General features: G+C 34.3%; 4 protein-coding genes across 6 annotated transcripts; all 4 read right to left on the bottom strand.

Annotated features, from left to right (window-relative positions):
• Positions 1-223061: 223061 nt before the first annotated feature.
• LOC149543455 (uncharacterized) lies at positions 223062-256842 on the bottom strand. Its single transcript, XM_089795802.1, has 8 exons — positions 256478-256842; positions 255874-256015; positions 255338-255798; positions 254986-255232; positions 254850-254904; positions 229715-229830; positions 223317-223398; positions 223062-223210 (listed from the first exon to the last, which is right to left on the bottom strand). Exons 1-8 carry the CDS (start codon positions 256840-256842, stop codon positions 223062-223064), a joined length of 1617 nt encoding a protein of 538 aa, XP_089651928.1.
• A 5596-nt stretch (positions 256843-262438) lies between these two features.
• LOC149543452 (lipase class 3 family protein) lies at positions 262439-503378 on the bottom strand. Of its 3 annotated transcripts, XM_089798252.1 has the most exons (14): positions 502560-503321; positions 473927-474062; positions 445723-445942; positions 445516-445616; positions 387888-388009; positions 387717-387808; positions 387370-387475; positions 327818-327972; positions 315625-315776; positions 287497-287636; positions 265306-265403; positions 264655-264917; positions 263982-264405; positions 262439-263112 (listed from the first exon to the last, which is right to left on the bottom strand). In XM_089798252.1, exons 1-14 carry the CDS (start codon positions 503040-503042, stop codon positions 263022-263024), a joined length of 2583 nt encoding a protein of 860 aa, XP_089654378.1. In that variant the 5' UTR covers positions 503043-503321; the 3' UTR covers positions 262439-263021. The 3 variants fall into 3 exon arrangements, with proteins under 3 accessions (XP_089654378.1, XP_089654376.1, XP_089654377.1); XM_089798250.1 differs by having other exon boundaries at positions 263982-264917; positions 502560-503378; XM_089798251.1 differs by having other exon boundaries at positions 263982-264917; positions 315625-315773; positions 502560-503320.
• LOC149543454 (uncharacterized) lies at positions 306262-307762 on the bottom strand. Its single transcript, XM_089798253.1, has 4 exons — positions 307461-307762; positions 307225-307349; positions 306854-307130; positions 306262-306746 (listed from the first exon to the last, which is right to left on the bottom strand). Exons 1-4 carry the CDS (start codon positions 307680-307682, stop codon positions 306360-306362), a joined length of 1011 nt encoding a protein of 336 aa, XP_089654379.1. The 5' UTR covers positions 307683-307762; the 3' UTR covers positions 306262-306359.
• LOC149543453 (uncharacterized) lies at positions 393476-395757 on the bottom strand. The gene is made up of 3 exons (XM_089798254.1): positions 394514-395757; positions 394019-394427; positions 393476-393916 (listed from the first exon to the last, which is right to left on the bottom strand). The coding sequence occupies exons 1-2, from the start codon at positions 394739-394741 to the stop codon at positions 394143-394145; spliced, it is 513 nt and encodes a 170-aa protein (XP_089654380.1). The 5' UTR covers positions 394742-395757; the 3' UTR covers positions 393476-393916; positions 394019-394142.
• Positions 503379-576716: the final 73338 nt, after the last annotated feature.

The following is a 576716-nucleotide window of genomic DNA, read 5'->3' as shown; positions in this document are numbered from 1 at the left end:
ATATTTGTGAACTTGAAGTTGAAGAAGATGAAAGAGAGAAGGAGAAGCATGAAGATGACAAGATTTGCGAACCTAAGGTAGATCAAGATGATTTGAAGATTATAGCAATGGAGGAAGTGTATAGTGGCTTAATTGGAGATTAAGCAAGTGAAGGAGTTACATGCATTTTTAACGACATGAAAGAGGCAAGCAAAGATGAATATATCAAAGAGGTAAATTTGAAGGATAACGGTGATGGTATGGCATTGTTGAGTTTATTATAGGTGTATTTAATTCAACAAGATTGGAAGAGGATGAGATTTATACATGGACAGAGTTCATTGTAGAGGAGTATTTTCAACAGAAGACACTTGTTCCAACTAGATATTGGAATAGAAGAAAGAAGGAAATATATCGACAGTGGATACTTGTTCCAGTTAGGTGTTGGAAGAGAAGAAAATATCATGACCAAAATACAAGGCAAAAACACATGTAATTTTTTTTTTAATAAGTAATAATAATTAAATTCACTAAGTTCGATATGTTTAGTTTCACAAGTTAAAGTAAATGTATAATGTAAGACAAAACATGTTCTCCTATGGATAACTTGACATTCCATTTAAGTTTAAAGTCAATGTGTAGGAGTAGATTGATAAATTTTAAACTTTTGTTGTTAAATCGATTAATTAATTTAAACAATTCAAACTAAATTAATTAAAAGATCTAGCATATTATTACTTTTATATACCCTTAAAATATTTCACTTGCAAAACAATAGTATACTAGACCCAACACATAATACCAATTGATTATTTTAAAATTAAATAAATTATCTAATCATAACTTAAACCTACATACTAAAACAAGTCTAATTCTAGCTTAACTCAAATATTTTAAAATAAGATAACACTAACTTACAATTTAGGACAATATGATCACTAACATTCAAATAAGCTAATTCATTAATCTCTATTATTAACTTTAACTAATTCTTAAATTCAAAATAACAACACTAAAATAAATTCTAACATTACCATATACTAATTAATTAATATTTAAAACATATGAACTAAATTACTAAACATGAAGCTAACCAATTTTAAAACCCTACTTAATACTACAAACTAAAATTATTAAATACCAATAACACTTAATTTTAAAATATATAATCATCCTAAAACATATTAAATACTCAAAATTAAAATAACTAAAATTTTAAAACTTTATATAAAATAAAATATACTAAAACTAATGTTTAAAACATTTAAATTAACTACATACACAATACTATCTAAATCTTAAAACTTTAATTAAAATATAAACTAACCTAAAAATTAACTACTAACTAATACTATTTAATAACTTATACTAACTCAACTTTAAAAACTTTTTAAAAAAATCCTAACTTTAAAACAATCCTAAACTAATATACATTAATCTTACGACTACTAACTTTAATTTAATTAATCTTATAAATTAAATATGACACATAACTATACTAATATAAAAGTATTTAAAAAAAAAAACTAACTAAACAACACATATTCCAAACTATACTAACAAAATAAAATATTTAAAAAACTAACCTATCTACCTAACCCCATTAACCATCCCCACCTTACACACTAACCAACACTCTCAACCCCATCTAACTTATTAACTCCCCACTGCAAGCCCACTTGGCAAGTGGCTGCCCAAACCTGGTGCTTCCCTAGAGTCCCCTCATACTGGCCAAGGCATTAACTTATCACTATCTTTGATAAGATGGGTGGAGGTGACAAGTGTTGGATGGGAAGGTGGGTGAGTCCCCAAACCATGGGAGTGCCTCTTTCATAGACTTGGAGAATGGGATTTTTATCCCACTTAAAACATTTTCAAACACAAACTTTGCTCAATTCCTTCCTTCATGAAGCCCAAGGAGGATGTAGGAGGTATAAATGTAAAGTGAAAAGTGTAGGTTGACCAAACTACATGCTATCTCCTACAACCAATAAGATTTTAAAAGGAGTCTCCTAAATCGAATTTTCTTACAATTGAAAATGCATCCCTATACACTAGGAGTTAAGGCGCCCCTTTTTGGGAGAGAGGGGAGAGTGGATGATGTCACAACCATGTGATAGGTTTTTTTTTAAAAAGAAATTTATGCAATAAAGTTTTCTTGGTGCCAAAAAAGGATAAAGTAAGACCATGTATATTAATTGATTAATTTTCTTTCTTTCTTTTTTAAATTTCTTTATTAATTTTTAAATCACAAGGTTTTCTATTGAAGTGGTATCTAAAGATACTAAGAGGAATCAAAATAGAATATTCTCTATTCCTAATGAAATTAAGTCAACTTCCCCATACAAAGGGTAGAGCTTTTGGCTCTAAGAATGAACAAAAATTCTTAAGACCCCCCTTTTTTTTCTAAGTGTAAAATTTTAATGTAAATTATAATTTCATGGCAAGGGGACTTTTTTTCTGTTGGGTTATAACCTAGAGGTTATTGTTTATGTTGAATCAATAATGTAGGTGCCCTCTTTTTTCCTTTCTAATAATCATGAAATATCCATGAAGTACTAATCATATCTTCAAATTTTCTTAACATAATATTGTATTGAATTGCATCAATTTATGTCTATCATCATTTTGTGTAATTAATGTTATTCAAATGAATACCAATTTGACTATAAGAATGCCATAGGGGAGGTAAAACATCATTTCAACAATCTACTAAACAACATATGCATGATCTAAAATACTAGAAATATCATAAGCATGAATATTACTTGATTTTTAATAACAAATGTGGTTCAATAATTTCTCATTTATTTTATTGAACCACCTAATTCAAAGGCTCCGCTGGCAAAGAACTAGGAAGAAAACCTGACATTGTTGCCATTTCAACAATAAGTTCAAAAAAATAATATTTTTACATAGGATATCATCCTGAGGAGAAATCTCCCAACATAATTTAAATCCAACCAAAATTTGAATTTCCTTCTTGGTCCTTAACAAGGGATCCATTATGAATTTTGCAATACATCATGATGATCATGAAGATAACAAAAACTAATCGGGAGAGATCCAATCATAACATGGAGACAAAATCAAATAGTCACTCCCACCCTAGTTTACACAACAAGTTCGACATTGAACCAGACTAGGGAGAAGGTGGATATTTCTAATAGGAGATGTTAGACACAACACCATAACAGGTGCCCTTTTAGGACTAAAACTCAAGAACTTCTATTCTTCCATTCTTACATACCAAAACTCAAAACGTGGTTTGTGCTGATGGGTAGAAGCCCATAACACCTTACCCTCTCTCCCTCTTCTCATCCTGAGAAGAGACTCTACACTATCAGAGTCCAACTAAAGACCTCCTCCCATATATGGGCACTTCTACCCTATCCGAGGGTGAGTAATGCCAATACAACCCATACAATCCCTTTGAAAAAATAAAGGAAAATACAAAGGAAAACCATTTAAGAAAACCTATTTTAATCCCTCTCCAAACATATTCAACACACACACAAACATACATATGCAAAGAGAATAACTTATGCATGCAAGAAAATATGAACAACATGAGCTGAGGGATTCCTACCTTCAAATTTGGGCTATGGCAATTGAACAATTTGATATGAGCATTCCCTTCCTTCTCCTTTTCCTTCAATCCTGAACTCCACTCTAAAACTAGAGGTTGGGTGAACACTCAAACCCTCTCAAATTTGCCTCTAAATAGATCTTAAACTCAACCACCTTCAAAAATGTGATAACTCCCTCACTTGCCTAAAAGTTCTAGAGTCTTCTAACTCAACTAGACAAAAGGCTAACCTCAAGGTGGAGTTAAAGTTATCCAACACATGATGGAAAAATTCAATTTTCACAACAAATTAAAAATGGGGTTTTTGAGTGAGCATAAAAGTCAACAAAAGGGGCTAGGGGGGTGAAAAATGTCTACAAACCATACCCATACCCATACCCCTTCGGTATTTAGATTTTATGATTTTAGGCCTTTAGGATTAATTAAGGACCTATCAAAAGTTAGAAATTTTTTTTTAAGGACTTTCTAACAACCTTCAAAAAAAGCAGATTACTCATTAATTCTAATTAGGCTAACTAACTTCGATTACTAACTAATTAGCAAAAAGGTCACTAACCTAGTCTGACTTAGATCTTTAGATTACTCGATTAACCCTAACTATCATTTTGAAATGCATATACAATTCACGAGTGTCAAGCAACACTGAAAAGTCACTATTACAAAACATTAACACTCAATGATTACAAAATGATAAATTTATTCAATCCATGACACAACTAAAATACAAACAATAGGGTTTGCATCTTTCATCAGATTTAACCCTTGTTTCCACAAATAGTACATAGGGTTCAATTCCATTTCTCCATTAGATTTTTTGGCTAAAAATATTGTGCACACTCATTGCACACATTAGTAGCTGAAGAAAATCTCATGCATATATATAACTTATCAGGGAAATTACATAAATTAAACGATGATTCTTTCATATAACCAATTGTTTGATTCATTTCTACTCACATTTAATCATTAGAAATCACATAATAAATATAACATATAACTTATTCATTAATTCAGATTAAGTACTAGTATAATCATTGTTACACATGCATATACCTAAACATCATAACATCACCAATTAAGAAATATTGAACTATCTGAAGCATAACACTTAATCATCAAGGTATCAAAATCAACACCCTTATCATTAGGTGAAAATGCCTTGTATTATTGTTAATGAAATATTAATGTTTAATTAGTCAAGATAATGTAGTAGTTCTTGAATCCCTGAGTATTAAAACATGGATGTATCAACTACTCTTAATTTGATTAGGACATTCACAATATAAAAAATTACTTCATATCCATTCAAATCTCCTACAATAGATTTAATAGAGAAATTCATATTTAATAAGTACATACGAGGAGGAACCTTACATCCTCCCCCACTAGCCTTTGAGTTCCCCCTGGAAGTCACACAACTAAAATGTTCATTCTATGCTAGACCTTGTCTACACTTATTCCAAGATTTATTCTTATAAAAAGAATGATTAATAACTCATGTACTTACTCAAGGGAGATAATATATTTACTTGATTATTCTTACTAAAAGCAAAGTTCAATCCAAAACTCTAACATGGTTACATTTTCTAGGGTCAAATACTCCTTAAAACATATTGGTCACATATAAACAACATTCAAATCTATACTAAAATACTTATAGAGCCTCTAATAACAATAATATCATAAGATATTTTGAGTTTTCCATACCCACTCATAGGGGTAATAGCCATACAAACCTCCCTTAAATGATGTTTCATATTAAGTAACTTGTCCCTTTATTCAAGGTTAAATACTTTCCCTTTAGAGTTTCCATGACGCACTAATTCTTGATAGGATATTCAACAATTCCATCACTACACATGCACCTTTCCATCAAGAAGTCCTTTCGGTTAACCCGTAACCTTAACCAAATTTATGTTGGGGTGCAATTTCATTACTTATAATAGTCAACAGATAACACTAGTGCTATTCTCAAAGTCCTGGGAGAGGGTGGGGCATGAATACTCTCACTAATAAACACATACCCAAATGTTGTGCATCCACATGATTGTCAAGAATCCCTTTGATAGGCTCATCATATGTCACTTGCCAATAAAATTCACAAGAAATTTCCTCAAAATTTAAATTCAACATCAAGGATGAAACATCCATTGCAAAAGTCTAAAAATAAAAGAAATAAAGAGTGGACACAATAGTAAAATTTTAAGCAAGAAGTGAAGTCATGACCTAGAGGCAAAATAGAATCATCAATAATAAAGTTAGCTAAGCAGCCCCACATCACATTGTTTGAGAAAAAGGAAAGAACATTAAAATACCAATATATGAAATTAGAAAAATAAGGAAATAAATCCAATTACTCACAAAATTTAAATTTTTGACATAATGCGGCCATACCAAGGTCACTGAGGAAAATGAAGAATCTTAGGTTTTTCAAATACATTTTAGGGATATGGAATTGAAATTAGATGGTGGTCTCATGATCATGTCGCTCAAACTCTAATTGATCCATGTACTAACAACATAGCTCACTTTATCGACATCACCCTATGACTAGGGTTTTACTGTAGTAAGGGGTTTGGCTTGATCCAAACTCACTCAAAAGTGCAAATGCAAGGGTAATAATATAAGTCCCCTTCAATCCTCTTATTATTACATTGGTTTCCTTTGAAGAACCTAAACATGTGGGAAACCTCAATATCAGTAGAGTTGTATGTTGAGTTGTAGTTACAATATTGAATCTCTTATCCTCAATTCACTATAATTGCATATTAAGGTTCATATCCATAATCTTTCTTAGGTCAATTTCACCACAATATACCAATTGAATTTGGGTTATCAATCTCACCAAATTGTATGATCTTCTATACATATATGTATCATTATTTGTGTTATTCCATCATTTACACAAGTTCTAATTATCATCTGAGAATGCACTGAATGCTAATGTTCTTATCAATAATTCCATATTTCCTGTTTTCCTAGTCATAAGTGATTTATGAATTCATCCTTAGGTTGTAGGTTTGCAACTACTTAGGTATAAAATGATTATTAGGATGTCTTCCATGTTTACTTATCAAATGTCAATGTTTACTTGTTCACTCTTACAAATATCTCCTTATCGACGATATAAGTCATCATCATTGTTCTTATCATGCCTCGTGGCTTATAATTCTCTTATAACTTAATTTTGATACCTAAATTCTTTAGTTCATATTAGGTTGGTGACCTCATCATGACTTTACTTTCTCTATATTGTAGGGTTATGATTGGTCCAATAATTTCAATACTAGATTCTACGAGTATTCACTTGATAGTTAAAATTTAGTATTATTCATGTTTATAGAATAAGCCTGCCAACATAATAGAATCACATAACCCTAACTTAGAAGTTTTTATCTTTCCATCTTACTGATTTGATATTATATGTTACATACTTATCACCATTTAATTTCATTCTTAGCACCATATATTTTAGATAGATTCATTTCGTCATTAGGGTTCCATTCCCTATAGCAACCCAAGATATACATATTCTTTGTACATTCCTAACTAACTCTCTCTTGTTGAACCACTTCTCGCATTAGTAATCCTATCATTCGAGGTTTCCAAATGTTACTTGTAGATTCAAAATTAGCTCTTGTTTACGTTTCGAGGATTACTGGAACAATATATATTAAACTCTCCCATGAGTCATTAGGGTAGACAAAATATTACTTCTATTAAAGATGATGAGAAACATTTTCTCTTTGACTTCTAGGTTATTTGATCATTTATGCTCACATGACTTGAAGATTCCCTATGTTCTTAATTTAGTTTTCCCTCAAGGTGCTTGTATTTGATAAATTTTTAAATTCTTAAAGAGATCATAATATACTTTAATATAAATATAACATTCTTGCACCTAATCAGTTGTTTTATGTCATTAAGGCAGGGTTATCTGATATGGTTAACCATTTACATTCGTTATTACTAGTTCAAAGCTTTACCAGGTTCAATTATCATTGTCGTAGTTTAGAAGGAATATATTTATTTATCAAATTTTAACAAGGGGAAATCCCTACTTCGTATAGTAAAATTTAAATGTCCATACTTAACATGGACCCATTATTGCCCAAGTGTCACGAAACTCGACTCTGATACCAAAATATCATGCCCAAAATACAAGGCAAAAACACACGTAATTTTTTTTTTTAATAAGCAATAATAATTAAATTCACTAAGTTTGATATGTTCATTTTCACAAGTTAAAGTACATGTATAATGTAAGACAAAACAGGTTCTCTTATGGATAACTTGACATTCGATTTAAGTTTAAAGTCAATGTGTAGGAGTAGATCGATAAATATTAAACTTTCATTGGTAAATCAATTAATTAATTTAAACAATCCAAATTAAATTAATTAAAAGATCTAGCTCATTATTACTTCTATATACCATTAAAATATTTCACTCGCAAAACAATAGTATACTAGACCCAATGCATAATACCAATTGATTATTTTAAAATTAAACAAATTAACTAATCATAACTTAAACCTACATATTAAAACAAGTCATAATTCTACTTTAACTTTATAACCACTACTAAACTCAAATATTTTAAAATAAGATAACACTAACTTACAATTTAGGACAATATGATCACTAACATTCAAATAAACTAATTCATTAATCTCCACTATTAACTTTAATTAATTCTTAAATTCAAAATAACAACACTAAAATAAATTCTAACATTACCATATACTAATTAATTTATATTTAAAACGTATGGACTAAATTACTAAACATGAAACTAACTAATTTTAAAACCCTACTTAATACTACGAACTAAAATTATTAAATATTTAAAAATTAAACTAACTTAAATTTCATTAATTTATATAAAATAAAACATACTAAACTAATGTTTAAAACATTTAAATTAATTACATACACAAGACTATCTAAATCTTAAAACTTTAATTAAAATATAAACTAACCTAAAAATTAACTACTAACTAATACTATTTAATAACTTATACTAACTCAACTTTAAAAACTTTTTAAAAACCATCCTAACTGTAAAACAATCCTAAACTAACATACATTAATCTTATGACTACTAACTTTAATTTAATTAATCTTATAAATTAAATATGACACTTACCTATACTAATATAAAAGTATTTAAAAAAACAACCTAACTAAACAACCCATATTCCAAACTATACTAACAAAATAAAATAATAACAAAACTAACCTATCTACCTAACCCCATTAACCATCCTCAACCTACACACTAACCAACACTCTTAACCCCATCTAACATATTAACTCCCCACCACAAACCCGCATTAACTTATCATTGTCTTTGATAAGATGGGTGGAGGCGACAAGTGTTGGATGGGAAGGTGGGTGAGTCCCCAAACCATGGGAGCACCTCTTTCATAGACTTAGAGGATGGGATTTTTATCCCACTTAAAACATTTTCAAACACAAATTGTGCTCAATTATTTCCTTCATGTGGCTTGAGGAGGATGCAGGAGGTATAAATGTAAAGTGAAAAGTGCAGGTTGACCACTCTACATGCTATCTCCTACAACCAATAAGATTTTAAAAGGAGCCTTCTAAATTAGATTTCCTTACAACTAAAAGTGCATCCCTATGCACTAGGAGTTAAGGCACCCCTTTTTGGGAGAGAGGGGAGAGTGGATGATGTCACACCCATGCGATGGGTTTTTTGTTTAAAAGAAATTTATGCAATAAAGTTTTCTTGGTGCCAAAAAAGGATAAGGTAAGACCACTTATATAAATTGATTAATTTTCTTTCTTTCTTTTTTAAATTTCTTTATTAATTTATAAATTACAAGGTTTTCTATTGAAGTGGTATGTAAATATACTAAGACAAATAAGAATGGAATATTCTCTATTCCTAAGGAAATTAAATCAACTTCCCCATACAAAGGGCAAAGCTTTTGGCTCTAAGAATGAAAAAAAATTCTTTAGACCCCTTTTTTATCTAAGTGTAAATTTTTAATGTAAATTATAATTTCATGGCAAGGGGACTATTTTTTTTTGTTGGGTTGTGACCTAGAGGTTATTGTTTATGTTGACTCAATAATGTAGGTGCCCTTTTTTTTTCTTTCTAATAATCACGAAATATCCATGAAGTACTAATCATATCTTTATATTTTCTTAACATAATATAGTATTGAATTGCATCACTTTATGTCTATCATCATTTTGTTTAATTAATGTTATTCAAATGAATACCAATTCGACTATAAGAATGCCACAAGGGAGGTAAAACATCATTTCAACTATCTATTGAACAACATATGCATGATCTGAAATACCAAAAATATCATAAGCAGGAATATTAATCAATTTTTAACAAAAAATATGGTTTAGTCATTTCTCATTTATTTTATTGAACTACTTGATTCAAAGGCTTTGCCGGGAAAGAACCAAGAAGAAAACCCGACATCATTTCCATTTCAATAATAAGTTCAAAAAAATAACATTTTTACATAGGATATCATCCCGAGGAGAAATCTCCCAACATAATTTAAATCCAACCAAATTTTGAATTTCCTTCTTGGTCCTTAATAAAGGATCCTTTACAAATTCTGCAATACATCACGGTGATCATGGAGAGAATGAAAACTAACTGGGAGACATCCAATTATAACATGAAGACAAAATCAAACATTCACTCCCATCCCAATTTGTACAATAGGTTTGATATTGAACCAAACTAGGGAGAAGGTGGATTTTTCCAATAGGAGATGTCATACACAACACCATAATAGGTGCCCTTCTAGGACTAAAACTCAAGAACTTTTGTTCTTCCATTCTTACATACCAAAACTCAAAACGTGGTTTGTGTTGATGGGTAGGGGCCCATAACACCCTACCCTCTCTCCCACTTCTCGTCCTAAGAAGAGACTCTACACTATCAGAGTCCAACTAATGGCCTCCTCCCGTACATGGCCATTTTTTCCCTATTCGAGGGTGAGTAATGCCAATACAACCCATACAAAGCCCTTAGAAAACATAAATCAAAATACAAAGGAAAACCATTTAAGAAAACCTATTTCAATCCCTCCCCAAACATATTCAACACACACACGAAAATCCATATGCAAAAAAAATAACTTAAGCATGCAAAAAAACATGTACAACATGAGCCGAGGGATTCCTAACTTCAAAATTAGGTTCTAACAATTGAACAATTTGAGATGAACATTCCCTTCCTTCTCCTTCTCCTTCAATCCTAAATTCCACTCTAAAACTAGAGGTTGGGTGAACACACGAACCCTCTCAAATTTGCCTCTAAATAAGATCCTAAACTCAACCACCTTCAAAACTGTGATCACTCCCCCACTTGTCTAAAAGTTCTAGAGTATTTTAACTCAACTAGACATAAGGCTAACCTCAAGGTGGAGTTAAAGTTATCCAACTCATGATGGAAATATTCAATTTTTGCAATATAGAAAAAATGGAGTTTTTGAGTAACCATAAAAGTCAACAAAAGGGGCTAGGGGGGTGAAAATGTCCCCAACCCATACTGTAACCCCTTAGGTACTTAGGTTTCATGATCATAGGCCTTTAGGATTAATTAAGGACCTATAAAAAGCTAGAATTTTTTTTTAGGACTTTCTAACAACCTTAAAAAAAATTAGATTACTCACTAATTTTGATTAGGCTGATTAACCTCGATTACTAACTGATTAGCAAACAGTTCACTAACCTATTCTAACTTAGATCTTTAGATTACTCAGTTTACCCTAACTATCATGTTGAAATGCATATACAATTCATGAGTGTCAAGTGACTGAAAAGTCACTGTTACAAAAAATTAACACTTAAGGATTACAAAATGATACATTCATTCAATCCACAACACAAATAAACTACAAACAATGGGGTTTACATCTTTCATCAAATTTAACCCTACTTTCCACAAACCATACATAGGGTTTAGTTTCATTTCTCTGTTAGATTGTTTGGCTAAAAATATCTTGCACACTCATTGCACGAATCAGTAGCTCAATAAAATCTCATGCATGTGTGTGTGTGTGTGTGTGTGTGTGTGTGTGTGTGTGTGTGTGTGTGTGTGTGTGTGTGTGTGACTTATCTAGGAAATTACATAAATTAAAACATGAATCTTTCATATAACTAACTATTTAATTTATTTTTTCTTACATTTAATCATCAAAAATCATGTAATAAATATAACATATAACTTATTCATTAATTCAAATTAAGTACTAGCATAAGCATTGTAAGGAATGCATATACCTAAACATCATAACATCACCAATTGAAGAATACTAAACTATCTAAAGCATAAAACTTAATCATCAAGGTATCAAAATCAACACCCTTATCATTAGGTGAAAATGTCTTGTATCATTGTTAATGAAATTTTAGTGTTTAATTAGTCGAGATAATGTAGTAGTTCTTGAATCACTAAGTATTAAAACATGGAAATATCAACTACTCTTAATTTTATTAGAACATTCACAATAGAAACCATAACTTCATATCCGTTCAAATCTCCTACAATAGATTTAACAGAGAAATTCATATTTAATAAGTACGTGGAAGGAGGAATCTTATGGGAAAAAAAATATAGAGTGGCTACTTTATTTTGTGAATTCATATCCACAAAATTTTACCTACCATTAGTGTCTGATGCAGGAGCATCTTGCATCATGAAAAAGGGGTGTGATCAAATTTATAAGTTATATTAAAAAAAAAAGTGGAGGAACGAGAAAGTGACAAAAATTAGAGGAATAATAATAATAAAACGAAAAAAGGAAAAAGAAGGGAAAGAGGAATTTCTATTTTCAAGGTGCATAGGTGGCATAAATAGAAAAACAAGAACATAGTTGTCATTCCATTTATCAAGGTGTGTAGGTGGCATCTTAGAAGTTTGTGGAAAGTTCCTTAAACCATGCATTTAATATTTGGTGTGATCCACAAAGGAAATATAATTTTCTAATTGACTAGCATGGTAGTGCTTAGTTGTATTTGGGTGGGAATTTAATATTTGTTGTAAGGTAGTTGTATTTACCTTTTATCCCACATTGGTTGTGCTTGTAATATCTTGGATGGTAAGTGCCTATTTAAGCAAGGCATATAAGCTCTTGAAGTGAAAATTCTTCAAGCGAAAGCTCTTTTGGTGAAGCTCTCATGGTGTAATCTCTTCTTGTATAGAAGCTTTGGAGGTGAAGGATCTTAATGTGAAAGATCCTAGTTGGAAAGTTCTTCTTGTAGAAGTTCTTGGTGCTCAAGCCAGTTGGAAGCTCTCTCATATTGTAAGAATTTGGAATTCTCTCATTTGGAGAATATTTTAATGCATTTCAAGTATTAATGGATGCCTTATGAAAAAAATTATCTTCTCTTTATCTCCATATTATTGTGATTTTGGTTGTGAAATGGTAAGGGTGGTGTGGCCCTTCATCACTTATGTGAAAGAATCATTCTATATTATTATTATATGTAGTCTACGCAGTCTATTGCTGTGTCTCTTCTTTAAAAGGTTGATAATTTTTTGGAAACCTCTACGTGGTTGGAGATGTCAAACAATAAGGGTACCGGTAGGACCCTTGAATGCGGAATAATTCAAGAGATGCCAAAAAAATATAGAGCCATGTGAACATACTTTGATTGTAGAAATAGAAATAAATGTTAGGAGGGAAAACCATCACAATTTGAAGTTTATATATAAGATTCATAACCTACAATGCATGTTGAGGAAGGTGACTCATCACAAGTTGGACAATATTTTCAAGAATTCAGTGAATCTAATATCACAGATCATGTGGACAAGTTCTCGATCATTGAAGTAGTTTCCAATCCTATTGATGGTGAAGCTATTGTAGAATGAAGATGTAAGATTTGCATAGATATCAAAGAAGAAAAAGTGGTTGTAGCTTAAACTTGACACCATATAAAATTATGTCTATAAAGTTTACCCAAAAGCCATAGATGAAGTTGAAAAATATGTGATAAATTGGAAAATAGAGGACAAATGTCTACATATTAAGAATGCCAAATTATATGAGGTATAGGAGAAATTATGGGACAAGTGTATTGAAGTGAAAGGTTCTATTGAAGCTTTTATTAAAAAGTAATAGAAGTAGAATATATGGGAAAAGTTATTGAGTCACTAAGTATTAAAACATGGATATATCAACTACTCTTAATTTTATTAGAACATTCACAATAGAAACCATAACTTCATATCCGTTCAAATCTCCTACAATAGATTTAACAGAGAAATTCATATTTAATAAGTACGTGCAAGGAGGAATCTTATGGGAAAAAAAATATAGAGTGGCTACTTTATTTTGTGAATTCATATCCACAAAATTTTACCTACCATTAGTGTCTGATGCAGGAGCATCTTGCATCATGAAAAAGGGGTGTGATCAAATTTATAAGTTATATTAAAAAAAAAGTGGAGGAATGAGAAAGTGACAAAAATTAGAGGAATAATAATAATAAAACGAAAAAAGGAAAAAGAAGGGAAAGAGGAATTTCTATTTTCAAGGTGCATAGGTGGCATAAATAGAAAAACAAGAACATAGTTGTCATTCCATTTATCAAGGTGTGTAGGTGGCATCTTAGAAGTTTGTGGAAAGTTCCTTAAAACATGCATTTAATATTTGGTGTGATCCACAAAGGAAATATAATTTTCTAATTGACTAGCATGGTAGTGCTTAGTTGTATTTGGGTGGGAATTTAATATTTGTTGTAAGGTAGTTGTATTTACCTTTTATCCCACATTGGTTGTGCTTGTAATATCTTGGATGGTAAGTGCCTATTTAAGCAAGGCATATAAGCTCTTGAAGTGAAAACTCTTCAAGTGAAAGCTCTTTTAGTGAAGCTCTCATGGTGTAATCTCTTCTTGTATAGAAGCTTTGGAGGTGAAGGATCTTAATGTGAAAGATCCTAGTTGGAAAGTTCTTCTTGTAGAAGTTCTTGGTGCTCAAGCCAGTTGGAAGCTCTCTCATATTGTAAGAATTTGGAATTCTCTCATTTGGAGAATATTTTAATGCATTTCAAGTATTAATGGATGCCTTATGAAAAAAATTATCTTCTCTTTATCTCCATATTATTGTGATTTTGGTTGTGAGATGGTAAGGGTGGTGTGGCCCTTCATCACTTATGTGAAAGAATCATTCTATATTATTATTATATGTAGTCTACGCAGTCTATTGCTGTGTCTCTTCTTTAAAAGGTTGATAATTTTTTGGCAACCTCTACGTGGTTGGAGATGTCAAACAATAAGGGTACCGGTAGGACCCTTGAATGCGGAATAATTCAAGAGATTCCAAAAAAATATAGAGCCATGTGAACATACTTTGATTGTAGAAATAGAAATAAATGTTAGGAGGGAAAACCATCACAATTTGAAGTTTATATATAAGATTCATAACCTAAAATGCATGTTGAGGAAGGTGACTCATCACAAGTTGGACAATATTTTCAAGAATTCAGTGAATCTAATATCACAGATCATGTGGACAAGTTCTCGATCATTGAAGTAGTTTCCAATCCTATTGATGGTGAAGCTATTGTAGAATGAAGATGTAAGATTTGCACAGATATCAAAGAAGAAAAAGTGGTTGTAGCTTAAACTTGACACCATAGAAAAGTATGTCTATAAAGTTTACCCAAAAGCCATAGATGAAGTTGAAAAATATGTGATAAATTGGAAAATAGAGGACAAATGTCTACATATTAAGAATGCCAAATTATATGAGGTATAGGAGAAATTATGGGACAAGTGTATTGAAGTGAAAGGTTCTATTGAAGCTTTTATTAAAAAGTAATAGAAGTAGAATATATGGGAAAAGTTATTGAGTCACTAAGTATTAAAACATGGATATATCAACTACCCTTAATTTCATTAGGACATTCACAACAGAAAACATAACTTCATATCCGTTCAAATCTCCTACAATAGATTTAACAAAAAAATTCATATTTAATAAGTACGTGTAAGGAGGAACCTTACGAAAAAAAAATAGAGTGGCTACTTTATTTTGTGAATTCATATTTACAAAATTTTTCCTACCATTGGTGTCTGATGCAAGAGCATCTTGCATCATGAAAAAGGGGTGTGATCAAATTTATAAGTTATATTAAAAAAAAAGTGGAGCAGAGAGAAAGTGAGAAAAATTAAAGGAAGAATAATAATAAAACAAAAAAAGGAAAAAGAAGGGAAAGAGGAATTTCTATTTTCGAGGTGCATAGGTGGCATAAATAGAAAAACAAGAACATAGTTGTCATTCCATTTATCAAGGTGTGTAGGTGGCATCTTAGAAGTTTGTGGAAAGTTCCTTAAATCATGCATTTAATATTTGGTGTGATCCACAAAGGAAATGTAATTTTCTAATTGAGTAGCATGGTAGTGCTTAGTTGTATTTGGGTAGGAATTTAATATTTGTTGTAAGGTAGTTGTATTTACCTTTTATCCCATATTGGTTGTGTTTGTAATATCTTGGATGGTAAGTACCTATTTAAGCAAGGCATATAAGCTCTTGAAGTGCAAACTCTTCAAGCAAAAGCTCTTGTAGTGAAGCTCTCATGGTGTAATCTCTTCTTGTATAGAAGCTTTGGAGGTGAAGGATCTTAATGTGAAAGATCCTAGTTGGAAAGTTCTTCTTGTAGAAGTTCTTGGTGCTCAAGCCAGTTGGAAGCTCTCTCATATTGTAAGAATTTGGAATTCTCTCATTTGGAGAATATTTTAATGCATTTCAAGTATTAATGGATGCCTTATGAAAAAAATTATCTTCTCTTTATCTCCATATTATTGTGATTTTGGTTGTGAGATGGTAAGGGTGGTGTGGCCCTTCATCACTTATGTGAAAGAATCATTCTATATTATTATTATATGTAGTCTACGCAGTCTATTGCTGTGTCTCTTCTTTAAAAGGTTGATAATTTTTTGGCAACCTCTACGTGGTTGGAGATGTCAAACAATAAGGGTACCGGTAGGACCCTTGAATGCAGAATAATTCAAGAGATGCCAAAAAAATATAGAGCCATGTGAACATACTTTGATTGTAGAAATAGAAATAAATGTTAGGAGGGAAAACCATCACAATTTGAAGTTTATATATAAGATTCATAACCTAAAATGCATGTTGAGGAAGGTGACTCATCACAAGTTGGACAATATTTTCAAGAATTCAGTGAATCTAATATCACAGATCATGTGGACAAGTTCTCGATCATTGAAGTAGTTTCCAATCCTATTGATGGTGAAGCTATTGTAGAATGAAGATGTAAGATTTGCACAGATATCAAAGAAGAAAAAGTGGTTGTAGCTTAAACTTGACACCATAGAAAAGTATGTCTATAAAGTTTACCCAAAAGCCATAGATGAAGTTGAAAAATATGTGATAAATTGGAAAATAGAGGACAAATGTCTACATATTAAGAATGCCAAATTATATGAGGTATAGGAGAAATTATGGGACAAGTGTATTGAAGTGAAAGGTTCTATTGAAGCTTTTATTAAAAAGTAATAGAAGTAGAATATATGGGAAAAGTTATTGAGTCACTAAGTATTAAAACATGGATATATCAACTACCCTTAATTTCATTAGGACATTCACAACAGAAAACATAACTTCATATCCGTTCAAATCTCCTACAATAGATTTAACAGAAAAATTCATATTTAATAAGTACGTGTAAGGAGGAACCTTACGAAATAAAAATAGAGTGGCTACTTTATTTTGTGAATTCATATTTACAAAATTTTTCCTACCATTGGTGTCTGATGCAGGAGCATCTTGCATCATGAAAAAGGGGTGTGATCAAATTTATAAGTTATATTAAAAAAAAAGTGGAGCAGAGAGAAAGTGAGAAAAATTAAAGGAAGAATAATAATAAAACAAAAAAAGGAAAAAGAAGGGAAAGAGGAATTTCTATTTTCGAGGTGCATAGGTGGCATAAATAAAAAAACAAGAACATAGTTGTCATTCCATTTATCAAGGTGTGTAGGTGGCATCTTAGAAGTTTGTGGAAAGTTCCTTAAATCATGCATTTAATATTTGGTGTGATCCACAAAGGAAATGTAATTTTCTAATTGAGTAGCATGGTAGTGCTTAGTTGTATTTGGGTGGGAATTTAATATTTGTTGTAAGGTAGTTGTATTTACCTTTTATCCCATATTGGTTGTGTTTGTAATATCTTGGATGGTAAGTACCTATTTAAGCAAGGCATATAAGCTCTTGAAGTGCAAACTCTTCAAGCAAAAGCTCTTGTAGTGAAGCTCTCATGGTGTAATCTCTTCTTGTATAGAAGCTTTGGAGGTGAAGGATCTTAGTGTGAAAGATCCTAGTTGGAAAGTTCTTCTTGTAGAAGTTCTTGGTGCTCAAGCCAGCTGGAAGCTCTCTCATATTGTAAGAATTTGGAATTCTCTCATTTGGAGTATATTGTAATGCATTTCAAGTATTAATGGATGCCTTATGAAAAAATTTATCTTCTCTTTATCTCCATATTATTGTGATTTTGGTTGTGAGATGGTAAGGGTGGTGCGGCCCTTCATCACTTATGTGAAAGAATCATTCTATATTATTATTATATGTAGTCTATGTAGTCTATTGCTATGTCTCTTCTTTAAAAGGTTGATAATTTTTTGGCAACCTTTATGTGGTTGGAGATGTCAAACAATAAGGGTACCGGTAGGACCCTTGAATGTGGAATAATTCAAGAGATGCCAAAAAAATATAGAGCCATGTGAACATACTTTGATTGTAGAAATAGAAATAAATGTTAGGAGGGAAAACCATCACAATTTGAAGTTTATATATAAGATTCATAACCTACAATGCATGTTGAGGAAGGTGACTCATCACAAGTTGGACAATATTTTCAAGAATTCAATGAATCTAATATCATAGATCATGTGGACAAGTTCTTGATCACTGAAGTAGTTTCCAATCCTATTGATGTTGAAGCTATTGTAGAATGAAGATGTAAGATTTGCACAAAAATATCAAAGAAGAAAAAGTGGTTGTAGCTTAAGCTTGACACCATAGAAAAGTATGTCTATAAAGTTTACCCAAAAGCCATAGATGAAGTTGAAAAATATGTGATAACTTGGAAAATAGAGGATAGATGTTTACATATCAAGAATGCCAAATTATATGAGGTATAGGAGAAATTATGGGACAAGTGTATTGAAGTGAAAGGTTCTATTGAAGCTTTTATTAAAAAGTAATAGAAGTAGAATATATGGGAAAAGTTGTTCAGTTAAGTGTTGCCTTTTAAATTTTGAGAAGATGACTTCCTATGACAAACTATCATTCAATGAATAATTTATTAGATTTTTTAAAGTTCAAAACTATCCCAAAAGTCACTGATTAGTAAATAATGTGTGAGACTGAGCAAGTTGTCTTGTAGAGGATGAAATAGAAGAAATAAAGGGGAAAATAAAATAATCAAATTTTATTGCATTTTCTCTAGACAAAGTTACTGCAATTGATAATACTTCTTGAGTATGGATGCATATTTTGTTTCTAAAATAGATGGTAATTGAATAGCCAAAGAATTATATGAATCATTGAAGAGTACTCTAGTTAAGTATGGAGGTATGGATAACATGATAGTTCCATAAAGTTAGCATGTGTTGGAGTGGATGGAGCTTAATTAGTTATGCAAGGTCATAGAGGAAGTCCTTACACAAAGATCCAAAGTCATTGTGCACCCTACATTATTCACATTCACTGTATGCCCACATAATGAATCTAGCTTTTGGAGTTGTCATTAATTTTGGTTTTGTTAATAAATTTGAAACTTTAATCAAAGAGATCTACCAATACTTCTGTTAGGGAATTTAAATAATTTACTGAACCTATAATGAATAGGAAGAAGCTTCTTAAATTTAATGATACCAAAATGATTTTTTTTAATGGACAATTGAATTGAGTATTTTAAGATATTCATCATTTCTAGGACTAATGAACTCAATGTGAGATAGGGGACAACTTCTCTTATTTTCTCAACTCCTTTCAAAGTTAATAATTTTAAGACACTCTTAACTTTAACATTTCTTCTTCACATGCTAGAGAAAATGAGAAATATTATAAAAAGGGTTCAAATAAAAGCTATTTATATTGTATAGTACAATAGGCTAGGTAAAGTCACATGTGTGAACCTCAATACTTGATGCTGAATAAAACCATTACCTCATTTAAAGATTTCCTAGTAAATGAGAGAATCACAAATTTGAACAATCATGACAACTCCTTACACATTGGTGCAAATGATAGGGTATCTGACAAGGAAATGGACTTGACCCTTATTCATTAACTATTATTAAAAAATTAATTTACAAATAAAATTTATATTACAAACTATAATATTAAATGGTTCAAACCAAAAATAATAGATGATACTAATATTATATAAGTAAAGAGAATGTTGAAATATCCAAGTTAAAAAATTGTCAAAATAATCTTAACCATAATATTATTATAAAACTTCAATTATACACAATATAAAAATTTAATTTTTTTAGCTAATCAATATAATTTTTCATGAAATAAATTATTCTAATTTTTTTTAAAAATTACTATTTCTAGAATGTATCAAATTTTAATAAACAACATTTAAATAATAATAATTAAAATTTAATGCAGTAGAAAAATATTATTTAGAAAAGAAAATTCATTTACTTTCACTAATTAAATAAATTGATTTTTTTTCTAATTCTTGGTAATTGAAATAGTTGACTTTCATTCACTAATTAAATTCTACCAATTAATTTTAAAATTTACTCATTTTAATATAATAATTTTTATCATTATATTTCCATATATTTTCCAAAACATGTAAAAAAATATAATAAATTTTTAAAAATATTTTATTTTCAAAAGAAAAAAGAAATAATATATCATATTATATTAACTTTTTATAAAATAAATTTATTAAACCTATTACATAGATCAAATATTACCCAAACCTTAATTAGCCATGAATGAAAAAAAAGAAGTATAAAAAAGACCAAGTATAAGAAAAAAAATTAAAATAAAAAAATATTATAAGTATTGCTAGTCCTATTGTAGTCCCATCAAATTGGACACTTAAATTCATTTTATTCAAGCTAATTTTGTATGGTTCTTATATTCATCTTCTTCCATTAATACTTATTTGGGTAGACCATCTGCCACTGAGTTACTTCCTAATAGATGTGGTTGATAGCAATGTACTCCAAGTATTCAATGAGTCTCATAATTTAGCTTACCCATTTTTTAAGCTTCCAGTCATATGAAGTATTTGTCATTATTTAATTAACATCTATTATTGTGTCACCTTCCAAGTAATATCTTCAATTGTCAAGCTATAAATCCCCTTCTAAACCTTTGGTTGTAGCCCACATTTATTCATGACATTTGTTATCATACCCATGTCTTCCCTATATTCTACTAGTGTGTCTCCAAGCTCATTACAATAGATAATCCCAATGTCTCTAGGCCTTGGGTTTCTACGTGCAACTCTATCAAAGTTTATTTTATTTCATTTAGCCATCTAGGAGTTGTTGGCAAAAAACTATTTCTTTTTCCTCTTTGGTTGTAATTAGTGTTTTTGTATGTTATGTTTATCATCTCATTAGTACTTATAGATTTTGAGATACTCTTATGTTGGGGCTTTTGAAATTTAGGAGTAGCAATATATTTTCTATACATGTCTATTAGCTTTGGGTTAACTCCTATTTTTGGCTTCTTTTTTATTTCAAAACCAAAATGTGGTATGGTAAGCCTATAACATAGATTAAACACATTATCATCCCATTTGAGAATATATTTTTCTTGTTTGACATTTTTAACTGGTATGTTTACTAAATTAGTGATTGAAGCTTTAATGTTTTTAAGAAGTTGTTCTCTAGACATGGAATCATCCATGAATATCTGCCTATTGTGTTCCTCCCTTTGTTCCCACATGATTACGAAGGGTATTACATCCCATAAGATTTTGGAGATATTCCCTTGGAGGTTAGAGGGTGAAATAATAAACCATTCCTACAAGGGATTTTAGTTTAGGGAGAGTAAGCCACAATTTTAGAGGAAGATATTCCAATAGTATTTCACATAGAGAGACCAATAGACTACAAGCTTATTGTCCTCACTTTGTTGTTTCTATAAAGGAAAATGACCTAGGAATCCTATAAAAAAATGAGCTTTCTTCAAGTTCAATTTTCACCTCTCCAAGAGTAGTGGGTGTCCACCCAACATTTGGGTTGTTGTCCTTAAAATTTCTTCTCCTTTTGACACTAAGGGTAATTTCATAAGAAAGAATTTGTTTAGAATCTTGTGTAGTTGGAAGATGCTTCTCAGTTTAGTGTTAAGCCAAGTGCCTACTTTACCATTTTTAGTGCCCCCTCCATTCCATTTCAAAATTAAGCTTGTATCCTGATATTTTTGATCAATTTTTCAATATACTCTTGTTTAATTTTAATAGAAATACAAGTTTGAATCATGGGCTTACTCAAATTACCCTTCCCTTTTTCCTAGTTGACTTTATTCTCAAATTTAGGTTTCCCTAGATTGCTAGTTTGGTTGTCTATATTTTCTATATCTATTTCCCCCCATTATTAATTCCTACCAAAGGAAGGAAAACTAATGGAATCATTCAGTTCAATTTTCCATTAACTCAAACAAAAAAAATAAAGAACTAATTTTTTTAAACAAAGTTACTATAGTTTAATTTAATTTTGTATTTTAATGATATTAAAATTAGTATTTATTTGACTTTCTATTGGTTTATATTGAAAATAATTTGAAGGAAAATTCAATTTTCCTTCTAAGATTTCAATTTGTACAAATTATTTAATAATTTTCCATCATAATTATGAAAATGATAGTTTATTTAAATAATATATACTACAAACAAAATGCACCCATTTTTAAAAAAATATATTATTGTCGGGTGACAAATATTTAATGAGGGAGACTAATTTGTGGAGTAAAAAAATTAATAAAAACTAATCATAAGCAAACTTGTTTAAGTCATATTTTCTTGTACTAATTTTGAATTCTATTATGACATGCTTAAATGACATTAAGGCTTGATACTAAGTTGTTTATGAAAAGGAAATAGAAATGTCAAAAGATCTTTTCATTTATTATTTCTTATCTATTATGGTCATATTTAAATATTTTCTTTGAAATAAGTTTATGGTTTTTATTAGTCATACTTATTATAGTATCTATTTCTATTATTTATTTAAAGATTATATAATAATATTAAAGATCATATACATATTTTAATTATATTTTAAACTCTATTAAAAATGTTGGAAACTTACAATTGGAACAATTTATGTTTTGTCAAATCTACTGATAAGGTCCACAGGGTTTAGCTTAGTTGGTTGAAGTAATGAGTTCTCATTGTGGAGGCCCTCATTGAAATCCCAAGAGGGACATCTTTGTGGAATTCTAAGATGTGATTCTTGGTCTTCCAAATGTTGTTTCTAGTGTGGTTGCTCAAAAGGAGCTTGAATAAGTTTGTAATTCTCATGTTGTTTCTTGAATGAGCATAAGATTTGTAAATGATTTCAATATTAAATCTACTAATAAGACATATTTCTACCTAATCTAAATTTCATATCTATTTGATTGATGAAGATCATTTGAGAAATTTCTCATAACAATAGCACCTAGAGGAAAGGTTGAGTTATGAAAAGAAAGTTACAAATGAGCATTGGATTAGTTAGACTTTGATAAGACATAGTGATTGTTTAAATATCAAGAAAGTTAAGTTAAGCCAAGAAATTGAGTAAAAAGGTTAAGGAATGTTGAGTGATGCTAGTTTCAATTGGGGCACAATAAATGCCAAGAAAATTGAGTATTGACTGATCATCACTATCAACCAAACAAGACAGTTGATGTTGAGCCAAAAGTTTTATAATGGTTGAGTGCTTAAGTGATGTCTAAGTGTTAGAACTTAGTGATTGTCAAGTAATAGTATTGAGAATGAATTAAAGGGAATTGTAATTCCTAGCTGACTTAGTTGATTTTTTGGGAGTTGGATCATTAAATTGAAGCTGGGAATTAGGTAAAGACCTAATAGATGAATTCTAGAGAAGTTTCTAGAGGGTGATCAAGGAGGTGGATAGATACAATGAATCATGTTGAACCTAATTATAAACTCTAAGATCTATGGTGATCATGGAAAATGGAAAAGCTAGTTTAACCTATTTAAAGAGATGCAGAACCAAGTTGGCAAAAAGTAAGACTACGAAGAAGAGTGCGAGTGTAAGTGTGAAGCAAATAAAAAAGAAGGTTGATCATATATTTACATGTCTGAATGTGAAGGTAAGGGAGTTTTCTTATGCATATGCTACTAATATTGATAAGTGAAATTTGTGTTGGTGACTTAAGTTTTATTAGAAGGAGAAGATTGATTGCTTGAAGAGTTTCCAAGCGAATCAAAAATAGAGATGACAATGGAGAGCTTATTAGTGAATCAACACATGAACTAAGTAGTGATCTAAACTTGCAAAAATATTTGTAATCATATAGATCAAAACCCTACTATTTTATTTCTAATCATTGTAAATAGTTTGTATTGAAATCCTTTTAATAGACATTGACCTAACAGTCATTTGAAGGACTTAACAATGTATGTAAATCCTTTAATAGGTGACATTATAAATGGAACGATCAAATTTCTCTAACAAGGCCACTCCTAATAAGGTGATTAAATCCTCTAACCAAGTTACATTTAACAATGTGTGATGTAAACCTTTAACAAGGTTGGCTCTTAACATAGTTCACTTCGAAAGAGCAAAAACTTAGTGACATGTTATTGGTGGTTTTTCCCAAATTGGATTTCCATATAAAAATCCTATTGTCAAACTTGTGTCGAATGTTTTATATGCTTTATAGTTTATATTTAGAAAAGAATGTTACGTTATGAAAGTAGTTTTATTAGTACAGTAGAGATTAAGAAACAACAAGATAACAAAATAGTGAGTGTTTTATGTCTAATTATTCAAATGGTACTTATGGACCTTGAGTAATTGATTCACCCCTCATGCCTTTAGTTTAGTTATTCTAACAATATCTTTCAAATGGTATCAAAGCTCAATGCTAACAAAGAAAAGTTTGAAGGTACTTAAAGCCAAAGATCATGACTCACGAAAGAGATATACCAAAGCTGAACAAGTAGAACTTTTTTACATGGTGGACCTTGATGCAATTGCATATATCCAGTATCAATGATGTTGCTGTCAACTTTGTGGAAAATGAGTGTGTGAAAGTAACTACTCCTCTTATAGCTAATCAACTGAAGCAAAATCAAGAACATAATTAAGCAATCTTGGAGATTGTCTTAGCCCTAAGCTATACCAAGTTTGATGACTTAAAAGATTGTGATAGTGCAAAGAAAATGTGAAACAAATTGAAAACTATATATGGAGGTGATGAAAATGTCTTGAGAGCCAAATTAGAAACCCTAAGAGGTAAATTTGATGATATGAGAATGATGGAAGGTGAGAATATAGTGCTATATTGCACAAGAGTCCAAGAAGTTATCGATGTTATTAGTGTTGCAAATGCTGAAATCAAAGATGAAACTATGATAAGAAAGGTATTGAGGACTCTACTCCGTATATGCCATTATAGTCTATATAATTTAAGAACTAAGATGCACACAAATTAACAGTTTGACCTTGTAAGTTGTAATTGGTAGATTAACTTCTTTTGAGATGTCTAACTTTGATAACTACATTTGCTACTATTGAATCTACCTTTAAATCAAAATTGGTTCTTAGCAAAAGAAAAGAAAAGCATGTGAAGAGTGACAGTGAATTTTTTGATGACGAGATTGATGAAATGGAAGCCCTTATTGCAAAAAAAGTTGGAAGAGGAAAATGTGGGTAAAAGTACAAAGTTGTGTCACCTTTCAGGCCGACTTATCAAAATGACTAAATTTGAGTGTTCCTATGTAAAAATTAATTTTTTTCAAACATGTGATCTAGATAAATTCATTTTAGCTAAGTTATATACGGTCTCACACTTTTCCAATTGAAAATGTCTATTAAATGGATGTTTTATACTAATTTGTATCCAATTACTAAAGAAATAAAATTAATTTAGAAAATTGATGTTTCAATAACTATTGCTATTTTTTACCATATTTTCTTAATTACATATACATACCATTTTATAGAGCTTGAAGTCAAGAATATACTTATATAGATTTTATAGTGTTTTAATTAGATATAGTATATTGTAACTAAAAAATTTGACAAGCACATATTTTAACACTCAAAAAGATGTTGATTTTGAGAAGGAGAAAAATATTAAATGATATTAATTTTTTTTTAAAATTATATGAAATTCTAGAGGAGAGTCCTCTTCAAGAATGTATAATTTTTCTTCTGATTAGAATAGAAATGTTTTGAAAAATGTGGCAGGAGATGAAAACTATTGATTTTAGGTGAGTTAATATTTGAATCGTTATAAAAGAGAATATAGGTCTAAAGCCAATTTTTATTTGTGATTATTCTAGCTATATATGTTATCTATAACATAGTCTAAGATCAAAGGGAAATAAGTTTATTTCCATATAGTTTTGTGGTGAAAACTAGACCCCTTATTTTCATCATTTTTTAGCAACTAAATAATTTTCTATTAAAATTAGGAAAATATATTGATTCTAATTCCAAATAATTATATAAAATTCTACTCCTAAACTTCATCTATTGCTACACATTTCATTAGTTTATCTCATTTTCAAATTCTAAATAATAGTACTAGTTTAATGTCATTGAAGGTGAATAGTTATACTTTTGTTAGTCTTTCCTTTACAAAAGGGTAACAAAGGTTTGTGATTTTACCTTAGTAAATTATAAAAAGGTAAACTACATATTATCTATTTTTCATGCAAAAAGGTTGGTCATACTATTACTAGGTCTCCTGGTAGAGGGGATAAGGATGAAAGAAATGAGAGAAAGTGTAAAGGAAGAAGAGATGACTGAGACTAAAAGAAAACAAGGAAAACATAGGTAAGAAATATTTTTATATTTCTAAAGAAGAAACTAAGAATAAATCTGAAAGTAATGATGATGAAGTTGTCTATGTTACTATGAAAGAAGATTCTGATGAAGATGACAAAATTGCATTGATCTCTTAAGTAAACAAAACTGATAGATGGATAATTAATAGTGGATGTTCAAATCATATGACTTGTGATAAAGATAAATTTGAGGATATTGGTCCATACAAACATAGATGTGTCAAATTTGGTAATGATATTCCTTGTGTTGTAAAAGGTAAAGGTACTATTCAATTTATTGACAAGATAAAATGTGACAATGTATACTAGGTTGAAGAACTTAACTATAGTATGTTCAATGTTTCACAACTAAATAAATTAGGTTACACAGTTGAATTTCATAATGGAAAGGCCAAGATAAATGATCTTGATGGTAAGTTGATATAAGTGGAGATCAAACAATAGGTAACTTTTTCTATCTAGATTTATCTAATGAGACATGTTTTTTTACACAACAAGAAGATGTTTGGTAATGGCCCCAAGAAGCTATGTCATGTGAACTTTGAAAATTTGGTGAATATCAATGAGATGAAGAAAGTAAGAGGGTTTCCTAAACTAAAGAAGCCTTACAACGCTATGTGTAAATAATGTCAATTGGGAAAAATGATAAAGTCTAGTTTTAAGAGAAAAACATATACTTCTAGTGATATTTTAGAATTGGTTCATACTTACCTATGTATACCTATTAATGTTCAAATCTATTGTGAGGATAAGTTTTCCATTCTATTTGTGGATGATTAGTTTAGGATGGTGAATGTGATGTTCCTTAAAGCTAAATCTGATGTTTCTAAGTTATTCAAGTGTATTTAGCCATAGTTGAAAAAGAAATAGGGAAGAGTCTAAAGTGACAATGGTGGTTAATTGATTTCAAATGAGTTTAATACATTCTAAAAATGCAAATGAATTAAAAGACAGATTGTTACATCCCAAATTTTGACATAATTTTAATTTTTTTTTATATTTGTTAGATTGAATGGATATCCTTTCATAATCATGTGAAGAAGGTAGTTACATATATCCATTCTCTTCATTATGTTAATTGTTTAATGAAGATGGTCATTATCCATTATTTGTCATATGATGTTTAGCAATTGCTTAATTTTGGAATTGTGGTTAATAATTTAATACTTTTTAAAATGTTATTATGAAACTCGTTATTATCATGGAAATATTGCATGGGTGATTGCAAGAGAAGATGAAGGGTGAAAGCATTGCTAAACAAGATCAATGGAATAGATACTAGCTTAGTCCAATTATCAAGTTGATAGGTATGACCTTAAATTGCCTTGATAAGGACCTAGCCACTTGAACTTTAGGATACAATCGATGGACATGCATGAGCTATTAAATAAACATTTAAAAACATAAATTAATTTAATTAAAAGTGATACATACCTCAAAAAGTTTTTGATTGATCTTTCCACCACATCATTATAATGTATACCTATGTACATACACATAAATGTAGGAATAAAGTGACACCATAATATTATTTTTATAAATAATATGATGTCACCTCATAAGTATATCTATGTGCAAGTAGATAGATATAAATTATAATTATCTCAATTTAAAAACTTCAAATCATTTTCCATATTTATTCATTTCTTCTTGCTAAAATTGAAATGAACATTTGGCATATTTAATTGGTGATCAAGAGCCAAATCTCTTCTTGGTAAGTTACAGCGTCTTGGAAGCCAAAGAGACATTTGAATAATTCTTATATTATGGAGCTAAGAGATTTAGAGGGTAATATAGATATCACCCAACTTCTTTTTATTGCATCTGATTTCCTCTTTAAGCATCTATCTTCCTCTTTAAGCATTTGTCTTCTTCCATATTCGGATACCTCTACAAATATCGTATGATATCTCTACATATTTCCATTGTTAAACATTGCAATTCTCTTCCACATTTTTGCCTTTTTATTTTGCTAAAGATGTGATAATCAATCACACTAAGTTTGTGCTTGGAGATATATCCCGTGGAAGAGCTGAATCACTAGCATCTAGCAGGACTTCTGTCATGCCCAAACTACGAGGGCAAAAACACACTCAAATTTTTTTTGAATAATAATTAATAATTAAACATGCTCTAAGTTGAAATGATTGAGATAATACTTTAAGTACAGGTTCTCTACATTACGTCTTAAGATTATAAACATGAGTATGATTACATCATTAAGATTTTGAAACTTTTGTTATAAGATTGATATCGATCATAGTCAAGTTATTATATTAATTTCACAACAACATTCTAAAATTATTTAAATAACGATCTAAATGAATTCAGGTTAAAATTAATTGAAATATCTAATCAAGAACTAATTAAAAGGAATATCACGTCTACCCATACATATATGTATATACTTTAATTAACTTTACTCAAATCTCAATTTTATTTAAACCCATAATGCTATTAAGAATTAAACATTTCTAAAGATATTAACAATATAAATTACACTTAAATATGACTAGTTGATAAAGAAAAATGATTTATCATTTTCTATTTGTCTAACATATACTAACGTAATAAAGAAAGATAATAGTTCACAATGACTTTTCTAAAAATTTAAGTGCATAAAATTACTACTAAATATATATTTAAATTTAAAACAAATAACTTAAAAACAATTAACAATTAAACAAACATAATCGATAACTAACTAACACAAATTTAAAACTACTAACTAAAACTATTACCTAACAATTAAAACTAAGTTAATCAAACTAAATTACTTAACATCTAGCTTGACTCACTCCACAACTAATATAATGATAAATAATAAAACATGCTAATACTAATATAACTACATAAAAATATATAGATATATATATATATATAATAAAATTTAAACAAACCTAATTAAACACTAAATAATTAAATCTAAACCTAATACTAATTTAAACTTAAACTAATTCTAACAAACATAAAAAAATTAAACAAATTAACTCTATAAAAAAATCTTAATAAAAACTAACCTATACTACCCTAACCCTCCTCCCTACACCTACCCCCTGCGCTTCCCAAGGGACATGCGCTTCCCAAAGGACAGCGCACTGCCCCACTTTGACTAGTGCAGACCCTAGCAAAGGTGGGCGCTCAATAAGGAGGACAGGTTAAAAAATAAGGTTTGAAAACTTTTATAGCCCAAAAAGATAGGTGAGCGCTTCCATAACAAAAGGAGATGGGACATGGGGGCAGGGTGACGTCACCCCCCCATGTTGTTTTGACTTGCACAACAAACTTACTAAAAAAAAAACCTTTTTAAAATATTAATCTCAAAACTGACGTCCAAGGGTGATGGAAAAGGCATTTAAGTTATAAAGTTTAATAGATAGCAAAGATGGATATTGATAAAAGTTATTGCATAAAGTTTAGTTGATAGGAATTAGATATATATTTTTTGAATTGATTTATTCAAAATGTATTTTATTCTACTTTGTTTAATTCCAAATTTTAAATAAAAAAGGATCATTTAGGAATATTCTTTGTTGTTTAAATTCATTTAATTTCTTCTCTCATACAAAAGGCAGAGAGTTTTACTCTCTTAAAACACATTTTTTTTGAAAATTTATCTAAGTATAGAATTACAAGCAATGCATGTATAATTTTTTTTTGTCTATATTTTGAATAAAATTAAAACATGAATACAATAGCTTGAAACATATTAACACCATATTTAATATGATCTTCTATACAACTTGAATGCAGTATATCAACCATAGACATTATTTTCTTTCCTTAACATAATTATCATTTTTGAACATATAAGGAACATATTAGGAACTTGAAAATTTGCTCAATTAAACCATCATCAAATCCTCTTATTCCTAAGGTGCATCCATCTAATTTGAAATTATGATTAAATCACAAGATAACCAATTTTACTCAAAACACCAATTTTATTGGCAAACCTGATTCAAAGGCTCAATCGGGAAAGAACCAGGAAGAAAACCCGGCTTCATTGCCATTTACAAAAAAGTTTGAAAATACAATTACATAGGATTTCAATCCTGAATTACATCACTTAAATTAAATTTCCTTCATGACCCTCATCAAGGGTTCCATATCAAATTCTGCAACACATTACTACGAACCGAGGAGGGAACAAAAGCTGATCAGGTGACAACAAGCATGACCAAGAAACAAATCAAACATGTATAATCATAAAAGGTTTTCACAAAATGATTCACCATGAATCAAAACTAAGGAAAGGTGGATTCTTCCAACCAGGAGAAGTCAAGCACAACACCAAACAGATGCCCAATCAGGGCTATAAACCAAGAACTTTCGTTCTTCCATTTCAACATACCATAATCATACCAGGTTTGTGCTGACAAGTAGGGGCCCATAACACCCTACCCTTTCTCCCTCTTCTCATCTTGAGAAGAGACTCTACACTGGTTGGAGTCCAACTAAATAGACCTTTCCCAAAATTGGTTACTTTTGCCCTCTCCAAGGGTGAGTAATACCAAAACACCCATGCAAGAAAAGTCTCAAAATTGCAAACATAAACATGAAAGGAAATCATCCAAAAATAACATGGTTTTCAAATCTTCCCAACATACCCACAAACATACAAACATTCAAACAAAAACAAGGTAGCATAAGCATGAAACAAGAATGAAATTTGAACAAGGGAGATGAGAATTCCTACCTGCACAAAGAGGTAATGGCAAAAGAATAAGTTTGATTAGAGCTTCCCTTTCCTTGCTTCAATCTTCAAGAACTCCTCTCTAAATGTAGAGATTGGGTAACCACCTCTACTAGACCAAGAAGGGCCTCTAAATAAGCCTCAAACTCAACCACCAAAGGGATCAATAACTTCTCCCACCCCCTTGAAATTTTAGAAAATCCTAACTCTATCTTCACTATGGTTAAACACTAAAAGGAGGTGAGGTGAGGTAACTCAAGATAACCATGGTCAATTTTCGCACAAAGGCAAAAAGAGACTTTTTGAGTGGCCTCAAAAGTCAATAAAAGGGGCTTAGGGGTTGGAAAAGACTCCTAACCCATACCCATACCCTTTGGGTATAATTATATCATGTTTTAAAGCCTTAGGAATAGGTTTAGAGCCAAACAAAAGCTAAGAATAAAATAGGACCTTCTAACTACTCTAACATGCAGATTAAGCACTAATCCGGATTAAGGGATGACTAACCTCGATTAAGAACTCAATTAGCAAACTGACACTAACTTAAATCGACTTAGGTCCAAAGGCTACACAACAACCCTAGTTAGCACACAAAGAACATAAACAATTTACGAGTGTCAAGCGACACCAAAAGAACATAATTACGAGACATTCACATTTACTAAATACGAAAAGATACATACATACATCTCACAATACAATACAAGAATTACGAACAACAAAGTTTCCAAAATTAACACATAGAGATCAGTTATGTTCCTCTGTAGGGTTTCTTGGCTAAAGTATCTGCACACTCATTGCACACATCAGTAGTCCCCAAAATCACATGCACATATATACGTATCAAAAATTCACATAAATTGAAACATACATCAATCAGGGTTTCTTCCATCCTACTTATTTCTTAACCAATTAAAATATCCTAAACCAAATATCAATCCTACATTTACTGATTTCATCAACATACATATACATAAAACATTAAATGACAAAACATCAAATATCTGAAAGTAACATCACACATCATGAAATAATATCATATGTTCTAAGCATCAAATAGTGTCTCGACATCTCGAGTCATGAGTTTCAAAATGGTAAAAATAACAACTAAGGCTATGAAGGGTCGGGGCGAGGCCTCACAACTTCATTCTTTTTCTAGATTATACTAGATTATGTGGTTATTCATAATTCAAGCATTGCAATATGTTTCATTATCAATTATTATTGCATTCTTATTTATATAGCAATAAGCTAGAACTTTATATCATGATGCAAATCATCTTGCTTAATACCATTAGTTAGACCTTCTCTAAGTTAGAGCTATTTATGATAAATAAAAAGCCAAGTATCCATGACATGCTATCATATTTTATTTATGTCACTAAAAGTCAAAATAAAATGATATTTATTTTGTAAGTCTTAAAGATTACATCTCTTAGATCATAGATTGTGATAAGCTAGAAACATATAATATTCATATATCAGATGAGGATCAACAAACAAAGCCAATTTCTTTGAGATTCTAGCACGTAAGGTGAAGAGGTGAGATAGAATCTATAGTAACATGGAAATAAAATTTAGGCATGACATAATAGATCTAAATTAAAATAATTTAATATCTTATCTATTATGATCGTGGTGGGTGACCTTCACTAGCACCTTGGGGTTTTTGTGCAATGGTTCATACCATATGGTATCAGAGTCTCCACCCAAGTTTGAGTCTCAGAGCAGGTAGAAATGTCAGTATTATAGTGTTTGTTCAAAGCTCATAAAACTAAGGGAGGGCCCACTATATGGGCATATATCTAGCCCAGAGTTTGGACTATAGAGTGTGGTGGGATGTTATGTGTTGGAAATATAAGAGGAGTAACTAAGAGGAGAGGGGTGAATTAGTTACTACAAAAATAAATCCCAAATCCCTTAGATGTTAGTATAGAACAATTCTATGAAAACTTAACTTTGTTAAAGCTTGGCAAACAAAGACATGTTGTAATTTAGTAAACACTCTAATTTCTCAAAAAATACTTAATATGCAAATCTTAAGATGTTATCTATGATTACTTATTACTTTAACTTAGTTTCAAACATATAAAAGAAATAGCATGAACACATATGACACCAAGATTTAATGTGGAAACCTAATTTGGGAAAAACTAGCAATTGCAACTAGTTACTAATTTTCACTCTTTTGAAGTGAGCCCTGTTAGGACCCAATCTTGTTAAAGGTTACAAAACACATTGTTAGGTGTGACCCTATTAGGGGATTTGATCACCTTGTTAGGAGTGGCCTTGTTAGAAGGCTTTAGACAATTCAATAGAACTACCACCTTATTAGAGGATTTACAAATAGTTGTTAAGAAAACTCTATTAGGATATTTAGATCACTGCTAAAATGGTTAGAAAGTAATGATGACATGATTTGATTTGGATGCAACCAAATTGTTGATATAGATCTCAATCCTAGCTTGTATACTTGATCCTTCCTAATTGGATATATGTTTTCAGCTTCTCAAGGATATTCTACTTATCCTTTTGATTTGCTTCCTTTCAACGTCATTAAATCTTCAAAAATATTTCATGCATTCACATATTGTTCACACATTCTAGACCACAACTTGAACTTTTATTTATATCTTTTATTTTATCAATTTGGTTCAAATACAATTTAGAATAACTAATATTCATCTTCTCAGTCGGCTAGAACCAACAAATAACCAATTAAACTCAATGTGCCAAAATAAGAAAATCCTTCATTAGCCAACCTTGCTCGATAGACACTAACTCAAAAATGGTTTTGCAATGTTAACCAAGTGAACTTAGTTAACACTGCATACTTACATAGATCCTTTGGTAACCAAATGAGTTCAATTAGCATTGGTTCCATCCAACATTCCTTTATTACCCAAGTGAGCTAGATCAACACTCAATTTATGCAATCTTTCCTTTGATGCCAAAGTGAACTCAAGAGACACTGCCTTCTGAACTAAACAAACTCTAGAATTCTTGGTAGCTATAGAAAATTTTCTTCAATGCCCGAGTGAGCTCAACATGTACTAACTAATAATGATATGACATTTTTTGTAACATCAAAGACAATACACAATTAATGAATTGTTCCAACAATCTCCCTCTTTTGCATTGATGGCAACACAACATATCATAGCACAATGAAATTTTGGAGCAAGAATAAAGTAAGGAGAATATCCTTAGTTTCATTTTGATTCTCATCCATGAGAACTCCTTCTATTAGTGTGAACTTTGTTTGCCTTAAGCCTATGTCTATTATAACTTCTGCCAAGTTCATTCTTCCTCTTTGAAAATTTTCTCTATGACAACAAACTTCTCCCTCTTTTCAACAAAAAATTCTATGAGATATGATAGTAAACTTCTCCCTCTTTGATATCTCATGCCAAAGAAAATACACAGTGAATATTAATGTACCTCAAGTACTAATTCATTTACAATATTCCCTTGCCAATTCTGCACCAACTGATTGATCTTCAATAATGCTCAGGTTAATGCATCACTAAACTTCATTTAGTGAGCTTCAAATATGGGAATGACCCCTAGCTTACCTCTTCGATACAAAAATGCATCCTTAGGTAATGGCTTGGTGAATATGTCTGCAATTTGTTCTTTTGTATTAACATATTCCAATCTGACTTCTTTAACTTGCACCAATTCTCTTAAGAAATGATATTTTATAGAAATGTGCTTTGTTTTGGTATGCATCACTAGATCCTTTGATATATTGATTACACTAGTGTTATCACAATATATGACAACTGGATCTTTGATGTTTAGCTTAGGTCATTGAAACCTTCTCTGCAAGCACCAAAAGTTCTGATACTAATTGTTGGAAACATAAGAGGAGTAACTAAGAAGGGAGGGGTGAATTAGTTACTACAAAAATAAATTCCATATCCCTTAGATGTTAGTACAAAACAATTATGTGAAAACTTAACACTGTTGAAACTTGACAAACAAAGAATTGCTATAACTCGGTAAACACTATAATTGCTTGGCAAACACTTAATATGCAAATCTTAAGATGTTATTTGTGATTACTTATTACTTTAGCTTAGCTGCAAACACATAAAAGAAATAGCATGAACACATATGACACCAAGATTTGACATGGAAACCCAATTTGGGAAAAATCACGAACTGCAACTAGTTACTGATTTTTACTCTTCTAAAGTGAGATTTATTAGGAGCCAACCCTATTAAAGGTTACAAAACACAGTGTTAGGTGTAACCTTGTTAAAGGATTTAATCACCCTATTAGGAGTGCCCTTGTTAAAGGTCTTAGACAATTCAATAGAACTACTACCTTGTAAGAGGATATACAAATAGTTGTTAAGCCAACTCTATTAGGAGATTTAGATCTTTGCTACAATGGTTAGAGAGTAATAATGACATGACCTAATTTGGATGTCACTAAATTATTGATTTTAGATCTCAATTCTGGCTTGTATACTTGATCCTTCCTAATTGAATATATCTTTTCAACTTCTCAAGGATATTATGCTTATCCTTCTTACTCACTTCCTTTCAACATCATTAGATCTTCAAAAATCTTCCATTCATTCACATATTCTTCACACATTATAGGCCAAAACTTGACTTTTTATTTATATCTTTCATTTTGTCAAGTCAGCTCAAATACAATTTAGAACAACTAATATTCATCTTCTCAGTCTACTAGAACTAACAGATAAACCAATTAAACTCAATATGCCAAAATAAGAAAATCCTTCGTTAGTCAACCCTTCTCAGTAGACACTAACTCAAAAATGATTTTTCTATGTTAAGCAAGTGATCTCGGTTAACACTACATACTTACATAGATCCTTTGGCAATCAAGTGAGCTTAGTTGGCACTGGTTCCATCCAAAATTCCTTCATTAATTGAGTGAGCTTGGTTAACACTCAACTTCTACAATCTTTCCTTTGATGCCTAAGTGAAATTGGTAGACATTTCCTTTTGAGCTAAACAAAATCTGGAATGCTTGGTAGCCACAGAAAACTATCTTCAATGCCTAGTGAGCTCGACATGCACTGACTAATAATGATATGAAATTTTGTGTAACATCAAAGACAATACACAATTAATAGATTATTCCAATAGTTATGATCCTAGTGGGTAGCCTTCACTAGCATCTTAAGGTTTTGGTGTAATGGTTTGTACCATCATGCTTGTTCATATTGTTGTTCCCCTATTGTCAAGTCGAGTGGTGGTGATTGGGTCATTGAACCCCTTGGAAAACCTTGGCCAAGGTCATTTTAAGGCATGTTTTCCATCAATGATCACTTGATGTTGGTAGATCCAGTTATTTACACATGTCATTCCATAATTATGTAGACATTCTAAACACTAGAATGCTTAGGTAGCTGGATTGAAAGTATGCCAAGCCTGATCCCGAGGTAGGGAGGGCCTTTCTATCCAATATATTTTGTGGGGATAAATATGGTCTGAAGTTGGGAGGTTAAGCCTAAGTCAATACTTCTCCTCTTACCAAAAATAGAGGCTTGCACAACTAATTAAAGACTCACCAGATATTTCTTATATGTTCTTTATTTTTCATGTTATACATTTACTTTACTTATATGTATGTAAAGATAGTAATTCATTAAATTTCAATTATTAAAGATGATCATTTTTATAGTTATTTCAATTAAATGTTATCATGATTATTTTAGTTAATCATTATTATAATTATTACAATTGATCATTGTTATTGTTATTTTAGTTGAATGTTAGATCATGATTATTTCAGTTAATAAATATTATAGTTGATCATTGTTACCATTATTTCAGTTGAGCTTTGTTAGTTTAGTTAATCATTGGTAGTTAAAAGCAGTTAATGTCTCATGAAAAGGAATTCAATATATTTGTTCAATAATTTTTTGAGGAAAACTCTTTTTAGTTCAACTTTATTTTTTTATAAAAATCCATTTGTTACTTGGGTATCAACACCAAGGACCCCTCCTCATAATGGAATAGTTGAAAGGACCTGAATAGATCAATAATGGACTGTGCAAGAACATTGATGATGGAGAAGAGTGTGTCAAATAAATATTGGAGAGAATATTTTAGTATTGATTTCTGTACCCTAAATAGAGTACAAGTCAAGGAAAGTAAAAATGCTACACCTTTTGAACTATGGTATAGTTATGCTCCCAATGTGAAATATTTCAAAATATTTGGAAGAAGATGTTATATACTTGAAGATAATAGGAATGAAAAACTTGATGCAAAGAGTGATGGAGGTATATTCTTAGGATATTCTACCAAGAGTAAAGCTTATAAGTGTTTGAACTCTAACACTAACAAAGTTGTGAAAAGTGAAAATGTGAAAATTGATCAGTTTTCAAAAAGAAGTGATAGTGCATGTAAAGAGGAACTTGAAGACTACAATACATTCATCTATATGAATGATCGTGCTCCTAGCACTCCCAATGAACAAGCTAATAAAGTTGTGGTTTTCTAGTAGATAGGAAATGATGTAGTACAATAAATTGTTGAACAACAAAGAGTAGTTCTTGAGCAATAGACTGAAGATGTAGAGTTGCAGATAGGTAATGTTAACAATCACATAGAGAAAATTGAGCATGCAGAACATGAACTAGAACTTGAACAAGAAAGATCACATGAGCTTGAGATTATTTTCCAAGGTAAACTTGTAGAAAAAAAAAGAACGAAACCACCTCTACTAGAAAAGTCTATATGAAGACATGAAAAACCCAAACAAATCAATGGTGATGTTGAATCAAGTGTTATGACAAGAAAAATACTCAAAGATGACACATTTGTACTTTGTGAATTTGAGCCAAAATAGGGAAAGATGATTTAGACAATGAGATTGGATTTAGGAAATCAATGAAGAAATTGAACAAATTGAAAAGAATAATACTTGGACTCTAGTGCCAAGACCTAAAGACAAAAATGTCATTGGAACAAAGTGCATTTTTAGAAACAAACTCAATGAAAATGGTGAAGCAACAAGAAATAAAGAAAGACTGGTATGCAAAGGATATGCTCAAGAAGAAGAAGTTGATTATGGAGAAAAAAATTCTCCTATGGAAAGACATGAAGGAGTCAGAACTCTACTTGCGTATTTAACCTACAAGATTTCAAGGAATATCAAATGGATGTTAAATCTGTATTTTTGAAAGGTATACTTGAGGAAGAAGTATACATTGAACAACCTAAAGGATATGTAGATCCAAACAAGAATAATATGGTATGTAAACTAAACAAAATCCTTTATGGATTAAAATAAGCCCCAAGAGCATGGTATGAAAGACTATAATTATTTGGTGAAGATTGGTTTTTAAAGAACAAATGATAATAGTAATCTATATTTGAAGAAGGGTAAGAAAAATAAAGTACTTCTATTTGAAATATTTGTTAATGATCTTATATTTGGAGGAAGAGAAGCATTGTGAAAATTATTTTAGATAATGAAATGAAGAAGGAATTTGAAATGTCTATGTTTGGCGAAATCAAATTCTTTGTTGGATTAAAAGTATATCAAATGAAGTTTGGTATTTTCATTACTCAATCCAAATACATCAAGGAGATACTAAAGACTTTTGGAATGGAAGATTCAAGACCAATGGGCACATCTATGTCTATAGGATGAAAGCTATCTAACAATGATTAATATGCTAATGTGAAGCAAACATTATATAGATCTATGATTGTAAAATTACAATATGTTGTTCATAGTAAACCTAATATTGCATTAGCAGTTGGGATAGTTGCTAGATTTTTAGAAAATCCTAAAGAGATTCACATGATGGCTATGAAAAGGATAATGAGATATTTAAAAGGTATAGAAGACTATGGATTATAATACAAGATAAGTGATAGATTTGAACTAAATATATTCACTAACTTAGATTGGGAAGGAAATATTGATGACAAAAAAAGCACTAGTGGAGGTGCATTATTTATAGAAAAGAGATTGGTGTCATGGACAAGCGAGAAAAACAATTATATTTCCCAATCAGTAGTGGAAGTCAAGTATGTGGCAGCTACAATGAACTATTCAAACATTATGTGGATAAAGCAATTATTGAAATGTATGAAAGAAGAACTATAGATCTAGGAGTTATCTATTGTGATAACACGTCCTATTAACATTTAAAAGAATCCAATGATACACACTAAGACAAAACACATTGCTATCAAGTATCACTTCTTAAGGGAACTAGTTCAAGAAAAATAAGTGAAGTTAGAATATGTGCACACAAAAGAAAAAATTGCTAACATATTCACTAAAGCCTTACCTAATGATACTTTTGTAAAAGAATAAACCTATGTCACCATTTTTGTAAAGGAAAAAGCTAACAAAAGTATAAATGGTCACCTTTAATGACATAAAATTGGTATTATTATTCTGAATTTGAAAATTAAGTAAACTAATAAAATGTATAGAAATGGACAAAGTTTAGGATTATAATTATTAATAATTATTCCAAATAAGAATTGATATATTTTCTTAATCTTTATACATAATTGTTTAACTATTGAAAAATGTTGAAAATTAAGGGTCTAGTTCGCACCACAATGCTATATGGAAATAAGCTTATTTCCCTTTGATCTCAAACTATGTTATAGATAACATTTATAACTAGAACAATTTTTTTTAAAAATTCTTTTAGACCTATATTTCCTCTTTTATAATGATTCAAATTCTATTTCACTTGAAATCGATGGTTTGAATCATCTCCCACCATATTTTTCAAAACAAATCTATTCTAACTGGAAGAAAAATTATACATTCTAGAAGAGGACTCTCTACTCTAGAATGTCATATAATTTTTAATTTTTTTATATGATTTTCTATTTTTTATTAATCAAAAAAACTAACATATTTTCAAGTGTTAAAATATGTGCTTGTAGAATTTTTTTAATTACAATGTACTATATCTAATCAAAACACTATAAACTCTATATGAGTATATTCTTGACACTAAGCTCTATAAAATGGTTCTTATTTGTTATTAAAAAATATCATAAAATATAGTAAGATTTATTGAAATGCAACTTTTCTAAAATAATTTTATTTCTTTAGTAATTGGATACAAACTAGTATAAAACATGCATTTAATAGACATTTCCAATTGGAAAAGTATGAGACCATATTTAACTTAGAATGAATTTATCTAGATCATATGTTTGAACAAAATTTATTTTAAAATAGAAATTTTCAAACTTATTTTAAAATAGAAATTTTCAAACTTAGTCATTCTGATAAGTCAACCTGAAAGGTGACACAACTTTGTACTTTTACCCACTCATGAATATCTTAGAGGTAAACTAGGGGTGATTCCCCTAAACAAAGCTACTTAAGAAGACAGGGTGCATTGCATCAAATGTGTTAATAATAATATCTTACATATTGATGCAACACATCTCTACTTTGTGAAATGCCTAAGGTAGATAGTCAAGTACATCATAACAAGATCAGTCATGGACATATGACATTAATCAGCCAGACATGCAAAATCTACACAATTCAAATATATTTGAAGCTTAGACAGCTAAGTGTCTTTGGAATTTTTGTCAAAGAGGGAGAGATATACTAAAGAGGGAGAATATATAGAGAAATAGATAGAGAGGGAGAGATAAACCAAATAGGGAGAATATACAAATAATGAGAGATGTAACCAAGGGGGAGATCTATTATTTCAAATAATGAGAGATGTAACCAAGAGGGAGATCTATTATTTTAGAGGAAGAAATCATTAAAGAGAATCAAAGTCAAACCTTTTGGATACATATGGTAACCAAGTTATATATATTAAAATATTGAGCTATTGATACTATTGAGATGTCAACATCAATGCCAAAGAGGGAGATTGTTGGAAACTTACAATTGGAACAATTATTGTTTTGTCATTGATGTCAAATCTACTAATAAGACATATTGCTACCTAATCTTAATGTCATATCTATTTGATTGATGAAGAGGATTCAAAAATTGCTCATAAAAATAGTTCCTAGAGGAAAGATTGAGTTATGAAAAAGAAGCTACAAATGGACATTTGATTAGTTAGACTTTGATAAGAAATAGTGATTGTTTATATCAAGAAAGCTAAGCTAAGTCAAAAAATAGAGTAAAAAGGTTAAGCAATATCGAGTGATGCTAGTGTCAACTGAGCCACAATAAATGCTGAGAAAACCTAGTGTTGACAAAGCATCAGTATCGACCAAACAAGATAGTTGATGTTGAGCTAGAATTTTCATAACAACTGAGTGCTTAATTGTTGACCAAGTGTAAGCACTTAGTAATTGTTGAGTAATAGTGTTGAGAATGAGTTCAAGGTTCAATCATAATTCCTAGTTGACTAAGTTGATATCTTGGGAGATGTGAACCATGTTGAAGATAAGATTGATGAGTTGGATCATTAAATTCAAGGTGAGGATTAGGTAAAGACCTAATTGATAGATTCCAAAGAAGTTTCTAGAGGATTATCAAAAAGGTATATAGATACAATGAATAATTTTGAACCTAATTGTAAACTCTAAGATCTATGGTGATTATGGAAAATGACAAAGAAAGAATTACCTATTTAAAGAGATATAGAGCTAAGTTGAATGCGAGTAAGAGTGTGAAGAAGTGTGTGAGTGAGAGTGTGAAGTGCATACAAGAGAAGGTTGATCAGAGATGCACAAATGTGAATGCAAAGCTAAAGGAGATTGTTTATGAATATGTTGTTGATATTAAAAAATGAAATATGAGAAGATGGGTTAAGTTTTTTTGGAAGGTGAAGATTGATTGCCTAAAGGCTTTCTTGAGTGAATCAAGAATAGAGATGATAGTGGAGAGCTTATCAATTAATCAACACATGAACTGAATAGTTATCTAGACTTGCAAAGTGAGTTGTAATCGTATAGATCAAAACCCTATCATTTTATTTCAAATCATTGTAAGCCAATTTGTATTGAAATCCTTTTAGCAGAGGTTGAGATAAAAATCATTTGAAGGACTTAATAGCATATGTAAATCCTTTAACAATATGACATTCTAAATAGAATGATCAAAGTCCTCTTATAGGGCCACTCCTTACAAGGTGATTAAATCCTCTAACTAGGTCAAATTTAACAAAGTGTATTGTAAACCTTTAACAAGGTTGGCTCCTAATGGAGATGTAAGGTCCCTCCTTGTATGTAATTATCAATATGAATACTCTGTTAAAACTGCTATAGGAGATTGGAATGGATAAGATGTAATGTTTTATGTTGTGAATGCCCTAATGAAATTGTGATCATTTAATTCTTCCCTATTTAAAATGCTTAGTGACTCGAGAACTACTACATTATCTTGACTGTGTATATATTAAAATTCTACTAATGAAAATTCAAGGCATTTTTCACCCAGTGATAAGGATGTTGATTTTGGTACCTTAATGATTAAGTTTTATGCTTTCAGATAGTTTAGTATTCCTAAATTAGTGATGTCATGACGTTAGGTAGATGCATGCCTAATGATGATTATTCTAGTATGTTAATCTAAATTAATAAATAAGTTACGTTATATTGATTTTGTGTCTACTGATGATTAAATGTGAGAAGAAATAAATTAAACAGTTAACTATATGAAGGATTCATGTTTTGATTTATGTAACTATACAGATAAGTTTTGAATATATGTATGTGATTTTCTTGAACTACTGATGTGTGCAATTAGTGTGCAGGATACTTAACCAGGAAATCAAATGGAAAGACAAGACCAAACCCCTTGCTATTTGTGCTAAATTGCATTGTCATTCTTTGTAGGTTGTTATATAGTCTTAAAATTCTCCTAATTTTTGATGGGTTCCTATTAAGTCATTGAGGCCTAAAATCATTAAATTTAAGTGCCCTAGGGGTAATGGTATGGGTGGGGAGTACTTTCCACCCCCTTAGCCTCCTTGGTTGACTTTTAGGGTCACTCAAAAATCCCACTTTTGGTTGATTTCGAAAATTGATTGTCTCCTACTTGAGTTGGTGACTCAAACTTCATCTTGAGGTTACTTGAAGTCTAGTTGAGTTAAGGATCATACTTAGAGGCATTTTGGAGTAATTTTGGTTTTGTTACCCAATCTCTAGTTTTAGAGAGGTGTGGAAGGTTGAAAGAAGAAAAGGAAAAGCTCTTCTCAACTTACCATTTGCCATAATTTTTGTGAAGGTAGGAGTTCTTCACTCCTTTGATTTTTCTCCATGTTGTTCATGCTTGAATCATGCATAAGGCATTGTGTTGTTCTTTATTTTTCTTGCTTGTGTGTTGGGATTGATTTGGAGGGATTTTAACTTGTTCTTGATGTTATTCTTATGCTTGTCTTGATGTTTTGTTTTGAGGGGATTTCATGAGGATTGTTTTAGCATTACTCACCCTTGGACAAGGAAGAAGTGGTTATGTACGAGGGAAGGGCCTTAGTTGGACCTCAATGGTGTAGAGTCTCCTCTCATGGTGAGATGAGGGAAAGAGAGTAGGGTGTATGGGCCCCTACTTGTCATCACATACCTTGTTTAATATTGTGAATTCTTGACATGGAAAGGAATGAAAATCCTTATGGTAATAGCCTTGATAAGGCCTTGTAAAAGAATGAAAGTTCTTGAAGTTTTAACCTTGAAAGGGCTATGTTATGGTATGGTGATTGACGTCTCTCATTGGGAAATTCCACCTCCCCCTAGTCAAGTTTTATGCTTGGACCTATTGTGTAAAACCAGATTGGGGTGTATGCTTGAATTGCTCTTGATGTTGTGATGTTTTACCCCAGGTTAGGTCTCATCTTCTCCTTATCTTCCTTGAGGTTTTGAAGGTATTGGAAGAATTCATTTGTGAAGGACTTAGAAGAGATTTCTTTTAAATTGCAGCATTATGTAAAAATGTATGTAAACTTTGATGTATTTGGAAATGAGGTCAGGTTTTCTTACTGGTTCTTTCCCGATGGAGCCTTGAACCAAGTTGATTTATAGAAGATAAAAGATTGAGTAACACTTCTTGCATTTTAATTTTAAATATTCAGTTATGTATATGTGTATGGAAAAGTGGATAAAATGGGGATGATCAATTATGTAATTTTCAATTTCAAATATGTTGTGAGAGTAATTAATGTTATGCTTGGAACTTCAATTCATTATCATGATTATTAGGAGTTAAAACAATCTTACATTATGGTTAAAACAATATCAAAACTCGATAATTATTATCAACATTAGTGAGAAAAATATATTTCCCCCCCTTGATTAATTAGATGTGTTGCAAACTTTCAACACCTAAAGGAGAAGGATTATCATTCCCTTAAACTAGAAATATAAAATTTACTCAAAAAAATCTACACTTAGTATAAATATGGACAAAAGAAAAAAAAGAGATGTCTTAGGAGCAAATAAGCCCTCTGGGATTTGTATGGGCAAGTGAAATTTGTTCTAAATGACAATAGAGAATATTCTCTGTAAGATTCTTATTTTAAAATTTATTTTTTAAAAAAAGGGAAAGAAATTAAAAATGCACAAAATGTATCCTAAGTAAATATCCTCTTTAGCTTATCCCCTAGTTTCAACCACAAATCTTTATGGATTAACTTATACTCTTTTTCCCCCACTCAATCTTCCTTGGTGTCAGATTGGTCAAAGGGGCAGACTTGTACTTGGGAGCTTAAGTCAATGAATTTTATGTTGGACATGACCCTTGTACCCTCTAAGATTTTTGTAGGTTCACATAGACCATGCGCTAGCAAGGTAAGTGGGTTGTCAAAGGGGAAGGGGCGCATTTAAGCCAATGTTTTCATGAGTGAAAAACACTCTTACCTTCCCCTTGCTTAGTGCCTGAACTCAACTCTAACCACGTGCGTGGGAGGGGAAAATCAGACCTACGAGGACAGGCTTTGGGGCAGCACATAGGCCTTGGGATCCACCCAAGGAAGCTTAGGATAGGGGGTGGCCAAGTGGCCAAGTGAAGAGTTGGTGGGAGTAGGGTTAGGGAGTAGAGTGATTAGATTAGATTTGGGTTAAGTTAGTTCAAAAATGTAGTTTTAGTTATTGCTATTTAGAGTTAGTTTGTGTATTAGTGTTATATATATATATATATATATATATATATATATATATATTTGTAAAGCTAAAACTTTAAACTTAATTCTTAGATTGGCGTTGGTATAGGATGAAATTTAGTTGTATGATACTAATAACTTTTAGTTTATATGTTTTAAATTTAGTGAAATGAAGATTTGTTCTAATTGAATAGATTCAGTTTTAGTTATCATGTTATTAAGTTAGTATATGGTTGTTGGTATCTTTTGCTATTGACTTATAACCAAAGCAAGTTAATTTTCCATTATTAGTTTAATATATTGTCTAAGGTTAGTCAATTTATTTATTTTGTTTAAAGAGATAATTATTAGTGTCTGTTAAAATGAAATTTAGTGTAAATTAAAGTGGAATAGTAGATTTGTAAATTAGTTCCTTTTAATATTAGTAATCATATTGTCTTTAATTATAGATAGCATTAGTGTATCTTAAATTTGACTTGGATTAATGTAGGTTATAGGTAGAGTTTGACCATTAGGTTTAACTTAAAGTATTGAATTCATAACTTGATAGTTGTCTAGCATTTCCCGTTAGTTTGTTCTAAGTATGTACAATCTCAATTGGGTTAAATCTATATGAAGTTGGTGAGTGTTATGTTTTATAGGTTAGAAGGTTACTATTAAGATTGTAAATTAGTAATTGTTTTATCAGATTTTGGTAATAGTATTTTTAAATTTTAGTTAAATTATATTTTTTCTTATTGGCAATTATAGTTGGTTTTAACTAAATACAGTTGTTGTATAGTGTTAACTTCTAATTAAGTGGCCTTTAATATTTTTTAATATTAGAATTTATTTTTAACTATTAATTGGGAAAGTAGTTGACTTGAACTTGTAATGGAATGTAAAGTTATCCATAGTAGAGCATGTTCTATCTTACTTTATTCATGTATTTTAACTTGTGTGAACGAACTTATCGAACTTGGTGAACTTAATTATTAAAAAAATAAAAATAAAAATTGTGTGTGTGTTTTTGCCCTTGTATTTTGGGCATGACAGGAGATCACTTTGAAAGATTGAAAAATTGGTGACATGTTGCGAGTGGTTTTCCCAAATTGGGTTTCCATGTACAAATCCTAGTATCAAACTTGTGTTGAATGTTTTATACATGTTCTATAGTTCATATTCAGCTAAGTATGTTATGTTATGACAATAATTTTATTAGTACAATAGAGATTGAGCAATAGCAAGATAAACAGAATAGTGAGTGTTTTATGTTTAACTGTTCAAATGGTACTTATGGACATTGAGTAATTGATTCATTCCCCACCCCTCTCAATTGCTCTTAACATTTATAACAAAAAAATTCTCATATGTTAAATAACTGAATTTATATTATAATATATAATCTATATTAAACTCGTAATAATAACTATGACTTAGACATTGTTAATATTAAATAAATAAACTTTTTATTATTTCAAAATTTTCTTAAATATGTAAATATATAAGTGAATAAATTTAATAGTGTGACATTATATTTTTACTTGACGATGGGATAACTTTATAACATTATGTTGTTGAATAGTAATTTCTTTAATTGAATGAAATTAATTAATTCTTCCATTTTTAATGATTTAATAAAAAAGAATTTAGTTTTAGTTTTACTAATTATATTATAATTAATGTAAATTTCTTATATCTATTAAACTTGAACTTTTACAATATATGTTCTTCATTTATGAGTATTTATAATCTATCATGATTATCATTATTAAATGACCAAATTTATATTGAAAGATGTTTTGCATTAGATTTATAGTAAAATCAATATCATTAATATGCATTTCTTTATTTTTAAGTTTATTTTGTAGCACATTGCTAATATTGGTAAGGGGGTACACTTCATAAGCATATGACATAGACAAGAGCATCCATGCTTAAAACTAATCAATTTACCTATTCTTTTTCTTTGCCTCTTCCCCTACTACTTATTTGCTTTGCTTGCCCATCTCTCTCCCTCTCTATCTCTCCTCATATCCTCATGTTGAAACCTCCATTTCTGTCCATCTATTTCCCCATCTCTATATTTCCATTATTTATGTTCCTCATCCTCAATCACTCTATCTTCATAACTACTTTCATCTTTCAATCTCACTCTATTTTCATATATATTTTTGTCCTCCTTTCCTCCATTCCCACTCTATTGGAAAAAACTTTGAAACATTGGTCTCTTATGTGAAGAAAGCATTTTTATCATACTTCATATACTTCTTATTGGTGCATCTTTAAAAACTGTCTATATTTTGATGGAAGAAATTTTCATTATTTTTTGGTACAAGTTAGGGTTTCTCTTGAATCTATGTAACCATCTGGGACTCCTAATTAAAATTTTTTCTCCACTTTACTAATCTCCTCTTTCCTTTCATGAATCCACCTTGAAATGCATTATGCCTCTATTTTGGTGCTTGCCAAGTTATGTGCCTCTACTCTACTCTTTTGTTACAAATTCACACATACACCATCTATCATTAATAAAACTTAATAGTTATATAAATAATTTCTTTCTAAAATAAACAATATATAATTATTAATAATTTTATTTAAGATATAATATTTAATGTATATACTTTATTCTTTAAATTTAATTTTCAACATCATTTTAATATTTGTTAAGTTATGATAATAAATTTCATAGCTAGCATTATTCACTATTTAAAAACAACAAAGTATAGTCATGGAAATTTAAAATTATTTTAAGATTACGTGTAAAGTCATTAAACACAACAAAAATATGTATGCATCTACATTATAGAAAAATTATAGTAAAATTATATTTAATAAAAAATATCTAAACACTTCCACAAATAATAATTAATGTAATTGTTTTTGTATATACATGCATATGATATTTGAGATTTCTTTTTGTAATAAAAGTTATTTTTTAATGATACATTTCTATATTGAAATTTTTTTTAAAATATTATATGTATATTTGTTTGAGATAAATATTTTAGAAAAAATATGCAATGCCCCGCCAAGGGATCCAAAGAATTAACCTAAAGTTTGCCAAACTGATGTAAATAGCAGCAATGTAGTAAACCACATGTTGGGATATATGAGTATCTTTTAAAAATCCATGAAATAAATTTCATTTTTAGACATCTCATGAGGCAAAACAAAACTCTTTCCAACATTGGTTTACAATACTTTGCCATTCACATGGTCTGACTACTATACCTAAGTACATTAATCATAACTTTCAATCCTTACATTTTCTTGAAAAACCCTTTGGATTATTTGTTCTAAATTGGAAATTATAAAACATATCAAAAGAAGAGCCAAAATAACTCAATCCATTAGACGTTATAGTCTTTGCATGTAGACCCATTTTTTCTGTCATAAATTAGAAGTAAAACCAGTAACCCTTCCTTGAGAGCCTAATAAGTATCTCTAAACAACTCCAAATAAAACCAAACCAATTTTCAAGAAACCTTATATGATTTCAGCTTCTGAATATATAAGCTATTAAATTTTCCAATTCATAAATTGTTCTACAAGCACCAATCATTACTTGTAACTTCAAAGTTTTTTTTTTTAAAAACCAGTCTTCATTAAAATGACCATAAATGAGACATATCTAAATGAAAATGACTGAAACAAATTGAAAATAAAAGCTGATTCATATATCTTTTCAATGAATATAACTAGAACTTCTATTTCATCCAAATATGCCCGTACCAAATATATAAATCTGACTGTAGCTGGGCATCCTCAAATCTGCAAATGACCACTTTTACCAAAACTAGCTTAACTTCTTCAAAACTTAATAAAATTGTTCCAAACCAAAAGGAGAGAGAATATTATTCATCCTACTCTTTAAATATATAGAAAATACAAGGGTTCCAGGCTGTACATGGCTGTAGAAGACCTAGAACCAGCACTAAAACAGTTAAAACCAATCAAAATGGCAAATTCTTGAAAACCAATTGCTTCAAAATGACTTTTTTTTGTTCTCATTCACCCCTCTCTATTTGGAACGACCAATACAATGATTTTAAAGTGTCTTTTGTGGTTTACAACTTCCCAACCACCTTTTTAACCAACCCAACACAATCTTTTAACCCTTGTACATTTTTCAATGCTTTTTGAAGCACTCCCATTACAATGAAAATGTATTTTTTTTTCTACTTTTTAATACATCACAATGCAAAGTTAAGTATTTTAACCATTTCTTCAACATGGTTATATGAAATCTAAATGACTTAAATATTACAATATTATACAATTCATCATAATGTATGAAGGGTCAAGATGCTCCCGCATCATACTCCCAGGCTTAAAAGATTTCCATGTCCCATGGAAATGTGCAATGGAGAGTTCTGCAATCAAATCTTTCACTTCCTTGTCTTTATCACCAGGTCCATGCTTCTTCTGCATACTCTATCTTTCTCAAATGACTCCCATCAATGGAGTAAATACTGGCTGCTAGCCATCATGCATTATGCTACTTCTTCATACCACCTTATTGTCATCTTACACAATAGTAGACTCAGTCTGGTGATGCACTTCCCACTCTCGCTCAGTGGTTGCTCTCAACATCCTACTCTAGATGTATCTCTAATGGAGACAATACCAAGATCCCAGCTTGAGATCTTCACATGCACAATTGCAAATGCATCCTTCTTGCAGCTATGATGGATCCACATACCACCAGTTATCTCTACCCACAAAAACACCAGACCTTTCGCTGGCTCTGATACCAATCTAATGTAAATAGCAGCAATGTACTAAACCACATGTTGGGATACATGAGTATCCTTTAAAAATCCATGAAATAAATTCTATTTTTAGACATCTCATGAGGCAAAACAAAACTCTTTCCAACATTGGTTTACAATACTTTGCCATTCACATGGTCTGACTACTATACCTGAGTACATTAATCATAACTTTCAATCCTTACATTTTCTTGAAAAACCCTTTAGATGATTGGTTCTAAATTAGAAATTCTAAAACATATCAAAAGATGAGCCAAAATAAATCAATCCATTAGACGTTATAGTCTTTGCATGTAGACCCATTTTCTCTGTCATAAATCAGAAGTAAAACCTGTAACCCTTCCTTGGGAGCCTAATAAATTTCGCTAAACAACTCCAAATGAAACCAAACCAATTTTGAAGAAACCTTATATGAGTTTGGCTTCTGAATATATAAGCTATTAAATTTTCCAATTCATAAATTTTTCTACAAGCACCAATCATTACTTGTAACTTCAAAGTTTTTTTTTTAAAAACCAGTCTTCATTAAAATGACCATAACTGAGACATATCTAAATGAAAATTATTGAAACAAATTGGAAATAAAATCCAATTCATATATATTTCCAATCAATATAACTAAACCTTCTGTTTCATCCAAATATGCTTGTACCAAACATATAAATATGACTGTAGCTGGGCATCCTCAAATCTGCAAATGACCACTTTTACCAAAACTAGCTTAACTTCTTCAAAATTTAATAAAATTGCTCCAAACCAAAAGGAGAGAGAATATTATTCATCCTAATCTTCAAATATATAGAAAATACAAGGGCTCCAGGCTGTACATGGCCATACAAGACCTAGAACCAGCACTAAAACAGTTAAAACCAATCAAAATGGTAAATTTTTGAAAACCAATTGCTTCAAAATGACTTTTTTTTGTTCTCATTCACCCCTCTCTATTTGGAACGAACAATACAATGATTTTAAAGTGGCTTTGGTGGTTTACAACTTCCCAACCATCTTTTTAACCAACCCAACACAATCTTTTAACCCTTGTACATTTTTCAATGCTTTTTGAAGCACTCCCATTACAATGAAAATGTATTTTTTTTCTACTTTTTAATACATCACAATGCAAAGTTAAGCATTTTAACCATTTCTTCAACATGGTTATATGAAATATAAATGACTTAAATATTACAATATTATGCAATTCATCATAATGTATGAAGTTACAAGTAATGATTGGTGCTTGTAGAACAATTTATGAATTGGAAAATTTAATAGCTTATATATTCAGAAGCCAAACTCATGTAGGGTTTCTTGAAAATTGGTTTGGTTTTATTTGGAGTTGTTTAGAGAAATTTATTAGGCTCCCAAGGAAGGGTTACTGGTTTTACTTCTATTTCATCCAAATATGCCCGTACCAAATGTATAAATCTGACTGTAGCTGGGCATCCTCAAATCTGCAAATGACCACTTTTACCAAAACTAGCTTAACTTCTTCAAAACTTAATAAAATTGTTCCAAACCAAAAGGAGAGAGAATATTATTCATCCTACTCTTCAAATATATAGAAAATACAAGGGTTCCAGGCTGTACATAGCCATACAATACCTAGAACCAGCACTAAAACAGTTAAAACCAATCAAAATGGCAAATTCTTGAAAACCAATTGCTTCAAAATGATTTTTTTTTGTTCTCATTCACCCCTCTCTATTTGGAATGAACAATACAATGATTTTAAAGTGGTTTTGGTGGTTTACAACTTTCCAACCACCTTTTTAACCAACCCAACACAATCTTTTAACACTTGTACATTTTTCAATGCTTTTTGAAGCACTCCCATTACAATGAAAATGTATTTTTTTTCTACTTTTTAATACATCACAATGTAAAGTTAAGAATTTTAACCATTTCTTCAACATGATTATATGAAATCTAAATGACTTAAATATTACAATATTATGCAATTCATCATAATGTATGAAGTTACAAGTAATGATTGGTGCTTGTAGAACAATTTATGAATTGGAAAATTTAATAGCTCATATATTCAGAAGCCAAACTCATGTAAGGTTTCTTGAAAATTGGTTTGGTTTTATTTGGAGTTGTTTAGAGAAATTTATTAGGCTCCCAAGGAAGGGTTACTGGTTTTACTTCTGTTTCATCCAAATATGCTCGTACCAAACATATAAATCTGACTGTAGCTGGGCATCCTCAAATCTGCAAATGATCACTTTTACCAAAACTAGCTTAACTTCTTCAAAACTTAATAAAATTATTCCAAACCAAAAGGAGAGAGAATATTATTCATCCTACTCTTCAACTATATAGAAAATACAAGGGTTCCAGGCTGTACATGGCCGTACAAGACCTAGAACCAACACTAAAACAGTTAAAACCAATCAAAATGGAAAATTCTTGAAAACCAATTGCTTCAAAATGATTTTTTTTTGTTCTCATTCACCCCTCTCTATTTGGAACGACCAATACAATGATTTTAAAGTGGCTTTGGTGGTTTACAACTTCCCAACCACCTTTTTAACCAACCCAACACAATCTTTTAACCCTTGTACATTTTTCAATACTTTTTGAAGCACTCCCATTACAATGAAATTTTTTTTTTTTTCTACTTTTTAATACATCACAATGCAAAGTTAAGCATTTTAACCATTTCTTCAACATGGTTATATGAAATCTAAATGACTTAAATATTACAATATTATGCAATTCATCATAATGTATGAAGGGTCAAGATGCTCCCGCATCACAAACATTTTTTTTTTTTAAAACATGAAAGTAAAACCATTCATAACATTTGCAGAAGCAATAGTAACATCCAACTGAAAGTAAACATAACATAACAGATTACATTTTTTAAAGATCCCTTAACATTAAACTACATCTAAATTAACTATTCATCTATCATTACATCCTCATGAAATAACAATGATACATCCAACATTCTTAAACCATATACAAGTGTCCTTTTTATAACTACATTTTAGTTTAGCTCATTCATACACTATACATGATACAAAGTATGAAAATCTTAAAAAAATAAACATCTGTGTAAATAAACTACATCAACATCCAATATTAATCCATAATGCAATTAAAGTAAATGAAACTACATGTCATACATGATATATCATTACAAAAGATATAAACATCCATTATAAAAGATAACCATATATCACAAACATAAATAACTAAGTGCATGGTTCCTGTCAATCGTAAATAGCATCATTAGACCATCATAGATCCTAGTCATCCCTCTGTGTGTAACATTCCAAAGCACCGAAGAGATCATCGGTATTATCATAGTAGGAATGTCACTCCTAAAACATCCTACTAACATGTAAAGTAAAGCATAGGATACCATCATCTAATATATGAAAATCATATAAGAAACATACCAGTAAATACATCCATCATAAGGTATATCATCTATCATAATGCTCCAAGATTATAATGAAGATAAATACCAACCAGGAAAGCATCAGCCATGGTGTCTCAAATGGATCTCAAATGATAAGAGTGGAAAATACACTACCACCTGACTGCATGGTACCTAAGTGGTCCACTCCCACCATGCTGAAGAGATAATTTCAAGTCCCAAACAGGCTATCAAAATCACATATCACAAATCTCTATAAGTCCAAGAATCCTAAAAGTATACTAACTCAAAGGTTCTAATCACAAAACTGACATCTAATCTCAGAGGCACAACAATAAGTACACCACCAAAGGTACACAAAATCTATAGAGGAGACTCAGGCTGCATACTAGGGAGTGTCATCACATGGCTTCTTGAGTTATCCTGGATTGGTCTCTCATTAGACCTCGGACCCTCAAGCGTTGAGTTACCCTAGACTGGTTACTATGAACCCCGGACCCTCAACGTGGCACATGTGGAAACCAAGAAGCCCTCTTAAGAAGATGAGGCACTTCTCCCATCCTTAGTCTATACAAGCACTCAAGGCATGGGTGGTTTAAATATCTCTAACTTATCTTTTTAGTGTGTTTTCTCTCCATAAATTTTAATTACTAGATTATCACTTATTACATAACTTGCATTAGGTTACCCTGGTACTGACCACTTTGGGCCCTGGACCCCCATGCAAGCCACTCCCATAGTCATGTACCTAGACAACCTCTCCTAAGCACATAAATCCATAGTTGTGTCCCATACCACAGCACTCATAAAGATCAAACTTGGTTCCTTAACAGGAAACCTGATAATAAGATGGTTCTCCCATCCAAAAACACATGAAAGCTCCACAAAATAACTTCATAAATATAATCTCCAATATGAATCACAATATCCATTGGTTCTTAACAAGCAACCAAAGAATATCTCAAAGAAATACTGATCAAAGACTCCAAAATGGTTGAGTCAAACATGTCACAACATGATATCATCAAGAAATAAATCAACATTTTAGTCTCGTTATGGTGACTGGAAGCAATCCGAGGATAACTGATCGATGACTCAAAAATGATTAAGTCAAGTGTCTCAGATACAAATAACTTAGCTTCATTCAAGAAGACTGATAAGCAATAACAATCAGTAATACAATCATCTCATAGAGCATACGATCACATAACTATGGTTGAGTTTATAAAGATCAGAATACGACATCATCATGACATCACAATCATAACCCCTAAGCCTCTGGTAGACGTCCTATAACTAGTCAACACTAGTCAACCCAAAATCCAAAACAAGAAGCATATAAAATAAACAATGCAAACACATGTTTTGGTTTATTAAAATCACATAGCTAAATAATGTGTAGAGCTTCAGTTTTTGTTTCAAATATAAATGTGTAAGGTTCTTCATCTAACCTATACGTCAACCCGTTTATTTTTCCGATAACATTATTCTTCCATTATTTAAAATTACATTCTAAAAATAACTTAAGGATAAATATTTACTCATTAAACTAATCATCATTGACCCTTAATTAAATTGTTCTCTTTATTTAACTAAGATCCATATTCTTATTGATTAACTCTTCTTTAATGTTACTTCAACTTTTAACATAAATCAAGAATCATTAATCATCTAAATTATAAGAGAGCCAATTACTAGTCTTCGAATAAGAAGATTATAACTTTATTAACATGATCAATTTAATTAATCAATTAACATAGGTACACCATCCATGACCTATTAACATTCTAATAGTTAAAACTCAATTAAATATCTCTAACACTTAAGCCCCTTAATTATAATCATTATAATAATTAAATCGTCACTAATAACTGTTAAAGTATCTAAGTCATTAGACTAAGACTTATCAACTTTGAAATCAATATTTTTACAATCTCGTTAAAAAAATTATATTAATTAAATCTCTATTACATAACATAATTATTAATTAAATCTCTAGTTAATTGATTTAATTAATAATTACACAACCATACCATCAACCTAATGAATATTAGTTGGCTAATAACTAAAAGTCAGCCATAATCCAATACACAAGTATTCATATTCATAATTCAATAATAATAATTTGTTAATATTTGATAACAAGCTATATTGGAAATCTTATTAATAAATCTATAATGACCACATTCGTCATTCTTTCAACAATGTTTTCATTTTTATTTTAATAATAACAAGTTATAATAAATCCCCAATATCAAGTATTATTATCTCAAATAAATTTCTCCTATGTACGTTGATTAATAGTCTTCCAAATTATTAACCAATTCAATTTGATTAATATCCTTTACAGTACTTCAATCATTAACTAATCTCCTCTAGATTAACTCTGATCGTATTAATTGATAACTATTTAAACTATTTATACTATTATTTATTAATAGTTTGTTAGACTCAACAAACATTAATAAATAATAAACTCATCAAAACTATTATTAATCGATCTAGAGAACTTTACATAAGTTTCATTAGTTAACTCTTAATACCATTAAGGTATATCAATAATTTAGTTAATAATATATAACGTATTAATAATACCATAGTAATTCAAATTATAACAATGTTATAACAATGACTCCATATCGATTTTAATCCATTATCATTAAAGTCTCCTCATTTAAAAACGTAATATAAAATTACCATCTCTAAATTATTTAATATATATTAAATAGTATTTAATATACATTATAAAAATTCCACTATATAAACTATATTAAAATCTATTTTCTTTTAATTTTCTCTCATTTAAAAATTCATTACTTAGATTGACTAATAATTAATTACACTTCTTCTACTATTAACTAATCTTAATTAAATTTGATTTAATTAGATTAGATAATAAACCATATAAAACTAATGCATATTAATAAGATTCTAATAAGGAAAGATTACAATAATATCTTTAATTCATTCCATGCTTTGATATATTATTTTTATGAAGTTTAAGCATAAAGAACTCTTGGTTATGGAAAATGAAGAAATATTTGTCTTTGAATAAAACAGTCACAGTACGAGGGCCACATCTCCCTAATGAACCGTTGGATCGGACTGAAATTGAAATATGTTGGAGAGGGCCAAGTTGTGCCATGTCTGACCGGAGCGATCGAATAAATTTGATCACGATAAAAAATTATGAATGACTGAGTTCGGGTCTATCCAAGGGGCAGCAACAAGACAATTTGTGATGAATTAAGAATTTTCTCTTAAAATAATTGTTCTCTAAATTTAACCATAAAAGGGTTTGTTCATACGCATCTAAAAATATAATTGATAGAAAGATTACATCTAATCATTCGAATTTTCACCATAAATTTTTTATTTTAATTCCAAATCTTGTCTTTCTAATTTAATATAAATTCAAACCCAAACCCGATTCAAATCTAATTTCTTTCTTAAATTGAAGCTAGGGTTTTCTAATGAGTTCTCTATTGACTTCTTTTGCAACCAAATAGCATATTTAGATTTCAATTTCAAAATTGCAAATCCAATCACAGAGAATATTTAGACACATATAGCAGACACGATGAAGACAGAAAGAGAAAGAGTGCAAATAAATTATGTGATTATCACGAGTGCACTTGGACACTAATGCTAATTTTTCATGCCTCAGAAGTCCATAGAGAATCCCTTCCTTCTCCAACATTTACAATTCCTTCAAGATCCAAGCCAACCGAATCTTCCAAGTGACTAGAAGTGCTAGAAAAAGCATGGAAGCATATGAGTATGTAAAAATATATGAGCATGAAGGAGCATATGAGCATGAAGAAGAATATGAGCACGTAAGCTTGAAGCTTCCATTTTTAGCTTGAAGCTTGTAGCTTCCATTAAGCTTGTCCAAACACACTAGGAGAGCTTTTATTTAAAGGCCTCTAAGATGTATCTAGAGTGTCTCTAGAAACAATTAGAAGATAAGCATGACAACCAAGCATGGGTCTTCTCCAACCTTCTAGATAAGTCTTAAAGTTATAGAGACCATGTGCTCAAATAAAATGCTAACTGCTAAGTATAGACAACTTATGCATTCTTAGAGTGCAAACTCCTGTGTTGTCTACATGACAACTCTCGAAAATTTACCAACTCCTATGTGAGCAAATATTAAAATAATGCACAATAATTAATATAATATTTACTTTACTCTTTTCAATTTTATTTATTTATTTATTAAATCTCATGCACTAACTTTAATAACTCCACTCTTCAATCTTAATATATTTATATTTTAATCACATGAGATTTAAAATCTTTTAATAATTTTAAATATATTTTTCACTTTTAAATTTCATTTTCAAAACTTAATTGCTAAAATATTTATTAGCTTTAATAATAATATTATTTAGTCATTTATTTAAAAATGAACTCCAAATATATTATTATTAAAATAAATATTGTCACATTCCAAATTTAAACTTGTAACTTTTATTTTTAAATTTAATTATTTTATTTAATTAATTTTTCAATTAATTAAATAAAATAAATATTAAAATATCAAATCAAATTTTTTATTTAATTAAACCATTAATTAAATATTTTAATTAGGCTTAATTAATAGAAAATACATCAAAGACTCATAGAATAAGATACGAAAAACCCATCATAACCAAAATACATACAAAATCAAATCAAGGGTTAATATCACCAATTACGTCATCTGACACATTCAGAGGGTACTCAACTCGAATACTTGTCCTAATTTCCAATTAGAACAAATGGCTTAAAGGGTTGAGATTTGGACTTGAGAATTATCTCCCATCTCTTATCATTGAGATAATGTGATAGGGTATGCTCATCTTGGCAATTCAGGGAAGTCAATACTTGGTACTTGCAACCTGCATAAAAACTATGCATGTACAAGCACAATATATACTAATTAAACAAGCAATGGTAGGAAGTGGTGCATTGTGTAGATCCCGACTAGCAGCTGACTACGACTCCCTTCCTTAACCACATCAAATACGCCATACAAAAGCAAACACGCACACCATACACATGCAAGTATGGGATAAGTATCCATAAGAAAACACATATGATAATAAATCATCTAATCTAATCATGATCAATAACTGAAAGCAATGTAATAATCATCATGCAACCATGAAATGTAAAGTCTAAGTAATCTCATCACATATCAATGGAATCCATAGCACAATATCTAATAGTTTCAAAACAATGTTGCCAACCATCAACATGAAACTAGGTCCAAAAGAGTTTAGCAATGATAACAAAATGCGAACCAGAGGCAGGCACTACATTTCTATATTGAAATTTGTTTTAAAATATTATATGTATATTTTTTTGAGATAAATATTTTAGAAAAAATATATACATAATAATTAATGAATATTCAATCACAATATACAATATCTATCAACATGGAAAATCTTGTTTGTGTGCGTGTATATGTGTTTGCATGTATTTATGTATCTTAGTATTTCTTTTCAACATATAGAGATTTTATTTTCATCATATTGAGTTTTCTTCTCATGATATACTTATTTATAAAGATAGGCACCACATTATTTAAAAATTGTAAGCACATGTGTATGTATACCAAATTTTGTCCACACAAGTGTTCTATATTTTTCAAAGATCTCTAAAGGTCAAAATACTTGTGTAACAAAAAGGAAAAAGATCAAATTTAATATTTGTTTGTTGAAGAACATTTTCCAATGTGTAATAATATTTTTTTTATAAAATAGGTCGACATAAATTGACCAACACACACTATATAAAATTATATATAGAATCCATATTTAATGAATAGTTAAATAAAATTACAAAGATTTATTAACATCAAAAATCATGTATACCTAATTACATATAATATGTTTTCTTCTCATCATAGCACATTTTCTCCTTCTACACTATTTTCTTTTTTTCTAAAGATCTACAAACCCACTCAAACTATATTAGAAAAGAATAGCTAATAGATAGATACAAAAGAAAGGAAAAGAACCAAAGAAATTGAGGAAAAATATATATGAATATATATTGTCAGAAAGAGAGAATAACATATATAAAAATGATTTCATAAGTAAGGCCTTCTTTTCTACATACCTAGATTTCTTTTCAATCATAATGAATCTTTGTCTCATGATATTCCAGCATGATAGTTAAGGTTAATAGAGTAACCTAAAGATATAAGTTGGACTAAGTTAGTGACCTTTTTTCTATTTAGTTAGTAATCGAGATTAATTATGCCTAATCTAGATTATTGTTTAATTCACATTTTTGAAAGTTGTTAGGAAGTCCTAAAATTTTCTAACTTTTGATGGGTCCCTAATTAATCCTAAAGGCCTAAAATCATGAAATCTAAGTACCTAAGGGGTATGGGTATGGGTTGGAAGTATTTTCCATCCTCCTAGCCCTTTTTGTTGACATTTATGGTCACTAAAAAACCCCATTTTTGTTTTATTGCAAAAATTGAATATTTTCATCATGAGTTGGATAACTTTAACTCCACATTGAGGTTAGCCTTATGTCTAGTTGAGTTAGAAGCCTTTACAACTTTAGGCAAGTGGGGGAGTTATTACTTTTTGAAGGTGGTTGAGTTTAAGATCCTATTTAGAGGCAATTTTGAGAGGGTTTGAGTGTTCACCCAACCTCTAGTTTTAGAGGGCAATTCAAGATTGAAGGAGAAGGAGAAGGAAGGGAATTCTCATCGCAAATTTGTTCAATTTCCATAATCCAATTTTGAAGGTAGGAATCCCTTGGCTCATGTTGTTCATGTTTTGTTTCATGCTTAAGTTATTTTGTTTGCATATGTATGTTCATGTGTGTGTGTTGAGTATGTTTGGGAGGGATTGAAATAGGCTTTCTTAAATGTTTTTTCTTTTCTTTTTTGTTTTGAATTTCAAAGGGATTGTATGAGTTGTATTGGCATTACTCATTCTTGAATAGGTCAAAAGTTGCCATGTACAAAAGGACATCTTTAGTTGGACTTCGATAGTGTAGATTTGCTTCTTAGGATGAGAAGAGGGAGAGAGGGTAGGGTGCTATGGGACCCTACTCATCAACACAAACCACGTTCTAAGTTTTAGAATGTAAAAATGGAAGAACAAAAGTTCTTGAGTTTATCACTTTGAAAGGGCACCTATTATGGTGTTGTGTTTGATGTCTCCTATTGAAAATATCCACCTTATCCCTAGTCTGGTTCAATGTTAAACCTATTGTACAAATAGAGATGGGAGTGAATGTTTGATTTTTCTTCATGTTATGATTGGTTGTCTTCCACTTAGTTTTCATTCTCTCGAGGATCACCATGATGTATTGCAAAATTCATAATGGATCCCTTGTTAAGGGCCAAGAGGGAAATTCAAAATTGTTAATGGATTTCAAGTATGTTGGAAGTTTTCCCCTCCATATATTATTCCTATGTAAAAATGTTATATTTAAAACTTATTCTTGAAATGGCAATGATGTCGGGTTTTCTTCCCAGTTCTTTCCCAGTAGAACCTTTGAATTAGGTGGTTCAATAGAAAAAGAAAACTGAGTAATATTCTTGCATATGAGTCTTATACTATTTCAATTTATGCATGTGTGTATTGAAAAATAGATAAAATGGTGATATACAATTATGCAATTTTAAGTTCAAATATGTTAAGGAAAAATTTATGTGATGGTTGAAACTTCAGTTTAATTTCGTGATTATTAGGAGATAAAATAAATTTTGAATTGTTGTTAAAATGAATTATTCAACCCCTTTTTTCAAGTAAGTATTTAGTAAATTCAATTAGAAAAGAAAAATATAAACCTCCTTGTTATAAAAATAATTTTCTTAGAAAACCCACACTTAGAAAAAAATTGACTTGAGAAAAAAAATATACCCCCTAAGAGTAAAAATTCTCTAGAGTTTGTATGTAGAAAAATAATTATTCCCCTTGTGATAACAGAGAATATTCTTTGTTGATACTTTATTTTAAATTTAAATTAAAAAAAAAAAAGAAATAAATATATTTGATATCCTAAATATCCTAGGACCCTAACTACTTAACTTTATGAGTTAACTCTTTGTTCTATCCTATTCTTACCTAGAAAACTTTATGCACATAAACTCCTACCTTACTCCCTCCATCCTAGGTGAATTTCCAAAGCCTCCAAAGTCTAATCAAAAGGTACCTCACATGTTCCCATGTCTAACACAGCAATTTGTCTAGGCAAATTAAAATGAAGGAATACATGTCAAGAGGGCAGGTTTTTTTTAAGTTTAAACTTTATCTCTTTCCTAAGCACAGATAATTTGCATTGGACTATGTATTAATTTCTTGATTTAAAAAGTTGGGAGGATGTCTTAGTTTAAAAAAAACTATTTTAACTTGGGCTTTAAATCCTCATTGCCCCCTCCATGGAATATGGGCGGTCTTGGGACCACGTATCATCCCCTTGTCTCATTGACCTATGCTTGGGATTGTGTCAAGTTTGGGGATTGGGGAAGGTGGCCACGTGAGGTACGGAGGTGGGGAGTAGGTAGTTAGGGGGAGTTAAGGGTATGGTTAGAGTGTGGGTGGCTAGGGTTAGAATGTAGGGAGTTTGAAGGTAGTTAGTATAGGTTAGTTTAGTATTAGTTTTAGTATGGTTTTTTTATATAAGGTTTTTAATTATAAGTTAGTTTAAATTATTATAGGGTATTTGTTCTAGTTTAAGGATGTTTTTTTAATTAGTAATTTTAGTAATATTAATAATTGTATTCATTTTAGTATTAGTTAAGAGTTATTTAATTTAGTTTAATTTTAGTTTAAGTGTAGTTTAGTTAGCTTTATTCTTTAGGTAATTTAATAAATATATTTTAAGTATTAGAAAATTTAAAGCAATTTCTAAATTAAGTTAGTAGTAGAGATTAATTAGTTAGTTTATTTTAATGTTAGTGATTGTAATGTTTTAAAATATTTTTGCGATTAGTAGTGGTTATAGAGTTTAGTTATTTTTATGTTAGATGTTATATCAGTTAGTCAATTCTTTTTAAGTTTCAAATAATTAGAGTTAGTGCTATGATTTTAATATTTCAAAATAATTAGATTTGTAATTATTTAAATTGTTATTTGAAAGATTTAAATATTTTTAAAGTAAATAAAAGTGACAATGTGTTAAATCATTTAATAAATTGAAATTGGATTGTTTAAATTAATTATTTGATTTAATAATGAAATTTTAATTAAATGATCTATTCCTCCATGATGTTTTTAAACTAAGTTGTAGTCTTAAAGTATTGATAGGAGATCTTGTAGCCGTCACTTAGTGTACCTATACTTTAAGTGGTAAATCAAAGAAAGTAAACCTCATCAAAACCCCTTAACAAACTTATTAGTTTAATTAATCAAAAATAAATAAAAATCATGTGTGTTTTGCCCCTATATTTTGGGCATGACATTTTGGTATCAAAGCCCGTGTTCCAGCACTAGGAACCTAAAACTATTATGATTCTAAAACTTAATCTAAGATTTAAATTGTGTAGGATGCCTACTATCACACAAAGTAGCTGGAGAGGTAGAGGTTGTAGGGAAAGAGGTGGTAGAGTAGAACAGGAGGATGGACCACGACCACCTCCTCCACCACCACCACCAAATTTGAATCAAGATATTTTGGATGCCCTTCAGACATTGATTTGTGTAGTCTAGTAGAGGCTACCACCTATAGTACAGCTAGGGCGGTAGATTCCTCAAGTGAAAGCAGAGGGACCTGGAGGAGGTGGGGCTAGTGGTAGAGAGGAGTAGGAGTCCCCCACTGAGGTAGGTAGAGGGATAGGGCAAGCATGAGGGTGATTCGATACATCAGAGAGGACCACCACTCAATAGACCTCCTAGACATGTAGGAGATGATATCAAGGAGTTGATATGACTCCAACCACCATTCTATACCAATTTCACTGAGGGAATAGTAGAAGAGGCCTAGTTATAGAGTCTATAGTGGTGCTTTCGATTACATCCTTATGGGAGTAATCTGAAGGCACATCTAGCAGTCCATCAATTGAGGGGAGATGCCTCCAATTGGTGGCATTAGGAGGAGACTATAGGAGGAGTGAGGATGGATACCCTCACATGGGAGTCATTCTTGAAGAGATTTTAGGAGAAGTACCTGTTTGAGCACTTCAAATAGAAGTAGATAAAGGAATTTCACTCTCTATATTAGAGGGTTCTTGCAATAGCTCAGTATGAGAGCAAGTTTCTCAAGTTCCTTCCATATGTTGGATACATGAAAGAGGAGAAACTGCGAGTACACCGCTTCATCATGGGACTAAATTTCTCACTCCAGGGTCTAGTCTGTTTGGCCTTCCTACCACTTTCAGATAGGTAGTTGAGATAGCACTAGTTGCTAAGGATACTCAGGGTAAATAGGAGTCATAGGATCAGTCTTAGAACTGAAACTCTACCTAGCAAAAACCCCCTTGGAAGGGAAATCAGAACCATACAATAGGGTCCTCTCAGGGCCAAGAGTCTAATCAATAGTAGTAGAAGCCCTCATAGGGTTAACATGGCTCCAATCCTAACAGTGGTAGTCAAAGGGTCCCAAATAGGATCAGAAGGTATAGGCCCCACAGTCACAGTCAATGAAGACTGTTCAGTCTTTCAGGGGCAAATACAGTGGATCTAGCAGGTTAGGAGGCCCATAGCAATCTCGATCATAAGGATACGACATTATACCTGAGGACTATGCTACACTTGTGGTGGCATGGGTCATATAGCTAGAGAGTGTCCATAGAAATAGTCATCTGGTGGTTAGAGAGGGGCTTTTTCAAAGCCAATAGTTGGTGACATGGGCAAATCCCATAGAGTTTTTGTAGCAGTTGACAACTACCAAGCTAAGCATCAGACCACAATTATCAGGGCCATAGGTATAATACAAGGTCATATGCTTGATATTTTATTTGATTTTGGAGCTACTAACTCTTTTATATCTCCATATGTAGTGGAGTGTTGAAGGCTAGTGGTAGTTAGATAGGATGTTAGTTGGGAAGTAGAGTTAGCCTCAGGAGCCACAGTGTCAGTTAGTTCCATGGTGCATAATTGCTAGATGTAGATTGGAGACATGACCATGATGTTTGATCTACACATTACCCCTCTAGGTTCTAATGATGTTGTTCTTGGCATGGATTGGCTTTATGCCCACAATGCCAAGATGGATTTTTGACAGAACAGGGTGGAATGTGTGGATAAAGATTGTATCTCTAGAGTGATCTTTAGAGTAAAGAGACCAGTATCCCTTCATATGATTTCCACTATGTAGCTTAGATGGTGCATGCGAAAGGGATGTTAGTTGTTCGCTATCACCATTAGTGATAAAGAGGAAGATTCAGAGGGAGAGCTATCCCTTGATGATTTTCCAATCTTGCAAGAGTTTGCAAACATGTTTCTTTTAGAGCTCCCTGGTATGCCTCAACCTAGAGTAGTACATTTTCATATTGATCTTGTGCTAGAAGCTAAGCTAGTATCAAGAGCACCATAGAGGATGATTACTCATGAGCTTAGTGAATTAAAGACTTAGTTGAAGGAACTCTTAGAGAAAGGGCATATTCAACCTAGTGGGTCACCTTGGGGTGCACTAGTGATCTTCGTAAAAAATAAAGATGGATCACTAAGGTTGTGTATTGATTATCGATAGTTGAATAAAGTAACCATCAAGAACCAATATCCTATTCCTAGAATTGATGATCTCTTCGATCAGTTATAGGGTGCTTAAGTATTTTTAAAGATTGATCTAAAGTCGTGTTATCATCAGTTGAGGATTGTGGATAGTGATATCTCCAAGACTGCTTTTTGTACGATGTATGGTCACTTCAAGTTCACCATGTTACCATTTGGACTCACGAATGCTCTAGCTATATTCACGAGCCTCATGAATGGAGTATTCTAGACCTTTTTGGATAAGTTTGTGGTTGTTTTCCTTGATGATATTCTGATATATTCTCGTGATGAGAAGGAGCATGAAGAGCACATGAGACAAGTATTGCAGAAGTTGAGAGAGAACCATTTGTTTGGTAGCTTGTCATTATGTGCATTCTATAGACTTGAGATACATTATTTGGGTCATGTCATATTAGGGGATGGTGTCTCAGTAGACCCATCGAAGATTAGTGCCATCATGGATTAACCAACACCCACTAGTGTCACTGAAGTGAGGAGCTTTATGGGACTAGCAGGATACTACCGACACTTCATTGCAAGATTATCTACATTGGCACACCCAATCACATCTCTTCAGAAGAAAGGGAAGAAGTACAAATGGATAGAGAAGTGTGATAGAGCTTTTTAAGAGCTCAAGTGAGCCCTCATAGATTCTTGTAGTACCAGATCCTTCTACAGATTTTGTGGTGTACACCGATACATTTTTGGATGGTATAGGGTTGGTCCTTATGTAGGATGGATGACCTATCTCCTTTGAATCTAGGAAGTTGAAGACTCGTGAACTCAACTGCCCTACTCATGACCTAGAGCTTGTAGTAGTGGTTCATGCTTTAGTGAGGTGGTGACACTTCCTTCTAAGTCATAGATTCAAACTTCATTTTGACTACTAGAGCTTGCAGTACATACTTATGTAGCCAAACCTTAATGCCAAACCTTAATGCCAGGCAAAGAAGGTGGATGAAGTTCCTTTGTGAGTACAATTTGGATGTTCATTACATCAAGGGAAAGGAGAATGTGGTTGCATATGCCCTAAGTAGAAGGCATCATGAGCTTTCATCTGTGACTACTTGCACTAACTTGAGAGAGTAGGTCCTACAACACTTGCTAGTAGATGAGCTTTATGCAGAAGTTAGTTAGATAGTGCATTCATAGAGACCCTTGGAAGGGAAGTATTTAGAGTATTCCTTGGAGTCTAATGGATTCTTGCATCATAGAGGACATATGTGTGTACCTTCCATTGGGGGTTTGCATAAGCTCATTATACTGGAGGCTCACAGAGAACCTTATGTAGTGCATGCTTGTGTTAAGAAGTTACATGTAGATCTGAGGTAGTTATATCACTAGCCAGGCATGAGAGCGTAGATTGCTAGCATTGTTGCAAGATGCCTTGAGTGTCAGAGGGTGAAGGCAGAGCACCATCATCTCGGTGGGCTTCTTTAGCCTCATGAGATTGCAAAGTGGAAGTGGGATGCTATATCTGTGGATTTTATTGTTGGTCTCCCCATGTCATCTCATTGCCATGATTTCATTTTGGTGATAGTTGACCGTTGACCAAGGTTTCCCATTTCTCACCCATGCACACTACATACATAGCACAAGACATAGCTCAAGTGTTTTTGTAAGACATTTTCATACTTCATGGCATTCCCCATAAGATCATCTCTGATAGAGACTTAGTGTTCACTTCATGCTTTTGGAGAGAGTTGCAGGTAGCAAGTGAATCAAGATTTGGAGGACATGTTATGTATGTATGTTGATGGACCATTAGGTCAAATGGAAAGAATACTTACATCTTATCAATTTTACCTATAATAATGGGCAACATTCCTCCATAGGTATGTCACCTTATGAGGCCTTGTATGGAAGACCATGCAGAATTCCCTTGGGTTGGGATAGAATCGAGGATTGAATATCTATTGGCCCTCGGTTAGTCAAGGAGACCCTTATTAGATAACACCTAAGAGAGGCATAGGATAGGTAGAAGAAGCATGCTAATGCAAAGAGGATAGATCAAGAGTATCAGGTTGGAGATAGAGTTTTCTTGAGGGTGTGACCACACAAGAGTCCAATTCAATTCAGAAAGAGCTCTAAGTTGGCACCCTCATTCATTGGACCATTCGAGATCGTAGAGAGGATAGGACAAGTTGCATACCATCTAGTTTTGCCACCTAGCCTATCATGCATCCACATTTTTTTTCATATTTCAGTACTTAGAGGATACATTTATGATGAGTCTCATATTATAGAATGGGATGCTTTTTAGGTGGAGTCAGATGGACAGTTAGTGATGGAGCCTATATGTATTATTTCTTGATGAACCCTAGCTCTTCGAGGCCAGGAGATGGACTAGGTTAGGGTCTAGTGGGATTTTTATTATGAGGTCACAACTTCATGGGAGGATGTAGCACATATGTGATCACAAAACCCATATCTTTTTGATGAACTCTAGGAGGAACTTGATGTCTATGTGAGGCTTCACCTTGACCAATCACAACATAGTTGATACATTATTATTTTGATACTTATGACTCGATATGTCGAGACAATATCAGATACATTGAACATTATTATGTTATTATGTTGTGTGATGTTTTATTTTCAAATGTTTAGTTATGCTATTTGATGTTTTTATGAACATGTATACTGATGAAGTAGTGTAGAAAGTGAATGTAGAATTTCTTGAGGGTGTGACCACACAAGAGTCCAATTCAATTTAGAAAGGGCTCTAAGTTGGCACCCTCGTTCATTGGACCATTCGAGATTGTAGAGAGGATAGGACAAGTTGCATACCATCTAGTTTTGCCACCTAGCCTATCATGCATCCACATTATTTTTCATATTTCAGTACTTAGAGGATACATTTATGATGAGTCTCATATTATAGAATGGGATGCTTTTTAGGTGGAGTCAGATGGACAGTTAGCACTGGAGCCTATATGTATTATTTCTTGATGAACCCTAGCTCTTCGAGGCCAGGAGATGGACTAGGTTAGGGTCTAGTGAGATTTTTATTATGAGTTCACAACTTCATGGGAGGATGTAGCACATATGTGATCACAAAACCCATATCTTTTTGATGAACTCTAGGAGGAACTTGATGTCTATGTGAGGCTTCACCTTGACCAATCACAACATAGTTGATACATTATTATTTTGATACTTATGACTCGATATGTCGAGACACTATCAGATACATTGAACATTATTATGTTATTATGTTGTGTGATGTTTTATTTTCAAATGTTTAGTTATGCTATTTTATGTTTTTATGAACATGTATACTGATGAAGTAGTGTAGAAAGTGAATGTAGACTTTGGTTATGCATTTTTAATGATTAAGAATATGAGTAAAAATCAAATAAATTACTAGTTATTTGAAAGATGGATATTTTAATTTATGTGAGTTCCCTGATAAGTTTTATATATATATATATATATATAGCTATTGATGTGTGCAATGACTGTGCAAGATATTTTAGCTGAGAAATCTAACAGAGAAATGAAACTCTCTATGTACCATTTGTGGAAAGTAGGGTTAAATCTAATGAAAGATGCAAATCTTGTTATTTGTATTTTATTTTTATCATGGATTGAATGTATCATTTTGTAATCTTTAAATGTTAATGTTTTGTAACAGTGTTTTTATAGTGTCACTTGACAATTGGGAATTATATATACATTCCAACATGACAGGTAGGATTAACCAAGTAACCTAAAGATCTAAGTTGGACTAGGTTAGTGAACATTTTTCTAATTAGTTAGTAATCAAGATTAATTGCCCCTAATTCAAATTAGTGCTTAATCTACACTTTTGAAGGTTGTTAGGAAGTCCTAAAATTTTCTATCTTTTGATAGGTCCCTAATTAATTATAAAGGCCTAAAATCATGAAATCTAAGTACCTAAGGGGTATGGGTATGGGTTGGAGGCATTTTCCACCCCCCTAGCCCCTTTTGTTAACTTTTACGATCACTCAAAAACCCCATTTTTTCTTTATTGCGAAAATTGAATATTTTCATCATGAGTTGGATAACTTTAACTCCACCTTGAGGTTAGCCTTATGTCTAGTTGAGTTAGAAGCCTCTATAACTTTAGGCAAGTGGGGGAGTTATTGCTTTTTGAAGGTGGTTGAGTTTAGGATCTTATTTAGAGGCAATTTTGAGAGGGTTTGAGTGTTCACCCAACCTCTAGTTTTAGAGGGCAATTTAGGATTGAAGGAGAAGTAGAAGGAAGGGAATGCTCATCTCAAATTTGTTCAATTTCTATAACTCAATTTTGAAGGTAGGAATCCCTCAGCTCATGTTGTTCATGTTTTGTTTCATGTTTAAGTTATTTTGTTTGCATATGTATGTTCGTGTGTGTGTTGAGTATATTTGGGAGGGATTGAAATAGGTTTTCTTAAATATTTTTTTTTTTTTTTTTGCTTTGAATTTTGAAGGGATTGTATGGATTGTATTGGCATCACTCACCCCCAAATAGGGCAAAAGTGGCCATTTACGGGAGGAGGTCTTTAGTTGGACTCTAATAGTGCAAAGTCTCTTCTCAAGACGAGAAGAGGGAGAGAGTTAGGGTGTTATGGCCCCCTACTGATTAGCACAAACCACATTCTAAGTTTTGGAATGTAAGAATGGAAGTTCTTGAGATTATAGCCCCAAAATCACACCTGTTATGATTTTGTGTTTGACATCTCCTATTGAAAAAATCCACATTCTCCCTAGTTTGGTTCAATGTCAAACCTATTGTGCAAATTGGGATGGGAGTGAATGTTTGATTTGTCTTCATGTTATGATTGGTTATCACCTGGTTAGTTTTTGTTCTCTTCAAGATCATCGTGATGTATTGCATAATTTGTAATGGATCCCTTGTTAAGGGCCAAGAGGGAAATTCAAAATTGTTAATAGATTTCAAGTATGTTTGGAGTTTTCCCTTGGGATATTATTCCTATGTAAAAATTTTATATTTAAAACTTATTGTTGAAATGGCAATGATGTCATGTTTTTTTCCTGGTTCTTTCTCGACAGAGCCTTTGAATTAGGTGGTTTAATAGAAAAAGAAAATTGAGAAATATTCTTGCATATGAGTCATAGTATTTCAGTTTATGCATGTGTGTATTGAAAAATAGATAAAATGGTGATATACAATTATGCAATTTTAAGTTCAAAAATGTTAAGGAAAAATTTATGTGATGGTTGGAACTTTAGTTTAATTTCATGATTATTAGGAAATAAAATAAATCTTGCATTGTTGTTAAAACAAATTATTCAACCCCTTTGTTCAACTTAGTATTTAGTAAATTCAATTAGAAAATAAAAATATAAACCTCCTTGTTATAAAAATAATTTTCATAGAAAATCCACACTTAGAAAAAAATAGACTTGAGAAAAAAAAATATACCCCCTAAGAGTAAAAACTCTCTAGAGTTTATATAGGGAAAAATAATAATTCCCCTTGTGATAATAGAGAATATTCTCTATTGATACTTTATTTTAAATTTAAATTCAAAAAAAAAATAAAGAAAGAAATATATTTAATATCCTAAATATCCTAGGACCGTAACTACTTAACTTTATGACTTAATTGTTTGTTCTATCCTATTCTTACCTAGAAAACTTTATGCACATAAACTCCTATCTTACTCCCTCCATCCTAGGCCAATTTCTAAAGCTTCCAAAGTATGATCAAAAGGTAGCTCACATGTTCCCATGTCTGACATAGCAGTTTGGTTGGGAAAATGAAAATGAAGGAATAAATGTTAAGAGGGCAGGTTTGTTTTAAGTTAAAACTTTATCTCTTTCCTAGGCACAGATAATTTGGACTGGGGTATGCATTAATTTATTGATTTAAAAAGTTGGTGGGGATGTCTTAGTTTTTTAAAAAAAAATGTTTTGACTTGGGCTTTAAATCTTCATTGCCCCCTCCATGCAAATTATGTCAACATTAAATGGGCGGCCTTGGGACCACGTGTCATCCCCTTGTCTCATTGACCTGTGCTTGGGATTGCGTCAAGTTTGGGGATTGGGGAAGGTGGCCATGTGAGGAAGGGAGGTGGGGAGTAGGTAGTTAGGGGGAGTTAAGGGTATGGTTAGAGTGTGGGCAGCTAGGGTTAAAATGTAGGGAGTTAGCAGGTAGTTAGTATAGGTTAGTTTAGTATTAGTTTTAGTATTTTTTTTATATAAATTTTATAATTTTAAGTTAGTTTAAATTATTATATGGTATTAGTTTTAGTTTAAGAATGTTTTTTTTTAATTAGTAGTTTTAGTAATATTAATAATTGTATTCATTTTTGTATTAGTTAAGAGTTATTTAACTTAGTTTAATTTTAGTTTAAGTGTAGTTTAGTTAGTTTTATTCTTTAGGTAATTTAATAAATATATTTTAAGTATTAGAAAATTTAAAGTAATTACTAAATTAAGTTAGTAGTAGAGATTAATTAGTTGGTTTATTTTAATGTTAGTGATTGTAATGTTTTAAAAATTTTAATTTAGTATTATTTTGTTTTAAAATATTTTTGCGATTAGTAGTGGTTAAAGAGTTTAGTTATTTTTATGTTAGATGTTATATCAGTTAGTCAATTCTTTTTATGTTTCAAATAATTAGAGTTAGTGCTATGATTTTAATATTTTGAAATAATTAGATATGTAATTATTTAAATTGTTGTTCCAATGATTTAAATATTTTAAAAGTAAATAAAAGTGACAATGTGTTAAATCTTTTAATAAAATAAAATTGGATTGTTTAAATTAATTATTCGATTTAATAATGAAAGTTTAATTAAATGATCTATTCCTCCATGATGTTTTTAAAGTGAGTTGTAGTCTTAAAGTATTGATAGGAGATCTTGTATCTGTCACTTAGTGTACCTATACTTTAATTGGTAAATCAAACAAGGAAAACTTTATCAAAACTCCTTAACAAACTTATTAGTTTAATTTATCAAAAAAAAAAAAATTACGTGCGTTTTGCCCCTATATTTTTGGCATGACGGATTTTTTCTTCTTATCATACAACATTTTCTTTTAATTTTGAATATCAAAACCTACGTAGAATATATTATTGCGAAATAACTCATAATTCATGTGATTAGAAAATATTAAATATGGAGAAAAAATATATGAATATGTATTTTGAGGCAAGATAGAGTAGTAAATGGTTTTTTCCCTTTGAAGATTTGAAAAAAATTGAGATGTTCTATATATTATATAAATTAATTGAAAAAAAAGATAAAATTAATTACAATTTTTTTATAAAAATTTTAGGTGTAGATTATTTTTAGAATAAAGATAAAATATATCTAAATTGTAAGCATATATGTATGTATGTATATATGTATATTATTTTGATATTAGTCTTCTAATGCTTTTATAAGAATTCTAAATAATAAAAGAGTCTTATAGTAAAGATAAAGAAAGAAACAATAGTATTTAGTTCAACAAATAGGGTGGTCTATGTCTAACAATATTTATTTATAAAATTAATTTTCTTCAATCTATTTATGCTATTATTTAAATATTATATATAACCTATAATTATTGAGTCAGTAAATACAATTACTAATGTTTACTTACATAAGAAATTGTGTATAGCTATATACAAATAATATATTTCATTTCCATAGAATTTTTTTTCTTATTATAGCACATATTTCCATATTTTCTTCTTGGAACAATGTTTATAGAATGAAAGAAAAGGAAAAGGAAAAATGTATTAATATATATTGTAGACTAAGATAGAGAAATGGATGGAGAAGTGGCTCCACCCCTCTGGAAAGCTAACAAACTTGTACAATTTTTTCAGCACACTATATGAAAAGGGAAACTTTTGCATTGTTTTCCATACAAGTGATGATGGCTAGAATAATTACATATTTTGCAAAACACCCACTCATGTTGGTTGTGTTACTTCTAGATCTTCCCTTCAGAATGGACACATTGGATTTGTTGCATTTTAGATTAATGGTTCCCAAGATTACGTCTATATATACAATTTAATAAATTTATTTTCAATGAAATTTTTGGATATTTTATAAATGGGTTTATATATTTTAAGTGTATACCATAAAATGTTTTGAAATTTATTTTTTCATTAAGAGATGTAGACATTTATTTTTAATAAATTGTCTAGATTTTCAATGAATGGGTATCTAGATTGTGTGTGTGTGTGTGTGTGTGTGTGTGTGTGTGTGTGTGTGTGTGTGTGTGTGTGTGTGTGTGTGTGTGTGTGTGTGTGTGTAATTGTTTTAAATATTATATTTTCACATAGAGATCTAAGACATTTATATTCAATGAATGTAGTTGATTTTGGATGAATGAGCATCTATATTATATGTGTGTATGTAGATTATATGTGTATATGCAAATTATATGTGCATATGTAAATATTATTTATTGAGTGAAATGTAATGAGTAAGTGAATGGAATGTTTCTAATCAATGATCAATATGCCCCAACTTCTCATCTTCAAACCATCCATTACATCTTTGCATGCCTTTGAAACTACTCATCAACTATTTTCTTCCCATGTATTATGACTACCATTTTATTTTCTTGAAAGTATAGGAATTCAGGTTCTTCAAATCTGAAGATTAGGACTAGGGAAAATATTTTAGGTTCAGGGAGAAAGAATGTAGTGCCTCTCCCATTTGACTTTTGTAATTCATCCTGATGGATGCAACCTTGTTGATCTTTTGTTGTGATGGGTCATGATTGTGACCATGAGTGGTCTACACCATTGAGGTGATTGGATTTATGTTTCGGTATCAGTTGCTTTGATTATGCTTTTGACTGATCTATGAGATTATGATGTGATTTATGGTTCACTAAGGTTTTTGTCAGTGGTTATCAGGATTGAGGTGGTATCATGAGGTTATTTCGTGATTACCTTGAGATGTGTGTAGAGATTGCAAAATGTACTTTTTACCATGCTACACTGGACTAGGTTCCTATAGCAGTGATTAGTCATGTTTATGACTATGTTTTCTTATGCATTTTAATTGCCTTTTTAATGTTGTTTATCAATCATTATTTAACGCTTAATTAATTAGAAATGGATTATTCATGTTGGATTATTTGGTTATGTGCCGTGGAAAATTACCTTGTCATATTTTGATCTGAGAGATATATGTTACTTATGTGATGATTTACATTTGAGACAACCCGAGGGTCAGATGTTATACTTTGATTTCAGTATCATAGATTTTACATTGCCATGTTGTTCAGTTGATCATTTTGCATGATGATACCATTTTGAGATGACAGCGTATTTTTTTATGATACCTGGTTATCTAGTATCTGGACATACCTTTGATTATGTTAGGTGATGGATTTAATGCTATGGTTATTTACTTCATTTCTACATTGTTATGCTTCATGCAAACATGAGTGATGTAAATAGATTATTTTAATATAATTAAATAAATGGTTAAATTAGGTAATTTAATGCATTTATTGCTTCGGCTATGTTATTATATGCAATTGCACTTGATCATGTTGTTTAGTGTGCAAGATTTATATCCCTGGTAGTGGCACATGGAGTTAGTGGTTCAGCCTTTCATATTTTACCAATGTCATGCTTGTATGGTCAATGTATCCCTATTTTAAATGTTTAAATTAAACCTTTTAGTGATTATTAAACTCGAACTCATTTGCATTATGTGATTAGACCAGTAAGCGTGTCTGTGCATTTAGAGGTTCGCATTGTCACGAAAGTTATTAAGAAATTTATGTGTTTTTGAGTTTTCGGGCTTTTAAATTAATTTATTTTAATTTCTGGCAGCTTTGCCATAGATGAATTCCTATTTATAGGAATAGCCTTTTTTTTTTGGGTCGATTCAGGGTTTAACTGGGTTGGCTGGTTATTTGCCCTAATTGATTATTCACTCAAAAAGTGAATAAATATCTAAAAATGAATTTAATTCCTCACTTTTCACTTTTGAATTAGAAAGTTGGAGAGTAAAACCCAAAAATCCTCTTCATGAGGATTTATTGTTTTGTTCGTTGTGGCAGCTATGGGCATGGGATCATTGCAAGGTTGGGCTCGTTGGATCCAGCTAGGGGAAATCTTGGATTTCCACAATTTTCAGCTACTTCTGCGAGATATTTATTTTATGGTTCTAATTCTCATTTTTCCCTTTTGCTTGTGAGGTAGGGATTTCCTATTTTATTGTTTCTGCTCTGTTTCTACTTCTATTTTTGGTAGTCATTTGTTTGGAGGCTAAGAACTAGTGTTTCCCTTCGTTTCTGTGTGTTAGTTCTACAAAGTTGGGCGGGTATGAACATTTACCTATTTTTCGAGATGGGAGTTTGGAGTTTTACGCCATTATGCTAGCCATTTTTGCATATGGTGTCCAAGCTTGTTTATTTTTGGATTTTTGGGGTTTTTGTGCCCAAAGGCCAAATGGGTTTTAATTTTGAAGTTTTTTTCAAATTTGGGATTTTTGCTCTCGAGTGTTCATTCCTCGATTTACATGGATCCGGTACTCCTCGATGTGGAGGTTTCCATGTTTTTATGCTTTTTTTTTGCATTTTTTTGTCGCACTGATTTGTTTTCTCACGTAGAAATGCATGTCCTCGCACAAGAGCATGCAAATCCTCGCGCAAGAATGCAAGTCCTCGCACGGTGCGTAGGGAATCCTCACACGAGAATTAAAGCCCTCGCGTGATGCTCAAGAGTCCTCACGTGAATCTATGCACTTTCTCGCACCCATTGGTGCAAGATCTTGCACAAAACTTGAGACCAGTGTACTTTCTTAGGCGAGAAATAGGGGCTATCTAGGCTTGTCGGATGAAAGTTCGAAAGTTAGTTTTGGACACCCTTTTAGTTTTTACACCTTCCTAGTTTAAAACAAATTTCCTAAGGGGTTTAAAATATATCATTTAAGTATAAGTTTCCTTATACTTAAGATATATTTTAATATATGCAACGAATCTTTTGAGATAGGTTTCAGACCTCTCCGATATAAGATAAAGATTTTAGGAAATTTCAGGGCTTCAAAAATCTAGACTTAGCCAATTTTTAGGGCTTGAGGATTTCAGGCTTAGCCAAATTTTAGGATTTTGCATTTTACCCCAGCTTGGTGTTTTGTTGATGAGTGGTCATTTCTTGAGCCCTCATCATGTGTGTTTGTCATTGTTGACTTTTTTTGTGTGTGTCAATTTGGTAGTGGCATTTGGAGATTCATTGGTTGCAGGGATTGTGGTGACATCTTCTATTATGATTGTTGTGATCCCTATATGATGTTGCCATGTGCATTCATACTTGTAAAAAAAAAAAATCTTGGCTTTTATTTCATCCTTGTTTCCAAGGATCTCTAGGCAGGGCATTACAAAGAATGAAAAAGAGAAAACATTGACTCCAACTGTCAATCTCTAACTTTCTAATCTTAACTTTCAAAAAGCTAAGGTTAATAGAAAGAGAGTAAATTTTAGTACGTAGAGAGAGAAGAGTTGGTATGGGGAGAGAAAAAAGCTAAGCATTTCAATTTTTCTCTCACTCTTGAATTAAACTTTCCTTCAACTTCTGACATAAAAACATGAAGGTAACAACTAGCTCTATTTGGGGACAAGGACTATGTAGGAAATTGAGTGAACCCAGACTTAAGAAAGAGTTGTGCTTTATTACAAGGACTATAGAGTCACCCAAAAAGGAGATAAATACATGAAAGAAGACTAATCATTCCAAAAATGATAACATAATCCAAAGAACTAGGAGAAAAAAGGAAAAACAAAATCTCCTAATTAGCATATGTACAAGATGGTGAGTTGCATACCTTATTGATGGTAATGCTTCAATTTTTCTCATCATATGGCAAGGGAAACTGATTACCACTTAAGTATGATAAGATGAAGGAGTTATGTTTGCATGCTTCTTTAACTTGGAATGGGCCTCACCATAAGGAGTCAAACTTTCCATGTAAACCCTTTAGTTCCAAGCACTTATCCTAACGAAATACAAGATCACCTTCTTGGAACACCCTTTGCTTTGTCTTCTTATCAAATGATTTCTTCACTCAAGATTGATGTTCTCATATTCTATCAACCATCACTTCCCTTTCTTATTCAAGCTTGGTCAAATATAGTATCCTCTTTTCAAGAGCATCTTTGAATTCATGATTTTCAATTGTATTTTGCAACTTTGAAGAAAAAAAATTGAGAGGGAGAGGAAAAATTTCTTTAGTACCATATAGGATCTCAAAGGGGGATCGTCTCATTGCCCTCTTCTTAGTGGTGCAATATGCCCATAGTGCATCATACAAATGCTTGTTCCAAGACCTTTGGTTGATATAGCTATCAACTTCTACACAATAGATATAATGTTTTTATTATTTTCTTCTACTTTACCATTTCCTAGTGCATAATAATATGAGGAATGAGATAGTATAATTCCATATTGATAACAAAAAAATGGCATTTCTTGACATGAGAAGTTTGTAGCATTATCACCAAAAATCCTGTTAAGAACCCCAAATCTAGAACCAAGATATTTTTCTTGAGGAAGCTAACACCACTTCTAAATTTGTTTTCTCGACTGGAATAGCCTCGACCCACTTGATGAAATAATCAATCACCAACAAAATATGGGTGTGTTCAGCACTAGATTGAGGATAGATAGGATCGATGAAGTCCAAGCCCCATTTCTTAAAGGTTTATTCAATTACAAATGGTTTCAATGGGAGTACTACTAGTTTAATTCTTCCTTTGAATTGTTGATAGAATTCACATTTCCTAACCCATTCCTCTGCATCTTTGAACATTTGGGGCTAGTAGAAACAATTACATAGAATTTTATAGGCATTCACCAATGCTAAGGAGTTTCCTCCACATGCTTTGCTATGGAACAACTAAAGTAACTCCTTTCTTTGGTCATAATCCACACATCTCAGGAAGGTTCCATCTATTCCATTCTTGCACAACATATAACCCTAGATAATGTAGCTTGCATATTTCAATTTTAGGGTCCTTTTTTCTTTAGGTGATAGATGAGATGGACATTCTCCATATATCAAAAAATAAGAAATGTTTGAAAATAATTATCTACATTACTAATAAATAGAACAATGGCATTTCTTTCTCTCTCTCTTCTTCATGTTTGAGAGATCCTTCTGCAATAGCTTTACACAAACCTCTTCTCTAACTAGCTTTGTAGGCTTGATATCAAGATCATATTCCTATACTTTAGCTATCTAGGAAGCTCTTTTTTTTACACCAATCTCTTACAGCATTAGGATGGTTTTCACCACTGAATCAGGAACAAATACCTTGGAATGAGAGTTTAAAATATAGAACTTGAATTGCTTCACTTCTCTAACCACAACATAGCGATTCTTTTCAATCAAAGAATATTTCAATTCATGTTTTTTAAGAGGAACACTCATGAATGTTATCAGGGCTTCATGACTATTATTTTTATCAGGTTGATTTAGTATTACATATAAAGTATTTTCAAATGCATAATAATACAAATGAAAAAAATTAGAAATATCTAGATAAGATAGAGTAGGAGCATTAGTGATCTTAGATTTAATTTGTTCAAAAGTAACCTTACCTTCTTTTATCCATTTGAAACTTATATTACCTTTCATCATGTTCACAATTGACCTCATATTTTTTGATAAATTTGGCATAAATATCCTTATGAAATGTATCATCCCAGACAAAGATCTAACCCCTAGTTTTCTCATTGGAAGCAATAACTATTGGATATCTTTCACCATATCGGGGTCTATCCAAATACCTTCCTTTGAGATGATCTATCCTATCAATTTTCCTTATATCACTAAAAAAAAAAAATTTCATAAGATTCAGTGAGATGCCTTGAGTTTGACATCGATGGAAGATGGATTTCAAATTATCCACATGGTCTCTTCTCTTTTTAGAGAACATTGTATGGTCATCAAGATACATGATGATGATCTTATTCTTGAGTTCTACAAATAAATGATCCATTGCTCATTGAAATGTGGTTCTAGCTTTTATCAAATCAAAAGGCATACAATTATAGGGTAATGTACCCCATGGAGTGCTAAAGGTTGTTTTATGTTGATGCTTTGGAGAAACACTAATCCAATTATAAAAAGAGAGTCCATCAAGCATTGACATGAGCTCAGAATTAGATACCTATTACAAGATATGATCCATGTCAAGGAACCATTAGTTATCCTTAAGTGGGGCCTAATTCAAATTCTAGAAGTCAACACATAACTTTATGTCACCATTCTTCTTCCTAACTAGCACAATATGTTGGAATTCTCTAGAATAACTAAGAGTGGGGTGAATTAGTTATCCAAGGTCCAAATGTACAATTAAAACTTTTCACAATTTAGTGAACCCATATCTATAAAACATTTTCACCATGCATGCATCTATTAGATCATACAATCACTTAAACTTGTACATTACTATCAAATTGACTTTGCAAAAAATGTAAACATGAAACATAACAGATTCAATAACACATTTGACACTATGATTTTTAATGTGGAAACCCAATTTGGGAAAAACCACTAGTAACATGCTACTCATTCTCACTCTTTTGAAGTGATGCTCTATGAAAGGCCAACCTTGTTAAAAGTTACAATGCACACTATTAAATGTGACCTTAAAGGATTTCAATCACCCTATTAGGAGTGAGCCTTGTTAGAGAACTCTTCATTATTCACTTGGAATGTCACTTGATTAAAGGATTTACAAATGATTGTTAGGTTAAGCTTAATTGAAAGAATTTATGGTAGACTGGTACAATGATTAGAAAGTAAGAGTAAGGTTTGATCTTATAAAAACTTACAAAACACTTGCAAATTATAGATCTCTATTTTTAGTCCTCCATTTGACTTGGCTTTCACACTGTTCAGCTCTAACAACTTTTTCACCCTTCAAGCATCCATATCCTTAAGCCTTTGTTCTTTTCTTTCTAATGTAGCCTCTTCTCTTAGGTCACTTACTGAAGCAATACCCTAGACTCCTTGTCTTCCTTAGGTTCTCACACATAAAAACCTTCTCTTCTTACCATCTATCTCTATAAATAGATAATTAAGATCTTTTTTCGTTCATTCTCCATCATCCATTTTAGGGTAAGGTTAGATTAGGTAGGATTCAATGAATCTACCCATCATTTCATTTCATTCCCTTCTAGAAACTTCTTCTTCAATCCTCTTTGAATTTTCCTCAAAATGATTCATCTTGAATTATGTGCTACCAACTCATCAAGCTTATCTTCCACATAGTTCACACAATCCAATAAATCAAACTTGTTAGCTCAGATTCATCAAATTCTCAATCTTTCTCATTATGAAGACACTCAACATTAACTTGCTTTTGATGCTCAACACATACTACATTTTTTGACATCCACTATCAAAAACACTCAACATGAACTAAAGTTTATTAGTGCTCAACATCGACTAAACTTTACTCGGCTTACACTATATCACTCAACTACACTGAATTTGACTTTTCTTAGCTCCAACTAATTTTCTTCTTGGATTACACTAAATTTTTTTAGCTCCAACTAATTTTCTACTTAGGTTACACTAACCTTTCTCAACACCTACTACAAGGTTGTTAAGTTGGGTAGACATACTTCATTCAACTTGTTCTTCTAAACTTAATCAATGTAACCATCCTTTGCAACCTTAAGTAGATTATCAATGCACTATAATATCACTATCTTAACTAATCCTTGTACTCATTTTCCATATCATAACTCAACCTTTCCTCTAGGTGTTATTGTTACCTCATTTGATCATATTCTCTTCATCAATCAAACAAATGATAGTACTCTGATTATATAAGCAATTGTCTTACCAGCAAGTAGTAGGTTTGACATTAATGAAAAAACAATGATTGAGACAAATATTCATACTTGTATCAATTAGTTTTCAAAAATATCCCTCTTATACATTGATGGCGAACCAAACTAGCCAAACTGAACTAGTTCAACCTGCAAAATACCAAAAAAAAAATTATTCCTTGTATTAAAATATTTCTCTCTATCAGCAACATTCATCTTTTGAATAGGTTACAAAATTTTGTTCTAATCAATAGATAGTCAATCAACTCTTCCTTATGAGTCCCTCTAGATCACTTTTTATATCTCATTTGACATTAACTCCCTCTTACTAGGTTTTCATGTTTCTTCTATGTTTACATTCATCTCAACTCAATAGTCAAGATTTCTCCCTTAGCAGGATCAAGAAGATCGAGATTTCTCTCTCTTTGACAACAATGCCAAAGACTTGTCATCTTAATATGTGGATATGAACATTTTTAGTTTCTTCCTTGGTCACCTAGCTTGTGACTAATTTGTAACTCTAGCTCTTTGATTACTTTAGGCAACTCCTAAACTAAGATCCACTACATCAATGTGTAACATATGTCAATCAACTTGTTTGATGTAGGGCACTCCTCATGCTTCTTAGATAGCCTTTGATAGGGGTATCACCCCTAGTTTACCTCTTAGATACTTATGAGCTTACTTAGGTAATGCTTTTGTGAAGATATCAACTATTTTCTCTTTTGTGTTAATATTCCATCTTCACCTCTTTATCTTGAACTAATTCTCTCAAGTAATGATACTTGATTGCAATGTGCTTAGTCTTTGTATGCATCAAAGCATTCTTTGATAAATTTATAGCGTTTGTATTATCACAATAAATTATCACAACTTCAGTGATTTTCTCTTTCATACCTTTGAGTAGTTGTTTAATCCATACAATGTTTGTATAGTTTACTACAACAATAACATATTTTGCTTCAACAGTAGATTGAGAGATGAAGTTTTGTTTCTTACTAGTCCATATAACTAGCCTTTTTCCTAAGAAAAAATCTCCTCCATCAGCGCTCTATCTATCATCAATATTTCTAGCCCAATCAACATCAATGTAGGCTCTTAGTTCAAAATTTTCATTTTTCTTATAGTATAGGTGGGTATGTGCAAGATCATGGTGTACCAAACTATGGCTTTAAGTGGCAGTGAAAAATCAGCAAATCAGGTTTATGTCAACTTGACACATAATTTTGAAGTGGTTATGGACTTTATATCAAAAAGTTGTAAGAAAATAATTTGTAGAAAATTGAATTTAGTTTCTAAACTACTAGGCCTTATCAGGAGAAAAAAATAATTGATTGGTCAAAAGTTTGAATTTTAATGCAGTACTAACAAAATTTCAAGGCGAAAATAAAAAGTACGTGTATGTCTGACCACCTTAATCAAAATCAAATCATAATATTTTTTTAGTATAATTATAGATATGAAAACTAGACTCATGCCCGGATGTGACGCATATTTTTTGATATTTTTATTCCAAATAAATAATTAAATATGAATTTTCTACCAAAACTTTTTCGGATTAAAAAAAGTCTCGTTTCTGACCACCCTAACTAATAGAAAATTTGATCAAATTTTTTTTTTTTTTTTTTTTTCTTATACTAGGCGAAGTATAGAATGTGACGCAACTTTTAGATTTAAAAAATGTTATACCGTTTGAAAGTTATAGCTATTTTTCATTCAGTATGTCAATCAGCACTTTACAATAATCTTCATTGATAATTAACTAATAAATACTTATCGAACTCAGAATTTGATAAAAATTATATTGATGAAATCTAGAGAGCGATATTAAAAAACTCATTTCGTTTCATTCAATTTCAATCAAAATAACATTGTCAGACGGCTACCCGAAGTCTGAGTATCACTAAAACTCTCTATAAACACGTCTTTGGGGTTGACCGGCAGGCTTGGTAAATACCAAGCCTGATCGAATATCCGATATGGCTCGGTAGTCAAATTCCAAAAATCTTCAAATTTTGAAATTATTTTTAAATTATTTCACTTATATTAATATGTAAAGGCATATTTTAATATATTATATATATATAATAACGTAATGTAAACATACAAGATATAATCTAGTAATATATAATAATATCTTATGTTAATCTTATTACAATCTATAAATATAATATATATTATTATTATTATTACTAAATATAATAACGTAATTTATATATATATATATAAATTAGGTATTATATATTATTATATTAATATGTATAATAATATAATATTTATATAACAACGTAATATTTTTATTAAATATAATATATATTATAAATATTATTATATTAATATGTATGTTATTAATATATTTATATAATAACATAATATTTTCATTAAATATAATAATGTAATATGTATATGTATATATATATATTATTATATTGATATGTATATTATTAATATATATGTATATTATTAATATGTATATTATTAATATATAAGAGTCAAAGGGGGTCATAGGGTGACCTATAACCCTCTTTGACCCATTAAATGATGATATATGTCTCTAGGGGTCCTAGGACCCCTAGGGACATATTCAAATGGGTATTATGGGTCAAAGGGGGTCATAGGGTGACCTATGACCCTCTCTGGCCCATTAAACGATGACATATGTCCCTAGGGGTCCTAGGACCCCTAGGGACATAGTCGAATCGTTCATATGGGTCAAAGGGGGTCATAGGGTGACCTATGACCCCCTTTGACCCATTAAATGACGACATATGTCCCTAGGGGTCCTAGGATCCCTAGGGACATAGTCGAATCATTCATATGGGTCAAAGGGGGTCATAGGGTGACCTATGACCCCCTTTGACCCATTAAACGACGACATATGTCCCTAGGGGTCCTAGGACCTCTAGGGACAAATTCGAATGGGTAATATAGGTCAAAGGGGTTCATAGGGTGACCTATGACCCTCTTTGACCCATTAAATGATGACATACGTCCCTAGGGGTCCTAGGACCCCTAGGGACATATTCCAATCGTTCATATGGGTCAAAGGGGGTCATAGGGTGACCTATGACCCTCTTTGACCCATTAAACGTTGATATATGTCTCTAGGGGTCTTAGGACCCCTAGGGACATATTCGAATGGGTAATATGGGTCAAAAGGGGTCATAGGGTGACCTATGACCCTCTCTGACTCATTAACCAACGACATATTTCTCTAGGGGTCCTTGGACCCCTAAGGACATATTCGAATTGTTCATATGGGTCAAAGGGGGTCATAGGGTGACCTATGACCCCCTTTGACCCATTAAACGATGACATATGTCCCTAAGGGTCCTAGGACCCCTAGGGACATATTCGAATGGGTAATATGGGTCAAATGGGGTCATAGGGTAACCTATGACCCTCTTTGACCAGTTAAATGACGACATATGTCCCTAGGGGTCCTCAGACCCCTAGGGACATATTCAAATTGTTCATATGGGTCAAAGAGGGTCATAGGGTGACCTATGACCCTCTTTGACCCATTAAACGACAACATATGTCCCTAGGGGTCCTCGGACCCCTAGGGACATATTCGAATTGTTCATATGGGTCAAAAGGGGTCATAGGGTGACCTATGACCCTCTTTGACCCATTAAACGATGACATATGTCCCTAGGGATCCTAGGACCCCTAGGGACATATTTGAATCGTACATATGGGTCAAAGGGGGTCATAGGGTGACCTATGACCCCCTTTGACCCATTAAACGACGACATATGTCTCTAGGGGTCCTAGGACCCCTAGGGACATATTCGAATGGGTATTATGGGTCAAAGGGGGTCATAGGTCACTTTGACCCATTAAACGACGACATATGTCCCTAGGGGTCCTTGGACCCCAAAAGACATATTTGAATGGGTAATATGGGTCAAAGGGGGTCATAGGGTGACCTATGACCCTCTTTGACCCATTAAATGACGACATATGTCCCTAGGGGTCTTAGGACCCTAGGGACATATTCGAATTGTTCATATGGGTCAAAGGGGGTCATAGGGTGACCTATGACCCCCTTTGACCCATTAAATGACGACATATGTCCCTAGGGGTCCTAGGACCCCTAGGGACATATTCGAATGGGTAATATGGGTCAAATGGGGTCATAGGGTAACCTATGACCCTCTTTGACCCATTAAACGATGACATATGTCTCTAGAGGTCCTAGGACCCCTAGGGACATATTCGAATCGTTCATATGGGTCAAAGGGGGTCATAGGTCACCCTATGACCCTCTTGACCCATTAAACAACGATATATGTCTCTACGGGTCCTAGGACCCCTAGGGACATATTCGAATGGGTAATATGGGTCAAAGGGGGTCATAGGGTGACCTATGACCCTCTTTGACCCATTAAACGATGACATATGTCCCTAGGGGTCCTAGGACCCCTAGGGACATATTTGAATCGTTCATATGAGTCAAAGGGGGCCATAGGGTGACCTATGACCCCCTTTGACTTATTAAACGACATATGTCCCTAGGGATCCTAGGACCCCTAGGGACATATTCGAATGGGTAATATGGGTCAAATGGGGTCATAGGGTAACCTATGACCCTCTTTGACCCATTAAACGATGACATATGTCTCTAGGGGTCCTAAGACCTCTAGGGACATATTCGAATCATTCATATGGGTCAAAGGGGGTCATAAGTCACCCTCTTGACCCATTAAACAATGATATATGTCTCTAGGGGTCCTCGGACCCCTAGGGACATATTCGAATGGGTAATATGGGTCAAAGGGGGTCATAGGGTGACCTATGACCCTCTTTGACCCATTAAACGACGACATATGTCCCTAAGGGTCCTAGGACCCCTAGGGACATATTCGAATGGGTAATATGGGTCAAATGGGGTCATAGGGTAACCTATGACCCTCTTTGACCCATTAAACGATGACATATGTCTCTAGGGGTCCTAGGACCCCTAGGGACATATTTGAATCGTTCATATGGGTCAAAGGTGGTCATAGGTCACATTAAACGACGATATATGTCTCTACGGGTCCTAGGACCCCTAGGGACATATTCGAATGGGTAATATGGGTCAAAGGGGGTCATAAGGTGACCTATGACCCTCTTTGACCCATTAAATGATGACATATGTCCCTAGGGGTCCTCGGACCCCAAGGGACATATTCGAATGGGTAATATAGGTCAAATGGGGTCTTAGGGTGACCTATGACCCTCTTTGACCCATTAAACGACGACATATGTCCCTAGGGGTCCTAGGACCCTAGGGAAATATTCCAATCGTTCATATGGGTCAAAGGGGGTCATAGGGTGACCTATGACCCCCTTTGACCCATTAAACGACAACATATGTCCCTAGGGGTCCTAGGACCCCTAGGGACATATTTGAATCGTTCATATGAGTCAAAGGGGGTCATAGGGTGACCTATGACCCCCTTTGATGCATTAAACGATGATATATGTCCCTAGGGGTCCTAGGACCCCTAGGGACATATTCGAATGGGTAATATGGGTCAAATGGGGTCATAGGGTAACCTATGACCCTCTTTGACCCATTAAACAATGATATATGTCTCTAGGTGTCCTAGGACCCCTAGGGACATATTTGAATGGGTAATATGGGTCAAAGGGGGTCATAGGGTGACCTATGACCCTCTCTGACTCATTAAACGACGAAATATGTCGCTAGGGGTCCTAGGACCCCTAGGGACATATTCGAATGGGTAATATGGGTGAAAGGGGGTCATAGGGTGACCTATGAACCCCTTTGACCCATTAAACGACGACATATGTCTCTAGGGGTCCTAGGACCCTTAGGGACATATTCGAATGGGTATTATGGGTCAAAGGGGGGTCATAGGGTGACCTATGACCCTCTTTGACCCATTAAACGATGACATATGTCCCTAGGGGTCCTTGGACCCTAAGGGACATATTCGAATGGGTAATATGGGTCAAAGGGGGTCATAGGGTGACCTATGACCCTCTTTGACCCATTAAATGACAACATATGTCCCTAGGGGTCCTAGGACCCCTAGGGACATATTTGAATCGTTCATATGAGTCAAACGGGGTCATAGGGTGACTTATGACCCCCTTTGATCCATTAAATGACGATGTATGTCCCTAGGGGTCCTAGGACCCTTAGGGACATAGTCGAGTCATTCATATGGGTCAAAGGGGGTCATAGGGTGACTTATGACCCCCTTTGACCCATTAAATGACGACCCTCTTTGTATTATATATTATTATATTAATATGTATAATAATATAATATATATATAACAACATAATATTTTTATTAAATATAATATATATTATAAATATTATTATATTAATATATATGTTATTAATATATCTATATAATAACATAATATTTTAGTATATATAATGTAATATTTTAGGATATACTATTTATACTATTTTAGGATAATAATTATAATATAAATAAACACTAAATATTAATATTATTATATGTATAGTAATAATAATAATACTATTATAGCTATAATAATAATATATATTAATACTATATATTGTAGCTTAATATAAATAAACACTATATATTTACACTATTATATCTATATTAATAATATTAATACTATTATAGGTATAATAATAATATTGATACTATAGGTATATTAATACTATTTTATATTAATATTATTGATATTTTATACTAATACTAATATACTATTAACTTAGTTATAAATTAAAGTCGTTTGCCTCCAAATATTTTCATAATATTAATATTATTGTGGCAAAGGAGGGAAACCTTAGCAAGTTTTCCCCCCAAAAGTCCCTATATCGGATATCCGATTATACTGGCATCAATTTCAAATATTTGACTATCCCTACAGACCCGAAAACATTACTTTTTTACCTCTTTTTTCACGGGATTTGTAAAAAGTCGTGTTTTGGGGCCCAACTAATCGAAAAGAATTCGAAAATATAACCTTAGGTGTTCAAATTTTTCATCTGAATGGGGAGCAGCAGTCGTCGAAAGAATAAACGTAAAAGGAAGATATCCAATGAAGACATTACAACATATAGGGAAAAGGACAAAATGAAACACCGAAAAAAAATGACAAGGTATGCTAAATATCAATCAAGTTGACGATGAATTAATAGAAGGTGAAATCATAGAGTCAGATAATGAAAATGTACAGTTGGGGAATGAAAATGTACCTATTGAAAATGATAATGCGGAAATTGAAAATGTAGAGATTGAAAATTTTGAAGAAGAAATGCCACCAAGTCATAATCCAAATTGCATAATTGACCATGTTGAAGATGACAATGCACAAGAACTTAATGCACAAGAACCTTACATATCTCCTAATTATAATCGACATGAAGGTTCTAAAAAACCAAAATGGATAATTAAAATTGATGAAACGATTATGACTAGTTTGGAAGGAAAAAAATCAGAAAGAACCATTCGATTATGGGCTTCAAGACTATATCAGATGTTTTTCGGCAACAAGACAGTGGTAGAGCAATGTCATCTTTTCATGCACTTATTAAAGATGCAAAAGATGAGACCTATGCTTTCCAAATTGAAAATTCGTGTCAATAAAAAGTTGGAAAGAAATGTCATTATTGTGAAGAATCTTTTCAATGCTCTCAATAGCGTTGGGAAAAATAGCAGAGAGAAGGATAATAGAGCTGCTCGAAGGGTTATTACAACCTCTTTGGTAAGTCGTCATTTGAGAAAGGGTAGATATATGAGACAAACTTGTATTGATTTGAATCTAAATCGTACTACTTTGAGAAGAGCACTTAGTCGACGAGAGAAAATTGATGATCCTCTTCAAAATGAAACATGGGCATTTGGTGGGAGACTTCCATGTTTTGATAAGAAGCTATCCAACGATGTGAAGGAAGAAATTATACAATTTTGGCACTCTAACTCACGAGTATCACCCAATGCTAAAGATGTCTTAAAGTTGAGAATTGGCATCAGAGACCGCATGCCACATCCTAAACACTATTCGGAGGTAAGTCAAACTATCTTGTTCAAACAATTTAGAGAGAGTCATCCAAGTGTTCATATATCACAAAGGGCTTTTGAATCTTTGAAGCCATTTTATTGTGTGCTACTCAAAATTTGAAATACATGTTGTTGCAAATATCATGTTGAGTTTTCTATGCACCATGAACTATTATGCTCCATCCGTTCTACTTTGTATAGTAAAGAAATGTAGGAGGATTGTGGGGCTAGTGGGCTTCCAAAATCATCAAGAGACTTGTTAGATCAACTCTTATGTCGTAGAGTTGATGGTTGTTCCTTTTATAAAAATGCTTGCTTAAATGAGAAGTGTTCAGAATGTGGTGGCTTATCCAAGTTTGACACATGTTTCCATGAGGGGTGTGAACAATATCTTGGAAAGACAATAGTGAAAAAAAGGGTCTATGAGATGGTGAAATACACATTGAAGAGTGGGAGTGAGAGCTCTAGATGTGAATTGGTTGGAAAAGATATCAATGTGGCTAATTTTATTTCAGATTTCAAGGCAAATCTTTTTTACAAGTATGCAAGACATAGTCACAGGTCTTAGTGGTTGGATCAACAATTTAGAACGTGTAAGGAGACTTTTCCCATTGGCACTATTATATCAGTTGTTGATTTTGCTGAGAACTACACATTGCAACCTCAAAATGAGACACAATCTCAGTATTACAACTCTATTCAGATTGCAATTTTTGTTCACATAACATATAGACATGCCCCTGATAGTGCGGAAGATAATTGAAAGATTATTAGAGAGTATCATTTTTATATGAGTGATGATAGATCTCACTCTCACGAGTTTGTGCAACATTGTTTCGAGATTTTTTTTTATTTCTTACACGAGCATGCAATTGCTATGGATAGACATATCATTTGGTCAGATAACTGTACACGTCAATTCAAGAATGCTCGCATGTTTTATTGGTTGTGTAGGATGCACGTAGAGAGCGAGGTGCCTCATATTTGGAGTTTTTTTGAGTCCGGCCATGGAAAAGGGGAACATGATGGAGCAGGGGCATGTGTGAAGAGAGCTCTAGTTAAGGAGCAACTGAAGATTTCAACAACAGAGCTTCTTGATGCTCGTAGCATTGTTGATTGGTGTAGTTTAGCATTATCAGAGGGGGGGACTCTTAATTCAGTGGTACGCAGGTTCTTTTGGTTGGTTGAGGAAGGGTCCATAGGTGATAGATCAGATTGTGCTACAGTGACAGACTCATCAAAAATGCATTCATTTCGGAGCTCTAATTCTAGTACATGGACCATTTGGATACGACAACTAGCTTGTTTTTGTCGTACTTGTTTTCAGTGTGATTGGGATCACTATGAGTCAAGTGAGTGGGTGGACACATGGGCTCCACATTATCTTACTCCATTTTCTATCATACCCTCTATCAAAAATGATGACATGGAAAGTTCACTTGAGCATAATCATCTATCAGATCTACTTCAGCCAGGACATGTCTTTGCATTGGTTGCACCATAGGGGAATGATGAGAAATCTGATTATTGGTTAGCACGTTGTGTAAGAGGAAAACAAAAACTTGCACAACTGATCACAGATGATGATGGATTCACGTATCCTACTGGTTCAGTGGTTGTTGCTGGAACATGGCTGCGGACATACATGCTTAGAAGGAACAGAATTCCTGCATTCGAAGACTATCAGAAGCACAAAGTAATTCTCATATATTCGCATCTTATTATAGCAACAAATGTAAAGTTATTGAAGCATCAAGGAAGACCAAAAGCAAAAGAACTTTTTACTATTGCTAATGCTGATCATGAAGCCTTGTTGGAGACCCTAAAACAGAGAGAGGACCCTATTGGAATACTTGACTAGGTATATATACTTCTTATGTTATTTTCTTCATAATGATTTAATGAATTGATGATTATCTTGTTTAATACAATAAGTTACTAATTTTTGTCTGATATTGGAATGTAGGTACATCATGAAGAGTTGGAGGGGGGTGGTATTGGGGAGAATTTCTAAAATTTATGATGTAAAATGTGTAGTTTTTTGTATATGGTTTTTGTATTTTGGTAGGTTCTTTGTAAGGAATTATAAGAGGAAGATATTGAACAAGTTCTTCCAAATCATATTTGCATGTGATACAAGGCTATAACGACAATTTTAAGAGCATTTATAACTATATGAAAGATAATTGCATGCGGATATCTTATTACAAATTTGGTTTTTTCCTTATTTGACATAAAGCTGACATTATGATTATTAAAACTATTTTTATCAAACTAATCAAATAAGAAAAATCCATAAAGTACGGATGAACAATTAGAATACTTGATTTCTTCCATTTTACAACCAATCATAGCATTTGAAAGCATAAAGAGTCATAATATTGTATAATATTTTGAAAGACTTTCATATTGAAAAGTTGTATGAAGCACATTTGGGATAAGCCATAAAATCCATGAAAGAAGATAGCATGTAGGATAAGCAATTAAAGCCAATAAGCAAGATAGCACATGCATACTGACATGATATGAAGTTGGATATGAAGGCTATGAGTGGATGAGTCATTAGAGGTATCAACAATCCCATCATAAATGAGATCTTGGATTTTATGTTTCAACACTATGGAATCTTTAGTTTTATGAAATTTTCTTCCATGGAGATTAATTTAAGAATGCCCCGTGTGTATGTAAAGGTCTTAAGGGAGATTAATTTAAGAATGCAATATTCTCCTCTAACCTTTTCTCAAGTTTAGAATTGATTTCTATCATGTGCTTAGAGAGATGAAGGTAAGAAAGATTATTTGTCTCTTCTAGCTCTTTGTATTGAACATATAGAAAGAGAGATGAGAAGTGAACAAATTTAAGTGTAGTCAATAGATCAAGGAAAGCATTTAGTGAAAGAAATTCTTAGTATGCATATCATAGACCATGAAGTTAGAAAATACCAATAGCTCTAAGACCAAAGAGCCATTTTAAGTATGTTCAAGCACTAAAGACATAAAAAATCAAAGTCAATTTATGAAACTCCCCTTAGCAAAAAATGCAAACAAATATTTGCATTTGACATTTTGACTTGGTTGAAAAAGTTTGACAATAATTGATAATATTGCAAGCTTGATGTTCAAAAGCAATTTTTTTTCCAAGAAAGATAGTGACACATGGATTAGTCTTCAAACAATCATCCATCATTTGCGGCCACCCCGTACCGAGGAGTCTCCAAGGTGCTCTAAGTGCATTTGGAGGTCGATCTTTCGAGGGTCATAACTCAGAGCTCGTGAGGGCTATTGATGAACTGTCAAATGCTACAAGATGATGATCCTGAGGCCTAAAATAAACTATCTCATTTTTGAGAGATCACATTCCATTTGGATTCAACACAGCGATCTCGCTCGATGCCAAAACTCGCAGTGTGCCTCAGTTCATAGGTGCACCACAGCGTAACTTTGAAACCGCTAATCTTGGCATCGAATCGTTAGTGCCATTAGCTCCGGATGGGCGGGTGAACCCTAGTCACACCCTTGTTCTGGCCACGAAGACCATCCATCATTTGCGGCCACCCCGTACTGAGGAGTCTTCAAGGTGCTCTAAGTGCATTTTGAGGTCGATCCTTCGAGGGTCATAACTCAGAGCTCATTAGGGCTATCGACAAACTATCAAATGCTACAGGACGGTGATCTTGAGGCCTAAAATAACCTATCTCATTTTTGAGAGATCACATTCTGTTTGGATTCAGCACAATGATCTTGCTCGATGCCAAAACTTGCAGTTTGCCTTAGTTCATAGGTGCACCACAGCATAACTTTGAAATCGCTGATCTTGGCATCGAATCATCAGTCCCATTAGCTCCAGATGAGCAGGTAAACCCTAGTCACACCTTTTTTCTAGCCACGAAGACCATCCATCATTTGCGGCCACCCCGTACCGAGGAGTCTTCAAGGTGCTCTAAGTGCATTTTGAGGTCGATCCTTCGAGGGTCATAACTCAGAGCTTGTGAGGGCTATCGATGAACCGTTAGAGGAGACAAGTTCATAAGGATGGAGTGGCTTAGTGTTTTTACTAAAATAAGTTAGTGGGAAGGCTTTATTAGAGGGTCTTGGCCAAACTAGTGGGGTGTTTGCCAAAATTTCTTGTTTTATTTCTACTTGGTTTTGTTTTCTTGTTTTGTGCTTGAGTATTGTTATGGGATTGGGACTTACACTCACCCTTGTGGGAAGGGAAGAGAAGTCCAGGGTGAAGGGCTTAAGTTGGGTTCGAAAAATGTATTGAGAACCTTGGAGTATGGGTTCCATTGTATGCCATAACATTTCATATCTTTCTGGGGGTGATAAGGAAAGTATGGTGTAGAAAGGAAGTTTGAGGAGTTATAGCTGATGGTAGTGGGTTTGGAGGAGGAAATGTGGAGGCCCCGAGAGGGAATTAAATGGTTCATTTATGATAGCCCCGAGAGGGCATGAAATTTGGTTAATTATGATAGCCTCGAGAGGGCATGAAATTTGGTTAATTATGATAGCCCCGAGAGGACATGAAAATTGTTTATTGCAAATATGGTTTGGTATGGCAAGTCTCCATTTTAGAACACACCTTCACCCTATGTTTATGGTTCCATCTATGAAGCCATTGTGAAATAGTCTTGGGGGGAAATTGTTCAAGTTTGAAATGTAATGTTTATGCATTGAAATATTGTATGTGTATCCCAGTTTGAGCCTTGTTCCCTAGTGCGGGGGTGGTCTCTTTGAGGCCTATGGTTGGGTGGAAAGCACCCATGGTCCATGTTATTTTTTTGTGTTGCATATGCAGATTTGTGTCCAAGGGAGCAATGGAAATGGCTTGGAATGATCATCTTGCAGATTGATGTTGGATGAGAAAACTTGACATTGTGCCCTCATTTGTGAAGGAGGATTCACCAGCTTGTTCATGTTCTCAACGATCATGTTGGACAATGTTCATGCTACTCATTGTCCATATCTTTCAATGTCCATGTTCCTTATGATTTTGAAAAGTCCCTTATGTTGCCCCATTGTGATGGAAGGAGATTGTATCATTGTTACCTAATGTACGTGTAGAAGAAAATATTGATAAGGTTGTATATGCATGTTTCATTTGGAGTTTATATTGTTATGAAAGCATTGGTACGAGTCACAGATTTGCTTTGACATCATTGTTATCATTTGAAAATGTGAAAGAAAGTTTTCTCCTTGTGGTATTGTAAATGACTAGTTGATAATAACAATCCATAGATGTTATGTCATACCATTGATTGTATAAATTTAAAACTTAGTAGATTGCTTACAATCTTGTTGTGCACTCAATAATTTGGTGAGGAAGCAATGTTGATAGATAATGAGGATATAGTAATATACTAATTGTCACATTAATATATATTGTAATGATTAATGAATGTGTGTACATTGGTAATGAGGATAATAAGTAATTCTGATCCCCTTCCCTTACATGCTAGAATCATGACCTAGTCCATATGATACAAGTGACAGACCCTAATAGAATATTAGTATCAGAGGCTTGTTAGGATATGAATTACCTCACTAATTTATGAGTGTTGTATCTTGAACTTGCTCGTTTGACTCGTGATGCTAACTTGAACTAGACTATCATCCAATCTATTTGAAAACCACCTGTGACTAAAATGTTAACACCTTCACACTATTCACATGAGTCTTGAACTCCTATTCAATGATAACCTTGTTTTACAATATGTAATTTCTTATGCGACTTCATAAGCTAAAAAAAAAAAAAAAAAAATTTGTGTTTTTACTAGTAAAATTTAGGTCATGACACATGATCCACGATAAATTGAGCAATACTAGATACTAAATTAATATGTATATCATTGTGCACGTAAATGATAAAAATATATATCAAAATACATGTATCCATAGACAAAATTTTACACAAATATATATAAAAGATCATGTATCCATAGAGAAAGTACTCAAATATATATATATATATCAAAATACATAGATCCATATACAAAATGTGGCTGATCCTGCCATCAGAATGTGTATAATATCAATGTTTCTATATACAATGTGGCATATGCCATCTCAAAATGTCTCATGATGCATCCTACGAAAACTATACTATCCTAGGGTGCTAGTGGATAATCAAAATGCAGCCTCTTCGCTGCACTAGGTGGATCGGATGCCTCCTACATAAACAAAAAAGGAAAACCCAAAGTTAGACTACTAAATTTATATGATTCTACGTATCTAACATTGAATTACTCAAATTCATAATGATATTTTCCATATTGGAGATTAATACTATCAAAATTTCATAATAAATACCTCTCTCGTCGACCTCCTGCGTCGGTCAAGAGTCCTCTCGTATGCCCTCGGCAATGCTAGTACCTCTGTGATTGTGGGCTGTATATGTTCAAATACCTTTTTCAGATGAATCTACAATTTAAACTATAACATTATAATTCATAGCATGCTAAATTTATAACATATTTAATCATGAATTCAAACTACAACTTACTATTGTAGGCTCCTCCTCAGGAGTGAGTGGCCGCGTCATCAAATCTACATAACTGTCCCGTCGAACCTCATGTGCACTAGGAGTCTCCTATGAGATACAAAATAGTAGTTGTTAATATCATGGAAATTAGTTTTGAATTTATTTATGAAGATAAGTGATGCAAGAGAATCTCATGATCATCAAGGGAACATTGAAGATCCAAGGCATTACAGAGGTCATGGAACATCTCTTGAAGTCAATTGGGCAATCCTTGCACCAATTATGGCTCATGGAAGCATACAAAGTTATAATGTTGGACTCATATGTGGAAGAAAGTTGTAATTGGGCATGAGATAGGATTTTAGGATTTCATATGGTAGATATGTCATTTGATAGGTTCATGTAGGTTGTCATGATCATATCTTGTCATTAGACAAGTCAAAACGTTCTAGAATTGAGTTTTGGGGTTTGAACAAGCAGACCCTGGTTTTTAAGCCATTTTAAGGAGGGTTTTGAAGTTTGGGTGTTTAGGAGTGTGACCAAGACCTATAATCTTGAAAATCCTTAGTGTGTTGGTCCCTTTGTTGAAGCCTTGGTGTGTCTAATTCCTCCTTGTGTGTCCCAGAGTTGAAAGGTACATAAGTGGTGTCCAGAGATTTCTTAGTGAGGAGAGAAAGAGAATCAGTGATTTGGCCCTTGGGAAGGAAGAAAACTTGTTGTGAAAATGCCTCCTAAAAATCAAATGGCTAGAGAACTTGAAGAATTGAGAGAAGAGTTGGCAAAAGAGAAAAGAGAGAGGAGAGAACTTGAAGCATCTAGAGTGAGAGAAGAAAGACAGATGAGAAGAGAGAGGCTAAAGCTTATTGCAAGGATAGAATCCTTAGAAAAGGAAAGGCAAGAACCTAGAGGAGAAGAGGTTAGAGGAAGAAATCATGGAGAGAACCATGAAGAAGAAGAGGTTGGTAATGCAAGGCAAGAGCATGAGACAACAGATGATCCTGAAGAAAGGAGATTTATGAGAATCATTAAGGCAGTACAAGGTAATGGTGGGAAGAACCATATTGATTTTCCAATATACCAAGGTAAAATGGATAATGAAGAAGTGCTAGGGTGGATAGAGGCCCTTGAGAACTACTTTGATCTTGAAGACATAGAGGTAGATAAAAAGGTAAAAGTAGCAACAACAAGATTGAGAGGAATATCACTCACTTGGTGGACTAGTGTTCAGAATGAGAGAGAGGAAAGGTGGTGTAGGGCACCTAACCTATGTGGCAGGGGGGAACAAGTATCTCTATTGCCGGACACCTTGCCACTCCATGAAAGCGAGGATTCAAGTAGATTAGGAAGTTGGAATAAAGGTTTGGTCCATATTTTACAAGTTGGTATATTTTTTTTAATAAAGGCATATGTAAGGCCCACAAGCATTTTGGTGTGGTTATAAACCAAGTGACTCCATGGGGCCAAAAGGCCTTAGAATAGGGTATTTAGAGTCTAAATAGTATTAGCAAAAAGTGGTTGTTTGTTTGTTTTATGGTTGGGAATGCCTATATGGTTGTTCCAACGGTCATGTAGACCTTTATATATGTCATATGTGATCTCAGTTGAAAGGGGGAGATCAGAGTGTACGGTGGTTTGGAGAAAAAATAATAAAAACTTCAATTTTTTGGAAATTTACTTAGTTGCATTTAATAAATCCATATGACCAATTTTGAGTCAATGGAATAGTTTAGAAAGTTAGGGAATGCATAAAAACTATAGTTTGAAATTTGAATTTCAAATTCAAACGGTCATATTAGTTTTGGAGGGAAAGTAGTAATTTGGTATTTGTTTGATTAAATAAACCTTTGTAACCAACTTGGTCGGTTGGACAGGTGCATATAAGCCTATTTAATTTGTAATGAACATATGAAAGACATGAATCATTATTGGTACAGAAAAAATCATAGAAATTGTATAGAACAACAATCATACTTTCCTCTGCATCAATTAAAAAAATAAAAAATAAATGATACTTATACATACAATGGGGCTCTCTGTGCGAATGAAAATCCCTGATGATCTAGGACGCCGAATCTGTACAGGCTCATCGCCAGTAGCCACACCCTATATACAATAAATAATGTAATTAAATGAGATTACCACAAACATTTTACAAGAATGCATCAATATTTAATCAATTAGAAAACATCTAATTACCTTTCCTTTGTCAATGCATGCTGGCTCACCCCCCGCACTTTGTCCCCCCGGGGCAGGTGGTATCTGCAAGATAAAAGAAAGATTAGCAACCATATATGCTACAGTATCAAATAGAAAAAAGAAATGCGAACACAACATAATGTACCATAGATGTCTCAAGGCCAAATGAAATGGCCGAGAGTGTAGCATCATCTATCTGTCTGAGCTCCTCCTCGGTCATCAACTAAACATGAATGAAGATCACATACATGTAAAAGTCAGTATGGCTTAAAAATTAAAATTACTCTATTATAAAAATTAACTTTAAATCACATATGTCATAACAAAAAAATGTATACACGTACCAACACCGAAGGAGTCCATGCCTCTACATTCCCCTCCTCTCTCGCATCAAGGTCTATAGCCTCTGCACGTGCGTCTGGTGTATCCTCGTCTAATACAAAATGATACTCAAGAAGATCACCTATGGGACCCAAGCAAATATTCTTGCATGTAATGAAAGTGTGAGGCACACAAACATGTGATGAGCTAGTCAATGATGAACTGGCACCAACATCATCAACACGAGGAGGCAAGACTGACCTAGCCTGAGATATCATTAGGCTACTCAGCCTATGAATGGCTCTGATGGTCTGAGAGCTACCCTCTACCATAATATCTGGATGCTGCACTCGAGGAGGGGGGGAGATATCAGGGGGGGGGGACAAAAGTGCCAAGTTTCTTCCGCTGGGAAGAGGGTCTATCCTGAGGAGCTCCTAGTCCTAAGCCCATGTTGGGCTTCATGCTCCAATAGTTCACTTTAAGTTTCAACACAAATTCTGCATATAATTTTTTAAGGAAATAAAATGGTATGTCTAAATTTCCATGTGGAGGGATATCAAAGACCATCCACCAACGGTCCCAAAAATTTGCATGTATGGCGTCATTTGTGCACCATTTAATCGATAGTTTGGTTTTTTTTGGGTCAACTGGTATACCCATTTTTGGGTTAGTAAAAAGGCTTGCCAAATCGTCTTTGGTTATGTTGAGGGCTGTGACCTCATCATAATCCAAACCATCATCAAACATCTGGTGCATTTCATCACACCAACAAAGAGCGGCATTTTTTTGGTTTGTAAGAGTTTCAATGTTATCCACTATGGTGTTTAACGTGGATAACATAGGAGCCAGTGCAGGTACATTATTGTATGTTCTATGCAAACCTCTCAACTCAATGAGATTTTCATTTATCAAATCCTCAATTTGAGGAGGGTTTTGAGGAGGTAAAGGATCATTTGGTGGATGGTTTTGTGGGGATACTGGATCGTTTGGTGGTGGGTTGCGAGGAATATTATTCCCTGCCTCAGTGTCATCATTTTGATCAGCCATTCCTATTGAATTGCAAAACGTAATATATATTAAAAAAAAATCTAAATTTTAACCATTTTTGTCAAAAAAACCCTAGATTCAACTAAAACAAACAAAATCTAGTTAAAATCTATTAAATTTAGGTTAAAAATGAGTCAAGGGAGGTGGGGGGGAAACATACCTGATATCTGATATCCGATTTGCTATCTGATATCCGATTTATTATCTGATATCCGATCTGACTGGCCCAAATTCACATGAAAATAAGGGCCGCGGGTCTGTGATTTTGTGTTTAATCCATGCACAGGTATCAGATATCTGATATTATGATATATATAATATAACATGTATATTACATTTTATATATTTTTATATTATATTTTATATTTATTATATTAATTTACTATATATTATAATATAAAATATTATTATTATACTATATTATTATAATTTATAATATATTATACTTTTTTATTATTTATTATATTATAAGATATTACTTTTTATTATTATATTATATTATATATATTATATTACATTACTATATATTATAATATATGAAATATTATATTATATTATTATAATATAATATGTTATTATAATATTATTATTATAGTATAATATTATACGATTATAATATAATAATAATAATATTATTATATTATAGTATAATAATTATTATAATAATAATATTATTATAATATAATAGTATGATATATTATTTAATATTATTATTATTATTTTATATCAATAATAATAATACTAAATAATATATCATACTATTATATGATTTTAATTATTAGTTGGATATTGGATTTAAAATCGAATATCCGATATCAAATCGGATATCCGATATGATATCGGATATCCGATATGATATCGGATATCTAATAAGGCTCATCTTAACCTTCCAGGTTTAGTTCCTGGATAGGTAAAAAAAAGTCAGAGCGGATTTTGAAGCGCTTTTAGGCGTCTTCAAACTCTTTTTTTTTCACATCGCCACTTTTTGGCACACCATGATCCTGCACATACCCAGGTCCCATAGTCTTATGTTCATTTTAGATATCTCATTATTCTATTAACAACTATCAAATGATTCTCCTTAGGATTAGCAGAGAATCTTGTAACTATCCCAATAGATAATGTAATATCAAGTCTATTGTGTACTACATATTGCAATTTTCCAATCATAGACCTATATCATGTTTGATTCACCTTAGATGAATCATCATGCTTTGACAATTTTTGTCCCATCACCATAGGTGTGCTTGCTATCTTAGAATCTTCCAATCCAAAAGTTTTTAGTATCTTCTCTACATACTTTGATTGAGTGATGTATATACCATATTTCATCTAATGTACTTGCAAACCCACAAAGAACTTGATCTCTCCAAACATAGACATCTCAAATCCTTTCTTCATTTTATTTGGAAAAGCCTTACATAAAGTATCTTGACCTCCAAATATGATATCATCAACAAAAATTTCTGATAGTAAAATATGTTTTCCGTTCTCTATCTTCAAGTATAGATTTTTTTTTATCATTAGTCCTCTCCAATCTAGTCATCACAAGATAATTAGGAAGCCTTTCATAACATGCTATTGGTGCTTTCTTCAAACCATATAAAGCTTTTTGTAGTCTACATACTATGTTTTTGTTGTTAGAATCAAAAAATCCTTATGGTTGTTCTATATAAACCTCTTCCTCTAATATACCATTCAAAAATGTAGACTTAACATCCATTTGGTAAACTTTGAAACCTTTGTATGCAAAGTAACCAAGCAGAGTTCTTACTCATTCTAGTCTTACAACAAGAGTGAATGTTTCTCCATAGTCTATCCCTTCTTTTTTTGCATATCCTTTACAAACTAATCTTGTCTTATTCCTGTGACTTCACCATTTTCATCTAACTTTTTTCTGTATACCCACTTGGTACCAATCACACTTTTATCTTCTAGTCTAGGAACTAGAGTCCATGTCTTATTTTTCTCAATTTGTTCAATCTCTTCTTACATGGCTTTACTCTAGTCCACATCTTCTAAGGAATATTTCACTATTTTAGGTTCTTTCTTTCTTAGAAAACATGTATCATTTCTCAACTTATTCCTTATCATTGGTCTAGCATCTTTATCTCCAATGATTTGTGTAGTAGGGTGATGTTTCTTGACATACTTAGATAATCTTGGTTTTGCTCTATTTTCTTCACTAGGTCTCTCAACTTTTGAATCACTATGTACATCTTAGATAGGAAGCTCAACATCTCTTTCATGTACACTAATCTCAGAATCAAAATGTTCCTCAACCTCATTCTATAACTTTACACCTAAATGTAACTCGGTTCTTGAATGTAACTCGGTTCCTGAATGTAACTCAGCATTCAAAGTGTGTGACTCGGCAATTACCGAAACTTGTTTTTGGTTTGCAACTTGATTTAAAAAATCTTCATCAATAGGAATACCTTCATTAAAGTATATATATGATTTGTATTCTTCTATATCCTTCATAGGTTCAGCCTTGTATCCTTTTGTATATTCATTAAATTTTACATTTGCACTTTTCACAACTTTTTTAGTGTTAGTATTTAATCATTTATAAGCTTTACTTGTTGTGGAATAAATAAGGAATATACCTTCTTCACTTTTTGCATCTAATTTACTATTCCTAAAATCCTTGAGAATATAACACTTTCTTCCAAATACCTTAAAATATTTTACATTGGGTGAGTATCCATACCATAGTTCAAAAGGTGTTGAATGAGTACCTTTCTTGACTTGCACACAATTTAAGGTATAGATAGCTATACTTAAATCTTCTATCCAATATTTTAAACAAAATTTTTCTCCATCATGAGTGTCCTAGCATAGTCCATTGTATACTTGTTCCTCCTTTTAGAAATTCCATTTTGCAGAGTGGTCCTAGGAGCAGATGTATGTCTTTTGATTTCTCTATCATTACAAAACATCTCGAACTCATTTGATGTAAATTCTTCTCCTTTTTAAAATCTCAAGAATTTCAAACTTTTCCCTATTTCCTTCTCAACTCTTGCCAATTACCACTTAGAAATTTGGAAGGCATTAGATTTCTATTTCAAAAACATAACTATCATCATTCTAGAATAATCATCAACAAATAGTATAATACACTTATCTCCTATGTAGCTTTGTGCTTTGATTGGTACACACAAGTTAGTATGAACAATCTCTAGTATTCCTTTAGAGGTATGAGTCTTACTATTAAAACTTGACTTTGTCATTTTTCCTAACTGACACTATTTGCAAATTATGTTGCCAAGATTCTTCAACTTAGGAAAACTTTTGACTCTTCTCATGTTACTAATACTAACAAAGTTATCAAAATTAACATGACATAAACTCTTGTGCCATAGCCACACATCATCAAATTCTACAATTAAACAAGTAGCATCCTTTATATCAAGGTAGAATAGATTACCTCTAGTTTGATCACCTTTTCCAAATTTTTTTCCATCAGTATCATATATCTTGGCATTTTTATTTTCAAACTCAACCTTACAACCTAAATTATTTAGTTGTGACACATTCAAAAAATTATAGTTAATTCCTTCAATATAATAAGCATTTTCACATAAAATCTTTTATATGAGTTTGATAGATCCTTTTTTTTTTATCAGATAGGGTGCATCATTACCAAACCTTACACTATTTTCATCATAATAATTCAAGGTAATGAACTTACCTTTATCTCCAGTCATGTGATGTGAACACCCACTATCAATGACCCATCTATCATTCTTTTCCACACAAGACACTAGTGTAGTTGTCTCATCCTCATTAGATTCATCCTTCATTGCAACATACACGACTTCATAGTCATGATCGAAAGATCCATCTTTTGTTTCCTCTTCAGCAATGTAGCAAGACTTCTTACCTTTGTCTTTGTAATATTTTTTTTCTTCATCTCTTCTAATTTTGTACTTGTCTCTACCTCTCTAATTCTTCTTCTCTAGACATCTAGTAGCACTATGACTAGCCTCATTGCGATTAAAACATGGGATAGGTAACTTACATTTGAACTTTCCTTTACCTCTATGGAATCTCCTTGCTAGTAGTGCTTCAAGTTGATCTACATCTTGCTCATCTATATCACTATCACTAGATAGATATTTTACCTTTTTCTTCTTCTTCTTCTTCTCATTAGGTTCCTTCAATGACAACTTGGCTTTGAAAGACAATTCAACATTTTTAGGTTTTTAATTATCAATATTAGATAGCTCAAAAGAAATGAACCTACCTACTAGAACTTCAAGAGTTAGACCGGTCCTTGATATACATCAGTTCTTGTATTGCAAAAACTCTTATATCATAAATGGGCGGTAGTGTTCTCAAAACTTTTCTTAGTACAGTCTAATCATCTATCTTACTAGTAGCTCCTCTTATTGCATTAACAACATCTTTTGTCCTAGAGAAATATTGAGCAATCTTCTCACCTTCTTGCATTCTCATATCATTAAACTTACCTCTAAGACTTTCAAATTTGACTCTTAGAACATTTTTGTCACCTCCATAGATAGTGTGTAGAACATCCCACATTGGCTTTGTAGTTTCATAACCCTTGAAAACATCAAACTCGACATAATTTAGAGTAGAGGAAATCTCCAACAATACATGGTTGTTTCCTTTCTTTCTTTTCAAATCTTTGGTAGTAGTGCTCTAGCAAGATCAAAATTCTCTATGGTGATGATAGATTGTGCATGATCTCCAAGCCCTCCTAGGTGTAGCTTCATCATACTTTTCCATGAAAGAAAGTTATTTCTATCAAGCTTAAGTACCTCTCTTTCCATGAAAGAAAGTTATATCTATCAAGCTTAAGTACCTCTCTTTTTGACATCTTAATCTTTTTTCTTCTAGTACCTTCAAATTAGTCCTCTTAAGCAGATGGATTTGATACCAATTGTTGAAATTCTTTAGAATAACTAAGAGGGGGTTTGAATAAATTATCCAAGGTCCATATATACAATTAAAAATTTCAAAATTTAGTAAACCCATATCCACAAAACATTTTCATCGTGCATGCATCCATTAGATCATGCAATCACTTAAACTTGTAGGTTATTGTCAAATCAACTTTGTAGAAATGTAAACATGAAACTAATAGATTCAATAACAAATTTGAAACAATTAATTAATGTGGAAACCCAATTTTAGAAAAAACACTAGTAACATTCTACTCATTTACACTCTTCTGAAGTGATGTCCTATGAGAGGCCAACCCTACTAAAGGTTACAATGCACACTGTTAAATGTGACTTGGTTAAAGGATTTCAATCACCCTGTTAGGAGTGAGCCTTGTTATAGGACTTTAGATCATTCATTTGGAATGTCACTTGATTAAAATATTTACAAATAACTATTATGTCAACCTTAATCCAAAGGATTTACTCTAGACTAGTACAATGATCAGAAAGTAATAGTAAGGCTTGATCTGATAACAACTTACAACACACTTGTAGATTACAGATCTTTGGTTTCAATCTTCCATTTGTTTTGGCTTTCACACACTTCAGCTCTAATAGCTTGTTCACCCTTCAAGTATCCATTTCCTTAAGCCTTCCTTCATTTCTTACTAATGCAATCTCTTCTCTTAGCTCACTAAATGAAGCAATGCCCTAGAATCCTTGTCTTCCTTAGGCTCTCACACATGATGACCACTACTTCTAACCAGCCATCTCTATAAATAGAGAATTAAGATATTTTTCCATTCATCCTCCATCATCCATTTTAGGGTTAGGTTAGATTAGGTAGGATTCACTAAATCTACCCATCATTACATTTCATCCCCTTCTACAAACTTCTCCTTTAATCATCTTTAAATTTGCCTCAAAATGATTCATCTTGAATTATGTGCCACCAGCTCATCAAGTTTATCTTCCACATGGTTCACACAATCCAAAAAATCAAAATTGTCAGCTCAAATTCATAAAATTATTGATCTTTCTCATAATGGTTTCAAGACTCAACATTAACTTGCTTCTAATGCTCGACAAATAATGCATTGCTCAACATCCACTATCAAAATTGGCATAAACTAAAGTTTACCGATGCTTGTTATCAGCTAAACTTTACTCAACTTATACTGTATCACTCATCTTACACTAATATTGACTTTTCTTAGCTCCAACTGATTTTCTACTTGTCTTACACTAACTTTTCTTGGACCCAACTAATTTTTTTCTTATCTTACACTAACTTTGCTCAGCACCTACTATGAAAATTGTTAAGCTTGGTAGACATACCTCATTTAACTTGTTCTTCTGAACTTAATCAGTCTAAACATCCTTTGCAATCTTAAGTAGATTATCAATTCACTATAATATCATTGTCTTAACTGATCCTTGTGCTCCTTTTCCATAACATAACTCAACCTTTCCTCTAAGTTCTATTGTTACCTCATTTGATCAAATCCTCTTCATCAATCAAACAAATGATAATACTCAAATCATATAAGAAATTGTCTTACCAACAAGTAGTAGTTTTGACATCAATGAAAAAACAATAATTGAAAAACATATTCATACTTGTATCAATATTTTTTCAACACAATATTAGCTACCCTAAAGGAATGGTGGATAAGGTAGATAATCTTTTCTTTAAGAATTTTATCAACTTCATTGAATGTAGCATTAGCAACCTTCGGATTGAAATTCCTTTGTTTTTTTCTAAAGGGAGTTGAACCAAGTTTTAAAGGAGTGTGATGTTTTAATTTTCCATTCATGAATTCATTTAGATCTACATAACCCCAAGCAAAAACATCTTGATATTCCTTTAACAAATTCATGAATTCCCCTATTTCCTCTGATGAATTTTTTTCTCTATTAGAGTCATCTTTGGAGTTTCTTCTAAACCAATATTTACCTTCTTGAGATCCAAGGAATTGGAAGGTTTAGCATCTTAAACTTTCTAATTCATTTTATCTTTTCTATCAAAAAGAATGTCAAGAGTGGTTAATCCCCTTGGAATAACATTACCTTTCAGCTAAATAATTTTAGGATTATCTCCTCATTTTTTGTCATGGTTCATCACATGAACATTATCAAATCCTTCAAATTTCACATTATAGAATAGAGATCATCCCTCAATAAATACGAATATTTTTCCATCATCATTGAAGACTTGCCAATGTTAGTCATTATCCGGTACATTAGGCTTATGAATCATCTCCACCATGTAAATATCTCTATTGAATTTACGATGAGGAATGAGGAGAGAAATAGAGACTATAAGGAAGTCTATTTTGGAATTTTGATCACAAGGAATAGCCGATATGGGAAAAGCATCAAAATTCTCAATCTCATCCCACACCCTATTTTTGTAGGCCTTTAATCTAGTATTCTTCATTTGATATCACCATTGGACCTAATTGACAGCTAGTTTTGCATCTCCTAATACCTTAAGTTATTTGATCCCTTTTTCTCTAACATATTCAATGGAGAGGATAAGAGCTCCATACTCTATGATATTATTGGTAGTTTCAAAATCCAACTTATAAGCTTTTGGGAGCTTTTCTCCTTTAGGTGACACCAAAACTATCCTAGCACCTCAACCAAAAGAAGAGGAATTTCCATCAAATTACATTGACCATAGTTCTTTGGTTATGTCAAACATAATAGGTTCAATTACATTTTCTTCAGCAGGTGTCATCATTTATGTTCCATGTCTAGTATCAACATACAATATTTTGGCCCTAAAATCATCAAATTTCAAGATCGTGTATTTAGCTTTAGGCTCAGGATGAAGTTTAACCTTTTTATCCCCAATCAAAATCAAGGAATGAGACATGTCCATCTTGATTTCACCTTTGAGATCTCCATGAAAACTTCTACTCAATACCATCCAATAACTTGCTAGAATATCAGTATCAGTGACCAAGTTATTGAATTTTAATTTATTTTTTGGATGTATCACAAGAGCTACTTAAGTGTCTTTTAATTGACCAACCAATGAAATGTGTTTTGCATCCATAGAATGCACTCTTCTTCATGGTTTTTTTAAAGAGATACCTAGGGCATGGGCCACCTTTGAAGGAATAACATTATTGGATGCACCAAAATCAATAATACAATTTCTTAACTTGCAACCAGTTACATAGAGGGAAACATAGAATGGATCATGTTTGTATAATAAAGAGGCCGCAACAAATGATTATTCCTTGGTCATAAGACCTTCTAGATTTTCCTTTTCTAGAGTAGCCGCTAATTCATGATTGATAGTAATTTTAGGCAAGCCTTTTCCTTTCCCAACACATTGATTCATCCTATATAACTAATGTGGATTGGCTTTCAAGTACTCCAGCTAAGAAATCTACACTTAGTCTTCTTGCAATGATTAATAAAATCAAGAGAATCTTCAACAATTGGGGAAGACTTGGTTTTATCCATTTCCTTCATTTGCAAAGGATCTTCTACAGTGTGTTTAAGGGATATGATACACTTAGAAGATTCATTGATAGTTTTATCTTTGGCTTCTTTACCCACTTCTCTTCTAGTCTTTGCCTCCAATTTGGTGTAGGTGCATTGCAAGAATGGTTGTTAATATCTTCAACCTTTTCACCATCTAATTCATATTCTAGAAAGTTTATTGAAGACATTCCAAAGGTTGGCTCTTTTGTATCTTTAGGGGCCACACACTCTTAAATTTTCTCTCTAGCCAAATATGTTTGCATAAATATAGCCATCCTAAGACAACTTGTACTATCATGATCTAATGTCAAGTGGAATTCGCACATATCTTCTTGATTACTAGATGATGTGGGATGCTTAATGGCCAATATTTTTGTTTACAGGGGTAGCCATTTAGATTATTTATTTTATTCATATTGTATACAATTCCTTGATATAAAGGCAAAGGATTTTGGGGTAACTTCTTGATTTATAACACATCATTAACCAATTTTTAATATAGAGGGTTAGTGATAGTGATGAGAGCCTATTGACATTTCCCTTTTTATAGATTATGACTCCATATACCTAAGCTAAGTAAGTCATCTTCTACTTTAATAGCTAAATTTTGTGTGACTGCTAGGTTGGGAACTCTTGCTCTTCATATTTGGAAGCTTACATTGGAAGGTTTAGTGATGACTAAGAAATTCATTTGATTCTCTTCAGTGGGTCTTTTATTGATAGGAATCCAATTCACCATCTTGTTAAAGCAAGAAATGAATTCTCACACTGGCTTATGGATATCTTTCTTTATTTGATTTAACTATGAGAGAAGAAAATTTTCATCTTTTATGGTCTTCAATCTTCTCTCAATAGCTTGCATATGAATTTTCTAGGTGGTGATTGATCTAGGTGGTAGTTGACCAAACCACCTAGCTGTAGTATCAATAAATATTTCCACGAAGAGGCAAACTAAAAAATCTTCATAAGGAATCCCTAGAACCCCACTTGATGTAAAGAATGTGCTAATGCGTGGATCAGTAGTGACTTTTCCCGTTGGAAATATATGATAGGCTAAGTTACTGAGAGGGGAGGGGTGAATCAGTAACTATTAAAACTTGATCTTTGTTTACCAATTAATCCTTGATGAATATTCTAATCTAATTGCATGCATGAAAAACTAAAAGCATTAAAACATTCATGACACTTTTTCACACAATATGGTGACCCAAAAACCTTCCAAAGGGAATGTAAAACTAGGGTGGGGATGATATCCATGTGAGACCTTGCCTCAACCCATCGTAGCATAGTGATACTTTTTTTTTTAATACTCATGACTCGATATGTTGAGACACTATCAGATACACTGAACATTTTATATTATTTCATGTTGTGTGGAGTTTTACTTTCAGATATTTGGTTTCGTCATTTAACAATTTATCAACATGTGTATTGAAGTAAGTGAATGAAAAATTAACACTTTGATTATGAAATTTTAATGATTGAGAATATGAGTAGAATGAGAGAAACCTTGATTAATTGAAAGATGTATGTTTTAATTTATGTGATTTCCCTAATATGTAGTTACATATGTGCATGTGATTTTATGGGTCTACTGATGTGTGCAATGAGTGTGTAGGACATTTTAGCCGAGAAACTTGACAAAGAAATGGAATTGAACCCTATGTGCCATTTGTGGAAACCTTGTTGTTCACATCTTAATTGTATTGTGAGATGTATGAATGTATCATTCTGTAATTTAGTAAATGTTAACGTTTTGTAACAGTATTTTTATAGTGTCGCTTGACACTCCTAAATTGTTTTTGCATTCCTACATGCTAGTTAGGGTTAACTGAGTAACCGTTGGACCTAAGTCAAACTAAGTTAGTCACCTTTTTGCTAATCTATTTTTAATAAAGTTTAGTTACCCCTAATCTAGATTAGTATTTAATCTGCTTTTTGAAAGTTGTTAGATTGTCCTAAAAATTCCTAGCATTTGTTAGGCCCCAAATTAATCTCTAAGGCTTGAAAACATGAAATCTTAATACCCAAGGGGTATGGGTATGGGTTGGGGGCATTTTTCACCCCCTTAGCCCCTTTTGTTGACTTTTATGATTACTCAAAAAGTCTATTTTTGCTTTAGTGCGAAAATTGAATGTTGTTACCATGGGTTGAATAACCTTAACTCCACTTAGAGGTTAACTTTAGGTTTAGTTTAGTTACAAGCCTATAGAATGTTATGCAAGTGGGGGAATTTATTGCATTTTTAGAGGTAGTTGAGTTTTGATCTTATTTAGAGGGATTTTTGAGAGAGTTTTGGTTGTTACCCAATCTCTAGTTTTAGAGAGAAGTTTTGGAAGATTGAAGGCAAGGAAGGAAAAGCTCTTCTTAACTTGTTCATTTTACCATAACCTTATTGTGAAGGTAGGAGTTCTTCATCATCTTTGTTCATGTTGTTCATGTTGCTCATGTTGTTTCATGCTTGGTTCATGCTTATGTTATTGTGTTGTTCATTGGTATGCTTCTGTGTATGTTGGGTGTGTTTGGGAGGGATTGATAAATGTTTTCTTTAATATTTTTTCTTCTTGTTTTGCTTATTTTTCGAAGGGATTTTGTGGGTTGTTTTGGTATTACTCATCTTTGGATAGGGAAGAAGTGGTCATGTACGGGGCAAGGGCTTTAGTTGGACCCCAATAGTGTAGAGTCTCTTCTCATGATGAGAAGAGGGAAAGAGGGTAGGGTGTTATGGGCCCCTACTTGTCATCACATACCATGTTTTGGAATTTTGAAAATTGAAGAAATGGAAGAATGAAAATCTTTGTAATATTAGTGTCGAAAGGGCATTTGTGGAAGAACAGAAGTTCTTGAATTTTTTTTTTTAGCCTCTAAAGGGCTATGTTGTGGTATAGCGATCGACATCTCCTATTGGAAAAATCCACCTTCTCCCTAGTCAGGTTCAATTTTGGACCTATTGTGCAACCGGGTTGGGAATGCATGCTTGTTTTGTTTCTTCATGAGATGCTTGATTTGTCCCTAGGTCAGTTCTTGTCTTCTCCATGATCATCGTGACATATTGAAGCTATTGAAAAGGATCCCTTGTTAAGGACCTATAAGAGAATTCAAATTTTTATTGTACCATTATGTAAAAAGGTATTTAAATTTTTGTTGTAGTGGCAAGGATGTCAGGTTTTCTTACTAGTTCTTTCCCAATGGAGCCTTGAACCAAGTTGATTAATAGAAGAGAAAAGATTGAGAAACTTTCTTGCATAGTATCCTATGTTATTCAAATCTTGCATATGTATGTTGATAGATAGATTAAATGGTGATGATCAATTATGCAATTTTCAAGTTCAAATTTATGTTAAAGAGAAATTGTATTGGATGAGAACTACTTTTGCATTACTATGAATCAACATTAGGAATAAATTCATAATATTGTCTTTAGTTAATTTGATATTTTGAGTTTAAATTCTATTAGAATTTTTTTATTTTATTTAAATATATATATATATATATATATATACATATATATATATACATATATACATATATACATATATACATATGTATATATACATATATATACATATGTACATATGTATATATATGTATATATACATATATAAACATATGTATATATATATATATGTATATATATAACACTTAATTTTTTTTGTATTTCAAAGGAAATTACAACACTTAAAAAAAAAGAGTCACTAAAGAGTAAAAACTCTGTCTTTTGTATGAGAGAAAAATAAATATACAGTCCCTTTATAACAGAGAATATTCCCTATAAAATACTTTAAAAAAAAAAAAAATCATTGGTGTAAATTTATTCAAATCATAAAAATATATAAAAATGCATATCAAAAAAAAAAATCCTAATCTTCCCACCTAATAAACTTTTAAACTTATTACCCGCCCCTATCCTCTTGACCGCACCTTGCTCTTAATTTTCTTCCTAGGCGTAGTATTAAGTTTTAAGCCTTGGGCTTTGGTGGTAATGCCACCCTGCCTGGGGATATAGGATGATGGTGATTTGAGGTTCATGGTTTATTTTAAACAAAGTTCAAAAAAAAAAAAATCAAACAATTCTTAAAACAATGTTTATTAAACTTTTTGCCACCCCTTTCAATGCCTTTAAGAGGCCTATGCATGCATTGGGGAACCCGACCTGACAGTGGGTACGCTTGGTTAGCAGTCCCATTTCTTTCTAGCGTTGGGTGGGGGGGGAGGCGGGGTAAGTGTTTAGCTGATGTGGGGGTTGGTAGGCGATGTGGTAATGGGTAGTAAATAGGTTAGGATTGCTTATTTTATTTGTTAAAAGATTTAAATTAAGTTTTGTTTTAAATTTAAGTTAGGATTAAATTAAGTTTAGTTTAGTTTTAATTTAATGATTATTGATATTAGTTGTTTTATTTTAGTATTAATGATTAATTAATATTAGTTAGAGTTAGTACAAGTTATTTAGTCATTAGTTAGTTTGGAATTTTATCTTTTGTATATAATTTAATTATTATGATCTTTTTAAATATTAGTTTTGATTTTTTTTTTTAAGTTAGTTTAAATTTTAGGTTAGTCTAGTTTATTTTATAAATGGTGATCTGAATGTTTTAAATATTTTAAGACTAAATCAAAGCAACAATATGATAAATCCTTTTATAAATTGAAACTTGGATTATTTAAATTAAAATAATCAAGTAACAACGAAAGTTTTTATTTGACAATCTTTTCATAAACTTTTTTTTTTTTTTAAAGAAAAAAAAAATTAAATGAAAATGTTAGGACACTGGCAGGAGAACTTGTTCAGTCTTACTTTTGACTTGTACCTTAATTTGTGAAAATGATCATATCAAATTTTAGTGAATTTAATTTTAATTATTAATTTAAAAAAAAATTGTGTGTTTTGCCCTTGTATTTTGGGCATGACATTTTGGTATCAGAGCCCATGTTTCAACACTAGGAACCCAAAACCATTATGCATCTGAAACTTAATTTAAACTTTAAAACTATGTAGGATGCCTCCCATTACACGAAGCAACTGACGAGGTAGAGGTCATAGGGCAAGAAGTGGTAGAGGGAATAGGAGGATGGACCACCACCTCCAGCCCCAGCCCCACCACCACAACCACGTCATAACCTAAAATAGGAAATTTTGGATGCCCTTCAGACATTGATTGGTGTAGTTCAACAAAGGGTACTACCTATAGTTTAGCCAGGATAGCAAATTCCTGTAGTGGAAGCAAAGCGACCTGGAGGCAAAGAGAGGACTAGGAGTCCCCCACCGAGGTAGTTAGAGGGTCAAGGTGAGCATGAGGGTGAGTCAATACACCAAAGAGGACCCCCACTTGAAAAACCTCCTAGGCATATAGGAGATGATATCAGGGAATTGATATGACTCAGACCACCATTCTTTACCAATTTCATAGAGGGGACAGTAGTAGAGGCCTAGTTATAGAGCCTATAGTAGTGCTTTAGATTACATCCTTATGGGAGTAATCTAAAGGCATGTCTAGCAGTCCATTGACTGACAGGAGATGCCTCCAATTAGTGGCATCAGGAGGAGATTATAGGAGGAGTGAAGATGGATACCCTCACCTGGGAGTCATTCTTGGAGAGATTTTGAGAGAGGTACCTATCAGAGAACTTTAGGTAGAAGTAGATAGAGGAGTTTTATTCTCTATATCAGAGGGGTCTTAGAATACCTCAGTATGAGAGCAAGTTTCTCAAGCTCCTTCCTTATGTTGAATACATGAAGGAAAAGAAACTACGAGTGCATCACTTCATCATGGGTCTAAATTTCTCACTTTAGGGTCCATTTTGTATGGCTTTCCCTACCACCTTCAGACAGGTAGTGGAGATAGCACTAGTTGTTGAGGATACTCAAGGTAGATAGGAGTCTCAGGATCGGTCTCAAAACTAAAACTCTACCCAGTAGAAAGCCCCTTGGAAAGGGAATTAGAACTATACAACAGGGTCCTCTAAGGGCCAACAGACTCAGTGAGATGTATGTATGTATTTTTCCTATGATCAGTGAATGTTAACATTCGTAACTGTGTTCATTTAGTGTCGCTTGACACTCGTAAATTATTTATGTTCTTCAACGTGCTAGTTAGGGTTAGCTGTGTAACCTTTGGATCTAAGTTGGATTAAGTTAGTATCTTTTGCTAATTTGGTTCTTAATCAAGTTTAGTCATCCTTAATCTAGATTAGTGCTTAATCTGCATTTTAGAGTTGTTAGTTGGTCCTAATTATTTCCTAGCTTTTTTTTGGCTCTAAACCTATTCCTAAGGCTTTAAAACATGAAATATTTATACCCAATGGGTATGGGTATGGGTTGGGGGTCTTTTCCAACCCCTAATCCCCTTTTATTGACTTTTGAGGCCACTCAAAAAGTCTCTTTTTGCTTTTGTGCGAAAATTGACTATGGCTACCATGAGTTGTCTCACCCCACCTCCACTTAGTGTTTAACCATAGTGTGGGTTGAGTTAGGAGCTTCTAGATTTGTAGGTGGGTGGGAGAAGTTATGGATCCCTTTGGTGGTTGAGTTTGAGGCTTATTTAGAGGCCCTTCTTGGACTAGTGGAGGTTGTTACACAATCTCTACATTTAGAGAGGAGTCTTGGAAGATTGAAAGAAGGAAAGGAAAAGCTCTACTCAAACTTGTTCATTTTCCATTACCTCTTTTTGAAGGTAGGAATTCTCATCTCCCTTGTTCAGATTTCATGTTTGTTTCATGCTTATGCTACCTTGTTGTTGTTTGAATGTTTGTATGTTTGTGGGTATGTTGGGAAGCTTTGAAAACCATGTTATTTTGAATGATTTCCATTCATGTTTAAGTTTGAATTTTGAGATGTTCTTGCATGGGTTTTTTGGCATTACTCACCCTTGGAGAGGGCAGAAGTGGCCAATTTTGGGAAAGGGCATTTTAGTTAGACTCCAACAGTGTAGAGTCTCTTCTCAGGATGAGAAGAGGGAGAGAGGGTAGGGTGTTATGAGCCCCTACCTGTCAGCACAAACCATGTATGAGTTTTGGCATGTAAGAATGGAAGAATGGAAGTTCTTGATTTATAGCCCCGATTGGGCACCTGGTTTAGTGTTGTGTCTGACATCTTCTATTGGAAAAATCCACCTTTCCCTAGTTTTGATTCTTTGTGAATCCTATTGTGAAAACCTTGTATGAATATGCATGTTTGAATTATTTCTTGGTCATGTTGGTTGTCACCTGATCAGATTTTGTTCCCTCCACGATTCTTGGAAATGTGTTGCAGAAAAATGATGTGAAACCCTTAATGAGGGTCATGAAAGAAATTCAATTAAATTGTTTTAATTTTTGGGTTAGGAAATCCTATGTAAGTGTATTTCAAGACCTTGTTGTAATGGCAACGAAGTCGAGTTTTCTTCCTGGTTCTTTTCCGGCTGAGCCTTTGAATCAGGTTTGCCAATAAAATTGGTGTTTGAGTATAATTGTTTATCATGTGATTTAATGGTAATTTTAATTTAGATGGATGCACATCAAAAATAGGATGTAAATAATGATGATGTTCAAATTGGAAAAATTACAAGTTTTCATATATATTGAAAACAAAAATTTATGATCATGCATGTAGATTCAGTTTTTATGATTATTAGATATCATTTAATCTTGCATTATTGTGCCACAATGACTAAATCTATGTTTTAATTCTATTCAAAAATTTAGACTATATATATATATATATATATATATATATATGCATTGCCTTGTAATTCTATACTTAGAAAAATTTCAAAAAAATAAAATGTATTCCAAGAGAGTGAAAACTCTTTGGATTTTGTATGAGGCAATTTAATTCCCACCTTTGTAACAGAGAATCTTTAAAAGATTCCTTCTTATATTTTGGTTGAAAAATATTTTTAAATTAACAAATTTATAAATAATTTTATATATCAATGCAAAAATAAACTTTTAAAATATCCTAGTCTAACTACATAACTTTATGTCTTAAATGCTTGCTCATCTTTCCTTGGGCGTCAGTTGGTTGTGCAATTAAATTTTTTTTTTTGTTAATCAAAGTCAACTTTCATCATGGGGGGGTGACGTCACCCTGCACCCATGTCCCATCCCCATCTTCACTTTCAAAATGGGCGTTCATCTTGGAGGGGGAAAGCAATTAAGTTTTGTTTATAAAAAAAAGTTGGCAAGTAATTTCACTTACTTTTCCCCCAACAGCCCTCCACTTGGATCACATGTTTTGATGAGGGAGGGGGGGTCTGTCAGCGCCTCCCTTGGGCAGAGTGCTATCCCAAGGACAACGCTTGTGAAGCATTCCTTGGGAAACGCTTGCCCAGGTAAGCATGTGGGGCTTGGGGAGTAGTGTGGGCATAGGGGTAGAGTTAGAAGTTAGTGTAGGTGTTAGGAAATTGTGTTTAGTTAATTCAAATTTTAAGTTAAATTAAATTTAGTATGTCAGGTTTTAGTGTTAGTTGAATTAATTTAAATTGTAAGTTATTTTAGTTTTAGCATTTTAGTTTTAAGTTAGTATAGTTTAATATTTAAGTTTTTAAATTGTAGTTTAGTTTGTTTCATTAGTTTTAGTTGTTAGTATTAGTGTTAAGTTTAGTTATGTTATGTTTGTTAGTTTTTATTTTATGTTTTTGTTAAAAAAAACTTAGTTAGGTGTTAGTTTATTTTGTTTTATCATTTGTTAATAGTGTTAGTTTATAAGTTGTTATTGTAGGTTAGTTTAAATTGACATTGTTAATTATTGTTTTAAAAAATTGCTATGTTATTACAAAAGTTAGTTTATGGTTGTAGTTAGTTAATTTAATTAAAATTGTTTATAGTTAGTTATATATTATGATAGTAAAATTTAGTTGTTTTAATATTAATGTTAATTTAATTAGTCTTTGAATATTATTTTAGTCTTTCTTAAATAGGTTGGTAATTGATCATAACTTAATAGTTTTTATAGGGGTATGGGTAGATGTAATATTTCGTTTAATAAATTCTTGATCTAATATTTTCAAAATAATTTGGAACGAATTCATTTAAATTGTTATTTAAATAATTTTCATGTATTGTTATAGAGGAAATATAAATCTATTGTTTTAAGGTTAATATGAAACGAAATAATGTCGATATTATTTTAATAACGAGAGCATCAAATTTTAATGATGTATGCCTTTACAAGATATGTAACTTAAGATGTAATGAAGAGAATCTTTTCATGCAATGTGATCTCAACCTTATCGAACTTAGAGCATCTTAACTATAAATTTTTAAAAAAAAATTGTGTATTTTTGCCCTCGTAGTTTGGGCATGACAAATCCATCGGCACCAAGTATCATATTACCATTGGTTGCCTTCCTAAGTAGGCCCCCCATTATATTATGTACATTTGAATCTTGTAGCATCAGGAGTTCAATATTTTCAACCTTTGATCATGCAAAAATTCTATTTTTCATAATATCTTAATTGAACTTTTTAATGTCTTTGACCACATGATGGTGTAGGATCTTACCTTGAACTTTTGCATCTTACAATCATACAATTTGGTTGTAGCAGCGTTCATCTTCAAGTTGAGCGTTCCACTCTCACAGCCTTAGCATAACATCGGAGCTCCTTAAACTTTTCTTTATGATCCCATGATAAGACCATAAGATGGCACCTCCTCAAGCCCTTGCTTTTGATATCATGTTAGGCCTCTATGAAACTGCCATGTGACACTCCATTTTGGCATGTTTGAATAGTCAAAATTATACTCCATATTTGCTAGGCTGGCCATAGGTGGACCCCTTCACGTGGTCATTATGGCTAGCTCAAAAGAGCTCATGTCTTTAAGACACAAAGTTTATTGAGTGCCCACATTTTTAAACATAAAAATAGTTCATCCATAGATGCATGTGTGATAAACTTTCTTCATGCTTTCATCTACTCCTATGAGGAAAGTCCACCCTCATTCACTTATCTATGGCTTTCCCACTACCTCAAACAAACCAAACTCCTTGCCATTTATTTGTCTTCATTGGGTGTTGTTGATGCATTGGGCTCTTGCCCCTTTTGCATGGATGGCTCTACATTTCAATAATGGAGTTTCTCCAACTTCAGAAATCTCCTTCCTTAGAATAGTCCTACTCATAGGCATGGGTTCCCTACACACTTGATGGCATAGATGTCAATTGGAAACTAATAACACATCCATCCTACTTGCACTGTCTACTCCAATGTGCATTTTTTATCTACTCCAACTATGGAGTGCTAGTATATCATGCTACTATTTATGGTGAACTACAACTCTATGCCATGGATGATGCTACATTTCATTTTTTATGTGGTGATTATGGACCTCTGCCTCGGTGACATTGACCCTACTTCTATGATGGTGTTACCTTCAAATGCCATGAGATGTCTTATAGACATGGATGATCTCTACCTTTTTGTGTGGGCATCATATGGTGGTAGTAAAATCATCATAAAACTAGCAAGCTACATGAAGGGGCCACTACCTTTTCTCTTCCTCTCTTGGATTTCTTCTTCAATGTGGGAGTATTATTCACACAAAGCTTGGACATAATTGAAAATCCCCTTTGACCTTTAGTAGCCTAGAGTGGGTTTGACTAAAAAATTTTGTTTTCAAACAAATGATATTTAAATCTGATCTGATAAGCATATGGAAATGATTAAAAATGAATTTAACCACTGAAACATCATTAAAACTCTTTTTATCACTTATTTGCAAACTATGATTTGCTATCAGGAAGACCTATAGGCTAGCCTTAAAAACTAGCATAAATAGATAATAGGGCCTTGAAAGTTGACATGATGATACCTTGTTCCACAATCTTGCACCCTATTAGATCTTGTGTCATGATGACACCTGGGTCAAAAGATATTGACATTCAAAGTTACCTAGTTGAAACTACCTATGGGCCAACATGTTAGAAAACTAGAAAATGTGTTTGGTTTGAGCCTTGGGAATAGGGAAAATGTATACTTGAGGGCTTGAAAACTAGGGGAACAGTTGGTTGCCATAAAGAAAAAACAATTTTGTGATTCATGAAAATTCATGACATGCATTTGGTGAGCATGTAAAGTGGGCTACTTAGAATTGCAAGATAGGGGACAACAACAAAAAAGTATTTTTTGCAAATGGAATGACCCTGGAAAAGTGTGCAGACAGATTCGTCAAGGTTTACAAACTGGAACACTTGAAGTATTTTTAGAGTAGAACAAAGTGATACAACCATTTGAAATAAACAATCATATATTCAAAGGTATAACATACCAAATAGGGGTACCGACCAATCTACATTTCATGACACCAGTAAAATGTTATAAATTATATTTAAAATCGCATTTGAAAACTGATCAAACAAATTTGTCATAGGCTCAAATCTAAAGCATAGTAATTTTATGACCTCTAAAATATAATGAAAAATATTTTTTTTCAATATGGTCAACTGAGTCAAATTTGTAATAGGTCAAACAAGGCTCCCTAGATTTCTATGAAATATGCATCAACATGATAGAGATAAGTAACCAACTTTGAAGGACTCAAAACATAGTCAAAACATATCCAAATGACTTAAAAATTGAAACATAGGTTCACTATTACGCATACTAAATAATCTCAGTGGTGAGTCATGAAACATTATCAGATTAGAGATATTCGAATGCAAACTAGGACTCATGTTGTTGTTTGACACTTAGGTAAAAATATTGAATTGAACACTACTCAAAATAGAACTTTGCAGAATGAATTGGAATGTCAATTTATCATTATAGGACACATAAAAATGCTGAATGGAAGGTGTTAGAAATATAAAACACCTCTTAGACCTTAAAATGATAGCCAAGTATACAAGAAAGAAAAAGCATTTATAGGGCTTGAAATGATTCAAAATGGGGAATGCAAATTAGAGTCCCATCAGTGGTTCTATTTGGGGATGCATGCCCCTTATGTGTATGGAAAGGATTCAAATCTCTACAGGAATAAGACCACTCCCAAAAAACTTTCTCTAAACAACTTAACAAAAGCAAGAAAACCTATTCTAACTATACAAGCTGGTGGCCCCGGGCCACCCGAGCTTCTCAAAACATCTTACCTCTGTCAAAAACATGATTCTTATTTACATCTCTCTAAGGTAAGCTTTAGGTATTAATTTCATTGATTTCACCAGAGACATTAAGTCTTCTGATTAGCAGATTGTGTGAAACAAAACCATTCTCGTAGTGCATATAAAAACTTGAATTACTTTCTTCATCTTGCTCACTATGAAAATGTACATCTGCATGCTCTTGAATATAAAAATCAAACTAAGAACCATCATGAACATATGATGGATACATGCTATCAAGAGGAAATATAAAGTATTTGTATTCTACTATGTCCACCAAGTTGCATATATCAAGAAAATATAACTTACCTTGTGTATCCGGGTGTGAAGAGTACATAAAACATGATTCATGTGTCTTTTCAGTTATATCACTCATCAAATCAGATTTACCACTTGCTGAAAACTCTTCACACTAAAAAAACTTGTCAGTCACCAAATCTAAAAAATTGTTCTGAAAATATTGATCCAAAATATGTTGATCATAAGTAGTATCTTCATCTAACCAACTGTTAGAGGGAACCTTGAACCTTGTAAACTCACCATTAGGCTAATCATTACAAGATTTGTTAGTACAAAAAGGAAACTCAGAATCAACAATATTATTTTCACTATTTTCCTCTTCATCTCCTGAAGGATCAAAACTTATTGTAGTGCAATCACTAGCATGAGAAAAAACTGAGACAATAGAAAACATCCCTTTAAAGACATCCCCTACATCTAACAAGTCATCATGAGCATATATATTTGAGGTAATATCATATGTACCTCCAAAGTTTCATAAAGATAATTCAGGTTTTGTATCTGTGTCCACATCAAACATTGGGGAAGTGACTTTACTAAATGAAGAAACATTATGAGGGAAAATATGAACATCCTTAGAAGTACTTAAAAATTTCTCAAAATCACGAGACAAAAAATCTGAAATCTCATCAGGGATCAAAAAGACTTCCTCATAAATCTTCTCCTAGCTATGATTATTATCTAAATGACATGAAGAACTCATAACAATAGCAAAATTAATATAACAATCTGAAAAATCAATATCATCACTAAACTCATTTTCATCAGAGGAATCATTACCTCTACTATTGTGAAAAACTTCTTCAATTTCATATTCACTGTCATAAGACTCATTTTCAATTTCATATCCATCTTCTTTATGTTGGTTGCAATCATCTGATTTACTAAGAGTTGAATCCATCTCTTCACACTTGGAAGATAGATTACTATTTTTTTATGGATTCATTATTTTCATCATTACCTTGACTTTTAGCACATGTATTATCATCGTTAGGAGACATAATATAAACTCTATTGTTATCACCTTCCATTTCCTTAATGAATCTTTCAACTTGCAAAAGCTCTTGTAACCTTATAGGTGTTGGCCAATTAACTGAATCAGGTGCTATAATATCAAGGAAAAAACTAGGTAGGGAAGATTCCTCTGGTCTAGAATGAAAAGGCAACATATTGATTACTAATATAAACTTTATATAAACTTGTTCAACATTCAAACCATGAATGTTTACCATTTCCCCTTGACTATAATGACAATCATATTATGGATTTTCTTATTCAACATAACAATATTACTAGCCATAGTTTCCAAACTATCAAAAATTGGTAGACTAACCTCAGATATGATATCTGAATCCATCTTAAAATAAAAACTTCACCTCTATCTCTAGTGCTGAAAATCACTGAATAGAGGTAGTAAATTTTGACATTTAACTTTCATGAAAATGAAACTAATGAAAAGTAAAATACCTTTAGTGCTAGTGTAAAAACTTTCCTCTACTAATTCTAGCATGAGTGCAAACTGATACATTTTCACACACTGATCATCCTTGTAGAGCCACCACCTCCTTTAATAGGACCAATAAATCATAGTTGTGACTCACTTTTCAACATTCAAATTTCTTATAACAGTAGAAGCAACAATAATGAACATTAATCAAGAAACACTTCTTTTCCAAGAAACTATCAAGAGCTTTAAATCTACCCTTAAAATTGAAAGTCCTTCACCTTTTAATCATAAAATCAACTAGGATATATTGGTTAAAAAATAGAGTCACCACTGACAAATTTGATAGATAAAACAAGATTTTTCACTTGATAAATTTTGAACCAAACTTTCAATGATTGGAAAAATATAAATCATCACACCACTCTTATAGATTTGAAATCCTGAAAAACAAATAACAAACCCTATTGTTCATTCTTGACTCTAAAAACTACACTTTGAAAAAATTTCCCAGATGAACTAACTGATTATAGAATCATTAGTAATAATCCAATTTTCATTCAACCTTCAAAGGTACTCCTCTCCTGGATAAAACATCACTGGGAGGCATGAAACCTTAGCATGACCTTCCTGCTAATAACAAACTTTTCACATGCCTTTCTTGTAATTGTATTGAATCATCTTCTAGATTGCAATACTCCCTATCAAAGCCACCATTTTGTTGGCTTCTAAATTAACGGCTTTTGAATAACCTCATGGAAGAACATTTACACCTAGGGGCAACTAACTCCCATCCTTAACAAACCTATTCAAGCACCAAGGCCAACTATAAGGCTATTTAACTCTCCTTCTTCTTCTTCTTCAACCTCTGCAAGACCTAGGCAAGTGGACCTTAGGTTCTTTATATGGTACCAATGTAAAGGAATATAACTAAATCTAGATAATAGATAAAAACCCTAAATCTTCTATGTTTATGTAGGCATTCATGGTCATGAAATAGCTAATAATAGAGTACATGAACCTAATGAACCAAGTGAGGGAAACTCTTTCAATTATTTAAACATAAAGGGAAAAGATATTTGATTAATGATTAAATCATCAACATAACCCAAGTATGCAACAACAAAAACATGTAACCTTTAAGCTGGCTAGTCCTTTATCCATTAGGTATCAGCTAAATCTTGACATACATGTGGACACTTGAAGTATACTCATATATGTAGACATATGATCTATCTATTTGGCTTGCAAAAAGACATCAATCTTTATAAAATTCTCATACTTATTTTAAAATTCTCTTGGTGAAACATGAAACCTTGTCAAGGTAAATAAGCATTTACTTGGCTCTTCATTCCAATAGAAAACTTATCCAGACATACAACCTTAAAGGATTGCAAATGAGTTGAAGATCTTGGTTCTTAAACACAAAACATTGTAGGTAATAGAGGAAGGACATGAGAATTAGAATGAAACTAAAAAAAATGAAGCTCTTGTATTAATCTCATTGAAAATAATACATCATTTGTATGTCAAAACTTAGAAAATAACAAAATGAATGACTATATAAGCTAATGCTTCAAATAAAATTACACTACTATTGTTCATAACAAAGAACTACTAAGAAAATGGTGTTACAATAAAAATTGGAACCTTTCTGGTCTCAAAATAGTGAGATAATCTCAAAATTGGAACCTCTACATAGAGTAAAGAAGAAAGATATATAGAAGAGAAGATATTTTAGAATTTGGAATCTAAAATTGACATATGTCCCACTAAAATTGTCTTCATTTTGATGTTGTTGGAACTGATCTTCTCCATCTTCTAGCAATCAAATCTCATCAACTACTATAACAAAATATTTGACATATCCCTCAAAAAAATCAACAAAATATCCTCTAAAGAAAATATTAGATACACATCAAATCTATGAAGGAGCTTCAAATCTAATATTGGCATGTCACTTCTACTTTTTCCATCAAATGTAATTGTACTATTAGCAAAAACTTCATTGCTTCTAACTACCTCTAAAAAAATCAAATATGATGTAAATCTGAACATATTTGATCCCAATTCAAATTGGAAACATCAAATTAGCACTTGCACTAAGGAGCCCCCAAAATCACAAATCTACTTGTAGTTGCTTCTAGTGAACACATGTATAAGAACTGATTGCAGAAATGGATAGTTCATCTCTTCTCGGCTCCAACGATATCTTATAGTGTGCATTTTGGTTAAAAATCATGCCTTTAAGGCGCATTTGAAATTTCAGGCCCTGGGCCATGAACAAAGTATAAAAAATTAAAAAATAAAAATCTTACATAGTATAAACTATATAAAACATTCAATTTATTCAAATCTCTCAACTTTGAAATTGATGTGCATTGAATACTTCTGATATCTTAATTTTTTTCTCATTTTCCCATTCCCTTATCTCTCCAATCCACCAGTGCTAAGTGTTATATTCACATTGGTCAACTTCTTTAGTAGGCCCCACATTATTTTATGCAACATTTGAATCTTTTAGCATCAAGAGTTTAATATTTTTAACCTTCAATCATACAAAAACTCTATTTTTTGTAAGATCTTAAGTGAACTTTTGAAAGTCTTTGACCACAAGATGGTGTAGGATCTTACCTTGACCTTTTGCATCTTGCAATCATATGATTTGGTTGTAGTAGTGTTCATCTTCAAGCTAAGCCTCTCAAGCACATAGCCTTGGCATAACATCAAAGCTCCTTAAACATTTTATTGCAATCCTACAATAAGATTGTAAGATCTAACCTCCTCAAGCCCTTACTTGCAATCTCACATTGGCCTTCTACAAAAATACCACATGGCACTTCATTTTAGCATGTTTTACAGTCAAAATTATGCTTCATATTTGCCAAGCTAGCCACAAGTGGGCTCCTCCACATGGTTGTTATGGCTGGCTCAAAAGAGCTCATGTCGTTTAGACACATAGCTTATTGAGTACCCACATTTTTAAACATTAAAATTGTTCATCCATAGACACATGTGGGATAAAATTTCTTCATGCATTCTTGTACTCCTATGAGCAAATTTTAACCTCATCTACTTATCTATGGCTTCCTGACGTAGGGAGGTTGGGAGTAACTAAGGAAAATTGGCACACTCAGCTACCCAAACCACCATTCAAGACTTAACACAACAAAAACAACCAAAAAAGAGAATAGCACCATAGAGAGAGAGAGAGAGAGAGAGAGAGAGAGAGAGAGAGAGAGAGAGAGAGAGAGAGAGAAATATTATTTAATGATTCATGAAAATATTATCATACATGCCCAGCTATAAGGCCTTCTAGGTTATAGCCAAATACAAAATACATTCAAATCCAAGATCTAGCTTCAAGTTTAGATTTTCATCCTCCTTCTATCATCCTCTATCAAAACTATCTCCAAATTATGATTAAGACTCTACCCAAGACCCCTACTTATACTAATCTAAGCCACAAGTCAGCCCAAAATGCTAAAAACTAAAATTAAATACTTGAAGAGCCATGAGTTGGCTTGCAACAATAATTAAATGTCCAAAAATTGATGCTCAAGAAAAATCATGATATCTTCTTGCCCCAATTGAATTAGAACTTTCACTTCAAAATAAAGGTATTATTTTAGGTCCTCTAAAACCCCTAGAATTTACAAAGGCTTATTCATTAAGGATATCTAGGCATCCATCCCTAAAGTCACACACAAAAACCTATTGCACAAAATTGTCATAAATTGATACTCTAGGAGAATTTCCATATCTCCCAACTTATGGGAAATTAAGACTTATGCCTTTAACCATAGATATTAATCTAGGCCTTCTTCAATCTTTAAAATGTGGATCCTCTCATTCATTGTGAAAAGATAGTTACATCTCTTGCAACAGGCACCTAGAAACTAGAAAAACACAGTTCCAGCAACAAGGTAAAATTGAAAACATGCAAGATAGCAATGCAACCCAGGATGCTCCTGAATCATACAACCAGGGTTGGAATAAATGATTATCTTGAATTATTGAAATGTCACAATCTGAGTTGAATCCAACTTAAATTGAGAAATCTATGAAGCATCTTCCATAGGTATGTTCTTCCACTTCACCAGATATTCATAATAATCTTTTCCCCTTGTGCTCTTATCAAATCTCTAATCCAATATCTAATCAACTTCTTCAATCTACCTCTTAGGATAGTCCTCTAATACAATAACTTCATCACTTGACTCGCGATACTTGTATAAGTCAACAACATTGAATAGAGGAGATATATCCATGACATTTGGTAACTCAATTTCATAGGTGTTTCCACTGTCAAACTTCTTCAAGATCTTACAAGGTCCAAACTTCTTCATCTTCAACTTATTGTATGCTCCAATAGAAAATATTTCTTTCTTCAAATGAACCATTACCTCATCACCAAGTTGAAAATCATGATGTCTTTGAGATTGATCAGCATTCTCCTTATACTTGTAATTGCTTTGTTCTATCCTTAACTTCACTTACTTATGTAAAGATTTCATAAAATTTGAAAATTATTCTCTTGTGGCACTTCTCTTTTCTTTACTAGTAATGTCTCTTTAATTTGATATACCTCTAGGTTGCATTCTAATAACAATCTCAAAAGGTGTCTTCCCTGTATTTCTATTCACAAAATTATTATATGCAAATTCAGCTTGTGTCAATACCATCGCCCAATTACTTGGGTTATTCCTAACTACACATCTCAATAAATTACCCAAGCTTCTATTCACAACCTCTATTTTTCCATCTGTCTATGGATCAAATTTAGAACTAAACTTCAACTCAATACCCATCTTCTTCCATAATGTCTTCTAAAAATAACCATCAAACTTACTGTCTCTATCAGAAATAATACTTCTTGGTAATCCATGCAATCTCACAATCTCTTTAAAAAAAATTTTAGCAACATGCTCAACATCTAATGTCTTCTTAGATGTTATGAAACAAGCCATCTTATAAAATCTATCCACTACAACAAATATGGAATCATACCCCTTCACTATCTTAGGTAATCCAAGAACAAAATCCATATTGATGTCACTCCAAGGTTTCTCAAGAATAGTAATAGGTGTATACAAACAAGTATTTTGACTTACTCCTTTTGTAATTTGACAAACTCCACAACTCTTTACAAGTTTCTGAACATCCTTATACATTTGTGGCCAATAATAGTTCTCTTTCAGCAAACTCACTGTCTTATCAATTTCAAAATGTCTAGCCAATCCACCACTATGTTTTCCTTAATCAGATTCAACCTCATAGAGCTTCTAGAAATACACAATTGAATACCTTTGAACAACATACCTTCTTGAATGAAATACTCATCATACTTACTTATATGATCTATTATATTTGGTGCTCTGCACTCTCTCCATGCATTAGAAAAATCAAGATCAGTATCATACAACTCTTTCATTTCATCAAAACCAAGAACTTTAACCTTCATTTTAGTCAACAATGAATGTCTTCTACTCAATGCATCAACAACTCTATTAGTAACTCCACTCTTATGTTTAATCACAAATGTAAAACTCTACAAATACTTAACCCACTTCGTATGTCTCTAATTCAATTTATGTTGACTTCCCAAGTGCTGTAAATCTTTATGATCAGTATACAACACAAACTCATTAGGAATAAAATAATGTTTCCACATCTTCAATGCCTAGACAATAGCATAAAATTCTTGATCATACACAAAATACTTTCTTTTAGCATCATTCAACTTTTCACTAAAGAAAGCAATAGGTTTACCTTCTTGACTTAATACAACTCCTATTGCACTACCACTTGTATCACATTCAACTTGAAATACCTTATTGAAATTAGGCAAAGCCAATATAGGTAATTTAGTAACCTTTTATTTCAAAGTCTTAAAACTCTTATCAGCTCCATGTGTGCACTTGAATTCCTTTTAATCTCCTCTCATTGTCTCAGTCATAGCATTAAAAATAGCATTGAAAATCTTTATAAACTTCCTATACAAACTAGCCAAACCATGAAATGATCTTACTTCACCCACATTCTCAGGTGTAGGTCACTCTAGAATTTCTTTAACTTTCTTAGGATCCATCTTTAATCCATCATCTAAAAACACATATCCCAAATACACAATCTCCTCTTGCATAAAAGAACACGTTTTTAGATTAATCAACAATTTTTCCTTTTTTAACCTCTGCAATACTTGTTTAATATGCTCAAGATGTTCTTCCTTAGTCTTACTAAATATTAGAATGTCATCCAAATAACTAATAACAAACTTACCCAAGAATCTTTTTAAAACCTTATTCATCAACCTCATGAAATTACTAAGTGCATTAGTCTAACCAAAAGTTATAACCAACCATTCATACAAACCATCTTTTGTCTTGAAAGTAGTCTTCCATTCATCACCTTCTCTAATTTTAATATGATGATAGCCACTCTTCAAATCAATCTTGGTAAAATACTTTTCTCCACTCAAGCAATCCATTATGTCATCCATCCTTGGGATAGGAAACCTATATTTCACTTTGATTTTGTTAATAGCTCTAGAATCAGTACACATTATCTATTCTCCATTCTTTTTAGGTGCTAAAATAGTAGGTACAACACATGGACTCAAACTTTCTCTAATCAAACTTTTTCTGCAACAACTCATGCACTTATCTATTAAGTTCTTCATTCTCTATAGCTGTCAATCTATATGGTGCTTTATTTGGAAAACTAGCTCCAGGAATTAGATCCATACAATGACTTATACTTCTTATTGGTGGTAAACCATCAGGAATATCCTTAGCAACAATATCTTTATACTTATTCAACAATTTTGCAATTTCTTCTAGTACTCAGGTACCACTGTCTGTTGTCACTCTATCATTACCAACTTCTACTACTCGATCATTACTACCAACACTCGGTCCTCTAGTAACTATAGTAAAACAAACTTGATTCTTCTTTACTTCCTTTTCAAATTGCTTCCCATTAACCATGAAAATTTTTATTGTAGTACAACTAACCTCATCTAGACTTTCAATCAAAGGAAACAATATTTGTTTCTTCCCATTTACCCAAAAAGCATATTGATTCAATCTTCCATCATGCACAACGTATCTATCATATGGCCAAGGTCTACCCAACAAAATATGACAACAATCCATGGGCATAATATCACACAAAACTTCATCAAAGTAATGTCCAATTATGAACTTTACAATATATTTCTCAGTTACCAATATCATATTCTCATCTTTGATCCATGAAACATGATAAGGTTTGGGATTTTTCAGCCTCTACAACTACAACTTTGTAACTAGCTCTTTTGATGTCAAATTTGTAAAATTCTAGTATCAATGATCACCTTGTAGCATTTTATAGCCATCTTACATCTAGTCTTGAAAAGATTTCTTCTAAGGATAGGTTCCTGATTACTTCTCTTATTACATAAGGTACTTCTCACCATAAAATTTTCTCTAGCCTTAGGTCCACTTGATCAACTCTCAATGTATTCTTGAATCAAAACATTTCTATTATTATGTCCACTTTTAGAAGATCTACATTCAAAAGATCTATGCCCTTCTTTACCACACCTAAACCAATTACCATAGAAAGCACCTATAGGATAAGAATTACCTCTTCCTTGGTAAGAAATAGTACCTCCTTGCTATGAACTACCACCTTTCAAGTTAGTCTTGTCCTTTTCATCATTCTTCCATTTAGATTTTCCTTTATCATGCATAGAACTATTAGATCTGCCACCTTCTCCATAAGATCTACCTTTGCCTCTTTGGAATCTACCACCTCTACCCCTTTGTCTTTGTTCATGCTTCTTTGTCAATATCTACTCAACTTTCAAGGCATATTGATATTCTTCTTCCACACTTTTCAACTTCACAAAACTTATTTCATCTTGAATTCTAGATCTCAATCGATTTATGTACCCTACAATTTTCTCAACATCATCATCCATATGTCTAGATCTAATGTCCAATCTATAGAATTCCTTAGTATACTCTTTCACAGTCATGACCTTTTGTCTCAAATTTTGCATCTTTATCAACAAGCTAACTTGGTAATCAGTAGGAAGCAATTTGTTCTTTACCTTGTTCAACATCTTTGTCCAAGTTCTGATCTTATCTTTTCCTCTCCTTTGTCTATCAGTTTGCAAATGTTCCCACCCCAGTGAAGCATGACCTTTCAACCTAGTAACTACAATCTTCACCTTCTTATTATCAAGAGTGTTTTCATATTCAAAGAACTTCTCCATATCTAAGATCCAATCTACCATAGCATTGGTATCCAATTTTCCATCATAAGGAACAACTTCTACAGTAGGCTTTGAATGTGCCCTAGATAATACTCTCAATAATCTTTCCTCATCGTAATCTTCTTCAAGTTCTAGATTATGATTTGGTGCTACTACTTCATTATCACTCACATCATAAAGATGTGCTCCTCTCCTTTGGGCTGTCTCCACAACATCTAATTTGGCTGCAATTTGTTGCAATTGATCCAATATAGCATTATCGCTATTTCCTCTACCATGAACCATCTTTACAAATTAGGTTCCTGCAAGATCATAACCCTCTGCAAGTTATAGGTCAAATCCATAGATCTGTAACCTTACAACCAAATCCAAACTAAGGATCTACATGATCCAATCACCACAAGAATGAACCTCAAGCTCTGATACCACCTAATGCAAGGAGGTTGGGAGTAACTAAGGCCAATTTGCACACTCACCTACCCAAACCACCATGAGAGAATTAACACAATGGAAGTAAAAAAAAAAGAGAATAACACCACAGAGAGAGAGAGAGAGAGAGAGAGAGAGAGAGAGAGAGAGCAATATTCTTTATTGAGTCATGAAAATATCATTATACATGCCCAGCTATAAGGCCTTCTAGGTTACAACTAGATATAGAATACCTTTGAATGTGTGCAATGAGAAACTTCAATTAAGGGAGTAGATTTTTCATTGTGGCCTTCCAAAATACTATCATAAACCTTCCTTGTAGCCCTCCAAGCACTATTGTGCCCTCTTTCAATGACATGAACTTTTCTTTTGTTCTTTCTCATAGATATGGGTGGAACTCTACACCTTTATGGTGACTATAACTCCATCATCCTTATGTGTGGAGCTCTCTATCATACTCTATCTTCAGCTCTTTTTCTTTTCCATGTATGTGATACTCTTTCCTCTCAACTTGCCATCAAGGAACATAGATATAAGAAGAAATTCTTATAAGTAAATGTAGGAGAAGGAAAAGTGATCATGAATGGAAAGAAAGGAAAAATATTTTCAATTAATTACAAATAGTTTAGAAAAAATATATAAGTCAGCACATGCCTCACACAGATTGTGGGGTTATAGCATAAAAATATAAGCCATCAAGTCAATGTTTCACGTAATATAGAAAGAAAAAGTACACACCAAAATCCTAAATTAATCAATCATTACCATTATGCATCTTAAAAAATCCTTAATCTTCACCAGTTCTCATCAATCTCATGGAATTAGTCAAGCCCTAAAGTGGGTCTGACTAAAAAAATTTCATTTTCAAACAACTGATATTTAAATCTAATTTGATAAGCATTGAGAAATGATTAATAATGAATTCAACCATTGAAACATCATTAAAACTCATTTTATCACTTATTTGAAAACTATGATTTGCTGCCGGGAAGACCTATAGGCCAACTTTAAAAATTAGCATAAACAGATAACAGGGCCCCGAAAGCTGACATGTTGATAACTTGTTTTGAAATCTTGCACCCTATCGAATCTTGTGTCATGATGACACCTAGATCAAAAGATATTGACATTCAAAGTTTCCTAGTTGAAACTATCTAAAGACCAACATGTTAGAAAACTAGAAATTGTGTTTGGTTTGAGCCTTGAAAATAGGGTAAACAGATACTTAAGAGCTTGAAAACTAGGCAAATAGTTCATTTCCATAAGGAGAAAATATTTCTATGATTTGGGCTCATGAAAAATTATGAGACAAATTTAGTGAGCATGCAAAGTGGGCTACTTTGAATTGTAGGATAGGGGACAATAGTAGAAATGTGTTTTTTGCAAATGGAATGACCCTAGGAAAGTGTGCAAAAAAGAATTTTTTGCAAATGGAATGACCAATCTGCATTTCATGACACTAGTAAAAAGTTATAAATTGCCTTTGGAATCACGTTTCAAAACTAATCAAATTGATTCATCATAGGGTCAAATTCATAACATAGAAAGTGTATGACCTCTAGAATGTAATGCAAAATGAATTTTCTCAGTATGGTCAACTGGGTCAAAGTTATAATAAGTCAAATAGGGCTTCTTGGATTTCTACGAAATATGCATCAGCTAATAGAGATAAGAAACCAACTTTGAAGGACTCAAAACTTAGATAAAACATATCAAAGTGACCCAAAAATTGAAACATAGGTTCATTCATATGCATACTAAACAATCCCAAAGTAGTGAGTCATGAAAATTTTTTGGGTGAGATATATTTGAATACAAACTAGGCCTCCTATTACTATTTTACACGGGTAAAAATGCAGAATTGAACACTACTCAAAATAGAACTTCACAGAATGATTTGGAATGTCAATTTATCATTATAGGTAGCATAAACATGCTGAATTCAAGGTGTTAGAAACATAAAACACCTCTTAGGCCTTAAAATGATAGTCAGGTATACAAGCAAGAAAAAGCATTTATAGGGCTCAAAATGACTCTGAATTTTGAATGGTACTCAAAATGGGGAATGCAAATTTTTGTCCCATTAGTGGCTCTATCTGGAGATACATGCTCCCTGCAAGCATGGAAAGGATTCAAAGCTCTAGAGGAAGAATACCACTTCCAAAAACTTTCTCTGAACAACTTAATGAAAGCAAGAAAACCTATTCTAATTGTACAAGATGGTATCCCCAAGCCACCCAAGCTTCTCAAAACATCTTACCTCTAACAAAAACACGATTCTCATTTATATCTATCTAAGGTAAGCTGTAGATATTAATTCCATCAATTTCATGACATACATAAGATCTTCTCATTAGCGGATTAGGTGAAACAAAACCATTCTCATAGTGCATATAAAATCTTGAATCACATGCTTCATCTTGCTTACTATGATAATGTATGTCAGCATGCTCTTGAATATTAAAATAAAATTGAGAACCATCATTAATGTATGAAAGATGCATGCTATCAAGAGAAAACATAAAGCATCCATATTCTACTTTGTTCACCAAGTTGCATATATCAAGAAAATGCAACTTACCTTGTGTATCCAGGTGTGAAGAGTGCATAATACAAGATTCCTACCTCTTTGCTATTATTTCACTCGTCAGATTAGATTTACCACTTTCTAAAAACTCTTCACATTGAAACAACTTATCAGTCACCAAATCTGAAAAATTATTCTGAAAATGTTGATCATAAGTAGTATCTTCATCTAACCAACTGTTAGAGGGAACCTTGAAATTTGTAAACTTACCATCAGGCTAATCATTACAAGATTTTTTAGTACAAAAGGGAAACTCAAAATAAGCAATATTATGTTGAATATTTTCCTCTTAATCCCGTAAAGGATCAAAAATTATTACAGTGCAATCACCAACATGAGAAAAAATTGAGATAGTAGCAAACCTCTGTTCAATGATATCTCTTGCATCTAACAAGTCATCATGTGCACATATATTTTAGGTAATATCATATGCACCCCCAAAGTTTGATAAAGATAATTCAAATTTTGTATTTTTTTCCACATCAAATATTGGGGAAGCGACTTTACTAAATGAAGAAAAATTATGAGGGAAAATATGAACATCCTTACAAGTACTTGCAAATTTCTCAAAATCATGAGCCAAAAAATCTTAAAACTCATCATGGATCAAAAAGAGTTCCTCATAAATCTTCTCCTAGCTATGATTATTATCTAGATGACATGAAGAACTCATAGCAGTAGAAACATTAATACAACAATCTTAAAAATCAGCATCATCACTAAACTTGTTTTCATTAGAGGAATCATTACCTCTATTGTTGTGACAAACTTCTTCAATCTCATATTCACTATCATAAGACTCATTTTCAATTTCATATCCATATTCTTTATGTTGGTTGCAATCATCCGATTTACAAAGAGTTGAATCCATCTCTTCACACGTAGAAGACAAATTACCATTGTTTATGGATTCATTATATTCATCACTACCTTGACCTCCAGCACACGTACTATCATCATTAGGAGACATGATATGAACTCTATTGTTATCACTTTCCATCTCCTAAAATGAATCTTTCAGTTTGCAAAATCTCCTATAACCTTATGAGTGTTGGCCAACTAACTGAATTAGGTTCTATAATATCAAGGAAAATACTAGGTAGGGAAGAGTCCTCCGGTCTAGAATGCAAAGGCATCATACTCATTACTAATTTGAACTTTATATAAACTTGTTCAACATTCAAACAATGAATACTTTCCATTTCCCCTTTGACTATACTAACAATCATATTGTGGATTTTCTTATTCAACATAACAATTTTACTAGCCATAGTTTCTAAACTATTAGAAATTGGTAGACTAACCTCAGATCTTATATCTGAATCCATCTTAAAATAAAAACTTCACCTCTTTCTCCAGTGTTGAAAACCATTGAATAGAGGTACTAATTTTTAACATTCAACTTTCATCAAAATGAAACTCATGAAAAGTAAAATACCTTTAGTGTTGATGCAAAGAATTTCCTCTACTAATTTTGGCATGAGGGAAAACTGGTACTCTTTCACACACTAATCATCCTTGTAGAGCCACCACCTCCTTTAAGAGGACCAATGAATCATACGTGTGACTCACTTTTCAACATTTAGATTTCTTATAATAGTAGAAGAAACAACACTTAACTTTAATCAAGAAACACTTCTTTGTTGGGTGATGCGACGCGCTCCCCTGCCCACAGGTGGTTAATTATGTGGTGTTCCATGTTCACTAACAGTCATGGCTTTTGGTGCAACGGCAAGTGGGCCCAACAATTGGTATCAGAGCCTGGTTTTGGGTTGGTCATGGGTTCAAATCTCCCCGGTGCCTTCCCGACCCGCGTAAGCACCTGGTATGCACATCGAGGAGGAGATTGTTGGGTGATGCGATGCACTCCCCTGCCTACAGGTGGTTAATTATGTGGTGTTCCATGTTCACTAACAGTCATGGCTTTTGGTGCAACGACAAGTGGGCCCAACATTCTTTTCCAAGAAACTATCAAGAGCTTTAGATCTTCCCTTTCAATAGAAAGTCCTTCAACTTTTAATCATGAAATCAACTAGGATACACTGGTACAAAAGTAGATTTGCCACTAACAAATGTGAGAGGTAAATCAAGATTTGTCACTTGAAAAAATTTAAACTATAATTTCAATGGTAGAAAAAATAAAAATCATCACACCACTCTTATAGATTTACAATCTTGAAAAATGGAGAACAAACCATGTTGTTCATTCTTGACTCTGAACACTACAACACTTTGAAAACATTTCTCAGCTGAACTAATTGATGATAGAATCAATAGTAATAATACAATTTTCATTCAACCTTCAAAGCTACTATTGTCTTGGATAAAACATCACTGGGAGGCATGAAAGTTCAGTATGCCCTTGCTACTAATAACAAACTTTGCACATGCCTTCTTGTAATTGTATTGAATCATCTTTTAGATTGCAATACTACCTAGTAGAGTCATCATTTTTTTGGCTTCTGAAATAACATCTTTTGAATAACCTTGTGGAAGAACATTTACACCTAGCAATAGCTAACTCCCATCCCCAATGCACCTATTCAAACACTAGGGCCAACTATAAGGCTATTTAAATCTCCTTCTTCTTCTTCAGGCTCTACAAGACCTAAGCATGTGGACCTTAGATTCTTTATATGGTACTAGTGTAAAGGCATATAACTAAATTTAGATAATAGATAAAAAGTTTGAATCTTCTATGTTTATGCAAGCATTCATGGTCATGAAATAGTTAATAATAGAGCATATGAACTTGATGAACCAAGTGAGGGAAACTTTTTTTAATTCTTTAAACATAAAGGGAAAAGATATTTGATTAATTATTGAATCATCAACATATTCCAAGTATGCAATAGCAAAAACATGTAACCTTTAAGCTGACCAGCCCCTTATCCATTGGGTGTCAACTAAATCTTAAGATACACATGGACATCCAAAGTATACTCATATATCCAAACATTTGATCTATCTATTTCCCTTGCAAATAGACATCAATCTTCATAAAACTCTCATACTTATTGTAAAATCCTCCTTGTGAAACCTACAACCCTATCAAGGTAAATAAGCATTTACTTGGCTCTTCATTCCAATAGCAAACTTAACCAGACACACAACCTTAAAGGATTGCAAATGAGTTTAAGCTTTTGGTTCTTAAACACAAAACATTGCAAATAATAGAGGAATGAGACGACAATCATAATGAAACTAAGAAAAATTAAACTCTTGTATTAATCTCCTTGAAAAAAATACATCATATGTATGTCAAAACTTAGAAAATAACAAAATGAATGACTATATAAGCTAATGCTCAGAAGAAAATTACACTACTACTTTTTGTATCAAAAGAAATACTGAGAAAATGGTGTCACAATAAAAATTGGAACCTTTCTTGCCTCACAATAGTGAGATAATCTCAAAATTTGAACCTCTACAAATAGTAGAGAAGAAAGATATATAGAAGAGAAGATATTTCAGGATCTAGAATCTGAAATTGACATGTGTCTCACTAAAATTGTCTTCATTCTGATGTTGTTGAAACTGATCTTCTTCATCTGTCAACAATCAAATCTCATCAATTGTTGTAACAAAATATCTGATATATCCCTCAAAAAAATCAACAAAATATCCTCTGAACAAAATATTAGATAAACATCAAATCAATGAAGGAGCTTCAAATCTGATCTTGGCATGCCAATTCTACTTTTTCCATGAGATTCAACTATATTGTTGGTAAAAACTCCAATTGCCTCTAAAAAATCAAATTATCCCTCATAACTATCAATGAAATCAAATATGATGCAAATCTAAACATATCTGATCCCAATTCAAACTGGAAACATCAAATTGGCACTTGCACTAACAAGCCCATGGAATCACAAATCTACCTATAGCTACTTCTCGTGAATACCTGTATAGAAACTAATTGCAAAAATGGATAGTTCATCTCTTCCTAGTTCCAATGGTATATTATAGTTTGCATTTTCTTTAAAAATCAAGCCTTTGAGGTGCATTTGAAATTTTAGGCCCCATGCCATGAACAAAGTATAAAAAATGAAAAATTTAAAATATTACATAGTATAAACTATATTAAACATTAAATTCAAATATCTCAACTTTGAAATTCATGTGCTTTGAATTTTTTTGATATGTTAATTTTTTACTCATTTTCTCATTCCCGTATCTCTCCAATCCACTGGCACCAAGTGTCATATTCTCATTGGTTGACTTCTTGAGGGGGCCCCACATTATCTTATGTAATACTTAAATATCATAGCATCGGATTTCAATAATTTCAACCTTTGATCATACAAAAAATCTATTTTTGTAATATCTTAAGTGAACTTTTGAAAGTCTCCAACCACACAATGGTGTAGTTTCTTACCTTGAGCTTTTGCATCTTACAATCATACAATTTAGTCATAGTAGTATTCATCTTCAAGTTGAGCCTCCTGATCTCATGGCCTCAACATAACTTCAGAGCTCCTTAAATGTTGCTTTACAATCCTATGATAAGATTGTAAGATCACACCTCCTCAAGCCCTTTCTTGTGATCTCATGCTAGACCTCTATGAAACTCCCACATAGCACTCCATTTTGGCACATTTTAATAGTCAAAATTATGCTCCATATTTTACATCTTGGCCATAGGCATGCCCCTCCACATGGTTGTTATGTATGGCTCAAAAGAGCCCATGTCTTTCAAACCCATAGCTTATTGAGTGCCCACATTTTTAAACATAAAAAAAGTTCATCCACCGATGCATGTGTGATAAACTTTCTTCTTGCCTCCTTCTACTCCTACAAGGAAAGTCCACCCTCATCCACTTATCTATGGCTTCCACATAGCCTCAAACAAACCAGACTCCCTACCATTTATTTGTCTTCATTGGATGTTATAGATGCATTGGGCTCTTTCCCCTTTTGTGTGGATGGCTCTGCATTTCAATGCTAGAGTTTTTCCAACTTCAAAATGTTGGATACAATTGTTAATTGTCTATTGTCTTTGATGTTACACAAATGTCATATCAGTCATTAGACAGAGTCTATCAAGCTCAGATGATCAGAAAAGCAATTTACAGTGTCTACCAAACATTCTTGAACATTACATAGAAAAGTTAATGTCTACCGAGCTCACTCGGGCATCAAAGGATTTTGTAGCAAAATAGTTAGTATTAACCGAGCACCCAAGTTTAACGAAGAAAAGTTAATCTCTATCGAGCTCACTTGAGCATCAAAGGATTTTTATAGTAGAAAGTTAGTGTTAACTAAGCTCCCAAGGTTAACGAAGAAAATTTAATGTCTACCGAGCTCACTCAGTCTTCAAAGGAAATCTGATAGAAAGTTAGCTTCTACCGAGCTCACAAGTTCAGCAAAGGAAGGTCAGTGCTAACCGACTTCACTCGGTCTCCAAAGGATTTTTGTAGGGTTTGCAATGTTTACCAAGCTTCACTTGGTTAACACTAGATAACCATTCTGGAGAAGTGGTTATTGAGCTAGGTCAGCCAACGAAGGATTTTATTGTTTTGATATTAAGTTCAATTGTTTCATGCAATAAATGTAGCTGACAGATGTAATGATTTTTTCAATTGTCGTAACTTATATTTGAGCCGACTTGATAATCTAAAAGGTATATATATAGATGTTCAAGTTGTGAATTTGAGAGTGTATGTGAATATATGGATAAGGATGGAATAAGAAAATATTGAGAAAATTTTGATGAGGGATTAGATATTCTAGAGGACATGCATAGTTGTATTCGATCAGTAAGGATCCAGTAAAGCAGAACAAAGATCTGTAATCAGAAAAAGATAAGTTGCATATCATTCAGGTCACTTCATTGTTTCTTTCTAATCATTGTACCAGTGAATATAGAATCTCTTTATAGAGTTGGCTTAATAGCCATTTTGTAAATCCTCTAACAAGGTGATAGTTCAGTTGAATTGTTCTAAAGACCTCTAACCAGGCCACTCCTAACAAGGTGATTAAATCCTCTAACAAGGTCACACCTAACAGTGTGTATTGTAACTTTTAACAGGGTTGGCTCCTAACAGAGCTCACTTCAGAAGAGTGAAAATTGGTGACTAGTTACTTGGTGGTTTTTCCCATATTGGTTTTTCACATTAAATCTAGTGTCTCTTGTGTTCATTTATTTAACCTTTGCATGCATATTAATAACTATGAATGCTAGATAATCAGTAACTAGTTAACCTACTGAATTACAGTATTCTTGCACTATTTATCGAGTATCAGCAATAAGTAAGCATTATATACATTTAAGGGATTTTTGGAATTATTTTTGTCGTAATTGATTCACCCCTCCCCTCGCAATTAATTCATCTATATTTCCAACAATTGGTATCAGAGCTTTTGGTGATTACAGGATAAGATTTCAAGGATCTAAGCCAAAGATTAGGATGTCTTATAAGAGGGAAATTCCAAGACTTAACAGGGACAACTTCTCATCATGGAAAGGGTTGATGAGACTTCATCTAGCTTCTATTGGAGATACATATTTAATATACCTTGATAAAAACTATGCAGAACTAGCTGGTACACTATCTGTCAATGATATTGTTGAAAAGAAGACCCACAACATTATGATGATAGATATAGCAACTGCTATGAGTTATGAAGAATTTGATGATATAAAGGACTGCAAGTCTGCCTTTGAAATGTGGGAAAACTTGAAATAAATATATGGAGGAGATGATAATGTAAGAAGAGCCAAAGCAAAAAGTCTAAGAGGACACTTTGATTGAGAGAGGATGAAAACATTGCCAAATATGTTGAAAGAGTCAAAGCATGTGTTAGTGCAATCAAAGCATCTGGAGGAGATATCAAGGAGGAGATAGTTATAAGTAAAGTTCTCAAAACATTACTACCCATTTATGCAATTAGAGTCTCTTCAATTCAAGAAAGAAGATGTGAAGCAAATTATAAGATAAATCTAGAGAGCATAGTTGGAAGATTAACTGCATTTGAACTAGACAACTTTGACAACTATGTTTCAGCTTCCAAGAACATTGAATTGGCATTTGAAGCCAAGCTTTCACTCAAGTAGAAAAGCAAAAAGAAAAAGGAATCTCAGTTAGAAAGTGAAGATGAATCAGACCAAAGTTCAGATAGTGATCTTGAGGTAATTGAAGCTCTACTAGCAAGAAAATATTCTAGAGGCAGAGAAAAATATAAAGGTAAAGTTTCTCTAATCTATTTTTCATATGAAGAAGTTGGTCATATTGTTGCTAGCTGCCCAAACAAGCAGAACAAAGATGAGGAGAAAGGTTACAAGTACAATGACAAGAAAGACTTCAAATCATTCAAGGATAAAGGTAAGAAAACATGTTTTATGGCTAAATATTCTAATGATTGATGAAGAAGAAGATGAAATTTTCTACATTGCTGTGAAAGATGAATCTAATAATGATGAGGAAATGGCACTCATTTCTCATATGAGCAAAAATGATACATGGATCATAGATAGTGGTTGTTCTCATCACATGACTGGTGATAAAACTAAGTTTGAATACTTTGAAGACTATGATGGTGGTAGTGTAAAATTTGGTAATAATGAACCTTGTTGTATAAAAGGAAGAGGAAGAATCTCTCTAACCAAAGAACTTATATGTGATAATGCCTATTGGGTAGAAGGACTAAAGCATAATTTGTTGAGTGTGGCACAACTACTCAATAATGGATTCAAAGTAGAATTCATGCATGGAAAAGAAAGACTACCATATGGAAAAGGAAAACTGATTGGATCAGGCACTCAAACAAAAGGTAACTTATTTTATCTTGAACTTGGTGAATGTTCATATTTTATTGCTCAAGTTGAAGAAAGTTGGTTATGGCATAAAAGGTTGTGTCATGTCAATTTTGATAATTTGGTGAAGATAAGAAAATTCAAGAAAGTAAGAGGCATTCCTAACATAAAGAAACCAGAGGTCAGTCTATGCAAGAATTGTCAAATTGGTAAAATGGGAAAGACTAGTTTTAAAAGTAAAAACTATCAGTCTGAAGATATATTAGAAATTGTGCATATTGATTTATGTGGACCCATTGGAATTGAAATCTATACTGGAGAAAAGTTCTTCATTCTTTTTGTTGATGATTACTCAAGATTGATGACTATCATGTATCTAAGGAAAAAATCAAAAGCATTTGAGAAATTGAAATGGTATTTGGCCAAAGTAGAAAAGGAAATAGGGAAAAGATTGAAATGCTTGAGGTCAGATAGAGGTGGAGAATTCATTTCACATGAGTTCAATAACTTTTTCATTGAAAGAGGAATCAAAAGATAGGTATCAGCCCCTAGAACTCTTAAGAAAAATGGAATAGCTGAAAGGAGGAATAGATCTATCATGGATTGTGCAAGAACCTTAATGATTGAAAAGAGCACTGCTATCAAATACTAGAAGGAAGCTATCAGCACTGTAGTTCATACCTTAAACCGAGTACAGCTAAAAAAAACTCATTCAAAACTCCTTATGAGCTATGGTACGGCTATAAACCTAATGTAAGTTATCTAAAAGTATTTGGAAGTAAATGTTCCATTTTGAAAGAATCTAGAAAAGGAAAATTTGATGTGAAAAGTGATGAAGGAATATTTTTGGGATACTCTTGCAAAAGTAAAGCATATAGATGTTTGAACTTGTCTACTTACAAAGTCATAAAAAGTGCACATGTGAAAGTTGATGAGTTTGTAGAAAGGACTGAAGAAGAAAGCAAAAGGGAACCAGAAGATTATAGAAGGTTTGTTTTCATTGAACCTAATATAGTACCAATCAATCAAGAATCTTCTACTCCCGAGTCATTAGTAACCAAGTTATAGGAAGTTCCAATCGAGCTACAGCAACACGAGTTACATTTAGATGCTATTGAGCAAGTGTCTACCGAGTTTGAAGGACCCAAGCTAATATCTACCAAGCCAGAATAGCCAGAACCTGAAGTTGAAGTGCAAGAGGATAACAATGAAATTCATTCAAAAGACAAGGAACTTGTATTAGCAAAATATGTCAGGAGACATCATTCAGTAGATCAGATCATTGGAACAAATCTAAAGGAACCATGATAAGAAGTAAGTTGAAAGGTACTTGTTTACTTGCTGATTTTGAACCTAGAAATATCAAAGATGCATTGGGAAATGATAGTTGGATTGAGTCTATGAATGAAGAAATAGAGCAGATAAAGAAAAACAAGACATGGACTCTTGTACCCAGGCCTAAAGATAAAAATGTGATTGGAACTAAGTGGATATTTAGAAACAAGTTCACTAAAGATGGTAAGGTATCAAGAAACAAAGCTAGACTAGTATGCAAAGGATATGCTCAAGAACAAGGAATAGACTATGGAGAAACTTTTGCTTCTGTTGCAAGATTGGAAGGAGTCATAACCTTACTTGCATATGCTACTCACAAAGGATTCAAAGTTTATCAGATGGATGTCAAGTTAGCATTCCTCAATGGTATACTGGATGAAGAAGTTTACATTCAACAACCTGAAAGTTTTGTTGATCCAGATAAAAGGAACATGGTTTGCAAATTACACAAGGTATTGTATGGTCTGAAACAAGCCCCTAGAGCATGGTATGAAAGATTGCATAACTATCTTATTCAAATTAGTTTTCAAAGAACTAATGATAACAATAGCTTGTATATGAAGGAAGGACCAGATAATAAGATTTTCTTGGCAGAAATATTTGTCGATGATACTATTTTCACAGGGAATGATGATCTTTGCAAAGAATTTTTAGAGAAAATGAACAAGGAATTTGAAATGTCTATATTTGGTGAAATCAAATTCTTTTTTGGTCTTCAAATTTGACAGAATAAAAATGGTATCTACATCACTCAATCAAAATACATCAAGGAGATATTGAAAAAGTTTGGTATGGAAGAGTGTAAACCAGTTGAGACTCCTATGTGTACTAGATTAAAACTTACCAAGGAAGATGAATCAAAAGAAATAGATCAAACATTGTATAGATCTATGATTGGAAAGTTGTAGTATGTAGTTCATACTAGGCTAGATATTGCCCTTGCAGTTGGTATTGTAGCAAGATTTTCAGAAAAACCAAGAGAAAATCACATGATGGAAATCTAAAGAATAATAAAATATTTGAAAGGAACTGAAGATTATGGTTTATGGTACAAATTTGGAGGTAATCTGGATTTGAAAGTGTTTACTGATGCTAATTGGGCAAGAAACCTTGATGACAGAAAAAGTACAAGTGGAGGAGCATTCTTTCTTGGAAAGAGGTTGGTTTCTTGGATAAGAAAAAAGTAGAATTGTACATCCCAATCTACAGCAGAGGCAGAGTATGTTGTTGCAGTAGTAAACTGTTCTAGTATTGTTTGGTTTAAACAGTTGTTGGAAGGCATGAAGGTGGAAATCAAAGAACCAATTTTTATGTTCTGTGATAATACAAGTGCAATCAACATATCTAAGAATCCAGTGATGCATTCCAAAACCAAGCACATTGCAATAAAATATCATTTTGTCAAAGAATTGGTGCAAGATAAGGAGATCAGATTAGAATATGTCCATACAAAGGAACAAATTGCTGACATATTCACAAAGCTATTACCTAAGGATGCATTCTTGTATCTAAGAGGTAAGTTAGGGGTCACTCCCCTATCTGAAGTTTACTAAAATAAAGTTTTAGTGATGCATCAACGCATACCAAGTTGAAGATCTATCAATTGATGTAACATAATCAGGAAATATTGCATATGAATTAGTACTAAAGGTATATTAAAATTCATTTGAGTTTTGTTGTCTTTGGCATGTGTTGTCAAAGAGGGAGAGTTTTACTGTCATATCTTTCTAAAATTTGTTTGAGAGGAAGAGTTTGCTATGTAATTCCTTTACAGAGGGAGATTACTGAAAGAGGAGGAGTTTGCTATCTAATAGAGAAAGTTGTTCTGATAGAAAAAGACTTGTTAGACTTGTTTTCAAATTTCATTCTGCTATGACATGTTGTGTTGCCATCAATGCTAAAGAGGGAGATTGTTAGATAAAATTGTTAATTGTGTATTGTCTTTGATGTTACACAAATGTCATATCAATCATCAAATAGAGTCTACCGAGCTCAGATGATTAGCAAAGCAATTTACAATGTCTGCCGAATGTTCCTGAACATTACACAAAAAATTTAATGTCTACCGAGCTCACTCGGGCATCAAAGGATTTTGTAGCAAAAAAGTTAGTATTAACCAAGCACCCAAGGTTAACGAAGAAAAGTTAATGTTTATCGAGCTCACTCGAGCATCAAAGGATTTTGGTAGTAGAAAGTTAGTGTTAACCAAGCTCCCAAGGTTAACAAAGAAACGTTAATGTCTACCAAGCTCACTTGGTCTTCAAAGGAAATGTGGCAGAAAGTTAGCTTCTACTAAGCTGACAAGGTTAGCAAAGGAAGGTCAGTGCTAACCAAGTTCACTCGGTCTCCAAAGGATTTTTGTAGGGTCTGAAATGTTTACCAAGCTTCACTTGGTTAACACTAGATAACCATTCTGGAGCAGTGGTTACTGAGTTGGGTCGGCCAGCGAAGGATTTTATTATTTTGATATTAAGTTCAATTGTTTCATGCAATAAATGTAGCTGACTAATGTAATGATTTTTTCAGTTGTTGTAACTTATATTTGAGCCGACTTGATAATCTAAAAGGTATATATATAGATGTTCAAGTTGTGAATTTGAGAGTGTATGTGAATATATGGATGAGGATGGAATAAGCAAATATTGAGCAAATTCTGATGAAGGATTAGATATCCTAGAGGAGCTGCAAAGTTGTATTCAATCAGTAAGGATCTAGTAAAGCAAAACAAAGATCGGTAATCAGAAAAAGATCAGTTGCATATCATTCAGGTCACTTCATTATTGCTTTCTTATCAATGTAATAGTGAATCCAAAATTTCTTTACAAATTTGGTTTAACAGCCATTTTATAAATCCTCTAACAAGGTGATAGTTCAGTTGAATTGTTCTAAAGACCTCTAACCAGGCCACTCCTAACAGGGTGATTAAATCCTCTAACAAGGTCGCACCTAACAGTGTGTATTGTAACCTTTAACAAGGTTGGCTCCTAATAGGGCTCACTTCAGAAGAGTGAAAATTGGTGACTAGTTACTTGGTGGTTTTTCCCATATTGGGTTTCCATGTTAAATCTGGTGTTTCTTGTGTTCATTTATTTAACCTTTGCATGCATATTAATAACTATGAATTCTATATGATCAGTAACTAGTCAACCTACTGAATTACAGTATTCTTGCACTATTTACCGAGTATCAACAATAAGTAAGCATTATAGACATCTAAGGGATTTTTGGAATTGTTTTTGTGGTAACTAATTTACCCCTCCCCTCTCAGTTACTTCATCTATATTTCCAACACAAAAATCTCCTTCTCTACAATAGTCTTGCTCATGGGCATGGGTGCCCTACACACTTGATGACATAGACATCAATTAGAAATTGAGAATGCATTCATCCTACTTGTAGTGTATACTCCAATGTGCATCTTTTTTATCTACTCCATATGTGGGATTCTTGTATATCATTCTACTATTTATGGTTAACTACAACTCTATGCCATGGAGGATTCTTCATTTCATTTTTTATGTTGTGATTCTGAGCCTCTACCTCAATATTATAGACCCTACTTCTATGATGGTGTTACCTACAAATGTCATGAGTTGGCTTGTAGACATGGATGATCTCCACCTTTTTGCATGAGTGTCATTTGGGGGTTGTAAAATCATCATAAAACTAAGAAGTTGCATGAAGTGGCTCACTACCTTTGTACTTCCTCTCTTGGATTTCTTCTTCAACATTGGAGGATTATTCACATAAATCTTGGACATAACTAAAAATCCCCTTTGACCTTTAGTAGCTAGTTTTCTAGTAGTAAAGCAGTCTCCTGCAGATTGGGGGCAAACTCTACAAATTGAAATCTCTACCTTTGAATGCATGGGATGAGAAACTTCAAGCAAGGGAGTAGATTTACCATTGTGGCCTTCCAAAATACTATCACAAACCTTCCCTGCAGCCCTCCAAGCACTATTATGCCCTTTTTCATGAGTTGTTCTTCTATTCTTGCTCATGGATATGGGAAAAAATCTACACTTCAATGCCAACTACAACTCCATCGTCCTTATGTGTGGAGCTCTCTACCATACTTTGTCTCCAACTTTTTTTCTTTGTTCTGTATGTGATATTGTTTCCTCTCAACTTACCATCAAGGAACATAGATATAAGAAGACATTATTATAAGTAAATGTAGGTGAAGGAAAATTTATCATGAATGGAAGGAAAGAGAAAATATTTTTGAACAATTACAAATAGTTTAGAAAAAATATATAAGTCAGCACATGCCTCACACACATTGTGGGGTTATAGCATAAAAATATAAGCCATCAAGTCAATGTTTCACTTAACCTAGAAGGAAAAAGTAAACACTAGAATCTTGAAATAATTAGTCATTACCATTATTCATCTTAAACCATCCTTAATCTTCACCAATTGTCATCAATCTCATGGAATTAGTCAAGCCCCAGAGTGGGTCTCGCTTAAAAAAAATTATTTTCTCACAACTGATATTTAAATCTAATTTGATAAGCATCTAGCAATGATTAAAAATGAATCCAACCACTGAAACATCATTAAAACTCATTTTATCACTTATCTACAAACTGTGATTTGCTACCTGGAAGACCTATAGGTCAGCTTTAAAAACTAACATAAATAGATAACAGGTCCCTCAAAGCTGACATGTTGATACCTTGTTCTGCAATCTTGTACCCTGTCATATTTTGTATCATGATGAAACCTAGATTACAAGATATTAATATTCAAAGTTGCCTAGTTGAAACTACCTACAGACCAACATGTTAGAGAACTAGAAAGTGTGTTTGGTTTGAGCCTTGAAAATAGGGAAAACAGATACTTGAGGGCTTGAAAACTAAGGGAATAATTCATTTCCATAAGGAGAAAATAATTTTTTAACTTGGGTTCATGAAAAATCACAAGACACATTTGGTGAGCATGTAAAATGGGCTACTAAGAATTGCAAGATAGGGGACAGTAGCAGAAAAGTGTTTTTTGCAAATGAAATGACCTTGGGAAAGTGTGAAGATGGATTCATCAAGGTTTACAAACTTTCATACTTGAAGTAATATTAGAGTAGAACATAGTGGTAACAACCATTTGATCTAGACAATCACAGATTCAAAGATATGACATCCCAAATAGGGGTATTGACTAATTTGCATTTTATGACATGAGTAAAAATTTATAAATTGCATTTGGAATCATGAATGCAATGCAGAAGGAATTTTATTAGTATGGTCAACTAGGTCAAAGTTATATTAGGTCAAATAGGGCTTCCCAAATTTTTGTGAAATATGCATCAGTGTGACAAAGATAAGTAATCAACTTCGAAGGACTCAAAACCTAGTCAAAATGTATCAAAATGACTCAAAAAATGAAACATAGGTTCACTGATATGCATTCTAAACAATTCCAAAGTGACAAGTCATGAAACATTACTAGGTGAGAAATATTTGAATGCAAACTAGGGCTCCTATTATTGTTTGACACTTAGGTAAAAATACAAAATTGAATACTACTCAAAATAGAACTTCGCAGAATGATTCATAATGTTAATTTATTGTTATAGGATGCATAAACATTTTGAACGCAAGGTGATAGAAACATAAAACACCTCTTAGGCCTTAAAATGATAGTCAGGTATACAAGAAAGAAAAAGCATTTATAGGGCTTGAAATGACTCAAAATTTGGAATGGTACTCATAATGGGGAATGTAAATTTGAGTCCCATCACCTCCATCATAGTTTATGAATTTAAAAAAATTATTCATATCACCAGTCATGTGATGTGAACAACCACTATCTATTATCCAATCATATTTCTTTTCAACTTGGAAAACTAGAGCTTTTTCTTCTCTAATTTCTCTATCAAGATAATCTTCCATAATAGCTACAAATCCTATCTCATCATCACTTTCACTTTGAACTCTTTCATTAGATTCCTCATCTTCAGTATCATACAAACAATTTATATCTCTCCTTGTCTTAAACTTTCCCTTATTCTTTTTCTCTCTTTTAGGACATTTAGATGCATAATGACCAAACTCATTACATGTCCAACATTTAAAGATATTATTACCATATTGTTCTCTTCTCACAAGAAGTGATATACCTTCTTCAATCTTCTTGTCTTCATCAGATTTGGTTCTGCTGCACTACTAGAAAAATCTCCATGTGTGCTTGCACTTCTAGACAGACTTGGTCAAACATTCAAGGCACTGAAAGTTGTCTCTACTCTTGTTAATTTTCTAGATTGTCTCAGATCCACTTTTGCTACTTCCAAATTTCCAAGCAACATTTCCCTAGTAAACTCCTTAGTGTAGGGTATTAGTAGTTGAATCATCTAAGAAGCTTTCTAGAATGGTGGTATCAAATTTTCCAAGATGTTCCACACAACCTCATTTTATTTCTTGGTTGAACCATGTGACTTGATTTTTGCAATAATTTTTGATATCCTACTAATATAGTTTCTTAAAAATGCATCTTCAATCATTTTTGCATCTTGAAATCCTCATACTTAATTCTATAATCTTACTCTCTTTGGTTTTGTATCACCTTAAAAAATAGATTCTAATGCTTTTCAAATTTCATGAGATGTTTGAAGTTATTTTACCTAATTGTATTCATTCTCTAGAAGAGCTAATAGTAAAGATTCTTTGGCTCTCATGTTGCACATGAAAAAATCTCTCTCTGCTTCACTATATTCTTCATCTTCTCACTCTTTGTCAAGTGCCAATAACCTAGACACATGCATAAAAGATGAGTCTTCATCTTCTCCTTCCAACTATCATAGTTGGCCCCATCAAATCTAGGACTATACTTTCTGAAAATTTTCACCATCAATCTCCCAAAGTTGTTAATATTATCCTTCAAGGATTTGATGCACTAATACCAATTGTTACAATGTATAGTCTACCAATATAACTGGGGGGGGGGGGGGGAGGGGTGAATCAGTTATCCAACTGATATCACAATTATCAACCTTATTAGACTTTAACCTTAATAGCAATATAATCAGAAACCACAACAAGATACTCATGCACAATAACACCAGATATGTTAACTTGGGAAAGCCTTGATCAAAGGAAAAACCTCAGTGGGGATGGTACCCACATGATGATGTACTAATATAAATATTCCTTGATAGAGGATGGACCCTATTAGGAGTCTATAAATACATTCAATATATATCAATCCATATTAGGAGACTTTGAATACCTATTAGGAGTTACAGAAGACAACTAGACCCACTACCCAAATAGCTTCAAGGGCAAGACCAATGAACCCACTGTCCAAATGATCTATGTATTATTCCTTGTAGAATAATAGAAATGAATTATAATTCCTTCCTCTTTATTTTTCCTATCAATCAAACTTCTTTTCATTATAATCTTGTAACTAGATCACAAAAATTGCATCCAAAAATTGTAACCATATCTTCAAAATAATTTTTTGAGTCAGCCTTGAGGCTTTCCCAATTAATTATAATAAGATAATTAATTAATTACAATTACAATAGTGCCGTTGGCTCACAGTCTATACAAAACTTTACACATACAATACTAGGGCTTGTGCATCTTCTGATGTCATCATTAGACTATACTTTGCCACAAACTGACCTCACATCTTCTTATTACATCTTAGATGAAAGATATGATAAAAACATCAAAAACTTCTTTCCAAACACTCTTTCTTTGTACTGCTCTCAATAAATCAAGTACAACTTATGTACATCTTTGACTTATGTAATGTGCATTGAACCTTATCATCAATACATAGTGTTAAAGGTGTCCATGACCATGCATTACCAGACAAGAAAAACCTTTCCCATATAACTAAGATCTATTTCTGCTACCCTACCAGTCTTCACAAACTTACTACTATGTTAACATCAATGACAAAAGTAGTCACGAATGCAACATGCCAATACTCTCCAATGCTTAGGTTACTCCCTCAATGCAGTATCATCAAAATTCATGCTAACAAGGATTAGGGAAAAAATTTAATGTCTGGGGAGAGAGATCGAAAAAGAGAAAACATTAACTCCAACTCTCAAACTCTAACTTTCTAACCTTAACTTTCAAAAAGTTAAGTTTAATAGGAATAGAGTAAATTTTAGTATGTAGAGAGAGAGAGAGAGAGAGAGAGAGAGAGAGAGGATGTTAGTATGTAGAGAGAGAAGAGTTAGTACAAGGTGCAAGAAAAATTAAGTATTTCAATTTTCACTCTCATTCCCAAGATAAAATTTCCTTTAACTTCTAAGGTAAAAACATTAAGGCAACAGTTAGCTCTATCTGGGGACAAGAACTATTTAGAATTCTAAGCAAATATAGACTTAACAAAGAGAATTTATTTATTGTATGGTCTATAGAGTCACCCATAAAGGAGATAAATACATGAAGGAGGACTAAGCATGCCAAAACTAGGAACACAAATCAAACAAGGGGGAAAAAGGAACAATAAAAACTCCTAAATTTAACATATGTAGAAGATGGTGAGTCACATACCTTATTGATGGTAATGCTTTATATGTTTCTTGTTATATGGCAAGGGAAACTGAGTACCATTCAAGTATGATAAGTTGAGTTATGTCCACATACTTCTTTAACATGGAATAAGCCTCACCATATGGAGTCAAACTTTTTGTGTAAACCCTTAGGTTCCCTATGCTTGTCTTAAAGCAATACAAGATTACCTTCTTGGAACACCCTTTGTTTTGTCTTCTTATCAAATGGATTCTTCACTTAGGATTGATGTTCTTGTATCCTATCAATGACCACTTCCATTTCTTCTTCAAGCTTGGTCAAATATAGTATCCTCTTTTCAAGAACATCTTTGAATTCATGATTTTCAATAGTATTCTACAACTTTAAAGTAAAAAATTTGAGAGCAAGAGGAAAACTTGCTTTAGTACCATACAAGATCTCAAAGGGGGATATTCATGTCACCCTCTTCTTAGTGGTGCAATCTTCCCATAGTGCATCATACAAATGCTTTTTCCAAGAGCTCTAGTTGATATCTATCAACTTGTACACTTGATAGAAATCATATTTTTATTACTTTCTTATGCTTGACCATTTCCTTGTGCATAATAATCCAAGGAATAAGATAGTATGATTCCATATTGATAACAAAAATTTGAAATTTTTTGCAATGAGGAGTTTGTAGAATTGTTAGCAACAATCTTGTTAAGAACTCTAAATCTAACCAAGATATTTTGTTTGATGAAACATCACACCACTTCTGAAGTTATTTTCTTAACTAGAATGGCCTCCACCTAGTTGATGAAATAATTAGCCACTAATAGAATATGGTTCTGTCTAGTACTAGATTGAGGATGGATAGGACCAATGAACTCCAAACCCCATTTTTGAAATTGTTCTTTGATTACAACTAGTTTCAATGGGAGTGCTGCTAATTGAACTCTTCTATTGAAATGTTGATGGGATCCATAGTTCCCAACCCATTCTTTTGCATCTTTGAACATTTAGGTCAGCATATAGAAATAATTCCTTGGAATTTTACAGGTAGTTACCGATGCTGAGGAGTGCTCTCCACATTCTTTTTTATCAAGAAACTAAAGTAACTCCTTTCCTTGGTCAGAATCCAAACATCTTAAGAAGGTGTCGTCCATTCCCTTCTTGTACAAAATATCACCCTAGATAATGTACCTTGTAGATTTTAATTTTAGGGTCCTCTTTTCTTTGGGTGATAGATGAGCTGGACATTCTCCACATGTTAGAAAATAAGCAATGTTGAAAAACCAATTAGGCATCTCTCTCTCTCTCTCTCTCTCTCTCTCTCTCTCTATATATATATATATATATATATATATATATATATATATGCATATGTATATATATATATATATGTATATGTATATATATATATATGTATATATATACATATATATATATATATATATACATATATATATACATATATATATATATATATATACATATACATATATATATATACATATACATATATATATATATATATATGTATATATATATATATATATATACATATGCATATATATATATATATATGTATATGTATATACATATATATATATATATATATGTATATGTATATATATATATATATGTATATGTATATATATATATATATATATACATATATATATATATATATATATATATATAAATATATCCCCTTCATGTCTGACTAGATTCATAGGTTTGATATCAAGATCATATTTTTGTACTTTAGGTATCTAGGAATCTATTTTATTCACACCAATCTCCTGTTGTGTTAGGATAGTTTTTACTGCTAAATTGGGAACAAATACCTTGGAATGAGAGTTTAAAATATAGAACCTAAATTGCTCCACTACTCTAACCATATCATAGGCATTCTTTTTTATCAAAGAATACTTCAATTCATTTTTTAAGAGGAATACTCATGAGTTCCATAAGGCTTCACCATTACCCTTATCAGGTTGAGTTAGTATTGCAGATAAAGTATTTTGAAATGCATAACAATACAAATGAAAAAATTTAGAAAAATTTGGCTATGACAGAGCAAGAGCATTAGTGATTGTAGTTTTAATTTTTTTAAAGAAACCTTACCTTCTTTTTTCCATTTTAAAATTGTGTTCCCTTTCATCATATCCATAATTAACCTCATAATTTTTGAGAAATCTAGCATGAATATCCTTATGAAAATTATTTTCCCAAACAAAGATCTTACCCCTTGTTTTTTCATTATGAGAAATAACTATGGGATAGCTTTCAGCCTCTTGGGTTCTATCTGAATACCTTCCTTTGAGATGATGTGTCCTAGAAACTTTCCTTCTATTGCTACAAAAATAGATTTCTTAGGATTCAATGAGATACCCTGAGTTTGACATTGATGAATGACGGATTTCAAATAATGCATATTCTCTCTTATATTTTTAGATAACATTATAACATTGTCAAGATACACGATAATGATCTTATTCTTGAGGTTTGCAAATGAATGATCCATTGTTCATTAAAAGGTGGTGTTGGCATTTATCAAACTAATAGGCATACAATTGCACTCAAATGTACCCCATGGAGTGGTAAAGGTCATTTTATGTTGATCCACTAGAGAAATACTGGTCTAATTATAACTATAAAACCCATCAAGCATCGACATGAGCTCAGAACTAGATACTAATTGTAAGATATGATCCATGATAGGGATTCTGTAATTATCCTTAAGTGAAGTCTGATTTAAATTCTAGAATTCAACACATATCCTTATCTCACCATTCCTCTTATAGAGTGGAACAATAATAGCTACTCATGTGGAATGGTGGATAGGGTAGATAATCTTTTCTTTAAGCATTTTGCCAACTTCATTGAATATAGAATCAACAACCTTTCGATTGAATTGCCTCATTTTTTGTCACAAGGGAGTTAAACTAGGTTTTAAGGGAATATGATGTTTGAATTTTCAATTCATGAATTCTTTTAGATCTCCATAACTGTAAGAGAAATTCCCCTTTTTCCTTTAATGACAATTTTTTCCCGATTGGAACCATCTTTGGATTTTCTTATGAACCATTATTTACCTTCATGAGATCCAAGGAATTGTAAGATTTAGAATCTTCAACTTTCTTCTTCCCTTTATCTTCTCTATCAAAAAGACTTTCGAGAGTGGCTAATCCCCTTGGAATAACATTACCTTTGAGATGAATGATTTTAGGATTATCTCCTCATTTTTGGTCATGGTTCATCACATCAACATTGTCGAATCCTTCAAATTTTTGATCAACGAAGCTTGTCCCTCAAGAAATGCAATGATTTTTCCATCATCATCAAAGACTTTCCTATGCAGAGATTGGAAGGTAGTCTACGTTGGAAATTTGTTCATAAGGAATATTTGATAACAAAAAAGCATCTGAATGATCAATCTCATCACACACCATATTTTTTTAGGCCTTCAATCTAGTATACTTCATTTGTTATCACCTCTAAACCTAATTGACAACTAATTCTACATCTTTCAATACCTTGATTTGTTTGATTCCTTTTTCTCTAGCATATACGACATTGAGGAGAAGAGCTTCATACTTTGTGGTATTATTGGTGGTTTCAAAAGCCAACTTATAATCTTTTGGATAATTTTCTCCTTTAGGTGACACCTAAACCAAAAGAAGAATAACTTTCATCAAATTGCATTGAAAATAATTCATTGGTTATATCAAGCATAACAAGTTTAGTTACATCATCTTTAGTAGACGTCATTATATATATGTTCCATGTCCAATATATACATATAATATTTTGGCCCTTGAGTCATCAGATTTCAAGATCGTGTATTTAGCTTTAGGCTTAGGATTGAGTTTAACATTTTAATCCCCAATCAGAATCAAGGCACGAGACATCTCCACGATCTCTACAAGAACTTCTACTTAGTAGCATCCCATAACTAGCTAGAATGTCACTTTTCTAGATGTCCCATAAGAGCTGCTTGAGTGTCTTCTAATTGACCAACCAACAAAATGTATTTTGCCTCCATAGAATACACTCTTCTTGATGCTTTTTTTAAAGAGATACTTAGGGCATGGGCCATTTTTGAAGGCATAACATTATTGGATGTACTAGAATCAATAATACAATTTCTTAAATTCCAACCATCTATATAGAGGGAAACATAGAATGGATTAGGTTTATTTGATAAAGAGGCTACAAAAAATTATTCTTCCTAGGTCATAAGACCACCTAGATTTTCCTCTATTAAGTAGCCCCTAATTCATGGTTGATAGTAATTTTAGGTGATTCATTTTCTTTCCCAACTCATTAAATCATCCCATCTAACTTATGCAAATTGGCTTTCAAGTACTCTAGCTGAGAAATCTACACTTTACTCTTCTTGTAATGATCAATGAAATCAAAAAAATATTCAATAATAGGGGAACACGTGGCTTTATCCTTTTCCTTCAATTGTAAAGGATTGTCTAGAGTGTGTTTATGGGACAAGATATGCTTAGAAGTTTCATCGGTGGTTTTAGCTTTGGCTTCTTGACCCCACTTCTCTTCTAGTCTCGGCCTTCAATTTAGTGTAGATGCATTGTAAGAATTGTTGTTAATATTTTCATCCTTTTCACCATCTTATCCATATTCTAGAAATTTTATTCAAGAGGTTTGAAAGATTGACTCTATTGTATCTTTAGGGGCCACATACTCTTTATTTTTCTCTCTAGTCAAATTCATTTGCATAGATATGGTCATTTCAAGATAGCTTGTACCATCATGATTAGTTGTTAGGTGGAAGTCACACATAGCAACTGATTACTGGATGATGTAGGTTGCTCAAAGGCTAATCCTTTTGTTGGTGGGGGTAGCCATTTAGATTATTTGTAATTTTGATTTGGTATATAATTCTTCCTTGGGATATCATGATATAGAAGCACAGGATTTTAGCACACCTTCTTCTTGATTTGTAACACATCATTAGCTAATTTCTAATATAGAGGTTCAATGGTAGTGATGGGAGTCAAGTTACCATTCCCTTTTTGCAAATCACAACTCCATTTACCTAAGCTAAATAAGTAATCTTCTACTTTATTAGCTAAAGTTTGTGTGGCTAATAGGTTGGGAACTCTTGCTCTTCGTGTTTGGAAGCTTACAACAAAAGGTTGAGCACTGATGAAAAAAATCATCTAATTCTCTTCAATGGGTCTTTTGTTAGCAAGAATCTTATTCATCATCTTGTTAAAGTGAGAAATTAATTCTCAAATTGGCTCATGGATCTCTTTCTTCATTTGAGTTAACTAGGAGAGAATACAATTTTCATCTTCTACAGTCTTGAATCTTCTCTCAAAAGTTTTCATCAAAATTGCTAAGGTAGATATTGATCTGGTCACTAGTTGACCAAACCACTTAGTAGTAGCATTAATAAATGTTTCCATGAAAAGATGAACTGAAACATATTCATACTAAATCTCTAGAACCCCACTTTTTGTAAATAATCTGCTAATGTGATGATCAGTAGTGACTTTTCCATCCCTAGAAAATGTAGGAAGAATTTTCCAAGATCTATTCAACGTATCATGTAATTTATTTCCCAAAGTTTAAGGACCAATAGTGGCTCCCCATGGAATTGGTGGTTCTGATGCTTGATGTGCCATAGCTAGAAGTATGATATTCAAAGGTTGTAAATTGATGGATGTGGGAACAAAAGTCCATGGTAGGGTCAAAGCCTAGAAAGCTACAAGAAAAATAGTAGCCTTTGGTTATGAAGAAAGTCTACTAACTAACCTAGTCTTCCTCTTCCTCTTAGGAATAACCAATTTGAAATCTAACTTCCAAAGAGCTTCAAAATATTTTTCTAGAAAAACTTTATGTTAGTCCACCCAAGTGTATGATTTTTGAGCTAACTTATTGGTTATTGTTCACCTAACGTTGGGCTAGAATAGGATTTGGTTTTTTCCTTCTTCATACTTGTGTGATTCTTTCAACAACAATCACTTCTTGTTTGATGGGTATTCTTGTCAAAAAATTCCAAACTTTTCTTCTCTCTCTAAGACTTGGATCACTTGTTGATATTTGAACTCTTCTTGTACACCTATAGGAAAGCATGTTAAAATTTGAAATAATGTCTTCCAAGGTGTCTTGGAAGCCAAGATTTGGTTGGATAACTAGAAATAATTTCTCATGTGGTAGAACTATCTTGCTTTATCATAGGCGATCATTAACCTTCCTTGTTTGGATCACCAACAGAGTCCCCAAAAATATGTTAGTAAATAGATTTTTTAATATGAAAAGTATGATTTCATCCAATGGAAATGTATGCGGAAAATAAGTTCCTCCAATAGTTGGATAGGCCTTTGGTATACGACCTTTCCGATGTGTTTTTAGGGGTAGCTCCCTCATATGATGTAATTTTTATTTTAAAGCAAAGATGTATTCAAAATTTGACAGATATGAAGAAAACTATGAAAATGAATTTCAAGCCTCCTAAAATCAACTTCAATTGCTAACAAGAACAATCAAGTACTATGCTTTAAGGCTAGCATTAGCTCAGTGGTGATTCAATGATTCACCAATATTTACACAATACTATGGAAAAATTAATTACAACAAGAATAAACACCTAAACAATTTAGATTTTGTAGAAAAGAGAACACAAAATGTACTTCCTTTTGTTTCTTAGTACCAAGAACATAAGAAAAATTCTAATTACAAGAATAAGATTTGTATGTACTTTCCAAAAATAAATGCCTTGCTATCAAAACATAAGTTTCCCCTATCTCCAAATTCAGAAAGTCTCATATTACATGCACTATTCATGAATTTATAATCTATTCAAGCATAATCACCTTTTTGGGTTCATAAATACCCAAAAAGTTATAGTTTGGACTACTCAAAAGATGGTTCGTAACTAATTCTAACATTAATCCCTAACCATAAGTAGGAATAAATTAAGGCATTGACCAACCAAAATAGTTCCTAAAGTTGACTTCCTTACAAAATATACAAGAAAAACATTTGAGACAAATTTAGATGATCCTACTTTAACTTTCAATTGTGATCACTAATATCTCTTGTGCCTACCCTTTGACCAAGACGTTATGTGAGTAGCTAAGTCAAATTTTCCTTGTTGATCTAATTATTTGATTACCTGTGCCGAAGTTTTAATTTTTATGATTACCACACTCTACACTTTCAACTTTCTTAGATCATGGCTCTTCTTAATTTCATCCAACTCTAGGGTGTAACTTGGCAAGTTTTGACTACAAGAGTCCAATTCAACTGAAAGAGTACTCAATTTCATCATGAAATTGGTATCCAAACATTGCTTGCTACTAAGTTTAGCTCTAATTTTTAACTCTAATGCATTCCAAAATAGAAGGTATGTCTATATCCCAAGTATGTTCATTGACAGGAATATCTTTTGCAGTTATTGGTATATTTCCCAAGGCCTTCCTTTTCAATAGTTTTCAAAAATTTAGGAACTTATCTTCTTCATCAAGTTTTTTATCCATGCTATCATGATTCCATTTGATGTTCCCCAGTAATATTTCAATTTTCTCTTCTTCTCCACTTGTGATCAATTTCAAAGATCTGACTATATCATTGTCTATTCCTTTAATTTCTATTAAATTACCATCAATTTCTCTCTACAATGATTTTTGTTCCTTAAGAGTTTCCAACTCTTTTTTAATGCTTTGTTGTATGTGATTTTCCTTAGCATATTTGACCTTTACCTCCTCAAACAGGCTTGAGGCTTGTTCCTTCATGTATTTTATCCTTGTTTTTACCATCTTGTTGTATGCTTAGCACTCTCCTATGTTTGGAATGACATCTTCATCAAACATCTTGGCATCTTCCATTATTTCCATAGAAGTACTAGGATTTAGGAATGAATCACCTACCATTGATTATATGCATGAAGAATGGCTCAAACTTGATGTTTGAGTTGATTCATAGCTTTCTTGTCTCTCTTTGAATATTTGATTGGGACAACAAAAAACACTTGGAAATTATGTTATTTACCTTCATGAGTATTTTGACCCAAATCTACTTCAGTTATGTTAAAATCAACTTCATCTTCCTTGTCTATGTTCTTCTCTATGACCAGTTTTGCAATATCAACAAATAGGTTTCCTGAGGTAGGATTCACTACTAGTCTAGAATATAATCTAGTTTTCTTTACTTTTGTACCTTTATGCACTAGATCAACCCTACAATCTAGGTTTTTTACTCCCAATTGGATCACTCTTTTCTTCTTTCTCTCCAAACTTTTTTGTAATGAAGATGTTGAGATAGTGGTAGATGAAACAATCACTGAAGGAACCTATAGGACTATAGGTGAGAAATCCTAGTTATTTTCATTTTCTACAACTTGTACCTCTTGAGTCCTTTCCACACTTTTAGGAGACAAAGAGTGCATAGGAGATGTTATGGATTGAATTATTTCATCTACAAATGATGATGGTAATGAATTCATCTCGGGAGATTCATCTATCATTTTATGGATTGGATTTAAAGTTTTCTCTTTGCATTTTGACCTTTTCTTCCTAGTGACTTTGTTCAGCTCAAATGCTAAAACTAGATCAATTCTTCTATTTAGATCTTCACCATCATCTCCACCTTGTGAATTATGTAAATAACTAAAAGTAGTAGGTAGATAAAATAGAATGACTAAATTGGGTGTACCTTCTTGTGAGCTATTATTATTCTTCACACAATTTTTCCCTTTTGACCTAGTAGATGTGGCTTCTTTGGTTTTACTCCTTAACCAATTCTCTATTTGTTGAATCATAAATAATTTCCTCTCCTTGAGATATTTCAATTCTAGTAAAGACCAATTGATATATGGCAATCTCCCAACAGTTGTATTCATTCAAAGAAGAAAGAATCAATTAGATTTGTTCAATCTTACTTTATGTCTATCACATCCCACCCTATCTTATAAAAATTATTTGATACACTATAAATCTTATCCAATCTCTTTTTCTCACCTCAAAGTCATTTTCATAGCTTTGCCAATAATCCTCCATCGTATGAAAATGAAAATAGCCAGGTCCCAGTATCAGGTTGTTTTTAATGTACCCACCATCATCAAATGAGAAATGACTTTGAAACAAGTTCAAAGTTATCATCACCATAGATCTTTCAATATTTTGGGCATCTAAGGAAGAAAGACAACTACTAGTGCATGACACCGATTGGGAAAGGAATGGATCTTTTGTTCTAGCACTTCTTGTTTACCTGCCCAATCTACCTACAAACTTCTAAAAGTACTAACTTATCATCTACAAAATGAGGCAACATAAGAGAAAAATATTGAAAATCTCCATTGTAAATGGAGGTGAATAGGGGATATTGTATGAAGAAGCTACCATATAATTACTGATGAGACTGGTTGATTTAGGAGAAATTGGGAGTCCTATATCCCCCTGTAGCTGCATGGATGTGAGCATAGAAAATACATCATTCACCCTGTAGAAGTATACATTTCTTTATTTCAATTGCAACTAGGGATAGTAATTATAGTTCTACATAGACACATTGTATTCCCCATATGGGTTAAGACCAAGCCATGACTTAATACTAGAAAAAATTGCATACATAAGGTACAAGGACATGTAGAATCCCTTATTCATATTGAATGCAGTCAACTAAAGATGAATGGCATCACTAATCATTTCTCCCCAATCAATAAATTATTTTCAATTGGTGATGGTATTAATGTACAAGAGCATCCAATCCTGAAATTCCTAGTCTATCCCATTCCCTACTATTCTACTGAGAAGGAAGAACACATCTAAAATGTCTTCATTAAAAAGTATTCTATGCAAAGATCTTGGTAACTATGATTGCCCTCTCCTAGGTTGATCCAGCCAAGTTTTAGCAATATCATTCAAACACTTCTTTTTATTCTGATGCAAATACCCTTTAGAACCATCTTTAGATATTTCTATGAATTCTTAATTCACTAGCAATCTAAATGAAATGGAGATAGATATCAGATCTAGCCTCTCCATGGCATTACCTCCTAAGCTCTTAATGTCTCTAGAATTCTAATCATATGCCATAATACATTCCAAAAATAGCTTGGTACATTGAACTGTAAATGGATGTCCTCCTGCATGAGCTAGACCACTATCTAATGTTCATTGTGCCAAAGGCGATCTCTCATCTTTAGTCATCATTTGCCAAAAAATTGTGATATTAATATGTCCCATTGTGATATTATAAGAGGTTCTTTTCCTTGGAATTTGTACTTCATGGTATTACTTACAAAAATCTTTGTCCTGGTGATTTGGTTTTAATGCCAATTAACAAATCATCTAAACCCCGATCATTTTGCTTCAACTACTTTGATGTATATCTAGAAATGTCTTAACCCCATACTTTAATTACAACTTCTCTTCATAAGAACATTCCTGATCTAAACAACTTAAGGCTTAAAAATTCTTCTTGACACTGTCATGATATGGCAAAGGATATATCTGAATTCAAAAAATCCTATTCTATCTTAATTTATTTGCCAACATGTCACAAGGCAGCAAGTTTTATAGACTTCACAATATAATTCTTGAACTTTGGGAAGATATTGCCACCTTTTTTCCTTATGCCTCTTTTCTTTAAAAAAGAATCCATAGAAAAAATGAAAGAAAGAAAAAACAAGAAAAGACAAGGAGGACTCACATATTCACATTCCTATAACTTGAAAATTTATAAGCTAAGATTAAGTAATTATTTTACCAAATCATGCATCATAATAAGAGGATAACACATAGAATGTTCTTTCATAAACTCATAGATACATTATTGTTTACAATATTTTCTAGACAAGAATCTAAATAAACAATTTTATCTTTTATCTTTCACTAGTAGAGTTCTACTAACCTACATCAACCTAGGAATTTTTAGAAATGAAAATTTGTATGTATACCTTGTGTTAGTTCAAGATTGTAGATAAAGATATTGCACATATGTTAAAAAAATCTTATAATTTTATTCATTACTAATTAATTTATCAATTTTTCATTTCATATGACACTTCTTTAGTCTGACAAGAATCCAAAGTCCCCTTAAATCTATTCTCATTCTACACACACACACATACATATAAATACATATATATATACATATATGTGTATGTGTGTGTGTGTGTGTGTGTGTGTGTGTGTGTGTGTGTGTGTATGTATATGTATATGTATATGTATATGTATATGTATATATATATACATAAATATATATATATATATATATATATATATATATATATGTATGTATATATATATATATGTATGTATATATATATATGTATGTATATATATATATATATATATGTATGTATATATATATATATATATGTATGTATATATATATATATGTATGTATATGTATGTATATATATATATATGTATGTATATGTATGTATATATATATATATGTATGTATATGTATGTATATATATATATATATATATATATATATATATATATATATATATATATATGAATATATATATGTATGTATGTATGTATGTATGTATGTATGTATAATAAATTTATCACCTCCCATGTATGTAGATGATTCTAAAATTGAGTAAAGCCTAAATTTTACTAATATAAACATACATGTTCACAATAGCAATATACAAATATAAGATATCATAAATTTGTGACCACCAAAGTTTAATTTGTTTTCAAACTTAATAATTTACACAATAATAAAAACTCTAATATAAATAACTAATACTATTAGGTAAAGATTCTCTTTACCAATCATGAACATTATACCTTTCACATTATAATAATATAAAATATAATAATAATCTTAACATATGTTCAACTAGAATCTAAATCAATAATTTATCATTCATTGGTATTAGAGTTGTAGTGACGTACATCATTATAGGAATAATTAAAAATGAATTTTCACATGTACACCTTGTAGTAGTTCTTGGTGAGAGTGATCTTCAAAGAGGGACATTAATATGCTTGTTATAAGGATCATACATGGAGACATTGAACATTGTTAATTAATTAAGTATTGTACATGTGTCAAAAATCATTTCCTAAATTATGATATAAATCAATTAAGGACAAAAGCAGATCACTCTAAGCACTCATGGTCACATGTTGAAATGGAGAAGAATCTAAATTTCATTTGGAGAAAGCTCTCATCAATTTTTTGAACCCAATTTTGATTGAGCCAACCAAAAGTGGTCAATTCCCTTTTTTTTTTTAGTTTAAGAAAACAAGATAGTACACAATAAAATATAATCATCCATCTTATATGATTGTTACATGAAAAGAATATTATAATGTACAATAAGATTATGACTTTTATAGATGATTCTATAATTGAAAGAAACCTAAGATTTATTATTGAATAATCATATATGCTCAAAATAAAAAATACAGTTATAAGCTCACAACTACAAAAATTTAATAAACATTCTAATATAAATAAACCTACATTTTACAATAAAACATAATAATCTTTAACATATGTCCAACATATAATAGATTATTTATTTAAAGAAATTCAAGTATTCCTTAAAGAGCAAAGTGATCTAGACTCCAACTGCAATCAAGAAGATCATTTATATTTTTCACAAACTAGCGACTGTATGGACAGCAATATCCCACTCCAGTGCCACAGGCTCCATAGTCACAGCATATATAGTTATTACGGTTATCGCACCCATCATCGTTAGTTCAGGTAGTCACGCACAAGGGATTGTAATCAGCTGCTGCCCCTCCTGCCACTCCAAATAGTAAAATAATGTCAATACAAATGAAAATAATAATAATAATAATAAAGCAATTAATCTGTTAATCATCTCTTGAGCTAGTTAAGCCACACCTTCCAATACCAATGTTATTATTAGTAGCACGCCAACCATTTTCATTGCGTTCGCCATTTTCATTTACGCTCTTTCAAATCTGATGTGAAGAATTGGTAGCCCAATGCAATTTATAGAGTGGAATCTACAACTGTTTGAAATGCTAACATTATTTTTCAAAACATTTAGCAACTTAATCAAGGTATTTATTAGTTTTGTCAACCAGCCTAGAAGTCTTCAATACATAATTGCATTCATCCAAACTAGGCTAGGTAAATATAGATTAAAAACTAACAAGGAAATCTTCAATTCTATGTCTATGGCAGATACGATGACATCTACTATTTTTGGTGTTATTTTAATCAGGTTGAATTACAATTTATGGAACTCTCTATAGTTTTCATTGTCATTTGCCATATTATAGTTTAAAGAATAATAATAAAACAAGAAGCGGATCATCTACATTGTAGCTGACTTTCACAAAAGTTAAGATTTAATTAATTTAATTTAGCTCTAATGATTAGTTAACATCTATTGTCTTTGAGGAATATTCATAATAGATTTCTTTACAATCAATATGTTGACTCTTGTTTCAATTTTTTAATAAAATCTAAAATATTTTTTCTTTAAACAAATTGTAGGTACCCGATATGGAGCCACGTGTGCCTCATCCCTTATGATGTTTTCGAGCCTTGCACTCAATAAAAATTGATCCCTAGTGGGCTCTTTGTGAGCCATTCAATTTCACCAGTCAACCAAGGGCCCATTCTTTCAAGAATAGTAATTTTTTTACTATTGACAAAATGGTTATTTTGAAATTAATTTTAGAAATATTTTATTTTTAAGAAAAGCTACCCCATGCTTTCTTACACATGGAGGGATAAACTATGGTTTTTATTTCTTTTATATAACGGATAAACAAAGATTTTTACTTTGTTTTTGGAAGGAAAATATTGTTTACTTATCATCTTGGTTTGTGGTTGTCCTTAGGGAAGTTTAGTAAGTTCATGAATTGTAAGCACTTCTGAAGGAAGAAAATTTTGGGAACAAGTTCATTGAATTAGAAGGTTGTTTAGATTAGATAAAGTGGGATAGGGCTCAAACCCTTAGACAACAATAAATATCAAGTGTAGTGGATAAAGAAATAGGGGTTCACAAAAAGTGTGACTATACAAAAAACTAAACTACTAGACCCACAACCAAAAAAACCAAAATGAACTAGGTGGAACCAAAGTAGCAACTAGCATGAATATCACAACCAATAACCACACACCTACACAAATCACAAGCACAACAATCATAGCACTAAACCACTACTTGATCAACTCTTAGAGCTTGTCTAGGAAGGAGGGTTGCACATAAGGCCTAAATGAAGTCACATCCTCAAGAATAACCTACTACCTAGTAACCACTTAGAGACCCTCATCTTTTCCACATCTTTCCTCTCATAGCTTTCTTTTTTGTTTCTTTCCTCTAACCAAACTTGAATCCCTCTAATATTCTTTTCCACTCAGTCCTAGTATTTCATCTACTAAGTAGCCAAGTCTTGATTTAGTCACCCAATTGAACCTAATAATCTTTCATGGACACAAGGGGAATGAGAATTTTTTTCTTCTCTTTCTTCATAGGCACAAGGCCTCTAAGTTCTAAAATCTAATCCTCCATCATTTCCTAGTTGTGCAACTTCTCTCCAAAATCTCTTCCCACTTCCCATAGGGATTTATCTCTCTTCCCCTTGGTTCAACCCTCTGTCTTTCCCGTAGCTTCAAGGAGGGCTTCTAGTTTGTTTATCTTTAATCTCACAATTTATAGCTAGAAAAGGAGCAACTTGGTAACTATTTTAAGTATATTATGAAAGATAAACGATTCATTAGATTTAGGAGCCATGACCTCCAAATCAATACTATCATCTACATCCTTAGGAAATAGGGTAGGGGAGGTAGACTAAGGGATATGGGTGTCCTTAGAGTAACTAAGATAAGTTTTAGGAGAGGGCTAAAAAATGGTGGTAGAAGGCGTGTTGGGGACATAGTTATAGGTGGAATTATCTAGGGTCTATGTTGACTCTATGGACCAAGAAGAACAAGACGGTGACTCATTAAGAACCTCCACAATATCTTCTTGTTTCTCCTTCTCCATTTGATGCTTTTTTCTTAAATACATTTTAGGGAATTTTTATCTTTATAAACAATCAACTAGGTTCGAACTTCTATCTATTTATGAATCAATAGATCTCAAAAGAGACTAGTGAGAAGAGGGGTGAATGATCATCGTAGTTTGTTTGATATTGTTGGTCAAACAATGAAACACCATATTGGCATCTTTTCTTTTATCTTTGAATATACAATTATTGGTTGTTATTGGTAGAAATGAGAAGGTTGTTGTTGGTGATTCTTTTTCCCTTTCCTCATGCCCAAGAGAATACATTCTTATTGGGATTAGAAAAGTTCTTCTAAAGAAAACAATGTCAATGGTGGTACATATATCTCTGAGGAAAATAATGTCAATGGTGCCACATAGATAGAAATTTTCTTTTAAAACTTATAACTAGAGAATATATACCTTGTATAAAATACATCAAATACTAGTACATAGAAGGGGTTTTCAAGCAAGTGTCTTAAATTATTGTCTTTAAAAATTGTCTTCGTATGTCAATTATTATTTGAACTCTATGATAGTTAAACATGCTATGTTGCATTACAAGGTCGGATGTACCCCCCTTTGAGATTACCAAGCCCCCAACAAGTTACGACACAATGAAAGATAAACAATAAAATATAGCTTTGGATCTAGAACAACATATATTCTCGTAATATAATTAGGAGATTTATATCCAACATGTTTGGTTGTAAGGCATTCTCGATTATGGTCATTACAAAAAAAAGAATACAACTCAAACTCATATGTGAAGATCCAACTCCTAGATATCATCATGCATGATGCTCATAGCTACTCCCTACTAGCAATTGATTGATTGACTGGAGACATCTCAAGACTCTATACATATACCTAGCAAAGCACAAGTCAATCTAGTAGGTTATATTAATTAAACACTTAGGACATGCCCTAAGTTTACAATCATAACTAACTCATAAGATAAAATAACATTATGTATCCTTAGCCATAGGCCTACATGCCATCTAATGATCCATCTCTAAAATCACATAAGCTAACTCCCACAAATCAAAGCTCGTGGAAACAATCTCTAATATCTGCTCAAGAAATAAAGAACATATTACCAGCAACCACAAAAATTGCTCTAACTCAAATATGACCATTCCATTCACTATGCAAACATAATACAAGGTCCATATATGCCTCAATCATAACCCTAAGCTCATAGAACAAGGGGTCCAAAAAATCCAAACTTGATGGTCCTACATCAAACTCTTGGGGTAAATAGAAAAGTGTTTCCTACATTTTGATGATAAAATAAATATTTGTACCCAACTTCACCTTCACCAAAGGAATCCAATCTATCAAGGACAAGAGAAAAAATATTAAAATCAACCATCTCTTCATCCATTAAAACATCAAAACCTTCTGTGTTATAGCTTTTCAATCAACATGCTCACTCACAGGAACAAACTAATCAACATAATAATACACAAATAATCTATGTAACTTATCATCACCACTAGTAATAAAAATATCCTCAAACATAAAATCCATGTCAAAAACATCATGAAAATCCAAAATCGGATCAAAAATGACATGTAAACACAAAACCACAATAGCAAGAATAGGGAAATCCCCAATGATGTCACCACTAAATCCACATTAGCAATATCCAAATCCACATTAGTAGTAACATCTAGATCCGCAGCCATATTGTCAATAAGTGAATCCATATCAGCGACATGTAAATCCTCAATCATCTCAACAACAACATTTAAATTCAGATCCATATCAACAACCATATGTAAATCCTCATCCATATTTAAATCCTCATTACCATAAATGTAAATCTCATAATCAATGGTCTTATTATCCACAACAAGATGCTCTACAATTTACATGTTGGGTTCATCCATCTACTCATGGAAGCCAACACATACTGTTAGGATCACACCACAGACAGAAATAACAATTACATGCAAATATAACCAATAATAGAAAATAATAGATCACACAAAAAAGAACACAAGGCACCAAGATTTAAAGTGGTTCACCCAATCCCTAGGCTACATCCACCAAACAACAAGTTCAATATTTTATGATACAGTGATTACAACTTGATTACAATATGTAATCTCTTATAGCTCAATACCGTCGCAAGAACCAATTCCCCATTACACCTATGAAAAAATCCCTAACCCTGAGCCCTTTTATACAAGTATTTTAGCCACTTTAGGATTATAATTAATAATTACATTTCGGCCCAAAATCCTAATAAAATAGGGCCCCTAACCCCAAAGAATTTATGAAGTATGTACAGTACTTTCCTGATCAGTTACCACAATCTAATAATCTCCCACTTGGGGACTAATCAGGCTTCACACTAAATAACAATCTCCCACTTGGAGACTAATCCCATAGCAATACCACTACCACATGGGGTTCACATTGGATCAAACCACCCTAGACTCTACTATTCTTTTATTCATATTTAGTCTAGAAAACCAACTGAAGTTGAAGAGGAGTTCAACTTCTCCCTTGTTACAACCTTTGTCAACATATCTGTTGGATTGTCATTGGTATGTATCTTCTCTAGCTTTAACTATCCATCCTCCAAAACTAACCGAATGAAATGGTACCACAATTGTATGTGTTTGGTCTTTGAATGCAGAGTTGAATTCTTTGCAAGATGAATGACACTCTAACTATCTGTGAACAAATAATTATCCTTCTAAGGATGTCCCAACTCTTGCAAGAAGAATTGAAGCCATATCATTTCCTTGGCTACCTCTATAGCAACTACATACTCTACCTCTATAGTGGATAAAGCATTAACCTTTTGTAACCTAGAAACCTAGCTCACAACTACCCCACCAATAGTAAAGATGTAACCTATAGTACTCCACATGGTATCAATATCCCCTGCCAAATCTAAGTCAACATAGCCCTATAAATCAGTAGTAGAGCCCCCAAAGTGTAAACACTTATTGGATGTTCCTCTCAAATATTGGAGAATCCATTTGGCTGCATTCTAATGCTCAATTCCTAGATGACTCATATACCTACTAATGACTCCCACTACATGTGCAATATCTAACCTAGTACATACCATGGAATACATCAAGCTTCCTACAACTGAAGCATAGGGTACCTTGGACATCTTATCCTCCTCTTCTTGTGTCTTAGGACACATCTCCTTAGTCAACTTCAAATGACTAGGTAAAGGTGTGTTGACAGCTTTAGCATTCTCCATAGAGAAACATTACAACACCTTCTCAACATAATCAGCCCGAGATAGTGTCAATGTTCTATTCTTCCTATCTTTGTAAATCTTCATGCCAAAAAAAAAAATTATGCCCCCCAAATCCTTCATAGAAAATGCATGTGCTAATTAGCATTATAGTCCCTTAATGTGATCCATGTTAGACCTAGCTACAAGCATATCATCAACATATAAACGTAAAATAATGTATCTGTCATCATCCAACCTCTTAAAATAAACACAATGATCTGAATGACACCTACTATAACCATGCTCATGCATAAAACTATCAAATTTTAGATACCATTGCCAAGGTGCTTGCTTCAAGCCATATAAACTTTTCTTCAATTTGCACACTAAGTTCTCCTTACCTTTGACTGCAAATCCTTATGGTTGAGCCATATAAATCTCTTCATCCAAATTACCATGAAGGATGGCTATTTTAACATCCAACTACTCTAAATGCAAATCTTTAGTAGCCACTAGACTTAAAATAGTACGGATAGAAGTCATCAATTCCATTTTGTTGTGCAAATCCTTTTATAACTAACCTAGCTTCAAATCTTTTCTTACCTCCGCCCTCTTCTTTTAAACTATAAACCCACTTATTCTGTAAAGCTTTTTGACCTGTAGGAAACTTGCACAAATCCCATGTCTTATTCTTCACCAAAGAGTCCATTTCATCTTTCATTGTAGACTCCCACTAAATCTTAGTATCCACTTGCATAGCTTCATCATAACTTTCAAGTTCACCAACATCGGTAAGTAAAATAGAATACAAAGAGGGAGAAAATCTTTGTGGAGGTCTAATTTTCCTTGTTTACCATCTAACATTCACTAGTGTGTGTGGTATTTGTTGTTGTGGTTGTTGCATATCATGAGGAATGGCTGAAACATTAGCTTTTGGAGTATCATCCAACACTACATAATCATCTTCTTTCTTCTCATGTTGTTGCAACAGATCTTTGTACAACACTTTCTCATTGAATATGATACCCTTGCTTCTTACAATTTTTTTATTTTCAAAATCCCAAAGCCTATAACCAAAGTCATTAATGCCATATTCAACAAATACACATTTCTTTGACCTAGCTTTTAGCTTGGTTCTATTTTCAGAATCTATGTGAGAAAATGCTTCACAATCAAAGATTTTGAGAAAAGAATAACTCACCTTCTTACTAGTTTATGCCTCCTCTAGAATACCACAGCCCAAAGGAGTAGAGGGACCTCCATTAATCAAATATAAAGTAGTATTGATAGCCTCCACCCACATGTGTAAGGGCAACCCAACATGCAACCTCATGCTCCTTGCACATTCCATTATAGTCATGTTCATGCATTCAACCACTCCATTTTCCTATGGAGTCCTTGGAAAAATTTTCTATCTACAAATATCATTAGTGGAGCAATAATCTTAAAATTTATGACTACAATACTAACCACCATTATCAAATCTAAGACATTTTAATTTTTTACCAGTCTCATTTTCAACCAAGCATTTCCATTTCTTAAAAGTTTGAAATACATCAAATTTCTATCTAAGGAAATAAACCCATACTTTTCTAGTTGTGTCATCAATAAATGTAACATAGTAATGAGAGCCTCCAAGGGAAGATACCTGAGTTGGTTTCTATACATCACTATGCACAAGCTCTACTTTCTCCCTTTTATTTTCCTTCCCAGTCTTTGCAAAACTCACTCTCTTTTGTTTTCCATACACACAACTTTCATAGAAATCCATATTAACACATTTCAGACTTGGTAAAACTTTCTTTGAGTGAAGTACTTTCATAGCTTTCTCACTCATGTGCCCAAGTCTATTGTGCCACAATGTTGTATCAAAATCTATAGCAACTATTTGTTCTCCCTACTCAACTGCAGAAATTTTTCTTAAACATTCATTTTTCTCTGAAACAATTAAAGGAGAAGGAACAATATGACCTGTACAAAGATATAAGGTGCCTACTTTCACATATTTTTCTACTATAAGGGAACCTTTTGAAACCTTCCAATGTTTATCATTAAAAGTAACTACATAACCCTCATCACTGAGTTGCCCTGTAGAAATTAAATTCTTACTCAGCCTTGGAATATGTCTTACCTCAAGTAGTAGTTAATGATTCTCATTCTACAACTTAATCTTAATTTTTCCCTTTCCAACAATCTAAAAGGGTTCATTATCCCCTAAGTAAACAAGCCCAAAATCCCCTTGGACATAATCAATGAAATAACCTCTATGAGGTGTAGCATGAAATGAAGCACCAAAATCTACAACCCAGGAATCATCAACACTTTCTAAAGATAGAAGCAAAGAATCCTCTTCAGATTTGTGACTTACCACATTTTCCTCCTTGTCTCCATCTGATTTATCTCCTTTATTTTTCTTTCAATTCTAGCAATCTTTCTTTTTGTGCCCTACTTTCCCAAAGTACCAACAATCGTTTGGTCCTCTCGATTGAGACCTCCTCCCCTTTCACTTTCTTCTTGATTTTCCTTGATTTCCAGAATTACTTCCTCTCTTAGTCATTTTGCCCCTACTTTGTGCATTCAAAGCACTTCCTGATGTAGATCCACCGAAGATTTTCCTACAAGTTTCCTCACTCAAAATAACATCAATCACATCATCATATTTTAGGGTACTAGATCCAGGAATAGAATTACTCATAGCCATTACCAAGCCATTCCATCTTTCAAGAAAAGAACACAAAATCAAGAGAGCCCTAATTTCTTCTTCAAAATTGATACTCATAGAAGATAATTAACTAGTAATAGTATTAAATTCATTTAAATGATCTATAATAGGTCCACCTTCTGCCATTTTCATATTAAGTAAATGCTTCATGAGAAATACCTTGTTGGAAGTGGAGGGTTTTTCATATAGTGTCACTAGGGTTTTCATCAATTCTTCTGTCATCTTTGTTTTTGTAATATTAAATGCCACTGATGGTGCTAGGCATAATCGAATTCTTCCAAGTGTCTTTCTATCGAAAAAATCCCATTCATCATTTGACATAGATCCCTGATTCTTGGGTTTGCCTTCCAATGGCTTCCATAAATCCTTCTGATATAGATAGTCTTCCATTTGCATCTCCCATAACTAGAAGTTATGCCCATTAAACCTATCAACCCTCAACTTACCCTCATCTACCATTGCTCCCACTCAATCATGAAACTTTCCTGCAGAGGATAACTGAGAAATAACTAGGCACTAATACCACTTGTTAGGATTAAACCAAGGAAAAATAATAATAATTAAATGTAAATGTAACCAATAATAAAAAATAATAGATCACACAAAAAAAAACACAAGGCACCAAGATTTAAAGTGGTTCACCCAATCCTTGGGCTACGCCCACCAAACAGCAAGTTCTATATTTTTATGATCCAATGATTAAAACTTGATTACAATCTATAATCCCTTACAACTCAATATTGCCACAAAAACTAATTTTTCATCACACCTATGAAACAATCCCTAACTCTAAGCCCTTTTATACAAGTATTTTAACTACTTTAGGGTTATAATTAATAGTTACATGTCAGCCCAAAATCTTGATAAAATAAGGCTCGACAAAATAGGACCCCGAACCCCAAAGAATTTATGAATTATGTATAGTACTTTCCTGATCAGTCACCACAACCTAACACATACCTCATCAACTTCGGCAAAGTTAAACTTTACCTTTTCCTCACCAAAAGTGTCTTCTTTTCTAAATAATCCTTCTAATTAGCCAGACAACTCTCTTTCTGATTAGTAGAGGCCAACTCAAATAAGAATTCATCATCTCTTTAATGCTTTAATTATTTTGTAAAACTAATCAAACTTGGCCATCAGGCTTCTCTCAAAGTGCAATAGCCTCACATCGGCAATCTTCTTTCCATCTTTCCAATGTGCCATAATTTGGAAATCTATCTACCCAAGGAAAATTTTAACTCTTCACATCAAGGTTTCACAACCAAAATGACACATTTTTAATTTCTCTACAATTGTAAGCTAAAACTATGATCTTTCACCTCACAAAAATGAGATTTGGGGCTCAACAGACAATTAATCCGTTGGATAAAATAAGTACAACATTGAATTATGCTTTGATACCATCTAATGTAGTACAAGGTTAGGTGTACCCCCCTTGGAAGTGGCCAATCTCCCAAAAAGTAATTACATAACATAAGATAAACAATAACATAGAGATTAAAATCTAGAACATGTATTCTCATAATATAATCATAAGATTTGCATCCAACATGTTGGTTTATAAGGTCTTCCTAGTTATAGGCATTACAAAGAAGAATAAAACTCAATCATCATATGCAATTTAGATCCAACTCTTATCTATCATCCCCCAAGATGCTCCTAGCTATTCCCTACTAATAACTGACTCTAGACATCTCAAGGCTCTATACTTATACCTAGCAAGCTACAAGTCAGTCTACCAGGTTAAACTAAATAAATAATTATTGTACAAGTCAATCTAGAAGGTTATATTAAATAAAAACTTAGGGTACGCCCCATGTTTACAATCATAACTAGCTCATAAGAAAAAATAACATTATGCATCTTTTTCCATAGGCTAACACACCATGAAATGATCCATCTCCAAGTTTGTATAAGTTAATTCCTATAGACTAGAGCTCACAAAAACAATCTCCAATGTTTGCTCAGGAAATGAACATGTTATCAATAGCCACCAAAAGAGCTTTAACTTTGATAGGATCAATCCAATCATTACAAAACATAGGAAAAGGTCAACATATATGCCTCAAACATAACCTAAGATCACAAAATATAAGGTCCACATAATCCAAGCTAGATGCACACCCATCATACTATTCTTATAGTCTCTTTAGAGGGAAAAACTACTATAGCTATATTAAAAAATACACTATCTCTATAGAGACAAATATTTTTAACCTCACTTATTGTCATAAATCAATATTGTTAAATATATATTGTATATCATTACTTTACGTGTGTGTGTGTGTGTGTGTGCATATATATATATATATATATATATATATATATATATATATATATATATATATATATATATATATATATATATATATATATATATATATGTATGTATGTATGTATATACATATATATATGTATGTATGTATGTATATGTATATATATATGTATATGTATATGTGTATATATATATATATATATATATATATATATTTGTGTGTGTGTGTGTGTGTAAGGAAAATGAAATTGACCCACCATCTTCTTTCATGTAAATAAAGTTCTCTTCCATTAAACTAGCACATTTTTAGAGAATGATTATATATTTAGAATTTTAATTCTCATTTGAAATTTCAAAACTCGGACCATCAATTAAACTATTGTTCTCTATAAAAATATATGGTAAATACAACTTAAATTATTCACATATTGTAGATAGGTTTTGAATGTTAAGGAATTTAGTCACTCTATAAATACAAAAATTTAAACTATAATCATTGGCTGAATTTTAGTAAAAATATACCAAACTAGCATTTTCCTCAATGGTAACATAACTATTTAGAATTTTTGTGAAGGCTAGATCTACAACAATACACTCTACAACTGGTAACCTAACTCTTACCTCCAACAATGGTGGAAAATTCTCTTGAACACCTACCTCCCTTTATTTTAATATATGTTTGGATCTCTAGTTGGTCATCTCTAATGGGATCCCCTTTGCTTTTGGAGGCCCTCTTGCTACAATCGACACCTGGGTTTTGCAGTTGACTTCAAGGATTGATTTGAGGTTGCAGGACAATTTGGCATTTCTATACAATATGTCTCCCAAGGATAGCCTAGAGAAGGCTAGGGTTTCATAGATCCTGAAGAAAAAATGGAAAGGTGTGCTAGTGGGACAGTATGCTTCTAGGGCCCCTTCTAGGGATCTTCCAACTATAACTCATGGGGATGTAGGTTTGGAGATCCTTCTCCTGAATTTTGTGTTGGACAATATTTCTAAGGGATTTTCTTAAAGAGTGATAGGTAGGGTTATATCCTATATGCCTACCATTGATATGGTCAGGAGATGGGATTCCACAAAGTAGAAACTCAAGGGATTGGTGGAAGTAGCTACTATGGAAAGAACCCTATTCCTGTTCAAATTTTCTAACAAGGAGAACCTAAATCGAGTCTTGATGGGAACTTGGAGATATGATAAGCATCTCCTAAAGCTGGCCAAATTGAAACCAAGCTTTGACCCTAGTACTAATCTTCAAAGAATGGCCCTTGTTTGGGTTAGACTCCCTAGACAAACACTTGAGTTTTGAGATGAAAGGGTCTTTAAATGGATTGGAGACTCCTTTAGGATTTTTATCAAGCTTGGTGTGGTCACCCTACACAAGTCTCTCTTGGGTTGTACTAGATTTTTTGTTAATGTGGAAATTAATAAAGCCCTCCCTAGTATTATAGCCTTTAAATCAAAATTGGGAACTTGGAAGCAAGCAATTAACTATGAGAATGTTGATTTGTACTGCCAGAAGTGCATGAAGTCTATCCATGTGGTCACTAACTACAAAATGGATAAAAATGGTGGAGTAGGAGGTAGTAGTTGAAGGAAATGATCATAATAAATAACTGAGGTGCTCATCTAGAATGGACCATGACCCTATTAGATCCTCTATAGTGGAGGAGGAAAAGTAGAGAGGCTAGTTGGAGGAGAACCTTAAAAAATTATCACAATATCATAATTAATATCACAATTAACAACCCTAACCAATCTCAACCATATGATTAATATAAACTAAAACCACAACAAGATACTCATAAATAATAACACAAAATAATCTTAACTAGGGAAATCCTTAATCAAGAAAAATCATGGTGAGGATAAAACCAACAAGATGATATACTAATATAAATATTCCTAGCTAGAGGATAGACCCTGTTAGGAGTCTATTATAATATTCAATACATATGAGTCCCTGTTAGGAGACTTTGAATCCCTGTTAGGAGATTTAAAATCTATTAGGATTTGTGCCAGCCCTATTAGGAGTTGTGGAAGACAACTAGACCCACTACCCAAACAGCTCCAAGGGAAAGACCAATGAACCCATTGTCGAAATGATCTATGTATTATTACTTGTAGAATAATAGAATGGTACTATATTGTTCCTTTTTCTTTCTCTATCTTGTCAATCGGACCTCTATTCCTTCAAATCATAAATCTTGCATCCAATAATCCCTTGAATCACTTACACGCATTCAATAAGCACTTTGCTTCTTTTTGTACTTCGCACTTTGCACTTCAACAATGATCACAATACTTGAATACACACTTCACTCTTTTGAGAATCAAGGAAAACATCTTTCCTTTATACCAAATCTTCATAATAATTCCTTGAGTCAGCCTTGAGGCTTTCCCAATTAATTATAATAAAATAATTAATTAATTACAATAACAATAGCACTATCAGCTCACAATCTATACAAAACTTCACACGTATGATACTAAGGCTTGTGCACTCACTGACATCATCAGCTAACTATCCTCTACCACTACTTGACTACATACCTCTTCACTACATCTCAAATGTAAGATAGCCAACAACCATCATGAATTATTTTCCCAATACTCTATCTTTGAACTACTCTCTGTAAATTAGGTACATCATCCATATGTATTCAACTCAAACTCTATGCACTTAACCATGTCATCAGGACATTATCCCAAACATGTGCATAATTGTGAATGACCAGACAATCAAACCATTATCTATACCATCAAGATCTATGTCTTTTACTCAGCTAGTCTTTATAGAAACCATACTATGTTGACATCAATGGAAAATGTAGTCATGAAGGCAACATGTTAGTACTCTCCAATACTTTGGGTACTCCCTAAAGTAGTTTTGTCATCATTCATGCTAACAAACCCACCCACTGCAAGAAGAGAAAATGCTTCCAAGGCTTGATTAAAGGAAGTAGAGATACTTACTAAGCCTAGAAAACAAATAGATGACCCAAGGGGTTGTATGGACAAAGGAGAGACAATGGGGAATACTAAGGGTAGGGAGGTGGCCTGGATTATGGTTAAGGAAGATTGTAAAGATGTGATGGGTGAATTGGTTACCCCACCAAGACTAGGAGAATCTAAGAAAGATGGGAGGCTCATCTCAACCTAGGCTAAGGTAGAGAAAATGGAGACTAGCTCTATCAAGTGGGTGGACTACCCTTCTCTGAAGGGAAATCTTATGGTCACACTCTCATGTGTTGAAGACTCTCTCTTTCCTTCTAGTATTATGACACCATTCATGGATGAGGGGCATTAGAAATAGCCCAAGAAGAAAACTCATGGACAACCAAAGGAAAATATGGGCTCTAAGATGAGAAATTAAAGGTCTCCAACAAGGGTGGTAGGGACTAAGGAAACTTCCCAAGATATTTCCCAATGAAAGAAGGGAACCTCAGAGGATACCCAAAGAAATAGGAAATGAAGTTTATCACCTAGAATATTGGGGGCTTAAACAACCTGAGAAAATAAAATCTCTAAAGAATATGATTTATGATTATAAGGTAGATATTTTCCTTATTCAAGAGGTCAAAAATGAAAAAACAAAAATTTGAAAAAGTTGTGGGATACATATGGAAATGGGCTAAGTATTCCTATAGTAAAGCATATGGATTCTAGGAGGGATAGGGACTATGTGGAACCATGACAAGGTTAATGGAGTTGAAATACATTATCACCCTCACTACTTGGTTGTGTTATTTTCTAATGGGGATAGGGAATGAGAACTCTTGAATGTTTATGCTCCTGACACTAGGTGAGGGAGACAATAGGAATGGGAGGAGGCCTCAACTTGTATTAACAAATATAATGGTACCAAGGCCATATGTGCAGGGGACTTTAATACCCCTCTATACCCCTTAGAAACATTTTATGGGATTGAGTATGTTTTTCAAAGTATGCATGATCTAGATGGGCTTCTTAGAAGGAATGGCCTCATTGATATGGAACTCCAATGAGTGATGCTCACTTGGTTGAACAACAGACTGGGATACAATATCATAAAAGTTATACTAGATAGGCTATTCCTTTTGGCAGACTAGGATATTTTGCCTAACACATCACTTCATGAGTTCCCTACGAATATCTTAGATCGTTTAGTGCTTGTCTTTAACTAGATGAGTAAGAAGCTAAGAAAGAAGATACCTTTCATGTATGATACCATGTGGAATTCTCAACCCCAATTTAGAAAATGTATAGAAGGTGGTGGAATGTAAGGGTCTAGAGTACGACTATTTTTCCTATATCTAAGAAGCTAAAAAATATTAGGCATGAGGTCATGGCTTGGAACAAATATTCCTTTAGATAAATCTTCAAGAAAAGGAAAGAAATAGAAGGTAAACTAGAGTTTTTCCAAGAAAGAATGGCGAAGGGGGATATTTTAGAGGCTACACACGAGGAGAAGAGGTGGAGGAGGGAATGGAAACAAGTAGTTGAAAGAGAAGAACTCTTCTGGAAATAGAGATTTAGAATTTAGTGGCTCACCAAAGGAGATAGGAATACCACTTTCTTCCATAAGTCATCCTCAGAACACAAGACCAGGAACACAATTAGGAAGCTCATTGATAATAATAATTTTGAGCTCACTAATGAGGAAGAGATTATAAGATGGACCACCAAATACTTTCATAAAATATATAATGCCTCAAAGCTGTAGGTAAACTTGATGATATAAAATGACCTTCTAGAAATTATAAACTTGGCATTTAATGAGATGAAAAACCAAGACTTAATAAGGAAAGTAATTGAAGAAGATGTGAGAGATGCAGTTTTTCTATGGGAGCATTCAAGGCCCTTGGACTAGACAGATTCCCCTAGTCCTTCTTCCAGGAGTTCTAGGAGATTATTAAATATGATCTTGTTCATGTGGCAAAGGACTTCATCAGAATAGGTAGTATTCTAAAAGAGATAAATTAGACATTCATTGTTTTGGACCTTTTGGTACCTAAGGTTTATGATGTTACTCGCCTGGAAGAGTTTAGACCCATAAGTCTATGTAAAACCATATACAAGATTTTAACTAAAGTGGTGGTGAACCACATGAAGCCTATTTTGAACAAGACTATTAGCCTCACTTAGAATGGGATTTTCCCTGGATGTTAGATTCTAGATATTGTGATAACCTCCCATGAGGTTATTCGGTGTATGGAAATTGAGTGAGAACCCAAGTATGGAAATGAAACTTAATATTTCAAAGGCCTATAATAAGGTGAGGAGAGAGGATTTATTATCAAAATTCTAAGGAAGTTTGGTTTTGGAGAAAAGTTCATCTCTATAGTAAGGGAAATGAAGAATACTATTTAGTTCTCAATTTTGGCCAATGGCTCCCCAAGGGAATTCTTCCATGTTTAGAAGGGGCTCTAATAGGGAAACCCTATGTTATCTTATCTTTTCATTATGATGGCTAAAATTATAGGTAGAAATCTTTTGGTAATGGTGGATCAGAGCGAAATTGTACAGATTAAACTAGCCACAACTCTCTCATGAAAAATGTTGTAACAATTTTTCAATGACACCTTCATCTATGGATTATCATCTATCAAAGAACCTAGCATCTAGAAGAAAGTGTTGAACAGGTATTCCCAAGTCTCAAGACAACATATTAATTATAAAAAATGTAAGATTTACCTCTTCAATACTAACTTGGCTTCGCAACAAAAAATTACTAGGGAAATGAATTACCAAGTGGTCAATCTCCCAAAACTTACCTAGGTCTATCTCTTACTATCAAGGATATCAGCCCCCAATTGAGGAACATTTTGGTTGATAGAATGTATAGGAAGCTTGTTAGTTGGAAAGACAAGGTTCTGAGTAATGATAGGAAATTGCAATTGATTATTGCCTCTATCCATATAATCTATGTTTATCTTTTTTCCTCATTTAAAATAGTTAGTTTCATGAAAGATGCCCACAAAAAAATTTAGAGGAACTTTCTATGGTCGAGAACGAAGGTAAATTCAAAATTATGTCTTCTAAGCTGGGAGAAATTTTGTGAACCTAAGTCTGAAATGGGTTGAATTGATGAATAATAGGGGACCTAAATAAGGCTATCATGATGAAGATTAGTTGGAGACTCGCCCAAGACTAGACTACTTGGTGCAAATAATGAGAGCTAAATATCTTAGAGGGGGACCTTTCAATCAAGCCCTTTATATGAGGGGTCTTCCTTTTGCTTCAAAGATATGGACTAACATTGTCAAACCTTGAAAACACTTAAGAGAGGAAATCATGTGGAGAATTGGTGATGGAAATTTGGTGACATTTTGGGAAGATAGATGGATTAGTGATTCCCCTTTGAGATTCACAAAGTTGGTCTAAAGGAGCAGGGGGTGACTGCTAATGGTCTGGACATGGCCAATTATATTGAAAATAAAGAGTGAAAGGTTTTTTAACACAAGGAATCTCAATTTGACTAATAAGGTTGTGTATGAGTAATTGGCATCCCTTCTAAGGGAAACCCAAATTCCCTCCTTCCCAGATATAGAAAAACTCATATAGGATAAGAACTCAAGTAGGGAATTTAGTGTTAAGTCATCTTACAATAGTTTAGTTGGAGAGGTTAGAGCCCCAAAGTGGAGGATGGTTTGGAAATCTCACCATTATGCATGATAGTATCCTCGCAATTGACAACATCAAAAGGTCTAGCTTCCTAATAGGAAACCAATGTGTTCTATGTTGTAGGGAGGAGGAGACTATCTAGTCCTAGTTGTTGATCCATTTCTCTTATTCTACTCAAATTTAGAAGGAATTGTTTGATCAGTTGGGGGTCTCATGGGTGTTGAATAGGGATGCTCATCAATTCATCTTGGGATGGAAAAGCCCCTCCAATCACCCCCTTATTAAAAAGATCTAGAAGTCTATCCCCCCTATGTTTGTAGGAACATATGGAAGGAGAAAAATAATTGTATATTTAGAGAGCAATTCTCTCCTCCTATTGGTTTCCAAAATAATGATAGGATTAAAAAGGAGGTTATCTAGTATGGTAGTGGAAATTTCCTCCTCAAACCACCCCCCCGCCCTAGTGTTGGGCAAAAATATGGGATATTTCATAGTTAGTGGAGAATCTGGATAGCTCAAAGTCCCAAAGAAGACATGAAACCAAATGGAAGCCCCCCCCCCCACCACACACACACACCTAGATAGGTGTCGGGAAAAAATATGGGATATTTCATAGTTAGTGGAGAATGTGGACAACTCAAAGTCCAAAAGAAGACATGAAACCAAATGGAAGCCTCCTACCTGAATTGGTGGAAACTGAATTTTGATGACTCAAGAGAGAGTTAAGGGTATTTTATTAGAGGAGTAATCAGGAATGAACAAGGTGTTTGCATGAAGGGTGATTTAGGGAACTGTGAGAAAGTCTTGAGTAATAAAGCAGAAGCACTTTCTCTCCTATGGGGTTGGACATAATAGTAGAATTAAAATTTTAATAATTGAGGGAGACTCATTATTTATTAAGGCCATTAAAGGCATGAATCAAATGATTCGGCACACCATATCAATCATAAAGGATACACAAAATCTTTTGACTAGATTTAAAGAATTTAAAATTCAGCATGTGTATAGGAAAGGAAATCAGGTGGAAGATAGCCTGGTGGGGTATGGACATTGAATCATTAATCATCAAGTTTGATAATGTGAGTATGATCTACCAGAAATGACTAGATTGCATGATCAAAATGAAGCCTTTTCAAGAAATGATAAGAATATTAATTGATGGAGATAGTGTTGTGGACTTGTCATAATGATGCTCTTTTTAATGGCTAATTTGGCAATGGGAAATTTTAATTTGACTTCCTTCCTACTAAATGAATTAGAGGACCTTGTTAATACAATGTTAAATTTGATGGAGGAGCTGGTAGGGATAATTTAGTTTGGGTTTAGTGGATTTTAAAAATTAAAATTATGATACTGCATGTGAACTATAGGTCTGTAACCCAAAGAAAGAATTGGAGTGATTTTTTAAAGTACCAAAGTATGGTACTTTCCTATTATCAGTATCTAATTATAAGGGAAGGTTGTGAAGGGGTGATGATCTAGAAGCAAGAACATAAATGTGAGTTCAATGAATCAAATCAGAATAACAAATGTATTCATAATGTTATAGGCCTTCATTATTGTGATTTGAACTATTAGGTGAGGCAAAGCTTGGCTCTAGTGTCTTTCAATATAGACTCCATTCAACGTGCAGGTCTGTAACCCAAAGAAAGAATTGGGGTGACTTTTTGAAGTACCAAATTATGGTATTTTCTTATTATCGATGGCTAATTTTAAGGGAAGGCTACAAAGGGGTGATGATCTAGTAGCAAGACCATAAATGTGAGTTCAATGAATCAAATCAAAATCACAAATATATTTAGAATATTATATGCCTTAATTATTGTGATTTGAACTATTGAGTGAGGAAAAGCTTGTCTTTGGTGCCTTTCAACACATTGTTATAGTTTGTGGGTGGTATGGCATTGGATCTAAAAGAAGGAGAGGGGGATCTGGTTGTGGATATTCATGAGGAAGAGTCCATGGAGAATTTCAATGCCAAAATTGAACCACCAAGAATTGAAGAGAATATTAGAAATGACAAGGCAACATGTACATATCTAAAAGAAGGTGGGCTCATTCCTTTTATGGAGAGCATTGAAGGCCATGACGAGAATGTGACATGAAAATTTTTGCATTCTTGGAGAAATCATTGGCTTAGCATTGATGAGATCTCCTTTAAAGTTATGGAGGATTTGATTGCTAATGCCATGAGTCTAACTCTCAAAGGAAAAATGTGGAAGAAGAAACCTAGAGTTGCAGATGAGACAAGTTTACAAAAAAAAAATTGATCTAATAAATCTCTTATCTATTGTGTGTGGCATTTTCTTGTAAAAAGTTGCTTGAACCATGGAACATGGTCTACTACATTATCATGAGGTATATAACCATGGAAGAAAGAGTTAAGGTGTGTTACTATTATCACTTTCATATCCTTAATCATTTTAGGAATAGGGAATGTACTACACTCTATGGAGGATTGTGTGTGGAATATCCATAAGAAGAGAGAGGACTTACCAAAAGATATACTATTTACCACCAAGCCCTTTTTTTTTCTTGTTCAAATTCTACAAAGGCCTTCACTTGTAGACTTTGAGCTTGAGCCCTTTCCCATTAAAAATCACTAAGATTGCACAAACATCACCCCCCTCTACCAAAACCCAAATTGATAGTGAGCCTTCATCTATTACTAAAAAGATAAAAATGGAAAAAATTGAGATTGTGGATGTTGAAAGAATTGGTATAATAGATAGGAAGGGTAGTACTAGGTTGAGAAAAATACTAAGAGAAAAGAAACCTTGGCTGCCCTTGGTAAGGAAAAACCTAACAATTTTATGTCTGCTAAAAATTTAGGAAATTAAACTAGCCCTAGACCTGAAAGGAAAGCCACTAGAAGGAATTATGGGGAATAGGAGGGGGAAGAGACTAGTATCAAAGGGAAGGATGAAAAGTTTATAGGTGGGGACAACACTTTACCCTCTTAAATTTTTGATACATTTTTAAATGAGGCCAACACTCTAGAGTCTAGGAAGTAAGGGGTAATGGGAGAACGGGTTATGATCACATCTCCTGTTAGAATGGGTAATTTGAGTGGAAAGACTCAAGGGGGGGCTCCTATGGGAGGTGTTAATTAGAAGGAGGAGAATACTGAGGTGAGTGATATCTAGAAGGAGGTGGGTACCATGGGGAAAAGTAATAAATACTAGGGGAACCTAGATATAGCCAAGTTGGACAAGAGTATCACTAGTTTCATTAATAAGAATAAGCATCTAGAGGAAAATTTTGATAGGGTTGCTAAATTTTTTGTCAGTGTCATGCATTTAGTTGTGAAAACTCTTCATCTATTGTAGGTGAGCAAGGAGAACATCACCAAGGATAAGGACATGGAAATGACTCATTTTCTTTATGGATTTATGGTGGATGATTCGTTGTGCATACTATTGGATAACCTAAGAAGCCAAAGCAAGGAGAGTTAGCTCTTCCCTCTCTTATATTTTTTTGGTTTTTTTTTAATGATCGTTAGTTCCTATTTAGCCTAGGGGGCTTTCTACATTGATATTTTTTGGATTTGTTTAATTGGTGAAAGCACAAACCTGTGCCACCCTTTTGTAAAGGAAAAGGCTAACAAAAGTATAATTGTTCACCTTCAATGACATAAAATTGGTATTATTATTTTAAATTTGAAAATGAAGTAAACTAATGAAGTGTGTAGAAATGGATGAAGTTCGGGATTATAATTTTTAATAATTATTTGGAATAATAGTTGATATATTTTCCTAATTTTTAAAGACATTTTTTTAGCTGTAGAAAAATGTTGAAAATTGGAGGTCTAGTTCCCACCACAAAACTATAGGGAAATAAATTTATTTTCTTTTGATCTCAGACTATGTTATAGAACAATAAAAAATAAAAATCATCTTTAGAACTATATTTTCTCTTTTATAATGATTCAAATTTCAACTCGCCTAAAATTGATAGTTTTCATCTCCCACCACATTTTTCAAAACAAACCTATTCTAACCAAGAGAAGAATTATACATTCTAGAAAAGGACTCTCTCCTCTAGAATGTGATATAATTATTAAATATTTTTTATATGATTTAATATTTTTTTCTTTCTTAAAAGTGACATCTTTTCGAGTGTTAAAATATATGCTTGTAGAATTTTTTAATTACAATATACTATATCTAATTAAAACACTATAAACTCTATATGAGAATATTTTTGACTCTGAGTCTATAAAATGGTGTTTATATGTTATTAAAAAAATATCATAAAAAATAGTAAGAGTTACTAAAATGCCACTTTTCTGAAATAATTTTATTTCTCTAGTAATTTGATACAAACTAGTATACAACATGCTTTTAATGGCCATTTCCAATTGGAAAAATGTGAGACCATATATAACTTAGCTAGAATAAATTTATCTAGATCATAAGTTTTAACAAAATTTATTTTTAGATAGAAATACTTAAATTTAGTCATTCTAATAAGTCAGCCTAAAAGGTGACACAACTTTGTACTTTTACCCTCCAATGAGATTTTTTGGTTCAGTATTATGTATAATGATGACAATATCATAGATATTAGTAGCAAGAAATCTTGAAATATCTAGTTTAGGGGTTTTCTATATCAAGGAAGGAGGTTGGTTAATTTGCTAGTAGTGACTTTTGGCTAATTTTCAGCTTTTCTTTTTATGTTATGGATTAGCCCCCATTTTGGCTTCTTTTTAATATTGAAAACATACCTATTTGGATCTATGTAAAATAAAAATTAAAAAAATTGTAGGTGATATTTTATTTTTGAAAATGTATTCCTTAAAATCATAATCCCCCACACAAAATATTGTGGAAATAAATATTTTTCTTTTATATTATAGAATATTTACAAAAACTATATTTCATACATTAAAATATAGGACTATTTAGCAAATACTGATAAAGTTATCCCCAAACAACATAGGGTTGTCATTGAACAACAATAAAATTGTAGAGATAAATCCTTATTTTGGTTAAAGGAAGAGAAAGTAAGTGTTCAAGGAATATTTCTAGTATAGGTAAACTAATTGTGAAAATATTATAATAGTAATGCTAGACACCAAATTTAAAGGTTGAGGCCTAAATTTTATTTAATGAATCCTTGCTTCATATACAAGAAGCATTGCCAAATTCATCTACTATGACAACAACTTTAATGACTAAGTCTATTAGTATATGTGTCACTCATTCTTGAACACTTTAGGCTAACACTAAATCAACCAATATGAATCAAGAATAAAATAAGACTTTCTCTAGAGGGATAAGGAAGGTAGATGATGGAAAGAAAACTAAAACAATTGTTTAGACATTATAGTGATATATGATGAGAATCATGAAAGAATTTAAGGTCAAGAAAGGAAATAGTAGAGAAAGTAACTAACTATGTTATGTCAAGTGCAGAAGTAATGGGAACACATAAGAAAATTGTGCTAAAATGATTCTCTGTAAGATTTACCACATAGTAGGCCATTAAATAAAGAAGTGGTCATATAGCTTCAAGACTAGAATCACACAAATGTCTTCAAAAAAAGAATCTATTGCGTCAAACTAAAAAATGGTTTCTAGAAGATTATGGAATCAAATACAATATGACTCGAGAGGATGTTTAGTCATATAGTATTAACAATATGATGATTGGGTCACTTTGTGAAGTATTTTTAGAGTCAAAATAGTATTATAAATTCTAATTACAAATGGTGTGATCCTATGAACCACAAAGACACTAACCAAAGAAAAAGGGAGTAATTATAGAACATGTAGGAGACCTAGAGAATAAAGTACTAACAATCACTAGACACCAAACTACAAAGGAAAACTATCTTGGCCCTTGTATAGAAAAGGAAATATGTTAAGAAGAAAGAGATAACATAGAATAGGAGATTATGAAGAAAAGAATAGCCACAAATGATTATATTGATATCCAATATGGTTGAAGTCAAGAAATATATCATGAAATAGATGTTACAAGTCACTATACCCAAATGTGTATTCCACCTTCTGTAGACTATGCCATAATTAAAGGTTGGAAATTAAAATGTTGGCCAAGGACATGGAAAGACAACTAAGGGAGAAAAATAAACTCCAAAAACCCAATTTTTTTGATGTTAAGCATTGGGAGGGAGCCTTCTATGGTTAAGATGGAAGTAATGAGATGAACTTTGATAGAAGCTATTATTGATAGAGGCAGATACTATGAATGCACTACCATAGGAGACATCAAAGTCCCTCACTAATCCAACACTATGGCCAAAAAAAATCTATTTATTAGGAGTGAACTAGAAGGAAAAGAAAAAAACTCATTATTCTCATGAAGTAGAAGGTAATAATTAATAAGTAGGAGATATTTTTCATGAAAAGTCAAATTGTGATATTGTGATCTAGATTTAATTGTGTTTTTTTTAATTCAAACACATTAACTCATGTTTCATGAGTATTGATTCACATTAATCCATCTTTCATGAGATTAAATGTAACACTTGGTTCTCGTTGGATCGAGGTGATTCTCATAGAGGTGTAGCATTATGACTTCTAGGGAGGTCACTCATCCCAATGCTTCTCCAACTTGAGCTCACTTAACTATGGAGTCTCCTCCATGTTTAAAAAATATTTTTCTTTCAACCCCATTTTAAAAAATTTCACCAAGTATTGTTCCTAATGAACCATCCATTAGAAATTCCCTTAAGCTCATCAACTCATAAGTAGGAGATGTTTTCCACAACAAGTCAAATTGTGATATTGCTATCAAGATTTAACTATGTCTTTGTTGAGTCAAATTAATTGACCCATGTTTCATGACTAGTGCTTCATGATAATATATAGAACACTTGGAACTTATTGGATATAAGTAATGTTCAAAGAGGTGAAGCATGAGGACTTCTCAAGAGGTATCCATCTCAGTATTTCTCTAGCATGAATGCACTTAATTACAAAGTTTCCTCCATGGTTGAACCCACTCTACTTGAAACCAAATTTTAAAAACATTCACCAAAATTGTTTCATATGACCCATTCTTTAGAAATCCCCTTAAGTTCATAAATTGATAAGTAGGAAATATTTTCGACATCACATCAAGTTATGATATTGCTATCAAGATTTAATTATGTAGTTTTTGAGTCAATATCATTTACCTATGTTCCATGAGTAGTGATTCATGTGAGTCCATCTCTCATTATAATAAATGGAACACTTGTAGCTCTTTGGATCTAGGTGATTCTAAAAAAGGTGAAGCATAAGGACTTCTAGGGAGGTCACCCATCCTAGTACTACTCCAACTTGAGCACGCTTAACTACAAAGTTTCCTCCATGGTTAAACCCATAATTCTTACAGCCCCATTTGCAAAACCTTCACCAAATATTGTACCTTATGAACTATTCATTAAAAATCCCCTTAATCTTATCTATTGATAAGTAGGAAATATTTTCCATAGAAAGTCAAATTGTGATATTGCTATCAGGATTTAACTATACAATTTTTTAGTCAAAATCATTTACCCATGTTTCATGAGTAGTGATTCACGTGAATCCATCTCTCATTAGAAAAAATGAAACACTTGTCACTTATTAGATCTAGGTGATGCACAAAGAGGTAAAGCACTAGGATTTCCTAAGAGGTCACCAATCCTAGTACTACGTCATCTTGAGTATGCATAACTATGGACATTCCTCCATGCTTAAACCCGTGTTTCTTAAAACCTCATTTTCAAAACCTTGACCAAGAGTTCTTCCTTATGAAACATTCATTAGAAAGACCCTTAACCTCATCAATTGATGAGTAGAAAATATTTTCCACAAAAATTCAAATTGTGGTATTGTTATTAGGATTTAACTATGTAGTGTATGAGTCAAACTCATCAATCCATGTTTCATTAGTAGTGATTCACATGAATCAATCTATCATGAGGTTAAGTGGAACACTTAGAACTCATTGGATCTAGGTGATGTTCACAAAGGTGAAGCACTAGGACTTCTTAAGAGGTCACCCATTCCAATACTACTGTAGCTTGAGAGTGTTCAACTATGTAGTTTCCTCCATGGTTATACCAACTCTTCTTGTAACCCTATTTGAAAAACCTTCACTAATTATTCTTCCTTATGAATTACCATTCATTATAAAGCCCTTAAGATCATCAATTAATAAATAGGAGATATTTTCCATAGTAAGTCAAATTGTGGCATTTTTATAGGGATTTAACTATGTAGTTTTTTAGTCAAACTCATTTACCTATGCTTCATGAGTAGTAATTCACAATAATCCACCTCTCATGAGGATAAATGGAACACTTGAAATTTTTTGGATCTAAGCAAAGCACTAGGAATTTCAAGGATGTTAAGGTCATCAAATGATAAGTAGGAGATACTTTCCATAACAATTAAAATTTTGATATTGTTATAAGGATTTAACTGTATAGGTTTTTAGTCAAAATCACTAACCCATGTGTCATGAGAAGGATTCACATGAATCTATCTCTCATGTGGATAAATAGAACACATGTCACTCATTGTATCTAGGTGATTCTCATAGAGGCAAAGCACTGAGACTTCTTGGGAGGTCATCCTTCCCACTACTATTGTGGCTTGAGCACGCTTAACCAAAATGTTTCATCACGGCTTAAAATCTCTCATCTTTTGACCTTTTTCAAAAACCTTCACCAAGATTTTTTCCTTAAGAATAGTTAGTTTAAAATCTTCTTAATCTCATCAATTGATAGGTAGGAGGTATTGTCCATAGCAAGTGAAATTGTGACATTAATATCAAGAATTAAGTGTGTAATTTTTTAATCAAATTCATTAAACCCTATTTAATGAGAAGTAATTTGCATGATTACATATCTCATGAGAATAAATGGAACACTTGGAACTTGTTGGATCTAGGTTATTCTTACTAAAGTGAAGCACAAGAACTCCTTAAGAGGTCACCCATTCCAGTACTATTCCATCTTGAGTGTACATAACTATGGAGTTTACTCCATGGTTAAAGCCACTATACTTGCAAACTCATTTGAAAAACCTTAAAAAATTAGTTTTTCTTATGAACCATTCATTAGAAAGCCTATTAAGCTCATAAAATTGATAAGTACGAGATATTTTCTAAAGAAAGTCAAATTGTGATATTGCTATCAACATTTAACTATATAGTTTTTTTAGTCAAACTCATTAACCCTTATTTCATGAGGAGTTACCTACATGAATCCACCTATCATGAGATTATATGGAACACTTTTCACTCATTGGATCTAGTTGATTCTTACTATGATGAAATATTATGACTTTCTCTATGGTCACTCATCCCACTACTTCTTCGACTTGAGCATGCTTAGCTATAGCATTTTGTCAATGATTAAATTTGGTCATCTTGCAACCTAATTTTCAAAATATTCACCAATTTTTGTGACTTATGAACCATTCATTATAAATCACCTTTATCTCATCAATTGATAAGTAGGAGATATTTTCCAAAGTAAGTGAAATTGTGATATTGATGTCAGGATTTAACTATGTAGTTTTTCATTCAAACTCATTTACCCATGTTTCATGAGTATAAATTCACATGAATCCATCTCTCATGATAATAAATGGAACACTTGGAGCTCATTGGATCTAAGTGATTCTCATAAAGGTGAAGCACTAGGAATTTCTAGGAGCTCTCCTATCACAATACTACTCCACCTTGAGTGTGCTCAACTATGAATTTGTCTACATGGTTAAACCCAGTATGCTTGAAATCTTATTTGATATATCTTTACAAAGTATTGTACCTTATGAACCATTCATTATATAGTAGTTTAAGCTTGTCAATTGATAAGTAGGAGATATTTTCCACAAGTCAAATTTTGATATTGCTATTAGGATTTAACTGTGTGTTTCTTGAGTCAAACTCCGTCAGCCATATTTCATGAGTGGTGATTCACATTAATGAAACTCTCGTGAGAATAAGTGGAACACTTATAACTCATTAAATCTAGGTGATTCTCGTAGAGATGAAGCATCGAGACCTCCTGGGAGGTCACCCATCCCAATAGTACTCTATCTTAAGTGTGCTTAGCTATGGAGCTTCCTCCATGCTTAGATATGGAGTTCCCTCTTTCAACCCCATTTTCATAGCATTCACCAAGTTTTGTGCCTTATGAACCATTCATTATAAAGCCCCTTATTCTCATCAATTTATTAGTAGGAGATTTTTTTGATAGCGAGTCAAATTATGATATTGATATCAAGGTTTATCTATGTAGTTTTTTAGTTAAACTCATTAACCCATATTCAAGAGTAGTGATTCAAATTAATATGGATTTTTCATGAGAATAAATATAATACTTGTCATTCATTAGATCTAGGTGATTCTTATAGAGGTGAGGCACCAAGACTTCTGGGGAGGTCACCCATCCCATTACTACTTCATCTTGAGTGTGCTTAACTATAGAGTTTCCTCCATGGTTAAACCCCCTCTTCTTACAAAATAATTTTCAAAACCTTCACAAAATTTTTTTCCTTATGAAACATTCATTAGAAAACCTCTTAATCTCATTAATTGATAAGTAGGCGATATTTTCCACAACTCAAATTATGATATTGCTATCAATATTTATTTGTGTATTTTTTTACCCAATCTCATTGACCCATGTTGCATGAGTAGTGATTCACTTTAATATTGTTTCAAATATGATACAAGTTCCTTGAATAAACTATTCTACTATAAAATGGACAAATACAACTTGGCACTCATTGGATCTAGGTGATGCTCAAAGAATTGAAGCACTAGGATTTCCTAGGAGGTCACCCATCCCAATACTGCTACAGCTTGAGCGTTCTTAACTATGGACTTTCCTCCATTATTAAACCCATTATTCTTGAAACCCTAGTTTCAAAACCTTCACCAAGTGCTATTCCTTATAAACCATTCATTAGAAAGACCCTTAATCTCATTAATTGATAAGTAGAAAATATTTTCCACAATAATATAAATTGTGATATAGCTATCAAGATTTAACTGTGAAGTTTTTTAGTCAAAATAATTTAACCATGTTTCATGATTATTAATTCACTCTAATCCATATCTCATGATAATAAATCAAACACTTGGCACTCATTGGATCTAGGTGATTCTCACCAAGGTGAAGCTTTAGGAATTTCTAGGAAGTCACTTATCCTAGCACTACTCCAAATTGAGCACACTTAAATAAAGAGTTTCCTCTATGGTTAAACCCACTTTACTTGCAATATTATTTGAAAGACATTAACCAATTTTTGTGCCTTATGAACCATTCATTATAAAGTAGCTTAAGCTCATAAATTGATAAGAAGGAGATATTTTCCACAACAAGTCAAATTGTGATATTGCTATCAATATTTAACTATGTATTTCTTGATTAAAACTCAATCACCATGTTTCATGAGTAGTGACCCACATGAATCCATATCTCATTAGAATAATTGTAACACTTGGAGCTCATTACATCTATGTGATGATCACAAAGGTGAAGCACAAAGACTATATGGGAGATCACCCATCCAAATAGTACTCCATCTTGAGTGTACTTAGCTATAGAGTTTCCTCCATGCTTAACTATGGAGTTCCTCTTGCAACACCATTTTCAAAACCTTAAGAAAAAAAATTTCCTTATGAACCATTCATTACAAATCCCCATATGCTCACCAATTGATTAGCTAGATATTTTTTCCATAGAAAGTAAAATTGTGATGTTATTATTAGAATTTAACTTTTTTTTTTTACTTAAACTCATTGACCCATATTTCAAGAGTAGTGATTCACATGAATCCATATTTCATGAGAATAATTGAAACACTTTGAATTAATTACATATATGTAATTCTCATATAGGTGAAGCTCCAAAACTTTTGGGGAGGTCACCCAACCTATTACTACTCAATCTTGAGAATGCTTAACTACAAAGTTTCCTCCATGATTGAAACCACTCTTTTTACAACATTATTTGAAAAAACTTCACCAAGTTTTTCTACTTGTGAATTATTAATTAGAAAATCCCTTAATCTCATCAATTGATAAGTAGGAGATATTTTCCACAAGTCAAATTGTGGTATTTTTATCTAGATTTAATAGTGTATTTTTTGAGTCAAACTAACTGACTCATGTTGCATGAGTAGTGATTCACTTGAATATCATTTCAAAAATAAGACAAGTTCCTTGAATGGATTATTCAACTAGAAAATGGAAAAATATAACTTGGTGCTCAATGGATCTAGGTGATGCTAACAAAGGAGAAGCATCAGGACTTCTCAAGAGAGGTCACCCATCCCAATACTACTCCAACTTGACTATGCTTAACTATGGAGTTTCCTCCATAGTTAAATCAACTCCTCTTGCAACCCCATTTTCAAAACATTCATCAACTATTGTTCCTTACGAACCATTGATTATAAATCCTCTTACACTCATCAATTGATAAGTAGGACATATTTTCCATAGTAAGTCAATTTATGATATTTCTATCAAGATTTAATGGTGTAGTTTTGAATTCAAACTGATTGAACCATGTTTCATGAGTATTTGTTCATATGAATCCATATCTCATTAGAATAAATAGTAAACTTTACACTCATTGGGTCTAGGTGATTCTCATAAAGGTGAAGCATAAAGACTTCTTGGGAGGTCACCAATATCATTACCATTGTATCTTGAGTCTGCTTAACTATAAATGTGCCTCCATGGTTAAACCCACTCTTATTGTACCACAATTTGGAAAACCTTCACCGAGTTTTTTTCCTTATGAACCATTAATAATAAATCCCTTTATACTGATCAATTGATAAGTAAGGAATATTTTCTATAGGAAGTCAATTTGTGATATTGTTGTCATGATTTAAGTGTGTATTTTTTGAGTAATATCCATTGAATTATTTTTTATGAGTATTGATTCATATGAATCCATATCTCAGGATAATAAATGGAACATTTAGCACTTATTTGATCTATGTGATTCTTACATAGGTGACTTCTCGGGAGGTCACCCATCCTAGTACTACTCCAACTTGAGTGGGCTTAACTATGAAGTTTTCACCATGGTTAAAGCCACTTTTATTGAAACCCCATTTTCAAAAAATTCACCAAGTGTTGTTCCTTATGAACTAATAATTATAAATCCCCTTAATCTTATCAATTGATGAGTAGGGGATATTTTCCGCAACAAGTCAAATTGTGATATTTGTATTAGGATTTAATTGTGTATTTTTTGAGTCAAACTCATTGACCCATGTTTCATGAGAATTTATTAATATTAATACATCTCTCATTATAATAAAAGGAATACTTGGAACTCATTCTATCTAGGTGATTCTCACAAAGGTGAAGCATGAGGACTTTTGGGGAGGTCACCTATCCTACTATTACTTTGACTTGAGTGCTCTTAACTATGGAGTTTCCTCCATGGCCAAACAAAATCTAATTGAAAACTCATTTACAAAGTTTCATTCCATATGAACCATTCATTATAAATCCTCTTAAGCTCATTGATTGATAAGTACATAGGAGATTTATTACACAACAATTCAAATTGTGATATTAGTATCAAGATTTAACTATGTAGTTTTTAAGTCAAACTCATTGACCCATGTTTCATGAGTATTGATTCACATGAATACATATATCATAATAATAAATGAAACACTTGATACTCATTTGATCTAGGTCATGCTCACAAAAGTGAAGCACTGGGACTACACAGATAAATTGTGAGAGCAATATCATAAGGTAATAATTGACAGTCAATCTTTCTTTTTTTATTTTACCCATGTTTCATGAGTATTGATTCACATTAATCCACATATCATAAGAATAAATGGAAAACTTAACACTCATTTGATCTAGGTCATGGTCACAAAAGTGAAGCATGAAGACTACACAATTAAATTGTGATAGCAATATCAGAAGGTAATAATTGACAATCAATATTTATTTTTTTATTTTGTTAGAAAAGATGGTATAAGATTCCCTCCTTAGAAGGTTTTAATTGATAATATTGAAGGAAAACCATAATTATAAGAAAAAATCACTCTCCATCAAGAGTGATAAAATGAAATAAGTCATAGATCTATAAAATCAAGTGATTTTCTAGCTATGTGCATCAAACTCATTATTTATGGGTGGAGACTCCAAGATAGAGGAAGGGAAGGCAATGGAACCCAAAAATTAAGTGGATATTGAAATAGAATGGTTTTTTCATATATGAGACAAGTTCCTTGAATAAACTGTTCCACTAGAAAATGAGCAAATATTAGGTATACTCATAGATGGGTAATTTAATTAAAGCTACAACACTCAACATAGTTTAAAATATCATACTACATGTATACTAGTATGAAGATAGAAAATGGAATTAAAAATAAAAAAGAGATAAAGGTGGAAAGAGGATCTCGTGGAAGGAAAAATTGCATCAAAATAGGCTATAGTTGAAAAAAATCTATCAAGAGACATTATATGCTATGAAAGACAAGGAAACTCTACATGGGAAGAAGGCATATAATAGTTGTAAATACCATGCACAATTTCCTTGTTAGAAATATGAGGGACCGCATAATTTTTATGTGGAGGACTAATCTTAAGAGGAAGAATAGACATCAAATATATCATATATATAAGATATATTGATAAGAGTGTTTTATAGACACTCTTCTCAGACATGAGTGTCATGTGTGATTTATGTTGTACAAGAGTTGCAAGTAAAAAAATTAACTATATAGGATGGAGAGGATGAAACTATATTGAATATTTAGGTGTGATATACCATATGATAGATCCAAAGGTGAAACAAGATCAAAACTATACATAATTGCAAATGGAATACTATAAGTACATACACTACATAGAAAACATTTTGTATGACCAAGGAAAAACTATAGATTCCATATGTAAGAGCACAAACTCCTTTGTGATTTTTTTCCAAAATCAAGAGAGAACATGTATCGTACAGGTTGAGTTTTCAGACGTAACAATACAAGAAGAGTACATTTGTGTATGTAGAGGTAGGAACCAATGGATCTTACAAAAGAAGAATTATATATTACACCTACATTTATAGAAGAAAGAATGCTCACAAACAATTTGGGTTTTACAAAAAAAATTAGGCCACATGGGAAAGAGATAGATTCTTATGGTGGAGGGAGTGAGCCATGAAAAGAAAGAATGGAAGCATATGAAAGGGAAGTGTCAATATTTTATGGGGAAGAGGTGTCAAGGTTGTACAAGGTCTAGTACACTAGGTAAGAAAGTGGGAAGAAGGTGTGTCTAGAAAGATGTAACTCATATGCTCATAAATTTCAAGATGCTTATAAATCCTAAATGGAGGTGTCACTTGGACGGTATAGGGTAGACATTACCCAAAAAAATGCAATATTTTTTTGGAAAATATGTCATATTGTTATCTCATTGTCTTTCTTAAGTAGAACACAAATCCTTCTAACATTTCATTTTGCAAGTGATACTAGTAATTAGATTGAAAGTTGCATTGGTAACATGGTGGCCCCTTTGTAAAATAATTGTAACTTGTAGTTATACAGTTGGGTGTGGTAGTTATGATGCTTTACCAATTTCTACATCATAAGTTTGATATGAAATATCTATTTTTGGCTTCTCCAATATTATTTTTGGCATCTTAAAAAGTCACAAAAATTAGGTGCACTATTCAGAACTATATGTTTCTAATGGTGTTAAATTAATTTTAGAAATGACTACATACCCTCACCCTCAATTCCTAAAAGGGAACTTCCCCTTGATCCCACTAGAGGCACTACCCCAAAAGTGATAAAAGATTAGTGCTGCATTACCTCATTGTGGACATTATTGTTAAACCCCAATCGACTTTTTAAGTACACTACAATGCTTAGTTTTTACGGTAAAATTTATTGTCTAAACTCTTTCCAATATTTTTCCTACATATTACTCGATATATATTCTATATCTATAAAAAAAAAAAATTCTTTTAATGGCATAATGGAGTCGGTGTACAATGTTGATTGTTATGTTTGATAATATTGATTACTCCTCAATGTATTAATTTTCATCAATTTACCAAGTGTTTATTGGTTGTTACTCTCAAGTAGTTTTGTGTGAGTTGGTTGGTGATTATGTCTCACTCAAAAATTATTGATTTCTCAAAATGTGTTGTGTATTTCCTAGGAAGGTAGTGGTGTATAGTCAAAGGAATTTTAATCCTTGGCTAACTATCTTTGGCCTCCTCTATAATAAACTAAGGAGCTAATAAAGATATATTGTATTCTTATATCTATTTTTTGCACTAACGTTTGTATTATTTAATCGTGTATTCAATTTATGAGATACAACATGTAGTGCCTGCCCTAGTTTACATTTTTTTAGATACATTTTTGCTATCATTGCCAAATTTTGTTAGGTCAGTTTTATGTTGATGGTTAGTAGCATTATTTTGATACTATCATATATTGTGTTATAGATTCAGCTGATATATGATGTGATTACATAGATTCTACATTTCATGTATGCATGATGATTATTACATTATTCTTAATTATTGATGATGTTTAGCTAAATGGATTATTATATGTGTTGTTCTATGGATACTTACCCTATACTGCATGTGTATGGTGTGCGTGTTTTTTCTCTTTATGTATGGCATTTTTGATGTGGTTAAGGAAGGGAGTCGTAGTCACCTTCTAGTCAGGATCTACATGATGCACCACTCCCTACCATTTCCTATTATTTTATGGATACTTACCCCATACTGCATGTGTATGGTGTGCATGTTTGTTCTCTTTATGTATGGAATTTATGATGTGGTTAAAGAAGGGAGTCGTAGTCACCTGCTAGTCAAGATCTACACAATGCACCATTTCCTGCCATTTCCTATTTAACTTAGCATATATATATCTATATATGTATGTATGTATGTATGTATGTATGTATGTATGTATGTATGTATGTATGTACATATATACATATACATATATACATATATATACATATACATATATACATATATATATATGTATATATACATATATATACATATATATCTATGTATATATATACATATATATATATATTGTATGTACATGCATGGATTTTATGCAGGTTGCAGGTACCGAGTATCGACTTCCCTGAGTTGTCAGGATGAGCATACCCTATCGAACTATCTCAATGGTAAGAGAAGGGAGAAAAATTCTCAAGTCCAAATCCTAAACCCTTAAACCATTTGTCCTAGAAAGGTAGGACAAGTATCTGAGATGTTTTACCTTTCAAATGCATCGGATGACATAATTTGTGATTTTAACCAGTTAAATTGATTTTGTATGGATTGTTCTATGATGGGTTTTCATATTTTATTTTGGAGGTCTTTGGTGAATTTTCTATTGATTAAGTCTAAAATTAAATGATTTAATTAATGATTCAATTATTTTGAAAAAAAAAATATAATATCATGATATTTCGATATCTTGTTTTTAATTAATTAAATGGGAAATTAATTGAGTAAGAGAATTAAATAAAGGAAATAAAATAATAATAATAATAATAATAACAATAAAATAATAAATAAATAGTAAATAATAATAACAAAAATAACTAAAGAATTAAAATAAAAGTTATAAGTCTACCTTGAAGTAACCACACCTCTTGAATGCACGTATGTCTACAACACAAGAGTTAGTGCACAAATTAAGCACATGGTGTCTACAACCTTGTGACTCATCTAGAAGGTTGGAATAGGCTCATGCTTAGTTGTCAATGATTATCTTACCTTCTAGTTTTCTAGAGACATTCTACGTGCTTCCTGAGAGGTTCTTATATTCAAGCACACCTAGAAGCTCGGGGAGAGTGTTTGGGTGGATCCGCTAACGCTGGAGAAGGAAGGAGCCTACTCTGCAAATTTTGAGGAGAACTAAATTTGCATCAATGTCCAGGTAGACACTTGTGATTTTGCATATGTTATTTTTGCTTCTTCCACTTCTTGTCTTCTTCATGTTTTTTGAATGCTTTCTGAGGATTCTATGTGTGAATGTTTTAGCTATATTTAGTTTTGTTATGGATATTTAATTTTCTGTATGAGAAATCACCACATGTGTAGATCTAAGGAATCTACGGAACTAGGGTTTAAATGCTTTTGGACAAACCTATTTTTTTAAAAAAAATTGAATAGGTGACTCTAAAAGGGATACCTTGTATTCAAGCATTGATTTGATCTATATGTATATGTATACGTATATGTAAGCTCTTTCAAAATAAATTTGGAAACATTTTTAAATATATATGTATAAGTCTGAATCATTACTGAAAACGTTTTCTAAAAAAAATTACATATAATTCTGAATTCGTTATTCTAAAAGTTTAAAATATATATATATATATATATATATATATATTCAAAGAGAGGTGGGGAGGGACGAACCTATAACCCCCACCCCTCTCACGACACAGAAGTGTCAGCAATGCTGCTATCGTAGGCGCTGCGACAATAGTGTTGTTGCAGGCCTGCGTCAGCAAGCTGCTTCGGTACTGCCACCCATAATGAGCCTAGGGTCATGGGTAGACAAAAAGCTATGGCCATGGGGGGTATAGTCTGTGATAAATTAAATGAGCGCAGAGTAAAATTTATTATATTAATATATATATATATATATATATATATATATATATATATATATATATATATATATATATATATATATATATATATATATATATATATATATATATGTATTATTAACATTATGTTTTATTAAAAACATATATGTTATTATTATATAAGATTTTAACAATAGTCTTTAATTAATAATAATAAATATTATATTATTAACATTATGTTTTATTAAAAACGTATATGTTATTATTATATAAGATTTTAATAATAGTTTTTAACTAATAATAATTAATTATATCATAATGAATCTAATTGTTAATTTTTATCATAAACTCAATTTAATTAGATTTTAATTGTGTTAAAATTAGGGACATAAAATCATGAGGGAGAAATTACATTTGCTCACAATATATCTTCAATGTATTCTACTGAAAACATGATGGAGATTATTGACTAAATAACAAATGTATATAATTTATCCTTTGGACACCTTAGGAAAGTTGATGTAAATGAGTTATGGGGGGGGTTCATTATAAAAATAACATATATATAATAAATTCTTAGATCACCTTAGAGAGTTGTTTCAACAGAGTTATGGGGGAGAATCTTAAACTAATACATGAGTTGGTTAAAAGGAAGATAAGTAATGTTTCTTCACTTGATTTCTAAATCTCAAAAGAAAACTGAAACCCCATATTTACTTTAACTAAGTTTTTTTAACAAACCAAAACATATGCTTGCATTTTGTGTTTTCTCTATGCTATCTATTTTGTGTTTTTGGGTTGACTAGATTGTTGACCAGTTATAGGACATCTACTAGAGGCTCGAGGGATTATGATTTGTGATGTCATGATGATATCTTTTGACCTCAATCTTTTTAAACCCAACCATGGTTATGAGATGGCATGCTCTATGGTGTGTGTGGTTTACTGATTGATATTGTTTCCAGTCTTTTGTGTAAGTTGTGATTTATGTAACCATTTATGAGTTATCGATCAGTAGTATTTGGATTACTTTCTAGTCATCTTGATGGGACTAGAGTGTTTATCTAATCTTGATGATGTCATGTTGAGACATGTATGACATGACCATTTTGGAAGTCTTTGAAGAGTGTTATTTTGGGATATTTTTCAGTTTCTCAATGAGAACCGATGGACACTGTGATTTTTCATTGATACTTTTCAGTTGCTCATAGAGAACTGATATGTTATTATGATATTTATGATGCCTTCTAGTCACTTGTATAGGACTGAGGTAATTCTATGATTTTGTGATTTCATGAGCTTAGGGTAGGATATCTACATGTAGTGTCAGGAAGTGGCTTGCAATGGGGGCTGGGGCCCTAAGTGGCTTCCAAGGTAACTCATTCTAAGTTGTTTAATAAGTGAAAACATTACACTTAATACTGACTTAAATGAACCTAATAAGATATTTTTTTGTTCTCACCCATGCCTTGAGTGCTAGTATAGACTAGGATGGGAGTAGAGAGAATGCTTGGTTGTGATCTTACATTCTGTAGTATGCCTCTTCAATATGATAGGATACTAGTGGTCACATAGGGATCACTAGGGGGCTAGGGTCTATAGAGAGACTACCAGGGTAACTCTAGCATGATCCATGTGATAATACTTTCCTTCTTACATAGTAGGTTCCTACGTGTCTTATGTACCTTTGGGATTAGATGTCAATTTATGTTGGAACCTTTGAGTTAGTATACTTTTAGGATTCCTGGATTTAGAAAGTACTTGTTCTATGTGATTTGATAACCTATTTAGGACTTAAGATTATCTCCTCAGGGAAATGGGAGTGGGCCATTTAGGTTCCACGGGGTTAGGTGGTAGTGTTTTTTCACTCTTATCATTGGAGATCCATCTAAGACACTATGGTTGAAGCATTCTTTATTGGCACTTTTCTTCATTCTATTCTTGGATTATTAGGGTGGACACATATCCTTATATAGATGATTAGCATATAATATATGTTGTTATTTACTTATCTTATGCTTTATTCTTGCATGTTAGATTTCTTTATGTTTATGTTGTAGCATGTTAGATTTCCTTCTGCATATGTTGTAGTATGTTTTAGGAGTGGCATCCCTACTATGATAAAGTTGATGATCTCTTCAATGACTTGGGATGTTACACACGGAGGGATGGCTAGGGCCCACAATGGTCTAATGATGCAATTTACAGTTGGGAGCAACCATGAATTTAGATAATTATGTGTTGCAATTTTTGGTTATTTGTTACGATGTATGTTTATATCTTCTATGATGATGTATCATGTATGACATGTGGTTTCATTTACTTTATTGCACTTGCATCATGGATTTAGAATAGGACGATGTACTTTATTATCACACATGTACATTCTTTTAAGTCTTTCATACCCTTTGACATGTACAGTGGATGATTGAGCTTTTTGATCGCTAATTTCTTAAGGGATCCTTAATGAATGTAACTTGTTATGTATACTTTTAGTTGAATGTTGTTGTTGCTTCTATTACTATGGGTATGTTGTGGATTGGTTTTACTTTTATGTTTTAAAAAAAAATGCTACCAAAATTAGTGAAACTTTAGGTTAATTCTTTTGGGCCCCTTAGCGGGGCATTACATTTGGTATCAGAGCTCGAGTTTCTAAATTGGGAGCTTTGGGTATATTAGAAAAAAATAAGGACTTTGAACTATCATGTGTATCTCTTTCAAACTGAAACTTGAAACTAGGTGAACTAAGACAGAACTTAAACTTTTACTTGCATATGTTTCACACGGCAACACTTAGCTTTCAAAACTGAAAATTCTACTTAAACTTAAACATAGACAAAACTGAAATTGAACTTGGTCTATTTGTAGAACATGTGCCTTTTATGCTATATAGTAGCATGCATTGTGGTTGCAATAGTATTTTGTATCTTGTATTTTTTTTAAAGATGGTATCTAGGACAATGTCTTCTATTAGAGGCTATGGTAGAGGTCATGGAAGAGGCCATGGATGTGGAAGAGCTATCAGTGTCCATGTGTCTGTCTTTGCAGGGCCTACTCAAGAAGAGAGCAGGGGAGAGCATGATAGTGAGCAGCAAGAAGAGGGGACCAAGCTGAGTTTGAGGAGGTTAAATTGAGATAGATGATACAAACCATTCTTGATTTCCTACCTCCTGTTCATGATCAACATAGAGCACATTACTCTAAACATGGGCATAGATCTAGGTCTAGGAGCCCTCAGAGGGATCAGCATAGATCCATTGTATCTACTCAGATGAAGGACATTTTGAGATCCAAGGTCAAGCCCTTTAACAGGCAGGGTTCTAGATATGTGGTTCAACAGTGGCTTATTGCCCTTGACAAGATTTTTTCCATGCAGGAATTTGACAGTAATGTTAAGGTGAGATTCACCATTACCAACTTAGAGAATTTTGGGGCCACTTGGTGGACAATTGAGGAAAAGAAGATATGAACAGTGTCACTTGGGAGTTATTCTTAGAGAGTTTTCGTGAGCAATTCCTACTAGAGGAATGGAAGAAACAAAGAGTAGATGAGTTCCATAATCTCAAGCAGTATTCTATGACTATAACAGAGTATGAGCATAAATTCTATGAGCTCATGTCCTTTTCAGGATTTAGTGACAACTCAACTTAGTTGGCACATCACTTCATTAGAGGTTTGAACAACCATATAATTGGGGGTGTCAAGGTATTTGAGCCTAAAACCCTCAAGGATGTGGTACATCAAGCCATCCTTGTTGAACAAAGTGTCAACCTTGGACAGGGAAGTTTTATGGGAGTGCCTATAGCATCAGGATCTAAGGGCAACCATAACTCAGGTGGAAATAAGAAGCCTCCTTTTCCCAAGGGAAATAGTATCAGCAGCAGTCTCAACAAACACAGCAGCAGAAGGGATCGTACCCTCATGCTCAAGGTGGTGGTGGAGGTTCTAATTCCAAGAACAACCACAATGCTCGACATAATAAATGAAATTAGCACACTCAACCCACTCAGAGCAATCAGTCTTTTGTTAACAAGGATAGCCACTAGCAGTCAAATGCACCACCTATAGGGAGAGGATCTGGTAGAAGTACAGGATGTTTTACATGTGGCCAAGTTGGATATTTTGTAGCTCACTGTCCATAGTGAGCACCTCAGTATTTAATTTCTAGGCCAACAACATCAGAGCCTACAGTTGGAGATGCAAGTAGAGCCCATAGAGTGTTTGCAGCAGTAGATCACTGTTAGGCAGACCATCAGGGAACAATGGTTGAAACCATAGGACCTATTCGAGGTACACCTTTTTCAGTGTTGTTTGATTCAGGTGCTACATATTCTTTTATTTCTCCATCTCTAGTTGGTAAGTGTAAGTTGGATGTGGTGAAGCAAGATCATGGTTGGCAAGTGGAACTAGCCTCAAGCATTAAGGTCTCCATAGATTCTGTAGCTCATAAGTGTGGGCTTAGCATAGGAGGATTTGATATTGTAGTTGACCTTTGGGTTATAACTCTTGGTTCTTACGATGTGGTTTTAGGAATGGATTAGCTTGGCTCTCATAGAGCCAGAATAGACTACAGGAAGAAGATTATTATGTGTCAAGATGACCAAGGGAAGGATGTGAAGATTTTTGGAATACCAAGGCCTATATCTCTATGCATGATTTCTACTATGTAATTGAAGCAGATTTTCTATAAGGGATGTCAAATATTTGTGGTTATGGTAAATGAGCTTGATGAGGAAGCCCCTGTGGGAAATACTTTAGATCACCCAATTTTACAAGAGTATGTAGATGTTTTTTCGAGTGAGATTCTGGGTATGCCCTCGAAAAGGGACATCGATTTCAGCATTGACCTCATTCCAAGAGTAGAGCGTATCTCTAAAGCTCCTTATCATATGACTACATAGGAATTGGATGAGTTGAGTCTTCAGCTAGAGGAACTTTTGGCCAAATGGAGCATTCGACCTAGTGTGTCACCATGGGGAGCTCTAGTGCTCTTTGTGAAAAAGAAAGATGGTTCTTTGAACCTTTGTATTGATTATAGATAGCTGAATAAGGTGACAATTAAGAATAGGTATCCTCTACCAAAGATTGATGACTTATTTGATCAGATCAAGGGAGCTATAGTATTCTCCAAGATCAACCTTAAGTTAGGATACCATCAACTTCACATAAAGGAAGCTGAGATTCACAAGACCGCCTTCCAAAGTTGCTATGGGCACTATGAGTTCATAGTGGTACCTTTTGGGCTAACAAATGCTCCATCATTTTTCATGAGTTTGATGAATGGGGTGTTTTAATCTTATCTTGATAGGTTTTTACTTGTGTTCCTTGACAATATATTGATATATTCTAAGTCTCAGAAGGAGCATGAGGAACACCTACGACTAGTTTTACAATGTACTAATATGTTTTTGGATTCGATTGTGTTAAGATTTTTACCATCAACGTTTCGAATCACACTACGTGATCCATCATCAGGATGAAGAGCAAGAGATGCAAAAAAACAATAGCCTATTATTTTTTGCATCTCTTGCTCTTCATCCTGATGATGGATCACGTAGTGTGATTCAAAACGTTGATGGTAAAAATCTTAACACAATCAAATCCAGAAACATATCAGTATAATATAATGGATTGTGGAATTTTTTTCTCTTTAATAGTTTTACAATGCTTGAGAGACAATCAGCTTTATGCCAATGCGGCTAAGTGTGAATTCTTCAAATCAGAGATTTAGTATTTAGGGCACGTCATTTTAGGTGGTGGTATTTCTATAGACCCTACAAAGATCTAGGCAATAGTAGATTTTCCTACACCTACTAATGTGTCAAAGATTTGTAGTTTCATGGGTCTAGCTAGTTATTATCTCAAATTTGTCCAAAACTTCTCCAGAATAGCACATCCTATCACTTCCCTTCAGAGGAAAGGAAAGAAGTTTATATGGATAGAGAAATGTGAGGAAGAATTTTGAAAGCTCAAGGAGCTTTTGACTAGTGCACTGATCTTAGTAGTACCTGATTCAAAAGGTGATTTCATGGTATGTACAGATGCTTCCCTTGAAGGGATTGGAGCAGTTTTAATGTAGAATGGATGGGTAATTTCATATAAATCACGCAAGCTCAAGGATCATGAGCTAAATTATCCTACACATGATCTTGAGTTAGCAGTGGTAGTTCATGCTTTGACAAGGTGGAGACATTTCTTGTTGGGGCATAGATTTGAGCTACATAGTGATCATCGCAGTCTTCAATATATTTTCACTCAGCCTTATTTGAATGCTCACCAGAGGCAATGGATGGAATTTCTATGTGAGTATGACTTCAAGGTTAAGTACATTCAAGGAAAGGAGAATGTGGTGGCAGATGCTTTGAGTTGCAGGAGACATGTGATATCATCTGTGACTCTTAGTGTTGATTTGAGGAGTCAGATTCTTCAGGCACTTCCTACAGATTCTTGGTACCAGGAGGTGTGCAGAGAAATAGATTTAGGAAGACCTTTGGAGGGTAAGTTTTTAGGCTATTTCCTAGAGTCATATGGTCTTTTGAGACATTCAGGAAGGATTTATGTGCATCTTGATTCTAGCAGAGGCCCATTGTGCACCTTACTCGGCAAATTTAGGGTTCAAGAAGATTCATGTTGGTTTGTGACATCTATTCTTTTGGCCTGAGATGAAGCGTCACATTGCTGATTATGTGGCTAGATGTCTTAAGTGTTAGAGATTCAAGGCAAAACACCGACAGGACTCTTGCAACCAAATCACATTCCTTCATGGAAGTGGGACATCATCTCTATGGACTTCATAGTAGGATTACCTATGACTGCTCATCATCATGATGCTATCATGGTCACCATTGATCAGTTGACTAAGGTGGCACATTTTTCACCAATCAGGTCTTCCTACACGATAGCTTCTGTAGCTAATCTCTTCATGCATGATATCGTGAGACTATATGGTATTCCCCAAAAGATCATTTTAGATAGGGATCATGTATTCACATCCACATTCTAGACATCGTTGCAGCATGAGCTTGGAGCTCAATTGAATTTCAGCTCAACATATCACGTAGAGATAGATGGTCAAACAGAGAGGGTGAATCAGGTTATGGAAGATATGTTAAGGATGTATGTGATGGATAGGTAGACACATTGGGAAGACTATCTCTACCTAGTGGAGTTTGCTTACAACAATGGGTATCACAGTTCTATTGGCATGGCACCATTCTAGGCTTTATATGGACATCATTTTCGTACACCTTTGAGTTGAGACAATCTTGAGGATCACATCCTATTGGGTCCTAAGATGCTTCTTGATATGGAGCAACAGGTAGTGCATATCCGTGAGCACTTGACTACAGCACAAGATAGGCAAAAAAAGTATGTTGAAAGTAGTTTTCTATGGGAGACAAGGTTTTCTTGATAGTGCGTTCACAAAAGAGTTTGATCTGATATGGAAAGGGTTCAAAACTAGCACCTCACTTTGTGGGACCATTCAAGATTCTTGAAAGGATTGACCCAGTTGCTTATCGCCTTGCTTTACCACCCAACCTAGCTCGCATTCATGATATTTTCCATGTTTCAATACTTAGGTAGTATATCCCTAATGTAGTACATGTTCTTGATTGGAATTCATTGCACGTAAAGGATGGGCAGCTAGCTTTGGAGCTAATTCGTATTTTGGAGTAGTGAGAGTTGACCCTTAGGGGTCAAACAATAAAGCAGGTAAGGGTCCAACGGGACCCTACTGATGACTTTTCAGCTACATGGGAGGATGCAGCTAGATTATGAGATTTATATTGCTACTTGTTTGTAGGCTTCTATGAGTAAGCCTAATCCTAAGGGGGGTGGATGTAGTGTCTTCCCTAGTTTACATTTTTCTAGATACATTGTTGCTATCATTGCCAAACTATGTTAGGCCAGTTTTATGCTGATGGTTAGTAGCATTGTTTTGAGACTCAAATATTGTGTTACAGATTTAGTTGATATATGATGTGATTACTTAGACTCTACATTTCATGTATGCATGATGATTATTACATTATTCTCATTTATTGATGATGTTTAGCTAAATGGATTATTATATGTTTTGTTTTATGGATACTTACCCTATACTGCATGTGTATGGTGTGTGTGTTTGTTCTATTTATGTATGACATTTCTGATGTGGTTAAGGAAGGGAGTCGTAGTCCCCTGCTAGTCAAGATCTTCACAATGCACCACTTCCTACCATTTCCTGTTTAGCTTAGCATATATATATATATAGTATGTACATGCATGAATTTTATGTAGGTTGCAGGTACCGGGTATCGACTTCCCTGAGTTGTTAGGATGAGCGTACCCTATAGCACTATCTCAATGGTAAGAGAGGGGAGATAAATTCTCAAGTCCAAATCCTAAACCCTTAAACCATTTGTCCTAGAAAGGTAGGACAAGTATTTGAGATGTTTTACCTTCCGAATGCATCAAATGATGTAATTCATGATTTTAACCCCTTAGACTAATTTTGTATGGATTGTTCTATGATGGGTTTTCATATTTTATTTTGGAGGTCTTTGGTGAATTTTCTATTAATTAAGTTTAAAATTAAAAGATTTAATTAATGATTCAATTATTTTGGAAAAAATAATATAATATCATGATATTTCGATATCTTGTTTTTAATTAATTAAATCAGAAATTAATTGAGTAAGAGAATTAAATAAAGGAAATTAATAATTAATAATAATAAAAATAACAATAAAATAATAAATTAATAATAATAATAATAATAAAAATAATAAAAGAATTAAAATAAAAGTTAAGCGCACCTCTTGAATGCACGTATGTCTACAACATAGGAGTTAGCACACAAATTAAGCACATGGTGTCTACAACCTTGTGACTCATCTAGATGATTGGAACAGGCTTGTGCTTAGTTGTCAATGCTTATCTTACCTTCTGGTTGTTTCTAGAGACATTCTAGGTGCTTCTTGAGAGGTTCTTATATTCAGGCACTCCTAGAAGCTCGGGGAGCATGTTTGGGTGGATCCACGAACGTTGGAGAAGGAAGGAGCCTACTCTGCAAATTCTAAGGAGAAGTGAATTAGCATCAGTGTCTAGGTAGACACTTGTGATTTTGCATATGTTATTTTCACTTCTTCCACTTCTTGTCTTCTTCGTGTTTTTTGAATGCTTTCTAAAGATTCTATGCATGAATGTTTTAGCTATATTTAGTCTTGTTATGGATATTTAATTTTCTATATGAGAAACCCCCACATGCATAGATCTGAGGAATCTATGGGGCTAGGGTTTAAATGCTTATGGACAAACCTTTTTTTAAAAAAAAAATTGAATAGGTGAATCTAAAAGGGATACGTTGTATTCAAGCATTAATTTGATCTTGACACACATAGATATATATATATGTAAGCTCTTTCAAAATAAATTTCAAAACATTTTTAAAAGTATATATATAAGTCTAAATCATTATTGAAAATGTTTTCTAAAAAAAAAAATTACATATAATTCTGAATTCGTTATTGTAAACATTTGTATAAAAAAAATTAAAATATATATATATATATATATATATATATATATATATATATATATATATATATATATATATATATATATATATATATATATATATATATATATATATATTCAAAGAGAGGCGGGCATGGACGAACCCGTACCCCCATCCCTCTCATGGCACAGGAGTGCTGGCAGTGCTGCTACCATAGGCACTGCATCAGCAGGCTGCTTCGGCACTACCGCCCATAATGAGCCTAGGGTTGTGGGTAGACAAAAAGCTATGGCCACAGGGGGGTATAGTCTGCGATAAATTAAATGAGCACAGGGCACAATTTATTATATTAATGTGTGTGTGTGTGTGTGTGTGTGTGTGTGTGTGTGTGTGTGTGTGTGTGTGTGTGTGTTATTAACATTATGTTTTATTAAAAACATATATGTTATTATTATATAAGATTTTAACAATAGTTTATAATTAATAATAATTAATATTATATTATTAACATTATGTTTTATTAAAAACATAAATGTTATTATTATATAAGATTTTAACAATAGTTTTTAATTAATAATAATTAATATTATATTATTAATATTATGTTTTATTAAAAACATATATGTTATTATTATATAAGATTTTAATAATAGTTTTTAACTAATAATAATTAATTATATCATAATGAATCTAAATGTTAATTTTTATCATAAATTCAATTTAATTAGATTTTAATTATGTTAAAATTAGGGATAGAAAATCATGAGGGAGGAATTACATTTGATCATAGTATATCTTCAATGTATCCTACTGAAAATATGATGGAGATTATTGACTAAATAATGAATGTATATAATTTATCCTTTGGGCACCTTAGGAAAGTTGATTTAAATGAGTTATGGGGGGGGGGGGGGGTAGTACATTATCAAAATAACATATATATAATAAATTCTTAGATCACCTTAGAGAATTGTTACAACAGAGTTATGGGGGAGAATCTTAAACTAATACATGAGTTGGTTAAAAGGAAGACAAATGATGTTTCTTCACTTGATTTCTAAATCTAAAAAGAAAACTGAAACACCATATTTACTTTAACTAAGTTGTTTTAACAAACCAAAACATGTGCTTGCATTTTGTGTTTTCTCTATGCTATCTGTTTTGGGTTTTTGGGTTGACTAGATTGTTGACCAATTATAGGACGTCTACCAGAGGCTCGAGGGATTATGATTTGTGATGTCATGATGATATCTTTTGACCTCGATCTTTTGAAACCCAACCATGGTTATGAGATGGCATGCTCTATGGTGTGTGTGGTTTATTGATTGATATTATTTCCAGTATTTTGTGTAAGTTGTGATTTATGTAACCATTTATGAGTTATCGATCAGTAGTATTTGGATTACTTTCCAATCACCATGATGGGACTAAAGTTTTTATCTAATCTTGATGATGTTATGTTGAGACATGTATGACTTGACCATTTTGGAAGTCTTTGAATAGTGTTATTTTGGGATATTTTTCAATTGCTCAATGAGAATCAATGGAAACTGTGATTTTTCATTGATTCTTTTTAGTTGCTCGCAAAGAACTGATATGTTATTATGATCTTTATGATGCCTTCCATTTTCTTGTATAGGACTAAGGTAATTCTGTGATTTTGTGATTTTATGAGCTTAGGGTAGGATATCCACATCTAGTGTTAGGAAGTGGCTTGCAATGGGGGTCAGGGCCCTAAGTGGGTGCTAGGGTAACTCATTGTAAGTTGTTTAATAAGTGAGAACATTACACTTAATACTGACTTAAATGAACATAATAAGATAATTGTTTTTTCTCACCCATGCCTTGAGTGCTAGTAGAGACTAGGATGGGAGTAGAGAGAATGCTTGGTTGTGACCTTGCATTCCGTAGCATTCTTCGTCAGTATGAGAGGATATTAGTGGCTGCATAGGGATCACTAGGGAGTTGGGTTCTATAGAGAGACTACCAGGGTAACTCTAGCATGATTCATGTGATGACACTTTCCCGCTTACCTAGTAGGTTCCTACGTGTCTTATGTGCCTCTGGGACTAGATGTCAGTTTATGTTGGAACCTTTGAGTTAGTATACTTTTAAGATTCTTAGATTTAGAAAGTACTTGTGCTATGTGATTTGATAACCTATTTGGGACTTGAGATTATCTCTTCAGTGTGGTGGGAGTGGGCAATTTAGGTTCCATGCGGTCAGGTGGTAGTACTTTTTTACTCTTATCATTGGAGATCTGTCTAAGACACCATGGTTGAAGCATTCTTTTTTGGCACTTATCTTCATTTTGTTCTTGGATTATGAGGGTGGACACGTATCCTTATATAGATGATTAGCATATGATAGATGTTTTTATTTACTTATCTTATGCTTTATTCTTGCATGTTAGATTTCTTTATGTTTATGTTGTAGCATTTTAGATTTCCTTCTGCATATGTTGTAGTATGTTTTAGGAGTGGCGTCTATACTATGATAATATCGATGATCTCTTCCGTGACTTGGGATGTTATGCATGAAGGGATGGCTATGGCCCACGATGGTCTAATGATGCTATTTACAGCTGGGAGGAACCGTACACTTAGATAATTATGTGTTGTGATTTTTGGTTATCTGTTACAATGTATGTTTATATCTTCTATGATGATGTATCATGTATGACATGTGGTTTCATTTACTTTATTGCACTTGCATCATGGATTTAGAATAGGACGATGTACTTTATTTTCACACATGTACATTCTTTTAAGTCTCTCATACCCTATGACATGTACAATGGATGATTGAGCTTTCTGATAGCTAATGTGTTAAGGGATCCTTAAGGAATGTAACTTGTTATGTATACTTTCAGTTGAATGTTGTTGTTGCTTCTGTTACTATGGGTATGTTATGGATTGGTTTTACTTTCATGTATTTTTTTTTTAAATGCTACCAAACTTAGTGAAACTTTAGGTTAATTCTTTTGGATCCCTTGGCGGGAAGTTACACAATAGTGAATAACTTGAATTATTATACATTTATCTATTCTTGATTATTATTGTGTTCCCTATTTTTGCAATCGACATACTATCCTTTTTTAATTTGCAATATTGACCCACCAAGTAGTTGGTTTTCTTACTTTTATTTATTTATTAAGTATTAAAGACAAATTTAAATTAAAATATCCAGCAAAACTATATTATAACATCACCAGTTCAATTTGGCATCAAAACTCTTCTCCTAGGTAGTTTATCAATGTGTCATAAAGAAGATGCTTTAAGTTATAGTCAAAACTTTATATATATATATATATATATATATATATATATATATATACATACATACTTTTTTGTTGGACCTCTAGAATTATTTTAAAATAAAACCATATAAGTTCAAACCCCAACGTATATAAGTGGATGAAACAAACAAAATGAAATTCATGGTTCTATGTGCTAGGGACTAAAATCAAATACAACGACATCATTTAATATTTAATGTTTGTAATATTTTTTGCAATCTTTAATATAGCATTAAAAAGTGTATTTTTTCCATAGCTAAATGTAATGTTTAAAGAAAAATTCAAGAAATATCCACCCAAACAATATCATGATATTAACATTTTACTCTGGCACCAAAACTCTAATCCTAGGTGGTTTATCAATGTGTCATAAAGAAATCATTTTAAACTATAGTCAAAATGTTGTATGTATACACTTTTTCATTGGACCTTTATAATTATGTGTAAAATAAAATTATTTTAGTTCAAATAGGCCAATGCATAGAAGTGGATGAACAAACAAAAGAAAATTCATGGTTCTATGCAATCACCTAATACTTAATGTTTGTAATATTTTTTACAATTTCTAATATATCATCAAAAAGTATATTTTTTCCTATAACTAAATGTTGTAATGTTTAAAGACAAAATTGATTAGAAATATTCACCAAAACAATATTATAATATTACCATTTTACTTTGGTACCAAAACTCTTCTCCTAGGTGGTTTGTCAATGTGTCATAAAAAAATCATTTTAAACTATAGTAAAAACTTTTTATATATACACTTTTTTGTTGGACTTATAGAATTTTTTGTTAAATAAAATGATTCTAGTTTAAACCCCAAAGTATAGAAGTGGATGAAACAAACAAAAGGAAAGCCATGGTTCTATGTGAAAAGGCTAAGGACTAAAATTAAATATAGTCACATTATTTAATATTTAATGTTTATAATATTCGTTACGATCTCTAATATAGCATTAAAATATGTATTGTTCCCCGTAACTAATTGGTGTACCTCTTTTGTCTTGGCCTATTTTAAAAGGTGAAGCTAGTATTTTAATTTCATATTCTTCTCACATTTGGTTGGGTATGGTACATATAATATATCTTTTCATACACCAAAAAAATAAAATGGTGTTATATATCCTTTACACATTCATTCATTTTATCTTGTATACCTATGCGTTATGATCACAAAATGGCTCTAAAAACAATATTTAAAATTGTTGGTTTTTTAGGATCATTGCAAATATACTAAGCATTGCCATTTGGTATGTGTTTTCCAATTGTAGCCTCCCTTATATCTATAAGAAAGTAAGAGAATAGACATGTCCTTCATGGAACATGTTTTTTCACTGTGTGTGTGTGTGTGTGTGTGTGTGTGTGTGTGTGTGTGTGTGTGTGTGTGTGTGTGTGTGTGTGTGTGTGTGTGTGTGTGTGTGTGTGTGTGTGTGTGTAGATATTGTGTGTGTGTGTGTGTGTATCTTGATGTAATTTATTCGAGTAAAGCTCCAAAACATCAACACTTCCTCTTAGCTAGCTAGGGAAAATAAACACATGATCATATATTACATCAATGTAATATAAGAATATCTTTGATTAGAAGATAGTTAACATTTTGATATCATGAGTATTGGTCTCCCAAAATATCAACATATGATATTCACTAAGTACTCAAAAGGTTTTGATATCACATTTGATATCATGAGTATTGGTCTCCCAAAATGCATGATATTCACAAAATATTCAAAAACAATTGATATCACATATGATATCATGAGCATTAGTCTTCCAGAATGTATGGCATTCACTAGTTACTCTTGAAAAATATTTGATATCAAATTTGATGCCATGAGTATTGGTCTCCCAGAATATCCATGATAATCACCCAATACTATTTGAGTAATGGCATTCCAAAATGTTGAGATACAAGATATTCACTAAGTATTATGAGTAGTGGCCTTCCAGAACATCAAGTCACATGATTTTCACCAAATTCTTTGTGTAATGGCTCTCTAGAACATCAATTCTATAAAATTCACCATGTACTCAAAAAAAATATAAGGCAATGCACACACACATTCTCATAATGCTAACCATATAAACATACATCATGCAAAGTATAATCTATCATGATCTACATAGACATTGTAAGATATCCATCATGATAGAAAATTGATTTATTGTAAGATCGTCATCTTTCAATAACTTTTACAAATACAAGTGACATGATCTGGAAGTTGTCACTTCCTTATGATATACATAGTTGGTAGGCCCATTAAAATCACATAGCTAGAAGATATATTCATGAATCACAATCCTCTTAACTGCTACTAATCACTAGAGAATCAATCTCAACATGATTTACTCCCTCTGAATCAATATGATTGATATCACTGAAGGACAATTGAATCATATCCTCTATCTTCTCCTTTTCATGGATGCATCAGACTCCCTTTGAATCTCAATATCCCAAGCTCCTCTTCCTTGATATCAATCCTTATTTTCCTATGATAACATTCTTAGAGGAAAATGTTAAGGCTTATAGCTCTTATAGTACATAATGAAAGTATAAATAAGAGATAATACTCAAGGGTAATAAATATTTTTGCAATATAAGATCATCCCAATATAATATAGATAAATGTCTAATTTGAATATATATTCTTTGAACATATAGGAATATACTCCATCCTCCGTGTGTGTGTGTGTGTGTGTGTGTGTGTGTGTGTGTGTGTGTGTGTGTATGTATATATGTATATATGTATATATGTATATATGTATATGTATATGTATATATATATATATGTATATATATATATGTATATATATATGTATATATATATATATATGTATATGTATATATATGTATATGTATATATATGTATATGTATATATATGTATATATGTATGTATGTATATATATATATATATATATATATATATATGTATGTATATGTATATATATGTATATATGTATGTATATATATGTATATATATATATGTGTGTGTATATATATAATCTATATTTTCAAAATATTATTTCTTTATTAATACCACATATAAAATTATAAGGTAACCAAATTTAATCTCATTCATTATAAATTGTTGATGTTTTCTAGCTTTACTAGGATAAATTACATCAAGATGTGTGTGTGTGTAAGAGTTTAATTATGATAATTAACATACATGTCCCATCAAGGGACATGTCTATTGTCTTAGTTTTTTATACATATAATCCCCACACTCCATAGAATTGTATATATTTGATTCTATTAAATCTGTTCTTATCTACCCCTTTCACATTATTAGATATCTCCCCCTTTTTTCATTCATCTTTTATCATCATTCCTCATTTCTCATCATTCCCCCTTTTTTTTGTCACTGATGGAACTTGGGGCTATTAGGGTGAGCTGATATTTCTCAAAAAAATTGTTTATGACTTGCCATAATACTAGCATAGCTAGTATTTCATCTTTCTTTTACTTGATCCAAAATTTGAAATTGAATCCCTAATGCAGTAGATGGGTCAATAAATCCTGCAATGTCTAAAAAATGTGTCTCTTTCTTCAAAATATCTCTAGGTATAGAGATTACCTTCTAAATAATTATCTCTATATGGGGCAATAATTGAAGTTGAATTAATGCCAACTTATGCCTTATCGTTGCATCTTTAGTTGTGGGCTTGGCTGACCTTGTCTGATTGAATGTAAGTTCATTGTAAGAAGATGAGCTTGAATTTTTGTTCTTTCCTAATGAATGAACATTAGATTTCATGCTTGCATGTAATAGCTCTAATGAGCGTGAAGTATCCACTGTAAAGAAATCTATATCACACAATTTTATAGGTAAAGAATTAATAGTGTTCAAAATTATTTCCAACTATGTAACAGATGTAGATTCAAGCATAGATTGTCTCTATTTTAATTCATGCAATACTTTCCATAATACTTTATGCTCCAATCTCCTTTCAAACAATTGTAACAACTTCTCATTTGTCTCTATATCATTTGTCTGAATTTTGTCAACCACATATACTAGCTGGTCCAAAATTGTATGTTAATTGTTTACATCTATAATTCCAAATGCATTTGTGAAAATATCTTTGACAGTATGTAATATTGGTCTTCTCTTTTGATCTATTTTTAGTTGTTCTTGTTTTGTCTTATGACTCAAAAAGACTTGTAGCTATTGCATTTTCACTAGTGTAAGATTATTTAAAACATATTAAGGTAATCTAATTACCTCATCGAGATTTACTGACTCATTATCATCCTAATCTGCATGAGTCACATCTTGAGATCCGAAGGGTGTATCACTCGATAGTGATAGTTGTAATTGTTTCCCGTTTTCACTTGATCTCTCATTTGGCTATTGCACTGGTGTAAATATCATGTGTTGCATAGGTGTCACATGTGTAGGTTTGGAAGCCTTTGCACTTAGCAATTAATGAGAGCTTGACTGGCCTCTTGCTCTTTTAGTATGACTTCTTCCTCTATTATTTGGGTGTATGAAACTTTCTAAAAATTTATATCGTTATTCAAAATATTCATATAGATTGGTGGTGTATATAAAATTAATGCCTTACCAAGTTGCTTGACACTTACAATCTAAATAACTAGTGTGACTATAGTATCATCAGTCTTCTTGACTTCAAGCATTGGATATTCAGTTATCTATAACAAAATTGGGTTTGTACAAAGTTTTATTGAGTCTTTCATCAAACTTTGAATTTCCTCTTTAGTTAGTATATTAGGATTAGGTAGAGGTTTGTTAGTGTCATTCTCAATTGTGATAGTATTTTTTAGTTCATATCCACTGACAAGTTCTTCATTTTTTGTTGTCAACTTGGCCACTTCTTTCTTATAATCATCTTTGAATTCTATAGCATCTTGACCTTCCCTCTCTCTACTATTGGAGTAGGCACTCCAAATGCTTCTTTCCATACTCTTATACTATCTTACTCAATTTTAGGAGCTTTATTCTTCAAAATTTTATATGCCCTATCCCTCAACATAAACTTATTAACAAAATCTTTAAGGGCTATAGACGTGTGTCTTTCCCAGATCTAGCATAACTTGTGCAAATGGTGTTTCTCTTGTTTTCTTTTTAGTGGTCAATACACATTTCCACTTGGCATCCACTTTATTGTACAATCCTATTGGAACTCCAATTCCCAATTCCATGGGTATACCCTTGAACTTAATTAGCATATAGATTATTGTGCCTTCAAGTTTGACTTGATCATCGTTTCCCAAAGAATCATATTGGCAGTCTTTGACTGTCAAAATATTTGTTGATTCTTTCAATTTTTCACATACCTAGTCTACAATTATTGGAGGGAGTTTGATCGCTACTTGTAGCTTGCTAGCCTCATCAGACTTTGTCTTTTCTTCATCTTCCTCATCCTCTTGTGCAACAATTAGTTTCCTTGTTGGTTTTACTAGCACATCTGTCTACTTCCTTTTCTTTGATGGACTTCCTAGTAATAGCTCAACAGGAGGTTGTGTTGACCTTCTTTTGGTGATGATCACCTTGCCATTTGGCCTCAGTTATGTCACTGTTTCTTGCATTTCTTTCTTAAGGTCTTCCTCCACTTTAGGCTGAATTATTACAACCTTTTTCTGCCTAGTGGCCTTAGGCTTCACAACTATAATATTTTTTTCCTTTACCTTCCTCGGCCTCTAAGGGTTGTCCAGATCGTTCTCCTTATTCCATCCTACTAGTCTCGACCACTTTCCTTTTCCTTTTCTTACATGTCTTAGGTGTACCAACATCTATAGTTAGCTCAAAAACAATAGTCTCATATGTGCCAAATAGATCGGTACTAGCATCAATGTATTCTTCCAATAGTGTAGTAATTGTAATCATAACATCATCTACATTTACCTCATAGGTCATTGGCCTCAACCATGATACCCTCGGTAATACTTCCTATGCATACACAAAATCTATGTCTACCATGAAACATATTTCATCATAGTATTTGTCTACAACAGACTTTGGAATCCTCATCTTGTTCTTCATTTTAGCTTTAAAGTCTTCAAAATAGTTGTCCATTACTAACTCAAAATTTTCTCCCAACCTATCTATTAGTTCATTTGATTGTTCCACAAAATTTCTATTTCTATCCCATCCAATCCTTCCAATGGTAGGAAAATAATTCTATACATAGAAAAATATACAAACTAATAGGGAGCCAAACTTACAAGACATGAGTTTTTCACTTTTCTTATTTCTTCTAGGTTCTCTATGAGTTTATGCAACTACAACTCAACAAGGTCATATGAATGATCTTGCTTCATAATTTTGTAGCCCAAATCAACTGCTACATAAGGTACACTATTTAATTTGTTTGATTGATAGAACTTGTGTGCAATCACATGAACAGGAAATTCAATTAGTGGATCCTCAATACTATCCATTAGCATTCCATGATGATTCCACTACACCTTGATCAAGTTTTCAATCTCATTCTTGGTTCCGCTCCTTATTCTCTTTGGTTGATACAATGTAGAGTACCTAGTTACCCTTTGAATGATTTCCTTGTTTATCTTTATTAGTCCCCCTTCCAACCATATTTTCATGTCATGCACTTGGTTTGGTTTAGCCTTGATCCATTCAATCTTGAAAACTTTAGGAAAACCTACAGCATAGGTAAGCCCTTTGTCAATAATGATCTTGAATTTATCTTTAAGAAATCCATCAACGCATAGCTTGTCATATGCTACTCTTATTTCATAATCTTCAATCTCTCTAAAATCTTACATTGATATCATGATCCAGTATCTTTAATAGTCAAGACTCTAGGTGGAATTGATGACAACACTCCAATATCATCAATCGGGGTTTCAATGTTAACTAAATTTCTAAAATTTGGTGGATATTCCTTATCATTCTTAATGATTTGTGCACTAACATCCTTTACCATTTCACTACTAGATGCCATTGTGAACTAGGGCTTTCAATAAAATCTTTTGACATAATACCTTCACTAAATACCTTACTCGATAATGAGAGTAATACTTACTTTACTTCACAAATTTCCTGATAACTTGTTGAGATTCTTTTCTTTGGTGGCTGAAACTACTTATACCGCCTTTAAATCTTCTCGTGAGCTCTTTGATTGCTTGGTGAGAAAAAATGAATGTCAAAATCTTATAAATACCTTTGATTTTTCATTTTAGGTATGCAATTAATGTCTTCATACTCAAATCTAGTATATGACAACTATCTTGGTCTACACTTTTAGTTTGGCCAAGGTTATTCACTTGGTACTTACTCATTTCTTTCTCAATGCATCTTAATTTATGCAGATATGGCTTTGCATTACTTCTATGATAGGAACTAATGTAAAATATAGCTTTGAGCATACAATTCCTATATGCCTTCTTTCTTTAGTTAGATGTGGTGTGATCACCTACTCCATTAGATTAAGTGATCACGGTGTCTTCTACTATATTGCTTCCAGCTCTTACTATCTCTATCCATGTCTTCTTTCCTTCTAGTTTGTCATTTCCATTGCTTGGTGCTAGTGTTGGTGTCCTAGTTTTGTAGTTCTTACTGATCTATCCAATTTTGAGACAAATGAAGCATATTATATCTCCATTTAGCCATTTCTTTTATTTTCCTCTGAATGTGTGTCTTGATGCAATTCTGTGGAATGTGTCCATACTCTCCACAATAGTGACAATTGTACCATGTGTTCTAATCTCAATTGTAGGAGTTGCCTTTCTTTGTTGTATGAGTTTGTTTCTTAGGTGATCAGTGTGACATCTTCTCAAGTCTGTACTCATAAGATTTATGTCCATATTTTTGATAGTTCTAGCAATGTCCTTAGAATCTAGATACCTCTCTAGTTGAGTTGTTGTTCTTTGATCTGCATTCATGTGTTTGATGTCATATTTTCTTGCAATTTAGACAATTATCACTTGGCTTAGGTTTAGGGATTTTTAAAATATTTTTGCTTTTAAAAATATTGGTTATGTGCCCAATTTTCCCACAGTGAAAACATGTAGGTTTGTCTTTTTATTTTGAATTCCTTTGTTCTCCACTTTTGGGTGATTCTCCTTCTTCAGTAGTTGAACATTGCTTGAACCCAAGTCCAGGGTGTATTTTTCTCTAGGTGACTTCATCGTATCTTCAAAATGCTTGATTGCTTCATTTGGTTTTTTCATCCTCTCCATTGAGTTCCTTTTCATGTCTTAACTCATTTTTCAATTGCTCATTCTATAACTTTAGATTTGTGATATCCACATCCTTTCTATTCACTTCCTAATTTGCAATTACCTTTTGATTTATCATGTCAAGTTGATTTTTTGTAAGCTTCTGAACTTCAAATGATGTTTCTTTAAGCCTGCTAGCTATTTGTCTTTTGTCTTCTTCAACCATGAGCTTATTTTTTATTTCTTTCTTCCTTTGTTCAATATCTTCACATAGTGTAAGTGATTGAATTTATTGTTCTGTCTTAAGATCTTTTACTTCCTTCACTAGGGCACTATTTTTTTCTAGCATTTTTTTTATTGATTCATCTTCATTACCAATCTTTCTATTGTCCAACAATCCTTTTGTATCAAATTTTGTGTATTGATTGTCATTACATTGTATAGTCATCTCTCTTCTTCTCCTTAGGGATTTCCTTAACTCTTTTCTTGCTTCCAATTGTTCCAACCCGATCTGGATTTTAATCATCTAATTCTCAATGACCTTTCCCAAATTATCCGTTTCCATTTCCATGATCTTATCCTCACAAACTATTAGGCTTCCTGACAAGAGAACTAGGCTCTAATACAAATTGTTGAAATAAGTATTTGGGAAACAAGATACTAAGAGGGGGGTGAATCATGATCTTAAACATTTTTCATAAAGAAAATTCATTTAGTTCATATCCAAATCATTTCAAAGATCTATTAATAAAATTGTAATACTAAAATATAAATGCAATATATCACATCCATAACAATTCAACACATAACACAATGATTTGGTTACCCATAAACACTTCAAGATTAAGGTAAAACTGGGGGAGGCATGAAACCCACAAATCTTCACTATTGCAACAATAAAGTTAACTAATTAAGGTTAAAATGTTTTACCATAAGATATGATCTACCTTGTGGAGGTCTGCCCTATTAAAAGCTTAAGAGACCATTAGGTCTCACCTTGTCAAAGGATTTTACACTCACAATAAAGTAAGGACTATGTTAAGAGATTTGCATAGGCCTACTAGGACCGCCTTGTTAAGAGATCTACCTTGTCTCAATTACAAAATAATTAATTGAGTAGTTGAACCTTGGTTTTCTCCACAAGCTAATCTTGTGTCTCCTCTTTCCTTTATCTTTAGTCTGATTCTCTTAATCTAATAAGTGTGTTCAGTCCTTCACTACTTTGATTTCTCTCTATTGGATCTACCTTTTGAAACTTTGTTTCACTCCTTCACTTGCACATATCCCTTATGCATTATAATTTTATTGTGTTATCTAATTCTAGGGCTAGAATCCTCCTTAAATAGACTTCATGTGAAGGTTTTAGAACTTGATTGATGACTTAATATTCATCATCTTTTGTCATTTGTAACATCCTTTTTTCTGATTGATTGAATTGTACACCTAGGGATCATTACCTTCTATAATGACATGTAATCAACATTTGTTGTGGCTCTAAAAATATTAAATGTCATAGATATGTTGATCAAAATGGTTTATATATAAGTTTTTATCATTACAAACTCATATATCAAAACTAAGTTACTCGGTACTTGAATCTTCTGACACTCCATCATGCATAAACCTTCATGTTGTTACTCGTCTTCTAGATGTTTATTTTCTCATCTTTTGATAAAATTTAAATGTGCTCAGTCTTCATTATATTTCTTAGCTCACAACATTGGTGTCCACTGAATGCTCAGTAATCACTGTCTCACTCAATACAAGTGGTGTATGCTCAATCATTACTAGATAATTTGGTTGCAATGATGACCTTGTAATCTTTCCTATTAAATGACTTGCAAATGACTAAGTGTTGGGACACTAATCGGCAACATAGGCTTAGAGATCAACAATATATATATGTATATATATACATATGTGTGTGTGTGTGTATACATATATGTATGTATATATGGGTATATATATATGTGTGTGTGTGTATGTATATGTACACACACACACACACATATATATATGTAAGTATGTTTGTATGTATATATGCATATATATACATACGTATATGTTATAATATATATATAACTAACTAATTAAAATAAAAACTACCTACTCTACCATCTAATTATCAAATGACTTTAGAAAAAACATATAATCTAACCCCAACTTTAATTAACTTATTAATCTAAACATTAGATATACTATTGACTATCTAATATCCTAAAGCATTCACAATTAATAATAAAAATAAAATAAAAGAGAAATTAATGTGTGTGTGTGTGTATATATATATAGGTGTGTGTGTGTGTGTGTGTATATACTTATATGTATATATATAAACATATATGTGTGTGTGTGTACATACATGCATATGTGTGTGTATGTGTGTAAATAATGCAATCATACATAAAATAATATATATAAACAATATGATTTATTGTAACCTTCAATTCGACAGAAGCTACAAATTTAACACTCTCTTAGTAAGGGAGAATTGAATTATCAATATTCTCTAGATATGGCATTGACATAAACCTCATTGATGCCTATTAGGAGAAGGTTATCTAATTTCTAGCACTATAGGACAACAACTTAGTGTAGTCTATCAGACAACAAGAAATTGTGATTCATAATCTCTATCATAACAAGTATCATGATCTCTAACACTCTAGGACAACAACTTAATGAAGTTTGATCATGATACATGTGTTATCATGACTTCTAGAACTTTGGGACAACAATTTAATGAATTATATCATGAAAATAGATCAAGCTACTGATAAGATTGTCAACTTACAATAGCTACCTTCCAAATACATATCAATGAAAGATCATCATCATTCATGACTTAATAAAAATATATGAGATAGTTGTTAGAGTAAATAATTAATTTACTAATTATTTATTCTATTTACTTAAGCTTACTTAGGTAAATGCATTTATTTAATATTTTGTATTTAATGCATGTAGTGGCTAGTTGCTGACAACACGGGAGTTTGTTCCCTTCTAGCCTATTCCACCTTTTGTGGATGTGTGGTGAGTTGTCATCCTTATCTTCTACCACCTTCTAGCTTGTTCTACAAGCTTCCATGAGCTATTTATATTCAAGCTCCCTCATTGTATCACATTATCACTTTTTCATTGTAAATACATTTTCTCTTGTGTTTGCATGCTTGTGGTCTCTCATGTTCGTTTAGGAATTTTCCCTTGCTCCATGCTCTTCCTCACCTTGGCTTCTCTTTGACAGGTTTTCACATGCAGGTGATCTTGGGCATCTTCGGAGTTGATTTGTTTCAACTCCAACATGGTATCAGATCCTTCCTGTTGTTGCTTGGTTGAAGATTTTTGAAGCCATGATTTGAAGTCACAAACCCTAGTTTGTTTGTGCATTTTTTTTTCAAATCAGGGGATCAGCAATTTTTTGGAGCACTTTCAGCCCAAACGGACATCACCATTGGATTTGGAAGGTTGTTTGCAGTTAGGATTCATATAAAGCTTTTTGATTTTGGAGACAGAGCTCCAGGAGGCAAAAAAAAATTTGTTTGCAGGGTCTGCCGTATGACTGTACAAATGCATGGTTGGAATTTTTTTTATTAAAAAAAAAGTGCACTGCCAAGCAGCCAGCTGAGCTCTGCTCACCGGCCACAACCACTGGCTGAGCCATCACCGCCGGCTGAGCCGACACCACTCCTCTAGGCGGCGCCCCCCTCTACGCCAACAGTTGTCTCCTGTTCCGCCGCAGCTCTGCTCCTTTCCGCCACTGTCCTCCACCTCTGCCCTCTGCTCCACTCCAGGTCTGCCACGTCTACACCCTATCAATTTTTTTCTACACAGTCACAGCCACACATCATGTGACACATGGCAGGTCTGCCACGTGGCACATTTCCACGTGGACCCTACCACGTCAGCTGTACCTACCACATGGTGTCCACGTGGCACTGCCACGTGGCCTTCTTTTTTGCCATGACGGCTTTGAAACAATAAAATTTATTCCAGTGACCTGCTGACATCAGCATGACATCATCTTGCATCAGCATCCTTCTTGCACCTCTCCTTCAGGTTCTATTTTGGAGCTACCTTTGGTTTTTTGGCCATAACTTGAGCATACGAAGGTATTTTTCCGATCCAAAAGAAGTGTCAAAGAGCTGGTTTCAAGACGGAGACATTGGAGTAAGTATTTTTAGTTTTTGATGCTTTTTTATTTCTTGTTTTTCAGTTAAACTCCAAAGTTCTATTTTTGACTCCGGCAAGCATATCTTTTGCATCCCATGCCCATTTTTTGAAAACTTTATATTTTTGAAAAGCTGGTTCTGTCACCTTTTTTGAAATGTGATCATTTTTTTTTTATACTTTGGTCCATGGTCTTTCTATCATAGTTTTGGCATTTTTTCTATATGGTGGATATCTTGAGTGTTTTAGGCCCGAGGATCATTTTCCTACATGGTTTCCTTTGTTTTAGGCTATACTTTGTTTTGTTGTAGCTTGTTTTCAGTTTTGATCATTGAAGCTATCATTTTGAAGTACTTTTCTGTACCACACTAAGATAAAGTGTCACTTTTGTATTTCGGGGGTCATGAATGTTGTTTTGAGTCAGTTGTATTTGCACTATTTTTTATAAAGCACCATGGGGGGATAGTTGTTTGCTATTTTAGGCCTTCTCCCTTTGTCAAGTGAGTGTCCCTTCCATGACATTAGCCCCATGCAGAGTTACTTTGATCGTGTCTTTATAGGTGTCTCTACCTCTTTCCCTCTCTCGTCATTCTTGGTACATTTGCAGGAGACTTTGGCCCACCTTCTCAGTTGTCTGTCATCGCACCCCATCTACATTAAGGGGGGGTTATGCTATTGTTCTAATGCATCCATGGTTCGATGGTTCAATAGTGTGAACTATGTATTCAGTGGTTGATCCTATGTACAAGGTGATTACAGTGGCTAGCTACCTATGCATTTCGGTGAGATGGATCATCTACCATATAGACATGCTCGGTTCATGCTTTCTTCTTCCATGGAGGTTCTTCAGATCAGCAGTTTGGTAGATTTGCAGCTTCTTCATGCTTCGGTGATGCTCTTCATGATCACTCCTTGCTCTTGTTTTAGGGGACATTCCTCTAGTTGGAGACTTCTTCAATTCTTCACTAGGTTACCTCTTTTTGGGGGAGGGTTTTTCCCACATGGTTTTCTCTCTTTCTCTATTTTCAGAGGTTGCATTTTGTTGCATTGTACTTGGGTACCTAAAATGGGCTTGTTGTCGGGACCCATTCTGCATTTCATCTTAGTTTTGTGAGATTAAGGCATTTCCCTAAGTTGCACTTAAGGGGGGGTGTTAGAGTAAATAATTAATTTACTAATTATTTATTCTATTTCTTAAGCTTACTTAAGTAAATGCATTTATTTAATATTTTGTATTTAATGCATGCAGTGGTTAGTTGTTGACAACACGAGAGTTTGTTCCCTTCTAGCATGTTCCACCTTTTGTGGATGTGTGCTGAGTTGTCATCCTTATCTTCTACCACCTTCTAGCTTGTTCTACAAGCTTCCATGAGCTCTTTATAAGCGGGTTCCCTCTTTGTATCACTTATTGTGCATATTGTAAATACATTTTCTTCTTGTGTTTGCATATTTGTTCTCATGTCCGTTTAGGGTTTTTCCCTTGCTCCATGCTCTTCCTCTTCTTGGCTTCTCTTTGACAAGTTCTCGCATGTAGGTGATCTTGGGCGTCTTTGGAGTTGGCTTTCTTCAACTCCAACAATAGTAACTCTTTAATCATAATTTTTTTAAATGAGAGTACACATATATTACAAAAATTATAACTAAGATTCATTCTTAGGAGTTACAATCATATTTGAATCATCCCAAGTTACCGCTGAAATGCTCTAATTTAGGCTTAGAGAGAGGTTTAGTGAGTATATCAATAATTTTCTCATCAATGTTGATGTATTTTAGATTGAACACATCTCAATCCACCATATCTATGGCATAACGGTAAGGAATCTCAATATGCTTCGATGAGTTGTGGAAAAATGGATTTACTAACAACTTAATGTAGCTCTAATTTTCAAAATGCACAACTATAGGTTTTTAAGGCTTCCCAATAATCCAACTAGCAACTTTCTTAGCCATAATAATTCTTTAGCTCCCATGGAGGAAATTATATATTCTGCTTCAATGGAACTTAATGTAACTAATGACTTCTTTCTACTAAACCAAGATATCATACCTAAACCAAGATTAAAACAACATCATGTAGTGCTTTTATGATCAACGGAATAGCTGGCTCAATCAGAATCTAAGTACCCATGAAGTTGAATCTCAACTTGATCATATTTAACACCAAGTCCAATCATACCATGTAGTATTGCAAGATGTTCTTGGCTTCCATGAGGTGGATCTTCATAGTTTTGCACATGAATTGACTTAATTGTATTGGTTGCATAACAATATCAGGATGAGTATTCACCAAGTACATCAATGGTCCAATTATCTGTCTATAGTAAATAGGATCAATAGGTTTAGATTCAATTTTTTCATTTTTAAGCTTGTGAAGATTTTTTTCCATTGGTGTGGTCAAAGAATTGCAATCAATCATTCCAAATTTGGTCAAGTATCAACTATGTATTGTCTTTGATTTAAGAAAATGTAGTTCTCCTTTTGCCATACTTCAAGGCCCAAGAAGTACTGTAGAAGTCCAAGATCTTTCATGTTGAATTCAACTACCAGATCATGTTTTCATTTTAATAGAAGATGGTCTTCACCTATTATTAGTAAGTCATCAATATATAATACAAGAATAATCATATCACTGTCAGATATTTTGAAATATATATTGGGATCAAGTTCATTTTTAGAGTATCCTCATTTAGAGAGATCACACTATATCCTTTCATGCCATGCCATCGGGGCTTATTTAAGGCCATAGAGTTCCTTCTTCAGTTTTCACACATAGGAATTTTTTGTCATGAGTAAGAAATCCTTCTAGTTGTTCTATATATGCTTCTTCAATAACATCATTTAGAAATGTAGTCTTAAATATATATATATATATATATATATATATATATATATATATATATATATATATATATATATATATATATATATATATATATATATATATATATATATATATATATATATATATATATAGTACTTCTATTATTGTATGACTGTGCAAAGTGAAAGTGGACCAAAGACTGCAAATAGAGAAGATGAGATCACTATTGAAGGTATTCAAGATGCTTTGTAACTTATGTCTTTCCCAATAGCAGGGATCGAGCATATATAGAGAGTTCAAAAGTCATGTCATATAGAGACAGGACTCTACATGGCTATTGCCACATAGGATTATGTCCCTACATAACATGGCTCATATATCACATTATTAAAAGTCTCAATAACAACATAAATACAATTGATTACTAATGATTACCATAACTAACTTGTTATCAGGCATTAGTAAATATGATCAGTTTGATAGTAAATCACTTTGACCGATATGATAAAGCTTCAATTCAACAGAAGCTTCAAATTTAACAACTTGCGCCACTTTTGTTTTTCTTAACTATAAAAACATTATCAAATCAAATGACAGGTTCTTTAGAGTAGGTTGGCGTGGTTCGAAATTATTGGATCTACAAGCATTGTTACCATGGTGACTACCAAAAGAGCTTGGCACAAAAATGATTTGTTTTACAAGAAAGGTCATGTTACTATAAGTGGTGGCCCTATAAAATAAGTCACATTAGTGAAAAAAAATTAAAATGCAAAAAATTCTACAAGATCAAGGTCAATGTGTATATTGACCAGTCAACAAATATAATTTGCATCAAATTCAAAAGATAGATATATACGCATAACAAAACAACACAAATCGACAAATACTCAATTTACAAATGATAGTTTTATCAAGATTGCAACTATCTAACTTAATATAAATCCAAGAGAACATTAATCGGTTACAAGAATACCAAGATCTTGTGAACTTAACAACCTTCATGATAAGAGCACCAATCACATATTCAAACATGCACATAAGGGCAAGAATATTGTAGGAGTGTTTTTCCACCCTATGACAAAGTTGTTAAGTTTCCCTAGAATCTTTTATGACATAAAAGATACTCAACTTGACATCGAGAAAGACTAACCAAGAAAAACTAAAAGGAGCAATGGAATTGTATAAATCAGCCTACAGGCATAAATTGCTAATAGTTAACACAATAATACTCAAGCATGATTAAGTTAAATAAAATTAAACAACATCCATGCCCATCAATATTAAGATCTCAAGTTCTTAGTGCTAAATCAATCAAAACAAATGAAGAAAGTCCCAGAATTTCAACCATATATTAATCTTGAAGCAGCAATTTATCACATCTCACAATTCATCATAAATACACATTCCTCACAATACTTATGTGTGAATAGCAAGAGACCAAAAAAATTCCTACATAAATGCATTCACATTGTAAGCATGAAGAAACTTAAATAAAAGTGGTAATGCCTAGGTTTTCAAACATTGGTTTGTCATACTTTGACCAATTTAGCGCTACAAGTGTAGAAATTTTGAAAAGCATAAAAAACTTTCCCCTAAGCCCAATTTGATAAAATAATACATGATTTTCGCAAAAGAATTACTTTTAAATAAGCTTTACAACATATGAATGCATAACAAAAAGGTTACTTTTGACATTTGAACTAATAACAAATGTCCTTTGAAAAATTCCAAAGCAACCTTAAAGGCTTACTAAAACATAAGAATATTTTCTATAGACGATAGTTGAGATGCACACACATTCCCAAACGAAGACCAAGATGAAAGCCAAGCGAAAGAGAAAATGAAAACTCTATATGCAATTTAAGTCTAAAAGCCTGAATTAGATAACAATTAGATGAGCCAAAATATTATCTATAGACAATAGTCGAGACACAAGCATATTCCCAAACTAAGAGAGAGAAAATTATAACTCTATATGCAATTTAAGTCTAAAAGCCTAAATTGAATAACAATTAGATGAGTCAATTCTATATTCAACAAGATGATGCGTCTTGATAAATCATTAAGTAGCATCCCTGAGTTGATTGTAGTTATTGAGAACTCTTTTGGGCCGCTTAAAGATTACCAATGCTTTCTGAAATTTTCCTTGAAATCACGTTTTCAGTTAGTGAGAACAACCCAAGTTATTTAGCATAATCCAAACCCAAGTTGTTTTGCGTCACCCAAACTTTAGAAGATTCTTCCATATAAATTATTGATTATTCAAATCCAGTCTTTCGAGATTGAGAAGATGACTTAGTGATAAGGGAATGGAACCGTTGAAAAGATTGTTAGATTAGTCTAGCGATACAAAACTTATGAGGTTGCCAATACTACTTGGTATGTTCCCCTCAAATGTATTCTCCAACAACTAAAGGAAGTAGAGTTTGGCTTGATAGTTCGCTCATGGAAGAGGGCAAAATGCAAGTGAGAATATTTAAAGACAATTCTAGCTTTTGTAAAGAAGAGCAACTGGTCAAGGCTGTTATAACAGATAAAGTTGCTTCCACTAATGAGTCCATTATCCCATAAACTAAGTATCTGAAGTTGAACAATTGTCTAAATTCCATGGGTATCGTGCCACTAAGTTAGTTATAGTGTAATTCAATCACTTGAAGTTGAATGCAGTTGGAGAGAGGAAGGTTCGGATTGAAAAGTGTATTGTTCTCCCAAATAGAACACCTTTTTCTAGCTAAGATAACAAAACTAATGAGAAGGAGAGATGACACATAACAACAAAGAAACAGTTGCACAAAAATCTTAAAATGATAAAGCCTCGTTTCAAGCATGGATCTACGAATGAGGTAATTATCCCTCTATGAAAGGCGACATAACCAAAATTATCCCTAAGCCACATTGCCTATAGTTTTAATGGATCGTAGACATTGTAAAGACCATGATTAGAAAAATTGCACCAAACAAATATGGTACCTTGTCAAAACGATGCTTTCACAAAATATTAGGACATAAGATGAAGATAGAGCAAGAAAAAAGGTTGAATAAAATACAATTATACTTCCATTAACGGGGATGATTATTTTGTCCAAATCCAGGGAAAGCGTAAGTTATAGAATGACTACACATAAATCTTGACTCTCAGAAGAAAACAAGAACGATACATAGCTCAATATTGTATGTGGATTGAAAACAATCTACCACCCCTGTGCCAGTAGAAGATAAATATCCCTTTTTGAACAAGATGGATTTTCACATATTTTCTTGTGACGGTCTTCTCATAATACACAAGATAATTGAATTGAACATATCAAGGATGCCCAAGCTCAACCTTGAAGTGTCCATAATCTGCGAGGGAATAAGTCTTGACAGAATCGGGCAAATGGCCTATGGGCAGTCCACATTTCACTAAAATATCTGAAATAGATTGATAAGATTCATGAGAATCTGCAGCAGAAAAAGTGCAGATTATTACTATGTGGTCAAAACAGAGCACCCATCTGTTCACTCTTTTTTTTTCCTAAATCCATCCTTTTTGCTTATCTTTTTGTTAAGCAGCCTATCTCTCCCCCTTTTTGAAAGTAAAAGGAGTGGCCACTAAATTGGTCAGAATGTCTTAATTAAATGTTTTTAATAAAACTATAACCAATATTATTTAATTTCGAAGAGTAACTAACTTCATAACTTCTATTTATGATGTGGATTATATGAAATTTCAAATGGTGACGTTTGAATTAAAGAAAAATTGTTTTCGAATTAAAAGTTTGGATAAAGATAAAATAAGATAATTTTATTACTGTCCAACAAAACATCGCAACATGGGTCTATGGGACTGGAAACTTACACCAAGAAGAAAGTAGGTAAACAAAGCACCAAACAGTGTTTAGAAAAGAGAGCAAGTACAACAAAGAAGAAGAAAATGGGAGACATCACTGAAAAGATTAGGTATATGTCCTCACAACGAAAAAGTCTAACAACAACTGGTCTGTGCAGCTACCAAAGGCCCTCTGATGAAGCTGAGTGCTACGAGAGGAGTGTTGTTGGTGAAGAGATCCCCTACAGGGTCTCATAGATCTAGAATGGCCCGTGTGAGAGAAATTATATGGTCTCTTCACACCCCAAGCCAGAGCTAAGGGCAAGAAGAAGGTTGTAATAAGATGTGCCTAGGTCTGACTCCTAGGAAATGATAGTTGTAAAGTGACATGAAACTATAAGGACTCACCAAGATAGAGCGCAATGCAATGCAAAGTGTCATGAAGCTATAAGGACTCACAGAGATAGAGCGCAATGCAACACTGATCTATGTACCTAAAAAAATAAGAGGGATCTACAATCTCTAAACAGACAATAAAATCTATCTCTAATCTCATAGTATATGGGGCATTTGAAAAGGAAATGGATCTCAGATCTAGCCTCTACTAAGGATGATGGGGACACAACCCAAGAATAGAATGGAACCAACAAAAAAAGAAAAATTATATTAACTGAGAGAATAAGCTAGTACAAACAGTGCAAAGAAAATAAACTTCAAATCATGCCCTAAGGGCTTACAATACCATAAATCTGGAGATAATTTCTCCTTTTAGTACCTCCTCTCAAACTCCACTCCGAACTGTCTTTTACAATGTCAAAAATCTCCTTAAATAGACCCCAGAGGGTTAAGGACTAGGAGTACATTCTAGAAAGTGCTAGTAGGCATCCACCAAACAAATAGAAGGTTCCAGAAGCTGTGTTAGAAGTCGGTGCAATTCTAGAAGAATCCAGAAACGGTAACCGAACTTTCGGGAGGCATAACTTTTGAACCGTAGCTCCGATTGACGAACCGTTTACATTTTCGGAAAGCTCTCGAAGCGCTCTATAGCCCTATGGACAAGCTTCACTCGTCCCTCATTTTTGGCCCTTTTCGAGGTCATTTAATGCCCCTAACCTAACTTCGAAGCATTCTTAGGGGGTCTCCAAAACTCGAAAAAATGCAATAACTTTCAAATTGTGGGGCTTTTTGACCTGATTCTTTTTCTGGAATGCTCTAAATCACAATTACATTCATCTGGTCAATTCACACCTTCTAGGTCACCAAAATGATGGCCAAATTGCATGCTCCTATTTTTTCAGAATTTTCAAACGCACTGATAGTGGAACTATGAGAGTTGGAACCTTTATTTGACCCGAATGGGTATCTAAAAATGAAAAGACATGAAACAAAAACTAAGTCTAGGTACATTTTTTGGGTGACACATGATTGCACTTATACCTCTGGATGCTCCTGCATTAGACACCCAGGGTAGATTGAAAAGTGACCCTGTCACTTTATGGATGGTAGAGGAAATCCCAAATGAGAAACCTCAGCTGCTGAAATCCAAGTTGAGTCCTCGATCGATCATCCTTTCCATTTGACCAAATATTCTTCATATTGCCTGTTTCTAGTACTCCTATCCACACGATGATCTAGAATGTCTTCTATCTCCTCCTTCTTAGAAGCAGGAATTGGACATGGCTCTAACACTAGCTCATCATCTACACCATCATGATACTTTGTTAAATCTGCAATGTTGAAAATGGGAGAAATGTGAATACCATCTGGAAGCTCCACTCCATATGCATTTCCTGAGTCATGTTTCTTCAAAATTTTGCAAGGGCCAAATTTCTTCATTTTCAGCTTGTTGTAAGTACCGGCTGGAAATCTTTCTTTTCGTAAGTGCACCATGACTAGATCCCCTACTTGGAATTCCTTATGTCTTCTCCTTTGATCAGCCCTAACTTTATACTCTTGATTCATCTTGGTAATGTGTGCTTGAACCTCCTCGTGTAGGTGCTTGATATGTTCAGCAAATTCTTTCGCTTCAGCACTTGTCCTCTCCCCTTGCTCTATCTTCCTCAATTCTGGTGCAGTCCTTGGGCTATTCCCATATACAATTTGGAATGGTGATTTTCCAGTACTCCTATTTACAGAGTTATTGTAAGCAAACTCTGCTTGTGGTAGAATCAAATCCCATCCCTTGGGCTTATCCCCAACTAAACATCTCAGTAAATTGCCCAGACTTCTGTTTACCACTTCTGTTTGGCCGTCAGTTTGTGGGTGATGCCTAGAACTGAATTTCAAGTCTATTCTCAACTTCTTCCACAATGTCCTCCAAAAATACCCCACGAATTTAGTATCTCTGTCAGAAACTATACTCCTTGGAAGACCATGTAGTCTTACCACCTCTTTGAAAAACAAGTCTGCAATATGGACAGCATCATGAGTTTTGTGACATGGAATGAAATGTACCATTTTGGAGAACCTATCAACCACCACGAATACTGAGTCATTACCCCTTTGTGTCCTTGGCAATCCAAGAACAAAATCCATACTTATGTCCTCCCATGGCCTTGATGGAACAGGCAATGGCTGATATAGGCCACTATTTTGACTAAACCCCTTGGCAACTTGACAAACCTGGCAACTCTGTACAAACTTCTTCACATCCTGTGTAATTTGAGGCCAAAAATAATGTTCTCTAAGAATGGCAATGGTCTTATCCCGACCAAAATGTCCTGCCATCCCTCCACTGTGTTTCTCCTTAATCAAATTTTTCCTCATGGAACTCCTTGGAATGCACAATTGACTACCCTTGAACAACATGTCATCCTAAATCAAATAGTCTAACCACTTGGTTCTATCTACAGCAATAGGTTCTTTACAAGCTTTCCATGCTTCAGCAAAATCAGGATCCTTAGGGTACAAATTCTTGAGTTCATCAAACCCAACTACTTCAACCTGCATTACTGTAAGCAATGACTATCTCCTACTTAGTGCATCTGCAACCCTATTAGATTTTCAACTTCTATGCTTCAACACAAATGTATAACTCTGCAAGAATTCTACCCACTTCATATGCCTCTGATTCAATTTACCTTGGCTATTTAGGTACTGTAATGCCTGATGATCAGTATACAAAACAAATTCTTTTGGCAATAAATAATGCCTCCATTTCTTTAAGGCCTGAACTATTGCATAGAACTCTTGATCGTAAACAGAATACTTCTTTGCACCGTTCAATTTTTCACTAAAATATGCAATAGGCTTACCTTCTTGGCTTAATACAGCCCCAATAGCACTGGCACTGGCATCACAATCCACCTGGAACACTTTTCTAAAATCTGGAAGTGCCAACACAGGTTGTTTTGTTACCTTCTTCTTCAGTAATTCAAAACTTCTTGCAGCTGTTGCAGTTCATTTGAACTCTTTTCTATCCCCTCTTATTGTATCAGTTAGGGGTGCACATATCCCACTGAAATTCTTAATAAACTTCCTGTAAAAACTAACCAGACCATGAAATGATCTTACCTCAGTAGCAAACCTTGGAGTAGGCCATTCCAAGATGGCTTTTACCTTCTCTGGATCCATTTGGAGCCCTTCAGGTGATATAACAAACCCCAAATAGACTAACTCCCTTTTTGCAAAGACACACTTCTTTAGATTAATTAACAGTTTCTCTTCCCTTAGACTTTCAAGGACACTATGAATATGCAGTAAATGTTCTTCCAAAGTCTTGCTGAAAATTAAAATATCATCTAAATAGACAATAACAAATTTTTCCAAGAACTTCTTAAGTACCTCATTCATAAGCCGCATGAAGGTGCTTGGGGCGTTTGTCAATCCAAAGGGCATGACTAACCACTCATAAAGACCCTCCTTGGTCTTGAAGGCTATTTTCCACTCATCTCCTTCTCAAATCCGTATCTAATGATAGCCACTCTTCAGATCTATCTTTGTGAAGTACTGAGCTCCACTCAAGCAATCCATAAGATCATCCATCCTTGGTAAAGGAAACTGGTACTTGATGGTTATCCTATTTATAGCTCGAGAATCTGTACACATCCTCCACTCTCCATCCTTCTTTGGTGCAAGTACTGCAGGTACTGCACATGGACTCAGGCTCTCTCGAATCAAGCCCTTCCTCAACAGCTCCTGAACCTGTTTATTTAGCTCCTCCATTTCAGTAGGAGTCATCCTATGAGCAGCCTTGTTAAGAAAACTAGCTCCTGGAATCAGATCTATTTGATGACTGATTTGCCTTACTGCTGGCAATCCATCTGGAACATTATCAAAGATAATATCTCCGAATTCCCCTGGTAAATCTGAAACTTCAAATGGTATTTCACTACTGCCTTCTTTACCTTTCCTAGGAATCAAAGCATAGCACATATGCTGACGTTTCATGCCATCTAAAAACTTCCTTCCATCAACAAGACAAATCCTAGCACTGCTACATACCTTTTCACCTTCCTTTTTCATGGCCTTCAATTTGTGGCGAACTCCATCCTTTGTCAAAGAGTATGTGTTTGCTTGTCCATCATGTATTGCATGTCTATCAAACTGCCATGGTCTACCCAACAATAGATGGCAAACATCCATCGAAATAACATCACAAAGAACTTCATCATGGTAACTCCCAATTTTGAATTTTACTAAACATTGTTCACTTACCAGGACCTTATGATCATCTTTTACCCAAGAAATCCGATAGGGCTGGGGATGTTTCTCCCTCTTGAGCTTTAGCTTAGAGACCATCTCTTCTGATACCAGGTTGTCAGTGCTACCACCATCAATGATCACGTCACAAAATTTATCCTCACACTTGCATCTGGTACGAATAAAACTCCTTCGTTGTCCTGGTTCATTCTCACCACTTAGTAGGACTCTTTCATTTACCAAGGTCTCTCCTCTTTCTGCATCCTCTGAATGTGATGATTGTGCATCCTCATCTACATGAGCAACCCTAGCTTGGCCCTCAGCTCTCCTATCTGTCCTTCCTTGTCATTGAGGGCATTCAAAGGCACGATGACCTTCTTCATTGCAATGGAAACAGGTTCCACGGAAGCCTCCTCTTCCTTGTCCACGTCCTCTACCTCTTCCTCTTTGATTTCCAAAGTCTTGATCATGGGAGCGGTTGAAATACTCATTCCTCTGGTTTCTGCTAGTACCCACATCTTCATTTTTCTTTTGGATTTCATTGCGGCCTCCAGATGATCTACCGCTTCCCCTTCCTCCTTGATTGTGCCCTCTTTGTCTTCCTTCAAACCTTTTATTCAACTTCTCTTCAACTCGTAGGGCAAACTGGTATGCCTCTTCAATGCTGGTCATTCTTACCAGACTTAATTCCTCCTGGATGCTTGGTTGCAACCCACTGATATAACGAGCAACCTTCTCCTTATTTGCTTCTGCATGTCCCTCTCTAATCAAGAGTCGGTAAAACTCCTCTGTATATTCTTGGACTGGTCTTCCTGCTTGCTTTAACGCATGCATCTTCTTAAACAGATCTAGCTCGTAGTCTACAGGAATGAACTGCTTCTTCAATTTTTCCACCATGCGATCCCATCTTGTGATCTTCTCCTTTCCTCTTCTATTTCTTTCCAATTGAACCTCTTGCCACCAGATTTTGGCATGGCCTTTTAGTTTGGCCTTTGCAAACTTAACCCTGTCTGGGTCCTTGATATCCTCATACTCAAAGTATTCTTCCAGTTCATTGATCCAATCGATCAACTCATCTGGTTTCAGATTTCCTGAAAATACACCCACTTCAATTGTGGGTCTTTTCCCAAACTTAGTAATGGCCCTAAAAAGCCTTTCCTCTGCATGATTCAGAACTTCTCCATCAAATTCCTCTTCTAGTCCCATTACTTCTTCTTCATTTTCATCCTCACTGTTGTCACCAGCGGCAATATTTACTCCTCTACGGAGCTCCTCTTGCAATGCCTGCACCTGCCTTTGGAGGGCTCTAACCTCCTCAGGATTAATGGCTCTGGCTCTTCCACCATGCTCTCTTCATGGAGGCATCTTCTAACTCGAACCCACAACCACACAGTCCTGGTGCAAACTGCCTCACAGTCAGCGCTCTGTCTGCACACTCAGGAAAACCAACTCTGATACCACTTGATGGGGACACAACCCAAGAACAGGATGGAACCAATAGAAAAAGAAAAATTATATTCACTGAGAGAATAAGCTAGTACAAACAGTGCAGAGAAAATAAACTTCAAATCATGCCCTAAGGGCTTACAATAGCATAAATCTGGAGATAATTTCTCCTTTTAGTACCTCCTCTCAAACTCCACTCCGAACTGCCTTTTACAATGCCAGAAATCTCCTTAAATAGACCCCAGAGGGTTAAGGACTAGGAGTACATTCTAGAAAGTGCTAGTAGGCATCCACCGAACAAATAGAAGGTTCTGGAAGCTGTGTTAGAAGTCGGTGCAATTTTAGAAGAATCCAAAAACGGTAACCGAACTTCCGCGAGGCATAACTTTTGAACCGTAGCTCCAATTGACGAACCGTTTACATTTTCGAAAAGCTCTCGAAGCGCTCTATAGCCCTATGGATAGCTTCGCTCGTCTCCCATTTTTTGGCCCTTTTCGAGGTCATTTAATGCCCCTAACCTGACTTCGAAGCATTCTTAGGGGGTCTCCAAAACTCGAAAAACTGCAATAACTTTCAAACCATGGGGCCTTTTGACCTGATTCTTTTTTTGGAACGCTCTAAATCACAATTACATTCATCTGGTCAATTCACACCTTCTAGGTCACCAAAATGATGGCCAAATTGCATGCTCCTATTTTTTCGAGATTTTCAAACGCACTGATAGTGGAACTATGAGAGTTGGAACCTTTATTTGACCCAAATGGGTATCCAAAAATGAAAAGACATGAAACATAAACTAAGTCTAGGTACATTTTTTGGGTGACACAGGATTGCCCTTATACCTCTGGATGCTTCTGCATCAAAGGAACAAAGTCTACACATGCAATATGGTGATTGACCTAGATCCAGAGTCTATGTGAGCCCACCCTAAAGGAGCCAAGGCAGATACATAGGTTGTGTGTCTAGTACCTGTGTAAGTACTCAGGGCATACAATAATCTCATCTCGAATATCTAAGAAGTGTTCGATGTAGAAAGCCATCCTCAGACGTAGTCCCCCTAGCATAGATAGAATTTGAGATGGCAACAAATTTTCTCATTTATTCAACATAAGAAAAAAGGGGTTGTAACAGTTATTATTATGGTTGAATACAAAAAGTGTATACTACATGTGTTTAACTGTAATAGTTGCAAGATTACCATGTTCGAAAGATGGAAACAAAACTAAGTGAATTTTATAAACCTAGCGAAAAAGTGACTATATTTTCCATCTTGCAAGAGATGCATACATATGAGCACTATAGTCAAGACAATGCTCATTGTATTAAAGTTGCATTTCAAAATGACTTAAATAGTATGTGACTAACTTAGTTAATTTCTATGTATATAGTACACAATACTATTGTGGAGCTATTTGTTGGGATTAAGATGTCTCAATCTTAAAATACTAACATGTTGAATTATAGATTTATCTTAATTTATTAATTTTCTAAGTTTCCATTCACTTTGTTGGGCCTCTTGTTGAGGTGGTATTCTACATGGCAGGTGATCAGATGTCATATTCCTTATTTTTAGGAAGTTGGCACTCATGATGATATCGCTATCAAGATATGATTGTGTAGTTTTCGAGCCAAACTCATTGAGTTTGACTTGAAAACTACATAGTTATATCTTGATTGAGTTTGACTCAAAAACTACAAAGTTGTATCCTGATAGCAATATCACAATTTGACTTTTAAGTTGACACCCACTTAGAAGATTCTAAATTATTGGAATATATTGTCATATATTTCCATTTGGTGTGAAAATTATTTCAGCAATTTCCTATGTAAACTATAAAGAATCTAGTGATAATTTCTATTGTGTATTAGAGTTGTACTTTTGCAACATACATTTATGGTCGAATTCACTTTTGACAACTGGTGTGAGGTAAGGAAGGTGCCTAATCATGATTGTGGTAATTTCTATGTTGTACTAGCATTATATTTAGCAAGATGATTGTTATGGATGAGGTAGGTGTTGTTAGCTTGGAAGTGGCTATGAGCAATGTGTCATGGAATTAGCAAGTTTCTTGTGTTGCAACACAAATTACCTCTTATGCATTGAAGATGGTTTTGGAAATCATGGGAACCTACCTCTTGTCTTGAGCTATATATATGTTGGTGCTTTTGCTGATTTACAGATTGAGAGAGTGAATTTCACAAGGTTGGGTTGTCGGATATTCTCTAGGATGGAATAAGATGTAAATCTCCATGCAAAGGCTTATAACATTAAAAAAATGTATTGTAACTTGATGAATAATACATTGACTGGATATTTTGGAGTGTGGGGTTTTTTACATGGAATTTTTTTTTCCCATGTATATCTATGTTTTCTATTCAGTCTCATTCTTCTAGTTTTATGTTTCTAGAATATTAATTCTATTTGTCGTAATGTTGCTAAAATTTGTTAGATCTCTAAACTGCAATCACTTTCCTCTAAGGTTTTAATTGTGAGAAATCAACTATGTTAGTTTCCACTTTTATGGCATAGTAGTATATACTTGTATTTGTTTATTAGAAGCTATTGAAGAAATCATTAGGATACTAGATGTGCATACCAATCTTAGATGGCTTTCTAGGGTATTCTCATTTCCCTTCACTATTGCTTATACATCTTCTAATATCTTTCTACAATAGCTACTCACTTGTGAGAGATATGTTGAAGCAATTCTCCTTATGAAATTTTAGGACTATTTCAATAATGTGTAATAAAAATTGAATTCAAAACCTTGCATATAATTTATATTATAAGAATAATATATGGTTTGTACAATCTATTTGGATAGTTATAGTTGAAATTTCCATGTGACTTCCACTTTCGTACTTTTCAATTGATATTAATTCTCATATGATTTTCCTTATGTTATATATGTTACTCTATCTTTGACAGATGACAATGCACATGGTTACAAATGATTAGACTTGCAATTATAATCAAATCTCTTTTTTTTTTGGTAATTCATAAGTAGAATATCATTGTCTTGCATATAGCTTGTTTTTATAATCAAACACAGAATTATGAAATAATGAATTATGAATACAAAAGCTTTATTTTAATTTTTCTCTCTATCAATTATTGTATCTGCAACTATTTGTTTACATGTTACATGCAATTATTTCTTTTGTATACATCCCAAAATTCATTTGAATCTTTTATCATTTAGCAATTAGTGAATCTTTTATCATTTAGCAATTAATATAAAAGTTTACAAATACTTGAACATTCAGATTCAAGTTAATAATTTGTCTTTTACAGTACACCATCAATCGAGAACAAAAATTGACATTATGATGTATACAAGGTACAATTTTGAATTTTACCTCTTGTACAAAAAGTTCATTTTTTTTTTGTTTTTGGAACTATCTCGGAAGCAAATTCTATACCCAAAAAAATATTGTTTAGCAATTTCATGTTGCAAAAGTTACTGCTTGTCAAATGATTAATAACTCATTTGCTACACCAACTACTTAATAATTCATTTGTTATGTAAGTGCTTAATAATTAACTTTTCTTATTTCAAAAACTTCAACAACTATGCATTATGTACCTTTTACATTAAAAAAATCCATTATAAAAATCCACTAACTTCTTTTTTAAATGTGTAGGAATGAAATAAAAAGAATAAACAAAAATATTTTCTTGAGATCATTAAGCACAAGGAATCATCAACTTCCCAAATTGAACCTCTCAAAAAATGTATTTCAATTCAGTATGGCCAAATGTGCAATACAAAAGGCATTCTTGTGTTGCAAACAAGATTTATGCATTTAAAAGTTACACTAACTAAACATATCAACTAAAAATGCACTTAGTGCATTTACTTGAATATCATATTTTTTTTAAGATATAGATATTACTTGGTGCGTAAATCAATATCAATATAGTGGTCTTTTACAAATGTTGCAATTTTTTCTTCAATTAACAATAATCAAATATACAATTCAAAAATATTTATGTTATTTCACAATAATATAAAAAATCCACAATGTACTAACTTCAAATACATTGCCATCTACATTACCCTTGCACCTCCTTTTGCTACAAGTGCTAATTGGTATTAGTGATGGGTTATATCATGGTCCTGCGCATAAGTTACATTCAACACACACATACACATCTTTTGATTTCTTATTAGTGTTTCAAGTTATGTCATGGTTATGAGCATAAGTTACATTCAACTACCATTCCTACCATAACTTACACTCAACTCCACAAACAAATACACATGAATATTCTCTTTTAAAATCACACAAAGTCATCCTTTCATCTAAGTGAAGGCTTGATGATTATTTAAAATTATACAGTACATGCATTGCATGAGATTGTAAAGTAAACATTAGTACATATTAGACACATGTACCATCTCTTCTCTAAATACTTCAATTGATATAGGTATAAATGAAGAGCAGACGATTATACTAGGGGAGGAAGCAAGGAGGGCAAGCAGTGAAACAATATAATAAAAACTTTTGCACTTTAAAATATTTATCCAAACAATAACTTCAAAATATTGAAATAAACAATTATGCACATGAACAAAATGACACAATGATGCAGGAGAAAACCATGACAAATAAATATTTTCTTATATAAATTGTTCTTTTACAAATTGGTTTGTAGGCTCCAACTTACTAAAGGCTACGACCTCTATGTTTATGAGCATCGACTTACTAGAAACTCCAACTCCCACACTTTGCAGACTCCAACTCACTGAAAGCTCCTACTCCCACACTTCATAGGCTCCAACCCACTGCACACAAACTTCTCTTCCACCTTGACAATGTTACTAACTCAATTTATGATGGACAATTAATTCATCACTAATATTTATATTTCTATAACTTCTCATTTATCTTTGCACAAATTCTTCTTTTATAATTTTAATAAAACTACAACTTTCCTTCTTGATTCAAATAGTCATTTTCATATTTCATTCACACTCTCTCTTCCACACTCTTCTCTAATATGTTTGATATGCTTACTAAACATCATTGCCTTGATATTCTAAGAAATATATATTAGATTGAAAATCTGACTTTATATATATATATATATATTATAGCTTTTCGAGCACTCTTCCTTCTCTTATTTATTCAATCTGCCCACTCATTATTTCTATATGTTCTTCACATCTCACGTTTTCTTTCAAATAGTTTATTCCCTATTTGTACCTAAACATATGCTTTCTAAACATCATTGCCTTGATATTCTAAGAAATATATATCAGATTGAAAATCTGATTAGAGTGCTAGAAAAGCTATATATATATATACATATATATACATATATATACATATATATATATATATATATATCTATATATATATATATATATATATATATATATATATATATGTATATATATGTATATATATGTATATATATATGTATGTATATATATGTATATATGTATATATATATATATGTGTGTGTGTGTATATATATATATATATATATATATATATGTATATATATGTATATATATACACATATATATATATACATATATATACATATATATATATGTATATATATACATATATCTACATATATATATATATATATATATGTATATGTATATATATACATATATATACATATATATACATATATATATGTATATATATACATATATACATACATATATATATGTATATATATATATATATACATACATATATATATGTATATATATATATATATATATATATATATATATATATATATATAGCTTTTCGAGCACTCTTCCTTCTCTTTTTTATTCAATCTGCTCACTCATTATTAGTCCCTAACTTATCTATAAGGTGAGGTACTAATGTTCCCAGTGGTGGCGCATAATTAATTTTTATAACATGTCATAGCAATACTAAAGTTAAAAGGCGATTTGTTTTTTAATTAATTTTTAAGAAACAATTTCTTTTTGTTTATTGGCCAACCCCACTTTTGCCAGGGGTAGAATTGATTTTCTGAGATCAAAAATTGGAAAAACAAAACTCTAGAATGTTCTTCAATGCATGAGGGGAGATTGATCAATTAAAATTATTTTGAATACCAATGAGTCATGGCGGCTACAAACTACAAGATTGCAATAACTCCTCACGCACTGCTCCCCTTTTTTTCTTCTTCATCTTATCGTTTAAATAATATCGGAAACAGGTCACTAGTTCAAATCCCTCTAAGCTTGCTCCAATTTTTCTTGTAGAGGATAACAATTTTTCATGCTATGACAAGCGGAGCAAGATAAGTTTGTGTCCTGTTGCCTGCTAAAATATTGTTAGCAAGATTAGAAAGCGTATTTCATCCAACCGTCGTAGTGTGAGCAAACAGCAGAACAACAACAATAATGATGATATTTCTGATGCGGAGGATTTACGGTTCAGAAAGGCTCACTGCTTATCTTCTTATTATTGTGTTTTTGTTGCCCACTTAGCAACCTTTCAATTATGACAAAGATCAAATAATATAAGATTATGTAGATCAAACACATTTTAAAAATATTATTTTATATATATATTATATCTATATTTTATATTTATTTTTCAATATTGGTAGATCTATACAATTGCTATCTAATAAAATAAATACTTTTTATTGTTATTCTATAAATTCTAATCAATAGAATTTAGAGTGTAAATATAATTTATCTATACATAAATTTATTGATTAGATTACTATATGTAAAATTTAAATAAATATTTTATCCTATAAAATCTAAATTATTATTTGAAAACTAATAATTTTGTTTATCAGGCCAACAGTGGCATGTTGTGATGGTTAAATTGTTGTGTTGTTATCCTTGCCATCAAGGTTCAAATCTCATGGGGATGAGGTCCCCCCGTTTGTAGCCTCACTAGTTCATAGCTCCAAGTCAAAGTGTTAACCCCCCTTTACAAAATAATAATAATAATTTTGTTTATCATTAAAAAGTACAACTTACAAATTTCTTTAAATTATTGATATAGTTTTGTACAATTGCATGTGTCATTATCTTATTTTAACATAGAAATAAAATTATACCATTTCACTTGAAAATTCTAAATGAAAAATTAATTAATACAAATATTCTTTTATTTCTTTGTTATTAATCAAATTTTATTTAAACAAATTTAATATTTTTTAAACATAAAAATGGATGAATTTTTAGAATAGAATTAAAATGAAATACTGTATCAATGCAAGAATTAAAATTCACTCTTTAAATAATTCTGAAAAAAAAAATTAAACATTCTTTTCTTTATGATTTCCTCATTTTTAATATCTTTTAACCCACATGTCTCTACTGCTGTTCAAACCTATTTGTAAATATTCTATGTTAGGCAAATATGGCCTTTAAATCAAAATAGCAAAATACAAATTATAGAAACAAAGAAAAATGGCCCTTAAATTGAAACAACCAAATACCTATGCAATATACTAAGAAAATGGCCTCAAAATAGCCAAATACATATGCGACAAACAAACTAGAAATGGTATAGATGAAGAAAACGGTCTAAATCAAAACAATCATACACAAATGCTAGGCATAAGAAATTTTCTACATTGTACAAAATATAAATCCATATTCTATTTCCTTCAAAAGGCAGGGACTTCAGCTCCTCAGAGCTCTTGTTTTTAGCTATTCATATCTCACATTTTCTTTCAAATAGTTTATTCTCTATTTGTACCTTATAGATAGAAATGAGGTGTCTCTTCATGTGCAAACTGATGTAACTTTTGTTTTAAATAATATATTTTAAACCTTTAGTAATTGCTCCTCTACTACTATCATTTCTATAATTTATTTGATAGTATATCATTTTGATTGATTTTGAATTGTTTATTATATAGAAACAAGAGCTCTTGGAGAGCTTGAGTCCCTGCCTAATGCAAAGTTTGAAATTGATTTAATTTAATATATATTTCATTTCATTTTGGAGGAATGAAAAAAAAAACATCAATCTAAATTGATTTAATTTAATATATAAAGATTGAATCTTAGTTTGCACAAATTAAAGAATTCAAAGTTCCATGAGAGAAGTTTAGATTTGCAATCTGGTTATGTACTTAATGTAGGTACGGTTCTGATACCACTAATGTAGGTATGACTCTGATACCACTTGATGAAGGTACACTTGAAGGGCCACACCACCCTTACCAACTCACAACTAAGAATGCAACAATATGAAGACAAAGAGATAACAAAATACTTCCCAAGCAATTTTATTAAACTTGAAAATCGAATAGCAATTACAATAACATTTCTCCAAGATCTCTCAAGATCCAATCCAAGCCTAAGCTAGTCCAGATCCACACTCTGGTAGAAACCTCTGAGATCTCAACTTGTGCTCGCAAGCCACCAAGCAACCTCCTTGTTTCTAAACTGCAGTCACTAGCTCTTCTCCAACCTTATCCAAGATCCAAGTGTAAACTGCCTCACATTCGGCGCTGTCTACACACTCACAAGCTCACCATAATCCTGTTGTAAACTGCCTCACATTCGGCACTCTGTCCACAAACTCAGGAAACTCACTCTTCACTTCCTCCTTCTCTTTCACACCTTGAAGACTTCACACCTTCCAACTTTCCTTCCAATGCTTCTACTTCTCGAGCTTCTCCTTCTCGAGCTTCTCCTTGAGCTTGATTTAGAAATGCTCATATGCCTTGCTTAAATAGGCACGTACCACCCCATGCATGACTTATCCACAACCTTCTAGAATTCCTCCACAACCTTCTACATCTTCCAAAACTTTCTACAATATTCATAACTTTCTAGAATTCTTCTCACACACCTCGATAAATGGAATGACAACCATTTATTTTTTATTTTTTTCTATTATGCCACCTATGCACCTCAAAAATAGAAATTCCTTTTTTCTTTCTTTTCTCCTTTTTCCCCTTTTTTATTTTTTTATTATTTCTCCTCTAATTTTCATCACTTTCTCTCTCCTCCACAATTTTTTTTTTCCAATAATTTTTCCATGCAAGATGCTCCTGCATCAAACTCCCCTGGTAGATAGAAAAGTGTGTCCCACACTTTGACACCAAAAGAAAGATCTACCACCATCTTCATCTTCACCAAAGGTTTCCACCTCAATAGGGACAACAAAACCACCACACAAATCCTCCACACTAGCATCTCAACCATCCAATCAACATGCTCATTCCCAGGAACAAATTGAACATAATGCTTGAACAGAAAACTCTCATCCACATCAGCAACTAGTGAATTCACACCCATAGCAACAAACCCCACATCAACAACCACATGTAGATCTCCATCAACACATGCCAAACTCTCAACACCAGCAACCTCATTGCTCACAACAAGATGCTCTGCAATACATAACTCACCTCCAACAACTAGATCATCCACGACTGAATGCTTTGCAATATACAAGTCACCACCAACATCAACTAGATCATCCATGACCAAATGCTCTGCAGTCTCCATGTCAAACTCAACCAACTGATCATGAAAACCAACCTCTGTCCCAACATCAACAACATTAGGCATATCTTCAGCAACAACCTCTAGTTGCTTTGCAGGTTCTGCATCAGGCTCCACAAACTGATCAGCAAAACCAACCTCTTCCACCTTGACCTTCTTAGCTTGATTAGCCAATCTAGCATCCAACCGAGCAAACATCTTAGAAAAATTCCTCTCCACTATATCATGGATTTTCGCAATCATCTTAGGGTCCAATCCTCTTAGGGCCATCTCCCAAGATCTTCGTAAACCCTCTGCAACAAATCCTTCCCACGCTCCTTGTGACAACCAAATTATTTGCAAGTCAGATCGCAACTTGCCACCTCGCACGAACAATTAGGAACCACATCACAAGTCTAGGACAATGGATTTGCAATCCACCAACTCTGATAAACTTTGCCCAACCAAGGTCCCGGTACAAACTGCCTCACACTTCGGCGATCTACTTGTACACTCAGGAACTCCTGCTCTGATAAACTTCACCCAACCAAGGTCCTGGTACAAACTGCCTCACTCTTCGGCGATCTACTTGTACACTCAGCAACTCCTGCTCTGATACCACTAATGTAGGTACACTCTGATACTACTGATGTAGGGCCGGCTCTGATACCACTTGATGAAGGTACACTCGAAGGGCCACACCACCCTTACCAACTCACAACTAAGAATGCAACAATATGAAGACACAGAGATAACAAAATACTTCCCAAGCAATTTTATTAAACTTGAAAATCAAATAGAAATTACAATAACATTTCTCCAAGATCTCTCAAGATCCAATCCAAGCCTAAGCTAGTCCAGATCCACACTCTGGTAGAAACCTCTGAGATCTCAACTTGTGCTCGCAAGCCACCAAGCAACCTCCTTGTTTCTAAACTGCAGTCACTAGCTCTTTTCCAACCTTATCCAAGATCCAAGTGTAAACTGCCTCACATTCGGCGCTTTGTCTACACACTCACAAGTCCACCATAATCCTACTGTAAACTGCCTCACATTCGGCGCTCTGTCCACAGACTCAGAAAACTCACTCTTCACTTCCTCCTTCTCTTTCACACCTTGAAGACTTCACACCTTCCAACTTTCCTTCCAATGCTTCTACTTCTCGAGCTTCTCCTTCTCGAGCTTCTACTCCTCGAGCTTCTCCTTGAGCTTGATTTAGAAATGCTCATATGCCTTGCTTAAATAGACACTTACCACCCCATGCATGACTTATCCACAACCTTCTAGAATTCCTCCACAACCTTCTACATCTTCCAAAACTTTCTACAATATTCATAACTTTCTAGAATTCTTCTCACACACCTCGATAAATGGAATGACAACCATTTATTTATTTATTTTTTCTATTATGCCACCTATGCACCTCAAAAATAGAAATCCCTTTTTTCTTTCTTTTCTCCTTTTTCCCCTTTTTTATTTTTTTTATTATTTCTCCTCTAATTTTCGTCACTTTCTCTCTCCTCCACAATTTTTTTTTTTTTTTTCCAATAATTTTTCCATGCAAGATGCTCCTGCATCAGTACTATATATTATGACTTCTTGTATAAATGAAAATTTAAAGTCAATACAATGTAGATGCATACATTAAATTAAAAGTTTAATGTAATTTATTAAATAGTAAAAATAGAAATTAGAATAATAAAAATAAATTTTGTAAAGAGTAAAGTTTATTAAATAATAATGAAAGTAAAAAATTATATAAAAAATATATTTCTTTTAATAGAAAAACTTATACTATTCATACTATTTATTTTTAAAATAATTATGACTTTCAATTATATCTTAGATGTGTCTTAATTTTCAAATAATCCTTCGAAATTGAAAATTTAAAACATTAATTAGATGTGTTTTAATTTTCAAATAATCCTTTAAAATTTAAAACATAACAACACTAACATGCACCACGCTAAATAAAAAGACCGAAGATTTAATTGTACATCACAAAATTGCAATTTCTTTAGTACAAACAAGAGCTCTGTGCAAGCATGAGTCCCTATTGTGGAAAGCAATCTTTAAAAGGAGGAAATATGAAGAATTGTTGTAAATTTTGAATAATATATGAAAATGAGTATGCTTAATTTTAAGCTTTGGAAAATATGAAGGATTGTTGTAAATTTTGAATAATATATGAAGATGAGTATGTTTAATTTTAAGCTTTACATTTCCATCTAGCAAACTATGCATATAAAAAGTAGTCCGCACTCAATGTTTAAAAAGTTAAAGAGGACACTAAAAATACCACATATTATATTAAAAACAATTTATTATGTTGAAAAATATATAATTACAATATAGGTTTGTTAATTTTAATAATTGATTAAAACTGATTACAAAAGATTAAAATAAAATAAAAATGGTTCAATTAATTCCAAATAATTTTTAAAATATATAATTACAATATACGTTTGTTAATTTTAATAATTGATTAAACTGATTACAAAAGATTAAAATAAAATAAAAATGGTTCAAATAATTCTGAATATTTTTCTAATACAATATAAAGAATCAGGTTATAGATCTCTCGAGAATTCCAGATCCAGATCACAACAGTAATCGGGCACACGTGTATTTGTTGGCAACCACAATGAATCGAAGCATTTTTTTCAAATTAATTTATTGTCATAGTAGTTTTAAGTACTAAATTAATTTGTATTAACGTAATGAATTTAACACAACAGTACACTGAAATAGGCAAGGAGGAGGATACTATTTCCAATTATTGTATCATCAAATTTGAATACAAACAAAAATAAAATTAAAATCTCTTTCCAAGTACTGATTACAAATTACAAAGTATTAAAAAGAATAAAAACACTAGAAAAACACAACGGAACACATAATATTGTAGTTCAAACTCATATAAATTTCCTTTGATATTTTAGGTGGGCCATTAAACAAGGATGTGCTGGTGAAGAAAGAAAGGCCGCCACGCTTGCGGATGCATGAAAGTCATAACATATCGCAGCTGCAATGGACACGTTGCCCTTGTTTGGAGGACATTTATTAAAATGTTATCGCTAGCCTCTTTTTCGCTTTTTTTTTTATTCGAAAATTTCATTTTTCTCCAGGAAATTGGTTTACGACCAATCACAATTCAAAAATTAAATGTTTTAAATGAAATAAATAATATTATGCTTCAAACCTTAGTTAAAAACTATATATTATGCGATTGAAAAATTAATGCACCAGAGAGGGGGGGGTCAAGTGGGAACATTAGTTCCCTGCCTCATAAGGTAGGGACTAATAAACTTTCGATGGCATACATTACTGCATAGATATTGGGTTCCTCATTTATTGTGTTGCATCATCGTTCCTTTCTAAATGATATTGCTTAACATTTTACTTGACTTCGGGTATTTTAATGTTTTCAAAATACATTAGCTACTCCCGACTCAACATATTCATTCCTTCTGAAATCTTTATACTGTTCATCTTTAAAATGACGGTATTCCATGTTTGCTTTCGTCAACACCATACTTTATTAGTCCCTGCCTATATATAGGCAAGGTACTAATGTTTCACTAGACCTCTTATTTAATTTATGCAACTCTAAAAATACTCTTGTTCTAAAATTTGATAAGATTTCTATTGTTAAATTCATTTATGTTAGTTTATTTCTATTTTTCAATTGATCTATTGGAATTTTACTGAGATTTTATGCTATTTTCCCACTTCAAAAATTCAAAGAGACATGATATATCTTTTTGAATAGACAACATTAATTTCAATGACATCACAAACAATTCATTATGCTGAAATAGTGTACAGCCTCATTAATGCCTTTGGGTAGACCCAAATTAATTGGATTCTTTGAATGGTTCAGATGTTTTGACGAACTGATTGAAAGGCTACTGCACTATTCGTTGAGATCAGCGTATGTTTTAGGCATCATGTGTTTTACCGAGATAAAGAACCGAAACACTAAGCTAAGCTTAAATATTTAGTAGTTATGACCCTCAAGATGAGATCTAAAGTATTTCCATGTGGGAAGTGGCTCATGGCTATACAGCCACGAAAATGCACTTCCTTTACATTGTTTTTTCTAATTTTTTTAAAAATTAACCAAGTCCTCTCCTTCGTATGGAAGTGCATTTTCGTGGCTATATAGACGTTGCCTGGGAAGTGAAGCAGCTGTTTAGTGATCCGTCCCCAAGATGTTTCAATTAAAGTGATTTTATGTGTTTTTTTCTGGAATCATCTATGTAGTTAACCTCTCAAACATTTGGCTTTATTTGAAATTACGCTAAAACACTGCTAACTTTGGGGGAGAAAATTTTTTAAAGCACGCGACAGAGGGATATGCTTGTGAAATTGTGTTAGTTGTTTATTGGGCAATATATCATTAAGACCACTTAATAGTCTGACTCGAATTATACATTTCAACTATAGACCACTTTATTGTCAAATTCTAACTGGACTTTATAAAGACCACTTACTTTTCGGACACCTGTCAATACATTTTGCCTGCCGGGCCGTTTTGAGTAAACTGCTTCGACAGATTGGGAGTTACTTGCTTTGAAGGACTTAATTTTGTTCGGCTATTATAATTTCATGATGCTTAAGAATGTCCATAAATTTGGTAGTGAATACCATTATTAAAATAAAAATAGTAACAATAATAATATAATAAGAACAAGAATTCATTTACTTGACATGCTAGGAAATAATGAGAATATAATTTTTTAATTAAATTTTGTATATTATTATTCAGATCAATAAATTATTATTATGTGTATGTTGTTGAATTTAATAATATTAACAAACAGCATGTTTCTTATATGTCTTGAATAAGACTATTGAAATAAAAATTCTTTTGTACAAATCTTGATCAAATTCTTTAGTGCATGAATTTTAATTTCATAGTTTAGAAAGGGATACAATATATATTTTAAATCTTATTAATCAAATCGGTATATTATTTTGTAGTATGTTTTTTATGTAATAATATTGACAAAAGGCGTGCTCATCATATGTGTTGAATAAGATTATTATTAAAATAAGAATTTATTTGTGCAAATATTAAGTAGTAATAGTTCAACAATGATAGTAGGCTACTACACTATTATGATTTCCCTCCACTACTTATTGCACTTTTTCTTAAATCACTCCATGCTCCCTCTCGAATGTTATGCATGTCCTTTGAACCTCTTAAATTTTATATAAATTTTTCTATGGTTTCTTTGTCATTAAATTTTAATTTTGTTTGGTTTTTCTTCTCATTTAAATTTTTGAGAAGGGTATTGCAATTTCTTTCTTTAATCTAATAGGCAGGGACTCAAGCTCTCACAAGAGCTCTTGTTTATTTGGTCATTACATTTATATACGACCGCTACTATTAAAATTGGTTACTGCTTGGACCACCGTTCATTGTAATCTTGCCCTGTCAGACTTCCTTTCATGTCGTCTTAATACTTGTCTATCGTGTCTTTTATCTTGATGGTATACACTTTGCGATATTACTATCAAGGTTTACTTGTGTGATTTTCAAGTCAAACTTATTGACCCATGTTTCAGGGTGATTCAACATGAATTCATCTCTCATGAGGATAAATGGAATACTTAGCACTCATGGATCTAGGTGATGCTCACAGGGGTGAAGCACTGGAACTTCTTGGGAGGTCACCCATTCCAGTACAACTCCAGTCTGAACATGCTTAACTATGGAGTTTCCTCCATGGTTAAACACAAAGCTTGCAACCCCATTTGCAAAAACTTGGAACACACTTTCTTTAAATGATGATATTCTTCATTCATGTCCACCGCATTAATACAAACTTGTTTGAAATATTACGACTCATGTTGAATTGTCGGTGTATTGTCTTCCATGTTGAAGTATTATGACACGTCCTGATTCAGGCTCGTTATATTGTCTTTATGCTCAGAACATATTAGTTTAACTACTGTGTGATCATCGTATATCCTTATCGCTGAGCAGTAGACAATAATTCCTTCATTTAACCGCTGACTGAAAAAAACATGTACCTCATATGCTTCCGTCGCGTCACTATCTTTTGAACTTTTTACTACTGGTCGATGATGGAATACAATAGATAGAATATTGCATATTTCCTTTTATTGCTGTAGTCCATAGACTATCCGCACAATTTGTTTTGTTATCTTTTGCTATACATTTTCAAACTTTTATTGTATACTTCAGTCTTTATCGTGAATGCTTGTTTCAACAGCAATCTTCAACCCTTATCGCTGCAATAATCCTCAATGTTATTTGCGTAACTCCTGATGCAGGCGTTTCATCGATCCACAGTATTCTTATTGAATTTTCACATACTCGCATCAATTATTCATTTGCATCAGTCTTTTTATCTTGTGATCTGTATATATATGCTTGATCATTCTTCAAGATACGGCTGAGAATATCAGAGATGATATAAATATCAATGACAATGACATGGAAATTATATAGTTGTCATCTCACTTTTTATTTCTTCATGTTCACTGTTTTTGCTGCATGAAACCCAGTGTATATATTTTGGACCTTTGTGATTATTATATGTGCACTAACCGGTATCATCCTTACTACATGATGGCTTTAATTTATACTGATTAAAATGTTTATCTTAACCCCTGAGCGCTACTCCTTGATACACTCTCTAATATGTCTTATTCCATTTATTACTGTTGAATGTCTTCAAACTTAAGTATCTATTACTGCCTGTATTTGTTCATGAAGTCGTTCCTTCATTGTGACTTTAATGATTATAGTCTTAAGACTGCATACCTCAGTTCATTTGTTTCTCAAGGTCTTTGATGTATATTTAAATTCTCACTGTAACTGAGATTGCTATAACTGTGACTATTTCTATAACTCCTTCATGAACATATGCAACTGTCATGTATCTTACATAGCATTTGATCCATTTCCTTTGACATTGATGATGCTGACACTTAAATGTTCATGCTCATTAAACATTTTGACATCAATGACAATACAGATCTCCTGAATGTTTTTGACATCAATGACAATACAGATCTCCTGAATGTTTTTGACATCAATTGCAATATTCCATCAATATCCTTTTTTTATGACAAATAAATTGTCTTTTCCATGGAAGCATTAATCATTTGGAGAATAAATCGGCAAACCAAAGTGTTCAATTTTTTTCTTAAAATCAGTAAGCAAATCATTTTTACAAAAAGGTAAACATTTGAAAATAAACAATCATGAACTACTTCTTCAAAAAACAATTGAAGGACATTTCCATAGCATAGATATATTATGAAAAAAGAAAATAGAATTAACCCATTACAAAGCCATTGATTTTTCTAGTATGAGATTGACATTTCCTTGTAGCAGCAATTCTAAACCTGTACTCAATGCATTACCAAGCTTACCTTGTGGTTCTCTCTGATCATCACAATCCAATTAAAGCAACTTAAACTAATAGAATAAGGTCTGAACTCTCGTTTACTTGTTTCTCACTACATGAAGACTTCTTGAAAGATCCCTGATGGATCTCTACTGCAAATCTGCTGTAGATTTTTTTTTTTTTTGTTTTTTCCTATTTATTAATGTTTTCTTGTAGAACTAGACGGAAATGCAGAAGAGTTTGTTTGTTTTTGTGTTTTTGATGATTATTCCACGTAGAAATGAGAAGTAGCAAATGGCAAGAAAAGAGTCTGAAAATAAATAACAATATGCAGTAAAGTCAGAGTTGATACAAATTGTACCAAGCAGATCTCTGAATTATAAAATACATTTCCTCTAACAATGACGCCACAACTGGCTGACGAAAACGGGCTGATAAGATGCAAGAATCTGCTGCTGAGTAACTGATTTTTCTATGTATCCAAGTGCTGCAAATGACAGAGTACGGCTGAAAGTACGGCTGCAAGAAATGCCAGTGTACGGCTGCCAGAATTCACCTCCCATACGCCAAAGAACATGCCGAACAAAACAAATTGTAGGCCCAAGCTGAAGTGGCGTCTACCTTCCTCCTGAATACTGTTGAAACTACTGACAAACCAATACCCAATGCTGCTAAGGTTTACGTCCCAGCCAACAATTACCCTGGGGTTTGCGTCCCAAAATGCAAATCGCTCAAGCAGAGAAAATCTGAAAAGAAGTGTTTAAAAAATATGCATAATCATGAGAAATGGCGCCCATCTCCTTATAAACCCTTGCAAAGCAATTCGAACCCTAAAGTAACCCCCAATTGGCGTTGGCTATAAAAAATGAATTAAATCTTATTTTAAAGTGACCATGTCACTAGAAAATGACCTTTTCCACCATAGTAATAAATCCGTTCACCGAATTGCCCTGAGACCAAAGAGGAAGATTTAGAGAATTTCAAGACCTTTCCAACGAGCTATCATAACATGGGATACGCATCCAGATGAGGCCAAAATTCCCTTATTACTCCAAAATGGCTATTAACTTAGCCTTATTTAAATATTAAACGCTAACTTAGGAAATATTAAAAATATAACCCAAATAGCCACAAACTGCCCAACTGACATCACAAACCATAAAATCATCCTGTCACCTGTCTGTGGCTGAAGTCGGAAATCAAGGATCCACTGGCAGTCTCATCCCTAAAATCTAGGGATGCTCCTAAAATTTAGGAAACAAGCCCTATCCCTTTGAAACTGAACCCAAAGGGTCATCTCATGGAAACCCAGCCCTGGGCATGATCATACATTCTAAAAAGTAGGAATGAACCCCATAAATGTAGGAACTGCCTCCTAAAAACAAGGAACGTCACCCAACTGATCAATACCCACCAAAAAACCAAGTCTCCAACACTGAATAACCATACTGGGTCTCTATCCAACCCTGTCAGCCTACAAGACCCCATAATAAGTTGACTCACATGTCTTTGTTAGACTGAGCTAGAGTGGGGACATGACAATCCTCCCCTCTCGGAGATGCTTGCCCACAAGCAACTGTAATGCAGGATGCTGTAAAATGCTCTCACCCTCCTAGGTGGCATCCTCTATGGGAAGATCTCTCCATCGAACCAAATACTCTCGAATCACCCGGCTTCTCAGCCGCCGTTCCCTCACCTCAAGAATCTCATCAGGGACCAAAATCAATTTACCTTCCTCATCCATAGGAGGTAATTCCGGTGAAACTATAATATGTTGTCCAAGGGCCTTTTTTAGACAAGATAAATTAAATACATTATGAACTTTGCTGCCATGTGGTAACTCAACCTCATATGCAACCTCTCCCACTCGCTTGAGTTTCCTGTATGGACCATAAAAACGTGGTTTGAGCTTCTCAGCTCCCCCCCTTTTTAAAGTGCTCTGTCGATATGGTTGTAAACGCAGAAAGACCATATCATCCACCTCAAATGCCCTCTCAATCCTATGCCTGTCAGCGTACATCTTTTGCTGATTTTGGGCCTGCTGCAAATTCTCCCTAAGAGATCTCATGACATCTTGGTTCTCTTGTAACCAATCCTGAGCCAAGGGAACTCTACTGTCACCAAATGCCAAATCAGTGAAAGATAATGCCTCATATCCATAGAGAGCTTTGAAAGGCGTCATGCCAATGGACATATGATGCGTAGTATTATAACAATACTCGCCCAAATGCAGCCAACGCATCCATGCTTTTTGCTGCCCTGACACATAGTTACGCAAATATCCCTCAACCCATTTGTTAACTATTTCTATCTGCCCATCTGTTTGAGGGTGGTAACTAGTACTAGGTGTTAACAAAGTCCCAGCTAGTGTAAAAAGTTCCTGCCAGAAGGAACTCATGAATCTGTTGTCCCTATCACTCACAATGGTCTTGGGAAGACCATGAAGTCTAAACATCTCCCTGAAGAACAACTCAGCCACCTGCGATGCTGTAAAATCTAATGCAATGAGAAAGAAGTGGGCATACTTCGTTAGCCTATCGACAACAACATAGATGCAATCTTTCCCCTGAACTCGAGGAAGACTTGTAATGAAATCCATGGAGATCCCTGTCCACTTCTGTTCCGGTATAGGCAAGGGCTGCAATAATCCCACTGGGTAGGTATGCTCCGACTTGTTCTGCTGACAAGTCATACACTCACGGACATGGCGTAAAACATCATCTTTGAGACCCTTCCAAGAGAATCTCTCACGTACCGCCCTATAAGTCTTACCATATCCTGGGTGTCCGACTGTAGGAATATCATGGAGAGCATGCAAAATTTGTTCCTTCAACTGAGAACCCGGAACAAGGTAAACCCTGTGTTTATAGTAGATAATATCATCTACCACACTGTATCTGTCATCCACTATCAATCCCTCCATAATCTCACAAGCATGTTGATCTTTGGAGTATTCAACTAAAAGTTGAGCCTTCCAATCTGCTGAAATCTCGCTCAATGAACATAGGGCAGCCAATTAAGGTTTCCTAGAGAGTGCATTAGCCACAGTATTATTCTTCCCCTTTATGAATTCGATATCAAAGTCATAAGCCTAAATTTTGCTAACCCATTTTTGTTGTCGATCATTGAGCTCTGTTTGATTTAGGAAATACTTCAGACTATTATGGTCTGTTCTCACCACAAATTTACTGCCAACAAGATATTGTTTGAACTTGGCTAACGCATACATAATAGCCAACATTTCCTTATCATAGGTAGAGTACAACTTTTCATTGTTTTGCAACTTCCTGCTCTCATAGGCAATGGGGTGTCTATTCTGCATCAACACCGCTCCTATACCCAAGCCCGACACATCACACTCCAGGACAAATGGCTGCGAGAAATCAGGTAGTGCCAAAATGGGGCAAGTACTCATAACCTCCTTGAGTCTATCAAAGACCCCCTGTGCTTGTTCTGTCCATCTGAACGATCCTTTCTTTGTGAGATCTGTCAAAGGTGCTGCCAGCTGTGAGAAACCCTTCACAAATCTTCTATAACAAGCACACAATCCAAGGAACCCTCGTAACTCAATAATGTTCCGAGGAATAGGCCAATTCTGAATCGTCTGAATCTTCTCTTCATGCACCTTCACCCCCTCAGCACTGATCGCATGACCCAAATATAACACCTCGCCCAATCCAAACTCACATTTGGAAAGCTTAGCAAATAGAGACTGACTCTCCATTATGCTAAGTACCTCCACGAGATGTCTGAGATGGTCCTCCCAAGTACTGCTGTAAATCAATATGTCATCAAAAAACACTAGAACCGATTTCCTCAACTGCTTGTTGAAGATATGATTCATACAGGACTGAAAAGTAGCTGGTGCATTGGTAAGGCCAAAAGGCATTGCCAGAAACTCATAGTGCCCATAATGACAACGGAAGGCTGTCTTGTGTACATCCTCTGCTCGTACACTTATCTGATGATAACCTGAACGAAGACCAATCTTAGAGAAGTAGACAGCCCCATGTAACTCATCTAACAACTCATCAATGCACAGAATGGCATATCTGTTTTTTATTGTCTTGTTCAAAGCTCTATAGTCTACACACATCCGTAGAGTCCCATCCTTCTTCTTAACAAGCACTGTAGAAGAAGCAACGGGGCTGGAACTAGGTCGAATGAAACCCATGTCCAATAGCTCATGAATAGTCTTCTCAATTTCATCCTTATAGGCTCTAGGATGACAGTATGGGGTAGTAATCACTGGCTTCGCTCCATCCTCCAACTCTATACCATGCTCAAACCCTCTATCTGGTGGCACTCCAGGAGGTATATCACCAAACACTCTACTGTGACGATCCATCACTGACTGAATGTCCACATGAAATACACGGCCATCCTGAGATATGGGTGTTTTGGATTTAACCAAACAGTGTGTAGCCCAAAGCACATCATTATGCCTAAGGATGGTCTCCATCCTGCGAGAAGTCACCTCCTTGGGTCCACCATGTGACGCTGCCCTCAAAATCACCTTCTGCCTGCCAGAAAGAAACTCTAACTGCATACGGTGGTGATCAATAATGTAACGCCCAATACCCTGTAACCACTGCTTGCCCAAAACCACATCATAATCTTCTATGGGAAGCACATAGAAGTCATCAGTCAAAGTATAATCTCCAATCTGAATACTAAGCTGTGGAATCCGCTTGGTACAACCCAAAATGGCACCATCAGCCACCTTCACTCCAAAACTACCAAACTCCTCGTACTGTAAGCCACGCCTCTCAACTAATTTTTGATCAATAAAGTTATGCGTAGCACCTGTGTCTACCAAACTGGTGATCCGCTTACCCTTAAGTGTACCTTTCAACAGGAAGGCATGAAACTTAGGATAACTGGAGAGGGTAGCCATAGCTACTTTAGCTAATGCCATAGGCTCGGCAGTGTCTAACTCCAACTGTGTCGGAAACTGCTCAACATCCTCTGTATTATCCTCAATATCAGTATCAGGAACCTCCTCATCCCCTAACTCAAAAGTCACCTCAATCAAATGAACCTTTCCTTTACCCATGCAACGGTGTCCTGGTTCCCATGGTTCTTTGCAGGAAAAACACAACTTTTTCCTCCTCAATTCATTCATCGTCTCCTGATTCATCCAAGGAGTTTTAGATGAGGTCCCTCCTTTGTTCTGTGTCGTATTGGCCTTCTGTGCAGGCCGTGAATCTCTAAATGGTTTCTTATCTACCTGATAAGAAGTGGGAACAGTATCCAATCTCAATGTCACATCAACAGCCTCCTTAAGAGTAGCTGGTTGGAAAGCACGTACCAATCCTTTTAGTCTATCCTGCAAACCCTCAATGAACAACATCACACTACGTTTTTGGGGCATATCCGGTACCATAATTGCAATATGTTGGAACTCATTAATATAGGCTTCTGCATGACCAGTTTGTTTAAGGTGAGCCAACTCCCTGTAATAAAGTTCTATATCCTTACGGTCAAATCATGCAATGAGTCACTCGGTGAACTCATCATGGGAGTGAACTAAGGCATGATCCTGGGTGACCAATCCATGGTGCCACCAATCATAGGCAATCCCCTCTAAATGCAACACAGCAAACTGAATAGCCTCACACTCAGGCATGGGCCTCAATGAAAGGTATATGTCCAGCTTATGGACCCAAGCTCGTGCACTAGTGTCTCTTGAGCCATTATATGGGGCTAATGTAATCTTCCCAGTAGCTCTATTGAGGTCATAATTCTGCTACTGTTGTGGTAGTCTATTACCACGATCTCCCCTGAACCTGGTTGTATCTCTACGTTGTGCACAATACTGGGGAAGAGGGAAGACGTCCCTAACCTCAAGAGGTAGAGCTCTCCACTCAGCTGTGGCCGCCAAAACTGACTCCTGAAACCCCACTTCTGGTGGTTCCACCTGCGCTGGCCGTTCACCTGGTATGAATTGGGGAAGCAATGGCCTATTCGTAGTAGGTGTACAATGGCGATGCCTCCTACTGGAATGAAGGGAGCTCCAAACTGAAGAATGGGACTGATGGCTGTGCTGACTACCAGCCACTGAAACTGATCTACTTTGCCTGCCTCTGTGTCCACCCATCTCCAAACGCTCCAAGGTATCCTGTAACCTGTCTAGAGCCTGAGCGATCCTGGGCTGAGTAGTGAATAGGGTCCTCACCATCTCTCTTTCTTCTGCCTCTGTAGGCATGTCGTCGCCAGCAACACCCTGTGCCTCACCCATAGCTGGTATCTGTGCGTCTCTGGCGGCCTCTACTTGCCACTGGTTTCTCCTGCGCTCGTACAATCTGTGTATTTCTTCACCAGGATGCATAGATTTGTATTCAATCCACCAACTAGTGACTACCCAAATGCTGAAATGATTTATCAAAAACTTTTATCCAATACCCAGATGCCAAAATCTGTTGTTACAATTTCTCACAAACCCTACAGGCTGGCAGGATGTAAGCTCTGATACCACTGAAAAATCCCTAATGGATCTCTGCTGCAAATCTGCTGTAAATTTATTTATTTTTTGTTTTTTCCTGTTTATTAATGTTTTCTTGTAGAACTAGACGAAAATGCAAAAGAGTTTGTTTGTTTTTATGTTTTTGATGATTATTCCACATAGAAATGAGAAGTAGCAAATGGCAAGAAAAGAGTCTGAAAATAAATAACAATATGCAGTAAAGTCAGAGTTGATACAAATCGTACCAGGCAGATCTCTGAATTATAGAGCCAAATAAAAGATCCAGTACATTTCCTCTAACAATGACGCCACAACTGGCTGATGAAAACGGACTGATAAGATGCAAGAATCTGCTACTGAGTAACCAATTTTTCTATGTATCCAAGTGCTGCAAATGACAGAGTACGGCTGCAAGTACGGCTGCAAGAAATGGCAGTGTACGGCTGCTAGAATTCACCTCCCATACGCCAAAGAACATGCCCAACAAAACAAATTGTAGGCCCAAGCTGAAGTGGCGTCTACCTTCCTCCTGGATACTGTTGAAACTACTGACAAACCAATACCCAATGCTGCTAAGGGTTACGTCCCAGCCAGCAATTACCCTAAGGTTTGTGTCCCAGAATGCAAATCGCTCAAGCAGAGCAAATCTGAAAAGAAGTGTTTAAAAAATATGCATAATCATGAGCAATGGCGCCCATCTCCTTATAACCCCTTGCAAAGCAATTCGAACCCTAAAGTGACCCCCAATTGGCGTTAGCTATAAAAAATGAATTAAATCTTATTTTAAAGTGACCATGTCACTAGAAAATGACCTTTTCCACCATAGTAATAAATCCGTTCACCGAATTGCCCTGAGACCAAAGAGGAAGATTTAGAGAATTTCAAGACCTTTCCAACGAGCTATCATAACATGGGATACGCATCCAGATGAGGCCAAAATTCCCTTATTACTCCAAAATGGCTATTAACTTAGCCTTATTTAAATATTAAACGCTAACTTAGGAAATATTAAAAATATAACCCAAATAGCCACAAACTGCCCAACTGACATCACAAACCATAAAATCATCCTGTCACATGTCTGTGACTGAAGTCGGAAATCAAGGATCCACTGGCAGTCTCATCCCTAAAATCTAGGGATGCTCCTAAAATTTAGGAAACAAGCCCTATCCCTCTGAAACTGAACCCAAAGGGTCATCTCATGGAAACCCAGCCCTGGGCATGATCATACCTCCTAAAAAGTAGGAATGAACCCCATAAATGTAGGAACTGCCTCCTAAAAACAAGGAACGTCACCCAACTGATCAATACCCACCAGAAAACCAAGTCCCCAACACTGAATAACCATACTGGGTCTCTATCCAACCCTGTCAGCCTACAAGACCCCATAATAAGCTGACTCACATGTCTCTGTTAGACTGAGCTAGAGTGGGGACATGACACTTCTACTAGCAAATCTTGGATCTTAATGTATTACAGTTTCTTTCTTCACTGATCTTCCTACATAGGGAGTCTTTCTATGAAAGGTTGGCTGCTCTCTGTTGCTGAGATTCATCAACTATCTTTCCAAAATATTATTGTTCTCACAAGCTTGTGTCGTACTGTAGTTAATTGTGTAACATGAATGCATTCCATAGCAAATTTCTTCGGTTGATTAAAGATTTACCCACCATGTAGTTTCCCCATTGTTGTTCTTGCAAGCATCATTGACCTTGTATTATTCTACACTTTATATGGTACATTTCTCTTAGCCTTTTGACAAGAATACAGGTAGTAAGGCTTCCTTTCACTGTTCTTTGACAATCAATAGGACTGTTCTGCATATTGTTTCTCTTTGTCATGATAACATGCATCATGTGTATATTACTACAGGTACTATTATGACTGTGTCTATAAATTGCCTAACATATACTCAGACCTCTATTTTTTTTTAACTGTCAAAAATGGGTGAAACCTTTATCTAGAGCAGTGTAACAAACATTTTAGATAGTATGACCAAAACCGTGATATCACCGCCCCTCGAGAATCAATAAATAGATCTGCCCTATCAAGCTGAGAGCATTGTCTATCTTTGAAAAATATGACTAATCAAATGCAATAAACATGTGAAAGAAAACCCTTTCACTGTTCTTTGATATCACCAGTTCTCTACAGAAATCCTATAACCTTTCTAACATTGAAAGACATCTCATATTCAACATGACTTTTCTCTCACAAATCTTTAAGTTTAAATGAAGACACTAAAAAATACCAACAGAGATTAGATTTTTATGAATATGTATTGAACGCTACCTTCAATGTGATCCCTTTCTTGATCATCATGTTGAATACCCCTTGAAAACTGCATCTTCTCTGTGAGAATTATGTTAGGATTTTTTCGCTGATTAACCACAATTGTTAATTAATTAATCCAAAAGAAAACTTTCATAATTGTTGACTGACCAATTTTGAATAAATCAGCACTATTGGCAATTCCCTATTAATTGGGTATAATCATGATTTTTTGCAGATTTTTGCTTCTATGACTCCTTCCATCTAAATGAAGGCTTGATAATATATTGAATCTGTATAGTAGGTACATTGCATGAGAATAAAATTAAAAAATCAGTATGAATTAGATGCACCTACCATCTCTTCTTCTAGGTGCGACTTTAATTTTGTCAATCTTTGTTCTGCTCTTTTTCATTTTATAGTCCAAGTATATGATGAAGTAAAGACAGAATTCTAATAAAATTAGCATATCATTATCAATATACCCACAAAACTTCCAAGTGTAGAATGAAAAACAAGAACCATCATTTGAGTGGTTGGTGAAATTTGGAACTGTCAGCCGTCCCTACTTTTAGACTCAAGATTATAGAACAAGGATATAAATTTAAATAGTGCATATGTTACATTATCTTATGTTAAAGATGTAAACCTGCTAATGTTATGAAGGTTATAACATTACAAGTGTAACGATCAAGAGAAGAAATAAGAGATCTTGACCAACAATAGTGGTTAATTTCTTGATGGATACAATTGTCTTTTCAAGAAATTCTGATAAGAGAAAAATGCCCTTGCAGTGTAAATGTACAATGGGATCATAGCATCTGCTCTGTAATTAGAGCAGCTTTAGCAGATGAAGAGAGGTAAACAGATATTTGGGAATTGTGGCCACAACTCACACAACCTTTCTGAATAAAATCAGGAATATTCCTTCCTTCAGATTCTTGATCCCTTGAATTTTGTTTACATACCTATCATATAATTTAAAAATACAATTTAACTTCAGATCTTTATTAAAGATGTATTACTAAGTGATCACCATAATTTGAATTCTGCCTTGGTTCTTTGGGGTGCCAAAGTTAAGAGCTGTGTCACAGATTAAGAGATTAACAGGTCATTCAAAATCTGCAAATCTGGAACACTTGCTTCCTATATTCTGGAATGAAGACTTAAACTAACTCAGACGAGTCCAACATGTCATTGTTACAACGACCTCTCAAGTTCCACATTTCGAGAACCTTTTGCATTGCATAATGAACTCTGAAATATAGAAATTACAGCAAAATTACTATTTAGAAACAGGTAGAGTAAGAAATCAGGGCATTTTCATTAGTCATTCTGTAAAGACAACTAAGTAAACAACATATAACAATATCCAAGTCCCACCACGAAGTCTGAACAATCAATTCACTTCATTAGATTGGCACTAATGTAAGTCCAGATGTAAAAACTATTGACTTCTATGAACTGTCATCCCTCCAGCTATAAGGGGGATGTGGCGCTGAAAAGGGTACAAGTATATACCAAGAAATAGCCAGTTCCTTTCTATCATATGTGGTCAGTGGTTGAAGAACCTCAAATCTTGTCCATTTTCAGATTGGAGATCACTATCAGGAAGGCCTTCACAAAATTGAATAAGCAAAAAAAATTTCAATAAACATGAGTGTATGTAATGTGGCTATAAAGCTTCTTGGACAAGAAAAAATGCTGTGGTCTAACATCGATCCTTTTCTGGGATTACCATTAAAAGGTAAGAAGATGGCGAGTCTGAAAGAGCATATGCAGTGTGGACTTATATAAACTGTTTTTTTGGCCTAATATGACATGTTGTGCAGGTCACTTCGACTTTGAATGAATAGTTCAACACTATCAAGAAACTGCAAACTGCATAATCCTGGGAAACAGTATGTCCCAACAACTGACAAGGGAGTTTCATGCTGAGCAGAGCATGGGCTACAAAATATATTAACTAGGTAGCCAGCACAATGCAGAGATACAATATATAACAATATTAAGATACCACTGAAAAATTTTATTGCTTACATTACTCCCTAAAGTCAATCCAAGAAGATCATTTTCAATGTGAATATATGGATGAACTTGAGTATGAGTATATTTGACTTTCTTACCTCCATGGCATATGGTCAAGAAACATCGATGGTGAAACAACAATGTCCTTGAAACTCTCTCTATGTCTCAATATTGCCTTGTGAGGGTGATCCTCACCACGATGCCACTTCCAATTTCTCCAAGAAAGCCATGTATTTTCCTTGGCTTGTGGAACAATATGAACGACCAATCCTGGAACATACATTTCTACTGGATCTCTCTCTACAGCATCATGTTCTAAATTTGTATCCATAGGCTCAGATATTGTATTTCCAGACATAGCTGTATGAGTAATTGTTGACTCATAAGAGTGCACACTAAATTCATTGGTGTCCGTTTCTTTGTGTATGCCCTCATCCTCATCATTGCTAGGCTTCTCTGCATCAGAATCCTGAATTAGAACTGAACGCTCTTCAAAGGAGGCATTATCTGTTGATTCTGCACCTGCAGGCAATGCAGATGTCTGCTTATCAGAAATGTTTGTATGTTTATCCCTTCTACTCCCAAAAGATAAGGACTCTTCAATCTCTGCGGCATCAATAATTACATCCCTATGTGTCTCATCATTCAGCAAATCCCCTTTAAATGATACATGTAATTTACATTTAACAGGATTCCTCACAGGACGAGTAGAACTAAGTTTTGGCATGTTTGTAATGCATGAAGTTGCATGATTACAAAGGAATACCCCACCTTTTATAGTGTTTTTAATACGCCTCCTTTTCTGATTCTTTTTCTTTTGGATCACAGAGCTGGATTGAGATATCTGAGCTGAAAACTCTTCATTGTTCTTACCCTGAAGGTATTTATTTGCACGCAAAAGGCGCCTTGTGAGTTTGGATATCATAGCAGAATCTGTTGAAGAATCTGCTGCAAGTGCCGCAAGTGCTGCTGCTCTCAGCCGAAGGATTGAAGTAATTGAAAGCCTCGATGAAAACTCGTCATTGTAGATGATACTGCAAATTGCCAAATAATAATCAGTTAAACCGTGCAGATTTCCAATATCTAGATTAGTTACACAATCGCCATCAATTAAAATGACATGTCAGCAAATACCTTATAAAGTCAAAAGAAAGAAGAGGTTATTAAGCCTTTTTACAGTTTTGGTCAATAGTTGTGTATCATATTAATATTGGCACTGAATCTCATTCAAATCATATAAATCTCTGATCTAGTTAAGTCCTTGGATATTATGAATCCTTTCCTCACATGAAAGAAATTAATGATCAATTCTGAAAAGAAAATCACTCGGAAAATATAACAACTCTTGCCAAAATCAACTTAGAAACATGGACTTCTGCCATAAAATACACATGATTTAACCACCTCAAAAGGAGATTTTACCTTGTAACAAAACCAGAGCATGCATCAGCTATCACTGCATCAACACAAGGAAGGACCCCATATGCATATACATGCATGTTCGGGTATTGGCCATACATCTGCAGATCATGAAAGTCACAAGGCGTGATATATAGATTCTCTATAAAGCATAAATAAATTAATCTCTTGCAACTGAATTAACTATGGATTGAATGCAAAGACCCCCTCCAAATGCACCCTGAATCTTCACACACAAACTGATATCTTGCTGTTTAGGTAAATATCTTGTTTTGCTGTTTATATGTTTAGATCACATTTTGCTGTTTTTGTTGCCCTTTCCATGAGCATTTGGATATATGTGAAAGTTCTTGTGGGCGAAGTTTGCATCTATACTCAATATGAAGATGCCTCTTTGATGGGTATAATTAGCAAGGAGAATCATATCTCTAAGTTTTCCAGACAAAACAAAAGATATTCACCTTCAAATTGCGCTACATTCGATTTCTTCAATTGGGGCCTGTTTTAAAACGAAATCAAAGGAACAACAGTCCCGGCCTGATTACTCAAACCTAATTTTAATTCCTGATGAGTACAAGCATTTTGAGGCTTGTGTTTGCACAATGTTAGAAATAGACTGTACTTTGCAGATGTGAAGGCCTCTTGATCTTGAGACAAGGTTAATCAGTAAAATGGAGCTCCTTATCATGTTGTTTGTCTCAAGCCAGCTTTAAGAAATTCTTTACTAAATGTATTTCAAAGGGATTATACTATTTCAAGATTACAATGGTAATTGACGATCAATTGAAGGTCTAGGAGGATACTGTAATATCCCCAATTTAGAAGGTTTCAGGAGGCCGGGTTGGTCAGCTCATCATTGTGACCATTGTGAGTTGACAATAGGATTTGAGGGTCTCATTTGTAGACTCTCTATTTATAGTAAGTCTAATTTTGGCCAGTTGCTATTTTTGGCAGTGCTGAATCAACACTGTGGTGATTGGCCGTTATTCAGTCTTCTCCACAGGATGAGATTATTGATTGGTAAAGTCATATTTATTGCATTAGTTATGAGGCTTTATAACTATTAATGCACTTTATGTTATAAAGTGATGTGAAGTTGAAGCCTCTTTAGGGAAAGGAGTAATGCTGAAGTGAATTTGCACAAAAGAGATTATAAATATGGTTCTCATTTCGAGAAGTGGCATCCAATGAGTATTGTTCTCTTTTGATACTTGCTCAGGGTTTTGGAGTCTGAAAATTGTTCTGGAAATTGGGAATGCAAATTACTGCTGAGGTATACTACTTTGCCATTGCTTCTCTACTGTCTTATACTGTATCTGAGAAGTTGTTAATGCTGAAGGAAAACAATTGGTTTTGGAAGGAATTTGTTGCTGCTGTTGATCAATTATATGGTATATCTGTGATTTGATCTGAGGAATTATTGTGCACTTCAAGGGGCTGCGGAAATCATTGGTATTGGCGTTTGGACCTATATTCTTACTTGTGATCACCATTTTGGAGGTCTGTGTCCATTATAGATATCCTGCAACCAGGAATTGGAGGGCCTGTGATTGATTTTATCGCCTTGTATGGTGAGTTTCAGACCTGCATTTGATGTATTGGAGACCACATTGCGATATAGAGGGCAGCAATTGCAATACAAGGACCCGTGTCCAAGTTAGCCAATCACTCGGGATTCAATTTGTCCATCATGAGTGTTGAGATGAAGAATTTGGAGCGGCGAAGATTCACATGAGGCTTGGAGGTTATAACTAAGGCGATTTCATGCAATCATAAACCAACAAGGGCTGCATATTTATGAAGTTCCAATTGTAAACACATCAATTAATCTTAATTGTTTCAGTTGTGATTTGTGCAAATACTTAAGATTGCCTTTAGAAGTGAATTATTTTTTGAGCATAGCATTGCATTTATTGTGTATATATATTCTTAAGAAATAGAAAAAATACACATTCTCAAAAAAAGCACAAAAAAAAATCAGAAAAACACAGAAGTGCAAAAAAAAATTCTATCTCAACAGTATAGCAGCAGAGGACTAGATAGGGTCTTTATACTGGTATCAGAGCAGTTTCTGCCATCCTATGGAGTATGAAGAATTTATTATTTTGGGCTCAAGAGTTATTGTGACAAGTGCTTTGAGATTGACAAGCATTTAATTCACTGTTTAGTATTCAATCATTATGGATGGTGATAGGAGATTTGTGTTGGGTATGTGTTATGCCCGTACAAGTCGTATCTCTCCACCTAGGGAAGGAGGGGTTGAGATACAATTTAGTACAGTTGGTAACAGGGGTGCCAATGGTTCAGTTGGATTAGCTGGAATAGGTTACAGGGATGTTGGCATAGGTTTCGAGATTGACAGTAAGGCCAGAGAGACATTCGAGGACTTGACAGCAGGACAACCCCATGTCATAGATGTGTTGCAACATCTTTCTGACATTGCAACAAGTAGCACTCCCCCAGGGACGGAGTAGCAGAGGGCTTTAGATGATTATGTTGGTTCTCATTGATCTCGAATTGAGGATAGGTCTAGGGCAGGTGACACATACAAAGAAGAGGATCAGGTTACAATTGATGATAGGGTGGACTAGACAGGATACATTGGAGCCTATGATAGACCATAGAGACCCACATTGAGACCAGAGATGGATGCAGTCAGTAAGGAGACTGAGTTTGCACCCTTTGCAGATGATGTAGTTGCTCATCTCGCTGAGTGGGATGCTCTACCACAGGCTGTGAAGCAAAACTTGAATTTTGACAGACAATTGACTCATAAGTGCAACCATTCCAAAGGTAGGCATTCTCCAAATAGACAGAGGCCTAGGTAGTCGGATTTACGAAAGCTGCCCAGTAAGATGACACTGACACATCTTGATGGGAGTGGTAGAATGACTGCTAGAACTTGGGTTCACAAGCTCGACACCTACCTTGCTTTGCGTACTATGACATAGGAGGATGTTATTAGATTTGCACTACTGCACACTAATGGAGTTGCACATGATTGGTGGTATCAAGGATTGGTATCTCTCCATCATGACCAGATCACATCGCATAAGGAGTTTGTTGACAGATTGATAATGTGCTTCGATAGGAAGAATCCTCAGGTCTACTTTATAGAGTTGGCTCAGCTACGAGAGACAACCAGTCTGAGGCATTCATTAGTGAGTTTCAAAGACTTCTCGTGATGGTGTATGCCATATCTGAGAGGAGAGTCCTGCTATTTATAGAGGGTCTTGTTGAGCCACTTAGATGTTGGGTTAAGTCCCTAGACCCACCTTCATTACAAGAGGCTATGCAGTGTTAATTTGAACCAGAGATGAAACAATTTCAAAATGGAACTCTGAAGGTAAATATACCCTGGGAAAAACCCTCTTCATAGAGAGAAACAACCCAGCCCACACAAACTATATTTTTATTTTTGAAAAATAAAGATTACAATGCTTTAGAGTTTGATACTACGAATCACACACAATGGTGGATTGATCAAGTATATCAAATTTTGTCAATCATTCAACCATATGCTTAGAGAACAAGTAGAGGCATATATATACCTGAATAATAACCTTGATACAAACTAAAAATAAAAGATCCTCTGATAAAATCATACGAGCATATATGAAATGATTCATTTTCAGTAATGTAATTAGCTAATCCTCTGTATACAGGACAAACTTCATTCTAAGTGAAAACTAAATCAGAAGGAGGAAGTATATACTTTTGTTTAACCCTGCTAGATTATGCTTGTCTTTCGCTTGATCATGCCGCCAAGAAAACATGCACAGAGGATATCAACCACACAAATGCATTTCAAGACTTGAAGAAGAGTTACGCTTTTACAGTAGGTTTGCCTGATATTTTGGCTCCAACAATATACCGGGGTTTGAGCCCCTGTGAACTTAATATCTGTTAACCACGTTCCATTCAGCAAGGCAAGCATTTAAATAGAATGCACTTCATGCTGCCCAGAAATTCCTTAATATAGATTTCAGTATAGAAAAGAAAAGGTGGTCAGCAAAATACAAGGATCGTTGTATATTTCCAGCTTCCATCTTCAAAAGAATTCCGTTGATTAAGATCCTGGTATTATGTAACCATGCTGCAAGATGGTTATTTAACAACATTGTTTATGTCAATTAACTTTTCCATTCCACTAAGCTTGTTGCATATCCTTCATGAGCAGCACCATTGCATAAGTCACTTTAGAATCTTCCAAACAGGTCACTGGTGTATACAAGATGGCAGGAACAGAAGGAGGTCATCTTGAATGTGTAAGGAATCTCATAACCTACCTGTAACAGTAAATGAAAATGGCCAGTCTTTCTTAATGGTGGTCACATAGTCATTTAAATGGTGCCTTTGCTAAGTGGATTTGTGAAGAGGCTTCACAATACAACACAGCCTCTGCAACAGCTCTTTTACCATGCCATAAAATTGTATTGTGACTACAATATCAATGTACAATTGACCGATATCTCAAATTTAATTTTGGGTCTCTTACCAAAGCTCTGACACCATGTTAGTTTTTATTAAATTTATATCAAAGTTATGCAATTATATGTATATGCAGATTATCATGCACTAATTTCTTCTTCTTCGCTTCTAGGGTAAATTCAAAATTAGACTTTAAACATATATAAATGCCAATGATCTTATAGTATTGTTATGATGCTGGAATACTTCTTGTCTTCAAGTCAAGAAATTGCCAATTCATAGAAGGGAGAGTATTTATCAATTTCAATTTATCTTCATGAATCATTGGGGAACATGCCATGAAGGGACATGTCTCCACAACGTTGAACCATGTCCATTCATGGCATGGTCTTTCACCAAATAACACAATCATTCACTAAAGTATGCTTCCAAAAGACTTGAGAGTGTTTGCATGGACCCTGATAAAATCTGTGCTATTTTAGAGTGGCCTACACTAGAGAGCCTGACATAGTTGAGAGGGTTCATTGGACTATGTGCTTTCTACTGCATGTTTGTGGTGGGTTTCTCAAGACATGAAGCCCCCCTTATGGATTTGACTCGTAAGGGTACCTTTCGATGGACTCCTCAGGCACAAGAGTGCTTTGAGAAGTTCAAGATGATTATGACTTCAAGCCAAGTTTTAGCTTTGCCATATTTTTTGAGGCTAATTGATTTGCACTACGATGCCTCAAGGGAGGGTATTGGAGATATATTATTCCAGGATCGTCATCCCATATCTTTGGAGAGCAGGAAGCTAGGAGGCTCTGAGAGATCATTCAGTGTCTGTGATAAGGAGATTGGCCACCATGCATGCTTTGGCCAAGTTCAGGCAATATTTACCAGGCAGAAAATATTGTATTAAGATAGATCATAACATCCTGAAGTGTTTCCTAGGACAATGTGACTTCAATGAGAGATTGCAAAAGTGGGTCGATAAGCTACAGTCTGATGATTTTTATGTTTCCTATATTAAGGTTACATAGAATGTTTTCGCTGATGCCCTTTCTCGGAGACCCAACTAATGCTTGGTTATTGAGATTGAAGAGGATTAGAGGCGCTTGATTGTAGCCAAGTACATTAAAGATCAATGGGCAACTGGTATTGTTGATGGTAGTATTCAGGGCAGCAATTATACCCTTGCAAATGAGTTAATCATTTATAAGGGGAGGATTTACCTTGCCCCGGGATCAAATGTCTGTGAGATCATTCTTCAAGTTTTCATGATTCGGTAGAAGGTTCAATAGAGATTTACTTGGAAAGGCTTAAAGGCAGATGTGCAACGTTATGTTCATGAGTGTTATGTTTGTCAGTAGAAAAAACAGGAGCACACCTACCCCATAGAGTTGTTGTAGCCACTCCCAATTCCTAAGCGGAAGTGAAAGAGTATATCTATGGACTTCATTGTGGGCTTGCCTAAAGCTCAGGGCAGAGATTGCATTTATGTGGTAGTGGACCAACTCACTAAGTATTCTCACTTTTTCCCTATCACAACTACAAATTCAGCTATACAATTAACTAAGTTATTCTTCCAGGAGGTTTAAGTTGCATGATTTAACCCAGATTAGAGTGAGTGATTGTGATAGCAGAATTATGAATCACTTCAGGCAGGAGTTTTTCAAATTATGTGGGACAAAGTTGACTTTGAGCATCGATTACCACGCACAGACAGACGGCCAAACTGAGATCATGAATAAATGGGTGGAGGGCTATTTGTCAAGCTATGTTTCTTCTCAATAGAGGGCTTGGGCGAAGTGGATTCATTTGTGCAAGTATCGTTATAACTCCACTCACCATATGACTATACAAATATCACCCTTGAAAGCTTTATACAAATATGATCCTCCAAGCTTCATAGATTTGTTGTGCAGTGATAGAAAAGTGCCCTACGCATGTGATATGTTATAGGATATTTAGGACATAATGAAGATGTTGAGAGATAATATTCAGAGGGCACAGAATCAAAAAAGGCAATATGTTGATTAGAGGACAACTCGTTCCTTTCAGGTGGGTGTTATGGTTTATTGATGCTACAGTCTTTCATCACAAAGAGTGGAGTTGAGAAGCTCAAGTCTTGATATTATGGTCCCTTCTGCATAGTGAGGCATGTTGATGAGGTGGCTTATGAGCTGGATCTACCAAATGATAGCACAGTGCATAATGTGTTTCATGTTTCACGCCTTAAAAAGACGTTAGGTAGAGATGTGGTCCCATCCCCTATGTTGCCACCATTAGATGATGAGGGGGGACTTGAGTTGATCCTTCAGGCAATTCTTAATACTAGGGAGAGACAATTGCAGAGGACTATCAGAGATTTTTTGGTCAAGTTGCAAGGCCTAGTGGATGAGGATGCCACTTGGGAGCCTGTGGGTACTCTTTGACACCCTTGACTGCAATTGCTTGGGGACAAGCATTATTGGGGAGGGGGGACTCTAATGTCCCTAATTCAATAGGTTCCAAGAGGTCGAGTTGGTCAACTTATCACCACGACACTCACGAGTTAACACTAGGATTTGAGGGTCTCAGTCATAGACTTGCAATTTATAGTATGTATAATTCTGGATAGTTGCTATTTTTGGCAGCACAAAGTCAACATAGTGGTGATTGTTAGTTATTCAGACTTTTGCACAAGATGAGATTATTTTATAGAGTCATATTTATTGCATTAGTTATGGCGCTTTATAAGAATTAATGGACTTTGTGTTATAAAGTGATGTTGTGTAGTTGAAGCCTCTTTAGTGAAAGATGTAATATTGAAGCCACGTTACACAAAAGAGCTTATGAATATGGCTCTCACTTTGAGACTTTGTATCCAATGAATATTATTTAATTTTGATACTTGCTAAGGGTTTTGGAGTCTGAAAATTGTTCTGGAAATTGGGATTGCAAATTACTACTAAGGTATAATAATTTGCCAGTGCCTCTGTATTGTCATACACTGAAGTGGTTAATGTTGAAGGAAATCAATTGGTTTTGGAAGGAATTTGTTGCTACTGTCAATCAATTATATGTGTGATTTGATTTGAGGAATTATTGTGCACTTTGGAGGGACTTGAGAAACCATTGGTAGCAGTGTTTGGACATATATTCATACTCGAGAAACCATTGTAGTAGTGTTTGGACATATATTCATACCTGTGATCACCATTTTGGAGATATGCATCCCTTATAGATAGCTTGCAATCAGGAATTAGAGGCCCTGCGATTGAGTTTATTTCCCTATGAGGTGAGTTTCAGGCCTACGTTTGATGTATTAGAGGCCACGTTGCAATACAAAGAGTAACGATTGCAATAACAAGAGCTACATCCAAGTTAAAGCCGTTGGGAATTCAATTTGTCCATCATGAGTGTTCACAGGAAGAATTTGCAGCTGCCAAGATTCACGTGAGGCTTGGAGGTTATAACTAAGGCAATTTCATGCAATCATAAACCAACAAGGTCTGCATATTTATTAGGTTCCAATTGTAAACACATCAATTCATGTTAATTATTTCAATTGTGATTTTTGCAAATAACTAAGATTGCCTTTAGAAGTGAATAATTTTCTGAGCATAGCATTGCATTTATTGTGTGTCTAATATATTTGTGTAGACAGTTCAAAAATACAAAAAAAATTATTCTATCTCATCAGCATAGCAACAGACCTATGATACCGATTCGTCCACGGAAAGCCTAGAGGTAAAGGCAGAGTTGGATGGGCACGCGGAGGCGAGGTGAAACCCTATGAATGCTGCCCGGATGCCACTCATAGGCATTTGGATGTCTTTTTTAGCAGCAATACTCAAGATACAAGATATAGATGAATGCACTATAGCAAAGAGATATGCCTGCATTGGAAGTTCTAGACATCCATAGGTTAAAATTTATACATGTAGTGTCCTAAAATTACACCCTTACATTTATGGCACTTTAGCATTCAACCCTGTGTACATTAGCAACAAAGGATCATGATTAAACGATCACATATTGACATCATCGCCCTCTGGAGTGTTGTCCTACATTTTGTCACTACAAACTGTAGTTGACAGTACAAAAAAGTTTCAATATGGTTTCGTGTTTTTGCTAACACGATTCACTATTTAGTTGACTAAGATTTAATCAATTTTGGTAATAGTACAAAAAAGTTTCAATATGGTTTTGCATTTTTGCTAAGACGATTCACTATTTAGTTGGCTAAGATTTAATCAACCAAACAGTCCCAATTCATATAATGAATCCTTTTAATAAAGGTTGACGTAAAGTCTTCTTTGTTTTTTCATTTTGTTACCCTATGCTTGATTTTTGAGGCCTTCAATGTCCATTTTTGCATTTTTGACTTTTTTAAGTTGGTTTTAGACTTTTTGTTTACTTTAATCCCTTGCTTTTAATTTTCCCTTCGATTCAATATATCTTAGGGCTTAATCAGACTTGTTAGTCAAAAGATATGACCATTTAAGTGCCCAAAAAGTGGACTCTCCAAGCTCAACTGCATATTTAAAAAAATGGATGTTATATTCTAATGTTGAGTTGCACTTTTTTGAAAAGAATAACTTAAATTCACTTTATGTATGTGTTTAAGTTACGTTATCACTTAAATTCATCACATATCTCATTATAGTGCACTTTGTTTTCTAATATCTGACAAGTTACTTTATTACTTTGTTGTTACATCCCAAATTTTGCCCTTAATTTTGTATTCATCATAGCCGTTGGTTTAACGAATTATTATCATGTGAAGTGAGTTAGTGAATTATAGAAGTTGCATCAATTTATTTCTTCCTGATCATGTGAAGTGAGTTAGTTTATTATAGCCGTTGTATCAATTATTTCTTCCTAATCATGTGAAATGAGTTAGTTGAATTATATATGTTGTATATCAACCGATAATGAGATATTTTCATGATCATGTGAAATGAGTTAGTTATTTAGATGTTGATGAAATCTCTAACGGTCACTAGATGATCAACAATGGTTTTGAATTAACAATTAATAAATCTTGAATTAATGTCTTGGCAAGAATGTTGTTTGAATGATTGCAGGAAGAAGACTGAGGAGAGGGGAAGCATTGCTAAACGGGATCATCAGAAGGGGATGGTCGAATAGTCCAGTCATCAAAATCGACAGGTTTGACCTAAAACTACCCTAGCAAGGATATTAGGATTTGACAACATGTTGCATTGTGGAACTGCATGAGCTATTAGAGAAACAGTATAACAAAAATATAAAATAATATAAATTAAAACAATAATTCATACCTTTGAAGAATTATTAATGAATTTATTATTTAATCATTATTATACACACTCAAATACGAACATATGTATATAAAAATAAGGTGACACCAATAAATTATAAGTTATAATCTAATGATGCCACTTTATCAATACATACACATGAACGTATATAAGGATGAACAATAATAATAAAATAATAAAATCAAACTTTTCAACTTCTTATTCTTTCCCTCTATTTTCCTTTTAAAAAGAAAAATCGATTTGATTTGCATTCCAAAAGTCTTCTTTCTAACTGATGGTAGTCAAAGAGCCAAGCCATGTTCTTATTAGAGACTCATTGATCATATTTGGACATAGTCTTTCTCGTTTCTCCCAATCTTTTCCATCTGATTTTTGGTGGCCCTTTGTTCTCTGCTTATACGTTTTCACATAGGAAGGAGAACCTGGTTTTTAATACCAACAATGTTCATTGGGATTTTGTTTACCATTTCACTCTCATGTTATCTATCATTTGCGGACTTTGAGCACGAGAGAGCAGAGATCGTCATCCCGGCCATGAAGAACTATAAGAAATTTTGTGGCATCACGTAAGAACACTGATACACCGAGCCTAGAGTAATTGTTATTTTCTTTTTGAAGTATGCCAGTCAGAAGTCACATTTTATTTTTGTTTTCAATGAATTCAAACCAAATACTATAGACTTCATATTACAAATGGAATTGAGATAGGCATTACATAGATTTTAGATCACAGAGTCTGTTCATATCGCTGACTGTTCTTTAACCATAAGCCATATCAACCATGAATATGAAGAATAGAAATGCAATGGTAATCTTGATCAAATCAATATTGCTTAAAATCTAATTCTTCCATTCATACTCATCTAGAGATGAAAATGATATCATGAAAATCCAAACACTGAGGAATTCACCAAGCAATGATGCCATTATAGGTGAAGAGGTGTTAAACTCACGAGCACCTAGGAATCACCAACATGGTAGCCTGAAATGGTGAGGAGGTGTAGAGAGTATGCATACAATAAGAATGGAGTCAGATTAAATAAATAATATGCAAACACTATAATAGCTCATGCATGTTCTAGATATGTAATGTGTTGTCAAGTCGAGTGGTGGAGATCGGGTTTGTAGACCCAACTTGAAATCCCTGGCTAGGGTAGAAATTAGGCAGATGTGCCGAACATGTAATCTTTGTTGTTTGTCCAGACGCTTCAATTATTTTGGAGAATAACTGTTGGGACACTCAACCCACCTAATTACTTAGATGGCTGGGCTTATGAATATCCCAAGCCAGATCTTGAGGTAGGGAGGGTCATTCTATTAATTTAGGATGAGTGGGGATAAGTAATGGTCCGCGGTTGGGAAGTTAAGCCTATGTCAATGCTTCTCCTCTCACCAATGCTGAGGTTTGGGCAACGAATAAAATGATTCTATGTTAATACAGTATGTTTTTTTTTTTTTTTTTACTTTTAACCCTTAGAAGAATAGATAGATATTTTTAAAACATTTACTTATATGTTGAATAAGCATTTTAGTTGATAGAATTAGCCGTTACTTATTTTCAATTGAATATGTTAGAAGTAGTTAAATTGTTAGCAATACAGATATATATATATATATTTTTTTTTTTTTTTTTTTTTTTAATTTCCTTTTAATTCTCGTGAAATTCAGCTGAATATGAAAGACAGTTAGATTAAAAAGATTATTCTTTTAGTTATAATCAATTAATAGATATCATTGTCATGTGAAATGGAATCAGTTACTTATTAAATTAGATTAATATGAGATTAAAAATTGGCTATGAAAATTCGTATGTTACATATGGTATCAAAGCATTGGGTTCGACACTGAACCTCGGGCACCTTACCTTCTTGAAACCTAATAGAAATCTGAATTGACTACAGGACGTTAGTACGTAAAACCCCTCGCAAGAAAACTCAACACCCCATCTTTCCCTATCTCATTAGAAACCCTAAATCAGGCAATTCAACGGATGAAGAAGGAAAGAGTCAAGTGGATTCCTGCCAGAAAGGCAGCATATAGAAACAAGCTGATACAAAGTTGGAATGCTCAGCAAAGCAGCCCTCTTTTATAGTTTCACAGATCCTGGATGGTGCAAGATATGTACCAGACTGAACCAAAATGTAGTGCTACAAAGCAAGATTAAATGTTATGTTAATGTAAACCTCCTCAATAGAGGAAATTTTGTAAATAAGGTTGCTTAATGAAGCAATGGAATAAATTAAGTTATTTGAAATCATGTGATTGTAAGACTTTTTCTTTATTGTAAAAGATCTCTTATATCCACATAATTGACACAACTGCAAATTAACAGGTGGGAATCCTAAACATAAAAAAATGAATAGCAGCGAGAGCACTGAAAAACAAGATATAATACGCGAGAACCCTCAATCTTCCAATGAACTGCTAGTCCAAATCTTGCAAGAAACACAATTAAAGTTAGAAACCATGGAAAAAAGGATGACTGAAATGGCAACCCGGATAGGGCACAACCACAAGGAAGTACAAACCTCACCACCTCCTAGAGCAGAGACAAAAGTCTCTGAATGTAACAAAACCCCCTCTCCTAAGCAATCAAAGAAGCAAAAGAAGAATGAGATAGTGGTTGATTTATCAACAGACATAAAGAAAATAAAACCACCTTAGTTTTTTGGTTTTGAGTCCAAGGAGGAAGCAGAAGCATGGTTAACTGAGATGGAACAATATTTTGAGGTTAGGAATTTCTCTAAAACCTCAAAGGCAGTTTGGGGAATATATCATTTCACCAAAGAAGCTGCAACCTAGTGGGGAAATACCAAGGTCGAACAAAACATTAGGACTATTGAAATCACATGGGAGAAATTTGTGAACATATTTCGGAATCATTGGCTGCCCCAAACCTCCTATGACCAAAAGCTTCTAGACTTCCAAAACTTAAGACAAGGAGATATGTCAGTACATAAGTACTGGGAGAGGTTCACCCAATTGCACAAATACATACCACCTTATCAGCAAGACACTAACTTGAAGGTGAGAAAATTCATCATGGGATTGAACAATAGGATAGGGAGAGTTGTTGATGTTTTCGCTCCCCAAACCATGGAAGAGGCCCTAGAAAAGGCTGTTCGACAAGAACACAAGATCAAAAAGGATGACTCTATCCAAGACAACAAAAGGAAGACAAATTGGAATTCAAACGGTACTGAATTTGGGCCTCAGAAAAAGCAGTTTAAGGACTACAAAAGCAACAAACCTGAGTTAAGGAGCAATGAAGGAAGAGATGTCAAAAGCAATTATTATACGAATAAGTACAACCGGAATAATGAGAAGGGACCACCAGGAGGATGTTTTAATTGTGAAGGGGGTCATTTTATGAAATAATGCCCCATTAAATCCAACATCAACCAGCCACAGCAACCACCTTTACCGCAACAGCAACAAGCTTTTCAACAAAGGATTCATGCAACCCTGGATAATAGACAAGCAGAGCAGAAGATAGGCCCTGTTGAAACTCCGAGTAAGATTTACGGGAACCCTGTGTCCATATTAATTGATACTAGAGCATTTGAATGTTTTAAATCACCTAGGCTGTTAGGTAGATTCCCGAAAAGATCTAGTTTTATGGCAAAACCATGGACAGTTGAGTATGCAAGCTAGTCAAGGGTTAAGGTAGAGCAATGCCTATTTGAAGCTCGGGTTGACTTCCCAAATTTCTCAACGGTATTGAACTTATATGTAGCACCCCTAGGGTCATACAATAGTATCATAGGAATTAATTGGCTCAGTGAACATAAGGCTAAAATAGATTGTCTTGCCAAAACTGTAAACTGTGTGGATGATCAAGGCAAACCAACAAGCATTTCAAGGATTAAACATGAAATTAGATCAAAACAGATTTCTAGAATGCAGCTTAAGAGATAAGGGAGGAAAGGCTGTGAGATTTTTGCCATTAGGATTGAGGATACAAGGGAATCTAAAACAACCACATATGGGGATGACTACATTTATGAAGATGGAGAAATTAGACAAAAGTTAAAAGAATCCTTCGAAGAAAAATACCGCTATTTGAAGAATTATCAAGATGTGTTTCCTGAGGAACTTCCTGGACTACCCCCTTCCCGAGGATTTGATTTTACCATAGACTTGATACCAAGAGCGGAACCCATATCTCGAGCTCCATATAGAATGACAACTACAGAGTTAATGGAGTTATAGATTCAACTACAAGATATGCTAGATAAGAAGATGATCCGGCCTAGTATCTCACTATGGGGAGCCCCAATGTTGTTTGTAAGGAAGAAGGATGGAACCATGAGATTATGTATAGATTACAAGATGCTTAATAAAGTCACCATCAAAAACTGGTACCCATTGCTGATGATAGATGATCTTTTTTATCAAATGAAAGGTGGGACAGTATTTTCAATAATCGATTTAAGGTCAGGATACCATCAGCTTCGAATAAAACATGAGGATATACATAAAACCGCATTCAAAACTAGGTATGGACATTATGAGTTTACACTATTGCCTTTCGGCTTAACCAATGCCCTAGTAGCTTTCATGAATTTAATGAACAGTACATTTTAAGATTGTCTAGACAAGTTAGTATTGGTCTTTATAAATGACATTTTAATATACTCTAAGAACAAAGAAGAACATCAAAGGCACTTAGAAATAGTTCTGCAAAGACTAAGAGAACACAAGCTATATGGGAAACTCTCTAAGTGCGTTTTTTACCAAAAGGAAATTCAGTATCTGAGGCACATTATATCAGCTCAGGGTATAGCAGTAGATCCATCTAAGATAAAAGTGATTAAGGAATGGCCCATACCTAGAAATGTATCCGAAGTTGGGAGCTTTATGGGGTTAGCTGGGTTCTATAGAAAGTTTCTCAGAAGTTTTTCAAGGATAGCCTATCCGATCACTTCACTTCAAATGAAGGGAAAGAAATTTATTTGGACAGAGAAGTGTCAATCAGCTTTCGAGTTTCTAAAAGAAAAATTGACTACTACACCCATTCTGAGGGTACCTGATTCACAAAAACAATTCATAGTTATAAGAAATGCATCCGAAGAAGGATTAGGAGGTGTGTTAATGCAGCATGAACAAGTCATTGCTTATGAGTCTAGAAAACTGAAAAATTACAAACAAAATTATGCACCTCATGATCTTGAATTAGTAGCAATAGTACATGCCTTGAAAATGTGGAGATATTACTTGATCAGAAAACCTTTTGAGCTTAGATCTAATCATGTAATGCCTTGGCACTCGAAGAGCCAAGCCATCTTATTAGAGACTCGTAGATCATATTTGGACATAGTCTTTCTCTTCTTTCCCATTCTTTTCCATCTGATTTTCGGTGGCCCTCTGTTCTCTGCTTATACATTTTCACATAGGAAGGAGAACTTGGTTTTTAATACCAACAACGTTCATTGGGATTCTGTTACCATTTCACTCTCACGTTATCCATCATCCATGGACTTTGAGCACAAGAGAGTAGATATCATCATCCCGACTGCGAATAACTAGAGGAAATTTTGTGGCATCACGTAAGAACACCGATACGCCGAGCCTAGAGTAATTCTTATTTTCTTTTTGAAGTATGCCAATTAGGAGTCACATTTTATTTTTGTTTTCAATGAATTTAAACCAAATACTGTAGCCATCATATTATAGATGGAATTGAGATAGGCATTACATACATTTCGCTGACTGTTCTTTAACCATAAGCCATATCAACCATGAATATGAAGAATAGAAATGCAATGGTAATCTTGATCAAATAAATATTGCTTAAAATCTAATTCTTCCATTCATACTCATCTAGAGATGAAAATGATATCATGAAAATCCAAACACTGAGGAATTCACCAAGCAATGATGCCATTATAGGTGAAGAGGTGTTAAACTCACGAGCACCTAGGAATCACCAACAAGGTAGCCTGAAATGGTGAGGAGGTGTAGAGAGTATGCATACAATAAGAATGGAGTCAGATTAAATAAATAATATGCAAACACTATAATAGCTCATGCATGTTCCAGATATGTAATGTGTTGTCAAGTCAAGTGGTGGAGATCGGGTTTGTAGACTCAACTTGAAATCCCTGGCTAGGGTAGAAATTAGGCAGATGTGTCGAACATGTGATCTTTGTTGTTTGTCCAGACACTTCAATTATTTTGGAGAATAACTATTGGGACACTCAACCCACCTGATTACTTAGATGGCTAGGCTTATGAACATCCCAAGCCCGATCCCGAGGTAGGGAGGGTCAATCTATTAATTTAAGATGAGTGGGGATAAGTAATCGTCTGTGTTTGAGAGGTTAAGCCTATGTCAATGCTTCTCCTCTCACCAATGCCGAGGCTTGGACAACGAATAAAAAGATTCTATGTTAATACTATATGTTTTTTTTCTTTACTTTTAACCCTAGAAGAATAGATGGATATTTTTAAAACATTTACTTATATGTTGAATAAGCATTTCAGTTGATATAATTAGTTGTTACTTATTTTCAGTTGAATATGTTAGAAGTAGTTAAATTGTTAGCAATGCATATATATATATATATATATATATATATATATCCTTTTAATTCTCGTGAAATTCAGCTGAATATGAAAGACAGTTAGATTGAAAAGATTATTCTTTCAGTTATAATCAATTGATAGATATCATTGTCATGTGAAATGGAATCAGGTACTTATTAAATTAGATTAATATGAGATTAAAAATTGGCTATGAAAATTCGTATGTTACATTTGTAGTCTATTTTGATGTTGAGATTTACTTTAATGTTTTATTTTAAAACATTAAAGTGAAATGTTACTTTTTAACATGTTTACACTTTATATGTAAAATATAATGTAAATAGATATTTGACCCCTTTAAGTGATATTTGCTCAATAATCAATTTGACATGTGCTAAATAGATCACTTATGTGATGCAACCCAACATGTCTTTTTGTCTAACATGTTACATGCAAATGCATCTAGAGAGTGACATTTACCTTTTGCATGCAAATGCAATTAACATGTTACATGTAAATGCATCTAGAGAGTGAGATTCACCTTGGGCACCCAAGTGCATTTTTTTTTTTAAATATATTTTAAAACATGTTTTTTTTAATATTTCACAAGTCACTTTATTACTTTATAGTCTATTTTGATGTTAAGATTTACATTAATGTTTTATTTTAAAACATTAAAGTGAAATGTTACTTTTTGAACATGCTTGCACTTTATATGTAAAATAGTGTAAATGTAATATTTGACCCCTTTAAGTGATATTTTCTCAATAATCAATTTGAAATGTGCTAAATAGATCACTTAAGTAATGCAACTCAACATGTCTTTTCATCTAACATGTTACATGCAAATGCATCTAGAGAGTGAGATTTACCTTTTGCATGCAAATGCATTTAACATGTTACATGTAAATGCATCTAGAGAGTGAAATTTACCTAGGGCACCCAAGTGCATGTTATTTAAAAAAACATATTTTAATACATGCAATCACCTTCCAAGAGCGTGATTTGCATGTAAAGGCAAAAACAAAACATGCAATCACTCTTGGAGAGCGTGATTTACTCTTGGGGAGATATGTTTGACTTAGACAAATGAAAAAGCATAAAATAAAACATGCAATTGCATGTCGAGTCCAATTTGCATGCAAAATATATTTTCCAACTAAAATGTTACATGTTGTGAACCTTCTAGAATGTGATTTGCAGTGTACTCTTATTTGCATGTATATGCTTCATGTGTTTGGCATTCTAGACTGTGATTTGCACTAAAGGACACAAAATATGTTATTGCCAAGTCATTTTAAATATGCAAGGAGGCTCCGAGAGTGTGATTTGCCTCTTGTATGCTAATAATTGTATATTAAAACTATTTCAAAGGCATATTTCTCTAGATACATGCAAAGCATTACATGTAATAGCAACCCAAGAGTGTGATTTGCTCTAAAAGTCACAAATGCATGCACTTCCTCCTCATGTGTTTGCATTCCAAGGGTGCATTTTGGCTTTTGAATGCATGTAAATGCATGTAGAGTCCAAATTTTTCACCAATACATGCAAAAACACCTCATTCAAATGCATTTCTAGGGCAAGTTCTTCACCAGAAACACCCAAATACATACATTTTTCAAAAACTTTTTGCATGTAATTTCTTTGGAGACCACGTTTTGGCATCTACAAGAAAAAAACAGTCATGCTATTGGACCTACGTCTAATTTTCACTAGAACCATTTGAAGGAAGAAGATTGCAATAACATCTTGCAAATACATGCACATGTGTTTGCCCTTCGTGAGTCTAATTTGCATTAAAACTCTAAAGTTTTCAAAGGCTCTTGGTTGTTGCATGTGTTTATACTTGGAAAACCTGATTTTGGAGAATCCTTGTTCATCCAAACTTCTCTTTCCTTCATTTTTGGCTCATTGAGCTCCAATCTTCCAACTCCGAAAACAAAATTGCATGTAAAGAAAGGTTTTGAAATTTGTCTAGATTGAGTCAAAAGCAAGAGGTAAGTTGTCCTTTTGTTTTCAAGTTTTCTTTCTTGTTTCTTCCTTGTTTTTAACAAACTCATTCATTTTCCACTTTCCCAAACATGTAATGACACTCTCCGAACCCGACTGCATGTTTTACATCATGTAAAATGAGGAGGCTTTACCACATGCAATGGCATCTAGAGAACCTGATTTGGCTGAAAACTCACATTTTAAAGCACTCAAACTCTCATCTTGGACATACCCAAATGCTTCAAACTTGCATTCTTGACCTTTCCCAACAAAAGCCTTATTTTTGCCCACATGTATTCCATTATCATAAACCTGATTTTGGCCATTTTTTCCTGAAATACAAGCCATTCCATTCATTCCCAGCCTTCAAAAGTGTTCAATAAGTATCTAATCCATGGTTCAAACACCCATCTCTCATGCATCCTCATTGTAACTCAAATCCTAGAGTTTTCAAGGATCTGATATCATTGGAAGATGTTTTCATTTTCATGTTGTGATGGACTCCTCAAAATATGTCAGGATTTCCTTAAGGATATAGAGACATCCCATCAAGAAGACCTCCTTCGAATCCAATGAGGCAATAATTCATTTGGTCTCCACTTTCCCAATGGTTGATCTAGAACCTAAGTTCGTGTGGGAATATGCCAAAGCACTTTAATTTGTTAAAAAATAAAAAAGAGAAGAATTATTTGAAGATGTTGATACGAAAGTTGTTCCAGCTTTACATTCAAACATCATCATTGAGAAGGTTTTCCAAATATTTGAAACTCCAAATGTATGTAGCTAACAAAGAAGAATTCACAACTATGGAATAAGGAAAAGTTTGATTACATCAAGTTCTCAAATAATAAAGAGCAATTCATCAAAGAGAGTGCAGTAGCACGAAATACTAGGACTTCCAATCTGGCAATCATCCACATTTCTGTCACCAAGTACAAAGGCTTTTGCTGACAATCTACAAGATTGATTCAGCAGTTCCAACTTTTTCTTCATATTGTTATAGTTGTAGAAAATGAATTTAATGTGATACAACTGCATGTAATTCGTTCGCATGTCCTCATGACATGTAATCTAATAATTTTTCTCACCTAGTTTGATTAGTTCAAGGTAGTTAAGTCCCTCCCACCCTTTTCTTCTTCTTTCTCTCACTTCTTTTCCCTATATAAGGACTGCCCCTCTCATTGTAGAAATCATCTTTTATTGTATGCAAAAAAGCTCTAAAAATTATGCAAGCATAACTTTGATTGTGTAGTATTGTTTTGAAAAAAAGTGAATACAAAGAAACAATTGGAGCTGAAACTTTGATTGAGAGCAATTGTGATAATGCAAATTAGAAAATTTGACTGTAATTTGCATTTGTATCTTTGATTCATGTTGTTATTGTATGTTTAATAATAGAGCATGATGACTTAAGAAGCAATCAGAGCTGAAGCTTTCGCTGGCAGCGATTGTGGTGATATATAGACTAGACGCTTTGACTATAGCCTGTATTGTTGTCTCAATTGACAAAAAATAGTTAGAATTCCCTACTTTTGGAAGTCTTTGCACCCCAATGGTAGAAATTATTCTTATAGAATAGATTTAAAAAGGACTTAGAGCCGAACTGGTACACTTTCAACTACTTAGAATTCCCTACTTTTGGAAGTCTTTGCACCCCAATGGTAGAAATTATTCTTATAGAATAGATTTAAAAAGGACTTAGAGCCGAACCGGTACACTTTCAACTACTCTTTGAGTCAGTGTTTGGTATCGGTATCACCGTTTCTAGCTATTAGATAGAAGTGTTAGAGATTTCATCTTGCCCATTACTCACTTCGGGGGTAAGTGGATTCTTTCCTAAGAAATAAGAGGAAAAAATATATGTAACACCCATTACAAAATCTCTCGACTTCTTGCTTACCTTGAGTTGATCCAAGGAACGATGAGCAGGGGGAGCCTCCCCTTAAAGGTAGAAGAGACTCTCTTTCATACACTGTTGTTGGTCTACCTATTTTGCAATTCGATATTAACAAATTGTCAGTTGCAAAATATCCACCCAACATGGAGCAGAACATCCACAATTTCCCATCCAAAATTGAGCCTCATATGGTTGGACATACAAATACACATTACCGCCTTTGATGTGCCCCTTCTCTTGGATATGTACAAAATAGCTACCATCACCTATTCACAACTATGAAAGGCTGGATTTTTCTCATTCCCTCTCAAACTCTTAAATCTTGACTCACGCTTACTCACATTTGGAAGCAAAGTCTTTCGTAGTCCAACTGTTTTCTATAATTGGGGAGGAGGATCTACATTGTGCCTCACTATCTTTACCCTCTCTTTCTTATTATGTATTGCTTTATTTCACTAATCTATCTCAGTTAATCCTAAAACTATTGTATAGTAGGGGCTTTCCTCCAACAAGCAAGGTCCATTTTAATCGCTTGTTTTTGCATAATAGGGGTTCTCCTCCATTAAGTGGGAATTTCTTTCTATTGCTTGTCACCATATTGTTTTGATCAATCTAATGTATCTAGTTGTCTGTAGAGGTGGGAACACCAAAGCAAGTGTTTGACTAAGGCAAACCTTTATACAACTTTAACACTTTTCCTTGTTTTAGTGTGCAAGTGACAAACAAAAACCATGACAACAGCATTTCGAACTTTAAAGCTTGCTTGAGTATTCCCTATTTTCTAGTGAACAAGACTGCCATGTGGCACGCAGATGTCCCTAAGGTAGGATGTAGTCTGAGGCCAAGAGCTCTAAATTTGTCCAGTGAGTAGTTCAAAGTCTCTATTTTATACAGTTAGTGATCAAAATAGTCATAGCACTTAAAGTATATCAGATACCTACACTTTTATGATCTTGTTCATATTGATAGAAATATCATTGCTAAGGTTCAAAAGTTGATATATTTTTAATTTAAACTATGTCCACGTTTGTAGTTATTTCCATTGTTTTGAGTAGAAGTTTAGGTGGATCTTACCCCTAGCTCCACATGCTAGTACAGGTGAGGTAACGTAAGGAAGAGTTGTTGTTCAGAAGGTAGAAAGTCACTTGTTGCACATTATTGTGAGAGAAACAATAGAGTTCCATTAGTTTGGGAGGGCTTCTTTTCCTTTGGACCCCTCCCTGTTTTTATTTCAGTTGTTGCTTTCTTCTTAGGGCGCCATATGGTGTCTCTGTTGTGGATTAACCTGCCTTTTGTTGTACTTGGAAGTTCCTTTAAGGTCTTTTGTTGGGCTTTAATAAATTTCTCTTAGCTTATCTTATCTATCAATGACCACATCCAATCACCAAGAGAGAATCCTTTGCATCTACGAACAACATGATGAGCAGAATATAACAAATTGCCCCCTTCCAAGGGCTGTGTCTCTAATCATACTCCACATCTTGCATGACAAGACCAGGAAGGATGCATGGAAAAACCAGGAAGGATGCACAACAAGAATAGACTTTTGCATCCCAAGCTAATAGCCTCAGGACTCCCAGAAGGCTTATGTAAAGAGAAGAAGAGCCACGCCCACAAATACACATCTGCACCAAGTAATAAGAGGGAGTGGCCAATCCATTTGCAATCAATATCAACTTGTATAGAACAAGTTATACAGTTGTTATTAACAGCGAAACCAACAGTTTTATTTAACCAGCAATTGCTGATGATGTATGGCTAATAATGTTATGATGATACAGTGATATTCCTTGTACTATACAGTACTAGCTCTGAAATAAAAATCACTTTCTACATCATACTATTGTTCTTGTGATTCCAATCCTTTCCATGTGCAACTTGTGGATTTGGTAGCGTAGATTTGAGAGTTGACGTCATGTAACACTTGTTTTTTACAATTGCATGGAATAAATGATAGCAGCATATTAAACATACCTATATGACCTAAATTGCTGATTCATCTTATCAACAATCAAATCGCATCGTGCTTATAATTAGATGAGGTCTTCGAAGTAAAGAGAAAATAAATCATACCATTATCCCTGCTAAAGCACCAATTGCACCTCCCAAGGAATGCCCAACAAACCGTAATGCATACCCTTGACACTCTCCACCATCATTGAGCAATGATGACAAGAATCCTCTTTTTGGATGCTGGAGAACATCTTGTGAATCTGTTTGATTTCAAACAAATCATACAAATTAATTAAAGAGTTCAGCAAAATAAAATACAAAATGATTTTATTGTAAACTTACATATAGACTTCGAAAGCTGAGATAAAAATTAATCTATATTCAATGCTGGTTGTAAAATATTTAAAACCAAAGTTCTGTCCCACCTCACTCCACAATTATTGTTTAGAAAATCAACTGATAACATGCATTACTAGTGTTAGCCACAATTATTAACATAATTTTTTTTTGAATTTTAAATTTAACTCCTTAAACTGATAACCTCTTAGCCAATATTAGCTCCAGTCAAATTCAATAAATGTTGTGCATGTTTCAATTTTGAAGAAAAATCTCCATGGTTTCAACAAAAACCCATACAAGTAGCAATGCAATGTGTCTAGAACAGAAAATACAATATCTTGTCTAATGTGGCAGGTTTTCAGCTCAAGAGGAGTTTTGATTTTCGGGATTTTAAAATTTCAACTTTTACTAGTTCAGTTCTACAGTGAATTGAATTGAAAGCTTTATTTGGCTCTGATGACATCATCTTTACGGGTTTCACTTGCAATAAAGTTATAAACAATTTGACAAAATCTCATATTTGAAAACAAAGATGCCAGTCATGTAGTAAAACACTATTGATATCAATTTCACACAAGCCACTAAGTTTCATTCTCCAAGAAGCATTTGGGCAAAGGCAAAATAAGTCTCATCACCAATTTCATGATAGTTGAGCTGACTTTTTCAACCATTCAATGAAAGTGTTTATGTGAGTTTTGTTCCACTCCAGCATACAGAATCGAATTGTTACTATTCCAAGATGAAACACCAAATCTCCAACTTTTTGTTGAATAATTCCTTCTTATTGTTGGCTTGCACTAAGTTATAATTATGTGATAAGATAGTTATCACAAGGGGACTTACACTGTTCACTCACTGGATACCAACTGTACTTCAAATTTTTCCAACTACTTCCTATTAAACAAACTACAAAGATAAGAGTTCAGAGTGTCTAATCCAATCCTAAAATGCAAGGGACTATAGATGTCTTTGGGACTCTACAAGACTTACTTTAGCCACTGACATCAACAAAGCTAGTACAATCTCCTAAGGTAGTGTAAGGTGTTCAAACTACCTTCATTCCAATAACACCATCCATCAATGCATATCAATGTGCAGGCAATAATCAAAGTAAAGCACTTAAATATGTCATTCAACCATGCAAGGCAAACTTACAATCAGCAAGAAGCTAGTGGTTTGTATAAGCAAGTTGGGATTTTCATTAGGTGCTTAGTTGAATTTCACCATCTTTCAAGAATGAGAATCCCAAGAGGCGGTCGGAGTCCATCCCTCCCTTTGGATTGCCCTGTCATCCTCTTAAATTCATAAGTCTATTTGACTCGAATTAGATTCCCAACTCCTTAAGGCACTTCAGTTGATTTTGATCTAATTTTGCCATGGATTTGAAACCATTATTTCACCTTAAATCTACATCAACTCCACTTCAGCTACCTACCGCTTGCTTCTATAAACTAGGAGGCAAAATTTTGAGGATAGTTGGGATTTGGAATCCTCACAAGGGAGCAGATTTCGCCCCTTAGATGGGATTTTTGCTTTCACTTAGTTTCCCATTTTGTCAAATCACTTCTTTCTCCTTTCATTCCACAACACATGATTTTCAAGGGTGGTTTCATGCTTTGTCCAATCTGATTTGTACCTTGATGAATTGAAATTGATTAGAGGGTCTCAGTTGACAGAGTCAAAGCCTAATTCTCATTGAGAATGCAAGAGTGTTCAAGATTGCTACCAGTTAGCACTGTTACTATTTATAGTAAGTGTCCATTTCACAGAAGTCAGGATTCTATCTTTAGTCGAGCATCTGAATATGTTAGTGGCAGTGCTGAGATTTGGGATCATTACAGAGGCTATCATTCAGAGATTTACTATTTATAGAAAGTCAATGTTGAGTTATCGTACTTGGCAGAAGTAACGTTTTTCATTAGTGAATATAGGTGCCATGAATTCCTAGCCTACAGATTTCATCAGTGACTCAAATAGGCCCATAAATTCAGAGATGTGATAATCTCTAGGTTTTTAAAAGTTGCAAATAAGTTAAACATCAATGCGTTTGATTATCATTGTATAAATGATAGCTTCTTGAATTGCAATAAGAAGAATTCTTGAGAGTAGCTTGCAGCAGTGAATTTCTATGCAAATTGTATGACAAAATGCCTTTGAATAGCTTGGTGCATTTTCAACATGATATAATTGCATTTTCAACATGATATAATTGCCATGTATTTGACAAAATATCATGCTGAATATTACGCTATCTCGTATAATATTACATAGTTATTTGCAGGTCCATCTCGTTAAATAGATTATTGGTGAAACCAGCTTATTAGTTATTATGCATAGTGTTTGACAAAATGTCAAACATCCAAATTTGAAGCTACATCTTGTTGTGGTTATTACAAAATTTTACCTTACCCAGTCACTACATTTAGGAGGAAATCTTGGGATCCTTTGATTTTATAGGGTTCAAATTCCATGAGTCAAGATTTTAAATCTTGAGACCAGACGAGAAACTGACCTATTCTCAGAATTATTCCAAAAGGTGGGCAGCTTCAACCATACTTGCTCATAATCATCATTTTGTAGCTCTTCGCTTGTTCTTTATATCATTTCGCATTCAAAATGTGCATTGTAATCACTTGGAAACCATCTAGATTTGGGTGGAATTTTGGTGGGTGTCAAGATTGTTAATCCTGAGATATGGTCAGACCCCAGCCTAGTGTCCAGATTCTCAATTTGTAAGTTATCCCAAAATCACTTCAATTTTGTCATTGTTGACACAAAACCTTGCACCCTTGCCTAAGGGAATACTACTTAGGCAGCCTTGTGTAACATGGAAACAACCTCCAAGCTGTGGGACTTGAACTGTGAGGTTGAGTCTGCAGAGAAGGCTGGTTTCTTTTGCTATCAAGGTGCACCTAACTAATCTTGGAGAGGAAGAGGGTGAAGAAATGCATGAAAGCAAATCTACCTATTCTAACCTAAGGGGTGATGCACCAAAATAGAGTGTTCAATTTTATCTCTACCTATGCATGCGCAGTTAACTATCATGACATCAAGATTATAGATTTAAACTTGCTTAACCTATCAATCACATGCAAATCAAACAACCAAACAAATGACACAAGGAAAAAAATTCACTTTATATCAATCATAGGCTGAAAAAAAACAAAGTCATGCAAATGACAAACAGCTACAATGCATTGAAGTTGAAGAAAGGCAAATGGATCTTGTACAGTACATAAATGGCTAAAAGAGATAAGGCAGAAAGTCATGAATAGTCCAAAGGCAAAGAGAATTTACAATGTGCATGCCAAAACATGCCAAGGAAAACAAAGAAGAACCGACCCTAAAAAGAGTTAAAAAATCTGCCTTTATAGTTCACGCATAACTCAAATAGCATCTACCCCAAGGCAAAGCACAACTACTACCATTAAGATTTGCAAAGAACAATCATACAGATCAAGAAGATTTGATCTTGGTACACATCCAGAGGCGAGAAAATCATCAAAACCCTCGAGACCCAACAGCAAAGGAAACAAAGGCAAGAGAAGCGAAAGAATCAATTGATCTTTAGTACCCATTCAAAATCCTTTAGCTTCAGATCCTGACTACGGTGCCATTAATGCAAAAAACCCCTCAAACAGATAACCAAGAGGCGGGCAACGTGTCTTTCATGACTTCCTAGCACGGCCATAACTCGGGAGTGGTGGAGATCAATCATGGAGATCAAATCGCGTTGGAAAACATCTTTCTACCCATTCTTGGCTTGACAAATCAGCAAGAAACAACAATCAGACGGGTCTAACAACCAAAAAGCACCACGTGAACCAATGAGGTTATTTCCTTTCGCCAGCTCACAAAGTCTTCATGAGTTTGATTGCCTTATCACCCTAGCCATGCTACCTTTTAAACTCTAACTGCAACCGTTCCATGAAACTGCAAGCTTAACCATGACTGCTACCGCTTTCTCTCCACCCGAGCCCGCAAGTACACACATGGTTGTTTATCACTTCCCCACATTCTTTAAAGATCGTGCAGTTCCATAATGCGACAATAATCAATCTCCACAAGATCGACGATCGTTAAAAGACTTTAATTATTACTACGCTACTCTTTAGAACTTTTGGGCCCACTGAACACTCAACATCCACCTTAGCAGACACGTCATCCTTTTGGTGAATCAGCATGAAGCAACTGGCATATCTTCCACCTAAGCACTGTCTGGCACCCTTCAAAAAAGTCAACCAAACCTAGCCACATGTCAAGATGTCGCTTCCTTACTTTTCTTAAAAACCTTACAACTTCATGAAGCAGGGAAGCGTCAACCGCAAATCTTCCAAGATCTAACAGCCTAGGAAATATGTGGTCTACTTATGCCCTGTGTCAAAACCTCAACCAATTGCCAATGTGCTCTGACAACTACCCAACTGTTCTGACAGGCTTCCTTTTGTGGCTCTGAAAGGGATGACATCACAAAAAATCCACGTGGTGCAAATTCACTTGCTCGCATTCGCTAAAGATTGGACATGTTCGAAATACAGGAAAGTGACCGCTGTAGATTTGCCAAGATCTAACAGTGGATAGAAAACACACTAAGAAACCGGCCCACAAGCAAGAGTGAATCAAAAATTGCCAATTGTACCCCTATTTGACAACCCCACCAGTCGCAAAGAAGGAAGGCCCACCAAGCCACGTCTCACAAAGTCGCTTCCCCGCATTCATTAAACTCTAAGCAAGTCCATAATGCAGGAAAGCAACATCCATCGATCCTAAAAGATCTGACGAATGAGAGAAAGCTACGAACCCGTGGAAATAAACTAAGGGAAATATGAAATGCAGCAAGGTTTTATTTTGCTTATTTTGCATTTCAATTTGGTATTTAAATATTTAAATATGGAAAGTGATTGTTGGGTGGCTTATAATTTGAATTTAAATATTTGGCAGGAGGGCAAATATGGTTAAGATTTTTGGCGACTCAGAGGGGATGCTAGCCTGCTACGCATGAGACTAGTGGCCTAAAGCATCCATTGGTCTACAAAGTCATAAAAAATGTGGATCCTGTGCATTATGAAACCCTAACCCTACCTCTGCAACAGTAAAACTCTAAAATCCCTGTCTCTGCAAATTCTGCAAGACTCAAAACTTCAAAACTTTGGCTATCTCACAGAGAGACAACCTCTGCCTGACACTTCTTGAAAAATAGAAAAGAACAGAAAACAAAACTACTCTTAACTATGTACATGAACAATAGAGAAAATAAGTCAAACAAAGCCATTGACTAGCTTGTTGAAATAACTCCCTTTCTTTCTAACCTTGGAATGTTTGACATGTTCAAACATCATCCCTCCACCATTAAGTGGCTGACTATAATACCATTCCCCACCAGGATCAAATGCAAAAGGTGGCTCATCTTTATACTCATACCTATCATCCTGATAACTAGAACCTCCTTTCGTGTCCTTAAAGACAAAAATGTCTTCATCAAACCCTTGATAAAACCATGAATCATCTAGTTGTTCTGCTTGTTCCTGATGCTCAAAACACTCAGCTAGTGATGACTTGGGTGGAGCCTCCATATTTTCTACCTAAATCAAATTTGGGATGATAACATTCAGCTCATCTATAACATAGACCTCTGACTTAGTCTCCTCTTCATGCCTAAAAAGATTATAGTGACCTTCCTTCTTATCAAAGATAGTGCAATTCATATTTGAATGGTCGACCATGTAGGGCTCCACATGCTTGACATTGAATGTTTCTACCATGATGAAAGTCTTTGTGTCATTCCTATCTTTAGAAAAGATCTGGGACCAATCACTAGCAATACTTCCACCACTAATTTTGGCAATAAAATCTTTGGATAAGCAAATGGCAAAATGTGCAGGGAGATCTATAACAATTATATCCTGCAACATAGTATAGCCAGGACATGCATGTAGGGTCACCTCTAAATCTTTGAATACTACTACAGTCCTACAAGAACTGCCACCCAACTGGATAATCCCATTAGTCACAGGCTCATATCTTGTGCCTAGCTAATCAGCAATCCTCTTAGGCATGACTGAGGTGCAAGCACCAGAGTCTATCATGCAATTATGAACTACTTTATCTCCTATGACTAGAGAGATAAAAAGAAGGTGGCTTCATTTTCTTACTTTGATTTCCTTATTTGTGGGGCTTTGTATGGTAGCTGAATTTGAAGATCCACCTTGTGCTGATATAGAAATAGCCCTAGGCTCCTCCTTCTCGCAACTCTGTCCTTTACTCTGATCTTGAACTAGTGTGGTTGCCCCTCTTGCTATCCCTGGGTCCATGGTATGCATGGTTGCATTGCAATTGTTCCTCTAACCTCCATTACCAAAATCTTCCCTGTCAAAGATGGCATAAGAAGCATCCCCCTGCACTTGAGCTTGATATCCAACATTGGACTGATTTGCATGTCATTGTTGTCCAAAAAGTTGTTGCCATATCTTGTACAGTCAAGGCCTAAGGAAATGAACTTTGATCATTAGATGGACAACCATATCTGTATCCATGTTGTTCTTGAGCTAGATTGTTCCGATGAACAATTGCCCTTGACTGGTCTAGAGCTACATAAGGCATACCATTGAAAGATTTATTTTGTGCCCATGGGGCTGGTACTTAATGTGCTAGCCCATATGACTATAAGGGTTGAGGGGACCTAACAGTCTAGGATTGTTGTCCTTCGAGGGTTGTTTCTTAATTTCCAAGGTTCTGAATCAATGATTGCTGCTGACCAATAGCATGCCTAATAGATTGTGTTTCTAAGCTTTGGTCTTGGAATCTCTTACCCATGTCAGAATATGGTCTTGAAGTCTTTTATCTATACTCTGCATCAAAATCTGCAACATGACATCAATCCTATCGATCTCATTGGAGGATGTAGAGGCTTGAGGGGATAGAGCAAGGGATTGTGATGTGGAAGATGTGGGAATAGGGGCTACTGTTGGTTAGTGATTTGGCATATCAAGTAGGAAGGGCATAGGAGGCTTTGGAGCTAACTTTCCTCCTTGTATCAAGATATTCTCTGCCCTAATGGCAAATTCATAGGCAGCAGGGACAGTGTCTTCTCCCATGGTTTGCATCGTAATGGCAATGTCACTATTGAAAGCTCTAAGGTAATGCAAGAAAGCATTACCAAGGGAAGGCTTTACTGAAATAGGTATTCTATCCCATATTTTTTGGAATCTATAATTAAAATCTGTCATACATTCATGGAGGGCTCTTTTGATAGTTGTTAGCTACTCTAAAAGTGAAATATGGTCACTTTTATCCTCAAAATGTTTGCATAGCCCTGCTCCTAACCCATCCCAATTAGTAATAGAATTATGAGGCAAACCTCTATACCATTACAATGCTTTTCCTTCAAGGATGAGGCTAGAAGCCTAACTGCTACATCATCTTCGGTGATACCATGAATATTACAAACATTTGAATCTTCTTGAATGTGCTCAATAGGTGAAGTAGAAGTTTCACCAGTGAAATCAAGGATACTCTTCAGGGCTAATACTGGTATGTCATGTCTTTGGGATAACAAAAGAGGACTTCTACCATTAAAGGTGGCAAAAGCATGAGCTCTAAGTTGTGCCGTATAAACAAGTGGCCTATTGATATGAGCATATTGTATTCTAAGTTGAAATCTATCAACAGGAGTGGAAAGAGATCTTAATGGTGTATGGACTTCTTTTGTACTCCTAACTAGTGATAGAGACAATCTAGTCTTCTTTCTTCTAAGATTTGAAAATGACAGTTCAGTATATTGAAAATTACCTCTAGAAGATGCCCTTGTGTGAGGTTTGGGCATGAACCACAGCAACTTTGGTCTGGAACCAAATGTATTTGAAGCTTGGAGACGCCAAGTACTGGGAGGATGAGCCTCTTGAAGGCTTGAACACGGAAGGCAGTACTATCTTTTTTAGCATGAGCATGAAATCTTTCTTTCACACTAGCAAACTTGAGATCTTCAATACGTTTGTCCATCCGAGCGTGTCAAAAACTATTGATGCAAAAGCTTGCACCCTTGCCTGAGGGAATACTTCTTAGGCAGCCTTGTGTAACATGGAAACAACCTCCAAGCTATGGGACTTGAACTGTGAGGTTGGGTCTCCAAAGAAGGTCAGTTTCCTTTGCTATCAGGGTGCACCTAACTACTCTTGGAGAGGAAAAGGGAGAAGGAATGCATGAAAGCAAATCTACCTATTCTGACCTAAGGGGTGAAGCACCAAAGTAGAGTGTTCAATCCTATCTCCGCCCATACATGCATAGTTAACATCATGACATTAAGATTATAGATTCAAACTTCCTTAACCTATCAATCATATGTAAATTAGACAACCAAACAAATGACACAAGGAAGGAAATTCACTTTATATCATTCATAGGCCAAAAACAAATACAATCATGCAAATGACAAACAACTACAATGCATTGAAGAAAGGAAAATGGATCTTGCACAGTACATCAATGGCTGAAAGAGATAAGGCAGAAAGTCATGAATAGTTCAGAGTTAAAAGGAATTTACAATGTGCATACCAAAACCTGCCAAGGAGAACGAAGAACTGACCCTAAGAAGAGTTACAAAATCTACCTTTATAGTTCAGACATAACTCAAATAGCTTCTATCGTAAGGTAAAGCACAACTACTACCATTAAGATTTGCAGAGAACAATCATATAGATCAAGAAGATCTAATCCTGGTACATGTCCAGAGGCAAGAAAATCATCAAATCCCTAACTAGAAGAACCCTGAAGGTGATATGAAACGACACCATTAATGTAGAAAACCCCTCAAATAGATAACAAGGAGGACAGCATGTCTTTCACGACTTCCTAGCACAGCCATAACTCATGGAGATCAAATGGCGTAGGAAAACATCTTTCTTTCCATTCCTGGCTCAACACATCAGCAAGAAACAACAATTAAACAAGTCCAACAATCATAAAGCACCACATGGACCAATGAGGTTATTTCCTTTCGCTAGCTTGCAAGGTCTTCACAAGTTTGACCGACTTATCACCCTAGCATGCTACCTTTTAAACTCTAACCGCAATCGCTCCACAAAACCATAGGCTTAACCATGACTACCATCGCTTCCTCTCCACCCAGGGTCGCAAGGACACATGGTCGTTTGTCGCTTACCCATATTCTTTAAAGATCAAACACCCACCTCAGCAAACTCATCATCCTTTTGGCGAATCAGCATGAGGAAATTGGCATATCTTCCACCTGAACACTGTCTGGCACCCTTTGAAAAAGTGGTCCCCACTTGGCCACGTGTTGAGACGTCACTTCCCCGCTTTCCTTAAAAACCTTGCAAATTTATAAAGTGGAGAAGCCCCAACCTCAAATCTTGCAAGATCTGATGGCCCAGGAAATATGTGGTCCACTTATGCCCTACATCAGGACCTCAACCAATGAAAAAAACGCCAAACTGCCAACGTGTTCTGACAACTACCCGATTGTTCTGATAGGCTTCCTTTTGTGGTTCTGATAGGAATGACATCACAAAAAAACCACGTGGCACAAAGTCGCTTCCCTGCATTTGTTAAAGACCGGACATGTTCGGAATGCGGGAAAGCGACTACCATAGATCCGCCAAGATCTGATGGTGGATGGAAAACATACTAAGAAACTGGCCCACAAGCAAGATCGAATCAAAAACTGCCACATGTACCTCTGTCTGACAATCCCACCAGCCGCAAAGAAGGAAGGCCTACCGACCCACGTGTTGCAAAGTCACTTCCCCACATTCCTTCAACGCTGAGCAAGTCGATAATGTAGGAAAGCAACATCTGTCGATCCTAAAAGATCTAATGGATGAGAGAAAGTTGCGGGGCCCGTGGAAATAAACTTAGGGAAATACAAAATGCAATAAGGTTTTACTTTGTTTATTTTGTATTTCAATTTGGCATATAAATATTTAAATATGGGAAGCGACCGTTAGGTGGCTTATCATTTAAATTTAAAATATTTGGCCGGAGGGCAAATATGGCTAACAGTCATCTCAAATTGTGAAATGATTTATATAAAATATAACGTTTAAGTATAGGAATTCATTTCTTATAAATTAAGTTATATTTTATATAAATATTGTTAGGATGCTTGAGATAGGTTTCAGGCTCATAGGATTTGCAGTTAAGATTTTAGATTTTGGGAGTTTCTAAAAAAATCCAAACTTAGCCAAATTTAATGATTCAGCAAGCCCCCAACAGTATTACCTCCTGCAGCCTTTCCAAAGTTTCTAAGATGAATATTAAACTAAAACATGGAATTTCAAAATGTTCTAAATCATGTCATCACAAATCCCATGATTTCATTTCCATATCCTTGACTAACTTAGCCCATCTATTCACTCATATCCCTGACTGACTTGACTACCCAACAAGTCAAAGCTGCTCAAACTTATCTCTTCAACTTGGAAGATTGAAAATTACCACCACCTAAGAGCACTCCTACTACCAAAGCAAGAAAGAGGGAGTTTTGCATTTGCAATGTAGCAATGGTGTGAAAACATCACAATATTACATTAGCAAACAACTCCAAATCACCGAGTATTTGTGGAAAATAGTTCAGTATTGACGAGGGGAATAATATTAAAGACTCAAAGATCAAATTGGCTACTTACACACACGCACATATATGTATGCTAAAAAACTGACAAAGTTGAATATGTTCCTTTCAACACCACACATTCTTGGTCATTGAGGGAAAAAGCATGGAAGAATTTGGTGACATGAAGTTGTTAGACTATTTTGTTAAGTTTTGAAGAGGTCGAAAGAAAACGTAGAAAGTAGTTATTATAACTACGAATAAGAAAGTTGAGATATTCCAAATAGTATGTTGAAAAGATGTTAGAAAAAATCTACACCAATCTATATATATATATATATATATATATATATATATATATCTCAAACATGTTCAAAAGATGAAAATAGCCTTCATCAGGGAATTTGAGAAGTTTCGAAAGCTCAATGTAACACCAACAACAAAAAGATGAGTTAAGTATTATAACTACCTAAGTGATAATTGTTTTCATCTTTGTGAATTTTCAGTAAATTCTCTCCAACTACCCTTTTTTTTGTACACCGAAATGGGAGCTTTATATCAGCTTGTGCACATGCTTTGAAGAACATGAAATGCTTGACAAAACAAATCATATATATGTAGAATGTGGAAGCATATGCAGGTTTAAGAAGACAACTACAAATACACATTCAAATGACTTATTCACAAGTTTTCAGCTTTCCAAGTAACACAATTCATAGTCTTTGTTTGTAAGATACTCATTAAACCTATAGTAATTGTGTGGACATGTTTACTTGGTGCAACATATGAAGGCTTTAAGATATTTCCTTGTAGAATATATCGAGATAAGATAAATTTATTAATCTCCAACAAATTACCACAAAAGGTCTAAAGGACTTTAGAATACAAAATAGGTAGCCATCCAATCATGGGGAGGCTAGAAATATATCTCGAAAAAAGCACAAGAAAAAAAGAGAGAAACCGAGGCAACAACCCAAAGGGAGGAGAGGCAAACCAAATAAAGAAACCCCAAAGCCTATTAGAGAGAACCTTGAAAATCTATGTCACTCTGATCAACTCTAATTAGTGCTGACAAGCCATGGGGGTTGTTTAATGTTTTCTACAAGCCTAGGTGGAGAGATCTTGTGTTTAAGCATCCCTCAGTGGCCTCATGGATCTAGATTGAGGAGAGGAGTCCTATTAGTGCTCATTGTTGCGAGTGGGTGGAAGCACCTAGAATAAGGAAGTGACAAGCTAAGAGGAGTGAGAACTCCTATGGAGCTACAAGGAATGGTCCCTGACCCTAACAACTGCCTGCAAGTAGAGGGCAAGGCATCTCTAATCAATAAACCTAAAACACGTAGAGATACATGAGGCCTCCCTATAAAGGTAGTTCAACCTCCCTCTAAACTACTAGTATGAAGCGAAATAAAAGAAGTGTTTCTCCATCTCAACTTCCCCAACACTACATAATTAACAAATTCTATTCACCTTGTCCAACTGATGACATATCATAATGCGAACCCTATGTGATCCCACTTTGAAAGAACAAAGGAAGAATCTGAGTGAATGCAACTAGTGGCATGAAAGATAAGGAGGGCGGACAATGAGCATGTCCTCCACCTTAAGAAAATGTTTTGTGTAAAAACTCATCTTCGGGTGAAGATCCCTTGGGGGTTCACCCAAGTAGTAAGAATGAATTGTCTATAAATATCTTTTCTAATGCATCTGTTCAACTTTTGTTTTGAGGGAAGGAGGTGGTGAGTAGCACCAAGAGGGTACTAGAAGGGAAGAGACAATCAACCTCAATCCCAATAGACTTCATTGGGGTCAACACCTTTGTAAACTAACTCCAAGGACAACTTGAAGAAGTCTAAGTCACCATAATCTCAAAGGAGCAATAAGCATGGAAGAGGTATCAAAGACATCAATTGTTGGAGATCGCAAATCCCCAAATATAGTGTAAGTGCCAAATAAGATCAATGATGGCCTCAAGTCTAAAGCGTTGGGCCCCAGACTCCACAAGAATAATCTTGTGCAAGATGGAATGTTTGCACGTAATGATACATTGAAGGAGTGTCTAGATGCAATCAATAGAAGCCCAATCAGAATCCAATAAAGATACCCAAACCACAATGCCATAAGGAACCATAAATCTGATAGTAGCACCCATTAGAGCCATCTTGGACATGGTGTCCTAAAAGTGGTGCCAGAAACATTTCTCTCAAGCAGGGCCAAGGAACCATACCCCTTGATGATGTGCGGTTGAATAGTTAGTCTTATATTGAAACAAGGGCAAAAAAAATTAACACGTAAATAAGTATAAAAAGTGGTAATCTCAACCTCCTTCCCCTGGAAGAAAAAATGAAGATAAGAGGTCTTGCAACCATTAAAGGCAATCACCCTACTCTTGCTCAAATTATTTGTCAACTATCTCAAGGTCACAAAGGAAGCTAGGAAATCGAAATGCCTCTATAGTCCTTCATAGAAGAAGCCAGAACCACAACATCATCAGCAAAAAGTACAATAGAAATCGAAACCTGACAAAGAAAACACCTATCCCCATCTCGGGGGTGCTCATGAACAAAGCCTTCCAACTCATTGATGTAGATCCCAGAATAGGTAACAAGGACATACTTGCTTAACACTAATTGCGAACCCACAAGGAGTCTTGAGACGACTAAGAATTATCTCATACGCTCGCATAATAGCAACCAACAGAATCTTTGAAATACCAATATCACAATGTCTTTGAAAAAAGGCCCACATTGAAATAGAATCAAAAGCTTTGAGGAAATCCACAAAGAAGCAATAAAGCTTTAAAAAGAGGTGATGAGCCTCCTCAATAATAGTCCAAAGTTGTAAGGCCCCTCCTCGTATGTACTTATTAAATATGATTTTCTTTGTTAAATCTATTGTAGGAGATTTGAACGGATATGAAGAAATATTTTATGTTGTGAATGTCCTAATGAAATTAAGAGTAGTTGATACATCCATGTTTTAATACTCAGTGATTCGAGAACTACTACATTATCTCGACTATTAAACATTAAAATTTCACTAACAATGATACGAGGCATTTTCACTTCATGATAAGGGTGTTAGTTTTGGTACCTCGATAATTAGGTTTTATGCTTTCAGATAGTTTAGTATTCCTTAATTGGTGATGTTTATGATGTTAGGTATATGCATGCCTAACGATGATTATTCTAGTATTTTAATCTGAATTAATGAATAAGTTATGTTATATTGATTATGTATTTGCTGATGATTAAATGTGAGTAGAAATGAATTAAACAGTTAATTATATGAAAGATTCATGTTATGATTTATGTAACTATCTAGATAAGTTTTGAATATATGTATGTGATTTTCTTGAGCTACTGATGAGTGCAATGAGTGTGCAGCATATTTTAGCTAGAAGATCTAACGAAGAAATGAAACTGAACCCTATGTACCAATTGTGGAAACCAGGGTTAAGTCTACCAAAGGTGCAAACCCTGTTGTTCGTATATTATTTGTATCGTGGATTGAATGAATGTATCATGTTGTAATCTTTAAATGTTGATGTTTCATAACAGTGATTTATAGTGTCGCTTGACACTTATGAATTGTTTATGCATTCCAGCATGATAGTTAGGATTAACCGAGTAACCTAAAGATCTAAGTTGGACTAGATTAGTCACCTTTTTACTAATCAATTAGTAATCGAGGTTAGTTACCCTAATCAGGATTAGTGAGTAATATGCATTTTTGAAGATTGTTAGAATGTCCTAGAATATTCCTAGCTTTTGATAGGTCCCTAATTAATCCTAAAGGCCTAAAATCATGAAATCTAAGTACCCAAGGGGTATGGGTACGGGTTGGGGGCATTTTCCACCCCCCTAGCCCCTTTTGTTGACTTTTATGGTCACTCAAAAACCTCATTTTTGCTCTATTGCGAAAATTGATTGTTTCCATCATGAGTTGGATAACTTTAACTCCATCTTGAGGTTAGCCTTATGTCTAGTTGAGTTAGAAGCCTCTAGAACTTTAGGCAAGTGGGGGAGTTATCGCTTTTTTGAGTGGTTGAGTTTAGGATCTTATTTAGAGGCAATTTTTGAAAGGGTTTGAGTGTTCACCCAACCTCCAGTTTTAGAGTGGAATTCAAGATTGAAGGAGAAGAAGGAAGGGAATGCTCATCTCAAATTGTTCAATTGCCATAACCCGATTTTGAACGTAAAAATCCTTCACCTCATTTTGTTCATGTTGTGTTTTATATTTCAGTTTTATTGCATATGTATGTTCATGTGTGTGTTGAGTATGTTTGGGAGGGATTGAAATAGGTTTTCTTAAATGTTTTTCCTTTGTATTTTGCTTTAAATTTCAAAAGGATTGTATGGGTTCTATTGGCATTACTCACCCTCGGATAGGGCAGAAGTGGCCATGTACGAGAGGTCTTTAGTTGGACTCCAACAGTGCAGAGTCTCTTCTTAGGATGAGAAGAGGGAAAGAGAGTAAGGTGTTATGGGCCCCTACTCGTCAGCACAAACCATGTGTTTGAGTTTTGAAATTTGAGAAGTAAAAGAACGAATGTCCTTGTGATATCAGCCCCCAAAGGGCATCTATGGAAAGAACGAAAGTTCTTGAGATTTTAGCCTCGATTGGGCATATGTTATGGTGTTGTGGCTGACGTCTCCTATTGGAAAAATTCACCTTCTCCCTAGTTTGGTTCAATGACGAACCTGTTGTGCAAACCGGGATGGGAGTGAATGTTTGATTTTGTCTTCATGTTATGATTGGTTTTCTCCCGGTCAATTTTCGTTCTCTCCATGACCATCGTGATGTATTGTAGAATTCGTAATGGATCCCTTGTTAAAGGCCACGAAGGAAATTCAGAATTGTATTGGATTTCAAATATGTTGGCAATTTTTCCCTCGAGATGATATCTTGTGCAAAAATGTTACATTTAAATTTATTGTTGAAGTGGCAACGATATCAGTTTTTCTTACTGATTCTTTCCCGGCGGAGCCTTTGAATCAGGTGTTTTAATAAAAAAATGATTGAGTAATATCCTAGCTTATGATATTTCTAGTTCATTTCAGTTTTTTGCATATGTACTTATAAATCAGTTATGATGATGTTTACCTTTCTACGACATTTTTATGTTTTGTAATCATATTCATTTGATTCAGTTTAATATGATAAAACGATGAAATATAATCTTGCAATTATAAGTTCAAACTATGTTAAAGAGAACTCAATGATATGATTGGTATTTCACTTAGTAAATTTTGTGTGCATTATAAAGCATAATGCTCCTTTTTTATAATGTTCAAGCATTACATTTAACATCTACATTATAAATCAACTTAAAATATATATATATACCCCCCCTTGACTAATAAATAAATTTGAAATTTCATACTTAGTCAAAAAATGACCTTCAAAAAAAAAATGTGTTCCCTTGAGGTAAATAGTTTTGGATTTTGTATGGGAACAAAATTAATTGGTTTCTCTACAACAGAGCATCTAAAACATTCTTTTATTATTCCTTTTTGGACAAAATTGACATTATATATTTAAATAAAACAAAAAGAAGAGAAAACAAAATATATATATATATATTAAAACAAATATCTTAAAATATCCTAACACATCACCAAACTAACTTTTTTATCATAACTCCTAGCATGTTATTGGTTTACCAAATATCTTCAAATACCCACATTGCGGATGAGAGAGGGCACCCAAAAGTAATGGCACATCAATCAATGTCAAGTTGACTTAAGGGGGAGGCATGTCAGTTTTAATGCAAGACATTTTCTTTTTGCACTTCAAACCTTTAAATTTTTTTTTGAAAGATTTTCATCCTTTTTGCTTGCCCAGGACCCCTGCGTACTTTTTGAAAGGGGCTGTCATAGGCAGTGTACTTGCTGACTTGGGACAGCATTTTGTCTCCTTGGGATGCGCCTAGACCTTGGGTTGTGTGGGGGAATAGACTTGTGGCCATGTGGCCTAAGGTTTAGGGGGTGGTTAGGGAGTTAGGGGTGGGTTAGTAGGTTAGTTTAATTTAGATTTTTTTGTTAGTTTTTTTTTTGTGTTATTTTAATAATGTAGTTTAGTTATTAATTTTGTTTATTTGAGTCAGTTTTAGTATTTTTTTTTAAAAAAGGTGTTAAATAAAAAGTTATGTAATTTAGTTTAATTTTAGTTTAAGTGTAATTTAGTTAGTTTTTTTTTTTTTTGGTAATTTAATAAATATGTTTTTTTAAGTATTAGAAATCTAAAGTATTTAAAGTTAGTCGTAGAGATTAATTATTTAGTTTATTTTAATGTTAGTGATTGTATTGTTTCTAAATTGTAAGTTAGTGTTATTTTATTTTACAATATTTTAAGATTAGTAGTGGTTATAAAGTTATGTTAGATTTATGAATTCTTTTAATATGTAGGTTTAAGTTATGTTAGTTGATTCATTAGATTATTAGATTAAACTTAAAGTGTTGAATATATAACTAGATTTAATTAGTATGTTTAATGTAGACAATGTTGCGTTGAAATACGATAGATGTTAGATTTAATAAAGTTAAATTATTTTTATGTTAGATGTTATATCAGTTAGTCAGTTCTTTGATTTTAATGTTTCGAATAATTAGAGTTATAATTATTTAAATTGTTATTAGAATAATTGAATTATATTTTTATTAATATTTTGATTAAATAATGTTATATCGTTCATATTAATACTACTTTAAGGTAGTTGTAGATTGTGTTTGCTAGTGGGTCTAGTATACTATTGTTTTGTGAGTATAATATTTTAAAAGTAAATAAAAGTAAGAATGTGTTAGATCTTTTAATTAATTGAAATTGGATTGTTTAATTTAATTAATCGATTTAACAATGAAAGTTTAATTTCACGATTTACTCCTAGATGATGATGATAAACTTAATTTGAATGTCAGGTTATTGATAGAACCTATTCAGTCTTACATTATACATGTACTTTAACTTGTGAAAATGAACATATCAAATTTAGTGAATTTAATTATTGTTATTCTTTTATAATAATAATAAAATCGTGTGTTTTTGCCTCTGTATTTTGGGCATGACAAAAGTGTAGGAATATGGTCCATGGTCTAGTTGTCCTATTGGAAACCAACCTACCCCCAACAACGGATACAATGTTGATCTAACTTCCTAGAGAGGAATATGTGAAGAACAATTGTATAGAGCTTGGCGAATACATGGTCAAACATGATGGTCTTGTATTTGTTGGGATATGTAGTAGGGCCCTACTAGAGAATAAACCAAACTAATTTACTTCATTCAAACACAAGTATCACCCCAAAAAAGTCAATGACTCACTTTTCTTTTGTGTTACATATTTCAAATGATCATTTTATGAAAGTGACTTATGTCACCTATTGTAACTAAAATTTAGAATTTAGGGTTAGCTTTTGTAAAAGTTAGGTAAACCCTAACTTGTCTCAAAAGACATGGTTACTAAGTGTTAGGTAATTATCCTAAGTAATAGGAGCAGTACCCTTCATCAAGAGATGCCTAGTTATATCCTCATTTTAAGATAGAAATTTAATAATTAGACAATACAATGTTGTTAAATAAATACTAATACTAAAATATAAAAATAGGAAATAATAATTATTTAATCTATATTATCAATAAAATACTTAGTTGCCGATTCATGACACGAATCCGATTTGAGACATGAATCCGATTCGAGCACGTGAATCGGATCCGTGGATTCGGGATTTTTTTTTTTTTCCAATTATGATTCGTGGAGGATTCGTGCATATATATATATATATATATATATATATATATATATATATATATATATATATATATATATATATATACTAAAAAATAAGAGAAATATACATAATTCTAAAACTAAATCATTTCATAGTATGAATCTAGTATACTTGATCAATGACATTGATAATTAATCTATATTCACGATTATAAAGAAAATCAACACATTCACATTGAATTACTAAAAGTGAAAGCTTGTAACATTCAAAATATAGATCATTAAACTTAAAGTTTATAACATGATTTACTCATAAAAGAGTCAAGAGTCAACACTAAAGTTTTTTATTTAATCATCAAATGGATTTTCCAGAAAATCCGCATCAGAGGTGTACTGGTGAGCTGCAAGTGTTGCATCTGTATTAGTAGAGGAACCCAAACCACTAGTAGTAGAGGGGATTGTTAACTCATAATCCTCCTCCTCATCATCCACATCAATCAAAGTGGATCTAGCAAGATCTCGGATGGTCATATCTAAATCAAGAGTCTCGGGTGCTACATCCCAAAGCTTTTCGGGCCCCTTCTTGTACTTAGGATCCTTCCGTGACAACAAGCGCAAATTGTTGTGAATGAACACAAAGTCTTCTGATTTTTTTGGAGCCAACCGGTTGCGTTTGATTGAGTGGATAAAGGAGTAAGTACTCCAATTCCGCTCAGCGGCAGAAGAGCTGGCAACCTAAAGAGAAATCAAAAATTATCAATACAACAATCAAGATAAATAAATTAAATAATAAATTCAAGGAATTGAGAATGTTAACCTTAAGCTTAATTTTACAAACTTACTTGGGATAGGACCTTTATGGCAAGAGGTTTCAAGTATGTGAAGGCTTGCCAATGAAGGTACCACCATTTGATGGCACTCATCCTGCTTTGGTCTGCTATGGCAATAGGGTCGAAATCCTCACCTGAGTTGAAAGCAGCAAGTTCACTCCTCACAATTGCCCCAATCTCTAGATCTTGGAATATCTTAGCTAGTGCCCTCTTATACCCATCTGCAACCTCTGCATCTCTAAATGGTGGCACTCTACCTGGAAGGCGAAGTACATCTGCACTATAGTACCTGGGGATAACAAAAGACAATTGAACACTATCAAATATCAATAGCACAAACATTGGATAAAATAAGCACAAACATTTGATAAGAACTACAGTACCTCAAGGATAGAGCATATGCAAGGAGGTGCAAAGGTGTGGTCATCTTGTTCCATCGATGATGAACAATTTTTTCCACCTTCTTGTAAAGGGTGTCCTCAGGATCATTCTCCCTCCTCTGTATGACCTAAGATATGAAATATGAATAATAATTATAATTAGTGAATATGTCAATTTAAACTTTAGAATCTAGATATCTCTCAAATAAAAAATTGTTGTAAAAGAGCGTAAAACTTACCATTTTAATTTTTTCCAGCATACTATCCATGGAATCATAAATATCCCCAAGGCATGGCTCATCACTATCTGCGAAGCGAAGCATTGCCATTATTGGATCGGACATTTCCAACACATAACTCACAAGACCCCACCAATCCTCATCTAGTATCATTCTTCTCACATTTAAAGCCCTTGCTGTATTGGAATTCTTCCAAATGCCCCATTGGGGGCTAATGACCATATGCTTCAATGCTTCTTTTACCTTCACAAGTCATCTCAAGACGATTGTGTGAGACGCAAAGCGGGTTTCAGCAACCTAAGAACATGTTAAACTCAAGTTAGTAAAACATTTAAAAATTAAAACATGTTAATGTAAACAACAAAAATTAATAATTGTGGAATCCAATAATATTCAATTATATATTAAATATAAAAATTTACCTTCAATAACTCCAAGTCTGAGAAACTCCTAAAAATTGCTTGTGACATGTGGTGATTTGTCACAAACATTTGAATCTCTTCAGCTTCCTCATATATCCTTTTCACCCAATCTATTTCAGTGCCAATTGCTTTCATCACTAAATTGAGAGAGTGGACAGTGCATGGTGTCCAAAAGATATGATCATATCTAGACTCTACAATTATCCCTGCAGCCCTGCAAACTTTTGAATTGTCCGTGACCACTTGAACAACATTATCAGGACCCACTGACTCTATGGCATCAATGAGAATGCGTGAAATAAATTCTGCATCTTTCACTTGCCCTTCACAATCAACTGCCTTCAAGAACATTGTCCCCTTAGGGCATACAGCAATAACATTGATCAATGGACGGTTTCTACAATCTTTCCACCCATCCGAAATAATAGACACGCCCGATTGAACCCAAAAATCTCTTATTGGTTGAAGTTGAGCCTCTACATTTTTCCTCTCATCATGTAATATGGTACTGCGCAACTTCTCATAACCAGGCGGTTTGTAACCATGGGGTGCATCATTTATTGCTTCCACCATCTCCCTAAAATAAGGTGATCTAGCAAAATTAAATGAAACACCATTTGCAATTAAACAACATCCAATTTTGTGATCAGCAATGTCTCTCTTTTCAATTTGGAATGCCCTATCTAGTGGGCCTCTCTTGCGGGTGAGTGGAGATGGGTCTTCATCTTCATCATTTGTAGTTGGCATAGGCAAAAAAGGATGTGTTCTTGTGTTTGTTTGATCAAATGATGGTGTTGGTATATTTGTTTTTTGGGAAGCACCACGTTTTGCTTTTGCAATTGCTCTATCAGCATCATCTTGCTCTTTTGCTAATGCTGCTATTTGTGCAGCTGGTAATCCCTTCTTATCACTACCTTGACACATGTGAATTCCTTCACCCGCAGGGCCCAAAAAATGTAGTTTCACACGGGAATAGCAGCTTCTATGTTGTATGTTGCAAAAATTACATTTCCATATGTATGCCCCACCCCCAGGACATTGTGCAACTCTTGTTGTGTGTCTCCATAAAGGAGACCCCTTATCAATTTTGAAGCTTGGTGATGCAGCCCCACCCCCACCCACTGAGCCTTGACTACTCATTGTTCTATTCTTGCAATCTAGAAAAAGTGAAAGAAAACCATGCTTCACACTTGCACAAAAACTTGAAAATTTGGAAAACTAAAAAATAAATCAATAATCTATGAAAGAATTCAAAAATATGGTTGAAATGCATACCTTAAACACTTCTTGCAAGGTATTTGAAGCTCCACAACCGATCTCCTTCGAATCCAAGCACTTCACTTCAAACTAGCAAGTATGAGAGGGCAAAATGAGAGAGCAAAATAGAGAGCAAAATAGAGAGCAAATGAACTTGCATTGTGATTTAGAGGGTCGTTTTTAGGGTTTAGGGCCTTTAGGGCAAAAAAAAAATATTAAAAAATGATAATGGGCCCACGTTTTTGCATACTCCTCCTGTCATTGCCGCGGATTCACGCGGATCCGCACGTGGATCCTCGAGGATCCGGGCAGGATTCGTAATCCTGCCTGTGGATCCGTAAGGAACCGCGGGCCGCGGATCCTTACGGATCCACAGGCAGGATTACGAATCCTGCCTGGATCCTCACGGATCCATACGTGGATCCGGATCCGAATCGGACCCGAGCCCGAATCCGGCCTTTTCCAGGCGAATCCGGTAACTAAGATAAAATAATATTTAGTATGATATTTTATATAACTAGAGAATAGTAAAATTACAATGAATAAATAAAGAAATAAAATTAAATACAAGAGACAATTTTATAGAAGGTATGTTTACTTTCTAAATAGAATTTAATAATAACTAATAATAAACACAAATAAGTAAATAGATAATATAACATAGAATAATATAAATTAACTAAATCACATGAAAAGTCAAGAAATATTTAATAAATAGACATGACTCCTTAAGATTAAAATATAAAATGGAGGAGACTTCAATTTAGAGAGGGGGAAAGAAAAGGAAAAGATATGAGTACAAAAAGGAAAACTGAAAAAGAAAATAACATGAAGAAAATAAGGAAGTGACTTTCTGAAAAGGTATCAATGAATTCAAAGGATGTGAACCTTTGAAAGGGTCATAATTATGAATAGTTGTGACTCTTCAAAAATGTTGTAATTATAAAGTATAGGAACTTTTCCAAAGCATTTAAATTATGAAGTTTTGAAACATTTCGAAAGGATTATAACTATGAAGTGTTGTGACTTTTTAAAGGATCTCTATTTTGAAAAGTTGTGACTCTTGGAAAAGAAGTAACAAAAAAAAAATTATCTTTTCCTTATAAATGGAAAAAAAAGAATTTTAGAAAGCAAATATAGAGTTGAGATACTCTAGAAGGAATAATACATTAAAGGGCCAACTAAGGATAGAGCCACATAGACTAAGAAAAGAGGAAGGTAAGAAAGGTATCTTTATTAATTATATTTACTTGATAATATTTAATAATTTATTTATATTAATGAATCATACTTGTGGATAATTTATGCATATACATATGTATATGTAAAGATGGAATTTGAAACAGATAACACACATGACTTAATGGTTTAAGATCAAGAGAGCCCCTTTTTAGGGAAGAGAGTGATCTTAATATGATTGATAGTTTAAGATCAAAAGAGCCCCTTTGGGAACAAACTGAACTTAATATGGTTATAAGTCTAGAATATTCCGTAATTGTTAACATATGCATAGGTGCCAAGGGCCCTAGATAGAGAATGTCTCTTCTAGGAAGGACATTAAAGGAAGCACTTCATAGAGGACAGAGAAGTAACCGAGGATCTAAGGATCCTAAAGACGATTATTGATCTAGATGTGGAGATGTCCTTAAAGTTGGGTTAGGATAGAGGTAGAATAGTGAAATATAATTTATTATTGTATAAATTCTAACATTGATTTTGTAGGTATTATTGTCCTCACTAGTGGGCACATTATAGTGGCATTAGAGCATGATCTTGCCATCCTACAGGGTCAAAGAGGATCTTGAAAAATATTTATATGAAAGACTAATGTAGAAAGTTAATGACTATTAGAAAGGATTCAAACATATCCATGATAGCAACCTAAGAATTTGGACTAAAAGAAATATATTTTTCAACTTGAGATAAGAAATTATCTAATTGCTAGAGGACAAGCAATTTGAGGAAGGGTGGACTGTCATATCCTAAGTTTAATATAGAAATTTAATAATAATTAGATACTACAGTGTTGTTGAATAAATACTAATACTAAAATATAAAAATAAGAAATTATTATTATTTAATCTATATTATTAATGAAATAATATTTAGTATGATATTAAATATAATTAGAAAAATAATAAAATTACAATAAATAAATAAAGAAATAAAATTAAATACAAGAGACAATATTATAGAAAAGTTTGTTAACATTCTAAATAGAATTTAATTATAACTAGTAATAAACACAAAGAAGTAAGTAAATAGATAATATAACATAGAATAATATAAATTAACTAAATCTAATTTAAAGTCAAGAGATATTTAAAACATAGACATGACTCTTTGAAATTAAGATATAAAAGGGAAGAGAGTTTATTTTAAAGAGGGGGAAAGAAGAGAACAAGATATGAGTTCAAAAGGGAAAATAATTTGAAAAAAATAAGGAAGTGAATTTCTGAAAAGGTATCAATGATATTGAAAGGATGTGACCTTTTGAAAGGGTCATAATTATGCAAAGTTGTGACTTCAAAAATTTTGTAATTATAAGGTATTGGAACATTTCCAAAGAATTTAAATTATGAAGTGTTGTGACTTTTCGAAAGGATTATAATGATGAAGTGCTATGACTTTTCAAAGGGCCTCTATTATGAAAAGTTGTGACTCTTGGAAAAGAAGAAACAAAAAGGTATATTTTATCTTTTCCTTATAAATAGAAAAGAAAAAATTTAGAAGAAAATAGAGTTGAGATACTCTAGAAGGAATAATTCATTGAAGCGTTGACTAAGGATAGAGCCAAATGGACGAATAAAAGAGGAAGGTAAGAAAAATATGTTTATTGATTATATTTATTTAATTATATTTGTGAATTTATTTATATTAATGAATCATACTTGGAGATAATTTATGCATATACATCTGTATATGTAAAGATGAAATTTGAAATGTATAACACACATGACTTAATGGTTAATGGTTCAAGATCAAAAGTCTCATTTTAGGGAAGAGAGTGCTCTTAATATAATTGATAGTTTAAGATCAAGAGAGCCCCTTTGAGAACAAAGTGATCTTAATATGGTTATAAGCCCGAAATATTTCATAGAACTTAACATATGCATATGTGTCAAGGGCACTAGATAGAGAATGTCTATTCTAGGAAGGACTTTAAAGGGAACACTTCATAGAAGATTGTAACATACCATTTATACTATGATGAAATAAAGTACATATTCTAGGATTATAACCGAATATCATAACAGAATGACATGAAACCGTTGACAATATATACATCATAGCTATAAAACCAAAATTTAATAATCACTATACCATTTCATATGAAAGACAACTAAATTAACTTCCTTAACTGACATCTATGATTTCAGGTTAAAAGACAATTCAATTCAACCACATCTACAACTATACATTTCAAGTAATATTAAAGTTACATACAAGTAAAAGATTTAGGATACATACTGAGTTAACTGAATTAATAGACAATGTGTTGTACAAGCCTCAACATCTAGCAAAGAGGAGAAGCATTGGCATAGGCTTAACCTCCCAACCGCGGACCTTAACATATCCCCACAATCTCTTACGAGAAAGGCCCTCCCTACCCTTGGTTAGGCTAGGGACAGCATAGTCCTACCATCTTGAGCATACCGGTGTTAGAGTGTCGACTAAGCAGCAAACAATGCTGAGGAATTCCTCCATCAACCTTTCCTCTGTCACCTAGCACTCTCAACTTCTAGAGATCATTTATGGCAAGCATGCCTCTAAACTACCTTGGCCAAGGATTTAGGTGAGTATTAAACAACCCAATCACTACCGCTCGACTTGACAACTGATTACATCTCAAACAACCATGAGCTGACTTGGATTTATGCAATCTCTTTCTTTAATTGATCATATATTCAAGACATTGAATAATAGTTTTCTTTTCTTTTCTCTTGCAAGATTCCCCTCCTCTTCACCCATTTATACTTGGCCTACCGGCCTTGGGTGCATCCTAGGAGACTATTAATAATCATGAGATTCTTTTAAATCAGAATTGTTTGTAAAACCATTTTGAAATAAATCACAACTGGTATAATCACATAGCAGAGAAAAAAATAAATTATTTCAAGGCAGATTTTACACAGCATAAAAGTACTATATGATTGCACTGGCTGGGCATTCCTTTCCTCATAATTATAGTAGTTCATCCTTACGGGCATGCACCCGATGCTTATGAATAGGAACTTGCCATAATATGAAAAAAAAAAATGAGCAAAGATGACTTCTCTCATGCTAACACTGCATTTGAATGAAAGGAGCTTTCTTGAATCGTAAAACATTGCATATAATGCAAATAATTCGATAAAGATACATGACCTGGAAACAAAGAGAAACAAGGAAAGTCGTTGGTGTGGTAGCAACCACTATGTATGATATGGCTTAACTCGAGCGGCTTAATATTGCATAACTAGTACGATATTATGTTTCTAATATCACACAGGACATAAGAACTTGGTTCATAGAGAATTGTATGCAATGATGTGTGTGTGTATGTGTGAGAGAGAGAGAGAGAGAGCATGAGAGAGTGCTCTCTCGACCGCAGGGGATGGAAATATATTCTTCGCTGCGGTTACAAGGAGCTCGATTTGCAGCTACAAGAATACTTCAAGTTCAAATTTTAAAAACCAATGCCGCTAAAAGGTAGCAACGAAATAAGTGTATATTTTCTCCATAATCTTAAACAAATTTTAATTTTTTAACATACATATAAATATTATGCCATCATGCTATTGAATTCTGTCTAGGATTATACCTACAAATACATATATCTATATGCGCATGTAATTTTGAGAGTACATATTAAAAAAAAAATCATTATATTCTCTCTAGATATGCATGCATATATTATTAGAATATATATATATATATATATATATATATATATATATATATATATATATATATATATATATATATATATATATATATATATATATATATATACCAAGTAGCTCATGACTATCCAAGGTATACTCTGTTGTGTAGTCGTTAAATCCTTCATCAAGCTAGTTAGAGCCCATAGTTGATAGTCTAACGATGGACTAAATTAGTGCCCCATTCCTTGAATCCTGTTTAACAATGCTTCCCCCCTTCGTCTACTCCTACAACCAAAAATGCATTTTCCACAATAATAACGTGTTCTTCCATTTAAATTGAAATATCAATAAAACAAAATTATTGATAACTGTCACAACGGCTAACCACCACTAATCTTTATATTAAAATATAAGCATTCATTTTTGTCAAAATAACATAAATTAACTAACAAGTCATTTTCACATGAATCAATTTGGTAAATCATAACTCCCATTTCACAAGATCATGATATCCAAGAGTATCTAACTAACCATTACAACGGCCATGACATTATTTTAAAAGATGAGAAATTTGGGATGTAACAAAGACGGAGAAGTAATCATGGATCTAAGGATCCTCAAGAGGGTTATAGATTCCAATGTGGAGACGTCTTTAAGGTTGGGTTATGATAGAGGGTAGAATAGTGAAATTTAATTTATTATTGTATAAATTCTAATATTGGTTTTGTAGGTATTATTGTCTTCACTAGTGGGGATATTACATGCCTAAGCAAGGATGATAAATGAATTATGTTAAATTTAGTGACATGGCTCTATTGTTAATACTTAACATATGGTTATGTTGAAGAGTTAGGATTTTAGCTTTGCCATAAGGAGATGTACGATATGTATATAAGGATGAGCACTAATGACTACAATCAAAGAATCATCCACTGGCAATAGGAAGGTGATCCTCATGATGTGTAAAGTATTGTTTTTATTCATGTATATAGTGTTTGCTTTGTACAATAAATATATCACATGCTACATTAAATATTGAGCTCTTGGTATAGAGCATATGTAATGGGTATGTACAAAGCTTTGTATAAGCTTAATTTGTAATCAAGTGATCATGGAGTGACACCATAAAATCTCATAAAGATCCTTATCACCTATGAAGTATGTCTAAAATCCACAAGAAACGCAGAAGTTATCAAGTCAAAGGAGAGTTTATCCCATTAACATACAATGATATATTTTTATTGCTTCCAAACTCTTTTGTAATTACTGATCTCAATCTTTAAAGGATATATTCACTTCTTGGAAGAAACAAAAAAAAATATATATATATATATATATATATCCGTGACATAATTCCAAAAGTAATAGACCCAAAATTTAAGTCTTCAAAAGTCATTCATAGTTAACAGTAGTACAATATAACAATCAAAATAACTATATTGATGTCAAACTCTATAACATGCAAAAATAAATTGCTTTAATCATTTTGAAATATGCTAAATAGGAATAAAATAGCTTATAGAAAATAATTTACAAAACTATTGAAACCGTAAGCCAAAGCAAAAAAGAACACAATGAAAACTTTTAGATATAAAAGATTACAATGAAATGCCTAACCTTTATGTACTAGAGATATCTGATCATCATTCTCTATATTTCCATCTAATTGCATGCAGAGCTCTCTGGCAGCTTCTACTATGCCTGCATGCCCAAAATGAGGGAAAGATGCAGCAACGTGTTGCTTGACATTTTCCTCACAAACATTACTACTGCAAAATCATGAAATAGGAAAGATTAATTGATTGCTAATTATAAATATGAAAAAATGATATAATAGTTAAAATGGAAATGGAAATGTAAATGTAAAGGTATTTAATAGGTTGATACAAGAAATCAATCCTTTTCACCAGAACATTAAAATTTTAAACATCACAAAGCTATGAAATAATAAATCCACATTTTTAATTGTGCTAGCTAAATGGTTTCCAAAAGAGCCTAATTTTGAATGGGCCCAAAATTTGACAAAATATAAAGAAACTAGAGGTAAAGAAAAATCACAATCTTTAAGTACCTCTAATGGGAATATAATAATAAAATTGCCATAGTAATATCATCATGAAGAACGCATGGCCATTGATATCATATAAAAATAGGATCATGAAAATTTATGTGTTTGTACATATAATATATATGTACATATAATATATATATGTACATATACATGTGCGTATATACATATATATCTATATGTGTGTGTGTGTATCATAGTAAGACAGGGACACGTCTCCCGCCTTTTTGCCCCACGTCCCAGAGACGGGGACACACTGGAGATTTGGGGACTCTGTACACTCGTCCCCAGTAGCAGCACCAAATTCTGCCACCTCCACAAAGGATGGGGGGACGTACTAGTGTTCACTATTTGTTGATTTGACTAATTATGTTCAATGTTCAATGCTTCAATTTAATGCAATGTTCAAGAATTTACTCTTTTACATTTATATATATTATATTGTAATACATCTTTTCATAACTAGCATTTTCAATAACATATGTATAGTATATACAACCTTTCCCATTCCCCCGTAGTCCCACTATCGTCCCCAAAGTAAGGTCCCTCTATCCCCCCATCTTGGAAACTTGTTCCCCCTTTCTATCTTTACCCAATCGCCCAAGGTGTAACTATGATATATATATATATATATATATATATATATATATATATATATATATATATATATATATATATATATATATATAGATAGATAGATAGATAGATAGATAGATAGATAGATAGATAGATAGATCGTGTGTCTATGTAAGTTATGGAGCCATGTTGAAACTTGCAACACAAGCACCTCCAAAATGAAAGACAAAAACAAGAACACCTTTCACGAGGAGGGCAACAAAAAAATTATTCTTATATTTCTCAAGAAGAAATGATTATGCAATTGCAAGACTATGATTGCAGGATGAATTACAATGAATACAATATTATACTTTTATAGAAATACGGGTCTCTAAAAATAGGGAAAAGGCTAAATAAACTAAGTCATGAAAACTAGTGCATTATATGCAAACTATAGGTAAAAAGGAAAATAAGAGTCCATCTTGAGTAAACCAAACTAAACTTTACTCAATTAAAGGTCAACTAAGTGAGCTTAAGCAAGGCATGTGTGTGCTCAATTATGCATAATAATGTGTGAGAATAATGTTGAGCTTGTGCATAGTTAATTTATACAAATGTGCTTAATGCAGCAAATATGCATGCTCTAGCATCCCCCCTTAGGTGAAACTCAAAGACACTTAAAAGCTCTAAGCATGAAATGCATGTATGAGTCTCATCAACAAAAGGTTTGACTAGGTACCCATGTTGAGTGAATGCTTATAGCAGAGAAAAATGAGAAAATGACAAGGGAGAAAACTCTTCTCCAAAAATGAGATGCATTGCATGAAAGAAACATAAAATGCAAAGTTTAAGAACCCTCTAAGAAATGTCCCAATAGAATACGAACATGGACATCCTCAAAGCACAAAGAAGTTGTAGAGAATTGTTGAATGATAACTACTACAACAATGAATGAAGAATCTCCTCTAAAAAAAAGATAATCAAGATAACAAAGATAATAATCTGCATAAGTCCTCCCAGCAACACTACTCAAACAATGATCAGATGAAAACTGAAGGCACAACATCTAGCAGCCAAAGATATAGAGGATAAATGAATTTGTACATGTTACTATGCAAAGTACTTGGTAAAATATTTGATGTATTAACAAATGATTGAAGGGATCATTATAAAGTGTTCACAAATGTACAAAATAGATTTCTAATAAGAAGCATAGGAAGATTGTAAAGATCTTATCTACAAATAATTAATATAATATATAATTGACCATTGAAGTAATAACATAATAATATTCTAATATCCTCCCTTAATAGTCAATATGTCCACAACACCAAGTTGTCCCCTAGATTGAACAAACTTACATATACCAAGAAGCTTGGTGAGATTGTCTGTAGTTTGATTTGTTGTTGGAACATATTGCAAGTGAACAGCCCTATCTTCAACCAACTTTTAAATGTAACGATAATGAATGTCCACATGTTTGGTTCTATCATGGAAGACCAGGTTCTTGGCAAGTTTGAGTACTCACTAATTATCAAAGAGAAACAGAGTCAAGCCTACTTGATGTAAATGCATATCTACAAATATCCAATGAGGCCAAACTACCTCACAAGTTGCCTTAATAGCTCCTCGATACATTTCTTTTGTAGATGAGACTGAGACTACAAGTTGCTTCTTACGAGTCTACATAACTTCACCAAATCCCAAACTGAACACATATCCAGAAGTTGATGTATTATCATCAACTAAAGCTGCTCAATTTGAATCTGTGAATGCATTGAGTCTGGAATCATGAGTCCTAGTGTAAATAAGTCCATAATCAGAGGCATCCTTCACATAACACAACACATGCTTCACTCCTACGCAATGATCAGCCTCGGGGGCTATCATGCAGTGTGAAATGTAGCTCACTACAAAACTGAAATCGAGTCTGGTGGCAACGAGGTAGATGAGACTGCCCACTAGTTGCCTATAGATGGTTTCATCAACAAGAGGAGAATCAGACTTGAATGACAACTTCAGTCCTTTCTCCATAGATGTGGAAGTAGGTTAACAATCATGCATATGAAACATGTTAAGCAAGTTCCTGGCATATTGCGATTGAGAAATAAAGATGCTATCATCAATCTGTCCAAACTCAACACCTAAACAATAATGAAATGATCAAATCACTGATATACACAACAAGAAAGAGAATATCACCACTAGAACGTTTGATGTACAAATTACTATTAGAACGGCAGTGCTGAAAACCATGAGCACCCAAATACTGATCAATTTTAATGTACCACACTTGAGCGGCCTATTTGAGTCCATAAAGTGTTTTGTTGAGTCTACAAACTTGGTTTTCTTTGTCGGCAACCTTGAAACCTAAAGGTTGTGTTATGTAGACTTCTTGCAACTTGCCATTGAGGAAATCACCCTTAACATCCATCTAATAGACTTTTCATCCAAACTAGCCTACAAATGATGAAAAGAAGACGAATTGTACTCATCTTGGTAGTAGGAGAAAAAGCCTCCTCATAATCAATGACCTCCCCCTATGTGGACCCTCAAGAAACTAATTTGGCCTTGTATTTATCTAAGGTAGTATTATACTTGACCTTACAAACCCATTTGTAGCTATTGGGTTTCTTCCTTGCAAGAAGATAAGAGAGGACCAAGCTGTGATTGTTTAGAAGACTAGTATTTCGCATACATAGCCTATTCCAACTCTGGAATCCTTTTGGCCTCTTTAAATGTCTCAAGCTCATAAATACTACAATCCCTGCTTCCATTGTTGAGAAGCCAACCGATTACAACAATCATTGATCAAATGGCCATATTTGCGATAGTAGTTACACTACACCTTTGTCTTCTTTGAAGCATCCTAAGAGCAATTAATGCCCTTCTATAGAGATGACTGAGAGTGTTGAGATTTTCCTAATTAGGATTTAGCTAAAAAGACATGTTGTGGGGAGGCCGAGGTGGCACTGCTACCAAAATAGTTGTTTCCAATGATCCTACTAAAAAAGTTTGGTGCATAACTCTGAAAATTTCAGATCAACATTAGTAGAAGTAATGTTCAGAGTCTTTATAAAGTGCTCATATGATTTTAGTAGACTCTTCACAAAGTGATGACTACTATATTGTTTTCTTAGATTTTCTGACCAATGGCTTCGAGTTAATCCCAAATGTCCTTAATCTTTGTGAGATGCTCCTGTAAGGACATGCATTCATCCATCATATTGGAAAACTAGTTCTTCCAGAATGAATTCTTTCGTCGACTGTCTCATGCAACTCCTTCAAATGCTTCTAAATGTCGGTTGCAAATAGACCACAAGGAATCTAAGACAACTGACCATCTGCGACAAAGAGCTTGAGAAGCATGACAACTTCTCAAATCCGATCATCAACCTTGCCTATATCTGCTTGTACTATGGTAGGACGTGTCTCTATGCCAAAAAGAATCATCTCAAGACAACATTCAAAGATTGTCACCATGCACTGCTTCCAGATTTTATGATTCTTTTCGTTGAATCTCTAATTGCCCTCCAACATTAAGTTGGTCAATGATGCCATCTTGTGTGTTTCCCAATGCTATAAAAACAATAACTATATTAGAGGTAATTGTACGAATTCCAAAAAACAAATCTCAATATAGACAACAAAGGGAAATGTAGGTACAGATGTAATAAAATGATTAAGTACAAATGACATGGATTTCAAGAAATTCTTCCTGTTGAACTCGATAAATCAATTACGACTTGGCAAAGATCTAAAAAAAGCCAAAGATAAACTAAAATTAAAAAAATCTTATAGGTATGATATTTGAGGCAAACAACTTAAGGTATCCAAAAGAATCTCACAATGACTTAATTAAGATCTCAAAAAACCTGCAAGGGATGTACAATGAAAAAAATTCCAACTTGAACTGAAGGGTCAAAATCGTAGTTCAAGATGCAAAAACCCTAGGCGAGCATAGATTAACAAGAAATTTTGTGCAAAAAAATATGGGTGTCTACAATAAAATACAACTAAAATAATCAAAAGTTATGTCACGAGTAGAAGAATGAGACTACGCAAAAGAAACCAAGAACAAACACATTTCTCAAAGATTTACAAAAGAAACCAAGAAATTTTTAAGCCATAGGTTCAAGAAGAAATGGCAATTGAAGGCTACAAACAAAAGAATAAAAAACTACACCCAAAAGATGACTCAAAAAATGAGTGTATGTTTGCAAAAAAACAACACATGAATCAAGCAAAAAAGTGCTTCAAAATGAGTCATCGGGATTGGAAAAAAACTAGAAAAACACAACTGCTTGTTGGGTAATCTGAAAAAATGGCTCAAAAACCCTATTAGGTTAGTAAAAAGGAGCCACAACCCAGTAAGTGTTTTCTCAAAATATTTTTAAAAATTCAAAAAATTGCTTTTTTAGAAAAACAGAAATTTTCATGCAAGGCTTTGATACCATATTATGCGAAGTAATTAGTAAAATATTTGATGTATCAACGAATAATTCGAAGAGATCATAATAAAGAGTTTACGATTAAACAAAATAGAAGAAGATCATAAAGACAATCTTATCTGCAAAAAATAAAATATAATACATCATTGACAATTGAAGTAATAACATAATAATATTTTAATACAAGTGACCCCAACAACACTACTACACCATGCAACAATAGGCTAATAGTCAAAAAGATAAGTGCCAATAAGAATTGATAGGATAAGTTGGCTCCACAATACTAGAATGAAAAAGTCTCTATATGATAAAACCTCCAACTCACTGAAATACAACTACTACATTCGACCAGTACATAGGAACTAATACTGAATACATAGCTTAGTCTAAAGCAAAACAAAGGGAGCATTAGTACCAATTGTACAAACCCATCCCATAATGCTAATAAAGGAGAGGCATCACAAATCCATGAAAATGAGTGAATGAAGGAGAATTTGAATGTGCACAAAAAGGTACTTGGAATTGAAAAAGGGTATGCATCCAAAGGACACATGCATAGGACAAGAATCACTAGGATTTAATTGTTCTTGTGGAGAGACACTTGCTAGAAGGTATGATGACAAAAACAAAAGGCACTACACAAAACCCATGGTACTTTGTAATACGATGTACATACAAAATAAGGCACAACAGAATGTGCAAAGTCCCCAACAAAACCATAGACAAGGGTGGCAATTATCTTAAGTGCATTTGCAAATAGAGAAGGGCATGTATAAGGTACTCAAAATGCCCAAATAGGGAAAACTGTTGTAAATACATAAATAACAGTTCTAGTGAAGTCATCCAATGCAAATTAAAGGTTTAAAAAGCTAAGGGCCTGTTTGGTTGCTGGAATAGGAATAGAAAATTTGGAATACATTTCCATTTTCCATTTCGTTCGTCAATTAGAATTGGGAATAGGAATACATATTCCCATTTTGCCTCTAAAATGAGCTTATACCCATTCCAAAAAATAGTTATTGGAATAGCCATTCCTATTCCCAATATTGCATTCCTATTCTCCATTCCTATGCTTGCAACCAAACGGGCCCTAAAGGACAATAAAGTTATCATCCAAGATAAGAAAACTCACAAAATTGAAGATGTGCTTGGAAAAAAATCTAAAAAAGGTGTCCGGATTGATGTGAAGAGCTCAGAGAGACCTTTCCAATGCTAGAAGAATCCTAGAAAACAAGGGAAATGTCAAAATGATACCAAATCTAGAGCCAAAACACATTTAACTTAAACGGGCTATAAGATATACAAATACCAAAATCTAGAAAAGAGAGCAGCATCACTCAATAGATCTTTGAAATAGCTTACCAATGATATTTTAGTCCAAAGTGCCATAAATAGAGCCCTAGTGCTTGTCTCAAGATGCACACCCACAAGAAAGTCAACCAAAATCCTTAATTACTTGAAATTTAATGAAACAGCAGACGATCTTGGGGTTTTGGAATGCTAAGAATGTAATCATCAGGTCCATGAAGCTCCAAAAAAGAAAAAAAGACCCATATACAAAGTTACACAAGGCAAGTCTGGAGACCCTGCAATGCTCTTGAGAAAAGAAACTCTCAAATCATGAAAAGAGGTTTGATAAATTCACTCTCTGATACCATGTTAGAGTTATAGAGCCATGTTGAAATCTGCAACACAAGCAACTCTAGGATCAAACAGAAAAACAAGAGCACCTTCCACAAGGAAGGTAGCAAGAAAACAATTGCTACATTAGCAACAAGAAAAGATTACACAATTGCAAGATTATAATTACAGGATTGTGGGATGAGGTATGACTACAATGAATACAGTCCTATGCTTTAATATAACACCATGTCTCTAGAAATAAATATTACACAAGGAAACATCTCCCCACAAAACCCTAGTGTTCCCAAGACAAGGATGTCCTCGAAACTCGTGGATGTCGTTCCCAAGTTGCTAGTTGCACTGATAGTCAGTCACCTAAGGCCCAACCTATCAAGGGGTGATTATAAGCCTCCCTTCACTACATTTTAACATTTTGTACTTGTTTTAATATCATTCTACATGTAGTAATCATCCTTGTGATAATTTTGATATTATAGAGATCTTCCATTTGTTGATTCAACAATTTATAATTAAATACTATTGAATATTCTAATTTCTAAGTAGCAATTTGGTATTCAAAACTTCAATGTTCATTGTTCAATGTTCAAGTACTTTCTATTAGTATTTTTCATTTTCAATTTTTCTATTTACTTCTAATTAGTCTTATATATCTTCTCATAAGTAGCATTTTTAAGTACCATATACATGGTATATAGTATATATAATACCCCACCCTCCGCCATTGTCCTCCCATCATCAGTGTCCCCGAATTTGAGGTTCTTTGTCCCAACATTTAATCTTGTTTATTCATTGTAATTCAGCTCTCTATATAAAAGCTTGTTCACATCATTTTTAAGGAGAGTTATGTTGGAAAATTGTTACAAAAGTACTACCAAAATTGTTTATTTGTTGGATGTTTTATACTCATTTTGGAGTATTGCATGGTTATTTGCACCTCTCACGTAGATTAGGATTTTATTTCATGTCGAATTAATTAGTTGAATGAAAATAATTGTGGATGTTTACTTGACTGACTCAACAAATTTGGACCACTAGCCTCTTGCTGATTGTAAGTGCGCCTTGCATGGTTACCTAATGGTTCAAAGCAGTTAACTTCAATTGATATTCAACCTTTATATTGCATCCATTTGATGGGTTTGAACTAGAGATATTGATGTGAAAACCATTTGAGCATTCCTTAGAAGTTTGCATTAGGTGGGTGGACTCGTTGGTAAAACTACATCTAGTAGAGTCCAAGTTCATCCATACTTCCTTTTGTTCATAGCAAAAGTAGAAGTTAAAAGTTGGAGTTGGAGTTGAAGGGGAAAAATTAGATGCATTTTCATTGCACATTGGGAAGCAAAATCTTTAGAAGTGCAAGAGTTGATACCCATTGTATGAATAGCACAATTCCCTAAGTAATTACCAACAAATCACATTATTTCACAGAGCAAGTATCTCAGTTTATAGAATCTTGAAATTATTTCACGAACTTAGTTTGCAAGCTTAGCATGAGGGTTGACCTCATCCCTCGTAGGGTTCACAATATGGCTAAATCGCCTCTTGTGGTTTTATAAGACTATTGGTTGTATTGGGCATTGATGGGTCGATCTTTCAGTGCAACAACCCTGACCATTCTAACACTTCTATCAAAAGAGGAGCGGTTGATGTTTCATCTTGAGACATTGACTATTTGATTATGCACGTTGTAGTGGAACAAAACTCCCGTCAACAGAGCCCAACTAGACTAAACTAAATTAAATTAGGATCAACTAAAGCTCAGCTAAGTGAGCTTGAGCTAGGCATGCAAGGACAAACATGTGCTCAATACGCATAATAATATTTATGAGAATATTATTGACAATGTGCATAATTAATTTATGTAGCATATGCAATGTGCCTAATGCTACAAATATGCATGCTCTAACATTTAGGTAATGCAATACCCATATTTATACTAGGTGTGCCAATATGCAAAAAACAGGAAGGGGGTCACATATCTTGTAGTCTTGACAAAAACATGTAATTTCATAGATATCAAGCTCGAATTTGGCAAGATGATATTTGGCCTAAACTCAAGCTCAACACTTACAATTCTTATTTAATAAAATTTACTAACTGCGAAATTATTAATTTAATAATTTAATAAAATATAAATTTAATTAAAAAGAAATTAATTAATATTGTTAGTAATAATGGTATTTGTTTTTTGTATGGGTTGAAGTTGAGATTAATTATTATTATTTGTTAAGCTCAAGGCTCAAACCCAAGACCTTCCAAATAAGAGGCTCACAGCTTATCTTGTATTATAGGCTTTTACCTAGTTATAATGGTAATTAATCAAATGGATTTATTTGCTTTTTATTTAAAATACATAGATATACAGTTGATGCATTTATAAAGAAATATTTTTGTTATGCATATGCTTGAGTTTAAATATATAGTATTTGCATGAGAATCTGAGTTTAGCTAATTATATTTCTTAGCAATTGGAGTTTAACTAAAAAGATATGTTTTACTTTAGGTCATGGTTTTATGTTTCATGAAGTATAACTTAAACCTCATTGGTCAAACTTTTGCTTGGGTTTTTAGTTGATCATTAGAGATTGTGAACTAGTGACTTTGGATAGTGACTTTTCATGAGTTTATCGTTTTACTTCAAGTATGTACTACAGAAATTCATAACCATTTTTGTGTTGCAACTAGTTCATGTGTGGTTTTCTAATACATCTATGCACAATGTCACGCGTCTTAACTATTATGTTATTTAACCAAAAAGGGTGACCGCCATTATTGTGTTGAGTTCAATTACTTGGCCACCTTGTGTTCTCTATAATGATTATTCTATGTTCTAGATGTTTATAATTATAGATTATGTTACTCTATGTTTGGAGATGGATGTCATTGATGTTGACTATCATTGGTCTTGTGTTATGAGACTTTGAGGAATGTTACTAAGATTGTTATTATGAATACTCCATTATTTTACTTTGTTGATTAGCATAATTATGATTTACAAAAAGCTTTTATTGTTTTGGTTTTTGCCCTTTCATCAATTTTCTATGATTGGAGCATTGGGGTAGGTTATCTAGGTGTATAGAGGGAAGTGGTTGCTAGGGTAACTCATGTATAATAGATACTTTCTATAATTTTGTATGTTTCCTTTTTGAAACATCTCGACTGCAATCTTTGTAAAACATTTTGTTCTTTGTTAATAATCATTCAATTATTTGACTAGCTACTTCTTGCAATAGGAATCAAAGGACCAATCTTTTTTTCAAAAATTAATGATTTCTCAACAAAATTATCACTTTTTTAATTTTTCAAGAGTCTTTTCATTGGTACCTAAAGTTTTATTTTTGCAAGGGTGAAACAACATCGATTCAACCTCACAATTGCGATTTTTACCAAAAAAGTGTATTTGCATTTTAGTTTCTTGGTCAAAATCTATGACACTATTTTGTTGGATCATTTGTGCTATGTCTATGGCCTTTTCGTCATCCACGACCTATCTGTCGGTTGTTTTGTGCTTCTATAGACCTGTATTCATGTGTGGAATCATATTTTGGCAGTTTTACAAAATGCACAAAGTTTTTTGTCTTTTCATCATCCACGATGGGTCACTGACCTCGACCGCCTCCAGAGTTTCCAAAGGAGTCCTTCTAACTCAAATGTACATATCAAGACTACTGGCACTAATATCATCATTCTAGTTGTATATGTTGATGATTTGAGTATCAATGGTATTTATGAATCATTGATTGAGGGAATCAAGTAGAATCTTTGTCATTCTTTTGACATGGCTAACCTTGGTCTTCTTCATTATTTCCTAGAAGTTAAGATTAGCAGTAGTCACATGGCATCCCCATCTCTCAATCTAAATATGCACGGGCTCTGCTGGACAAATGTAGAGTGCTAGATTGCAAACCTACATCTACACCTAAGGAGTTAGGTCTCAAGTTATCAACCAAATCTGGTTCTCCGATTAAAAATGAATCCACCTTTAGACAACTATTGGGCAGTTTGATATGTCTCAATGTCCCTAGGCCTGATCTCAACTTCGTCGATGACTTATGTGTCTAACTTCACAACAACTCCCACTTCATACCATTAGGCTGCAGCAAAGCGCATCTTGCACTATGTCAAGGGCACTCCTAATTTTGGTCTTCTCCCCTAGCAAACCAAAGATAAGCTTGACTTATTCGTTACACAGACTCAGATTGGGGAGGCTTGGTTGATGACAAAAAGTCTACTTCCGAGTATGTCTTCAGTTTGGGAATAGGTGCTAGTACTTGGACATGTAAGAAGCAGCAAGTTGTATCTCTTTCCTCAACAAAAGTTGAATATAAAGGAATAGTCAAAGTAGGTTGTGAGGCAGTTTGGCTTTGTAGGATGCTTTCCAACATCCACATTCCTTGAGTAGGCCCTTCACCCCTCTTTTGCGAAAATCAAGGGGTCCTAAAACTTGCCAAAAATCCTATCTTCCATAAGTGCACTAAGCATATTGACATTCATTGTCATTCTTGTCAACTGGTTGAAGATGGATTCGTGGATTTGCAGTTCATTCCTACTATTAACCAAACTATGGGTATTCTCACCAAGTCCCTACATCTAGAGAAGTTTGTCAAATTCAATGGGCAGCTTGCTGTCATCAATAAGTTGACCATTAAGGGAGTGCATTAATATAATATCTTCTACATTATTCTATTTCTATTTTAATGGTCACTTCTAGATTTTGTAAATATCCTATATAATAGATGCTTTCTATTATTTGTAGGTTTCCTTTTAGAAACATCTCAATTTAAATCACTATGAGAACAATTCATTCTTTGGTAATAATCATTCATTTATTTGACCAACTCTTTCTTGCAATAGTGTGTGTGTAGGGGTGTTCGGAGGCGAACATAGACAAATGTCAAGAATGGGGAGGAAAATGTGATATGTCATGTCCAGAATTCCACTGACAAATTTTAGCCAGTATACCTTAGATAGACATGGTTATAGTGTATGTTGTACAGAAATAAGGACTGTGTATATTCTACATGGTTACAAACAGTATTGTTTTTGTTCAAAGAAGCATACTTATTTGAAACAAGCAGAATCCACTTACTTGAGTAATCCATATAAGTCTTTTTCTGAAAGCATGCATTCCCTACAAAGGCCATCTGTTAAAAGATCTTCAGGAGTTTCAGTTCCTCGGACAGCAATGACAACACATTGCAAGTCGTGCACAACCACAACGAAGAATGCAGCTTCCCGTCTTGCCTGAACAAAAATAAAAGATAATGATTTAATTAAGTAAAACATATTTGATATGATGTATCAAAAACCAACCATCAATGAAAAGTCAAATAGAATACCATAAGTATCTAAAATTGAAGATAAAAGGCATATATTCCAAAGAAAAAAATTTGTGTTCTAAACAATGGACTATAAGAAAAAATCAAAATGCAGAAATTCACAAATTTGAACATTTTCACCCATCAAAATGTATTACTTATATTTTTACATCCAAAAACCAGCGGGATAACATCCCATGACACCAACAAATTTATCTTATGCAGGATTTAAGTCCATGTCACAGAAGAATAACAGCAGATCACCAAGGGAGATTTCAGTATCCGTGCAACAGAAGAATAACAGCAGATCACTAAGGGAGATTTCAATAATAAATATCAGCTCGACTTTAATCCATGTCATAGAAGAACAGCAGCAGATAGCAAGGAAGATTTCAATCATAGCTACCAAACTTGCACTCAGCAAGCTGATTGAAAACCTCTTTCATGCACCTTTTAATAAATAAAGCTTAAAAACACAATTACATAATCGAACATAAGCTAATTAGATAATATACATAAGTATGCATCAATAAGTATAATTATAAACACAAATTTAAGCTGAAGAAAACAACATACTTGTATATAAATATTCTCATATGTATACAAAACGCATGGAATATGAAATCCATGGCATCAAAAAAAAATCAAAAGTACAAGTATAAGACTATGGCTCAAAGGAGGTTGCATTACTCGTCCAAACATCACAACAAATCATGTGCTAAAATCTAAGATGGGTCCTAGATGAGGATATAGCCATTGTATTTTCTTGTGCCTCAATGACAGGTGTGTGTATTTGAATGAAGCCTTTATTACTAATTGTTTTTGAATCCTTCAATAATGCATGTTTTGGTGACAGCTCATTAACATAGAGAAATGGTTAAGCGAAAAGATAAATGGTTATGTTCTATCTTTTACTTTATCTAGGATACTGACCAATGTGATTCTTCTATGAGTTGTCTATCCAAGGCACAATTGATACATTATGCACTATAAAATTTCTTTCCAACTGTAACTTAACTTGTATTCAGCAGAGATAATCCTTGATATTGGCTATGACTATAATTATGAAAAGATTGGCAACATGGGATATGCATTTAGTAGATTTTCACAATTTTGATTCATCATTAGCCTATTACTTATACACAGAGTTGAAAGGGTGTTTGGTGGTAAGACCAAAACAAGGTTGGGTGTAGCACCTTTATGCGAGTCTAGGGGCAATATCTCCATAGTGTTAAAGAGGCAGCATCTGTCGTGGGGGTCTCATTGCATTGCCCCCAACAAGGTCAAGGTGTAGCTCATATATCCAAACAGCATTGAAATTTTTCAAGTATTTCTTATTATAAATTCAACGAACCTAAGAAAAATTTGACCGAGTCCAAGTCCAAGTGTCCTAAATTCAACCAGTATGCCTCTGTAAAGGCACTTGTCTTCTAAAGTTAACTACGTATTTGCAGTGAAATTAATAGATTAATTATTAGAATTAACATTGTATTTAACATATAATGTTACCCAAAATAGGCATAAATATAAATGTATGCCATAATGTGATAATTTATAAAAACTCTAAAGAAAACATATAGCATGATAATTTGAATAACACAACCACATAAATCAATCATATCATCCTCAAGTTATATTCTCACTATCTTCAACAGCAAGGGCGATACTTGACTTAATCTTCATCATCCAGATTGTGAAAAACTCGCAGTCTCACATTCTCGTAGAAATATCAATGTGTGGAGTTCTTTAACACAAACCTAATGCAACTTGAAAGGGCTCAAAAGGAGCCTGTATGCTCAAGTTATGTGCAGTCAAAGGTTCAGTCAAAGAGGCGAATAAGAGAGCTAGAAAAAAAGGTCAGAAATCCAAGAAAAAATTACATCAAATCGTAGTGCTCATCGTGTTGATTCTCGAACTGTATCCGGTTTTGAAAATAGAGTTTTTGTGCAGAGGATATAGCCGCTCAAAGTTGCCCAGGAAAAGGGTTGACCAAATGACATCAACAGTCTGTACAGATGGCATGGCATGCTGTCTCTACAAATTTAACCAGTCAAAAATTGATATGTGGCAACCTGATATTGACTTGGCAAATGACGCAACACAAGGACATGGCAAAGCAAGGTAACATGGTATTGTATATGACTGATCAAACATGATGCTGAGAGATATCCTCTCATTCTCAAACAATTTCATGCCACATGATGCCTAGGTGGCGGTAGCAGTGGCAGTCTAATTGTTCATGTCAACAAAAATTAGTTGGCAGATTTTGTTTTGGTTAAATGCCAAAAGCAATCAAACAAATCCGGCAGGCCTTAAGAGGTTTTTAATTGTGAGCCATACAGATATTAATAAATTTGATTGTTAAAAATTTTACACAGGCTTAGTTTAGGAAATTTAAAAATATTATTGATTGAACCCCTAATTAGAATATGAATTTGTTATGTAATTTGGGGAATATAGTTATAATTTTGTTATTTGATTTTAAACCAAATAGGCAAAAAATTGTATATGAAAAGGGAGTGATTTTTGTAGGAGGGAGTCAAATTTTTGAAGGAAAATTTTATAACTAGACTTGCAAGAATTTCAAAGTGTTCTCGGAGAGAATTTTTATAACAAGGAAAAGGAAATTTTCCTTTGTGAGAGATTTTGTATGCATGAATGATTTGTGTATTGTGTTAAGAGCATAAAAGAGACTATGAAGAGGGTTAAAGCTTGGATGCTGTGATAAGGTGTCTCACTTGGCAGCTTTAATAAGGCAGTCCCCGAATTGGGAGACGTACCTGGTGATGTAATCCTAACTAGACAAACTCCATTATCGACTGCTTGCACTTTTTCTTCTCTCTCTTGTTTTCCTTTTTTTTTCAATTGTATTGTCTCTTTTATGTAATTCAACACATAGTTAAATTGTCCTTGTAAAAGCATAATTTAGTTAAATCTCAGCGGTTGAAATACATAATGATGCATGAATGCCAGGATCAAGGATTGAATTTGTAATTCAATTATGTTTTAGAAAACTTGAACGTCCTAGTTGTAATGTTGCCACAAACTAGGACAAGAATACCTACAAAACCAATGTTAGAAATTATACAATAATAAATCAACTTTCACTATTCTACCCTCTATTCTAACCCAATGATCAATAACCCTCTTGAGAATCCTTAGATCCTGAGTTACTTCTTTGTCTTCTATGAAGTGTTCCTTTTAAGGTCCTTCCTAGAAGAGACCACCTCCATCCAAGGCCCTTGTCACATATGCATATGTTAATATCTATGAAATATTCCGGCCTTATAACCATATTAAGATCACTCTCTTCTGACTCTCTTGATCTTAAATCATTAACAATTAAGTCATGCGCTTTATCTGTTTTGAACTCCACCTTTACATATACATACGGATATGCATAAATTATCCACAAGTATGATTCATTAATATAAATAAATTCATAAATATGACTAAACAAATATAATCCATAAACATACCTTTTCTTACCTTCTTCTTTGCTTGGTCCATATGGCTCTATCCTCAGTTGTCCCTTCAATGAATTATTCCTTCTAGATTACCTCAACTCGATATTTACTTTCTAAAATTCTTCATTTTCTAATTATAAGGAAATTATAAAATATACTTTTTTGTTTCTTCTTTTCCAATAGTCACAACCTTTCATAATACAAATCCTTTGAAAAGTCGGAACACTTCATAGGTATAATCCTTTTGAAAAGTCCCAACACTCCATAACTAAAATCCTTTGGAAAAGTCTCAATACTTTATAATCACAACATTTTTGAAGAGTCGCAACTATTCATAATTATGACAATTTTGAAGGCTCGCATCCTTTCAATATCATTGATACCTTTTCAAAATGTAACTTTCTTATTTTTTTCATATTATTTTCCTCTTCCAATTTTCTTTTATGAACTCCTATCTTCTCCTCTTCTTTGGCCCCCCCTGTAAAATAAACTCTCCTCCCTTTTATATCTTAATTTTAACAAGTAATATCTATTCGTTAAATATCTCTTGACTTTTCATTAGATTTAGTTAATTTATATTATTCTATGTTATATTATTTATTTACTTATTTATGTTTATTATTATTTATTATTAAATTTTATTTAGAAAGTTAACATACTTTCTACAATATTGTCACTTGTATTTAATTTAATTTCTCTATTTACTCATTTTAATATTATTATTTTTAATTATTTAGAATAGCATACTAAATATTATTTCATTGATAATATAGATTAAATAATTATTATTTCCTATTTTTATATTTTAGTATTAGTTTTAATATAACTTTATTATCATTATTTATTTAATAATATTATATAATCTAATTATTATTAAAATTCTATCTTAATATGCGGATATGACACTTGTTTATAGATCAAGTTTGGTTTCAAAGCCCATTTTGCAAGAAATTTTAGGTGGTGAATGTTAACCAGGTTGAGATTAAAACAAATAGAAGGTTCTCTTGAAGTGTTCAATCCAAAGATTGTGAAAATGACTTTTCCTTGGTTAGAGATAGCACATGACAAAAATCTTCCTGAGTTTGATGTAGAAGCCTTCAAGAGAACATTTATGGAAATGAAGGCATTGGTGGACATTCTTCTACAAGAGAGGTAAGAGTGACAAACGAGAAAGGAAGACAATGCTAATAAACAGGAGGCTAACTTATCATCAAAAGATGAAAAAGGTAAAGGAGTAGGAGGTCGTAGTGACCCTTGTGAACCTTCTTCTCTATCTTCTTTGACTACTTTAAGGAAACAACCTGTAAAGACGCCATTGTTAAAACTAGATGTTAAGTTTCAGTTGCCAATATATAATGATGACTTGGATGTCGAAAAACTAGCTAACTAGCTTAAGCAGATTGAAATGTATAGTAGGCTTTAACAAATCTTGGAAGATTCTTCAAAAATCTAGCTAGCTACACTCTAGACGGGAGGTAATGCATTAGTCTAGTAGGGAAGTAAGATCCAAAACAATTGTGCTACATATGCCAAAATTATTTCATCTTGGTATGAATTTACTTCTGCTTTGAAGAAACAATTTTATCCTTTGGGTTATATGCAACAAGTTGTAATAGACTGGCAAAATTTAAGACAAGGTAAAGCAGGTTGTACAAGAGTATACACAGGTGTTTAGGAAGAGAGCACTTACTCTTAGTATTCCTCTTTATACACAAGATACTTTATTGAAGTATATAGGTGGATTGCATTCATATCTGAAACATACAATATTGATTGATGTTTAGTCCTTCTAACTTTGATGAAGTATATGTACAAGCAACCCATATTGAAGCAGGTGAAGGAAACACAAGTTTCAGTTCAAAAAAGGAATTTGTTCCTCTTGAAGACAACAAGAAGCGTAAGAAAGCAACTACTATGAAGAAAAAGGAAGGTGAAAAGCCTAATCGTTCATATTGTCAAAAGAAAGGGCACGAAGATGTGAAGTATTGGAAACTACATCAAGAATTACAACAAAAGTGATTTAAGAAGAATCTTAGAGGAACACAAAAGACCGTGGTTGTTATTCATGATCTACGGTTAGATTCTAATGATGAAACAAAGATATCAGTTGTGAGTTTGAAAGGTAAACCTTTTGTTGATAATGCTTCTGAAACTAATGTTTTATATGCTTTTACTTTCAAAAGTCATGTTGTTCCTAAAGATAGTAAAAGATGTGAGTTGATTCATATAAGGGTGATATCAAAGAACACTAACATTATTTCCCAGATTAATCTCATTTTAGAGTAAGTTTTTAAATGGTTGAGATTAGAAACTAAACCACATAAGAAACCTTATCTATTAGGTTGGGTGTGCAATGAAAACATATTGTGAGTAGCAAGGCAATGTAAATTAAAATTTGCAATAACATCTAAGTAAATATGTGAACTTGAATTTGATCTAGTTCCACTTGACCTCTGTGGGATTGTGTTAGGAAGCCCATACTTATATGAGAGAAAAGTTATCTTCTACAAAGAGCATAATAGATATCATTTGTTTAAGGATGGTATTGAATACATTGTGAAATCTCATCGCCTAAAGAATGGTAGGTCAATTGTAAACATGGGGCATTTGAAAATCATTGTAAATGTGAGCAATAAACTGACTCTCATGTACATAGTAGTTAGTGATGATCAAACAACATCAACAACAGGTTGGGAGGATCTATTGCAAGTAGATACAATTCTTCAGCCAATAATGGTAACAAAGGATTTGAGTGATTCATTATCTGCTGGTGTTTTTTGTGTAGGAGATGCAGTGTGTTGATAACTTTTCCACTTCATCAGTTTGTTTAGTTTTGTTGCATCCTTTCCTACTAGTTGGTACTATGGGCATTATGGATGTATCATTCATTGTGTCATTACTGCTATCTCATTTTTCATTGTGTTAATGATGAGTCAAATGTTGTGAATTCTAGCAAAGAATACACATGACATTGGACAAGTGAGGTGAACATGCCATCACTTGAGTTGTCTATAAAAAAGACTTTTGAAAGTCCAAAAGCTTCTCAGAGGGGAGGAATGGTCTAGGTGCATCTAGAGAATATGAAAAATTTGCAATCTCAGATTCTCACAAAAACATCAATGTGTGGATTTCCCTAACATAAACTAGATGCAACTTCAAAGGGCCCAAAAGGAGCTTGTATGCTCAAGTTATGTGTAGTCCAAGGTTCGGTCAAAGAGGCGAATAAGGCAGCAAGGAAAAAAAGGTCTAAAATCAAGTGTCTTATATAAAGAAGAAGAAAATGACACCAAGTCGTAATGCTCATTGCATTGATTTTGGAGCTATATTCGATTTCAAAAATGGAGTCCATATGTAGAAGATATGGCCTGTCAAAGTTGCCCAGCAAAAGGGTTGACCTGATGAGATCATAAAGACATCAGTAGTATGTACATATAATGTGGCATGTTCTCTGCAAGTTTTATTAGTCAAAAATTGGCACATGGCAACTTGATAATGACTTGGCAAATGACGCGATATAGTGACATGGCAAGGCAAGCTAACATAGAACAAGATATGACACATCCAACTAGATGCTAACATGTGTCCTCTCATGCTTGAATCATTTCATGCCACATGGCGCCCAAATGGCGATGGCAATTGCAATCTAATTATTTATGTCAACAATAATTAGTTGGGGTATTTGAACCCCCAACCACTCCATTCCAACTTTCCCTCCTTACCACTATGCCATCAAAGATTGTTGGAATTTTATGCAGCGGTGTTTTGTTTTAATGCAATATAAACAACAAAATATCCTTTAAAATGGAATGGGATTGCTTGAACCCCCGACCTCCCAATTACCGCCAACATCTCTCAACCAACGCACAACATGCCTCTCTCGGAGTTATGTTTGGCAGATTTTGTTTTTGTTACATGCTAAAGGTGATCAAATAAATCCAGCAAGCATTAAGGCACTTTTATTTGTGAGCCATACATTCATTTTTTTATATTAAGGTAGTATATCAATTTTGAAAAAAGTTCAACTTGAGAAACCAAAGAAGCATATCTAATGACAATAGCATGCAATGCTAAGTGACTGCTCATCATATTTTTACATCACTTTATATCATATACATCAAAATACAACTTCATCAATGATCACAACAATGACTTTCAAAACATACAAAAATATGTAACAGCTAGGAAACAAGGATGTTAAGTATCCCAAGCACCAACAATCTTATTGTTGCAGTTATCTTTGTCATAGACAAAAACACCAAGGGGGGGATCCACACCATAAGGAGTGTATGGAGTGATCTCCCAACACAATCTAGCCTTTCTTTAACGGTCCCAATCTCCCTTATATCAATACCTTTATCCTTAGTAAATTGGTTCAACGCCTTCAGCTCCTTCTGATTAAGCATATCTTTATTGTTGGTGTAAATAAGTATTCACTATTTACATTTTACTTAAATTTATTTAGGATAATACATTTTCATATTAGTTGTCATGTAGACACATAGGAGTTTGCACTTTATTTGAGCACATGTTGTCTCACACCTCTCTTTGTGTTATATAGTTTTGTATTCTTATCCTCTCATTGGTGCACATACCGTCGTGCACAATGAAGGACAATTCACCTTTGGTGGACATGTCCTTAGTTGTGATGCTTATCACTTGCATGACTCCTAGTCATCTTGATTGCCTATATATTCAAACTTCTATTATGTATTGTATTTAAAATCCATTATCATTTGATCATTATTGAAATTCTCATTTGATCATCTCGTCTCTCTTGTGCTACCACTTGTGCTTCTAGATCTTGGTGTTGCATTCATTGCCTTTGGCAAATTCTTACATGGTATTAAAGCCATAGGAGCATTCATTGCATAGCCATTGGAGAGCATTTTGTTTCATTTTGGAGGGCAGTGCTTCAAATCTGGGATCAGCATTTTTAAGGGAGTGTCTAGACCAAAGTCGAACCTCACCATTGCATCTGGCTGGCCATACCAACGAATTTTGACTATAAGTTTGCCTATCTTGGACAAAAGTCAAATCTAAGGAAAATTTATTTTACAAATTAAAGCCCTAAGGCCTGATTTGCGAGTTGACAATATGGATCCAAAAACATTTATTCAAAAATATTATTTCAAAAAAAATTGATCAAATCTCTGTAATATTGTGTCATTATTATTTTTTGCTATGTATTTGTATTTTTGGGGCAAAATATGTTAGGCTAAATCGGCCTCTATACTTCTATTTGAAGGTACAATGCAAAGAGAATATTCCATTTATTTGCGCATCCGCAAACAATGAACACATCACCCAACCATTGCCAAGTACGAGATCTCAGATCCTCCTCCGAAACTAGTGGAACTAAGCTATTATAATCCAAGCACACACAGCAAATAATTAAGCTCCCAAGAAAAACCCGAACCTGCCTCTTCCCAACCAAATTAGGTCACAGTCATTGAATGCTCGGCAACCCTCTTAGTGACAGTCGATTCATCATCTATTTTGGAAGGATCCATCAAAATCCAAACAATCTCATTGACCAATTATTGTGCAATCCTCATACATTGCTAAGCTTGATCCAAATCGAGAGACTTGATCGATTTTGGTCCTATCAAAGGCATTGGAGTTTCAGTGATCTCCATGTGGGCCTTCATCTCTCTCACATGTGGACTTTGTAATCAAATCCCATACTATAGAAACAAAAGCAAGTTTAACCTTTGATCTCACATTAGATTTGTTGCACATTTGATCTTCCTCAATGCGGGCATCAGTAGATTGAGGTGCACAATTGGAAGCTGCCCTCATCGAACGTGGGTCATTGCTCTGCCTCCACGCCATTGTCATTAGAGCATCTGACATTTGTTGGTGATATTCATTGAGAGCATAAACCCGAGCTCATCACTGAGCACTACATGCGTGTGATGATGATCTCTAAGATCTTCACACAAATCCCAACCTGAGCTCAGGGACCCTCAAGAAAAGCTTGCCCCAAGCAACTTAATTTGTCCATATCTACATCACCCTACTTTTTCCTAGCACAAAGAGGACGTGTTTTTTTGCCACATCATTTGCTCTGTCACCCGCATTGGCAGAAGATTGACACAAGCCCTCATTTGGTTTGTTTTAAGTTTTTCTTTGACGAGCGAGAGAGTCAAATTTAAACAAATAGATTGTTGACATCATCACTAGCTTGCACAACCAAACCCTCACAGTTTGACTTTTTGATTTGGCAATCCATCTTCTAGAAGCCATAACTTGATCATATGGGCTCCAAATCAAGCACAATGTTTTTTTTTTTGGCCTAAATTTCTTGAATTTTTCAGTGGTGCATCTATTTTCAGATTTTCCAAAATTTGCAGATTTTCACAATTATACCTGTCCAATCCTTCATTTTACAAATTCTGAGGCTTCGTTCGGGCTCATCCAAACACATTTTTAGGTGTTGTTTTTTTTTTTAAAGGCATAATATTTAGAGTGCAATCCAGATTTGATATCCTAAGATAGGCTTGTTTGGAATAAAATTTCACTTTCAGCATTTGGTCTATTTTGACCTATTGGGTACTTGTACTTTGTGGATCCTTTAGAGATTTAGTGTCCTTATTGTATTGAGTCATTTATTGCTTCATATTTTTTGTTGTAATAATCATTATCAGGATTCCAATTTGGCCAAACTAAGCAAGTGGTGATTGTACTCGCACTACATATAAAGTGCCAAAATCATCTATTTAGAGGGGGTTTCATTGTTCATTGTATTCTAGGGGTACATTTAGTCATGAAACATCCTACTGTCATAAAGTTAACTAGGGATAATTATGCATCATGGGAAAAACGCATCAACACACATTCTAGATGGCTTAATATTTTGTCAAATCCTTATGGACTCATACCTCAACCAGAAATATATAGGAAGAAATATGCTTGAAAAACTAAAAATGAACATATTAGAGGTGTCATTAGGTTGAGTTTCCAATCCTTTAGATATCATAAAATCTATCATTCTGTCTTGGACGATAAGAAGTTCATGGCTTCCCCTCTCCTAGAGTGGAATCTTATTTGGAAACATTTTGGAGATCCAAACTTTCCTTCAATCCTAACTGATTCCAGTTGCATTTTGTCTCATTCCACTTGATGATGCAAATAATATTCTCTGTGGTGAAGAAATCTTCGACTTCATCATAGATCTTGCAAAAATGGAGTGTCGTGATGCTCCTAAGCCTAAAGTTGCATCTTCCACTCCTCCAATTGCAATCACATCTACTGCTATTCCTAATGATACTTGCATTCACAAAGCCATAGATTCAGGTGATTGAGTGCAGCAAGACATTCCTTGTCTTCTAGTTACAGCTCCTTGGGATGACTTCTTGACAGACATTGCATATTTGTTTATGGAGTCCTACATTAAGGATTTGGGAGAAACTATTGATGACATTCATCTTCTCTTTATTGACGATGATCCTTCCTTAGTTGTTGCAAGAGAACACTCTGATCTTCATGATTCTCCACTTGATCTTTCTTTCAAGGTTGATATGATTGTGGATCCCTTCTTACAGTCGACATAGGAGGTCTCTTTCACTTCAGAGAAGATAGATGAGTCTTTGGAGATTGATTTGCATGAGTCTCACACTCCACTTGAGATGTCATATTGCATGGTTGATCATACTCATTTGTTGGAGATTCCTTTCCAGTTTCCTAAGGCATCCTATTGTTTGGGGAGAATTCTTTGATAAACTTATCATACAATTCCTTCCTAGAGGGAAGACCGTCTTTCAATTTCCATGGTACAGCTTCGACATTGATCCAAGAGCACTATTATGGGTGTACATTATATATTAAGGGGGTGCTTCTTGGCTTGTCTTCCTACTTTTGAGGAGACATTCTTGTCTTTGGAGTTTGAACCAGATTCTTACGTGGTGCAGTTACCATTGGTTCCTTGTTTGTCACCTTTTTCTTTTGGGCTTTATCCTGATTGGTTGGTGGCATCTTCATCATTCAAGGACATGGCGACACATTGGCAAACTTTAGAGACTTCATAATTCATATGGGTTTCCCTACCTTCTTCCTATCCACAATGGGAAGCCTTCTTGCATTTGTATTTGGTATTTCTTCTTCCTAAGGGGAGAAATGTTGTATGTAGGCATTGGACCACCTTTAGTCTTCAAGCAATTGCCATACTTGCAGAAAATTATTCACTATGGGGGGGATTTCATTTCTCCTTATTTCCTTCCTATGGGAGGATTCTCTATTGTATAAGCATGATGTATGTCATAATAAGGGGGTCTTGATTACTCCATCCATGCATGCATCTTACTTTATTTTTTCATCTCTTTTTTTTGTGGGAGGGTTTTTCCCATGAGGTTTTCCCTCTTTCTCCACTTTATGAGAGATTGCATTACATATATTTAGCACTTGTAGTTTGTATATGGGTACCTGACATGGCCTAGTATCAGTTCAATATGCTTGAGAAGACTCTAGTAGACTTGAAATGATTGTTGATGTTTGGTAGCTTAAGTCAAATAAACTCATGAGACTAAATTGAAGTTATATATGTTGAGTGGATATTTTGCAACCGTTTGTGTAAAATTCAATCACAAAATAGGTAGACCATTCACAGCGTATGAGACGGAGTCTCTCCTACCTTTAAGGGTAGGCTCACCCTTCTCACTGTTCCTTGGATCAACACATGGTAAGCAAGAAGTTGAGAGATTTTGAAAGAGTGTTACTAATATTCTTTCCTCTTAACTTTCATAACAAAATCCACTTACTCGCTGAGCGAGTAATGGGCAAGATAAACTCTCTAACTACACTTCTATCTAATAGCCGGAAACGGTGATACCATTAAACCAACACCAACTCAAAGGCTGATTGAAAGCGTACCGGTTTTTCTCTAAGTCCTATTTTAATCTATTCTATAAGAATAACCTCTACCATTGGGGCACAAAGACTTCCAGAAGTAGCTAATCTAACTATTTTTTGTCAATTGAGAAGGCAATAAAAGCTACAGCCAAAGCTTTTAGTCTATGTATCACCGCAATCACTCCTAGTCAAAGCTTCAAATCTAATTGCTTCTTAACCCTTTATACTCAATTATTTAAACCATAACAATAACATAAATCGAAGATAATAGATGCAAACTACAGCCAAAGCTTCCAATTTGCACTATCACAATTGCACTCAATCAAAGTTTCAGTTCCAATTGCCTCTTTGTATTCGTTTTTAAAAAAAAAAGTACTACACAATCTGTTATTAGATAGATTTGTCCTTACACAAATGTTCAAGAAATGACTCAAAATCACCCAAATACAAGGCACAATCTGTGACTAATAGTTGAGTCACTTGCAATGGCTATGTGCAAGTGCTCTCTAAGTTTTGATACAAAGGCTCAACTCCCTTCTTAAAGATATTCAATGAATCAAATAGTGCTTATGTCTTTAACCTGAAGATACAAAGACATATTGACATTCTACTCATCAATATGAAATGAATGTGTTTACAGATGATGAACAAGAAAAAGGAACATCAATAAATAACCACAAGATTATTTACTAACCCTTCTGTATGACAGAGAAATGGAAAGAAGTTGAGTGCTTCAATCTACAGAATATGAATACATAAACTGACAGATTTATTTACCTGACATAACATAGAAAAGTGTTCCAAAATAGAAAAAGGAATAACCACAAGATCAATTACAATCCAAGAAACCTGATACTCAGACCTCAAGATCAGATTAGTATCAAGTATTCATTATTTCAAACACAAACAAAACGATCACATGATTGCTTTGTCTCTATGATGTAGGTTACTCAGAAAATGCAGTAAAATCATATTCACTCCCTCCTATCATCTCTGTCACCAACAGTACAAATGCATTCTGCCCCTTCTTGTAGACACACGACTCTCAGGAAATATAACCCCTTGAATCACTTTCTTTGGCATACTTAACCTTTCTTCTTCAATCAGTTTCTTTTTCAATTATTGAAACTAGTTCTCGTGTATCTTATACATTTCCCAAGTGTTTAGAATGCTTTCTTATGTTCGGTTATAAGAACACCATTTTAATATCTATTACAAACTTAACTTTAGGAGTTGCACACACATACTTGACATGTGGCATGTCTTCATTGTTCGGGATCTCTCTAACTTTTTAAAGCCATTAAGAATTTTGCTGATGAATCTTCATAGCTTCTTCATTACCCTTGTCGAAGCGCCAGACCCATGAGTTGTATATAATGCTATGAAATACTACCCCATAAATGCAGACTTGGATCTGATTGATATCTTTATGGATTTCTTCAACATTCCATGCAAGTTCTATTATGGGTTTTTCCATCGATATCAATGCATGGGAGGAACCTTTAGTTTTCTTATTGCTTTTTTCGGGTAACACTTCATAGCTATCAAGCCCTGAGCAAACACTTACATGTTGAAAACCATTTTATCATGATTGTGGAGTCAATTGTGATTCTGGGAGAATCTTCGCTGGCAAAGGCTACACATTGCCCATTCATGTCTTTTCACAGACCCCAGAACTTCCATGTTGCAATAATGGTTTGTGGACTTTGATTTTGAATCATTCCTTATTGATCTTCAAATGTTCCTTGGAACAATCTTTGTGGATATCTGTAAGGCCTGTTTTCAGTTTCAGTAGAGCCTGTGGGAACGAGTTTATGACTCTCCCCTTTGCTTGTTTTGACCAGGAGGGATGGCTTGCTATGCTCAACTTTGATGATGAACCACAGACCTTGGATTGCTCAGTTCATAAAAACAATGAAACGTCTCTATTTCGATATTGTGATAGGGGGCAAGTTATGACTGGCACTTGGTCAAACATATCATCTGCACTATTTTCATGCTTACACTACAAATGTCAAACCATGACCTATCTCATGTGTGTCACCCGTAGTTTACGATGCTCGACAGAAAGTATGGGATGTGGATTGGAAACGATACATGTGTATGATATGATCTTGGAGCTTGACGTATCTTGAAATCACTGCAGATATGTTCAGACATCAACTCCAGTGTGTCTTCCACGCAGACCCCTCACTGTATTCCATTAACTTGTTTATACTTGCTGCACACACAGACACCTGTCAGTAAAGGTATGTGTCTGGTATTGGCCCATTTTCAAGTAGTTTGCTGTCATGATATGAGCCTAAAGTCAGGCGTCAACAGAATGTTGCGGCATTACCTGTGCATGTATTGAAAATGCATCTGTGTTTGATGTAAAGACATTTTAGGTAGACAGAGGTGCTCTCCCTTCCAATTCATATACCATGTTTTTCTATTTGGAACTGAGATTTCACAGTGGGGGTGTCGGGTCATGATAAACTCTGCCTACTTCATGAAATTTTCCACAAAATGTGGGTATGAGCACTGTTATATAAAGATATTAGCATCTTAGGAAGGTATGGAAAGAGTTGGGATTGTCGAGAAAGATAAAATCATAGATTTGAATCAGACCCATGAAGTTCCACTGATACCCAAAACAAAAGCATATGAAAAAAATCAAGATATAGAAAATAAACCCTGATGAACTACATATAGAATCAGCTTTCCTGGCAAGACATTTATAAATTTGAGAAAGATAATTTGACCTCATTACTGATGAGAAGCAAGGCAAGGCATAAACTATATGGATGACCAAGAAAACCAAATAAAACACTGTATCAGCCAATATCACTCTGTGAGTCTATGGCAAATCCAAAAACTGTATAACATTGGATCACCTGATGTATGTCCAATTCCCTTGTGACTCAAACCTTTTCTAGTTTTATCTCTTCTGCTCTGTCAATCAGCAGAGGATGACAATAGACCCAGTAAACAATCGGAAATTAAATTATGTATTACATTATTGAATTCATCTTGACTCTATATTCTCATATCAGAAAAGTACATTATCTCCATAAACTCATGACACACAAAATGTACATTATCTATTTTCTTTGAAAATTCCAGCATAATATAAATGAGGTATTAAGACAAAAACATTATCAGCTTCCTGTTATTCCAAGATTCAAACACATTAATATTTTTCAATTCATTCTAGGCAATTAGCAGTGTGATAGATTTTGAGATTTATTTAATGAAAGCATTTTCAGTGTAACATAATAGTCTCTTATTTTTTACTCCTCTCTTGCTCTTTGTAGCCCTAACCAATACATCCAATCTGATGTCTCTCCTGCTCAAATAGATCACAAGCTCAAAGATCCATCCCTTGATGCTAAGAAAACTAACTTCCAAGAAAGATTAATCGCCTAAACCAGACCAGAATCCCAGTCAACCTATAACAATTCACAACTTCTAAGAGGCTATCTAAAGGAGAAAAAGATCTGGAAAGATGATCTCAGATCTTTCATCTCCCAGGATGCAAAATGATCCATCCCTAAACCAACTATTATGTTTGCAGCAACTGGTTGTTATCTGACAAAGGTCTTCTTCTCTATAGAGATGGAACAGAGGATCTAGCTACTCCAACCTCCTCTTCTCTTCAAAAGATACTCCACCCGCAATGTCCTTTCATTTACCCTCATTTTCAACCTTTACCATCAAGGATCTTATGTGTGATGTCTTGTGAGAAGTTGTATCTCTCTCTATTTTTTTTTACCAGGAGTTGAATTTTCTATTCATGCAACTCTCCAGGCCTTTCTTCCACCCCTGCACTATAAGCATTCCCATTACATAACCAAGATTCTGAAATATACTCATTTACAAAAGCAGCATAGCCATCAAGATCACATTTTTCCTTGTAAAGATTCTAAATAGATGCAATGAAAGAGCTATACCCAAGCAAAGGATCAAAAATTATTAGATTAATTATTAAAGTTAACATAATTTTCAAGTTTCAACATATAATGTTACCCAGAATAGGCATAAATAACAACATGCCATAATGCGATAATTTATAAGAACTCTAAAGAAAAAATCTAACATGATAAATTGAATAACACAAAAACATAAATCAATCATATTATCGTCAAATTATATTCTCGATATCATTCACTATCAAGGGTGATACTTTTGCTACTCATCAACACTCGAAAGAGTAATTCTCACTCTGCGAAGATTTTGGTGGCCTTGGCCCTCATAGCAGCAACACATCTACTAGGAACAAAGTCCATTACATTTCTCTAACCCAGTGTTGGTTCCATAAGAAAAATGCTCAACACAAGTACCACTTCCCGATCCAAGGCTAGGACGGCCGTCAATGCATAGAATACCTCTAGTTGGACACACACTTTGTCAGTGAGCATATTTCCACAATCCATGATAAATATTTGAATACTGCTTCTGTACTTGATTGTGTAATTGCTTTTTCATCATCATTTTGGATCACTCTGTGGTCCATCGTCGGAATGAAGAGAGAAAGCATAGGGAGCAAATGAAATAAGTTGCATGCTAAACTCTCTTAAAAAGGGGAGAAGGTTGAAGGGGAGGGAGGGGGTTGTGATCAAAAGGAGTCAGTGAAAAGTCAAAGGTAAGACCTCAAAAAATGGATATAAAGGAACCAAAGAAAAGAGGGAACAAGCTAATAAAAAAGGATACATAAGATTATTTAAAACTAAGCACAAGATCCATCAAAACAAAAAATAGAGCGCAAAAACAATAAGGATTGCCACAAAAATATCAAAAAAACAATAAATGTATAGCACTATTAGAGAAGTTAAAAAATCAAAACGAGAAAGAAACATAAAAAATCCCAAAAATAACACCAACTGATAGATCTAAAAGATCTATATACACACACACACACACACACACACACATATATATATATATATATATAAACAAATATACCCAAATATATAGAAAAGAGGATAAAAAATGAAGGCAACCATACAAACAAAAACTCATACCTATGTAAACAATAAAAATATGACAACAAATTAAAAAAATAGTGTGCCTCTTTCAAAAAGCCATAGGCCACTAAGCCACTTTGTTCTTCTTTGAGTGATCTTTGCGCCCTCCTTCCAAATCTCATATTACAACCCTAAATGAATCACAATATTGATTAGGGAAGAATCTTTTACCACCAAAACAAATCTTAGCGTAGGTTTTTGTTACATCCCAATTTTTGACCCAATTTAAAATGTTCATATAGATGTTGAGGTTTCACGTGAAGTTAGTTGATAGTTAAAATTTGTTATGATCATGTGAAATGGTAAGATGGTTAATCGTTATAACTTCATATGAAGATGTTATGTTAATTAATCGTTATGATGCTATTATATGATTATCTTGAAATCTTAGAAAGTTGGTTATTCATCACGGGAAGTAGAATGGTGGTTAGCCATTATGATGGTTTCTAAATAATAACTTGATATGATAAAATGTTATTATATTGAGGAATATGATATAATCGTGGAGAATTCCCTGCAAGAGCACATCGAAGGGGTGGATACATAAGATAAGATAATAATATTAATGTCCAACAAAAGGCCACAAAAGGTCTATGGGACTAAGAGCTTACAACAAGATAGCTAACAAAAGAAGGAACACCAAACGGTGTCCGAGAAAAGAAAACAAGAAAAAAGAAGCAAGAGGAAGAGAAGAGAAGTGCCAAGGCAAGGACTAGGAGTCCTTCATTGGTAAAAAGAAAGCGGTCACAGAAGGATATGACTACGGGTGAACATGAGCCCTAATCTATCTATGTGAGCCGCTGGAGGAGTATCGTTGTTGGAAGGAACTATTGCAAGGTCTAACTGACTTAGAGTAACCTTTGGTACTGGATGGCCTTTTCACACCCCAAGATAGAGATAAAGGTGAGAAGAAGGCAATGATGAGCTGAGCAAAGGTATGTCGACAAGGAAGTAGTGACTATAAAGTCTAGAGCAGGGTGGCTTCTTGAAGGTAAAGTGTGAGATACTGCTGATCAATGTAACTAAAGAAAGCTGAAAGAGAAAAATAGTCACGAAAGAGACAACGAAACCTCCCTCTGATCTCGTAAATGATACGGCAATAGAAAATAAAGTGATTCTCTATCTCAACCTCCACTAGAGTACACAGCTGACAAATCCGATCTCTGCTATCCATATGATGGTCGGTTTGGGCCCAAAGATGGTGAGAACATACTCTAAAGGAGCCCAGAGAGATGCGTAGGGCATGATACCAACGTCGAGATAAATAGCTAGGACAAACAATAATCCAATCACGGATATTTCGAAAGTGCTCAGCATAGAAGACCAACTTCAAACGTAAACCTCCAATAGGGTTACTCCAGGTAGTGACAATATATTGTCTGTGGATATCAAGTCTGACATGCTCATTCAACTCCTGACGTAAAGGTTACTCCAGGGCATTGTCAGAAAAGAATTGGGCACGAGGGCACAACCATCACTGGGCAAATAGGCACGAACCTTGAATCACCATGGCTAAGGGTAAATGACTTGGCAAGTAAGAGTGTACGTTGGACAATACCATGACATACTTTGTCAAACATATAAAACAAATAGCTATCATTATCAATATTCACGTTCAGAACCATTACACTTGTTGTTCTATGATGGCTTCTTCATTTTTCTTCATCATATATATATATATATATATATATATATATATATATATATATAGGCAAGTAAGAGTGTACGTTGGACAATACCATGACATACTTTGTCAAACATATAAAATAAATAGCTATCATTATCAATATTCACGTTCAGAACCATTACATTTGTTGTTCTATGATGGCTTCTTCATTTTTCTTCATCATATATATATAATCACACACACACACACACACACATATATATAATCACATATATGTATATAAATGTATGATGCCACCATGATATTGAATCTCTAGTTCGTCTCTAGTAACATATGTATAAATATGTACATGCATATATAATGAGAGGCTATAAGGTTAGAATAACTCATAATCCTTTGAATTATGCATGTATATAGATATGCTTATTTTAATAGGTATGACCTTGGACATAATAATAGTATGATAACATCATTTTGAAAATTATATAGTATAGATTCTTTTTCTTTTAATAACTCTTCAAAGGATCCCTTTGATATTTGTTTAAAAATTATAAATCTCTATGAGAGACATTGAGTACATTTCGCACCTCTTCCTTTTTTAGTGAATTCAAGAAAGCTGAGGATTTTGTTCTTTAAAATTGCTGCCTTGGGCCATGGCTTTATATTTAAAATACTTCTCACATTGCCGAAAATGACATTCAGCCTTTCTTCCCTCTCAACTTTCTTTATATTAAAAGGATCGAGCTTCATCTATCTCACGGTATTTTACATACCAGATTCGAGCATTTTTCTCTACAGTTCAGATGGCTTGAGCCACTTCATCAAGACTACCTAAGTCTCACTAATCAACAATCAGGTTATGTTTACTTCCATTCTTCTTATTCAAAAATCAATGCCAGTAATTATCTTGATAAATCTAAACCTTTCATTGTTCCTCAATCATTTTATGTTTCAATATTACAAGTGAAGTATAAGTACTCAGATCATGTTTGTCAACTTTTCTTCTTCTTTCTTCATGATTAAATGCCAACTGTTTAGCATCTGAAATGAGTCAAAATGCAAAAGCATGACTCTCACAAAGACCAGTTTTATGTACATCTATGAAACATTCTATTTTATGATTTCTGATTCATCAGACCGGCTTAACGCCAAAGTTGTTTTATCTCATGCTTTCAATTGAGAGTCAGCAATATACTGCTAATAGAGGAATTTCATGCTTAGCAGCATGATCGATCACCAAGGATTCACCCTGGTTGGAAGGACCAATGAAAGAGGGTGAATAGGTGGAGGAGATCCCTGCAAAAGGAAGAATAGAAATCAGAACTATCAAACATGATAAAATATATAATTTAACTCTAAGAATGTCCAAGTAAGCTCATGTTTGTCCAATTCATATACCCTGTTGTCAAGTCGAGTGGTGGAATTAAGTACGAGGATGCTCAATGGTTGGACAAGGTGTTTCATGTCTATTTCAACTAAGGAGGGCCTTTCTCGAATGAGATTATGTGGAGATATTTTAAGGGTCCATAGTTGGGAGGTTGAGCCCTTGACAATGTTTCCCCTCTCCACAAGATGTCAGGACATGCACCAAACAAAAATTAGTTATGCATTCAAACATTAGTTGGTAACAGGTATTACACTTTTATGATGTTTATATAAGTAGAAGATATGATGGATTGATTTATATCACCAATTTAGTTATTTCCTTTAACGGAAGCAACATTTCTCGACAATGTAATTGGTAACCAATATATCATTTGATCTTCCAACTGAACATGAAATATATCTATATGCAAGAAATAGGTTTATCTAATGGATTCTTATTTTTGCCTTTCATTCATCTGAATAATGAATATGAGCATACCTTCTAACTGTATGTTATTACCATAATTAGTAATAGAAAGAAAAGGAATGGTACAGTAGTATTTGATGCCCTAAATGATGTAGTAGCATTTGATACCATAAATGATACTGTGATATTTGATGCCCTAAATGATATAGTGGTATTTGATGGTATTTGTCATTCCAATAACGTGGTATAGCTATTTGTTCATAAGCGATATATATGGACTAACCTAAGTTTTACAAAAGCATCCCTAGATGAATTTCGGTTTTGAATTCTATGGTATGTAAATTTTAAATTCCTTGTTAAATTCATTGATGGTGCCTGCAATTGATAGTTATGAAATTTTCATTTAACTGATTGTAACCATCAATCTCATGCACATGAATATAATTGTATAACTATCTTCCTATGAATATTAAGTGTATTTCTTTGCTATCATAAGTTGTTACTTAAGACCCGGAAAAAGTGGTTGTTACATATGGTATCAAAGCTATGGGTTTTACACTGAACCTTGGGCCCAACACTGTTTTAGAAGAATTGATAATGCAATGTTGAATGAAATTTATATTGCATAACTGAATATTTTACAATGTAAGCTGAAAAAAAATCACACCGGGGAATCCTCTGGAATAGCTGGGAAGGGTTGTGATGTTGGCGTGGTCCATATGAAATGGACAAATGATAAATTGCAAAATCATAAAGATGAATCAGAACTAAAGGAAAATGGCATGATTGGAAAGTCGAGCGATGGTGATTGGGTTGTTCATTTGCCCATCTAAATCCTTGGCCAAGGTAGATTAAAAGTCTGTTTGCCTAAATGGATCACTAAGAAGTCGATGGTGCCAGTTGACAAAGCAGAAAGTTGGTGGAGATGTATCCTCAACCTTGTGTGTTGTTGAGTGAACACTCTAACACCACGATGCTCAGATGGCAGGACCAAAATGGTACATGTGCCTTATCCCAAGAGGAAGGGTCATTCTCAGTAGAAAATGAGAAGATTTAACTAGGTCCAAATGCCAAGGCTTGCATAATACAAACTAGCTACTATAACCTTGATGCAGTGTTATCTAAACCTTGATGGTGAATAGATATTTCTTTTTCAATTGCATGTTTACAGCATTAAATTTTATGCAATTATATTCATGTTCATATGAAATGGTAGTTAATATTTTTGTTATCCATTTTTGGACTTAAACTAAAGGTAAAATAACATTGTGAACCATGATTTTGGGAATTCTTTAACTAAAAAATGATAATCCTTTCTAATGTTGATTAAACGACAAGGCCATTTTGTGCTCTAGTATGGAGCAATGTTACATCCCAATTTTTGACCCAATTTAAAATGTTCATATAGGCATTGAGGTTCACATGAAGTCAGTTGATAGTTATATTTGTTATAATCCTGCGAACTGGTAAGATGGTTAGTCGTTATGATTTCATATGAAGATAACATGCTAGTTGATTATTTATCATGAATTCATAGAATTAAAAAGGTGGTTAGCCATTATGATTATTTATGATTAATAACTTGTTATGGTAAACTGCAGAGAATTTCCTTGTAGGGAGCACGTCAAAGGGGTGGAAGCATTATCAAAAAAAAATTGGGCATAGGAGCATCACCATTACTTGACAAATGGGTATGAATCGTGAATCACCATGGTTGAGGACCTAGCGATTGCATAACAGGATACACACATTAGACATGCATGCGCTATTAAATAAACATTTAAAATATTAATTTAATTAATGCACACCTCAAATGTTTTTTGGTTGACGTCTTCACCATATCATTATAATACATATTTATGTACATACACATAAATAAAAATTAAAGGTGACATCATAATATTATTCTTATACAAGATTTTATCTATTTAGTACGTACATATAAATGCATGTACAAGAAGATAAAAAAAACTTCCAAGATGAAAAATGTATTCAGATATACATATTTAAAAAGGTACGACTTTGGATAAACTTTTACTATGTGAAATCTTAATAAGATATATTTACATGCAAGTAAATAAATGTTTATGATATTCTTTTGACTTATAACCTTCAAATTATTTTCCTTATTTATTCAATTCTTTACTTGAAACCAAAATGTACACTTGGCATATTATATTGGCATCCAAGAAGATGAAACATTTCTTTAAGAGTTACAGCTTCTTGGAAGCCTTTGAGAAATCAAATGCCTCCTTATATATTTGGAAGCTATGAGAAACCGGGGGCGTATATTTATGAATTGTACTCTTATCCTTCATGAATTTAATTCTAAAACTCTGGCCACGTTATTTCCCTCTCTTTACCTCTGCTGAAAATCGGGATTGTTAATCACTCTGAGCTTGCGTATAGGATATTTTATGAGAAAGGACTGGTTGATAGCATCCAACAAAATCTCTTCTCTCACAAGCTAATTAGGTTGTGTGGTCGGCATACCTTTTCTGAATGAAACATAGTATTCTTTTATATATTACTATGCATGTAATTACTGCAGTAAGGATTCTTCCATAGGATGTTGTATATCATCTATGTTATATAACATTTAATAGTTCATTAGAGAGTCTGAATTTCCCGAGCCGAGAGAAGGCAAGGGATAAATATTGTCTCCACACAATTTACCTCTGCATATTTTTCCACGTTATTACTTTATGTTCTACCCCCTTGTTGAAGGTCGAAAATTAGATATATTCTAGAAATTGCATATGGATTGCTTCTGTGAGGGAACTGGCTGTTTAACATCAAGTCAAGGCTCACGTTTCCATTATATTAAACCAGGTTAAGTGGTCATTTCCTTTTTCAAGTGATACATCTTCGTTCTTTTATTCCTACATTCGAAACTATAGCAGAAGGAAGTACGTCCATGAGAAATCTGTATAGTATTATCAATGAGACTAATCTTTTTGTATTGAGTCAAGAACAATTGTTCATAATAAGTCTAAACATCTTTATTTTACTGCTGTTAGACAGAATTGAATTGTACTTTAGCAAGTCTTAACATTATTTTCTGAAGTCATTAAAATTATGATATACTGAAACATGTAATATTCATACATTAGCTGAGGATTAGCAGAATAAGTTGGTTTACTTTGAGATTTATACACCTAAGACTCACCCGACTGTATGGCCAAAGAAGAGGTGAAGAGGCGAGAGAGAGAAATCTGCAATAACATGAAATAAAATCAGATGTGACATAATAATATGTATTATTTTTAAAAGAAATCATTTAATAGCTCATGTATGTCCAATTCATTCTCTATTGTCAAGTCGAGTGGTGTGATTAAGTACCACAATGCTCAATGGCTGACAGGGTGTTCCATGTCTAGTCTAGGTATAGAGAGTCTTTCTAATTAGAGGAAGTGTGGGAATAAGTTGAATGGTTGGGTGGTTAAGCTGCTGACAATGTTTCCCCTCCCCACGAGATGTCAGGACATGCATCAAATAAAGATAAGTTGAGCATTCAAACATTTATTGGTAATAGGTATTTTTACTTTTATAATATTTATACAAGTAGAAGATAAGATGGATTAATTTATATCATTGAATTTGGCTATTTCCTTTGATGAAAGCAACCTTTCTCGTCAACGTAATTGGTAACCATTTAGATCAGTTGACCTTCCAACTGAATTATAGAATATATCTATTGGATTGTTATTTCAATCTTTCATTTATAAGAATAATGATTATGAGCATATATTCCAATCTTATGTTATTGCCACAGTTAGCAATAGGAAGAAAAGGAATGAAATAGAGATATCTGACGCCCCAAATGATACAATGGTATTTGATGTCCTAAATTGATACAATGGTATCTTATGCCCTAAATGATATAGTGGTATCTGACACCCCAAATGATACAGTGATATCTCATGCCCTAAATGATCCAATGGTAATTGATGAACTAATTCACACTGTGGTATGTGATGCCCTAAATGATCCAATGATAATAAATGCCTAGTTGCTACAGTGGTGTGTGATGCCCTAAATGATTCAATGGTAATCGATGCCCTAATTGATATAGTGGTAATTAATAGTAATCCTCATTTGATTTTGATATAAAAGTATTGGATGGTAATTGTCATTTGATCCTAAGTGGTATTTGTGCACTAATCTGGGTGTTTGCAGAAGCATCCCTAGATTGATTTCGGTTTCAAATTCCATTGTATGTAGATTTTAATTTCCATGGTAAATACATTGATGGTATTTTCAATCGTTAGTTATGAAATTTTCGTTTAATTGATTGTAATTGTTAAGCTCATTTACTTGAACGAAATTGATATAACCGTCTTCTTATGAAAATAAAGTAATAACTATATTTCTCTGATATTTTAGTTGTTAGTTAACACCAGGAAAAAGTAGATGCTACAAGTAAACACACCTGCATAACTAAAACTATCAATGCTTATTTATAGATGTAACTTTAATGTGGCTTAAGTTTCTCTTTGAAACATTACAATGACAAGATGGGCATGAAAGCCTTGGTTACATGAATGGGAAAGATAAATATCCAAATGTTTATAGGCGATTGGCGAGCACGCTCAGATGAGCTACTCGATAAGAACCCTATGTAAATTGTTTCAAATGCTTATGATCAATCCATGACCCAAGAATGGGTTGAAGTAAGAAATTTCAGCATGAAAGGTAGAGTTACATGGAAATGTAAGAGTTTTGTGGACTCAGAGTCTAAGCCACAATCGGAATATGGTGGACAAAACAAACAAGCATCAAGGCTGCACCCCGTCTCAAGAATTGTGTGTGGGCATGTAGCCCAAGTGCTAGGAGATTGGGATTTATATAGTTTGGTACCATGTTAAACATAACCTAAATGATCTTGATTGGATGTATGATGATCTTTCATAGTATATCATATTTTTACCTTTAGACACACTATTATACATGTATAATACACATGCGATATTGATTTTATATGGTAAGGAAATAACAAGGCATACTGAGCTACTTTATATTGTTTTAGAGATGAAGTATATTTCTATCATGGGATGATTATTCTAATGAAATGTTATTGTGATAAGATGGTCATAAAGATCGAGGTTACATAAATGGAAAACATGGATCTACTAAACTTTTTCAAGTGATCTATGAAGGATGATCTACTCATTAACGAGTAACATATGCCAAATTCTATGTATGGGTGATTTAAATTATGTGATCAAGTTATGATCTAGAACATTTCAGTTGATGAATTACAAATTTTGAATGCTTATCTTACTCTCAATTATTGAACATGGAAAATTTTCTTATATGAGATATCAATATGAGAATTGAATTAACGATATGTTGATTATCTACATGAGTATGACAAGAATATGAAAGAGAATATCCTAAATCATGATCAACTCAAGTGATGTTGATATGACCACAAGTACGGCAGAGTAAATTCAGGTGAGTGTGTGTTTCATTTTTTATTTTATGATATCATGCAATGCTTATCTAGAAGCATTGAGGTAAAGGAATAATAGACCTTGAATTTTGATCATGATTTAGATTTTGATTCAATTTTAAAAGGAAATGATATCATGATGCTATATATACATCTTGTATTTGAAATATTCTTATAGTGTCTAAGATTACAAAGATCAATGAAACACAAACGGGAAGGGTATGTTACATCCCAATCTTTGGCCCAATTTTAAATGCTCTTTTGTAATGTTCGTTAAAAATTTCAAGTTCATCGAGAAAGATGAAACACAAGGGGAATGGTATGTTACATCCCAGTTTTTGACCCAATTTAAAATGCTCATATAGCCATTGAGGTTTCACGTGAAGTCAGTTGATAGTTAAAATTTGTTATGATCATGTGAAATGGTAATATCATTAATCATTATAATTTCATATGAAGATGACATGTTAGTTAATCGCTATGATGCTATAATATGATTATCTCAAAATCCTAGAAAGTTGGTTATTCATCATGGGAAGTAGAATGGTGGTTAGCCGTAATGATGGTTTATGAATAATAACTTGTTAGGGTAAATTGTTATTATATTGAGAAATATGATATAATCGTGGAGAATTCCCTATAGGAGCACTTTGAAGGGGTGGAAGCATTGTCAAAAAAGAATTGGGCATGGGTGCACCACTATCACTAGGAAAATAGGCATGAGTCACGAATCACCATGGCTAAGGGTAGACAACTAGGCAAGCAAGAGTGTACATTGGACAATACCATGAGCTACTTGGTCAAACATATAAAATATATAGCTATCATTATCAAAATTCACGTTCATAACCATTACCTTTGTTATTCTATGATGGTGTCTCCATTTTACTTCATCATATATATATATAAACACATATATGTATATAAATGTATGATGTCACCATGATATTAAATCTCTAGCTCATCTCTAGTAACATAAGTATAAATATATACATGCATATATATCGAGAAGATATAAGGTTAGATAAATCATAATCCTCCAAATTATGCACGTATATAAATATGCGTATTTTAATAGGTATGACCTTGGACATAATAATAGTATGATGACATCATTTTGAAAATAATATGTATGTATGTATGTATGTATGTATGTATGTATTCTTTTTCTTTTAATAACTCTTCAAAGGAGCCCTTTGATATTTCTTTTAAAATTATAAATCTCTATGAGAGGTTGAGTACATTTGGCACCTCTTCCTTTTTTGGTGAATTCAAGAAAACCGAGGATCTTGTTCTTTAAAAATGCCGCCTTGGGCCATGGCTTTATATTTAAAATACTTCTTACATTGCTAAGAATGGCATTTCAGCCTTTCTTCCCGCTCAGCTTTCTTTATATTAAAAGGATCAAACTTCATCTATCTCATGGGATTTTTGTCATAACCCTATGTAGTGTGTGTGTATATATATATTAAAAACATATAATAATACCAAAAAGAAATATATAAAGAAAGAATATATAATAATATAATAGATACAATTGATAACTAGAAGATAATAATTAAAATACATATAAAAGTAACAAAATAAATAATAATGTGACTTTAATTATAATTAGTTTGTAGAAAGATAGTTTGCCCACTGTATATATGATTATTACACTTAATGAGATTGAGATATAACATTTGGTATTTTTCAGACCGACTAATATGTTGGTAATAACTGACACAATATGAAGGAATAATTAAGTTTAAAGTATCACTATCAATTAATACTAAAATGATGACTTAAGAGTCCAACCCTATACATTCAACAATAGTCAAGAACATACAATGTTTGATAGTTCCCAATAATGTATGAACTTCAAATCATTAAGATGACAACGATCACTATGACCAATATCTATCTATTATATTGAACCTGATTCATAGTCTCCAAGGAAGAATGAAGGCAATCATGATGTCATCATCGCAACTAGAATAAGGCATCATTTGGCCTTTTAATAAACAACCATAATTTTTAGAGGAACATAGATTTGAGTCTAACAAATCCACTAGGTAGAGAAAGAACACGACTCTTCCAAGGGGCAGCCTAAGAATATAAAATTATTTTGACACCAACCACAAACAGGGATAGGAAGCACAAATAAATAAAACATCAGACAAGGATATTAAATGATATAAGCAGAAATGATCTCATTCGAAGGTAACAATAACTATGTCACCGAAGGATAATAAGGGCAGTCAATAGAACCAAACAAAGGAATTGAAGATGTGATTCTGGCAGAGATAATTATACTTGGTGATAATAATCCTATTAACTACATCAGTCATGAACAAAAACTAAGACAAAGAAAAGACAAACCAAAATATAATAACGAAGAAATAGTAAAAAAAAAGAGGGGATCGAGTATTTATGATTGACAGTGATAAACTGAGAGTGCAATGGTATACGCAACAGATCAAAAGTAGCATAGACCTGATATAGAGGATACCAAGAAAGAAATAGAAAATACTTAGTGTTGAAGCTAGTAACAAGAAAGGAAGATAGTGATAAGGAATAGGGATTAAAGGACATCGAATCAACTACTAAAATGTAGTCATCAGTGAGAACAAGCTACATGGCAGAAGTACTATAACAAACAATAAACAACTACCAATAATTACGAGTCAGGAATAGGCCAAGAAAGTCAAAGATTTGCCACAAATAGAAAACTCAGAAAAAAAAAACAACGATAAAGAGAGAATATAGAGAGAGTAATAACAATAACAATAATATGAATAAACTATAGCAATCAGAATTAAGGAGCCGATATAAGAATTCTAAGGGAAGAATAATAATTTTTAATAGCAGAAAAGTAGAAGACAGAGCAATGACTGACAGAGATAACAATAAGGACAGAGCAATGATAGATATAGATATCAAACCTTGAAAAATACACAGTGCTAAAGAGGTCACTTTGGTAAGAATAGAAGAAAAAATTACTGAGAAGAGAATACTATTTGAGATCAAACTAGAGGTATATATCATTAATTGTTTTAGAAATAAAATTGTAGATACAGTTTAGTAATCAAAGACTGATAATCATATATATGTTGACGATACTTCAATTCTTATACAAACTCATTAAGATGGCTATAGGACATTAATGTTTGAATGTTGAGTTTCTCATAAAGAGAACTTAGAGATCAAAGGACATTCTTGGTTGAACGTTGGGATTCCAAATTGGGATCCAGAGAGAGATTTGTAGAAAATCTCTTAAAGAAGATACATATTGTAGTGGTCAACCATATGCATATGTCAGAGATAAGAGGCTTGGTTAGAGGTGGGATCTCTACCAAGTAGTGCGATCCCAAAGAGCCCTAAGGAAGACATTCTTCATTTGATGATTACCTAGTTGAGATATAGTTCTGACCAGAGGGATAGGAAGTTTGAGAAGGGTCTCTTCCAAAGGATTAGGAAGGGTAGCTTGGGTAGTTTTTAGATCAATATTTACTTAATTCAATATTTCTAATATGTTTAGTATGCGATTTTTGATATTATACTAACAAATGGTTGCAGGTTACCACATTCAAACCTAATCCGAAAGAGGGGACCTTACAATTTTATATACCAGATTCTAGCATTTTTCTCTACAGTTTAGATGGCTTGAGCTGCCTCATCAAGACTTCCTAAGTCTCACTAATCAACGATCGGATTATGTTTACTTCCATTCTCCTTATTCAGAAATTGATGCCAGCAATTATCTTGATAAATCTAAACCTGTCATTGTTCCTCAATCATTTTGTTTCAATATTACAAGTGAAGTATAAGTACTCGGCTCATGTCTGTCGGCTTTTCTTATTCTTTCTTCATGATTAAATGCCAACTATTTAGCCTCTGAAATGAGTCGGAATGCACAAGCGTGACTCTCACAAAGAACAGTTCTATGTATGTTTGTAAAACATTTTATTTTATGATTTCTGATTCATCAGAACGGCTTAATGCCGAAGTTGTTTTATCTCATGTTTTCAGCTGAGAATCAACAATATATTGCTAATGGAGGAATTCCATGCTTAGCAGCATGATCGACCACCAAGGATTCACCCTAGGCGGAAGGACCAATGGAAGAGGGTGAAGAGGTGGAAGAGATCCCTACAAAAGGAAGAATAGAAATCAGAACTATTAAACATGATAAAATATATAATTAAACTCTAAGTAGTCCAAGTAAGCTCATGTTTGTCCAATTCATATACCCTATTGTCAAGTTGAGCACTAGAATTAAGTACTAGGATAGTCAATGGCTAGGCAAGGTGTTCCATGTCTATTCTGGGAAGGGATGACCTTTCTTGAGTGAGATTATGTGGAAATATTTTAGGGTCCACAGTTAGGAGGTTAAGCCCCTAACAATGTTTCCCCTCTCCACAAGATGTCAGGACAGGGACCAGACAAAGATAAGTTATGCATTCAAACATTTGTTGGTAACATTTATTTTAGTTTTATGATGTTTATACACGTAGAAGATATGATGGATTGATTTATATCACCGATTAAATTATTTCCTTTAAGGAAAACAACATTTCTTGACAATGTAATTGGTAACCAGTTGATCAGTTAAACTTCCAAATGAACATGAAATATATCTATACGCAAGAGATAGGTCTATTCGATAGATTGTTATTTATGTCTTTCATTTATCTAAATAAAGAATACGAGTATACCTTCTAATTGTATGTTGTTTCCATAGTTAGCAATAGAAAAAAAAGGAATGCTACTTTGATGCCCTAAATGATACAATAGTATTTGGTGCCCTAAATGATAGAATTGTATTTAATGCCCTAAATGATATAGTGGCATTTGATGGCATTTATCATTTCGATAACGTGGTATCGCCATTTGTTCATAAGCGGCATATATGAACTAACCTAGGTTTTGCATAAGCATCCCTAGACGGATTTCAGTTTTGAATTCTATGGTATGTAGATTTTAAATTCCTTGTTAAATTCATTGATGGTGCCTTCAATTGATAGTTATGAAATTTCCATTTAACTGATTGTAACCATCAATCTCATGCACATGAACATAACTATATAGCTATCTTCCTATGAATATTAAGTGTATTTCTTTGATATGATAAGTTGTTAGTTAAGACCCAAAAAAAGTGGTTGTTACAATATTCGTCTAAAGTGGAAGAGATGACCAATACTAAATCTCAAAGAGGAAATAAGTAAAATGAGATATTTTAAATGTGCTCATCCTCTTCCAAGTTTCCTTTTATAAGCACATTTGCAACTTTTAAGAAAATTATAATTAATTTTTCTTTTTATGGAAATGAGACTGAATATGTATATATAGATACCAGCATATTTTTCTTTATAAAGTGAATTACAATAGTTTGAGTAAGCATATATCTAAATTACAAACCATTGGTTTGTTAATTCTGTAACACTGAAATCATACTGGTCTAATGAAACAGATTGTACAAATCTGATTATGCATAGGATGCCTTTGTAAAGAAATGTTATTGTGCAAAAGCTCAGATCTCCAGATTTGTCTTCAATGAATCAAGTGCTAATGATGTATTTGAAATCTGCAAGTGGTACGATCTTGGGGACTGCAAGTATGCTCGGTGCTTGATATTTCTTTTTCCACCAATGTGCATATTATATTTATATTCTACCAAAAGACATGGCCCTGTAGGGGCATGACTCATGACCCTACATGGTCATGACTAATCAAAATTGTCTTAAACGCCGATAGTAACTAATGTGCCTCTTCATTAACATGCCCGATACAATAAGCAAACTCGGCAACTATGCACAGCAAGTTATATGTAATATAAATATGCACAGTCCGATGATTAGTAATCATCCATATGAAAGCCCGATACTTAGAATATCAGCAGTGATACTAAACCTGATCCCTGATTGGTATGTTGAACTATAGCAAATGTCTTCAACCCAATATGAATAAGTAGATAATACAATAGAGATTTTCAAACAGACTTGTATACATATATGTGTATATGTATGTGTGCATATACTTATATGCACAAAAATATATACAGAGGTATACATGCAAGAGCTCTGATAATTACTTTGACAAATGCTAAACTTCAAGACTCAATCTTTAGCAAGGGATAAGTAGTAATCCAAATATTAGAATATCTATTCACAAAACATTATTTGACACTGCCACTCTAAGAATAGAGACTCTTCAAATAATTTAAGTTTCCATGCAACAAACACTATCAAAGCATAAGGTATGATCTCTAATTGTCTGAAACAATATTTAGACTAATCATAACTTGTTTGTTATTTATGACTTCTAACAAATTCTGTACACTGTCATCAGAACAGGCCTATCATTTGTAAGATTGTCACCTTACAAAGATTACCTTCTGAATACATATGTCCATGAAAGATTATCACCTTTAATTACATATCTGAATCAAAATTGAAAAACAAAAAAAACAAATACATGTATTGAAATTAAAACAATATTCAATATTAGAATTTAATCATACCAAGTTTTCATCTAAAGTATTCCAACTTTATCTTAAACAAAGGCTTGCTGAAAATATCAGCAAATTGCTCATTAGTATTGATGTACTCTAATTTGATGATATCTCGATCTACCATGTTTCTTGATGAAGTGGCAAGGAATTTTAATGTGCTTGGACCGGTTATGAAAAAACTGGATTAACAGATAGCTTAATACAACTCTGATTATCACAATGAATAATAAGAGGCTTCAAGGGCTTCTTGAACAAATCAAATATCAGCTTTTGTATCCACACAGCTTCTCTGGGTCCTAAAGAAGCGGCAATGTACTCTACTTCAGTAGAGCTTAGTGCAATTGAGGATTGTTTTCTGCTAAACCAAGAGATCATTCTACACCCAAGACTAAAGCAACATCCAAAAGTACTCTTACGATTTGTAGAGCTGCCTGCCCAATCAGAATCTGTAAAACCGTGAAGATTGATTTCCACTTGATCACATCTAATACCTAAACCAATAGTTCCTCTTAGATATCTTAAAATATGTTTGGCTACCATTAGATGAATCTTCTTAGGTGCACACATGAATTGACTCAAGGTGTTGGTAGCATAACATATATCAGGACGAGTGTTCACTAAATACATTAAAGAACCAATTAACTGTCTATAGTGTAGGGTGAACAGATTCAGATTTGATCATATCATCCTTCAATTTATGTAGATTGAGTTTCATAGGAGTAGAAACTGGTCTGCAATCCATCATACCAAACTTTGTTAGAAGATCAACAGCATACTTCCCTTGATTTAGAAAGATGTAGTTTTCCTTTTGCCAGACTTCCAGTCCTAGGAAATAGTGAAGAAGACCCAAGTCTTCCATTTCGAACTTAGCTATAAACTCTTGTTTGCATTTTCTTATTAAATGTTCTTCACCTGTAATTAATAAATCATCAACATACAATACTGGAATAAGCATGTCATTTTTATCTACTTTGAAGTATAGATTAGGATCAGCTTCATTTTTAGAATACCCTAGCTTTGTAAGGTAGTTGTCAATTCTTTTGTACCAAGCTCTGGGAGCTTGCTTGAGCCCATATAGTGCTCCCTCTAACTTACACATATGAGTATTCTTGTTGTGAGTAGTGAACCCATCTGGTTAGTCAATATACAATTCTTCAATTTCACCATTTAAAAATGTCATCTTAACATCCATTTGATGAACTTTCCACAATTTTGATGTAGCAATAGCTAAGATGGTTCTGACAAATGTGTATCTCACAATTGGAGCAGATGTTTCCTCATAATCTATACCTTATTTCTGAGAGAACCCGCATGCTACAAATCTTGCCTTGTATTTCTCAATACTACCATCAAGTGCATGCTTGATTTTGAAAAGTCATTTGGAAGAAACTACTAATTTGTTTTTAGGTCTACATACAACATCCTATACATCATTCTTCAATATAGAATTGTATTCTTCAATCATGGCCTCTTTCCAAGGTTGGCTTGCTAATGCATCTACAGAGTTTGAAGGTTCTGATTTGTTAAGTTCTATTACTTGGCCAACATAACAAGATCGAGTTCTTGTCTTCTTACTTTCTTTTAATACTTCATCAAGTTCAATATTATTTTCTTCTATGAATTTTTTGGCCCAAAGTGGTCTCTTCTTATTGTTGCTATTTTCAACCTCTTCAAAATTTGATGTAGGGGGTTCAAAATTATTCTCCCTCTCATTCTTTGTAGGGTGAACTTCACTTGAATCTAAGATATGTTCTGTGACCAACTCATCATCGTATTTAGAAAGATTGAAGGCAATGTCTTCTTCAAATTTAACATCTCTACTGATTTCAATTGTTTTCTATCCTAGGATATATATCTTGTAACCTTTGGAATTTTCACTGTAACCGATGAGAACTCCTTTCTTCCCAGGTTCAAGCTTTGTTCTTTTCTCTTTAGGAATGTGAGCATAGACTGGACATCCAAAAAACCCTGAGGTGACTTAGATCTGGCTTGATGCCTATAAATACTTCTTATGGAGTAGTGTTATCCAATACTAAGTGAGGAAAATGATTTTGAATGTAAACAATAGTGTTAGATGCTTCTGCCCAAAATGAAATATGAAGGTTTTGGTCATGAATCATGGCTTTGGCTGACTCTATGATTGATCTATTTTTGCATTCAGCAACTCCATCTTGTTGAGGATTATAAGGTATAGAAAACTCCCTCTTAATCTCAACAGAAATGCAATAATCTTTTAAAATAGCAGAGATGTATTCACCTCCATTGTCAGATCTTAGAATTTTAATTTTCTTTCCTGACTTATTTTCAACAAGAGCTTTGAATTCTTTGAATTTTGAAAGAACTTCACTAGATTCTTTTTGTTTTAGAAAGTAAATCGAAGTTCTCCTAGAGTAATCATCAACAACGATTATATAGTAGAGACACCCATTTATAGAAGGTGTGGACATAGGACCACATAGGTCCATGTGAAAAAGTTCGAGTATAGATTTTGATTTGTGAACACTCTTAGAGTAGGATTGTTTGGCATTTTTGCCGAGAGCACATCCTTCACAAACCCCTGCATGATCAGATTTAAGACTAGGTAGACCTTTTACAATTTTACTTATAGATGATAAAGTTCGAAACTGGAGATGGCCTAGTCTTCTATACCAAATCTCTGTTGTCTTTGAGATTTCATGACATAGGGTAAAGTTTTCTAGATTACAAGTCTATATAAACTCCCATCTCTTACTCCAATGGGGATAGCTTTCTTGATGTTAGCCTTTTCAGGCCAAGACAAAACTTTGTCTTCTTGAAAAGAAATAATGTATACTTGATCAGAGAGACCGGATAGAGAAACAAAATTCCTTGTGATTCCAAGTACATATAATACATTAACAAGCTGAAGAGTGATCCCAGAATTTGGTTGAATTGAGCAAGTTCCGATTCCTTTGATTGGATGAGTGGAGTTATTTCCAATGGTTACTTCTTCTGCAGTGCATTATGAGAAGCTTTCAAATTTGTCTTTAAAACCTGTTATATGTCGAGATGCTCCACTGTCTATGATCCATGTGTTTTTGTTTTAGATTAATTCGCTAGATAGTACTAGATAGAATCCGTGATATTCATTTGCTTCCTTCTTTTTCTTCTTTTATCTCTGCAAGTGTTGCTTGGATTCTTTCTCATTCAGGACAAACATTATGAGAGTGACCAAGTTTTCACATTTAAAACATCGTACTTTAGACCAATCTCTTTTCTTATATGGTTTATTAGATCCTCTTTTATTTTGTTTCAATGTCCTCTTATTTGAGCTTACTTGGAGGACTTGAATATCTCCCTCTTGATCTAGACCTATTCACCTTGAAACTAACCTTGACTCTTCTCGAGAACATTCATTTTTGAGAGACCCATATTTAGGAAGCTCAAGTCAAGAGCTTAATCCTCGAATAAGTTTTCCCATGATGTAGGAAGTCCCCTTAGAGCAATTGTGGTAAGTTCTTTTTCATCAACTTGATTACCAATAGTCGCAAGTTGATCTTTAAGTTCAATTATTCACAAAAAATATGACGTAATAAATTCTCAATTGTTCATTTTAATGTATGTTAGATCCTATTTTAATGTCACTAGTTTGCTAGTATTGTTAATCTCAAAGGTGTCTTTGATTTTAGAGAACATTTCAAATGTTGTAGGGAGATTCGGGATTGAAAGGAGAATATGATCTTTCACAAAGTATAATTATTCTCATTGCTTTATTGTTATGTCTTTTCCACGTAGTTTTCTCTTGATCATTGTTAGGAATGTCTTTATTTGTTTCTGCATTGTCTTCTAATTCCATTTCTCTTAAAATTATCATAACACAAGTTTTCCATGAAGAAAAATTAGATGCCCCTTCCAATCTATCTTCTAGCCTTACGTCGTTAGCCATTTTATTTTGAGAAGATAAAAGGTCTGAGTTTTGTAAATATAAATATGTGTAATTTCTGAATAGTTATTTCTAATCAGAGTGGCTCTAATACCATGTTATTGTGCAGGATCTTTGATAGAAATAATGATAGAGATATAATTCTAACTCACCTTTCTTTTACGCAAAAGTTCAGATCTCCGGATTTGTCTTCAATGAATCAAGTGTTGACAATGTATTTGAAATCTGCAAGTGGTACGATCTTGGAGACTACAAGTATGTTCAATGATTGATATTGCTTTGTCCACCGATGTGCAGAATATATTGATATTCTACCAAAGACATGGCCCTAACTAATCAAAACTGTCTTAAACAGTGACAATAACTAATGTGCCTCTTCATTAACATGCCCGATACAATAAGAAAACTCGGCAACTATGCACAACAAGTTATATGTAAGATAAATATGCACAGCCCAATGATTAGTAATCATCCATGAAAGCCCAATACTTAGAATATTGGTAGTGATACTAAACCCAATCCCTAATCGGTATGTTGAACTATAGCAAATGTCTTCAACCTGATATGAATCGGTAGATAATACAATAGAGATTCTCAAACAAACATGTATGCATATCTAGGTATATGTATGTGTGCATATACTTATATGGACACATATATATACACAGGTATACATGGAAGAGCTCTGATAATTACTTTGACAGATGCTAAACTTCAACAAGAAAGTCCTATAAATATAATTGTTTGCTGGTGTAAATAAATATTTACTATTTACACTTACTTAAGTTTACTTAGGTTAATGCATTATTTTATTATTTATTTTGTGACACTTAGGAGTTTGTGTACTTTCATGAGTTGTCATGTTGACAACACAGAAGTACGTAACTCTAATTCAACACATGGTGTCTACAACATAAATTTGCGTGCTACACCATTGTAGGCTTATCCTCTCATCATCGCACTTACTCTTGTGCTTAATGGAGGATAATCCATATTTGGTGGACATGTGCTTGGTTGTATGACTTATCATGACGTTAATTTCTAAGCATTCTAGATGCATCTCAAAGGCCTTTATATACAGGCACTCCTATTGTACTTTCAATTACATTGAATCGAATACATATCGATATTCTGATCATACTCTTTCTAGTCTACAGTTGTGCTTATGTTTGAGTTCTTTGATCTTGGGTGAATTTTGCCCTAAGGAAAATTCTTACATGGTATCAGAGCTTGGAGAATCTTCACATAACTATTCGAGACCATTGTTGCTTTAGCACCTCGACCCAAATCCTAAGTATTGCAATCATTGGGAGCATCTAGAGCCAGATCAAACCTCGCCATTGCGTCTAGAACGTCGAGTTGGTGAAAATCGACTATAAATTCAGCTACCCTAGCCCAAAGTCAATCAGGAGGTAAAACTTTTTTGCAAATCAACACCTGAAGACCTGATTTGCAACACTGGTATGGTCATTTTCAGATCTATTTGATTGTTTTTCAAATCTGTAATTTTATTCTCTGCGCTTTTTTAAATAGGCCGCAAAGAAAAAAAAAATTGGTACAGGCACCAAGCAGTCACATCCTGGCCCTACACCCTACACAAAATTTATTTCGTATTGCAGGAAGCTCAACATTTTCCATGCATACCTTTCAACCGGTGGACACATTTAACATTTTCGACAGAGCATATTGAGCAACCGGCCAAGCACGCCTAAACCACCCAATGGCTTGTTATTTTCTTATTGCAGGAATGGGCTTTTAAAACTGTTTGTAATCAACTTTCCCATGCATGTGGGACAAAAACATTCAAAGCCGACACCACTAAAAGGATTCCCAGCGGCAACAACACAATCTCCGATGAGCTTTATTTGTTCCCGACAGCTCGCAGACTGTTATGTGACACGTGTCGCCCACAAAGCTCCGGACACGTGGCTCCACTCAGTGGAAGACACGTCCAACAGACAAGTGCCAGCATTGACCACTAAATATTCTGTTTCAAAGGATATTCCGACTTGCGCAAGTTCCTGCCAAGAACCTACTCTGGGACACGCGTCGTTGTTCTATAGCCTAACACGCGGCACCCACGTCCTCTGCACCCTTCACGCAGGCCCGCATTCTGCCCGCCACATGTCTGCAGAAGAACCCATCTACACAAACCCCACCTAGTCAGCACCAGAACACATCATCTTTGCTGACTCAACCATCTGTTGTCCACATCAACGAATCCTATCATCTTACATGTTAGCACCATACAGTGCCACGTGTCACCATTCCATACACCGTACAGTCCAATTAGCCTACCACGTGGTGACTGTTTTTCATTGACGTCAACCGGACATGAGGTTAAATTTGATGGCCTTCTGACCGTCATTTCCAGGCATTTTATAACTGCTGCAACAGTCATTTGACCATCAAATTTAAGCACACAGTTTTCTACCCAAACCCCTCTTCAGATGCATTTTTGATTTGGCAGCCTAACTTTAAGAGGTCATAACTTGGGCATGCAAACTTCAAATCAAGTGCGATTTTTTTTTATTTGGGTAGAATTTCCTGAACTTTTCAGTGATGGTGTTCTTTTCTAGTTTTGGTGCAAGGTTTTTTCAGAAATTGTGTTTTTTGGTGACTGTACCTGCTCAATCCTGCATTTTGCAACTTGAAGCGCTCCGTACGTGCTCATTTGGACACATTTTAAGGTTCCATTTTTTTTTTAAATGCATTATTTTTCATCTACTTTCCAAATCTGCAATTAGATTGTAGGGTCGTGTGGACAAATATCTCACTTTTAAAACTAGGGTTTTTTTTGCATTGTATTGCTTTGATTACTTTTCTGAATAGTTCTACATTTGAGCTATAGTGTTTAGTGATAAATTTGAGCCTCAAAAGGTAGTTGTAAAAAGCAAAATCAGAAGTCCAGTTTGTGCATTTTGACAAGTGGCCTATTGTACATGCACTACATATAAAGTGTCAAAAGCATCTTGTTTTTTGGAGGGGTCTTTTGATTGAGTGAAAAGGGGGGGGGTGTATTGTGTTCTTGTGCTATCTTGTGTGCTCTTTTCATTTTCTGCATCATGGGTTCACCTAAATGTCCACTTCTAACTTCACGTAATTATTCTACATGGAAAGATATTGCATGGAGTAGATTAATGGAAAAAGGTATAAGTCTTTATGTTGATGGTTCAATTCCCAAACCCACTGATGCTACAGAACTCATTGATTGGAAAAAACAAGACCAACAGGCTTTAGGAATTATCAGGAATTGTGTACATAGAGATCTCTTCTTCCACATTTCTAGTTTCAAGGAATCCAAACCTACATGGGACAAACTTGAATCATTGTATGGTAAGGTGGATGAAGAAAAGGGATTCCAGATTGAGGACGATCTACTGCTATTGGATCCAAAGAACTTCGACACAATTCAAGATTACATCAACAAAGCTAATGAGTTTAGGGCACTACTTAAAGATTGTGGAAATCCCATGAAGGATGAAAAGTTGATTCATCACATCCTGAAGTGGCTACCTTCAGAGTATGCTTCCTTTGTTTCGAGTGATAATGCTCACAGGTTGACCATGGGAAGTGCTTTCCAAAAGCCTACATTTGATGCATTTGCAAAGATGTTGATTCTTGAACAATCTCACTTGATAGATTTGGGACTTCTCATGACATCAAAGACCAAAGCATTGGTGGCTAGTGATGAGAACCAATCGAGTCAAGGAGGAAGAAGTTCTAACAACAGCAAGAAGAAGCAGTGGAAGTAGAAATCACAATCTGAGACACAACAATCCTCCTCACAGCAAGGCAATTCTTCTTCCAACAAGAAGGGAAGTAATGAAAAGAAGGACAAACTTTTTTGTGCATATTGCAAGAAGCCGAATCATGATGAACATCATTGCAAGAACAAGCGAATTGATGAGTTGGAAAACCTACTCAGGAAGAACAAAATTCAAGTGCCACGTACTTCCAAGGATTCAACTCCACCCACTTCAAAGGGAAAAGGGCAAAGCACTTATGGCAAACACAAGTTCTTCTTCAGAATGGATACTTGACTCAAGTGCCTCCTATAACATGGGTTCTTCAAAGGAAGACTTATTGAAGCAATCATCGGTGCCGCACATCTTTGTGGGAGATGATACAAAAATGGAAGTTGAAGGGAAAGGACATCCAGAGATGGAAGATGGGGAATTCAAATACGTTCACTATGTTCCAAACCTAAGCTCTAATCTCCTCTCAATTTAACAAATCACTCACCTTGGAGATGGCAACAAAGTTGAGTTCCTTCTAGATTCAGTGATGGTGCGCAGTCTCAAAGATGATTCGTTGGTTGCAGTGGGAAAAGTCAATCATTACAAGAGGCTTTATTCCTTCTCCCACTTTGTGCCTCAGTCTCCTTCGCATGCCTTGTTAACTCAATATAATTCACAAATCAAACTATGGCATGAGCGGAATGGTCATTTTGCCTTCCGCTATCTTCAGCAACTTTGCTCCAAACACATGGTCAAAGGTCTACCTAACATCAACTTTTCTAAGGGTGAATGTTCATCATGTTCAGTGGCTATGCATCTCAAGGAGAAGTATGAAAAAGGGAAGTCTTCCAAAGCACCAGTTGCTCTTCAATTGGTTCACATGGTACTAGCAGGACCTTTTGCAGTGACATCAGTCAGCCAAGGCTGCTACATCCTTACTTTCGTTGATGACTTTTCACGCTACACATGGATCTACTTCCTTCATCACAAGAATGAAGTGGTTGATAAGCTTCGAGCCTTCAAGATTCACATTGAACAGAAATGAAAGAAAGTCATTAAGGTTCTATGGATGGACAATGAAAGCAGATATGTGGACAGAAGACTTAAAGACTTTTGCAAACTTAAGGGTATTGATCTTCAAAATCCATCAACATTTAGTCCGCACAAGACCGATGTTGCAGCACTAAGGATTAGGACTCTTATGTCCATGGAAAATTGTGTGATTCCTACCAAGTCTCTTGATCCTACACTAGAAGTCGAAGCTATCAGCAATGCCACTCACATACTTAACAGGTCTCCTCATATTGCCTTAGATGGGAAGACTCCTTTTGACACATGGTGCAGCAAAAAACCAGTTCTGAGTCATTTCAGAGTCTTCGATTGTCCCACATGAGCAAACCTATCTTCCAAGGGATGCAAGGCATCATTGCCTAGGCCTTGCACTTTCATCGGATATGAAGATGGTGTTAAGGTATATCGACTTATGGATCCTAAGACTCATGAGATCCTTGTGGAGAAAGATGTACATTTTGAGGAAAGTTCACTGAGCTTATCCTCTAATCCTCTCCGCACTTCATACATTGTGGAAACTGATAGTGACACTAGCAATAGTGCTTCAACAGATTCAGATTCAAATACGTGGGGTTCTATCGACAGTTGCAGCGAGAGGTCATGGCATCAGTATAGTCCACATGCATACATTGCCACAGTCATACATTGCCACAGTCATAGGCCTAGCACAGCAGGGTACACATTGTGTTCCAACTTCAGCAACAAAAGATGACTACATGGCAGACATTGCAGGTTTGTTCGTGGAGTCACACACCGCAGATTTGGGAGACAACCTTGATGATTTACATCTTCTCTTTAATGAAGATGATCCTTCTACAACTGTTGCAAGGGCTCACTCTAACCCTCATGTCCATTCTCTACATGATCGATCTTTACAAGTTGACATGATTGTGGATCCTTATGAACAGCAATTGTTGGAGGTCTCTTTATCAATTGAGGAGACAGATGGCTCATTGGGACAAGTTCTACAAACATCCTTGCCAGATCTGCATTTGTTCTTTTCAGCAGTGTTGGAAGGGGTGACCATCAACATCAACATAGGGACACTAGAGCATGTTTCAGTGCCACCATACATCTTAGGGATTGTAACTTTGCCATTGTTTCTTCCAAAGGGGAGGAACATCATTCAGCATTCATGGACCAGCTTCTACCTTGGAGCAACTTTCACTGACAAGCATTCTTCCTTTGAGGGGGGGGAGGGGGACTACCTTATCTCTCTTCCTCTTCTTTCTTATGGGGGGGGGGGGGGGGCAGGGACTTTTTCCTCTTAGGGGATTTTGTCCTTCTCATTCTTCACTATTGTATATACTTGATGTATGTCGTAATGGAGCGGTCTTGATTACTCCATCCATCCATGCATCTTGTCTTTTCATCACTCTTTTTGGGGGAGGGCTTTTCCCATGAGGTTTTCCCTCTTTCTCCGCTTTACGAGAGATTGCATTTTCATTATGTACACGAGTACATAAAATGGCCTAGTAGCCAGGACCCATTATGCATTTCATTCTCTTTTTCATAAGCTTAAGAATTTTCCCCTGAGTTGCACTAAAAGAGGGGTGTTGGTGTAAATATGTATTTACTATTTACACTTACTAGAGTTTACTTAGGTTAATGCATTATTTTATTATATTGCATTATTTTATTATTTATTTTGTGAGACACTTAGGAGTTTGTGTACTTTCATGAGTTGTCATGTTGACAACACAGAAGTATGCAACTCCAATTCAGCACATGGTGTCTGCAACATAAATTTGCGTGCTACACCATTGTAGGCTTATCCTCTCATCATCACACTTACTCCTATGCTTAATAGAGGATAATGCATATCTAGTGGACATGTGCCTAGTTGTATGACTTACCATGATGTTGATTTCTAGGCATTCTAAATGCATCTCAGAGGCCTTTATATACAAGCACTCCTAGTGATCTTTCAATTACATTGAATCGAATATATATCGACATTTTGATCATACTCTTTCTGGTCTATAGTTGTGCTTGTGTTCGAGTTCTTTGATCTTGGGTGAATTTTGCCCTAAGGCAAATTCTTATAGTTTAGTTCTCAAGTATGATTGACGTCTCCCTTAGGGTAATCTTGTTTTAGTTTAACTACAAACAAAATAGCTAGTTTAATTACTAATTAATGTATTTCCTTGAATATGTTGCATGTTCTGATAATGTTCAACGGTAATCTTGAATACATCTTCTTTCTAATCTCATTCTCATCTGCCACATTTGCCTAAAAGTCTTCAAGGTGAACCTTGTGTTGGTACTTTGATCCTCCTACTGATGAGATCTTGTTGTAAGGATCAAAATCATTCCTCGTTGGATAAAGCGGAAGACGGAAGAAGTGGAGCTCATCTGATGATCTCTCTGCAGCCTTTAGACATAGGCATAACTCAGTTTTCCCTTCTCCTATGAAAATTGGAAACTATAATCCCAACTTCTTCCCTTTCTGAATCTTGTCATAGGTTATAAGTTGTCGAGTAAGCTCTAACAAGACCATCTTGTCCATTGGGTACCTGGGAAGTTTGTATGGCTCCGTGGAGAATCCTTTAACTCGAACGTATGAAAAGGTGGGAAACTGAATGAACCAGGCACCATATTCTTCGACCAACTTCATCGCACCCATTGACAATCTTATATGTAGCCTCTTTTGTAGTGTTCTTACTATGCGCATGGCAAATATATCGTTAACCCTCATGTAATCATCCTTTGAATATAAATGAAACTGCAAGTAGCATTCATGGACTTTGAGGTGTTGGGTTCCGCTTCCAGTCAGTCCTTTGCATTGTAGTCCATCATAATTCATTCTTCGTGCTAGCATGTAGACGACATACGAACTCATGTAAACTTTCCTTGTGTGCTCTAGATTCATCAACTGTTCATTCAAATTATAACTTATGAGCCCAGCCCAATCTATTATGTCGCCTTCCTCAATCACCTACTCAACAAAATACCACATCCAAGATTCAAATCTATAAGAATGAGGCATGCCAAATATGCGACTCAAAATCATGATCATGTCACTATATTCCCTCTGCAAGTCAAACCATACTATTTCCTTAGGAATCTTGGAATTATGCAATCTATTCTTTTTCAACCATTTTTTGTTGATTATTTCATCACAGAAATGGACTCCAGAGGTGTAGATTCTCAACGCTTGCTCTTGTGTTTTTGTGACCATCCTTGGGTGAGAAGGAATTCCAAATGTTTCAGAAATGGACTCCGGAGAAAAATTTGCCAAAATATTTCATTCAGAATCCCTAATGGTTTTGTCCCTAGGACTATAGTGTTTGGTACATTCCATAATTAACTCTAAATGCTGAAAAGGAGGGAAACCAGCCCCAACAACAATTCCACTTCTCACAATTCTTGTGGCTAGGTGTGTTGGGTGACGTTCATTGTATCCAAGCATTCTCCGATTAAAATCTTTCAAATCGAGGCCGCCGAGGCTTGTATCTCCGATTTCTGCCCACTTTGACACAATTTTGGATTTAGGATAAAATCCTCTCCTTTCATTCTTTATCAATTGTCCACTCATTTCTCCTGTTCCCTTGGGTTCTGCCATTCTCCTTTCCTGCAAAATAGAAAATGTCTGCACATAAGACTATGCAAAGAAAGTATAAAAAATAGATACAACTTGTCCATAAGACAAAGATTTTGGATTTTTGCCAAAATTTCCAAACTCCTCTCGAGATTCACTTTTCAATATTTCCACGAGAAACATGCAATTTTCCACAACTCACTGAAAAAAAAAGATTCCTTTCTGATAAGATTCAAAATCCTCTGTTGCGAATTTCTAGAAAACTCCTCAACGATTTTAGAAATTTTCCCAAAAATCTTCTTTCCGAACTCTTTGAATTTCACTCTTATTCTCAATTTGCTCTTCAAATTCCTGTGTGAGAAGGAATGAATCAGAGGGTTTCTTATATAAATCATCCCTCAAAAAAGATGTCTTTAAAGCTGTAGGCTAAAATTAGGTAGTTGCTTTACTTAGCAATCAAGGTTTCCATCTTTTGTGCCACTTGTCGCTTTTTACTGTTTGTTTCAAAAAGTTGTCATTATTGATGCTTTTGGCTTCAAGATGAAACTACGTATTCCTTTATTTCATTTTGATTTTTTAAATTTTTTATTAATTAAATATCAATTAAAATCAATATTTAATTAATTTCCATATTTTAATGAAAAAATCAAATTTCTTTCCAACTTTTCTCCAATATTTATTTTTGGATTATTATTTAAACAACCAAATTAAATATCAATAAACTAATATTTAATTTTCTTTGTAAATCAAAAAAGTCTCCTTGAAAGAAAATCGTTTTTTTTGCTTTTTAGGAATCCAACTTTTCCATTCTTTTGCCTTTTTTTTATTTCAATAGATTTTCTTTTCAAATTTGGGATTTTTCCCAAATTTCCCAACATTCAACTTTTCATGATTTTTTAGACTTTTGGGATTTTTCACGAGATTTTAGATTTTCATCCTCAAGAATTTTGAATTTCCGTGAGATTTTGGATTCCAAACTTCTTTTTTCTTCCCTTTGGAATTTTTTGGGACGTCTTGGATTTTCACACTTCCCATGTTTTAACGATTTTTTTCACATTTTTCAATTTTTTGAATTTTTGGAAACTTGGGTGATTTTTTATTTTTTATTTTCTTGAATTTTAGAATTATTTCAAGTTTTCCAAATTTTAACGATTTCTCCAAAACTTTTTTCACCTTTTGGGATTTGAGTTCGTCAAGGATTCCACTCCAAAAAAAAAAAAAAGGAATCAATTTTTTTCTTCCAACCTTGAAAAGAGCAGGATTTTCCAAACTCATATGGGTTTTATCCATGTTTTAATAAATTTTTTAAAAAAATCCTTCATTGTGTGAAAAGTGCGCTCAATGAAAGGTGTGCATCACAATTTTAATGTGGTTAAGGATTAATTTTCCGCGGAAGACATTCCATGGCCAACCCAAATGTGCGCTCCAGAATTTGTGGGAAGCGGGGCTTTTGTTGGAAGAAGGATTTTATCCTTTACAAAATATTCCAACACACCACAAAATTTCACACCAAGGTATTCAGAAAGCGCAATTTTAAGGCAGTCAGGGATTTTGGATTTGACCATTCCCTGCGAATGGTTGACTTACGCTCCGCCAAACAAGGAAATCCATGGGGGAGGCTTAGTTTGAAAAGCGGGGGTCCCAGGCATGGGCGATGGTGACTCTTGGTCACAACAGTACCCATGCTAACGAAACATCAAACAACATTTAATATGATGAATGCATTACTAAATGAATATGAGGTAAACAATGCAACAAGAGTTCTTGCACTAAAAAGGCAAATAAATAACATACAAATAAAGAAGGGAGAATCGATGAATTCTTACTTCCTAAGGGTTGACAGCCTAAGAGATGAACTTTTAAGTATAGGAACCATCATTAATGATACAGAACTAACGCTAATGGCTATAGATGGATTACCAGATTCATAGGAAACATTCGCACAAGAAGTAAGTGTCAAGGATAATCTTCCTAACTTCAATAGACTTAAGGGAGACTATCTTCAAGAAGAATCCAAAAAACTCAAGAAAGTAGAAAAACTGAAAATGGAAGATGATAAACTTCATGTTCTTAATACAAATTTCTATAAAGGTAAAAACAAGCATTTCAAGAGGAAAAGGGGTAATCAAAAGAAAGATCTATCCAAAATAAAATATTTCAAATGTGAAAGGTTTGGACACTACAAATCAAATTGCCCTAAGGATTCTAAACAAGTGAACTGTATAAACATCACTAAGGAAGAAGATAACTATGATCCTAAGAATCGTGTATTGTATTCGGCACTATCAAATCAAGTCTCAAGTAAAGCATGGGTGATTGATAGTGGATCTTCTCGACATATTACAAGATACAAAAAAGCACTAGACTCTATGTCAGAAAAAGTTAATGGCGAAGTCACTATTTATGATAACTCAACACATTTCGTCAAAAGAATTGGAAATTGCACCTTAAAACTAAAGTCAGCTAATTCTCTACTTCTTAAAGTACTCTATGTACCAGGAATAAAAAGAATCTAATCTTGGTTACGGCACTTGAAGATGATGGACATAATGTTGCATTTATGGACTATAAAGTCATAACCTAGGCTAAAAACTCCTCAATTAAGAAAGAAACATTGATTGGTTACAAAAAGGGTACGTGTATGAATTAAATTCAGAACCTAGTCGACCTATTCAAGCCTTAATTCATAAAGTTGTGGACATAAATGAAATATAGCATAGAAGGTTAGGACATCTAAATTTCAAAACTTTATCAACTATGGAGAAGATGGTTACTAGTTTACCTAAACTAAATAAAGACCACTCAAGCATATGCAAAGGATGTCCTCTGGGTAAGAACATCAAAAGTCCATTTCATGATAGCACTAAAAAAACTAACAATGTTCTGGAATTAATCCACTCAAATATATGTGGACCTATGTATGTTCCTTCTCTTGGAGGATTCTAGTATTATATTTTGTTCATAGATGACTTCTATACAAAAACCTGGATTTACTTCTTAAAATGCAAAGGATCAGAAGAAATCCTAAAGAGATTTAAAGAATTTAAAACCTTAACTGAAAACTTATCACGACATAAAATTAAAACTGTTAGAACTGATAATGGAGAGGAATACACCTCAGATTTGTTTAAAAGGTTTTGTAAAAAAAAAGGAATTAAGAGGGAGTATATCGTTCCTTATAACCCACACCAAAACAGGGTAGCAGAAAAGAAGAATAGAACAATTATAGAAGCTGCTAGAGCTATGATATTTGATCAAAATCCAGAATATTATCTTTGGGTAAAAGCCTTTTGTACTATTGTCTATATTCAAAACAGAAGCCCTCACTCCTACCTTAGAGATAAAACTCCTAAAGAAGTCTTTACTAAAGTAAAACCCAATATAATTCATCTTAGGATTTTCTGGTGCCCTGTATATATCCATGTTCCAAAATTAAAGAGAACTAATTTAGAACCCTCTGGGAGTAAAGGTATTTTTGTAAGGTATAATGAAACATCTAAAGCATATAAGATTTTCATACCTGGACAAAAAAATACTAAACTTAGTAGGGATGTACTTTTTGAAGAAGATTTAGCATTCAAAAGGGCCCTAAGTTTTGAAGAACCCTCTCCTTTACCTGGTTCTGAAAGAAATACTAAGGTTGAGTCCCAAAGGGAGAACATGGAAGAAATTGAAGATGAAATTCAAAACCTTAATCTTGGAGACACTCAAAATTCAAAGAAAAGGCCACTTTGGGTTATTAAAACAGTAGAGGAAGCACAAGACTTTGCTGCACCATCCGGAACAATCAGAGAAAGCAAAAGACCCAAAAGATTTTCGAGTTATACAGCAAACATTAATAATTTATCTAAATCAGAACCAACCAATTTCAGATGCTATTAAACATATGTAATAACTCCAATAGGTTATAACTTCTTCAAACACCAAAAATCTTTATACTTCAGTGGTTTGACATTTTGTCAAACACTTTGCAAGCAAGCTCTGATACCACTGTAATAACCCCAATAGGTTATAACTTCTTCAAACACCAAAAATCTTTATACTTCAATTGTTTGACATTTCATCAAACACTTTGCAAGCAAGCTCTGATACCACTGTAATAACCCTCCTCAAATCTGCCCTCAAAAAAAGCTAATGAAAGCTCAAGGAATTTCATCAAACAATTCACATGCAAGGGACGTATGACTGATATAGTATTTCAGATAGCTTCAATTGACTTTTTCTTCAATTTGCATCAATGAGAATCTTGTGCTAGAAGACTACAATGGACTACGCAATGACCTAACATGAGTGTGCTACTAATTTTGACAATATTCAGTGCATATATATGATCTAAGCATGAGAAATGAACACCTACAGCCAATTGGCATTTTTACAAACAGTTGGTATGCAAACTAACTAGCTGATAAATAATGATATTAAATTGCTTAAATGACACCAACAACTATTATCTTCTTAATTGCAATGAAAAAATACAATGCTCATGAAATATGGCTAAGACTTTGGCATTTATATGGATTACAAAATGATAATGCTGGTACAATGCACACTTACAGCTGAAAGCTTATAACACCCTAAAAAGCAATACTACCAAAAGAACCTGGTTGTAAATGGCTGTAATAATTTTCTTCAATGCTGCCCCTTCTGCTTTGCTTTTTTCGAACTGCTTTTTCAGCCTGCTTTTTCGGACTGCTTTTTCGTACCCGCTTTTTCAGCCTGCGTTTTCGATTCCGCTTTTTCGGCCTGCTTTTTCGATTCTGCTTTTTCAGACTACTTTTTCATATCTGCTTTTTCGGATTGCTACAATGTTGAATCTCAAGACCATATCTTTCAATGGCGTCAAGATTTTCAGCTTGAAGGGATTTCGTCCTTCAAACTATTGAGACATAATCTCCAGAAAATTCACCAATTTTTTTTTGATATTTCCAAACATACTAAAATAGAAGCTCTTCCATTTCTTTTATAGTGTTCTCACAAGAGCTCCATCCTTCATTTTCTCAATGTGGGATAAAACATAACTCCCTTTATGTAACTTATGTCTCCAATGTGTTATAAAATAAAAGGGACTCTTTTAATTTTAATATTTTCCACAAACTATAGTCTATGCATTAATAAAGTTAAATATTTAAATTTAACTTTATAAAATAGCTTTATCAATGCAAAACAAATCTTATCAATGATAAAATAGTCTTCTTGCCGATTTTAAACAATTACCATCGACATACCGCTGCCACTAGATGTCCACCCATGCCCAAGATGACTTACTATAAATAGTAAGTATGCCCAAAGTTGCCTCAAAACCCCTCAGAAAGACCTGCAACTGAAACTATCTAGGCCAAATGGCCTCTAAGCCCCTTTAATGTCCTGGTTAGCCTACGGAACCGTGGGGAAATAGGCTAACGACAACATCATGCTATGAATGCTAAAAAGGGGACATTACAATCCGCCCTTCCCAAAATTGCTTGTCTCCAAGCAATGGCTGAACAACAACCCAATCAATCCACCTGGATCCCAAATGTAGTCATGAACTATATTGCTGTCAGTCAACATAGGCTCCTGCAACAACCTGTGAAAATTAACCAAGAGGAATCCATAAATGAATCGTGAATCACGGTGCAACTGAACTCCAAATCCACTACTGCCACAGTCAGGAACCCACGAGGCACAAACTTTCAAAATATTAGACTCCAAGTAGAGTAGATCACCCAAACTGTCAACATAATAAACACCATCCACACAACCCACCGTGTTATGTGGAATGCACACTCCCAACTCTACTGCAATAGTGACCACTCCCACATGAAACTGCACCAAATACAAAGAATCCACACACTGTACATCTGCTGCAGTTAACACAACTCTGCAAATTACCGACCACTGTCCCATAACCATAACACCCATGCACTGTTGATGGTGAATAGTCATTACACGGTAGATAGCAAAAATGAGAGCCCAGTCCAAACCTGTCTGCCATCAACTCCTCAACACATCGATCAAAAGCAAACCGATGAACATATCCTTTAATATAATGCTAGTAAAAAGAACCAATCTCAGTCAAAGACTCATCTTGCAGACGTGATATGACCAACTGTGACTGATCATCAGCTAAGTCAGAGGATGATATAGCCAAGAGTGTAGAATCAACAACATCACTAGTCTCTGTGCCTTCCAAGTCAAACATATCACAATGCTCAGCTGCAGCGCCCAACTCAGTTGAACCTGCCTCCAGTGGAAATGGACCAAATATGCCAATAGTAGTGTCATGGACATATATATCCTCATCTCCACTACCTCTATCAACCTCAACCATAGACATCCACGGATCACCAGACACCACGGTCTGTGATTGTACAGAATCTGGTAAAGACTAAAGTCGCTCTAACTCCATGGTCACCTTAGCCAAATGAAACTGTGACTCCTCAAAAGCCAACTGTGTACTCTCAAGAATCTCAGAAGTCACCTCGAGCTGCTGAGTAAGCTCACTCACCTCATCTTCCTTGGCCAATAATGCATCGTATGTTGTACTCCCCCACTCCATAAGATAATCTCTGTCAGCTACCAACTGCATATAATTTTGTCTCAGAATCCAGATAGCCTCCCATAAAGAGTGAATCTCTGTCAAGGAAAGATAATTGCCTCCCTCCTCATCACTAGTAGGAGAACCCCATCCATAAACTGCTAACAACTGACGAGCAGCATCGAAATGCTCGCAAGCGATAGAAATGTCTCGATGGCCAACTCTCAGCTGACTAGACACATGATTGTGCCGACTGGTCGAACTCCTATACTCCCCTGGTACACTGTCCAAAGGAGTAACCTCGAAATAGCTATCATCTGTAATACTCAGATCCTGGGACTCTTCTGTAAACTCTGTCATATCTGAGAGATCATCAACCCATTCCAACAAGAATGGTCGACTAGATATATGAACAATGCCCAACACAAGTGTGTAAAAACTAATTCCAACATCAAACAAGTTGCTGGCATGGATGAGAACTACACCTTGCAAACTACTAATCAAGTCCATGATGATGCAATAGATACTACTACCAAGGAATGATAGATATCTCTGGTCAAAACGATCCCAAGTACTAAGATAAGGATCCCAACATCTAATCCATGAACGGAAACCAGCTGGCAATTCAAGTAAACTTCCCACCTGAGTAATGTGAACCATACCAACTAACTTCACGCACCTGTCTACAATCTTTGAATCCGGAGTGTGAATGCTAGACATACTCATATCATCATCATGTGACCCAACTGTAAAAGAAAACTGAGTCCCTGCTATACGCGCTAACTTCCGAACTGAACTCACCTCAAGACAAAGCTTGTCCACATGTCTCTCAGAATCCTAGAGAGCCAATCGAGTACACACCAAGAAATTTCGAGTATCCTCCAACTCATGAAAAAGCCGGTCAACCTCCTCCTCCTTCTTCACTGCATCTTCCTTGATCTGCTGTAAGTCGTCACAAGAAGAACCTATTGTGACTCCTTTCTGTCTCTCCTGCAGTTGAATCATCCAAATGTGATTCTCAATCAATCCATGTATCCTGTCATGATGAAATAAAGCCGTGACAATATCCTTGTCCCTTGTCTTCAGGTGGCTTGCCAAACCAAGTGAAGAGTTACTAGCCTCCATCTCATGTGAAGAAGCATCCAACTGTGCTTGATACTCATTTTCTGCAAAGTCCTGAATGCTCACTTTCTAATCAACTGTACTATCCTCAAACATGACAGTATCCTCAACTGTTGTAACTTCATCCAGCCCAACTGTACTGGAATCACTATCTGTGTCAATCATGTAATCCGGTGTGCTTATGATATCACCTTCTGATGCAACTGGCTCAACCTGCACAACATTTGAAACCCCTTCTGCCTGTGAAGATGATGCAGATAAACCATTACCTGAAGATGTGCTGAAGTCTCCCTATGTCGAATCTGCATGTCTGTTAAATTCCTCATACAAGTTTCCGCCTGTCATAAGGAAAGTATGATCCTTAGGCCTATGAAAGCGTTCAATCAGTCTCTCCGTAAACTCCACATATGAGGTAATGTGTGCATGACCCATAGTGACCACACCATGATGCCACCACTTGTGTGCTAACCCATCCAGGTGAATTGTTGCATACTTAATAGCTTCTTCCTCAGGCATAAGGTTCAATTGTAAGTATGTGTCAAGCTTTTGAACCCAAGCTCTTGTTGTAGACTTCCCCGAGCCATCATAATATGGTAACTGAAGTTTCCCTACTTTCTTTCGTAGCTCATAGCTCTGGTTCCTGTCATGTCCACATGGCATATGCTTCATCCGCACATCTATATACTCCCTAAAGGTGATTGCAGCAATAAAATTTGGACCTCCAGCTTCCCAATCTCTCCTCAACTGGTCCTGTATATCAATGATCTGGGGCTCTGGTACGGGTTGCTCTAGAGCTCTAGGAGGAAATGTGGGAATAATAGGTCTCGAACTCACTGTCCTAGTTTGCTGGAGTGCATGACCGAAATTGTTCCCAACTTGTTCGCATCCATTATGTGTCCCATCTTCATTATTACCACTCTGGTTATTACCATTCTGATTATTTCCTCCACCCACATTACCATTCAACCCCATTTGACGAGCCATCATCTGCATCATAAGCTCCAATCTCTGACTTTGTTCCTGTGCTCTCTGCTCTGCTGATCGCTGTCCCTGTGATAAGGTGTCTAATAACTGTACGAATCTTTCCTTTCCCTGATCTGGATCGGCATTCATTTTGTCAAACATTTTTCTCTCTATCTGGCTAATCCAAATTCTCAATAAGACCTCCACAGGATGGCAGGAAACCGCTCTGATACCACTGTAATAACCCCAATAGGTTATAACTTCTTCAAACACCAAAAATCTTTATACTTCAATTGTTTGACATTTCGTCAAACACTTTGCAAGCAAGCTCTGATACCACTGTAATAACCCTCCTCAAATCTGCCCTCAAAAAAAGCTAATGAAAGCTCAAGGAATTTCATCAAACAATTCACATGCAAGGGACGTATGACTGATATAGTATTTCAGCTAGCTTCAATTGACTTTTTCTTCAATTTGCATCAATGAGAATCTTGTGCTAGAAGACTACAATGGACTACGCAATGACCTAAAATGAGTGTGCTACTAATTTTGACAATATTCAGTGCATATATATGATCTAAGCATGAGAAATGAACACCTATAGCCAATTGGCATTTTTACAAACAATTGGTATGCAAACTAACTAGCTGATAAATAATGATATTAAATTGCTTAAATGACACTAACAACTATTATCTTCTTAATTGCAATGAAAAAATACAATGCTCATGAAATATGGCCAAGACTTTGGCATTTACATGGATTACAGAATGATAATGTTAGTACAATGCACACTTACAGCTGAAAGCTTATAACACCCTAAAAAGCAATACTACCAAAAGAACCTGGTTGTAAATGGCTGTAATAATTTTCTTCAATGCTGCCCCTTCTGCTTTGCTTTTTTCGAACTACTTTTTCGGCCTGCTTTTTAGGTTCCGCTTTTTCGGACTGCTTTTTCGTACCCGCTTTTTCAGCCTGCTTTTTCGATTCCGCTTTTTCGGCCTGCTTTTTCGATTCCGCTTTTTCAGACTGCTTTTTCGTATCTGATTTTTCGGATTGCTACTATGTTGAATCTCAAGACCATATCTTTCAATGGCGTCAAGATTTTCAGCTTGAACGGATTTCGTCCTTCAAACTATTGAGACATAATCTCCAGAAAATTCCCCAATTTTTTTTTGATATTTCCAAGTATGCTAAAATAGAAGCTCTTCCATTTCTTTTATAGTGTTCTCACAAGAGCTCCATCCTTCGTTTTCTCAATGTGGGATAAAACATAACTCCCTTTATGTAACTTATGTCTCCAATGTGTTATAAAATAAAGGGGACTCTTTTAATTTTAATATTTTCCACAAACTATAGTCTATGCATTAATAAAGTTAAATATTTAAATTTAATTTTATAAAATAGCTTTATCAATGCAAAACAAATCTTATCAATGATAAACAAGTCTTCTTGCCGATTTTAAACAATTACCAATGACATAACGCTGCCACTGGATGTCCACCCATGCCCAAGATGACTTACTATAAATAGTAAGTATGCCCAAAGTTGCCTCAAAACCCCTCAGAAAGACCTGCAACTGAAACTATCTAGGCCAAATGGCCTCTAAGCCCCTTTAATGTCCTGGTTAGCCTACGGGACTGTGGGGAAATAGGCTAACGACAACATCATGCTATGAATGCTAAAAAAGGGACATTACAACATACAGCTTGGAAGGGTGCTATGACGGAAGAATACCAATCCATTATGAAGAATGATGTTTGGGAAATTGTTTCTAGACCTAAAGGAAAATCTATTGTTTCTTCCAAGTGAATATTCAAAATAAAGCATATTGTTGATGGTAGTATTGAAAAATATAAAACTAGATTTGTAGCCCAGGGATTCTATCAGAGAGAAGGGATTGATTATGAAAAAACCTTTGCTCCTATTGCTAGATACACCTCTGTAAGAGCAATCCTAGCTGTTGCAGCATCGAAGAGATAGAAAGTACATCAAATGGATGTAAAAACTACAATCCTGAATGAAAGATTACAAAAGAGGTATATATAGAGCAACCTGAAGGATTTGAAACTCATGATCCTAAACTTTTTGTTTGCAGGCTCAAGAAAGCTCTCTATGGGCTTAAACAAGCTCCAAGGGCTTGGTATGAAAGAATCGATAAGTATCTCACCAGCTTAGGATTCTCCAAGAATCAAGCTAATCCAAATCTATATTATAAAAGGGATAAAGATGATATGATAATTTTGATATTGTATGTTGATGATTTACTAATAACTAGTGATGATCATCTCATAGATCAATGCAAGAAAGATCTAACTAGAGAATTCGAGATGAAAGATTTGGGACTCCTTCATTGTTTCCTAGGACTGGAAGTAAGGCAGAATTTTGACAGGATTATGCTTAATCAAGGGAAGTATACATTAGATATCTTGAAGAGATTTGGAATGTGGAATTGCAAGTCTATGTCTTCTCCAATGGAGACTAATTTACATAAACTTAAAGAAGCTGCAACACAATCACCTTCCATAAATTCTACCCTCTACAGACAGATGATTGGGTCCCTTATGTACTTAGTAAATACAAGACCTGATATTTCGTATGTTGTTAATGCCTTCAGTCAATTTATGTGTGAGCCAAAGGAGATTCACCTAGTTGCAGTCAAATACATTATGAGATACTTACAAGGCACTCTTAATCTTGAGCTCAAATATGAGAAAGTTGACTTAGAGTTATATGGATTCATTAACTCGAATTGGGGTGAAAGTGTTAAAGACAAAAAAAAGTACTTTAGGATGTTGTTTTAGTTTAGGATCAGTAATGATTTCTTGGATATGCAAAAAACAGTCTTTAGTAGCACAAAGTTCCACAGAAGTCGAATACATTGCAGCAGCGATGGCCTCTCGGGAAGCAATTTGGCTTAGAAATTTACTTGTTGGATTATTTGGTCAAGACATGAATCCTACGATTATTCATTGTGATAATCAAAATTCCATCAAGCTTTTGGTGAATCCAATTTTTCATGACAGATCCAAGCATATCGAAATTCCTTACCATTATGTAAGAGATATGGTAGACAGGAATACTGTAAAATTAGAATACATTTGCATTGCAGATCAGACAGCAGATATTCTCACCAAACCTCTCTCTAAAGTGAAAATCATAGTTCCAAGAATCATGGCAATTCATGTGATTCATGCGATTCAACGATTCGATTCGAGTCAAACGATTTTTTATGAATCGGTCAATCAAATCAGCGATAAAGGGTTTATGAAATAAGTTGCTCACTAAATTTCAAGGGTTTTTTTAATTTGCCAATTCATGGGCGATTCATGGCCAATTCACGATTTGATTTGGCCTTGTCGATTCCAATCCGATTCCAATTCTTGTTACTTTGGTGAAGATAGATCACTTCAAGAAAAGACTTGGTATGATTGAATTATAAAATTTTGTATTCTTTAAATTATTAATAAAATAATTTTATTGTCAGGCTATTGACTATTATGGGCTCCACCATTTGTATTCATTATTTAAGAGGTGATGATGTCTGAGATAATGAACACTTGGAAGACATTATGAGAGATGACGATCTCTTAGATAATGTGCTGAACAATAGAGATCTATTGTTAGATCTAGATGAGCTCAAAATCACATTGTGATGTAGACATTTCTATGCCTATGAGTCACAACTTGGATAAAGGAAAAATTTCATTATTCTCCAGAATTTATCCTATTCTAGTAGATCTCAACTCAGGATCATGTTGTGATATCGAAAAGACAATACCAATGAATCACAACTTGGATAAATGAATAATTTAATTTTTCTCCAGATTTTATCCTGTATATTGCCTACCATGCAATATCATTATCACTGATGTAAGTGATAAGTCATATCACAGGTATAGTAATATGATATAGTATCATGTGTTCAATGATACCTCATGCTTAGAGGATTCAAATAGATATAGAGTATCAATCTATGCTTATTCATATTAATTGATGATGCTAGATAAGTTATCTCTCCGTATGATTATCAAGTTAAGAGGGAGTATTAATTCTGTAACATTGAAATCATACTGGTCTGATGAAACAGATTGTACAGATCTGATTATGCATAAGATGCCTTTGTAAAGAAAGGCCTATAAATATAATTGTTTAGTTGTCAAGTATGACTGGCGTCTCCCTCAGGGTAATCTTGTTTTAGTTTAACTATGAACAAAATAGTTAGTTTAATTACTGATTAAGGTATTTCCTAATGGGCGCCGAGTTTGAGAGAGCAATTCTGGCCAACCTGGAGAGGGCAACTCTGGCCGACCTGGAGAGAGACATGTCCCTTCTAGGGACATGCCCCTTGGGTGCCATATTTATGGAGGTTATGTTTGTGGATAAAGTACACACAAAAGAATCTAAGTCTGCTTCTTTAGCATACATTACCTCATACAAATTATAGCAGGACATACATATTATTGCAGAACTATTATCTCTGAAAGCAGAACCAATATTCAATCTGAACTTGATCAAGACAATCTCCAGCACATAGAAGGTATTACCAGTTTGAATTAGTTGCAGAATTTGCAGAATATTTACATGGTTAAGCAGCCACATGCAAGGAATTCCAACTTGTCAAACTCGCCCAAGGGTTGAAACTATCATAAGCACGCCTCCAAGGATTTGAACCTTGGTGAATGGCATTCTATATCACACACTATCATTCTAACTAATTATGCTCAACCAATTGAGCTGCACCCATTGGCCAAAACTATAATTTAGAAACACCTTTTAATAATAATCCTTCAGCTCCATAAAAGTGACTATTTTATTATTTACTTTTTGGACCACTTAAGTTGCTTAAAATTCATCTTAAAAGTAATTAATATAAGGTATCTTTAAATTCACCCTTTGACAACTGAAATATTAATTATTTCATATTTTTTTATTATTTCTGCAAATCCAACCAAAGTTGTGGAAAAATGTAAAATGAGCCCAAAAAGTGAATTTTGATTTCGCCATCACTGAAATCAAACTTAACAGAGGTTAACACTTTCCAAAAATAAAATAGTTCTCCAAAACATAGAGGAGGGTGGATTTGGTAGTAACAAAAAGGCTGACTTCTACACCCAGGCACTACCACTCACACATTACTGATTACTACATCAACTAGTATGGCCGTATCGCTACATTCAACATGATAAGAAGCACCCAGAATGACAAGGCTGCGCCTGAAAGGAACCGTTGGATTTAACTTGATCTCTTGATCATAATGCCACTATCTAAAGACTGAAATCTAATCCAAAATGGTTAATGATCTCCAAGAAAGTTGAAGCTTTCAAAGATGCTGGATAGGCTAAAGAAAGAGGACATTATAGAATAAAAAGATCTACCCTGGTATTGGGCATATCTTGGACATGGATTGCCACTCTACACCAGAAAGGGATGATTCAATATCAAGACACAAAGGTGGAACCATATGTGAGTTGTAAGCTTTATCACACACTTTATGTGATCTCAGAGTATTCATTTGGCATGATTAAGCCTCTTATGTGTGAAGGACATGCATAACTACAATAGTTTATTAACTTTGTTTAATAACAAAATAAGGTTTTTATCTTTAATAACACATTTTTAAAGTGCAGTTTTTCTTATGACAATGTGTTCATCAATTGCAGCTATTAGTCAGAGTTTAGTTTGGTATTAGATTTAAAATCTCTTACTAAAATTGTAATTTATAAAATCAAAATAAGAAAAAGAATAGAACTAGAGTTCATTTTATTTTGAAACACCTACTTGATGAACACGCCCTTTGCGCAGGGCATCCGGGGGTAGATTAACATATTTTAGAAAAGCTGCTGCATGACCCCGCCACCAATTATCACCTTGTAATATAGGCCTCCTGCAAATACAGCAAATTCCAACAGCAATTCTGTCAATGATCATGGCATAACTAATTGTTCAAAGAATCATTTGCACAACCACAGCCTTGTGACCCATATCTTCTAATGTATTTTCCACAAGTTAATAACCAGAACCATAACCAATAGCAGTTTTCCCTACAGCTTCAGATAACTAATGCCAAAAGTTATTCAAATAAGCAGCAATGCAACAACTTAAAGTTAAAGTTAAACTAAAGGAACCTGTTACGGCTCCAAGGTGTCAAAACCCCCTGCCGATATAGCCATGCACATGGAAATAAAATTGGATTCCTTCCAACATCAAGAAGTGGGCCCTGCATGAAACAAAACTATTAAGATTGAAAATTTGATTGGATCCTAATATTAGTATAACTATATACTTCTTTAACATACTGTATATGCAGCTTCAGCAAAAGGATGTAGGAGTACTGCTTCCTGAAGCTGATCTTCAGGTGCCTCAGCAAACTGATCTAATGATGGTAAAGTTGTTTGCTGTCTCTGCAACAGGGCAACGCCTGGGTAAAGAACAGTATTTATCAACATTGTAGAAAATTGGCATTATGATATACCAGGAGTTACTAACAGTACAATGTATACAAACAGACAGGAAAAAAACCAGCATATGAGATTTTTTTTTAAATAGTGATGAACCAATCAATTGATGTATTGAAAAGTTACAATTCAAAAACCCCATAAAAAGAATCATGGGACAAAAATTTCCAGGAATCTTATAATATTCCATCAGTACAAGGAGAAAAAGATTGAGAGAAAACATAAATGAAAATATTAGTGAGCTAGAGATAGCAAGAGAGAAGCAGACAAAAATAGATAACCAAGTAATATTAGTACCATAGTATTGAGACTTTGACTTGGCTTCACTTGCTAGATACATTTTAGACTCAGGCTAATACTCGGACAAAAACTCAGTGAAAGCTCAGACAGTGAATAAGCAATATATTTTACATAGATGATCAAATTAACCTGTTAGGAACTGCCTATCTACTATTTACATATCAATTTTAGAGATATCAAAATAATGATGTGCAGCTTAACAAACATCAAAACAACATATCCAGATTGTATATAGGCTATAAATATACAATATTAGTTTCAACATAAGATTATGGCAAAGGCTGAAACTGGAAGCATACCAATGCTTCCAACAGCAACAATACTGCTGCTACAACTTCCACCTAATAGAAAATAAAAAAATTCCATTGCCCGTGCCTATAATCTATCACATAACCAAAATTATGTTTCGGATACACTAAGATATTTTTATTTCTGGCTATATTACATCTAAGTTTAAACATTCAACAAACTTTCTCTTCCACTATGTTTATCCAAAGAATCCTTCAGATGTTATTGTTTTCTTCAAATGTGGAAGCAACAGCACTGCCATGGAACATATTTCTCCATAAAACTTAACAAGGATTTCCAATGACATTAATCTGCAAGTCCAAAAATTAATTTTTCAAGTGCATAGAGCACTGCAGAATTTGAAGTCAAATTTGAAGCCAAGTAACAGTAGGAAAAATTAGAAATGAATTTACAATACAAATAACTCCTGAGCCTCCTATCATGTGAATATGGAAAAAATTTCCCCTCCATGTTCAACTAAGGACCCTGCAATTCTGGCAGAGACTCAGAGACTTAAAAACACTTATTAACTGTAATCTTCAAGAGATGTGCTAAGTATATTTTATTTCTTAATCGAAGTGCCGCAAGCAAGCTATGACCCACGCAGACAGAAGCATGTGAAGTTGATCTCTAAGCTAATGGCGTATAAGATGCAGTACAGTAGCAGACATAATTCAGTTTCAGCAGGGATAATTCATACAACTTATATAATGGTTGTTGAGCATGAGCACTTTGATGTGTGTGAAATTATCAGACAGCAACTAGTAGAAAACATCAACAGAATCAAGCATAACATGTTGCAAGTGTTCAGGTTTGGGTCACTTATCTTACACATGTTTTCCATATCATTCACAAGTTTCCAACAATGCATCCTCATGCATGGAGGAGTAATGTGCCCACTGCACTCCTAATCACAAAGCAATATAGAATGCAAGATAGGAAGCAAATAGATAGTGAATTGTTTGGGTTATTCAAGGGATTTCAGAGAGAAATGAAACAGAGGGTAAGGATTCCAAAGGAAAATGTTGAAAAGTATGCACACTATGTGCTTCATTGTGGAAGCTGAAAGCACATGCATGGAAGAAGTTGAACCAAGAGTTCAATGGATCCCACCTATGGGATAGGAATTAGATCCTTTCATAGTTGCTCAACATGTAAATGCCATCCTTGCATCTGAGAAGGACCCCGATGCAAAGAGATGGGGAACATATGAAGAGATGTATAGAAAGTGAGGGAAGAGAAAAGATTGTTGATAAAATAGTAGATAAAGGAGGGTATAACAAAACGCCAGATGGCAGCTCTAAGAAAAGAGAGAAATAGCAAAACAAGCTAAGATTGAAGCCTCTACCCCTGTGAGGCCAGTAGAACAAGAGAGAGTTGATGTGCAACCACTTGAAGAGTCAGATACACCATTGGAAGTGGTCGCGAAATCTGATGTTACCCCTACACCTCAGCGAGCTACAACCAAATCAACAATGAAAACTCACCAGCTAAGGTAGAGAGAGTAAAAGTAGAACCATCAGTGGAGCCTTCTAGAACTCCTCGACCCAAGGCTAAGGGACCAAACCCTAAGACAACAAAGGTAACTGAGACGAAGAAGGAACCTGAGGTAAAATCACAAGCACAAGAGAAGCAGAATGATAAGAAAGTAAATGTAAACCAGACATGAAGAAAATCACAGAAAGGATTAGAGAAAGAAGGTCTGATTTCTCAGCGAAATAAGTATTCTACAAGTATGAACCTGAGGATCAGAAGCTATTAGAAGAATTTGTTATCTCCTACTTGTTAAACATCAAAAGAAATCTAATGGAGATTCAAGGAAGCATTCCTGATGTTCATTTCGAGAGATTAGACATTAGAAGACAAAGAACTATAGAGGGGGATCAGAGGATAAGAGAGAAAATTCTTCATGATCTTTGCACTCTGATCATATTTGATGAGATGCATAATATATTGAACAAGGCAAAAGATAAAATGAGACACAAGATGACAATCGTAAAGCTAATGGCAGGTATGTATGATGCAATTGGTGAGGAAACAGAGAAAGCAATCTCTAAAGTGTAAATGAATGTAGACTATAGAGGTGTATCAGCACATGCACCAAGACCTATAGGCGTCACAATCAAGGAACAGTCAATAGCACCTACAGAACACGGTACAGATGATAGAAGGATCTAAATCAGTTCTTTAGTGCAGTGCAACAGCCAGACTTCTTTGTCACTGGTGTACCAATTACCTTAGAACCATCTAAGGACAAGCACAAAAATGTTGCCTTCACGGGAAATCTCATTTCTAATAAAGAAGTCAAAGAAATTATGCTTGAGGCCCAAGATATTTCTGAGGATAAGGAAAAGGAAGAAAAGCAAGAGAAGGATAAGGAAAAGAATGAAAAAGAAGATTATGACAGAGTTTGAGATAAGAGAAGTGATTAATGAAGGCTTAGCCTTCAATTATCATAATTGAATTAGATAAGCATAATGTTCAGTTGGAGCCTTCATCTCCAAAATGATGAGCCTAGCATTGACCCTACTAATAAGGTGATGTACCTGAGAAGATAGAGATGGTAACTAGTAAACTGGAAAGTATCATGGATACTCCTACTATCTCTAATAGGACTTCATTGTTGGCAAGAGAACCTAGCAGGACACTATTAGAAATAGGAAATATTGAGGGGGAAGGGGAGGGGGGCGGCGGGGGGGTGAATTAGTATTCCACAAACTTTTGCCCAACTATGGATATCTTTAACAATCTCTAAGCATGCATATAAGATTAAACTCAAAAGAAAACATAAAAGTAACACAATGCAACTCATAACACCATTATTTCTTAACAAGGTAATCTTTGGCCAAGGGAAAACCTCAGTGGGGATGCTACCCACAAAATGATCCACTAATCAAAAAGTATCTTGTGAAAGATATTGACCCTATTAGGAGTCTATTACATCTGTATGGTGTATATGTCTTTGTTAGAGGACTAGGCCTTGCTAGAAGCCTCAACCCTGTTAAGAGTTGGTAATACAATTACAAAATAGCAAGCTGAGCCCATTGCTCAAATATGCGTATACAATAATATATTTTGGACACAAAGGTATAAATACAAAAACGTTTTTGATATTGCTTATATCTTCAATATTTGATTTGTCCTTTGTAGCTCTCTTCACAAAACTTCACATTTATTGTCTTTGCTCGGTTATAAGATAAAGTTTGCATCATACAATGATCATAATAACACAACTTCACAAACAAAACTCTTTCCTTTATACACAGTTGTACCGTCCAGCTGGCCTTCAACCTTCTTGCACACTTCCTGCATAAAATCACTCCATGCTGAGTTAGGGTTAAAATCTAGGATGTCATCCCATAATAATTAAGAAATTATTTTGATGAACCAAAATAATTCCTCAACATGATTAATCATTCTCTCAACTCTGTCATGTTCTGCCTGTGTAAACCTGTAATTGATAAATCGCTGATATCTCTAAGCGTACAAGTCATAATGATTTGCACTCTCAGATATAGAATCCTCATACCCTGTACTACTTTTTGTCAAGTGTGTACGTACCAAAATGTTGTCAGTGAAGTGCACTAACCAGAAAGTTGTCTCTACTAGTAGTTAATCTTCATAACACTTGGACAATTTTCTAACTCTTCATACCAAAAAAATGTCATCATATCTCGCTGACTTAAAACAGGTGATATGTTGTCATAAATGAAAACACCAAAGTATATCCATACTATCTTCTTAGCCAAATTGCCAACAGGCACTTGCAAGTGTTGAAAATGGAGGCGATTCGGAAGATATTGCCTAGCCCTTTCACTATTCACAGCAGCGAAGTTGTGGATGGCCTAGACAAGGTACTTGATGAGTTTGATGCTCACTTTCAGTTCTTGGAGCAAGAGCTAGCAAGGAATACAAGATAAAAAGATTTAACAAGGTATGTGCTTCCATCACTAGTGATATCAAGGTAGCTGATGAACACGTTAAGGATATTAAAGTTTGTATTTCTGAAGGGAAAAGGATATATATTCATTATATAAGATCAGCCAAGTATGTGGTTGATGTTGATAAGATAATCAAGGAGGAAGACGAGTGTTTGGAGAAATTAGCTACAATGTATGAGTCATCTAGCCAAGCTGTCACAGATTTTGATAAAGAAGTAAGCAAGATAATGGATAAGACAACCACACTTCAGTGTGAGAAAGATAGAATTTTGAGGAGATTTGCAAAATTGAGGAGTCTCATTACTCTAAACTTGAGATTATGCAAAACGAGTTTGAATTTCTTGAGACAACTCAAATCATAATTTAAAAATTCAGTATCGGCAATATCTCGGCTGACCCAAAAATTTTGAAAATATCAGAATTGGCAAAAGCTCGGCGAAGAATTCAGCAATAAATTGGTACTTTTATCGAACATTTGAAAATATACAATTTCTTAAAATATTCTTAAAAATGCATACATACACACTAAATTTGTAGAACATATAATGATTTGAGATATCTACCATATATGAAGCAAAGTTTTGAGTTAAACAATAATTCATAATTTCATAAAAGCTAAAACTTAGTAGATTAACATAATAATAGAATCATAAACCGAAAAACAAGTATAATTGTATAACATCAAAATATAAATAAGTTCAATACATATAGCAATCAAACTCCATGAAAATTTGAAAATACAACTTCTGAATACATATTAAGTTCAAGTTTCAGTATCAATGAAAACTAAAAGTAGCAATCATAAATTGCGTCTACGAGTAAAACTCAAAAAAGATCGTTGCTGCTAGGTGAGTGGTGTTGAAGTAGTTGCTGTAGCAACATCCTCAACAGGTGCCTCACGCTCTACAGAAGCCTCTCATGGATGACCAAGCTCAGGTTCCACCTCACGTGCTACCACATTTGCATCCCAGTCATCTGCCTCTATCTCAAACTCAGCTAGTTGCTCATCTGTCAATGAAGGTTCGCCCACATCTGCATATGCACCCTCACCATCAAGAGGAGCAATCCAATCCACTGAATATGGATCAATGTCATCCAAGTCTAGTGTTGCATATGAAGCTTGCCCTTTCACCTTCTTCTCGTGCAAGAGAAGGTTGTACTTCACATAGGCCAAGTCATTTAGGCATTTTTGAGTCAACCTATCACGTTTCTTTGTGTGTATGTTTTGAAAAGTACTCCAACTTCCCTCGCAGCCAGAAGTACTACAAGGCTGCGATAAAATTCGGATAGCAAGCTGTCGAAGATTAGGTGTTGTGGCACCATAATCTTCCCACCACAGATCTGCAAGGCTTTAAAAAATCATTTATGATGTGGTAAAACTTCCAATAAACTTCACAAGCGAAATAAATGGTATGATAAAAATAAACGTATGTTCTTTTTTACCTGGCTGCAAGGTGTATCTCCTATGCTTGCAATTAGGAGAAGAAAACAATGGCCCCTCTTCCCTTTTGTAGCTCTGCAACTCATCAAGTATGATGTCTCAGAGGTCCGTATCAACAACCAATCTTCAAATACATGTGTCCAAGCGAATTTGAACCTCTGCATCTTCTTTAAAAGTGTTGGAGAAATAGTACTTGGGATTCAAGAAGTAGGCAGCTGCATGAATGTGTTGGTAGAGTTGTTGGTTCCACCTACGATCAATGATGTTCCATATGGGTCTATATCTGGTCTCATTTGACCTATACAAGAGTTGAATGGCCTCTTTTGCGCTATCCATAGCCTCATATTGAAACCCCATGGGGTTTTTATCCCCATCCACAATTTGTAGAACCTTCACCAACGGCTCTGATACCTGGACATAATAAAACATACAAAATTAGCCAATGAAAATATTTCAAAATTAAATACTAAATCATCAATTAAGATTTGAAAACTTACTTTGAGGGTCTCCTCCATTAGCTTTTCAAAGCTACCATCAAACACAATCCTCACAATCTTCTCTACTTCAAACTTCTTGGCATAAGGACTCTCTAACCATTTCTTATCAAGAAACATGCGCCTGAGGTCTAACAATGTCTCTAATATGCTTTGCAAGTTTAGAAAATTAGTAGCAAAGCGTGTGACCCCTGCTCGTACAAGATCCTTACCACTAGTGTGCTCTCTCATAAGACTCAAGACCCATGTATGATTGTAGATGTACTTCGCAATATTCCTTCCATCTTCAACCACCTTAATGTAGGATGTCTCTCCATTAGAAGTCTACCAACTGCCACATACGCAGCTGCATTATCAGTCACAATCTGGATGACATTAGCCACTCCCACTTCTATTACCACCTCATCCAACATGTTACACAAATTTTCTGCATTTTCGCTTGATTAGAGGCATCAACTGATTTTAAAAATACCAACTGCCCCCTGAAGCAACTATAAAGTTGATGAGCGTCCTATTCCTGCCATCAGTCCACCCATCAAATAGAATAGTGCAACCTTTTTGTTCCCAAACTCTTCTTTGCTCTTCCACAAGCTGATGAATGTTTCTTACTTCATCATCTAACAACGGCCCACTCACCTCATAGGGAGTTAGGGACTTGAACCCCTTACCAGACAAAGAAATGGAAGTTACCACTTGATCCAAATATGGACTACATGAAGCATTGAAGAAAAGATCATTCCAGACTCAAAATCTCGTAATTGCCACCTTTGTCTTTTCGTGAATCTCTTTGTTCCATGCAGTACCTAGTAAGCCAGGTTGAGCACCAGGAGTGTTACATGGAACCCAAAAATCTACTAAAAACCCACTCACACTTCCCGATCCTCGTATCCGAGGCCCAATAGAAGAACTTTCTCCACCTGTTTGTAATCCTATAGAACTAAAAGTCCCCATTGGGGCTGCCATGGCCCGAATATCCTCTTTTTTGCTGCCTTACTTTGTGCATATTTTTGAAGGCTTGTCATAGCCTCTCTTGTAGCCTCTTCTAGACACTTGTCACACGGTGTAATATCATTGCATGGAATTTTTGCAAAATAATATTTCAATCAGCTTATGCCTGAAGTCATGCATTTAAAGCAATGAATACATTGGACATCTCCTTTGTTTGCTCCTGGGATACCATGTTTCCATAAAGGGTCCTTTGCTCTGCCACCATTAGTCATCCTGTTTCAGTGACACACACAAATCCACTGTACAAGAATGAAAAATCAAATATTAGATAAGTTTGAGATCAAACATGATTTGTAGCAATTTTTAAAATAGTATGAATCTAGAAAGCACAAATCACATTTAAATAAATATCCTTATTTAAATTTAGATTTTATATTTTATCTTGCATTTGCTAAATTTTTTAAAATTAAACAATTTACAATTTTACACTACAGTTATTAATATTTAATATTTAGTAAAATAGTGAAATAGTAAAATACAAAAACAGTAATATTATAAAAAATATTTTTTTTACTGACAACTAATAACTGTAATACAATTTTTTAATGTTACACAAGTTTTTAGTATTAAAATATAAAATATAAAATTATAAATTATAAATCTCTTAAATTCTTAATTAAAAAATATAGTGAAGCTGAATACCTATATATAAAACAATATTACTATAAATTTAAAATACAATTACTGTATTTTAAATTTAATACTGCCTAGTAATATTGTAACAATTTTTATTTAACTGAATATAATAAAATATATTAATATAGTATGAAAAAACAAAAAATGCAAAATATAAAATCAGGAAAAAAGAATAAAAAGGGACCCCAACTTGGAAAAAACACTTCACTCTGTAGAGAATGGAATCCTAACCTAGCAAAAAAAATTTCACTTTGGCATTAGCACCTCTTCGGCAAAAAGAAGGTCCCACTCTGGCGTCACAATTTTGAAAGTTTGGAGCAAAAACTTTGGGAAACAATGGAGTCTGTTGTCCAAGACTCAAACACCCGGCTATCATGGTGAGAAAGAATGGAGGAGATTAAAATGATGTTGTATCTGTCTTTCCTAGCTGCTCAACTATCCTCAATTCCTCAGCAACAATGAAGCCTACGTTTGTCTTTCCCGACTACAAAATTTTCTACCCTTGCTCTCTTTCGCGTATGTCTTTCCCACGTGGTGTCTTACCCGAATCTCCTCACTTGCGGTGGATATAATAAAAATTTTAAACATTCAACCTAATTTGTTTTTTCTTGTTGACCACAGTCAACCAATTAATTGGCTGGATTTTTGTTTTATGCGCGATATAAACTCATATAAACCGCATCGAATTTAATATAATATTGGGGCCAATATATTGACCGTTTATTTCGTCTGCACTTTCAACCCATGGTAATCTGCGATTTTGGCGATACACCGCCGGTTTTTTCAACCATGACTCAAATGTTTTATGTAATCTTCAAACATACTGACCTTGGGGCAGCAAAGAATCAAAGATAGCTGCATATGCTTTGTGTGGTGACATACAGGTGGCTGAGAGCTTGCAGAAGACACGGGACATTGACTTTAAAGCATTGAAAGTCAATTTTGCAGATATTTTGAGGTCTGTGCAGAAATTGATTGCCTTGATACAAAAAAAATTATTGTTGTACATAATCAGAAGGTTTTGGCATCTTTCGTTTGCCATTGATGTCAAAGGGGGAGTGATAGCGTGAAAAATGATTTATATACAGATTATATTGAAAAGGAAAGTGTATTGACAGAACAAGCTACTAAGAGAATTCTACATTTGGCATTTATCACTTAGTCATTTTTCACTAAGTATTGCCATCAACTCCAAAGGGGGAGATTATTGGCAAGTGACTGTTAAGTGAGTAGTCAAAAGTTGTCATTGATGGCAACATATCTCATTGGCATGATGGCTTGGGCTTAACAATCAATTTTGTTATGATAAGAGTGTCAAATATGTCTGTCTGGAAAGGGAATTCAGGATATAGTCAGACAGATTTGGTCAGCAACAACAGCAGAATTATCAGTTATGGAACATGGTGTACAGAGTGTATATGAGCTACTAGTATGGTTGCTAGCATTAATATGATGAATAGCATGTGTTAAATTGATCTGAAGCAAAACAATTCCAGTATGAGCGTATTGCAAGACAATTTATGAGATTGTGTAATTTGGCTTACCTAATTGAATTGTTTTGACAATTCAATTGCTTAGCAATAGTTGGACGATGTCCAAGGAATTAACTATTGGATAGCATGGTCTAATTTTGTATTTTGGTATTTGAATGGACGAGTTTTGTGAAGTGTTAAGTAAGCCAACTGAATTAATTAATCTCAAGGTTATAAAGGAAAAAACTTTGGTATGCAAGGTAAGTGTATGTGATGTATGAGCTATATGACGCTATGTGCGAGCCTCGATGCTGGATAAGAACAGATGCAAACTACAGTGGGACTAAGCAGACATTGAGATGTCATGTACAGTTCAGTTTTGATGTAATACTTTCTTTGCATTTGGACAGTGAGTTCTGAAGATGGATGTAATCTTCATTCTCGAGCAATTGCTCTTTCTTTTTGTTCTCAACTCCTAACAAGGTTGCAGACCTCTAGCAAAGTCTTCTCTCCTAACAGGGACTTGTGTACTAAATTCTATGTAAGCGACTCCTGACAGGTCCAGATCTCCTAACGGAGATAGTTTCATATTAATGCAATATCTTGTAGGTTCAATCCGCACAGGGACTTGTGTACTAAATGCTATGTAAGCGACTCCTGACAGGTTCAGATCTCCTAACGGAGATAGTTTCATATTAATGCAACATCTTGTAGGTTCAATCCGCACTGAGATTTGCCCTTGGCCAGGGTTTCCTCGAGAACAAATCATGGTGTCATGAGTACTTCTTTGATGTATGTTTTACTTTTATGCATTGTGGTTTATAGTTTTTTATTTTTTTGCATTGCGGTTTATAGTTGCATATGGTTAAGCAATAAAGTGTTGAATTGGTTTAAAAGTGTTGCAACACTAATTCACCCTACCCCCTGCCCCCTCTTCGGTGTTGCTTGATCCTAACACTAATGAACAAGAGGTTAACAGCTAAAGAAATATTTTAGTCAACAAATCCATCCTAGGAGTGGTGATTAATAATACCAAGGAAGATCGAAAAACATAAGCAGAGATCAAACATATCCGGTGAGTAATAAAAGGGAGACCTAGATTTACCAACCCAAATAGCTAATAGCATTTACAGCTGTCCTTGAGGACAAATTTTAGGGTATATCCAGAAGGGGACATTACAATGTATCATAAGATCAAACAATCAAGGACAGAAAGAGAAATCATACCAGCAACTCAAATGACAATAAAGGGGATAGTATGACCGAGAGAAAAAATGTAAGAAAGGAGCATTATAGATTGTCTTTGTGATTTGCATAAGTCTATTGTCAAATTTTCATCTATCAAAGTAGCAATATCAGTCATGAGAAAACAAGATAGAGTTTGATATTTGTTTGTACATGTTTTTGTAAAGCTTGTTTTCTAGTAGATTAGACAAACATTAGTTATATATATTGCAAATGAATATAAAACATCAAGGAACAAGAAGAAAATGATTATATAGGAAACCTAGCAATTTATTCACTAAATAAAGAGAAAACTGTTCAGAAACAGCTTACCAATCACAAATAAATATTTCTTCACTACCAATTCCCTTACAAGTAATATTGTGTGCTTATAATCTTTTAATATTTCTTCTAACAATCTCCCCTGTATTGCATAGCTTGTAAAGAGTAAAGCAAGAAGAACCCCAAAAAAGCTTCAAATTTTACAGTAGCACAAGATTCAGACAGTGCTCTTGATAGGGAAGCTGTATATACTGTTGTTGCACATGCTTGTTGATGTAGTGGCACTAAACCTCAATGTATTTAATGAGTTCAATGAATAAAACTATATTACAAAGAAGTTTTAGCATTCCCTATCTGTCCCACATCTTACATACGCCCATTTTTATTAATATGTCACAAATAATAGCACTTCACAAATAGCTCCACCTAGAACACAATGCTTTGCTTCTATCTAAGAGTGAGAGAGAATGGATTTCTATTTACTGCATTGAACCTTGATTAAGTCATGTACTAAGTTATATAATGGCACTAGACAAATATATTCTTATTTGATCATTCCTTATTTATTAGTCAAATCAATATAATTTATTCCTTTGTAAGAATTAAACTTTCATTTGCAAATAATATTCCATTCTATAAAAATGTGGACACTTTCGAGCTAATTGACATGCTATAAGAAAGAAGCTGAAAAGGAAATTTTTAACAACTCTGAATAGTAATTTAGATTTGGTGAAAGTGACAGGAAGGAAAATTAAAAAGCAGGAAGACGGAAGCTACCTTCACATTTAGGATGTCCAGACAGCAAAAGGCGCTTTATGGACCAGTCCAAAATGAGAGGCTAAGGTTGCTACTTTAGTGCCCTTCACAAGGAGCCTTGGAGGCAGTTAAGGGAACGGTGGGAGAATTGTTCCAAAATTCAACCCACCACAGGAAAATCAATGCAGATATAGCATCAATGGTGATGGCATGGGGACCGGAACTGGCGTTCCCAGAAGAAGAGGTGGAATGGGCGATGAAGACGCTATTCCCCAAGGATTTGATTGTAGGGATAGACTCTCTGTTGGAATGGGCATGGACGGGGCAAGGTTTCAATTACAGTTAGTGTTTTGAAAATGAAGAGGAAGGTAATGCATGAGGAAAATTCAGCTTCATTTGGTGGCCAACTAGGGCGGACAAGGAAGCTTACAAGGCTAAGACCAAAGTGGAATAGTTGCGACTAGTGGAGGAGTTCCACATCTTCAGGAGAGGAAGGGATAGAAGGTGGTGGGATTTTCGGTCTCCATTCAAAAAGCCAAAGGACTGTAGGAAACAAGAAGAAACGTAGGGTGGTGAGGGTTCTATTCCTGATAAAGATGGAAGATTAATTTGCAGAAGGGATTTTTTTGAAATTTTAATGTTTTTACTGATAAAACCAGAGCAAGGTTTTGAATTTTTGGATTTACAGAAAGGTTTCGAAGGATACGACTCTATAAATGAATGTCAAAGGAAGCCGATTTGGAGGGGAAGATAGGCAACCGACAAAATTAAGGTAAAAAATCGAGTCGAGGTTTGTTGGCAATTTGAAAAATGCAACACAACACAGAAAAATATTTGAAAACATGCCAATGCTAAAGTGGTTAACGAGCGGAAACGTAGTTTTTGCAGCTATTGGACAAGAGCAAAAGGACAGATGGTAGGAATAATTAAGGGTCTTATGTGTAATCCTACTTAGATTAAATGAGTAATGTGAAATATGTATAGCCCATTTAAAGGGGCAATAGATGTATAGAATAGAAGGATATCGTTGATTTTGATGATAGCATGAGTTGTAAATGGAGTGGAAAGGCTATTTAACGCAATCTATATTTGTAATTATGTAAAGTTTTTTATATGAATAAAGAAAGAATTATTACTGACCAAAAAAAAAAATGCGCACCCTTTATCATTTTAAATAAATAAATACTCACTTCATGATATTAGCATAAGGATGTCTAACTTCTATGTACCACATGAATGATTACTTACCACAAAAAAAGGCTATTAAAATAATAAATAAACAAGTCACATCGAAAGGAATGCTAAAATACATTAACAATGTGAACCGACGGGTTTCCCATGGGCCACATCACTCAGGGGGGCCCAAGACATATTTAAATGCACTTAAATGCACCTACAGAGGATCGGCAAATGGGGAGTTAAAAGGGTCCAAGCCGCATATCGTGAAAGCATCCAAGTCACAAGACATTCATTTAATTCGAGTAGGATGTGACAAGCCACCAACTTCCATAAAGGATCAAGCCCCACCGACCAAATTGATTTAAACTATTTCAGGTATAAACATATATTTGCAATTACAGAATCATGAATATTTATTTGTGAATGACTAAAGCATATTATTTTTTAAATAAGATGTTTAATAATTAAACAATGGATGCAAGGTATATATATATCAATTTCGTCGTGCGGAATCAGCTAAACAATCATTTGGTCATGCCCAGCTATATATATATATATATATATATATATATATATATATATATATATATATATATATATATATATATATATATATATATATATATATATATATATATATATATAGTATTAATGAGAATGATTATTTATTAAGATCAAGAGAGTCCTTTTGAGAAAAGAGAGATCATATTAGCTTGAGATCAAGAGAGTCCCATTAGGAAGAGAGTGATCTTAAGGCTGGAATATTCCATTGATGTTAACATATGCATATGCGATAAGGGCCCTAGATAGAGAATGACTCGTCCAGCAAGGACCTTAAAGGGAGCACTTCGTAGAAGACAAAGAAATAACCAAGGACCTAAGGATCCTCAAGAGCATTATCAATCCCAATATGGAGACATCTTTAAGGTTGGGCTAGGATAGAGGGGTAGAATAGTGAAATATGATTTATTATTTTTATAAATTCTAATATTGATTTTGCAAGTAATCTTACCCTAATTAGCAGGGACATTACAGTGGTATCAGAGCATAATTATGCCATCCTGTGGTCCTATTCCACGTAAACCCATCAATAGACCAAAAAATGGCCAAACAACTAGCACAAGAATGGAGAAGTTTTATGGAGCAAACTAACCAAAAATTCGAGTGCACAAACAAAATGACCCTTGAAGCTTTACAAAAACTAGGTAATAATAATCAAATTGAAAGATCCAATCACCATTTGGGAAAAGAGACCTATTCTATTCATTCAAAAAATGTACCTTTAGCCGAAGATTCACCTTTTCGAGACACACTTCCCTCTTTCCTTGCAAGAGAGGAACCAATTATAGAAGAGGAACCAACCTCGAATAGTGTGGAAGAATTGCACAAATATACGCAAGATTGGGCCCTCAAGTTAGAAACACTATCCCCTTTAAGGAATACTATGATAGTAAATTGTTAGAAAGTAAGAAGGGAATAATTTGTAAATAAAGATCTCAAAATAGAGATTCAAAAATTATTACTACTATTACATCCCAAATTTTTGACCTAATTTTAAACTTGTTCATAATTGTTGGATTTAACGGATTTTTCTTTCATGATCATGTGAAGTAGGTAGTTATTTATATCCGTTATATTAACTGTCAATGAAGATGGTCATTAACCATTAACTGTTATATGATGTTAGTAGTTGCTTGATTTTGGAATTATGATTAATAATTTAAAGTCTTTTAAATGTTCATATGAAAATTATTATAGAATTGTTATCATGGCAGAAGTGTTTTCATAGGTGATTGCAAGAGAAGATGAAGGGCGGGAAGCATTGCTAAACGAGATCATCGGAATGGGATGCTCGTTGTTTAGTCATCAGGATTCACAGGTATGACCTTAAGCTTCTCTGGTAAGGACCCAACGACTTGAACACAAGATACATTTGTGAGACCCGGATGAGCTATTAAATAAATAATCTAAGAAAACATAAAATAATCTAATTAAAATATAAAACATACCTCAAAGGATTTTAAATGATCTTTCATCATATTATTATAATATATATGTAAATACGTACATATAGATATAAAAATGAAATGGCACCATTAAATTATAATAACTTAATAAAATAATGTCACCCCATTGATATATTTACATGAACGTATGTAAATATAAATTATAACAATAATCAAATTATAATTTTCCAACTTTTTCTTCCATCCTTTTTGTTTTTCCTTTCTTTTTTATTGTAACCGATTTAACACTTGGCAAAATTAAATTGACAAATAATCTTTTAAGTTTGCGGAAGCCAAGAAGTCATGACCATTCTTATTTGAAGTCGTGTGTAGAAGGCAGATACTACATATTCACACCCAACTTCCTGTATGCTATGACTTGCGTTTTCCAGTATTTCCTTCTGCCCCTCATCAGACCCAATTTCATATTCTTCTTGTGACAATTCCCTGCAATATCATTTTTAAACCTTTGTTCAAGCAGCCCATTTAGTACTCCCTACCGTATAAGTATTCTTGTTGAGGATAAAAGTTCATATACATTGTGATGACATCTTCAAGCAACTGGAGTGAAACTGATTTCAAATCATTTTGCGAGTTTTTAGACAACTCCGAATTTTTATCAAGTCATGTGTTAATCATTTCATATTGAGATATTCCAATGTTTTAACTCAATTTCTATAGCAATCGGCTAGGCTCAGAAACTTCCTTCTTATCAATGATTACATTATAAGCTTTGTTGAATAATCCATGTCATTGATAATGATTTTCTTCTTAACTTTCATAGTTTCCAGAGTCATCATAGAAAGAGTCGAACAGTATCTCTTAAGAAGAGTTTTCAAAGTGTAATAAAACCTGGATGAATTATACTGGTCTCAAGAACATGTTTTTTTCTTTTTGGTCACAATTCATGATAAGATATACAAATCGATGAATCCTTTTAGAAACCATGCCAAGAGTAGATTGCTCATAATTTTCCAAACACCTGGGATTCACCGGTTGTGTAGCCATGATTGGTGAAGAGGTGGAATGAATCTACAAGAAAGCAGAAGAGAAATTAGACATGATTAAATAAATTAAGCATACTTAATAGCTCATGCTTATTCCTATAATGAAACCTATTGTCAAGTTGAGCGGTGGTGATCAGGTCAATGAACCCATCTGAAATCCTTGGCCAAAATAGTTTAAAGGCATGTTTGTCATCTAATGATCACTTGATGTCGGTGGTGTCAATTATGCAAACATGTCCATTTCATAACTGTGCGGACATTCCAAACACCAAGATGCTCAGGCGGCTGGACTGAGAACATCCCAAGCTCGATCTTGAGACAGGGAGGGTCTTTCTAATTCAATAGATTGTGTGGGGATAAGTATAGTCCGAGGTTGGGAGGTTAAGTCTATGTCAATGCTTCTCCTTTCACCAAAGTTGAGGCTTGCACAACTAGCTAAAGACCTTCTGGATGATACTTGTATGTTCTTTTCTTCTTTTCTTGTTAAGCATTTACTTATTTGTATATAGAAAGGATAGTTAATTTAATTATTTTAGTTAATCAAAGATACAATTATTTTCAGTTGATTGTTAATCTAGTTATTTTCAATTGATCATAAATACAGTTATTTTCAGTTGATCATAAATCTAGTTATTTCAGTTGATCCTAAATATGGTTATCTTCAATTATTCGTTAATAAAGTTATTTTCAGATTATCATTGATATGGTTATGGTTATTTCAATTGCTTGTTAAAACAGTTAATGTCATATGAATAGGAATTTCAGTTAACTATCAATGAATGTTGGGTAGTCTTTATTTAAACTGTCTTTCTTTTTTATATGAAAAAACGTTTGTTACAACTACCATGCTTTGACGGATCAAGTGAAGAAACTACTCAATAATGGGTTCAAAAATTGGATACATATTTATCTTATAGCCCTATGATGAAAGGTGGTCAAATTCATTATACTTCATTTAAGAGGACCAACTCATGATTGGTGGCAATATGGTCGTAAAACAATAGGCCATTAAAAAATCACTACGTATAATGAATTCACACAAAGGCTTATTAATAGATTCGATGATAAGGATTTTGAATGGTATTTCAAAGAATTAACCCACCTAAAACAAATAGGAGCTATGGGAGAATATTCATGTAAATTCCTAGAATTCTCTATCATGATTCCTGATCTTCCTCAAAAAAGACTCACTCACATGTTTATGGAAGGACTTAAGGACCCTATTAAGAACTCAATAAAATCTCTTGAACCTCAAAACTTGGAAGAAGCCATTAAAAAAGTGTTATATCCCAAATTTTGACCTAATTTAAATTTATTATAGTCATTGAACTGAATGGATTTTCTTTCATAATCAAGTGAAAAGGGTAGTTAAATATATCTGTTGTATTCATTATTTGTCTAATTGTTTAATGATGATGGTGGTTATCCATTATTTGTCATATGATGATGATAGTAGTTAGCAGTTGCTTGGTTTTAGAATTATGGTTAATAATTAAATTCCTTGCTAATATCTACATTAAATGTTATTATGGATTTATAATGGAACTTGTTATTGTGGGAAATGTTGCACGGGTGATTGTAGGAGATGACGAAGGGGAGAAGCATTGCTTAATGAGGTCAACGGAATGGGGTACTATCTTAGTCCACTTATTTGGTCGACAAGTATGACCTCTAACTATCTTGGTAAGGACCTAGCGACTTGTATCGCAGGATACAATCATTTGGACACGCATGAGCTATTAGATAAGCATTAAAAACATTAATGATTTTAACTTAATTAAAATACATACCTTTAACGGATTATGGTTGACATTTCCTATCGTGTCCCCTACTTTCTTATAGTAGAATCTAATTAATAAATTGATACAATAATATCAGTAATAAATTATATAATTAAAAATAATAAGAGAAAGATAAGATATAAAATAATAATGAACATAATAATATTATTACATGTCATTAATATATTACAATAATATGATTAGAAGTAGAACATCAAATATATTATTATTTCTGAATTATTATTATAAAAAAAATATGCACTAAATAATATTATAATATATATGAATGATATACTTGGAAAATACAAATATTAACCAATAATCAAGGCATTTACATGTTATAATATAATTATATCAATTAATAATTTAACTATATTATAAGTGACTCTAAGAATAGTCACGACTGTTCAGGAAAAGATGTATATTAAAAGGGAGGAAGAGGGAATTTTCAAAAAATAAAAAAGGTCAGACATATATTAACTACCGAGCACCCTAGTAAGAGGACAGAATATATGTATATCCTACAAGGAAGATATTACAGATATCAAAGAATGCAGAAGATGCTATTCTTATCACAACGAAGCAATCAGAAATCAGATACAGTCAACAGAAAATTCATATCAGATTTGGTAAGACTTGCACCATTTTTGGAATGAGCTAATAATTGGAGTTGCAGATCACACGACAGAGATAAGGAAGTAAGAACAAAGCAGACAATACCCAGGATTCAAAGATCTGATATGCAAAAAAAAATTATAAGACGCAGATACAGAGCATTTCAAGAATTGAACCAACAAATCCAGTAAGGAATTCAATATTGCTCCTTATGGAGTACTGTCCACCTTTTACAAATATAAATCAGCATTCCCAAGGGATAGAAAAAGAACAAAGAGATGAAAATAATATAATCGTAGTCATCATTTGAAGTGCATGTGCATATTGTATTGGTGATATATCCTTCAAACATCTTACCCAGCCAAAGAGCAACTGCACAGAACAGAGAGAACAGTGAAGAATAGAACCAAAGCCAATGTCTGACTCAGTATGAGGAGGTTATAAAGAGTAAGCAGGGAATGAGAATTAAGGGCGTGGTTCACTTTGCAGAGCAATCACTGCAATCATATCTGCACAGGAAGCTATTACACTCATTTCTGAGAAGCTACGATAATGAGGGAGAAGGATAGGTAATCACTAGTAGGAGATCAATCATGTTCGTCCAGGGAAGCTTAGAAATAAGTATCAAATATGGAGCAATGAATATTATACAAATATAAACATAAAATAAGGGACTCATAGTACATGGAGGAATCAAAATCCAAATATCAATCTTGAGTTATTGATTGAATTAATTATGTTTCTAGGAGGGACATTACAATGATATCAGAGCGTCATCCTGCCATCCTGTGGATAAAAATAAAGTAACCAAAATAAAAATAAAAACGAGCAACTTATATTAGAATGTCTGTAAAAGCCAGCTATATCAGACACTTACAGATCTGCATACTATAAAAAGGGTTAATACAGAAAGTCATGAGGAAAATGTGCAGATTGAAAGATTTGGAATTGAAAGAGAGAGAGAAGAGACAAATACATACGGGTCAGTAGTGTTGGCACAGACAAGTAGCAAGAAGGTCAGATTCATTCAAATATCAGAACACATACAACCATTATCAACTTGAATAGGTAGTGAGGATAAAGGCATAGAGATATTGCTGAAATTCAACTTGGGTAAGAAGAACAAGGCATTGATATGCAGATGATTTTGGAGAAGTATCTCTACCATACGACTTCTAATATATAAATACTAAATACCATCAACGATAGTGTTTGGATATCGAAATTGGGAACTGGCATTTGGAAATGGTTGCAGTGATAAAACGAGTTCATGGCCAGAAACCATACCACAAGATTTTAGTGTCAAATATTGTCCACTCTTATATTCTTTACAGCAAGACAGAAGAAATCAAGGAATGATAATAATGATATTTTCCGTAAACTTTATTACATCAATATCACTCCATGCTCAACATCCATTGTCTTCTTATAATGTGAGCTAAAGCATACCAAGAATACAAAATGGAGAGGCATGTGCAAAAGCCAACATCGACACTAAATATACAAAGGATACGAGAGAGGAATTTTATCACGCATCAAAGAATTATAGTTAAACTAGCTATTTCAAGCATAATCTATTATTGCAGTGTGATATCAATTAAGGACAATACTCAAGAATGAATCAAAAGGGAAATGGTGCACTAAAAATAAATGAAAATAAAAACATAATGATTATTATAGAGTAGCATCATGAATTTGAAGTCAAAGAGTTAATATACATCAATTTGAGGAAGTAATTTATTGAAGGATAAACAAACATAGAAATCAAAATTATCATTGAGGCATACTTATGAAGTGAATAAGGAAAAAATATTTGAAAAGACCAATAAAAGATTTATATGTACATTTTATGAAGAACCTATGAGTATGGAAGATTCAAGTAAACAAGAGAATTATGTGAAATTGAGGGCAAGCAAACATAAGTAAAGTCATAAAAGAATAAGAATCGTATTGACATCATTCAAAGAAGATATTTGATAAAATAAGTATAAGTTATGTACAAGATTTAACAAGAGGGCATTCATAATGGATGTCGCGATTTGTAAAGGGAATCCAGAGACCCAAGAGATTTTCTAGATAACGTTTTTGAATGTCGGTCACAGAGTTCATTCATGATGAATGTTGACCATAGAGGGCATTCTTAAATGTCGGCCATAGAGGGCATTTTTTATGAATGTTGGCCAAAGAGGGCACCCTTGAATGTCGACCACAGAGGACATCATGTAAATGTCAGCCATAGAGGGCATTCTTGAGTGTCGGCCATAGAGGGCATCCTTGAATGTCAGCCATAGAGGGCATCCTTGAATGTCGGCCATAGAGGATATTCTTGGATGTTGGCTTGAGTGTCAACCATAGAGGGCATCCTTGAATGTTGGCCACAAAGGACATCGTGTGAATGTCAGCCATAGAGGATATTCTTGGATGTTGGCCATAGAGGATGTTCTTAGTGAACACCGCCATGCCTGGTAGAGGGCATCTGTAGTGAATGTTGCCATTATTAGTAGAGTGTTCTTAGTGAGCACTACCATTATGGACAGAGGGCATTCTTAGTGAAGCAACACCAAGCTTGGCAGAAGGCATTCTCAGTAAGCGTCACCACCTTTGGCAGAGGATGTTGTCAATGAATGTCACCATTTGTGGCAGAGGGCATTCTTATAGAATACTGCCCTTATTGGCAAAGAGTATTTTTGACATTCTAAATCAGAGAGACTTATTCATGAGAGGCAAGAAGCAAGTATCAAAGGAAAAGTGTTGCATACATCCAAATAAGTTTTACCTTTGGAATTATTATTGGTATTTTCAATTGAGCGTTATCATCTTTAGATTTAATATTTATATATATGATGATTCTAATCTTATGTTAATATTTATGTTGCAAGGTCATTGGAAAGGTATCAGAATTGCTCAAGGGAAGGCAATTTGAAAAAGAGCAGACTGTAATGTCCCCTATGTAAGTTGAGATTTAATAAACTAAAATAATAGTAAATAAATATTATAAGAATATTTATCACTATTTCTATTATCATTAAATTAATGAAATACAATTAAGTAATAACATATTAAAATATAAATAGATCAATACAATTTGATTGGATTTTGACATTGGACATCAACACTCACATAGTTAAGGGTTGAATTGCTTGAGGACAAGCAAACTAAGGAAGGGTGGACTGTGATGCCCCCTACTTTCTTATAGTAGAATCTAATTAATAAATTGATACAATAATATCAGTAATAAATTATATAATAAAAATAATAAGAGAAAGATAAGATATAAAATAATAATGAACATAATAATATTATTACATGTCATTAATATATTATAATAATATGATTAGAAGTAGAACATCAAATATATGATGAATTCTGAATTATTATCATAAAAGAAAATATGCACTAAATAATATTATAATATATATGAATGATATACTTGGAAAATACAAATATTAACCAATAATCAAGGCATTTTCATGTTATAAAATAATTATATTAATTAATATTTTAACTATATTATAAGTGACTAAGAATAGTCACAACTGTTCAGGAAAAGATGTATATTAAAAGGGAGGACGAGGGAATTCTCAAAATAAAAAAAAAGGTCAGACATATATTAACTACCGAGCACCCTAGTAAGAGGACAGAATATATATATATCCTACAAGGAAGATATTACAGATATCAAAGAATGCAGAAGATGCTATTCTTATCACAACGAAGCAATCAGAAATCAGATACAGTCAACAGAATATTCATATCGGATTTGGTAAGACTTACACCATTTTTGGAATGAGCTAATAATAGGAGTTGCAGATCGCACAACAGAGATAAGGAAGTAAGAATGAAGCAGACAATATCCAGGATTCGGAGATCTGATATGCAAATAAAATTATAAGACACAGATACAGAGTATTTCAGCTATTGAACCAGCAAATCCAATAAGGGATTCAATATCACTCCTTATGGAGTACTGTCCACCTGATACAAATATAAATCAGCATTCCGAAGGGATAGAAAAAGAACAAAGAGATAAAAATAATATAATCGTAGTCATCATTTGAAGTGCATGCACATATTGTATTGGTGATATATCCTTCAAACATCTTACCCAGCCAAAGAGCAATTGCACAGAACAGAGAGGACAGTAAAGAATAGAACCAAAGCCAATGTCTGACTCAGTATGGGCAGGTTATAAAGAGTAAGCAGAGAATGACAATTAAGCACGTGGTTCACTTTGCAGAGCAATCACTACAATCATATCTGCACAGGAAGCTATTACACAAGCTTATAAGTGTTTGAATACTAATACTAAAAAAGTTGTGGAAAGTGTAAATGTGAAGTTTTTGAGAAGCTACAATAATGAGGGAGAAGGATCAGTAATCACTAGTAGGAGATCAATCATATCCATCAAGGGAAGCTTAGAAATAAGTATCAAATATGGAGCAATGAAGATTATACAAATACAAACATAAAATAAGGGACTCATAGTACATGGAGGAATCAAAATCCAAACATTAATCTTGAGTTATTGATTGAATTAATTATGTTCCTAGGAGGGACATTACATTTCCATCATTTCATTGTATCACATATTTATGTACGTGCACATAGATATAGAAATAAAGGTGACACCATAATATCATTTTTATACAAGATTCTATCTAATATGTACATTTAAATACATGTACAAGAAGATACATAATCTTTCAAATAAAGCATGTATTTAGATATACATAATAAAAGATACAACCTTGGATAAAAACATATAATATGATGCCAATCTTATAAATACATCTACGTGCAAGTAGATAAATATATTATAAATTATCCTTGAGTTATACCCTTAAAATTATTTCCATATTTATTCAATTGTTTACTTGAAACCTGTTAACCGGACATTTTAGAGGGAGGATTAATTATATTAATTCCGGAAAGAGAAAGATTAGTACTCAGCTAATCCATCTTTCTCTCTCCCCGTACTTTTCTCTCCCTTTACTCCAACTTTTAGAGAGATGTTTGGGGTTTGAGTTTGAGTTTTCCCTCTCCCATTTACAATCTTCTCCCTCTATGTACTAAAGTACTCTCTCTCCCCGTACTCCAACTTTTTAACCTAATCTTAACCCGAACCTCCCAACCCAAACGTCAACTTGAAAGCAATTGACAGCTGGAAATAAAGTTCACAAATGTTTGGAGTAATTCAAGTGTGTTGTTTCATTGGAGGCTAGTTTGAAAGAAAGCCCGAGTTAGAGCAACACGAACTATGGTTTCAAAGATGCTAAACTATTTTGATATGCTACTTCAAAAATATATGTTGATTAGCCGTCCAACTCAAGTCAAGATCTGCAGCTTTGACAAGCATGATCAGGCATGCGAGTCATTTGGAGTAATACCATAGACAATACAGCTTTGTGTATTGCAAATAGACATTAGATCAAGCACGTGATTTGTTTGAAGGAATGACAAACATGGGAGACGTCAGGAAATATAAATGATAACAGTGCATTGTTTGAAATACATATTGTTCAGCCATCCATACAAGTCAACACCTGCGGTTTGACAAGTAAGCTAGCATCATGAGTTACTTGAAGGAATAACCAACATGAGAAGCATGGGAGATTTTAAATGATAATGGGTGTATTGCCTGGAATGCACGTTACTCAGTCATCCACGCAAGATAGATTTGCAGCTTTATAGACATAAACCAAGCACATAAATCATTTGATTATTGTCCTCTTTGCACATAATGCAGCTTTGATAAGCTGGACCAGGCGCGTGAATTGTTTGAAACAATGGCGCAGATATCATAGACAATAAAGCTCTGCGGTTTTGACAAACATAGACCATGCATGTGCATTGTTTGAATTAATACCATATTCAATACAGATGCGCATGCCATTCAAGTCCAGTCTTAAGCAACTCACAGCATCTAAAACGTAGGTCAGTCATAGATAAAGCACACGACTGGGTTCGATAATCATTAGCAACACCAATGGAAAGGTGGCGACAATGAACAATATGCATATTGTGTTTTGCCAAAACAGAGGACATATATGATTTGTTTGATATAAAGGAAGCCGCCGATATGAAGATTGCGCACCAACCAAAATGCTCACTACATCAATCATTTAACGTGCAAGATATAATATGTTAGAAGTTGGATTATGTGTCTCAAATCTCCAAAATAAGGAACCGCAAGCAAAATGAAAGAACTTGTGGCATGCCCAGTGTCATGGATTAATTGTGATGACAAAGCCTGCCAACTATTTGATAGAATGCCGAATCTGAAAGTGCCCACATCCATCTGACAGAGCTGCTGACTTGTTTTATTAAATGCTTCAACAATGGGTCATTACCGGATTAGTTCTGTTATAATGTGAATGCTTAATAAGGAAACAAGAAAATCAATTGATCAAAGGCTTCCATATGCTTGGGAGCTTTGAAAAGAAGACGACATCAATTGAAAAGGCTTTTCAAATCAAGTAGTGGACTTGAGCCGGAGAGGGAAACACAAGTGAGCTGATTGGTATGACACTTTAAGTCAATTCGTGTGCCTCGAAAACTGAAATTTGACTGAAGGAGTGTTGATCAAAGTACTTGGTAAGCGATACTATGAGGTATAAATTTTAAGGTAAAGAGCCTCCTACAATATTTAAAAAGTACGCTCCCCAAGATATCAAACACAAGATGGGACATATAGAAGTTGTAGACTTCTGGAAAATGATGAGCAGAGAAGATAAATCACCCCTAGCACATCGAACATTGGAAAGTGGTCTAGCCCATGTAGGAGGACACCCACTTGCAGTTCAATGTGTGGAATTGGTTTTAGAATATATCAAGGCATATGACAGAAATTCCAAAGACATCAAGACCTCAGGAGGTAATGTTGTGGCAAGGTTAGATCCAGTATCTATCTCCATCACCTTCAGATTGCCAATAAGAGAAGAATTCATAGAAATATTCAAAGAAGGTGCCCAAGGATACTTCCATCAGAATAAGAAAACTTGTCTAAATGTCATTGCTAGGAGTTGGCTGGATCAACCTAGACTAGGACAGTCACAATTGCCAAAGGTATTATGTAGAAACATTTTCAATGAAGACATCTCTGATATGATAATTCTTCTCAATAGAGTGGTGGGAAATCAGACAGCTGAAGATTTTCAAGATTGGATGTTTTTGTATATTAATACCATCACCATTGGAAAACAATTTATAGATTGGGGAGAAATGATTAGCGATGCCCTCCATCATCAGTTGACAGGCTTCAATGCAACTCAAGGGTTTTACATGTCTTCGTACCTAATGTACGCAATTGCTAGTATGAAATCATGGCTCGGTATAAATCCTTATGGGGAGTATAGCTTAACCACGCAAATTTATAATTATTACCCCCAGTTGCAATTAAAACAGAGCAATGCACACTTCCACAAGGTGAATGATGCTTTTTCTATGCTCACTGCCAGGGAGCTACAAGGAGATATAGGACTTCAAATTTCTCCTGAAGCAGCCAGTCTCATTATTTATGGTAGCTTCTTCATTCAGCACCCCTGATTCACTTACATCCGCATTGGAGGTTTTCAAGATTGTCCTCTCATGTTGCCTCGCTTCGTAGATGACAGGTTGGTACTTTTAGAAGTTTGCAGGCAAATTGGCTAGGTAAACAAAAAGTGCAGGAACAAAAGATAAATTCCTTTCCCAATCGCCATTAGACACTATAGTTGTCTTTCCTCTTTGGATGCTCAAAATATCAAGAGATCCATGGTGAACATAACTTTACACTCTTTCCACAATCGCTTTCCATTTGATGGCAGTGGGTATGTTAAAAATAACTTGGCACTTGGACCCAACTATCTTCATTTCCCTACAATGGAAGATTGTTGGGCAAACTGTGAGAATGATTTTGAAGTAAGAAAAAGGGACTGGATGAGATTTACAAAACAACAAATTATTGATTACAAAATGGGATGGGATGTGACAGGTATAACAAAGGACGGGTCAGACTTGATTGATCCTTACTTCTTTGAGCGGATACATTAATTAGAATTGCCATATATTAATTGGTCTCTGCCAAAATTGAAAGACCTCAAGGAAAGGACTTTCTTTGTGATTCAACGAACTGAAACTTGGTTAAAGAATAAAGTTAAGGAAGTCACCGCTACTAAATCAACAAGAAGAAGCAATGCAAAGAATAATAATAATTCTCAAGAAGGAACGTCAGTTTCAGCCATTCCGTCTTCTATCCCTACGTGCTCGAGCTCTTTACATAGCACAGAAGGGGGAGATGATGGTGAAGATCCGGATAAACAAGTTGACCTAGTTTCAGCATGTGAACTCAATGCAGTCACCAAGAAGAAGAGATCAAAACCCAAGGAGAAGACTTTAAAACCAATTCAACAGATGATGGATGAAGCTCCTAAGATAAATACTTTAGCATCATTCGTAGATGAGATGATTCAATCCATAGCATCTCCTACACGCTCATTGTCTCCTAAAAGTGCAGAAGTAACTCAAGAGGTACCAACCGTAGAAAATGCACATAACTTGGATTTATTATCTACAGTTCTACAGGTTCCTTCAGTAATCAGCCCATCTACCAATATTTCAACATCCTAGTTACAACAAAGTTTGGAGAGAAAGAAGAAAAGGATGATTCAATTGGAAGCACCCAATCTGGATGTTGTAGCTGACTTAATGCATAAAGGTACAAAGATAAAGAAGACTAAAATGGATTCCGAACTGGCAGTGAACCCTACTTCAGGTAATTTATCTGTTGAAATTGCACAACCAATCACAAAGGACATAAATGAGACAAATGAGTCTGATTTTAGCATCACTAAAGTGGATCTAGGCCGGACTACCCATGAAGGGAAAGAACACAATTTTCAAGTGTCAGCTGCTGTCCTAATAGAACAATCAAGGAGAGATAAGCAAGTTAAGAATCAACTCAAGTGTCAAGTCCAAGCCCTTTCTTCATGCATTCGATTGATGCTTGGTGACTCCTTTCCAGATCCTAGTTCATCCACAGAAAGTACAGAAGCTCTGAAGAAAATGTTTGATGAAGAAACCATTCAAAACATAGGAGAATGCCAAACTTATGGTAAGATAGTGAAAGCATGGGTAAAAAGCATGAAAGAATGAGCATCAAGCTTATTTCAGGATGTTCAAGTTGCATTTGCCAAAGCGGATCATATACAACAAAGCATTCAAAAAGAGCTGACAACTCTCAAGGAACAACAAACATTCTGGAGAGAAATTGATGCCAATTTAGTAGAGATTAAAGGCATGGACAGCAATATAGTTAAATCACTAAAGTTAATCAGCACTAGAGAAGAAGAGAAAATTGATATATGGCTGGAAAACATCAGATGGAAGAATGATAGTATGAATGAACAATTGGGTGAAGGAGAACAATTCTTAAACTCATGCAAGTTACGGAAAAAGAAGGCCTTGGGAGATATACCGATGATCGTAGAAAGTATTCCTATTAGTGAACACATTCTAAATCCGGACATATCTTCCATTTTGGAATGCATAGAGACAAAAATCAGCACCGAACTTGGCAGTAAACAAAGCTCAGATGCTAGTGTTATGACGAGATTGAGCAGTCTCTCAGTGGCATTGGACTCCTATACTCAAAACTTGCCAAGTTTATGGCTGGAAAACATTAGATGGAAGAATGATAGTATGAATGAACAATTGGGTGAAGGATAACAATTCTTAAACTCATGCAAGTTACGGAAAAAGAAGGCCTTGGGGGATATACCGATGATCGTAGAAAGTATTCCTATTAGTGAACACACTCTAAATCCAGACATATCTTCCATTTTGGAATGCATAGAGACAAAAATCAGCACCAAGCTTGGCAGTAAACAAAGTTCAAATGCTAGTGTTATGACGAGATTGAGCAGTCTCTCAGTGGCATTGGACTCCTATACTCAAAACTTGCCAAGTTTATGGCTGGAAAACATCAGATGGAAGAATGATAGTATGAATGAACAATTGGGTGAAGGAGAACAATTCTTAAACTCATGCAAGTTACGGAAAAAGAAGGCCTTGGGGGATATATCGATGATCGTAGAAAGTACTCCTATTAGTGAACACACTCTAAATCCGGACATATCTTCCATTTTGGAATGCATAGAAACAAAAATCAGCACCGAACTTGGCAGTAAACAAAGTTCAGATACTAGTGTTATGACGAGATTGAGCAGTCTCTCAGTGACATTGGACTCATGTACTCAAAACTTGCCAAGTTGTGTCATAGAATTAGATGAAGTTAGAAAGAGACATGAGCTATGTAGGCTGAAGATGCAGAGTTTAATCATCATTAAAAACAAAACTTTGGCTCAGGTCATCAAATCATTCAAAGCATACAAGGAAAACTTGACTCAGCTGCTCACAGCACCTACAGATCAAAGAGCAAACTCGGGAAATATCAATGATTACAGTTAAAAGTTAGAAGTGCATATGTCTAAAATTGTCTCAGGTTTTATTCATGTATTTTGTAAAAAAGTCAACTTTAGAATTAACTTTGGTTTTGGTCAATGTCTTAACCTTTTTAACTGTAGTTGAGCATTGAAAGTTAGAGTTGGTTACAAACTCTTCAAAGTAGCCCAAACTCTAACTTTTTGAGTAGTTACGAACCCGAAAGGTTAGTTATTCTAGAATAGCTATAAATTCTTGAAAATCAATGTAATAAGGGACTTTTTGGACTTGGAGACAGGGAACACTTATGCTCTGATAACAAAGCAATTTTTGGAAAGTGTGTACAATTGTTGTTCTTGTAATTAATTATTTCTTACTTTCTTGGTGCAAAGAAATAAAGTACATTTGGCGTTCTCTTTCTAATGAATCTAAATTGTTGAAGTGTTGATTTATGATATGAGTATTCTCATGGTATGGTGTGAGTATTGGTGAAGCGTTGAATTAGCATTGTGTCAGTGATAGTTCTCAAGCGTAGTTCTTGATTGCTTTCATTAACAGTTTACATTGCTTTTATGGAAACATTGAAGTCGTGTGGTGCATGCGCTATCAGTGGTTTCCTTTTTATTTTCTAAGTTTGATCCATCTTTATTGAAAAATTAAAATTTCATCTCACGAGGGAGCTGCCCCTCTAAACGCAAAGGAAGGTCAGATATCAAAGGCCTATCCAACTACTATGAATGGTTTTCCACATACACTCTGTTGGGCAAATTTCTACAGTGACAAATCTGTTTACCAACAAAACCGAAATGCACACTTGGCATATTATATCGATATCCAAGAAGGCAAAACATTTCTTTAAGAGTTAAGGCTTCTTGGAAGCCTTTGAGAATTCGAATGCCTTTACATATATATTTGGAAGCCGAGAGAAGGCGGATATGTATTTTTGCCTCCATGCAATTTTACTTCTATATTTTCTTTCCATAGTTTTACTCCTTGTTTCTACCCCTTTGTTGAATGTCGGAAATTGGACACATCCTGGTATTGCTTACGGATTGCTTCTATGAGCGAGCCGGCTGTTAATCATCAAGCCAAGGCTCACGTTTCCATATTAAGTTAGACCAGGTTAAGTGGTCACTTCCTTTCTGAGCGATTCATCTTCATTCTTTTTATTCTTGCATTAGAGATTATAGCGGAAGGAAGTACGTCCATGAGAAGTCTGCACTATAATATCAAAGAGACTAATCTTTCCATATTGAGTAAAGACAAATTGTCATGCTGAGTCCAAACATCTTTCTTTTACTGCTGTAAGTCAAAATCGAATTGTACTTTTGCAAGTCTTAAGATTATTTCCTCAAACCATAAAAGCTGAGATATATTGAAATATGTAATTAATTATACACTAGCTGAGGATCAACAGATTGAGTTGGTTTACTCTGAGATTTAAACACCTGGGACTCACCCGGCTGAATGGCCAAGGAAGAGGTGAAGAGGTGATAAAGAAATCTGCAATAACATGGAAACAAAATCAGAAATGATATAACAATAATATATTGTTTTAAAAAGGAAATCATTTAATAGCTCACGCGTGTTCATACTTATTGTTCTCTTGTTGTCAAATCAAGCAATGGTAATCAAGTAATGGAACCCATCCAAAAACCTCGAGCAAGGTTGTTAAAGGGCATGTTTTCCTTTATAAGATCACTTGATGTCAGTAGTGCCAATTATTCGGACATGTCTACCCATAACTGTGCGGACATTCTAAACACCGAAAAATGCTCAGGTGGCTGGACTAGTAGTACCCCAAGCCCGATGTCGAGGTAGGGAGGGCCTTTCTTTTCAAAAGATTGTGTGGGGATGGATATGGTCTGAGGTTGGGAGGTTAAGCCTAAGTCAATGCTTCTCCTCTTACCAGAAGCCAAGGCTTGCACAACTAGTTAAAGACTCGCTAGTTACTTCTTGTATGTTTCTTCTTTCCATTCCTGATATGCATTTATATTCCTCTTGTATCTGATCGTGTATTTACTTAATATATGCAAGGGAAGATAGGAAATCATTATTTCAGTTACTTCAGTTAATCACTATTTCAGTTACTTCAGTTAATCATTATTTCAGTTACTTCATTTAATTGTTATTTCAGTTGAATGGTTATTTCAGTTAATCGTTAGTAGTTAAATAAATTAATGTCTCATGAAAAGGATTTAAGATGTTTTGATTCGAAAGTCAGTTGAAGTAAACTCTTTCATTTCTATGTGAAACCAGATATTAGTTCTTCTCTATTTTGTTATGTAAATCTGTTTGTTATAAAAAGCTAAGAAAATTGAGATCGATACACCTAAAGAAAAGTCCAAAAATTCCATGTATAAAATATCTCACCATAATGAGAGACCTCGAGGAGAGCAAGGAAGACCTTGTGATATATGTAAAGAACCATGGAACAAAGAACATCCCTATCCAAAAAGAGAAGAGTTATATCAAAAGAACCTATGCTTCAAATGTAAGATGCCATGGAGCCGCAACCATCAATCCAAAAGAGGGCAAATGAATAATTGAAGAAAATAGAGTTCGAAAGAAAGCAAAAATCAAGGAGCAAGAGCATGGGGTAATAATTGTTATTACATAAGAGAATGAGAATAGAACCTTTCGAATAAAGGGGACACTCAAAGGACAGGAGATAATTGCCTTAGTGGATTCAAGAGCTACACATGAGTTCATTGGAAGACATATAGTAACAAGAAGGAAGCTAAAGACTTAAGGGTTTAAGGGATTCAAAGTAGCCTTTGGGAACTTTTGTGTAGCCAATATCCAAAATGGCATTATTTGAGGAATGTCATGGATAAACTCCTTAAGGTGATTCATAATGGACAGTCCTAATTCAGCAAAATGTTTCAAGAATTACATTGAAGAGATTACCAGAGTCTTCCCCAAAGGTACTCTCTTGTAAGAAATGGTCAAAATATTCAATCATGACCAAGGAGAATGGGTTGCACAATGTATGGTATTAGTTAAGTCTGATCCTCAAGGACAAAACGTTCATGTAGATATCAAACCAATATAGAAAAGATACAAAAAGGTCTTTGAAGAAATTCCCCCAGGCCTCCCCCCAAAGAGAGGTTTTGAACATTCTATAGAATTAGGTGCAAAACCCGTGATAACTACCCCATATCGGCACCCAAGGAAATTCAAAGAGGAAATAGAAAAGACAATTCAAGAATTGTTGGTAATGGGACATATCCAACCTAGTAGCAGTCCATTTGCTTCTTCTATAATATTAATTAAAAAGAAAGATGGTACCATGAGGATGTGTATTGAATGCAAAGCCCTTAATAAGAAGACTACAAAAAATATGAATCCTATTCCAAGGATTGATGAACTAATGGACGAATTACATGGAGCATGCTATTTTTTAATAATTGATCTGCCATCTAGATATCATTAGATAAGAATGAGGAAAGAAGATATTCCAAAAACTGCCTTTAGATGCCACTATGGGCATTTTAAATTTTTAGTTCTTCCATGTGGCCTAACCAATGCACCAGCAACTTTCCAATCTTGTATGAACCACATCTTTCGACAACTAAGGAAATTTCTACTCGTATTCTTTGATGATATACTTATTTACAGTAAAATATGGGAAGAACAACTACAACACGTTGAAGAGGTACTGCGAATTTTGGAAACAAAATCATTATATGCCAAAATGTCAAAATGTGAATTTGGGTCAAAAGAGATTATATACTTAGGACGAAAAATCAATGCAAAAATGGTAAGTGTAGATGAGGAAAAAATCAGAGCTATCAAGGAATTGCCAAAACCCAAAACCCTAACCCAACTCAAGGGGTTTGTCAGGTTATGTAAATGCTATTGACATTTTGTAAAAGGATTCCCCAAGATAACATCCCCCTCATAGATTTAACAAAGAAAAGAGGCTTTTCATGGAATGATATATCCAAGAAGCTTTTGAAAACTCAAAGAAACCATGTGTTCTTGCCCCGTCCAGGGTATTCCAAATTTCACCAAACCCTTTGAACTACAATGTGATGCATCAGGAGGAATTGAAGCAACACTTATGAAAGGGAGACACCCAATAGCCTTTGAAAGTCGTAAGCTCATAGAGGCAAAAATACATTACTCAATACATGATAAGGAAATGTTGGCTATCATGCATGCTTGAGAAAACTTTTGACAGTACTTAGTTCATGGAAGATTCATTGTAAAGATGGATCATAACAGCTTAAGATTCTTCTTAAACCAAAAAGATCCCAATGATAGACAACAAAAGTGGGTTAGCCGGATCCAAGCCAATGACTTTGATATAGAATATGCTAAAAGAGTTAATAACGGGATTGTCAATGCTCCCTCAAGAAGACCCCCCATATTAATAATATTACAAGCATCTCCAAGGATTGGAAAGAAGACATCATAGCAGAATATGCTAAGGATCCCCAAGCACAAGAAATATTAGAAGGCACATTATCCAATGAAGATTTCAGAATTTGGGATGACATTATCCTCTACAAAGGGAGAGTATCCTTAACTCCACAATCAAAAACTAAAGGTAAAATATTAAAGGAATATCATGACAACCCACTAGTAGGACATCAAGGATACTATAAAACATACAAACACATTAAAGAGAAATATTCTTGGAAGGGGTTAAAGAAGGATGTACTAAGATATGTACAAGAATGTATGACTTGTCAACGAAATAAGGTAGAATTTAAACACCCTACAAGGTTACTCCAACCATTACCCATTACAAGCCAAAAATGGTTAAGCACATCAATGGATTTTATAATAAGACTTCCAAAAATCCAAGGGAAAGACAAATATTTGTGATCATAGATAGACTTACAAAGTATGCACACTTCCTTGCCATCTCTACAAAATACAAGACACACCAAGTAGCTGAACTATTCTTTAAAGAGGTTTTTCAACTCCATGGGCTCCCTCAAAATATTGTTAAGTAATAGAGATAGCAAGTTCTAGCAAGAACTCTTTCACTTAGCAGGTACAACCTTAACTCCAAACACAAGTTATCGTCCTAAAACTGACATATAAACAAAAGTAGTCAATAAGTGGTTGGAAGGATATCTAAGAAATTATGTTATTGGACACCAAATTGCCTGAATTGAGTGGTTTCCCTTAGGAGAGTATTGCTATAATACTACTAACCATATGTCAATACAAATGAGCTCATTTAAGGCACTCTATGAATATGAAGCCGCATCCTTTGGGAACCTAATTACCCAAGAGAGTTTGGTACCAAGTGCACAAGATTTTGTAAAGCAAAGTATGGACATCATCAAAACCTTATAAGAAAATTTGCATCAAGCACAAAATCAACAAAAAACATATATGCAGACAAGAAACGAACAAAGAGAGTTTTTTAGTCAGGAATTTAGTATTTTTATGATTGCAGCCCTACAAACAATCATCAATTAAAAAAAATGGTGCTGAAAAAATAAAGCCACGATTCTATGGACCATATAAAGTACTAAGAAGGGTTGGAGAAGTAGCATATGAGCTTGAACTCCCCAAGGATAGTAAAATACATAACGTATTCCATGTTTCCTATCTTAAAAAGGTTTTAGGGCAAAAGGTAACTCCATGTGAAGAATTATGCCCCTTAGATGACAAAGGTCAACATGCTCTAATACCCAAAGCTATTCTGAACACCCGAGAAAAAAGAATGAGAAATGGGACTATTACTGAATTCCTAATTAAGTGGAAGAACCTACCGAAAACAAATGTCACATGGGAAAAGGAGGAAATCCTTAAGTTGCTTGAGGACAAGTAAATTTGAGACAGAAGGACTGCAATGAACCTTGATTAAGTCATGTATTAAGTTATATAATGGACTAGACCAATATATTCTTATTTGTTCATTCCTTATTTATTAGTCAAATTAATATTATTTATTCCTTTGTAAGAATTAAGCTTTTATTTGCAAATAATATTCCATCCTATAATATTAAAATGCAAGCACGTTCTCATTTTAAATAAATAAATACTCACTTCATGATATTAGCATAAGGATGTCTAACTTATATGTACCACATGAATGATTACTTACCACAAACAAACGCTATAAAAATAATAAATAAACAAGTCACATCGAAAGGAATGCTAAAATACATCAACCATGTGAACCAATGGGTTCCCCATGGACCACGTCGCTCAATGGGACCCAAGACATTTAAACGCACTCAAATGTACTTATGGAGGATCGAAAAATGGGGAATTAAACAGGTCCAAGCCACATAGCCTGAAAGCGTCCAAGTCACAAGACATTTGCTGAATTTGGAGGACATGGATGACTACCAATAGATTAATATCTCCGTTGAATTTCAAGTAGGACGTAACAAGCCGCCAACTTCCATGAAGGAGCGGGCCCCACTAACCGAATTAATTTAAAATATTTGAGGTATAAAAATCTATTTGCAATTAAGGAATTATGAACATTTATTTGTGAATGACTAAAGGATATTATGTTTAAAATATGATGTTTTATAATTAAGCAATGCATGCAAGGTATATATGTTGTATTAATAAGAGTGATTATTTCTTAAGATCAAGAGAGTCCTTTTGGGAAGAGAGTGATCTTATTAGCTTGAGATCAAGAGAGTCCCATTAGAAAGAGAGTGATCTTAAGACCGAAATATTCCGTTGATGTTAACATATGCATATGTGATAATAGAGAATGTCTCTTTCAGGAAGGACCTTTGTTGATGATCCTAGGTTTTGGATATTATGTAACTTGTAATAGCACTTTTAGAGTTTTATGTGTTTTCCAAGTTATTATACGAATGAATATATATGAGATATAAAGAGCATGTCTCTTGAAGAGACATGTCTCTTTAATATATTAACTTACATTAGCTATAGTTAGCTATAGTTATAACACAAGTAATATACCCTCAATATATTATAATGATTACATAACAAGATATATATATATATATATATATATATACACTCTTAAAATAAGTTAATTAATTCCATATATAATATTTGTCATTATTTGTATATCTCATAAATATAATTTATCTGATAGAATTATAACATTAACACTCCCTCTTAACAAAGAAGGATAAAACACGTAGATATTACACCATAGGTAATATTTCAAGAATAATACATATAAGGAAATCTTTGATCAGAAGATTTCTAGTATATGATATCATATAAGTATTGGCCTATAAAATATCAACACATGAGATTCACCAATTACTATTTGATATCATATTAGGTAACACAAGCATTGGCCTATCAAAACATCAAACAAATGATATTCACCAAGTACTCTGAGTAATGGCCTATTAGAATATCAACTAAATGATATTCACCAAATATTCAATGCGGTAATGGCCTATCAAAATAACAAGGCAAGATATTCACCAAGCACCTAAAATATATCTATACCAACAACTTGTAGATAGTCAAATTAATGACATCTCTAACACCTAATTGTTGATTTATAAGAGAGAGTCTTTCATGATTTATTTCAACATTTACACAAAATGTATATCATGATACAAGTTATTGTAAGGTCGTCACCTTTCAATAACTTCTCCAAATACAAGTGACATCATTTGAAAGTTGTCACTTCCTCATGATGTACATAGGGGGCAGGCCTGTCCACACGGGACAAGAAAAGTTCACATGAAGTCAACGTGGATATTGTCATGTGGTGTTGTCATAACATCCACCATGAAACATACCAGAGAATAAGGTTTTTTTTGGTTTTTTTTTTTAACCTCAAACTTATCTCTCATAGATAAGAATGCATTACAAGCTATCGCACTTAGAACTTCTCCTTCAAGAAGAAATATTAACCTTATGACCTCTGATATCAACTTTTTGGACTCCCTTTGAATATGTTATCATCCTTCTAACCGCCTAGCAGCAACTCATGCCATGCTTCCCTAGATCAAGAGGTATCCTAATAGCATAAGGTCTTCTGATTGAATCATATATTCTATCTACTCCCACTCTTTGTCCATGGTTGCCTCAAATGAAATGTGAGTCTCCCTCTTGATATAGACAAATAATCATAATCTCAAACATCAAAGATATCTTGCTTCAAGAGCCTCATTTTATCTAGCATGAACATCAGGTGATGAATGATCCCTAGATCAAAACTTCTTTGGAGTTATTGTCTTAAGATTTAGTCCTGCACAATATTTGGTAGCATGTCTAATGTACCAATCTTCTTTTCTCACAAGAACATCACTGCACATCCTTGATGGTGTCTCTTCTCCGGTATCTCCCTTCTAAGGATAGTTTAAATTGGAATAGAATATTGTTTATTAATTCCCTCTCATACTATAAAATTCCCACTGTTACATCGTCAAATAATTTTACATTACATCAATTGTGGCAAAACAACTAGGTTTAAATTCTTGTAATAAAGAGCAGCCCTCCATCTATAGAAGCCCTTTCACATCATTATTGTAGATTGGATAAAAAATCTCTAATCTCTCACAACTTTTGATTTATGGGAGGAACTTTTGAACTTTGTCCTCCAACATTTAACATTTGGCGGTTCACATATAACATACTTTTATAGCTTAAGCATAGTCAATTTTGAAAGACATCTCAAACTTGGAACCTCCTACATTATCACGATATTCCACAAGGGTTGCTTCCTAAGTCCACCTTAACACTCTGGATGCCTTAGAAATGAAGCATCCTTTCGCACTTCTCTCATCACAACATTCATTGAATCATTGATCAGTATCACTCAAGGTGGGTGTACATGTATGACAGTCTCATTATTTCTTATTACATCTTCCAAGGAACAAATTGACCATTTTGATATTTGCACAAAATCCCATCACAGTCCTCTCCCTCTCATTGGAAGAGCCCTTTATAGTAAGAATTTCTTTGATCTCAATAGCAACCAAGCATTTCACTTTGAGTAATATGAAGTTATGTATTTTTCTCTATCCATTATCTTAACATCTTCTCCATATCTTAACATCTTATCATTAATTCCTGCAATCCATCATCTCAATATTGGTTTAGAGTGGCAACCTATATGGAGCAACTTCCTAGCTGATGAACTCATCAACAACGGTAATTCTAGTTTCTATTAGGTTGCCCATTTACAGAAACACACACAACTCTGACTTATGTCCTTATATATTGCTGAGGCACATGAAAAGCATGCTCGCAGATTGGAATAAATTCCAAACAAAATTTTGTTCACGCATCATAACATTCAAATACATCTACCATACTGATGTAATGACACCAAGCTTAATGATGACCAACACAACCATTTCCGATGGATACCAAACTTTATATTAAGACATGGACTGTTTTTAATCATCAGGTCTTTATTCTCATTCCAACCCCATCCAAACTCTCTTTTGCAGGATCATCTGCAATTTTTACAATACTCACGCTGGCCCACATTCTAAGGATTTGTAATTTGACAACAATAATCAGAAGCACTTCTCCATTTCATCACATTCATGGCCACCATCTGTACATTTTTATTTTATTTTTATCAAAGTGCATATGAGATTGATGATTCCAAATCAGTAGCCATTCACACAAAAAATGTTCAGAGTAGGTGTCCAGTCACCAGTTATCGTACAGTACATAGTCAATGACGCAAAACTTCAATAAAAAGAAAGCGGATATGCTCAACAAGGAGAATACTTAGAATCTCATCTAATACAATTAACACAAATTATTCTCTGGCTATACAAAATATATCCCGATCATATTTTCCGCATACCACAATCTCAACTAATCAATGGCCATCAAATATAAAGAAAATCTCCTCTGTTATTAACAGTGATCTTCAAGAATGTTTGTTTTAATGATTTTCCTTTCCCCATTTCTTACTTTGAATCATAAACATTAAGCAATCTACAGTACTCACAATATTTCTTTGCCATAGTATTTGTCACAGGTAACCATGCATTGGGAACAAGATTAGACTGTTATCAGCAAGCTTATTCTAGCGCATCAGCTTATTCGACCTTTTTAGATCATCTTGTGTGCCATGTTTATCATCCGGTAGAGCCGAGTAGAAACAACCATCCGCTAGAAGCAACAATTTGCTAGCAACAACTATCGTCGTGGTGCCCTATGCTGATCATCCACTAACAACAATGATTGTCATGGTGCCAACCTTGAGAGCTCACAAAATCCGATGGGGAACTCTTGACATATCCTTAGGCAATTTGCCTGGTGTCTCCGGTCTGCCAATTTAGAACCAGAAGGGAATGAACTACAAGTGTTCTGCAATAAATACGATAGTGAAGTGATACGTGCGTGTCCATGCTGAGTCCAATGTAGAGAGCATTCTGAATGGTACTTGATCGAGCGTTTATCTGCTCTTATTCTGAACCTTGGCCAATAATTTCATTGGAGTAAGTTAGTGGAAACACATCATTACTAACATTTAATGATAAGCTTTATTCTCATCTGCAAAACTAGTTTGACGTTGACGATTTCAAACTCGGAATAAAAAATTGTCTTTGATTATCCAAATTAGGTAAAATCTTTAGAACTGAAATTATCTTAAATTCTATACTTCACACGTCCTAGGACTGAAACTAGGCTCTAATACCATGTTGATGATCCTATGTTTTGGATATTATGTAACTTGTAATAGCACTTCTAGATTTTTATGTGTCTTCAAAGTTACTATATGAATGAATATATATGAGATATAAAGAAGCATGTCTCTTGAAGAGACATGTCTCTTTAATATATTAACTTACATTAGTTATAACACAAGTAATATACCCTCAATATATTATAATAGTCATATAACAAGATATATATATATATACTCTTTAAGTTAATTATTCCATATATAGTATTTGTCATTAATTATATATCTCATAAATATAATTTATCCGATAGAATTATAACATTAACAACCTTAAAGGAAGCACTTCATAGAAGAGGGAGAAATAACCGGGGACCTAAGGATCCTCAAGAGGGTTATCAATCGCGATATGGAGACGTCTTTAAGGTTGGGCTAGGATAGAGGGGTAGAATAGTGAAATGTGATTTATGATTTTTATAAATTCTAATATTGAGTTTGCAGGTAATCTTATTCTAATTAGCAAGGACATTACATTTACTCCCATGCTCCACAGAGTTTTGGGGGCGGGGACATTTAGGAGGATAGGAATGTTCTTGATACGAGTACAAGTTAGGGACATTTTTTAGGGAATGGCTATTAAAAAATAGGAGAATTTTTACATATTGAGACAATTCAAATATGCATATTATAAAATTGATAAACCATTCATCATAGACATTTTTAGAAGCTTAATAAATAGCAAATTAACAATGTTTAAATGCTTTCAATGTCCAAATATTGCATACATATAGGAAAAATGCACAAAGGCTCCAAGTTTCATGCATGAAACAACATTAAATATTGAAATGCAAATAGTAGACATATTATAACTCTATAGCTATACTGCTAAACAATAACATAGAAATCCATAACAATCATAATTTCAAGATATAAGAAAAATGTTTGTCCATAAACAACACATCATAGGTCTAATAATCTAAATCTAAATCAAAACTAGAATGAGTCACTAGCAAGATGAGGACCTTCCTCATCGAATGAATGCCAAGCAATCCAAGAGCTTTGTTATCCTCTGTCGATCTTGTAGACACAATGCACTATGAAAAACAACCAACTCTTCCACTCATCTAGAAGTAACGTTGTTCCTTTTGACTAATTGAATGAAGCTATATGTGGACCAATACCTCTTTGTACCAAAGGAGCTAGCAACTACTGAAAGACAACAAACAGAAAGCATTCTCAACTTTCATACATCCCTATAATGCCACGTACACCATCTGATAGGGTCATTTCGAGCTAATGTAGCTCTATTCGTCCTCACTTTTGGTCTATCAAAGGTTGGACCATGGATATTGACAAAGGCAAGCCACTAACCCCAAAGTTTAGTATCACCATCCTCACTTCACATTTTTGCGAGGGCCTCAAGCAAGCCCTCTTTCACTTGAATTGAACACAAAAAATATTCTTATTAAATAATGATGCAATGATCATAAGAGATCTACTTTGCTATTTGAAATTTAAATAGAAAACTTGAGATTTGAGAATCATCTCCTCATCACTAGACGGAACCACTACCCCAAGTTTCGTTGCATGCCATTTTGGGTTGAGAGCATAGGTTGTCATATGAAGCAATGTGTACATTTGTTCCCCCTATTGGTGTTTGAAAATGTTACCGGTTTCCAATTACCCCGATGAGAACAAAACATATCTAGGGGCAGCTAACTCCCATTTTCAACATGTCATTTCAGACACCGGGCCAACTATAAGGCTAGACCCTTCTTCTACCTCAGGCTCTGCAAGACCTAGGCAGGTGGAACTTAGATTCAATCAATACCGTACCAGTGCAAAACATATCCCTGAATCTATTTACTGCAGATGAAAACCCTTATATCTCCTAATAACTTATGCAGTAACAAAGAAGTGCAGTAGCAAATTACAACTCTATGAAATGCACAAGCTGAGTGAGGGTTAAACTGTTCTAGCTTTTCAACATAAAATGTAAAGATGATTTGAATTTGATTTGATTTTATGTGGGTGGGGAAAGTGGATGAAAACCAGATATGAACAACAAACTTATGATCCTGTAACAGATCAGTGCCTCATCCATTGGGCAATTCATGAATCTCCTTCATGCATTTTGGATATCTGATACTAATTCATATATTCAGATATATGATCTATCCATTCACCTTGTAAATAGACATCAATGTTCAACTTAAATCTCATTCTTACCTAATATCCTCCTCAATAAACTTGCAACCCTATTGAATCTTTGAAGCATTTATATAATTCCTTGAATTACAAGCAACAATGAAACAACATACAGCCTTAAGGGACTACACTTATGATCTAGGCTCTTTGTTCAAAGACCATAAAACATCACAGCTCAACTGAGAAAGGAGACAAGATTTAAACTGAAACTAAACACTTGTTGTTCCTTGTATTGATTTCCTTAAAACAATACATAAAAATGCATAAAATTAACTCACAAAGAACCTAATAAACCAGACTATACAATGAGCAAATGCTGTCATACAAGAGAGAAAATAGCAGGAATGAGAATCTGATGGGATGGTAAGGGGGCATCACAGCCAAAGCAAAAGCTTCATGGTTTGGAACCAGCACATCTCAAATATTCCACTCGTACTTCATCAATTCCAGGCCAGTTCTTCTAAATGCCTTCATTCCAGAGAAACTTTCCAAATTTTCCAACCCCTACAATGAATGAAAGAAAGAAAGATATAGCAAGAAGTGAATTCCCAGATCTATTATGCAACTGACATCTGTCCACTTGGAATTCAATCTTTTTCAGTTGCAAAACCTCCTTCCTCTTTCCACACATTGATCTAATTTGGTTTCATCATTGCTTTGTAACTGATTTGCAAAATATCTCTTTTTAAATGATGAAAACCTTTTGCAACCAAAATATTTGAAACCTTAATTCAACTGACTTGAAAGTCGTTACATTAGACCCCAAACTACATTTTCACCATCTTTTGCTCAAATTCAGGTCATTTCCATACCAGAAAATAGTTCTGAACTTCGACACCAGAATATTGTTTCAAATTAGGAATCTGAAAGAAAACCTCCTATACCTCGAACAGACTACGTCCTGTGCAGAAACTAACTTCATAATCAGAAAGTTCATCTTCTCACGATTTTGGCGATATATAACATCGCTATATTAGCCTCTCGGAGACCCCCTAAATCTAAATTCGAAAAATACCCCCTCTGCATGGATCTGTGACTGCACCTTTAAAAATTCAAAAATTTTACAAAAATTCTGAAGTATAAACTTTTGAATATATCTGTTTGCATTTAAAAGTGTTCGAACGTGCATAGATTTTTTATTTTAAAATAAGACATTTTAAAATAACAATTAAAATATTTTATTTTCATCTCCAAATGTGCCATCCCAATCAACCATGTTTTGACCCTTTTGCCACGTGGTAGAATCTTATTGGCCCGCCAACCTGCCACCAATCTGCCATATCATCCTTAGTCAGCACCACCAGCCCTGCCACGTCACCATGTGTCGGGACCTAGCATCCCGCTTACCTGCTTTCCTTAACCGGTAAGCATCTTTCTTTTGTTGGATTGCGCCATCCGTCGGATCATGACACGTGTCACGATCCTATGCTTCACATTTGAACCTGCACGTCTCACCACCTCATCGCACGAGTGGGACCCGTTGCCATGTGGCAGCTTCCCCAATTCCAGCAATATTTAAACTTCAAGCATTTTGTTTATGCAGGCGTGCGCCATCCACCCAATGTGGACACGTGGCATAATCTGGTGCCACCTCCGCCATGTCATCATTCTTGCATGTTTGTTTAAAATTTCTTTCACAATGACCTACCAGCTATCTTCCACGTTCATCATGCAAGGGACCCACGTTGCACATCCGGCTTCCAAAGGCCAAGGGTCCTTAAGACACAATGCTCAGTGTGTAAGTTTGTATTTAAACAACTAAAACTATCCTCCACGATGAATATGGGATAAAAGCCCAGCCTGTTTTCCTCTCTGTTCTCTATGATTGCTCCTCCTCTGCTGCCATGGTTTCTTTTCAAATGCAAATCTATGTGGGCACGCCAAAAAGAACACGGTGGCTCAACTGCTAAAAGCTCCCCAACGTGGGCTCTCAACTGGTGAGATCATTTTGATGGAGAAACACAAAGCATAGCACAGACCCATCTGCATTTACAAGGCACGTGGTCGGCTCAAACTGCTGGACCCCAACTTTCCGCATGGACAAATACTCTCGCCATTTTAAAATGTTTGGGTTCTACTCTATTTCGTGTTCTGCCTTCCTTCTTTGCTCATCAATATTAAAAATGGACTTAGAAAATATTAAGCCTACGCAACTTTATTTTTTCAAAATTTGGATACTATTTCATGCTCCCGAAAAAACATAACCAGACAAAGGGCAGGTCAGTCGCCAAGTATTCCTGTAAATTCAATGTTTAAGGTGTACAGTTGCTAAGATGGCCACAAAATTGGGAATCGATCATGAGAGTGATCAATTAACCTTTGCTTCAAAGGTATTTCGAAATTCAGCCCTGCCCTGCTGCATTACTTACGGCCCTCATCACTTATTTATGGCGTGATCTCCTTTAGCTACATCATCCACGAGATTCCTTGACTGCTACAGGCTAGTCTATTGCGTATGGATGCTGGGTAGTTTGCCTGCGTGGGAGCCTTCCTTAATTCGTGAGTTTTTCTTTTTAATTTGTTGTTGCGGCTTGATTTATGCATGAACCCTTGCTACTCACGTGTTCTCTCAAATGTGGGGCTCCATGTTTCTTACTGCGCATGAGCTGCTGCACCTTCCACGCGTGGATCTTCCCCTTTTGGTGCAGGTTTTTTTTTGTTGCTATGGTCGCTTCCTTGCAAGATTGCCATAAACTTCGTTGCTAGGGTTTCCTTCTTTCCAACACGGGTCTGTATCTTATGCTAGGTGACATTCATACTCCATTGGTCTTCATTATCAGCGTGGACTCCTTGTCAATGCATGGGTCATTGCTTCCACACACTACCTTCTACACATTTGACCTTTTCCTTTTGCTTAAAATGGACTTCTTTATGGCTTGCGTGAATGATCCTTTTAAATGCCGCTGGCTGCTCCTTTGTTTTTTTTTAAATGTGAGCTCTTTTTATATTTTCCTCGGTTCTGTTACAGATTTCAAATAAGCATGGGTCTTTGTATTAAACTCTACCCACAGCATTGCATATGAACGTAACACTACATATTGCAAGAATTTAGAATATGTATTGAATGGATTGAGTTCTCCATCTTCCTTTGTAGAAGTCAAAGATTCAAAACATCCCCATGAGAATATGATGTAGATTCTGAATACTAATGGTATGTCTTCCTTTGTTCTTTGACTTACCATCGTGTCGTCCCCTGCTCTTTTAAAAGCATGGATTCTTCATTGATGCTGTGGATTCTTTGAAACTACCTTGCTGCGGATTGAGAATCAAAAGGCCTTGCATAACCATGTATTACTTTTCTATTTCAGGAGGCTGTGCTAGTTGTAACTCACTTCTTGCAGATGACTTTGAAGGAAGCAAGACCTCTCTGTCCTTTTCCACATCATCAAATAGAACAATGACTTCTATTCATTCGATACACTCTTATGATCTCGAATCAACCCATCAATCTGGAACAATTAGTCGGACCACAAAGTGGGTCCGGCTAAAAAATTTTCGTTTTCGAACAACTAAAACCTCAAACTAATCCATCGATCACCTTAAACTGATTAGAATCAATTTTGATCACAAGATTGATCGTTAAAAACTCAATTTGTCACTTTCTGCCAACTGTTAAATTTGCGCTAGGAGGTTCGTTGACTGGCCTTAAAAACTGACCCAAACACTTGACTGAGCTGTGAAATCTGAGGCACTGACTCTTTGCTCCACATACTTTCACCCTGTCCAATCACGTCTCATGATGAATTCAGAGTCGAAAGATATTTGCTGTCAAAGTTGACCTCTCAAAATCACCTACAAATAAACATGTCAGAAAGCAATAAACTGGGTTCAGATTTGACTTGGAAAACTAGGCAAACTGACACTTGGGAAGACGAAAACTGGGACATTGGTTCTCTGTCATGAGGACAATATGAATCTGCGATTTGGGCTTATGACAAATAAATGGGCGAAAATGGCGAGCAGTCAAAGTGGGCTATGAAATGACCCTTAGTGTGATAATCACTAATGAAACAATACTAATTTTTCACAAATAATAAACTATTTAACAGATGAGCTAACTGTAACAGATTTAATAGATCATGATTGACACTATTAATATTCAGAACCAGTACTTCTTATTCCCAATAATAATCTTGTTTGAGAGAATAGCAATTTGGGTACAAAAATTGCAAAGGTTAAATGAATTATTTGTAACCCTTGATAACAAGAGAAATATTAACCCAAACCTTATATGAAATGCTGTTGAAGAAATTCCCCCTAAAACTGGTCCGGACTGGTCTGTTCTTATCTGTCCATGAAGTTCGCATCTCCTACCATGACCCGAAATTTGATACTCAGAATTTCGAATACTGAAGAAGCTCAGTCCCGTGAGTTGCTATTAACCCTTCACGAAATGCTGCCGGAAGTACTAAATCGGATTCAGAAGTTCGCCCTTATCCACACATCAGTACCCATTGTTTATCGCTAGAGGAAAACGGTGGTAGGACGGGCCTGGGGTCTCCTTTATCCGCCCACGGTCTGTTCCTCACTGTCTGCTCGCTCTGCGTTTTTAAATGCCAATTCGGTTATGGACCAAGCCGTCGGGGTGCAGATATAACCGAATATCACCAAGCCGTCGGGGTGCAGATCAACTCACTCGCAAATCCGACCAAGCATGGGAATTCAAACGTATTTCCAACCTCTTTCCAAATTCCTCCAAATTCGCCGTAATTAGCTGCTTCTTCTGATGTCAATGAATCACAAAATTTGGCATTAGCCACAGATCTCTAATCAAATGAGGTAACTGCACTGTCACCTCCAGCCATGCAATAATTCAGGCAATATTTCATACCCTCAAAATTGCTTATCAATGGGAGTTTTCGTTCCCAGAGATAACTTGAAGAATTTGCAGACCAATGACCACAAATTGCTCCAACTGGAATAGGAAATCAAATCCACAAAACCGCTTGTTCAAAAAGGGAGCCCTATGTCCTCTATTTATTCACTTCGCTGAGAAGTTTCTGGAAGTTTTCCGGAATCATCTTTTATGATGTAAAACTTTATAAAATTAAATAAATAACTTTATAAAGTTAGAGTACAACCTTAATTTAATATTAGAACGAGTAGGCCCCACTTACTCAATTATTATTCTTCGAGAGCAAAATTGTAATTATCGGAAGACAAAAAATGACCCTCTTCCCATAATCATTTGCCTACGAGAGTCGATGATAGGCAAATCCCCTGTTAAAGTTATGTCGCTAAAAAGGGGACATGACAGGCTACTTGGATTTGCAAGCTGGAAACAATGGCAGGAAAACGGAAACAATGGCAGGAAAACGATTTTTGCAAATGGAATTGACCTGGAAAAGTGTGCAGACAAATTCGTCATGATGTGAAAATTGGCACACTTATAGTATTTTCGGAAGACAACACAGTGGTACAATCCATTCGATCTAGGAGATCACAGATTTTAAGATATGACATCACGAACAGGGGTACTGATCAATCTGCAAATGCTGACACCGATAAAAAGATAGAAATTGCGTTTGGGATCGCGTTTGAAAACTGATCAAACGGATTCGTCATAAGTTGAAAATTGAAACATAACAAGTCTCTGACGTCTTGAATACAACGCAAAAGGAATTTCGACATTTTGGTCAACTGGGTCAAAGTTATAACTCGTCAAACAGGGCCTTCCAGAATTCTGAACAAGGTGCATAAGCATGAAAACAGTAAACTACCAACTTTGAGGGGTTCAAAACCTAGTCAAATGGACTCAAAACGACTCAAAATTTGAAACATTGGTTCTCAGGTATGGACACTAGACACTCCCAAAGTGGTGGGTCATGACACATTTCTGGGTGCGAGATATTCAATTGCAAACATGCCCTCCTGTGTTGTTTGATACTTGGGGTAAAATGCAGAATTGACATTGGCTCAAAACAGGGCTTCGCCAAATGACTCGAAATGTCAATTTAACTACATGGAACATGTGGACAAGCTAAATGGAAGGTGTTAGAAACATTAAACACCTTAGGGGCCTCAAAGGTACAGTCGGGTACACACATTTATGGGCACTCAAAGGGCTTGATTTGACTCAAAATTTCAAATAGACGCTCAAAATGAGAACGCAATTTTGAGCACCAACACCACCATCATGTCATAATGGATCGAAGATGCTCCTCATAAAATCCCAAAGATAGGGTTCCTACTATGAATAGCTTGTTTGATCAGCCCAAGCATGCTATAAAAGGTCTCATAAATCTCTCTGAGGTTAGGAAAGTCAGTATTCACATATCTAATGACCTACACAATAGGCTCAAAGGAGCAAATCTATCAGCAAGTGCCAAAAAGTTACAAGTGAGAAACATCTTAAATTTTAAAATTCATGATTCTTAAATAACAAAATCAGCAGATGCCAAAATCAAAAATAATTTTTAAAATCTACAATAACAATTTTATTACCTCATTAAGGACTACCAATTAGCATCAAAGATTATTTGCTTCACATTTCTTCCCTTCGGTGTGCTCAACTCATGCCATCTACCCAACTCTACACTAACCACCATGGATAGTAGACCCTCTTGGACCTCTAACATCCTTCTCGTCAAAATAAAGTAGCTAGCATATCTAGTCTCCACAGGTTTGACGTATTACTTCTTGGAAAATGTCCTCAAGAATGCAAGAGATGTGTGATAGCTGCGAATAAACATTTGCATGCCTCTAACCTCGAATACCATTTCCTTTATCCGATCAATTTTCCCGATGTTCTTCAAGGTATTATTCAATGCACTTATGCAACATGGGGTTCAAAAAATGTGCTTATAAGAACCCTCCAACATCAATCTAGCTAACTTACACATCTGAGTTGAATAAGTGACTACTTGCACATCATTAGCAAGTCCAACCTCTTCTACAACATCTTTACAAATCTGAAATTGGAAGGGTGTGTTTGTCTTTTCTAAAAAAATAAGAGCCTGCTATGCTAGTCACAATAATACAATGTTACACCAGTGCCGAGGTAAGTTGGGACGACGGGGCGCCGGTACAAATTTCCAAGACAGCAGTAAAATGGACCTCATTTTAGGGATGGCAAGGGGACGACCAAGGGACGACAGCAAAGGGAGGACAGGGAAGGGAGGGGTGTTCTATAGTATATATATAGAACTTGAAATGCTTGTTATGAAATGAAGTTTCAGTACAACATACCAAAATAAAATACTTAAACATAGAAAATTGCAACATGAACTAGAACTATTGAACATTAAACATAGTACCATATTACATACCCAATAATAACAATCAAAAATCATAATTCAAATAGAAATCCACGTACCCATTCCAACGACAGCATGGTTGCGGAATGGCGAAGGTGGGGATGCTCGGGTATGCAAGTACCTAGTGCGGGGACATCTTGGGAATGGGTACTCCAAGGTTTGGGAGGGGGTGCGAGTCCCCGTGTAACACTACAATAATATTGATAAGTGGTCAATGTTTCATATCAGCCCACCTATCCATGTCAATGGAGCCTCCATCCCTCAACCATGTGAGTGCTCTTTATCAAAAAGGGTGGTGCACAGTTTAGTTTCTCCAAGAGTACAGATGAGGAACAACAACATAGATATCTTTGCACATTTGTTTAAAATATGATAAACGTGACACATGGAATGGTATAGCATGAGAAGAAATAAATTTAACCATAGATGATTCAGCCACTTCTCGTGCTTGCAAATTAAACAAATCAAAAACATTTTTCTCATTTAGTTTTCTTAGCTTTTCCTTTAGTGGACATGGGTGTGAGTGAGCATGGCATTTTCTTCCTATGAGAAGGATGAATCAAAGACAAACTAGCTTGCACATTCTCTATTGAAGTCCTTGATTTTAATGTTGCCTCCCCTTCTATGTGCAATCTAGTTGCCTCGAGATTTTGTTTTGAACTTTTTGCAACCTTCCACCCCTCAACCACCTATCCACAAAATCTGGCAACAAGCTCTACTATAACCATCAAAATGATGTTTGTGGCAAAATTGGCAACTCTCATTCCCTAATACACTCAAAAAAAATTTCCTTGTCTTTATCAAGTTTTGTAGCAAATTGTAAGAGAGGTTGAATAAGATTAAATAGGCTTTTTAAAAACTTTTTGAGGGTTTTGGAATGGCACAAATACAAGTTAAAAGGTTGTTGCCTCTACTACATTCACATTAGTTGAAGACCCCCTATGGCTGCCCTCGTACTAGGTCTTTTACTTTGAGATGTTTGAGTTTCTTCCATTACAACATCGATGCCATCACTACTCCCCCCGCTCTTACTATTGATTACGATTATCAAATGTAAAATAATGTTACAAATTCAAAAAAAAAAAAATTCACTCACAATGCCCTCCCTATGTGTTGCAAAATAAATGGAAAATGAAAAAAAATAGACACAAACAAATGGAAAATGAAAAACATGCCTGAAATGAAGAAGATTTGATGGCAAAACCTCCTCTTGCAACTCCAAAAACCTCCTCACTCATTATTGCTCTTCACTTCATCTTGGCAAATGATGAAATGGATAAGTATTTGACTTTTTGGTGTTTAATCTTCTCAAATAGGGTTTTTATTATTTTATTACATTTTTCCCATGTGGGGCCCACCAAAAGGAGGAAATAATTAAACAATGTTTTTTCCCATGTTCTAATGCCACTTTAAGTGGTTGTGTTGTTGGGGGCGGGAATCTATCTCAAGGACAAATGAAGGATGTCAAGGTCATCTTGGTACAAATTTCCCTACCATCATCCCCTATTACCTTCAAAATGGTGTTTCAAGGACAATCCCCTTTTTGACCCTTTTCAAAATGCCACTAGGTACAGCAAAATGTTGCCCCATACAATCTCTAGGATAGGGGCAGGCTTAAAAGCTTAGGAGACACATCGCCATGGAGCCTAGATTTACTCCACATGAAATTAAATCAAATCCACAAAAGAAAATAAAAAATATAAAGTACACTTCCCATCATCCAAAGATCCTACATAGTCTGCATAAATGTACCATACTATACTTTACCTTAAATGTATTTGAAAACAAACTTTGCTTATTTCTAGGGTGGAACCCTCGGTGTAGTTGGCATACAATGCCTTTATTATGTGTTGTTAATTATCCAATGATGTATTAATTGTTTGTGGAAATTTGTTTAGTTATTGGAGTTTCTTAATAGATGGTTGTGTTCTCATTACAACTATCAAGTCCTTTAAATCAACTTGCCACCATCAAGCAAAGGAATCTAATCCTTGGTTGACTATCTTAGATCTATTTATGATAGTAACACAAGGACACATCCACGTTTCAGAGATGAGGACACATTGGGGACTTGGGGACTTTGTTCCCCCGTCCACAGCAACGTCACCAGATTCCACCACCTCCACTGAGGATGGGGGACTTCTCGATGTTGTCTATTTGTCAATTCTACTATTTATGTTCAATATTTGATGTTCCAATTCAATGCAATGTTCAAGTATTTACTCTTTTATTGCATTACATCTTTTCATAACTAACATTTTAACTACCATATGTACAGTATATACAACCCCTCCTATCCCATGCCATCGTCCCCCACTGTCCCCAAATTAAGGCTCCTTTGTGTAATGTCCCCTTTTTGGGACGTTAGGAAATTTAAAGATATATTCACATAATATTAAAATTGACTATGAGAGCATAAATTAAATAAATTAAATTTATAAAAGGTCAATTTAATATTATAAAGTGGGCTAAAAGTGACAAGGAAAGATAACATGAAAAGATAAGGAGTTGAAGAGTTGCAGCTTTGAGGATTAAAAGGAAAGCCTCATTCATTCAGACATATGTTGTTGGATATGGAATTGGTTTGAAATTTTCTCTTGCAGAAAATTAGGAAGCTTCAGCTTCAGCTTCAGCTGCTTGGAGGACAAAAACCCACAAGCCAGGAGATGGTGGACGAAAATCCATCGTATTGGAGACATCATTCCAAGTGTCTCACTTGTGCTTACATTGTATTCTAGTTTTAGTGTTTCCAATCTAACTGTATTTCAATTTTAGGATTGGAATTAGTCATTATCCATGTTATTGTATTGCTGATGTACAATGCAATAACAAATGCTGGTGTTTTTGGAATGAGTATTTGCTGGTTATACATTGATTTATGGTGCTGGTTATAACTGGCTATTTGCTGGAAATTATGATATAAATTTCTGTTTATGAATCTGAAATAATTTGAGGAAAAAGCTGGGTGTAATATTCATAGGGGATATTATAGTAGTGTCAGAGCTGTTTTTCCTGCCAGCCTGTGAAGTTTAATTCAAAGGCAAATTTATAATGACAAACAGCCAAAGTGCTGAAGTCATGAATGGTTGTAGCAAATTGCATATTTAACACTTCAAGAAATATTTTATGACTTAGGAAGCCGGTGGTCTAGTATTATGGTGAATTTATCAAAGTAAGCATTATTTTATGAGTTCTTCAATATTGGCAATGTATTGAAACATTATTAAGGAGCCTGTCAGGGCTTCAAAGATATGTGGGGAACCTCAATATTTTAAAGGGGTGTGCGATTTTGTGTATTAAGCCTCTGTGCAGATATTTGTTGGGTCATAGAAGCAGGCTTTTTGATAACATCTTCAGCTGGGAGTCTGAGAAAGGATACAAAAGAATTACGGGACCCAGTGTGATTGAGGACTTAGTCTTTACTATGGCCATAGACACAGACAACCTGATTAGTATTGCCAGATGTCTTTGAAGTTATTTATATTGGAGCTGCTGAGGATTTTCTGGGCCTATCTTCTTTGCCATCCAAGAGTAACAAAATTGGTCGTAGTGGCCGAATAGTGCAGCCGATGTATTAAATATGTGTGTAGAGTTTTGGCCCAAGCAGTGATTTAGTCGGGTTTCACCGTAATCCGATTGGAAATTTTCTTTTTGATTGTCGTGGGAAAGAAAGAAAAAATTATCATTTTTCAAACAAGAAAATTGTTTTTCCTTTCAGTCCGAAAGGGACTCGACGACAGTATTAAAAAATTGTGATTCTTTATTTTTGGAGAGACGTTTCATATTCTAGAGTTGTTACAAAAGATTGCTTGTTTCTGACTTCAATATCCATAGAAGTTACCATCAGAAGGAGCCTTTTTTTTCACGGGAAACAAATTGTTGTTGTCTGACAATAGCAAAGTTGGGGACTGGAACTGAGAGGTATGTGTTGAAGAATAAGAAGTTTGAAGCCTTCAAGTAAGACATAATTGGTCAGTTTCACCTATAGGGAATGACAAATATAGTAGGACTTATTAGTTGAGAAAAAACTTTCATATTATTGTTAGATAGAAGTGAATATACGAGCTATGAAGTTCCTAAACGAAGGAAGAATTGAAGGTCATTTCTTCTTGGAGTAAGTAAACAAGAAACTCTATTGTTACATATAGTGTTGGGGAGTTGTTGAAATTAGAAGTAATGTTTCTATCGTGAATAGGAATCAACATTCTGGGCATAGATGGTATTTGAAGGTGTCAAAATATTCAGGTATGGAATGCTACCTGTCACATTGGGCTTAGGAGAAGTGTAGGTGTGGAAGTAATATTTGACTGGTGATAAGAAGCTAAACGTGAAGAATTTTATGCAAGTAGAGTCTGAAACAGTAACGCTGAGTGCAAGTGGAGCCAAAAAATTTATCATTATAAGATGGTTCTTTTGTAACAGTCACTACAATTCCAACCTAGAAGTAGGAAAAATTTGACGCTGCATTGGTTGGAATTTCAAAGGTGGGTATTAGTAACATTCGATGTGACCTGTCAAAAAACCAGTGAGCCAAGAAGGTGAACCAGTGGGTTGTTTCATTGCAATGACATATGGATACAAAGCGTTTTATACAAAGAAAAAGCTTAGTGTGAATCAAAGATAGTGAACAAGGAGCTTGCAAGTCTGTGTCGTTAGTAGCCAGTTGGATTGTGGACGGGTACCATTGTTTGAGAATCTGGATGATCGTTTGTTGAATGCAATGTGAAGATTTTACCATATATTGTTGTAACTTGTCTCAAGAAATATATTCATTATGCACGGCTATTGAACCTTTCTGTCACACAAAGCTGCTGGATTGTTGAATTGATAAAAGTTTGGCAGTAAAGAATTGATAGGACTGTTGGCAGTGAATAATAATAGCAGGCCTGGTTGATTTCTTGGCATAGTATTTCGGAGTGACTTATTGTTTCATGGAAAACTCTTTTCCAAGTATTTAAAGAATCATAGCTAGCCATTGCCGTGAGTTCTAAGGGAATAAAGTAATTTTCCAATTTCTTTGAAAGGAAGCAAGCGAATAAACTAGCCAGGCTTTGTCTAGAGGCGATGCAAATTAGGAAATCTTTTTCAATTTGGTGACTACAATGACTGGTTGTGGTTGAAGTTGAACGCAGTGATTATCTTTAAGCAATCTAAGGATTACCTATTGAAGAAGACTACGTAACTAAAAGAGCTAAGCTGAAAAATGTGCACAAGAGTATTTGAACAGAATTAAGCAAAACAAGTTGAGGATTTTCACATAGCCAAGACTGCAAGAAAAGAACCAAAGCATCTTAATCAAAACTCCCTTGTAAAAAAGTTCTAGGCATTAAAATTGATTGAACGAAAAAAATATGAGAACTCAACTAAAAAGATACTTCAATTATTGCTAGGACATTGGTATGCATCGATGGATAATGTTAATAGAACGCTAATAGTTAGAACATCTGCCATCTACCTTATGAGATTGCAGTAGCTTGGTTTATGCCATCTACCTTATGAGATCACAGTAGCTTGGTTTATGCCGATCGCTAAACTAAGTGTAGTAAAGTCACGAAGACATTCATTATCTCTTGTATTTTAGAAGTATAATAGCTTACTAAATCATTTTTCTCTTTGTAGTTTGTTTGGTTGGAAGAAGTTGAAGTAGTTGTTATTCATTGATTAAATAGCATAAATCCCTTTGTGATACCTAACATGTCACATCATTGTATATAAGTGAAAGTCCACAATAAGAAGGAACCTTAAGGTTGTCTCATTTGATAACACAATACATATATATTGTTTAGCATATGACCATCCTTATTCAAGAAAGAGTTGGAGATTCGATGTATCATTTGGAATACTAAGTTTTTGATTATGTACATTGTAATCACATGAAACTCACATCAACAGGCATGATCATCTTCCAACTTTCCAAGAATTCAAGACGAAAAATATCTCCCTCTTGTGAAACTTCTTCCACTCATGCTCGTCCACCTTCAAATGCCATCTTCACAACCTCTAGATTCCTGATTGATTCTCTTTCAAGTGTGTGAGGTGGTGCAAATGTTTGATCTATATGAGAATCATCAATGCTTGATGTATTCTTTTAGCCGTCCATTTTTTTCTTTGTATTACTTTTTCTTTCCAGCTTCCTTACTCTTTGCTCCTAAACTTGAATAGCTCCATGAGCATCCTCAATCTTTTGTTTCTTTGTGGTGGTTCCCATATCATGCTTTTTATTATCATGATCTTGAGGAAGAATATCTTCCTTCGTCTTGTCACCCCTTGGAATGGCAATTTGCACCTTGTGAGCACCCAGTTCATCTCTAATAACCTTTGTTAATCTCTTTGCTGGGCTGATTTTATTTTCTTTCTCAACATTTTCTATAATACTGCCAACTACCTCTTTAATCAAGAGTTCCTTTGTAATACATCTCAACAAAGGTGTTGTACATTCTCCCAAGTCCATATTTGACTCTTCATTAACTTTGTCTTCGTTTCTTTGGCCCTCATTACTTCCTTAATTTCCAACTAGTTCTTGGCTGAATCTTCATAGGATTTTCACTTTAAGGGCCAACTTCACCCTCTTTAAGAGTCTACAGTATTTGACTCTCATCTTCCTATCATCTTTGTTGACAAGGACTCACTTCTTGCCGATTTGAATAAATGCAGAATATCCAAAACTTTTGCTAATGTTAGCCTTTGACTCAACAATAAACTAATGGTGTACCACTTTTTCCTTGGTTGGCAGTCTTTTCTTGTTTAGAAATGACACTTTCTTTTGATGGAGGGTCGGTCGCTTTTTTAATTCTTAATTGGAGGATCTTCAATCATTATTCATTTTTACATTGTAACCTTCATTTATGAAATTTTACAATTATTCTTTCTTTCTTTCTGCTTTCACCCTTTTGCCTCTCACTAGCCTTTCTTGGGTGATTCATCTTCAATTTCCTCAACCTCTTTCATCTTTTCATAGGTTAATGGGGTTCCTCTTCTAACTAAGCTTGCCATCTTTCTACCCAACCATTCTTGGGTGAAAAGAGAAACTAGTATCATCAAAGTTTCCAAATTGATCTCATTCTTATCCACCCAATCATTCTAATTAGTGGCCTTTTGTTGATTCAAAAGCCTTTCTAATGAGTCTATCATCTTCCTACAATTGGTCAGGTACCTGAGTTTTCTTCAATTTGTATTCTTTGATGATGTCCATGATCAATCTTGAAAACATCCTCCTCCTACCTCAAAATCATCAACTCCATTGCCTACTAGTCTTCTAAATGTGGGCCATGTTTGAGCCTATTTCAATAGGCCATCATGATTTCCTTGTCCAGATCACCCTATTGCTTCATAGGATCCCAAGGCATAGTATTCAAGTTCTTTTACGTTGCCTCTATGGCTGGAAGGAACTAACGATGTTCATCTCTAACTTGAAGTGAAAATGTGACCTCTTATTTGTGCTTGTTCTTCTGAATTATGTCATAGGTGATCAATTTGATTGCCACCTCCATCAATACTAGAATGTTGGTCGGATACCTTGGAAGTCTCTTTGGGCAACATGTACTTCCCACCACTCTAATATCTGTAAACTTTAGAACATGAACCATACTTCTTGATGAATTTATTCGCTTCATCAAACAACCTCTTAAGAGAAGTCTTTAGGAAAAGACTCACAATCTTTATAGCAAATGAGTCATTGAATATTTTGACATGCTTGTTGTAGAGATGCAATTATGGGTAGCACTCATGTACTAGATATTGCCATGTGTTTGTTCTAACCTGACCAAACTAACACAATCCTGAATACCTAAACATCATTGCTATAATGTAGAACAAATATGAACCCATGAATAGTGTTCTTGTTGATTCCAGCATTCTCAATTGAAGATCTAGTTTATCACTAATAATCTTGGCCTAGTCATTTCTCCACTTGAAATATTGTCTATCAAATAGAACATCTGTCATTTGAAAACCCTCCTTGATGAATCCTTGTCACGCTACTCAACATAACAGTGAGATCACTATAATACCAGTTTGCAAAGGAATATTAAAAATCAGTGCACAATGAGCAAATGATTAAGGAGCCATTGTGACATCTATGGTGGAGAAACAAAATATGTGCAGAACCAAGCAATCACAGCTGACTAACTTCTTTACAACCAACTAGCTCCCTTACAACCAATATTGCATAATTATAGTATTGTAATATAAGTGTTGTAAATAGATGCTAGTTTACATTCTACAAGACATATGAGTTGAAAACACCTTTACATCCAACCTCTAATTTCTGTTCTTAACATAATGCAGTAAAGCTTGCTCAGGATTAGAGAATCATTGCTTCAATATAGAAATGGCGTACACAAGAAAGGTTAGATACATTATATCTTTTGCATTGGAAAATTTTCATAATCAGAGTTATCTAATTGTTTCTGTTATTCTAAATTGAAAATACCTACCAACAGTATACCATGTCTCTATTTAGCATACATTTTGGTACTTCTAAAGCAGTTTTGCTAACACATTGTGTATTCACTCAAAAACAATAATATATAGATACACAGAAAAACATTATGAGTATTGCATGAATCAGATTAAAGATGTTGCCTGCAAGAAACTCTAGATGGCCAGCACCAGCTGCACGGTATGCAACAAGGTCTCCCAAAAGTCCAGCAACAGAGTCAACTTCATCAGCCTCCAAAATGCTCCTGTAAATTTTGCAAACAGACTGGGACAAGGTTAGGCAAAAGAAAGCACGTGACAAAATATAATGTAAGCCACCAAGAAACAAAGAAGGGGCATAAAATAACATACAAATATTGAGCCCTTCCAAGGCAGCACAATACTTCTCGAATCCCATGATCAAACATTTCACGGTAATGAGCTTTCCATGCTCCATCATGCCTCGCATAAAAAGATCTCCATGCTAGAACATCTGATCCAGCACAGCATTGTGCAATTACCAATATCCACGACACAATCGCAAGGCCAACAACTAGAATCTGCTTCCAAACAGCACCATGGTCACCTTGACCTGTAGTAATAATGATCTACAGGCTTCAAACTCGAGAACAATTGTTTCAAAGATACATTTCAAAAAGCATTGTTTTGCCATATCAATATATGCACTATTCCAAGATATCATAAATGATAACTATATATTATCAGATTCTAAAAGTACTCTTAAGATCACACTGTAAAAAGACTATACCCACATGTACAAGATGATTTGAAGAGGGTATTAAGCAGCTTAATTTAAGCACTTTCTAGTTGACTATTAGTACCACAATAAGGATGACTCGCAAGTTTGCTTGGTATATCAATTCCTTCAGAACAAAATCATGCCCTGAACTCATCTCACTCAATAACCCTAACAAACTTTAATGTAAGAGCATGTTGTGGAAGCCCTGCACTCAATGAGTCTTAAACCAGATGGAAACAATCAATAAGCCAAATTAGATTGGAGGAAACTGAGCATACACATTGATTTCTTGTAACTTAGTCTTTTTGTGATGTCTGACAGCATACCAAGCACAAAGTCATTAAAATGAGCACATATTCACACATCGTCCTAGAGATAGTGACCACAAAATTCACTGACATGAGTATTGCTCAATACATTTTTCTCCAAAACAAAATTCAATAAACCCTGAAACAAATTTATCCACTCTTATCACTTAGTTTAACTTGCTTCTGTATCAAAAGATGGTCTAATGAACCAAATGGGCTTTATGTTATGATTTCCCTTAATTGCAAATAAATCAATACTGAAGGATATGGTATTAAATGCCTCTACTAATTAAAAGATTGAAAAGAAGAATTCACTCAAATCTGCACTAAAAAGCAGAAGTGAATACAAAAGATAAGCAAGGGAAGATGAGAGATAAGATAAGATCAGATTTTATGTCCAACAAGAGATCACAAAGGGGGTCTAGGGGACTAAAAGCATACAAATAGGGCAACCACCAAAAATAGGAGCAGCAAATAGTTTCGGGGAGCAGAAAGCAAAAGAATCTAAGAGGGAAGGCTAGAGATACTTCCAAGGCAGGAAGAACCATCACTAAAGGATACAGTTTAGGGTGAGCAAGAGCCCCAGACTGTCTCAAGGTACCACTAGAAGTGGAGTGTGGTTGTCAAGTATACCCACTACAGGGTCTCACAAATCTGGTGTGACTTGAGGTAGGACTCTTGAGCGGCTGCTTTGTGCCCCGGGCCGATGACATGGGTGAGAAAAAGGAGGTGATAATCTGCTTTGAAGCCTAGCTTGAACGAAACAAGAGCTACAAAGTGTGGTCACGAAGTTGTGTGGTCTCCCAGAGGTAAAGTGCAAGGCACCACTGGTTGGTGTATCTAAAGAAAGTTGAAAGGGATTTGCACTCTCTAAACAAGCAATAAACCTCGTTGTGACTCGTAGTAGATGGGACAACGGAAAATGAAGTGAGTCTTTGTTTCTACCTCCGCCAAGGCACAAAGGCGGCATATCCAGTCAGCTCTATTGATATGATGGTAAGTCTGAATCTGAAGCTAGTGAGAACCAACTCTAAACAAACCCAAAGAAATACGAAAGGCATGACTCCAGCACTAAGTCAAGTAAAAGGGGCGCACAATAACCCCATCCTAAATGTCCATGCCGTGCTTAACATAGGCCATCCTTGGACGTTACTCCAAGTCGTGATAATGAACTACCTATAAATATCAAGTCTATCGTGCCTGTTCAACTCTTGCTGAGAGGGAAGGAGGTGAATGAGAGTATCTGGTGAGAAATGAAAGGGAGGGAGATGATCAATCCCAATTTTAATCAAACTCAGCAAAGCAAGGGCATGGGTGTACCAACAACAGGCTCTGGCAACTAGTTCAAGACCAGTAATAGCAACGGATGAGAAATAAACTAGGCAGGAGTATCTATGATGACCATCAATCGAATCTACAAATACTTGAAGACGCTAAAGGAACCAAACCAGATCAAAGATGGCCACCAACCTGAAAGGATAGGCTCCTTACTCACCAAGTATAATGTCATGGGGAGTAGACAAATAACATCTAATGATAAGATGAAGGAGAAGGGTCTGAACATGCTCAACTGAAGCCCAATTAGAATTCAGGAGAGAGGGGCCCCACACAACAGATTCATATAACATGATTACCCTGACTAAGGAGTCCAGGAGGGACAACTTGGACGTAGTGTCCTAAAAGAGATCACTGAAGCATTGTCTCTCCAACATGGCCAGGGATCCCAACCCCTTGTTAACCCTAGGCTACATAGAAGGTCTCAAAAATGAAACAAGGCCTGGAGAACTTAAACCCAAGGTAGGTGTAGAAAGATGTAATCTCAATCTCAAGGCCCTAAAAATAGAAGTAGAGATGAGAAGTCCTCAAGAAGTTGAAGACATAACTAGGGTCTTGCCCAAGTTCACTAACTGCCACAAGTAACAAAAGGAGGTCAACCCATCAAGAAGTCGTTGAATACCCTTTGAAAAGGAGGCCAAAAGAACCACATTGTCGGCAAAAAGGAGAATGAAAATCAAAACCTGGTGCAATAAACCATCATCGGGAAGCGAGAAATCTCTGAGGAAAGCCTCAAGCTCATCAATGTAAATGTTGAACAAGGTGGGAGAGAGGGCAACCTCGCCTCACTCCGATGGTGCTCTGATTTGGATCAGAGAATCCCTCTGGAATCCTAAACCAACCCACCACATCTCATACTCTCTCATAATAGTCGTCAATAAAGTCTCGGAGATCCCAATGTCTCTAAGCCATTGAAAAAGCACCACCTAAGGGATAGAATCAAATGCTTTCCAAAAGTCCACAAAACAACAATAGACTTTCGTCGAGTGACATCGAGCCTCATTAATGACAATTTGACAATGTCAACCTATAGTCAATGGAAATCAGCACAAAAACCAACCTGCACCCTCGCATGACAATGTCTCCTACCAAGCTCTCTGGATAAAGTGTTTAGCGCAATGGCGTAATGTTTGGCAAAAGTATGCCCAGTCATTATGGTCCTACAATTGCTAGGATTCAAAGTCGACCCGACCTTATGGATCAATTAGATAATGTGCCTCCACCAGGGATCAAGAAAACCAATGCAAACCACTCTATTAAAGAGAACAAAGAGGAAGGAACCCAAAAGTGAGATACCAAGCTTGAAGAGTTCCACCCGGAACCCTTCCTCATCCATCGTCCTACTGCAGCTCACAAATCTAATCGTCTCACAAATGTTAGAGGAAGTGAAAAGATGGCAGTGAGGCAAAGGGGTGAGGTGCAGAGAGGGTTGGTTGAAAATGTCAAAAAGAGTGGAGGTATGAGAAACAAGGGAGCCGTAGTCCAAGATGGAGGTCATAGGACGATGGCAAGGGAACAAAGTGCACCAGAAGAACTTGGGGGAATGCAAGAGCGAAGCACAAAGGGATCTGCACTACAACGCAAAGTATATTCGCTTCTTGTGGCAAAGAAAGCAGTGGTAAGAGAGTCTCAACTCGATGAAGGAGGGGGAGTGAGCGGTGAAGGCCGAACTCACAGAGTGGTGGAAAGACTTATAGCCATCGTCAAAACACTAGTTCATAGGACATGTACTCCTGCACTTGGGACTAAGAGGACCGGAAGTGGTGCGATAAGGGATAAAGAGGTGAGTAAACTCCCAAATCGCAACAGCCCAGTGAATTGAACATTAAGAAGCATTCCCATACTTGGTGAAGGAAGTCAGGGGGAAAAGCCATCTAAGATAAGAGGTCAAGAGGGCATGGTCACTCTTAGGGAAATGGAAGGAGGTATAGGCGCGAGTCACCACAAAAGAGGGATGATTTAGGAAAACTCTAATGGAAAAGTTGAGGAGGGTGTGATCAACTAAGGGGAGGCAACAGATGGTGAAGCAACTGTCGGAGGGAATGGAGGCACAAGCGAGAGCATAGTCCATGAAACTCACGCCACCGTAATGGGGCCAACAAGTGAAGAGCCCAAAATCAAGGAAACAATAGAGCCCATTCAAAATCACCAAGGCTAGAGAAGGTGGTGACCATAGCTCGAAAGAAGCCTGCGACTATCTTGGGAGAAGAAATGAAGGCCCAAGTTGGCAAGATCAGTATCAAAAGTACAAATCGAATCAAACTTGCAATCATGAAGGGGAGGCTAAAGATCTCTAGTTTGTGCATTAAAGTCCACCAAAATGATGATGTCACCCATGGTCCCCATCTTCAGTATTGTGCATATCCTAGCGAAAGGAGGCTGGTGGAAAGTAATAGACAGCGTTGAAGATGTCCCTGTGATGCTAAACAGTACAGCCACTAATCCACAGGAATATAGCTAAGTTGTTAGAGTGAAGTACAGAGGTAGCATTGAAGTGAGTCTCTAACCAAACAGGCAAAACCACCTGACCCTCTAACCTCGCCAAAGATCCTGACCTTGTCTCTAAAAATAAAAAGCCACTGGTACCTAGCAAACCCAAGAAGAGGACAAACATGACTCTCATGAGTCTCAGTAATGACTAAAATATCAACGGGGCCAACCGCATCCTAAAAAAGACCTTATAAGGACCATATCGTGTCATTGACATTCCAAATGTTGACAAGCAAAGTACTAATGATAAGCTCCCTTCTATTTGTTGGAGTTTGAGCCCAAAAATTAAGGTGAATAGAAATAAAAGGAGCCAAAATAGATGCAAAAGACCCACAGAAATATCCTAGGAAAACCTTTCTAGCATGAAAGAATAAACCCAGCCACACAACAAAAGATCACTTTATTGATAATAAAAATTCAAGTGTACATTGTCTTTCGCTTGAAGCAATATACAACATAAAGAGAGACTCTTCACATTCCAACTAAAGGTCTCTTCAATTTCTTAAACATAATTCTATTACAAATACAACTCATCGTATTTCCATGCCTTAATGCATGTTGAATGACACGTCTTTATATTTAATATTACAATTTAATTATGTTTCCTTTTCAGTTGAAGGTGATCATAATAGTATTAACGCCCAGAGATAAAGACCTCTATTGCAGCTACAAACTCCAACACTCTCTCTTAGCTAGAGAGAGATCTTTAGCTGAACAAACACACAAGGATGCAACCAAAATGTCAATAATAAAATCTAATCACATAGATCCTATAAAATTCATGGAATCACTCAACATGAAAACCCTACAAGAAACACAACCAGCTTTCATTATATTGTCTTTGAATCTCTCAACGTGACAGTAAGAGAACAATTTACTCATTGTTAAAAATCATGGAATCACTCCACATGATAGACTTGTAAGAATCACAACTAAGTCTTTAATCACGGACTCTCTCAAAGTAAACAATTGTGGAATCTCTCAACATGATATCTAACTCCGATCACAGGATCTCTCATCATGATGTCATCATGGACTCTCTCAACATGATGTTCACTTCCCACAGTGAAAGAGTTCTCAATTCCCAGAGTGAAAGAGTTATCATAGCTGATTCTTACAAACTTATTTATTCACACAAATAAGAATCCATAATTAACAAGAAGAAAAATCACAGCAAAGACTTGTTTCTATCAAGTGCCTCAATATCCTAAAATATCAATAGTTTATCACAGATAAGGTAACTTATTCACAGCAATGCATATGATGATTGAAATACCCTTTCAACAAAGACTCCCTATCAACAAGGATAGCTTGATTGACACAAAAGATAGTGATATGACCTCCCTCTATGGCTGAACATCTCCCTCTAAAGATCATTGTTGTTGCATCCTGCAACCAATAGAGATTAAATTAATATCACATTGTCATATAGATCAATCAAGGATTACTTTGATCAATGCAATGAGATCATGAAAGAATTCTCCCTCTAAAATAGAACATCTTGTTGCATCCTGATTCTGCAACCAAGAGAGATAAACCTATCATCAATATCAGGGATACATTCTCATCTCATGCATCCTCTAATCTCAACAAGTATACAAATATGAATTAATACATAAAGATATCTTATATCATAGAACTTTCTATACAAATTGTAATGATATCAATCAAATCTCCAAGCTCTATGATGCCCTCTGGGATAACCTAGTTAGCAACCACAGACTCTTGCATAAAACAAGTCAAGGCATAAATAAGAAATCTAATAAAAATCTTATGTTTGAAAGAGCCATTCTCTTAAATTATAGATACTCCTCTTTTGAAATATATGTTGAAACTCAGACCTAATGTTTGTTGCACTTAATGAAGTCTATTCCTTATCTTGCTCCAGTTCAAAAGAATGCAGAGCATCAATCTGCAATTCATTTATGTACATAGATATAGCTCCACCCCACAAAGGAGAACCTCTGTGAGCAAATTGCTCCCATACAAAAATTATATACAAAATATCCAAGTACCCTCCATCATAATTTCCAAACAAAAACCATGCAATTGATCATGACATGGAAGAAGCAGAGAATAACTCTGAAATAGTAATCTTGCACATCCTTAAAAATAGTCATGTCACAAAATGAGGACACAAAACAAAGAGTTTGATAAAGAAGGCTCTAATATGTAAATTACATAGGATCAAAAAACAGGAACTCGCAATGTACATATATGCAAACTCAATCATGGTCCAAGTACCCTCCATCATAATTTCCAAACAAAAACCATGCAATTGATCATGACATGGAAGAAGCAGAGAATAACTCTGAAATAGTAATCTTGCACATCCTTAAAAATAGTCATGTCACAAAATGAGGACACAAAACAAAGAGTTTGATAAAGAAGAAGGCTCTAATATGAAAATTACATAGGATCAAAAATCAGGAACTCGCAATGTACATATATGCAAACTCAATCATGGAGAGACAATAGAGCTCCTGGAAAATCAAGGCACAAAACTTACTGCTAAAGATGAACAATAAGAGCTCTCCAGGCATAAAATATCTTCATCTTTTCAAAATAAAACAACCTTTTAAGGCACAAAACTTATCGCTAAAGATGAACAACAAGAGCAATCCAAACATAAAATATCTTCATCTTTTCAAAAAAACAAAAAAAACAATCCGATAACCCAAGGACGTATCCATGAAGTCCACACAGATTATACACGAAGAGACTGCATAAAAACAACTCTATGTTTGAAAGCATGATTAAAACTGAAAACCTGGATGCACCTCTCGCCAAAAACAAACATGTAAGCAGCAGAAAAGAACGCAATGCTCCCAACACATTGTTATTGCAAATTTTGAGGAAAATGTGCTAAATGTCTCCAAAGTATTATCTGAAATACACAAAATAAAAACTTTTCTATGGACCAAAACACTTTTATGCAGATGACGTTTTTAGCATGCGGAGATGGCTTTTACTAGTGACTCAGTTATCATCGCATACTACATCCGATGCAACAAAATTAGAAAAACCAATACATATGATGCCAATAAGAATTTGAAACGGTAAAGTCTTAGAATGAAACAGCCAATGCCTGGAATGGACAGAAATTGACATATCACAAAATAAATAATAATGGCACGTAAAATAAATGTGCAAATGCTTAAAATATGAAATCAAAAAACATGCGAACGATAAAAAACGAATACTCAATGGTTACATACAAGAATGTTCATGGTGGAAAAAGGCAGAAGGATCCACTGCACGTCTTCAATTCATTTCAATTCATTCACCAAGTTTGATTAAAGCAATAAATGGATTAACCAACTGTGATATGAGCCAAAGAAGCCATTATAATAAAAACATCAATAGAAACTCGACACATCTTGTTGCAATACTTTGAAATACTGAAAAAAAAAATAGAGGACGACGATACCTTTAGATTACTGTGACATCAACATGACAAGGAGCACGATGATAAGAATTTAAAAATCATTAAACTGCCGAAGATTAATCATCCACACTAGAGTGAATCGACGGAAGCTATCTTACCGAAACTGACATAAGAACAAAACAAAAAATCATCACCTAGAAATGCAAACAAGGAAATGCAAGATATCAGCAGCTTATTTGGATGCTAAGAAGGACAGCACACATGAACCACACAAAAAATATGCTCGCATTCATTCACGAAGAAGAAAAAATATGGTGCCAAGACATGACATAGCCGCCTTGAAAGAGGCATCCAAAATAGAAGAAACAAAAGGTGATTGCATTACTTGAATGCAACTAGAAATAAAGAACAGATGCAAGCAATTGAATTCTGCTTGCAGCTATCTAAAATTAACTCAAAACTGAATTTCAACGAATAAATTAAAAAAACTTCCTTCATTGTTGTAATCAACCTTGCCCTGATACCATGTTCAACTTAAGCCCAAAAATTTAGGTGAATAACAATAAGGAGCCAAAATAGATACAAGAGACACAGAAATATCTTGGGAAAACCCTTCTGGAATGAAGTTAAAAACCCAACCACACAACAAAAGATCCCTTTATTGTTGATCAAAATTCAACTGTACAATGTTTTCACTTGCAGCGATATATATGACATTAAGAGAGACTCTTCACATTCCAACTGAAAGTCTCTTCAATTTCCTAAACATAACTCTATTACGAATACAACTTTTTGTATTTCCATGCCTTAATTCATGTTGAATGACACATGTCTTTGCATTTAATATTACAATTTAATCACGAGTTTCCTCTTCACTGAAAGGTGACCATAACGGTATTAAAGCCTAGAGATAAAGATCTCTATTGTAGCTACTGTTAGAAAGTAAAGTCCACCAATATATGCTCCACCACTAGTGCTCTTTCTGTCATCCATACTGCCTGTCGAGTCTGCATCGATATAAGCACATAAAGTGAAATTACTTGATCTATCATACCATAATCCATAATCAAGGGTACCCTTCAAATATTTGAATATTCTCTTTACTGTTGCATAATGAGATTCCTTAGGATCCACTTGAAATCTTGCTACTATCCCAACTGCATTTGCTATATCTGGTCTTATGTGAGTAAGATATTGATAACCTCCAATCATTGATTTGTACTTCGTATGCTCAACTGTAGGTGTCTCATCTTTGCTAGATAACTTGTGACCAGTTACCATTGTTGTACCAACAGGCTTACAACTTTCCAAACCAAATCTTTTCAACAAGTGTTTTAAATACTTAGCTTGTGAAATGAAAATACCATCATTGTTTTGCACAATCTTTAAATCTAAGAAAAATTTCATCTCACCAATTATACTCATCTCAAATTCATTCTTCATTTCTTTAGCAAACTTATCATTTGCTTCATCATTACCTCCAATGATTATATATCACAATGATTAACAAACCATTTTCAATTTCTTTCAAATACAAGTTACTATCTACCGTACCTTAAGCAAATCCAAGTTTTGCCAAATACTTATCCAATCTCACATACCAGGCTTAGGTGCTTCCTTTAGACCATACAGAGCTTTCTTCAATCTGCATACCATATCCTTTTCTTCTGTCAAAGGAAATCCTTCAGGCTGCTCAATGTAGAGTTCTTAAAGTTCTCCATTCAAAAAGACGACTTGACATTCATCTGATACACTTTAAATTTCTTATTTGCTGCATAAGGCAAAAACACTCTTACTACTTCCATTCTGGCTATAAGGGAAAAAAATTCTTCATAATATATACCTTCTTGCTGTGAGTATCCTTTGCACACCAACCTAGCTTTGTTCCTTACAACTTCACCTTGTTCATTCATCTTGTTTCTGAATACCCATTTAATTCCTATAACATTCTTCCCTTTACGTCTAGGAACCAATTCCCATGTCTCATTCTTCACAATCTAATCTACTTTTTCTTCGTTGCTTCAATCCAATAATCATCCTTGCATGCCTCATCTATGCTCTTAGGTTGAACTTAAGAAATCAGACGGAATTCCTCATGTACTCTATTTCTTGTTGATACTCATTTGTCTTTGCTTCGAATGATCTTCCCTGCGGGGTGATTCTTTGTCAAATTGCTATTAGGTGTAGGAATTGTTATCTCAACTCTTATATCTTCTCTAGGTTCAATCATTGTTAGTTTCAAAGAAAACTTCAACATTCTCTCTAACAAATCTAGAATTATCTTCTTCCTCATCGGAGTTATTGACACGGACCTTGGGAGAATGATTGTACCACACTAACTATTCTTGTGGAATTATGCAAGACAAGCTCACATAAAAGAATATCAAATTACGCCTTCCCCAACTCACGCTTATGCAAATGCTAAAATACAAATCTGGGTACTCCCAAATTAAATCATGCGGATCCAAACATAACATGTAGAATGATGTCTTACGCTATCTACACGGACCAATATATGGTGCGATCTCCCCGATATGCTTAATTTATAAGTAACCAATATACAAAGAAATCAAGCAGTTAGGATCTAGTTTCAAAAGACACAGATCGCCACCAAGTATGGAACGTGCCAAATCCTCTTGGTAGTCCTTATTACAAATAGAGCTCCTTGCTTGTGAATACAAAATGATCATCAGTTCAGCATATAACTAGGCAATCTAGTGTTCAAGACAACTCGACCAAGTCATCAACTCTTGCACTTCGCTGCTCCTTTGTTGCTCCACTGCTTTGATGCTCAAACTTCCTTGCTCAAATCTAACAACATGTCAAATGGATGCATCGTGCCTTCCTTCTATACTGGATTGCCTTGGGTGAATCAAAGCTAGCCATTATAGAAATAAGTTTGGCCCTATCTCAATGCCCAATGTAAGTCCACACGTTACATTAATGCTAGGCCCCAAATGATCTCCAAGGTCGACCTCCCAGAACTGTCTCCAAGGGATAACAAGCTCAACCTTCAACACTTAGAAAACCCCTCTTGGACCCAAGTTGTACATGTCGTATCGTTTAGCCTCGGCGGTATCACAATTAGGCACCCTGCCCAATGTGAGGACTCAAATTGCCTCGATTAGGAAATATGTTACCAAGTCCATTGGCCCAACAAGGTATGATGAGCCTCCAAGTCGGCTCATATCGTAGACCCCTTACATCCTTCCCCACTAAACTAGTGGTGACATCCCCGACACCTATACAGCCTATAATGTCCTGGGAGGTCCAAAACATGAAGGTTCAGTTCTACTCGTTGGATTCCCTTCACTGAGGGAACCCAACTTTACTATCCAATCTGAATTCGGTCTCAACTTCATCCAATCTCAATACTGAATTGTCCATCTGAATTGCTCGGTCTTGAGGTGTTTTCAATGTGGGTGGATTAAACTCCTCCTAATTTTGTACCAACTACACCAGTTCAAGATTCCCAAATCTCTTTCATACCTCTCCCAATTTGAGCTACTAGTTTCCTGTTCATCAAGTACCACATCACCTGAACTATTCAAAGTATGACTATCCCAAATAGTCACAATTTGATCCTAATGCCAATTTTCATGGAAGTCAATAAAATCAGGATAAGTTTCACCTGTGTCCATCTCAAAGTTTGTCGCATATAATCCATGTTGTGCTAGACACTCTGAAGTATGTCGATCCTTAGCGGTGCAGGATTTAGAACCATACTAGAAGACATTGCCTCTGTCCCAACCATCGCTACATCATCAACACTGTTTACCTCATCCAAAGATAGTGTTTCAATTTGCATAACCGAGTACATCACTCAACATTCCTCCAGTCACATTTTCTAACATTGCTGCCACAGAGAACCGATCTTCATATCTAACAAGCTGATAATCCACTCCATGGATTGCTCCTACCAGACGAATGAGTCTGTCCCACAAGAATTCACTTGGTACATCTTCCCGATCCTCCCATGTCCAATTGTTCAATGCAAGTAAGCATTGACCAAAAATTTCCAAAGTCTCTAAGGTTCCTTTAGAATAAACAATATCAAAGTTATCTCCGAGATAAAATCCATCACCAAAGTGAATCGTTTCTTCATTATCGCAAGTGTCTAGAATTATGTCCATGCGAAACTGCTCACCTAACTCCAGAAAATCTGAAATGATGTTGGTGTCTTCGAACCTAAGCTGAGCAGTACCGTCCTCTTGATGTCGAAAGGTAATCGGAATTATGTAAGGATCTAGGGGAATGCCTCTCTAACCTGCACCTTGAGGTGAACCACAGATTCAATAGATGTCTCCACTAAATTGACTCCACCATTCCTATCTTCAGGTCCCACAAGTCTCACGAAGTTCAACCTCATTACTGGTTCTTGCTGTGATTGAATTGGTTTGAAGGCCTCCTCCTTTGTCATGATGCTATCTTCATTCAAGTTGGCCTATCCTACAAACTTGTCATTCCACAATTTGATCTTTTTAGTGTCAACTGTCCCAATTGAACTGGAATAGTGTGCTCTCTTCCCGCAACGATCTCAACATCATCCAGGCAAAACAATCCATGGCCTGCCATATGGTCTAACTGTCTATGCACGAACTCAAAAGAGAGTAGCTCGGTGAGCTTTGAGAGACTATCTCCCCACGGATCCAAATTTGTTTGATCATCCCAAATCCATCGATCAAATGCCTTTGTCCAATTCCTCAAAAGTGCCAAGGCTCTATCACACTTCTCAATCTACACATCCATGTCATTTCCTAGTATCATCAAGTCCCTCGAAAAAACTGTACCACACCACTCCCAGCAATCTAAAATGGCATTGTTAGAGTAGATGTCAACTGAATCGGATAGATGGTGCTCGATCTTGAAATCGATATACAAACAGGCTAAACCTCCATTCAATCATTTGAAAGTGATGCAAGTAGAATGAATATCCGACTCATTTTTGCCAACTTGTTCTCAATCAAAACTACTCACACTTGATCAGGTATCATCACTGCTCAAATCATACCACTGACTTGATCTTCTAATCTTCTTGATTAACTTAGTAGATCCACCAAGGTTCTTTTCGTTCATCTCTGCAAACAATCTACTAAGTTTTGGCATCGCTGAAACCGATTCCTCGATCAACTTTGCCTTCACGGTATCAAATGCAATCTATTCTCGATCGCCCCATTTCCAACCTCTATCCTTCTTCAGCAAATCAGTCAATGGGCTCGCGATCCTGGAGTAGCCTTCTATGAACTTCTGATAGTAGTTGGCCAAACCGAGAAATTGCCTCACCTCATGAACATTGTGCAAGGGCTCCTAGTCTCGAATAACTGTTAACTTCTCCTAATTTGGCTTGATCTGCCTGTGCCCAACAATGTGTCCCAAAAATGGCACCTCCTCTTGTGCAAACAAGCACTTCTTTTTCACATACAAATCATGCCTCAAGCAATTTAAGCACCTCCCATAGATGTTCCTTGCTCGGCTATATATTTGTTGTAGATAAGTATGTCATCCAAGTAGACAAGCACACACCTATCAAACAAAGGTCTGAAAACATCATTCATCAATGTGTTGAACGTCGCAGGGGCGTTGGTTAGACCGAAGGGCATCACCAGGAACTCATAACTCCCATACCTAGTCATTATGGTCATCTTCTCTTCATTGCCTAGTGCAATCTTGAACTAACAATAACCTTGCCTCACATTGTTCATCAATGTGCAGAATGTCGCAAGGATATTGATTAGACCAAAGGGCATCACCAGGAACTCATAACTCCCATACCTAGTCGTTATGGTCATCTTCTCTTCGTCGCTCGGTGCGATCCTGATCTGATAATAGCCTTGCCTCAAGTCCAACTTGCTAAACACCCTTGCATCCACCAAGCAGTTGAAACTATCCACTATCAAAGAGAGTGAATACTTATTCTTTATCATCAGCTTGTTCAATGCTCTGTAGTCCACACAAAGTTGAAATATACCCTCCTTACATTGGAACAAGACGGGTGCTGCATAGGGTGACCTAGATGGTCGAAGATACCTGACCTCAACAAAATCCGTCAACTTCCTCTTCAACTCGACCATCTCTAATCCTAAAAGGCAGTATGGTGCTTTCACAGGTAGTCTAGCTCCTTCCTCCAATTCAATCCTATGATCAAAATGTCTCTATGGTGGCAAAATTCATGGCAACTTTACGGGCATGAGATTCGTGTATTCTAGCAAAACATCCTAGACGGCCAAGGTGTCAAAAGTCAATGACAACTCTCCTTCATCCCATCCTCCAAATAAAGTAGCTATGTACAACTCATCCTAGTCACTTCTACAGATTTGCTTCGCACTCAAAGCATTGAGGCCTCTTTCTCCATCCCTACTCTTCATCGTAGGTATCAAACAAGGTCGCTCTGGATCAAGCACCAAAATGCAATTCAAGTGAGGCACCACTGCTGCTGATGTTGTCCTTAGGAACTCCTGCCCAGGGATCAAATCAAACTCATCCATATCAATAGCAACCAAATCAACTGTTCCCTGCCAAGAACCAGTTCAGATGATTTCCTTCCAGATGTCACCACTGACTTTCTTCGTGGCTACTATGACTACTTTGAAGTGAGTCGATGTCTCTTTCATCCTAAGGCCAAGCCTCTTAACCTGTCTTGCCGATATGTAGTTATGCATTGCCCTCGAGTCAACCATCGCCATAACCTTTCTTCACCCAAAGGTCTCTAGATAACATTACTCATGTCAATTGGCTTTGGATGCACTTGATGAGTTGTACATCGAGTTGAGAAGCTGCAAGGTGCTCATTCTGGGTATCTTAGCCTCTTCTCCCAAAATCACACTAATCCTACTTCTATCTGGACACTCCTTTGCCCAATGATCAACATTGTTGCAAATGAAACAACCCAAGTCTCGACTCTTTCTTTTTCGAGCCTACCTCTTTCTTCTTGGTGTTGTCTTTCCCATTTGTGTCTTCTTCTTGCCTTTGTGATCGCCATCATTGTTAGAAGTGTTCTCCTTGTCGTTCCGACAAAACCGTTTGTCGTGATTCTCATGTGCTCGTGTCCAAAGCTCTTAGCAACATCTACTTTGTAGTTGAGTAAACCAACTGCTATCGTGATCGCTTTGGCAAGGGTTTGAACCTTTTCACGTCAGATCTCTTCATTCGCCCAAGGTTGTAAACCTTTGGTGAACAAGTACAAGCACTCAAAATCGTTCAACTTAGTACACTCCAAGTCCAACACTTGAAATGCCTTGACATAATCTCGAATTGTGCTAATCTGCTTCAAGTTCTCCATCTTCGTCTAGGTAAGCCAATCCAAATTACCTAGCCTGAGCTGGTGGTGCAAAGACTGCTTCAAATCTACCCAAGACTTGATTTCTTTAATAGGTTTGTCGGCACACATATCCGACTGATGTGTTCTCCACCACAATTTAGCACTTCCTATCAAATGTGTCGTCACCTCTTTGACTTGAGCTTAAACATTTAAATTTGGTGATCCCGCTAGAAACTCCTCCACATCCCAAAAGAAGTTATCTAGGATGGTGTCATCTCGATCTCCATCATATTCACCAATCCTAGAAGACTCATGAGCATGTCCTCCCCCTTGTATCAATGAATGGTAGATCTGTTGACTGTCTCTCAAAGAACGGACTTCCTCCCTCAAGGAATTGATGTGCTCGCCCAGACTAGCCATTTCGACATTCATCTTTTCTTTCAATCTATCCTCCAAATCAAAAGCCTCTAAAACATCCAACCTTGCATCATGTGACAACAACCAATCACAATGCTTAAGAGTCTTACTCCTTGCATCAAGACGTTGGGTTTGGATCTAATCCAAATCAGCTTGATTATCGGCATCACCCATGTTTCCACCTGATTTCCTCAAATCTATCTCGAACAACCCTATTCCAAGTTCTGCCCAATTTGCCCATCTATCTTGAGACCAATCTTCAAGATTAGACTTGCTCTAATATCACCTCCACGAGGCGATATGCACAAAGATACCTTCTCGTGCTCGAAGTGATCGGCTCTAATACCACCTGTCACGGACCTTGGGAGAATGACCGTGCGGCACTAACTATTCTTGTGGAATTATGAAAGACGAGCTCACATAAAAGAATATCAAACTATGCCTTCCCCAACTCACTCTTATGCGGATGCTAAAATACAAATCTAGGTACTCCCAACTTAAATCATGCAGATCCAAACATAACATGTAGAATGATGTCTTACGCTATCAACATGGACCAATATATGGGTGGGACGATCTCCCTAATATGCTCAATTTATAAGTAACCAATATACAAAGAAATCAAGCGGTTAAAATCTAGTGTCTAAAGACACAAATCGCCACCAAGTATGGAACATGCTAAATCCTCTTGACAGTCCTTAATACAAATAGAGCTCCTTGCTCGTGAATACAAATGATCATCAATTCAATATACAACCAGGCAGTCTAGTGTTCAAGACAACTCAACCAAGTCGTCAACTCTTGCACTTTGTTGCTCCTCCACTACTCCAATGCTCGAACTTCCTTGCTCGAATCTGACTACATGTGAAATGGATACACCATGCCTTTCTTTTATAGTGGATTGCCTTGGGTGAATCCAAGCTAGCCGTTATAGAAATAGGTTCGGTCCTATCTCAACGCCCAATGTAAGTCCACATGTTAAATTAATGTTAGGCCCCAAATAGTTTCCAAGGTCGGCCTTCTAAACTATCTCCAAGGGAAAACGAGCTCAACCTCCAAGGCTTAGAAAACCCCACTTGGACCCAACTTGCATTTGTCACATCGTTTAGCCTCGACAACATCACAATTAGGCACTATGCCCAATGTGAGGACCCAAATTGCCTCGGCTAGGTAATATGTTACCAAGTCAGTTGGCCCAACAAGGTAAGATGAGCCTCCAAGTCGACTCATATCGTAGACCCCTTGCAGTTATAATCCATTATTTAAGTCCAAACTTTCCTGCACTTTCACATTTGCACAGTCAATAATTGTCTTAGTTCTATGATTAAAACATCTGTAAGCTTTGCTTTTCAATGAAAACCAAGGAACATACTTTCATCGCTTCTTGGATCAAACATACCAATATCATCATCTCTCTTTACGTAACATTTACTCCTAACAATTCTGAAATACTTCACTGAGGGTGTATCACCAAACCATAATTCATAAGGGGTCTTGTTTGTACCTTTTCTGATGTGCACTATGTTCATGGCATATACTGTTGTATTAAATGTTTTGGATACATCATTGCTCTTGCTGCCTCAAATACTGATATGTTTCTCCTTTCTGCTATCCCATTTTGCTCAAGGGTCTTGGGTGATGATAACTGTCTCTTAATTCCATTTTCTTCACAAACCATGTTAAACTCTTAAGAAGTAAACTCTCCACCTCTGTCTAATCTCATACGCTTAATCTTTACACCATATTCATTCTCAACTCTATTCTTGAATGTTTTATATTTCTCAAATGCCATGGATTTTTCTTTAAGAAATGCTACCCACATCATTCTAGTGAAATCATCAACAAAAATCATAAAGTACCTTTCTCCATAGAATCCTCTTGTTATGGTAGGGCCACTCAGATTTGTATGAACAATCTTCAACTTCTCTGTAGTAGTGAACTTCTTGCTAGGAAATGATACCTTGTTGTATTTAGCTATGATACATTCTTTGCAAACAACATTCACAGGCTTCATGATTCTAAGCAAATCTCTAACTGCAAATATACTACTTGCCTTTACAATGTTATCAATGTTTATATGACAGAACCTTCTATGCCATAACCAATTAATATCTACCTTTGCAACCAAACATGTCATCTTAGTAGGATTCAATTGAAATACAGTACCTCTGGATCTTATACTTGTTCTAATCAGCTAACCATCCTTATCTTTGACAATACAAGTCTTCTCTATAAACTGCAACTAATAATCTTTATCCACCAACTGTCCAACATTCAACAAATTATGCTTTAACCATCAACAAGGTAAACATTATCAGTGTTCGTCTTTCCATCAAGAGTAATAGATTTTATCCCTGTGATGTGACAGGCCGCATTGTTGCCAACTCTAACATTACCTCCATCATGATTTCTGAGTTTAACAAACTTGTTAATATCACCAATCATATGATGTGAACAATCACTGTCTATAATCCAATCATATTTCTTTTCAACTTGAGAGACTGGAGCCTTCTCTTCTCTAATTTTAATTTCAAAACTTTCTTCTTTTATAGCCACAAATCCTAATTCATCATCACTTTCACTCTGAACTCTTTCCTCATATTCATCATCTTCATTTGCATACAAACAATCTATACATCTTCCAGGCTTAAAATTTATCTTATACTTTTCCTCTCTTTTGGGACACTTAGAAGAATAATGACCAAATTCATTGCAAGTCCAACATTTAAAGATTTTCTTACCATCTAGTTATTTTCTCACAAGCAAGGCTATACCTTCTTCAATCTTTTTGTTTTCTTCAGATCTGGATCTGCTGCTGCTAGCATAATCTCCATGGGTACTTGCACTTTTGGATAAGGAGGAACGAACACTCAAGGCACTGAAAGATGTCTCCACTCTTGTCAATTCTCTGGACTGTCTCAAACTTGATTCTGTTGCTTCCAATCTTCCAAGCAAAGTCTCCCTGGTGAACTTCTCAGTACAGGGTATCAAAAGCTTGATCATATATGCTACTTGCTTGAATAGTGGTGTCAAGGTTTTCAAAATCTTCCATAAAATCTCATCCTCCTCTTTGGATCCATTAAAGGATTTGATTCCTACAACAATCTCAGATATCCTACCAATATGGCTTCTCACATATTAATCTTCCATCATTTTTTAGCATCTTGAAACAAACATATCCAATTCTGTACTCTTACTCTTTTTGCATGTTTATCTCCTTCAAAAGTAGATTCTAAAACTTTCCAAATCTTAAGAGATGTTTCTAGTATTTTCCCTAACTATATTCATTTTCAGGAAAAGTTGTCAATAAGGCTTCTTTGGCTCGCATATTACACATAAACACATCTCTTTTTACTTCATTGCATTCCTCCAGCTAACCTTCTTGCACAATTGTTTTGTCACTCTTTGTCAAAAGCCAATATCCTGGACCCATACATAGAAAATGAGTCTTCATCTTTTCCATCCAACTACCATAGTTAACTCCATCTTACTTAAAACTTTCTTTTTTGAAGTGACTCGCCATTGATCTCCCAAAGCTATTAAGCTTTTGTTTCAAGGCACTGAAACTCTAATACCAATTGTTAGAAAGTAAAGTCCACCAATATGGGGATGGGGGGCGGGGAGGAGGGTGAATCAGTTATTGAACAATTATAACAATTATCAACCTTATTAATCTTTAACCATATGAGCAATATAATCAGAAGCCATAATAAGATACTCATACACATAACACCAAATATGTTAACTAAAGAAACCCTTGATCAAAGGTAAAACCCCGGTGGGGATGGTACCCACAAAATGATGTACTAATATAAATATTCCTTGTTAGAAGATGGACCTTGTTTGGAGTCAATGAAAACTTTTAGTACATATAAGTCCCTGTTAGGAGACTTTGAATCTCAATTAGGAGATTCGAACCCTATTAAAAGTTGTGCCAACCCTGTTAGGAGTTGTAGAAGGCAAATGGACCCACTATCCAAACAGCTTCAAAGGCAAGATCACTAAACTCATTGTCCAACTAATCTTTGTATTATTCCTTGCAGAATAATAGAATAAATTGTACTTGTGCTTCCTCTTCCTCTATCCTATCAACCGGACCAATCATCTATATGGATGTTAATACCTGATCACAAACTTCACATCCAATAATCCCTTGGATCGCTTATTCGCATTTACCAAATGCTCTGCTCTTGTTTGCACAATCCACTTGCTTGATACACTTCCAAACAAGGAAAATATCCTTCCTTTATACCATGTTGTCAAAACAATTCCTTGAGTCAGCCTTGAGGCTTTCCCAATTAATTATAATAGAACCACATTAAGATAATTAATTATTTCGCAATTACACAACACTATCAACTCACAGGCTTTACAACTTCTCACACGTGTGACTCCAGACCTTGTGCACTCTCTAACGTCATCATCAGACTATCATCTATCACTGTCCAACTTCGCATATCACAATTCTATCTCAGTAAAGAGATACAAATCAAACATAAGAAATTGTTTATCAGGTACTCTATCTGCATACTACTCTTTGTAAATCAAGCATATCTTCTACATATCTTTGACTCTTTCTATGCGCACTTAACCACGTCATTAGGACACAGTGTAGAACACATCCTTAACCGCGCTTGACCTAACCATCAATTGTTTGTTTGTACAATCTCATTGTCTGTCTACTACTCTGCCAATCTTTACAAAAATGTTGCTATGTTGACATCAATAACAAACACAATCATGAGTGCAACATATCAACCATGCTATCAATCTCCCACATGCTCTGGTAATGATTAGGATACTCCCGCAAAAGAATACCTTCAGCATTCATGCTAATAGCTACAAACTCCAACGCTGGCCTAACTACTAACAAGACTCTGATTTGGCCTTGGAGGTCGTCTCAATTCCCAACCAAGAAGAGGGGAATCACGAATAACATCTCTAAGGTTTTGAATAATCGCCCACTTCTTGTTGCATCTAGCCTCTGCAACAAGTCCCCTGAGTGAGAAGAGAGGTGGCTGGGACAAAGACATAACCAATTCAAAAGACAAAGTAGAGCACAAAAAATGAGCAATCAACAGAGTATAGTTGAAGGGAAAAGAAATAATTGAAGCAGAAAATTCAATGTTTGATCCAACCCAAGTGATTGTCCTACCTCAGATGTGGCTGTAGGAACTAAACTTGACGAAGGGCCACACTACCCTTACCAACTCACAACCAAAATCACAACAATATGGAGATAAAGAGAAGACAAAATGCTTCGCAAAGCATGCTTTTATTATAAATTCTTAGAACATCAACAATATGACATCATAGATATGACTTCTTCCAAAAGAAGTTTACAAATGCTTCAACATAAGAGAACTACCAAATAAAAGCTTCCACAAGAAGATTCTTCACACCAAGAACTTCCACCAAAAGAACTTCCACAAATAAGACCCCATACTTGAAGAGCTTCATTACACATGAACATAAGCCTTGCTTAAATAGGCACTTACCATCAAAGATGTTACAACACAACCAATGTGGGATAAAAGGTAAATACAACTACCTTAAAACAAATATTAAATTACCACCCAAATACAACTAAGCACCACCATGTGGCCCAATTAGAAAATTACATTTCTTTTGTAGATCACAACAAATATTAAATGCATGATTTAAAGAACTTTCCACAAACTTCTAAGATTCCACCTTCACACCTGGATAAATGAAATGACAACCATTTATCTTATTTTTTCTATTTATGCCACGTATGAACCTTGAAAATAGAAATTCCTCTTTTTTCCCTTTTTTCTATTTTTGATTTTTTTAATTATAAAATTTTGATCACACCCCCTTTTTGATGATGCAAGATGCTCCTGCATCAAACACTCATGGAAGGAAAAAAATTTGTGGATATGGATTCACAAAATGGAGTAGCCATTGTCAATTTTTTTTGGTTTTTTCTCTTCTTCCAACACATAGCTCTAACAAGTATCTATTGTCGATATATTTTCTTCTTTCTTCTTTTCCAACACATCGCTGAAACAAGCATGTGCTGCTGAAAATACTCCTCCACAATGAACTTTGTCCAAGTATAACTTTCGTCCTCCTCCAATCTTGTTGAACTAAATACACCTATAATAAAATCAACAATGCCATACCAATCTTCCTTCCCATACCACACATCACTAACAAGATCCTCATACAAACCATCATCTCTCAAATTCATCTCAAATTCAACATCCCATAATTCATAGAAATTTACCTCTTTCACATCTTCATCATCTTCGCTTGCCTCGTTCATATTGTCAACAATACATATAACTGCTTCACTTGTTTGATCTCCAACTAAGGCACTATACTCTTCCTCCATTGCTGCAATCTTCAAATCAGTTTGATCTACTTGGGTTCACAAATCTTGTCATCTTTATGCTCTTCCTCCTCTCTTAAATCTTCTTCAACTTCAGGTTCACAAATATTTTCCTCTTCATCCTCTTGCTCTTCTTTTATACCGCATGTGTGATACTCCACTAGATCTTCTTCCTTTTCCTCATCCAGAGAATTGTCAACATCTCTTTTCTGGTGACGTGCTCCTCTCTTCCGCAACTCTGCTTCTAATTCATTCACTAATCCAGGGGATAAAAATTACTGAAAAGTAAAATGTCCCCAATGCTCCAAGAATCAACATCATTACAAAGTGTTCACAATTTTGACTCCAACATAACTCGAACGAGCAAAATTGGAGTTCAAGTGCAAAAATTATGACTGGTCAAAATTTGGTCAAACTGGGACCAGAGGTCATAAAAGGGTGAAAAAGTAATCATCTCAAAAGCATTTGACAATGGATTCCAAATGAAAGAGCTCATCAAAAGCTTTCCAATGGCGTTCGTTTCATCAAGAACGGAGATCAGATACAAAAGTTATGATGGTTTCAAATTCCAGTAAAAGTATGGATTTTGATGACGTCAGCATGACATCACGAAATCATAAAGAGAGGGAAAACATTCAAATTCAAATTCAAATAGCTATTTAATTCGAATTAAAGGAATGAGATAATGGGAGTTGAACTCCTAACCATTGGCCTCCTAAAATTAAGGCCAACCAATGGGCTATTTATGGTATATAGAATATTAAGGGAAGAGTTGTTATCTATCCATAACAAATCCGCCCAATCTTATCTAAATAAGGGTATTTGTTGAAAACAAACCCTTAATTTTGGTGTGAGATCATAACAAAATAATGGTAAAAGGGGTAAATTCGAAATATGTAACCAAAATGGGGGATTATGTTGGTTAATTGTTTTAGCCCATTTTTGGCTAAATTTGATGTATAAAATGGGGGTAATAGGCTTTGGAAAGGCATCCAAGTGATGAGAAGGAGATTATGATCTTGGAGACTTGATGATTATTCCTGCACATTGGAGAGTAATGCTGCAATTGTGCTTGAAGGGAAGATCTTGAACACTTGTAATTGATTTTGGAGCAAATCGGATCGGTCCCCCTATTGGAGCTGGACCCGAAGACGTAGTCCTTCCCGGATGAACTCCGTTATCAATCGTGTTTTGTCTTATGTCTCTCTACTCTCTTTCTTTCAGTCATTACCTTTTTATGCTTTGTTCATTTAAGCATTTAAGTTGTGTTAATTTGCTAATTAACGCTTTGAAATTTTACTTTATGTAATAATGTTAAGCATTCCTCTGTAATAGTCCTAGATCTTAATCAGATCATTCACTTGCTTCTGTAAATCAAAGAATGCAACTCGGAATGCCTCTTGATTTCTTGCTCTAATTTTCTCATGTCTAAGAATCCTTAGAATACATCCAATCACAAAAGTCATCTTCTTCTTTGTCTTCTCCATGTGCAATCTGTTTACACACTTGGTTGAAATCATGATCATCGTGTAAAGTGCCTCACAATCAGTGATCTGTCTACACAATCAAGAACTTATTCTTGAAAAACTTTACCCAACTCAAGGTCCTAGTGCAAGCTGCCTCACATTTGGCAATCCATCTGCACGCTTAGGAACTCCTGCTCTGATACCATTTGATGAAGGGCCACACCACCCTTACCAACTCACAAAATCACAACAATATGGAGACAAAGAGAAGACAAAATGCTTCGATACTTGAAAATTCTTACAACATCAACAATATGACATCATAGATATGACTTCTTCCAAAAGAAGTTTATAAATGCTTCAACATAAGAGAACTCCCAAATAAGAGCTTCCACAAGAAAATTCTTCATACCAAGAGCTTCTACCAAGAGAACTTCCACAAAGAAGAGCTTATACTTGAAATGCTTACACTTGAATAGCTTCATTTCAAATGAACATAAGTCTTGCTTAAATAGGCACATACCATCAAAGATGTTACAACACAACCAACGTGGGATAAAAGGTAAATACAACTACCTTAAAACAAACATTAAATTCCCACCCAAATACAACTAAGCACCACCATGTGGCCCAATTAGAAAATTATATTTCTTTTGTGGATCACAACAAATATTGAATGCATGATTTAAGGAACTTTCTACAAACTTTTAAAATTCCACCTTCACACCTCAATAAATGAAATGACAACCATTTATTTTATTTTTTCTTTTTATGCCACATATGCACTTTGAAAATAGAAATTCCTCTTTTCTCTTTTTTTCCTATTTTTTATTTTTTTAATTATAAAACTTTGATCACACCCCCTTTTTGATGATGCAAGATGCTCCTGCATCAAAACTAAAGGATGAAGATGGATCAACAGACAACAAAATGAAGCACTCTACTCCAATCTTCACTTCATTAAATTCTAGTGAAATGCAGCAGATTTGGAGAAATGGTTCTTGCACTACCGAGGAATACTTTATGAAAACAAGGTAAAGCTTAGACAAGGTTTTTCCTGGTTTTCTTTGATTCAACATGGGGGGGTGAGTGACATCCCCAACTTGGAAACCCCAGGTTTTCGAAAAGGGGAGACAAGGAAACAAATTTTTGGGTCGGAGTTTTTTCTTTCCTAGAGCAAGGGATGGCAGTGGGGATGACTATATAAAAAAAAGGTAAATTTAAAATATTCATATAAAAACATGGATAAAGCATGGTTATATACATTATAAAACCTTAAATATAATGTTTGTGTCAAACCATTTAAACTTAGAGTTCACATGAGAGTGGAAGTCAAACAAATTATCAAAACTCAAACATTATTTAAATTAATTTTATGGGTTAGCCAAGGGATGGGTTTTCGAGTTTCTAGGTCGGATCGAATTATTCCAGAAACATGGCCGTCAGTAACACTGAAAAATATGCAATGTTGTAGAATGCTATGATTATAAAAAACAGAAAATCTTTAAAATATTTATTTTTTCAAGTTTAGTTTTTTTGCATCAGGATTCTATTCGTACCCTAAAAGGAGGTGGGTCCCATTTTGTCCATTCCAAGGCTACATAAGCCCCTCCAAACGATTTATTCCTATTCTGAAAACTGACTGTCATTTTTGTATTTATAATTGGAGTTGAACATTATTCTGCTAAGGACTTTGATTGTAATATTCGTGGGAAATTATATTGCTGCTGGTTATTTATGTGTATTATTGAAAAGGGGAATAAAGATGATTTATTTTTCTAAGGTTATTTTTCTGTTTAAATATAAAATTGCAAGAACTCTATGATTATCATTCTGGAAATTATTTTGTGAGGAATTTGGCTCAATATTCCATATGGGATATTGCACTGTACAAGAGAGTTCGCTTGCAAAATGTGATCTGTCTGCTTAAGTTGACCCAAGAATTCAGGGAGCTCTTCAGAGATTAAGACTGAAGGATTGATGTCTAAGGGCTCCCTAAGGTCAATTTGGCTCAAAAGTCCAAGAGCAAGATTCGGCAAAATGGTCACTAGTCGCCAAACATGAAAGGGATACTCATGATAGACATGGATGGCTCTTCCAAAGGTAATTTTGGATGAGTTGGGATTGGAGCTGTTGGCAGGGATAATTTTGGAGTTGTTCAACTCCTTTTATATGTGTGTAAAGGGCACAAAACAACAAACTAATGGAAGGCTATGCTATTCTTTTTTCTTTGAATAAGGGTTGTGCTCTTGGATTGAAAAAAAGCATCTATGAATCTGACTCACAGATTGTGATTGATTTGTTGAATAAGAGGCAGATGGAGGGAACAATTTGGCAATTAGCCTTGGTGATCAATTAGAGATTAAACTTATGTAGCTCCTTGATTACTATCACTTTTTGTTGTGTCCCTTGGGCACAGAACAAGGCAGGAGACTATTTGGCAATATGGGCCTCTACTCAGATGGGGACATCAAATATTGGGAACTGGAGTAGCTTATCTTTGGAGTATTCTCAGACGTTAGAGGGACTCTTTATAGAGGACATGAGAGTTTTCTTAGGGACTAAATATTGATTGGTTGTATGAGCTGGTGGGCTCTTCTTTCTGTGTAACGCTTTTGCTTTGGATAATTGTTGTGCACTTGGTTTAAAAGAAAGCATCAATCAGTCTGACTCACAGATTCTGATTGATTTGTTGAATAAGAGGCGGGTGGAGGGAACAATTTGGCAATTAACCTTGGTGATCAATTAGAGATTAAACTTGTGTAGCTCCTTGATTACTATCACTTTTTGTCATGTCCCTTGGGAATGGAACAAGGCAGCAGACTATTTGGCAAAATGGGCCTCTAGTCAGATGGGGACATTGAATATTCTGAACTGGAGTAGCTTATCTTTGGAGTATTCTCAGACGTTAGGGACTAAGTCTTGATTGGTTGTCTGAGTTGGTGGGCTCTTCTTTCTTTGTAATGCTTTGGTGTGATTAATAAATTTTTACCCCCTTTTCCAAAACAAATTAAATGCAAATAACTAATATAAACTAACACGTAACTAACATCAAAATCATACATATTATTATAATATTCCAAATTACTTTTAATATCAGTGGTTACAAATATTTATTTGAGTAAAAGCACTTTAAAAAATCACTCTCCCTATTGGAAGATTTTAGTGGTCTTGGCTCTCATAACTATGGCACACTCTGAAGAGCCTATGTAAAAGCACATGTATCTACTCAAACTAAAGCCCTAGCCAGGGTAATCCTAAATGTACTCTGTACCTTGAGTTGGATACCCTTTGTGTCCCCCTTCTGTTTTGCTCATAGGCCACCAAACCACCTTCATACTTGAGTGATCTCTATGTCCCTTTTCAAATGTCGCATAAATGCTTCATATAAGCCTTACAAGGAGGTTTTGAACCACTGTACTTTTTCACAAAGGTTGTCTTTAATAATTATTTAATGAATACATTTACTCGTCCCCTTTTAATCAAAACGTGACATTATCCTTTACCTTTTTATCTCTCTTTAATGTTTAAGCAACATTGCACGAGGACAGGGGAACTAGGGTGCTTTGGTACGGGGATAGAAACAGGTACAATTATTTTTCAAGATAGGGAACTGGGGTCCTTGGGTATGCCAATGTTTTTAAAATATAATTTAATATTTATAGAAAATCTGAAAATATGAGTCATGACAATGATTTTCAAAACAAGAACAGTGATGAAGTTCGCAGATATAATGTATTGTTTTCAGTTTCCAATTTGCAATATGTTCGTAATAATAATATATGCTAAATGTTTAGATACATAAAAGAGCACAAATTTTAAACATGAACAAGAAGATCATAATTCATATAAAAATGACATATTGCAAATAATAAACTTCTGACTCAAACAGTGATAAGTTTACGGTTAATCAATATTGTATCAAAGTCTCAAACTGATTACATATTGAATTAAGCTTGATAAACAGCAAGCTGATATGCAAACAGAAAACCAAAGCAAAAATCAGAAATTGCAATCAAGGTAGCTATGATGCCCTCCATTGAGTACCCGCTGAGTATCGAGAACTGAGTGCATTTAGCTGGTACTTGGGTACGTGTACTAGTACCCAGTACATGTCCCAGGGGTATGGGGTATGAGGACCCATGCAACTACATGTTAAGGATTACTTTGTAACATTTTTTCACTTTGGAAAAAGGGTCCCATAACACCTAACAAGCAAGAAATCATCTTTTGACCCTTTTATATAGATTGAAAGCAAAAAGATAATAAAATAAATTATAATAGAATGTATACTTATCCTAAATTCTTCGCATCCTATATTGTAACCTATGAATCTTTATCAATTATTTTATCAATCAACATGCTCAACCACCTACTTCCAGCTAAAAGATGGAAAATTTGAGTGCACATAAGGGGTTTGGAAATTACAAGCATAATCCAAATTTAATGGCAATTGATGTACTTTTCCAACTCTTCACAAGTGAACATCATTAGACTATAACCCTCAATTCTCCCAATGACACAATTATATAAACAAATATACCTCTAATTCAAGGCCTAGTCGTTTTCTAGGGACAAAAAAGAAAAAACCAACATATCATTTATTTTTTCAAAAAATTAATATCATATAACATTTGAATTTTATCATAGAAAAAATTCTCTCTCCAACTTATACTTTTACTTAACAAGGAAAATTTTCCAAAGAATGAAACCACAAGTTTTCTAATATACCCTTAAATAATGTACAATGAAAGAAGAACTATTGAGTCAAACATAAAATTACTTGAGACGTTAGATACCTGGGTAGCAAACAGACGAATCATGTCCATTAACTGACTTAATGATAACAATAAGCAAATAAGATGCACCAACCACTTGCACCATTGTTACAAGTACTCCAAATCTACTCCACCAAAGCCATCGCTTGTATGCCATCTGCTCAGCCAAAAAAAAAGACTTGAATTTTACAATTCTTGAGAAAAAGCATTGCATTTTAAAATTACTACTCCAAATGCAAGAAACAGGGTTTGAAATGGAATGATGCAATAATAAAATGGACCAAATATTTAATCATTTAATTATTTTCCACAAAACCACCAAAGTTACAAAAAATAACAAAATGGACCAAATATGTATTATAACTACACCAACATCAACAAATTCAGAAAATGAAGTAAATGACCATAATGCATGTCTAATACAATCTGAGCCTGATCAGATGACAGCAGCAGCAATAAACTCCTTTCCCATGCCAATCCGAGACCTTTAATGCAGCAATTAAGCCAAGAACCCCGCTGGTGTAGAAAACAACTCTCCAAAATGACTCTGAATAGAGGCTAAGGACTACCAACAGCATATTAATGCTCAAAGGAAACAGCCAGAACATAACCTACTGTAGCAAAACTGGGCAGACCGCATAGGGCAATTAGCTTCAAAAGTGCTCTGTTTTACACTCCCCTTCCCACGAACTTGACTAAACTCAGCTCCAATCTCTTCTTCACACCTAAATGCCTCCTTAGAAAGATTGATAACCACCAGAAGCGCCAAGATTTATTAGTAATGAGAGGTCAAACCATAAGCTCAGGAAACTTCAAAGCTTCACAATAAATCCTACAAGTTCTCTTAGAACAATCACATAGTACAGGGAGATCACTTGGAACAATACTCAGAAAACGATCAACAAATAAACCTAGCCGAATCAAAAGGCAGATTTCGGTTCTTCCTGACTAGTTATACACACAGATCCAAAAACCTCTGCTATCAGGCCTTTTCAACATTTGACTCCAACTACTGGAAATCACAAATTAATCTGAAAGGAAATACTGGAAATCAAAACAAGTATGAAGATCTTCATCTTCTCCAAAATAAAATGCAAATAAAACTCTCCTAGGAGGATCTTTCACCTCTGCTGATGATATTCTCCGTTAAGGATTTCATCTTCACAAAGTTCTCAAAGAAAACTAGCAGCATATCCATCTCCAAATTTCCACACAAACAGTAAATGAACTCAAAATAACCTTTTATATTTCACAAATCCAATGCACCATTATGGAGAATAAAATATTAATTTATTAAAGTTCCTTGTGTCTTCCAAATTTCCAAGCCTAAAACAGGACTTCATTTTTATTAGGAGTTTCATTTACTTTTCCTTAGGCACCAACTCCAATGTCACCTGAAAATGCTAAATAAATGCTTACATGAAAAATTAGTAGAATACTATATTATAAGCATTTATTTAAAATCACCCACTTGATTTATAGAAACCACAATAGAGCATTGAATATCAAATCTGAATGTGTCGGGGTGTCACTGAAGATGAGAGACATGACTGAGGCTGAAATGGTGGCTTACTATAAGTAGACATGTACTCCAAGAAATGGGGAGCTCAAACAAGGTGACAAAAAACACTCTTGAAAATGTTACTGAGAAACACACAAAAAACCCAGCTCAATGCCAACCATCAAAATGTCAGAGGAATCGAGGACATATATAAAGGCCTCCTTTCTCATTTGTAAAGAGGATTTTCTGAGATTGTTGCTATGAGCTACTGAGATAATAAAGTTTTCATTGAAACTTGGTGAATACTTGATGTGTCTTAGTGCTTGCTTGTTCTCTCAAATCCCCTCAATTAGATTAATTTTAGCCTAGTTAAAGTGTTGTGATTGCAATAGAGAATATGGTGTATTGATGAATTCCTTTGGTTCATACTTTTGGTGTTTTGTGATTCTAAATCATTGTGCAAAGTTAGCCTGAACCCCTTTCATGCATATATTTCACTTCCATCTTTCATATGCATTGTTCTTTATGATGGTGTATGTGGATTGCACCAGTTCACGCGTAGTTGTAGTATAACTTGGCGAAGCAGATCCTTGTAAATTGGGGAATTTGTCCACCAAAGTAACATTTATTGTCATCACTACCCTTAGGATTAGAATGGAATTCTTGAACCCTATCCTGTTTAATTCTTGCATATTTTGTGAAAACTCTAAAAAGTACTTCATTGCAAAACCTTAAGATAGCTCCCACATCTAGCATGGCTTGAAATGAATCTGAATAAACATGTAAGGCCCCTTGTGATCATCAACAAATCACATCAACCACTGATCTTATCCACAATCAAGACCTAGCATTAAAGGAATCTTGAAGTCATCATATGATCTTTTAGCAATCTTAGCATACACGAGACTTTATTCAAGAGAGGATAAGATATTTCGGTATTTTGTTCTACCATTTGGTGGGTCATAAAACACACATCAACAATATGTATGCCTTTCCCCCAGAGGGAGGGTCATTCTCAGTAGAGAATGAGAAGAGTACACTAAGTCCAAATGCTGAGGCTTGCACAATACAAACCAATTTCTATAACCCTTGATGTGGTGTTATCTAAACCTTGATGGTGGCTAGATATTTCTTTTCAGTTGCATGTTTCAGCATTATACTGTATGCAATTACATACCTGTTCATACGAAATGGTAGTAATATTTTGTTATCCATTTTTTGACTTGAACTGAAGGAAAAATAAAATTGTGAACCATGATTTTGAGAACACTTTTAACTTGAAAATGATAATCCTTTCTAATGTTGATTAAATGACACGAAGGTCATTTTGTGCTCCAATAGGAGTAAGCACACTTGAATAACTGAAACTATCAATGCTTATTTATAGATGTAATTTTTGTTTGACTTGAGTTTTTCCTTGAAACATTACAGTGACAAGATGGGCATGAAAGCCTAGGTCACACGAATGGGAAAGATAAATTTCCACATATATACAGGCAATTAGCAAGCACACTCAAGTGGGCTACTTGATTAGAACCCTATATAAATTTGTTTCAGATACTTATGATCAAACTTATGACCCAAGGATGGGTTGAGCTAAGAAATGTCAGCATGAAAGGTGGAGTTCTATGGAAATGTAAGAGTTTCGTGGAAAGACCAAACTCAAGGTCTAAGCCACAATCAAAGTATGGTGGACAAAACATACAAGCATCAAGGCCACACCCCCGTCTCAGGAATTGTGTGTGGACATGTAGTCCAAGTGCTAGGAGAATGGGTTACAAATATTGTTGTACCATATCTATCCTAACCTCTATGATTTGGATTGGATGTATGGTGATCTTTCATCGTATAACATGTTTTAACCTTTTGACACATCATTGTACATGTATAATATACATGCGATACTAATTTTGTATGGTAATATCACAACATACTGAGTTGTTTTATATTGTTATAGAGATGAAGTATATTTCTAGCATGAAATGATTATTCTAATGAATTGTTATTGTTATAAGATGGGCATGAAGGCCGAGGTTACATAAATGGAAAACATGGATCCACTAACCTTTTTCAAGTGATCTGTAAGCTTACAGGGATGATCTACTCATCAATGAGTGCCATATGCCAGATGGTATGTATGAGTGATTTAAAATTTGTGATCAAGTTATGATCTAGAGCATATTAGTTGAGGAATTACAAATTTTGAATGCTTATCTTACTCTCAATTATTGAAAACTGAAAATTCTCGTCTGAGATATCAATATGAGAATTGAACTAAAGATATTGTGAGTGTCTACATGAGTATGGCAGGAATACAAAATAGAATATCCTAAAACATAATCAACTTAAAGTGATGCTGATGTGGGCACAAGTATGGTAAAGTAAACTCAGGTGAGTGTGTGTTTCATTTTTTATTTTATGATATCATGCAAGCATTTTTCTGGAAGCATTGAGGTAAAGGAATAATGGACCTTGATTTTTGGTCATGACTTAGATTTTGATTCAATTTTGAAATGAAATGATTTCATGATGCTATATATACATCTTGTATTTGGAATATTCTTTTAGTGTCTAAAACTATAGACTATCGAGGACCATGAAACACAAGGGGGAGGGTATGTTACATCCCAATTTTAAATGCTCTTTTATAGTGTTTGTTAAAATTTCAAAATTCATCGAGGACGATGAATCACAAGGGGGAGGGTATGTCACATCCCAATTTTTGGCTCCATTTGAAATGTTAATATAACCATTGAGGTTTCACGTGAAGTCCATTGACGGGTAAAATTAGTTACAATCATGTGAAATGGTAAGATGGTTATTCGTTATAATCTCATATGAAGTTGGCATGCTAGTTAACCGTTACGATGATATTTTAATGCTATTTTAGAAAGTTGGTTATTCATCATGAATTCATGAAAATTGAAAAAGCAGTTCGCCGTTATGATTGTTTATGATTAATTACTTGTTATGGTAATATGATTTAATTGTGGAGAATTTCCTTGTAGGAAGGGCCTTTCTCAGATGAGATTATGTGGGGATATTTTAAGGGTCCATGGTTGGGAGGTTAAGCCCCTGACAATATTTCCCCTCTCCACCAGATGCTAAGACATGCACAAGACAAAGATAAGTTACGCATTCAACATATGTTGGTAATAGGTATTTTACTTTTATGATATTTGAAATTACAAGTTGAAGATATGTTAGATTCATTCATATCGCTGAATTAGTTATTTCCTTCAATGAAATCAACTTTTTTCATCAAGGTAAATGGTAATTGGTTAGAGCAGTTGATCTTCCAAATCGACATGAATTATATATGTATGCTTGAGATAGGCCTAGTTGATGGATATTATAACTATCCTTTTACGTGAAAAATGAAATGAATGTATCTTTTAAACTATATGCCATAGTTAGCAATAGGAAAGAAAAAGGATGATGCAGTGGTATTTGATGCCCTAGAAGATATCCATCATTATGATGCAATGGTATTTGATGCCCTAAATGGTATATGTGGATTAACCTGGGTTTTGCAGATGTTGCCCTAGGCAGATTTCAGGTTTGGAATTTATGGTATGTAAAACTCAAATTCTATATTTAGATTTATTGGTGGTGCTATCAATTGTTAGTTACAAAATTTCCGTTTAACTGATTGTAACCATTAATCTCATTCACATAAACATAATTGTTATAACTGTCTTCCTATGAACATGAAGTAATAACTATATTTCTTTGATATGCTAGTTGTTAGTTAAGACCAGGAAAAAGTGGATGTTACAATTAATATCAAATATGCTTGGTGTTTAAAATCATAGCATTCCAATAAAAACCAAATTGCCATATTTATAGTATTTCTAAAATTGTAAATCGCTCTTGATTTGCTATTCTAGGATTATCAGCTTGCTACATTGTGTAAACAGATTTTTTTTTAGATGTAAATGGGACATGACACAATTACTTCTAACGCCTTGTATTATTAGAATTTGTTTCAACCCCAGTTCTTTCCTTTTCAGCCCTACCCTCAATAATCAAGTCAAGAGCTTGTTTTGCCTAAAACGTGGCATTTGTAGAGAAGCCTTTGCAAATGCTCGTTTTATTTATACTTCTTTTGCCAAATGTGGAAGAAAGTCTTAATGGCTGGGACGAGAATGTGGAGAAGCGTTGGCTGTCGGCAGGGCTAGGGTTCTTCCCCTAGCCTATTCTTGTTGTTTGATCTTTACTATTTTTTCTGTTCTATTTGGGTTGCTAGCTGCTGGACATAGTTTGCGTGGGTGTTTTTGGAAATCTTCTGTAGTCAATTTTGGATTGGGGTTTTTATTGTTTGCATGGCAGGGCCTGGGATTTCTTCTGCGTTGGTGAGAACAGATGGTTCTTCTCCAACTATGCATGCAATGCGATCTGAATCGTTTTATTCAGGGGAGAGCTCCAAGTTGAAAAAAGTTAATGGTTGTTTTCCGCGTAGCCATGATCGCCCTGTTCTGGTTATTCCTCCAACGGCTATAATGGAGGACATTGAATATTGGACCAAGCATGCTTTGATATGCAAATTTCTTGGAATCCGGATTTCCCTATCCGCTCTTGAGGCATGGATCCGCCGCTCATGGCAAGTGGAAGGCGATATGGAGATTATGTTGGCAGGGAATAGTTATTTTTTTGTTGTATTCTCTTGCATGACTGATCATGATCGTGTTTTTGAAGGAGGCCCTTATTTCTACAACCATGTTGGGTTATTTGTCAAACCCTGGCATTCAGGATTTAATTCTGCTGAGGATCTCCCTTCAAAAGTGCCAGTTTGGGTTCGCTTGCCTCGCCTTCCCTTGAAACTTTGGCGTGAAGACATCCTTCGACAAATTGTTGCTTTGTTGGGGAAACCGGCTGCGATTGCACATCAATCCCTCGATAAAAAGGTTATTTCTTATGCTAGAATTTTTGTTGAAATTAATTTGAATAACCCATTACCAGATTCTTTGGAAATTTGTCTTGGGGCTTCTTCTTGGGTGCAGCAGTTAGATTATGAATCCCTCCCTTTCCGCTGTCGGATTTGTCATGAGTATGGTCATTTACAGCGTCAGTGCCCCCATAACTTGACTTTCAAAGGAGTGGATGGTTCTACAGCTGGCAATGCTGGTGGTTTGGCAGATACTATAGGGAAAGGACAATCTCAGAAGGCTAATACTACCAAGGGGATGAATCCGCAAGATGCTACAAGTAAGGGTAAGGTTCAAATGCAGGATAAGGATGGATTTACCCCTGTTCGCCCTCGAGCTAAGGGACGTGGTCAATAGAGGCCTTTGAAAGAAAGATTATCTAATTCAGGTTTTAACCGCTTTGAGGTGCTGGATAGTATGGTTTTAGAGGAGGGTATTCCTCCTTCTATCTCTTCTGATCCAGTTTGCCCAAATGAGGGATCTGTTCCTAATGACGCTTGTGGAGCATCCCAAGTTGTAGTATATCAGAACTATGAGGTCCCTGTAGCTCCTGTGACAGAGGCTCTGGTGACTCCTACAGTGTTGGAGGATAATGATGTTGTTCTGGCTGACTTGGTTAAGGATGTGCTACCATCAGGTAAGGGCAAGGGATCTCCTCTCCCCTTGGGGTTGATGCCTCGACCCTTTAAGCGGGTTTCTTTTACTCCCCCTCTAAGGAGTGGGCGCAAAACAGACCAAGAGAAGATTAAACTCACAGGAGATATATTGATTGAGTCTAGTTCAGTGAAACCTTTGGATTCTCATTTTCCCAATTCTACCCAATGATGATTATGCTCTCATGGAATGTTAGGGGGTTAAATAGCATCCCTAAACAAAAGGCTATTCATAACTTGGTGGTTGATCATAGTCCTGATGTTTTTTGTATCCAAGAGACTAAGCTCTCTGTGGAGTCTATGGTCCAACATGCCTCTAGTATTTGGTCTCGTGGCCAATGCCAGTGTGTTGGGGCAACAGGCAGTGCTGGTGGTTTAGCTATATTTTGGGATCCTCAAAAAATTTCTCCCCTTGGCTGGGTGTCTTCTCACTCAACTCTCTCTATGGTAGCTTCTGCTCTAGACTCAGGAGAGGTAATCATGGTTACTAATGTGTATGCACCTGTTGATCTTGCGGGAAAGGAGGAACTTTGGGAACATATTTAATATGTTAGAAATTGTCATCCTTATCATCCTTGGGTGTTAGCAGGGGACTTCAATTCAGTTTTAAGTCTAGAGGAGAAGCATGGTGGTTTGGCTAGATTGGGGCCTTCTTCTACTCTTCTTCGGCAACACATATCTCTTTTGCATCTCTCTGATGTTAAGCCTTCTAATGGTCTCTATACTTGGAATAATCGCAAGACTGGTGTTGCTGCTATCTCAGAATGTCTGGATAGATTTCTTGTTTCTTGCTTCTAGGTTAGTGGCACCCTTACTATCTCTTCGGAAATCCTTGATTGGAGGGGTTCAGATCATTGGCCAATCAAATTTTCTGCTATTGGGGCTTGTGTTCCGAAGCATCCTCCTTTTAAGTTCCAGCTGATGTGGCTTCGTGACTCCTCTCTTCGTGATTTTGTTTTCTGTTGGTGGAAAGATGGTGCTCCTGCATATGGTACTGCAATGTTCTCATTTTCTAAAAGGCTTCAATATGTTAAAAGGCAGCTCAGGATATGGAATAGGCAATGCTTTGGGAACCTTCACTTTATAAAGAGGCTTGCTCAAGAAGATCTTGATGTCATCACAAGGGAGATTAGAGATCGAGGTTTCTCAGAGGATCTTGGCAAGGCTACATCCCTTGCTTCTAGAGCTCTAGAAGAATGGGAACTTCGAGAGGAAATTTTTTGGAAGCAAAAGGCTAGAGTTGATTGGCTCCAGGAAGGTGATCGAAACACTGCCTTTTTTCATAAAACAGTGCAATCTCGCCGGCATCAGAGCACTATCTCTTCTTTGGTTAATTCTCAAGGTATCCAACTGAATTCCTTGCCAGCTTTGTTCTAGGAGGCTACTTGGTTCTTCTCTACCCTCTTCTCTGAGGACTCTCCTCCTGCTAATAATGAAGAAAATATTATTTTGTCCTGTATTACTTCCCTTATCACTCATGAAATGAATGATTATCTCATGCATCCAATCTCTTTGGAAGAGGTGGAGGAGGTGGTCTTTGGCAATGCCTAAGGGGAAGGCTCCTGGTCCTGATGGCTTTCCAATTGAACTCTTTCAGGAATTTTGGGACATCATTAATCATGATTTGTTGGAGGTGGTTAAGGAATCCTATGCTAGCAAGCAGATGCTTCGAGCTTTGAACTCTACATTCTTGACTCTTATTCCTAAGAGAGAGGGTGCTAATCAACTGGAGTTTTTTAGACCAATTGCCTTATGTACTGTGGTTTACAAAGTTATTACTAAGTTGATTGCTGAGAGACTGAAAAGGTGGCTTCCCATTATTATCTCAGAAGAACAAGGTGGTTTTGTTGCTGGCAGACAAATTTTGGATGGGGTGGTTATTGCTACTGAGGCTATTCACTCTATGGCTACTTCAAGGGAGAGAGCAATGTTTGTTAAGGTGGATATGGCTAAGGCCTACGATAGAGTTAAATGGAGCTTCCTAACGAGTATTCTTCTTTCTTTTGGATTTAGCTCTGACTGGGTGAGTTGGACTATGAGTTGTGTTACTTCTGCCTCTTTTTCTGTTCTTATTAATGGTCAACTTTCTCAACTATTTGGTGCTTCTAGAGGCCTCCGCCAGGGTGACCCTCTCTCCCCATATTTATTCATCGTCATGGTTGAAGGCTTGGGTAGATTCATTAAGTATCAGGTGTCCCATAATTCTATTCAAGGCTGGCGGTGGGGTAATGGTTTACCTTCTCTTTCCCATCTTCAATTTGTTGATGATTCTGCTCTTGCGGGTCTTGCTAGGATCAAGGAAGCTGAAGCCTTTCGACATGCTTTGGACGTTTATTTGGCAGCTTCAGGCCAGAAAGTTAATGAGCACAAATCTTCCATTTATTTTTTTAACACTCCTGATTCTATTCAACACAGGATTGTTGGTATCCTACGGTTTCAGATTGGGTCACTTCCTTTGACTTATCTTGGCATTCCTATTGCTGTTTCTAGGCAGCCACGTCTCTTCTGGAAAAATTTGATTACCAAGCTTCAGGATAAGGTAAATCATTGGACTCATAGATGGCTTTCTACTGCTGCCCGGGTTACTCTTCTTCAAGCTGTTATCCAATCTCTTCCTACTTATAGAAGCATGGTTCAGGCTGCTCCTATTTACTTTCTCAAGGAGTTTGATGCTCTTTCCCGACAATTCCTTTGGAGTGGTAATTTGCGTAGTACTAAATGGAGCTTGGTTAATTAGGCAACTGTTTGTAGGCCTAAAAAGGAGGGTGGTCTTGATCTTCGATCTGCTCTCTTGAGTAGTCAAGCTTTGGCTGCTAAACTTTATTGGTGATGGTGCTCTGGACAACATCAAATTTGGGCTCGTATTATCACTCATAAATATTTTCATGGTGTTGATCCTTGCTCTGTTTCTACACTTCCTCTTGAAGGTCGTGGCTCAATGGTTTGGCATAGGTCGTGGCTCAATGGTTTGGCATACTTTGAAGACAAGTGCGATGTTGGTGAAGAGGGGTCTGTTCTGGATATGTAAAGGAGGTTCTCAAGCTTTGTTTTGGTCCAATGCTTGGGATGGATCCCCTTCCATTTTATCCATGTACCCTCATCTTCAATCTCTTTGTGACTCTTTTCTTGCCGCTGGATGGGATAAAGTGGCTCATTACAAGACTCCTTATCAATTGGGACCTATTGTTGCTTACAGATGGAAGCATTCTTCTGATTGGCCTCCTGGAGGTACAAACATGGATCGTCAGGAGCTTTCTCAAATTCTGGCCTCTAGAGAGTGTTCCTCTTTGCTTGGCCCAGATGTTTTGGCTTGGGGCGGTACCTTGTCTAGTAAAGATCATGTCTCTGCTGGGTATTAGGAGATAACTAGACAATTATTTGGGGATGCTAAGGTCCCTTGGTGGAAGCAAGTTTGGAATAAAGTTTCTTGGTCCAAGTGCAATTTTTCCATGTGGCTAGTGGCTCACAACCGTCGTCTTACCTGGGATAATCTTTGTAAACGTGGATTTCAGGGCCCCTCTTATTGTGTTTTGTGTGGTAATGGAGAGGAGTCTGTCTCCCATCTGTTCTTCCATTGCTCCTATTCTACTCAGATATGGCACCTTTGGTGGAGCGGTTGGGGTTGCTCTTGTAGACATGCTTCCTCTTTGCCTGAGTTTTGGGCCCGCTTGGGCAGTGCTCCCTCCAAGTCTTCTTCTCTCCATGCTGCTTGGATTGCTGGCCCATCTTTCATGCTTTGGCATATCTGGTTGGAGAGGAATCGTCGCATATTCCAAGATGTTCAGCTTGGTGTTTTGCATCTTTGGTGGAAGATATCACATTCTCTTCAGAAAACTATTCATGTGAAGTGTGAGCTTGATGGGGGTATGGATCCGGTTGATCTTGCTATCTGTAATCGCCTCAATTTTCATCTTCAGGATGGGCCTGCAGCTCATAGGTTTCCTTCTGTGTCCAGGCAGCTTCACCATCAGAGGAAGGGTCGGGTTAACCGGGATGGGCATTGGACTCCTCCTCCCTGTGGAGTTTTGAAAATTAACACTGATGGTTCTTCCCGTGGGAATCCTGGCCCTGCTAGTATTGGGGGAGTGGCTCGTTGTAATTCTGGGGATGTTAAATTTTTCTTCTCAGTTCATAAGGGTGATTACACTAAAAATCTCATAGAAGCTCAAGCTATTTTATATGCTGTGGAACAGTGTTGCTTGCGGGGATGGAGTAAGATTATCTGTGAGTCTGATTCCCAAGTGGTGGTGAACATGCTTTCTTCGCAGGAGCTTGAGGATGTTAGTTGGCTTGAGGATGTTAGTTGGCAGCTGGCCACTGTTGTTAAGCAAATTATTCTCTTCTCTACCTCTTTTCAGTTCATTAGGTTCACGTATATTCCTCGTGAATGGAACAGAGCTACTGATTGTTTAGCCAAATGGGCTTCTAGTCATGATCCGGGTTGGAATATTAGGGATAGGAGGCAACTGTCCTTTGAGATGGTGCAAGAATTTGATGATCTTGTTGCTCAGGATCGAGCTCCTTTTTGAGCTCTCCTTGTTGTATTCCTTTCTATCTTAATAAATTTTTACCCCTCTTTTTTTTTTTTTACCAAATGTCATTTAATGCAATAAATTTCACCGCTAATTTCACTTTGACACCAATTGCAATTAATCTTCATGCTACCTGCAATTAGTGTGCATTGTGTCCACATAAAATCTTCCTACTGTGGCAATATCATCAAATCTGCAAAAGCATTTAATTCAATCTAGTTTGTCATCAAAGTTCATAATAAAGTTTAAAAGCATGAAGCCTTACTTTTTTGAGGAAAATTTGCAAATTTCTTTTAAAAGAAAAAATAATTGTTAAGAACTTTACTTATTTTTCGACAGTGAAGTCGTAGAGTCTTCAGTAATCTTTCCAAATGTATGTAATAGAAACAATAAAAAAAATGTAGAATGAATGTGCTAGAAAACATGGATTGGTTTCTACAAATGTAATAACACTACCAAGGTTATTGGTATGTTCCAAATGCAGCTCCCAATCTCTTATAAATATATGGGTTAGAGACATGTCGCTCTGACTAATCATTATTAGTTAATATATATTAACAATACAATATAACATATGTCTTATATATAATATATATGTATAATATATTTTATATATAATATAATATATTTATAATATCATATATATGATATATTATGTCAACACTCCCTCTTAGCTAGTGAGGATTTGTTACGGAACACATTATGCTCTCAAGCATATGGAGATATATCATCTCAATGCGATATTCCTAGAATGGCATATTTAAGAATATCAACATAAATCCATCGACACACATATATATTAACATATATTACATATGGAACTGGCTTCAATTCACTACAAGGTTAAATTTGTCAACACTCCCTCTTTAGCAAAAGTGAGAATTAAAGCAATAATAATACAAGATTTGAACACCACCTTAAATGTGGTCTATGATAGATTTTAGTTATGGTGTGCGGCAATATCCGGCCCGAAGAACCATAACAAATTGATTTTCATGGTGTCCGGCAAGATTCATCCCAAAGAACCATGATGAGTTGGTTATCAAGGTGTTCGGCAAAATTCGACCCAAAGAACCATGATAACACTTGCTCCTAAACATCCAATACATTTAGTTGCTACAAATTAATGTAGTGTATCTAGGAGATCAGTCAAACTATTGATAAGGTTGTCACCTTACAATGGTTACCTTCTCGTTGAGACGTTTGTTACCATGACTTCCAACACTGTGGGACAACTTAATAAAGTTTGTCATGATAACAGGTCTACCATTTATAAGATCGTCACCTTACAATGGTTACCTTTTATTTATATATGTTAATGAAAAATCATCACCTTTCATTACATATCATATGTGAAATAGTAACAACCATGAACCCAGTTAGAGGGTGGTACAAAGGCTTTCACCTTAATTTTCTCTCACGGAGAAGAATGCACTACAAGGAGTTTCACTTAGAGCTTCTCCTCGTAGACTACAAAGAGTAGATAAATGTAAAAGATAAGAATACATATCTGCACATGAAGATTCAGAAATTGTCTTTTTATATTATTTGAAAATGGAACATCTCCCCTCTAAATAAGGTTCAAGTGGGAATGGAATATTGATTATCATTCCCCCGCAATGTAATATTTCCACTCATTCTTATATTGTTGAACAATTTTGTATCAAATATAACAACTCCTTTCTAAGTTCCAACTTGCTATTTTTGTCCATTGAAGGTCCAAACATTCATTTAGCTTAACAGTAGAAGCGAACATGTCCATCTATTTTCTCAAAATCGTCCACAATACGCCAATATCTTGATTGAGTATGATTGTGCCACATGTATGAATCTACAGCTCATATGTCGAGTTTCATTGATCAAAGAGAGACTCGTAGATGGTTCAAATGAGTTCTTAAAACTTCATTAACATCTCACAACAACTCAAATTTCCTTTGTTCCTGCAAAGGTATTTGTTTGATCTTTTGATTTAAACCTATATTACACACATCTTGCAATTTGTGTATTCCAAATTTATATCATTAGTGAATCTATCACAACATGGTTTACTCCCTTTGAATTAATATGATCAAGATCATCAAAGTTTGACTAAATCATATCCTCTATTTTCTACCTCTTTTTCAAGGTTTCTTGAAATTTCAGTCTCCCTATGAATCTCTATCTCCCTCTTTTTTCTACAAGAACATTCTCAAAGGAAAAGATCAAGGAAAATATCTCTTATAGTACATATAATTTAGAGAGAGACTATTATAATACTCAATATTTAGCTTTCATACTCCCAAATTGAATCTCTTTCTATTAACAAACATTATATCAAATTATTAATATCATTTTGAATAAATGTATATGATGCAATTATATAAATAATTTATTGCTACGTATTATTAATTATATATCCCATATAACTTTATTTAAACTTAGAAAGGAATATTTATAACATGATCATTATTAATAAAGCATACCTCAATACCTATCTTGATTTGATCAGTGCATGCAGCTTTTATTCCCTTATAGTTGTATCCCTTCATTACCACCTACTAACATCGAAGGATGACACTTCTCTTACATATGAATTGCCCATGGTACATGCATGTGAACCAATAAACAGTATCATGAATGTTGGGTGCTCAATTTTAATAGTGGCACTTAGCCCAACATTCTCTCTTCATTACCACCTACTAACATCGAAGGATGACACTTCTCTTACATATGAATTGCCCATGGTACATGCATGTGAACCAATAAACAGTATCATCAATGTTGGGTGCTCAATTTTAATAGTGGCACTTAGCCCAACATTCTCTCTTTTATTAATTTCTCTGTTTGTTGCTTGACTCCATTGGTGATTTTGATTTTGATTTTAGTATCTGGGATCAATCTATCCAATTGTGGCGGAATTCATACCTTGCCAGAGGTCAATACATATGTAAGTGGGGGAATCTCCACATGGATTACCTTTTAATTTTCTTTCTTAAATGTCCATCCTCCTTAACTGGTGATTGTGTACTATGCAACTTTTGTATTCCTTCATATTTTATGGATCGCGTTCGAATGTCACCAACTATTGTCATTTTGATGCCTGATGCTTTGTATTGCTCAAGGGCAGTATATGATGAGTTTCTGCTTAACTTTATATTAACCCTGTGATTTCTCTCAATTATTTATATATCTTCCTTCGTATATATTCATAGTTGTTCAAGGTTTCCAAATAACTCTTTTGATCAGACCAATGTACATATTCCTATTACTTTGTCTGCATATGGATGTTTTCTTATATCATCGCTGTCTTTGAGACTCACTGTGTCAGCACTTCATTTAGAGCCCAACCCACCCAGTCACAGTCTTACGCAACACTTCCACGACATTGGCTGGGTAAAAGTTATTTGAGAATCACTCAAACTGGATTACCACCAAACTTCAATGAGTTATGGATTCCTATGTATTTAGATGAATGTTTGCCAAACTTTTTCCAATATGCTATTAGGATTAAATCAATTGTTGGTCACATGGTAAGTTTTTTTCGTGAGTATTACTATTATTTCTCAGCCACAGTTCCGCACAGACAATTAACACAGCTCTAAGATTTCTATTTCCAGGTTTCAATCCGAAGGTAGTTTTTAATGTTTGGTAATTCTTGATAGCACAAGTTTCACTTCAAAATTGAATGTCATTTCAAATTACCAACTAGATGAAAATGTTTCTCTTCAAGTTAATATTTGCACTACAGATTTGTCATGTTATTTTTTCTTTCAATTCCTCATGCTGAAATATGTTTATTTGCAGATAGAAATACTTGAGATATGACATGATTCTCATCCACGAAAGAAGCTAGATGAACTTATGATTTTCCCATCTCCGTCAATGTTTAGTTAGATGGTTGGAAAGAAACACCCAGTTCGCATACAACACTGATTACCATATTTCTTACTGCACCAATGACGGTAACATTGGAATATAGATGTATTGTGATACCAATAAGAAGATCTCAACACTAATGAATCCTTTTATGTGAATACCAATGATTATTAATTTGAGTTTTAGATTCTGAATTGTCTTCTCCGTAATTAACAGGCGACCCTTATTCAATACTAAGTAGATACTCCATCAAATGAGCTTGCTTTACCTCTGGCTGACTTGATATTGTTTTTCCTGCACTCGATAAGGATAAACATGAATGCCTCTGAAAATCTCTGTGACTCCACCTATTTCAACCATTATCTGTATGTTCATGACAAGATATATGAAGCGCCAATAACTTTATTTGAACACCAGCAATCGAATGCTTGAGTCATCATCCTCTATACTGACTGCACAACATCCAGCATATAGCTCTCTTTACATTTGCGAATTAGGCTCTAATATCATGTTAGAAAACATGGATCAGTTTCTGCAAATGTAATTACAACGCCATGGTTATTGGTATGTTCCAAATGCAGATCCCAATCTCTTATAAATATGAGTAAGAGACATGTCTCTTCATAAGGCATGTCTCTATGATTAATCATTATTAGTTAATATATATTAACAATACAACATAACATATGTATTATATATATATATATATATATATATATATATATGATATAATATATTTATAATTTTATTTATATGATATATTATTTCAACATTGTATCTTACAATTAAATCAATCCGACTATAGCTATAATCTTAACACTCCTTCTTAGCTAAGGAGGATTTGTTATGGAACACATTATGCTCTCAAGCACATGGACTCTATATCATCTCAATGTGATATTCCTAGAATGGCATATTTAAGGATATCAACATAAATCCATCAACACATATATATTAACATATATTACATATGGAACTGGCTTCAATTCACTATCAAGCTCAATTTCTCAATAGAATGAGGTCAAGTGGTACAACTGGGGGCTTTGAAAGCGGGGCCCCAAGATAGATGATAAAGAGTCGTCATCGGGTAAAATGTAGTATTCAAGGATTTCATTGCGTACCCAAGAAGAAATAATAAGTGCTGAAATCCCAAGGTATTCACGATCTTCGGTTCAAATGCCAAGAAGAGATGATAGGTTATTGAAATTGAGCGACAAAAGAATTCAAGACTTTTAAATTAGGGCCCTGGGTTCAACATCTTTATATGATGATAAAGGGTTGAAATTTCGTAAAATGTAACAATCTTGGTCCAGTCTTATTGTATTGAATATCTAATTGATGCAATCCGAAGTGCTATCATTATTTATGAATTTCCTCTTGCATGTGAATTTCCATCGGAGATCTATTTTCCTATCATTGGCAATCTATTCCACAACTACCATCCCTTATCCGAGTATGGATAACGCAGTATTCATTGTGGGGAAAGACCACAATATGATTGAATACAGAGCTGCTACGGTGGAAAATGAAGCTGGTAAATAGCTAATACACTGTGGGGAAAGACCACAATATGGTGGACTGCGGAGCTAGTACGATGGACTACGGAGTTGGTATAGAGCTAGTATGGAGGTGGTAAAGTGCTAGTACATAGGTGGTACGGAGCTGGTATAGTGGCAATGCCAACTAGTATAGTAGTAGTGTCAATTGGTATCGTGGCTATTACGGTGGTTGTGTTGACTAATACAATGGTAGTGTAGAATAGTATAGTGTAGTGTCGAATGGTATACCTATAGTGTTGACTAAAATTGTGGCAGTGGTGACTAACATAGTGGCAATGCGAACTAGTACGATGGTAGTGTGTTGTTGAGTAGGTTTGTAGGCCCATACTATTGAGTTGTGACATAAGGTATATTACAATGGTATTAGAGTTGGTGGTCTTGCCACCCTGTTGAATTGATTGAGAGGTTTTGGGATTTGGAACACACTATGGTGCCTAACAGCGATGGACAATGGTTGTTAAATACACTACAAACGATTGGCAAAGAACTCAGCGATGGTATTGATCTTCCATTAGATATATTGGAATGCTTATTTGTGTAGGGTGGACCAATCACCTTCAAGACTTATATAGAGGATTCGTGCTCGAATTAAGGATGCCTTAAGACAACCATGTTTGTTGAGACACCATAACAAGGACATCAAGTTGGTAGCTGCAACATGTCTAAGTGAAATTTTCAAAATATCGACTACTTGAGAACCGTATGATGAAGACACCCTAAACAGAGATATTGCACTTGATTATTGATATCTTTCAAAGCCTTGATGACAGAAGTGGTGATCCATTTGGCAGAAAATTTATAATATTGGAGAATTTTGCAAATATCAAAATAAAACCCCCTCTTAGATCTTGAGTTGCAAGATTTGATCCATATTATGTTTCATTACTTCTTGGTTATAATCAAGGAATATCATTATACTAAGGTTTCAATTTCTATGGAGAGCCTTATTGACTTTGTTCATTGAAGAGATGGATAAAATACCCAAACTTATCATATATATTCTATGGGTTGGTTGCAATTTAGAATGTGTTCCTTCTACTGCAGCATGTAGATTGGTCAATAATTTATTCAACCATAAGCATTGTGAAGATAAGTAGAGTCTCATTTTCTCAAGTGTGAGGAAGTTGGTGATGGCAACAAGAGTGATGCAATACATAGGAAAATGAAGGGCAACACAAGGATATGCAAGAATCTGTAGCTAACCCTACAAGTAGAGAACACCTTAGCATACACAACAAAAAGCAAGGATGAAATAGGTACTTACATGGAGCTTGTCTAGAAGACAACATTGATCAATCAGTTGCATGGAGAAATAGACATTACTAGTGATCCAATTTATGGCATGGCCACGTGAAGATTTTGGATCAGAGCTCCGTTGTATTTTATGATTGGCTTTCGTGGGACGATGATGACTATTGGCATGGCAATGTTTATATTAGAGTGGAGCAATGAAAGCTTGATGGAGAGTTACTCTTCACTGGTACGAGTACAACGGAAGTGTTGACTATTATGTGTACAATGGTAGTGTTGATTAGTATGGTGGAAGTGTTGACTGGTATAGGTACGATGACAGTTGTCAACTGACATTATGGCAGCACCAACCAGTACAGTGGATGTGTCATTTGGCATGATGGCAACATCAACTAGTACAAGTATAGTGGTCATGCCTATTGGTACGATCACAATACCAACTGATACAAATAACAGTGTTGATTGACACGGCAATAATGTTGACAGGCATTATGGGAGTGTTGATTGATACAGTGACAATGTCAGACTGCAATGCATTACGTGAAGGCATTGGATTCGTGTCAATGCAAGACCATCCTCATGGAAGCAGCAAGATTAACCCGAGTTATGAGATTCCAAAAGAGAATGGTGTGCACGATTGCATGAAGGTTTTGGATTAGAGCATCAATGTGATTTATAATTGGCCTCCATGGGATCCTCGTTCTTTCAGACATAGCAATGTTTATATCAAAGTGTCGCAACGAAGGTTTGGTAACGGTCTACTCATCTCCACTAAATCCAACTATGCACAAGTAATCCTAAATGGAACTTTCAACGATTATAGCTACCAACATCCGCACCTATTTTTGGGATCTTGAAGTTAAAGGCGTTCAGTCTAATGAGGGATTGCTTGAGCACAAGCAATCTTTCAGAGGTGAGGATTTGTAATGTCCCCAATTTTAATAAAGTGTTTTAAATAATTAATGGTCCCATAATTTAAATAATATAATAAATGGACCTTTAGTCAATTAATAAAGGGACCCATTTTATTTTATTTCTCGTAGCATGTTAGCCATGTCGACACTTATTGTAATCCTTTGAGAAGCTTCCCCGAAGCCATTAATAAGGCCATTTTCTAGGTTGTAGTGTGCAAATTTGGTATTTTCTTTGTATCTGCAAATTCCTGTTGGAGTTCTATTTGCTTCCATTTCGGAGGTGAAAGATCCTCCCTATTTGATTTTGCAATTTTGGTGGGAGAACTCCTCACCCTATTCTACTCTTGGTCCACTCTTATTGTATTGAATATCTAATTGATACATCCAAAGTGGTGTCATTATTTATGAATTTCCTCTTGCACAAGCATTTCCATCTGAGATCTATTTTCTTGTCATTGGTGATCTAATCCACAACTAGCATCCCTTATCCAAGTACAGATAGCACACTATTCACTATGAGGAATGACCATGTATGGTGGAATACAGAGCTAGTGCAATGGAATACGGAACTGGTACGGAGGTGATAAAGTGCTATAGTACATTCTGGGGAAAGAACATGACACAGTGGAATACAGAGCTAGTGCAGTGGAATATGAAGCTGGTACGGAGCTGGTATAGAGGTGGTAAAGTGCTAGTACAGAGCTGGTATAGTGGCAGTACTAACTAGTACAGTGGTAGTGTTAACTAGTAGGGTGGTGGTCTAGACTAGTATGGTAGTAATTCCAACTGGTACGGTTTAAGTGCTGACTGGTACAGTGGCACTGCTCACTAGTACTGTGGCAGTGCCAACAACTACAGTGGCAGTGTATTGTTGAGTAGGTTGATAGGCCTGTACTGTTGAGTTGGCCCATTTGGTATATTGCAGCAAAGGCCAGGAGAAATGATTGAAGCGTCAGAATTTGATAAAATGGCATTCCAGGATCATTATAAAGCAGAACACCAGAGTTGAACATATATAAGAGATGGTAAAGTGCTGAAATTAGCTAAAATAAAGAATATGGGCATTGCAGAATGGAGATTTCATAGTGTACCTCAATTTTTAGATTCCCATAAGAGATAATGAAGAGTTGAAATTTGGTGAAGTACAACATCCTGGGATTTCATAGTGTAGCTCAAAATTCAAATCCTCCAAAGAGATGATGAAAGCATCAAAACTGAATTTTATGAGGCATCCAAGGACACATTGTGAATGTTCGAATTCAAATCCAAGGACCAAAGGCGACTATTGCAGAAGATAAAATACGTCTCAACCATCACATCCAAGCTAGAAATTGTCCAGCGAGCAAAACATTTCAAACATCACAAAACAACAAGATTCTTTAAATTCAAAAACCAAAGCAAAAAGGTTACTGCACGAGAAAAGTTTCAAAGTATTACAAACAACAAGAATTCTAAAAATTCAGACATCAAAGCTAAAGGTTATCTCATAAGGAAAAGCAAATCAAGCATAATGGAACATTGAGAAATCTACAAACTCAAAATTTAATATCCATAACTCTCGCTCATGCCACACAGCATTGTCAACAACATCTACATGTCTTAGACAGTGAGGTCATAGAGACCTCAATAACCTTTCAAAATGTATGTAACATGAGGTCAAGCAGTACAGCTGGGAGCTTTGAAAGCAGAGACCCACGAAAGGTGATAAAAAGTTGTCACCAGGTAAAATGCAGTATTCAAGGTTTTCATAAAGAACCCAAAGAGAAATAATAAGTGCTGCAATCCCAAGGTATTCTGCACTTGCAAGATCTCTGGGTTCAAATGCCAAGAAGAGATGATAGGGTATTGAAATCGAGTGAAGCATAGAATACAAGACTTTCTAATCAGGGCCCCGGGTTCAACATCCATATATGATGATAACGTGTTGAAATTTAGTAAAATATAACATTAGGAGATTCATCGCAAAGGCCAGGAGAAATGATAAAAGTGTTAGAATTTGATACAATGGCATTCCAGGATTTTTTAAAGCAGACCACCAGAGTTATATTTATATAAGATAAGGTAAAGTACTGAAATTAGCTGACTTAAAGCATACAGAGATTACAGAACGGAGATTTCATAGTGTATCTCAATGTTCAGATTCCCTTAAGAGATAATGAAGAGTTGAAATTAGGTGAAGTACAAAATAATAGGATGTCATAGTTTAGCTCCATGTTCAAATCCTTGTAAGAGATGATAAAAGCATCAAAACTCAATTTGATAAGGTATCCAAAGACACATGGTGGATGCTCAGATTCAAATCCAAGGACCAAAAAATAAATCGGTGAGCTTATGGATGAGGACAGGGTGCAAGTTCTAGGTGACTATTGCAGGAAATAAAATATGTCTCAACCATCACATCCAAGCTAGAAATTGTCCAGTGAGCAAAAAAATTCAAACATTACAAAACACCAGGAATCCTTTAAATTCAAAACACCAAAGCAAAAAGGTTGCCACACAAGAAAGATTTAAAAGCATTGCAAACAACGAGAGTTCTAAAAATACAAAACATCAAAGTTAAAGGTTATCTCGTAAGGAAACACAAATCAAACATAACAGAACATTGAGAACTCTACAAATTCAACATTAAATATCCATACCCACCGCTCATGCCAGACAGCAGTGTCAACAATTACATATCTTAGACAGTGAAATCATAGAGACTTAAGTAATCTTTCAAAATGTATGTAATAGAAACAATAAAATATTGTTGAGTGGGATGATAAAGAGTTGACATTGGGTAAAATGCAGTATTCAAGGATTTTGTAGAGGACCCAAGGAGAAATAATATGTGCTGAAATTTGATGCAGAAGCAACTGTCGTCCAAGATTAGCATCCTAGAAGGTAATCTCACCGAACTGTTTTATCTTAATTTTAGTTTGATAAAATTTTAGATAACTAGGAATTTGGCAATGTTAGTAAATTATTCCATATTTTGTGGATTAGGAGGTTCTATAGTTCCAAATAAATATTGTAAGTTTGCAAGCTTGGAGGACAGACTGAGCGTGTGGAGAAAGGAAATAAATTGTGTGTTTTTGGTGAAGTTCCAGAATGTCATTCATTTCCTTGCTGTATATTATTATTTTCATTGAGTTTCTGCTGTGCATCATTTGTGGTATCAGAGCCAGAAGAATTTGATGGAATGCTGATATTGAAAGCATTGGAGTCATAGGTGCTGTAGTTACTGTAGTACTTTGAGGATAAATACACAAGCACAATCAAACCAATAGACAATTAAAAGTCAATTCGCTGCTGCAAGGAGGAGGTGAGACAGCAAAGATAGATCGCAGCCACCGGTTTGGGGAAGAAATTCGCAGCCTTGGGAGTAACTGCAAAAGCCATACAAAGCCTAGTAGACTTGAGCCAGTCCAACATTGTATTGGTACGATATTTGACTTGATACTGACTGTTCTTTTTATTGGTTATTGAACTGTCATGACTGCTGAATTATGTCTGGTGCAAATGTAAATTAAGTCAATTTTTCAGAGCTGCTGAATTGTACGGTAGACTGTGGAAACCCTCTGAAAATTGAAAATGTTTTTGTTAAAAAAAATCATTTTGAATACTTTGGGGGAGGTATTAATTGAATTGTCAAATAAGGTGCAAGGGTAAAATATTCTGGAAAACTAAGAGGAAGAGAGAATTTTGATCTTTTTGTATGAAAAGAAGATTATTCTTCAGCCCTCTGCCATTATTGGTACCTGAGAGTGAAGTCCCAGCCAGTGTGAGACAAGATTTTCTTTGCCAAGATATGGCACTCAAAGTTCGAGGACGAGGAAGAGGAAGAGGTCCAGGAAGGAAAGCTGGCAATGCAGAAATTCTAGAAGGGATGAAACGCATGGAGGTAAGATTAGAAGCTATGGAACTTGCACAAAGAAGAGCAGCTGACATAGGACATGTTAGTGATGAAGAGGTGCAACCTCAAAGAGAAGAGGAAGAAGAAGAGGAAGGAGTTGAAACAAGAATCGTTAGAGCAATTCTGGGAGTTGGTTCCAAGCCAAGGTTGGAAGTGCCTATGTATGAAGGCAGCCTAGATGCCAAGGAGCTGATCGATTGGATCGGTGCAACAAACAGGTATTTTGAATATGAAAATGTTGCTAATGACAAGAAAGTAAAGTTTGCAGTGACTCGATTGAAGGGTCGTGCATCCCTTTGGTGGGATGGAGTACAAGATGAAAGGATTCAGCAATGAAAGACCAAGATCAACAGTTGGGACAGAATGTTAGCAAAACTAAAAGGTAAATTCTTGCCCAAAGACTATCAGCTTAGTCTTTTCAAGAAATTACAAAATCTTAAACAAAAGACCATGTCAGTTAAAGATTAAACAGAAGAAATTTATAGGTTGACCATTAGTGCTAGTCACATTGAAGATGATGCTGAAAAAGTGGCTAGATATCTCAATGGGCTGAAGTATAATATTCAAGATGAAATTAAACTTTTTCGTTCTAAAGCTGTGGAGGAAGCATACCAATATGCTCTAAAAGCTGAAGAGAAATTATCCAGGAAATAGACAAAAAGCTCAAGAGGAAAAAGTCAAAGTTTCAGAGGAAGAGGATCAAAGGAGGTAGAGGACAATGGCAAGCACAAAAAGAAGAAGCCAGTAACTTGCATCCACAAGAACAAGCATATCAAGGTAATTACTATTTTAGAGGAAGGCCTTATTCAAGAGGTAGAGGTAAAGGATTTCTTGGAAAATGTTTTAAATGTAACAAATATGGCCACAGATCTTATGAGTGTCCAGAAAATCCTACCACAAGTCAAAGAAGTGTACACATTGCTGAAGATGAAGAGGAGGAAGATGTACATGAACCTGTCACCTATAATGATGAACCCAAAGTCGGTGAATCACTCTTAGTGAAAAGGGTGTTGCTCAAACCCAACAAGGAGGTGATAGAACCACCCCAAAGAAAGCATTTGTTTCGAACAACATGCAAGAGTGGGGTAAAGTGTTGCAAAGTCGTCATAGATAGCGGAAGCACAGACAATCTGGTTTCAATAGAGATGGTAGAGAAGCTAGGATTGAAAAAGGTAACACATCCTACTCCATACAAAGTATCATGGTTGCAAAAAGGACATCAACTCTTGGTTAATGAGCAATGTAAAGTAGATTTAACAAATAGGAACTTACAAAGATTGGATAGTGTGTGATGTTATGCCCATGGATGTATGTCATGTTTTACTTGGAAGACCATGGCACTATGATAGAAAGGCTATGCACGATGGGTGAAACAATACCTACACTTTTCATAAAGATGGGAAGATGCACATTCTTACACCCCTGAAGGAGGAACATGTTGTTGCTGAACCAAGTTCTAGGGTGATGCTAATGGGTGGTAAGCAATTTCTACCACAAATTAAGAAGGAAGAGGTAAACTTTGCTTTGATAAGAAAGCTTAAAAGTGAAGATACTAGCACAAAGATAATTGATTTTCCTGAAGAAATTCAAGATATGTTGAAAGAGTATAAAGACATAGTAGTGGATGATCTTCCTAATGTTTTACCCCTATCAAGGATTATTAGCCATCACATAGACTTGATTTCAAGAGCAAATCTTCCAAATAAAGCCGCCTATAGGATGACACCAAGAGAAAATGAAGAAATTAAGAAACAGGTGCAAGAATTGTTAGAGAAAGGATTGATAAGGGAAAGTTTAAGTCCTTGTGCAATTCTAACCGTTTTGAGCCCTAAGAAGGATGGGAGTTGGTGAATGTGCACAGATTCCAGAGCAATCAATAAAATAACCATTAGGTATAGGTTTCCTCTACCAAGGATTGATGATTTATTAGATTGTTTAAGTGGGGCTAAGTATTTCTCTAAAATAGACATGAAAAGTGGCTACCATCAAATTAGAATAAGGGAAGGTGACGAGTGGAAGATGGCCTTTAAGACAAACCATGGTCTCTATGAATGGCTAGTTATGCCATTTGGTTTATCTAATGCTCCAAGCACTTTCATGCGTCTTATGAATGAGGTGCTTAAAGATTTTACAAGTTTGTCATAGTTTACTTAGATGACATCCTGGTATATAGTCACTCAAAGGAAGAACATTTCAAACATTTAAGGATGGTATTAAATAAATTACATGAGGAAAAGCTATTAATCAATCTCAAAAAGTGTACTTTCTTGAAGATAGAATTGGTTTACTTGGGATTTGTCATCTCACAAGGACTAAAGATGGACAAGGACAAGATAAAGGCAATCATTGAATGGCCTACTCCTAAGAATATCTTTGAGGTAAGAAGTTTTCATGGGTTGGCCAGTTTCTATAGAAAATTCATAAGAAATTTTAGTGGGATTTGTGCTCCAATACTGGATACCATTAAGGGAGGTAAAAATACATTATATTGGAGTCTTGGACAGAGGCTGCTAATAAAAGTTTTCATATGCTTAAAAAGAAAATTATCGAGGAACCTATCTTGTCTTTGCCTGATTTTACTAAGCCTTTTCAAGTTGAGTGTGATGCCAGTGAGACTGCTATAGGTGTTGTCCTCAATCAAGATGGAAAGCCTATTGCCTACTTTAGTGAAAAGCTTAATGATGCAAAGAAGAGATATTCAACATACGATCAAGAGTTCTATTCCATCGTACAAGCATTGAAGAAATGGAGGCACTATCTCATGCCTAAAGAATTTATTTTGTTCACTGATAACCATGCTCTGCAATTTACTAGTAGTCAATATAAATTAAGCCAGAGACATGTCAAAAGGGTAGAATTTTTGCTAAGTTTTGCTTTTGTCATTAAGCACAAGAGTGGTCAATCCAACAAAGTGGTAAACGCTTTAAGTAGGAGTTTGATCTTGCAGGAATCTCAAGTAAGTATATTGGGATTTGATGACTTGAATGAGATGTACAAAGAAGATAGGGACTTCAAAGAGGCATATGAAGCTTGTTTAAATCCCCAGAATAGCATGATACAAGAAGGGCTACTATTCAAAGGCAGCCAACTTTGCATTCCAAAAAGCTCTATGAAAGAAAACTTGTTGAAGGAGAAACACAATGGTAGTTTGGCAGGGCATTTTGGACAAAATAAGACATTGGCTCAATTAAGTTCACATTATTATTGGCCAAATATGGGAAATGATGTCAAGAAGTTTGTGGAAAGGTGCAAAATATGTCAACATGCCAAGGGAAGTAGCCAGCATGCAGGTTTGTATCAAACATTGCCAATTCCAACCAGACCATGGGATTCCATCAATATGGACTTTGTACTTGGTCTGCCAAGAACACATTAAGGACATGATTCAATATTCGTAGTGGTTGATAGGTTTTGTAAAATGGCTCGTGATGCTACTAATATTGCAAATTTATTCTTCAAAGAGATAGTTAGGCTACATGGACTTCCTCAGAGTATTGTCTTTGATCGAGACACTAAATTCATAGGACACTTTTGGAGGACTCTATGGAAGAAATTGGGCACCACTTTGAGTTTCAGCTCAGTGGTCAATAGAAGCCTTGGAAACATCTTGCGAAGCTTAGTGAGTATACATCCAAAACAATGGGACTTGGTGCTTGCACAAGCAGAGTTTGCATATAACAATTCTCCTAACAGAAGTATAGGTATGAGCCCTTTCCAAATCATGTATGGTATACATCCTAAAGGAGTATATGAGTTAAGGAATCTGGGTCCAATGGAGATGAGAAGTGCTAATGGGGAAGATATTGCCAGTGCAATCCAAGATTTGCACGAACAAGTAAAAAGTAAACTTGAAGAGAGTACCATTAAGTACAAAAAGAGAGCTGATTTGAAAAGGAAGGAAGTCAATTTTGATGTGGGAGATTTGGTTCTAGCTCATCTTAGAAAAGAAAGGTTCCCAAGAGGAGAATACAACAAGTTGATAGCAAAAAAAATTGGCCCTTGTCGAGTTTTATGAAAGTTCTCTAGCAATGCTTATGAGATAGAACTCCCAAGGGGTGTTGGTATTTCCCCTATCTTCAATGTTGCAGATTTGTACCCTTATAAGGGAGACGAGAAACTAGTCCAGGTTCCTGAAATTGGCGAAGAACAGGTCCTCCAACGGAAGCAGCAGTTACCTAAAGCAACTCCAAAGCAGCCTGAATTAATTTTGGACACAAAAGTCATCGTGAAAACTAGAGGTAAAGAACATCTACAATACTTGGTCAAATGGAAGGGGCATCCACCAGAAGACTCCCCATGGTTGACAGCTTCTGACCTATTCAAGTATGGAGTCAGTATTGAGGACCTCATGGACAGGAGCCCATGAACAAGTCTTTTGTTCCTTGGGAGTCTGATGCAGAAGCAACTGTCGTCCAAGATTAGCATCCTAGAAGATAATCTCACCAAACTGTTTTATCTTAATTTTAGTTTGATAAAATTTTAGATAACTAGGAATTTGGCAATGTTAGTAAATTGTTCCATATTTTGTGGATTAGGAGGTTCTATAGTTCCATATAAATATTGTAAGTTTGCAAGCTTGGAGGACAGACTGAGCGTGTGGAGAAAGGAAATAAATTGTGTGTTTTTGGTGAAGCTCCAGAATGTCATTCATTTCCTTGCTGTATATTATTATTTTCATTGAGTTTCTGCTGTGCATCAAAATCGCAAGGTATTCTGGGCTTTCACCATCTCCAGGATCAAATGCCAAGAAGATCATAGGGTGCTGAAATTGAGTGAAGCATAGAATTGGAGACTTTCAAATCAGGGCCCAAGGTTCAACATCCACATGTGATGATAAAGTGTTGAAATTTGGTAAAATATAATATTAGGAGATTCATTGCAAAGGCCAGGAGAAAAGATAAAAGTGTTGCAATTTGATACAATGGAATTCCAGGATTTTATAAAACAGACCACCAGAATCAAACGTATTCAAGAGATGATAATGTGCTGAAATTAGCTGAAATAAAGCATAATAATGTACTGAAATTAGCTCAAATAAAGCATACGAGGATTGCAGAATGGAGATTTCATAGTGTATCTCAATGTTCAGATTTCCATTAGAGATAACGAAGAGTTGAAATTTGTTGAACTAAAACATGCTGGGATTTCATAGTGTAGCTCCATGTTCAAATTCTCGTCAGAGATGATGAAAGCGTCAAAACTGAATTTTATGAGGCACCAAGGACACATAGTGGATGATCGGATTCAAATCCAAGGATAAAATAATAAATTACTGAACTTATAGATGAGGACAGCGTGCAAGTCCAGGTGACTATTGCAGAAGATAAATAAATCTAAACCAATACATCCAAGCTAGAAATCGTCCAGAGAGCAAAATATTTCAAACATTACAAAACAACGAGTCCTTTAAATTCAAAACACCCACAAGAAAAGTCTAAAAGCATTGCAAACAACAAGAATTCTGAAAATTCAAAACATCAAAGCTAATGGTTATCTCACAAGGAAAAACAAATCAAACATCACAGAATATCGAGAACTCTACAAACTCAAAATTAAATATCCATACCCGCCGCTCATGCCGGATAGCATTGTCAACAACAAAATTGTCTGTCTGTTGTCTGAGAATTGTGGATGCAGTGATTGCCTGCGCATTGCCGCTGCCAAACATCCAAACAATACGCACCCCAGCAGAAACAGCAATAATGGCGGCAGGAACTACCAAATCTCCAGGGCACTCGCTACAAATCCATACCGCAATTCCAGCACCAAACACATACAAAAGCCCCAATACAAAAACCACAGCTCGCACGTACTTCAGTTTGGAGATTGCCGTTTCCATACCAGCCATTTGCAAAGAATTATCATCCCATAATAGCGAATAACTAGATGCTGCCAATGGTGTTGAAAAAACTGGGGCAAATAAGCAGTAATTTCTGAGTTTCCTCCAATTGTGAGCAATTAGCCGCTTCTTGGAGAGAAAGAACAAATAAAGTTTTAAAGGCGGAGAGGGCAAAAGTTTATAGATGATTCCAAACTTGCTGCGTGACATTACACCAGAAAGAGGCGACGTATTCGTGTCCTTTTATGTAGAATCATGGAATTCTTCCGTTCCTGTCAACTCTCACTCGGGCTGGCTAATTCATTGGTTGATTTTTTTAAAGGAGTTTCTGAGATTCTGTCTGCCCTCCCATTTCTCGTCCGGTTTTCAAATCTGCCGGCTCCTGCAGATGTCAAAACCAGTAGCAAAATGAATCACGACATATTTGCCGCTGACGCCAATATTCAATAGATTCTTCCGTTGTTTCCACTTGATTTAATTTGGCAAGCCCCTTTTTTAACAATTAACCGTGGATTTAAAGCGAAGACAAAATCCTACCTAGAGCGTCCAGTGGGTGACTATCCTCAATTTTCTTTTATCCACGGATGACTATACTAGTCTCTTAGGGCCCATTTCGCAAGCGGAATAGGAAAACGTATTCTGGAATAGATAGATAGATAGATAAAATTTTAACATCCACGAAGCTAAAAATAGCCTATGGGACAGCAAGACAACTCAAGCATACTTAAGTAACAATGTTCGTTGCTTGTGTAGGATGATGATGAGTCCACCCAATTGCTCAATGTACTCTTCGTTGAATAGGTTATGCCAAGAACTGTCACATATAGTGTCCACAAATTTATCTCTACTACTCTTGTAGGCTTCACATTCTAAAATAAAGTGCTGTACAGTTTCCACTTTCCCAGAATTGCAGAATCTGCAAATTCTTTCTTCCCAAGCCTCCTTTGGCCTCTTCCAACGTCCGGTCTCACAACGAAGTTGGTGAGAGTTGGTTCTCAACTGAGCAATAAGAATTTTAGCCCTCCAAGAAATGTTGGCTCCTATGTATGCTTTTTGGAGTTGATCACAAGCGGGGTTGAACTCATTTATATAATATAATTTCTTCCTTTCGATCTCGCTTCTCCAATTTCTCTTGTAGAATTTCTCCATGACAAAGACCTTTATTTCTTTATTATTTGTGGGGCACATATTGAATTGAATATTTCATTTACTCATCCATTTGATGTTTTGTTGCATCCATGTCCTTTTTCGCTGACATAGTGTGTCACTAAAGACCACTTTAAGCCATCTATCCTCTTCCATTTTTTCGATTCTTTTTAGATAACTTAGAAGGTGAACCATAGCAAGTGCCTCAATAGGAGCAGCCCCCATTTCACTTAGCATGATATCATAAGGAACAGTGCTTTTGATTTTAAACTTGCTTGTGATCAAGCGCTTTTGGATTCCTTCGATTTGTTTCCATTGTGCTATAGTAGTGTTGCTGGCCCATAATTCACACCCGTAAAGAATAACTGGCAGCACAAGAAGACCGAACAAGGTTTGAATAGTTTTCCAATCCCATAACTCTGCTTCACGGCACCTATTCTGAAAAGCATAAAAAGTCTTCCACCCACCTAATATCCTTTTATACCTGCAGCTAGACCAGCTTAGTTTTTTGTTGAAATCGATGCCAAGGTATTTATACTCCGCAACTTCTTCAAGAACACTTCCATTGTAATAAAATTCATGTTGGTGTTGTTTTTTATTATTAGAGAAAATCATAACCTTAGTCTTGCTGATATTGACCTGCATCCCCACCATTCCGCAAAAGCGCTCAAGAGAAGATAGATGATCTTGCAAACCATAGGCAAATTTGGCAATTAAAATGAGATCGTCTGCATATAGGAGCAGCTTTATAACAAATTCACCTAGCTGAATGCCTTCACCCTTTTGCATGTTTAACCACTCTTCCAGTTTGTCAATATATAAACCAAACAAAGTAGGAGATAAAGGGCAGCCCTGTTTGACCCCGATATCGTTCCTAAAACATTCTGAAATGCCATCTGAAGTTCTGATTTTAACTTTCACCTCTTCGTACATCCTATGAACAGCAGCTCTGAGATGCATACGAATCCCCAATTCTTCCATCCTAAACCAAAGCTTGTCTCTCGGGACGATGTCAAAAGCCTTTTTAAAGTCGACAAAGCAACAAAATACCTCTTCCTTTTTCTCCCATTCTTTTTCAATAATGTGTCTCAAAGTGACACAGTGATCCACTGTCGAGTGCTTTGGCCTAAAACCAGCTTGCCCTTTAGCATGTTTATGGTTTTCTTCTACCCATTTGTTGATCCTAGTTTCTATCATGCCGCCAAAAAGTTTAGCAAAGAGGGGATTGATCATTATAGTCCTGTAGTTGGAGGGATTGTTAACATCACCACTCTTAAAAAGTGGTATTGCAAGGCTGATTGTCCAATCTTTCGAAAACCCTTCTTGGCAAATTTTGTTGAAAATTTTAATGATGTGCGGTGCAAGAGTTTTCATACCCCACTTCAGATATTCTGCTTGGAGCGCAACAAGGTCTTTTGCTTTACCTCCACCTAACTTCTTAATCCCTGCCTCTATCTCTTACACAGTGAAGAGATTTGTATCATCATTGACCAAAGGTGGTTGTCCCACTCCACCCTCTTGTTCATAAAGTTTCTTAGCATATTCAAACCATTAGGTGGCAGTAATATTATTATTTTCAGTTTGTTTTCTCCTTGGTTGGAGTTCTTTCCAAAAATGTTTGGGGTTATTTCTGCCCAAGAAAATTAACTCCTCTCTCCTTGTGAACATAAAATCAGTTTTTTTCTTCTTTAGGATCTGTTTGTAGGTCTTAATGTCAAGGTTAGTTTTATTTGACTCCCTTAGGTTTCTTCTAGCCCTCTTGCATTCCTTATCAAACCAAGCATTGGCTGGAAAACAATTAGTTTCAGATTTTCTATTTTTTGCTCTCTTGCATTTTGAAAGAGCCTCGTGAATCAAATTTGATAAATCATAACTATTAACACCATGTTTATACATAGGGTGTCCCATACAAAGTTTCTCAAGAGTAGTTCTGAAAGTGTTACTATTTTCTAAAGTTAACAAAATTCTGCCCTGAGAAGGGGGGTATTGAGGGCCTTGGGTTTTTGCTCTAATCCGCCTATCCTTTGCCCAATACAAATTTACATACAGCGGTCTATGATCTGATTTGAGATCCCAAATGTGTTCTCCAATTGCAACTTCTTCAATATTTTCATACAAATTCTGCGAACAAATTACATAATCTACCACACTTGCCCCGTTGTATGTGTTGCAAGTGAAAGTGCCTAACTTAGCCCATCTAGCCAAACCATTACAAATTATGAGATCAAATGTGCTACATAGAGCGATCAATTCTTCCCCAAAATGATTGCAGCCTTTAGCATCTTCAGATATTCTTTCCCATTGATGATTTCTTTCTTCTGTGAGCCAAATAGGGTTATCATTTACTTTGGAGCTGAAAATACTTGCTTGCCAATTTGTTGTCCTAGCATTGAAATCTCCAACAAGAAGAACATCCCCATGCTGCGAAAAAATAGCAACATCTTTCTTTATCGCAGCATAGGGGTCATTGTGATCTAAGCCACACTTTTTATAAGTTTTAGATACTTGTGGAGCAAAGTAACAGGCTGCAATCCTGATAAGAGTGTTATTTTCCACAATTTTGAGCCATATGAATTGTTTATTAGAATCAGTCTTTTCCAACTGAATGGCATGACCTTCCCTTTCTTTTACTAGAACCATTATACCTCCATAACCTTTACCATTTCCCACTACCTCATTCCACACTGCCATCTTCCAATAGCCTTCAAACAATGGGGTCTTACATCCCTCATGCTCATGTGTCTCTATGAGACAAATAATGTCTTTGCCTTCCGAAATAGGTCCTAACCCAGGTCCACGTCTCCATGGATAACCTCTGCAATTCCAACAAACTAAACTTAAGGATGCCTGGGTTAAGTTTGATTGCTATTTGTTTTGATGTGAAAGACTCGAAGTTGAGTTATTATCGCTAAGCGTGATTGTTGATCTTGTTGTATCACTGCATGCTAATGTGTTTGTTGTCACACCTTTGTTGCCTTCTTGCTGCCCTTCATTGGAGCGGTAGCCAAAATGAGCAATAATTGCTTTTCCCTTGAACATCCAAGCTCTTTTGCCTTCATTTCTAGCTGTTCTAATTTTTTCCATTTTCATTCTTCTTTCTACTTATTGTCTCATGGTTAAATCCTCCTCTATAACAAAGCGAGAACCCCTCAAAAGCTGTTTTTTGTTAAGAAAATTTTGTTTGTCACTAATGCTGAGCATGACTACCTTGATTGGCCTATTTCTCTCAGCATGTGGTTTGCCAACCCTCCAAGCTTGACAGATTTGTCCTTGCCACACCAACACATCTTGTAGGAAATCTCTCGTTAAGTCGAGGGTGTGTTCGCCTTCCCCATAATCTTTTATCCTTTTGATAATTATATTGGATGCCCTACGCTGCCTTTCCTTGACCTCTCTGTCTTGTGTGTTCACACGAATCTTTGCCTCTTCTCTTGCCATATCAAGGCATTTGTTGTTTTTGTCCCAAGTTTTGGTGACTTCTGAAAAACTTCTCCTCTCCTCTTCAACCCCTGCCTTTCCCAACGAATTAATGTGAAAAATTGGTCTCTCCTTATAATGAGATGACTCGATATTTGTTGTGACCTTGTTTGTTTCCAATGTAGCATACAGAGTTTTCCATTCATCCTTCATGTTCTGCCATTCAAGCTTCCCTGCTAAAAGTGTTTCTTGCAGCGTTGAGATTTGAGCTTTTGAAATGTTGTTATTATCTGCAAGAGTTTTATTTGCTGCAATTAACACCTGCATATTACGATAACTTTCTTGTTCCTTAGCCTCTAGGAGTTCCAACCTCCTCTTGGCCCTCAATAGTTCTTGCACATAAAGATCTAGGCACCATGCTAGAGGTGTGGAGGTAGGGCTGTAAGTGATAGAATCAACAAAGTTGTTGCTACCACGCAAATGACTGTCACCATCTAAGTGTGGAGGGGGGTACATTTTGACAACATCTTTTTGTTTCTTCTCTGGTTTATGCAATCTCTGCCTGTGTTTCTACTTTTCATGTGACCCTTTCAAGCGAGCAACTCTACGTTTTAAAATGCCCTTGAATTGTTTAACGTTGACCCAAATATATTTCCCTATCTTGCCGAGTGATGCCATTTTGACTTGACCTAAATGGTTAGTTTCAAAGTGCACCAAAATTTCTTGATCATTTTTTACCAATGATATGGTTTGTTTTTCCAATGCTTGCATATCCACCGTTTGTTTTCCCATTGTTTATGTATCCACAATTTGTTTATCCATTGATCAAAGAAAAGAAGGATGAAACAAAACTAACAAGAGAAAATATATAAAACAAAACAAAAAAAGTAGAAAAGTGCACCTGGAAACCCCTGGCTTAAAAGCCTACCCCTAACTTGCTATGGGTTGGGCCCAGCCATTGTTTTTCCTTTGGAAACGAGCCTATCTAAAATCTGAGCCTGTCCGGTATTATGTCTACTGCATGGTCCCACTGTGATGCTCTGGTGTGATGTCCTGGTCCCCTGCTTAGTGCCCTATCTTTTCTGCCCTTATTTTTTCAAAAAACACTCTAGAAAACCAATTACCGAGCCAAATTTTTCACCAGAAAACCAATAATCTGCCGCCCACTATTCTCATGCGTTGAGTAGTGTGGAGGCAAATGAGACCCGTGATGTGCTGTTGAATGGCATCTGCGTTGTCACGGGGCAAAATAATGAAACAGGCAATGCCTAAAAAAGGGACAAGAAGCTGAGAATAAAGGGAGCACACTCCTTTGCTAAGAAACTGCCTCGCTTTGAGAATAATGGAGTAGATGGACTGCCTGCCCCATAATGGGCTACGATAAGATTTAAAGGTAAGAGATTGGTCTCATCATCATCATCATCATCATGGAGATGCTAAAGAGATTGAGCGCTTTCTCTTTTGGCCAGGCCCCAGGGATGCCTTCTTCTCCTCAAATAGAAAATGGAGCTACGTATTCCTGTTCTCTGTTTAGTTCAGTCAATATTTGATGGGAATTCACCGACCCCAAAATTTATGTTTTCTAAAATTAAAAAAAGTGGAATAGGAATATGTATTCCAATAACACCTATTTGGGTGGAATTGCAAAACCCCTTTTTTGAGCCAAAATTGGAATACGTATTCCTATTTTACTTCATATTCCAATTCCATTTTGGTACATCCAAACAAGGAATTCAAAGTTTTTGGAATACGTATTCCTATTCCGCTTGCCAAACGGGCCCTTACGGTTATTAATGTGTTATTTATAACCAGTACTCCAATGGCTAAGGGCAACGTATATGCACTCTATCTGCATGTTTTTAGTATAAGTATATTGTATTTACACTATGGAATCGTGCCTTCTCGTGGCATCGTAGACGACACTCTTATATTCAAGGGAGCTGCTATTTAGCTGATTGTAAGCCTTTTATTTTAAAATATAATGAAGATTTAAATAAGAGAAAGAAGTCTATAAAAGTGTTGGTCTATAAATATGGTTATGGTAAATAAAATGTGACATTGAGCTCTGGATCTAAAATTCACTACTTTATTTTCAGAAGCTTTGCAACTTGCCTCTATTTGAGTGTACGATATCCACGGCAAACCCAAGGAGGTTGGTCGATTGGTGGAGGAATTGCATCTTGTCCTTTCAACACCCTAGGTGTCTTAACTCCATTTCATTCCCTTGGTGTCATTTATGAGCCTTTCCGCTCCATGTGGTATTTCACAAGAAATACTCGTCGTCAACCAGCAAACACCATTAAACCAACTTGTTACATCATTAGAGACATTCATCTAGGCATTGAAGAAAGAACTAGAAATCCCAAATGGAGCTAGGTTTGAGTGCGTGAGGCAAGGAAGTGGTGAGTTGAACCAAGGAGGAGATACAGGTACGGATCCTTCCTCTCTTTCTTATGTCATTATTCCTAATATGCTAAGGAACAAGGCAATTAAGAATGAAATCTCTAGGCTCAGAGATATCACAATCTTCCTAGCTTCTCAAGACATAAGAAATTACCCGCAAGATCATATCTTGATGATTGGTTGCACAACAAATGGTACAAGAAACTAGGATTTAGGTTCTTATTCCTCAGAATGATCCATAATGGACTTTTCCTTATCTTCTAAATCACAGAAAAGTGTTGTTGATAGGTAATTCTAGAGGACTGGGAGCTCCATGTTTCGTGCAATTCCCTAGTTAGCAAACGTTGTTGATGATGAAATCCTAGCTTTATCCTCACCACGTTGGGTATCCGTGACACAGTGACAAATGGAGAATTAGTGTCAAATGCACACCTGACTATCCAAACACTTTGTTGAGTAAACACAACAAAAGAAAAACACAGAGAACAATATTGGAGAGAGAGAGAGAGAGAGAGAGATCAAATATCTTATTGATTTATCACATGATCTGCAAATATGTGTGGTTGTGAGGCTTTCTGAGTTACAGCTAATACATTGATTAGATATACATCAAAATGCTCCAATATAAGGCTAATACTCCCACCACAATGAGGCGTGACCTTTCAACCTAGTGATTGCAATTTTCACCTTCCTATTATCAAGAGTTCTTTCAAACTCAAAGAACTTCTCCATATCACAGATCCAATCCAACACAACATTGGTATCCAATCTGCCATCATAAGGAACAACTTCGACAACATGCTTTGAATGTGCCCTAGATAAAAATCTCAACAATCTTTCCTCATGTTGATCTTCCTGGGGCTTAACATTAGGGTTTAGTGCCACTACTTCATCATCACTCACATCATCAACATTTGCTCCTCTCCTCTAGGTGGTTTCCACAACATCTAGTCTGGCTCAAATCTGTCTCAACATGTACATTATGACATTATCAACATTTCCTCTTCCTTAAACCATCCTAACAAATAGTTTCCTACAAGATTGTAACCCTCTACAAGTTATAGGTCAAATCCTCAAATCTGTCATCCTACAACCAAGATCTAGGGTTTCACACTATCCAATCTCATGAACAACCTTGCTCTGATACCACTTGATGCATGGACAAGTGGAGAATTAGGGCCAAAGCCCCACCTTGCTAAGTAAACACAACAGTAGCAAAACAAAAAGAACAACACCAGCGAGAGAAACAAAAAAATGTCTTATTGATTCATCGAATGATCCACAAACATGCCCAACTATGAGGCCTTTTGGGTTACATCCAATACAATGATTAGATATACATAAAAATGCATCCAACATGATACAATTACGATTAGATATCTTTATTCTAGATAACTTCTATAATTCTTCTACTTGATCTCCTTCATTTTTAAATCTAAACCTAGACTCGCTACTTATACATGCCAAAATGACTTACTGAAGATTCTAAATCTTTACATAAGAGAAGGATGACCTCATAACGGTTTGTACGCATCCCAATGCATGATCCTTACATTGAATTCACAACACAAACTAAATAAACAAGTTGGCTCTCACTAAGAACCAACCACGAACAGACTCAATCAAAGAAGGAATTGAGTATCAAAAGAAATCACCAAGCCAACTTGGCACATGAACGAGCTCAACAATCACAAGAGCTTGGCCAACATAGGAACTTGGTTGATACTAGATCTCGACAATACTAGTGCTTGGCAACAACTGTAACTTGACAACAACTGACAAAATGAACAACAATGAATATAGGAGATATATGCATGTCATCAACTCAACTTCATAAGCATTACCAATGTCAAACTTTCTCAAGATTCTGCAAGGACCAAACTTCTTCATTTTCAGCTTACTATATGGTCCAATAGGAAATCTACCCTTCTTCAAATGAACTACATCTCATCACCAACTTCAAAAATATGGTATCTTTCAAACTTGTCTACATTCTCCTTATACTTCTAATTACTTTGTTCAAACCTGAACTTCACTTTCTCATTCAAAGACTTCATAACATCAACAAACACTTCTCTTTCAATACTTATCTTCTCTTTACCATCAATATTCCTCAAATTTGGTATACTTCTAGGCTGCATTCCGGTAACAATATCAAAAGGTGTTTTCCCAGTACTCCTATCCACAAATTATTATATGTAAACTCAACTTGTGCCAATACTATATCCCAATTACTTGGCTTATCTCCAACTAAACATCTCAAAAAATTACTCAAGCTTCTATTCATAACCTTTGTTTGTCCATCTATGTATGGATGGAATGTAGAACTAAACTTCAACTCAGTATCCATCTTCTTCCACAAAGTCTTCCAAAAATAACTAACAAACTTGTTGTCTCGGTCAAAGATAATGCTTCTTAGCAATCCATGCAATCTAGCAATCTCTTTGAAGAGACACTCTACAACATGCATTACATTAGATGTCTTCTGACATGGTATGAAATGTGTAATTTTAGATAATCTATCCACAATAACAAATATGGAATCATACCCTCTTGTTGTATTAGGTAAGACAAGAACAAAATCCATACTAATGTCACTCCAAGGTTTCTTAGGAACAAAAATAGGTGTATACAATCCAATATTCTAATTCACTCATTTTGCAACTTGATAAATTCCACAACTTACAAATTATGAACATCCTTATACATATGTGGCCAATTATACTTGTCTTTAAGCAAACTCAATGTCTTATTAATACCAAAGTGTCCAACCAATCCACCACAATGCTTTTCCTTAATCAAATTAACTCTCATAGAACTTCTTGGTATACACAATTGAATCCCTTTGAACAACATACCTTCTTGAATGAAATACTCATCAAACTTACTTGTTTGATCTAATAGATTCAGTGCTCTACACTCTCTCCACGCCTCTGAAAAATCAGGGCCAATGTCATACAACTCCATCTCATCAAATCCAAGAACTTCAATTATCATCGCAATCAATAAAGAACATCTTTTGCTCAATGCATCTGCAACTTAGTGACTCCACTTTTATACTTTATAACAAATGTGAAACTCTACAAGTACTCAACCCACTTCATATGTCTATGATTCAACTTATGTTGACTTCCCAAGTACTATAAAGCTCTATGATTAGTATATTAAAAAAATTCTTTAGGAATTAGATAATGTCTCCACTTCTTCAAAGCTTATATAATAGCATAGAATTCTTAATCATACACAAAATATTTCATTTTAACATCATTCAACTTCTCACAAAAGAAAGCAATAGGTTGCCTTCCTAACTCAACATAGCCCTAATTGCACTACCACTTGCATCATACTCAACCTAAAATACCTTATTGAAATCAGGCAAAGCTAATACAAGTAACTCGACAACCTTTTGTTTCATAGTCTCAAAACTCTTCTTAGCTCCATGTATCCACTTGAAATCCTTTTTGTCTCCTCTCATAGTCTTAGTCATAACATTAAAAACAGAACTAAAATTCCTTATGAACTTTCTCTAGAAACTAGCCAAACCATGAAATGATCTTACCTCACCCACATTCTTAGGTGTAAGCCACTAGAGAATTGATTTAACCTTCTTAGGGTCCATTTTCAAATCATTAGCTAAAATCACAAATCCCAAATACACAATTTCCTCTTGCATAAAGGAACACTTCTTCAAATTAGGAATCAAATAATGTCTCTACTTCTTCAAAGCTTATATAATAGCATAGAATTCTTAATCGTACACAAAATATTTCATTTTAGCATCATTCAACTTCTCACTAAAGAAAGCAATAGGTTTACCTTCCTGACTCAACATAGCCCTAATTGCACTACCACTTGCATCATACTCAACTTGAAATACCTTATTGAAATCAGGCAAAGCTAATACAAGTAACTCGACAACCTTTTGTTTCAAAGTCTCAAAACTCTTCTTAGCTCCATGTATCCACTTGAAATCCTTTTTATCTCCTCTCATAGTCTTAGTCATAACATTACAAACAAAACTAAAATTCCTTATGAACTTTCTCTAGAAACTAGCCAAACCATGAAATGATCTTACCTCAACCACATTCATAGGTGTAGGCCACTAGAGAATTGATTTAACCTTCTTAGGGTCCATTTTCAAATCATCAAGTAAAATCACAAATCCCAAATACACAATTTCCTCTTGCATAAAGGAACAATTCTTCAAATTAATCAACAACTTCTTCTATTTTAGCCTCTGTAACACTTGCCTAATATTCTCAAGATGGTCTTCCTTAGTCTTACTGAATATAAAAATATCATCCATGTACACAATTACAAACTTACCCAAAAAATTCTTTAGAACCTCATTCCTCAACCTCATGAAATTACTCGGTGCATTAGTTAAACCAAAAGACATAACCAACCATTCATACAAACTATCCTTTATTTTGAAAGCAGTCTTCCACTCATCACCTTCTATGATTATGATATGATGATATCCACTCTTCAAATCAATCTTGGTAAAGTATTTTGGTCCACTCAAACAATCCATTTTATCATCTATTGTTGACATAAGAAACCTATATTTCACTGGTATCTTGTTAATAGCTTTGGAATCAGTGCACATTCTCCATTCTCTATTATTCTCAGGTGCTAATACAAGAGGTAAAATACATGGACTCAAGCTTTCTCTAATAAAACATTTCTACAACAACTCTTGCACTTGTCTATTAAGTTATTCATTCTCTATATGTGTAAATCAATATGGTGTTTTATTTGGCAAACTAGCTCCAAGAATTAGATCCATATAATGACTTATACTTCTTACTGGTGGTAAACCATCAGGTATATCTTTTGTAACAATCTTATTGTACCCCTCAAGAAAATTTTTCATTTCTAGTGGTTCTCGGCTAATATTGTCATCTTTTGGTGTCGCTTGGCCTCTATTGTCATCTATTACTCGACCATTACTATTTTTTGTTACTCAGCCATTACTATTTTTATTTTTTGTCACTCGATCATTACTATTTTTTGTCACTTGGCCATTACTATTTTTTATCACTCGACCATTACTAGCACAATTCAATCCTCTATGAATCACAAAAAAACAAACTTTGTTCTTCTTCATGTCTTTCTCAAATTGTTTCCAATTAACCATACAAAATCTAGCAATAGTACAATTTACCACATCTGGAACTTCAATCAAAGGCAACAATGTTTTCTTTCTTCCATTCACCCAAAGAGTATATTGATTCAATCTACCATCATGCACTATAACGCCCTGCTAGGGGACCCAAATGAAACTAACCTAAAGTTTCACTAAGTTTGACAAACATTTTTTTGAAAGATAATAAACAACAAGAGATAATATAGTGGAAGCAATAACTTGCATACATACAACCATCCAAAATAGATTACATCTCTTAAGAGTCACATGACGTTGAATCACATATATAAATAAGTTGAATAATATTAAATGTAACACATAACTAAAATCCACATTATGGAATAATCACAAGTGTGATTCCAATTAAATAATATACAATTACATAATATGCCACTTGACATAACTAGAATGCATAATCATCCACTGTACAAGTCACAGGGCATGAAAATCTCAAAGAATATACATCACAAATAAATACACCATCTCATAAGATCTATGACAAATCAAGTACAGTATAACATAATAATACTATCCAATAGAAATACAAGATAAGAAAGAAAGGAAAAAATGTACAAGTACATCCAACAATGACATCTAACTGTTGGTTCTCAATGGTATAAGAAAATGCACTACCAGTTGACCTCATGGAACCTAAATGGTCCACTCCCATCATGTTGAGGAGATAATCTCAAGTCACAAATGAATATCAATCCAAAAGTCATAACCAACATCTAGGTAAAGGAAGTCCTAATAGCAATCTATCTCAAAGGGAACCAAGACACAAGTATCATCTAATCCCATAGGCAAAAAAGACATGTAGGAAATCTACTATGCAAGTGGGCAAGTGTCATAGCATGAGCCAACTCTAAGGTTACCCTGGCAACCTATCTAAACTCTGACTCCCTATTGTCTATATGTGGCACCAGTATCCTTTCGTACAGACAAGGCATATTAATGAGCAAAGTCATAACCAAGCATCCTCTCTACTCCCATCCTAGCCTGTACTAGCACTTGAGGCATGGGCGAGAAAAAACAATGACTTATTAATTCATTTTACTCTCATTTAATGAAATGTGATCACTTATTAAAACAACTTACAATGGGTTACCTAGGCAACCTCTTTAGGGCTTTGGCCTCCATTGCAAGCCACTTCCCAACATACACATAGATTACCTACCCTAGGCTCATAGAAAGTACAACTCATAAAATCACAATTTCACCTTAGTCCTTTATAAGCAACTAGAAAGCACCCAAAGATAAAATAGAGTAATCACCTTAGTCCTTTACAAGTAATTAAAAATCACCTAAAGACCAATCATAATAATCACCTCAATCCTATACAAGCAAGTGTAAAGCATCAAAAGATAACTGATCAAAACTCAAAGGTTACAATAGGAAAATCACAATAATCAACTCAATTCTATACAAGCAATTGGAAAGCACTAACAAGCATTGATCAAAACTTATCATAGAAAATATGTGACACATCACCATGGCTGGGTATAAAAGATCATATATATAACATTATCATAGAACAAAAACCCCCAAGCCTTTGGCAAACATCCTTAATGGTCAACGTAGTAAGTCAAACCGGAAACCCACAATAGTAAACCACACATCACATAAAGTACATAACAAAAGTAACTTTCATAATTCATTGGGTTTTGAAGACATAAAAGTTCAATTTTCACTATGGTTTCAAGTTTATATTTTTCAAAAATTAATCAAAATCAATAAAGGTGATGGAACTCAAAATCGCCCTCTTGATTTTGAGTACCGTTCCAAGTTTTTGAGCCCTTAAAGTGCATTTAACGCATGTGTACTCGACTATCCTTTTGAGGTCTAAGAGGTGTTTAATGTTTATAACACCTTTCATTCAACACATGCATGTGTCTTGTATTGATAAATCATCATTCTGAGTCATTCGGCAAGTTTTCATAGTAAGCAATGTTTAGTTCTGCATTTTTGCCTAAGTGTCAAATAGTGTCAAGAAGTCTAGTTTGCATGTGAATATCTTACACCCAGTAATGTTTTATGACTCACCGCTTGGGAACTATTTATTATCCGTATCAAAGAACCTATGTTTTAGATTTCAAGTCATTTTGACATGTTTTGACTAGGTTTTGAATCCCTCAAAGTCAGTTGTTTGTTGTTGTTATGCTGATGTAAATTGTTCAAAATTTTGGGAGGCCTTGTTTGACCTGTTATAAGTTTGACCGAGTTGACCAAAATGAGAAAATTTCTTTTGCATTTCATTCTAGAGGTCAAAGACTTACCATGTTTCATATTTGAGCTCATGATGAATTTGTTTGATCAATTTTTGAACGTGATTCCAAATGAAATTTATAAAGTTTTACTTGTGTCAAGAAGAACAGATTGATTAGTATCTTTGTTTAGGATGTCATAACTTTGAATCTGTGATAGGTGAAATCAAATGGATTGTACTATTGTGTTCTACTCTAAAAATTCTTTAAGTGTGAAAATTTGCAAATCTTGATGAATCGGTCTACATACTTTCCTAGGTCTGTTCCATTTGTAAAAATCATTATTTTGCCATTGTTTTCAATTCTGCAAATCCAAGTAACTCATTTTGACCACTCGTAAAATTTGTCTTGTTATTCGTCATGAGCCCAAATCATAGATTTTATAATCTTCTTGTGACAGTGAACTAATGCTCCAGTTTTCATTCTTCCAAGTGTTAGTTTGACTTGTTTTCAAAGCCAAAACTGAATGTGATTTATGATTTTCTGACATGTTTTCTTGTAGACAGTTTTGAGAAGGAAACTTTGACAATCAATATCTTTTGACCTGAGCGTTGTCATGACATAAGATTTGACAGGGTAGGAGAAAGTGGAACAAAGAATCAATATGTTTGATTTTAGGGCTCAGTCACTCATTTTGGTCAATTTTTAATGCCAATCAGAAGACCTTTTGGCATAAAATTGACAAGTTGTAGAAAGTGGTAGAATGAGTTTTAAAGGTTGAAGTACTTATGTAAATTGACTTCAGTTAATGCTAGATGTTATTTGGATCAATCTGACAATTCAGGTGTTTCGGTTCAAAAGAAATTTTAGCCAGACCCACTCTAGGGCCCAACTATTTATGCTACGCTGATAGGGTATTTTGGGGTTTAGGATGCCTACAAGATTCTTAGTGATTATGATCTTAAAAAATCATCTGGTATGTGCATATTTTGATTAGAACTCAAATGGTGGATATGTTGGGTTAAATCAAAGAAGGCAAAGAGGATGAAGGAAATGTTAGGAGATGATGTAGAGGAAGATTTCTTTGACGATGAAGAAGAAGATGATGAACTTAATTATATGCCTTATTATAGAATGTTTCCTGTTGTTCCACTTGATTGGTGTGAAGTTAGAAATGAACATGAGGTGGTAGAGGATTTGGGTCATTTTGAATAAGCTCTAGTATGGCATGACTTCTCTTTCCTTTTAATTCAAGCTGAAATAAAATGGGCTCCCACCAAGATACAACCCACTTTACAATCAAAAATTTCAACCATCGAAGAATAAAGTGAAGTAAAAGGTCCTCAAATCATTGCCTTATAGTTCCAATCTACGTGTTTAGATTGTAAAAGAGGATGAAACATTTCAAATAATTCTCATAAAATTGTGGGAAAACAAATAAAACCATTGGGTTTGTGATGGCAGCAATCACAACTCACCTGGGTCACTTGAAGTGGCTATCAAAAGTGGAGATTAGCATATGAAGGTCTCACATCCTAATCCAAGTCTCCTATGGTTTGGATGAGTCCCGTTGAAGCATCCAGATCTCCTGATCGAGACCTTTTGATCCTGATTTCCTCCTTAGAGGGTTTAATGTCATAGCATAGAGTGCTAATGTCTAAGTATGTAAGGTGATTTGGCCTTTGCACCAATGGAATAGAGATTTGATACATGCTTCCCTATGCTATTGATAGATTTCACACTCTAAATAGGAGTCATGTTGTGTAAATTTGTGGTTTTAAAAGAGGAAGAGCAAGAGAAGATTTTGGTGAATGAGATGTCGATTCAAAATAAAGATGATGGTGGGGGCCTTTTGAAAAACCAGTAGGAGCACTCAAGTCCATGCAAGGGGAGCTCCATGGTGAAGGCAAGATCAAAGTTCCTTGGCATGGCAAAGACAAAAGAGGATGAGGGCTAAAGCATTATCCATAGGAGATTAAAGACCATTCATGGTAGAATGAAAAGGGGTCAAGGCCCATGTTAATGGCAATCCCCATGGCAAAGAGGAGATCATGACACATCGAAGAGAGAGGTCATCTAGTTTCAAAGAGCAGAAATTGAGTAAAGGCTTTTAGTCCCATATTCACCTTGTCGTGGAGTGTTTAGTTGTTTATCTACTAGGCCACTCACTAATTTTAATGTCATGAAGATAGGCTTTTTAGAAGCCAAGCCTTGTGTTGGGTCCCGCATGCTAACAACCAGCTGATGAAATGTGATGTATTAATGAAAGAGTCAACAAGTTTTGACCAAAAGTGTAGAGGTAAACTGCAGAGAGGGATGACGATGTTAGCATTGCCACGTGGTGCCAAATCACATGCTCGTAAAGATAACCTTGTGATCAAAGCTAAGTATTGTGATAGTGTGAAAACCAATTAGATGACCATTGACACATGTTTGCATACATTAAATGTTAAGTGGAATGTGAGCCCCCAATAGTGCGAATAAAACGTTTCACATGATCACATGGCTTAACTATTGTTAAGCATGAAGAATTTTGATAGTGTGCCAGTGCATGAATTTGCCTAGTTGCTGGAGTTAAGTTGTAATCCCAGGTTAAGCTGCGATGCTATGAAAATATGACATGTGGCGAGAGCGATGATAGGGCAGTGCAAGGTGGCAAGATTTGGCAAATAGGAGGCCACCACATGGCACCCAAGAGGTTAACTAGGGGTTGACTTGAATTGAAAAAGGGGCAAAAAATTATGAAAATGCGAAAATTAATATTTTATTAAAATTAATTTCCAAGATTTGAACGAGCAAGCCATAAATTAAAAAAATTAAGTGTTTTAAAGATTTTTTTATAGTTTAGACTATAGGAATTTTAAAAAAATTTATTTAAATGCTCTGAACTTGAAATGGGGGCTTGATTTGTAAATGCTTGTAGAGGGGCAAATTTTGTCAAAAATATCTAGTGTAGTACACAATTGGAACTGGGACAAGATGAGCTATCGAAATCTACAGTTAGAATTTGCACAGGTATTCAACAGTGCAGACTATTAGTGGATTTGTAATTTCTAGGGCATTCTCAACAGAATGAGCATAAGTTATCATTGAGCATCAAAATTAGTTGGGAAGTAGTCATTGAAGTTTGTTGCTACTAGATTCAGAGTAAAATGATTCTAAGAGTTTTCTTTGGCCTCTAGAAGTCATTTAACAGGTATTTTGGCCCAATTTTGATATTAGATGTGACATTCTTTTCAGTTAGAGAATCCATCATTCTGAAGATATTTTCAAGGCTTTCAATAGTAGAAATGAAAAGATCTAATGTGCAAGTCATAGAGAGAGAGTAGAGAGATGTTTTCAATCTATAGATGGAGATTTTCTAGGTGGACAAATGGCAGCATCTGATGTAATACAAGATTTTCTTCCTTTCTTTTTAGGCTCTTCTTTTCTCTTTCTCAAGGTTTGGCAGTTTTCACTGTAAGATCATAGGTTCCAGTTTTTGATATGTTCTAGTTTTGAACATTTTTTACTACTGTGATACCATTTTCTACAACATTTCTCTTGTAATGAACAAGAAGTAATGAGAATACAGATAGTTTGGATCTATTAGGCATTTCTATGTTCCAATTTCATGCATTTTATTATATTTGTTTCAAGGAAATAAATAAAGTTGCAGCAACAAGTTAATCTTCTATCTGAATTTTGTCTCTTGTTCATGCTATTTGTGATCTTCTGTGATATATGTACAAGGTGCATACTGTCCAGTTGCAATTTGTTTAAGATCATATATGTTGATATTGTTTGCTTATGATTCAAGGAGTCATGTAGGGTTGCAGATCTCATGAAGGGATAGGTCAAGTATGAGATTCATAAAGATGCAGATGTCAAATTCACAAGGTGAATAGACAGATTAGAAAGTCCTGGTATATGGGATATGTAAATGACTTTTAGGGATGTGTGTTAGGGGTTTATGGAATTTCCCAATAGATAAAGCATTGATCAACTACAAGATCAAAGTGTTATGTTGTTCATATCATGGTTATGTTGAAATCAACATCATTAATCAAATATCTTTTCCCTTTCATGTTGAAGGAGTTGAAAAGTGTTGCCCTCACTTGGCTTATCAAGTTCTTAGGTCATGTTATTAGCTATTCCATGTCTGGGATCTTTACATAAGTGTTAGAAGATTAAGGGTTTTATCTTCTTTGTTAGATTCAAGTGTATGTTTTAGCACTGGTACCATATAAATGAATCTATAGGTCCACTCGCCTAGGTTTGGCAAAGCCTAAAGTAGAAGAAGGGTCTAGCCTTACAGTTGGTTTGGTGTTTGAAAGGGTATGTTGTAGATGGGAATTAGCTACCCCCTGATGTATCTTATTGTCATTGGGGTAATTTGAAACCATAACATTTCAAAACACCAACAAAAGGTTTCATATTTTGTATTGATCAATTATGAGTCTCACATTTGTGTCCACAAATAGATACATCTTAAATTTAGTCAAATGGTAATCTTTATGGACCGAATATCTTCATTTAAAAATGCATCCCTAAAAGTCCATTTTCTAAGATTGTACAAGTTTCCCGTCTATAAATAAATGATCTTTTATTAAATCAACAATAGATTTAAAAAAATAAACAAATCAAATAAAACATTGTGGTTTAAAACTCAATTCCCAAAGAATATTCTAATTTAATAAAACTATTCTAAACTATAACTTTATCTATTTCCATTATATATATATATAATATAATTCTTAAATTTTAAAAAATACTAATATATATATATATTTAAAATTCTAATCTATATTTATATTTTTCAAAAAATAACAATACATATATTATATAAATATTTTATAATATAACAACATATATTATTATTAATTTTTTTTTTTTGAAACTTTATTAATTACAAATTTTAATAGCCTTAATTATAGGTTGGTTGCTCACAACAATCTTTATATTGGCCGCGACAACCTTTGGGCTTGCTGCTGCAGTACAAAGTCTACTTGCGACAACCCTTTGGCCTGCTCGCGACAGTCTGCATACTGCATGCAACAACCAAGCCACCAACAGGGGGAAGATGGGAGGAGGAGAGGTGGGGGTGGTGGTCTACCTCCTTATATATATATATATATATATATATATATATATATATATATATATATATATATATATATATATATATAATTGTTTTCTCCTATAGATTTGATATAGAAACCTAGAGTAAACAATCAAAATTAATTAACAAATTTGGGTTTCTTTTGTAAACCTCCATCCTAATTTTAATCAATCTAATTACAATTCTCTAAAATTTACCAAACAAGGGTTTCAAACCTTCAATTGATTTACAAATGTTTTTCGAAATGAAGAACAATAAATTCACAAACAAGGGTTTCAACCTAATTAAATTTTGAAAATACATAAATCTTCATTTAAAAATGCATCCCTAAAAGTCCATTTTCTAAGATTGTACAAGTTCCCCTCTATACATAAATGATATTTTATTAAATCAACAATATATTTAAAAAAATAAATAAATCAAATAAAACATTGTGGTTTAAAACTCAATTCCCAAAGAATATTCCAATATAATAAAACTATTCTAAACTATAACTTTATCTATTTTCATTATATATATATATATATATATATATATATATATATATATATATAATATAATTCTTAAATTAAAAAAAATACTAATATATATATATATATATATATATATATATATATATATATATATATATATATATATATAATAACAACATATATTATTATTATTTTTAAAGTTTTTTTTTTTGAAACTTTATTAATTACAAATTTTAATAGCCTTAATTATAGGTTGGCTACCCACAACAGTCTTTGTATTGGCCATGACAACCTTTGGGCTTGCTGCAACAGTACAAAGTCTACCCACAGTAACCCTTTGGCCTGCTCGTGACAGTTTGTGTATTGCACGCAATAGCCAAGCCAACCCACCAACATGGGGAAGATGGGAGGAGGAGATGTGGGGGTGGTGGCCCGCCTCCTTATATATATATATATATATATATATACTTTGGGTTTCTATATCAAATCTATATGAGAGAACAATATATATAGATTTGATATAGAAACCTAGAGTAAACAATCAAAATTAATTAACAAATCTGGGTTTCTTTTGTAAACCTACATCCTGATTTTAATCAATCCAATTACGGTTCTCTAAAATTTACCAAACAAGGGTTTCAAACCTTAAATTGATTTATAAATGTTTTTTGAAACAAAGAACAATAAATTCACAAACAAGGGTTTCAATCTAATTAAATTCTAAAAACAATTCCATTCAGACATGGAGAAGACATATATTTCAAAGAAAGAAACTGCTGCACAAAACTCACAAGATCCTACCTGGATCTGATGCTAAACAACGGATGCACAAAGCTCACAAATAAATTCATTTTCTTTCGAAAACATTAGGGCTTCAGTTTTGCAATCACGCGAAACCTTTTTCTTTAATATTTTATTTAATACACAAACTTTTTTGCAATTTAATTAAAATAATAATTGTTAAATTAATTATTTTCCTCTTTTATTAAATCACAAGACATCTTTAATAAAATATTTATTAATTTAACTAATAATAATATTTAGAGTTTATTATAAAAATGAAACTCGTAAATAAAGTATTATTAAATTAAATAAATATAATTATGCCAAAAATTAGAACTTTGATTAAATCTTTAAATTATTTCATTTAATTAATTTCTCAATTAATTAAGTGCAATTAAATATTAATTTTTCTTTATAAAATTTTCATTAAATTAAATCATTTAATTATATTATAATTTGATTTAATTATAACTAAAAATCACAATAGACCCGCATGACTTAAAAATGGAAACTCGTTAAAAAGAACAAACCACTGATTCAAACTACAGGGTCAAAATCATGAATTCACATCACTTGATAAATTCAGAAGGGTAAACAGCTCAAATAATTGTCCTACTTTCTAGGACAACTATCTTAGTATTAGGATTTGGACTCAAGAATTATCTCCCCTCTTTTACCATTGAGATACTGCAATAGGGCATGCTCATCCTAACAATCTAGGGAAGTCGATCCCTGATACCTACAATCTACATAAAAGCCTAGCATGTACATACACATATAATCTAAACTAAATAAGCAATGGTGGGGAGTGGTGCATCATGTATATCCCATCTAGCAGGTGACTATGACTCCCTCCCTCAAACACATTAGAAACATCATACATAAAGTAAAACATACAATTACACCATACACATGCAGGTATGGGGTAAGTATCCATAGAAAGTGCATATAAATCATCCATCTATCTATCATCATGAGATAAATGAAATCACTATATGAACATATATATAGACACACACACACACACACACACACACACATAGAAATAATCTTGAACACATGAAATAACTAAGTAACTCATCACATATATAAAATGAGTTTGAAATAACATCCAAATAAATCAGGTAACCAAGTACCGCAAAACATAAAACATAATCATAAAACTAGCCAAATTGAATTCGACAATACAATTTGAAAAGTAAACTAGGGGTCCGCATTACATCCACCCCCAGACTTAGGCTTACTCCTAGAAGTCAACAAGAAAGATAAAAAATCTAGCACTCACCGTGCGGGTCCCATTCGACCCTTTCCTTCTATAGGAGGATAAGACTCCACTGCAAACACCTAAGAAAAACAACAAAATGCCCACAAAGTCCACAAAGGCATGCTACCTTAAAGCAAAATCATAAGAAAACATGTTCGAAATCCAACTCAAGAGTTATTCAAGTTTTTCCTTTTTCTATGTTTCAATATATCAAGTCTGAAGTTCAAAGTGTTTACGTTGTAATAGATACATATCACTATTAAAGTTTCATTTTAGTTTAATTAGTGGCATTCCGATATACCCAAAGCTCCTAATGTAGAAATTCAGGCTCTAATACTAGATGTAACGCCCTGCCAGGGAATCCAAAAGAAATTAATCTAAAGCTTCACTAAGTTTCCCAAACATTTTTTTTGAAAGATAATAAACAAAAGAGATAATATAGTAGAAGCAATAACTCACATACATACAACCATCCAAAATAGATTACATCTCTCAAGGGTCCTATGATGTTGAATCACATATATAAATAAGTTGATTAATATTAAATGTAACACAACCAAAATTCTCATCATGGAATACTCACAAGTTATATTCCAATTAAATAATATACAATTACATAAGATGTCACTTGGCATAACTAGAATGCATAATCATCTACTATACAAGTCATAGGGTATGAAAAGCTCAAAGAATATACATCATAAATAAATACATCATCTCATAAGATCTCTAATAAATCAAGTACAATAAAATAGAATATTATTATCTTACAAAAATACAAGATCATAAAGAAAGAAACAACTGCACATGTACATCCAACAATGACTTCTAATTGTCGAATCTCAATGGTATAAGAAAATGCACTACCACCCAACCTCATGGAACCTAAATGGCCCACATCCACAATGCTGAGGAGATAATCTCAAGTCCCAAACAGATATCAATCTAGAAGTCATAACCAACATCTAGGTCAAGGAAATCCTAATAGCAATCTTTCTCAAAGGGTACTAAGAAACAAGTATCGTCTAATCCTAGAGAAAACAAAGACACATGGGAAATCTACTATGCAAGTTGGCAAGTGTCATTGCATGAGCCAACTCTAAGGTTACCCTAGAAGCCTCTCTGGACTCTACTCCCCTAGTGTCTCTATGTGGCACTAGTATCCTTTTGTACAAATAAGGCATACTAATGAATCAAGGTCACAACCAAGCATCCTCTCTACTCCCATCCTAGCCTGTACTAGCACTCGAGGCATGAGCGAGGAAAAATAATGACTCTTATTAATTCATTTTACTCATTTAATAAAATGCTATCACTTATTAAAACAACTTACAATGGGTTACCTGGGCAGTCTCTTTAGGGCTCTGACCTCCACTGCAAGCCACTTCCCAACATACACACAGATTACCTACCCTAGGCTCATAGAAAGTATAACTTATAAAATCACAATTTTAGCTCAGTCCCTTATAAGCAATTAGAAAGCACCCATACATAAAATACACTAATCACCTCAATCCTTTACAAGCAACTGGAAAGCACCTAAAGACCAATCACAATAATCACCTCAATCCTATACAAGCAACTGGAAAGCATAAAAAGATAATTGATTGAAACTCAAAGGTTACACCAAGAAATCACAATAATCACCTCAGTTTTATACAAGCAACTGGAAAGCACTAACAAGTACTGATCAAAACTCATCATAGAAAACATGTGACACATCACCATGGTCGGGTATAAATGATCATATACATAACATCATCATAGAACAAAAACCTCCAAGCCTCTGGTAAACATCCTAAATGGTCAACATAGTAAATCAAACCCGAAACCCACATAAGTAAACCACACATCACATAAAGTACATTACTAAAGTAACTTTCATAATTCATTAGGTTTTGATAACATAAAAGTTCAATTTTCACCATCATTTCAAGTTTTCATTTTTCAAAAGTTAATCAAAATGATAAATGTTTCATGTGTTGTATTTATCAATTACGAGTTTCACATTCGTATCCATAAATAGATACATCTTAAATTTAGTCAAATGATAATCTTTATGGGGTGAATATCTTCGTTTAAAAATATATCCCTAAAAGTCCATTTACTAAGATCATACAAGTTTTCCCTCCATAGATAAATGACCTTTTTTTTTAAATCAACAATAGATTTAAAAAAATAAAAAAATAAAATAAAACATTGTGGTTTAAACTCAATTCCTAAAGAAAATTCCAATTTAATAAAACTATTCTAATCTATAACTTTATCTATTTTCATTATATATATACTATAATTTTTAAATAAATAAATAAATGTATTAATATATACATAAAATTATAATATATATATTTTCAAAAAATAACAATGTACATATATTGTATTGTAATATAATAGTGTATATTATTGTTTATAATATTTTTTATTTAAAGATTTTAAAAAAAAAAACTTTATTAAATTAAAATTTTAATAGCCTTAATTAAAGGCTAGCTACCTGTGACAACCTTTGTATTGGTCACAACAGCCTTTGGGCCTGCTACGACAGTACAAAGTCTTCCTGCGATAGCCCTTTGGCTTGCTTGTGGTAGTCTTTGTACTGCACGTAGCAGCCAAGTCGGCGGCAAGGGGAAGATGGGAGGAGGGGAGGTGGGGGTGGTGGCCCACCTCCAATATATATATATATACAAGATCATACACAACCCCCAGTACAAAAGTAATTTCATAATATTATTTATAAATATTTATAATTATCACAATAATTAAGAATTACTGTGATATAATAAAAACAAGATCATACACAACCCCCAGTACAAAAGTAATTTCATAATATTATTTATAAATATTTATAATTATCACAATAATTATAAATTACTCTGATATATATATATATATATATATATATATATATATATATATATATATAGAGTTCTCCCATATAGATCTAATATAGAAACCAAGAGTAAACAATCTAAATTAATTAACAAATTTGGGTTTCTTTTCTAAACCTCCATCCCAATTTTAATCAATCCAATTATGAATTTCTAAAATTTGCCAAACAAGGGTTTCAAACCTTCTATTTATTGCAAATTTTTTTTAAATGAAGAATAATAAATTCACTAACAAGGGTTTCAACCCAACTAAATTCTGAAAACAATTTTGTTTAGACATTGAGAAGACAAATATTTCAAAGAAAGAAACTACTGCGCAAAACCCACAAGATCCTACCTAGATTTGATGCTAAACAACAGATGCACGAAGCTTGCAAGCAAATTTCTTTTCTTTGGAAAACCCTTTTCTTGGAAATTGACTCCTCCAAATCTGTGTGGAGAAATGAATTCTAATTTTTTAATAAATAGCTTTCTCCAAATTAGGGCTTCAGTTTTGCAATCACATGAAACCTTTTTCTTTAATATTTTATTATATTTTAATTTCATGCACAAACTTCTTTACAATTTAATTAAAATAATCTTTATTAAATTAATTTTTTTCCTCTTTTATTAAATCACAAGATATCTTTAATAAAATATTTATTAATTTAACTAATAATAATATTTAGAGTTTATTATAAAAATGAAACTCCTAAATAAATTATTATTAAATTAAATAAATATAATTATACCAAAAATTAGAACTTTAAATAAATCTTTAAATTTAATTCTTTCATTTAATTAATTTTTTAATTAATTAAATATAATTAAATATTGAATTTTCTTTATAAAATTTGCATTAAATTAAACCATTAAATTATCTTTTAATTTGATTTAATTATAACTAAAAATATCAATAGATCCACAATCCCAAAAAATGAAAACCCATTAAATGAATAGAGCACAAATTCAAACTCTAAGGTCAAAATCACGAATTCACGTCACTTGGTAAATTCGGAAGAGTGAAAAACTTAGATACTTGTCCTACTTTCTAGGACAATTGGCTTTGGGTTAGGATTTGGACTGAAGAATTTATCTCCCCTCTTTTACAATTAAGATATTATGATAGGGCACACTCATGCTAGCAATTCAGGAAAGTCGATGCCTGATACGTAAAATCTACATAAAAGCTAAGCATTTACATACACATATAATCTAAACTAAATAGACAATGGCAAGGAGTGGTACATCATGTAGATCCTGACTAGTAGGTGACTATGACTCCCTCCGTCAACCACATCAGAAACATCATACATAAAATAAAACATATAGGTACACCATACACTTGTAAGTATTGGGTAAGTATCCATAGAAACTGCATATAAATCATCCATCTATCTATCATCATGAGATAACTGAAATCATTGTATGAACATACATATATCATCATAAAAATAATCCCAAACACATGAAATAACTAACTAACTTATCAAATATATAAACTAAGTCTAAAATAACATCCAAACAAATTGGGTAACCTAGTACCTCTAATCATAAAATCGACCAAAAAGAATTCGACAATACAATCTAAAAAGTAAAATGGGGGTAGCATTATATGCACAACATGTCTATTATACTGCCAAGGTCTACCCAAAAGAATATGACAACAATCCATAGGCATAATATCACATAGAACTTCATCAAATTAGTTTCCAATCTTGAATTTCACAACACACTATTCACTTACCAATAACTCATGCCCATTCCCTATCCATGAAACATGATAGGGTTTAGGGTGTCTCAACCTCTACAACTATAACCTTGTAACCAACTCCTCTAATGCCAGATTTGTTGAATTGTCACTATCAATCATCACTTTGCAAGATTTTCCAGTCATCTTACATCTAGTTTTGAAAAGACTTCTCATCAGGATGGGTTCTTCATCAACTCTTTCACTACACAAAGTTCTCCTTACCATAAGGTTTTCTCCAACCTTAGGTCCACTTTGTGAACCCTCAAGATCCCCTTGAACCACAACATTTCAGCCACTACTACCTCCATTCTCCCTTTCATAATATTTACATCCAAAGGCTCGATGTCCTTCTTCACCACATTTCAAGTAGTTATAACTAGATCCTCCTCTTCCATAACTACCTTGGTAAGAACTACACCTTCCTTGGTTAAAACTACTATCTTTCCACTCAAGATTTCCTTTCTTATCACTTTTCCATTAAGATTTTCCTTTATCTGGTATTGTATTGTTAGATCTACCACTTTCTCCATAAGATCTATCTCTACCTCTATGAAATCTACCACCTCTACCTCTTTGCCTTTCTTCACGATTCTTTGTCAATATCTCCTCAGCTTTCAAGGCATATTGATATGCTTCTTCCATACTATCCAATTTCACAAAACTTATTTCATCTTGAATTCCAAATCTCAATCCATTTAGGTACCTTATAACTTTTTCAACCTCATCATCAACATGTCCAAATCCAATGTCCAATCTATAGAATTCCTCAATGTACTCCTTCACAATCATGTCTTTTTGTCTCAAATTTTGCATCTTCCTCAACTAGCTAACTTGGTAATCAATAGGAAGGAACTTCTTTACCTTATTTACCATTTTCAACCAAGTTATGATCTTTTCTTTTCCTCTTCTCCATCTATCAGTTTGCTAACACTCCCACAACAATGAGGCGTGACCTTTCAACCTGGTGATTGCAATTTTCACCTTCCTATTATTAGGAGTTCTTTCAAACTCAAAGAACTTCTCCATATCAGAGATCTAATCCAACACAACATTGGTATCCAATCTTCCATCATAAGGAACAACTTCAACAACATGTTTTGAATGTGCCCTAGACAAAAATATCAACAATCTTTCCTCATTTTGATCTTCCTTAAGCTTAGGATTAGGGTTTAGTGTCACTATTTTATCATCACTCACATCATCAAGATGTGCTCCTCTCCTCTAGGTGGTTTGCACAACATCTAATCTGGCTTGAATCTATCTCAACATCTACATTATGACATTATCAACATTTCCTCTTCCTCAAACCATCCTGAACAATAGTTTCCTACAAGACTGTAACCCTCTACAATTTATAGGTCAAATCCTCAGATCTGTCATCCTAAAATCAAGATCTAAGGTTTCACACAATCCAATCCCATGAACAACCTTGCTCTGGTACCACCTGATTCAAAGACAAGTGAAGAATTAGGGCCAAAGACACACCTAATTATCCAAACACCTTGCTGAGTAAACATAACAATAACAAAACATAGAGAACAACACGAGAGATAGAAAAACAAAAAAGTGTCTTATTGATCCATCAAATGATTTGCAAACATGCTTGACTATGAGGCCTTCTAGGTTATGTCCAATACAATTATCAGATATACATAAAAATACATCCAACATGATATAGGTTCGATTAGGAATCCTGATTCTAGATAACTTCTATAATTCTTCTACTTGATCTCCTTCTTCTTCTTTAAATCTAAACCTAGACTTGCTACTTATACATGCCAAAATGACTTATAGAAGATTCTAGACCTTCACATAAGAGAAGGTTGATCTCATAATGATATACATGCATCCCAATACATGATCCTTATTTTAAATTTACAACACAAACTAAATAAACAAGTTGGCTCTCACTAAGAACCAACCATAGACAAACTCAGTCATAGAAGGAACCAAGTATCAAAAGAAACTACCAAGCCAACTTGACACATGAAGGAGCTCAATGATCACAAGAGGTTAACCAACATAGGAACTTGGTCTACACTAGAGCTCGACAATATTGGCGCTCGACAACAACTACAACTCAACAACAAATGACAGAATGAACAAAGATGAGTAGGATAACAAGGCAACTCAAGATTCTCAAGCATTAATCTATGGGTAAAATTCAACCTTTTATTTGGAATTTAATCCCTCAAGCTCATGACCTCATTGACAAAGTCATTGGGATGGACAAGTTGTCTATATTGCTAACCCATACACATGCCATGGTATTGATTGCTATCGACCCTGACAAATACCTCCCCAAAGATGTTTCCTTTCTCATTCATGGTCATCACTATGTGTGCCCTATATCCTTCTTAGGTGGCCTTAATTCCTTCTTCTTATGCAAGAAAGGACATATCAAAAAAATTGTCCTCTTATCCAAAAATTAGGACTTACTACTAATTCTAGTCATCAAATTGATCCTAAAACCCAAAATGGGAAGAATGTTTTTGTTGGTAAAAATAAAAAGGAACCAACCAGAGATATCCCCCCTTTGAATGTTGACACTTTGAATTTATTAGTTGACCTTTGCATTGAATTGGATGGTCTTCAATCTAATTTTGAAGCCCTAGTTGAGAAAGGCCCATATGTATTTTTCCAAGAGCCTTTGTCTATTGATTTTCCCTCTCCATCCCCAGAGTCTTTAGGGTTGCTGAATGAAAGAACTAAACACAAAATGATTAATGCTTAATAGATTGTTCTTGAAAAGATTAAGAATCTTTTGGGTCATGAGTTCAGGAAAAGTCCATTGGGCAACTTGTCTTACCCCCCCTTAAGAGGTGGATGTCATTTTATAAGGTCAAGACTACCAAGCCTACAACTTAGTCTCAAATCCAACTTCTAACCAAGACAACCTTGAGAAAGATATTAAGAGTGATGGGCTAGATTCCATAATGGGAACCTATGATGCAACTAATAAACTCAATGGTTTTGATTTGGTTGTGATCCTGGCTAAAACAATTTCTTCTTTTCTCTTGTAACTAATGTAGGCTCTAGAAAAATGGCTTTAGATATTAGGGTCCCAAGTGATGATGACTCTAAAGATTAGAGGATTGAGGAAGATCTAGAGAATAGAGGGGAGCCACCTGATTTGAATACTTGTGATAAGAGAGATAGCTTTGTATTTAATGCCAAGAATAATATCATAAAACCTAGAAGAAGCCTAGTGGACAGGGTGGAGGAGATAAACTCAGAAGGGAGTATCCTAAGAGAGGGAGAGAAAGTGGTAAAAAGGAAGAGGGGTAGACCCTTGATTTTTTACACCACCTCTAAACCTTCTAAGATTTGTAAGGGTGATTTTCCCAACTACTTTAAGAGCTTTTATTAAAACACAACTTCTATAGAAGTGAAATCTACATTAACATTATATATAATTATGAATATTATATATGTATATACTCAAATATACTTTCACCATTTATAAGAGATGCTTCATATATATAATGTTCATCGAGATCTTGTTGTTTATATTGGTAATTTGTTGAAAGCTAGTCAAGGAAAAATGTTAGTAATAACTAATGAGTAGTCATGTACCTATAGGGACATGATCTCTTATATTAATACCTATCATGTTGTTGTATATCAATATTAATCACAAGGTAATATACGATCTCGACAACATTCAATATGTTCAGCACTCAAACATATTAATACAATCAAGTCTATCATTAAGACATTATTGCTATTTCTAATCTTTATTATAAATTTGGAAATTATATTTCAGTCTAATAAATATTTAAGCATATTAAAGCTGCAATATTATTATATTAGATCTCTATTAGAGATCCTATTTTTTTACATGGTATCAAAGCCCCCATGATAGTGAAATTCAGATTTTTAATCACTTCTATATCAAGATCTATATAACCTTAATTTGAGATGGTGAATCATGTAAGTCTAGAAGATAGGCTTGAAGGAGCCTCAAATTTTGCATCATGGAAAATCAAAGTAATGATTTTACTATGTGAAATGTAGTTAAAAGAATTAATAGAGGACAATAAATATATGCTATAAAATGATCCAGACAAAACAACTTGTAAAAGACGTAACAACAAAGCCATGAAGATTGTCATAGATTCAGTTAGAGATCACATTCTTCCACCCAGAGTAAATCTTAAGACAATATTTGAGATGTTCTCCACTATAAAGAACACTTTCAAAATTGACAACGCAAGCAGATTGCTAATATTGAAGCAAGATCTACTATACATCAAGATGAATAATGGAGAATATATTATGTCTTAATTCCTAAGAATCTTAGAATTGAAAGATCTACTTGTAACCATTGGAAATCAAGTAGATGAAAAAGAACTCAATATTATAGCCCCAAAGGATTGCCACTATCTTGGGAGACATTTATTCTTGGAATAAGTTCTCAACCTAAACTTCCTAAGTTTGAACTACTAAAAAATAAATACACTCAAGAAGAGTCAAGACTAATTACAAGAGGAATCATTTCAAATCAAGAGGGTGAAATTCAAGCTCTTCAAATCAGTACCAATAATAAGGGAAAAAGAGAGGGAATTCATCAAAAAAAGAAGGAATTCAACAAACCATACAAGAAAAGAGATTGGTCCAAAGTAAAATACTTCAAATGTAACAAATGCGGTCACACTCATACAGTTTGTCTAGAACGAGAGAAAATTCAAGCAACCCTAGAGGAAGTTAATGATGAAAAGGATGAAAATCTTGCATTTTAAGTTATTGAATGAAGAGATAAAGTGGATAAATTTAAATGAGAATCCTAAAGTGAGGAATCAAAGGGAGAGTGATACATTTCCAAAGTTTGAATACATAAATGATATATGCAATGTTGTATGAGCAGACTTAAAGATAAATCAATTATCTATAAATTTAGTTTTTTCTCATCAATATAAGCATATTGAATCAAAGATATGGTATATTGAGATGCTCTCAAGTTGGTTCACATAAGTACAAATGAACAAACAATGGATATTCTTACCAAACCTCTTTCCAAGGTTAAATTGGAATATTTTAGAGGTAAACTTGGTATGATCAAATTGTAAATTTTGAATATTGAACTTAAGTTTCAATTTTATATGTGTGTTTATGCTTCTAATGAATAGTTGCATCATATATGTAATGAAAGATGAAAATATTTCATAGACATATATATTTAGAAGGTAATCAGTGTAAGGAGATGATCTTACAAATGATAGGCCTATTATCATGACAATTTATGTTATTGTTCCAAATGCACCAAAAATCATTGATAACAAATGTATTATGATCACTCTTGTTGTTAATCCAGAATGCCAGAGATCATATACATGTTATGATAGTGTTCATAACATTGTGATTATAGTTATTTGACAAGTCATGATTTTAGAGTGTTAATGTTGGATAATCTATTGATTGTATGAATATCATTAATCTTGATATCATGTTTAGTTCTCCCTTGCTAAGAGGGAGTGTTAAAACATAGCTTTTGTAGAAGTGAAATATACATTAACATTATATATAATTGTGAATATTACACACACACACACATACTCAAATATACTTTCACTATTTTATAAGAGTTGCTTCATATATATAATGTTCATCGAGCTTTTGTTGTTTATGGTAATTTGTCAAAAGCTAGTCAAGGATAAACGTTAGCAATAACTAATGTGTAGTCATGTCCACATAGGGACATGACCCTATGTGGCCATTGGCCATGCAGAGTCATGTCCCTATGGGGACATGATCTCTTATATCAATACGTAGTCATGCGGCTATAGATCGATATCAATTACAAGACAATATATGATCTCAACAACATTTGATAGCTTCAACACTCAAACATATTAATATAATCAGGTCTATTGTTTAGATAGCATTGTTATTTATGATCTTTATTATACATTTGGAGATTATATTTCAGTCTAATACATATTTAAGCATATCAAAGTTGCAATAGTATTATATTAGATCTCTATCAGAGATCTTGTTCTTTTACAACTTTAAGTCCGCCAAAGGCAATCATCCCAAAGCATCACAGTTGTAATGGCCAAATACATCTCTTGGAATATTAGAGGTATTGAAATCCTTGATAAGAAATATTTAATAAAGAGATTTCTTAGAGCTCATAAAGACATTGATTTTATGTTACTTCAAGATATCAAGGCCTCTAGATTCCAACTAGACAGCCTTAAAGTTTATATGGAAGGATGTAAACCTTTGTTTACCAATCATACTAGAGGTGGTGGAGGGATTGTTATTCTTATTAGCCCTAAATGGAAGAATTTGATAGTTGAGTAGGGATCATCACCTTGTAATAGGGAAGTTTGGGATGTTTTTAACCACCAAGGTACTATCTTTAGGGTCTACTCAGTTTTGTTGGAAACTACAATTGTTATGTTGTCACTGATGTCAAACTTATTAGAGAGACATTTGCTACCATTGCAGAGTGTCAATATGTTGATTGATGAAGAGTATTTGAAAAGAGAGATGTCTACTTTAAGTAGTGATGTTGTTGAGTGATGAGGAACAAGCATGATGTAATTACAATGGGCACTTGATCGGTTAGTCTTTGACTAGATGATGTATTGTTCAATTATCTTATGAAGTGTAGATGTGTTGAGATAAATACAATAAAATCTTAGCATAATATGGTTGTTTAATGAAGGGGATGAAACAAAAGATTAACATACATAAGAGTTAGCTGATAAAATAATCATTAGCTAAGTGATAGTTATGGTTGAGCAAGCTGAAGAACCAAAATATAATAGCGACCGAGAGTAGTCATGATCGAGCAAGCTAGTAAAAGTCGATTGAGATAGAACAATAGTGATCAAGTTACATAGTGTTGGTTGAGTGTCAACAAAAGTTATAGTTTGTGAACGAATTAAGTGTAAGGCCAAAATAGTTAAATTTTTTGGATTAGTCAAAGCAAGTGGATGATAAGGATTGAAGAGTTAGCGTATTTAATGTACTTATTGAGTTTTTTATGAAATCAAAGGAAAGGATTGAAAGATAAGTTTCTAGAAGTATCAATAATGAAATAGAAGGATAAAATAATGGATAGATTCAATGAGTCTAACCTAACCCTAAGATCTACGAAGATGTTTAAGTGGAAAAAGATCAAAATTACCTATTTAAGGAGGCATATGACATGTTTTCTAGGGTTGGTTCATTGTTGATTGTCAATCTTAAGGATAACCTGTGAAGAACATAGTAACGTAAGTGAAGTGAAGAGATTGGTAAAGTGTGATTGCTTGAAGGGTTTTCAAGAAGATCAATGATGGATATGTTAATGATATCCAATCAATGAACCAAAAAATGAGCTGAATGGGGATTTAAATTTTCAAAGTGATTTGTATTTTCTAGATCAAACTTGTTTTTTTCTAACCATTATGGAAATCAAAATCCTTTAATCAACATTGACCTAACAATCATTTTGTAAATCCTTTAATCAAGGTGACATTCTAATGGAATGATCAAAATTCCTTTAACTAGACCACTCTTAACAAGATGATTAAATCCTTTGATAGGTTCACATCGAACAATGTGTTATGTGACCTTTAATAGGGTTGGCTCTTAATTGAGCTCACTTCAGAAAAGTTAAAAGTGGTAGCATGTTACTTGGTGTTTTTTCCACATTGGGATTCCACATTAAATACTTGTGTCATATATGCGTAATGCATGTTATTTACTGTTGGTCAACATATACTGAACAAAGGGTTAAGTAATGAACATAATGTTAAGTTGTTGATGAGTCGTTATATGGATTGAGTGATTGAATGAGATTGTTTAAGTTGCTTGGAGTTAGTGAAAGTTGAATTGATACATCTGGACTTGAGAATAATTGGTTCACCCCCCCAGTTATTCTAAGTATTCTAAGAATTAGTATTAGAGCATGGTGCTTGTAAGGAAAGTTTGAAGGACTTAAGCTAAATATCAAGGTGTACAAGAGAGAGGCACCTAAGTTAAACAAGGAGAACTTTCCAACATGATAATAATTAATGAAAGTGCATCTATCTAGAAATAGAGATTTTGTATTGTATTACCTAGAGAATGAATATATTGAAGATCCTAGACTCATGACTATTGAACAAATGAAGGAGAAGCAAGAGTATAATCAAATGATGATAGATCTTCAATCCTCACTGAGTTATGTTGAATTTGATTATGAGAAGGAAGTACTACTACAAATAAAATGTGGTACAAGTTGGCAAAAATCCATGATGGAGACAAAAATGTGTTGAGAGCTAAAGCTGAAAGCTTTAGAGGTAAATTTGATGACATAATAATGAAACAAGGTGAAACTATTGTTTAATATTGTGGCCAAACCAAGGAGGTTGTAAATCCTATTAGAGGAGTTGGAGGCATCATATATGATGAAACTGTAATAAGTATGGTATTGAGGACTTTACTTCCCATCTATGTAATTAAAGTATCTACAATTTAGATGTACACCTAGTAATGATCTAACCTTGGATAGTCTAATTGATAGACATGCTACATTTGAGTCGTCAAAATTTGATAATTGTTCCCTTGCTAGTATTGAATGTACTTTCAAGTCTCAACTAATTGTTGATGGACCTAAGAGAAAGAAGAAAAGGAAACATGTGAATAGTAATAGTAAATCAAACAATGATGATGATCTTGAAGAATTATCAGCAAGAAGGCTGTCAAGAGGAAAAGGAAAATACAAAGGTAAACTCAATATGGTTTGTTTTATGTGTAACAAAGTTGGTCATATTACTACAAAATTTCCTAACAGAGTTGAAAAGAATGAAAGGGAGGATGACAAGTACAGAGGAAGAAGAGAATGCAAAGACAACTGAGGTAACAAAGAATACAAAGGAAAATGTAAGAAATTCTATTATATTGATGAAGAAGATGGTTCTAATAGTGATACTAGTGAAAATGATGAAGAAGTTGTTTATGTTACAATGAAAGATGAATCCAATGAAGATGAGAAAATTGAATTGATTTCACAGGTGAAAAAGAATGATAGATGGATGATTGATAGCCATTATTCACATCATATGATTGGTGATAATAGTAAGTTTGAATAGTTAGAATATTATTATGGTAGTAGTGTTAAGTTTGGAATAATGCACAATCTTATATGAAAGGTAAAGGATCAATTGTACTAAATGATAAGATCAAATGTGACAATGCATATTGGTTGATGGTTTAAAATATAATTTGTTGAGTGTGGCACAATTTATTAGTTTAGGCTATTGAGTTGAGTTCCAAAACAAGAGGACAAAGATCTTTAGTGGTACTAGTGAACTAATTGGAAGTGGTGATCAAACAATAGGTAGCTTGTTCTCTCTAGACTTGTCTAAAGCTACTTGTCTATTTGCAAAATTTGAAGATACTTGGTCATGGCATAAGAGGTTATGTCATGTGAACTTTGATAATTTGGTAAGAATTAGTAATATATAAACAGTAAGAGGATTACCAAGATTGAGAAAACCTGATAAAGTGATGTGCAAACAATGCCACATGAGTAAAATGATAAAGTCTTTTTCAAGAGCAAGAATTGTTGTTATGGTGACATTTTAGAATTGGTTCATAATGATTTATGTGGTCCTACTGGAGTGAAAAGTTATTATGGTGACAAATATTTCATTCTATTTGTTGATGACTTTTTTAGAATGATGATTATGATATGTCTAAAAGAAAATCCAATGCATTTTAAAAATTTAAGTAGTATCTAGCTAGAGTTGAAAAGGAAACAAGAAAGTGTCCGAAGTTCTTGAGATCAAATAGAGGAGGTGAATTCATATAAGATGAGATAAACATATTCTACAATGACAAAGAAATCAAGAGACAAATGAGTGCACCAAGGACACAAAAACATAATGGAATAGGTAAAAGAAGGAATAGATCAATCATAGACTATGCAAGACACTAATGATGGAGAAAAATGTTTCAAAAATGTACTAGAGAGAAGTTGTAAGTACTACAATGTATACTCTGAATTGAGTTCAAGTGAATAAAGGCACAAACAAAAAACCTATTGAACTATGCTATGACTATGCACACCTAATGTCAATTATTTTAAAATTTTTGGAACCAAATGTTGCATAGTGAAATATGAAAGAAAAGGTAAACTTGATGCAAAAATTGATGAAGGCATATTTCTAGGATATTCCACTGAAAGAAAGGCATATAAGTGTCTAAATTTTAACACTAACAAAGTTGTGGAAAGTGCAAATGTTAGAGTTGATGAATTTATAGAAAAGAATGAGGAGGAATGAAAGAAAGAACATGAAGACTACCAAAATTTTGTCTATGTTTATGAAGGTAAATCTAGCACTTTACCTAAACCATAGAAAGAGGTTAGTGAGCTAAAAAATCAAGCATCATTGAGGTTCAACAAAAGAGTTCTGTTGAGCATCAGGTTATAGGAGTTGAGTTATAGGCAATAAAAACCAAACATCATAGAGAAGCAACCGAACAACAAACATACGAAGCCAAGTTGTAACTAGAGATACTTTTAGAAGAAGAGAAAGCATAACCAAATGAAATGCATGAAGAGGAGAGAAGATCTGAACCTGTCCTAGAAAAGTATGTAAGGAGGAATCATACACCAGACCAAATCATTGGAAGCAAAGATTCAATAGCCATGAAAAGAAGTAAGTTGAATCTAATGATACATGTTTACTATGTGAAGTTCAACCTAAATTAGTTAAAAATGCTTTGGGGAATAAAGATTAGATTAAGGCAATGGATGAATAAATTGATCAAATAGAGATTAACAAGACATGGACATGGGTACCTAAACCAAAGGATAAGAACATAATTGGAACCAAGTGGGTTTTCATAAACAAGTTGAATGAGAAATGTGAAGTCATAAGGAATAAGGCAAGACTAGTTTGTAAGAGATATGCACAAGAGGAAGGAGTTGATTATGGTGAGATATTTTAATTGCAAGGTTGGAAGGAGTGAGAATTTTTCTTGCATATGTTTCTTACAAGGATTCAAAGTATATCAAATGGATGTCAAATCTGCATTTTTTGAATGAAATCTTAGAAGAATAAGTCTACATTCATCAACCTAGAGCATATGTTGATACCAATAAGAGGAATATGGTATGTAAACTACAAAAATCTTTATATGGTTTGAAGCAAGCCCCTAGATCACTATATGAAACGTTATACACTTATTTGGTGAATATTGGTTTTGCAAGAACTAATGACAATAACAATCTCTACCTTAAAAGTGAATATGAGAACAAGATATTGCTAACTAATTTTGTTGTTGATGATATCATATTTTGAGGACATGATTTATTGTGCAAGACATTTGTGTAAGGAAACTTGCAACAAAGAATATAACCGTTTCCACATAACCTATAATAGATATGAAATAAACATGTAATCAAAATCCATATGTAAGAGAATAGACAACATACCCACAAAATTGTGACACAAGATATACCTAGGGAAACCCTCATTGAGGGAAAAACCCATCCTCCAAAAGCATCCATCACCATGTATTATTCAACAAAAAAACCATTGCAATACAACCATGAAAGCTTTCAAAACCATAGCCACAAAACAAGAAATCTATATGAACAAGCATGAGTCCACACATCCCATGCCATGCTTCCAACCTTCACAAATGCTCCCTTAGCTAACCTGTCAAGCCTTGTCCCACTCGACTCTTTCCCTTTTTGCTTTCTGTGTTATCTACAACTACCCTTATGACTACTTATATAGTAGCAAGTCCCATAAAACCACCAAGTGGTATTACATAAACCATGTGCTAAAATCACGGGCTACCTAACCCACTGACCTCACACTTAATATTGGACATTTAATTCTTTTCCCCAATATTAAATAATTAAATCAAATATTATCACAATATCACAATACAAATCATCAAGTATATCCCATAAGAATCTTTACATGTTGCATGTCCATCTAGGTCCAACATTACATAATAAACTAAAATAAGGCAACATAACAATATTATGCAATGTGTGCAAAACCCATTATCTCAACAATCTTCTACTTGTTGTATACATTGCATAGGGTCAATCTATAGCCACATAAATGAACAAGGGAACAATCCCTCCCAACACATCCATCATCATGGATCAAAGTATGCCAAGTGCTCCATCTTGGTACCTACAACAAAATCAAATTATCTAACATCATAAACATGAATGAAGCCACCTCCTATTATGCCACTACCACTAGACATACATAGAAGCCATCCAAAGAGAAAACCACCCAACCTATCACATTAGAAGATCATAAAATCCTATTCCAACTGAAATTCCAAGCACAAAAGCTTGATCCAAAGGTTATAACATGTATCTATAGTTGTCAAAATATCCATAGCTGAAATAGCACCCACAACAAGTGCCAACCCATCCAACTATCCATACCTCCAAAGGTATATCAAGTGAGTCTCACATCATCAACATATCCAATCTGTAACCTACAATCACAAGCCTCAAGAACAATACCTACCACATATCTACCAAGAAGCTCCCATTGCAAAAGATAATGTCAAATCCATAACCAATCTACTCAAAACATTTCATAGAAGTGAATCCATGTAGTATCAAGGACATCCACAATACATAAACCAATAACTTGCAAGAACAAATCTCATAACAAATATCTAATAGTCTCCCAAGATCTCCATAATCAATAGAGGAAAGAGATAAAGGAATAACCATGTCATCTCTCACATGACATATGTGAGCACAAACTAGTGATCACAATCCCTAACCAATCTCAAATCCAATGTAAGCAAAATGGAACATCTAGGAAGATGACCAAGACTAGAGAGAAATTGCGCAAATCATAACCTGTATCATGTCCTTCTACACATACCTCTAGATATAAAATGTGCAAGTATGATCTCCTCCATATAACCCCAACCAAGAAGCCTCAACAAAACTTGAACCATACCATATAACTAATCATGGATGTAAGCCTCTCACAAGAAGATCAAACTTATAAACCATTCATAATCTAAGGAATATGCCCAATATAAAACCATCTCCCAAACTCAACCAACATAACAATATATAAAAATGGAGGTAACCAATGGTAATCCACATTTCAAATGAACCCTCTAGAACTAAATCAAGTGCCATAGCTCAAGATCCATATTGATGAAAGAAAAACATAAATATAATGCACCTAAGAGAAAAAATGGGCTATACCTGTCAAGTAACAAATTTCCAAGTAGACCAAGAGTGGGGAATGAGAATGCTCATCAAGATATCTAAGTCTCCAACCAAGACTCATCTAAGAACAATCTCCTCTCAAGTCCATATCATGTGAATGCCCCTCAGACTCCCCTACTAAAACCATCAACCATCCCAACAAATACTTCTCTAATCCAAGAGAAATCAACATCACCACTGTCTTTAAGTATCCATGAACACCTATACCCTATCAATCCATGCCAAATCCAAATGCAACATAGCAATATCATAAAGTATCCAGCTTATGATCAATATTCTCAATACCAAGAAACTAAAGCAAGATCATTGTCAAAGTTTCAATCATGGCTTGAGGAATATAAACATGACAATATGATCTAACCATCTCAACCAAAGAGATAACATGCTCCATATGAACATATTATAAAATGTCAAAACTCTAAATTCATATCAAGAGTGTACCATGACATAATAATGAAACTATCCCCACACCAAGGATAACATGTCAAATGAAAGCATAAACCACACTTTTACCAGAAATCTCATAAGTCCTCAAGATGCAACCATCTCCACACACCATGAAGATAACAAGTGCACCATGTAAATGTTAAAGATGCTTCTACACTAACAAGATCTAAGGCAAACCTCCAACATATGAAAACACTCAATAAATATATCAATGTCAAGAACTTCCACTCATCCATGGTACCAAGTCACCCATGGCATCATAACATCCATCTCTTACATGAAGATCCTCTAGGTATACACTCCCACAAAAAAAAGTGTTAGTACCAAGTGAAACTAAGATCTCCAAACCCAAGAAGATACAAACCAAACTAGGAACTAATCCTTCACTATCACTCTATCACTACCACAAGCTCCCACTAAACCATGTATCCAAGATATCCATGACATCATGATGAAAAACCATCCTCTAACCATGAGAATCAACCAAAGCATCAAACCATCAAAGAACTCAAAGTGCACATCATGAGCTCCTCAAAAGAAACTAAATAACCAAAATCCTCAACCAAGAAGATATACCACCATAACCAAATCAAAAATCCAAGCCAATAAACATCAATGATGTACCTGTATATCCAATCCTATCATGCCAAAATCCATGACACCATGATCACATCCATGAACTGAGCATTTAACTCTTAATGTGTCCAACCTATCAACATAAAATAGTCAACCACAATTCTCCACCATGAATATACTTGGTAACAACACCTCATCCCTTCTACATGAAGAGAAATCATCAAATCATGTGACTTAGGGCATAAACAACCCAAATACAAGCAATAGGCAAAGACAAGCCATATCCAAGCCATAAATGAAACTTATAAGTATAGACCACTTACAACATTGCATAACTTGTAGACCCAACAAGTCATCATACATATCAAAACCAAATATTGATAACCATATCATCATGAGACCAATCTAAAATATGAATTGAGTATACAATGACAACAAATCTAAAATCTCTAAACATACAATGTCATAAACTCAGAATGCTATCATAGTCAATATATACCATAAACTATTCAGATTAATATATCACCAAATAAACCATGCCAAACCTACATCAAATCTGAACCAATGTATAGAGCTTTCCAAGAGCTTTCTGTAGACTATTTGAAGTTCAAAATCTGACTTTGTATGTCCAAGTTATGCCCTAATCTATGCTTAAAATAAAAAAATAATATGACTTTTAGGCTCTTAAAACCTAACAAAATGTTAAAACTATAGAACCAAACCTACACCAAATTGTAGTGCTCTAAATTAGCTTTCCAATGCCTATAAGAAGTTTGAAATCTAATATCTTGAGAGAAAGTTATAGCCATTTTACTAAGATAGTTTTTTTACCATTTTCATTGCAATTTTTTTTATGATGAAAATTTTGAAGGGATTAAATTTGACGGCCATCATGGGCAAAGACTAAAAAAACTCTTTCCTTTGAACATGGCCAAACTAGGGCATATCATATATCAAAATATATGGAAATATCGAACCGAATCCATTGGTGAGGTTTGTTTTTACTCAGAGGTCATTTCTGCAAGCTCCCCCCTAAAACCCTCATTTAAATGAAACATCCAAAAAACCCTTTTATCCAACAATTTCACATGCCCAAAATCTACCAATATCTCATCATAGTAGAAAACCCAAAACCCTCAAATTTGTAATAAACAACTCATATATCTTGCCCTTTCTTTTATCCTGTCATGCATTCTCATGGATTCAATCTATGGTTACAATAATAAAACCATAGCTTTGATACCACTTGTAAGGAAACTTGCAAAAAAGAATATAACCATTTCCACATAACCCATAATAGATCTAAAATAATATGTAATCGAAATCCACATGTAGGATAATGGACAACATGCCCACAAAATTATGACATAAGATATACCCAGGAAAACACTCATTGAGGGAAAAACCCAACCTCCAAAAGCATCCATCACCATATATTACTTTGTAAAAAACCATTGCAATACAACCATGAAATTCTTCAAAACCATAGCCACAAACAAGCAATCCACATGAACAAGCATGAATCCACACATCCCATGCCATGCTTCCAACCTTCACAAATGCTCCCTTGGTTAACTTGTCAAGCCTTATCCTGCTAGACTCTTTCCCTTTTTACTTTCTATGTTATCTACAACTACTGTTGTGGCTGCTTATATAGTATCAAGTCCCACAAAACCACCAAGTGGTATTACATAAACCACGTGCTAAAACCATGGGCTACCTAACCCACTAACCCCACATTTAATATTGGACATTTAATTATTTTCTCTAGTATTAAATAATTTCATCAAATATTATCACACTGTTACAATACAACTCATCAAGTATATCCCATGGGAATCTTTACATGTTGCACGTCTATCTAAGTGTAACATTACATAATAAAATAAAACAATATAAAAATATTATGCAATGTGTACAACACCTATTATCTCAACAATTTACTAATGAAATGAAGAAAGAATTTGAGATGTCAATATTTGGTGAGACCAAGATCTTTCTTGATTTACAATTTTATTAGTTGAAGAAAGGTATTTACATTACTAAATCAAGTATATCAGGGAGATATTGAAGATTTTTGGAATAGAAGATTCAAGACCATTTGGAACACCTATGGTTACTAGTCATAAAATGAAGATTTTGCTGAGGTGAACCAAACATTATACATGTCAATGATTGGAAAACTACAATGTGTTGTACATAGTAGACCTGCTATTGCATTAGTAGTTGATATTGTTGCAAGATTTTTTGCTAATCCTAGAGAAAATAATATGATGGTTGTGAAAATGATATTGAGATATCTGAAAGGAAAAAAAGACCATGGATTATGTTACAAAAAGAGCGATAAGTTTGAGGTAAAGGTATATATAAATTTTGATTGGATAGGAAACATTGATGATAGAAAAAGTACAAGTGGATGTACTTTATTTTTAAGAAGAAGATAGATTTCATGAACAAGCAAGAAGTAAAACTATATTTCTCAATCCACCATAGAGGCTGAGTATGTAGCTACAACAATCAACTATTCAAATATTGTGTAGATCAAGCAATTGTTGAAAGGTATGAAGGAATAAGTTACTGAACCCATTGTGATATATTATGTAACATATGTATTGTAAACATATCAAAGAATCTTGTGATGCACACTAAGACCAAACACATTTCTATCAAGTATCATTACTTGAGAAAGTTGGTACAAGACAAAGAAGTAAGACGGGAGTATGTGAACACAAAGGAGTAGATAGTTGATATATTCACTAAGGCATTACATAAGGATTCTTTTGAGTAGTACTTAAGAGATAAGTTAGGGGTGATTCCCCTATCTAAAGCAAGTTGATAAACGATGCTATATTGCCGTCACACTTTAGCAATTGTCTAAAAATTGTGAAGATATGAACTAAAGCATAAGTAGATGAAACTACAAGGAGTCAAGGTAAAGATGAAAAAGGAAATGACATTTCTATATTAGTTAGATAGTCACAAATTGAAGATGATATGTGAATGGTTGATGTCTTTAGCATTGTTGTCAAAGATGGAGAAATATGTTCAATTACCATTCATATGATGAGGGAGAGTATGCTATGCAAAAAGAGGGAGAATATAGATGAAGTGATTGATGTCAAAAGAGGGAGACATATGTTGTTGGATACATATCAAAGGGTGGATAGAACAATACAATTATTTCCATCCAGAGATCTGATACATGTGTTGCCAAAATAATCATAAAGTTAATGATAAGCACTGCAAAGATATACAATCGACATCATAAAGGGAGAATCCTAAGTGCGTGCAAGATGAGAATCAGAATGAAACTACGGACATTAGTGAAGATATGTATCAAATCAAAGAGGGAGCTATTATGAAGATGTTATTGGTAAATCATGCGGATGACTTTTGTTTCTACATGGTAACTAGAAGTGTTGCCATCAATGCCAAAGAAAGATATTGTTGGAAAATACAATTGGAATAATTATTATATTGTCATTGATGTCAAACCTACTAGAGAGACATTTACTAATAATGTAGAGTGTTAGATCCATTGATTGATGGAGAGGATTTGAAAAGAGAGATTACTAGATGAACTAGTGATGTTGTTGAGTGATGAGGAGCAAGTATGGTAGAATTACAATGGGTAGTTGATCAATTAGTCTTTGACTAGATGATGTATTGTTCAATCATCCTATGAAGTGTAGATTTGTTGAGTTAAACACAAGAAAACATTAGTGTAATGTGGTCAGTCAATGAAGGAGATTAAATAAAATATTAACGAACTTAAGGGATAGTCAAGAAAACAAGTATTAGTCGTGTGATAGTTATGGCTGAGCAAGTTGATGAAGAAAAATATAATAGCAATCGAGTGTAGTTATGACCGAGAAAGCCAATGAAAGTCGAGTGAGACAAAATAGTAGTGGCCAAGTTACACAGTGTTGGCCAAGTGTTAGCAAAACTTACAATTTGTGAAAGAATCAAGTTTGAGGATGACATAGTTAAATTATTTGGATTAGTCAAAGTGCATGGATGATAAAGATTAAAGAGATAACATATTTAATATATGTATTGAGTTTTTTATGAAATCAAAGGAAATGACGGAAAGAGAACTTTCTAGAAGTATAAAGAAAGGAGTAGAAGGAAAAAATGATGGAATAACCTAACCATAAGATTTATGGAGATGTTTTAGCAAAAAAAGTTCAAAATTACCTATTTAAGGAGGCATAGAGATGTTTGGTGATACTAGGGAGAAACTATGAAGAATATAGTAACATAAGTGAATTGAAATTGTATTAAGGGTTTCCAAGCATATCGGTGATGGAGATGTTAATGAAGTCAATTTAATGAACCAACAAATGAGTTGAATGGACATCTAAATTTGTAAAGTGAGTTATATTTTACAGATCAAACCTGATGTTGCTTTCTAACCATTATGGTAGTCAAAATACTTTAATCAAGGTTGACCTAATAGACATTTTATAAATCCTTTAATCAAGGTGACATTCTAACAGAATGATCCAAAATCCTCTAACCAAGCCACTCCTAATAGGGTGATTAAATCCTTTAACATGGTCACACCTAATAGTGTGTTTTGTAACCTTTAATAGGGTTGGCTCTTAACTAAGCTCACTTCAGAAGAGTGAAAAGTGGTAACATGTTATTGGGTGGTTTTTTTCCAAATTGGGTTTCCACATTAAATAATGGTGTCATATATATGTGAATGTTTCATGTGTGATGCATGCTAAATATTGTTGGTTGACATATACTGAATTGAGAGTTAAGTAATGAAAATAATGTAATTTGTTGATGAATTTCTATATGGTATGAGTGTTAAAGAATGAGATTGTTTAAGTTGTTTGAAGTTAGTGAAAGTTGAATTAGTACATCTAAACCTAAGAATAACTAATTCACCCCCACCCCTCTTAGTTATTCTAAATATTCTAACAAGTTTATTCCCCCAATGACCATTTGAATAGAATATATCACAAGTTTATTCCCCCAAGTTTACCCTTGAATAACAAGTTTATTCCCCCAAGTTTACCCTTGAATAACGTTTATGGTGACCCTTTCCCATGTACCTTTTCTCACAACCTAAAATTATGTTTCACTTGTTCTCTGAATGTGATCTTGCCAAAGAGGTTTAGAACTAGTTTGGTATTCATTTCAATTTTGACATCCTCATCTTCCATGCCTTTATTGGTAGTATCCCTGGTTTCCCCCAAACATTTAAACAAATTTTGGTCCATCCTTTCATCTTACTTGTTTTAGTTTATTTGATTAATTAGGAATGATGACGCATTTAAAGAGAAGACTAGGATCAATTATCGAGCCTCTGTAGAGACTCACTATGCAAAAATTTGTATGTAGGTCACAATTAGTTATAAAGTGAAGGAGAATCAAGTGATGAGGATTACTAGTGCCTACTTCAAGGTACTCAAGGATGTGAAAATTCAGTTTGATGTTAAAGTAGGTGACAAAGAACCTTTAACATTCAAGAGTATTCTTAAGGACATGTTGAACCAAATCAAATTAAGAAGGGAACTTGAAGGTATAAATAAATAGACATGAACAATGAACCAATCTAGTGTGAGCACTAGTTCTAACATACCTGTTATCAAGAAGGAACAAGTTGAGCAAGTTTGTCAACCAACTAATAGATAATATTTACATGACAAATGCTATTGTTGTTGCAAAGAATATCCTTGAGTTTAACGAAGGAAGACCCTCATGCATAATATGCATGGTTAGTGTTGTCCCACATGCTGGAGCATTACCATGGAAGAGCTTGATGAAGAACCCAAGCACTATCATTAGAGATGGAACCAAAATACTCAAATGAGATGAAGGATCTCTTCCATATATTGAGGGATGAGTATTCTATGGTTAAATATATTATATATTAGTTTTCTTTTGGTTGTTAGACACTTATTTTTTATTGGTACGATGTTTTAATGTTGATATGAACAAACCACTTATCATAATCATACATCTATTGTCTATAAACCTTTTAATCTCTGTTTGATACTTTGGTACTATGATTATGGTAAAAAATTTTCATTATATCTAATAGAAAAAAATATGACATTGACATTTATGGAAATATTTAATGAATGGTATATCTAGAATTATGATTATTTTTTGTATTCTTTTCTTGATTATCAAGTGTAAATATGTAGAAGAGAAAAATTTAATAATTGCTAACTAATAAAACATTTGATTAAATGAAGGAAGGGAAAAATAATTAATTTTAGTATTTAAAAATTGGGTGTACAAGTAACTTTACATGCTTAGGCTTTGTGTGAAATTGATTGCAAGTGAGCTTCTTATTTCTTTCTAATAGTGTTGTATGGATTGGTTTTCATTTTACAATAGTGATCCAAAGAGAAGATGAGCTCTATACAAAGGTCTTATAGGAATTTTATTTTGGATATTTTTTTTAAAAGTGAAGCTTTGTCTTTCAATTCTACCTATGTTAATTGCGGTTCTATCTAGGGCCAAAATTTGTGACTTTTGTATATTAATAACTCATGAGGTGGTTAGAGGTATTTGTATACATTTTCCTTTTGATATGGGTTGTATTGGAATAGTTTTTGAGTTTCCTTCATCCTAAAGGTAGACCATTGTAACTATGAAATTCAACTATAACATATGCTAACAAGTTTGGAGTCTAGCCTAAGGGATACACAATATATTTGACCTATCCAAGATATCCATTGAAAAGCCTATCTTTGTTCTATAGGTTTGTTGTAAGCATGACACATTGAAATATACCTAATAAGACCTACTAGGAAAGTTGTTCATCATTATCAATTTTTAGAAACATATGTTCCATTTTAAATGAAACATAGAGCGCAATTTGCACATTCAAAATTTTTTTTTTAATGTGGAACAAAACTAGTTCATTTTTAGAAAATATATGTATTTCTTGGTAAAACTCTTCCTTTTCAGTTGACAATAGTTATTTGTTTGTACAGTCCATTGACAATGATAAATAATGTTTTGTTGGCTTTGCATTACCCATGTTGCAATGTGTGACAAAATTGTATCTGAATTGGATCATGACCATCTAATATAAAATGTTCTTACAATGTTACATTGTATTAAATTTGTGTCATATATTTATTGCAATAATTTTTGCTACTTTATAGGTTTATTCATATTATATGGAAGTTGCGCAAGGTCTTCTACTAAATTATATATATCTCATCAAGAAAATTTGTTTTCATTTGGGTGTTTCTTCATGTAACCTAATATCAATTTTTAATGGTAGTTTTGGGCCTATGAAGCTCATTTCATTGATGAGAATGTATTGTATATTTTTTATAACTTGTTGGAATATTGTATATATTGTCCTTGTAGTGGTTTTATTTATGCAATTGGAATCTTAAGGCTTCCATATATTATGGATTCTTATATATTACATGTGATTCTTTTTAGAATAAGTGTTGGTGTAAATAATTATTCACTATTTACACTTACTTGAGTTTACTTAGGTAAATGCATTATTTTATTATTTCTTAGGTGAGACACTTAGGAGTTTGCATACTCTTATGAGTTGTCATGTTGAAAGCAATGGAGTAAGCAAGTCTAATTCAACACATGGTGTGTACAACACTAGGGTATGCATAATTAACTAAGTTGTCATGTAGACAACATAGTTATTTGCACTCTTAATTAAGTGCATGGTGTCTACAACATAATTTTGCCTACTACACCTTTGTAGGCTTATCCTCTCATCATTACACTTACTCCTATGCTTAATGGAGGATAATCCACTTCTGGTTTGGTTGTAAGACTTATCAATATGTTGATTGCTAAGCATTCTAGAAGCATTCCAAACGCCTTTATATATAGGCACACCTAGTGTACTTGATAATGAATTGAATATCATATCGTTATTCTGATCATACTGTTTTGGTCTACTATTGTGCTTGTGCTTGAATTCTTTGATCTTGGGTGATTTTTCCCTGAGGTAAATTCTTACATGGTATTAGAGTTGAGGGAGATTCTCTTCACATAGCCATTCGAGACCATTCTTGCTTCAATACCTTGACCTAGATCTGGAGAATCCACAAAAATTGGGAGCATTTAGAGCCAATGCGGACCTCGCCATTGCATTTGAAACATCAATTCGGTGAAAATTGACTATATATTTGCCTATATTGGGCCATAGTCAATTTTGAGGCAAATTTTTTTTTGCAAACTGGCACCCAAAGGTCTGATTTGTGAATCTTGTATGATCATTATTTATAATTGCAATTTTATTTTCAGATCCAAATTTTTTTCTCTGCAATTTTTGTCTATATTTTTGGGAAATTTTTTTTGACCAGAAAGGCCTATAGAGATTTTTTTTGTTGTTGTAGGAATTGGGTGGTGAAACCCCAACCCCCATAGAATATTCCATTCAAAATATTCCATTTTTGGCAATATGCATAATTCAATGGTCACTTACTTGCTAAGCCCAACATTTTAGCAAATCACAAATACTGCCAACCACAACTGTGAGACACATCACAACAAATCCGATGGGTTCATCTTTGCACTACCTCCTATGGCTTTATTTTTTTTAATGCCATTTTATATATCTTTCCCACCAATGTGGGACTAATCAAGGATTTTTTGGCATTTCAAACCTATCGATGGTGAATAGAATCTAGTGAATAGACTCTAACAATGTTGTATTGAATACTCTGGCCTTGACAACCTTCATTGACCTCTTAGTGCGACATTAATAGTCTAGCCTGACACCATTTTATTCCTCCCTGATAGTAGGGAACTCCACTCCTGGTGGCATAAAATATTCCCCCAGTGGCAGATCTAAGATTCCTGCAAACTGTACACCGTTCCTATGCCTCCTAAACTTTTTGGCTGCTATCGTCAACTAGAGTCTCACCACGTGGTGATTTAACAACCAATTACGTGGACCACTCTGCTATGCCAGTAGACTATCCACCTTAGCCCACATGTCAGAGACATGTGGACCAGCCACATCAGCCTACCAATGAGGATCCTATAGGCTAAACTTGTTTGTACCATGCTAATGTCAGTGTGATGTCACTAGAGGGACTGGAGTTTGCTGACATGGTCATTATTACAAACTCAGATTTGTTGGCCATTGGACCATCATTTCTAGGCCAAATAGAACTACTACTATGGTCATTTGACCATCGAATTTAACCTCTTCTTTTGCTGATCCAACCCCTCCAAATTCAATTTTGATTTGACAGTCCAACTTTGGGAGGCCATATCTCAATCATCTGGGCTCCAAATTAGGTACAATTTTTTAAATTTTGCCTAGAGTCCCATAAAATTTTTAGTGGCATAGTTCTTTTCTAATTTTGGTGCATGAATTTGTCAAAAATTACATTTTTTGGTGATTGTACCAGTCCAATCTTGCATTTTGCAACTTCAATTGCTCTGTTTGGGCTCATTTGGACACGAAATCAGGTTCTATTTTTTTGAAAGTGCATTATTTTTCATCTACTTTCTAGATCTACAATCAGATTGTAGTCTTGTGTGGACAAAAATATCACTTTGAAAATTAGGTCCTTTTTTGCATTGTAATGCTTTGATATAACTTCAGAATTGTTGTATATTTGAGATACATTGTAGTGTTCTAGTTTTGAACTCCAAAAGGAGGTTTTAAAAGGCAAAATTAGAAGTCCACCAAGGCCAAAATTGGTAAGTGGCTATTGTAAACACACTAAGTATAAAGTGCCAAAATATTTCATTGGGGGGGGGGGGGGGGGGTGGGTGGTGTTGGTGTTGTGTTCCTCTTTTCTTGTTGTTTTCTTTCATTTCTTGCATCATGGGAAATTTTAAGTTTCTAAAATTAACACCACATAACTATGCTACATGGTCCATTCAAATGTGGTGTCAATTAATGCATAATGAAGTTTCTCAATATATTGATGGTACCCTTCCTAAACCAATAGATGATCAAGTATCTAAAAGTGATATTAATGCTTGGGAATCTATAGATAGGAAATCCCTAGGTGACATTTTGTCAAGGGTTGAAGATAAAATCCTCTATCAGATAGAGAAGTACAAGACATCCAAGGATGCCCTCAAAAACCTATATGGTAAAGTGTCTGAGGAGGATGTTTATAAAATTGAAAATGAGCTTGTCTCCCTATATCCTAAGACATTTGATTCCATACAAGATTTTATCATAAAGGTGAATGGATTAAGAATGAAGCTTGATGATAGTGGTAGTCCTATTAAAGATGACAAGTTAATCTATCTCATTCATAATAAGCTGCCATCTAAGTACTCCACATTTGTTTCTTCTTACAACACCACAAAGACTACATTAGGGGCTACCTATTAGAAAGTCACTTTTGATCGCTATGCTCAACTGTTGGATGATGAAGAAAAGAAATTGTAATCCATGGGGATTCTCAATTTGCCCAAGTCTAAGGCATTGGTGGCCAATAATGAGGATTCTTAAAATTTAGCTAGTCAAACTTAAAATAAAGGAAAGGGCAAGATGTAATGACCCCTTTTTAGGGTCAATCATTTTTGCAACTTTTCTTTTCTTTACTTATATCTTTTGCCATGTTTTCTCTGATATAACTTATTATGTATGCAATTTGCAATGCTTCAAGCCATCACTGATAAAGAGATAAATATGTGCTCAATAATTACGTTGTGTCTGATATATGCTATTGCAATTCCTGCACTGGTAATTGGAAGGTTGTGTCAGCAACCATGCTTTCTTAGTTCACCCCATAATTATACATACAGGAGAAATTGAATATATATATCGTCCCTTTAGTTTTGATTATGTTCTTTGTCCTCCATATTTGGTCCATGCATCTTGATTGTTATTGCTTTAGTAATTTTTCAGAGATATAATCCATTCCATTCTTTCCTTTTTCCTCCCTATAACATTTGATTGGATTTCTTTATATGTGCTAGTCGGTATTGGCCAACAATCACATCCTTAGGTGTCAACTAATTCATAGTTATATTAAAAAATGTATATATTTATACATTATTTAAATATGATGGTTATCATATATATTTACTTATATTATATGTTATTATAACATATTTGATTGTATTATCATTTATATTAACTCTTGTATCATTAATTTATATAATATTATATTGATTATTTTATTAATCAATTAACATTATATATTCAAATGTGATAATATCTAGATATGTTATTATTTCATTGTTTATAATGTAATTGTAACATTTATTTATACTCGTATCTTAATCTTATTATTATGGATAATAATAATTTATATTATTACTATGAATAATACAAATGACTAAGTAAATAAATAGATCATAAGTATTTATCAATATTATTTCTTTTGTGAACAATCGATAATAGCGTATGAACTATTATTATATTTTATCCAATTATAGAATTCCCTCTTAAAGTATGATATAAAAATAGGGTAATATATATGTATTAAGGTACATATATACAAAGGCATGATATTAATACGTTTGATATAATTATGTAGTATTGAAGAATCATTCTAATCAATGAAATGTTGACTTGTTTGATTTTGAATATCAACTCATTTAATATTAGAATGGAGGTTGATGAATAATAGTCTACAAATGATGTGATAGATATCCTTTCTCTTGGAGACAAGGACATATTAATATGTTAACTTAATGGCAAATTATATCATTATTATTAATAATTAATTTATCATTAAATCTTATAAATATGGGGACATGACACAAGAAGAAGAAGTTGAAAAATGACACACAAGAGGATACAAAAAAGACAACACCACCATCAAATCAATAAGGCAAGTCTTCCTCGAATTCAAACAAGAAGGGGGACACTAATAAGGAGAAGAAAAAGTGTGTCTATTGCAATAAGTTGGGTCATGATGAACTTGAGTGTTATCATAAAAAGATTGATGAGTTAACGAACATCATAAAGAAACACAATGTTCCACTGCCTAATGCTTATAAGGAGAATGGATCTTCATCTTCAGATTTAAAGGGAAAAGGGCAAACACTTATGGCAAACTCAAGTTCTTCAGTAGAATGGATTCTTGACTCAAGTGCTTCATATCATATGGGTTCATCAAAATGAGACTTTTCTTCATTGAAGCAGTCTAAGGTACCACACATCTTTGTAGGAGATAATACAAAAATGGAAGTTGAAGGGAAAGGACATGTGGAGATGGAAAATGGGGAATTCAAAGATGTTCACTATGTTCCTAATAGTAGCTCTAACCTCCTCTCAATTTACCAAATCACTCACTATGGAGATGGCAATAAAGTTGAATTCTTTCTAGATTTAGTAATGGTGTGCACTCTCAAAGATGATTCATTGTTTGCAATGGGAAAATTTAATCATGACACAAGGTTGTATTCTTTCTCCCAATTTGTGCCTAAGTCTCCTTCACATTCCTTGTTGACTCAATCTCATTTATAAACCAAATTATGGCATGAGCGGTATGGACATCTTGCCTTCCGCTATCTTCATCAACTTTGTTCAAACAATATGGTCAAAGGTCTACCTACACTCAACTTTCCAAAGGTGAATGTTCATAAGGTTTAGTGGATATGCATCTAGAGGAGAAGTTTGCTAAAGGGAAGTCTTCAAGAGCACCAATTGTTCTTCGGTTGGTTCACATGGTACTAGCAGGTTCTTTTGTTGTGACATTAGTCAGCCAGGGTTGCTACATCCTCTCTTTCATTGATGACTTTTCATGCTACACATGAGTCTACTTTCTTCATCACAAGAATGAAGTGTTGGACAAGTTTCTAGCCTTCAAGACTCATGTTGAAAAGCAATCAAGGAAAGCCATCAAAGTTCTTTGGATGGACAATGAAAGTAGATATGTGAAAACAAGACTTAAAGACTTTTGCAAACTTAAGGTTATTGATCTTCAGAATCCACCAGCATTCAGTTCACACAAGACAAATGTTGCGGCACTAAGGTTACAAAATCTTAAGTCAATGGCAAGTTGCATGATACAAGCCAAGTCTCTAGATACTATACTTGAAGTTGAAGCTATAAGTAGTGCAAATCACATACTTAATAGGTATCCTCATAATGCATTAGATGGAAAGACTCCTTTTAAGGAATGGTGTGGCAAAAAACCAATTGTGAAACACTTCAGAGTCTTCAGTTGTCCAACATGGGCAAACATATCTTCACAAGGATCTAAGGCACCACTACCTAGGCCTTGTACTTTCATCAGATATGAAGATGGTGTTAAGGCATATAGACTTATGGATCTTGAGACACATGATATTTTCATAGAGAGGAATGTTCACTTTGAGGAAAGTTCACCTAGCTTATCCTCTATTCCTCTTTAGACTTTGTACATTATGGAAACTGATAGTGACACCAGTGATAGTCTTTCAATAGATTTAAATATGTGGGATCCTATTGACAGATATAGGGAGAGGTCACAAAATTGACACATTCCATATGCATATATAGCCATAGTGATAGGTCCAACACAATAGGGTGCACCTTGTCTTCCAGCTCTAGCATCAGAGGATGAATACATAACAAATATTTTAGGTTTCTTTGTGGAGTCATACATAGCATATTTGGGAGACATCATTGATGATATACATCTTCTCTTTGATGATGAAGATCCTTCTTTAGCTATTGTGAGGGCTCACTCTAACCCTCTTGTCCATTCTCTTCATGATCAATCTTCATGGGTTGATATGATTATGGATCCTTATGTACAATAGTTGTAGGAGGTCTCTTTATCATTTGAGGAGATATATAGTTCTTTGGGATAAGTTCTACATCCATCCTTGATAGATCTGATAGTGTTCTTTTTAGCAGGATTGGAAGGGGTGATAATCAGTATCGACACAAGGACAATTGAGACACAAGGACAACTGAGCATGTTTCAGAGTCATCATTGATCATTGAGATTCTTTCTACACATAGGGGAAGCATCTCATATGTACCTATGATAATGTTTCTTCCAAAGGGGAGGAACATTATTCAATAGTCCTAGTTTAGCTTCTACATTGGAGTAGCTATCACTAATTGACATTCTACATTGGGGGGGACTACCTTGTCTCCTTTCTTCTTCTCTCTTTTTGGGTGGGGGGGACCTTTTCCTCCTTTGGGATTGTGTTCTTCTCATACATATCTATTGTATGTACTTGATGTATGTCGTAATGGGGGGTCTTGATTACTCCATCCATTCATGCATCTTGTCTTTTCATCTCTCTTTTTGAGGGAGAGTTTTCCCATGTGGTTTTCCCTCTTTCTCCACTTTATGAGAGATTGCATTGCATTATGTACATGGGTACCTAACATGGCCTAGTAGCCGAGACCCATCTTGCATTTCATCCTAGCTTTTGTAAGCTTAAGTGCATTCCCCTAAGTTACACTTAAGGGGGGGTGTTGGTGTAAGTATCTATTCACTATTTACAATTACTTAAGTTTACTTAAGTAAATGAATTATTTTATTATTTCTTAGGTGAGACACTTAGGATTTTTTGTACTCTTATGAGTTGTTATGTTGACAACACTAGAGTAAGGAACTCTAATTCAACATATGGTGTCTATAACACTAGAGTTTGCATAATTAACTGAGTTTTCATGTAGACAACACAATTATTTGTACTCTTAATTAAGCACATGGTGTCCACAACATAATTTTGCATGCTACACCTTTGTAGGCTTATCCTCTAATCATCGCACTTACTCCTATGCTTAATGGAGGATAATTCACTCCTGGTGGACATGTGCTTGGTTGTAAGCCTTATTATTATGTTGATTCATAGGCATTCTAGAAGCATTCCAAAGGCCTTTATTTATAGGCACTCCTAGTGTACTTGATAATGAATTGAATATCATATCGTTATTTTGATCATACTCTTTTGGTATGCTATTATGCTTGTGCTTGAGTTCCTTGATCTTGGGTGATTTTGGCTTAAGGAAAATTTTTACAATAAGAAAAAGTTGAGTGGATTTACTCTTTGTGGTATGTAGTTCTACAATGCATTTATTAAACAAACAATAAGATAGGATTTTCTAATTTTGGATGTTCCTCTTATGACCATGTATAATTTTTTTGTTGAAAAATTAGTAATGGAGTGGATTTTAATAAGAGAAAGTGTTAGTTGTTGTTGAGGTGATAGCTTATGGCTTGGGTTATATGGGTATGTGGAAAGTGAACATCTTGTTCAAATATTTTTTTTCTATTTACAAATTAAACTATAGCTTCATGCAAATATGGAGGAACATTATGTTCTTTCCATCTATTATTTTTGTCAATATCTCACTTTCTCAACATGTCAAGCTCATTTAAGTTGGTATTATTAAAAAGTCCCAAATGAGAACATAACTCCCACTATACATTTTTATATAGTGCCTTGTATATCCATTAGCACATTATAATCATTTTTCTCTTCAACAACATCTTCAAGTTAATTTGTGTTTTCAACATGTCATATATTGTATTTATATGTATTAAATTTCTTCCAATTACTAATGATTTCATCTTTTTTAGGCATACACACACACGCGCACACGCACACACACACACACACACACACACACACACACACACACACACACACACACACACAGAGAGAGAGAGAGAGAGAGAGAGAGAGAGAGAGAGAGAGAGAGAGAGAGAGAGAGAGATATCTATACATGCATATATATATACATATATACATATATACATATACACATATACATACATACATACATACATACATACATACATATATATATATATATGTATGTATGTGTGTATATATATACATACATATATATATATGTATGTATATATATGTATATATATACACATACATACATACATACATATGTATGTATGTATGTGTGTTTGTATGTGCGTGTGTATATACACAGACACACACAACATACATACATACATACATACATATATATGTATGTATGTATGTATGTGTATATATCTATATATACATATACATATGTATGTATATAAGTAGCTCAGTCCAACATAAGCCCTCAAAGTTGTCAATGTTTTCTTCTAGAATGACATACCTTGGAAAGACTTGGACTATTATTTTCTATTGTGTATCCTATCATTTGTATCCTTTATGACCAACAACATACATGTAGGATCTAGTTGATTCAATTAGTATAACTTGTTCTAAGTGAGTTAGACAACACAAGTAGAATAGAATGAGTATGCAATGCAATAGTAATGCAAAGGATCATTAAACATAACACTCACAAAAATTGGGTCAAATGCAACACTTATGAAAAGACCAAAATAAACTAAATGTAAAAGCAATGCAAGCCTCTAAACCTTTATAGCTCCTTTGATATTTGGATTTGATCCAGGATGAAGGATATGCTCACAATGCTTCAAAGATTGATTCAAATGGCTGTAAAATATCAGAGCATGGAAGTGAGGAATGATTTTGGCATTATAAGTCTATGATTGATGATTTTTGTTCTCAAAATGACATGAAAAATTTAGCTCAAAAGGTGAAAGAATTGTGAAGGGTTCAATTTATAGGTAAGGAGAGGGCGAAGTTAATGGTCATGATGCAAAATTGGAGAGATGTTAAGAGTGACCAAGATGCAATGAAAATGAAGCACATGGATTGTGTTTTCTCAAATAAAAAGCCTTGTAGCAAGTGTCACAAGAAGAATGCATGTGATTGGATTAGGGTTTTGGAGGGAATGTGACCATTTTTGGAATTATGAATGGGAAAAAATGTTGGAAATATAAGAGAAGTAAATAAGAGGGGATGGGTGAATTAGTTACCACTAAAACAATTCCAAATCCCTTAGATGTCAATACAAACTTCCTTTAAACTCACTACTTAGTTAGAGCTAGATATTCATTGTAACTTGATTAACAAAGCAATCTGATATATTAATATGCGTTAACCTTTAGTAACTTAGTTGTAGAAAGATAAAGTAGTAAGAAAATAACATGAACCATGAGACACCAAGATTTAACATGGAAACCCAATTTGAGAAAACCACCAATGCAACTAGTTACAAGTTTTCACTCTTCTAAAGTAAGCCCAACTAGGAGCCAACCCTATTAAAGGTTAAAAAACACACTATTAGGTTTGACCTTGTTAAAGGATTTAAATCACCCTATTAGGAGTGGCCTTTTTAGTGGTCTTAAGACACTTCAATCTAGAAACACCACCTAGGTAGAGGATTTATAAAATGACTATTGAGTCAACTCTGTTAAGATATTTCTTCACTTGTACAATTGTTAGAGAGTAACAATGATTGACTTGATTAATGAAGCAACTAGATTGTAGATTTAGATAATTGTTTTGGCTTATCCTCTAGACCCTCCCAATAAAAATATTATTTGCATCTCCTTGGATACTCTTTTCTTAATCAAATATCCTTCTCTATTCACATCTTATCTTCTTCTCCTTTCTCATTTTACAATCCACAACTTGACCTTTCATATATATGAAACACAATGTCAAGTTAGATTGAATACCATTTGAAATGAATAAATAACATCCACTATGTCAGCTTGCACAAACCAACTAATAGACAAAACTAATCTATCAAAGGTTGGCTAAACTTGGGTCACTTAATTACCACTGAGTTCCTTGGTAACCAACCTAACTTGGCTTATACTAAATTCCTTTAGTAACTGACCTAACTCAATTTACACAATAATTCTTGAACTTTCTCAACTAATACTAGAGTCTTCTAAACTTGGTTCCAACTAGAAATGCTTGCTTAGAGTAAAACATTTGTGTAACATCAATGATAATATACAATTCAATAATTGTTATGAATAATCTCCCTCTTTGGCATTGATGGCATAACAACATGTCATCAAGAAAAGAAAATTTAGAGCAATAAAATTATTTATATGATTTAATAATATCCTTAGTTTCATTTTGATTGTCTATACATCCATGAGAACTCACTTTGAGATTCTCCCTTTGCCATCTTATCTTCATACTCCATCATATCAAGATCTCCCTCTTGTAGATTACTGACTCTGATTCTTCTCTAATTACACCAATCTCTCTCAATGAATCTATGCCATGATTCTCTCCCTCTTTGACATCAAATTTTCAAAGACTTGACACAATGATTTTACAATGTACTTGATGTACTAATTCATATGCAATGAGCTTTGACTACTATGCATCAACTTGATAAATCTTCAAGGTAGTTTGGTTGATGCATCACTAATCTATACTCTAGTGATCATTAGATAGGGGAATGACCCCTAGCTTTCCTCTTAGATACATAATGCATCCTTAGGTAATGGTTTGGTAAATATTTCAGCAACCAGCTCCTTTGTGTTAACATATTCCAATCTAACCTCTTTATCTTGAACTAATTCTCTCAAAAAATGATACTTGATTGCAATGTGTTTTGTCTTGGTGTGCATTACTAGACTTTTGGATATATTAATTTTAGTTGTGTTATCACAATAGATAACCACTGGTTCCTTTATTTCTTCCTTCATTCCTAATAATAGTTTCTTGAACCACATTATGTTGGAGCAATTAACTGCTGCAACAACATATTCTACCTTTTCTGTAGACTAAGAGATGTATTTTTGCTTCTTACTTGTCCAAGATACTAACCTCTTTCTAAGAAAGAGTGCTCCTCCATTGGTGCTCTTTCTATCATCAATATTTCTAGCCCAATCAACATTGGTAAAGGATTTCAACTCAAAGTTTCCTCCTTTCTTGTACTATAGACCATAGTCTTGAGTTCCTTTTAGATATCTCATAATTCTTTTGATTGCCATCATATGATTTGCTCTAGGATTTGTAGTAACTATACCAACTACTCATACAATATTAGGTCTTGTATGAAAAACATACTAAATTTTCCCAATCATAGATCTATAGGTAGTTTGATTTTCCGCTTTTGAATAATTATTCTTGGATAACTTATGTCCAATAGACATAGGTGTTCTAACTGGTTTTAAATCTTCCATTCCAAAGGTCTTCAATATCTCCTCTAACTGCAACTCAACTTCTTCTATCTAAGACTTAGTTAGAACTATTTCTAACTTAGGTTGCTTTGGCTACAACTTAGGTTGCATGGGCTGCAAATCAGGTTTCACTTGCTGCAACTTGGGTTGCACTTGCTACAACTCGGGTTGCATTGGCTACAACTTGATCTCCTCTATTTGAGACTTAGTTCCCACAATATGTGATTTGAGTTCCTCTATCTAGGCTAGAAAACATGTAGTTTTAGTGAATTCCAAGTAAAACAAATTACCTTTTGTTTGATTGTCAGTTCTAACTAGGTTTCCTTTACCATCTAAAAGCTTAGCCAAGTGCCATTCATGAATTCTACCTTGAATCCAATGTTGTTTAGTTATGTCACACTTAAAAGATTATTTCTCATTCCTTCAACCTAGTAGGTATTATCACATCTAATTCCATCAGTCAATGCAATGCAACCTTTTCCCTTTACGTATCATGGTTCATTGTTTCCAAATTTAACAGTTCCACCATCATAGTGCTCCAAGTGTTCAAACTTAGTTTTATCATGAGTCATGTGATTAGAACAACCACAATATGGTATCCATTTGTCATTCTTACTAATAAGTGCCATCTTTTCATTATCCTCATCATCTAACTCATCTTTAATAACAATATTTACTATTTCATCTTCATTTCATTGTGAGAATCTTTAGAAATATAACAAGATTTCTTACCTATGTCTTTGTAGTCTTTTTAGCTCTTGACATCTTTCTTGCCTTTGAATTTGCTTGATTTTCTATCACCTTTACTTTCCTTGTTTGGACACCTTGTAGCAATGTGACCAACTTCTTCACAAGAAAAACAAATTGAAATGGAATTTTTCGTTTATGTTTACCTTTGCCTTTTGGTAACCTCCTTGCAATTAGTGCTTCAATGGCTTCATGATCATCATTAGATTCTTCTTCTTCTTCATTGTCAAATTGTTTGCCTTTTGAGTTTCCTCCTTTTCTACGAAGGGTTAGTTTTTCTTTGAATGCTGATTCTATGTTGCGAGATCTAGGAAGATAGTTATCAAATTTATCCAACTCAAAAGCTATTACCCTTCCCATTAGTGCATCCAAAGTTATATCACTTTTGGGATCACATCTCATCTCTTGAATAACTAAAAATCTAATTGCATAAATAGGAAGAAGAGTTCTTAATACCTTGTTGACCACTATTTCATCTTCTATTTTTCCTCCTAAAGGCTCTAATTTCACTCACACTTGCTTCGATTATTTGACTGTATTTTACAATGTTTTCGTCTGCTCTCTTCTTCATTTGATCAAATTGACTTCTTAATTTTTTTTCTTTATCTCTCCTCACATTGTCATCTTCTCCATAGATCTTTTTTAGCTTGTTCCACATTTCATTAGTAGTAGGACAATCTTTGACTTCATCAAATTCAACACAATTGAGAGTAGAAGCAATGTCAATCATCATTTTGTTGTGATTATTTTTATCTGCCATTTGCTCCATAGTCAAAGGATCAAGAGGTGACACATATTGGTTCTCTAGAATTTTAGGCATTTATCTCCAATGGTTCTTGAATGAAACCTCATGAGTTCCTACCATGCTTTGAAGTTTTCTCTGTTCAACAATGCTTCTAGCCCAATCAACACTAGTAAAGGATTTCAACTTGAAGTTCCCCTATTTCTTGTACCATAACCATAGTCTTAAGTGCCTTTTAGATATCTCATAATTATTTTGATTGACATCATATGATTTTCTTTTGGATTTGTAAAGAATCTTGCAACTAGACCAGCTACTAATAAAATATCAGGTCTTATATGAACAACATACTGAAGTTTCTCAATCATAGATCTATAGGTAATTTGGTTTACCTCTTTTGAATCATCATTCTTGGATAACTTATGTCCAGTAGACATATATGTTCCAATTGGTTTGAAATATTCAATTCTAAAGGTCTTCAATATCTTCCATCCTTCATTTGATGAACTTTTAAACCAACAAAGAATTTTATCTCTCGAAAAATTGACATTTCAAACTCTTTCCTCATTTCTTTAGAGAATGACTTGCATAAGTCATCCTGACCTTTAAATAGGATATCATCCACAAATATTTTTACTAATAAAATCATATTCTATGGTCCCTATTTAATATACAAACTATTGTTATCATTGGTTCATTGAAAACCAATCTTTACAAATATCCATGAAGTGTCTCATACCATGCTCTAGGAGCTTGCTTCAGACCATATAAAGCTTTGTGTAACTTACAGACCATGTCTCTTCTATTTGGATCAATGAAACCTTCAGGATGATCAAGGTAAACTCCTTCTAGAATTCCATTCAAGAAAGTTGATGTTACATCCATTTGATACACTTTGAATCCTTTAAATTCAGCATATGCAAGTAGTGTTTTGACTCCTTCAAGTCTAGAAACAAGAGCAAATGATTCTCCATATTCTATGTCTTCTTCTTGAGTGTATCCTTTGTACACTAGCCTTGCCTTATTCCTTAATACTTAGCCATTTTCATTCAATTTGTTTCCAAATTCACTCTTTGTATTGATTATATTTTTATCCTCGGGTCTAGAAATAAGAGTCCAAGTATTGTTCCTTTCAATTTTCTCAATCTCTTAATTCATTGCCTCTATCCAACTTTAATTTTTCAATGCATCATTAATATTTCTAGGTTCAAATTCATTAAGCAAACATGTACCTTTTATTTTATTCCTTGTCATTGTGCCTCCTATCTGATCTCCAATTATTTTCTCAGGTCCATGATGCCTTTTGACATATCTAGCAAGTACATGTATCTTACTTCTAGATTTTGGATGGATTCACCATGCTCAAAGGTTCTATGAATTTATAAATTTTACTCTATTTCTATTGTTTGAGACTCGATTCCAATAGACTATGAATTGGTTTCTTCTATTTGAGACTCAATTTGAATGGACTCTAACTTAGGTTGACACTGATTACAACTTGGTTGACACTGGATGCAACTTGGTTGACACACCAGACTTGGGTGAATCAGATACCAATCTACTGAATGCTAGATAAGGTATCATGTTCAATCTAAACAAAGTTTCTATAATCCTCAGGTTCCTTGCTCCTTTGTTCTTCATTCTTTTTTACAAACTCATCAATTTTTACATGTGCACTTTTTATAACCTTGTGAGTAGCAAGATTCAAACATTTATATGCTTTTCTCTTGTTGGAGTATCCTAGGAAAAAACCTTCATCACTTTTCACATTAAACTTTCCTTTCCTTGACTGTTTTAGGATACAAAATTTTCTTCCAAATGCTTTGAAATAACAAACATTAGGTTTATAGCCATACCATAATTCATAAGGTGTTTGATCTATACCTTTCTTTAGTTGAACTCAGTTCAAGGTATGAACTAATGTGCTGATTACTTCCTTCTAGTATTTGGTTGCAACATTTTTCTTTATCATTAGTGTTCTTGCATAGTCCATTATGGATCTATTTCTTCTTTTTGCTATGCAATTCTGGTAAAGTGTACCAAGTGCAGATACTTGTCTTTTGATTCCTCTTTCATTGCAAAATTCATTAAATTCATTAGAGATGAATTCTCCTCCTCTGTTTGATCTTAAGCATTTTAAGTTCTTATCTATTTCTTTCTCAACTCTAGCTAGATACCACTTAAATTTTTGAAAAGCTTTAGATTTATCCTTCTAGTACATTATTTTTATCATCCTAGAATAATTATCAACAAAGAAAATGAATAATTTGTCTCTAGTGTAGCTTTCTATACCTATTGGTCCATAAAGATCTATGTGAACTAGTTCCAAGACTTCTTCAATATTGAAATTATTTATTTTGAAGCTAGTTTTACCCATGTTTCCAATTTGATGTTGTTTGCATATGGCCATTTCAGGTTTCTTCATATTTGGAATACTTCTTACTCTTCTATTCTTGCTTATAGTAAATATATTATCAAAGTTTACATGACACATCCTTTTATGCCATAACCAATATTCCTCTACATGTGCCAAGAACCATAAACTATTAGCAAGATCAAGATATGATAGATTACCTTTTTCCTAACTGCTAGTTCCAACTAGGTTTCTTTCACCATCTAGAAGCATGGCCTTCCCATTCATGAATTCTACCTTAAAGCGAATGTTGTTCAACTCTGCCACACTTAAAATATTGTGTCTTAGCCTTTCAACCCAATAGGCATTATCACATCTAATTCCATCAATCAATGCAATGCAACATTTTCCCTTCATATAACATGGTTCATTGTTTCCAAATTTAACACTTCCACCATCATAGTGCCCCAAGTGTTCAAACTTAGTTTTATCACTAGTCATGTGATGACAAAAACCACTATCTTATCCATGTGCCATTCTTCCTAACATGAGAAATAAGTGCCATATTTTCATTATCCTCATCATCTAATTCATCTTTAATAGAAAAATATACCATTTTATCTTCATTATCACTATCAAAATCTCTAGCAATATAAAAAGATTTATTACCTTTGTCTTTGTAGTCTTTATAGCTCTTGAAATATTTCTTTCTTTTGAAATTGTTGGATTTTCTGTCATCTTTACAATCCTTGTTTGGAAACCTTGCAAAAATGTGACCAACTTCTTCACAAGAAAAATAAATCAATTAAATTTTTCCTTTATTTACCTTTTCCTTTTGGTAATCTCCTTGCAAGTAGGGCTTCAATGGTTTCAAGATGATCTTTAGATTCTTCTTCTTGTTCACTATTAAACTATTTTCCTTTTGAGTTTTCGCCCTTTCTACCAAGGGTTAGTTTTTCTTTGAATGCTGATTCTATGTTGCGAGATCCAGGAAGATAGTTATCAAAGTTATCCAACTCAAAAATTTTAACTTTCCTACTAGTGCATCCAAAGTTATATCACTTTTGTGATCACATCTTACTTCTTGAATAACTAAAACTCTAATTGCATAAATAGGAAGAAGAGTTCTTAATACCTTACTATTAATGCTTCATCTTCTATTTTTCCTCTTAAGGCTTTGATTGCACTCATGCTTGCTTTGATTCTCTCACTATATTTTGCAATGTTTCCATCTTCTCTCATCTTAATCTAATCAAATTGACCTCTTAAAATTTCTTCTTTGGTTCTCCTCACATTATGATCTACTCCATAGATATTTTATAGCTTGTTCCACATTTCATGAGTAGTAGGACAATCTTTGACTTCATCAAATTTAGCATAATTAAGAGCAAAAGAAATGTCAATCATCATTGTGTTGTGATTATTTTTATCCACCATCTAATCCATAGTCAAAGAATCAAGAGGTGATACATAATTATTCTATAGGAATTTTAGGCCTGTATCTCCAATGGTTCCCAAATGTAGCCTCATGAGTTCCTATCATGCTTTGAATTTTTCTTTGTTCAACTTGGGAATCTCTCTTCTTTAAGACATCTTGATCTTTACCTTAGGTCCTTGAAACCTTTTTTGCAAGTACCAACAACTATGATACCAATTGTTGGAAATATAAGAGGAGTAACTAAGAGGGGAGGGGTGAATCAATTACCACTAAAAAAATTCCAAATCCCTTAGATGTGAATACAAACTTCCTTTAAACTCACAACTCAGTTAGAACTAGATATTCACTATAACTTGGTTAACAAAACAATCTATATATAAATGTGTATTAACCTTTAGTAACTTAGTTGTAGAAAGATAAAGTAGTAAGAAAATAACATGAACACATGAGACACCAAGATTTAACATGGAACCCAATTTGGGAAAACTACCAATGCAACTAGTTACAACTTTTCACTCTTCTAAGGTGAGTGTTGTTAGGAACCAACCCTGTTAAAGGTTACAAAAAATAGTGTTAGGCATGGCCTTGTTAAATGATTTAGATCACCCTATTAGGAGTGGGATTGTTAGAGGTATTAAGACATTTCAATTTGGAAATGCCACCTGGTTAGAGGATTTACAAAATGATTGTTAAGTCAACTCTGTTAAGAGGTTTCTTTACTACTACAATTTTTAGAGAGTAACAATGGTTGACCTTATTAATGAAGAAAATGGATTTTAGATTTAGATTATTTTTCTAACTTATCCTCTAGATCGTCCCTGATTAGAATATTCTCTATAGCTCCTTGGATCCTCTACTCTTAATCAGATATCCTTCTCTATTCACATCTTATCTTCTTCTCCTTTCTCATTTTACAATTCACAACTTGACCTTTCATATATATGAAATAAAATGTCAAGTTAGGTTGAATACCCTTTCAATTAAACAAATAACATCCATTGAGTCAGCTTGCACAAACCAACTAATAGATAAAACAAATTTGCTAAAGATTAGCTAAAATTGGGTCATTCAATTACCACTGAGTTCCTTGGTTAGTTACCAAAGGATTTAACTTATTAATTGGACTATAGTTATTTAATTAGATTAATTAACTAGGGAATAACATATATTAATTAAATACTAAACACTTAATTAATAATACCTTAGAAAATGACCAAATAGGATTACACAATTGTGTAATCATATTTAGGTGTTTGGACTTTTCCCCTATTTGACATAGTTTTGGGATGACATAATTTTGAATAAAGTTTGAAAATAATAAACAACACAAAGAAATTTTTAAAGGAACAAAGTTTTATCAATCTTGAAAAGAGAGGGTAAAGACTAAACTGGGTAATTCTCCTTTGAGAAGGTGGAGGGAAGAAACTGAGGCCTAATGACATCTCAAAAAGAAAGAAAACTAGGGCATAAAAGAGGATGTGGAAGGGCTAAACGAAGGTTGCATTTGTGATCAGGATGCAAAAATAAGGGGGGGAGGGTGAAAAGACATCACTCAAGAAGGGAAGCAATGAAAAATGTCTCATAACGGGTCCCATAAAAGGCCGTAGAGGGCAAAAAAAACCCACTTGCCTTTATTTTTCTTATAGAGATCTTGCTACCTTGAAGCTCTAGATTTGAATGAGGAGATGGTTGGACGAGGTGGACTGAGTCACTGAGTGGATGTCATAAGGAAAGTTTGATAGGGTAGGCTAGTGGATAGGATGTTAGGCTCAAAACTTTGCTTTTTTATCTTATCTTTTTTGTTTTATTTTCAATTTTGTGTGTCAAAGGCATGATCTTATAGGCTCAGGTCTAGCAGGAGCATTGTTAGGATGGGTGAGATCGTAATCCCACAAAAAGTTGTCCTAAGTATGAGTTGGGAGGTTTAGGCTTGGGGTGTTCTTGTGAGATCATGATAGGTCAAAGGGAGGGTTAATTTTTTTGTGAGAAAGTGTTCCTATGATGAATTTGACATGGGATCACTATCTCACAAAGAACATTACACAGGTTTACATTCTCGCCACTATATTTAGGTAGGATTAGATTCTTGTCTAAGATAATGGGGATGGAGGTTGGTCAATATGGGAATACAAACCCAAGGTACAAATAGTGCAGGGTTAAGGGGATCATTCTCGTGGCTGGAGGAATGCCAGTTTGAGGATAGGTTAGAGGAACATAATTGTTAGTCAACAAGATCATAGGAAAAAGGTTAAAAGTAAAGGGTGGGATAAGGAAAGGGAAAAAAATTTAGGGGATTGGGTTAAAGATGTTGGAAATATAAGGCATGCAAGGTTACTAAGAGGGGAGGGGTGAATCAGAAACCAATAAAACTTTATCTTACTTCACCAATTAATCCTTCATATAATATAGATAATACTTTGTTATCTCTTATACTACTTGTAGCCTTCTTCAATTCACACTTCTGCTCATCATGTTCTTTACATTTATCTTGTTTGGATATGATACAATGTATTACTTATATAGCAATCCAAATTAAAACTTACTAGAGTTGGCTACAATACCAATTTCATCATAATTCACAAAGTCAACCCAATTGTAGTACACTAGTAAATTTGGACCCAAAATTTGACCAATTTTGGTGGAAATTTTGATCTAGTTTTGTCCCTATTTTTCTCATCAAAATTTTGACCAAAATTGAAAGTTGGTCAGAATTTTGATGATTAAATTCATCAAATATTTTTGTTTCAACCAAAATAAAAACATTTTGATGAATGTATTCGTCAAAATTTCAACCAACCTGTAATTTGGTCAAAATTTCAGCGAGAAAAATAGTGACAAACCTAGGTCAAAAATTGGGTCCAAATTTACAAGTGGTAACTTAGGTTCTGAAGACAAACTCAATGATGTTCTCATACACGGAAAACACTATTAATAGTTGACAATATTTGGCACTTAGTTGAAATTAAAGCTCAATCCATACTAATCATTTCTAAGTAGCTTGAACTCAGTCAACATTGTGTGACTCGGTGAACTCTGAGAAACTCAGTAGCAACTGGATCACTTAGTTGACACTACATGAATTAGTCAACATTAGATTCACTTTGTTTAACCCTATGAGCTCATTAGACACTATTGGACTTGTTTAACATTATAGAGCTTGGTTAACACTACGATCTTCTTTACTTCCACTGATTGGCTCGATAGCCTTTTCTATGGTCATTTTGTACTAAACTTTGCCTTAGAAGTTTGATAAACACTGTGTAGCTTAGGAAACACTACAAACTAACTTAGGTGCTTAGTAGATACTATATTCTGACTACTTTGCTCAGGAACAATTGAATGACTTGGTTGACACTACAAACTAGATGATAAGCTCAGTAGCAATGTAAGCAATTGACTAAGTGTTGAGTCATTGATATAAAAATTGACCTTTATGTCAACAATATCCCCCTTTGGAATTAGTGACAAAAACACTTATCAAAACAAAAAATCTAATCATTAGAGACTGTAAGTCAAAAATTTCTATGTCATCATTCTATGTCTTCAATTTGGTTTTGACTTCCATCTGTTGTGGCTCAATAACATACTCTATTTTTTTGATTTTTCAAAATTGCTTTTGTAAAGGTATTCCTTGTGTATTCATTGCTTATTCATACTTATACATACAACTCCCCTAGACATATATCTCCATTATATACATACACAATATAGTATACTTCTCCTTCTTTATATATTGTATTCCCTCTTTTTGACATAAATGCCAAAGATGTATAATAAGCATATGATTATATCAAAATGTGACAAGTATTTAGAATGCACCTTCAGAATAAGTATCATTCTCTTTTCGCAATTTTCCTATAGTACCTTGCTTGCATGTAATGCAATCTGAACTTCTACTGATAATTCCATCATGTGATCAGCCATGGAGAAGTTGTTATCATGGATGAGTGTCTTTGCATGTGAAATATGTTTCTGTAATGCATCCATATTTGGAAGAATCATGCCTTGGAATTTTCCAAATGTGATTCTAATCTTGGCTTCTTCCTTCAATAGTTCTGCCTGCAGATTGGTCATATATCTAATTTTTTAATAATGTGCAGAGTTATGGCTTGGGTTAAATAACAACTAGTGTGCACTTGTCTTTATGTCTTGATCTATATTGGATAATTTATGCTTGATATCCTTTGTAAATATAGATGTGTCACTTGATAAATAATGATACAAAATTATTGATAAAGGTTTCTAATGAACCAAGAATAGTAGCTAACTCTACTTGATCTATTGCAATTCTCTATGCAACTTGTTTTAACACTCAATTTTTGAATTTCCTTTCTGCTCTTTGAAGTAACTTCTCTTGTCCATTCAAGTCTTCATTGAATTTGTGGACAATATATACTAATTGACCCAAAATAGGTTATATGCCATCAACCTCAATACTTAGAGCATCAACAAATATGCTCTTTATGTCTTTAAAAACTTGGTTTTCTTTCTTCTTTTCTTCTCTAAGATTCTATTACTTAGCTCTATTCTTCAATAATTCACCCATTTCATTCATTTGATCAGGAGTGAGGGTAATGATATCCCAATTTGGAATAACTATATGCTCATCGAGATCAACCATTTCTTTTCCATTTTCCTTTAGAATGGTAGAAACAATTTGTTTCTCTTTGTCTAGCACTTCAATACTTGGTTGAGACTCTTTCTCAACTGTCATTGTACTTGTATGGATATACTTGGAATACAAGTAATAGTTGAAAATTATGGACTAGCAATAAAAGTTGAAATGGCACTAGCAACATGAATATGTTATTGCTGCTTGGTCAAGCTTAATGATAGAGGACCTTGCTACTCGACAGATGAAGTGTTGGGACTTATATCATTGAAACATTTAGCTGAATAGATTCAGAGATTGGCTAGGTTCTTGTTGTAGTAGTGTTATCCATAGCCAACTTGGTATAAGCTATCTTGGAGCTAGATTGCACTAAGGTTGTGCTCAAAGAGTGAGGAAATGAGGCCATGATTGCTACTACAATTTTCTCTACATCAGTCTCAATACCTTGTATCTCTGGAAGACTTCCTCTAGTGGCTTCTTGTTCTTCCTCTTCATCATCTAGATTGATATCATAAATCTCATAATCTTTTATTTCTATATCCTCTTCCTCATCTTCATCATCCTTGTCATCAACATGTACAATAAAGTCACTAGGTTGATGCAACTTATAAATGTTTTCCATGTTTTTGTGGTTATCTTCACTACATACTCAATGCATTTCATTAATATCACACATTTTTTGAATTTAAGAGTGAATTTCTCTTCATTTTTCTTCAATGATTCCTTCATCTCCTTGTCAGTGAGACTTGGGATTCATTGCCTCAAGGTCTATTCATAGATATCTAGTCTTTTGTGCATTTGCCCATCTTGGATTTATTACTTGCATAAGTTCATTGGGAATTTGCTGTACAAGTTGATCTAGTGAGTACTTCCATTTGCCCAATTTTGACATAAGCATGTCCTCAATCTCTGTTTTCTCATCTACATTCCTGGTCTCATATTTGAGAGATTTGATTTTTTCCATACCAACTCCTTCTTCCATTATCTTTAATTTTTCCTAAAGTGTAGGTGGATCTCTTTTGAAGATTATTTTCTTGGCTTCATCTTCACCTAACTTCAATTTCTTCCTTGACTTGGCTGCCCTTCTAGTGAACATAGTAGGGGATGACTTGATAGGTCTGGTTATTATAACCTTACCTTTCTTCCTAAGAGGTTGTTCATCCTCAAATTTTGCTCCTTCTTCTTCATCCTCTGCATCATCTTCTTCAATATCTCACCTTTTCCCTTGGTAAGCATTAGAGTAGAACTTGTTTTCCTTGTGCCTTTTAGTATATTTTCTACTCTTTGTATTCCTTTATTGACTGCTTGAGGTAACTCAATTTCAATCTCTATTCTTTCCTTAGCTTCATCATATGTGCCGAAGTATGTAGCTTTGAGATCCATAGGCTCATTTAGTAGAGCCTCTATGATGTCTTTAGTATCATCAATGTTAACCTCATACTCTAGAGGCTTAACACATGCCACTCTAGGTTTGACTACCTGAATATATGCTTTGTCATAGTCCACCATGAAACATATATTATCCTTTTAGTCTTCTACAAGTTTCTTGGGGATCCTATATCTATTATTCATCTTCCCCTTGAATGTTTCAAAGTAGTTATCCATGATACTCTCAAATTTTTTCCCATCTTTGTTATATACTCATTAATTTGATACAAAATAGGAACATCTTTCCTCCATACTACTATACCTTTGGAAGGGAATTTTCTTTGAATAATGAAGAATAAACATGTTAGAAGAGATCCAAACTTACATGGATTATTCTTTGATCCTCTGATGCTCTCCATATTCTTGTTGAATTGATTCAATAGTATCTTGACAAGGTCAAAGGATAGGTTATTCTTCACAATGTTGTAAGTGAGATCAATAGCTTCACATGATACACTATGTAATTTGCTTGAATTGTAAATATTATGTGCAATGATATGAATGCCAAACTTCAATTCCATGTTAGTTACGCTATTAATTTTCATTTCTCTTCCATCCCATTTGACAAGAGTTTTCTTTTCTAGTTCTACTGACCTAGGGTTTTAGTTGACTTCACTTTATTAAGCAATGGGAGTCTAATGATTCTATAAATCATTTTCTTGGTTATTTGAATAGGTTTCTCCAACCATAACTATCCATTATGTACATAGATCAGAATATATCTCACCCATTTGACTTGGAAGTCTCTTGGCATATGAGAGATATGAGTCAAGCCCTTGGTTTCCAAATGCTAATGTTTGGGTTTCAATGCACCATCCACACATAATTCCCTAAATGCTTTATTCATTTCTAGGTTTCCAAGTTGTTGGATTGAGCAATGATAAAAAACATAGATGTCATGTATGTGTAATACCTTATGAAAAATTTGAGATTATGCACTAGCTAGGTCAAGCGCCTCTACAATTGCTAGACTCAACTTGAAATTTGGTGCCTTGCAATAAACTCCACAAACTAACATTTTAGAACCTTTTTTTTTTCCGATGTTGGTAGATGCCATTACTCTTTAGCATTTATGAAAACTTTGAAAAAATTCAAAAACAAATACTTGAATCATTTAGAGACTCTGGATTTTCTCTTCACAAATATCTCTAGAAATTCACGGTGAAATAATGCCTTTGATTTCTTCCTTTTAAAGAATTTCCACCTTTCAACCACCATTAATGATTCATACTTCATACTAGCTTAGTGATAGCATATCCTCCACTCATTTTAGTCTTTAATGCTCGGAAGACATCTACAGCTCGGTAGAGTCACCATCACTTAGTTGAAACTACCAACTTGAGCCTGCAACAATATGTAACCCGACCTTTCTTAGTAAGGTCTTTTAGCATGACTTTTCTTGGCAAGATCTTCTACTTTCTATTACGCTTGATGATCCCTTTGCATCTTGAATGTTGATTGGATCATTCTTTTTGCTAGCTAGAATTGATGTTAGATTACTTCTTTTGAATCACAATTCTAGTAATCTCCATAAGGAACTAAGTTGATGTGTTTGGACCACCCAACTCATTGACTTGGATGTCATTCACTTCATGATCTTGATTTGCATTCTCTGGAGATGTTGGTACCCATTGCTACCTCATTTTATTTCTAATATTGTCAACTTTTGCTTTCTTTTCATCTTCAATTCTACTTGTGTTCATACAATTCTTGGCAAGATGTCCAAGTTCTGTACATATAAAAAATCTCTTAGTAGTGTTTATTTTTCTCATATGATATTTTTCACACAATTTTCTCCAATGTTCCCAAATTCATGACATTAGTGACATCTATACCATGTATTATAATTCCATCCAAATATTGCTTTCACAATTTGTTCAACTGGGTTCCATTGCTTGGTTTTTCACTCTAAAGATTTGTGTCCTTATTTCTTGTAATTATGACATTTACCTTCAAAATTAGGTTTCTCTTTACATTTATTTTCTCTACGACCATGCTTATTACAACTGTAACATTTTCCATTGAATTTTGCTTTACCATTACTCCAACATTAATTTGATGTATGACCTATCTTACCATAATGATTGCAAGTAGGTCTTTGATTTATTTGAGCTCCTTGTTGAGATGATTCACCTTCTCCTACATATCCTATTCCAGCTTTGACTTTGTGTCTGTATTGATTTTTTTTCATTGAATTGATTCATGCTTTCCTGAGATTTCATCATTCTTTCATAGGTTTGCTTTTCATTGTTAAGATCATTATGCAGTCTTTTGTTCTTTGATCTTAGATTCACAAGTTCTTTATTTACATTGGCTGATCAATGAAGTCTTCTTACTAAAGGGATAGATGTGGAATTTCATTGCTATTTTCTTTTATCTCTTCTTTGGGTTTGTCTTTTTCTTCCATGAATTCACATAATCTAATTGATTGGATTTCTTGTTCTCTTTTCAACTTTCTGAGTTCTTGAAGAATGGAATTCTTTTCTAATAGTTTTTTAATTACTTCATTAGCTTCATCTAAATTTCTTTTAGTATATATATCTTCAATTCTTTCTTTAGTGTAGAGATTGTCATTCATTTGTACTGCAAGATCTTTCCTTCTTTTCAATGATTGAGAGATTTGCTCCTTTGATTTCTTTAGTTGCCCAATGGCCAATTTAAGATCTAACTTTTCATTGTCAATGGTCTTGTCTAGCCTCTATACCTCCATTGCCTCTGATATTTTCTCAAGCTATTAAACTTAAATGTGAGAACTTGGGGAGCTCTGATACCAATTGTTGGAAATATAAGGTATGCAAGGTTACTGAGAGGGGAGGGGAGAATTAGGAACCAATAAATTTTTATCTTACTTCACTAATTAATCCTTCATATA

Source organism: Cupressus sempervirens, chromosome 8 (genome assembly GCF_028749045.1).
Source record: "Cupressus sempervirens isolate cs-2001-9-10 chromosome 8, ASM2874904v1, whole genome shotgun sequence".
NCBI classification, from domain to species: domain Eukaryota; kingdom Viridiplantae; phylum Streptophyta; class Pinopsida; order Cupressales; family Cupressaceae; genus Cupressus; species Cupressus sempervirens.
The sequence above is the reverse complement of the archived record's forward strand: the minus strand, read 5'-3'. Positions and strand labels throughout refer to the sequence as shown.

What these genes read in the sequence shown, in the direction of transcription:
- LOC149543454 (XM_089798253.1), bottom strand. Translation starts at nt 307,682, where the DNA reads ATGGTCATTAGCCCCCAATGGGGCATTTGGAAGAATTCCAATACAGCA. An exon ending in GCATATGCTCTATCCTTGAG is followed by an intron (nt 307,131 to 307,224) that starts GTACTGTAGTTC and finishes TGTTATCCCCAG; the next exon opens with GTACTATAGTGCAGATGTAC. An exon ending in CCATAAAGGTCCTATCCCAA is followed by an intron (nt 306,747 to 306,853) that starts GTAAGTTTGTAA and finishes ATTTCTCTTTAG; the next exon opens with GTTGCCAGCTCTTCTGCCGC.
- LOC149543453 (XM_089798254.1), bottom strand. Translation starts at nt 394,741, where the DNA reads ATGAGAGAGCACACTAGTGGTAAGGATCTTGTACGAGCAGGGGTCACA. An exon ending in TAATGGAGGAGACCCTCAAA is followed by an intron (nt 394,428 to 394,513) that starts GTAAGTTTTCAA and finishes TATTATGTCCAG; the next exon opens with GTATCAGAGCCGTTGGTGAA.
- LOC149543452 (XM_089798250.1), bottom strand. Translation starts at nt 503,042, where the DNA reads ATGTCACGCAGCAAGTTTGGAATCATCTATAAACTTTTGCCCTCTCCG. An exon ending in GACTTATATGGATTACTCAA is followed by an intron (nt 315,777 to 327,817) that starts GTAAGTGGATTC and finishes ATGATTTTGCAG; the next exon opens with TAGTAATGTTTGTGAGGAAA. An exon ending in CTTGACCATATGCCATGGAG is followed by an intron (nt 263,113 to 263,981) that starts GTAAGAAAGTCA and finishes TCTATATTTCAG; the next exon opens with AGTTCATTATGCAATGCAAA.
- LOC149543455 (XM_089795802.1), bottom strand. Translation starts at nt 256,842, where the DNA reads ATGGAGAGTCAGTCTCTATTTGCTAAGCTTTCCAAATGTGAGTTTGGA. An exon ending in ATGGTAAGACTTATAGGGCG is followed by an intron (nt 255,799 to 255,873) that starts GTACGTGAGAGA and finishes ATGACTTGTCAG; the next exon opens with CAGAACAAGTCGGAGCATAC. An exon ending in ACCTCCTATGGATGAGGAAG is followed by an intron (nt 229,831 to 254,849) that starts GTAAATTGATTT and finishes TTTCTGCTGCAG; the next exon opens with ATTCTCATGAATCTTATCAA.